The following is a 510,847-nucleotide window of genomic DNA, read 5'->3' as shown; positions in this document are numbered from 1 at the left end:
TGTACCCACCTAGCACGCTTATGTAGAATTGCAGATTTGTTAGGATTAGATATCATGTAATACTACCTTATGAAGCTCTTTTTTTTTTTTTTTTTTTTTTTTGAGACGGAGTCTGGCTCTGTCTCCCAGGCTGGAGTGCAGTGGCCGGATCTCAGCTCACTGCAAGCTCCGCCTCCCGGGTTTACGCCATTCTCCTGCCTCAGCCTCCGAGTAGCTGGGACCACAGGCGCCCGCCACCTCGCCCGGCTAGTTTTTTGTATTTTTAGTAGAGACGGGGTTTCACCGTGTTAGCCAGGATGGTCTCGATCTCCTGACCTCCTGATCCGCCCGTCTCAGCCTCCCAAAGTGCTGGGATTACAGGCTTGAGCCACCGCGCCCGGCTACCTTATGAAGCTCTTAATACATGTATTGCTATCCTTGGTTTTCCATGAAAAAATTAGAATAAGTTAATTGTCCAAGATCATCAGCCAGGAATAAGAAGTTCAAGTGTTGGCCAGGCACGGTGGCTCAGTCCTGTAATCCCAGCACTTTGGGAGAGTGATACGGGCAGATCACTTGAGGTCAGGAATTTGAGACCAGCCTGGCTAACATGGCAAAACCCCATCTGTTTCAAAAACACAAAAAATTAGCCAGCTGTCAGAGCAGGTACTTGTAATTCCAGCTACTCAGGAGGCTAAGGCAGAAGAACTGCCTAAATCTGGGAGGCAGAGGTTGCAGTGATCCCAGATGGTGCCACTGCACTCCAGCCAAGGTGAAAAGAGCAAGACCCCATCTCAAAAAAAAAAAAAAAAAAAAAAAAAAAAAAAAAAAAAATAGAATGCAAGTGTTCTAAGCCCCTAACAAAACTCAGTTTGTGCTCTACACCTGTGCCTCATGTAATAATCATAATCAAAATATTCTCTAGAACTTATTCCTGACTTGTACGTACTAACTTTACTACTCCTTTGAAGGAGAAGTCTCGATAGGTATAGATATGCAGACATAGGCTAATTTTTTTCTTTATTGCTGCTAAGATTTTATTGTATAACATACATCCTATAAACATCACAGCTCAATTTTCACTAAATACTAATACACTGTGTAATAATATACTAATACACAGGTCTACCAGTGTTACTACCACCATCTTAATATAGAACTCTGTTGGATCTGGGATTTTATTTTACCTTATTAAAAAGCTACAAGATTCACCTGTTACTATTTAGGGGATCCTAAGACAATATTTTGGGACTAAGTCCATAGACTTTATGATGGCAGAACAAGCAATATCAAGGACTTTACTACTCATAGCAGAACAAGCAGCATGAGCATCATGTTTGCAGACTACCCATGCTTCTTAAATCCCATAGGAGTGATGCAAAGGGGTCCACATATTTATGTGTCAGACATGCAGTGCAATGCAGTTCCTTGCATTGCAGATAAGGAACAGTTTGGAATTCTACTTTAATACTAAGGCATAATAAGCAAGCTTGCTCTTTGTCTATTGGAAAGTAGAGAAGGATATTACCTTACATGTCTAGGTTACTAAGAACATAAATAAGCCAGACGTGGTGGCTTACACCTGTAGTCCCAGCACTTTGGGAGGCTGAGGCAGGTGGATCATGAGGTCAGGAGTTCGAGACCAGCCTAGCCGAGATGGTGAAACCCTGTCTTTACTAAAAATACAAAAATTAGCTGGACTAGGTGGTGGGCATCTGTAATCTCAGCTACTCAAGAGGGTGAAGCAGGAGACTCCCTTGAACTCAGGAGGTGGAGGCTGCAGAGCCAAGATCGTGCCACTGCAATCTAGCCTGGGCAACAAAGCAAGACTCCATCTCAAAAAAAAAAAGAAAAAAGAAATAACGTAGATAAAGAGTTGTCAGGATATTGCATTGTGGCATACCCAGGAAGGCATATAAGGAATGCAAGATTGATAGAAGTCTGTCTGTCCCAACAAAGACTGCTAACATGTCAGAAACACATCTTCCTAGTCCTTGCCTTTCCACCACCCCCTCAATTAAGTCTTCTGACTTCTATCATTACCCAATTTTGATTTATATAAGTAGCTTCATGTGGGCTGGGCCCAGTGGCTCACGCCTGTAATCCCAGGACTTTGGGAGGCCAAGGTGGGCAGATCACTAGGTCAAGGGATTGAGACCATCCTGGCCAACATGGTGAAAACCCATCTCTATTAAAAATACAAAAAAGTAGCCAGGTGTGGTGGCAGGCTCCTGTAGTCCCAGCTACTCGGGAGGCTGAGGCAGGAGAATCACTGGAACTCAGGAGGCAGACTTTGCAATGTGCCAAGATAGCGCCACTGCACTCCAACTCTGGCGACAGAGCGAGATTCCGTCTCAAAAAAATAAAATAAAATAGATTCATGTGACATGTAAACTTGTTACTGGCTTATTTCTTTCATATGATATCAGAGAGGTTAATTTATATAGTATAATATATAAAATACCAGAGCATATCTATCTCATTACTGTTGACGGACATTTGGGTCATTAATTATAGTCCATGTATTTTGGTAGACATATGTCTACCTTGTTTGTACTAAGCCTGTTACTGGAATTCCTAGAGTATTTGAGTACACATATGCTTATCTTCAATGGATAGCGTCAAATAGTTTCCCAAAGTGATTGTGTTTATTTGAATCATAAACCTTCAGGGTTTGTTTGTATGTCAGAAGCAACCAATATTGATAATTGATAAACACTGATAATTTCATATGGTTTAGTGTGTAAAGTTATATCTCTACCAGTGTTGCCAGAGGGGAATATTCAACCAAATTGAACTCACCAACAACTCTCTTCCTGTGCTCTAAGGAGCTACCCATCAAGCACCTTAATTCAGCATGGGTCTGGAATTGTAACACTCTCGATTCAATTAATGGCATAGGAAATGGGGAACATATCTGAGTTAAAATAATACATTAAATGGCAGCATAAAACACTTCAAATTAAAGTTTGTAAGTTCAGAGACTTTTTCACACTTCTTTTGTTTATACTTTTCTTCAATGACTACTGCCTTTAACATTAATATTATTTCCTTACTTTCTGGTTCTGTATTTTTAGGAGAAAAAGTGCTATTAGATTACATTTTAATCAAAATGACTCACTTCATTCTTTTTCTACCTGGAAAGCCTTGGTAAGTATACTAATCTCTTACTTTTTTTGTTTTTTTTTTTTTTTTTTTGAGACGGAGTCTCACTCTGTCACCCAGGCTGGAGGGCAGTGGCTGGATCTCAGCTCACTGCAAGCTCCGCCTCCCGGGTTTACGCCATTCTCCTGCCTCAGCCTCCCGAGTAGCTGGGACGACAGGCGCCCGCCACCTCGCCCGTCTAGTTTTTTGTATTTTTTAGTAGAGACGGGGTTTCACCGTGTTAGCCAGGATGGTCTCGATCTTCTGACCTCGTGATCCACCCGTCTCGGCCTCCCAAAATGCTGGGATTACAGGCTTGAGCCACCGCGCCCGGCCATCTCTTACTATTAAACCCACATCGTAAAATAGGTGAAAGGAAGGGACTTTCAGAATGGTGGCATGAGGAGTTCTCCATCCCCTACAAAACAGCCATACTGGTAAAAGTTATACAGAAAAAAATTAGTAATGACTGGGCGTGATGGCTCACACCTGTAATCCCAGCACTTTGGGAGGCCAAGTTGAGTAGAGCACTTGAGGTCGGGAGTTCGAGACTGGACCAGCAAAACCCTGTCTCTACTGAAAATACAAAAATTAACTAGGCATGGTGGTGCACACCTGTAATTGCAGCTACTCAGGAGGCTGAGGCACCAGAATAGCTTGAAGCTGGAAGGCAGAGGTTGTGTGAGCAGTGATTGCACCACTAAACTCCAGCTGAGGCAAAAAGAACTAGGCTCTCAAAAAATAAAATAAATCTCTGGAAGTAGTTATAAAGGTATACAGCAAGTGGAGAAACACTTATTCAAGCGAATTTACAAAAGCTGAAAAAACACAAGTTTGTGGTATTTGAGCCCCACTGAAATGAGAAATAGGCACTTTAGCAACTATAGCTGGAGATTTCTAATGCTACTTCTAGTAATATATTAAGAGCAACTGGAAGAAGATTAACAAGGATATAGGCAGTGAAAACTGTAAAACATCTGGGCCTCCCAGGGATTTGAGAGGCTGAGGCAGGAGAATCACTTTAGGCCAAGAGTTTAAGACCATTCTGAGATCACAGTGAGATTCCTTCTCTGCAAAACTCTTTTAAACAAATCACCTGGGCATCCTGGTGCACACCTGTAGTCCCAGTTAGTCAGGTTGCTGAAGGTGGAAAGATCTCTTGAACCTAGGAGACTGGGGCTGCAGTGAGATAGGATTGCACACTGCTCTGCAGCCTGGACAGCACAGCAAGACCCTGTCTCTAAAACAATAAAAATAAAGTAAAATAAAACAGAGAATAACGTGAATGACTAAATTAAGAATAGAAAAACAGGCCGGGCGCGGTGGCTCAAGCCTGTAATCCCAGCACTTTGGGAGGCCGAGACGGGCAGATCACGAGGTCAGGAGATCGAGACCATCCTGGCTAACACGGTGAAATCCCGTTTCTACTAAAAATACAAAAACTAGCAGGGCGAGGTGGCGGCGCCTGTAGTCCCAGCTACTGGGGAGGCTGAGGCAGGAGAATGGCGTAAATCCGGGAGGCGGAGCTTGCAGTGAGCTGAGATCCGGCCACTGCACTCCAGACCGGGCGACAGAGCCAGACTCCGCCTCAAAAAAAAAAAAGAAAAGAATAGAAAAACAGAGAATATTGGCCGGGTGTGGTGGCTCATGCCTGTAATCCTAGCACTTTGTAAGGCCAAGGTGGGTGGATCACAAGCTCAGGAGATCAAAATCATCCTGGCTACACGATGAAACCCCATCTTTACTTTAAAAAGTACAAAAAATTAGCCGGGCATCGTGGCCGGTGCCTGTAGTCCCAGCTATTCGGGAGGCTGAGGCAGGAGAATGGCTTGAACCTGGGCGGTGGAGCTTGCAGTAAGCTGAGGTTGCCCCACTGTACTGTAGCCTGGGTGACGGAGGGAGACTCTGTCTTTTTATTTATTTATTTATTTATTTATTTATTTGGTTTTTTTTTTTTTTGAGACGGAGTCTCTGTTGCCCAGGCTGGAGTACAGTGGCCGGATCTCAGCTCACTGCAAGCTCCGCCTCCCGGGTTTACGCCATTCTCCTGCCTCAGCCTCCCGAGTAGCTGGGACTACAGGCGCCCGCCACCTCGCCCAGCTAGTTTTTTGTATTTTTTTAGTAGAGACGGGGTTTCACCGTGTTCGCCAGGATGGTCTCGATCTCCTGACCTCGTGATCCGCCCGTCTCGGCCTCCCAAAGTGCTGGGATTACAGGCTTGAGCCACCGCGCCCGGCCCGCCGACTCTGTCTTAAAAAAGAAAAAAAAAAAAAAAAAAAAAAAAAAGAACATCGATGAACCTAAAAGGTCATTCTTTGAACAATTAACAAAATGAACAAACAGCCGGGCGCCCTGGCTCAAGCCTGTAATCCCCGCACTTTGGGAGGCCGAGACGGGCGGATCACGAGGTCAGGAGATCGAGACCATCCTGGCTAACACGGTGAAGCCCCGTCTCTACTAAAAAATACAAAAAACTAGCCGGGCGAGGTGGCGGGCACCTGTAGTCCCAGCTACTCGGGAGGCTGAGGCAGGAGAATGGCGAAAGCCCAGGAGGCGGAGCTTGCAGTGAGCTGAGATCCGGCCTGGGGACAGGGCGAGACTCTGTCAAAATAAAAAAAAAACAAAATGAACATTTAGGTAGAATGACCAAGAAAAGAAGTTACAAAGGCCGGGCGCGGTGGCTCAAGCCTGTAATCCCAGCACTTTGGGAGGCCGAGACGGGCGGATCACGAGGTCAGGAGATCGAGACCATCCTGGCTAACACGGTGAAACCCCGTCTCTACTAAAAAATACAAAAATCTAGCCGGGCGAGGTGGAGGGCGCCTGTAGTCCCAGCTACTCGGGAGGCTGAGGCAGGAGAATGGCGTAAACCCGGGAGGCAGAGCTTGCAGTGAGCTGAGATCCGGCCACTGCACTCCAGCCTGGGCCACAGAGCCAGACTCCGTCTCAAAAAAAAAAAAAAAAAAAGAAGTTACAAGATTCAAGTTTCTAAAATCAGAAATGGAGCTTAATGAAAGCAAACTTAATGAAAAATTTTAATTATAAAGGAATATTATGAACAATTGCACGCTAACAAAATCAGTAGCTTAGATTCCTGAAAAGCCATAAACTTCCCAAACTAACTCAAAATGTAAAAGATTACAGTAACCCTGTAATAAGAGTGAATTAATGCCATAAAAACTTCTCTCAAAGAAAAGACCAGGTCTAAATGAGCTTCCTCCTCAATTCTACTAACTTCTTTCTTTTTTTTCTTTTTTCTTCCTTTTTTTTTTTTTTTTTTTGAGATGGAGTCTTGCTCTGTTGCCCAGGCTGCAGTGCAGTGGCGCAATCCCAGCTCACTGCAACCTCTGCCTCCGCCTCCCAGGTTCAAGCAATTGCCTGTCTCAGCCTCCCATGTAGCTGGGATTACAGGTACCAGCCACCACGCCCAGTTGATTTTTGTGTTTTTAGTAGAGAAAGGGTTTCTCCATCTTGGTCAGGCTGGTCTTGAACTCCTGACCTCATGATCCACCTGTCCTCCTAAAGTGCTAAGATTACAAGCGTGAGTCACCGTGCCCAGTCAATTCTACTAACTTTTAGAGAATTAATGCCAATTCTTTATAAACTCTTCCAAAAATAGAACTGGCAGGAGAAATTTGCAACTCATTCTGTGAAGTCATTTATGATATCAAAACCAAAAATATGAAAAGAAGGCAGGGTTGGGGGAAAAGAGGGAAGAAGGAATGAAACAAATTAAGCAAGAAGGGAGATTGGGATAGAGGAAGAAAAGAAAGGAAAAGAAGGAAAGAAAATAACAGAACAATATTTCTTTTTTCTTTTTTTTTTTTTTTCTTTTTTTTTTTTTTTGAGACAAAGTCTCCCTCTGTCACCCATGCTGGAGCGCAACAGCAGCACAATCTGAGCTCACTGCAACCTTCACCTCCTGGGTTCAAATTATTCTCCTGCTTCAGCTTCCCAAGTTGAATAACTGGGACTACAGGCAGGCACCACCACACCCAGCTATTTTTTGTATTTTTAGTAGAAACAGCATTTCACCATCTTGGTCTCGCATTTCAAGGCCTCCAGCTGCCTTGGCCTCCCAAAGTACTGAGATTACAGGCGAGAATCACTGTGCCTGGCAAATATTTCTTATAAATATTTACAATAACATCTTCAAAAAAATACCAGGAAAGTAAATCCAGCAACATATAAAAAGAATTATGGTAGAAGGAATTTTAATAGAATAATGTCCCCCAAATATGTTTACATTATAATACTGGGCATATCAGAATACATTTCCTTACATGGCAAAAGGACTTTGCTAACATAATTAATGTTTAGAACCCTGAGATGAGATTATCTTGGATTGTTTAAAGTGGTCTAATCTAAATAATGAGACAATAGAAATGGCCACTAGCCATAAATAAAAGGCATCACTCAGAAAGTTGCAGCAATGATAGAAGGGTCAGAGAAACAGAAAGCTAATGACCTTGAAGATAGAGGAAGGTGGCTGCAAGCCAAGGAAGGTGATTGGCCTCTAAAACTGAGAAAGGCAAAGACTTTACCTTAAAAAGAAATATAGCCTTTAATTTAGCCCATTAAAAACTGTGTCATTGGGCTAGGCAAGGTATCTTCCACCTATAACTCCAGCACTTTGGGATGCCAAGGCAGGCGGATCACTTTAGGTCAGGAGTTCGAGAGCAGCCTGCCTAACATGGTGAAGCCCTATCTACTAACAAAAATTAGCCAGGCATGGAGGTATACACCTGTAATCCCAGAAATTCACGATGCTGAGGCGGGAGAATCCTTTGAACCTAGGAGGAGATTGTAGTGAGCTGAGATTGCACCACTGTACTCCAGCCTGGGTGATAGAGCAAGACCCTGTATCAAAAAAAGAAAAGAAAAGAAAAAATGGTGTCACATTTCTGACCTAAGAAATGTAACATAATAAATTTATACTACTGTGAGCCATGATGTATAAGATAACTTGTTAAAAAGCAATAGAAGGCAGGGCGCGGTGGCTCACCCCTGTAGTCCCAGCACTTTGGGAGGCTGAGGCGCATGGATCACCAGGTCAGGAGATCGAGACCATCCTGGCTAACACACTGAAACCCCGTCTCTACTGAAAATACAAAAAATTAGCTGGGGACAGTGGCGGGCGCCTGTAGTCCCAGCTTCTTGGGAGGCTGAGGCAGGAGAATGGGGTGAACCTGGGAGGTAGAGCTTGCAGTGAGCTGCGATCACACCACTGCCCTCCAGCCTGGTGACAGAGTGAGACCCCGTCTAAAAAAAAAAAAGAAAAAACAATAGAAAACCCATGCACCATGACTAAATAAGAGTTATCCCAGGAATGAAAGGTTAGTTTACCATCTGAAAATCAACTAACATAATATACGTATCAATAAAATAAAGGACCAAACCAAAGACCATAATAACAAATATAATAAATAATTTGACAAAAATCCAACACTCTTTCTTGGTCAAAAAAAAAAAAAGATTAGGAAGTTAGAAACAGGAGGACATATATGAAAAACCCAGAGTGATATCTTTACAATGATGAAAGACTGAATAATTTTTCTCTTAAATCAGCAGCAAGACATGAATATCTGTGCTTGCTATTTCTTCAGCATCATAGGGAGATCCTAATGACAGCAAATAGGGAAGAAGGAGCAAAAGGTATTCATATTGGAAAAGAAGAAAAAAAACAATATGTACGGGTGACATGATTTGGTATATCATGAATCTGTAAACTTTGAAGCAACGCACCAAAACTCTGTCCTAATAAGTGAGTCCCGTTAAGGTTGTAGATTAACATACAAAAATCACTTGTATTTCTTTACACCTCCACGGAACAATCTAAAAAAGAAATGAAACAATCTCATTCACAATAGCATCAATAAGAAAAAAATTCTTAAGAAAAAATTTGGGCTGCATACAATGTTTCACACCTGTAATCCCAACACTTTGGGAGGCCAAAGTGGGTGGATCAGTTTGAAGTTCGAGACCAGCCTGGCCAACATGATGAAACCCCGTCTGTACTAAAAATACAAAAATTAGCCAGGCCTAGTGCCATGTGCCTGTAATCCCAGCTACTCAGGAGGCTGAGGGGAGAATCCGTTGAACCCAGAGATAGAGGCTGCAGTGAGCTGAGATTGTGCCACTGCACTACAGCCTGGGGCACGGAGCAAGTCTGTATCTCAAAAAAAAAAAAAAAGAAAAATTTAACAACTGCAAAACTTACACTCTCAAAGTGACAAAATATTTTTGTAAGAAATTATAGCAGACCAAGAAAAATGAGATGACATCTCTCATCTATGAAGTGTAAGATTTAATACTATGATAATTGGAATACTCCCCAAATTGATCTACAGATTCAACACAATCTGGATTAAACTTTTCATTGGATATTTTGCAGCACTGAGAAATGGATCTTACAATTTACACACAGTATAAGAATAAGCACAGACATCTTGAAAAAGAAAGAAGTTGAAGAACTTATACTACCTAGTTTTAAAACTTACTGTAGGGCTGGGTGCAGTAATTCACACCTGTAATCCCAACACTTTGGGAGGCAGAGGTGGGTGTATCGCCTGAGGTCAGGAGTTTCAGAGCAGCCTGGCCAACATAGTAAAACCCCATGTCGACTAAAAGTACAAAAAGTTAAAACTGGGTCCAGTGACTCATCCCTGTAATCCCAGCACTTTGGGAGGCCAAGGCTGGTGAAACGGGAGGTCAGACCATCCTGGTCACATCGAGACCATCCTGGCTAACACGGTGAAACCCCATCTCTAATTTAAAAAATATATATGTAATAAAAAATAAAAAAGCCAGGTGTGGTGGTGTATGCCTGTAGTCCCAGCTACTTGGGAGGATGAAGAAGGAGAATCACTTGAACCAAGGAGCACAAGGTTGCAGTGAGCCAAGATCACACCACTGTATTCCAGCCTGGGCTACCGAGTGACACTACCTCAAAAAAAAAAAAAAAAAAAAAAAAAAAAAAAATAGCTGGGCATGGTGATGCATGCCTGTAATCCTAGCTACTTCAGGCACCTATAAACTCCACTACTTCAGGAGGCTGAGGCAGGAGCCTCAGCTTGAACCCCAGAGGCAGAGGTTGCAGTGAGCTGAGACCACACCATTGCACTCCAGCCTGGGCAACAAGAGCGAAATTCTGTCTCAAAACAACAACAAAAACAACCACCACCTTACTATAAAACCACAGTAATTGAAACAGTGTGACTCTGGCATAAGGATGGAATTCAATGGAATTAAATAAAAAATCTGCTGCAAAAAGTCATTTTGAGTATTTTTTCAAAAAGAAAACACTTGGCCAGGCATTGCGGCTCATGCCTGTAAACCCAGCACTGTGGAAAGCCAAGACAGGCTGATCACCTGAGGTCAGGAGTTTGAGACCATCCTGGCCAACATGGTGAAACCCCTTCTCTACTGAAAATACAAAAATCAGTCACGCATGGTGATGCATGCCTATAATCCCAGCTACTCAGGAGGCTGAGATATGAGAATCACTAAAATCGGGGAGCTGCAGTTTATAGCAAGACAAGATTGAGCTACTGCACTCCAGCCTGGGCAACAGAGTGAGACTCTGTCTCAAAAAAAAAAAAAAAAAAAAAAAGGGAGAACACTTCCAATTCAATAACAAAAAGATAAATCACAATTTAAAAACTAGATAATGAAATGAAAAGAAATTTTCCCAACTAAAGGACAATAATTAAATAACTAAAGGACTATAGCGCATGAGAAAATCTCAACACCATCAGCCATCAGGAAAATGCTCATCAGAACCGAGTAAGACACCACTTCTATCTACTAAGTTGACTGTAATTAAAAAGATACTACATTCTTGATAATAGCAAGTGCTGCCAAGAGTGTAGAGATGTTAAAACTCTCATAAACTGATGTTGGAAATATAAAATTGTGCAACTACTTTGACAAACAATGATTCTGATTCTACAAAATTTTAACATAGACCCAGCAATTCCACTCCTAAGTATGTACCACAGGGAAGTGAAAACATATATTCACACAAAACATGTACACAAATGTTCATCATTGTATTACTCATTAGAGCCAGCAAGTAAAATCACCCAAATGTTCATCAACTGACAAATGGATAAAATGTTATTTCTTTTTTTCTTTTCTTTTTTTAGATGGAGCCTTGCCCTGTCACCAGGCTGGAATGCAGTGGCACAATATCGGTTCACTGCAACCTCTGACTCCCTGGTTCAAGCAATTCTCCTGCCTCAGCCTCCTGAGTAGCTGGGACTATAGGCACCCATGACCAAGCCTGGCTAATTTTTTGTATTTTTGGTAGAGATGGGGTTTCACCATGTTAGCCAGGATGGTCTCAATCTTCTGACCTTGTGATCTGCCCACCTCAGCCTCCCAAAGTGCTGGGATTACAGGTGTGAGCCACAGCGCCTGGCCTGAGAGACACTTTAAAAAAACATATATTTTTAGCCAGGCGTGGTGGATTACACCTGTAATCCCAGCACTTTTGGAGGCCTAGGAGGGCAGATCACTTGAGGTCAGGAATTCAAGACCAGCCTGGCCAACATGGCAAAACCCCATCTCTACTAAAAAATAGAAAAATTAGCCGGACATGGTGGTGAACACCAGGAGTCCCAGTTACTTGGGAGGCAGAGGCAGAAGAATCACTTGAACCCTGGAGTCAGAGGTTGTAGTAAGCTGAGATCACACCATTACACTCCAGACTGGAAGACAGAGCGAGACTCCATCTCGAACAATACCAAAACCAAAATGTATACATACATTTTTAGAAACAGGACTGATGTCTGCTGGAAAATATGTGTATCATTTTACCAGGGGACTCTAATGCTCTCGTTTTGTTGTAACGATTGCATAATACTTAGCATTGACCTGAGGGCAAAAAAAAAAAGCAAAAAAAAAAAACCCCAAGAACCAGCCTTGAGAAGACAGAAGAAGACAAGAGAAGCCAGCACCGTGGGTGCATGTGTCTGATGTGCTTGCTTTCTTTTTTTTTTTTGAGATTAAAAAAACTTATTGAATATCTTCCATGGGCAGGTTATTTGTAGGCATAAGTGGTCATGGTGAAACTTTCATTTACAAAAATCAGTTCTAGGCAGACTAAAGATAAAATGTAAGATTAAAAGTTTTAGAAGAAAATGAGTTTATGACCCAGAAATAGGAATTTTTTTATTTTTAATTTTTAAAAATTGACACCTAATAATATGCACATATTGCACATGAAAATTGAGGGTATCTAGTGATATTTTGAGATAGACAATGCATAGTGATCAGATTAGAATAATTGTACATTCATTATCTCTAATATGAATAATGTATTTGTGTTGGGAACACTGAATATCCTCCTTCTAGCTATTTGTGAGTATGTAACATATTATTAACTATTGTCATTCTACTGTGCTTAGAAACAGGGGTCCCCAAGTTTTTTGGCACAGGGACCAGTTTGTAGAAGATAATTTTTCTGCAGACTTGGCTTGGGGGGGATGGTTTTGGGAAGATTATTGTGCACTTTATTTCTGTCATTATTATGTTGTATTATATAATGACATAATTATACAAATCACCATATAGGATCAGTGGGAGCCCTGAGCTTGTTTTCCTGCAACTAAATAGTCCCATCTGGGGTTACAGGAGACAGTGACAGATCATCATGCATTAGATTCTTATAAGGAGCACACAAACTAGATCCCTCCCATGCACAGTTCATAATAGGGTACATGCTTTTATAAGAATCTGTTGCTGCCACTGATCTGACAGGAGGCACAGCTCAGGCAGAAATGCCAGCAATGGCAAGTGGCTATAAATAGAGATGAAGCTTTGCTGGCTCACCCACCACTAACCTCCTGTGTGTGTGACCCGTTTCTTAACAGTTCCTGAACAGGTGCCAGTCTATGGCCTGGGGATTGGGGACCCCTGCTATAGAACACTAGGACTTCTTCCTTTGATGTGGCTGAAATGTGCATCATTTGACAAGTCTCTCTTTTCTCCAAGTGGAGCAGTTTGGAAAGGTCACTACATGACCCCAGTATTCCAGCCACTAGAAGCTGGTGACGCTTTGTCACCTCATTATGCAGATGTTTTGGAGAACAGGTTACCTACCATAACCCCCCTCTGCTCTTTGATCTCTCCAGGGACCACTCAGAATCCACACCCCTTATGTTACAGTAAAACTCTAGCCACAGAAGACAGGAGACCTTTGGAGACCAAAGAGAACTTTAATTCAGACACTGGGCTGCCAACCCTGACAAAGAAAACAGTCTTGCTTATGTGTTGTTTGAGGTGGGAAAAACAAGGCAGGATACAAGTTTCACACAGAGACAGTAAATTATTTAACCCATGACAATTCTGAGGAAACTGATAATTTAGTTATCTTGACTAGTCATCCTTAAAGCCAGACATGGCTAAGGTAAGAGCCCACAGGAATTATAGGAATGTGCGGAGTGGGGGAGACGGGGGGTGGTCCAGAGGCAAGTGACAAGCTTTTGAGATAAGCTTGCATCTGCAAATTGTTAGCAATCCTGGGAGGGGCTGCTTAAAATTGTAGCCTATGTGAAACTTCTAAATAGCTTATACTAAACGTTAACTACTACCTGTGTTAATTATTTTAAACTTTATTATTACTTATTTTATTTTCTTTTCCTTCCATATCCACCCCTTTAAAAGCTTTCTTTTAAAAGAAACTATCATCATAAAGCTTTTACCTTCTTTCCAATAATACACGTGATGCTAGGATAGTAGTGTGTCCAGAGTTGGTTCCTTCCAGTGGGTTCATGGTCTCACTGACTTCAAGAATGGATCCACAGACCTTTGCAGTGAGTGGTACAGCTCTTAAAGATGGCATGGACCCAAATAGTGAGCAGCAGCAAGACTTACTGTGAAGAGTGAAAGAACAAAGTTTCCACAGTGTAGAAGGGGACCCAAGCAGGTTGCCACTGCTGGCTGAGGTGGCCAGCTTTTATTCCCTTATTTGTCCCTGTCCGTGTCCTGCTGATTGGTCCATTTTATAGAGTACTGATTTTTCCATTTTAAAAACCTCTAGCGAGCTACAGAGCACTGATTGGTGCGGTTTTACAGAGCACTGATTAGTGCATTTTACAAACCCCTTGTAAGACAGAAAAGTTCTCCAATTCCCCCCTCAATCCAGGAATTCCAGCTGGCTTCACCTCTCAATCCCCGTTCTAAACAGGACACCCCAACTTGGGAATTGGGCGATGACCTCACTTCCTATTTCTGCTAGATAGGGGTGAAGAAGGGGGCCCTGCAGTGATAGTGTCCTCCAGAGGGGAAATCTCTAGGCCAGTCAAAGGGCCAGTGGGTCGATCCAGGGGTCCTCAGTAGGAATTGTTAGTTGAGCTCATTTAGGGTTCCATTTGTAAGACCATCTGTGTCTTGACGGCATTGATCCTGGAGGAAACAAATTTGACAAGGAGGTTAAAAACACAGGGCCCGAAAGCAAGAAATAGCAAGATGGCTGTCACAGGACCTAGAAAGGGGAGAAGCTATGTCATCCGACTCCAGAGGTCGGTATAAGAGTTTGAAAGGCATTGTCTGATTTCAGAAGCCTTTTCCTGTAAATGCCGGGTCGCATCTTCTACTATCCCTGACTGGTTAGTGTAAAAACAACACTCTTCCCTTAAGAAGGTTCAAAGTACTCTTTTCTCAGCAGTGAGGAGGTCTAGGCTCCAGCGGTTTTGGAGAGTCACTTCTGCCAAATAGTCTATTTGGGATTGCAGAATAAATATATTTTGTTATTTCTAGCAAACTGTCTGAGAAATCCTTTGAGAGTGTGTGGTAGTAGGATAATGAAGTAGATACACTGGCTATTCCAGTTCCTGTAGCAGTGGCCATTCCTAACCCTATAAGGAGGGGTATTAGTTGTATGGCCCTGTGCTGATGGACTTGAGCTTAGCGGGACACTGATAGGGTCTGATTTCTGCGAGACTATAAATTAGGATAGTACATATTATACTGCTAACTTGTAGCAAACTTTGCTTTTGTTAAAAACCCTGTAAGTTTCGCATTTCAATTATTCTTTGCTATTAATAAGATCTCATTCAGTCCATATTAACTTAGAATTGGTATAGATGGTTCCTTCCTGATTCTGTAAGTAAAGTTTGGCTGAGTGCAAACAGCTCACGTGTTTGAATAGACCAATTATCAGGCAACTTTCCTAACTCTGCTTCTAGAAGACCTTCCTTATCACTTACTGAATATCCATTATGTCTTTTTCCGTTAATCGCAGGGGAGGAACCATCTATCCTTGTGTTCTGAAGGGAGTTCTTCCTAGGTCTGGTCAAATCTTTGTATGGTAATTAATCAAGATTTAGATCCCCTGTTAGAAAACCTGCTGGGTTAAATCATGTTTTTCTAACAGAATAGCCCCATACTTTAAGTTAGTAAGCTACTTTTTTCTTTTTTTTTTTTTTTTTTTTTAACTTAGGATAGTTTTGACCTAGTGAGGTGTGCTCACAATGAGGTTACCTCTAAAACTTATTTTTCTACTTTCTTCTATTAGCAAAGCAGTTGATGCTACAGATCGAATGCATTTGGGCCATCCATGGTTACTGGGTTAAGGATTTTTGATAGGAAGGCTACAGGTTGTCTGTTTATACTGACAAGGAGAGTTACAGGGTCATGGAGAAGACCTGCAATTATCAATTGTAGGTTTTAAATTTACCCCGGCTTTTAAAGGAATAGGGTACACTGTTTTTTTTCTTTACTACTTCTATCTCTCTCTTTCTGTGTCTCTCTTTGACTCCCTCTTTGTCTCTCTGTCTCTCGTCTCTGCTGATCTTACCCTGCCTCTGTCAGCGACTTATGCTGCTGTTCTCCCTTATCCTTCCCCATATTGATGGCTTTGGCAGTGTAAGACTGTCACCTTCCTGGGTTTTTACACTGCATGCAATAACTCTATGATTTCCTTAGGGTATTTAATGGGGGTTCGTAAGTTAGGAACCCCCTTTCTTTCCATATTGCAGCATGGACATGTATGGTTAGATAAGTATACTTTCTATCTGTATATACATTCATTCTTTTTCCCTTTCCTAGTTCTAAGGCTCGGGTAAGTTCCACTAGTTCTGCAAACTGGGTGCTGGTCTCTGGGGAAGAGGCTTACTTCCAAGTACTGTTGCATCACTAACTATGGTGTAACCTGCTCTTTGTATTCCATTCTCCACAAATGAGCTTCCTTCAGCATATAGGTTAAGGTCAGGATTAACTAAGGGGACTTCTAAGAGATCCTCTCAGGCAGCATAAGTCTGGGCTAAAATTTGTTGGCAGTTATACTCAATTGGTTCTCCATCCTTCGGGAGAAAAATGGCAGGGTTGAGGGACACGCACATACGTATTTGAAGCACTAGTCCCTCAGGGAGTAGCGCCTGGTATCTAAGCATGCAGTTGTCTAATAGCCATAAACTTCCTTTGGCACCTAGTATGCCATTTACATCGTGAGTAGTCCAGACAGTGAGATCCTTTCCTTCTATTATTTTGATAGCCTCTGATCCTAAGATGGTCACTGCCGCCACTACCCATAAACAGGCCAGACTTTTGCTACTACATCGGTTTCCTTACTGAGGTGTGCCACTGGTTGTGGGGTTGTCCCACAAGTCTGAGTAAGGATTCCAAGAGCTATTTCTGCTCTCTCTGTGATGTATAAAGAGAATTTTTGTCCTGTGGGGAGGCTTAAAGCTGCAGCTTGTACAGGGGCCTGCTTTAAGGTTTTGAAGGCTCTTTCGGCCCCTGGTTCCCATTCTACTAGATGAATTTTGCTCTCTGGTTCTACTTGAATAGAGTATACAGGGGCCTGGCTGTCTCACTGAATCTGGGGATCCATAGATGGCAAAAGTTGGTGATTCCAAGAAATCCCAGCAACTGTTTTAATGTCTTATGGCAAGGATAAGCCAGTATAGGCTGTATTTGTTCCTTGCTGAGGGCCCTGGTTCCTCTGGCTAAGAATCAGCCTAGATATTTGACTTGTTTTAGGCAGAGCTGGGTCTTCGATTTAGACACCTTTTTTTTTTTCTTTTTTTTTTTTTTTGAGACGGATTCTCGCTCTGTCGCCCAGGCTGGAGTGCAGTGGCCGGATCTCAGCTCACTGCAAACTCCGCCTCCCGGGTTTATGCCATTCTCCTGCTTCAGCCTCCTGAGTAGCTGGGACTACAGGCGCCCGCCACCTCACCCGGCTAGTTTCTTTTTTTGTATTTTTTAGTAGAGACGGGGTTTTACCGTGTTAGCCAGGATGGTCTCGATCTCCTGACCTCGTGATCCGCTCGTCTCGGCCTCCCAAAGTGCTGGCATTACAGGCTTGAGCCACCGCGCCCGGCCTGATTTAGACACCTTGTACTCTTGATTAGCTAGAAAGTTCAAGAGATCTAGAGAAGCCTGCTGGCACGAGGCTTCCAAACTGGTAGCCAAAAATAAATTATCCACATACTGAAGGACCAGAGTGCCTGGACTTGAGAAGTGGCATAGATCTTGGGAGAGTGCCTGACCAGACAGATCATGGCCATCACTAAACCCCTGAGGCAAGACTGTCCACATAAGTCGGGATATGTGGTCTGTGGAATCCTCAAAGGCAAAGAGAAACTGGAAGTCAGAGTGCAGGGGAATATAGAAGAAGGCATCCTTGAGGTCCAGAACAGGGAACCATTCTGCTTCCTCTGGTATTTGAGAGAGCAGGGTATAAGGGTTGGGTACAATTGGATATAGAGGAATTACTGCTTCATTGATGAGTCTAAGATGCTGCGCTAGTCTCCACTGACCACTCAGTTTTTGTACTCCTAGAATTGGGGTGTTGCAGGAACTCCTGCATTTTCTTACTAAGACTTGAGCTTTTGAATGTCTAACAATATCCTGTAATCCTTTATGAGCTTCAGGCCTTAAGAGATATTGCCTTTGATAAGGAAAAGTGGTGGGGTCCTTTAGCCTGGTTTGGACTGGGCGGGCATTTCTCGCCCTCACAAATTGTCCTTCCAATGCCCAGACTTCACGGTTGATTCACTCCTCAAGTAGGAGACAACAAATGGGTAACTTGTTCCCCATATTCATGTAGATAATAGCTCCAGCTTTGGCTAATACATCCCTCCCTAATAAGGGTGTGGGACTTTGAAGCATACCAAGAAATGCATGTGAAAAGGGCAGTCTCCCAGTTACAGCTGAGGAGGTGGGAGAAATTCCTGGTTACAGGTTGTCCCAGGATTCCTCAGGTGGTAATGGACCTTGAGGACAGCCATCCAAGACAGGAGATTAACACTCAGAAGGTTGTGCTAGTGTCCAGGAGGAAGTCCATTTCCTGGCCCACAATGGTGAAATGTACCCAGGGCTCAGTGAAGGTGATGACATGAGCTGGGGCTTGCCCCAGGTACCCTCAGTCCTGTTGTTGGATCATCTGTTTGTGTTCTGCTGGCCCGAAGAACCTTTGTCCTCTGGGGCAGTGCACCTTCCAGTGATTGCCCTGGCATCGTGAACATGAGCGAGGGGGTGAAAGAACACATTCCTCACCACATCACAGCCTTGAGCAATGCCTCCACTTCCTGGGCCCGACACAAACACATCACAGCCTTGAGCACATCACATCCCCCCATATGCCTCCACTTCCTGGGCCCGACACAAACACATTCCTCCATATATCTCAAAGAAAAACGACACCTGGAGAAGCTCCAATAAGGTTACAACCGTTTGTGAAAGCGCAGGAACCAATAAGAAGGCTGCTAAAAGCATAACTTAACATTAACATGTAAACAAATTGTAATGCTGTAGCCTAGAGAAATGCCTTGTTCCTCTGTAACCTGACAAGTCCTGTTTACCTCGAGCTATAAAAAGCAAGCGCACGCATTGTTTGGGGCCCTCTTGTATGTTGTGGAACGGAGGGACCAAGTTCGAACTTGCATTAAAGATCCTTGCCGCTTGGCTTTGACTCTGGACTCTGGTGGTCTTCTTCGGGGAACAAACGGTCTGGGCATAACAGGGGCAGCTTGTTTCTCATTGGAAAATCTTTTCTAAGGTGTCCTTGCAAACCACACTGATAACAAGCCCTACTTGGTGATTGGCCTCCTCCATTTTCTGTCCTTTCTGAACCACCAAGGTTTGTTTGTCTGAGGCCCATGACTAAGGCTGCGGCCTTCCACTGATCTCACTTTTCTTTTTTGGCCTGTTCCTCTTGGTCCCTATTATAGAACACTGAGGTTTCCAGATTTAATAATGCCTCCAGATTTTGTTCAGGGCCCAGGGCTTGCTTTTTTAGCTTTCTCCTGATATCTGCCGCTGATTAGGTAATAAACTTATCTTTTAGGATCAATTGACCCTCAAGTGAGTTGGGTGACAGGGGAGTGTATTTTCTTAAGGCCTCCCATAGCCACTCAAGGAAGATGGAAGGATTTTCTTCATTTCCCTGAGTTGTGGTGGACATCATTGAATAATTCATAGGCTTTTTCCTAATTCTCCTTAGTCCTTCTAGAATACAGGTCAACAGATGTTTACGACTCCAGTCCCCATGATCTGAGTCAAGCTCCCAGTGGGGATCCATGCTGGGCACAGCTTGCTGACCGGGAAGGAATCTGACCCTTTCTTTGCCTGTCATTACATCATTTACTTTACTAAAATTCTAGCTATCTCCAAACTCTCTGGCTGCAGCTAAAGCTGCATTCTTTTCATTAAAGGTCATGATTTGATCTAACAATAGCATGACATCTCTCCAAGTGAGGTCAAAGGTTTGTGCTTGACCCTGCAGGACATCTATGTACCTATCAGGATCAACTGAAATCTTCCCCAGGTTTACCTTGATCTTCTTTAAAACAAAAAGGGAGAAGGAAACATGTACCTGGGTTGGGCCCAATTCCCCTCCCCCTACAGTTTGAAGGGGACATAACAAATAGCCCCGGGGTTTTTGTGCTCTCTTGGAGATTTCTTCCCTTATTTCCATCTGGGTTTGGGAGATTAGAGGAGGCTTATCATTAACAGCAAGGGCAGCTGTAGGGAGGCTTCGATATGGAGGTTAGCTGAGAGATCCTCCTGTGGAATGTAAATTGCAAGCTTTGCATAGTTGTGGATTATCCTTCAATGAAAAGAAAGCTTGGACATAAAGTATTTCACTCCATTTGTCTTCCCTCTTACAGAAAAGGACAAACAGCAGGATAGTATTTTATACTTCCCTCAGGTGGCCGTTTTTCACTCATCAAAGAGAGAACTGGGGCCAAGCCGTAGTGCAAAAAAAAAAAAAAAAAAAAAAAGAGCTGCCTCTTTTTCAGGTTTGCAGGTCACATTGGTCCCAATGGCTTAGGATGCATTTCAAGGGTGAGTCTATTGATGCCTGAGTGTTTCCCATGTGAAAGAAAAAACCTCTGGTGGTTTTGGTTTTTTCCCCCACCCTGACCAAAAACCCACAATGGTCCCTGGACCCTGCTGATCAGAATAGTTGTGCTCACTGATGCAGCAGCAGAAACACTAGTTTTCCTCCTAGCCTACAAAGAGATCTGAGGAAGTTTGTATTTAGTGGTCCTTACTGATGCATTCTCAAAAATCTGTACCCTTGCCTTTCCTCTTAGAGCACAAAGAGGATTGAGAAAAATCGGATTTAGTGGCCCTTACTGTTACATTCTTGAAAACCTGTTAGAGTCCTAAGCATTTTCCTCTGTTAGTATTGGGACCTTACCCTTGTCCTATAAATATGATATGCCTAAAACTGGAGTGGAGGGCCATAACCTGAGGGAGGGAAGGGATCTCCAGGTTGGAAGAGTGACGCCTTTTGTCCTCACTTCTCATCATATGAATGGGGAGGATACACTTTCTGAGGCTCCCCGTATCCTAACTTCAGGAATAGCATTTGTTAGGCCTACTTAGTCTCAGGAGGGATCCTAAAATTATAGATAGTCCCCCTTCCAATGGGGCTTTGGGCAAAAATTATGTCTTTCTGATTGGTGAGCCTGGGTGCCTAAAGAAGGGAACAGAGTACTGAACTTTACACTAGAAATCATTCTTATAGGAGAAACTAGAAAAGCACCAGAGATAGGCAGTGGTTCTTAGAAGCAGGACTAGCCTCAGAGAAGAGAGGCAGGAGGAAGTTTGTCTGATAGGCGTAAGGACCTCACTTGGGTGAGGCAACACTGAGAGTTGCGCTCATGGCTGCAGGGTCACTGAACTTTTTGTTGGAACCCCAGAGCTGAATGGCTTTCCTCTCTGTCAACCCTCAGTTTAGCCTGAAAATGCAGAAAAAGTGGAAGCTGGTTCCTGGCAAACCAACACTCCCTCCCAACTCCAAAGAGTCAGGGGTTGTCAGACAGCCCTTTCCCAGAAATCCTGAGACCTGTGTCTTTAGTCCAGTGGCCACACTAGTCACTTTAACTGGCCAACAGGTGCACGGTGTTTAGTCCCCAAATTCTAAGGAAAAATAGGACAGAATAGCAAGCAAAAGGGGTCCGATGGTACACTACATGGCAAATCCCAGATAAGCCCCAAAGATGTGTCACGAGTTTGTTCCTTCCAGTGGGTTTGTGGTCCTGCTGACTTCAAGAATGGAGCCATGGACCTTCAGGTGAGTGGTACAGCTCTTAAAGCTCTTAAAGGTGGCATGGACTCAAAGAGTGAGCAGCAGCAAGATTTATTGTGAAGAGCAAAAGAACAAAGCTTCCACAGCATGGAAGGTGGCCCCAGTGGGTTGCCGCTGTGGCTAGGATGGCCAGCTTTTATTCCCTTATTTGTCCCTGCCCATGTCCTGCTGATTGGTCCGTTTTACAGAGTGCTGATTGGTCCATTTTACAAACCTCTAGCTAGCTACAGAATGCTGATTGGTGCCTTTTTTCAGAGCACTGATTGGTGCATTTCACAAACTTCTAACTAGCTACAGAGCACTGATTGGTGCATTTTTACAGAGCACAAATAGTTGCAGTTTACAAACCTCTTACAAGACAGAGAAGTTCTCCAAGTCCCCACTCGACCCAGGAAGTCCAGCTGGCTTCACATCTCAGTAGGACAGAGTCTAAGGCCTGTTATGGGGCAATTCATTTGTTTGCCTGGGGAGTTATTTTGCCAGTCTGTCTCCTCTTAGTGTCATTTGTCTTCTTGTGGGAGCAGACTGGCTCTCTGGCTTACTTTTTCTCAGACTTTGTTGGTTGTGCCTGTCTTTGGTTGTTTCCATGTTTCAGAGAATCTTACCTGCCATTGACTGGGGGGACATGATTTATGGCCTCTTTTCTTAGATAGAAGGATGAATATGCCACATAGAAGGTAAAGAAGGTGAAGCATAGGAAAGCAAAATACTTTAGAGAAGGCCTATGTTAGTTTCATGATTTTCCATCTGTTTATGAGCTGAGCTATCTTCTGTCGGTAATTGCCGATACTTACTTAATGCCATTATTTGGGAGGTGGTGTGTCTAGCCACCACTGCCTCTACAGTGGACTGTATGATCCTAAACAGGAGAGGCAATAAACAGGTAAGTATGAGACAGCTGCCTAACATAAGTACTACACTTCCTAGGCGAGTCTTGAATCTGCCAAAAGAGGAAAACCATCCACCAAAAAGATAACCTGGGGTCCAACTTTCCCAGGTTTGGACTGGAACATGGGCTAATTTTCTAATTTTGGCAGTAATTTCCATAAATGCCTCCCTCTTGTCATCAATTTTTAAAAAGTTAGGTTAAATTTACCACAGACCCTTCATTCTGAGGCCAGCAAATAATCAAATACCAGTCTGTTTTGATACATTGCATTTCTCATCTGTGTAGATTGTACAGCTAATAAATCTAAAGCATTAGATGTTTCATTAGCTATAATTTATAATACTGCTTGTAACTTAATGATGTGATTAATCATCTAGATGGGAGTATGGTATCCCCATGAACCATCTTGCACCCAGGGGCTGGGCCATAATATCAGGGGAATCAGCCCCTAATATTTCAATGTATGTGTTTTCTATTTTTTTTGTGTTGGCTGGTCTGAGTAATAAAGAGAAAGAGTACAAAGAGAGAAATTTTACAGCTGGGTCTCCAGGGGTGACATCACATCATCACATATTGGTAAGACTGTGATGACAACCCCAAGCTGCAAAACCAGCAAGTTTTTATTAGGGATTTTAAAAGGGGAGGGGGGGTACGAACAGGGATTAGGTCACAAGGATCACATGCTTCAAAGGTCCATAAAGATCACAAGGTGAAGGCAACATTAGAATTACTGATGAGGGTCTATGTCTCACTGCACACATACTGTTTTGATAAACATCTTATCAGGAAACAGGGTTCGATAGCAGAGAACTGGTCTGACTAGAATTTACCAGGCTGGAATTTCCCAATCCTAGTAAGCCTGAGGGTACCGCATGAAACCAGGGTGTATTTCAGTCCTTATCTCAACCACATAAGACAGACACTCCCTGAGCGGCCATCTATACACCTACCCCCAGGAATGCATTCCTTCCCCAGGGTTATTCCTTGCTGGGAAAAGAATTCAGCAATATTTTTCCTACTTGCACATTCATTTATAGGCTTTTTGCAAGAAAAAAAAAAAACGTGACTCTATTCTGCCTGACCCAGCAGGCAGTCAGGCTTTACAGTTATCTTCCCTTGTTCCCTGAAAATTGCTGTAATTCTGTTCTTTTTCAGGGTGCAATGATTTCATATTGTTCAAACACACATGTTTTACAATCAATTTGTGCAATAGTGGTCCTGAGGTGACATACATTCTCAGCTTACAAAGATAATGTGATTAAGAGATTAAAGCAAAGACAGGCATAAGAAATTATAAGAGTAGGCTGGCGGTGGCTCAAGCCTGTAATCCCAGCACTTTGGGAGGCTGAGACGGGTGGATCACGAGGTCAGGAGATCGAGACCATCCTGGCTAACATGGTGAAACCCCGTCTCTACTAAAAAATACAAAAAACTAGCCGGGCGAGGTGGCGGGCGCCTGTAGTCCCAGCTACTTGGGAGGCTGAGGCAGGAGAATGGCCTGAACCTGGGAGGCGGAGCTTGCAGTGAGCTGAGATCCGGCCACTGCACTCCAGCCTGGGTGACAGAGCGAGACTCTGTCTCGGAAAAAAAAAAAAAAAAAAAAAGAAATTATAAGAGTAGTGTTAGGCAAGTGATAAATGTCCATGAAATCTTCACATTTATGTGCAGAGATTGCGTAAAGACAGGCATAAGAAATTATAAAGCCGGGCGAGGTGGCTCAAGCCTGTAATCCCAGCACTTTGGGAGGCCCAGACGGGCGAATCACAAAGTCAGGAGATTGAGACCATCCTGGCTAACATGGTGAAACTCTGCCTCTACTAAAGAATACAAAAAACTAGCCTGGCGAGGTGGCGGGCGCCTGTAGTCCCAGCTACTCGGGAGGCTGAGGCAGGAGAATGGCGTAAACCCAGGAGGCGGAGCTTGCAGTGAGCTGAGATTCGGCCATTGCACTCCAGCCCGGGCGACACAGCGAGACTCCGTCTCAAAAAAAAAAAAAAGAAATTATAAAAGTATTAATTTTGGGAACTGATAAATGTTCATGAAATCTTCACAATTTATGTTCTTCTGCCTCAGTTGCTACCAGTCCCTGTGTTTAGGGTCCCTGACTTCCTGCAACACCATAATAATTTATTATTCTTTCTGGAGGCCAATCTGCATCTTTCCAATCTCCTATTCTTATGTCTTTTTTTAAAGTATATTTTTTGTTTGCTCCTACTTCTAGGTTCATCATAAACAGGATACCCTAAAGTTTCTCCTTGCTTTAAGGGTAACAGGAAGAAGGGTGGTTTAATAATACCTAATACACAAGCTCCTGTCAATTTTTCTGGCAGCTATCTGTAGGCTTGCTGACCATAGATCCAAGAGAGGCCTGCAGAATGATTTAAAGAAGGGAACCTAGAAAATGGGTTAAAATGAGATGGATTTGAGCTATTTTCACCCCTTTTGTCTTCTCCCTGCCTTAAAGTGTTTCCAATAGTTTAGGAAATTTGTAGCACGGTTACCCTAAGCAAGTCAATTCACCTATAGAGTTTGTATAGGCAGTCCCCCAATGAGCTATGCAGTCTTCTCCTAGAATACAAGTCTTTAAAAGCCAAGTATTAGAGCTAATAGGGGTTGATTCTGGAGCATCTGTAGCAGAGACACCTAATGTGTAGTTGTCCTAGGGGAGAAATACTTTTGCCTTACAGGATCACCTATCTCCCATGTCAGTACCTCCACATACATAACATGAGGTAACTCCTAGATTTTCTGCTATATTTTCAGCTAATTGGACAAAGAGGTTTTTTGTGGTAGAAAATTGTTCATGAATTACTTGGTTAATATCTCACTGAATGACTTGAAAATTTTAAGTCAATGCTGGGGTTTATAAGCTTGGGTCTTTTTGACTATATAAAAATACACGGTGTTATTCATAGCCAGTGTACTGGAATATTTAATGCCTAATTTCTTCAGCTCAGGACTCGCCTCTTTTTTTCAGCTGCATTGTTGTATTTAACTGGGACTTCAGTGCCTATTTCCCAGTTAGGTGAATCTGGATTATTAATAATAAATTCAATGAGACCACAGGCATTTTCTGTTACACAATTGTCATAGTCATACCAATCTCTGGAGAGGATTTTAGTGAAGTGTATGTCTTGAGGCCACAGGATATCACTAATCCACCAAGGGATATGACTATTTATAATCAACTATTTTTTGGAGTCAGGAATGTAACAGCTACAAGAAGCACATGCTGACATGAGTCTAGGGCGAGGGTTTCCATAACAGATTGGAGCTACTGTTACTATTTTGGCCTTAAGGAGTATTCTTGTTACCTGACAGGCATCTAAATACAGGTGCACGCTGCCCCTGTTAGTGGAGGGTACCCAGGTTGAATTGTAAAGAGCTCTTTTTTCAGACCTTTCACGAATCTTAGACCATGTTCCAGGTAAAAGTTTGGGGTCACAGCAGACATAGGGCTGATTATCACCAAGCTCACAGATTGAATATGGGTGCACATAGAAAACTCATTTGCTTTCCCCCCCTTTGTAAGTTTGACACGATAGTTAATATAAGCAAAAGAAAGAGTAATGTCTTCACACTAGGCACAGGCAGAGTATGTTCCTTTCTAAAAGCAAGGGTTGGCAACAATGGCAGTATAGCAATAGAACAGTAAACATTACTAGAATAGGAATAAGTATTAAAATATCAGTGCATATCTACTTTACTTATCTACTGAACACTCCTCATGCTTCGGCTGGGCATAGAGTAGTCAGCTTCCAGTTGTGTGAGGACAGCAGGGTTTGGCGATTTTTCATTAACAGTTGGGTCTGAGATCAGGCTGGTCTGGGTTTGGTCTCTGTTGGCAACTCATCTTAGGGTTAGTTTGGTGGGTTCATTGGGGTCTGGCTGGCTGGTCCATGCATTCTAGGCATCAGCTGGCTTTAACACACTATGATGGATCCAGGGAATAACTTCAGCAACCTTAACAGCAGTGGGGCTAGATAATATTATAACAAAGGGTCTGTCCCACATGGGCCCTATTGTGGCTGGATTCCACTTTTTGACCCAGACAGATGCCCTGGCTTGGTACAGGTGAACTGACTAGTTAGGCTTACTCGCAATCTTTCTTGCACCCTGCCTTGCACTTCTCTCACGGTTGTACCTAAAGCTTGCATTTGCCTTCTCAATGTTAGTTCCTGTACTTCTCTGAGATCTCCTTTAATTTGGAAAATAAGAGGGGGAGACCTTTAAAACAGAATTTCATTGGGTGAGTGTCCCCTTTTCTTCTTTGGGATGCATCTGATTCGAGGGAGAACCATGGACAGAGCCAGATCCCACTTTAGGTGGGTTTCTTGACAGAACTTTTAAACAATTGCTTTATTGTCTGGTTCATCTTTTCAACTTTTCCTGAACTCTGGGGACAGTATGCAGTGTGAAGCTTCCATCTTGTTTTCAATAACTGGGATAAGTTTTGAATGACTTCAGCTACAAATGCTGGGCCAGTATCTGACCTGATAGTCAAAGTCACCCCAAATCTAGGGACAATATATGTTAGTAACACCCACATTACTTCTTGGGCCTTTTCAGTTAGGATGGGGAAAGCTTCTACTCACCCAGAATAGGTGCATACAAAGACCAATAAATACTTTAGTCCTCTTAACCGGGATAACTAAGTTAAATCTACCATTAAGTTCTCACAGTGGGTTGAGCCTACTTCTTGTACTCCTGGTGGCCGGACCGGCCCTTGTTTGGGGTTATTCCATGCACAAGTTAATCACTTCTCACAGACAGCAGGGGCAACAGCTGCAAGCTCTGACATGTAAACATGCTGCACTATTAGAACTTCTAAAGCAGACTTTCCCATATGTGTTTCCTCATGAAATTGCTTTACAAAATGAAGGGCCAAAACATTTGGGATAGCTAACCTTCCATCAGAGAACTGCCACCATCTTCCTCTAATATAACCTCTATCTTCTGGAGTAGGGCCTTTTCACTCAGGGATTAGTGCGGTTTTTCCAAAGGTAATGCTCTTGGGAAAAGAGGTAACATTAAAACTTTTTCTGCCAGTGGTGGGACTACCATAGCCACCCACCTCACCTCTCCGTCTGCTTTTCTATTTCCTATGGATTTATAGGACCCATCTGTTTGATGATCTTTGCAATGTATAATGGCTACCTTTTTAGGTGCCCAAACAGCATCTAAGAGGTGCAGGATCTCCTTTTTATTTTTTTATTTCCTTTCCCACAGCTGTTAGAAGTCCTCTCTCTAGATGGCTCCATGAGCACACTGTGTAGCAAAAGCATATTCAGAATCAGTACAGGTATTAACTATCCTACCTTTTGCTAGTGATAAAGCTCTTGTTAAAGCAATAAGCTCAGCCTTTTGGGAGCACAGGTTCCAGTTGTCAGTGACTGTGCTTCTACCACTGTTCCCTCACCTGACTTAAAATCATTTATCACTACCGCATACCCAGCTCTGCAAACTCTATCTGAAATGAAGCTGCTACCATCTGTAAAATAGTCTAGGTCTGAATTTTCAAAAGGATGATCTTTCAGGTCTTTCCTGCTTGAAAACACTTGATCTACTACATCCTTACAATAATGTGATGGGAATTCTTTTGATTCTTCTATAGGCAACAGACTAGCTGGATTTAGGGTATTCACTGTTTCCACATTTATATTAGGATTTTCATGTAACAGTCTGATAGTTAGCCATTCTTGGATTAGACAGCCAGTGATGCCCCCTCTGGTCTAACAGGGTTATTACAGTGTGTGACACCTGAATAGTTAACTTCTGTCCTAGCGTTAACTTGCCAGTCCCCTGGGCCAGCAAGAGAGTTGCCACTGCTGCTTTAAAGCAGTGTGGCCAGCCTAATGCCACTGTGTCTACTTGTTTAGATAAATAGGCCACAGGTCTATGCCATGATCCTAGCATTTGTGTTGAAACTCCTACTGCTGTCTCTTTTCTTTTCATCCACGTACAGGAAGAAAGGTTTAGTCTGATTTGGGATGCCTAAAGCTGGAACCTGTGTTAAGGCTTTTTTGAATTTTTTAAACTCCTTTGCTTGCTCTGTCTCCCAGAGGAGGGACTCTTTCTTATCCCACTTTGTAGCTTCATATAGAGGCTTAACTAAAAGTGAGAAATTTGGGATCCAAATGCGGCAGAACCCCGCTGCACCTAAGAATCCTGATTTGGCGCCCTGTGGTGTGAGTAGGGAGTGTACACACGGCCTCTTTCTGCTCACCAAGCTCCCTTTGTCCTTTGCTTATTATAAAACCTAAATATTTAACTTTAGGACAACAGATGCAAGCCTTTTTTTTTTTTTTTTAAACTTTGTATCCAGCCTTCTATAAGACACTGAAGAGTTCCTCCATGCCTCTTTGGCAATCCTTCTAATTTGGGGAGCTTTTTTTGATGTCACTGTGTGACTGGCTAATGAAGGCAGTATTTACCATTTTCTACTTGTGTGTCAGGTGGAGTATAGAGCCAGTGGGTTTCACACAGCCGCTCACAGAACTGGCTGGGACTCTCATCGGGCTTTTGAAGGACTTCTGAAACTTTCCCTGTGTGCATTGCTTTTCTTCCCTCTGACTTTGGCCCATTTAGGAGTGCCTCCATATACCTCTGTAGGCATTCTAAATGATCAGGGTTGTTTGGGTCTCAGTTTGGGTCGGTGTCAGGGAACTGGGCTTCCGCATACTGCCTAGAATCATTTATGCATTCAGGTGCGTTGTTTTCTAGCCAGTGGAGGGCTGCTTGCACCACTCTTTGCTTTTCTTCTGTACTAAATAAATGACTAGCAGTTGCTGACAGTCTGGCCAGGTAGGACTATGAGTCAAAAAGATTGTTCTCATTGTGTCAATTATTGCCTGTGGCTTTTCTGTGTATGATGGGTTATGGTGTTTCCTGTTTAAAAGGTCAGTAGTGGAGAAGAGGAGATAAGAGTAAGTTTGTTCTCCACCTTGTACCCGGCCTTGATCATCAAGGTAGACTTGTGTCCGCATCTCTCTGAGCCACATTTGCAGAGCTCGGTAACCGCTGGACCTAAGATGTTTGCCTCCCTCATCCTATTTTTCCCTCCTAGTCTTAGGTGGCAAGGATGCAGCTTCTTCCTGCTGTGGAGATGCCCCGCTACTTTCTGAGCTTGTTTCTTCGGAAGACAACTGCCCTTCCCCTTGTCTACGCCTTGCTTAGGACGGGTATAGAGGGGCATACGGGGGAGGATTTTCTAGCTCCTCCGAAGGAGCCTGCAAAATCGTTTTTTCTTGGCTCTTTTGCTTACCAGTCTCCTCCAAGGGCTTACATGATAACAGTCTTTTTGATCCCTTTTGGGCCAGCTCGGGCGACTAGGGTCTTATAATATTCAGCCATGCAGATTACTAGCCACTTAGGGCGAGTTTGGGTTGTATTTAACCTGGAATCAGTATATGGAAATCGATCTGGGTGTCCATGCTAATGTGTTGCCCCTGTTAGTATTTCAAACGCCCTGCTGGTGATTCTCTGATTAAGGGTGCCCTCTGGTGGCCAACCTAGATAGCCAAAACTAGACTATCTGTTACACAGAGCATTCTTAACCTTTAAGGGGGGGAGTCAGCTTCACTCCATTTTCCCCAGAAAATCCTTTGTTGAAATTCTTTAGCATGCACTCCAAAGGGGTGGGCGTTAATTCATTAGATTCTTTCCCTCCCATTTCTTCCCGCACGACGCACTGACTCTCACTTTCACTTCGGACCGATTAGACTGTCTCCCTCTCACTTGTTTCAAATGCCAGACCCCGCTTGACTTTGGAGAGTTTGTTACCCCCTCCACAATACCTAGACTGTGGGATCACCTCCCTCAGCCATATGCAGTAGCCCCGAAGGACGTTCGCCTGTAGTCCCGCTGGGTGCCACACTTCACTCACAGCGTACAGTCCACTCTAACGGACTTGTGGCCCCCACAGTTCACAGCTGAGCCACCGCTCCCGGCCTTCGATTTTGTAATTTAAAAGGTGGCTGACACCCTGAAGGAACACTGGGAAACCATTGTGCCTGTTCCCTACCAATTCTTAGAACTGAATCAGGGCAGGAGTGGCTGGCCTTGCTGTGAGGTGTTTCCTTGTTGTTTGTGTGACAAGGAAGGGGAACTCTCTCAGCACCCCCGGTACTAACGAGAAGAGATAATTACTATCAGGTTACCAAAGGCTACTAACTTTGGTGCTTTCAAGTTTGCAAGGAGTGCATTTAAGAGCCAATAAATTTATCTACCATTCCAGATTATTAAAGACCCACTGGGTATTCCACTAGTTGCTAACTTTTTTTGGGGGGGGGGGGTGGGATTCCTGTCGATAAACGTTGATTGAAATTTGTTTTGTTTCCTGAAAGTTTGTAATTTATTAATTCTCTTGTAAAAAATCCACACAATGGCTGCTGCTGATGTCACTGCAGAATTGCTACATCGTCTTGTAGCAGGATGAGCCGTGGACAAAATCCCAGACACCGAGATAGTAAAGGGAGTGGCTTTAATCAGCTGGAAACATCAGCAGACTAATGTCTTAAAATCCGAGCTTGTCAGGTGCCCAACTTCTGTTCGTTTTAAGGCCTCACAACTCTAAGGAGGTCCCTGAGAGGGTTGTGATTGATTGAGCAAACCAGGGGGTATGTGACAGGGCAGTGAAACAGAACAGAATGGGAGGTTTCACAGTGTCCTTCCATACAATGTCTGGAATCTATAGATAACATCAGTTGCTAGGTCAGGGGTCAAATTTTAACTACCAGGCTTAGGTCAGGCAGGCCCAGGCGTAGTTTCAGGTCTTGTTCCTGGGTTTCAGGTCTGGTTCCTAGGTGCTGGGCTACCTGCCGTTAGTTTTGCTTCTCTTTCCTTTTCTGAGTATAAAACAATATAAAACAATATGAGAGGCTCTGTCTCTCTTCTCTCAGTCTGTTTTTCACCCAGTCTCCACCTTGTCTATTGCCAGCACCAACACTGGCCTTTACAGTCTTCCTGACTTTTTTGTTCTGTTCTTTTGTTCCACTTGCTGCTTCTCTGAGGTCTTTTTCTTCCCACATGAGCTGTGTCTTGCAAGTCTATTGGGGTTCATTTTTCTTTGCATAATCCAAATATTAGTAAATTGTGGCAACGCCAGTTGTCTTCACCACCACCAAAATGAGTTCTGAATATGAATACAAAGGGGACATCCTGGCTGGGCATGGGGGCTCACTCCTGTAATCTCAGCACTTTGGGAGGCCGAGGTGGGTGGATCACTTGAGGTCAGGAGTTTGAGACCAGCCTGGCCAACATCATGAAACCCTGTCTCTACTTGAAGGGGTGGCCAGCCCCTCCACAACCTGTGGGTGTTTCTCATTAAGTGGGACGAGAGACTGAGAAAAGAAATGAGAGACAGGGACAAAGTACAGAGAAAGAAAAGTGGGCCCAGGGGACAGGCGCCCAGCATACAGAGGACCTTGGTCTCAGTTCCCTCAGTATTTATTGATCATTATCGCTACCATTTCTCAGAGAGGGGGATGTGGCAGGACAATTGGGTAATAGTGAGGAAAGGGTCAGCAGGAAAAAATGTGAACAAAGATCTCTGTGTCATAAATAAGTTTAAGAAAAGGTGCTGTGCCTTAATGTGTACATACACAAACATCTCAGTGCAATAAAGAGCAGTATTGCCGCCAGCATGTCTCACCTCCAGCCTTTAAGGTGGTTGTCTCCTATCTCAGTAAATAGAACATACAATTGGGTTTTACACCTAGACATTCCTTTGTCCAGGGATGAGCAGGAGACAGATGCCTTCCTCCTATCACAACTGCAAAGAGGCCTTCCTCTTTTACTAATCCTCCTGAGCACAGACCTTTATGGGTGTCAGGCTGGGGCATGGTCAGATCTTTCCCTTCCCATGAGGCCATATCTCAGGCTATCACATGGGAAGAAAGCTTGGACAATACCTGGCTTTCCCAGGCAGAGGTCCCTGTGGCCTTCTGCAGTGTATTGTGTCTCCGGGTACTGGAGATTAGACAGCAGTGATGACTTTTAACAAGCATACAGCCTTCAAGCACTTTTATAACAAAGCACATCCTGAATAGCCCTAAATGCATTAAACCTTGAGTCAACACAAGACTTGTCTCTGCAAGCACAAGGTTGGGGCTAGGGTTACAGACTAATAGCATCTCAAGGCAGAAGAATTTCTCTGGTACAGAACAAAGTGGAGTCTCTTAAGTCTCTTACTACTTTCTACATAGATACAGTAACAGTCTGATATTTCTTTCTTTTCCCCATACTACCAAAAATATAAAAATCAGCCAGGTGTGGTGACACATACCTATAATCCCAGCTACTTGGGAGGCTGAGGCAGGAGAATCGCTTGAACCTGGGAGGTGGATGTTGTAGTGAGTCACTGCACTTCAGCCTGGGCAACAGGGCAAGACTCCATTTCAAATAATAATAATAATAATAATAACAACAACAACAACAACAACAACAGCAACAACAACAATAAACCAGGACATTCTCTGTGGTCTTGTCCATTTTGGCTACTTTTTTTCCTGGATTTCTGTGTTAAGTACTGTTGCCTTCCTGGGGTGAAGGACATCGATGACCATTTGTTGCCTCTGAAGAAGTCAGCACCTCATGACTTTCCTGTGTAGATAATTACTGTGTCATTCATTTTGGCAGCAGAGTGTACTTGCGCAATCATAGCTCACTGCAGCCTTGAACTCCTGGGCTCCACAGCAATCCTCCCGGTTTCACCTCCATAGTAGGTGGCACTGCAGATGCATACCACCAAACCTAGCTCTTTTTATTCTTTTATACAGAATGAGTCTTGCTATGTTACCCAGGCTGATCTCAAATTTCTGTCCCCAAGTGATCCTCCTGCCTCAACCTCCCAAAGTGCTGGAATTATAGGCATGAACCACTGCACCAAACCTAATTTCCATTTTCTAAACATGTCTTTCCGTGCCAGAAAACAGGCACCTACAGACACCTGTGCCATCTGCTCAGCTGCTTTGCTCTAAATATAAGGCCCTGTGTCAACAGGAGGCAACATACCAGGCATTTAAACAGTGCATTAAGAGAAACAATCTGAACATGGCCACCAACCAACCAAAAGGGTTTATGTTTGTCAACAATACATAGAAACTGAATCAAGAGTGGTGCAATAATTCAGCAAAACACGTGTGAACCCAGAAAGTCTGAGACAGTTCTCAGTTAACTTGGAAAGTTTCTTTTGCCAAGGTCGAGGACGTGCCCGTGACACAGCCTCAGGGAGTCCTGACGACATGTGCCCAAGGTGGTCGGGGCACAGCTTGGTTTTATACATTTTAGGGAGACATGAGCCATCAATCAACATATGTAAGAAGTACATTGGTTTGCTTTGGAAAGGCAGGACCACTTGAAGCAAGGGCTGGAAGACTTGAAGTGGGAAGGGGCTTTCAGGTCACAGATGGTAAGACACAAACGGTTGCATTCTTTTGAATTTCTGAGGAGTCTTTCTGAAAGAGGCGATCAGATGTACGTCTGTCTCAGTGAGCAGAGGGGTGACTTTCATTAGAATGGGAGGAAGGTTTGCCCTGAGCAGTTTCCAGCTTGAGTTTTCCTGAGTCATTTTGGGGGCCCAGGATATTTTCCTTTCACACATGCTAGCACTGAGTGACATAGCAATTGGTCTCCTGGCAGTCTGGAAATTTCAGCAACAGCTGATAAGCCATTGCCTCTCCTGAGCAGCCAAGTTCTAGAAAGCAAAGGGAAGTAGGCATTAGCAACCTGGGAGGAGCACTGCTCTGATTCCCCCAGAATGTGCCAGAGCATTGATGAAGTCTCTTATTTCCTTCTCAATTCAGCCTCTTGATTTAGGTATAAACACTTGTGTGAGATTGCCCAGAGCTGCCATAAAAATCACCATAAACTTGGTGGTTTAAGAAAACAGACGTTCATTCTTCCACCACTCTGGAGGCTAGAAGTTCAGAAATCAAGGTGCTTCCTCGGAGGCCCTGGGTAGAATCTATCCTTGCCAATCCTTGACATTCCTTGGCTTGTGGACACATCACTCCAATTTCTGCCTTTGTCATGACATGAAAGTCTACGCCCTGGGTCTTTAAAGCTTTCTCTCCTTATATAGAGAGATTATAGTCATACAGAATTCAGAACCCACCTTCATCTAGTATGACCTTGTTCTCTCTTGATGGCATCTTTAAAGACCCTATTTCCAAATAAAGTCTTAGGCACAGGTACCAAGGTTTAGGATTTTAACGTAACCTTTGAGGAGGTCATAATTTAATCTGTTGCACCCCTGTATACCAAGAAGAGTACCTGGGACTTGAAATACTCTGTTACTTGCTCAGGAGGACACAGCTTAGGTGTTCCTGGGCTGGGACTGGCACCCTAGCCATGCCAACCCCAAATTTCCATGTACATCAACCCTATGATGTTGAAGTAGGAGGCAGGACTTGACCCCAGAGGTCAGGGTTGGACACCAGACCAGATTGAGGGCTAGCTAAAACAGGGCAGACTGAAGCAGCTTTCAGTCAGACACGCCCACCTGTGTGCCATGTCAATTTACCATTGCCACGGCAACACCTGGGCGTTACCAACCCTTTCCATGGCAATGACGCAATAACTCAATGATTACTACCCTTTCCCTAGAAACTTCTATATAACCCACCCCTTAATATGCATGCAATTAAAAAGAGTTATACACTTTAGGAGGTCAATGTGGGCAGATCGTTTGAGGTCAGGAGTTTGAGACCAGGCTGACCAACATGGTGAAACTCCATCTCTACTAAAAATACAAAAAAATTGGTCGGGTGTGGTGGCACATGCTTGTAATCTCAGCTACTCTGGAGGCTGAGGCAGGAGAATTGCTTGAATATGGGAGGCAGAGTTTGCAGTGAGCCGAGATCGTGCCACTTGCACTCCAGCCTGGGTGACAGAGTGAGACACTATCTCAAACAAGGAAAAAAATAAAAATAACAATAAATGGGTATAAATATGACTGCACAACTGCCCTGAGCTGCTATTCTCTCTCTGCCTAGAGGGTAACCATGTTCTGCAGGAGCAGTCACAAAGCTGTAACACTGTTGCTTCAATAAAGCAGTTTTCCTCTACCTCTGGTTTACCCTTGACTTATTTCCTGGGCTAAGCCAAGAACCCTTGTGGGCTAAGCCCCACTTTGAGACTCACCTGCCCTCCATCAGTGTCTCTCAAATGTGTAACCCCAGGAGTAACATAATCAGGTGTGTTCATCAATTTGCAATTGCAAAAATGTGGAACCAGCCCAAATGCCACCAATCAACAGGTGCATAAAGAAACTGTGGCATATATATATACAAAGAAATACTAATCAGCCATGAAAAGTAATGAATCAATGGCATTTGCAGCAACCTGGATCAGTTTGGAGACTAAGTGAAGTCACTCAAAAATGGAAAACCAAACATTGTATGTTCTCACTTATAAGTGAGAGCTAAGCTATGAGGATGCAAAGGCCTAAGAATAACACAATGAACTCTGGAGACTCTGGAGGAAAGGGTAGGAAGGGGGTGAGGGATAAAAGACTATAAACTGAGTGCATTGTATACTGCTGAGTGATGGGTGCACCAAAATCTCACAAATCACGACTGAATAACTTACTTATGTAGCCAAACACCACCTGTTCCCTCAAAACCTATGGAAATAAAAAAATTAGAAAATTATGTGTGTTTCACTTATTTCAAGGGACCTATACTGTTGCACTGTCTTTGCTAAAGAGTAATATGAAAGTGTCAACTGAAATACAAATAACTGTTGTAATATTAACTATCAACGAAGGATATCTTTTTCCTAAGTGATTTGGTGCAACCATATTAGATCTTATTTGTCCACAAAAGAATTCCTTACAAAGGCTGAGCAATTTCTCTGCCACTCTTTGTTATAAGATCTCTAAAACATCCTCATTTTCTCATCACTGTTAGGAGGAGGTTCATCTTGAATTTAGAATACCCTAGAACAGAATCTTAGGATTTTAGCCTGAGAAATAACTTCTGAAATCTTCTTCTCAAATGCTCTTAATTTTGCAGATGCAGAACACAGAGTGTGGAGACATGAAGAGGCTTTGGTGAGTCTACACTGTAAAGGGAGCAGGACCATGAGGTCTGGACCCAAGGTTGTCAACCCCACATGAAAGGTCCTTCTCCCTCCCTGGCTCCTGTCCTTCCATTTTCTTTAACCACATACCAAGGAGAAGGTAGTAGATAAAAGCAAGCTATGTACAACCAAGGGAACACGTTCTTTTCCACACAGTGGTGTTCAGAGGTCGAAAGAATATTCTCTAGGGTTTGACACAATGGGGTGAATGGGAATTGTTCTTCTTGCCAGCTAAATATCTTTGGACATATTCCCTAACCTATGTATACTTCAATTGTTCCATCTGTGAAATGCAACTAAAAAGTTTATTATGGGACTTACAAAGATTAATGGAGATAATATCTCTAAAAGACTTTCCACACAGCCCGTAGGCCTATAGGTAGCTCTTAATAAGTACTACATTTCCTTTTCCAGTGGTTATTTTGAAAATACCTTAAGATTAAAATTGAGCCGGGCGCGGTGGCTCAAGCCTGTAATCCCAGCACTTTGGGAGGCCGAGATGGGTGGATCACGAGGTCAGGAGATCAAGACCATCCTGGTTAACACGGTGAAACCCCGTCTCTACTAAAAAATACCAAAAACTAGCCGGGCGAGGAGGTGGTGGGCGCCTGTAGTCCCAGCTACACGGGAGGCTGAGGCAGGAGAATGGCGGGAACCTGGGAGGCAGAGCTTGCCGTGAGCTGAGATCTGGCCACTGCGCTGGAGCCTGGGTGACAGAGCCAGACTCCGCCTCAAAAAAAAAAAAAAAAAAAAAAAAAAAAGATTAAAATGGAAAGAATGTCATCTATCAAAAGGATACAAACCTTTGCCATTGGTCTAAACACTCCAAACTTGATGCTTAATTAACCTATTATGATCCATTGCATCAAGAAAATTACCTTCACCTGTCTTGTGTATCTGAGGTGGTCAATATTTTCCATATGCCCCTTAAGCCCTTAATTAACTTTTTTCCCTAAATATGAATATGCATTATACAATTCAGTTTACAAATATAGTTACTTAAGGGATGTCTATTATTTCCTCATTCTGAATTATCTTTTAAATAATTTATATTCTTTCCTTCGCATCGAGGAACACGAGCCTGATTGAGCAGTGCGTGTTTTTAATCATTAGATGAATATAAACACTAGGTGGCATGCTAATACAGCTGCCTGCCCAGCTAATACAGCTGCCCACCCAGCCAGCTCAAAATTCCTAATACGATAAATGTATGCATTTATTTCATTTTTGTAAAGATAACATACATTTAAACTTTATTCGTGGAAGAGAAATTTGAAAAGGAAAGCGATTTTTCAACCCATACAGTTTGCATCCAGAAATTCACCTCCACCTACTTTACCCATCTGAGGTTGTCAGTATTTTACACAAGTTCTTCAAATTTTTAATAGCTTTGAAGGAATGGAATGCATTGAATAAAGTTTTAGATAGGAATAACAGAAAGCAAAAATTAGATAAAGAAAAATAGACAAAAGGGTAGCGGAGGAGAGGTAGAAACAGAAGTATCAAAGTACATCATTTGGGCCAGGGGAGGTGGCTCAAGCCTGTAATCCCAGCACTTTGGGAGGCCGAGACGGGCGGATCACAAGATCAGGAGATCGAGACCATCCTGGCTAATGCGGTGAAACCCCGTCTCTACTAAAAATACAAAAAATTAGCCGGGTGAGGTGGCAGGCGCCTGTAGTCCCAGCTACTCGGGAGGCTGAGGCAGGAGAATGGCGTAAACCCGGGAGGCGGAGCTTGCAGTGAGCTGAGATCCGGCCACTGTACTCCAGCCTGGGCGACACAGCGAGACTCTGTCTCAAAAAAAAAAAAAAAAGAAAAGAAAAAAAAAAAAAGTACATCATTTATCATCTGGATTTTTCTAAGCACATACATTTTAATTACAACTAGTATGTGTGATCCGTGCTACTCGTTCACCTCTCAGAGGGTGAACATAAATGGAGAACCTAGAATAATCCAGGCACTGGTCTAAATTTGGAGAAAAGATACATGGTTTCTTCTGTGTCAAGGCCGTGTTCGGAGGATGAGTAAAGCAACGTGAAGTAGAGTTGAGGTGGGCCAACAATAAATAATCTCAAAAGGCTTGGCTGAAAGCAGCACCCGCACCTCAGATCTTGGCTATAATTTAGCTAAGGGAGCAGTGTATTTAGGAGCCTACTTGCAATGATTTTTTCCCATCCAAATCTTTTATGAAATTTGACTTGGGTGGTACAGGGATTCAAGAGCAAATCCCAAATCGGATGGACCCACAAATGGTAAAGACTCCTAGGGTTAGGGTTATAGGGTTTTCCTTACTCAGACCTGCAAATGGCCTCAGAAGCCCTGCCTCTGGCTGGAGCGGGTTTCCTTAGCACTGTTGTAAAAAACAGCTGGGGATACAGGAAGTACACACTGTGTGGATACCTTGGGGTGATGTTATAGGATGATGGTTAGTTGCCCCGCCACCTCTTGGTGATGGTAATTGAGCAATGGATGTTTTCCAGCAACAGATTTCAGGATGACAGTCAGATTCTGCAGAATAGAAAGCTCGGATTCTGATTCAGAAAAATCCTGCCTCTTCAAGTGTCCCTTATTTTATTTTCCATTGCATTTAGATGACACGCAAATACAACACTCGCTTGGAAAATGCCAAATATCCACCCACATCTCCAGCCTGTATTCATTCTTTCAACAATAAAGACTTCCTTCCTTCCTTCCTTCCTTCCTTCCTTCCTTCCTTCCTTCCTTCCTTCCTTCCTTCCTTCCTTCCGTTTTTTCTGAGACAGGGTCTTGCTCTGTCACCCGGGCTGCAGTGTAGTGCTGCAGTCATGATTCACTGCAGCCTGGACCTCTCAGGTTCAAGTGTCCTCCTGCGTCAGCTTCCCAGGTAGTTGGGACCACAGGTACGAGCCACCACTCCCGCCTAATTTTTGTATACTTCATAGAGATAGAGTCTCACTATGTTGCCCAGGCTGGTCTCAAACTCCTGGGCTCAAGCCATCCGCCCACCTTGGCCTCCCAAAGTGCTGGAATTACAGGCATGAGCCACCATGCCCAGCCTAGTTTTGTTTCTTCTAAGCAGAATTTTGATCAGCAATCGAGATTCCCTAACTTTAACCCCCAGAGCCAAATTTAGGTCCTTGCCAGAGAAATGCTATCGATGGTATAGACTTAGGAAATATGCACATTTAAGAGCAAACTTTTGCGGAAACCCACTCTTGCTATCAATATGAGTAATCATGACTTAAGCAACCTCAGTTCTTGGCATCTTTCCTTTGTGGATAGAACCAGGTATATAGTTTCCAAGGCCGAGTGCAAAATGAAAATGCTCAGCTCTTGGGGAAACAGGTAAAAGTAAAAATAAAATGCTTATGTCTGTTAAAGCAAACTAAATATGGCCCGAGAAGGACCCCGTACTTCTATATTTGAGTCCTTGTAGATGAAGGGTACCCTAGCTTAATAGGCAAACAAAATTGAAAACCTAACTTAATAGTATGCATCTGTAACAATAGCTGAGTGTTGGCCAATGCCAGCCGCCATACGTCAACCACTCATAGACTGCTGAGTGTTCAGACTGCGTTCAAATCAGGCAAACGCCAAGCTGTAATCCATTTCACTGTTTCTGTACCGCACTTCGGATTCCTATACCTCACTTTACTTCTTTTGTCTATAAATTTGTTCTGACCACGAGGCACCCATGCAGTCTCTCTGAATCTGCTGTATTTCTGAAGGCTGCCTGATTCAATCAAATATTTTCCTTGCTCAATTAAACTACAACAAATTTCACTTGTCTGAAGTTTTCTTTTAACTGCTCCCTGTTTCAAAATGTTTAAGGATTTTGACAGGGTGCTGGCATAGCAGAAGGAAAAGTAACAACAATAACAACTTTTTCTCTGTCTTCCTCAGTTCTCCAGCTACTACCCTGGAAATTAAACTGCCAAAAGAACAAAAGAAAAGCAGAATTTTCTAAGACATTCACAGCCCATCCACATGGGGTGAAACTCAGTGATGAGCAACTCAAAAACATGGTTAGAACTTGGGGTGAGGCCGGGCGCGGGGCTCAAGCCTGTAATCCCAGCACTTTGGGCGGCTGAGACGGGCGGATCACAAGGTCAGGAGATCGAGACCATCTTGGCCAACCCGGTGAAACCCCGTCTCTACTAAAAAAAAATACAAAAAACTAGCCGGGCGAGGTGGCGGGCGCCTGTAGTCCCAGCTACTCGGGAGGTTGAGGCAGGAGAATGGCGTAAACCCGGGAGGCGGAGCTTGCAGTGAGTTGAGATCCGGCCACTGCACTCCAGCCTGGGCCACAGAGCAAGACTCCGTCTCAAAAAAAAAAAAAAAAAAAAAAAAAAAAAAAGAACTTGGGGTGCATAAAATAAATCAGCCAAGAACAATACATTTGTCAAAAAGGAAAAAGGCCTTTTAAGCTCCTAGGAGCTGCAGACTTTGGGAAGAGAAATACAGGAGGGAAATGGAAGATAAAGGTGAATTGAGTAAAGGTTTGTTATGTAGATTCCTCTAGGCCTGTGTCTCTGATAATTAACGCTCTTAGCCTACTTTCAGGCAAATAGGAAAGTGCAGAGAGGTTTTCTTTTTTTTTTTTCCCAGTCCCTTAGCTGACTTGCTTTTATTGTTTGAGTAAAAAAAGAACGAGATCATGTCCTTTGCGGGAACGCAGATGGAGCTGGAGGCCATTATCCTTAGCAGACTAGCCCAGGAACAGTAAACCAAATACCGCATGTTCTCACTTATAAGTGGAAGCTGAATGATGAGAACACATGGACACAAAGAGGGGAACACCACACACTGGGGCCTTTCGGAAGGTGGAGCATGGGAGGTGGGAGACGATCAGGAAAAATAACCAATGGGTATGTGAACCCAGCAAGTCTGAGACAGGTCTCAGTTAACTTAGAAAGTTTCTTTTGCCAAGATTGAGAACATGCCCCTGTGACACAGCCTCAGGAAGTGCTGACGACATGTGCCCAAGGTGCTCGGGGCAGCTTCGTTTTATACATTCAGGGAGACATGAGACATCAATCAATATATGTAAGAAGCACATTGGTTCCATCTAGAAAGGCGGGACAGCTTGAAGCAAAGGCAGGAAGACTGGAAGCCGGGAGGGAGTTTCCAGGTCACAGATAGGTGAGACACAAACAGTTGCATTGATCTGAGTTTCTGATGAGCCTTCCCAAAGGAGGCGATCAGATACGTATCTCTCAGCAAGCAGAGGGGGGACTTTGACTTGAATGGGAGTCAGAGACCCTAAGCAGTTCCCAGCTTGACTTTTCCCTTTAGCTTAGTGACTTGGGGGCCCCAAGATATATTATCCTTTCACAGGTTCTAAGCTTAATGCCTGGGTGATGAACTAATCTGTATAAGAAACCCCCATGAGAGTTTTATTCTGTTTTCTTTTATCAGCTCTTGCTTCTCATTTGTCTTCAGTTCAAAATAACCCTTATGCCAAAGTGATGTCTTCTGGGGTGACCTATCCTTCTGTCCTACAAGAGCCTTAAGCAAAGTTTAGAGCTGTTGTGCAAAAGACCACCGGGGTGGCCAAATAGTGTAATAGAAAGGTGAGTTTTATTGGTGATGTCAGTTAGCAAACTGGGGAGCGAGTGTCCCTGGCGTAAACAGAAGGTGCTGTCTCTCTGGAGAGGGAAAAGAGATCATAGAGTTCTCTTTTCTCATGCCTCATAGAGATCATAGTAGACAATAGAGTCATGCATATTCAGCAGTTTTGGGGGAGAAGTTTTGCATTTTTATGAGGGGAGCTGCATGCATGCCCAATGGGTAAACATATATGTAATATATGTCCCATGTTCATTTAGGGGCTATGTTTTATCATTAAAATGAGGTGGGGTGTGGTGGCTCATGCCTGTAATCCTAGCACTTTGGGAGGCCAAGGCGGTGGATTACTTGAGCTCAGGAGTTTGAGACCAGCGTGGGCAACAGGGTGAAACCTTGTCTTTACAAAAAATAAAAATAAAAGAATTAACCGGACATGTTGACACAAGCCTGTGATCCCAACTATTTGGGAGGCTGAGGTGGGAGAATCAGTTGGGCCCAGAAGACTGAGGCTGCAGTAGGCCATAACTGCACTATTGCACTCCAGCCTGGGTGACAAAGGGGAATCATGTATCTGATATTCAGTATTTTTCTACTCCTCATTTCCCCCTCTCTCTAGTACCTTGAGAGCCAATCTTGGATCTTATATGTCTGACTCGGAAGTCTCAGTGAGTATAGGTTGGTACTGGGCTCTCAGGACCATAAGCTGGACAGTGTTGAGTCCTTCTTTTACAAAGTTTGTTGGGGCCGGGCGCGGTGGCTCAAGCCTGTAATCCCAGCACTTTGGGAGGCCGAGGCAGGCGGATCACGAGGTCAGGAGATCGAGACCATCCTGGCTAACACGGTGAAACCCCGTTTCTACTAAGAATACAAGGAAATTAGCCGGGCGTGGTGGCGGGCGCCTATAGTCCCAGCTACTCAGGAGGCTGAGGCAGGAGAATGGCGTGAACCTGGGGGATGGAGCTTGCAGTGAGCCGAGATCGCGCCACTGCACTCCAGCCTGGGGCACAGAGCAAGACTCCGTCTCAAAAAAAAAAAAAAAAAACAAAACAAAACAAAGTTTGTTAATCTGTTTATTATACATGGTCCTATAGTGAGTAAGAGAAGTATACTTATGAATGGTCCTATGAGGGGCACTAGAAAGGAGTACATGGAGGAATTCCACCAGCTGTTGGCAGCAGAGGTGAATTGTTGTTTCTGCAATTCTAGGCTGAGTTTATGTAGTTGTTGAACTCGCATTTCTACGAGTCCAGATTCATTTATGTAGAAACAACAATATTCTCTGAGGAAGAGAGAGGTCCCTCCTTTTTCAGCCGTTAACAGGTCTAGTGCACGGCGGTTTTGTAAAGTAACTTGGGCAAGGGAAGACAATTGTCTCTGTAATGAGGCAAGGGATTCGGTGGAAGCTTCCATAGCTACGGAGAATTGATGAGAGAGTTTTGCAGTGCTGATAAGGGAGTGGCCTAAAGCTCTCCCGGCTAGTCCTGCAGCAACTAAGGATGTGGTGAGTGAGACTCCAGCTACTAGGGGGACGAATATAGCTCGTTTTTGGTCTAGGGAAAGGGGCGGAGTCCCACCTGGAAAATTCTGCAGGGGTGCGCAAGGTTAGTTGGGGACTAGCGTGACAGGGAGACACAGTAGGGTTATAGTGGCCTGAGTGGAAAGGTTCTTATATAGCGTCCCATTGCACCAGAAGAAACAACTGGGAGGGGCAAAGAGGGTTGAGTTGGGAGTGGAAGTTGTATTACAGAGGGTAGTGCCGGCATTTGAATAACAAAAGGAAACTTGTGTCTGTCCAGGGTTTAGGAACAAGGGGACGTCAGGGATCGGGGGTGGTATGTGGCTATTGTTAGGGTTTAGGCTGAGAGAAGTATTAGACGGGCCTGGAAGTGGAACTGCGGTTAACGGCGGTCGCCCTAGAGCCGCGCAGAAGAAGCATGCAGAGAGGTTGCCTAGGCCAGTGGCGTTTGCGATTTCTAACCCTTCTCTTAATAGGGATAACCAGGAAAAGGGGCGGGTAGGAGTTAGAGTTGAAAGCTGGACATTTAATTCCCTTTCCTGGTTCTGTATAGCAGTGTGTAGGGTGGTCTGGATCTGAACAAGGGAACACCAGAGAAAGAGACGACTACTAGGCCAGGTAGTTCCTGAAGTCAAGTACATAGCCCCTTTTTGCTGGGAAGTCCAGCGGGAGTCCCAGGGGTCCCAGATAACCCAGGTGTAGCCTGATGTGGTTTTAAATAAATTGTGTGACTACCACCTTTGACTGGATAGGAACTCAGAAGTTTTTAGGATTTTAACAGTGTGGATTTTGCAGGACCTATATGGACAGCCGACACTTAGTTCTACCCATGAGTTATTACAATAAGAGAGTGTTTGGTCAAAGAGGAAACAAATTGCAGGTGCTGCTTTTCCTGGCTGGTGTTTAAAATCAGTGAAATTTAGATGGATGGGAGTGCTACAACCCCCAGGGGGACAGTCAGCAGTGCCTAATACATAGCACTTTTGTTCTGTCTGAGCATAATTGGTCCAGTTCTCAGTCAGGAAGAAATGCCAAGCGAAAGGGGATGTTGCCGGGTTCGCCTGGGTCTCCCCACAAGGGATCCATAAGAGTAGAAGAGTTATAAAGGAGGTAGGTGTCATAGTTACAGTTTAGGGTGCTGACGGCATAGAACAAGTTTTAGAGGGTTTTCTTTGGTCCGGTCAACTGTCCAGGTTGCTGCCTCTCCCGTCGAGGATGTAACAAGGTCCAAGAGCAGGTCTATAGGCTTGGCGTGGGTGTGATGAATCCAGGCGGCGATGCCTTCCACTTTGAGGGCCGTAGGCGTAGTCAGGATCACCTGGAATGGTCCTTTCCACCAGGGTTCTAGGGTTTCTTGTTGGTGGCACTTGACGAGGACCCAGTCTCCTGGTTTGTATTGATGTGGAATGGGTGGAGGCCCAGCTTCATACAGTTCTTTTAGCTTGGGCCAGACTTCTTCATGAACTTTCTGTAGGGCTTGTAAGGAGAACAAAAGTTCAAGACCATTATCTGTGTCAGCTTTGAGGAGATTGTCTTTAAGGTTAGGGAGGATAGGGGGTGGTTTGCCATACATTATTTCAAAGGGGTAAGTCCTAGTTTATAAGGAGAGTTACGTGCCCGGAACAGAGCGTAGGGGAGGAGGACTACCCAGTTAGCGCCAGTCTCCATGGTCAATTTAGTTAGGGTCTCTTTTAATGTTCTATTCATTCTTTCTACCTGACCTGAGCTTTGGGGTCGATAAGCACAATGTAGTTTCCAATTAGCCCCAAGGATGGAAGCCAGTCCCTGACTTAACCTTTGCGGTGAAGGCCAGCCCATTATCCAACCCTATCATGACTGGAAAGCCATACCTGGGCAGGATTTCTTCTAGGATCTTTTTGGCCACAATCTGTGCAGTTTCTTTTTTTGTCGGAAAAGCTTTTGCCCATCCTGAGAATGTATCTATAAAAACTAATAAATATTTGTATCCATATTTTCCTGGCTTTATTTCAGTAAAGTCAATTTCCCAATATATACCAGGTCTATCTCCCCTGTGTCTTTTCCCCATGGTCTGGGTCCCGTGACTGGCGTTATTGAGTTGACATACTACACAGTTTTTAACCATGGCGTCTACTTTTTCAGGGGCGTTTTTAATTTTTAGTCCAGCGTGTTGAATCAGATCTAACATCCACTGTGGGCCCAGATGAGTGCTTCAGTGGATTTGTGCTAATTACTCGCTGCCCCAACCTGTCCGGGAGAACGGTATTGTTGTTAGACTCTTTCCACCACTGATTACTGACCTGTGTTCCGGGGAGTTTACTTATCCACTGGAGGTCTTCTTCTGAGTATTCTGGGTGAAAGGGCAACTCTCTGGGCCCGGGATCAGGCAGCTGGAGGGCCAGCAGCTGAGGAGTGGTTTTAGCCACGTCTTTTGCAGTCTGGTCAGCCAGGTTGTTACCTCGAGTGACTGGGTTAGTGGCCTTTTGATGTCCCGGACAGTGGATGATAGCCAGCTTTTTGGGTTCCCAAAGGGCAGCCAGAAGATTTAAGATTTCTTCTTTATTTTTAATGTCTTTTCCTTCAGCTGTGAGAAGCCCCCTCTCTCTGTATATAGCCCCATGTATGTGGGCAGTGGCAAATGCATACCGGCTGTCAGTATATACTGTCAGTTTACGGTCTTTGCCTAGTTTCAGGGCTTGTGCCAAGGCTATTAACTCAGCTTGTGAGCCGATGTTCCTGGAGGTAAAGGCTCAGCCCAAAGTATCTCAGTCTCTGAGGTTACCGCCGTCCTCGCATACCTCTGTCCTTGGTGAACGAAGCTGCTTCCGTCAGTGAACCAGGTGAGGTCTGCATCTGGTAGCGGTCGGTCCTGGAGGTCTTCTCTGACTCCATGTACCTGGGCTAGTATTTCAGCACAGTTGTGGAGCGGCTTACTTAAGTCTGGGTCTGGCAGCAATGATGCTGGGTTTAGGGTTGTCGGGGGCTTAAATGTTATTCTGAGGGGGTTTAGCAAGAGCCCTTGATAATGGGTAAGCTGAGCATTGCTGAGCCATCAGTCAGGGGGTTGTCGGAGGATGCCTTTGACAGCATGGGGGGTGGTGACTTGTAATTCTTGGCCCATGGCCAGTTTGTTAGCATCTTTGACCATCAGGGCCATTGCAGCAATCATCTGGAGGCAAGGAGGCCATCCTGCAGCTACCGGGTCCAGTCTCTTTGAGAGGTATGCAACCAGTCTGCACCAGGGACCTAAATTTTGAGTTAATACTGCTTTCCCTATGCCCCGGCTTTCGTCCACATATAAGTGGAAAGCCTTAGAGACATCCGGAAGACCCAGCGCGGGGGCCGAGAGCAGAGCAGTTTTGATTTGCTGGAAAGCTTGCTCAGCCTCTTCAGTCCAATTGAAGGGCTGCTGCTCTTTGGTAGCCTGATAGAGGGGTTTTGCCAGTTCAGCGAAGTCAGGTATCCAGAGTCTGCAGAACCCTGCAGATCCCAGGAACTCTCTTACCTGTCATGTTGACTGCGGTCTGGGGATCTGTAGGACAGTTTCTTTTCGAGCATTTGTTAGCCAGCGCTGTCCCCCTCTAAGTAGATACCCCAAGTAGGTTACCTCTGGCCTGCAGATCTGGGCCTTTTTAGCTGAGGCTCGATAACCCAGGTTTCCCAAGGTTTTCAGGAGGTCTTTTGTTCCTTGGATGCAGGCCTCTGGGTACATTGCCGCTATTAAGAGATCATCAACATACTGCAAGACAGTTATACTGGGGTGTTGGTGTCGGTACTCACCCAAGTCTTCGTGGAGGGCTTCATCAAACAGAGTTGGGGAGTTTTTGAATCCTTGTGGCAGTCTGGTCCATGTCAGTTGGCCACTTATGCCTCTCTCAGAGTCTGTCCACTCAAAGGCAAAAATTTCCTAGCTTTTAGGGGCTAAAGGCAGGCTGAAAAAAGCATCTTTTAGGTCTAGAACAGTATACATTGATTTTCAGGACCAAAGGTACTCAGGAGGGTGTATGGATTTGGCACCGTCGGGTGTATGTTCATTACCCTTTTATTGACTTCTCTTAAGTCTTGTACCGGTCTATATTCTTTACTGTTGGGTTTTTGTATTGGTAGCAGCGGAGTGTTCCATGGTGAGTGGCAGGAGCGTAGGACTCCATGATCTAGGAGTTGGCAGATGTGTGGTATAATTCCCTCTTTGGCTTCCAGGGCCATTGGGTATTGGCGCACGTGAACAGGTTCCATCCCAGGCTTAAGCTCAACAAAAATGGCGGGACGGTGCTTTGCTAGCCCTACCCCTCCTGTTTCTGCCCAAGCCTTTGGGAAGCTCTGGAGCCAGGAGTCTATATCTTGGTTAGGAGGCGTTAACTCCTGGTGAAGCCGGTACTCATCCCCTAGAGTTACAGTAAGAACAGGTAGTGGCCTGTTTTGGGAGTCAGTCACTTTGGGACCTTCTGGTTGAAAATGGATTTGTGCCCCCATTTTTGTCAACAGATCTCTCTCCAACAGGGGACAAGGGCTGTCAGGGATGACCAGGAAGCTATGGGACACTTTCCCGGTTCCCAAGTTTACTGCTCTCTGGGTTGTCCATGGATATTTCTTGGTTCCTGTGGCCCCTTGAACCCAGGAGGAGTTGGAAGATAACTTTCCATAGGGCTTGACTAAGACCGAATGTTGTGCCCCGGTATCGACCAGGAACTGGACCGGGGACCCCTCCACTTGTAAAGTTACCCTAGGTTCGGGGAGGGGATCCAAACCCCGTCTCCCCAGTCTGTATCTTGGGTAACTAGTATCGGCATAGATTTGGGCTGCCATTGTCCTTGGCTTGGCTGGCGCTGTTTCTTTTTGGGACAGTCTTTTATCCAGTGACCAATTTCTTTACAGTATGCACATTGGTCTTTACTCAGATTGCGCCTAGGGGCACGCGTGGATTGGGTGCTTCCTGGCGGTGGTTGTTCTTTTTGGATGACCGCCGCCAGGACTTTGGTCATTTTCTCAGTGGCCCTAATTTGTCTTTCCTCTGGAGCATCTCTGTTGTTATAAACTCTCTGTGCTATGCGAAGGAGGTCCTGGACCTGTTTTCCCTCCAAATCTAATTTTTGTAGCTTTTTCTTAATATCTGGGGCTGCCTGGTTGACAAAGGACATAACAACTGCTGCCTGATTTTCTGGGGCCTCTGGATCTATAGGTGTATACTGTCTAAAGGCTTCCATTAGTCTTTCTAGATAAACAGCGGGGCTTTCTGTCTTCCCCTGTAAAATAGAATATGCCTTAGCCAAATTAGTGGGCTTGCGAGCTGCAGCCCGGAGACCCACCATTAGAGTCTGGTGATAAACGAGTAGCTTCCCCCTACCTTCTGCTGTATTGTAGTCCCACGTTGGCCTGGTCAAGGGAAATGCTGCATTAATGAGGTCGGGGTTTGCAGTCGGTTGACCGCCATCTCCAGGAACCAACTTTCTAGCCTCTACCTGGATTCTCTCCCATTCCTCTGTTGTGAACAGAATGTGGAGGAGCTGTTGGCAGTCATCCCAGGTGGGCTGATGAGTGCACATGACACTGTCTAGAAGGGCTGTTAAATCCTTGGGGTTATCAGAGAACCGGGCATTCTGAGTTTTCCAGTTGTACAGGTCACTGGTAGAGAATGGCCAATACTGGAGTCTAGGGTTGTCTGTGTCATTGGGGGGTCCTATTTCCCTTAAGTGGAGCGCTACAGTGGAATCTGGAAGTTGCGGAGTTGCCTCACGCTGGACACGCCCGTGCGTTCTTCCCGCCGGCCCTCCCGAGCCATGTTCACTTTCAGTTTCCCCTGGCGCCGCTGCCGCTTCTCGGCCCTTATGGCTTCCTGGGAGTGCGGCCAGTTGGGCTTGGGCCTGGGGTCCAGGAGGGGGATGATAAGGCGGGGGTTCCAAGGATACGGGGTCCTGGCTGTCAGGCAATACAGGGGGCAAGGGGGCAGTTGGAGTTTTTGGTCTTTTGGTGGTCCCAGTTGGTTGTGCGACTAGGGTTTTACAGGTTCAGAAGTCAGCAGAAAGGGAGCTAGCCACAGGGGCAGATTTTCCACCACATCTTGCCAGACCAAAATGTAGGGGATCTGATCTGGGTGTCCCAACCGACCTGGCAGGAAAACCCTTGATTTTACCTGGAGGATAATGGGGAGCCTACGCCGAAGGTGGGCCACTCAGAGCGGCAGAGGGTTATTAATTTTCCCTTTTTAAGTTCTATACTGAGATCATGTCCCCTTGCTCTCACATCTTTAAAATTATTGACAAGGAGAGAAAGTGGTGTGGTCTGGGAGTTGCCCATTCCGAAGAAGTCCTGTTGATAGAAGATGGGTGATAAGGGATATTAGTGCCTGGTACAGGACTGGCTCCAAAGCTCCTGTAAATCAAGGTAAATTAGTAAGGGGCGTGCAACAGATAACTTCCAACAACCAAGATATATTGATTGCTAGCATGTCTCGGGCTTAGGACCCGACCAGAAGCAGATGGGCCACAGAATACAGAGCCCCAGATGAGTACCGGAGGACGTCTCCCACCGGCCTCCACTGACTGTCCTATAGTGCGTCCGCCAGGACTAGATCAGTCTCATATACAGACCCCGCGGGATTATTCAGAGGCAGACAGACAACATATAAACAGAGCTGGCTTACTCACTTTTACGATGACCCATTGGCCTGGGGTCTGGTGGGCTTAGGGGCAATCCCGGATGAGCCCCCAAGATGTAATGCCCAAACCCGCGATGACCCAAAAGCAACCACCAGAGTCCAGGGACAAAGCCAAGCGGCAGGGACCGCTTTATTTCGAGTTCGAACTCGGATCTCTCTGGCCAGGCGTCAGATCCTAGGGATAGACCCTGAGCTCAGTGCTCAGCCGTCTTTTATAGTCAGACACAAACAAGTTACAGCAAGTTACAGAGTCACTGGGGATTTTTACAGTTGTAGGTTTACAATTGGCTGACATTTAAAGTTAAACATTAGTCAGTTGTTCATTGGTTCCCGCCCTTTGACCAAACCACAAACGGCTGTTTGCCCTGCTAGGGACTTTCCAGATAACCTTGTTGTTCTAGCATTAAGGGGAGTTTCCTGACTTTTCTGACCTCTGATATTCAGTATTTTTCTACAAAAAATAAAAATAAAAGAATTAACCGGGCATGGTGACACAAGCCTGTGATCCCAACTATTTGGGAGGCTGAGGTGGGAGAATCAGTTGGGCCCAGAAGACTGAGGCTGCAGTAAGCCATAACTGCACTATTGCACTCCAGCCTGGGTGACAAAGGGGAATCATGTATCTAAAAAAAAAAAAAAAGGTGGGATTTGGCTCTTTATGTGAAGAGGTGAACTATAGGACACAAAGTGTGAAACCTCTATGGGCTGCTGAAACTGGAGTAAGTTCTGCAGTTGCTTATTAGAAGAGAATGTGTGTAAAGCTGCTCCTCTGTCTGAATAGCAGTCTGGGTTGTCAACAGTTAGAAGGGGCTGGGCACAGTGGATCACATTTGTAATCCCAGCACTTTGGGAAGCTGATGCAGGTAAATTGCTTGAACTCAGGAGTTTGAGAACAGCCTGGGCAACACAGTGAAACTCCATCTCTGCAAAAGACACACAGACACAAATTAGCTGAACATGGTGGCATGAACCTGTGGTCCCAGCTACTTAGGAGGCTGAAGTGGGAGGATTGCTTGAACCCAGAAGGTTGAGTCTCCAGTAAGCCATGATCATACCATTGCCCTCTAGCTTGGGTTATAGAGTGAGACCTTGTTTTAAAAAAAAAGGGTTAGAAGGTCTGATAATTTGCCTGGTAGCTCCTCTTCTTAGGGAGTTTAGCAAGAGTGTGGTTTTTCTTACAGTCGTAGGAATTTAGGAAGTCACCATGCTAGCCTCTCCGTAAACTCAGTCTGTAGCTAACTTTTCTTTCCTTAACCTTAGGTTCTGCTTTAGCTGTTAAAGGGGCATTTATTTTAGTCTCTCTGATGACAGGGCCTTGTGCAACAGTGGAGGTCCTTCATCATGAAAATCACCCTGAACATGGATAATATTACCCAGACCACGCCTGGAGCCTTCACGGTAACTTAGGGCAAGTGTCACTGGTTTTCCAAAACCCCGCTGAAATTTCAGGTCTGACTAGACAGGCGCAGCCGTCTTCTTAGACTTTTCATGTTTAAGGCAAGAGCTCTATTTAAGCTGAGCGCCAAAGGATGTGCTGAATGAAGGTTAGCCTAAAGCTGCCCCCTGACATGTTTTAAGGTTTGCCTAAAGGTTTCTCCGTATTCACTGAACTGAAATCTAACTGGATGTGTAAACAGACTGGAACCTGGCACTTTTGTGCCAATTACAAAGTTTTGTCCGAAGGAAGTCAACTGTCCAAACCATGCCCAAATAAGGCCAATGGTGAGCTGTAACGAATTTGGCTGTTTCTGTACCTCACTTCTGTTTTCTGTACATCACTCTCCTTTTTCTGTCCATAAATCCTCTCTCACCATGAGACAGTGCCGGGATCTCTCCGAACCTACTGTGGTTCTGTGGGCTATCCAATTTGTGAATTGTTCTTTGCTCATTTAAACTCTGTATAATTTACTTTACTTATCTATTGTTATTTTAATTTTATTTTAGAGGCAGGTTCTCACTCTATCACCCAAACTGGAGTGCAGTGACACCATCATAGCTCATTGCAGCCTTAACCTCCTGGATTCAAGCAATGCTTCCACCTCAGCCTCCCAAATAGCTAAGACTACAGGTGCCCCCCACCTGCCTCAGCCACTCAAGTAGCTGGGACCATAGGTGTAAGACTTTTTTTTTTCTTTCCTTTTTTTGGCTTTAGCTGCTAGAGGAATTCTGGTGCCACTGGCGGATCTGATAGAAGAAGCTATGCATTGCAAACCCTGGGTTGGAGATGCCACTGAAAAACCTCAGGGGAAATGCCGAGGAAGGAGTGGAAGGCTGGATGACAGGAGACTGTTGGTCTGCAGGTGAGACAGAGGCACTAGGGGATCCTGGCTTCAGCCACACTGGGAGGTTTTCTTTAACATGTAAATTTATGTCTCATTCTAGTTCAAGTCATATCTGGTCTTCTGGGGACACAGTCCCAACATGTTTCTTTTGTTGTTGTTGTTTTCTGTTTACTCCTCTGATGCTACAAAAGCTCCAATGCATACTTCTTTTAAGGTGCCCTGGCTCATACCTGTGGGCCCAGCTACTCAGGAGGCTAAGGCAGGAAGATGGCTTGAGCCCAGGAGTTCTGCAGGGAGCTATGAATGCACCACTTTACTCCAGCCTGGACAACAGAGTGAGACCCTATCTCAAAAGGAAAGAAAAAAAAAAAAAAAAAAAAAGCAAGATAGTGCATTTCAATGAAAGAACATTCTCTTAAAACAGAATAGAAAACATTTTCAATGGCTGGGCACGTTGGCTCATGCCTGTAATCCTAGCACTTCGGGAGGCCAAGGTGGGAGGATCACTTGAGCCTAAGAGTTGCAGACCAGCCTGGGCAACATGGCAAAACCCTATCTTGAACTCCTGGCCTCAAGTGCTCTGCCCACTTCGGCCTCCTAAAGTGCTGGGATACTGTACCTGGCCAGAAACCTTGTCTTTACAAAACACACACAAAAATCAGCAGGGTGTGGTGGTAGTACATGCCGCCCCAGTTACTCCAGAGACTGAGTTGGGAGAATAGCTTAAGCCTGGAAGGTGGAGGTTGCAGTGAGTCGAGATCATGCCATTGCACTCCAGCCTGGGTAACAGACCAAGACCCTGTCTCAAAAAACCAACCAACCAACCAAGAAAAAAAACAAAAACAAAAAAACAAAAAAAACAGAGTAAACCAGGCTTGGTGGCTCATGTGTGTAATTCCAGCATGTTGAGAGGCAAGGGTGTGAGAATCACTTGAGCCCAGGAATTTGAGACCTGCCTGAACACCACAGTGAGTCTCCTTTTCTATTTATATCAAAAAATAAAAATTAAAAGAGTACCTCAGAGTCACATGTCATTATTATAGATACAACCATTACCTACAAGGGGATGAAGTTTGTTCCAGCAAAGTGAGAATTGATGATATCTCTTCAGATGTAGTTGTTTAATCTCATGAATCAACATCCGTTTTGTTGATTCAATGGTACAAATATAAAGTTCCATGAAAGAAAACAATCCTGGTTTTAGATTGGTCAGTAGGGTGACTATAGTTTACAGTAATCTATTACGTATTCAAAATTGCTAGAAGAAAAGAATTTAGATCGTTCTAGTACAAGGAAAAGACAAATATTTATGGTGAAGAAGATCTCAAATACTCATTTGATTTTTACAAATTATGTGAATCTATTCAATTATCACATGTATCCCCAAACTAGGTAGATCCATTACATGTCAATTAAAAAAAAGAAAACTCCAAAAAACCCATGAGCTTTCAAGTAGATTTCAATATGTTTCATATTGAATATTCACATAATGAATATTCACATACCAGCATATTTATATATTGAATATTTACATATCAGCAAATTTACATATTATATATTCAAAAAGCATGTAATGAGTGCTGAATACCCCTGAGAGAGCAAGCTAGCAATGTGGATACCACGTTTATCTTTCTCTTAGGTTTTAGTGGAGAAAGAAATAACAAAGTACTGGTTCCTACTTCATTAGTACCCGGAGGAGTGTTTGGCAATAGAAATAGAGGAACGTTAGAGGAAATTCCCCAAGTTTGGAAGACCAGCTGGCATTATGAGAGCTGGAACGATGTGGGCTGGTCCAGGAACTATTTAGGGTCAAGCCACAAGACAGGTAGATTAAATGATTCATGATTAAATGATATCCACAGCCTCCAATAAACTGACTTCACTATTTTTTTTATTATACTTTAAGTTCTAGGGTACATGTGCACAACGTGCAGGTTTGTTACATATGTATATATGTGCCATGTTGGTGTGCTGCACCCATCAACTCATCAGCACCCATCAACACATCATTTACATCAGGTACAACTCCCAATGACATCCCTCCCTCCTACCCCCTCCCCACAATAGGCCCCCGTGTGTGATGTTCCCCTTCCCGTGTCCAAGTGATCTCATTGTTCAGTTCCCACCTATGAGTGAGAACATGCGGTGTTTGGTTTTCTGTTCTTGCAATGGTTTGCTGAGAATGATAGTTTCCAGCTGCATCCATGTCCCTACAAAGGACATGAACTCATCCTTTTCTCTGGCTACCTAGTATTCCATGGTGTATATGTGCCACATTTTCTTAATCCAGTCTGTCACAGATGGACATTTGGGTTGATTCCAAGCCTTTGCTATTGTGAATATGCTGCAATAAATGTACGTGTGCATGTGTCTTTATAGCAGCATGATTTATAATCCTTTGGGTATATACCAAGTAATGGGATGGCTGGGTCATATGGGATTTCTAGTTCTAGATCCTTGAGGAATCTCCACACTGTTTTCCACAATGGTTGAACTAGTTTACAATCCCACCAACAGTGTAAAAGTGTTCCTGTTTCTCCACATCCTCTCCAGCACCTGTTGTTTCCTGACTTTTTAATGATTGCCATTCTAACTTGTGGGAGATGATATCTCATTGTGGTTTTGATTTGCATTTCTCTGATGGCCAGTGATGATGAGCATTTTTTCATGTGTCTGTTGGCTATATGAATGTCTTCTTTTGAGAAATGTCTGTTCATATCCTTTGCCCACTTTTTGATGAGGTTGTTTGTTTTTTTCTTGTAAATTTGTTTGAATTATTTGTAGGTTCTGGATATTAGCCCTTTGTCAGATGAGTAGATTGCAAAAATTTTCTCCCATTCTGTAGGTTGCCTGTTCACTCTGATGGTAGTTTCTTTTGCTGTGCAGAAGCTCTTTAGTTTAATGAGATCCCATTTGTCAATTTTGGCTTTTATTGTTGTTGCTTTTGGTGTTTTAGACGTGAAGTCCTTGCCCACACCTATGTCCTCAATGGTATTACTTAGGTTTTCTTCTAGAGTTTTTATGGTATTAGCTCTAACATTTAAGTCTCTAATCCATCTCAAATTAATTTTCGTATAAGGAGTAAGGAAAGGATCAAGTTTCAGCTTTCTACTTATGGCTAGCCAATTTTCCCAGCACCATTTATTAAATAGGGAATCCTTTCCCCATTTCTTGTTTTTGTCAGGTTTGTCACAGATGAGATGGCTGTAGATGTGTGGTATTATTTCTGAGGGCTCTGTTCTGTTCCATTGGTCTATATCTCTGTTTTGTTATCAGTACCATGGTGTTTTGGTTACTGTAGCTTTATGGTATAGTTTGAAGTCAGGTAGCATGATGCCTCCAGCTTTGTTTTTTTGACGTAGGATTGTCTTGGCAATGCGGGCTCTCTTTTGGTACCACATGAACTTTAAAGCAGTTTTTTCCAATTCTGTGAAGAAACTCATTGGTAGCTTGATGGGGATGGCATTGGATCTATAAATTACTTTGGGCAGTATGACCATTTTCCCAATATTGACTCTTCCTATCCATGAGCATGATAGGTTCTTTCATCTGTTTGTGTCCTCTTTTATTTCACTGAGCAGTGGTTTGTAGTTCTCCTTGAAGAGGTCCTTCACATCCCTCATAAGCTGGATTCCTATGTATTTTATTCTCTTTGAAGCTATTGTGAATGGGAGTTCATCATGATTTGGCTCTCTGTTTGTCTGTTACTGGTGTATAAGAATGCTTGTGATTTTTGCACATTGATTTTGTATCCTGAGAGTTTGCTGAAGTTGTTTATCAGCTTAAGGAGATTTTGAGCTAAGACAATGGGGTTTTCTAAATATGATATCATGTCATCTGCAAACAGGGACAATTTGACTTCTTTTCCTAATTGAATACACTTTATTTCTTTCTCTTGCCTGATTGCCCTAGCCAGAACTTCCAACACTATGTTGAATAGGAGTGGTGAGAGAGGGCATCCCTGTCTTGTGCCAGTTTTCAAAGGGAATGCTTCCAGTTTTTGCCCATTCAGTATGATATTGGGTGTGGGTTTTTCATAAATAGCTCTTATTATTTTGAGATATGTTCCATCAATACCTAGTTTATTGAGAGTTTTTAGCATGAAGGGCTGTTGAATTTTGTCAAAGGCCTTTTCTGCATCTATTGAGATAATCATGTGGTTTTTGTCTTTGGTTCTGTTTATATGCTGGATTACGTTTACTGATTTGCGTATGTTGAACCAGCCTTGCATCCCAGGGATGAAGCCCACTTGATCATGGTGGATAAGCTTTTTGATGTGCAGCTGGATTTGGTTTGCCAGTATTTTATTGAGGATTTTTGCATCAATGTTCATCAGGGACATTGGTCTAAAATTCTCTTTTTTTGTTGTGTCTCTGTCAGGCTTTGGTATCAGGATGATGTTGGCCTCATAAAATGAGTTAGGGAGGATTCCCTCTTTTTCTATTGATTGGAATAGTTTCAGAAGGAATGGTATCAACTCCTCCTTGTACCTCTGGTAGAATTCAGCTGTGAATCCGTCTGGTCCTGGACTTTTTTTGGTTGGTAGGCTATTAATTATTGCCTCAATTTCAGAGCCTGCTATTGGTCTATTCAGGGATTCAACTTCTTCCTGGTTGAGTCTTGGGAGACTGTAAGTGTCCTGGAAATTATCCATTTCACTCCTCCACCCTCCAACTGCACACAAGGTTTTATTTCTTTTCATTCCCAGATGGCCCTGTTAGTGTTGAGTTTCTTGAACTCAAAGTTTGCTAGACAACAGTGGATGTACTTTCACACAGACAACAGTCTTTCATACTATTTTGTATTGTAGAACTGTGCAAAAGAAAGAAAATGAGAAAGGGAGAATGGGGGACAGAGTAGGAGACATTGCAAGGAGTCGGGAAAGGAAGAGAGGGAAGGAGGAAGAGAGAGAGGGAGAAAGAAAAAAGAAACAAAAAATAAAGATGAAGGAAAGAATGAAGAGAGGAAAAAAGAAACAGGACGGGAGAGAAAGATACAGAAAAAAACAGGAAGAAAGAAAAAGAATGAAAAAGAAAGACAAAGGAACAGAGAGAAACAAAGGAAAGAAAAGACAGAAAGGAACAAATGAAAGGAAAGAATGATGAAAGGAGGAAGGGAATGAGAGAGGAAGGAAGAAACAAAAAAGGAGAAAGGAAAAAATCTTAAAAAAATAAATAGTATAAGCATTATATATCCACCTATGACCTGGAAGCCCCCACTTTGAGTTGTTCCACCTTCCCCAACCAAACCAATAGATGCATTACATGCAGTGATGGATTTATCTCCTAAAACAGAAGTGAAATATGACTGCTTAGTTTTTCAAATTTATTCAATTCATTATGGCATGCTTTCTCCCTCTTACACTAAATATTTTTTAACTTAGAGATATAATTATTATCTTATTCAAGCAATAGAGGCTTTGGCAGTATATAGTTTAGGCACAAGCTCAGCCCTAATGACATTATCTAAGATCAGAAAGAGAACAGAAAGAAAAAGAGCCACCACAGAAGACAGAGTGCACTAAATTAAGGCAGGTTCAACCCTGCCACACCTTCAACCCACAGCCTCTCCTCTGTGGGACTCACTGCTTCCTCCCCTCTGTGGGACTCACTGCTTCCTCCCCTCCGTCTCTCTAGTGCGTGAACTGTCTCCACCAACATGTGACTGTCTCTACTGCCCCACATCAGGGCAGCCCTAGCCTACTGCCCAAGCCCTAGGCCACACATGGGTACCAGTCCCTAACCTGTTAGAAACTGGGCTGCATAATAGGAGGTGACTGCCGGTGAGCAAACAAAGCTTCATCTGTTTTTACAGTCACTCCCCATTGCTTGCATTACTGTCTGAGTTCTGCCTCCTGTCAGATCAGTGGCAGTGAACCCCACGTGCAAGGGATCTAGGTTGCACTCTCCTTACAAGAATCTAATGTCTGATAATCTGTCACTGTCTCCTTTCACCACCAGACAGGACTGTCTAGTTGGAGGAAAACAAGCTCAGGGCTCCCACTTATTCTCCATGATGCTGTGTTATGTAATTATTTCATTAGATAGTACAATATAATAATAGAAATACGGCTGGATGCGGTGGCTCACACCTGTAATCCCAGCACTTTGGGAGGCTGAGGCAGGTGGATCACATAAGATTGGGAGTTTCAGACCAGTCTGACCAACATGGAGAAACCCTGTCTCTACTAAAAATATAAAAAATTAGCCAGGTGTGGTGGTGCATGCCTGTAATCCCAGCTACTTGGGTGACTGAGGCAGGAGAATCACTTGAACTTGGGAGGCGGGAGTTGCAGTGAGCCAAGATCACACCATTGCACCCCAGCCTGGGTGACAGAGTGAAACTCTGTCTCAAAAAGCAAAAGAAAAAAAAAAAAGAAATAAAGTGTACAATAAACATAATACACTTCAATCATCCTGAAACCCTCTCCCCCAACCTGGTCCATAAAAAAACTGTCTTCCACAAAACCAGTTTCTGATGCCAAAAAGTTTGGGGGCATTCGAACCACAGCAACTCCATTTTGAGTGGGGATTATGAAAACAAGGCTGAGTCTCACTGCATTCCCAGAAAATTAGGCACTCCTAGACTCTAGATGTTTATGGTTAAGGAAACAAATTTATGATGTTTACTGAAACAGACACAGACTTGGAAGCATCCAGGTATCCTGTTAGCTGGAGAAAAAGGGCATTCCTAATTTTGCTTTAAAGATAATATTGATTCTTGCAAAATACAATAATTATGAAAATTAATGTTTCATCACAAACGCCACGAGCTATTTTTATCCTATGTATACACAAGTGTTAGAAACAAATGCTCAGTGCTGCAAAGAAAAACCAGCATTTAGACAGAAAATTTCTCAGCAAGGCACCTTTATTTCTGCAGAACAGTGCTGCCTGGGCCTGATGCAACCACAAGAGCACACCAAACAAAGGAAGGGGTTTTTAACCCTAATGCCCTGCGTCTCTGTCCTTCCCCTATTGGCTGGGGTTAGACCCCACAATCAAAGCTGATCCTGGCTGGCTTAGACCTAAACTTTTTCCAAATAGGGTAAACATGCAATTTGTGAGAAAAAGAGAAGAAGGTAGAACAAGAGGGGAAGATTGATTTACAACTTGTAAAACTTATGGCCAGGAAATTGAGTCTTTGAAGAGGAATTTAGTTGTCCCAACAACTTTCTGCTTTAATATGTTTGTTTTCTTGGTCATGTAGGAACAGAGCTTATCTGAGTACCAAGGGGAAGATGTAGTGAGGGTTTTTGTGAGAGCTGCTTCTATGAGTCTTTGGGTTAACCCATAAATACAAGGTTATGGTACAGCAGCCCATAGGATAAATACACCTCTAACAATTGTGAGGGAGGTAAATATTAGGTCATGAATCCCTTCCATTTTCCAAACCACCTTTCCATCAGGCCCTTAAATGGGTCATCTATTCCAGAGTTTTTGGCTAATTCATTTGCTGGGGTAGTAAGGCCTTGTAAGGCTTTTGTGATTGCTCCATTGGAGGCTGTATTATTTGGGATAAAAGTACAGCATTCAGCTGCAATCATGACACAGACCCTGCCCTTTTCTGCCAACATCATGTCAAGGGCTATCTGATTTTCCTAGGCCATTTTATGGGTGGGGTCTAACTGTTCAGCAATTCACTTGATGGCATTTCTGGTATAATTTATGAATCACTGTTGATTATAGTATATAGTTTTTCCAGTCTACATTTTAATTTATAGTGGGCCACCAGAACAAAACAGATTTGAACCCAGCAGCTATTTTATTTTGAGCTTTAAATTCATTTAGTGTCCCTCATGGGACCCAGAGGGCATCTATATAAATATGGGGGTCAAATGACCCTTAAGAAATCTCTTTTTCCAGGTTAGTTTTCTATTCTCTTGTGGATGAAATGCCAGGGTGAAAGGGATAGCGAATTGGATTAGAGTGCAAGTGCTGCTTGAATTGCTTGCCTGTGTACCGGTAAAGGTCCTCCACAATACCACTACACATCTGCTGCAGGGTGGACAAGGGCCAACTGATTGGTGAGCTCTTGAAAAGCCTTGGAATCACTACACCCCATTAGATTTCCAAGGGATGTCAAATTTTCCCATTTTCATGACAGACACAAGGTAAAATTGGCATTGGGAGCTAGAATTCGAATGGCCCTTGGGGGCTGACCCACAGGGCTCTTGACTTGTGGAAACAGTAGTGAAAATGTAGGGCATGCCTTGTTTCCCCAGGTTGTGGGGTGCTTAAAGAGAGCCACCATACTGACCGTACCTGGCCAGTTAGACTATCTGAGTGGAAAGGGAACAATTTGGTTTTCTGGCCTGCCCAGTGCACAAGGGAAACAATTGCTTTTATTTAGGGTGCAGACAGAATATTTAATCCATTTCAGCCAGACCTTTACATCTTGGTACCCACCCTTAATGGCTAGAGTTTAAGTTTTTGACTTCTACTACAACTACTTTGGTTTTATCATTGGGTATGGAAAGAGAAATGGTTTGATTTGGTGGGCTTAGGGAGTGGGAGGCAGTAACAATTAGAGGAGGGTGGATGAAGCACATTTCAAAGTAGCCTATAGGGTCTCACCCAGCAACATTGTCTCTGATGACATAGAAGCATCTTAACGTAGGATTAGAACTAATAGAGGTGGGGACATTAATAGAGATTTGCACTGGGTTACATTGTTGGAGTTGGCAATTAAAGGGTGTAGTTCTTGTGGTAAAGAGGATGTGGGGCTTTAGAGTGGTGCAGGAACCTTGTGTGGAGGTCTAGCCCTGATAATCGGTAGTCCAGCGAACATTTTCCCAAGAAGCACAGAACAGGAATCGACCCCAGAGAACTGTTTACTACAAGGGTTCGGGCAAAGATATTTTTTCCAAAGAGGCTATCTGTCTTTGGCTTTGGAGATCTCCATAGGGTATGACAAGATAGGCATCAAACAAAACTGCTTGGGTAAAGGATATTTAGGTTATACTGATAATGAAATGTCCTTGGGAAACTAGAGGGAGGAGGAAGAGACAGATTAAACTCTTTTGAATGTAAGTTGGAAGGTCTTGGTCCTGGAGTGGTGGTCCATGATCCCACAAGGATGGGGCCCTTTTTACCCATGTGTGATGAGTCCATCCTTTTTCAGCCATTCGCAATGATGTTTCAGTTGTTAGGAGCACCAGGTAAGGTCCTTCCATGGTTGGCTTGAGTTTTCCCTCTTTCCAACTTTTAATAAGGACGTGATCCCCAGGCTGCTGTTGGTGAACTGGGAATTCAAAGGTTGGAGTTTGCACAAGGAGGCCTTGAATCCTGAGGGTGGAAACGGTGGAATACAGACCAAATGTACAGGTTTTAAGAAACTGATGTTTTGTCTCGAATATAGGGATGTCAATAGTGGAATTTAGATAAGGCAGCCCATAGAGCATTTAATAAGGAGACAGGCCAAGATCTTTTTGAGGAGCAGCTCAGATTCTTGATAAGGCAATGGGAAGGCATTTTGTCCATGGTAACTGGGTTTCTAAGATTAATTTGATTAGGTCGTTTTTTACAGTTTGATTCATCCTTTTTACCCTCCCTGATGAGGGTGGGTGCCAGAGTGTGTGATATTCCTATTTTATTCCTAATGCTTGGGTTAGCCCCTTAACAATGTGTGCACTGAAGTGGATTCTGTTGTCTAAATCAATGTTCTTTATTAGTCCAAACCTGGCTATGATATATTCCAACAGGGCTTTTACTACCTTACTGGCTGTTGTGCTTGGGAAGTGGATGGTTTCTACCCAGTGGGTGAGATGGTCTATTATTACTAGTAAATACCTGAGATGGCCTACTGGGGGGCATTTCAGTGTAGTAAAGTTGGATGCTTTAGAGTGGCCCTAACTCTGGGTTTCTTCCCCCCAAAGGTTGCCTTTTTAGGACTTGCTTTTTAGTTTTTCTGCACGCTATACAACCATCCACCACTTGCCTAGCGGGGATATATATCCCTATACACCAATAGGCTCTGAGGGCCCCAGTGAGTTCTTTGGTGAAGCTGTAACAGTATTTCCTTCATGAGGAGTTTAGACATTTCTCTTCCATCTGGTAATATCCACTTTCCCTCTGGGCTTTCTTCAGCTCCTCATTTTTTTGGTTTTTCTTGGTCTGCATGGGAGAAGATGGAGATTGCATCTGGAGTGGGAAGATGGGACATGGACAACTGCAATTTCTTCTGGCAGCTGAAGATTTTCTAGTACCTGTGTAATTAATTCCTTGTGGATGAAATCTTGGTCTCTGCTATTGATGAGGGCTCATTCAGTCCAGATTTTTCCAAAGGTATGGACTACTCCAAAGGCATCCTTGGAGTCACTGTAAATGGTTACCTCTTGATTTTGCAGAGATTTTAAGGCTTGGGTTAATGCAAAGAGTTCACGTTTTGGCAGACCAGTTATTTGGCAGTGTTCCTGACTCTACTTCTGTGAGGGCTTCCCATTAGCTACAGAATACCCATTGTACCTTTTTCCTTCAACGGTCTGGGAGTAGACATCTATAAAGAAGTGACGCCCTGTTTGGAAGGGGATCTTGTTTAGATCTATTCTGACTCTGGCTTAGTAACTGATTAGATCTAAGCATTTATGTTCAGGTTCTTCTGGGTTTGGATTTCCTGTTAGGAAAGCAGCAGGATTGAGTGAATGATCAGTGGTTAGTGTTAGGTCATCCTTCTTGATAGCTTCATATTTTAAAATTCTTGAGTCAGTGATCCACCTCCCTGCCTTCTGATTAAGAATGGTTCTCATTTGGTGAGGGATACTTACGATCAGATTTCCCCCAAAGGTTATTGTCCTGCTTTCTTCTGTTAGCAAGGCAATTGCTGCTGTGGGTTGGGCACATCTGGGGATTCTTTAAACCCCTGAGGCAAGACTCTTCATTGATACTGCTGTTTTTGATGGTAGTGAAGGTCCTCCCACTCAAAGGCAAACATGTCCGGGCAGTCCTCTGCTAAACAGCAAGTCCAAAATGAATCTTTTAAATCTATCATCGTGAATCATTGACAGCTGTGTGGGATTCTACTGACGATGTAAGGATTGCAAACAACAGGGTGTGTGGTTTAAACTATTTGATTAATAGCCCAGAGGTCTTGCCCTAGCCGGTATCACCCATCTGGCTTCCTTATGGCAATATTGGTGAGTTATAAGGGTACATACAGGGTTCAAGGAGTTCGTCATGGACAAGGCTTTCAATTATAGGTTTTAAAACTATCCTGGTTTCCAAGGGAACAGGGTATTGTTTTCTTTTTACCACTTCCCTGGGAGTTTTTAATTTGACATGGATTGGAGGAACCCGTAGCTTTCCTTGATTTCCTTCCTTTGACCATACATCATGACGGATTAGGCTTTCTTCAGAAGTGGTGAGTAGGTTTAAGGAAGTAAGGAGTTTTCCCTGATTAACATATGGGCCAATGCCTAACCCTAACATCAAGTCCCTTCCTAATAAGTTAGTTCCTGCTTCAGGAATCAACAAGAATTTAGTAGTGGGTGACTTATTATTATATTTGACTTCGGTTTACTCTAGAAATTTTGTCCTGGGAATCCTTCCCCTTTAACTCCTGAGACAGAAAGGTCCACTGCTGCGTATGCTAAACCTTAAGGGAGGAAACCTAGGGAGGAGTGAGCTGCTCCTGAATTGACTACAAAACTGACTATCTTTGATTTGGGTCCCAGATTAAATTTATCAAGGGCTCTTGGTAGGAGTCGAGATGAAAGATACAGAGTTTTTGACCCCCCCACTATTCTTCAAATGTCATGAATAGAAGGATTTTCTTTTCTCTCTCCCATTTGGGACATTCCCTTTTTAAACTACCTGGGATTCCACACCTGATATATTTGTTTTCCCCTCCCTGTTTCCTGAGTTTCATGTGAGACCACGAACCAAGTGGAAGGAAGAAACTCTGGACACAACTGAACATTGGAAGGAACAAACTCTGGATACACCATCTTTAAGAACTATAACACTCACCATAAGGGTCTACAGCTTCATACTTGAAGTCAGCAAGACCAAGAACCCACTGGAAGGAACCAATTCCAGACACACTAAGGTCTCTGTTTTAATGTGGATGCTGGTCAGTGGGGTCTGAACACCAAAGGGAGGAGGGTATCATGAGGCATATCTGACCCACACTTGGAATCAGGTCCTAAACAGTTTCAGATGAACTCTAGTATGCCCTTGGCTGAGTGAATTGACTGAGGAGCTTAGAGTTCTGTTCTCGGTTTACACTGTTATCACAGGTTCAAACTTCCTCTTGGTTAATTAAAACCAGTTTTGTGTGACAGAGCCATGAAATCCAGATGTCTCCATGATTAGGAAACTGCAGGAGGAGAGGAGAGGAGCAGGGGAGGGAAGAGGATGCCGAGGAGGAGAGATGGGAGAGGGAGGGGAGGAAAGGAGAGGGGAGGAATGAGGAAAGGAGAGGGGAGGAGTGAGGAGAGGGGAGGTGGCAGAAGAAAAGGAGGGAGGAAGGGTGGAAGGAGAAAGGGAGGAGGGGCAAACGAGAGAAGGGAAGGAGGGAGAAGGAAAGGAGAAGGGAGGGGAGACAGGTAGAGAAGGGAGGATGGAAGGAGGTAGGAGGGGAGGAGAGGGAAAGAGGGAGAAGGGGAGGAGAGCGGAGGAGGGCAAAGGGGAGAAGGGAGAAGGAGGGAGGGATGGAGAGGAGGAGGGAAAGAGAGGATGGGAGGAGAAGGGAGGAGGAGAAAAGGGAAGAGGAGGGCAGAGGGGAAGAGGGCAGAGGGGAGGAGGGCAGAGGGTTAGGGGAGGAAGGAAAAGGGGAGGAGGGCAGGAGAGGATGGAGGAATGGAGGAGAAGGGAGGGAAGGGGAAGACAGGGGCTGAGAGAAGAGAAGGGGAGGAGATGGGAGGGGAGAAGGGAAGGGGGGAGGGGTAAGAGACAAAAGAAGTAGAAGGGAAGAGAGAAGTAGAAGGAAAGAAAGGGGAGAAGAGGCAAGGCAAGGGAGAGAGGCAGTGAACCCCAGTTCCCTTTACTCTGACATGGGATTGCAGTGTGTAAATTCCTACCAATAAAACCCAGTTAATTACTCGCTCGAAGGTGTTGATGTAAGTCTGGAGCCTACCCCTGAGTCCGAGGTGTTGATATCCCAAATCCACAAAGGGAAATTCTGTTTTTACAGCAGTTTCTCATTAGTAAACTCAAGTGAAACTGCCTTCTGTGCATCCTATGATTCTAGCAATTCTTTTTTATTTCTCTTTTTTATCAGAATCTGAATTCCGAGGAAGATTTTAATGGTTCTCAATTCATCACCAGCATTGTCATGGGACCCTGGAAGTGTCTTACAAACATGTGTCTCCTTTCCTTCTTTTTATTCTCCAAGATGTCCTGAAAAGTCTGGTGGATGCACACATTTTATTGGTTGTAATTGTTAATCAACACAGCACATGCCGCACACATTTTCTGTGTAACCTAGGAATGAGTACTGACTGCACGTCTGCGGTGTCTGCAGATACTACGCTAAGTGATCCTTTCAAGGGGGAAAAAAAAAACAATTGAAAACTGACATGGTTTTCTTCTGTTGGCCATACTTAACTTAAAGTCAGACATTTGCTTTCTAGGCAGTTGTTTTCCCATCACTGAGGATGTCTTTTACATAGCATTGTATGTCTGCAGAGAATGGGCTCAGCAAATGTCCAGTCCTGAAACAAATGCAATCTGATTATTATTTTCCTCTCCAATAGGCTGAATATAATTTTCCTCTCCAATATGAGGAGCTTTGCCAAGTCAGGATAAAGCCCTAGCAGGGAAGAATGTAACTGTTAGCCAACAACCACGGAGGCATCCTGGAAACAGCTACTTTTCTTCTTCCTCTTTAGACTATTTTAAAATACCATTTCTCTCATTGTCAATCCTTCCACTCCATAAATGGGAAGCGTGTTCTCTTATTTGCTAACGTGTGTCATTTGTTTTCTTTAAGTCAATTGTATTTCCTCTTCTTTTTTAGTAAAAGCATATGGGGAACGCTAGCTGATTATTCATCTGTCACAAACAATTTGCAACACTGCCCTTTAGATAGGGCTGTCAGTGTAGCAAATAAAAATACGGCCTACACACTGCTATAAGTAGGACCCAAATGTTGCATGGGTTATACTTACACTAAAATAAGATTTACTGTTTTCCCCAAATTCAAATTTAACGGGGTGTCCTGTATTTTATCTGGCAAACAACTTTATGAACTGAAACTACTGCTGTTCTGTTTTGTTGTTAAAGTACTGAAGGGTATGACAATGATACCATTGTGGTCTGGGAGAGATGCTTCACCACTGGCCTTCTGAAGAAACTATTGGAACCAGTCATTATGATGACAATGATACCATTGTGGTCTGGGAGAAATATTTCACGGTTGGCCTTCTAAAGAAGGCCAAACATTTTTGCATTACAGTCTGCTTAGGGTTCTCTCTTACCTCTCCAACAATGACAATTTGTTCTAAGGGTATCTATAACTTTAAAAGTTCATAAACGCAATTTGTCATTGAACATACAATGCTTGGTGCCATGGTTCATGTCTGTAATCCCAGTATTTAGAGAGGCCAAGGTAAGAGGACTGCTTGAGGCCAAGAGTTTGAGACTAGCATGTGCAGCACAGCAAGAAACTCCTCATCTCTAAAAGAAAAATGTAAAAATTAGCCAGGTGTGGTGTTTTGTGCCTATAGTCCTAGCTACTGGGGAGGCTAAGGCAGGAGGATAGGTTAACACCAGGAGGTCTAGGCTACAGTGAACCAAGATTGCACCACTGCACTCCAGCCTGGACAACAGAACAAGACCCTGTCTCAAAAAATAAAATTAAAATAAACATATGACCTTGTGGAATGTGATGTTCAGCTATTTAAATTATCTGAAAATAAAAAAACGTGTCTTTATTTATTTATTTATTTATTTTTCTGAGATGGAGTCTCACTCTGTCACCCAGGCTGGAGTGCAGTGGTGTGATCTCGGCTCACTGCAAGCTCTGCCTCCTGTGTTCACACCATTCTCTTGCCTCAGCCTCCTGAGTAGCTGGGACTACAGGTGCCTGCCACCACACCTGGCTAATTTTCTTGTATTTTTAGTAGAGACGTGGCTTCACCACGTTAGCCAGGATGGTCTGGATCTCTTGACCTTGATCCACTCTCCTCGGCCTCCAAAAGTGCTGGGATTACAGGTGTGATCCACCGTGCCTGGCCAAAAACATGTCTTTTAAACATGCAAGGAAAGACTTGCCATAGAATTGAAATGAATTAGAAATAAAGGTTGCCTTCCACTTCTGGATTTTCTGAAATAAAATTAACACATACAGGTTTATGAGATGCTCCAGTCACTACCTTATAACACTGAAGTAGATTCTAAATGATCCAGTTCCCAGGCATTTACAAAATAAATGAACAGACCTTACATTTAGTCAGTCCTATGAAAAAGAAAAAAAAAAAATGAAAACACATAATAAATATTATTCTGCCTTGAGAGAACCAAAACTCGTATAGTCATTCCCACTGACCCACAATTATCTGGTTACAAAGAAAAATGTTCTCATATTGTACTCTCTCTTGGAACCCATACTATCTGGACTGGGTTCTTTGAAGGATACTTGAAGGGGTGGCCTGCACCTCCACACCTGTGGGTGTTTTCTTTTCTTTTTTTTTTTTTTTTTTTGAGACGGAGTCTCGCTCTGTCACCCAGGCTGGAGTGCAGTGGGCGGATCTCAGCTCACTGCACGCTACACCTCTCGGGTTTATGCCACTCTCCTGCCTCAGTCTCCTAAGTAGCTGGGACTACAGGTGCCCACCACCTCGCCCGGCTAGAGTTTTTGTATTTTTTTTTTTTAGTAGAGACGGGGTTTCAGCATGTTAGCCAGGATGGTCTCGATCTTCTGACCTCGTGATCCACCCGTCTCGGCCTCCCAAAGTGCTGGGATTACAGGCTTGAGCCACTGCGCCCGGCCACCTGTGGGTGTTTCTTGTCAGGTGGGACAAGAGACTGAGAGAAGAAAGAGACATAGTATAGAGAAAGAAAAGTGGGCCCAGAGGACTGGTGCTCAACATACAGAGGAACCGCGCCTGCACTGCTCTCTGAGTTCCCTCAGTATTTACTGATCATTATCTCTACCATCTCAGAAAGGGGGATGTGGCAGGACAATAGGGTAATAGTGGGGAGAGGGTCAGCAGGAAAATGTGTAAACAAGGTCTCTGCATCATAAACAAGGTTAAGAAAAGGTGCTGTGCCTTGATGTGCACGTGCACAAACATATACAAACATCTCGGTGCAATAAAGAGCAGTATTGCCGCCAGCATGTCTCACCTCCAGCCTTAAGGTGATTTTCTCCTATCTCAGTAAACAGAACATACAATTGGGTTTTACACCGAGATATTCCATTGCCCAGGGACAAGCAGGAGACAGATGACTTCCTCTTATCACAACTGAAAAGAGGCCTTCCTCTTTTACTAATCCTCCTCAGCACAGACCCTTTATAGGTATGGGGCTGGGGGACCGTCAGATCTTTCCTTTCCCATGAGGCCATATCTCAGGCTATCACATGGGAAGAAAGCTTGGACAATACCTGGCTTTCCCAGGCAGAGGTCCCTGTGGCCTTCTGCAGTGTATTGTGTCTCTGGGTACTGGAGATTAGACAGCAGTGATGACTTTTAACAAGCGTACTGCATTCAGGCACTTTTTAACAAAGCACATCCTGCATAGCCCTAAATCCATTAAACCTCGAGTCAACACAGCACATGTCTCTGCAAGCACAGAGTTGGGGCTAGGGTTACAGATTAACAACATCTCAAGGCAGAAGAATTTTTCTTAGTATAAAACAATATGGAGTATTTTATGTCTACTTATTTCTACATAGACACAGTAATACTCTGATCTCTCTTTTCTCCATATTTCCCCCTTTTCTTTTTGACAAAACTGGCCCTTTCTTCATCATGGCCTTTTCTCAATGGTTGCTGTCTCTTTGGAGCTGCTGGGTACACCTGCAGACTAACAACAGACAGAACAGGCACAGAAGGATTAATATGAAATTTACAATAGTAGTACTTCAGATGGTCTTAACCCAAGTGACAGGGTTAAGATTTGTGAGGCCTACAGCAACTCCCGTGATTGCCTCAGTTCTTGGTACCAAATCTAAATGAGTTTTGATGCTTCAAAAATTTGTTCTTTTAATTTGGAAATGTCTAAAGTGAGATTATCTCTTCCCTATAGATGGCATCTAATCATGTATCAATGATGCTCAGATTCATTATAAACTCGGGTGTAATACAAAAAATCTGACATATTCCAGTCACACTGTAATTGGAAATCATGTTCTAAGCTCATGAGACTATCTCCCATCCAAATGACAGTTTGTCTAAGATCATTAATTTGATTTGCCAATTTTTGATCAATACCAGATTGTGAAATCCACAATCTTGTAGAATTCTTTTGCCAATCATTAACAAAGTTTACTGTCTGAACAGAAGAGTGCAATGCAACTCCTGCCACAGTGGTCATAGCTGTGACTGCAATTAATCCCATAATCACTGCAATTCAAGTAAAAATGAATCTTTTGGATCTATTTAGAATGCCTTTTAATACTTCAGTTAAAATATGGACAGATGGTGAGGGCTCCCATGGTCAGTCCATGGACACAGGGATCCACACGCCTTCTCTTGCTCTCACTAGCAGAATACAGTGCTGCCAATTAAAAGTCGAATCAATGCAAGTAAACAATCTGCAGTTTCCACAGGTTATAGTTTGGGGGTCTGATTTAATAACTATATTTCCTACAACTAGCATATAAAGGGGCTTTACACAACTTTTCAAAGGACCCGTCAGACTGGAATTTAGGTCAATGGTACAAAATGGCTTACGATCTCTTGTTTCTATAGCTGGATTTCCAGACCGAATTCTAATGTGGTATGAGGCTACAGTAAGCCTCCATAATTCTGGATGTTCAGGACCAGAAACAGGACTTATCATTTTTGGTCTTGGAATAGAGATTCCTTTTTCTCCCCATTCCCAAGGGTAGAAAGACTATAATGTTTTGTGCTTATGTTTGCCTAAACTAACTCTGTTAAGTCACTATTAACAGCTGGACTGACTTGTGCACTGAGACATGATTGAGTTTGTCCTGTGCAATTGTGGTAGAATTGACCTCAGGATGCTCAATCTATAACAGTTCCAAATTCATCATTTTGTAATATCACCGCACTATCAGCCACACATTCTTCCCAAACTACAACTTCTGTGTCTTTTGATCCTCTGGGAATTTCACTGGGGCAAGATTTTTCCTTTAGCCCTAAATTTTAAAGATCTTTGATAAGAAAAGTCCTGTAAATAATTTACCTGCAGCCTGAGTGACATTCCATTTACATGTGATAAGTAAATCTACTGGTGGTACTGAGAGTAGGTACTTCTACCAACCAATTTTGGATTACAGGAGTTAAACATCCTGGTGCTCTCCCTAAGCAAATAGGAGGATAACAATACCTAGTGGAAATATTTATCATCATTCCTTCTTCCTCAGGTTTGGCAGGGCAACGATCATCTGTGGGACCAGCTACCCACACACTATTGTTAACATATACTTCAGTAGGATTATCCATCCATGTGACTGCCTGAATTAGGGGTGGGAAAGGCATGTAGGCCCACTAGGTATAATTAGCTGCAGCTGTTCCTGCAGGCATGGGGAGACTTACCACCGTTGATACAATCATCAAAGCTGCAAGCAGCATATTCTCTGGAGTTTCTGTCACTTTTGTGTTCTCAGAGCCTTTTTTAGCTAACTGTGTCAGCTTCTTTAGTTGTGCCCAAGTTGGTGGCTCCACTTTCTTGGTGGATGGCACTTCGTCTGTTCTTCTGACATCACCATTTTGTTCATCTTGTGAGTCAGTGGTGCTGTGTGGTGTTTCCATCTCCACGGAGGTGCTTTTCTTTGTATCTCCAATGGGCTCATTGTAAAACTTTAAACGTTTAGTGGGCATCCAACAGGAAACTGATTTTCTCCTAGTGAAACACAAGCAAAACCTCTCCCCCACTTTACCACCTTCCCTATTTTCCACATCTTATTTTTGTTGTCTTTCCACCAAATCAGTTTTTCTTCATGTGGGTTGTTCTTTTTACCGGTAAGATGTTCTGCACAAGGAGCAGTTTGATTTCTATAAATGTTTAAAAAATGTAAAGTATACAGTGTTTGAATAAGTTGCATCTGAGGAGTGGTACACTTCTTACTGTCTCCCCCTTCTTTTTGTTTAATTGAGTTTTGAGTGTTCTATTAGTTCTTTCAACTATGGCCTGTCCTTGGGAATTATGGGGAATTCCTGTTGTATGTGTAATTTTCCACTGATTTAAGAATTTTTGGAAACCTTTACTACAGTATCCTGGTCCATTGTCAATTTTAATTTTTTCTGGAAGTCCTGTTACAGCAAAACAAGAAAATAAATGTTTTTTTTTTTTTAACATGGGAAGTACTTTCTCCTGTCTGGCAGGTTGCCCATATGAAATGTGAATAAGTATCAACTGTTACATGAACATATGATAATCTTCCAAATGAAGGTACATATGTAACATCCATTTGCCATAACACATTAGGACACAGACTTCTGGGATTAACCCCTGCCTCCTGAGTGGGCAGTTGTAGGACTTGACACTGGGTGCAATGTTCTACAATATCTTTTGTCTGTTTCTATGTGACATCAGATTTGTTTTTTTAACCCTGCTGCATTTACATGAGTCAAAGCATGAAGTTCTTGTGCTTTTATGAATGCAGAGGATACCAGTAAGTCAGCTTGTTCATTTGCTTTAGTTAAAGGCCCCGGTGAATTAGTGTGTGCTCAAATAAAATGGGAAATTTCTTTTTCTTATGGTTGTAATAAATTGAACAGCTGGTTTAACTGATCCTCCACGCTATATTTAACTAGAGCTGTCTCAGCATCCCTTGTAGCCTATACTACATATGCAGAATCTGATATAATATTAACAGATTGATTAAAATCTTGTAATACTGTAATGACTGCAACCAACTCTGCTCTTTGAACCTATTGATATTGAGTTTCGATTACTTGCTCTTTTGACCCTGTGTAAGCCACTTTTGCATTGCTGGAACCATCAGTAAATACCATCAAAGCATTTTCTAAAGGTTCATGTCTGGTAATTTTAGGTAAAATCCAAGTAGTCAATTTTAAAAACTGGAAGATTTTTGTTTTTGGGTAATGATTATCAATAATTCCCACAAAATCAGCAAGACCAATCTGCCATGCAGCAGAATTGATAAAGGCTTGTCTAACTTGTTCCTTGGTTAAAGGAACAACTCTTTTGTCTGGGTCATTTCCTCACAATTTTATTATTTGTAATCTTGCCTGACCAATTAATGTAGCTATTTGATCCAAGTACAATGTAAAAGTCTTAATTGTACTGTGAGGAATGAATGACCACTCCACAAGATCAGTATTTTGAACAATGATGCCTGTTGGAGAATGTGCAGTAGCAAAAATCAAAAGTTGGAGTGGGGCTAAGGGATCTATTCTACTTATTTGTGCTGACTGAATTTTTTCTTCCACTAATTTAATTTCTTTTGTTGCTTCTGGGGTTAATATTATTTTACTATTTAAGGCTGGGTCTCCTCTTAGGGTAGAGAATAAATTTGACATGGCATAAGTAGGAATGCCTAGAGTTGGCTGAATCCAATTAATATCTCCTAGCAATTTTTGAAAGTCATTTACTGTGTCTTTTCTTATTTTTATTTTTTGGGTTTAATTTTTCTATTTCCTATCTGCATCCCTAAATAATGAAAAGCAGTGGAGGTTTTAATTTTATCAGATGCTATTGTCAGTCCTGCGCCTGCAACCTCTGCTTGCAGAAGTATGTAACCGTCAATTAATTTGTCTCTCGTTTCTGAAGCACATAAAATATAATCAACATAATGAATGAGGTAACAGTCTGAAAACTTGTCTATAACTGAAGACCTTAACCTATGAAAGTCCGACAAACAGTTGGACTATGAAGCATTCCTTGAAGTAACACTTTCCACTGGAATCTGGTGGGTTGTCCTTTATTATTTATGGCTGGTATAGTAAAGGCAGATTTTTCACAATCCTGCTCTGCCAGAGGAATTTAGGTAAAAAAGCAATCCTTTAGGTCAATTAAAACTAAAGGCCAGTCTTTTGGGATCATAGCCAGAGAGGGCAACATGGGTTGAAGAGGCCCCATGGGTTGAATTACGGCATTTACGGCTCTTAAGTCAGTTAGCATGCACCATCTGCCAATTTTTTTCTGAATTACCAACACAGGAGAATTCCAAGGCAAGAATGAAGGCTCAATGTGTCCCTTTTCTAATTGTTCCTTTGCCAATAAATGCAAAGCCTCCAGTTTGTGTTTTGGTAACTCCCACTGATTTACCCATACCGGTTTTTCTGTTTTCCAGGTTAATGGAATGGGTTTAGGAGGCTCTACAGTGGCCACCCATAAAAAGGATACCCTATTCCTTTTCTTTCTTGATTTTCCTCTGTCTCAATAGGGACTTTAATGTCATTTTCATTTTTTCCTAGTCCCTTTCCTGGTATATATCCCATCTTAGTCATAATTTTTTGACTCATGGGGCTGTATAATGGAGCAGGCATAACAATTTCCGCACCCCATTGTTGTAACAAATCTCGACCTCACAGATTAATAGGAACTAAAGTAATCATTGACTGAACAGTACTTTCTTGATTATCTGGCCCTAAAGAATGTAAAATCATCGTACTTTGATACACTTCTGAGGCAGTGCCTACACCGACAAGTCCTGTAACAAATAGCCTTTTGTTTAGGCCAATTTTTTGGCCACTGATTTAAAGCAATGACAGACACATCTGCTCCAGTGTCTACTCACCCTTCAAACTGTTTTCCTTGAATAATGGCCTTACACACAGGTCTGCTCTCAGAGACCTGACTTGCCCAATATGCAGCCTTTCCTGCCGGATCAGTGCTTCCAAACCCTCCTGTTCTTTTTATGTCACTGTTTCCAAATTTAATATAAGGTAGGAGTAATAATTGAGCAACCCTGTCTCCTGGACTAGCACTCCAAGGAATTGAGGAGCTAATAACCAACTGAATTTCACCTCTGTAGTCTGCATCAACCACACCAGTATGAATTTGAACTCCCTTTAGATTTAAACTTGGTCTTACTAAGATTAGTCCTACAGTCATTTTCATTTTTTGAAATGAAATGATTTCATTTCATTTCATGTCGAGGCTGGCCCCTCCTCAACAGTGGTTGCCCATTTTTATCAAATTTAGAACGACATTGATTACCCCAATGTTTTCCCTTTTTACATCTTGGACATAGGCCAGGTGGCTCTTTATCTGTTGTTGTAGTAGCTTGAGTTGTTACATTTTGTTTGAGACTGGGCAATTCTTTTTTAGATGACCAATTTGACCACAATTATAACATTTTCCCCCAAATGTTCTAACTTGTCCTCCTAAAGCAACTCCTGTGATTGCTTGAGCCATAAGCATAGCTTTATGCATAGCTCCTCCAATTCCATTGCAGGCTTTAACGTACTCTGAGATTACATCTGATCCTGCTGGGACCTTTCCTTTTAATGGCTTAATGGCTGATTGACAGTCAAGTTTAGTGTTTTCATATGCCATCAACTCCACTATAAACTTACGCATTCTCATCAGTAATTGACTTTTGAGCAGCATCTTGGAGCCTTGCCACAAAATCAGGGTAGGGCTCTTTAGAGCCTTGTCTTGTATTGAATGACCAGCAGGTGGTTCCTGGGTCTTGCATTTTTTCCCAGGCGCTAAGGCAGATAACTCTAACTTGCTTAATGGCCTCATTTTGCATTACTGCTTGTTGATGAAATAGCACTCCAATTTTGACCTGTTCCTGATAGTTGACCTCCATCTATGTCAACTGGAGGATTGGTAGCCCTATTTTTTCGGACCTGTTTTTGTGCCCCATCCATCCACCAAGTCTTAAATTGTAAAAATTGAGAGGGTGAGAGTGATGATTTTGCCAGAATCTCCCAATTATAAGGACTGAGTCTATGTCCATAAGCAATGGAATCTAATAATGTTCTCATGTAAGGAGAGTTGGGTCCATACCGTTTTACTCCCTCTTTTGTATCTTTTAGCATTTTTATAGAAAATGACTCATACCTAGTCTCAGCTAGGGGAGGCGCTCCCTCTTGGGCCCCTTCTCCGGGTGGTATCGGCTCTAATATTACTGGAAATTGCCACGCTTCAGTATCTCTGTTTTATCATCAGTAATTTTATGTAATGCGCTACCCTGTCCACTACGTGGTGCTGTAGGATTAAGTGTCATGGTGGGCGGCTGAGGCTATGGCGCCCTGCCCTGTGGCGCTGGAAACACTCCTGGCTGTCCATATGGATTTTCTGGGGACAGCCGATACTGCATTTGGGCCAGCAGCCAGTATTGATAGGCTACTGGTGGCTGGGTCTTATTTTCTACCGGCTGATATTGTGGATACTATTTGGATTGGCATTGCCATGACAGAGACTCTATCTTTTTCTATTGATCTTCTTTTGGGGTTTGTACTTGTCTAACCTGCATTTGAATTTGTAACGTTACAGGCATCTGAGCTGCTGTAAGAGGAGTTGGCCATCGTAGTTTAGACTCTGGTGACTCTGCTAATTCTGGACCTTTTTCTTCTAATTTTAATGTTTCAGGATATATTACCAGTAGTAATTCATTATAGTCAACATTTTGCATTGACCAAGCCATTACTGGCTCTGTTACATATTTACAATGTGAACTTTCCGTTCCTTTCCAGGATTCTATCCCTGCCTCTTTTTCACCATCTACTACACAGTTTTCAGGGATATCAGAAACTGAAATGTTATCTTCTTCTGTTCTAAAGTTCTAAAGCTACTTTAATAATGGCCCATTCATTCCATACTGTAAATGGGATTTTAACCTCCCTACTTGCTTGTTTTAATTGTTTGCCAATTTTTTCCCCAATCTTTTAGATCTAAAGTTCCCTGTTCTAGAAACCATGGGCAAAATTGTTCTATTGTTTGAAATAGCATAATTAGATTTTTTTGTAGAGGCTCTAACTTGCCGTCTTCTTAGAAGAATTTTACCCTGTCTTCTTAGAAGAATTTTAAAAGAGCTAAGATGCATATTTACTTTTACTTTGCCCCATTGTTACCCTAAGTTCTTCCAAGTGCACAAGCTTACTGCAAGGCTGACTGTAGACTTACTCAGGAATCTCTCCTCGACTTGTCCTCAATGACGACGCTCATGTGTACCTTCACCCTAGAGAAAAGCACCCACGTTGGGTACCAGATGAAGGGGTGGCCTGCCCCTCCACACCTATGGGCATTTCTCATCAGGTAGGATGACTGAGAAAAGAGACACAGAGACAAAGTATAGAGAAAGAAAAGTGGGCCCAGGGGACTGCGCTCAGCATACAGAGGACCCGCACCAGCACTGATCTCTGAGTTCCCTCAGTATTTGTTGATTACTATCTCTACCATCTCAGAGAGGGGGATGTGGCAGGACAGTAGGGTAATAGTGGGGAAAGGGTCAGCAGGAAAACATGTAAACAAAGGTCTCTGTGTCATAAACAAGGTTAAGAAAAGGTGCTGTGCCTTGATGTGCACATATACAAACATATACAAACATCTCGGTGCAATAAAGAACAGTATTGCCACCAGCATGTCTCACCTGCAGCCTTAAGGTGATTTTCTCCTATCTCAGTAAATAGAACATACAATTGGGTTTTACACCGAGACATTCCATTGCCCAGGGACAAGCAGGAGACAGATGATTTCCTCTTATCACAACTGAAAAGAGGCCTTCCTCTTTTACTAATCCTCCTCAGCACAGACCCTTTATAGGTATGGGGCTGGGGGACTGTCAGATCTTTCCCTTCCCATGAGGCCATATCTCAGGCTATCACATGGCAAGAAACCTTGGACACTATTTGGCCTTCCTCAGCAGAGGTCCCCCTGTGGCCTTCTGCAGTGTATCGTGCCCCTGAGTTCTTGAGATTAGAGAATGGTGATGATTTTTAACAAGTGTACTGCCTTCAAGCACTTGTTTAAAGCACATCCTGCATAGTCCTAAATCCATTAAACCTTGAGCCAACACAGCACATGTCTCTGCAAGCACAGGGTGGGGGTAGGGTTACAGACTAACAGCATCTCAAGGCAGCGGAATTTCTCTTAGCACGGAACAAAATGGAGTCTCTTATGTCTACTTCTTTCTACATAGACACAGTAACAGTCTGATCTCTCTTTTCCTCACAGATACTAATTTTCCAATTATTCTGTTCTAAAAGGGGTCCTTTGTGTATGTCTAAGAATTCTAATTTACCCTTTTCTCAACTCTTTCCTTTAGCTAGAGGATAGTAATACCTGACACAGGTTTGCATCTGTGCACGGGACCATAACAGGGATGGAAACAGTAGGTATCCGATCTAACTCTGCTACCACTGAATAAATGAATAGTAGACATGCATTCATGAAATAGTAAGGCTAGATGTGGTTTCAACGAAAGGGGAGGCCACCATAGGAAATGCTAAAACCACCTTTGCAAAAATTACAACTGAACAGACCTTCTGACCTAACCAACACCATCTCAAAATATAAAAATATAAAAAGCAACTTGTGGCCAGGGGTGGCCAGGGGTGGTGGCTCACGTCTGTAATCCCAAGTATTTTGGGAGGCTGAGCGGGGAGGATTACTTGAGGCCAGCCTGGGCAACAGAGCAAGATTGCATCTCTACAAAAAAAATTTTAAAATTAGGGGAATGTAGTGACATGTGTCTGTAGTTCCAGCTGAGTTACTCAGGGGGCTGAGGTGGGAAGACTGCTTGAGCCCAGGAGGTGACAGCTGCAGTAAGCTATAATCACACCATGGCCATCCAACCTGGGAGACAGAGCATTCATGACCCAAAATAAATATACTCAATGGTCTCAAGGTGTTAAAAAAAATTAAAGAAATAAAAAAATTAATTAAAATTAATTACGGCAACCTGAAAAGTATAATAGATGATTAACCTAAATGATAACTTCAATTATTTTAAAATGCAAATAAAAACATAATACTTTTCACCTACACAATTGGCAAAGAAAATTCAAAAGTATAATAACATTTATGATAGCAAATGTTTGAGGAAAAGTGTGTTAAGAGAACAACTTTAGCTGCATTAAATTTAAAAGAGTTGACTTGAGCAAAGAACAATTTGCAAATTGGGATGACTCCCAAGTCAGAGTGGGCTCTGAGATTGTAACGCAGCCATGTGGCAGGAGATGTGTGGACAGAAAAAGGAAAGCGACATATGGAAAACGGAAGTGAGATTCAGAAACAGCTGGACTGGTGACAGCTCAGCTTTTGCTTCATTTGGGCACAATGCGAACAGTTGGCCACAACTGATTGGCTGAAACTCAGCAATGGGCACAAGGGTACGCTATGCATAGTCCTTGTACACCTCCACTTGTTGGAGTTCCCAATGTACTAAGACACATTTGGGCTGAACTTAAAATATGTAAGGAGGCAGCTTTAGGCTAACCTTGATTTCACAAGTATGTTTTGGTTGTTTTCTTTTTAAACTATTGATTGAGAATAAACAAGAGGAGTATTACATTTTCTAGAGGCCAGGTTGCCAATGTTAAAATGTAAAATGCCTGTAAGTAACAAGTTTGAGGGTGATCAGTGTGGCAGGAGGTATTTATCTACCTTCTTTTCATGTGCTAAGGTGTCCATTTAAAATACTGGAGGGAACAAGAAAGAATGATGGAGAAGCCACACTTCTGCCTTGCTCCTGAGGCTCTTGGCTCTGGGGTGGGGGCTTCATGGCTGGGCTAATTCCTCCTGACCCTCTTAGCAGGGAGGATAGTCTAAGGAAAAGATTAGAAGACCTTAAACAAAGCCTCTTAGTTCCCAAGTCCACCATGAAAAGGGGAGAAAGACGAAGTGCCTTACAAATGGTTCTTGGTTCCTCTGGGGAACCTAAGTAAATCCATGATGGCTCCTGACTTGTTTCAGCTCTTTCAAGGTGATTGTTAAAATATTCAAGAGCTAGCTGAGCATGGTGGCTCATGCCTGTAATCCCAGAACTTTGGGAGACCGAGGTGGGTGGATCACCTGAGGTCAGGAATTCAAGATAGCCTGGTCAACATGGTTAAACACCGTCTCTACTAAAAATACAAAAAAAAAAAAAAAAAAAAAATTGGCCAGGGCTGCTGGCAGGCACCTGCAATCCCAGTTACTTGGGGAGGATGAGGCAGGAGAATCACTTGAACTCAGGAGGCAGAGGCTGCAGTGAGCCAAGATCACACCATTGCATTGTTGCCTGAACGATAAGAACAAACCTCTGCCTCAAAAAAAAAAAAAAAAAAAAAAAAAAAAAAAAAAAAATTTCAAGAATTTTGTGAGCTACTTGTTAAACTGTTGGCAGCTTGAAATCAATTGTGGGAATAATAAGCATTTACACCACAGAAGCTGGCAAAGGCTACAAATTGGGGCTTTATTTTACCCAGGGTAATTGGCTCACCAGCACACCAGCCACCTCTTCTTTTATTTTTGAGACAGGGTCTTGCTCTGTCACCTACACTAGAGGGCCGTGCTGCAACCCAGCTCACTGCAGTCTCTACCTCTGGGGCTCAAGTAAACCTTCCACCTCAGCCTCCGAACTAGGGCCATAGGTGCACACCATTGCCATGCTCAACTCATTTTTTTTTATGTTTTGTAGAGATAGGGTCTTGCTATGTTGCCCAGGCTGGTTTTGAACTCCTAGGGTGAAGTGACTCTCCTGCCTTGGCCTGCCGAAGTGTTGGGATTAGAGGCATGAGCCACTGTGTCCAGCACAACAGTTTTCCATCCTCTTAATGTTTTTCTTTTTTTTTTTTTTGTCTTGTTTCCTGAACCATACAGGAGACTTAATCCCTCAGAGTCTTGAGAGGATAATGGTAGCCTGATATTTAAGGAGTTCTTTTTATCCAGCCAGCTACAGGCTTATTTTTAAGGTGTGATGAGTGTGCCAGTGATAGTGGACATAAATCAAAACGTAAATGTGGGGTAAAATGCTGGAATGCCTGTAGGAAAAACTCTTGAGGTACTAAAGAGTTCAGAAAAAAGGAGATTTCCAGCAGCCTAAAAGTAAATTTTAACAGAAAAATATCTTCCATGAGCAGCTTTTGTTTAACCAATACAAAGCAGAAGGGTAAACTTATGAACAAAACTAATTGTCAATATAGAAATAAAATGCACTGTAATCTCACTGTTATTCAAAATAACTGGCAGAAGAGACAATAAACTACTTCAAAACATCTACTAATTTACTTCCAAATGTTACTGAAATATGGTAGGTCCACATCCACTAGTGAATATTCACGTTATATACAGACTATGAAACAAAACACAAAATGGGCACTCATGACAAATAAAATTAATAAAAGTTTTATTTGGAATTAATAACCTGATATGACATAGAAACCCTTTACTATGTGATTAGTTGCAAAGTTCAGAAGTTGAAGGAATGGGGAAAGATAGTTTACGTATAACAACTGTTTAGTTTTTTTTTTTTTTGACAGAATCTCATACTTGTTGCCCAGGCTGAAGCGCAGTGGCGCAACCTCACCTCACTGCAACCTCCACCTCCCAGTTCAAGTGATTCTCCTGCCTCGACCTCCTGAATAGCTGGGATTACAGGCACCCACCACCACGCCCAGCTAATTTTTGTATTTTTAGTACAGACAGGGTTTTGCCATGTTGTCCAGGCTGATCTCCAACTCCTGACCTCAGGTGATCTACCTGCCTTAGCCTCCCAAAGTGGTGGGATTACAAGTGTAAGCCATGGTGCCCAGCCCTGATTATTTTATGTAGTATTGTTCATAATGCAAAAATGGCAAACTACTTAATTCTCTTTTTCTCAGGCACCTAAATTACAGTGAATCTTATTCATGTCATACCATGACCGTAAGTGAATATAAGGCAGCTATGCCTGGTGATAAGGTGAATCATCACTAATATAGTTTCACATGAGGAATGCACCACCTAAGTACCAGATATTGTTCTAGGTGCCAGGGTTTCAACAACAAACCCAACCAAAGACCAAATTCCTTGCCTGCCTGGAGTTTGCATTCTAGTGGGAAGAGGAAGACAATAAAGTAAACAAGAAAAGGGTACAAACCAGTAGAAAGTGCTCAGTGATGGAGAGGAAAAAAAAATAAGTTTCAGAAAAGTGGTAGACATGTGTTGGAAAGAAGTTAAAATTTTAAATGAAGTGCTGGAGGAATTGAGAAGATATCTGAGCAAAAAGAGTTGAAGATGGTGAAGGTGAACGCTATGCTGGTATTTAGAAGAAAGAAAACGGCCAGAGCAAAGGTCCCATGGCAGGAACTTTTGGGGTGTGTTCTAAAGCACAGTCCAGGCATTGACAGTGGACGCCCTGGGGAGAGACATTACTGACAGCGGATCATGGAGATGCTTCTACACTGTTATGGTATTATTTTGTCCTCTGAGTGCAACAGAGCTATTGGAGGTTTCTGATCAGAAAGGGAGCCCACAGGAATAATTACTGCCCCTATTTGAAGAATGGATCCATTAATACGGAAAACAGCTTAAGAAACAGGTCCATCACGATGGCCCCAGTGAGAAACAGAGCCTGACCCCGGTCTCCTGACTCAAGACTCAAGGCACTTTCAAGCACCCCAGGCTCTTACTTAAAATTCACTACGCTGCTCATAGAAATATTTTCTGTTTGGCAAAGATCAAATGTTGACTTGGCAACACTGAGTAAAATCCCGAGATGAATTCAGAGAAAGGAAAGGCAACACACATCAAAAAAAAAATCCTTCGAACACCCACTGCAAGAGATCTTTATACCTCTTTTCTATTTCTTGCTGTGAAAGCTTAAAGGAAGATCACCATTCCAGTCCTGGTTCTTTCTGTTTTGCTCTCACTTCATGGCTCCCAAATGGTCCCCAATCTTATTTTTCTAAGTAGTGCTTTTCAATCAGGGGAGATTTTACCTCCCAGCGGCTTTTTGCAAATGTCTGGAGACATTTTTAGTTTTCACCACAGGAGTGCGGGCCAAGTAGGGGGATACTGGTATCTACAAAGTAGAGACCAAAGATGTCTATCAACATTCTATAATGCACAGAATGGCACTAACCACAGAGAATAACCTAACCTCAAACAGACAGGATTAAAAACACGCACTCAACTGTTTGGTTCCACGGGTGATTTTTTTTAATGAGCAGTGATTTCAAATGATTTGGTGTTTTTGTTCTTGTGTTTGCCTTTTCTTCAAAACAAACAAATGATTTGGTCTTTAAGTATGAACAGAAAGAAACAAAACGCTGAATGAGAAATTCACTAACAAGTGACTGTGCAGTTGTTTGATGGGCATGGAGAGGGGAGTGGGGCTGAACAGCATTGTGAGGGGACGAAGCGCGCAATCTTACCCCACTGCTGAGGGATTTCTGCTTCTTATTCTATCATGCTGACAGCAAATATAATTTGCCCATCGCTGGCTATAGATACGTTTAGGTTAAGCAGGATTTAGACTTCTGTTGTGAAGAATTAGAATAATTCAGTAGATACAATGTATACTATTCTGTTTGACTTTATTTCCTTCCAGGCTTTATCAATGACTACGAAAGCAGGCTGGTGGCATTTCCCTTCAGAAAAACAAGACTTGCCCCAATATACTTCTTGCTGTAACATATTCATTTCTTAAAGATATTCTCTTACAGTATTCCAATTGAAGAAAATACTGCCAACTCATAAAATTATATAAGCAAAGTAAATTTGTAATGTTTCTCTGATACAAAATTATGTGATTATTGTAATGAATTTTCCTCCACATTTTGCCAAGTGATTGTTTCACATGATCATCTATGCAAAAATGTTGCAACAGCCACCCAAGTCAACTATTTTTATTTTGGGAGATGCAGTCTTGCTCCTCTGCCCAAGCTGGAGTGCAGTGGCACAATCTTGGTTCACTGCAGCCTCTGTCTCCCAAGTTCCATATTCTCCTGCCTCAGTCTCCCAAGTAACTGGGACTACAGACGCGTGCCACCACGTCTGGCTAATTTTTGTATTTTTAGTAGAGACAAGTGTTTCACCATGTTGGCAAGGCTGGTCTCAAACTCCTGACCTCAGGTGATCTGCCTCCCTTGGCCTCCCAAAGTGCTGGGATTGCAGGCATGAGACACCGCACTCTGCCAGGTAAACTCTTTTTAAATTATTAATAATGATTATTCCATGTTTTAGCTCATGTTGATTAAATTAACCTCTGCCTGACATTGGGCCATTTAAACTATGACCCCGCCATGGGCAGTTACCAGGCAGCCCATGTCACTTCAAACGCTGAAGTGTGCGCGACGGTCAAAAGTGGCTTTCACACCATCACACGTTCTTGGAATCACTTCTAATTTCTCATTTGTTCTGCATGGCTAGAGGCTGCTAACAATGTCCGTAAAGAACGAGGTCATCAGTGTGCTTGCATATTTCATTTTCCTGCATATCGGTTCACAATTAAGGCATTTCAGGCTTTCCTGATACTAATTCTCATCTGAGTATGAAATCCTGGATAATAAAACAGACAACCTAAAAATAGGCATATGGACTCATGGGTCTATGTACTTTTTAAAATGTGCTCAAGGGTTTCATTTACGGTTTTATTAATAATTTTTAAAGTAGAATGTTCAATAATATTACTATGATTTAGATTTATAGTTAGTAAACATGAGACTTAAAGCTTTTCCTTCTAGCTCCACATCTCAGTGCACAGTGTAACCTTTTTGTTAAAATAATTTGAAATCCTGCATGAATCTGTGGATCTCCCTTGCACAGGGAGCCATGCTAATCTCCTCTGTGTCATTCCAATTTTAGTATACCTGCTGCCGAAGTCAGCACCAGTTTCACCTTTTCACATTCACGGTAAAACTGATGGGAAACTGCATGCTAAATGTTGAGACAATGATGGCCCTCAACTGTTAATCCCAACAAGATGGTGAGTGAGACACACAGGCTGAAAATACAGTTGTCTAAAACATTTCCACATTTCACCATCTGAACATCATTTTCCAGTTACTAATTGTAGAGTTTATTCTACTGAACCTACTAATTTTCTTACCTACTGAGTAAACCACCACGGGAAGAAAAGGTCACTGATGAAAAATGGTGGCTATGTTCTGTTTCTGCAACTTCACTGTGTTTTAACATTTTTTTTTATTTTTATAGAGATGGGGGTCTCGCTATGCTACCCAGGCCAGTCTCAAACTCCCAGGCTCAAGCAATCTTCCTGCCTCAGCTTCCCCAAATCCTAGGATTACAAGAGTGAACCACCACAATCAGCTTCACTGTCTTCTAAAGCTTTAAAGTGGACATTCTCTTCATGCCACCTTCAAAAGCAAAAAGTCACTGAGGTTTTTTGGGTGTTTTTTTGTGTGTGTGGAGCGGGGAGACAGGGTCGCACTCTGTCACCCAGGCTGGTGGGCAGTGGTGCTATCTCAGATCACTGCAGCCTGGACTTCCCTGGGTTCAAGTGATCCTCTCAGCCTCCTGAGTACCTGAGACTACAGACACGCTCCACCATGCTCGGCTAATTTTTTTGTATTTTGTAGAGATGAGGTGTTCCCCAGACTGGTCTTGAACTCCTGGGCTCAAGCAATCCTCTCACCTCAGCCTCCCAAAGTGTTAGTATTACAGACATGAGCCTGACCCAGTGCCTTCTTATTTGTAGGCAAACTCTGGCCAAATCTAATTACATTTCCCTTGACATTTCGCTACTTTTAAGTAACTGTAGACACGGGCTTTTCCTAATAGACACTCTCCACAGTACAAGATGTGCGATGTGTGTGCAGAAGAGAGGTAGCAAGTGCTACAGGGAGAAATATCTTCCCAGATACTGCTTGGAAAAACAGCTCCAATAGCAAGGAATGCACTGATGGCTCCAGAGAACCTGAGCTATTGAGTTTTGAGAAGAGATAAGGAGCCGGGGGGAACCCAAGTGTCTTCTCACTGCACACATTTTCACCAAAACATTGCAAGGGCACATTCCACCCCCACTCTGGGTGCAGGAGACAGATGAAAGCAGGGTATGAGAAAAAGAAGACGCGGAGAAGAAAGTCTTGGAGGTCTTGAGTGTATCCCTGTTGTCAATGAAGAATTCCTGGAAGGCTCTAAGTCTACTTCTTCAATGCTCTCACTCCTTGCCACAGCTGGGCCCTGTGACCTCATACACAGCAGATTTGAGCAATGCCATACTTAAGCTGAGTCAGAGTAAAGAGAAAAGGTGCACCCTGTTCAGATGTCTACAGCCAAATTTTGAGCCAGGATGGTCCAGAGAAAAAGCAAGGAAAAAAATGAGTTACTTACAAAGCAAGATCCCACGCCCGCCGTTTATGCTGTGTCTAGCATGACCCACATTTAGCGAGAGATGTTTCAGTACAAACTCACTGTATGGCTGTCATGACATCAATATCCCGGGAAGAACATCTGGAGGCTGCTCCTTCGGGGTGTCTCCCCAATCACTTCCCAAGAGATGACTCTCACTCCTGGATCATTTTGCATAAAACAGCATGATCTGGCCGGGCGCGGTGGCTCAAGCCTGTAATCCCAGCACTTTGGGAGGCCGAGACGGGCGGATCACGAGGTCAGGAGATCGAGACCATCCTGGCTAACACGGTGAAACCCCGTCTCTACTAAAAATACAAAAACTAGCCGGGCGAGGTGGCGGACGCCTGTAGTCCCAGCTACTCGGGAGGCTGAGGCAGGAGAATGGCGTAAACCCGGGAGGCGGAGCTTGCAGTGAGCTGAGATCCGGCCACTGCACTCCAGCCCGGGTGACAGAGCGAGACTCCGCCTCAAAAAAAAAAAAAAAAAAAAAAAAAAAAAAAAACAGCATGATCTACTGAGGAAGATTATTAGGCACGCTCAACATGAACATTTATGAGAAATTAGAAACGAAGATTATTAGACACGCTCAACATGAACATTTATGAGAAATTAGAAACAGGTGAGGTTCCTTTTGACTCTGCCACCCACTCACGTCCTATAGATCATCTGTGGCTTTTCCCAAAACTAAAGGTGAAATAAAATATCTGCATAAAGGTCAGCCTTATAGGTGAACTGATCTTAAAAGTTATTTGTGAAGTATAGGAGGTGTATTTTGTTCAAAACATTTCAACTGGGACTTTAATAGGTAGCCATTTACCTGTGCAGGATGAATTTTTTTTTTTTTAATACAGGGTCTTGCTGTGTCATCCAGGCTGGAGTGCAGCGGTACAATCAGGGCTCACCGAAGCCTCAACCTCTTGAGCTCAAGCCATCCTCCTACCACAGCTCCTGAATAGCTGGGACTACAGGTAGGCACAACCACATCCGACTAATGTTTATAATCTTTGTAAATTCTGTAGAGACAGGGTTTCACTATGTTGCCCAGGCCAGTCTCAAACTCCAGGTCTTAAGCAATCCTCCCAGCCCAGGCTCCCAGAGTGCTGGGACTACAGGAACAAGCCACTGCACATAGCCCAGATGAAATTTTTGAATGTGACACAGGTTTTTTGAATACAGTACATTGCTCCAACAATTTCAAAGTCATTGTGGATTCCTGGAATAAATTCGCTCCCACATCTTCTTCTCCATGTTTCTTCTTTTAAAGTCTCACGTTACTAGGTAGGAGGCACTAAAGATACTGAATGTAGACACCTCCCACCCCCCGGATATTTTCTTCCCCCAAACTATAAAATGCATATGATATGATTTTTTTAAAAATGCAAGCAACATACCCTTCAGATGTTGTCCCCAAGAGAAGAAAATTTGAAAAACCAAATTGAAAAATAAAAATTATGGGCTCTGTGAAGTACGAATATTTACATCATTGCACAATTTGTGTGCATCTGCCATAATGACTTCTACATATGTATACACACACACACAATTTATGGTTATAATTGAATGAGTCCAGTTCAAACTTATAAAGTCTATGAGAAAAACCAAGACAACACTAAAGGATAAGACAAAATCTACAATCAAACAATTTTCAAAACCTGTGGAAATCCAGTTGCTTAAATAATGCCAGTTCCATTAATTTCAACTGTGCTCTGATCTATTTCTATACACACAAGTATACAGAAAAGTGAAAATGTCCTTATGCCATGAAGAAGACATTTTACTTCTGGTCTGCTTAGGTGCAGTTCTTTGTTCCAGGCTGATTCCAATCTTCCTGTTTCTAGCATGAAATAGGATGAAAGATTTTGTGAGTTTCTCAGTAACTGGATGAATTTCGTAATCATGATCATCTCAATGATAACACAAAGGTTTCCTTTTCCTAAGTGATAACAAAGAAAACTTCCCTTTGTAATTCTTTTTGCAAGGATCCATAAGCCTGAATTCTAAAGGGAGAGGCCAATAAAAACGAAATGAAGAATGTTTTAAAGGTAAGGGATTTTTTTGGTTGGTTGGTTGGTTTGAGACAGAGTTTTGCTTTTGTTGCCTAGGCTGTTGTACAATGGCACAATCTCAGCTCACTGCAACTTCCGCCTCCTGGGTTCAAGAGATTCTCCGGCCTCAGCCTCCCAAGAAGCTGGAATTACAGGTGCCTGCAACCACGCCCAGCTAATTTTTGTATTTTTGGTAGAGACAGGGTTTCACCATTCACCATGTTTGTAGGCAAGGCTGGTCCCAAACTCCTGACCTCAGATGATCCACACCCCTTGGCCTCCCAAAGTGCTGGGATTAGAGATGTCAGCCACCTCACCCAGCCCTATTTTCATTTTTGAGATACGGTCTAACTCTGCCATCCAGGCTGGAGTACAGGGACACAATCACAGCTCACTGCAGCCTCAACTTTCCGGGCCCAAGTGAGCCTCCCACCTCAGCCTCTAGAGTAGCTGGGACAACAGGTATGTATCACCACACCTGGCTTTTTTATTCTTTGTAAAGATGGGGTCTCACTATGTTGCCCAGGCTTGATCTCAAACTCCTGACCTCAAATGAGCCTCCCACCTCGGGCTCCCAAACTGCCAAGATTACAGGTAGGAGCCACCACACCTAGCCTAAAGAATGTTCTATCATATGCTTATCTTATCCATAAATAAAATTTATCCACCAATAGATGATGAACTACACAACAAAAATGGGATCCCCAATTCAACATGCTTCCTCAGAGAATCTCACAGCAAGCCAGAAAATATTTTACTACAAAGTAAAATAAAAGACATAGTGAGTCAGTTCTCCTAAATTCCTCCTCCACATTTAGAAAGGCATGTGGGGTGATTCAAACAAAGATGAGCGGCTAAAGCACAGTTTCTAAGCTGCCCTCAAGTGCAGTGATTCATCGGAACTGGTGTCCTATTTACAGGAGAAGATTTGGCTTCATGAAGAACTATCTTCCTGCATAAAATTCCTGAACTTGATCCCTCTTCACTGAAAATGCCAGAGATGTGTTTGGTGTACAAATTACTTTTGATAAAATTACTGAAATAGTTTAAAATATTGCATATGGGCTGGGAGCAGTGGCTCATACCTGTAATCCCAGGACTTTTGGAGGCCAAGGCAGGCAGGTCACCTGAGCTCACGAGTTTAAGACCAGCCTGGCCAACATGGTGAAACCCTGTCTCTACTAAAAACACAAAAACTTAGCCTAGTGTGGTGGCAGGCACCTGTAATCCCAGCTACTCAGGAGGCTGAGGCAGAAGAATAACTTGAACCCAGGAGGCAGAGGTTGCAGTGAGCTGACATAGCACCACTGCACTCCAGCCTAGGCAACAGAGTGCGACTCTGTTTAAAAAAAAAAAAAAATTCATTAAGCAGAGCCCTGACCACTAAACAAGCTACATTAAAAATGAGTCCAGCTTGGCACAGTGGCTCACACCTGTTATCCCAGCATTTTGGGAGGCCAAGTTGGGCAGATCATAAGATCAAGGGATCAAGACCAGCCTGACCAACATGGTGAAACCCCATCTCTATTAAAAATACAAAACTTGGCTAGGTGTGGTGGCATGCACCTATAGTCCCAGCTACTCAGGAGGCTGAAGCAGGAGAATCACTTGAACCCAGGAGACAGAAGTTGCAGTGAGCTGAGATCATGCCACTGCACTCTAGCCTGGCAACAGAGTGAGACTCTGTCTCAAAATAAATAAATAAATAATTAAATAATTAAAAAATAATTCCACTTAGCAAAAACAATACAAACCAGACTGAGAAAGGTTATTCCTACATGTGAAATCTTCCTCAGGGACAGTAGGGGCAGATAGGGACAGAATGTAATGAAACTATTCACTGATTATAAGACAAAAATCCATCCAATGGAAGCTTTTTTGTTATTTAAGTAAATTTTACACTTGAGGGGGTCTCTATTAGAGAAAGTATATGGGTGATCAACTAGGGGTCCTTCATACTAAAGCAAACCAGTCTTTACATCATTTCAAAGATTTCCTGGAGAGACATAATTCATAAGATGCTATGGGTAAGTCAGCAAAAATGTAAGCCCCAGAGTAGACCAGAGAAACACAAAGAGGAAAACACATTCAGGAACATCTTAGGATTTTTAAAACCCACAATTGGATTTCATGAGCATTTATGATGTTGATAAAGTTACACACTCTCATGTTCACAAACCAGTCACCACTGTAAAAGCCTTCATCACATATTGAGGTGAAGTAAAAGTGTTTATCACATACTGAGAGGTGAAGCCATGCCACAGAGACAGTTTATTTTCTCAAGGTCATAGCCACCTATTCCTCTATCATTTTTGTTGTCTATTATTTTAATTTTCATCCAGTTTTCCTCTTGATATATCCATGGAATCAGCCGCCCAGGATGGAGGGCTCTCATTCACCCTGTCTTTCAGCAGGTTGGTTCCTCTAACCAATCAGCAACTGTGACATTTGGTGTCTGTTTCGAATGGTGTTGGTTAGCCAACTGGCTTTCCACTTCACATAACTGGGAAGATTACAGGAAAATTATGGAAATGGAAATCAACGTGGGAAAAACAAGGTATGTCAATGATTAGACACATCACTGACAATATTTTGCTTCACTGGTATTTTTCTTGCTCGTATGTTACAGGAAGAAAGATCTAATTGAAGCCATATAACCAAGCAATTTAGAATTGAGGAGTAACTGAAAGCTCCTTTTAATCCATATTTAAAAACTAATAACAGACTTTCAAAGACTCACGGAAATAACAGTCAAAACCCTTTTTCAGTCATCTTAAATTAAAGTTTAGCAAATTTCATGAGGGATTCTAAAAAATATTATTATTATTTAAAAAATAATAACAGACCTTCCAAGGCTCAAAGAAGTAATAGACTCAAAATCCTTTTCCAGTCATCTTCAATTAAGCTTAGCAAATTTCCTATGAGGGTATGTTTCTTCTTCTTATATTTTAACCAAAGGGGACCTAAAGAGACTTCTGAAAATACTTGTTAATTATTGTAAGGAAGCTCGCCTGTCACTCAGGGTTTCTGGAACAGGGACCAGAAGAGCTGGGCTTCTCAAATGTTCAGGCACGCACAAACCACCCAGGGGTCTTATTTAGACGTGCAGATTCTGAGGCAGAAGATGGATTCTGGACTGTGATGCTGATGCCTCCGACCACATGCTGACCTGGAGTCACAGGCATGGCTGTGTTTATGTCACTGACCCTTGGAATCATTCCCCTTTGCTCTGCTTCACCGCTGACCTCTGAGCACATGAAGTTAAGCCCCATTCAGTAAACGCAGCCTCTCCTGGATGTGGGGTCGAGTCAGTCTCATTTTTTGGTAATTACTAAATATAAAGATATACCTTCCAGATGTGAGCTCCTGTCCTCAGAAATTCCTGAAGATTTCTTTTTTTTTTTTTTTTTTTCATAGACAGAGGCTAACAAATCCTGCCTCAGGTTTATTTGTACAAACAGCACAGGAGGACCACAGCGCCATGCAGATGGCAGCCCGGAGGTGGGGATGGGGGGTCGCACCAGTCCTTCTGTCCTCACGTTGGCACACAGAGATACCTACTCTGTAGCCTTTGTAGTGGCCTGGGCACCTTTGGGAGCCTGAGCTGGAATTGAAACTGGAGCTGCAGCCTGAGCCTTGGTTTGATCCTTGGCCTTGGCCTTTGGCCGGCACAGCCGGAGCCCCTTGGCAATGCGAGCACGAGCACGCTTCCCAAGCTTGGGGTGGGCAATGTAGGCAAGTCGATCAAGCTTGCGGCTGACACCCTTTGGGATCTTGGGCTTAACCTCCTTGGGCTTTACGAGGGCCTTGACAGCCTCGGCACGTGCACTCATGGCCTTGGCATTGTTGGCCTGCATCTTCTTTAGGCCCTTCTTGTTGTGCTTCTTGGCAAAGCGCATGTTCCTCAGGAACTTGGGGTCCACCCCCTTAAGAGATTCGTATCTTTGTGATCGGGGTTTCTTGATACCATTTCTGTGCCATTTTCGGGACTGGTTGTGTGTGGTGTGGTTCTTGGACTTGGCCATGTCTGCACCTTTAGCCGCTGCTCCCGAAGCTCCTAGAAATTCCTGAAGATTTCTAAATCCTTCTGTGGCACAGGTGCGGCGGTGTCCCAGTCATTCTTGGGGTAAGTTTCGAAGTTGGAAGTGTCGCCGTCGCCAGCTATCTTGGGCACGATGGGAGGCTGTGAGATGTGGTCGAAGCACAAAGACATGGTTAGAAAGGAATGGGACGCTTGGACGCTGCACACACCCCTTTACTTCTGTCATTGTACCTAAAAATGAAAATGATCTGCAAAACACTAAAGCGGTCTTCCCTTTGTTTATGAACACGGCAATCTTTGAATTAAAATATTGTGAATAAGGCTAGGTGTGGGGGCTCACACCTATAATCCCAACACTAAGAAGTTGAGGCAGGAGGGTTGCTTAAGCCTCAGAAGTTTGAGACCCGCCTGGGAACACAGGGAGTCCTGTCTCTACAAAAAATACAAAAAATAGCCAGGTGTGGTGCTATGTGCCTATAGTCTCAGTAGGCTGAGGTGGGAGGACTGCTTGAACCCAGGAGGTCGATATTGCAAGTGAGCCATGACTGCACCACTGCATTCCAGCCTGAATGACAGAGTGAGATCTTGTCTCAAAATATATACATATATAGTGCTAACTAAGCTATGGTACAGTCATGTGATGGAATACAAAGCAGTTTTTTCAAAATGAGGAAGCTGGCTGTGCGCAGAGCCCATGCCTGTAATCCCAGCACTTTGGGAGGCCAAGGCAGGTGGATCACCTGAGGTCAGGAGTTCGAGTCCAGTCCAGCCAACATGGAGAAACTCTGTCTCTACCGAAAACACAAAAATTAGCTGGGCACAGTGGTGGGTGCCTGTAATCCCAGATACTCGGGAGGCTGAAGCAGGAGATCACTTGAACGTGAGAGCCAGAGGTTGCAGTGAGCCAGATCGCACCACTGAACTCCAGCCTGGGCAATGGACCAAGACTTTGTCTCAAAAAAATAAAAAATAAAAATAAAAATAAAATATGAAGCTACCCAGGTATGTAGACAGTTCTCCAGATTATACAGTCAAGTGCCAAAAGCAAGACTATAATCATGTACATACTATGCTTCCCTAGATTTGTGTAAATGAGTGGCAAAAATAATAATGCATGTATCCATGTGGGTTTTCATTAGCACAAAGAAACTCCAGAAGGATATACAGAAAAACGTAATAGAAGATGATTACTTACAGGTGGCTTGGAGGGGGTAAGAGGGAGACTTGGCAATATATCTGTTTTAATATTGACTTGGTTTTTGACCAATGTGAATAGATAAAATGTATTCAAATTGTTTTTTAAATGCAATGTAATACAAATAAAGTATTTGAAAAGGTAAAACTTGGAACAAAATGATGTCCATCAGCCCACATCCAGTGGCTCATGCCTATAATCCCAGCACTTTGGGAGGCCAAGGAGAGTGTATCATTTCAGGTCATGAGTTTAAAACTAGTGTAGGCAACATAGTGAAACCCCATCTCTTCTAAAAATACAAGAAAAAATTAGCTGGATGTGGTGACGCACACCTGTAACCCCAGCTACTTGGGAGGCTGAGGCAGGAGAATCGCTTGAATCCAAGAGATGGAGTTTGCAATGAGTTGAGATCACTCCACTGCACTACAGCCCAGCCTCCAGCCCCAGAAACTCTGGTCTGAGCTGAGGCCTGGGAATAAGCATTTCTAAGCATATTTCTAAGCATTCTCCATTCTTTCGACTCTGAAGTGCAAAGGTGAAAACACTACCATTGAACACTCCAATCAGTAACATATGCAGTGCAGAGTGTGCACGAAAGCCAAGATATGGAATCAACCTAAGTGTCCACCAGCAGATGAATGGGTAAAGAAAATGTGGTCCAGGCCGGGCGCGGTGGCTCAAGCCTGTAATCCCAGCACTTTGGGAGGCCGAGACGGGTGGATCACGAGGTCAGGAGATCGAGACCATCCTGGCTAACACAGTGAAACCCCGTCTCTACTAAAAATACAAAAACTAGCCGGGCGAGGTGGCGGGCGCCTGTAGTCCCAGCTACTGGGGAGGCTGAGGCAGGAGAATGGCGGGAACCCGGGGGGCGGAGCTTGCAGTGAGCTGAGATCCGCCACTGCACTCCAGACCGGGCGACAGAGCGAGACTCTGTCTCAAAAAAAAAAAAAAAAAAAAAAGAAAATGTGGTCCATACACACAATGAAAAACTATTCAGCCATAAAAGGGAATGAAATCCTGTCATTTACAGCAACACGAATGGAATGGGAGATCATCATGTTAAGTAAACTAAGCCAGGCCAAGTGCAGCAGCTCATGCCTATAATCCCAACACTTTGGGAGAGCCAGGCTGGTGGATCACTTGAGGTTAGGAGATTGAGACCAGCCTGGCCAACATGAAGAAATCCTGTCTCTAGTAAAAATACAAAAATTAGCCAGGCCTCTGTAATTCCAGCTACATGAGGCTGAGGCATGAGAATTCCTTGAACCCAGGAGGAGGAGGCTGCAGTGAGCAAGATCATGCCACTGCACTCCAGCCTTAGCAACAGAGCGAGATGCTGTCCCAGAAAACAAAAAATAAATAATAAATAAACTAAGCCAGATGCAGAATGAGAAATACAAGCACATTCTCACTCATATGTGGAAACTAAAAAAGTTAATCTCATGAAGGGTGACAGTAGAATGATGATTACCAGAGGGTGGAAGGGGTATGTGGGTGGGTGATGAAGGGGAGATGAAAAAACATTGGCTAATGGGTACAAACATTCCAACAGATAAAAGGAGTAAGGTCTAGTGTTTGATAGCATAGTTGGGTGACCAAAGTTAACAACAATATACTGTATATGTTGGAATAGCTAGAAGATTTGTAATATTCCCAACCTATAAAAATGATGTTTGAGCTGACGGATACCCTGATTACCCTGAGTTGATAATTACACATTCTTTTTTTTTTTTTTTTTAAAGATGGAGTCTCGCTCTGTCACCCAGGCTGGAGTGCAGTGGTGGGATCTCAGCTCACTGCAACCTCTACTGCCTGAGTTCAAGCAATTCTCTGCCTCAGCCTCCAGAGCAGCTGGGATTACAGGCGTGTACCACCACACCCAGCTAATTTTAGTAGAGATGGGGTTTCATCATTGTGGCCAGACTGGCCTTAAACTCCTGACCTCCTGATCCACCTGCCTTGGCCTTCCAAAGTCCTGAGATTACAGACATAAGCCAGCATGCCTGGCCAATACATTCTATGCATGTGTCGAAAATAATATGTACACCCATAAGTATGTACATGTGATAGGTACACTGTTTAGCAGCTGTGTAACCTTCAACATGCTGCTTAATTTCTGAGGCAGTCTCATTTATAAAATGGACAAGTACTGCATATTGATAAAAATGCCAGAATTTTTTTTTTTTTTTTTTTTTTTTTCTGAGAGAGAGTCTCACTCTGTCACCAGGCTGGAGTGCACTGGCATAATCGCAGCTCACTGCAACCTCCGCATACCAGGTTCATGCAAATTCTCCTTCCTCAGCCTCCCAAGTAGCTGAAACTACCAGTATGCACCACTAGGCCCAGTTAATTTTTGTATTTTCAGTAGAGATAGGGTTTCACCATGTGGCCAGGATGGTCTTAATCTCTCAACCTCATGATCTGCCCACCTAGGCCCCCCAAAGTGCTGGGATTGCTGTTTTTTTTTTTTTTTTTTTTGACATGGGGTCCAGCTCTGCCACCCAGGCTGCAGGGCAGTGGCGCAATCTCTGCTCACTGCAAACTCCGCCTCCTGGAATCAAGCAATTCTCATGCCTCAGCCTCCCAAGTAGCTGGTAATACAAGCATATGCCACCACACCTGGCTAATTTTGTATTTTTTGTAGAGATGGAATTTCACCATATTGCCCAGGCCAGTCTCAAACTTGTGAGTTCAAGCGATCTGCCAGAGTTGGCCAAAAGTGTTGCAATTATAGGAGTAAGCCACCGCATCCAGACAAAAAGCCAGATGTTTAAAAATAAGCAGTTTGGCCAGAAATGTTCCAAAGAATATTCTCCACATAATACACCACTATCACTGAATGATTACCATGGTGCTAGACACGTGCTTATCTCTGTAATCCTGTTTACCACTTTCCACTAAAGAGGAGGGAGCTAGTCAGGAATCGGGTCAGTTCTCCTAAAATCTGCTTCAAAATCTGAGATGAGTGTCCATCCATGAATGAATGGACAAAGAAAAGATACGATACATGACTGGGTGTGGTGGCTCCTGCCTGTCATCCCTGCACTGTTCTGGACCAGCCTGGGCAATATAGTGAGACCTCATCTCTTAAAAGAAAGAAAAAAGAAAGAAAGAGAAAGAAAGAGAAAGAGGAGAAAGAGGAGAAAGAAAGAAAAGAAAAGAAAAGAAAAGAAAAAGAAAAGAAAGAAAGAAAGAAAGAAAGAAAGAAAGAAAGAGAAAGAAGAAGAAGAAAGAAGAAAAGAAAGAAAGAAAGAAAGAAAGAAAGAAAGAATAAAGAAGAAAGAAGAAGAAGAAAGAAAGAAAGAAAGAAAGAAAGCAAGCGAGAACGAGCGAGAGAGAGAGAAGGAAAGAAAGAAGGGAAGGAAGGAAGGAAGGAAGGAAGGAAGGAAGGAAGGAAGGAAGGAAGGAAGGAAGGAAGGAAGGAAAGAAATGTGGCGTACAGACAGGACAAAGTACTACTTGGCTATAAAAAAATAATGAAATCTTGTTACTTGCAGCAACATGGATAGAACTGAGATCCATGTGTTAAGTAAAATAAGCGCAGACATGGAAAGAAAAACATTGCATGTCCTCACCCCTTTATGGGAGCTAGTTAGCACTAAGAGACAGAGTGGGGAACTTGGCTTATGAATGGTTTTAGACAAATTAATTACATGTCAGGCATCAATAAAGAAGTCCCAGGATTCGGAGGCGGTCTCTGTTAACGGGAGAGCTTGGGCGTACTGAGTCACCCACTGATATGTGTTGTACCTTCAGTTTTCTCTGCGGAACAGCTTCCCAGTCCACAGAGTGGAACTACCGATGGCGTTTCACATCACTTGCCCTGTCCTTCAAAAGAAACAACACGTGTCGTCAGTGTATGGAATTTTGACAGGGCAGGAAAGAAAAATACCCCAAAGAATCTCTACATTATTCTAGTATTGAAACAAACAGAAAAGTTTGCTGCATTGTGGATAACTGTGCCTGGAGGGTGAGCTGCTAGGAAAACCTGCAAGCAAAGCTGTTAGTGTTCTGTTTGCCCTTTTTTGTTGCAGAAACAAATCCAGTCATTCTGCTCCTGTGCAATGCATTTGCATTCCAGACCAAAGACGAAAAAGATAAATACAATTCCATCTCTCGACATAAAATTGGACACCCAGTAATCTCCCAGTTTGTCTCCTGTTTTCATCTTGGCAAACTTATTCAGTATTTTACAGATATAGAAACTAGGGTTCACTGAAAGATGTTAATTTGCTTAGTAGGAACCAGTAAGTAAATAAGAAGACTGGGAACTCAAACCAAGGATGTCCAATTTAAGAGATCTTAGGAACGATACTGCAAGGCCTGGCAATTAACAATGTGCATTCAAGTTGGCTTGCTTCATGTTCAAGAGTAGCGCCAGGCATCGGCTGGCTCACACTGTGGCCATCACGACCTCTGAAATCCCTCCCAAGGCAACAAATAATAGCTGTTGAGTTTTACCTTCAGCAATGTTGTGAATAAGAGTAAGTAAGAGTGCTGTGAATAAAATATAATAAAATTTTATCCCTCAGATAAAATTCTAATTTGGATACTAAAAGATGTGTGTGTCTATATGTACTCACATGCATACATAGTAATACACACACACACATTTATATATATACACACACACTGATATATACATACTTTTATACATATATACAATATATACACATATACTGATCTATACACATTTTTATATACATACACACGTTAATATATACACATTTATATATACACATACACGCATACACATTTATACACATTTGTATATATACATACACACATTAATATATACATACATTTATATATACACACATACGCATACACACATTTATACATGTATTTATACACATACGCATACACGTTAATCTATACACATATATCTATATATACACATACGCTAATCTATACATATATTTCTATATACACACACTTCTACATACATAACTGTGTGTGTGTGTATGTGCATGATATAAAGTGTGTGGGGGTTGGGAGCAGTGGTTCACATTTATATTCCAGCACTTTAGGAGTGCATTTGGGAGTCCTCAAGGAGGACTGCTTGAGCCCAGAACTTTGAGACTAACCTGGGTAACAACGTGAAACCTGGTCTCTACAAAAAAGTATTAAAAATTAGCCAGGCATGGTGGTGTGTGCATGTAGTCCCAGCTATTCGGGAGGCCAAGGTGGGAGGATCACTAGAGTACATGAGCTTGAGCAATGAGCTGTGCTCACACAACTGCACTCCAGCCTGGATGACAGAGCAAGCCCTTGTCTCTAAAAGAAAAAAGAAAAAAGAAAAAAGTGAGTGTATGTGTGGGTGTGTGTCTATAGTCATGAGTCTTGAAATGATGCTTCAGTCAATAATGGATGACATATACAGTGGTGCTCCCTTAAGATTATAATGATCTTAAAAACTCCTATCCCCTAGTGATGTCACGGCCATTGTAACCACAGGACAGCGCATCCCTCCTGTTGCACTGCCAGCCGTGTAACAGTCTAACACGTATGTTATCTGCAGCACCTAATAGTTGGTAATTACAATGAATGACTGTGTCCCTGATTTATCTATTTACTATACTATACTTTTTTTTTTTCTAAGATGCAGTTTTACTCTGTCATCCAGGCTAGAGTGCAGTGGTGCCATCTTGGCTCACTGCAGCCCATGCCTACTGGGTTCAGGCAATTCTCATGCCTCAGCTTGAGAGTAGCTGGAATTACAGGCATGCACCACCATGCCTGGCTAATTTTTGTACACTGTGTAGAGATGGGGGTCTCACTGTTGTTGCATGGACTGGTCTGGAACTTTTGGGATCAAGCAATCCTCCTGCCTTTGCCTTCCAAAGTCCTGGGATTAGAGGTGTGAGCCACCACACTTGGCATCACACTTTATATCTATATACCTATGTTTGATATATATATAATATACAGGTATATCTGTATACTATATATAAATATATATAAAAATATAAGATATATGTATATCTATTATATTTATACTTATGTATTATATAGATTTATATTTATATTTCTAAATATAGATAGATGTTATTTATATGTAAGTATATATACCATATATTTATAGAGATATAAATATCAATACATAAATACATAATTTATAGATAAATCTACATATATGTGCAATTATCTATTTATATAATGTATAGATAAATCTATATTCCTTTGACCTTTTTGTATGCTAGTCTGTATATGAAGTGTATAAAAATGTAATGTGTATATATAGATACACACACTTTATATTATATAAATAAATTTGTATATAAATCTCTATATATTTTATATTTTATATATATAAAGTGTGTGTGCAAATGCATATGTGTTTAAGGCCAGCTAATATGAAAAAAAGGAACCCACATGCTGGGGATTTTCCAGGCATGAAGGGCACAGCAGTGTCCATAGAGGATGAAGGAGTTCAACAAAATGGATGTGGTTCCAGAAGAAGGGAAGACCCCTGAATGAAGAGGTGCCAAGTGAAGAGAGAAGAACAGCAAGGTGTGATCATTACACTTGCACGACTGGGTGGTTCATCCATCCTGGCTGCATGAGGGTTCATGGGAAAGTCCAGGAAATCATCTGGAAGGTTCTGAGCACCAAGCTAAAGCCCTGGGGTCCCAGGCTATGAATAACAGACCCTTCTTCCTACAGAAAAGGAGGGATTGATGGGGAAAGTCAGGGTCGTTGGGGGCGGTGCCAGAAGCAGTTATGACAACTGCCTGGGAACGCAGCGATACACCCAGGCTAAGGATGGCAGTGCAGGTGAGAACGGAGAGGTGGTCAGAGTAGGAGAAAGAGTAAGTATTCCTCTCTAGCACACCCATAGACCAGGGGCTACACAGGAACATACCTCCATTTTAATCAGACTGTTTCTTCCCTGACAATGTAAAAATAGAAAGTAAGCTTCAGCAATCCCACTATTGTGTATACACCCAAAGGAAAAAACCAATGAGTATATCATTTGCATATAAACCCTCTGCTCATTGCAGCAAGGTCAAAACAGCCAAGATGTAGTAGAATCAACCTACATGCGCATCAAGAGGGAAGTGGATAAAGAAAATGTGTGATATACATAACATGGAGTACTGTTCAGCAAGGAAAAGGAGGGAAATGCCTTCATTTTCAAAAACATGCATCAACCTGGAGGATAGTGTATTAAGTGAAATAAGGTCCAGGCATGGTGGCTCACACCTGTGATCACAACACTTTGGGGGAGGCTGATGTAGACAGATCACTTGAGGTCAGGAGTTCATGAACAGCCTGGTCATCATGGTGAAACCGCATCTGCACCCAAAAATACAAAAATTAGCCAGGTGTGATGCAATCCCAGCTACTCCGGTGGCTGATGCAGGAGAATCTTTTGAACATAGGAGACAGGGGTTGCAGTGAGCAGAGACTGTGTCACTGTACGCCAGCCTGGGCAAAAGAGCAAGACTGTCTCACAAAAAAAAAAAAAAAAAAAAAAAGAGAGAGAGAGAGAGACAGAAATAAGCCAGGCACAGATAGACAAATACAGTCTGACCTCACTTATATGGGAAATCTAAAAAAAGTTGAACTCATAGAAGCAGAGAGTAGAATGGCAGATACCAGGGGCTGGGAAGGGGCTGAGATGGGAAGTCACTGGTCAAAAGAGACAAAAGTGAGTGAGACAGGAGGAACAAGTTCAGTCAGTCGCTTGCACAACTCGGTGCAATGATGTACTCTCAAGAATCTCTAGAAGAGTAGATCTTGCTGGGTGCAGTGGCTCTTGCCTGTAATCCTAGCACTTTGTGAGGCCGAGGCGAGCGGATCACTTGAGCTCAGGAGTTTGAGACCAGCCTGAGAACACATCACGACCCCATCTCTTAAAAACAATTTTTTTCAGAGTAGATCTTAGGTGTTCTCACCACAAATAAATGGTAATTATGTAAGGTAATGCATATGTTAATGAACTCAAAGAACCCATTCCACAATGGGTGCATATTTCCAAACCTCATGTTGTACATGACAAATAAAACCGTTTTTATTTGTTAACTTTACAAAAATAAAATCAGTGTTTCCTTGAGTCTTTTTCAGTTTATCTTCATATCAGAAAGCTTTAAGTAGACTTTAAGACCTAGTTTGAGAGTTTGTGAGTTTTTCCCCAATTCCTTTGATGAGGAAACTTGTTCTTTCCCCTCGGAGGGCACCTATGACAATCACTACACCATTCCCAGCAGATTCTAAATATGGGTCGTCTGTGATTCCCTGCAGTTCCGGCAAGAGACCCAGCTCTTTTCTAAATGGCTGTGGCATTAATACAGGACCCGTCCATCCTTATGAAGAGCCACGGCACAGGTAAGTCCACACAGTGCAACCTGGCTGGACAGGCTCCTCGGAGACCTGAAGGTATCAGTTGCTGTCTACAAATAATGTAAAGGACAGAGGCTTGACTAGTGTTACAGAGTAAACAATGTCTCTCAAAAAGATGTGCATGTCCTATTCCCCCAGTGCCTGTGAATATCACCTTATTTGGAAATAGGGTCTTTGCAGATGTAAGTAAATTAAGGTTCTTGTGATGACATCATCCTGGAGAAGGGTAAGCCCTAAATCCAGTGACAGGTATCCTCATAAGGGACAGAAGAGGAGACACAAACACAGAGTAGGATCCCCCCTAGAGCCTCTAGGAGGAAGTAGACACAATTATCACACACTGGGCAGAGGCCCCCAAAGTATATGCCCATGTCCTGACTCCCAGTACCTGGGAATGGAACCCTACATGCAAAAAGGGATCTTTGTAAATGTAGTTAAGGGAAGGCTCTTGAGATGAGATAACCCTGCATTAGGGTGGCCCTGAACTCAATGACAGGTGTCCTTCTGAGATAGAGAAGAGAAGACACAGACACAGAGGAAAACACCACATGGAGGCAGAAGCAGACACTAGAGTGATGTGGCCACAAGCCCAGGGATGCCTGGAGCCCCAGGAGCTGGGAAAGGCAGAAAGGATCCTCCCTTAGAGCCTCTGGAGGCCTGAGACACCTTGATTTCAGAGTCCTGGCTTCCAGGACTGAGACTGTGAGAGCATAAATTCCTGTTGTGTAAGCCCCTAGTTTGTGGTCAGTTGTTATGGCAGCCACTGGAGACTCCTGAACCACACAGAGGGTGCAACACAAACCCAAGAGAGCCAAGTGGTTCAACCCTCACACCCTGGTATACTGTGTCTCTCCAAAAGGGAATTTACATGGTGAAGATGTACATGTAAGACCCTCCATGTATAAGTCCCTCCAATGTTGTCCAGAGCTAGAAACAGCCTACAAAAAGTCCCTGAATTCTATCAGGTTCAGGGATGCCAAAACATGCATGTAAGGTATGATATTATTTATGGAACAGTTTTTGTCAATCATGTATTTGCCTCCACACAAAAAGTTTCTGGAAATCATACCTGATGCACAACTTCTAAAATCATTGCTTGCATACATAAAAATATATACACCTATATCGATGGCAGAACTATTCACAAAAGCCAAAGGTGGAAACAGCCCAGGTGTCCATCCATGGATGAATGGATAAACAAAACAAAGTCCACCCATACAGTGGAATACTATGCAGCCATGAAAAGGAAGGAAGCTCTGACACAGGCCACAGCATGCATGAACCTTAAAGACGTCATGCTCAGTGAAACAGGTCAGACACAAAAGGTGACATTTTGTACAATTCCATTTTTAGCAGAGCCCAGAATACAGAACCCTAGAGAGAAAGTCAGTAGATTAGTGGTTCCTTAGGTTAGGGGTCCCCAACCCAGGGGTCCCCAACCCCAGGGCCATGATCCAGTAGCAGTCCATGCTCTGTTAGGAACCAAAATGGGCCACACAGCAAAAGGTGAGCAGCAGGTGAATGACTGAAGCATCACCTGTATTTACAGCCACTCCCTCATCATTTGCATTACCACCTGAGCTCCACTTCCTGTCAGATCAGCCATGGCATTAGATTCACATAGGTGCACACACCCTACTGTCAACTGCACATGTAAGGGATCTAGGCTGCATGCTCCATGGAAAAACTGTCTTCCACGAAACTAGTCCCTGGTGCCAAAAAGATTGGGGACCACTGACTTAGGGCAACGGAGGAAGAAAAACTAGCACAGTGATAGCTGAAGGGTGCAGGGTTTCTTTTTTGAGCTGACGAAAATGTTCTAAGATTAACCGTGGGGGTAGCTGTTACATAATTATGTGTATACTAAAAGCCACTGAATTGCACCACATTTTAGATAGGTAAATGGCATGGCATGTGAATTCACTCTCCGTAAAGCTGTTTAAAAATGAAATAAGTAAACAAAATAATGAGTAATAACTTATAAATTGTTATTCCTCTATTAGCTTGCTCAGAGGGGAGGGGAGATATGGTGTGGACCCAGTTTGACATTCTGCACCCAGACACCCAGATTTGATAGATCTTTCCTGGTAGTTTCAAGTAAAATTTAAAAAACAATAAAAGAAAAAGCAGATTTTAAATTTGGTAAAGTTTAAAGACCAATGAGGCTTGGTTTATATCTGCAACAGAGATAAGATCTACCTGATATGAGGATGGCAGTTCTATTTCCACTTTGGCAAAACACTTTACAGTGCTGATTTCCTACTATCATGAGCTCTCAAATAACTTATGCAAGGTTGGGCTGCCCCATGAATAGCTGAAGTAAAGGGAAGAGTGTTGATTACATATTTGTAAAGAAAATACCCCTTTGAGTAGAAAAGAGTGAAATTTGTATGTGCCTGCAGGGAGGATCCAGACACTTAATGTAAACATGCCTGTCAGGCTGTCCCTGCAAAATAGAAGACATCTGCTTTCACCAACATCAACAGTCACATGCTGCCCTGGGGGTCTGCTTATTGATGGGATTCCTGTTGTAAAAGGCTTTCCCATAAGCACACACATTAGGATGAGTCTCCTAATTAAGTGAGTCTGCTTCTTCACTTGTAACCTTCCTTTTTAAATAATAGACCATGTCAGAAGTACAGCAGGTGGGGAGGCCAAGCACACTGACTCACACCTGTAATCCCAACAGTTTGGGTGGCCGATGGGCGTGGATCACTCGATGTCAGGAGGTCAAGATCAGCATGGCCAACATGGTGAAACCCACCTCTATTTTAAAAAACAAAAAAATTAGGCTGTGCATACTGACACATGCCTATACTCCCAGCTGTTTGGCAGGCTGACGCACAAAAACTGCCTGGACCCAGGAGGTGAAGCTGCAGTGAGCTAAGATGGCACCACTACACTCCAGCCTGGGTGATAGAGTGAGACTCTGTCTCAAAACAAAACAAAAAGAAAAACAGCAAGCTGGTTCAATTAGGATGGGTAGTTGGAGATGATGTTGAAGACTTCCAGTAGATTAGGTGAGTTTTAAGACACATATTTATGGAAGTAGAAATGTTCATGTGTGTCTGTGTGTACACACATAATACACTGAGTATATTATGTATAACATACATAATATGATATAATAATATATTGAAGTCCTCCCAAACAATCCAATACCCACAACCCTGGTGTAAGCATCTAGGCTTTCCTGGCATAAACTACATCCCAGGGAAAGTAGCACGAACTTGGACCGGGTTACTCCGAGGTTCTGTGATGGACTGCAGAGTCTCCGACAAGCCAGGTGACATCCCAGGCTCAGACTCCACTATCTTGACTGTGAATCTTGCCAGTCCTGTCTGATTGGAAATTTAACCAGCTTCCTGCCGCCATGCTTTCCAAATTACAATGGGATACTTGTCAGACTTCACTGCTTCTCTGTCTCAAAGTAAAACTCGGGACCATCTGTCTGCCCACCTAAGGCTGGGATTTTGTATCCATCCTGTAAGGCTGAAAAGCTTTGAGCAGGGTGGGGAATACAAACATCACTGAAAAGTTAGCTTTACAGTACTTACCAAGTTTCTCCTTCATTATTTCGACATCCTCTACCTTGCCAAAAAATATCAAGGTCATCAAACACCATATCCCCAAAACATTCCCAAATCAATGTGGGGCTTTTTTACACCACTGTCTGCCCCCTTAGTGCAATACTGAACTTAAACATGACTGGAGTGGGATTATAAGAAAGATTTTTTATGCTTTTAGATTTTAAATAAACTTCTGTTTCCTTATAATTCCAGTCCAATCAGCTGTAAGTATGTGAGGTAATGGGGCAGGCAGTGGTGTAAATATATATATGGGAAGAAAAGGCCCATGTTTATTTCAGAATGTTCTGGAGATCACCTTAATAAACTTCATTTTTTTTTCTTTTTTCTTTTTTTTTTTTTTTTTTTTTTTTGGTGTTTCGCATGTAAGAAAACAAAGTGTTTGATGGCCTTGCTTTTGGAGTTTGGCATCTAAGAAAACGAAGATTTATCTAAAATACAGGGAATGGTGGCTTGTAACCCCAGCCACGCAAGAGGCTGAAGTGGCAAGATTACTTGAGACTGAGAGTTTGAGACTAGTGTGGGTAACATAGTAAGACCCCACATCTCTACAAAAAATCAAAACATTAGTGAGGCATGGTGGTGCATGCCTATAGCATCAGCTACTCAGGAGGCTGAGGTGGGAGGATCATCTGAGCCCAGGACGTCAAGGCTGCAGTGAGCTACGATTGTGTCACTGCACTCCAGCCTGGGTGACAGAGCAAGACACCCATCTCTTCAAAAGAAAAAGTAAACTACCAAAGCAAATTCTTGTAAAGCAGTTCAGAAAGCAGAGAGTGTGGATGAGTAGCAGCCCCCTAAAAATGTAAAGCCCTGTAAAGGAACACCACAAGTATCCACAGCTATAGATAAGTCCCTTGACTCCAGGATAGGCGATATATCTGCCGGCACTCTTTTGATTCACCATAGGCAAAATTCTAAACTTTATGTGTGATCCTAGCACCAGCTGGCTCCTCTCAGATCCAGATACTTTCAGGTGTGAAAAACACACCAGAAGATAATACCTCTGCTGAATTGGTAACAAGTCCCAGAGCTTTGTTTTGGTGTTTTTCTTTTCTTTTAAATGGTATTTATTTCTATAAGGAATGTCAATTCTGATGTGCCATATGTCCAGGCAAAATGTTTATCCAGTCAAATGTTAAAAACTGCAGGAAGCAACATATCACTTTAAAAGCTGAGAATCAAAATTCAAGCATCACGGCCAACCAGAGACAGCAATCTGCATAAGAAAATGTGTCACTAAGGCCAGGTGCAGTGGCTCACATCTGTAATCCCAACATTTGGGGAGGACAAGGCAGGAGGATCACTTGAGCCAAGGAGCTGAAGATCAGCCTGGGTAAGGAAGCAAGACCCTCCCCCCATACCCATCTCTACCAAAAAAAAAAAAAAAAAACAAAAAAAAAAAAAAAGGAAAGATATGAGTCATTGAGATCTTGCTTCTCAGTCAATTTGATAAGATTGAACAAAAAATGGGAAGAAGTGAAGTTTTACTCAACTACCACTGTTACTGCTCTTGGTAGACCCACACTGGGTATGTAAAGAGACAGGGACATTGTGGGGAACACTGGAAGGGACTGGGAGCTACATAAAGAGAGGTATGTTAGATCAGACAGTACCAAGATGGTCACTGCTGGTTCCCTACTCTCTAGGAGAGAAAGAAGGAAAAGTGGCAAGAGACCAGACTTTGATTATGCTTCTAGTTTGTTCTATTTCTGCAATTCATTTTTTTGTTGTTTCTACAGAACATTGGAAACCTCTCTCTCTCTTTCTCTCTCTCTCTCTCTGTGTCTGTATACACATGTATATATTTTTTTATTTTTAATTTTTTTTTTTTGAGAGGGTCTCACTCTTTCACCCAGTCTGGAGTGCAGTGGTGCAAACACAGGTCACTGCAGCCTCGACTTCCTGGGCTCAAGCAGTCCTCCCATCTCAGCCTCTCTAGTAGCTGCGACCACAGGCACATGCTACCAAGACCAGCTAATTTTTTAATATTTTGTAGACATCGGGGGTGTTACCATGTTGTCTGAGCTGGCCACAAACTATTGGCCCCAACCAATCCTCCCACCTCAGGTTCCTGAAGTGCTGGGATTACAGGCATGAGCACCTCACCTGGCCAAACTCGATCATAAAAGTGCTTTGCCATCCACTTGATATAATGTCACTCGACTCAGATGGGATTTGGGGCCTGAGACAGAGGTTCTATACAATCCTTTCTATTTCCTTCCAGAGCAATTGGCTTCTGAGGTGCTGTTTCCCTTGACACCACCCTGTCTTTGAAGGACAGGGTGTCCCTTGTAGGAGTCATTCTTAAGCAGAACCTCGTTTTCTCGCTGAAGTCTTTTAAAGCCTGCCTCTAGTGTGTCAGACCCAACACAAGCTCAAGCCAATAAAACACGACCTTATCTTCTGTTCAGACTAAGAACCCCTGGTTAGGATGGGGTGCATTTGCCACCAAGAAACTCAACTGAACGTAGCCAGTGGCCCCATAAGGGGCATATTCAAAACAACCTGGTCCACTGCCCTGAAATAAGTCTTCTCCAAACAGAACTTCCACTGCCTCATAAGAAAATAGGCCATGGAAAATAAAAGTTTAATTCTCAACTAGATGCATTCAGTTCTAATTTGTGCCCAGGGGGTTGGTGCACCCATGAACTCATCTGAAAAATACAGGGAAACAAACAGAAATCAGTGCTTATTACAGTAAAAATGGCTACCAGGTGACCAGACTGGGTAAGGTAGCCAGAAAACCAAAAGCATTCTTATATTTAACAAAGTATCTTTTCTCCCTATTTCAACAACCTTAATAAAATGTGCATCCAAAGTTGCCAATATTCAGCAACTATGTAAATGTTCGTAAAGCAACATGATCAGAACTGAAAATATTGACGTTAAAAAGGACTTACAGGCCGGGCGCGGTGGCTCAGGCCTGAAATCCCAGCACTTTGGGAGGCCGAGACGGGCGGATCACGAGATCAGGAGATCGAGACCATCCTGGCTAACATGGTGAAACCCCGTCTACTAAAAAATACAAAAAACTAGCCGGGAGAGGTGGCGGGTGCCTGTAGTCCCAGCTACTCTGGAGGCTGAGGCAGGAGAATGGCGTAAACCCGGGAGGTGGAGCTTGCAGTGAGCTGAGATCCGGCCACTGCACTCCAGCCTGGGTGACAGAGCGAGACTCCGTCTCAAAAAAAAAAAAAAAAAAAAAAAAAAAAAAAAAAAAAAAAAAAAAAAAAAAAAGGACTTACAGGTTGAGCATAATTTAAGCAGGAGAGAAAAGATAAAACTCTGCTAAATCCATCAACAGTTCTGCTAGCCACAGAACTAGGAGGATCCTTCTTGACAAATTCCAGAACTGCTCTCTTACAGAATACGACGACAAACGCATTCATTGGCTCATTTTAAACATATCACCGAAAGAATAAAACACGGTCAAGACTCATTAAAATGTGAAGTTATCATTAAAGCAGAATACTCAAAATATTTTCTTTTCTTATGGAAAAGACAACTGTCCAAAATAGTTTATGCGCAGCACATTTAATACCACAATATGGTATCCTGCTGAGTGTGTGTTTTCATGGTGATTTTAGACACTTTAAAAATAAACACACCCCATGATGAGGCAAACTGTTTACTTACTTCACATGGAAATCCAAATGTCTGGGGAAATCTATTTTGCCTGCAAGAATTTTCTGATAAATGCCAAACAAGTTGTCATCAAAAAACGGAGGAAACCTGTTAGAAAAACAAACATGTATTTTTAGTGGGGAGTAAGCATGGAAAAAAATCCCTGCTTTGTAAAGATAGCTATTTCTGCTTAACACAGGCAGAAGATAATTTATTTCACATGCACTCTTCCCCGCACACTGAAGCTGTCACGATCTGAAAGCACGTGACAGTCAGATGGTTCTAAGAGGCATCGTGTGCCCCAGCCCGATGTAAGCGAAGCTCCCTTGGAGAGAATATAAAGACCATTTGAGAGGCGTCTGCCAAGCAGAAGGCAACTCCTTTGGGCATCTTATTCAGAGGGGCCACCAGCCCATTCCTTAACTGTGCACTCAACACTGGACGGAAATGCTCTGTCATGTTTACCGGGGTGAATCCACCACCGTGACCACGCATGGAACTCAAACGTCTCAACAGCGAGAAGATAAGCAGTCCCGCTGAAAAATGGGCAGGTGGTCTTCACAGACATTTCTCAAAAGAAGACATGGAAAAGGCCAACAGGTATATGAAAAAAATGCTCAATGTCACTAATCATCAGGGAAAGGCAAATCAAAACCTTCATGAGGCATCAATTATCTCAATCCAGTTAAGATGACTATTATCAAAAAGACACTGTAAGCCCAGCACTTTGGGAGGCCGAGGCGGGTAGATAACCTGAAGTCAGGAGTTTGAGAGCAGTCTAGCTGACATAGTAAAACGCTATCTCCACTAAAATTACAAAAATTAGCCAGGCATGGTGGCACACATCTGTAATTCCAGCTACTCGAGAGGCTGAAGCAGGAGAGTCACTTGCACCCAGAAGGTGGAAGTTGCAGTAAGCCGAGATCATGCCATTGCACTGCAGCCTAGGCGACAAGAGTGAAACTCCGTCTCAAAAATAAAAAGACACATACACACAAAAATAACAAATGCTGGTGAGGGTGTGGAGAAAAGAGAACTCTTTTTTTTTTTTTTTTTTTTTTTTTAAAGACAGGATCTCGCTCTGTCTCCCAGGCTGGAGTGCAGCAGTGCAATTTCAGCTCACTGCAACCTCTGCCTCCCGGGCTCAAGCGATCAACCTGCCTCAGCCTTTCAAGTAGCTGGGACTACAGGCACCTGCCATCACACTGGCTAATTTTTGTACTTTTTAGACAGCAGGGGTTTCATGATGTTGCCTAGGCTAGTCTTCAAGTCCTGGGCTCAAGTGTTCCACCCAGCTTGGTCTCCCAAAGTGCTAGGATTACCAGTGTGAGCCACTGTGCCTGGGCAGAAAGCAAACTCTCATGCAATGTTGGTGGGAATGTAAAGTAGTAGAGCCACCACAGAGGTTGGTTCCTCAAAAAACATGGAGGTTCCTCAAAAAACTAGAAAGAGAACTCCCATATGACCCGGCCATCACATTACTAGGTATTTGTTCAGAGGAAAGGCAGCCATGATATTGGAGAGACGTCGGCACACCCATGTTTACCGCGCACTATATCAACCTAGGTGTCCATCAGCAGATGAGCAGATAGTAAAGAAAAGGTGGTATCTACACACAGTAGAATACTATTCGCTATGAAAAGGTATAAAATCCTCTGATTGGCAGCAACACGGATGAAACTGGAGGACGTTACGTTAGGTGAAATAAGCCAGGAAAAGAACATTAAACAATACTTGTGCTTACTCATACATCAAAGCTATAAAAAGCTGATCTCCTGAAAGGATAAAGAAGAACAGAGGATACTAGACACTGGGAAGGGAAGAAGGGAGAGATAGGGAGAGGTTTGTTAAAGGATACAAGATAGGAGGAATATGTTCCAGTGTTCTATAGCCTTGTAGGGTGACTATAATTAGCAATAACATGTACAGTTTCAAACACATACAGGATATTCAACGTTCATAACACAAAGAAATAGTAAATAATTGAAATCATGGATATGCTAATTAACTCTGATCTGATTACTCCATACTTTGTATCAAAGCATCACTGTGTACCCCATGAATACGTACAATTATTATGTGTCAATTTAAAAAATAAAATAAGCCTGGGAAATATGGCAAATCCAGTCCTTAAAAAAAAAAAAAAAAAATTGGCGGAGTGTCGCGATGCATACGTGTAATCCCAGCTACTTGGGAGGCTGAGGGAAGAGGATCGCTTGAGCATAGGCGGTCATGGCTGCAGTGAGCGGTGATCACATCACCACACTCCAGCCTGGGTGACAGAGTGAGACCTTGTCAAATAAAAAATAAATAATTAAATTAAATTAAATAATAAAATATAGGCCGGACGCTGAGGCTCATGCCTGCAATCCTAGCACTTTGAGAGGCTGAGGCGGGCAGGTCACTTGAGGTCAGGAGTTCCAGACCAGCCTGGCCAACGTGGTGAAACCTGTCTCTACTAAAAATACAAAAATTAGCTGGACATGGTCACTGGTGCTTGTAATCTCAGCTACTCAGGTGGCTGCGGCAGGAGAATTGCCTGAACCTGAGAGGCAGAGGTTGCAGTGAGCTGAGATAGTGCCACTGCACTCCAGCCTGGGTGACAGAGCAAGATGCAGTACATAAATGAAATAAAATGTAAAATAATTGTTAAAGTTTACAGTGGTAAATATGCCACTATGGCCAAGAACAGGACACCTTTCTCGAGGCTTCCTTCAGTCTACAGCACAAGCAGTACCTGCTATGTCCTGCCTTGGAGAGCTCGGTACTGAGCCGGCTTGCATGGCACTATAAGGCACCCTCAATAAACTGCAAGTGAACGTCAGTGAACTACTTTTTTTTTTGAGACAGGGTCTTGCTCTGTTGCCCCCAGGATGGAGTACTGCAGTATGATCCTGGCTCACCGCACTGAGCCTTGACCTCCAGGGCTCAGGCTATGCTCCCACCTCAGCGTCCTGAGCAGCTGGGGCTACAGGTGCACACCACCATGTCAGGCTGATTTTTTTATTTTTTTATTTTTTTTTTTAACTTTTGGTAGCGACGAGGTCTCACTATTTTGCCCAGGCTGGTCTCAAACTCTTGGGCTCAAGTGATCCTCCCACTTCAGGCTTCCCAAGTAATGGGACTACAAATGTAAGCCACCATAACCATTACTGAATTTCTTTATACTCCTCATTCACGGAACAGTATGTGGCACACAACAGATGCTCAATACATGTGTATAGGCCAAATGAAAGAGCCTGCATTATACTTTATCATGTTTTTCTTTTTTATGAGACAAGGTTTGGCTCTGTCACCCAGGCTGGAGTGCAGGATTACGTTCTTACTGAACTTGCTTTCACTTGACTCTATGGACTTTCCCTGGATTCTTTCTTGCAAGAGATCCTAGAACCTTCTCTTGGGGTCTGGATCAGGACTCCTTCCTGGTAACATAAGTATGGGGTTTTAGGAAATAACACATTCTTGTGTTCCTTGCCCACTGTTCATGCAGAAACCACTCAACTATATTTGGCTGATCTACCTTGACCCAACCTGTGCCCTCCTGAGCTCTGCAGGTTACTTCAGGAAGGGTCAGTGCAAAAGATTCATTTTTTAATTTAATTTCTAAATTCTTTTTTAGACTAATTAAACACAGAAATGATAAGGGGGAAAAGAGTAGAGCAAGGAGTTCAATCTGTACCTAACTGTAAAAACCAACTGAGATAACTCACTACCTTCAGAGCAGCCCAGAATGTTCATTTTATATTTAAGGAAGAGATGGATATTTCTATATAAAAATCTCAATGGGCATGCATGGGTGGTTCCTTCACAAGCTTGGGTTTTTGCCTCTTATTCAAACAAGCTCAACTGCTAATTCACACTGCCAACCTCAGCAGGGCAGCAGACGTGTGTGCAGCCACACTGTGGGTTTGTGATACTCACGTACCGTTTTCAAGGTTACAGAAATGCCGAGGGGATGAATGGGTGGAAGCGGGTGCTGGCCTGTAAGATGAAGATTCTCTACAGAGACTCTACTCACCCCGACAGCATCTCGAATATCAGAATGCCGAGGGCCCACCAGTCCACAGCCCTGCCGTGGCCCTTGCTCTGAATGACTTCCGGGGCCAGGTACTCGGGTGTTCCACAGAGGGTCCAAGTCCTAGATGGGCGACAGAGACAGACCCCACAAAACTCAGTGGTGCTTGGCTAATGCAGCCACCTTAGAAGCTCTGATTGTTACAATCACTTAGCTGAGTAAAACCACGCTCCCTTACCCTCCTGTGCACACCTTCTACTGTGTAAACACCGTAACACTGTTTTTGCTGATTCCTTTCCATAGTAACATTTCTTAACTGGCTTGGAAACTAAGAATTGGTTTTATCATCCTTGCTACTGTAGCTGGTAATGTTACCAGTTACTCAGAAGCAAAAAAACTCACACTTTTTATGAGTTATTTATACCTGTCTTAGTGTAAATCATAACGAATAAAATTAATTAAAGGAAAAAGAATGAGATCATGTCCTCTGCAGCAGCATGGATGGAGGTGGACAGGACATTCTCCTAAGTGGACTCACATCACACAGCAAATACACCACGTTCTCACTTACATGTGGGAGCTAAACAATGGCTACACACTTACATGGAGAGGAAGACATACAGACACCTGGGCCTGCCTGAAGATGGAGGGTGGGAGGAGGATGAGGATAGGAAAATAACCTGTCAGGTACGATGTGTATTACCTGGGTGACAAAATAATTGGTAAACCAAGTGGCATGCAGTTTACCCATATAACAAAACTGCACATGTACCCCTGAACCTAAAACAAAAGTTTTTAAAATAAATATACAAATAAATAAATGTTTTAAAAAAATCCTTTATCCCTCAAATAAACAAAAAAATGTGGCACTGAAAAGAATAATTCAAGAACTCATTTAGGCCAGTGCAGGAGCTCATGCCTATAATCCCAGCACTTTGGGAGGCCAAGGCAGGTGGATCACCAGGAGTTTGACACCAGCCTGGCCAACATAGCGAAACCTCATCTCTACTAAACATACAAAATTATCTGGGTGTGGTGATGCGTGTCTGTAATCCCACCTACTCAGGAGGCTGAGGCAGCAGAATCAGTTGAACCTGGGAGGCAGAGGCTGCAGTAAGCCGAGTTCACCCCATCATGCTCCAGCCTGAGTGACACAGGGATACTCTTTCCAAAAAAAAAAAAAAAAACCAAAAAGTGCAAGAGCAGAGTCCATACTTGTAACAGACTGGATGGTCTGCAGAGCTTATGTATGTGTTCTTTCACTCTTGACCTTATGCAAAAAAAACGTTTCTTGCCCCCTAGAAATGAGTGTAAAGATAGAAATACACTTCCTCCCCTGCATGCCATTTTAAAAGTGTCTGCTTTGTGCTCCGAAAGCTAACTGGTGGCCTCAAGCAGAAAGTCTGTACTTCTTCCCCTAAGAAAGCTCTGGAATAAAAAATCACTTTCTTTGTATCATACCTCTTGCTAACTGCACTCTGCAAATGGCGAGCAGCTGAACCTGTGTTTTGGTTACAGAAGCATCTGCTAAACAAAATCAGGGCAAGATAACAAGGACTGCAGAAGAAGATGGAAGACTCATGGGCTGGAAAGGAGCTGAGTATCAGTAACCCCAGAAAGGGGGCCATGTCTAGGCCATATCCCATTGGCATTCTACTGCTGGCTAGAATTTCGCCTTGGGCTTTCAGCAATTCAGACCCGTAGCACACCTCCAACCCACATCCACCCTTCTACAAATGGAAAGTACAATGCACACTACTTTAGAAATGTCCTCTCCCCTGCCCCTCCCAGCAGAAACAACTCCAAGTATACCCTAGCTGATTCGATGCACAACACTTCTGTTACTCTACAAGACAACTGACTTATTGGCCTACTAATTTTGTATTTTCACCTTGCTAGTCCATCCAAAATTGCCTGAACGTAGCTGAAAGCACAGAACTTAGCTGACATGAAGCCCAAATAGAGGTGGCCAGAAGTCATCCTATAGGTATTAGCTGCAACTTCCACTTACCTTTTGAAAGATGAGGCTCTTTTTGGCTCCGTGTTAGGGTAAGGACACACACCTAAGGTTGTGTAAGTTTCCAGGTTCTAACTTGCCTAAGGAAGACTTCGGTCCCATTAGAGTCACTGCTTCCTGCAAAAACCCCAATGCCTCACTAGATGTACAGAGAGACATATGCTGCTATGGAGAGACGTCGACTGCGTGAATATGAGATGAGACAGTCTGAGTGTTATGTCGACACCACTAGTCTGGGCAGTGAATTATCCACTTCCCTGTTCCTGTCTCCTTTTGCTCACCTGCCTTTTGGGTAGAAGGAAGGTGACACTTGCTGTTCTGTTTTCTCACTGTTCTTAGTTTCACTATGGCCAGGGGAGGGGAGGGAGGAGGCCATTTTAACAAACCAGAAACAGAGTTAAGGATAGGATTCTCTGTAAAGTATAGCTCTCTAATGACTCCTGTGTTCTTAATGCCCACGCCTTCTGCCACACCTGCACTGGTTGAACTGTACACCCCCCAAAGTCCTAAACCCTAGTATTTGTGAGTTGGACCTCATGTGCAAACAGGATCTTTGTAGCTGTAGTCAAGTTAAGAAGAGATTATCCCAGCTTAGGATGGGGAATAATTGCTTAACAGGTACAGGTTCTCTTTTGGGATGACAAAATGTTCTGGAACTAGAGAGAGGTGATGGTTGCACGACACGGTAAATGCAATAGATGCCACAGGATTATGCACATTAAGATGGTTCAAATGCGCTGGGTACAATGGCTCAAGCCTATAATCTCAACACTTTGGGAGGCCAAGGTAGGAGGATTACTTGAGCCTCAGGGTTCCAGACCAGCCTGGGCAACATAACAAGACCCTGTCTGTACAAAAATATTTAAAAATTAGCCAGGCAAGGTGGTTCACACCTCTAGTCCCAGGTACTCAGGAGGCTGAGGTAACAGGATTATTTCAACCCAGGAGTTCGAGGCTACAGTGAGCCATGATTGCACCACTGCACTCCAGCCTAGCTGAGAGAGCAAGACCCTGTTTCAAAAAATTTTTTTAATGTAAATAAACAAAGACAGTTACTATGATACATTTTAAAGGCATTTTACCACAATAAAAAGAGAAAATGAGAGAGAAATGGATGACATCTCTAAGTTGAGTTTCAGTCCAGTCCCTTTTACGTCCTAACATGAGGCATCACCAGCCTCACTCTCTGTCTCTCCTCACGGCTTTGTGTATGACGTGGTGAGCATGTCACTCACCTAACGGGCATAGTGGGGCTCAGGAAGAACATAGACAGCTGATGAGAGCTTTTACTCTTGATTTCAGAAACAAACGCATTTTTTTCTTTTTTATCAGAAAAGTATGAGACAGTGTTTTCTCCAGGTTTGATAATGCAGGAAATAGATGCTAGTCAGTACTCACAGTAAAAATACTACACACCTTTTCTTGTAGGATCATGGGTTACAATCAAGAAGCGGGGTGTGGGGGTTTTTCAGAAAAAGGAAAATTTTTCATCATTGTTGTTTTTTATGGGGACACAATCACAATTCCTAGAACTGTCTGATGGAAACAAACAGTTGAGAATTTCAGGCCCGTGAAGGGAGAAGATGCAAGCATGGGACAGCTTCCAATAGCCAGCCCAGGCACTGGGAGCGGTTTCCTCTGTGACAATGGCTCCTAGACATCACTGACCAGCAGGGAGAAGGATGCCTGTCACCAACCTCGGCACAGTAATATCCACTTCCTAGTATGAAGTACAGCAAAATTAAACAGGGCTCAAGGGAAAGTAACACCACCAACTGCAAACAGACTTGACATCTCTCTTCTTTTTTTGCTTTTATCAAACTCTTTAATTAATGAGGATGGTATCAAAATCTTGAGAGGAACACATCTTGCTTTTTTTTTTTTTTTTTTTTTTTTTTGAGATGGAGTCCCACTCTGTCATCCCGGCTGGAGTGCAATGGTGCAATCACAGCTTACCACAGCCCCAACTTCCCATGCTCAAATTATCCTGCCACCTCAGCCTCCCAAAGAGCTAGGACTATAGTTGTACCTGGTTCATTTTTTGTAGAGAGGGAGTCTTGCTATGTTGCACAGGCTGGTCTTAACCTCCTGGGCTCAAGTGATCCTCCTGCCTCGGCCTCCCAAAATGCTGGAATCATCACGCCCAACCTATGTCTTGGTTTTGATCACATCTCATTTCTTACTATATCCATCTTCAGTCTTTCCTGGTAATTTAAATACCTTACTGAAATTCACTCTTCATGTTATTATTCTGACACAGTAAAATGAAGTCACCGTCATCAAATTTGGCAATAACAGGTTTTTCCTGCCAACTTCAACACTTCACCAAAACTCCACACCTCATCCCTCAAGGCATCATTCTGAGGCAGTAAAACAGTAATTAATGGGAACTTGGGAGCAGGAGAGTATAGACAGTTCTTGTCAGTTTTGTCAGGGGAAAAGTGAAAATAATTTTAACACGGAGGGTTCCCAGACTGTTTTGTTCTGAAAAAAAAAAAAAAAAAAAAAAAAAAAAACCCAAAAACAAAAAACATACACAGATACAACTGCCTCCTCAATCTGTCATCAGGAAATTACCTCTGTAACTGGCTCCTCCCACTCTTCCCACTTCTGAGTCTCCAGTGTCTATTACACTCATCTGTATGCTCTGCACACCCACAGCTTAACTCCCACCTGTAAGAACATATCCTATTTGGTTTTCCATTTCTGAGTTATTTCACTTAGGATAATGGCCTCCAGTCCCATTGAAGTTGCCAGCAATCACAGCCCACTTAAACAAGGTCAACCTGGCTCTCTCATCCCTGGCTGCAAGTGTCTCCCACACATGAGAGTTAAACTCTGGTTCCCAGTCTTCCCCTGCCTGACCTGCCACAACTACCACGATCTTTCTCATTGCCAAGCAGCGCAGATCCCGTCTGAGTTCACGATCCTCTTACCTGTCTACCAGCTTCTTGGCGAACCCAAAGACCGTGAGCTTGATGTGGCCATCCCTATCCAGCAGGATGTTCTCTGGCTTCAAGTCTCTGTAGACGATCTCCTTGGAGTGCAGGTACTCGATGGCACAGATGATCTCCGCAGAGTAGAAGAGCCCTGTGGTGCTGGAGAAGTGCCCCCGGATTCACAGGTAGCTGAAGAGCTCCCCGCTCGGCACGTACTCCATGAGCATGTAAAGGAAGTGCTCGTCATGCCACATCCAGAACCTGCAGGGACAGCACACCCTCAGGGCCCTGCCAAGGCAGGGCAGGGGTACATTATCAGCTAGGTGTTGGGGTACAGATGCAGCTAGGTGTCAGCACACACTCAGGTGCCCTGCCACAGAAGGGGATGGGATATATCGTCAGCTAGGTGTCAGTACACGCTCAGGGCCCTACCATGGCAGGGCACGGGGTATGCCATGAGCTAGGCATCAGCACACGCTCAGGGCCCTGCCACAGGAGGGGAGGGGATAGCCGTATGCTAGGTGTTGGGGTACAGATGCAGTTAGATGCCAAAACATGTGTGCAGATAGGCAGTAATAGCTGGGGACAGATGTTGGGACATGGAGCACACAGGTATGAGCATATGGGTAAAGACAACTGTCCTTATATATGGGTATAGATAGGTGTTAGAATGCATCTACACATAGATATTACTATGTGCTCAGAGACAGACATTAGTATATGGGTGCAGATGGGGGCTAATACATGGGTGTAAACAGTGTTACAATTTGGTATAGAATATGGATATAGATATATGTTAGCATACAGATATATAAAGATGTTAATACGTAGTTACAGATAGGTTTAGGATACGGGTGTAGATGGATATTAATTATACGGATGTAGATAGATATTACAATACGGATATAGATAAATGTTGAATACAGATGTAGACAGATGTTAATATGTAGGCATAGAGAGATGTTAGGATATGAGTGTAGATGGATATAACCAGGTGTTACTATATAGGTGTAGATGGATGTTAGGATATAGGTGTAGATAAATGTTAACATATGGCTACAGATGTTAGGACATGGCTGTAGACATATGTTAATATACGGGTGTAGATAAATATTAGAATATGGATACAGATAATGTTAGAATATAGGTGCAGACAGACGTTAATATGTAGGTAGAGATAGATGTTACGATATAGATGTAGATAGGTATTACAATATAGATAGATACAAATGTTAGAATATGGGTGTAGAGAGATGTTAACATACAGGAAGAGACAGATGTTATAATATGGGTATAGACAGATGCTAGGATATGGGTGTAGACAGATGTTAATATACATGTAAAGACCAGTGTTAGACTGCAAACATAGATATTAACAGAGGTATAGAGAGACATTAGGATATGAGTGGAGGCGCATGTAGACTGGTGTTGCTCTGTGGGTGCAGACACATACTAGGATATGAGTGTAGACAGACATTAATATACACATAAAGACAGATGTTACACTATGAACATAGATAGATATTAACAGAGGTATAGAGAGATGTTAAGATATGGGTGTAGATGGAGGTACACTGGTGTCGTTGTTTGTGTGTAGACACATATTAGGATATGGGTATAGACAGATACTAATATATGGATGTGAGGGCAATCTGGCTGCGACATCTGCTCACCACTGATTGCCAAGGTTGATTCAGCTGATCTGAGTGGCTAAGCGGTTGTCCTCTTCCTCCCTCATGGCTTCGTATGCATCCCTCCCAAACATGCCTGTTCAGTCAAAGAGTACGACCATCCCCAACAGAGGAGGACCAGTCTTTGGTCAAGAGTATACGAGTAGCTGCGCTCCCCTGCTAGAAACGCCAAACAAGCTCTCAAGGTGCACAGATGCTAAGGTGCGTATACAGACAGATGTTAGGATCTGCATGTCTGTAGATGTGACTCTGGATATAGACAGGTGTTAATGCATACAGACAGGTGTAATTCATCAGTATAGGTAGATGCTAAGATGTGTGTAAATGTTAAGACAGGTGTATAACCAGATATTGGGAGAAGCATACAGATGGATTTTAAAATACAAGTTGCATAGATTTTACATACATGCTGTCTTAGTACATTCTGGCTGCTATCACAAAAATACCATATACTAGGAGACCTTACAAACAAGAAACATGTATTATTCTCAGTTCTGGAGGCTGGAAGTCCAGGGCACCCGCTGATGAACTGTGTGGTAAGGGCCCATTCCCGAGGGGAGAGCGCTTCTCGCGATGTCCTCCCATGGACCCAGGGGAAACAGTCTTCCCTGGGCCCCTTCACCAAGGGCACTGTTCCTCTTCATTGGCTTCACCCTCACGATCTAATTGCTTCCCCCAGTGCTCCATCTTTTAGTTCTATAGCTTTTGGGGTTACTGTCTCATGATATGAATTTGAGAGACGCTTTCAGACAATAGCAATGTTAAGATACGTGTATCCTGGGACATGGGTAAAGGTCTCATTGTCTTGACATGAGTGAAGAGTAAATATCATGGTCTCATATGTTAATATTCTTTTCAAAATTGTAGCTTCAAGAATAGTAAAAAAACAAACCAATGCTGTTTAATCCACCCAATCTATGCTACTTTGTTATGGCAGCCCTAACCTGCTAACCGACAACACACAGATCTTCAGAGATCACACCCGATTCAGTAACCTGGAACTTTCATTAAGCTTGGGAATTAACAATAAACTAGCAGACTGCATCCCAAGCCTGCTGGGAAAAGATAGCACTTTTAAAAAGCCCCAAAGGAGGTATTCCTAAGCACTTGCTTGTGGGAGCTTGCCCAAGGTGCCTTCTTACAAAGGTGTTGATCAGTGGAAGAAAATGCAGCAAAGAGAGATCAAGGAAGAGGAAGGGTTAGGGATGAAAGGTACAGAAGATACTGAGGTACATCTGTACATTCAACATCTCAGCACAAATATAAGTACAGTTTGTACAGATAATGAAAGAAGGTTTGGGCCTAAAGAAGAGGTGGGGGAAAATGAGGCAGATTTGGAACCAAGGGCTTTGAGATTTTGTTTGGGGTGTTGTCTGTTTTTGAAACAGGTTCTTATTCTGTCCACCAGGCTGAAGTGCAATGGTACAATCACAGCTCATGCACCCTCAACTTCCTGGGCTCAAGCAATCCTCCCATCTCAGCCTCATAACTGGCACTATAGGTGCATGCCACCACATCTGGCTCACTTTTTTTTTTTTTTTATTATTGGTACAGACAGGATCTCACCGTGTTGCCCAGGCTAGTCTTGAACTTCAGGGCTGAAGTGATCCTCCCAACTCATTCTCCCAAATTGCTGGGATTACAGACATGAGACACTGTGCCTAACCTGGGCTTTGTTTTTGGAGACCTAGAAGACACCAGCAAGCCCATGTTTCCATGAGCACATGAGAGGGCCACCAGGAGATGGCACCCAAAAGAATCAGAAGCATAAAGGACAACCTTAAACATGACCAGGAAACGTACTGTTATGTTTCATCTGATCATGACACTATCATGGATGCTCCCTTGCAATGTCATTCCAATGGGTTGCAGCCTGAAGAAAACAAAAACAATGCCCAGGAAACCTTTCCTGAGGACATGAAGCAATGCTCAAGGTCGACCACACAGTCTTGTCTGCCAGCACAGGCCATTTCACCAAAACAATGTAGAATGAAAGCCAAGACATGGGAAACAGCTTACAATGACACAGAGATTAATGACAGGAAAAATCACAGGCCAGGCACAGAGGCTCAATGCCTGTCATCCCAGCACTTTGGGAAGCCAAGGTAGGAGGATCACTTGAGGCCAGGTGTTCGAAAGCAGCGTGAGCAACACAGCAAGATCCCATCTCTACAATAATAGAATCAGCCAGGCATGGCAGCGTCCAGCAATTCAGGAGGCTAAGATGGGAGGATCCCTTGAGCCCAGGAACTGGAGGCTGCAATGAGCTATGATCACAACATCACTGCATTTCAACCTGGGTGACACAGCAAGATCCCGTCTCTAAAAGAAATTAAAAAAAAAAAAAATGCTACTATCAATTTTAAATAAACATTTATTTGACTAAACACAATACATATAAATATGTATTAGCAAAATACAGGCCTCTTACATAAGAGTCTTACCTAATGCACTTTAAATTTGCAGATTCTGCAACAATGCTGGAGTTGGGGGACTAATGACCCACAAATTCAGGCTGTAGGAATGCCTTCCTCTCTCCTCCTTGCTGCTAGATTCCTGCCCCTCAGCAGCTGGGTGGCTGAAGGGAGCTCAGGGTTAGAAATTTCTTTTATTTTTTTTTTGAGACCGAGTCTCACTCTGTAGCCCAGGCTGGAGTGCAGTGGCCAGATCTCAGCTCATTGCAAGCTCCGCCTCCCGGGTTTACACCATTCTCCTGCCTCAGCCTCCCAAGTAGCTGGGACTACAGGGGCCCGCCACCTCACCCAGCTAGTATTTTTTTTTTTTTTTTTTGTATTTTTTTAGTAGAGACGGGGTTTCACCATGTTAGCCAGGATGGTCTTGATCTCCTGACCTCGTGATCTGCCCATCTCGGCCTCCCAAAGTGCTGGGATTACAGGCTTGAGCCACCGTGCCCAGCCTAGAAATTTCTTTTGTTTTTCCCCTTCAGTTACTGAAGCCTGTGCACCTGTGTCCCACCTCTCCACTGACTTCTTACAGCTCAGCAAGTTCAAAATTTGTGGTCTTCAGGCAAAAAGGGATCCAGGGAAAGTATCTGGGGAGGGAGAAGTATTTGTTGGAGTGGTTTTTTTTTGTTTTGTTTTGTTTGTTTGCTTGTTTGTTTTGAGACAGAGTCTCTCTCTCTGTCGCCCAGGCTTGGAGTGCAATGGCATGATCTTGGCTCACTGCAACCTCCGCCTCCTGAGTTCACGTGATTGTACTGCTTCAGCCTCCTGAGTAGCTGCGATTACAGGCACATGGCACTACGACTGGCTAAAATTTGGTATGTAGTGACTGTTTTCCAGAGCAATCTGTTGGAGTTATAAAGACCGACCACACACCCACGCTCCTTTCGTCTTACAATCGACATCTCAAGTCATTTTCTCTTAGCTAAATGCCCTAATGTTGTGCTCTGCACCATTACTGGTTGGGCAAGAGTGTTACTCTCAGTAATATTTCATGATTAAGCACACGGTATCTCAAATGCATGACAGTCAAACTGTACTTTTATGGATGAGCTTAGAAGACAACCACAATTTCACTGTTCTGATGGCAAAATATTTTCCAAGGTCCAAATACTATTGTACTGCTGAACTTCTACAATAAACTTCTGTGTCAGCTTGTGACTTTTTATCAGCTAGTGACCTTTTAAATTTCTTCAGGCCACAAAAATGGTCAAAGCAATAGCAAGAAGGCAAGAAGAGAATGGCTGACACATGCAAGAAAAAGATGCATTCTCTCTCTCTCTCATTTGATACAAAGTCCTAATTTTCATCCTCTACAGGTCATCCTACCCGTGGTTGAAATTGCAACTTCCCCTGCAAGCCAGGTGACCAAACCTGAGATCTTTGTATTGTCAGGGCTTGTATATTCTATATGCCTGCTAAACCCTGAAAGTCAGTCTCTCTCTCTCTCTCTCTCTCTCTCTCTCTCTCTCTCTCTCTCTCCTGTCAATTAGTTTGCAACACATCAACACATTCTTTGGATATATCCTGTATCCTCCCCCATCTACCCCACTCTGGGATAATAATCTGCACAGATCCTCTTAAGAACAATGTATCACCTTGTCACAATGTAGGAGCATCCTTCAGGAGCATCAGAGATAAATGAATGAAGGTCACCCTTCAGGAGCATCAGAGATAATTAACAGTGGTGGGCGATTAGGATTTGGGTAGATTAGAAGCAAGGAATGAAAGAACTTTCAGGATTTAGCAGGCATGTAGAATATGCAAGTCCTGACAATACAAAGATCTCAGGTTCAGTCACCTGGCTTGCAGGGGAAGTTGCAATTTCAACCACCAGTAAGATGATCTGTAGAGGAAGAGAATTAGGGCTTTGTATTAAATGAGAAGAGGAAGGAAGGGAAGATGGGAGGAGGGAAGGGAAGAAGAGGTGGGGAGAGGAGGAGGGAAAGCAGGGGAGAAAAAGTTACCGCATGAGTGGGGAAAACTACTGAGATGTGTAAGGTTGTAAGAAAATATATTTGTTCCACAAGTGTCTCAGTGAAATCAACATCAACAAACTACAAGGCTTAACAAAGTCATCTAATCAGCATATATGCAGTGGACACACCATTTTTACCTATACACTAATGTGGGACCACCCTTCAGCAGCCTTAAGAAGTAACAGTTAATAAAGAGAGGTAGCAAGTAAGAACACATTCCTATAAGGAAAAAAAAATCCAGAAAACTGGGATTCCCTTGCCCTTCCCCATATGAATAAGATTAAATAAATATTATAAGAAAACGAAAGTTCTCTGAGACATCCTTCCTTCAAATCTTCCTTCAAATCAGTAAGACTTTGCAGACGAGTGTGGTGGCTCACACCTGTAATCCAAGCACTTTGGGAGGCTGAGGCAGGAAAATCATTTGAGACCAAGAGGTTTGAGACTAGCCTGGGCAACATAGGGAGACTCTGTCTCTGGAAAAAAATAAAAAGATTACACAGGTGTAGCTGTGCATGCCTGTAGTCCCAGGTACTTAAGAGGTTGAGGTGAGAGGACACCCTGAGCCCAGGAGTTGAAGGCTGCAGTGAACTATGACTGAACCTCTGTATTCCAGCCTCAGTGACACAGCAAGACCCTATCTGGAAAAAAAAAAAAAAAAAAAAAAAAGACTTTGCTTACGTGGACACAATTTGTACAGAGCTGGGTAGCGCTAAAGATAAGAGACAAAATGTTGAAAGACTCACTGCATTCCTGTGTCCACCTCCTGGCTGAACCCAGATTTGAATTGCTCCCCCATGTCCCTCCTGGCCCTGTAGTGACCCATGGCTTCCGTGTCACTCACTGTCTGGAATGATTTTCCACCACCTACCCCTTTCAGTCAATCAACCCCTACTCCTCCTGCAAAATTCTCCTTAGGTGTCCATTTCATCTCCAGCCCCTACCTCTTGCCCTCCAGAGCTGGTAAGGCCCCTTTTCCACGCATCACTGGGACTCTTCTCAGCCTATGCAGTTCTCCTTAGACCAAGGCACGGGAAGACACGGCATCAAACAGAAAACTCTATTTAGAAGACGCTACAATTGCATTCTCTAGAAAGAATTTAAACCTCCCTTTTCATACAAAGAAAAAGGGAATGAAGGTAAAAAATAATAAAAAAGAAAATTATAGATAATAAAATAAGCCTCCCTTTTTGAAGCGCCTGCTTTGCCCTCAAATACTAAAAATGCAATGTATCAGTTTCAGATACAGAAGACAACAAGAAGATCTGGGTGCCTGCCTTTACTCGGTGGTCTCTGTTCTTTGCAGGCAGTGATGAGAGAAAGAAGCAGTACTTCCAGATTTTTGTTTTCAAAATTCAAATAGAGAGCAAAAATAATATAAAAGGAGAGAATAAAGTGTTCCTTCTTCTTGAACTCTGAGGAAAACAAAGGAATGGTTTTACACCTACCCCAAGTACTAATGAAGATGGCAACCACACTCAAGTCTGCAGACTTTGAAAAACAATGTTTCCAGCCATATCATGAGGTCAAGAGATCAAGACCATCCTGGCCAACATGAGGAAACCCCGTCTCTACTAAAAATACAAAAATTAGCTGGACATGGTGGCGTACACCTGTAGTCCCAGTTACTCAGGCGGCTGAGACAGAACCACTTGAACTCGGGAAGCGGAGGTTGCAGTGGGCCAAGATCGCGCCACTGCACTCCAGACTGGTGCCAGAGCAAGACTCTATCTCAAAAATAAAAACAAAAACAAACAAATAAAAATGATGTTTCCAAGAGATGCATCCACTCTCCCCAAAGAAGAGGTTCTGGCATGAACTTCTTTCCATAGAGAAACAAGTGGTCATCCAGGAACTAGAAGGATGTGCCTGGGGCAGACAGACCTCTTGCTTTACCAGTTCTGTAGAAAAAAGCTGGTTAAGCCCTGCCAACCACAGACCAAACCCACTGGGCTTGGCTTGGCTGCTGTGCCATAAATAATATGGCACTGGAACCACTGGTTGGCTCATAAGCCAATCAATCATGACAGAAGAGTGGGGCTACAGGCTCAGGGGTTAGGGCAGAAAAGGGAGCAAGGGACTCCACATGCACAGGTAGTTATCTGTCTGTACATCTGCTACCCATCATCTATTCACCTATCCATCACCCATCATTTAGTTCTATATTAATATCTATTATCTACCACCTATCCATCTCAGCATATATCTACCATTGTATCCATCTGTCATCTCTCTGTTGGTCGTCTATCACAATGATTCACTAGAGGAGATAACTTTGCCCTCCCTCCTGGAAGGAACATTGGTGACATCTGGAGACATTCCTGGCTTTCAGAACTGGGGTTGCTGCTTCTGTCCCCTGGTCAGGGGAGCCCAGGGATGCTGCCAACACCCTACCTTGCGCAGGATGGCTCCACCACAGAGACTCATCCAGCTGTAAATGTGAGGCAACTCCACTGAAAATTCTTGCTTTACACGTTCATCAAGAAAAAGTCCAACACCTGAAACTGCCAGTAAGAGGTGGAGGCAGGTGGGCACCTTTAGCAAATCCCATCCATTCTGCACTGACTTGATGCAAGTCAAGTGAGCATTGCAACGGGGCCACACAGAACAACAGCACAGCGGGAAGCCCCATTCAAAAGGACCAGCAGCCAGGCCTCAGCCATGCTAAGGCACGTTGTCTCCCCAGGATGATGATGATTTTAAACTGAATACAGATTCTCCCTCATGGCAGGTAGCAAAATGTATCTGTAGGCTGGGTGCAGGCACACTGCTCAACACCCTACTGTGCACACAGCATGCCCCACCACAGAGAATCACCCAGCCCCAGATGTCAGCAGTGCTCAGGCTGAGAAACCCTTTTCTGGATCCAAATGTCAGAAATTCCTGTATGCATCAAGGCTGAAGGGTCGTGGTCTCTGGGAGGAGCACAAAACTTTCCTTCTGGGAAACTGACTTTGTTACATTTCTTCTGCACCTTGGACACTGAGTTATTTGGCTCTTGTGAGAGTCTGAGATGGCCTTAGGAAATGGAATTATCACTGAACAGAATGTGGTCCTTCATGTGCACTACACAAATTCCCTGGTGTCTTTTCAAACTTACAACCTGTAGCTGTTCAAAAACCACATGCTGATAACGCCATTTGCAAACTCACCACGTTGTTCAATTGGAACTTTGAACTCCAGTCACTGTTCAACTTGATTCCTGTCATAAGCAGCACTCCATGCAACTTCCAGAAACGCAAGCAAAACCTGCCCCATATTTTTCCATAACATGAGGGCTCTATTTGCAATCTGTCGTCAGTCTCTCAATCACATACCCATCTCAATACGTATCTCAATATCTATCATCTGTAGCTATCTGTCGGTATTAGTATGTGTTATCTATCACCTATCTTAATATCTATCTTAATATTAGCTACCTATCATCTATTCACCTATCAATCACCCATCATTTGGACCTATCTTAACATCTATTAAGTGGTAGGTATGTGTTGAGATGGATAGGTGATAAATAATAGATATTTATGCACAGAAAAAGCAAAATGCTATAGCAGGTTATCATAATACTGCAGGGCACTGAAAAATCAATTTTCAGCAAGTCACTAAGGAGGTCTCATGAGCTAAGTTACGTCACCCTCTCCAAGTGCATATTGGTTTTTGGATTCTTTTTTTGAGACAAGGTCTCACTCTGTCGCCCAGGCTGCAGTACAGTGGCACAATCACGGCTCACTGCCACCTCCACCTCCCAGGCTCAGGCGATCCTTGCACTTCAGCCTCCCGAGTAGCTGAGACTATAGGCACCCACCACCACACCCAGCTAAATTTTGTACTTTTTGTAGAGACAGGGTCTGGCCATGTTGCCCAGGCTGGTCTCAAACCCCTGAGCACAAGGAATCCTCCCACCTTGGCTTTCTAAAATGCTGACATTATAGGTGTGAGTCAACGTGCCCAAGTGGCAAACATGTTTTCTGTAAATTTTGAAAAAAATTTCATCCTTCCAGCTGTGCAGCTTCTCTTCTAAATGTAGGTTGCCTTGTTTAACATCTGCTTCCCTACTGGCAGTTTTAGGTCTCAGATTTCTTGATGAAAGTATAAAACAAGGACTTTCAATGCAGGTGCCTCACAATTACAGCTGGATGAATGCTTGAGAGACCAAGTGGCTTTAAGAAGTGGATTAAAGTTGATCCAGGCTATCCAGGCACTTGACATTCCCTTATATGTAACACGAGAGAGCATACTTGATCTGGCTAGCTCAGTTTCTGTGGTGGGGACTCCCTGCACACTGTAGGGTGTTGGACAGTGTTCTTGGGCTCCACTCAGCATATGCAAGGGGCAACAATCATGCTTCCCAAGGCCATCTCAGACTCTCACAAGAGCCAAATAACTCAGTGTCCAAGGTGCAGAAGAAATTCAACAAAGTCAGTTGTAAATTGCTATCACTGTTAAAAGTCACCTGTAAATTACTATTATCCTTAAGTCTTTAAAGGCTCATTGTTGACAATCATTTCCCTAGATCCAAAACATTTCACAAGAGCTGCAGACTTCAGAGTCTGCCTTGTTTTCTGCACTATTTCAAAACTGAATAATTTTATTTATTTTTCTCTGGTTTTCTTTTTTTTTTTTGTTTTTTTATTTTTAAGATGAAGTCTCACTCTGTCACCCAGGCTGGAGCGCAGTGGTGCAACCTTGGCTCACTGCAACCTCTGCCTCCCAAGCTCAAGAGATTCTAGTGCCTCAGTCTCCCAAGCAGTTGAGATCACCGGTGTGTACAACCATGCCCAGCAAATTTTTCTATGTTTAGCAGAGACAGGGTTTTGCCATGTTGGCCAGGCTAAAATTTCTTTTTAATATTTTTCTTAAGAGATGAGATTTTGGCCGGGCGCGGTGGCTCAAGCCTGTAATCCCAGAACTTTGGGAGGCCGAGACGGACGGATCACGAGGTCAGGAGATCAAGACCAGCCTGGCTAACATGGTGAAACCCCGTCTCTACTAAAAAAATACAAAAAACTAGCTGGGTGAGGTAGCGGGAGCCTGTAGTCCCAGCTACTTGGGAGGCTGAGGCAGGAGAATGGCATAAACCCAGGAGGCGGAGCTTGCAGTGAGCTGAGATCCGGCCACTGCACTCCAGCCTGGGCGACAGAGCGAGACTCCGTCTCAAAAAAAAAAAAAAAAAAAAAAAAAAAAACAGATGAGATTTCACTATGTTGTCCAGGCTGGTTTGGAACTCCTGGTCTCTAGCAATCCTCCCGCCTTGGCCTCCAAAAACACAGGGATTACAGCAGTGAGCCACTGAGCTCAGTCCCAAATCAGAGAGTTGTGAAATGAGCTCCTGCCATGTTTTCCCAAAACGCTGAATAAAATCCTCCCAAGAATAATATCGAAAGTGGCCTTAAATTCCATGTACATTTTAAATGATGAGGAAGAATTCATGCTTTTCGGCAACACCACCAGGCAGATCAAACATACAAATAACAGCCCACTTTCAACTGTAACCCGTACTTGGAGGAGCTATACGGGCAGAGGACAAACCACAAAGCATCCAAATTGTCCTCTCAGAAAGCTATCATGATGCAGAGAAATTTCACTCCTTAAGAAACAAAAATAGACCAGGTATAATGGCTCACATCCATAATCTCAGCATGGGAAGCCAAGGTGGGAAGATCATTTGGGCCCAGGAGTTTGAAACTAGCCTGGGCAGCAAAGTGAGACTTTGTTCCTACAAAAAAATTTAAAAAGAGGCAGGTATGGTGGTACACACCTGTAATCCCAGCACACTGAGAGGCCAAGACAAGTGGACTGCTTGAAGCCAAAAGTTCAAGCCCAGACTGGGCAGTACAGCAAGATTCTGTTTATGAAAAAAACAAAAACACTATCTTCACCAAAGAGGTTGTGAAAAATACGTGCTTTTTTAAAATTAAAAATAACTAAAAACATTAGCAGGGTGTAGTGGTGCATGCCAGTAGTCCCAGCTACTCTGGAGGCTGAAACAGGAGGACGGCTTGAGCCTGGGAGATTAGGAGCTGCAGTAAGCTCTGATTGCTCCACTGAAGTCCAGCCTGAGCCACAGAGCAAGACCTTGTCTCTAAATTAAGAAATATATACATACTATTTAATATAAAAAGATAAAAATAAACCAAATAAATAACTTTGGATGCAATATCTAAAGTCGCTAGGGCTTAAATGAGGCTTAAGAAACATAAACGACTTTGTTCCTTAAAATTGAAAATGGGCAGGCTTGGTGCAGTGGCTTATGCCTGTAATCCCAGCACACTAGGAGGCCAAGGTGGGTGGATAATTTGAAGTCAGGAGTTCAAGATCTGCCTGGCCAACGTGGCAAAACCCCATCTCTACTAAAAATACAAAAATTAGCTAGGCATGATGACACGCACCTGGAGTCCCACCTACTCTACTAAGGACGCTGAGGTAGGAGAATCATTTGAACTCAGGAGGCAGAGGTTGCAGTGAACCGAGATTGTACCACTGCACTCCAGCCTGGGTGACAAAGTGAGACTCCATCTCAAAAAAAGAAATCAGGGAACATCACAATCAGAATCCACGTCCCTGCAGGAATCCAACTTATCTGCTAAGGAAAACAGCTGTTAAGCTATCCTGGCTTGAAGAAAGGAGAATTATGTAACTCTGTTTTGCAAGCTCCTCTTTATTCTTTAACTGCAGGAGCTCAAGAATTCTGTTCTAGGGAATTCTCTCACTTGTGCACTCCAACCACCCCCATGTCTATGCAATTCTTATGTAGGATTTTAGATTTTAAAATACCTGGGAGCCCATCCTGCAGGCTGCTCTCCTGCTCCAGGGAGTACAATGGGTGTGCATGAGTTCCTCAGGGTTATCAATAACAAAGTTTCACAAACTGGGGAGCGGGGTGGCAGACAACGGATGTGTATTCTTGGTTCAGGTACAGTGGCTGACACCTACAGTCCCTGCACTTTGGGAGGCTGAGGCCAGAGGATGGCTTCAGGCCAAGAGTTTGAGACCAGCCTGGGCAACACAGCAAGACCTAAGACCTCATCCCTCAAAAGTTTTTAAAAATTAGCCAGGCATGGTGGCATATACCTATGGTCTCAGCTATTTGGGAGGCTGAAGTAGAAGACAGCGCTTGAGCTCAGGAGGTAGAGGCTGTAGTGAGCCTGGGCAACAGAGTGAGACCCTGTCTCAAAAGAAAGAAAGAAAGAAAAGGAGAAAGGGAAGAGGAAAGGGAATGGAGGGGGGAAGGGAAAAGGAAGGGTAAGGGGAGGAGGTAGGGGGGAGGGGGAAGGGGAGAGAGGGAGGGGAGGGGAGGGGGAGGGAGAGGGGAGGTGGAGAGGTGAGGGGAGGGGGAGAGGGGAGGGGAGGGGGAGGGGAGGGGGAGGGGGAGGGAAGGGGAGGAGAGAATACAATAGAGAAAGAAAGAATAGTGAGAGCCCAACTCTGCTAAAGATAGAAAAGTAACCCGAGTGTGGTGGTACACACCTGTAGTTCCAGCTACTCAGGGAGGGTGAGGCAGGAGAATTGCTTGAACCCAGGAGGCAGAGGCTGCAGTAGATCGCATCATTGCACTCCAACCTGGGCAACAGGGCTAGACTCTGTCTCAAAAACAAAAACAAAAAAAACAAAAAAAAAGCAAAAGGAAGAAAGAAAGGTATTCTCTCATGACTTTGGCACCCCAAATCCAAAGTTCAGCATGATGGTGTTGATGGGGTTGGTTCTTCTGCAGGCTCTGATGGAGAATCTGCCCCTGGCCTCTCTCCCAGGTTCTGGCAATCCTTGGAGTCCCCTGGCTTGGAGATGCACCATTCCTCCAACCTCTAACTATCCTCATAAAGTGTCCTTCTCTCAGTGTTCGGCTGTCTTTGTGTCTGCGTCTCCTTCCTTTTCTTTTAAGGATACCAGTCACACAAAGTTAAAAGCACACCATACAGCAGCATGAGCCCAACCTACTTGCATTTCATTTTTCTTTTGTTTTGTTTTTACAAACAGGGTCTTGAGTGCAGTGGTGCCATCACAGCTCCACGCAGCCTCAAGCTCCTGGCCTTAAGCAATCCTCTTGCCTCACCCTTCCTAGCAGCTGGGAGCATAGGTGCACACCCCACACCTGACTAATTGTTTAATTTTCTGTAGAAACTGAGTTTTGCTATGTTGCCCATGCTGGTCTCAAACTGCTGGACTCAAGTGATCCTTCCACCTCAGCCTCCCAAAGTGCTACAATTACAAGCATGAGCCATTGTGTCTGCCCACTTGCATTTTAATTACATGTGCAAAGACCCATTTTGCAAACAGCATTCCAATTTCATTCATAGGAGCCAGGGGTGAGGATTTCAACTTATCTTTTCAGGAGACACAATTTGACCTTCAACAGGAAGGAATTCCCAGAATTGGAGCCCCTCACCCAAGATTTCATGCATACTCCACAGTATCATGCTTAGGACACCTGCAAGCCACAGAAAGATGCAATGAAGCAAACAAGAAAGGGAAGGGTCCCACCTGCAAGCCCAGCCTTTGAAAGAACTGTGGTTTTGTTTGGTTGGCTGATTTTTTTTTAGACAGAGCCTTGCTCTGTTATCCCAGCTGGAGTGCAGTGGCAAGATCTTGGCTCACTGCAACCTCTGCCTCCCAGGTTCAAGCAATTCTGCTGCCTCAGCCTTCTTAGTGCTGGGATTACAGATGCATGCCACCACACTGGGCTAATTTTTGCATTTTTGGTATAGGCAAGGTTTTGCTATGTTGGCCAGGCTGGTCTGGAACTCCTGACCTCAGGTCATCCACCTGCCTTAGCCTCTCAAAGTGCTGGGATTATGGGTATGAGCCACTGCGCCCATCCTCTGCTTATGATATTGTTTGGAGCTCAGGCTACCTTGGGTCTAGAGAAGGCAGATGTACTTGTTCCAGTACACACAAGGTTCTTCAAGAACATCATAGGAGGCACCGGGGACAGCAGGTGAGTGAGGGAAAACAAGTGTGTTTCTTAGATGGGGGAAGTGAAGCACAATGATAAAGACAAAGAAGGAGGACTGTCAAGGAGGAATGGCCTAGGAGAAGCCCCGTAGTGAGCGTGTTAACAGCACCTTCTACCTTCCCCTGCAGGGAGGTGCTGGCAGGAGGCCAGTCCATGAGGATATTGGTAGGAGGATGCCGCATTGCTGGGGCTGTATACGGGATACTTCAGGAGTTCCCTGAGAATGACCAGAGGCAGGTCATTGCAGAGGTACTGGGAGGACCAGTGAGGCTATAAAGTGAGGAATGTCTTCAAGGGCAGCAAGGCTGGGAGAGAAAGATCAGGTAGGAGGGAGGCCAGTACAGAAAATCAGGGCAGAGAGATGGGACCCAGATAAAGCAGAAGACGGATAGGTGGACAGGAGAGGAGTGGTAGTAAGATGGCAGAGGGGAGACGTGGGAATTGGATGGAAGGCACCCATGGAGGGAAAGGAGAGACACGCAGGATGTCCTCATCTAAGGCCCCTGGGTGGAAATGGATTACCCTGCTGGAATGGGCTGAGTATCTCGTGTCCTTTGGGAGGCCATGAGGGTGGAGTCTCATGATTGGGATGAGTGCCTTATAAAAGGGACCCGAGAGAGATCCCTCACCCCTTCCACCACATAAGGACACCAGTGAAAAGGCGCCATCTATGAACCAGGGAGCAGGTCCTCACCAGACACTGAATCTGCCATGTCTTGATCTTCGACTTTCCAGCCTCCAGAACCATGAGGCAAATGTCTGTCATTTGTAAATTACCAAGTCTAAGATCCTTTGTTAGAGCAGCCCGAATGGACTAACACACCTACCCTAGGACTTAAGACTGTTATGTACCATCAGCTGGAAGGGTGTGGGCTGCATCTAAATGGGATATCTCTCATCCACAGTCAACCAGAAACCCACGAAACCTGAAGCCCAGCCCCGTCCAAGAGACTGTGGTCCCTTAAGAATGGACTTAACCAGTTCTCCAGAGAGCTATAGATGCAGAACCCAAGGAGGTGAGGAGACAAAGATTTTTGCATCCTTTTCCAGGCAGAGATACTTGGCTCACCCAGGAGAGGAGCAAGGGGCCTTGGGCACGGACTTCTGAACACAGAGCATTTCTTTTTGGACCTGGTCAGCCATGGAGGTCAGGAGCCCTGGAGGTTTTCCAGCTCTGAGATCAGAGGCTGATAAGACCTGACAAGTGGAAACTGCTGTGGCCTGAGGCTTTGCACGCAGGCCACGGTCTCGGCCCACCCTGCTTCTTACAAGAAGAGACACATAGGGGCCTAGGGAGGATGTGTGAGGAGAGGCCTCAGGAGGGGACTCACAGCCTGATGAGGAATGGGTGACTGACTTCCTTCAGGACAGACTTCTCACTGTGCACGTGCTGCTCCTGCTTCAGGCGGATGACATGGGGAATGCTCATCACCTTGAGAGCGAAGAAATGCTTGGCTGTCTTCTCCTTCACCAGGTGCACCCGCCTGAAAGTCCCAGTGCCTAGAGAGAGAAGAAATCGATGGAGGCCATTTAGTCTCCTGACAAAGGAAGAAACCACCGCAGCCACGCAATCAGCGGGGGGCTGCACCAGGACAGCAAACACAGACCCCAAGTGAAACTTTCAGAGACTGAGTGTCACGGCGCACGTGGGCTGATGGCATTTAGTGAGAGGCGCTCACCTGGAATTTTCCACTGAATACAGAAATTGCAGAGAGAGAAAGAGGGAGAGAGAGGGAGACAGAGAGAGCCATCTGCCTCTGAATGGTTCTTCAATTTGGGGACAAACTGGCCATAATATCTGCAGATCAGTCGTTGCAGATAGCACACCCACGTGCCCCACACACTCACATGGAGAAGCATTAGAGTAACAGTAAATGGATTTGTACAACATGCCTTTTTCTCTTCAGGCTCTCTGGTTTTATCAGACAGGGTGTAAAACACACAGCCCTCCTCAACACGGCTGTTTCCTTAACGCACACTAACTTGCTCAAAGCATGGAGTCTGTGTTCTACAATCTGCCGTGGATTGGGATGAAGTGCTGTAGGTGCCCACAAACAGAAAACAAACAAGAACAACAACTTCAACCACTACAAATACCAAAGAAAACCAACAGCTCTACTGTATCCTGCTGGGACAGTTTCAATTCAAACACTCTCTCCTCTTCCTTCCCCTTCTCTTCCATCTCTTCCTTCTCTTTTTTCTCTTCCTCAATGTCCTCCTCTTTCTCTTTCACCTCCTCCTCCTCCTCTATTTCCTTTTCTACTTTTTCCTCCTCCTCCTCCTCTCACTGGGGTGCATCTAAATGAAGAAATCTAATAGTCAAGGAGATATAAAAGAAAATCAAAATCTCTAAACAAGCTTTGCTTGTTCCTCCTCCTTCTATCTCCTCCTCCTTCTCTTCTTCCTCTTCATCCTCCTCTTCTTCCTGTAACACACTGATCCTACAAGGTGTGCATGTGTTCACGCACATATTGAAATATTCTTCATGTAGCATAAATGTTCTTGGGTTGGGAACAAATGAGTTTACTCTGTTGCCCAAGGTGGAGTGCAGTGGCGCCATCACAGCTCACTGCAGCCTCCACCTCCTGGGCTCAAGCAATCTTCCCACCTCAGCCTACCCCGTTAATTTTTGTACTTTTTGTAGAAGGGGATCACGCTACGTTACTCAGGTTAGGGATCACACTACGTTGCTCATGCTAGCCTTGAACTCCTGGGCTCAAGCAATCCTCCTGCTTCGGCCTCCCAAAGTGCTGGGACTACAGGCATGAGCCACTGCGACTGATACAGGATTTCTAGAGTATCCCTAAATTGCCCTTGATCTACCTTGATCCCAGTGTTAGCAGCTCCTTACTGACATGCAAGTCATTCCTCAGCAATATTTTTAAACAACCCATCCACAGCTTCAGACAGAGATGAGCAACTAAAACAAAACTGCCCTCCCATACTATGTGATCACATTTACCCCAGACAGCAGTGCAGGCTTCCCAGAAACTGACATTCAGAGAAAGGACGGCGTGGAAGTGCATCCTTCTGAGGAACCAGCATCTGTTGATGAGCAAAGCTCACTAATCAATATTGATCCATTTACCTATCCATTCATTTGCTAATACTCCTGTGCCTGCTTTATGCTAGACTGCAAAACTCAAGAGAACCAGGATCTTCCAGACACCTGCACTCCCATGTTTATGGCAGCACTATTCATAACAGCCAAGACGTGGAAACCACCTCAGTGTCCGTCTAAGGGCAGATGGATATAGAAAATATGGTACATATACATGATGGAATACCATTCAGCCCTAAAAAAGAAGGAAACTCTGTCATTTGCGGCAACATGGATGGAATTGGAGGCTTTTATGTTCGGTGAAATAAGCTAGGCACAGAAAAACAAATATTAAATATCGCATGATCTCACTTATACAAGGAATCTGACATGGTTTGGCTGTGTCCCCACCCAAGTCTGATCTTGAATTCTGGCTCCCATAATCCCCATGAGTCATGGGAGAGACCAGGTGGGAGGTAACTGAATTATGGGGGTGGGTTTTTCCCATGCTGTTCTCATCATTGTCAGTAAGTCTGACGAGATCAGATGTTTTAATAAATGGGAGTTACTCTGCTCATGCTCTCTTCCTGCCTGCTGCTATGTAAGACGTGACTTTGCTCCTCCTTTTACCTTCCACCACAACTGTGGGACCTCTGCAGCCACGTGGAACTGTGAATCCATTAAACCTCTTTCCTTCATAAATTAACCAGTCTCAGGTATGTTTTTATGAGCAGTGTGAGAATGGACTAATACAAAATCTAAAATAGTCAAACTCATAGAAGTAGAGTGATCGTTATCAAAAGATAGGACTTGAGGGGGAAGGGGAAACATATTGATTAAAGGATGAGCAAGATACATAAACCATAGAGATCTACCATACACCCAGTTCCTATAGTTTACAATACTAAATTGATATGTGAAGTTTTATATATAAAAATCTCACACATACAATAGTGAAACTGTATACAGGAAAATTTGCTTAGAGGGTAGATCACATTATGTTGTTTTGTCTATTTTCTTGAGACAGGGTCTCTCTCTGTTGCCCAGGCTGGAGTGCAGAGTGGCACAATCATAGCTCACTGCAGCCTTGACTTGCCAGGTTCAAGCAATCCTCCCACCTCAGCCCAAGTAGTTGGAACTATGGGCTGTGCACCACTAAGGGTGAATAATTTTTTAAATTGTGACTAGGTATTTTTGATTGGGTTGAGAAGAAAAAAAAGACCACAACCATACAATGGATTTCCTTCCAAGAGTCTGGAATGCCACTGATTGCAAATGGTAACATGAAAATAATTTTTTAAAGTATGTGCTGTAAACTAAAATCCCTGTGTTGTAAAATATATAAGCTAATGAATGATGAATTTAGTAGCTTATAGGGCAGATTGGGAAGGGCGGAGAAGTAACCTCGGCTATTAAACAAAGTTCCTGATAATATTTTATTACGGCAGAAACAGAAAGTGAACTACAAAATAAAGAAAAAGTGTAAGAAGTAAACAATGTCAATAGCCGACAAGTGTTAAATTTTTTTTTAAGTAAACAAATAATGAAATAGTAACAAATTTTTTAAGTATATTCTCTTAGTTAATTTGGAAATAAAATAGGTTTTATTACAGTATGACATGATGTGGACAAAATTAGGTGGAATGAGGTCAAAGACAGGAAGTGGGAGAAGGGCTCTGAGGACTGTGAACTGATCCAGTTTAGGTGTTTGACTATGGCCACTGATGTTTCCACTGGATAAAACACAATTAAGAATCAGGAACACTGGCATCCAACCCAAGCTTCGCCTGGGACTGGACCTGTGAAATGGGCAACAGAGTAACCTTTTAGTCTCCTGTTCCTCTTCTTTCCAACAGAACATACAGATTACTGGGAAACATTAAATTCTTGCCACACCCTAAAATTCTAATAATGCAATGAATATGGTTCCTGACTTTTCTTCCTCTGTCTGGTTCCTTCCTCCTTATTTACCTTTATCACTCACTCCAAGGAACCCATTCATTACTTGGCTGTGTTTATTGCATAACATTCTGTCTTCTTAGCACTTGTATTTGACCCTCAACAGAGAGAATTCTCCATGCCTACTTTAAGAACAACAGCTATGACTCAACAGATTTTTTATACTTCTGTGACTTCTTTAAACCTTTCTCTGAGCTGTGTGAGTTATAAACACACAAAACTCAAAACGTTATTCATGCACTGCAGTGGATCTTTGTGCTACCCTGGGAGATGTGGTCAGTGCAGCCAATGCCGCAATCAGACTGCAGAAGTATGTCAGTAAACAATCTTATTCAAAGCAGACAGAAGTGGCATGCTGTAATGTTTAAAGTTTAGTAGCTTAAGTGTACAGATGACAAAGGCAACATTTAATGGTGCTGGTAGATTTTCCCTACTTGGTGTTGGGAGGCTCTCCAGTACACATTCCCCAGTTACCATTATCCCACTTGAGTAGAAAGCATCTATTTTTAGCCTACTCTGCAGCTAAGGGTGGCCATCTGACCCAGCTTTGTCCAGTAAGACATAAAAAAAGAGTCTTTTCAAGTGTTTCTAGGTAGGTCAGATCTTTCCTTCCTGATAAGACAGATCTTGAAGGTAAGTGGTCCATTCCCCTCCCTAGAAATCCCCTCCATCTTTCCCCAAGCTAAGTAGCAGTGTTACTCAGGAGGAAAATCTATGTGGAGTTTATGTCTTTTCTTTTAATTTTAGTGAGACCACGTTTGTACTAAAAATACAAAACAAATTAGCCAAGCATGGTGGCAGGTACCTGTAATACCAGCTACTCCAGAGGGTGAGGCACGAGAATCTCTTGAACCCGGGAGGTGGAGGTTGCAGAGAGCTCAGACTGCACCACTGCACTGCAGCCTGGACAACAGAAGGAGATTTTGTCTCAAAAATAAAGAAATAAATAATCTCTTGGTTCAGAAATCTTACGAAAAATAAATAAAAATTTAAAATGTACAAAGTGAGGTATGAGAAAGTGCAAAAAACACGTTTCTCACTGTGAAAAGAGATGCCCTTTTCCTCTTTTCCTCAAGCATCACAAACCTGAAATCCCTCTTGCCTGTGACTTCGGAGGGAAGGAAAGAGATGGCCAGCAGAGACAAAAGGGAAGAGAGCAGGCCACCGTGTTTATCATGACGAAGCCCATTCATAGCCCATTCACTAAAGAAGTGCCCAGAAAAAGGAGAAACATGGATTTAAGTTTCTTTTGGTTATATTTTTAAATTTTGCTAGAACTCAAAACACTTCAGGAGACCTGCATGGAATAAACACAGGGACTGTGACATGGAATTTCATGCAGTCACAAGAGGGAAAAGAAACTAACCAACCCTTAGCACTTTCCCTTGGGGTCTGTGGGTAGATGGGATGGGGTCAGGAGGGTGACAGGAGAAGGACCGTGTCTCGCTACAGCACACTCCCAAGAGTAGATTCATAGACGATCTCAGACACTAGCAGCTGACACCATCTGAGCTCAGTTCTTCCTCTGTGCTGCAAGAGCAACACCCCACAGCTAGCTAAGCCTTTCATGCGTCACCTAAATACAGCCAATCTCCCCTCTACCCATTTGTGTGGGTTGAATTGGGTGCCCCGGAAAAGATACATTGATGTCGTAATCCTTGGTACCTGTGAATGAGACCTTATTTGGAAATAGGGTCTTTGCAGATGTAATTAAGATGTACACAAAGGCTGGGCACAGTGGTTCACACCTATAATCCCAGCACAGGCATTCGACATCAGCCGGGGAAAGACAGTAAGACCTCATCTCCACTTTTAAAAAATGAAATTAAAAAAAAAAAGATATATATTAAGGTGAGGTCATCCTGGAGGCAGTCCAATATGAGTGGTAAAACTAATAAGGAGACAGAGACACAGAGGGAAGACCACATGAAGACAGAGGCAGAGACTGCAGTGATGCGGCCACAGGTCCACGGACACCTGGAGCCCCCAGGATCTGGAAAAGGCAGGAAGGAGCCTTCCCTGGAGCCTCCAGAAAGAACTGGATACAACTGTAGTGGACTGAACAATGGTCTCCCAGAAAGATATGTCCGTGTCCTGACCCACAGAACCTGTAAATGAGACCTCATTAGGAAAAAGGGTCTTTGCAGGTATAATTAAGTTAATGATCCCAATGTGAGGTCATCCAAGATTGGAGTGGACCCTAAACACAATGACAGGTGTTCTCATAAGAGTCAAAACAGGAAAAAGAGACAGAGGAGAAGGCCATGTGGAGACAAAGGCAGAGACTGCATCACAGCCACAAGCCTACAGACGCCTGGCGCCCCCAGGAGCTGGGAGGGGCAGGAAGGAGCCTCCCCTGCAGCCTCCAGAGGGAGCGCAGCCCTGCCACATCTGGACTTTAGATTTGTGGTCTCCAGGATTGTGAGACAATTAACTTCTGTTATTTCAAGGCACCCAGTCTGTGGTATCTGTTACCAACACAAATACGCCCAGGGGGTACAAATTCAACCAAGCAGTGCCAAATTCAGCCAAGTACATTCCCTAGCAATGCTGCGAGCTCGGAGTCAAAGATATAATTCCACTGTCTCTGAGAACCTGAGAGAGGCTTCCAGGCTGGTCTGAACTGTGCAGATCTCAGCAAACAGCAACAACCCAGGAAAGACAGGGGCTAAGGAGCTACTAATCCCTGTTCCTACAAAGGCAGCCTAGACATGTCTGAGCCTTCCCAGGCCGAGCACCGAGGAATGTCCACAATGCAGAGCCGCCCCAAAGATGGGAGAAGACAGAAGTCTTCAAAGGAGCCGAGATGAAAAACCAAGTTCAAATTGTAAACTAGGCTGGGCGGGGCGGCTCACGTTTGTAATTCCAGCACTTTGGGAGGCCAAGATGGTGGGATCACTTGAGGCCAGGAGTTCAAGACCCACCTGGGCAACACAGCGAGGTGCCAGCTAAAAAAATAAAATAAAAAATTACCCAGGTGTGGTGGTGCACAGCCATAGTCCTAGCTACTTGGGAGGCTGAGGTGGGAGGACTGCCTGAGTCTGGGAGCCCAAGGTTGTAGTGAGCTATGATGACATCATGCACTCCAGCCTGGGCAACAGAGGCAGACTGTCTCAAAAAAAAAAAAAAAAGAAAGAAAAGCCACCAACAACAACAACAACAAACGGGAAACCTATGGCTGATATTTTAGTCACTGGTACATAAATCCCTTCATAACCTGTACTGATGTAAGAAACATATTTTCATCCAAAAAAAAACAAGGTAGTTAACCAAGAATTTGGTAGGAGTAGTCACAGGGACAGATTACTTTCTGGGTCTCAATCTTTCACCCCATCAAGTGCTGATTATTTCTTTTAATCAGTATAAATATTCTGAGATGCATAAAGATCTGACTTAAACTGTCAACTAATTCAGTTTCTGCTGTATTCACTACTCTGCTGAAAAAAAAACACAGTGGCTAATAGTAAATGTAAAAAAAGAACCTATAAATTACACTCTATCTGACCTCAATTCATCCTGGAAAGCATTTCAGGGCCCATAATTCTGGCAGACTTCTATGTAAATAAAGTACTTTGCTCAAACTACTGTAATAACATAACACAGACTGGGGGACTTAAAAAGAACTTTCTTCTCCCACAGGCCTGGAGGCTGGAAGTCAGAGATCCAGGTGTGGGCGGGGCTGGTTCCTGCTGAGGCCTCTCTCCTGGCTTGGAGATACCATCTTCTCCCTGTGTCCTCACAGGGCCATCCTCTGTGTCTATCTGTGTCCTCATCTCTGTATGTGTTTATTTTTATTTTTATTTTGTAAGATGGAGTCCTGCTCTGTGGCCCAGACTGGAGTATAGCGGCACGATCACAGCTCACTACAAACACCATTTGCTGTGTTCAAGCGATCCTCCAGCCTCAGACTCCCAAGTGGCTAGGATTTACAAGCATGTGCCACAACCAGCTAATTTCTTTTTTTCTTTTTTTTTTGTTTTTGAGACAGTCTCACTCTGTCACCCAGGCTGGAGTACAGCGGCACCATCTTGGCTCACTGCAACTTATGCCTCCCCAGTTGAAGCAATTTTCTGCCTCAACCTCCCAAGTAGCTGGGATTACAGGTACCCATCACCATACCTGGATAATTTTTTTGCATTTTTAGTAGAGACGGGGTTTCACCATCTTGGTCAGGCTGGTCTCGAACTCCTGGCCTCGTGACACACCCACCTTGGCCTCCCAAAGTGCTGGGATTACAAGCATGAGCTACCACACCCGGCCTGTTTTTTGTTTTGTTTTTCGTTTTCCCTAAACCTGTTGTGTCAGTCTCCTGAGTAGCTGGGACTACAGGTACAAGCCACCACACTCAGCTGATTTTTTTTATTTTTTATAGTGACAGGGTCCTGCTATGTTGCCCAGGGCAGTCTTCAACTCCTGGCCTCAAGCAATCCTCCTGCCTCAGCCTCTCAAAGTGCTGGGATGACAGGCATGAGCCACAACGCCTGGCCTAAAACAGCTCTTACATACACACTTTCCATCTTTACATACACACTATTTCCCAGGTCCTTCCTGGGAATAAATCCACCTGAACAAGGGACCTATTCCTTCCTTCAGCCCTTCCCTTCTTCTTTCGTCTGTTTCCTTCCTTCTTGCCTTTCATTCTTTCTTTTCATCCTTCCTTTCTGCCTTCTTCTTTCCTTGCTCCTTTCTCCCTTCCTTCCCTCTTCTTTCCTTCCTTTCTGCCTACTTTCCTCCTGCCCTCCTTCTTTCTCTCCTTTCTACTTTTTTCCTTCCCCAGCCATCTTACTACTCTAAGCCTCATTCAAGAGGCATCATCTCATCACGATTAAAAGGTGCATGACCTTGACGAGCCCCCTAACCTCTCTAAAATTAATCTGCAAAATAGGGACCATAATCTTTACGTTCACTGGGTTTAAGTGAAATAACACACAGAAAGCAAATCACATAGAATAATAAACATAGTAAATTAATGCATCCATAAGTGTGAAAACATTCAAACATCGGCTTCCCAAATGTCCCATGTGGTAGTGGTTACCCAGCCCTATCCATTTGGCAAAGACTCTTCCCAGGGTGCACTTAAAATGGGTAATTTTGCTATATGTACACCTGAATAACACTGACCTTCCTCCCCCAAGATAGGCTAAGAGGAATTAAAAAAAAAAAAAAAATTTCAGCAAAACCAGGCTCAGTAGCATACGTCTGTAATTCCAGCACTTTGGAAGGCCAAAGCAGGTGGGTCACTGGAGCCCAGGGGTTCAAGACCAGGGTAAGCAATGTGGCAAAACCCTGTCTCTACAAAACTTTAAAAACTAGTTGGGCATAGTGGAGAATATCTGTGGCCCCATATATGCAGGAGGCTTAGCAGGGAGGATCTATAGAGCCCAGCAGGTACAGGCTGCAATGAGTGCCATGACTGCACCACTGCACTCCAGCCTGCACGACAGAGCAAGACCCCCTCTCAACAACAACAACAACAACAACAAAAGTAAGCTTCATAGAAATAGAGCTCGTATTCGTTTCTTCTTATTCTGTGTGACACTGAACATCGACATTCATGAGGACCTGAACAGCACAGCTCACCTTGCAGAATCAAGGATCTCACGCCAGTAAGTGCGGGCTGGGAGCAAAATCTCCTGCCACACAAGGAAATGGATAAGAAAAGGAGTCTACACTCCCAACTCAGCTCCTTTATTCCAGTAGTCTAATATGTCCAAAACGTAAGTCTTAAGATGTCCATTGAAGACATGTAGGCAGGTTCCCTCAGTGCCAGCTCTAGGAAACAATGTCTCTACTTGCGATCCAGAATGAAAGTCAATTTTTTTTTTTTCTTGAGACAGGGCTGGTCTTGAACTCCTGACTTGAACTCCGGGAGCAGTGGTTCATGCCTGCAAACCCAGCACTTTATAAGTCTGAGGCAGAAGGATCACTTAAGTCCAGGAGATCAAGGCTAGGTTGGGCAACATAGCCAGACACTATCTCTACAAAAAAATTTTTTTTAATGTACAGGGTGTGGTGGTATGTGCCTGTAGTCCCAGCTACATGGGGCAGAGATGGGAGAATTGCTTGATCCCAGGAGTTGGAGGCTGCAGTGAAATATGATAGTACCACTGCATTACAGCCTGAGTAACAGAGTGGGACCCCAATCTGTTTAAAAAAAAAAAAAGAAACAGTGAGGCCCTTCTCCGTAAGTGATATTTGCTTCTATACGGAGAAAGGACTTTGGAGAAATAAACAAGACACATTAATATGGGAACCTGGGTGGGAGGAGAGGAGAAATTCCACACAGGTGAGGCACAAAAACAGAGATGCATTTCACTGTATAACTTTCTCACCTTTTAAAATGTGACTGTCGAAATATTTCATCTACATAGGTTCAATTTATGTTAAATTGATACATGACACCGATGCACTGCATTAAATAATTGTTTCGAAGTAATGTTGAATCAGAATGTATGAATTTGAAACTGTCAAGCTCAGTTACTTTCCTTGACATTTTCCCCCTGGGAAAAATCAGTAAAATAACATTAAATACTACAATGTATGAAATCAGCATGTGAAACATGTGGAGATGGAGGGGTAAAGGCCTGTTTATAAGGTGCTTGGGCAGAGAATGGGCTCAGCTGGGCTGCAAGAGGGAGGGCGGAGATGATCACGGCTTAGGATTTAGGCATCTAAGCAGTGAGTGCTGATGACTTAGGCAAGGTGTGCAGGTGCACAGGGGTCTCTTAAGTTGTTCTGTTTGGGAGAAGAGGACGCAGTTCATGTTGAACCCAGTGGACATATTTAGGTTGAGGGGTGGATTACGTTGAATGGTACTCCCCCCAAAAATGTCCACATCCTAACCCCTGGTACCTGTGAATAGAGCCTTACTTGAAAATAGGGTCGTGGCTGGGCAAGGTGGCTCAGGCTTGTAATCCCAGCACTTTGGGAGGCTGAGGCAGGTGGATAATGAGGTCAGGAGATCGAGACTATCCTGGCTAACATGGTGAAATCCCTTCTCTGCTAAAAATACAAAAAATTTAGCCAGGCATGGTGGCGAGCGCCTACAGTCCCAGCTACTCAGGAGGCTGAAGCAGGAGAATAGAGTGAACCCAGGTGGCAGAGCTTGCAGTGAGCTGAAATAGTGCCACTGCACTCCAGCCTGGGCAACTGAGTGACACTCCGTCTCAAAAAAAAAAAAAAAGACAAAAAAAGAAAATAGGGTCATTGTAGTTTCTATTAAGTAAACAATCTCCAGATGTGGCCATCCTGGATTTAGGTTGGGAGCTAAATCCAACAATGGGTGTCCTTCTAAGAGACAGAAGAGAATGAAGAAAAAATGGCCAGGCATGGTGGCTTATGCCTGTAATCCCAGCACTCTGGGAGGTCAAGACAGGTGGATCACCTGAGGACAGGAGTTTGAGACCAGCCTGAGCAACACAGTGAAATCCTGTCTCTATTGAAAATGGAAAAAATAAGCCAGGGGCAGGTGCCTATAATCCCAGCTACTTGGGAGGATGAAGCAGGAGAATCACTTGAACCCGGGAGGCAGATGGTACAGTGAGTCGAGATCACACCGCTGCACTCCAGCCCAGGCAAAAGAGTGAAACTCCATCTCAAAATAAATAAATAAATAAATAAATAAATAAATAAATAAATAAATAAATAAATAAATAAAAATAAAGAAACAGAAGACGAGACAGAGACACAGAGGAGAAGTCCCCATGTGGAGACAGAGGCAGAGACCGGAGTGATGCAGCCACAGGACCAGGAACACATTTAATGACATGCTTCTATAGCAGGTGGCAGCTAACTTGTTTTGTCTGCAGTTATTTCTGTGACTTTTTGGGTAAAGAGGCAAGTAGGGTGCTGATTAGACACAGCAGGAAGCTGGAGCTAAAACAGCACCAGCTGGGTAAGAGAAACCTTAAAAAAAGCAGAGCTCAATCAGAGTCTAATAGTCACAAACTATGAACACATCAGACTATGAAACATCAAAATCAGGCAGTGCATTGTGATGCTGCCCTGAAGACCTTTGAAGGCCAGAAGGGATGGGGTTTCCTAAGTTTTCCTCGGTTATGATTCTGCTTCTTCTAGGACCCTCTGGCTTGTGACAGCCAAAGCACCAGCTCAGAATCTGTATCAAAATACAATGCTTCAGGAAAATTCCAGAAACCTAAAATGAGTGGGAAAAAAAAAAGAAAAACCAGAGCAAAATGTAATGAAACTGAAAACAGGAAATCAACAGAGAAACATTAAAGAAACCCAAAGCAGTTTCTTTGCAAAGACTGATGCAACTGATATACCAGAATCTATTCTCAAAATAAAATACTAAACTGTTTAATGATGAACTAAACAAGAGCCTTAATAGATAAAATCACATCCAACAACAGTTTGTATTCAACCATCTAGGGAATATTTCGAGACATTACTGACTTTTACTATGTATTTTTTTCTTTTACTTTTTTCTTCTTTTCTTTTCCTCTTTCCTTTCTCTTTTCTTTTTTTCTTTTTCTTTTCTTTCATGGTTTCACTCTGTCACCCAAGCTGGAGCACAATGGCGCAATCATAGCTCACTTCAGCCTCAACCCCCCAGACTCAAGTGATCCTCCCACCTCAGCCTCCCAAGTTCCTGGGACTGCAGGCATGTGCCACCATGAGCGGCTAATTGTTGTTTGTTTTTTTTTTTTTTTTTTTTTTTTGTAGAGATAGGGTTTCACCATGTTGCCGAGGCTAGTCTCGAACCCCTGGCCTCAAGTGCTCCTCCCACCTCGACCTCCTAAACTTCTGGAATTACAGGTTATTGAGCAACCACAACCAGTCTGAAAATCAATACAGTTGACAAGACAGAATTTGTTCTCAAAAGAAAATACTAAACTGTTTACAGAAGAACTAAAAAAAGCTTTAATAAACAAAATCATGCACAACCACTATTTATATTCGTGTCCATGGAATGTTTTATATCATTAAGGATTTTTTTCTATATAAATTATTTTTCTATTTTCTTCTATTTCTTTCTTTTTATGTTTTATATCCTTTTCTTTTTTTCTTTCTTTTCTTCCAGCATCTTGCTCTTTTGCTAAGGCCAGAGAGAAGTGGCACCATCATAGCTCACTGCAGCCTCCAACTCTTGGGTTCAAGTGATTCTCCTGCCTTAGCCTCCTGAATAGTCAGGACTACAGGTATGAGACCCACCATACACAACTAATTTTTTTTTTTTTTTTTTTATAAAGACAGGGTCTCACTATGTTGTATAGGCTAGTCTAGAAGTGCTAGCCTCAAATGATTCTCCCTCCTTGACCGCCCAAAGCACCAGGATTACAGGCGTGAGCCACTATATGTCACCTATTTTCTCTTTTTGTTGTTGTTGTTGAGACAGAGTCTTGCTCTATCGCCCAGGCTAGAGTGCAGTGTCAAGATCTCAGCTCACAGCAACCTCTGCCTCCCGGATTGAAGCAATTCTCCCACCTCAGCCTCCCAAGTAGCTGGGATTACAGGCAAGCACCACCATGCCTGGTTAATTTTTGTATTTTTTTTGTAGAGACGAGGTTTCACCATGTTGGCCAGGTTAGTCTCAAACTCGTGACCTTGTGGTTCAGCCTCCCCAAGTGCTGGGATTACAGGTGCAAGCCACTGCACCTGGTCTATTTTTTTCTTAAGGCGTCACTATAAAGAGAATCAACAGCCCAGGAAGAGGAAATTCTAGACAAGTTGCTGTCTCAACACCCTTTTGACTTTTGGAATCTCATCCAAGCTGGATTTTGCAGTTTTTGAAGAATAATTCCCTACGACATTGTCTCCAACCATAAGCTAGCTCTGTCAGTGGCATTTGAACCAGAGCAATTCCATCTTGAAGGGGGCTGGGTAAAATGAGGCTGAAGCCTGCTGGGCTGCATGCCCAGATGGTGAAGGCATTCTAAGTCACGGGATGAGATAGGAGGCCAGCACAAGATGCAGGTCATAAAGAGCTTGCTGATAAAATAGGCTGCAGTAAAGAAGCCGGCCAAATTCCACCCAAACCAAGATGGCCACAAGAGTGACCTCTGGTTGTCCTCACTGCTACACTCCCACCAGCACCGTGACAATTTACAAATGCCATGGCAACATCAGGAAGTTACCCTATATAGTCTAAAAACAGGAGGCATGAATAATCCACCTTTCATTTACCATATAATCAAGAAACAGCCATAAAAATGGGCAACCAGCAGCCCTCGAGGCTGCTCTGCCTATGGAGTAGCCATTCTTTTATTCCTCTACTTTCTCAATAAACTTGCCTTCTTTCACTTTGTGGATTTGCCCTGAATTTTTTCTTGCACGACATCCAAGAACCCTCTCTTGGCATCTGGACATAGACCCCTTTCTGTTAACAGCTCTGTTCCCTCCACTCTTGTCCTCTCATTGCCAAGACTCCAATATAAGCTTGCATACCCAAATAAATGCAGGCAGGCTTGCACAGGGTCCCCCTATGTCCGCCCATCCAAAGAGATCCCAGGTGCCCTAAGCATTACAAAGCACTTGTTTCTTCTGTGCCAAGGTTTCTCTGGCCACACCTGCGTGCAACCCCTTTGTTCTGCAAAATGACTCCAAAGGGAATGATTTACCAAGGTAAAAACATCCACCAAACTAGTTGTCAACGATTTTAAAAGAACCCTCCACAGGTTGCCCTCCAAATCTCTTTGATGGGGTGCCTCCCCAATATAACTACCTCAGAGAATAATGTAATGTCCACACACAACGCATGCTAAGTAAATGGTAGCACATGTTGCAAGGATCTGTGTGGACTTGCACAATTTAACAGGAACCGTGTGAGACAACTTCCTTTTTCTATGTCCTGGTGAAAAATGCTAATGTATTTTTAAATAGGTACGAGGGCGTGGAGGCCAGCAGGGAAGACACTGTACAGAAGGAAGGTCTATTTTTCTTTTTGTGTGTGTGTGTGTGTGAGACCAAGTCTTGCTCTGTCGCCCAGGCTGGAGTGCAGTGGCCGGATCTCAGCTCACTGCAAGCTCCGCCTCCCGGGTTTACTCCATTCTCCTGCCTCAGCCTGCCGACTAGCTGGGACTATAGGCGCCTGCCACCTCGCCCAGCTAGTTTTTTTGTGTTTTTTAGTAGAGACGGGGTTTCACCGTGTCAGCCAGGATGGTCTCAATCACCTGACCTTGTGATCTGCCTGTCTCGGCCTCCCAAAGTGCTGGGATTACAGGCTTGAACCACTGCGCCCGGCCTTTTTTTCTTTAATTGAGGCAGTGTCTCACTCCATCACACAAGCTAAAGTGTCCTAGCACAATCACAGCTCACTGAAGCGTCTACCTCCCAAGCTCAAACAATCCTCCCACCTCAGCCCCCCAAATAGCTGGCAACACAGGCATGCGTCCTCCTGCCTAATTTTTTTTCCCCATTTGTAGAAATGGGGTCTTCTTATGCTGCCCAGGCTGGTCTCAAATGCCTGGACTCTAATGATCCTTTCACCCTGGCCTTCCAAAGTGCTGGGACTACAACTGTGAGCCACTATGCCCAGCCCTATTTTTCAAACGTACAGAGAAATGACCAGAGTCTAACCTTGACAGTTCTGGATTAAGCAGGATGGAAAGGCCCAAACTAGTCACATTGACAGTTTTCTGCCCTCCTCTCTTCTCTTCTCTCCACCTTCTGAGAGAATGAGCTGGGCATGGTGGTGTGTCCCTGTAGACCCAGCTGCTTGGGAGACTGAGGCAGGAGGATCACTTGAGCCCTGTAGTTTGAGGCTGCAGCTGAGCTATGATTTATTGCACTCCAGCCTGGGTGACAGAGCAACACCTTGTCTCTAAAAAACAAAAAATAAACAAAATCATAATCCCTTGACCTGGCCGCTGTATCATCTGACAGAAGACATGAAAGGCTGGAAGAACTGCCCAGAGGCGTCCCACAGGAAATTCCTTCGTAGGGAGACTCACCAGACCGGCAACCGCCTCCCACACTGACAGTCTCTGTGTGGTCTCCTTAGACCACAGGAAGGTGGAGGTGGACGCACCAGTGCTGGAGGGGGAAGGAATTTCCATCCTCGAACCTGCACCTCCTTCCTCTGCAAGTCATTTACATCTTCGCTAAAGGTGTTCAGACAGGGTAGGGTGAGTCTCCTGGATGCCTGTTCCACCATCATAGGAGAACTGCTGAGCGGCTTCAAATGCATCTAATGTGTTTTGGGTTTTTTGTTTTTTTGAGACACAGTCTCACTCTGTCACCCAGGCTACAGTGCAATGGCACAGACTCACTGCTACCTCTGTCTCCTGGGTTCAAGTGATTCTCCTGCCTCAGCCTCCTGAGGAGATGGGATGACAGGCACCCACTACCACGCCCCGCTCATTTTTGGGTACAAACTGGATTTCATCATGTTTGCCAGGCTGGTTTCAAACTCCTCATCTCAAGATGTAGTAATCCCAAAGTGCTGGGATTACAGGCGTGAGCCCCCACGGCCCTGCCTCTAATGGCTGTTTATCGTGTTTTCTCCTACTCAGATCAATGTAAATGCCAACTGGACTTTCACTTAAGATCCTAATGGGGAAAACAAAATGTCCATCATCCTGTCTCACCCAACACAGCACAGAATCGGAGATACTGGGAAAATATGCCCACCTGAGAAACACAGCATGAAAATGCTCCAGAAAGGAGGAGTTTCTTCAAATTACTGCTTGCACTGGTTTCACTCTTCTTGCACAAGGGAACCTTGGAAAAAAGGGGCCGGCCAAGTTTGCCCACACACATGTGAGTATTACCAAATTCATCCACATGCCCAGGTTTCTGTGCAATCTGCCCTATGGCACCTGCACCTGTGTTTCTGTCTCGCTCCTCCAGTAGGATATGAGATTTGCTTCTGGGATTCTAAAGTGCATAGGTCAGGCAGGGTGCAGTGGCTCACGCCTCTCATCCCAGGACTCTGGGAGGCTAAACTAGGAGGATCACTTGACGCCAAGAGTTCAAGACCAGCCTGGGCAACATGACGAGACTCTATCTCTACAAAAAAATAAAAACTATAGCTTGGACTACACACGCTGTAGTCCCAGCTACTCATGAGGCTGAGGTGAGAGGATCCCTTGGGCCTTGGACATCGATGCTACAGTGACACCATGTCACTGCACTCCAGCCTGGGCATCCGAGTGAGACCCTGTCCAAAAAAAAGGAGATAATGGTATTTATCTCTCTGTGCAGTATTTATTTCTCTGTGACTGGCTTATTTCTCAGAGCATAATGACCTCCAGTTGCATCCATACTGTTGCAAATGACAGGACTTTACTCTCTTTACAGGCTGAATAGTACTCCATTGTGTACAGATGCTGATGGGCACATGGGTTGTTGCCCTATCTTGGATGTTGTGACTCATGCTGCAGCGAACATGACAGTGCAGGTATCTCTTCACTGTATATGATTTTAAGCTACTATATTTATGGTCCTTCATTCCAGCAACCATGCAAGACTAAGACAGTATGAAGAAACATGAGAGAGATATAAGAAGTCAACCAAAAAGGGAAATCTTCTAAGAAGCCAGTTTTAATTGCGGTGACACTACAATATTGCTTTAGGAGAACTTCCAACATATCCCTGGATGCATTACAATTTGCACAGGGGCTATGATCTGAATTATGTCCCCTGAAAAATCATATATTGATGCCCTAATCCCCAGACTTTAGCAAGTGACTGTTTGGAAATGGGGTCCTTGAGGAGTTAATTAAGGTCAAATGAGGTCATTAGGGTGGGCTCTGATCCAATAGGACTGCTATCCTGGTAAGAAGAGGAGGTTGGGTACGGTGGTTCATACCATAACCACAGCACTTTGGGAGACTGAGGCAGGAGGATTGATTGAGGCCGGAATTTGAGACCAGTCTGGGCAACATAGGGAGACTCTATCTCTAGGAAAAATGTATATATATAAGCTGAGCATCATAGTGCACACCTGTGGTCCCAGCTTACTCAAGAGGCTGAGGTATGGAGTGTTGCGTGGGCCCAGGAAGCCAAGACTGCAGGAAGCTATGATAGCACCACTGAATTCTGGCCTGGGGCAGAGCAAAATCCTGTCTTTAAAAAAACAAAAATAAAAAAAGAGGAGATGAGGACACAGAGAGGGATGGCCCCGTGAGGACACAGGGAAAAGACAGTGTCTACAAGACTAGGAGAGAGTCATCAGGAGGAACCAGCCCTGCCCACACCATGATCTTAGACTTCTAGTCAACAGGACTGTGGGAAAATTAATTTCTACTAAATAAGCCACTCAGTCTGCGTATTTTGTTATGACAGTAAGAGCAAACTAATACAATCACACCCTGCATTCATTCTCAAAAGGTCTCCTGTGGCTTCAACCTCCAAAACAGACTAAGAATCCCACAACTTCTTATTTCAATGGTGAAACCCCATCTTTACTAAAAGGACAAAACTGAGCTGGGCATGGTGGCAGGCACTTGTAGTCCCTGCTGCTTAGGAGACTGAAGCAGGAGAAACACTTGAACTGGGCAGTCAAGGTTGCAGTGAGCCGAGACGGCCACTACACTCCAGCCTGGTGACAGAGCTAGACTCCATCTCAGGAAAAAAAATAGTCTGCCACCACGCTCTGCAAGACCTGACCACCAGGCAGGCATATGCAATTTCATGCCGGGGAGAAGAGAAAACTGATGAACAGAAAAGGTTCACTTTTTGGAGACCCTAAGTGTGGCAGGCATTGTGTAATCATCTGCCTTGATACTTCCTTTTCTTTGTTTTTGACATAGGCGTCTTGCTCTGTTGCCCAGGCTGGAGCGCAGTAGCACCATCATGGGTCACTGTAGTCTCTACCTCCTGGGCTCAAACAATCCTCCTGCCTCAGCTTCCCTAGTAGTTGGGACTACATACAAGTGCATGCCACCACACTTAGCCACTTTAAAAAAATTTTTTTGGCCAGACGTGGTGACTCACGCATATAATCCCAGCAGTCTGGGAGGCTAAGGCAGGTAGATCACAAGGTCAGGAGTTCAAGAGCACCCTGGCCAAAGCAGTGAAACCATGTCTCTACTAAAAACTGCAAAAATTAGCCAGGCACAGTGGCAGGAGCCTGTAATCCCAGCTACTTGGGAGGCGGAGGCAGGAGAATCACTTGAATCTGGAGAATTGTTCTCCAGGTTCTCAAAAAAAAAAAATTTTTTTTTTGAGATGGGGTCTTACTGTATTGCCCAGACAGATGAGCTCATGGGCTCAAGCGATCCTCCCACCTCAGCATCCTAAAGTACTGGGATTACAGGCGCAAGCCTCCACACCTGGCCTCCCATGAATTTTTATTTTTTGAGACAAGGTCTCTGCCACCCAGGCTGGAGTGCAGTAGCATCTCAGCCCACTGCAGCGTCAACCTCCTGAGCTCGCGATTGTCATGCCTTCGCCCTCGTTTGATTTTCGCAAACCATGTCTCTTCCTGGTGGGGGCTATCTGCTGCTTTCAAAAGTTTAACGTCTTCCTTCTTTGCAGTGTGCCCATGAACTGTAGTCCCAGCTACTTGGTTGGCTGAGGTGGGAGGATCACTTGAGCCCAGGAGTTCGAGACCAGCCTGGGCAACATGGCAATAACCATCCCTACAAAAATAAATAAATAAACTAGCTGAGTGTGGCAGTGCATGTCTGTAGTTCCAGCTAATTGGGAGGCTGAAGTGGTAGGATTGCTTGAGCCAGGGAAGTGGAGGCTGCAGTGAGCTATGGCTGCACTACTATACCCTAGACTGCACTACAGAGTGAGATTCTGTCTTTAAAACAAAGAAAAAAAAGGCGGTGGCTCATGACTGTAATCCCAGCACTTTGGGAGGCCAAGGCAGGTGGATCACAAGGTCAGGAGATCGAGACCATCCTGGCTAACATGGTGAAACCCCATCTCTACTAAAAATTAAAATATTAGCCAGGCATGGTGGCAGGCGCCTATAGTCCTAGCTACCTGGGAGGCTGAGGCAGTAGAACAATGTGAACCTGGGAGGCAGAGCTTGTAGTGAGCCAAGATTGCACCGGTGCACTCCAGCCTGGGCAACAGAGCGAGACTCTGTCTCAAAAAAAAAAAAAAAGAGAAAAAAGAAAATAACGCTAATGTTGTTATGGCGGAGCTTTTGACCATAGAGAAACTAATGTACATTGTGTACCCATCCAGTACTTGGCATCAGTGAGTGCCATAAGAACTGTTGATAGTTCCATCATCCATTCATTTCTTTATTCACACACAGAGTGACCACCTTGTCCCTGTCTCTGACTGCGACTCTCCTGGCTAGCACTGAAGGTTTCCCACCTCAGGAAACTTTCCCCTGGCACATGAGGAGGGTTGATCTCTGTATCCATTCAGTGGATGGTCTTGGGCACACACTAAGTGCCGGGTCTGTTCTCTGAATGTGGGAGATGAAAGTGACTCCAACACACAGAGGTCCCGGCACTCTTGGCATCTATGTTCCAGCAGCAGAGGCAGGCGGAATGCTTGAGCCCAGGAGTTCAAGACAAGCCTGGGCAACACAGTGAGATCCCGTCTCTTTTATTAAAATAAGTCCTGCACATGTATCTTAATTTAACTTAAATTTAATGTAACATGTATTTTAACTTAAAACTAAATTAAATTTAAAAAATAAAATGAAATAAACAATGAAGAGGAGAAACTGGCAGGACTTCTATCCTCAGAAATGTTCTCTAATGTGTAATATTTTATCTCATCTCTTGGCATTTGTGTGATATACTTAAATGGAAACTGTCATTCACACATGAATGAGCCCGTTTCACAAGGGGCAACCACACAAGATAAATAAGATTAAAGGGCTAAGCTCCACTTTCTGTGTACTGTTAGGCCACAAACAACACTCCTAATTGCTATGTCAACACTGTCCACAAGGCTGCTGATTTATCCACACAGTAAAATCTCAACAGTTCAGATGCCATTCATCCTGACAGCATGCTGGTATGACAGACAGGGTAGGGATGCTGTGGAGTTAATGTCTGTGTGCCCCTAAAATTCCTGTGTTGAAATCCTCACCTGCAAGGTAATGGTGTCTGGGGAGGTGATGAGGTCGTGAGGGTGGAGCCTCATGAATAGGATTAGAGGGTGGAGCCTCATGAATGGGATTAATGCCCTTATTAAGGGGCCTCAGAGAGTTGTGTCCACCATGGAAGGACACAGCAAAAAGACACCATCTGTGAATCAGGAAGCAGGTCCCCACCAGACACCCAGTCTGCCACACCTTGATCTTGGACCTCCAGCCTCCCAAACTGTGAACAATAAATGTCTGTGGTTTGCTACTCGGGAGGCTGAGGCAGGAGAATGGCATGAACCCGGAAGGCGGAGCTTGCAATGAGCCTAGATTGCACCACCACACTCCAGCCTGGGCAACAGAGTGAGACTGTCTCAAAAAAAAAAAAAGCCACTCAGTCGGTGGTGTTTTGTACAACAGCCTGAATGAACACTTATGGTATTAAAAAGACCCCAGCAATGAGGAGAGGAAAGGAAAATTCTGCACAGTTTAGGAGAACATTTTATTCTTTAATTCCCAGTATCCACCCCGCATCTCTTTCTTCTCCTTTTCTTCTTTCTGAATTTAGTACATGACCAGGCATGCCCACAGTACCAGTGGCGTTATCAGCACCAGCTCACATTCCTTCCCTTATTTGGGAAAAGACTGGCTCTCGAGTTCACCAGAAATGACCACTTCCTCCTCTCCCCTCTCTCTCATCTCCCCTCTCTCCCATCATGTGCCCACCTTATCATTAGAGAAAGTTTAAATGTTAAAAGCCAATCAGGTCGTTTAGATTGTGCAGTCTGACCCTAGCCAACAGGGAAAGGACATAGGGACAGGAGTTGCCTTAGGAATAAAAACTTCTACTCTCCTTTGTTCAGGGTGCTCTTGGGGCAACCAGCCGTACGGGAGGGCACCCTTGTGTGCAGCAGTAAATTTGCTTTGCTGAGAAATCCTTTGTCTAAGGGCTCGTTTTCCTTATGACTCCAAGCTTTATTTCTAAAAACCAAGGATAGGATTAAAAACTACCAGTATTAAGCACTTCAGATTTCAGAACCATGTATCATTAATTATGAAGATCTACTAGCTCTTAAAAATATACAATATTGGCCAGGCACGGTGGCTCAAGCCTGTAATCCCAGCACTTTGGGAGGCCGAGACGGGTGGATCACGAGGTCAGGAGATCGAGACCATCTTGGCTAACAGGGTGAAACCCCGTCTCTACTAAAAAATACAAAAAACTAGCCGGGCAAGGTGGCAGGCACCTGTAGTCCCAGCTACTTGGGAGGCTGAGGCAGGAGAATGGCCTAAACCCAGGAGGCGGAGCTTGTAGTGAGCTGAGATCGCACCATTGCACTCCAGCCTGGGCGACAGAGCAAGACTCTGTCTCAAAAAAATATATATACATATATACAATATTTTCAGATAGTATACCATGTGAAAGTTAAAAAAAAAAAAAATGTGTTGAGGAAGACCAAGTAGTCTGTGGTGAGGGAATTCATTCTGCACCATGGTTTGGAGCTGCCCAAATCCACACACTGGGTAAAACTGCACAGAACTCTACACATACATTTGCAAACACAGATGAGCACCTTCTGAAAACTAATAAAGGCTGAACAAGCCAGGTGTGATGGCTCATGCTTGTATACAATCCCAGTACTTTGGGAGGCTGAAGTGGGAAAATTGCTTGAGGCACCAGGAGATCAAGACTTGGCAACATAGCAAGACTCTGCCTCTACAAAACATACAAAAATTAGCCAGGTATGGTGCATGCCTGTAGTTTCAGCTACTCGGGAGGCTGAGGTGAGAGGATCACCTGAGCCCAGGAATTCAAGGCTGGAGTGAGCTGAGATCGCACCACTGTCCTCCAGACTGGGCAAGAGAGTGAGACCCTGTCTCAAAAAAAGAAAAAAAAAAAAAAAAAAAAAGCTGAACGAGGTATATGTTCTCCTTAATAGAGATATACCAACATCAATGACATGGTTCTGATACTGTCCCACAGATATGAAGATGTCACTATGGGGAAGCTGGCTGAAAGGTCCGTGAGACTCCAGGTATGGTTTTGAAATCTCCTGTGAGTCTGTATTTCAAAATACATACATTTTTAGTACTGGTCTAGAAACTTTGAAGTCTTCCTCACAGTAACCAGGTAGGACAGGTTCTGTTATTACTTCCCATTTTTTTAGATGAGCAAATGCAGAACTAGGTTGAGTAAAGAAAAATGAAATGTGGACCCAAAGCCTGGCCACTGGTTTACCTGTTGAACTACCTCCTTCCTGACAGGTTCACACTTGGGGTGCCCACAGAAACAAGCACTGGGTCGTAGATGCCAAATTATTCAATAAAAACACTTTTGGGAAAAAACCTAAGTTTTTTGAGGGTTTTATTTTGTTTTTTTTGTTTTGAGATGGAGTCTTGCTCTGTCACCCAAACTGAAAATGTGGTGGTGTGATTTAGGCTCATTGTAACCTCAGACTCCCTGGTTGGGATGGTTTTAATCTCCTGACCTCATGATCCACCTATCGCGGCCTCCCAAAGTGCTGGGATTACAGGCGTGAGCCACCACGCCCATCCACACCTAAGTATTTTTTATCTGATATATAGAGAAAGTAATTCTCAAGTAATCATTTTAAGTGGGAAGACTGATAAAATAAGGCTGGTGAATTGTTGCACAGAGAGTCATCCTCTCTATGTAGTGTAAGTTTTTCACTTCCATAACATATATTTATTTTATTTTATTTTATTTTATTTTATTTTATTTTATTTTATTTTATTTTATTTTTTAGACAGAGGATCTTGCTCTATCACCCAGGATGGAGTAGAGTAACATGACTATGGTTGACTGCAGCCTCAACCTCCTGGGCTCAAGTGATCCTCTTGCCTCAACTTCCCAGATGACTAAGAGGTATGCATCAACATGCCTAACTACCTATTATAACTATTTCTTTTTTTAAGAGATGAGGGTCGCTCTGTATTGCCTAGGCTAGTCTGGAACTCCTGGCCTCAAGCCATCCTCCCACCACAACCTCCCAAATAGTAGGGACTACAGGCACGTACCACTGTACCCAGCCCAGATTTTCCTTTTTTAAAGCACAATTGTTCTCCCTCACAGGAACAAGCACAGCTTGGTTATATGAACAGAAATCTGAAGAACCAGACTGAAACCCATTTTTTTCTCTAAGGAGTAGTATGGCTGTTCTGATCCAAAGTTCCTAAAACTATTAAATCAGCCTTTAAACAAGACATACTACAGAATCCCTTTATGCACAAAGAAGAAAAAAAAAATCCATTATCAGATTTTTCACAAGTGCAAACTGCACTCTTTTTCCTAACTACCTGAACTGGAGGAAACTGGTCAATCTAGAATGCTGACACTTTCTTTTTTTTTTTCACTGTCGCCCAGGCTGGAGTGCGGGGGTGTGTGATCTTGGCTCACTGCAACCTCTGCCTCCTGGGTCCAAGCAATTCCTCTGCCTCAGCCTCCTGAGAAGCTGGGATTACAGGTGCCTGCCACCATGCCTGACTAATTTTTGTATTTTTTGGTAGAGACAGGGTTTCACCATGTTCACCAGGCTGGTCTCGAACTCCTGACCCCAAGTTATCTGCCTACCTCGCCTCCTAAAGTGCTGGGATTACAGATGTGAGCCACCACACCCAGTCCCTATTGATTTTTAATATAACCTGGTTGGTGGGAATTAATGGCTTCAAGATAAGAAGCACAAAAATTTGGCCGGGCATGGTTGCTCATGTCTGTAATCTCAGCACTTTGGGAGGCCAAGGTGGGTGGATCTTGAGGTCAGGAGTTCAAGATCAGTCTGGCCAAAATGGTGAAACCCTGTTTCTATTAAAAATAAAAATAAAAAAAATAGCCGGGCATGGTGACTGGCATGCCTGTAATCCCAGCTACTCGGGAGGCCGAGGCAGAGAATTACTTGAACCTAGGAGGCAGAGGTTGCAGTGAGCTGAGATCATGCCACTGCACTCCAGCCTGGGCAACAGAGTGAGACTCCATCTCAAAAAAAAAAAAAACCACAAAACTTTACACAGTCTTGGAAATGTTGTCATGATTTCCTGCATTGGATATATTGGAGTGTGGTCAGGTCTGTGGCCTTATTTTGGGTGAATTCTGGGTTGAAGTCCAGCTGAATGGACTCAAGTTATTTTCCCATTTAAGGAATTGCTAGTCCCATAGAGACGTTAGTCCCTGTGAACTTCATGTTCAGTCACTCACTGCTCACAGGGTACAATTAACAAGAGTGAGGTCTGGTAAAAATGTGCCTTTTTTTTTTTTTTTTTTTTTTTTTTTTGAGACGGAGTCTTGCTTTGCCACCCAGGCTGGAGTGCAGTGGCCAGATCTATGCTCACTACAAGCTCTGCCTCCTGGGTTTACGCTATTCTCCTGCCTCAGCCTCCCGAGTAGCTGGGATTACAGGTGCCCGCCTCGTCGCCCGGCTAGTTTTTTTTTTGTATTTTTAAGTAGAGACGGGGTTTCACCGTATTAGCCAGGATGGTCTCGATCTCCTGACCTCGTGATCTGCCCGTCTCGGCCTCCCAAAGTGCTGGGATTACAGGCTTGAGCCACTGCGCCCGGCCCTGACTTTTTATTCTAAAGCTAGCTTAGGGGAAGAAGAACAGGCTTCCTACCCTAAGGTTACTGCTTTGCTTCTGGCACAGAAAGTAGGGGCTTTTAAATGGGGAAAGGGGAACTTGGAATGAATGGAATGAAGGGGAAGGGGCAAGCAGGTGGGGGTCTGTGTAACTCGCTTATCTACAGGGTGGTTGAGCTGGTGCACTCAGACAGAGATAGGTTGTAAACTAGCTGTTGCCTCAGTACTCTCTAAGTGGGAGAAGGTTTCCTAGGCATACTTTTGATTGTAAGTCTGTTGCGGGAATTAAGGGGCTAGAGAAACCAATTGGTGGAACAGGAGGATTTTATTGGGTGTGCCCTGACTCAGCAGATTAACATCTAAAGGCAGAGCCCCAAACAAAGACAGGGCTTGACTTTTATACATGCAATCAAAGGGAGTTGGCCAGCTAGTGGCATGAAACATGCAGGGTGGGCAAGCAAGCTTACAAAAGCAGAACAAAGACAGTTTGTCAAAAGGTGAAAGATGTTACAACTTAGGCATGTCTTGTGACCTTTACCCTGCTACACAGATTGGAAAACAGGAACTCACAAAATTCTTACAAACTTGCAGAAATAGTTACAGTTATGAGAGCAGAGCAAAGAATAATGGTATAGGGAGACAATTCCACAGGGGGAAACTGATAAGAACTTGTTTTTCTGGTCCCTACTCCTGAAGCCCATTCCTTCTGGGCCATGCCTGGCTCTGCTGATAGTGCTATCAAAACCCTGACAGAGCCCTGCTTATCACTGGGCCATGGAGTGGGTCAGCCCCAGTAGAGAAAACTTGTTTTTCCTTTTGCATCTCCTGCTTCAAGTCTACTGTGATCACTCAAGGTACTCTGCTGCTGGAAGAGGAGCTCTGGAGCGTTTAAGCAAGCACACAGTAGATAAGCATGCCATATAAGGTGTTTCTGGTGAAGGGAAGGTAAAAGATAATCATTGCATTTCTAAAGAGATAAGTAGGAAGTGGCAAAGAGGGGAAAAAGAGAAAAGAGGAAAAAGTAATTTCAAGAAGTCATTCTTGGGGCTGGGCACAACAGCTCATGCCTGTAATCCCAGCACCTTGGGAGGCCGAGGCAGGTGGATCACAAGGTCAGGAGGTCAAGACCAGCCTGTCCAGTATGGTGAAACCCCATCTCTAATGAAAATACAAAAATTAGCCAGGTGTGGTGGTGTGCACCTATAGTCCCAGCTCTTCAGGAGGCTGAGGCAGGAGAATTGCAGAAGTGCTTGAACCGAGGAGGAGGAGGTTGCAGTGAGCCGAGATTGCACCACTGCACTCCAGTCTGGGCAATAAAGCAAGACTCTGTTACAAACAAATAAACTCTCATTCTCTTTCTCTTAGGAAAATGGAGGTAATGGGTTACAATGTAACCTTCCTACAAGGACAAGTTGCAGTAGTACAAAATGCAGACTTGTGCCTTTAGGTGCCCCCTGCAAGGGTGCATTACAGAACTCTTGAAAGGAACAGCCCAGGTACTGCCGAGCACATAGACTCATTGAGGAGACAGCAGAACAGTTTGGAGGTTACAGCTTCTGCTATAGAGATCCTCTCTCACTATTTCCTGCAAGCCTTTTATCCTAAAGACATGACCTATTTTGGAAAAGAACATGGAGACAAATGCCAGCTTCTTCAGTTAGGAACTTAGCCACTCTGGGCTTGTGCAGCTAAGAGACCAATGGCATGGAATCCTCTCAGTTTGTGGGTTAAATGCTGCTAAGTGGAGAGAGAGTCTGACGTGGAGCTTGGAAGAAGCCTTTGCAGTGTCAGCTCAGGATTCCCTGGGGCCAGTCATGTAAGGTACTGGTGAGTCCACTCCGTTGTCTTGACATTCTCTTACGAATGTTTGGGAGTTTTGTCATGTTTTCTGTTTGTCACTTAGAAATGAGACACAATGTACTGGACACAGTGGCTCATATCTGTAATCCTAGCACTTTGGGAGGCTGAGATGGGCAGATCATGCGAGGTCGGGAGTTCAAAACCAGCCTGACCAATATGGAGAAACCCCATCTCTACTAAAAACACATTAGCTGGGCCCGGCAGTGGATGCCTGTAATCCCAGCTACTGGGGAGGCTAAGGTGGCAAGTCGCTTGAACCCAGAAGGTAGAGTTTGCAGTGAGCCAAGATCAGGCCACTGCACTCCAGTCTGGGCAACAAGAGTGAAATTCCATCTAAAAAAAAAAAAAAAAAACAAGACACAATGAATAGAAGTCAAACCGGCTAGGCACGGTAGCTCTTGCCTGTAATCCCAGCACTATGGGAGGCTGAAGTGGGCAAATCAAGAGGTCAGGGGTTCGAGAGTAGCCTGCAATACAGTGAAACCCTGCCTCTATTAAAAAAATACAGGCCGGGCGTGGTAGCTCAAGCCTGTAATCCCAGCACTTAGGGAGGCCGAGACGGGTGGATCACGAGGTCAGGAGATCGAGACCATCCTGGCTAACCCAGTGAAACCCTATCTCTACTAAAAAATACAAAAAACTAGCCGCGTGTGGTGGCGGCGCCTGTAGTCCCAGCTACTTGGGAGGCTGAGGCAGGAGAATGGCGTGAACCCGGGAGGCGGAGCTTGCAGTAAGCTGAGATCACACCACTGGACTCCAGCCTGGGCGACAGAGCAAGACTCCATCTCAAAAACAAACAAACAAACAAACAAAAATTAGCCAGGTGTGGTGGCAGTTGCCTGTAGTCCGAGCTACTTGGGAGGCTAAGGCAGAAGAATTGTTTGAACCCAGGAGGTGGAGGTTGCAGTGAGCCAAGATCGCACAACTGCAGTCCAGCCTGGGCGACAGAGGGAGACTCTATCTCAAAAAAAGAAAAGAAAAGAGAAGCCAAACCTAATGTGTTCAGTTTTGTTACAGTTCTGGCAAATGCTAAGGAAAAAAAGGAGTAAAAATGAGGGAAAAGAGGAGGAATTTTAGATTTCCCATAAATTTTAGTTCTACACATTGTCATTGTTTTATAAACATAGATGTACATGTGCATACACATACATACACACACACAACTATAACTTCCATGCATCCACCTGTATATTCATTCATCCATTGCCAAGGCCAGCTTGGTCATGGGGACCCTAACCCAGCGGCGCTAGAAGAAATAAAGACATACACACAGAAATATAGAGTGTGGAGTGGGAATCAGGGGGCTGACAACCTTCAGCACTGAGAGCTATGAACAAAGTTTTACCCACATATTTATTGACAGCAAGCCAGTGATAAGCATTGCTTCTATAGATTATAGATTAACTAAAACGGGAAACAAAGGGATGGGCTCTGGCTAGTTATCTGCAGCAGGAACATGTCCTTAAGGCACAGATTCATGCTATTGTTCATGGTTCAGGAACGTGTTTAAGCGATTTTCCGTTCTGGGTGGGCCAGATGTCTCTTGCCCTCATTCCCGTAAACCAACAACCTTCATTGTGGGCATCATAGCCATCACAAGCATGTCACAGTGCTGCACAGATTTTGTTTATGGCCGGTTTTGGGGCCTGTCTATGGTCAGATCCGGGGACCTGTTCCCAACAATCCATCCATCCATCTTTCCATCCATCCATCCATCTATTCATCCATCCGTCCATCTATCCACCCACCAATCCATTCATCCGCCCACCTTCCCATCCATCCATCCATCCATCCATCCATCCATCCATCCATCCATCCACACACATGCCACCTATCCCCCATTCATCCATCCATCTACCCATCCATTTACTCACACGCCCACCTGCCCCTGCCTCCCTCCATCCACCCACCAATCCATGCATCCATCTACCCTACCATCTATCCATCCATTCGCCCATCCATCCATTCATTCATCCATGTGCCCAGCTATCCCTCTCTCCATCCATCCACCTACCTATCCATTTACCTATCCATTCACCCACTCATCCATCCATACATCATTCCATACATTCACGCATCCATCCATCCATCCAGGCAGCCACCCAACCATCATTTAATCTAATCATTATTCCATCTAACCATCTATCCTTCTATTCATCCATCCACCCACTCATCCACTCATCCATATATCCAGCCAGCCAGCCAGCCAACCAGCCACACAACCATCATGCCAGCTATCCACTCACCCATGCACCCATTTACCCATCCACTCACTCATCTGTCCATCATTTTATTCATCCATCCACACATCCATGCCACTCACCCTCCCACCTATCCATCCATCCATTCATCATTCTTTCTGTGCACTCATCTATCCATCCAGCCAGCCACCCATCCACTCACCCATCCATTCATCATTTCATCCATCCACCCATCCATCTACCACTTATTAATTCATCATTCCATCCACCCATCCATCCATTCACCAACCTATGCTACTCAGCCACCCACACATCCACCAGCCATCCAGTTATTCATTATTCTGTCCATGTATCCACACACACACACTACTCACCCACTCACTCCTCCACCCATCCACTCATTCACCATTCCATTCATCCTTTCATTTATCCATCATTCATTCATCCATCCACACATCTGTCCTTCTATTCATCCTTCCATTCATCCATTCATCCATCCATCCAGCCATTCATTTAGCCAGCCAGCCAGCCATCTACCCACCCCACTCACCCACCCACCTGTCTGTTTACCCATCCATCCAGCCAGCCAGCCAGCCACTCATTCATCTGCCCATCATCTATTTATCCATATATCCATCAATCAATCCATCTACCATTCTATATATTTTGCCTATTTCAGGAAATCAAAATTGAGTCCCTTCTGCCTAAATGGGAAAGCAAGTTTTCATCCTGCCAGGTCCCTGAATAGAAATGAGAATGGTTCCATTTCTAAACCAAGGCTTTGGAAGCCTTTAGCACCATCAGGGGATAGGGAGACATGGGAGGCTGGTGATCAGCATAACAGGTTTCTGGTTCTCTGTCCTGATGGTCTCCTCTGTGCAAAGCTGACTCTTGACTTTTCATCTCAGTTTCTAAGACCCACCATGATCTGAGCAACATGCAATATCAAAAATCCAGTTTGGTGGCTCATGTAGGTCAGCAGGAAAGTCATCTTTTCCTATTGTTGTTTCTGCTTTTCCATCTTGCTTATGTGATTTTGCCTTTGGCAGGTTTGTATGTCCCTCCACTCTTTCCCCCAAGATCCTTGCTATTTGATGCCCTAGGCTAAACTTTAAAAAACTGTGGTAAAATGTACGTCACATAAAATTTTCCAACTAAATTATTTTTGACTGTACAATTTGGTAGTATTAAGTGCATTTACATTGTTGTGCAACTATCACCATGATCTATTTCCAGAACACTTTCTTCACCCCAAACAAAAAGTGTCTCCCTATTAAGTAATAATTTTTCATTTTCCCTCCCCACCAGCCTTGACAACAACTATTCTACACTCTGTCTCCAAGTACTTGATTCCTCAAGGGACTTCATGTAAGTGGAATCGTATATTATCTGTCTTTTCATGATGGGCTTGTTTCACTTAGAATAATGTCCTCAAGATTTATCTGTATTGTAGCATATGTCAGAATTTTCTCCCTTGAAGGCCGAATAATATTTCATTGCATTCATATTCTACATTTTACTTATTTATTCATCTATGGACATTTGGGATACTTCCATCTTTTGACTATTGTGAGTAATGCTGCTATGAACACATACAAATATCTCTTTGAGATCTTGCTGTCAATATTTGTGGGTATGTGCCCCAAAGTGGAATTGTTGGATTAGATCGTAATTCTAGTTTCAGTTGTTTTAGGGAACTTTTAATACTATACTTCCCTGGGCGGGGCTTTGTCTGTGTCGGTAGTTGCTCCAATGCGGCCTCATTCTTTTTTTTTTTTTTTTTTTTTTTTCTGAAATGGAGTCTCGCTCTGTTGCCAGGCTGGAGTGCAGTGCCACAATCTTAGCTCACCACAACGTCTGCCTCCCAGATTCAAATGATTCTCCCGCCTCAGCCTTCTGTATAGCTGGGACTACAGGCATGTGCCACCATGTCAAGTTAATTTTTGTATTTTTAGTAGAGACAGGGTTTCACCATGTTGGCCAGGATGGTCTCAAACCCCTGATCTTGTGATCTGCCCACCTCTGCCTCTCAAAGTACTGGGATAAATGGTATGAGCCACTGTGCCTGGCCAATGTGGCCTCATTGCTATGAATCTTTCCTGTGTCCAGGTTCCAGCCTGCTGTGCGTGATCAAAGAGAGGACCATCTACTATTTAGATTATCAAGGGTTTTCTCATTTAGAACCATCACCAAGGACTATGATGAATAAATTGATAATGGATGCATGCATGGTAGACAGATGGATGAAAGACGATGGATGGATGGATGGATGGATGGATGGATGGATGGATGGATGGATGGATGGATGGGTAGATGGATATACAAAGTATGGATGAATGGATCGTAGCTAACAGGTGAATGGATAGATGGGTGATGGATGGTTGGATAGATAGATGAATAGATAATGAATTGATGGATCTAGGATAGATGAGTGAATAGCAAATAAACAGATGGATTGATAGACGTATACATAAAAGGATGACAGAAGCCAGGCATGGTGGCTCACGCCAGTAATCCCAGCACTTTAGGAGGCCAAGGTGGGCAGATCATCTAAGGTCAGGAGTTCGAGACCAGGCTGGCCAACATGGTGAAAGCCTGTCTGTACTAAAAATACAAAAATTAGTGGGGCATAGTGGCACATGCACATGCCTGTAATTCCAGCTACTCAGGAGGCTGAGGCAGGAGAATTGCTTAAACCTGAGAGGTGCAGGTTGCAGTGAGCTGAGATCATGCCACTGTACTCCAACCTGGGTGACAGAGTGAGACTTGGTCTTAAAGTTAATTAATTAATTAAAATAAAAGGATGACAGATGGATGAATGGATGGAATAGATGACGGAAGATGGATGGATGGATGGATGGATGGATGGATGGATGGATGGATGGATGGATGGAAAGATGATGGATGCACAGATGGATGTCAGGTGAATTAATGGATGGATGAATACATAGATGGAACATGGATGGCCTCATGGAAAAACAACCAGAATTCTAAAAATTCCAGGTCTGGCCCTTACACTAATACTTTGTCCCTGTGTAATTAATTTAGGCACATTTTGTGTCTAAATTGCGATGCTGGACAAGGCTGTAAAGAAAATTGTGTGTTTGTGTATGTGCATGTTCATACAGGAACATTTGTGTGCTAGTGTTGGCTGGGGCCCTTGGCACCCTGAGGTGGAGATAAAATTGTCTCAAGCTCCTATTTTTACTTTTCGTGAAAATTCAAATCTGTTTCCCAATTTCTGTGACTTCCCTGGGGGCTAGAAGTCACATTACCTTTTTACAGAAGCCGTGTACTCTGGATTTCTGCTTCCATACACATCCCAGAATCTGTAGCAAGCAAACACACCACACTGATGCAGCCTTCCCAGTGTAGCATAACAGACACAGCAAAATACAGTGGTGAGGGAGAAAGCAGAGAATGAGTTTACAATGTGTTATCCTGTTTCTCACCCCTCTTTGGCTCCCTGGAGTTTCCTTCTTGCTCTTCCTTCACTGATTCTGAAAATCCATCCAGCCCTCTCCAGTTTCTGCTCCCAAAACACGGATCCAGCCCACTGGGGTACCCAGTGGAACATCAAGGTTTGCATTCAAGTCGATTCTCTCTTCTTCAAAGGTAATTGTGTTTCTAAAAGCGGCCTTCTTCTTTTTCCTATTTTCTGTGTATGTTTCCAATAGGCTGTCAATGTTAGGCAAATCAGCCTTAAAGTCAAATTGAGGCTGGGCCTGGTGGCTCACACCTGTAATCCCAGCACTTTGGGAGGCTGAGATAGGAGGACTTCTTGAGGCCAGAAGTCTAAAACCAGCCAGGGCAGCATAGTGAGACCCTGTCTCTACAAAAAATTACAAAATAAAACATTAGCCTGGCATGGTGATGCGCACCTGTAGTCTCAGCTGCTTGTAGGCTGAGATGGGAGGATCACTTGAGCCCAGGAGGTTGAGGGCACAGTGAGCTGTGATTGTCCCACTGTGCTTCAGTCTAGGCAACAGGACAAGACCCTGTCTCCAAACAGACAAAAAATCCAATCGACTTGGGTTTAGATTCTGGTCCTGAATCTCAGGTGATTTTTGTGAAATCAAGACATTTCATGTAAAGAGTTGGTCATAATGTTTGGCATTTAATAACTAAGCAATGATAAGCACTACTTAATATCAATAATAATACATTTTCCTATGTTTCATGTAGTGCCTGCTAATAATAAATAATGATGCATTTTCTTATGTTTGTGATTTAGTAAGTAATAGATGGTAATCTAGTCATTATATTAACATGTATATGTTTTATGTGGTTTTTTTTTTTGAGATGGAGTCTCACTCTGTCACCCAGGCTGGAGTGCAGGTACCATCTCAACTCACTGCACCCTCCGCCTCCTAGGTTCAAGCCATTCTCCTGCCTCAGCCTCCCACGTAGCTGGGATTGCCAGCATGCACCACCATGCCTGGCTAATTTTTTGTAATTTTAGTAAAGATGGGGTTTCACTGTGTTAGCCAGAATGGTCTTGATCTCCTGACCTCGAGATCCACCCACCTCAGACTCCCAAAGTGCTGGGATTACAGGCATGAGCCACTGTGCACAGCCATTTTATGTATTTCTAGTAGTTCCATATAAGCCAATGACGTTTGGCTAGGTGTCGCAGAATTCGGTAACATTTTTATAGGTGTCAAAATAAAGTCTTAAAAATTTATCCCTGTATTTGCAGATGAGAGTAAAGAGTCACGAACATTTTAAGTTGTACCAACTGTAATCTTCTAAAAGTGGACTGAGTCTGCTGATACTGAGATCAAGTGCAAGCTGCCTAGTACCTTGCTGTTTGAGAGAAATTGTAACACCTAACATAGGTAGTCTACTTTGGTTTATGAACTATCTATTGATGATTCCGTTTATAACTCCACTCTAGTCTGTTTCCCAGTTTCTCAGCTCTTTTAAAAAGCAGTCAGTTCCTTTAAGGAAAAAAAAAAAAAAGAAAAATTTTGTAAGCATTTTTATTTTTTAAGCTGATCTGCTTTATCACTTCTCTGTGGATGAGTCAAACTTGGAAGTTTCCTCTCTTTTTATTTGTTTTGTGTGTCTTTTGCCACTGTTCTCAGCCTCTCCCTGTCACAGATACTACAGCCCTTCTGCCTTTGCGTTCAGCTCTCATTGGGCCGGAGCCAATGCTAAGGATGTCTTCACCAGCTGGAAGAATCAGAGTTTAGGGCTGGGACATGTCAGTATCTGACGACCTAGAAATTCCTCATCCATAAGTACCTTGATAGTCTTCTCACTAACTTTCACCAAACCAACCAATTTCTGTGATAGAAAGAGATGTCAGACTTGGCTCTTGGGAATCTCTCTTGGTGAAATTGATATTGCTCTTGTATTTTGGCCCTCTGTTGCCTTCAGCTATCTAAGTATAGCACTCAGCTGCTGACCTAGTTGTGAATTTTGCATCAATTGCTAGCTCCTGCTGCATTTCTTTGTGGAAACAAACAAAGACCAACAACATCAGAAGAAATGAAGATTGTATCTTCAGAGATTGCCATAACAAGGGGTTCAGCCACATCATCCATCTATGTTTCCATCGATCCATCCATTTTTTCATCTATTCATACATTCATGCATACATTATATCTCCATCTATCAATCCACCCATCCATCAATCCATCTGTCATGCATTCATTCATTCATTCATCCATTATATATTTATCCATCCACCCATTGTATTTCCATGAGTCCATTCATCTGTTCATCCATCCATCCATCCATCCATCCATCCATCCATCCATCCATCCATCCATTCATCCATTTGTCCACCTGTTATATACCCATCTATTCATCCATTTATACATTATCTATTTATCTATCTACTAGTTTATTCATCATCCATCCACTTATACATTATCTATTCATCTGTCCATCATCCATCCATCCATCCATCCATCCATCCATCCATCCATCCATCCATCAGTACACCTATTCATCTACTAAAAAGCATTTGGCAGAGACTCACAGGCAGGCAGAGACAGCTTCATAATGGAGAAAAGGGGAGGCTTCGGGTATGCCCTGACTGGAGGTGGCTGGCACAGGGAGCTGTAGGAGGCTCACTGCAGGCAGGACATCCCATGTTATTGGTTACAAGTGCATGTGTGGCAGTTTCTTGTTGGTCCTAAGTTAAAAGTGGAACAAAAATTAGGAACGCTATCAGTTATTAAACAAGTCATGGTCATTTGGGGCCAACGATTACAGGGGTTATTGTTTAGCTTCCTGCATGGTTACTAGAGACAGTGGTCTGACTTACTACAAGCATGACTGGCAGCTAGAAGCCTGGCTTTTGGGACTGGTTACTATGGGCAGTGGATTGATTTCTAGGCTGGTTGCTATAGATCTTGGGTCGGGGTTCTCTATTTAGACATGGCAGAGGTAATTGTCTGTATTTTCAGTCTCTCAGCTCCATGCAGCAGACTGTGTTCTGACATACCAAAACCAGACGTGGTGTGGCTTCAGAGCTGGGCAAGCTTCTTTGGCCAGTGACCTCACCCCAGAATTACAAGTCCCCCTGAACCCAGATCTGCCCATTTCTACATTTTATTTTTTTATTTTTATTTATTTATTTATTTTTGAGACGGAGTCTCGCTGTGTTGCCCAGGCTGGAGTGCAGTGGTGCGATCTTGGCTCACTGCAAGCTCCGCCTTCCGGGTTCACACCATTCTCCTGCCTCAGCCTCCTGAGTAGCTGGGACTACAGGCGCCTGCCACCACGCCCGGCTAGTTTTTTGTATTTTTAGTAGAGACAGGGTTTCACCGTGTTAGCCAGGATGGTCTGGATCTCCTGACCTCGTGATCCACCCGCCTCGGCCTCCCAGGATTACAGGCTTGAGCCACCGCGCCCAGCGCCCATTTCTACTTTTGTTTCTCTTTCCTGCAAGCTTACCCCTGCAATTTCTGCAAAATCTGGGTCCAATTCATATCACTTAGCAGGATTTGGCAAACTTTCTCTGTAAAGGCCCACATGCTAAGTATTCTTGGGTTTGCAGATCACACGGTCTCTGTAGCAGGAGGTCAACTCTGCGGAGGAAGCGGAAAACAGATATAGACAATACTTAAAGGAACAGGAATACCTGTGTTCCCATAAAACTTTATTTATAAAAAAACAGACCCCTGCCTTATGTATCATTAGTGCATAATGGTTTTTTTTTTTGTTGTTGTTGTTGTTTTAGACGGAGTCTCGCTCTTTCGCCCAGGCTTGGAGTGCAGTGGCCAGATCTCAGCTCACTGCAAGCTCCGCCTCTCGGGTTCACGCCATTCTCCTGCCTCAGCCTGCCAAGTAGCTGGGACTACAGGCGCCCGCCACCTCGCCCGGCTAGCTTTTTTTTTTTTTTTTTTTTTTTTTTTTTTTTGTATTTTTTAGTACAGACAGGGTTTCACCGTGTGATAACCTCGTGATCCGCCCCTCTCGGCCTCCCAAAGTGCTGGGATTATAGGCTTGAGCCACCTCGCCCGGGCAGTACATAATGTTGAATAGAGTTAGAGCCAGTTTAGATCTCAGAGTTGACATTGTAGCACACAATATGGCAAAGGAAAGCATTAAATCAGCTTACAAGTAGCTTTAACTCCATATTAGCAAACAAGTTTGTTCAGTATGTCTGTTTCATGCTGTCCTCATTTGGTTTTATCTTGTCTCTTATAATTCAGTGGCTACTACAGGAGGCTCTATGTGTCTTTCTCATTGGCTTCAGAGAGAAAATAAAGACAAAAATCAACTTCTCTGTAGAGAGATGATGTCTCGATCCTGTTAGTTGAATACAACAGGATTGAAAAGAATTGAAAAGAATTCAACAAATACAAATTATATATGAGAAAACATTTCCATTAAGGAGTGGGTCTCAAATTTTTAGTCTTGAGACCCCTTTACATTCTTGAAAATTATCAAGAACCTCATTTTTCAGGAGCCATCTGACTGTTTTCCAGAGCAGCTACACAATCTTACATTGTCACTGACACTGTAGGAGGGTTCCAATTTCTCCACAAGCTCATCAGCACTTGTTATTATCCAACTTTGACGCTAGCCATCCTAGTGGGTATGAAGTCAATCTGATGGTGGGTTTTTAAGAAAAATTTTAGGCTGGGCATGGTGGCTTATGTCTGTAATCTCAGCACTTTGGGAGGCCAAGGTGGGCGGATCACGAGGTCAGGAGATCGACATCATCCTGGCTAACACAATGAAACCCTGTCTCTACTAAAAAATACAAAAATTTAGCTGGGCATGGTGGCGGGTGCCTGTAGTCCCAGCTACTTGGGAGGCTGAGGCAGGACAATGGCGTGAACCCGGAAGGCGGAGCTTGCAGTGAGCCGAGATCGCACCACTGGACTGCAGCCTGGGTGACAGAGCAAGACTCTGTATCCAAAAAAAATAGAAAAGAAAAAGAAAAATTTTAGGTTTAGGGGGTACATATATAGGTTTGTTACATGGGTATATTGCATGATGCTGAGATTTGAGCTTCTGTTGAGCCTGTCACCCACATAGTACTCAATGGTTAGTTTTTCAACCCTTGCTCCCTCTCCCCTAACTTCTAGGAGTCCCCAGGGTCTGCTTTCCCCATCTTTATGTCTGTGAGTACCCATGTTTAGCTCCCACTTGTAAGTAAAAACATGCAGTACTTGATTTTCTGTTTCTGAATTAGTTCACTTAGAATAATGGCCTCCAGCTCCATCCATGTTGCTGCAAAGGGCATGATTTCATTCTTTTTTATGGCTGTGTAGTAGTCCATGGTGTACATGTACCACATCTTCTTTATCCACTATTGATGGGCACCTGGGTTCATTCCATGTCTTTGCTACTGTGACTAGTACTGCTAGAAACATATGAGTGCCGGTGTCTTTTGGTAGAATCATTTCTTTTCCTTCAGGTAGATACCAGTCATGCAATTGCTGGTTCAAGGGGTAGTTCTAGTTTTAGTTCTCTGGGAAATTTCCAAACTGCTTTCCAAAAGGGCTGAACTAATTTACATTCCCACCAGCAGTGTGCGTAATCATTCTGATGGTGTCTTGAATTTGCATATATTTGATGCCTAATGATATTATTTTTTCATGTGTTTATTGGTCACTAGTGTATTTTTGGACGAATGTACAATTTAAATCATTTACCCACTTATATTTTTATGTTTTTTTTTCACCTGAAAGAATCTTGCTCTGTCGCCCAGGCTGGAGTGCAGTGGCATGATCTTGGCTCACTGCAACCTCCTCCTACCAGGCTCAAGCAGTTCTCATATCTCAGCCTCCCAAGTAGCTGGGATTACAGGGGCATACCACCATACCCAGCTAAATGTTTGTACTTTTAGTAGAGATGGGAGTTTCACCATGTTGGCAGTGCTGGTCCTGATCTCCTGACCTCAAGTAATTCACCCACCTCAGCCTCCCAAAATGTTGGGATTACAGGCATAAGCCACTGCACCTAGCCTTCCCTACTTTTTTTTTTTCTTTGAAAGACAGTCTCGCTCTATCATCCAGGCTGGAGTGCAGTTGTGTGACCTTGGCTCACTACAACCTCTGCCTCCCAGATTCAAGCAATTCTCCTGTATCAGCCTCCCTCCTTGTGTAGACTACAGTCACGCGCCCCTACACCTGGATAATTTTTGTATTTTTGTGGAGATGGGGTTTCATCATGTTGGCCAGGCTGGTCTCAAACTCCTGACCTCAGGTGATGTGCCCGTCTCAGCCTCCCAAAGTGCTGGGATTACAGGTGTGAGCCACTGTGCGTAGGCCCTACCCACTTGTAAATTGAATTTTAAAAGTGATTTTATTGTTGAGTGAAAAGGATGATTTCTATGTTGTGGACACAAGTCTCTAATTGGGTATATGATTTGCAAACACTTTCTCCCTGCCATGGTTGTCATTGCCTTTCTTGATGGTGTCTTTTGAAGCACAAAGGTTTAAGTTTTGATGAAGCAGGCCTCAACTCTATAGCTGAATTTTTTTCAGCTATGATAAATGACATGAGAGGGTTGAAAACAACTTTGCAGCAAATGTTTTTCTTTGACTGAACTTTCCTGAACCTGCCCCAGACTGAAAGTCGTGAGAAGCTATAAAAGGCAAGCAATATTTTCTACATTTTCCTTGTTTTAAAATGATGGTATCACATGAACTATTACGTTCTTAGGTGTGGTCTCCCAGTTGACTGTCAATTATGAATCTCAGGGAGTTTTGTGTTTGACACCATCTTGCTGGCTCATGAATTCGGTTTAATAGTGCCAGAGAGGATGAAGAGGTTTTTTTTTTTTTTTTTGAGACGGACTCTCGCACTGCTACCCAGGCTGGAGTGCAGTGGCCGGATCTCAGCTCACTGCAAGCTCCACCTCCCAGGTTCACGCCATTCTCCTGCCTCAGCCTCCCAAGTAGCTGGGACTACAGGCGCCCACCACCTCGCCCGGCTAATTTTCTTGTACTTTATAGTAGAGACGGGGTTTCACCGTGTTAGCCAGGATGGTCTCGATCTCCTGACCTCTTGATCCGCCCGTCTCGGCCTCCCGAAGTGCTGGGATTACAGGCTTGAGCCACCGCGCCCGGCCGGGGATGAAGAGGTTTTAAAGAGGCCATAAATCACCAGGAAAAACAGTCAGTCCCTTAAAAACTCTATAATACACTTTGGAAATAGATGCTTTCCCCCAACCAAACAATGACTGGGTATTTTGGAATGTGGTTAGGCAGGAGCTTATGGCATTCACAAAATGAAAACACTACCTGCCAAATTCTTCAAAATCTCTGGAGTAGTATGCTGGCTTTGGGCTTGAAAAGTGGGAATTTGGCCTGAAAAATATACATTTAAATTGTGGCTAGAAACCTGCATTTGGCTGATGATATATAGAGATAAAGAAGATTGGTTTGGGATGTCTAATCATTTTAAACAAAGACTGCCTATTCTTCTTGTTATTGTTATTTTAAATTTTTATCATTATTATTATTTTATTATAGAGACAGGGTTTCACCATGCCACCCAGAGTGGTCTCAAATTCCTGGGCTCAAGCCATCCTCCCATCTCAGCCTCCCAGAGTGCTAGGATTATAGGCGTGAGCCACCGTGCCTGGCTGTTATCATTTTTTAAAATATGCTATTGGCCAGGCACGGTGGCTCATGCCTGTAATCCCAGCACTCTGTGAGGCTGAGGTGGGTGGATCCCTTGAAGTCAGAAGTTCAAGACAAGCCTTGCTAACATGGTGAAACACCATTTCCACTAAAAATACAAAAATTAGTCAGACATGGTGATGTACACCTGTTAGTCCCTTACTCAGGAGGCTGAGGTGGGAGAATCGCTTGAACCTGGGAGGTAGACATTGCAGTGAGCAGAGGTCATGCCACTGATTGCACTCCAGCCTGGACAATAGAGTAAGATTCTGTCTCAAAAAATTATATATATATATATGTATATGTGAAGAACTAGTCAGTATGCGTTTGTGAAATTCAAAGACATTTTGCTAAGCACATTTTCTTTTCTTCTTCTCTTTTTTTCTTTAGAGATGTAGTTTTTGCTCTCCCACCGAGGCTTCAGTGCAATGGAACTATCTTGGCCCACGGCAATCTCCTCCCCACAAGTTCAAGTGATTCTCCTGCCTCAGTCTCCCATGTATCTGGGATTGCAAGCATGTGCCACCACACCTGGCTAGTTTTTGTGTTTTTAGTAGAGACAGAGTTTCACCATGTTGGCCAGGCTGGTCTCCAACTCCTGACCTCGTGATCCTCCCCCCTCTGCCTCCCAAAGTGCTGGGATTACAGATGTGAGCCACTGTGCCGGCATATTTTCTTCTAAAATTTATAAAGACTTTAATGTAAAACAAACAAACAAAACCAGCCTGACCAACATGGTGACCCACCTCTACTAAATATACAAAAATCAGCTAGGCATGGTGGAGCATGGTGTGGCATGTGCCTGTAATTCCAGCTATCCAGGAGGCTGAGGCAGGAGAGTCACTTGAACCCGGGAGGCAGAGGTTGCAGTGAGCTGAGATTGCACCACTGCACTCCAGCCTGGGCCACAGAGCCAGACTCCATCTCAAAAACAAACAAACAAACAAACAAACAAACAAACAAAAACAAGTGAAAGTGAATGGTATTTAGAAATATCAGCATTTGCAAAATCATAAATGACATAGTTGCCAAGAAATGTACCCTGTAAGGATGTCAATTTATTTTTAACATTGGTTTCAAACTTGAAGCATCTGATATGTTAATTTCTGTGTCATGGCCATAAGCAGGAAAATCATAATTTGCAGGCAAAAGCAGAAATTCTCAAGTAGATGGGAATGTGCTGAAATATGAAATCTATCCAGAAGAATCACTCCATCAGCAGGATGAATTCCAGCCTGGCTCTTGCAGGAGACCCCTGAATCCCAGAGCTGAAATACACAGTCACCAAGTGAGGTTACATGTGCACTTATTATTATTTTTGAGACAGGTTCTCATTCTGTCTCCCAGGCTGTGGAGTGAATGATGGCTCACTGCAGCCTCAGCCTCCTATGGTCAAGCAATCCTCCTTATCCAGCCTCCTGAGTAGGTGGAACCAAGTGTGATGCCTAGCTAAATTTTTAAATTTTTTTAGAGATAGGGTCTCCCTATGTTGCCCAGGATAATCTTGAATTACCAGGCTCCTGTCTCAGCTTTCCAAAGTTCTTGATTACAGACATGAGCCACCACACCCAGCCTATTATTATTATCATCATTATCATTGGGTTCACTAAAAATATAATGACTTCCTGCCTTTTTTTAAGGCAGAATCTCACTGTGTCGTCCATGTTGGAGTGCAGTGGCCCGATGTCAGCTCACTGTAAACTTTGCCTCCCAGATTGAAGTGATTCTCCTGTCTCAGTCTCCCAAGTAGCTGGGATTAGAGGTGCGTACCACCACACCTGGATAATTTTTGTATTTTTAGTACAGACAGGATTTCACCATGATGGCCAGGCTGGTCTCTGGAACTCCTGACCTTAAGTAATCCACTTGCCTCAGCCTCCCAAAGTACTGGGATTACAGATGTGAGCCAGGACACCCAGCCATCCCAGTATTTTTTCAATCATCTCTTTTTATTTGTTCCATAATGCTTATAAGGAAAGGAGTTGTGCAGAGCACACGCAGTGGCAAGGTGAGTGGTTTTCCTTTCGTGTATTTTATTTAGTGAATTTTTTAGCTTTATTCTATTTTTCATTTTTTAAAATTTTGTTTCAGCAGTTTTTGGAGAACAGGTAGTTTTTTGTTTACATGGATAAGATCTTTAGTGGTGGTAACAATTTCTGAGATTTTCATGGACCTGTCACCTGAGCAGTATACGCTGTACCCAATATGTAGTGTTTTACCCTTGTCTCCATTCCCGTTTCCCACAAGTCCCCAAATTTCATTATATCACTCTTATGCCTGTGCATCATCATGGCTTAGCTCCCAGTTAAAAGTGAGAACATACTCACTTAATATCATGGATATTCGCCTTTCATCCCTGACTTACTTCGCTTAGAATAATCACCTCCAAGTCCATCCAAGTTGCTGCAAAGGCCATTATTCTATTTTTTTTTAATGAATAGCCTTTGCTTTTGGGGCAGTTCCACGTTTATTAAAAAACTGAGCAGAACGTCTAGGGTTCCCCCAGACCCACTTGCCTGTATATACAACAAAGTTTGCCCCATGATTGACACCCTGTATTAGTGTGGTACACATATTACAATTGATGAGCTGATAGTGGGACATTATCATTCACCTGAGTCCATAAGCTTCATGAGGGTTCACTGTTTGTGCTGTGCAGTTCTTTGGGTTCTGACAAATAGAGACTGACTTGTAGATATGGAATAGTATCTGCAGATACATAGTACAGAATAGTTTCACTGCCCTCAAAATCCCCTGTGCTTCCTGTGTTCCTCCTCCTCTCTCCCCCCGAGGACCCTGACAAACACTGATCTTTTTACTTCTTCTACAGTTTTGTCTTTTGTCTATTTTTAATTTTTAGTCTACATAAAAATATAACTGGGGCCATGTGTGGTGGCTTACGCCTATAATCCCAGCACTTTGGAAGGCCGAGGTGGATCATGAAGTCAGGAGAGGGAGACAATTGTGGCTAACATGGTGAAATCCCGTCTCTACTAAAAATACAAATATTAGCCAGACATGGTGGTGGGCACCTGTAGTCCCAGCTATTGGGAAGGCTGAGGCAGGAGAATCGCTTGAACCCGGGAGGTGGAGCTTGCAGTGAGCTGAGATCGCACCACTGCACTCCAGCCTGGGTGACCGAGTGAGACTCCGTCTCAAAAATAAATAAATAAATAAATAAATAAATATATGCAACAACAAAAAAGAAACCACTTTAAAACACAAATGACATGATTGTATATTTAGAAAACCCCATCGTCTCAGCCCAAAATCTCCTTAAGCTGATAAGCAACTTCAGCAAAGTCTCAGGATACAAAATTAATGTGCAAAAATCACAAGCATTCTTATACACCAGTAACAGACAAGCAGAGAGCCAAATCAGGAAAGAACTTCCATTCACAATTGCTTCAAAGAGAATAAAATACCTAGGAATCCAACTTACAAGGGATGTAAAGGACCTCTTCAAGGAGAACTACAAACCACTGCTCAGTGAAATCAAAGAGGACACAAACAAATGGAAGAATATACCATGCTCATGGATAGGAAGAATCAATATTGTGAAAATGGCCATACTGCCCAAGGTTATTTATAGATTCAATGCCATCCCCATCAAGCTACCAATGAGTTTCTTCACAGAATTGGAAAAAATGGCTTTAAAGTTCATATGGAACCAAAAAAGAGCCCGCATTGCCAAGACAATCCTAAGTCAAAAGGACAAAGCTGGAGGCGTCATGCTACCTGACTTCAAACTATACTACAAGGCTACAGTAACCAAAACAGCATGGTACTGGTACCAAAACAGAGATATAGACCAATGGAACAGAACAGAGTCCTCAGAAATAATACCACACATCTACAGCCATCTGATCTTTGACAAACCTGAGAGAAATAAGAAATGGGGAAAGGATTCCCTATTTAATAAATGGTGCTGGGAAAATTGGCTAGCCATAAGTAGAAAGCTGAAACTGGATCCTTTCCTTACTCCTTATACGAAGATTAATTCAAGATGGATTAGAGACTTAAATGTTAGACCTAATACCATAAAAACCCTAGAAGAAAATCTAGGTAGTACCATTCAGGACATAGGCATGGGCAAGGACTTCATGTCTAAAACACCAAAAGCAACGGCAGCAAAAGCCAAAATTGACAAATGGGACCTCATTAAACTAAAGAGCTTCTACACAGCAAAAGAAACTACCATCAGAGTGAACAGGCAACCTACAGAATGGGAGAAAATTTTTGCAATCTACTCGTCTGACAAAGGGCTAATATCCAGAATCTACAAAGAACTCAAACAAATATACAAGAAAAAAACAAACAACCCCATCAAAAAGTGGGCAAAGGATATGAACAGACATTTCTCAAAAGAAGATATTCATACAGCCAACAGACACATGAAAACATGCTCATCATCACTCGCCATCAGAGAAATGCAAATCAAAACCACAATGAGATACCATCTCACACCAGTTAGAATGGCAATCATTAAAAAGTCAGGAAACAACAGGTGCTGGAGAGGATGTGGAGAAATAGGAACACTTTTACACTGTTGGTGGGATTGTAAACTAGTTCAACCATTATGGAAAACAGTATGGCAATTCCTCAAGGATCTAGAACTAGATGTACCATATGACCCAGCCATCCCACTACTGGGTATATACCCAAAGGATTATAAATTATTCTACTACAAAGACACATGCACACGTATGTTTATTGTGGCACTATTAACAATAGCAAAGACTTGGAATCAACCCAAATGTCCATCTGTGACAGACTGGATTAAGAAAATGTGGCACATATACACCATGGAATACTATGCAGCCATAAAAAAGGATGAGTTTGCGTCCTTTGTAGGGACATGGATGCAGCTGGAAACCATCATTCTTAGCAAACTATCACAAGAAGAGAAAACCAAACACCGCATGTTCTCACTCATAGGTGGGAACTGAACAATGAGATCACGTGGACTCGGGAAGGGGAACATCACACACTGGGGCATATCATGGGGAGGGGGGAGGGGGGAGGGATTGCATTGGGGAGTTATACATGATATAAATGATGAATTTATGGGTGCTAACGAGTTGATGGGTGCAGCACACCAACATGGCACAAATATACATATGTAACAAACCTGCACGTTATGCACATGTACCCTAGAACTTAAAGTATAATAAAAATAAAAAATAAAAAAGTAAAAAATAAAAAAATAAATAAATAAAAAGAAAAAAAAGAAAAAAAAAACACAAATGAAATCAATGGAGGAAAAAAAAAGTAAGTCACCCACATCCCAATATCCTATTTCTTCAGATTGAAATAGGATAAGAATAAAATATAAGACTGATAATCAATAATTTTTAGATTTTGGATTCTATTTATAGAAGTCCCTCCCACCTCCAACCTCCTAAACCCACCTTGTCACCATGGTGATCTTCATCAGTACTAAACAAGGATAAGTTCTGTTTTTTTAGAGACAGCGTCTCCCTCTGTCACCAAGGCTGGAGTGCAGTGACACAAGCATAGCTCACTGCAGCCTCGATCTCAAGTGATCCTTCTGCCTCTGCCTCTTGAGTAGCTGAGACTAAAGGCACATATCACCATGCCCAAGTAATTTCTAAAAATGTCTGTAGGCAAAGCACAGTGGCTCATGTCTGTAATCCCAGCACTTTGGGAGGCCGAAGCAGGTGGATCATGAGATCAGGAGTTCAAGAACATCCTGGCCAAAATGGTGAAACCCCGTCTCTACTAAAAATACAAAAATTAGCTTGGTGTGGTGACACGTGTCTGTAGTCCCAGCTACTCAGGAGGCTGAGGCAGGAGAATTGCTTGAACCCAGGAGGTGGAGGTTGCAGTGAGCTGAGATTGCACCACTGCACTCCAGCATGGGTGACAGAGTAAGACTCTATCTCAAAAATAGTGATAATAAAAATAAATAAATAAATAATTTTTGTAGATACAAGTTCTTACTATGTTGCCCAGGGTGGCCTTTACTCCTGGACTTAAGCAATCCTCCTGCCTCAGCTGGGAAAGTGTTGGGATTACAGGTGCGAGCCACTGCACCTAGCTGGGGCAAACTTCTGTTGATCTCCCAGATTGGCTGGATTAAGAGGGTTTAAGTTTCTGTTATTATTTTATGTGCTTTGCAGATAAAGAATCTGTGCCTTGGGGAGGTTGTTTATTTTTTTCTTGTTTTTGAGATGGAGTCTCTCTCTGTGGCCTAAGCTGGAGTGCAGTAGTGTGATCTCAGCTCACTGCAACCTCCACTCCCAGATTCAAGTAATTCTCCTTCCTTAGCCTCCAGATTAGATGGGACTACAGACCTGCGCCACCATGACTGGATAATTTTTGTATTTTTAGTGGAGATGGGGTTTTGCCATGTTTGTCAGGCTGGTCTTGAATTCCTGACCTCAAGTGATCCGTCTGCCTCAGCCTCCTAAAGTGCTGGGAATATAGGCATGAGCCACCACACCTAGCTGGTGTTGTTTCTTGATTCTCTGTCCACCAGGCTTGTAAAAGACAGATACAGGGACATGTGTATCGTCCTCTGATGTCAATGCTGTGATCTATTCAATTTCCCTAATACACAACATTTTCCCCTGCCTTCACCATGTCCTAAGTTTATGATATTTGATGGTATCATGTTCTATTACATTTCAGCATAACAGTTCACTAAACCATTGCACAACATAGTGACTATAGTTAATAAGGATGTTTTATATGTGTAGAAATTGCTAAGTGAGTAGATTTTTAACAAAAAAACATAAGAATTTGAGATAACGCATATGTTAATTGGCTTGATTTAGCCATTCTGCTATAGATATGTGTTTCTTTTACTTTTTCTTTTTGAGACAGTCTTACTCGGTAGCCAGGCTGGAGTGCAGTAGCACAATCTTGGCTCACTGCAACCTGCAACTCCCTGGTTCAAGTGATTCTCCTGCTTCAGCCTCCCAAGTAGCTGGGACTACAGGCATGTACCACCAGGACTGGCTAATTTTTTGTGGTTTCACCATGTTAGCCATGATGGTCTCAATCTCCTGACTTCATGATCTACTAAAGTTATGGGATTACAGGTGTGAACCACCGCACCTGGTCAGATACATGTTTCAAAACATCATGTTGTGCATCACGGATATGTACAATTTTATTTTCTTTAGTTTGAGACAGAGTCTTGCTCTGTTGCCTAGGCTGGAGTATAGTGGGGCAATCTCTGGCTCATTGCAACCTCCACCTCCTGGGTTCAAGCAATTTTCCTGCCTCAGCCTTCTGGGTAGCTGGGATTACAGGCATATGCTACCACACCTGGCTAATTTTTGCATTTTTAGTACAGATGGGGTTTCACCTTGTTGGCCAGGCTGGTCTCAAACTCCTGACCTCAAGTCATCTGCCCACCTCAACCTCCCAAAGTGCTAGGATTACAGGTATCAGCCACCATGCCCGCCTTTCATTTATTTTTTGACACTAGCACCATGTGTTGCCAAAAACAACTGCTGAAATATTCATGATGCCATACCTGTAGATGCAGGCTCCAAAGTAGCTTGAGGAGCACCAAGTTTGCACACAGGGAGAGGAACAAGACTTTCAAGACTGGACAGATTTTAGTCAAGTTAGGATTTGACTCCTGGGCCTGGGGGAGTAAAATGTCCCAATATTTGGTTCCTCCATTTCCAGAGGCCTCTGAGGCTTAGAGTGTTTTAGGGGTTGAGATGATCTATTCCTTGGCTGAGTAGGTACAATCTTGGCTGACTGCAACTTCTGCCTCCCAGGTTCAAGCGATTCTTTTGCCTTAGCCTCCCAAAAGCTGGAATTACAGGTATCTGCCACCATGCCAGGCTAATTTTTGTATTTTTAGTAGAAACTGGGTTTGCCATGTTGGCCAGGCTTGTCTTGAACTCCTGACCTCAGGTGATCCATCTGCCTTGGTCTCCCAAAGTGCTGGGATTATATAGAACTTGTATTTTTATGGATTTTATGTATTAAACAGGAGAACATGAAACTTACTAATTGGTAATGTGTGAACTGGCAATTATACTTTCATGGATTGGAGTGTAACTCAAAAGTTTCATACTATTGAGCATAATAAAAAAATGGGAACACCATGACTTCAGATTTTACCTACTTACTTCCTCTTTCTATTTCTGAAATTACAGTAGAAATTTCTGACTTTGAATATTCTCCCACCCACACCCACACCCTTCTTTCACTTATTTCACTTATTTGTACTTCCATATTTTTATTTTGGTGAGGATTTTTGGAGAAATGAGAGTGAAGGCTACAAGTCATCCTGACCCATCTCTGCATTATTTTTACAACCACAGAGCACATCAATTTTTGAATAGTTACCTGGAACTTTACATTCAAGGTTGTATTTTAATTTGATGGAAGAAATAAGACCAGAGAAGACTGAAAATTGCTTCCCTTTGATTAGTAGAGTCAGGATTTCATAATTGCAAATGCATTGCTGTGTAACAATTGCAAAACTTGAATGTCAACATGGAATTGATTTTCACAAAGGGAAATGTCTTTATTTTGTATTTATTTATTTATTTATTTAGAGACAGAGTTTTTCTCTGCCGCCCAGACTAGAAGGCAGTGGTGCGACCTCAGCTCACTGCAAGCTCCACCTCCCAAGTTTAAGTGATTTTCCTGCCTCCGCCTGCTGAGAAGCTGGGATTACAGGTACCTGCCACCTCATCCCCACTGCTAATTGTTATATTTTTAATAGAAACAGGGTTTCGCTATGTTGGCCAGGCTGGTCTTAAACTCCTGAACTTGTGATCCACCTGCGTTGGCCTCCCAAAGTGCTAGGATTACAGGCATGAGCCACAGCTCCCATCCTAACAGAAATGTCTTTAATAGCAGTGTTCTTCTTGGGATCTGAAGCAGCAAGTTTCATATGGAATCTTAGAACAAGAACTGAAGTGGGGAGTGGGCCTGGGTGGAGGTTAAACCAGGGCACAGCCTCCACAATGATGGTCCCATGAGAACTGTGGGGCTGTCCCAGTGTCTGCTGAGTAAAGACTCTGGAGGAAGACATGATGGCTGACACTGTGGTATCCTGACATACAGACTCTGTTTTCTGCCAGCATCTCATGGTCACTTCATTTGCTCACACCGGGTTGACAGGCAGAAAAAATGTATTTCCTCCCACCTTCCCCAGGGCCAGCAGTGAAGTGGTGTGTGAACCTGTGTGCACATATGTATATCTGTTTGCAGGCATGTGTGTGTATATGTAGCATGCATTTATGTGTTCATGTATGATGTGTATGACTGTGTATATATTCATAGTGTGTGTTCACATACATAATGTATGTGTTGTGTTTATATGTGCTGTGCATTGAGTGTGTGTGAATGTACACTGTGCATTCATCCACACATATGTGTCATGTATGCATGTGCATGTGGTATATGTGGGGTGTATTTTTAGTGTGTGCCTATATGTGCATGAATGTGCATAGTGTGCATGCAGGCAGGTAGTATGTAAGTATATATGCATGCATGTATAGTGTGCATGTGTTTAATATATATTTACTGTTCATATGTGCACATATATGTGATGTTTAGGTATGCTTGTATGTAGCATGCATTACTGTGTATGCATGTGCATACATATCTGTGGTGTGTATTATGTGTGTGTTTTTATGCATGTGTTGTATGCCTTAGTGAGTATACATGCATATGTCCACACATATGTGTGGGATATGTGTGCAAATGTGATATATTTAGGGCACATGTGCACAGTTTGTGTACATATGTTTTTGGTGTATACATGTGTGCATTGTGTGATGTGCATGTGTTTGCATGCTTGTGTCTGATATGTATGGATGTGCAAACATGTGTAGTGTATATGTGTGCATGCATGTGCACATTTTTGTCATGTATTTAGTGTGTATGTGTACATGTAAGTGCCTGTGGGTGCAATATGTAGTGTATGTATGCACATGTGGTGTGTGGTTAGGTTAGGCATGTGAAGAGTACTAAGGCTAAGAGACCCTGTCTTAGCATGAGAGACTCCCTCTGTTTGTCTATCAATCATCTATCTGTTTATCTTCTCATCAATCATGTATCTTCTATCTAGTTATCTAATCTCTCTCTATATCTATCCATCTATCAGTTATCACCTAAGTATGTATCTATCCATGTCTATTTATCTATCCATTAATTATCTGTGTATCTACCTGTGTGTCTATCTATCTATCTATCATCATCATCTACCTTCTATGTATCATCTTCCTATCACCTAATCTGTCTATCTGTATGTGCACACATTATATATACCCCCTTTGTTTTTTTTTTTTTTTTTTTTTGAGACAGAGTCTGGCTCTGTCACCCAGGCTGGAGTGCAATGGTGCGAACTTGACTGCAACCTCTGTCTCCTAGGTTCAAGTGATCTACCTGCCTCAGCCTCCCAACCCACCACCACACTTAGCTAATTTTTGTATTTTTAGTAGAGACAGGGTTTCACTATATTGATCAGGCTGGTTTCAAAGTCCTGACCTCAGGTGATCCACCCACCTCAGTCTCCCAAAGTGCTGGGATTACAGGCATGAGCCACCATGCCTGACCTATGTTATATGCATTTGTATAGTATATATACATTGTGTGTGTGCATGTGTGTATGCATGTGCCTATAATGTTTTCTTTTATACATATTTTTATATGTATGTGTATATATATGGACATATACACATGTTTTTGAATGTATTTATATATTGTGTAATATACATTTTGTGCACTATATGTGATGTAGATAAAAGTCTATGTATTATATATTTTGTATATATTATATATAACATACACACATGATGTGTGTAATGTATATATAGTCATGAATATTACATATGTAATTTAAGAGTACATATATAATTTAAAATAATGTATATATGTGATTATATATTATACTCATATTTACATATAAAAGTGTGTGTAAAAGAATATATATTATGCACATTATACACATGCAAGCACATATCTCATAGAAAGCTCATCATAAGTGTGTGTGTATGTGTTTGCTCATATTCAAGTTCCAATGGTTCTCATTTTTAAAAATATGATAAGCCCCACAAACACAAAAGGAATGTCCAAAATTCAGCCCTTTATCTGAACTATGGTCTTAGTATATTAGGTTGCTTTGATTTGCTCAATGACCTGCTGAACAATTGGGTCACAAACACCCACTGACATAGGCCACTTGAAGGAGTGTGGGAGATCTGGGGCAGACATTTGATTGAATCAACATTTGTAGGTTAAAAAATAATCCCACTTTGATTTTGTGGAATGATATTGGGGAAGTTGGTCTATACAGATGGGTTCACCAATTTATGACCTACATTATAGATTGTAGCTATGCATGAACACCTGTTATGTGTGCTGTGTAGTGTGGAGCCCTTGTGTGTTGTCCACAAAATTCTTTCACCCTCTGGGAAGCTCTTCCTCTAAGTATTTGTGTAGTCAGCCTTCAGGTCTCAACTCAAATGTCATTTCAGGAAATGGATCCCTCTCTATCATACCACCTTGCTATTTTTTTGATACTCTCTGACACTTTCTTGAGCTTATTAAATTATCATCTCTCTCTGGCCACTAGATTCAAATTAATTAATTAATGAATTCTTTTAAGACATGGTCTCCTTCCATTGCCTAGGCTAGACTGCAGTAGCAGGATCACAACTCACTGCAACCTCAACCTCCTGGGCTTGGGTGATTCTCCACCTCAGTCCCCTGAGTAGCTGAGACTACAAGTATGCACCCCCACGGCCAAGTAACTTTTTAAATTTTTTGTAGAGAGAGGGTTTTGCCATGTTCCCCAGGCTGGTCTCAAACTCCTAGGTTCAAACGATCCTCCCACCTAGCCTTTCCAAAGTGCTGAGATTGCAGGCAAGTGTCACCAAGCCTTACCCCTGTGGCCACTAGATTTTAAACTCAACAAGGGCAGAGGCATTGCTGGTTACATTTTCTGTTATATCCTTTTGTATCTGGTATGTTCCTGAGCATACAATGCTAACTCAAATAAATATTGGTTGTATGAGAAAATTAATAAATGAAGGCCTTTTTGAGTGTGGTCTCACTATGTTGCCCTGGCTGGAGGGCAGTGGTGTGATCTTAGCTCACTCAGCCTTGAACTCTGGGCTCACGTGATTCTCCCACCTCAGCCTCCTCAGTAGCTGAGGCTACACGTCCACACCATCAAGCCCAGTGAATTTTTTATATTTTTGGTAGAGACAGAGTCTCACTGTGTTGCCCAAGCTGGTTTTGAGCTTTTGGGTTCAAGCAGTCCAACCCTACCACCACAGCCTCCCAAAGTGCTTAGACTGCAGGGTAAGCCACTGCACCTGGCCTACTATTTATTTGAAGGGAAATTGGTAGCAAAGTGTTGTGGATTGCTTTCTCACTGGACTTGATTTTCTGTCTTCTTTGATGTGTCCTGCCTTAGGTGTCAATGTGGGGGAATTATGGGATAAAATAGGTCAGGGAGAATCATCTATTTATGGTGACAACCACAGAAACAGAACACGTCAAGTGATTGCTGTGAAACCAGAGAAAGTGATGTTTAAGATCTGAGGTTCTAGAATGGAGAGGGGAAATGTAAGAGGAACCTGCAGATGAGGTCAGGAGGAGTCACCTCTATCCCCTAACTAGCCAGGTTCAATAAGAGAAGTGAGCATTCATCTATGATATTTTGGCCCAAGGGAACTGACTTGCTGGTGGCAGCAGTGGACTGGCTACATGGATGTTCGCATGCAAAAAAGCAGAAATATGTGTGTAAGGGATGATCCTATTTTTTTTTTGAATTGACACAGAGTCTTGCTCTGTCGCCAGGCTGGAGTGCAGTGCTGTGATCTCAGCTCACTGCAGCCTTCAACTCGCGGGCTCAAGCAATTCTCCTGAGTAGCTGGGATTATAGGCATGTGCCACTATGCCCAGATAATTTTTGTATTTTTAGTAGAGATGAGGTTTCACCATGTTGGCCAGGATGGTGTTAATCTCCTTGTGATCTGCCTTCCTTGGTCTCCCAAAGTGCTAGGATTACAGGTATGAGCCACTGTGGTGTGGAATGATTCTTTAATGCTGCTTAAATACATTTCCATTCGCAATTTCTCATTTTACCATAATATACAAGTCTGGTCTGGCATCCAAAAGCAATTTTAAAAATTTTTTAATTTTTACTCTTTTAGAAGCTGGGTCTTACTCTGTTGCCCAGGATGGAGTGCAGTGGTGGGATCATAGCTCACTGTGGTCTCAAACTTTGTGGGCTCAAACAATCTTGATGTCTTAGCCTCTGTGATGCTTGGACCACAGGTGTGTGCCACTATGTCTGGCTAATTTTTAAAAATGTTTTGTAGATATGAGGCCTTACTATGTTGCCCAGGCTGGTATCAAACTTTGGGCTTAAGTGATACTCCTGTCTCAGGCTCCTGAGGTGCTAGGATCATTAGGTGCATGCCACCAAGCCTGACTAATTTTAATTTTTTTTATAGAGCTAAGATCTCACTATGTTGCCCTGGGCATGAGGTATCCCCCCACCTCTACCTCCCAAAGGGCTGGGATGACAGGTGTAAGCCACCATGCTTGGTATTCTTGTTTCTTTTTAAAGTTATATTTCAATATCCTCTTCATGATTTAAAAAAAGAAGAACAATAAAAAAAGAAGAAAGGAAAGATGGATTAAAAATCAGACAAGAAAGCTTATAGGAATCGGAATGTTATTGTTTCTGGGGAATATCCAGGGTAATTGCTGGCTATAAATGCTGCATCTTCTCTGTATTAGTTCAGATTTCATGTGGTATTACAGTTGCACTATAGCAGAGATCAGAGAACTGGAGAGACCAAGCGGGGTCCAGGAGGATTTCTTTTAGGTGTATACTGGCTCAGCAGACATGTGTCTTGAAAGTCTGAGCAACAAACGAAGAAAACAAGCACTTTTTTGCATCTTGAGGCAGGAACTATGTGATGCAGAAGCAGGCTTACAGAAACGAGAACAAAGGCAGTTAATCATCATGTGACATTCTTGGGGAAGCATGTCTTGCAGCTTATGTTTATCTATTTTGTGACCTTGCAGCTGCACAGCTAGAAAATCAGGAACTTACAGAACTTACAAAATATGTTGGGGAGAGATGTGGTTAATGCTTCACAGACCCCACAGAAAGGCACTTTGTATTATTTCTTAACTCTTCAGTGGGGGCCATTTCATACCTATTCTGCCCAACTTTATATAGTAAGTTCTTGATTTCTTTTCATTTTCCACTTTATTCCCCCCTTTGGTGCTCTACATATGAATTAAGCTTCAATAGAGAGCACCACAATTATCTAGTTCCTCTTAGGTTGGTACATTCTCTCCCTGGAGCAGGGTCTGATAGTTGATTAGGACCATGATCTGAGTAGTTGTATGTCTGGCCACAATTGCTTCTGTAGTTGACTGAATACTTCTGATGAGAAGTGGTAGGAGACAAGGGAGTATTAGGCAGTCAGCTATGATAAGCAGGAACCACTGTATCAGGGCTTTAAATCCTCTGAAAGTCGAAAACTATCCCCTGAAAAGGGAATTTGGAGACCATCTTGACTAAGTTTGAACCAGAACATGAGCTAACTTCTGCATCCTGGCAGTGATTTCCATGATAGCCTTCCTATTATCATCAGTTTCTAGACAACAGTTAGTCAGACTGAACTTTCCAGAGACACATCCTTCTGAGGCTAGGAGGTAATCTAATGCCAGCCTATTCTGATATATAGCATTTCTCATCTTCACGGCTTCAATAGCCAATAAATCTAAAGCCTTTGCCATTTCATTGGTGATGATTTTTAGTACAGGTTGTAGTCTTATGATGCAGTTGAACATATAGATCAGGGTACAGTATCCTCAGGACCTATTCTGTGCCCAGGTCACTGGCCTATAGTATTTAATAATTGTTTCAGGAGAGCATTCATTGGCTTTTGAGTCCCCTATGTCTATGTCCTTCTTCATATTTCTATTTATTTTTGAGATTATGCTCCTTCTAGGTCTCTTTCTATTTTCATCATATATGGGATATCCTTGCATTTCTCCCCATTGGAGTTGAAGTAGGAAAAATGAAGGTTTGATTGTTCCTAGCATGCAGGCTCCTGTACACTTATCTGGCAATTTCCTATATGCTCCTGCCCCACAGATCCAATACAGGCCAGAATGTGCTTGCCAGGTGGCTAGTGTCTCTTGTTGATACCAGGAGTGGTTCAAGGAAGGGAAACAGGAAACGGAAACATGAAAACGGATTGCAGCATGGCTATCTGGTGGTATTCTTGCCTTGCTTATTTTTACCCCATCACAAAATTTTTCTTACTGTGTCATTGTAGCATTATTGCCTTAGACAGGCTAATTCTCCTACTTTAGCTAGGAAAAAGGGTTAGTAAAAGCCTTTCTCCAATGGGCTATGCAGTATCTCTGAATGATAAAAGTCTTCAGTAGCCAAACACTTGGGCTTGTGAGTGTCCACTCTGAGGATAAAAGGGTTAGGGTATAAGTTTCTTGAGGCAATAGCTCTTTTGCTTCTTAAGGCCATTAATGTCCTATATTTATTCCTCCACAGACATAACATGAGGAAAGCCCCAGGCTATCAGCTGTGTTTTCAGCCAACTGTGCAAACAATTTTATAGCTGTAGGAGGGGGCACTTCAGGTACCTCTTGCTTGAAATGCTTATTAAATTACTTAAAGACCTGAAACTGCTGTTGGGCTGGACAGGTCTGGGTCTTCTTTACAATGCATAAATTAATCTCTGACTTTTGGCCTCCTATTTGTAATGTCAGGGATAGCCCTGTAGTCCATGTAGGGAGATTTGGCTTTAAGATAGTAAGGATTGTAAGATCGTATGTGCCAGTGCTACAATCTGGGTCTTTCCAGATTTGGATAACCATGATTGTCACTGGTTCCATACCTAGTTCAATATACTGTGTTGGGCAATACCAATCAGCCTCTGCTGGAATCTCAGAGGGTCAAACAAAGAGTTTACAGACTTTCTTGTTTAGACAGGATGTGGAGTATCCTGTAGAACCAGTGACTAAGGGATAAGTATGTGGAAACCACTTTGAGAAAGTTGTATTACTAGATGTCCACTGGCACACATTAAGGTACATGGGTACAACTCCTTTATGGGTGAATGAGATCTTGGTCTGGTTTAAGAGACTCCTTGCCTTTCGAGATTCAAACAAGTCCCAGGTAAGAACTATGGGTCATAGCACCGGTAGGGTTTTTCCTTCCCTGGATCACAGACTAACTAAGTAGTTTGGTTGTGGGTACAGACTCCTAGCTTAGTCCCTGGGCATTTATAGTATGTGTGGTATAATAAAGTCTTAACAACTGTATGCAGTGTGAACCTCCTTCTTCAAATTGTATTTATTCCTGCATAGCCTCAGGCACTGCTGTTAGCAAAGCAAAATATCTTCATACTAGACATGGGCAGAAAAGATCCTTTCTCAGACAGAAAGATGGGCAATAATGATAGCATAGTAACAAGGCAATCAGTGCCCATGTGATTAAGGAGTTTTGTTTATTGTTTAACAGATTTCAGGCTCCTTTGTCCAGACTTGCCTATTGTAGACCCAGTGGGGCCATGTGAGGCTGTGTCTTGAGGATGCACAGAATCTTGTGGGTTCACCACCTTTTGTTATGTACATACAAGGAGACTCCACTTATAAATCCTGTGTACTTGTATTTATTTCAGGTCATATTCTTTCCTGTACTTTGAGAGGGCAGAAGTGTTAAATGAAGATTGTTGTCACTAATATACTTTGAATTGATTGATCATCAGGTCATAGAATAAGTGTACAACATTGCATTCACGTCAATATTTGCCTCTTTTCCACCTGAAGAGAACTTAGTAAGAAAGAACTTGAGTAGCAATAGTAAACAATAAATATTGGATCATCACATAACCCATGTTAGTCTCGCCCAGATGCATAACATAGTGATTTCAAAAACAAAATAGTAAATGGCAATAACCACTCTTAGATAAATACAGACCCTCTTAGCAACTGTCTGTTGGTTGTTGTTGGTCTAGAGAAATTTCAAGAGCACTGAAGGGTGGCATCCGCTGTTTTATTTCTTCAATTCTTGGAAGAGATCCCTTGCATTGAGAATGCACACATTTGTACTTCAAAGCAAGTGGGGTTTGGGAAAAGAGTCTTGGAAGTCAAGGCAGCCATCTCCTAGGAGATGGTGTATATCAGGCAGAGAAAGACTAGAAGAAAAATGGCTATGACTATGCCCATTTTAGTCATCAGCTTGGAATCCTGCCACATGGCAGAGTTTGGTGGACACAGCACTTCTCTGCTCCCTGGGACATAAGCAGAAACATTTTGGGCAAGACTGAAGCATTCTACTCCCAAGATGCCCCATGCCTTGGGCTGGTAGAGGAATGCTGTCTGAAAGCCAGGAGCTCAGTAAGGCTATTGACTGGCCTGGCCTTGATTCTTCTCCACAGGGGCCACTTAGGCTTCTTACAATTAGTAGTTATGTTGTTAGGTAGTTAGAAGGTGACTTACTCCATGTTGCAAAAGCAGAAACGTTCAGTGTTTAGTGCGGGGCAAGTGCAGCCACCTTCTGTCATAGAGTGTTGGATAAAGCATATCCTAGAGTTATTCTGGTTCAACAGAAAGGTATACACAAGGGCGTAAATGCCAAGGATCAAGGTTTTGTGGGGGTTACCCAAGTAGAGTTAATCTTCATCTTTTGCAGATTCTCTCTTTGCAAATTCAACTACTTGCTCTAATTTCTTTGTAACCCCAAATTAATACTCATTGCACTTTCATGAACATTTAAAGCAGTAAATAATTTGAGTTACCTTGTTTCCACTTTTCTCACTAAGCTTGAACAAGGCAATGCTCTGACTTCTTATTTCAGCTTATACTGTAAGCAAATATCTTGCTGTGGTCTACGGAATGCCATGCTTTTTTCATTTTTGCAAAATGCAGCCTCGTTCTCCTGGTAACTTTGCTGTTTAAAATGACCCCAAGTGTAGTGATGAAGTGCTAGCTAGTGTTCCTAAGTGCAAGAAGGTTGTGATGTTGCTTACAGGCAAAATATGTGTTTTAGAGACACTTTCTTCAGGGGTTCAGGCAGGAGTAACAGTTGTTGGCCATGCATTCAATGAAAATGGTCAACAATATGTATTAAACAATGTGCCTTTAAATAGAAACACAGCTAAAACAGGCTATGTGTTGATAATTGTATGAAATTGTTGATAATTAATGAAAATGTGGCCAGATGCTCACAGGAACCTAACCTAATATTTCTCATAGGACCAATGGTTCAGTCTTAGCGAATTCAGTGTTTTTTGCAATTTTATAAAATGACTGCTGTGAGTAATGTGAACTGGTTGTATCAGTTCATTATAAACATCCAATGAGCTTTAGTTTTGACCCACATCTGATTCAAGTGATTAGAAGACCAAATGTGTACCATGAATGCAGAAGTCTACAGGATCAATTTCCACTGGTTACCTCTGGCAATTGTCCACAGGGACTGACCTACTCAGAGCTCCTATAGTTGAACAAATCTTAGAATATAGTGATTTGGTATTTCATCAGCACTAATCAGTAACTCACATCTATTCTCTTGGTTACTCACTCTGCACCCATTCCTCCCTCTGAAACGACACATCTCACTGTGTCTGGAGTTGGTTCATTCTGACGGGTTCATGGTCTCACTGACTTCAAGAATGAAGCCATGGACCTTCACAGTGAGCGTTACTACTCTTAAAGATGGCACAGACCCAAAGAATGAGCAGTAGCAAGGTTTATTGTGAAGAGTGAAACAACAAAGCTTCCACAGCATGGAAGGGGACTGGAGCAAGTTGTCACTGCTGGCTGGGGTGGCCAGCTTTTATGCCCTTATTTGTCCCCACCCATGTTCCATTTCTGTCCTATCAGAGTGCTCTTTTTTCCATCCTCCCCATGATTGGCTACTTTTACACTCCCGCTGATTGATTTATTTTACAGAGTGCTGATTGGTGCATTTTACAATCCCCTTGCTAGCTACAGAGCACTGATTGATGCATTTTACAATCCTCTTGTAAGACAGAAAAGTTCTCCAAGTCCCTACTTGACCCATGAAGTCCAACTGGCTTCATCTCTCAATCCCTTATCTAAACAGGACACCCCAACTGCTGTTGGGAATTGGGTGATGACCACTGTAGCTACTTCCTGCTGGATGGGGCAAAGAAGGGGCCCTGCAGTGTTAGTGTCCTCCAGAGGGGAACTATCTAAGACAGTCAAAGGGTCAGTGGATTGATCCACGGTCCTCGGTAGAAGTTGTGAGTTGAGCTCATTTGGGGTTCCATTTGTAAGACTATCTGTAGTGTGATGACCTTGATCCTGCAGGAAACAAAGTTGACAAGGAGGTTGAAAATACAGGGCTCAAAGGTGAGTAATAGCATGATGATTGTCATGGGACCTAGAAAGGGGAGAAGCCACGTTGCCTGCCTCCAGAGATTGGTATACGAGTTTGAAAGGAGTTGTCTGATTTCAGAAGCCTTTTCCTGTAAATGCTGGGTAGCATCTCATACTATCCCTGACTGGTTAGTGTAAAAATGACACTTTTCCTCTAGGAAGGTGCAAAGTCCTCCTTTCTCAGCAGTGAGAAGGTTGAGGCCTCAGCAGTTTTGGAGAGTCACTGCGGCCAAAGGGTCTATTTGGGGTTGTATTTATATTTTGTTATTTCTTGCAAACTGTCTGAGAAATCTTTTCAGAGTGTATGGTAGTAGGATAATGAAGTAGATAAACTAGCTATTCCAGTTCCTGTAGCAGTAGCCATTCCTAGCCCTAAAAATACGGGGAGTGAGTTATATGGCCCTGCACTGATGGACATGAACTTTGAGGGGCATTGATAGGGTCTGATTTCCTGGGGCAATGTCAATGTTGGGACTTAGGAATACTAAGGTGCAGGTGCCTGTCCATTTGGTAGGGAGGCAGATATAGGTTGAAGTTCCACATAAGAATAATATGCCTTGGCTGGGTAGACAGAACTGGTTGTGTATGTTAAAAAGGTGTGTGAGTTTGTTGTTTTCATTTTCCCATACTCCTAGAGTACTTGCCAAGGTAGCTCCAGTGAGTGGCTGGAAAGGGATTTTGGGAGCAATCTGATTGGCTCCCTGTGTTCTATTTTTCCACTGGAGAAAAAATCGTTTTATATCTACTAGGAACCATTCAAGGGAATAGTTGAAAGAGGGGTTGAGAAGGCAATCACTACTGGTGCGGGTGCTGCTGCAGGCAGTCCAGGAGTGAACAGTCATGCAGGGAGTATGTTTGCCATTACAAAACCTGGACTATTTGTTAAGCAGGGAGGAGGTGATGATTTTTGGAGGCTCTGAGAAACAGACAAGCCAACCAAATGGAGTTGTTTGGGTGACTAGAAAGTTACTATGATCATCTGGGACTTGAAGTTGCAGGGTGTAATTACACTGATGGGATAGTAGGTGCCCCAAGGGCAGGCCTGATAACAGGCTGCATTGGATGCCTAAAGGAACTTGGAAAGTTTAGATGGTATTCGGGGTTACAGAGCCGTGCATGTGCTTTTCATGGCTTGTGTAATAGGTGAGGTTAGCAATGTAAGAACATAAAAGCTGGATTGCATGTCCTGTTGTGGTGTTCTTGGTAAACTTTGGGGAAGCCCAAATATAGGAATTATTTCATGAATTAGGAGCATGAAATAACCACTTCTTGAGCATTCTCATTGTGAAGGGAAAGGCTTCTATCCAATTTGTAAAGGTATCAACACAGACCAACAAGTATTGAAATCCCCTTGACTTAGGCATATGGTTGAAGTTTAACTGCCAGCCCTCTCTGGGATAGTGCTCTATTCTTTTTTCCCCAGAGTAGCCTTATGATGGCCCAAAGGATTATTTCTTTGGCACACCTCATAGGCTTTGACTACTTGTCAGATGGTCCAGAGGAGATTTGGGACTGTAAATAGGGATTTGGCCATTTGATGAGTGTTCACAGAACACATATGAAAAGTTTGGTGGAGGGTCTTAAGTATTTTCCACTTGCTGGCTTCTGGTATGAGTACCTTATCCTCTTCTGTTTTCAATCACCCCAAGGTAAGAAAACTATGCCCCCGTGAAAGTCCCCATTATGTTTTGGTCAGGGAATACTGGGGCTTAATCTCTTGCAGTTCCCCCAGAGGTTAGGAATTCTCTTTCTCTCCATATTGCAGCATGGGCATGTAGGATTAGATAAGCATACTTTGCTGTCTAGCTAAAGGTTTGTAAACGCACCAATCAGCACTGTGTAAAAACACAGCAATTAGCATTCTGTGTCTAGCTAAAGGTTTATAAAGGCAGCATCAGCACTGTGTAAAAATGCACCAGTCAGCACTCTGTATGTAGCTAAAGGTTTATAAACACACCAATCAACACTCTGTAAAATGGGACAATCAACTCACTCTAAAATGGACCAATCAGCTCTCTGTAAAATGGGCCAATCAGCAGGATGTAGGTAGGGGGAATAAAAGCTGGCCACCTGTAGGGGCAGTCAGATTTGGCTGGTGCAGTGGCTGTGAAGCCTATGTTCTTTCTTGCTGCTGCTCACTGTTTGGGTCTGCACTACTCTTAAAAGCTGTAACAATCACTGCCAACGAAGATCTGCAGCTTCACTCCTGAAGCCAATGAGACCACGAACCACCAGTAGGAAGGAACAACTCCGAAGGCCTCCACCTTTAAGAGCTGTCACACTCACTGCCAAGGTCTGTGGCTTCACTTGTGAAGTCAGCAAGGCCACGAACACACCAGAAGGAAGACACTCCAGATACATCTGAATATCTTAAGGAACAAACTGCAGACACACCATCTTTAATAACTGTAACACTCATTTGGACCGTCGGTGGCTTCATTCTTGAAGTCAGCAAGACCAGGAACCCACAGGAAGGAACCAATTCCAGACACACTCCTATGGCAGTGACTTGCCCAGGCCTACTGCCAGCGGGTATGCCAATGGTGGTGGCACATACAGCGGGCCAATGGGCGGGAGCATCTCATGAGGCTGGCCTCCCTTCAACCCCTACTGCATCCTGGAGCCACAGGTTTCCCTGAGTGAGCAAGCATGGACGGAGGCCCCCAACTTGCCAGGGGCGGCGGACTAGCCGGCTGCCAGATAACCAGTCAGTATTTCCCGCAGTGGATGCCTGGTGGTTCTCTCCCCAGAACCACTGGTGGTTCCCCTGGCTCCCGCTGGGACAAGGGGCCAGGGGAACGCGGCCGCAGGTTGCATGGGCAACTCTTGCACGCCGCCCTCGGAGCCCGGTGAGTGGTGCCTCTGGCTTGGGGACAGTGGTCGGGGCGCGTGCGGGGCATTGGTGCAGTGTTGAGTCTTGCCGGCCTTCCCCGCCGGCAGAGCTGCCTCCTGCAGGTCTCCGGACGGGCTTGGGGCCGCTGCGGATTTTTAGCGGCCCAGGGTGGCAGTGAGGGGCCAGTAGGGGATTCCGGGACGGGCCTGGGGCGTTTGGGGGGCAGAGGAGGCCCTGAGGGGCTGACCGGGGCCCTGGGGCGGGGCTGCGGGGCCGTCTAGGGATCTCTGAGCGGGTACTAGTTGCTGGGGAGGGGGGCGCCGACCTTTGCACTGCTAGAAGAGTGCCTTTGAGTTTGCTGGACGTGGTTGTTATTCTCAGTTTCCTTATTATTACCATTGTTTTGAAATGAGAGCAGGCGGCTCTCGGGCTCCTTGCCAGAGCGGGCGAGCGAACTGGGGATCTGGGGCGTCCCGGTTGCAGGAGGCGAGTGTAGGCGGAAGAGGTGCAGGAATGAGGAGCAGCGTGTAGTGAGTGTTAGGGGAGGGTAGGCGGACCCGGGAGGTGGGGAGGGCGCGGTTGGGAGGAAAGCGGTGGCGGTGGCGGTAGCAGTAGCGGTGGCAGTGGCGGCTGCAACAAGCAATCCGGGGCCTCAAGGACAATGTGAGATGTAGCCAAAAATGTTAATTTCCGTTCCTCATTTCATCATTACCTGGCAGGGTGGTTGGTAGGTGGGTGGGTTGGTGTCCCTGCGACATTGATTCAGTCCTATTTTTGGGAAAGTTGGTGGGGGGAGTCCTGATTTTTCTCCAGGCCTGTTCTTTTCCTGGTGTTCCATTAACATTTTCTGCTTCTGTTGTGTTTTTGGAAGGCGATTATTGTGTATCAACTTCTAAGTAGTTTTGGAAGAGGGTTGGGAATATGAAGCTGGTCCAAGTTACTGCTAAGGGCTTTAGAACTATTTTCCTTCTAACAGTTAAGATGTAACATGCTTAGGTTTCATGGTTTTTGCAGGTTATGGGTAGCTTTGTATGCATTCGCCAGAACAGGGTTTTTCTGGTAGAGAAATCAGATTTCAGGCTTTCTTATATGAGGAGAGTTATGCAGTAATTTGAGCAATATCCTTAACACTTGAAATGAGAAATAAAAATGTGCACAGTTGTTGAACTGCAGCACTTAGAATCTTTTGATCCTTTTTGGGGGGATGAGACTTAGCCAAACATGTAGGATAAAATTGCTTGTGGAAAAAGTGTCATTGAAACAGTTACTATTTTTGTTATGTGCAAACCCAGTCAGTGGCATGACTTGGAGAGTTCAAAATCAGAGACTATGACACAGTTTGGTGCCTCTGAGACCTTGATTTCTCTTACTAAATGTTGGCTGCCCTGGAAGACCTCTAGTTCTCTTAATGTGTGTCACAATCACTCTCGAATTACTTGCAACTGTAGTTAAACCAGAAAAAAAGCAGGGTTGGGGGTTTGGGTTAGGGTGGGCTGATGTCTTGGTCAGCTTTCATTGTGACCCTTGCATTGGATCTCCTATAGTTGGTGTGGCCTCCTCCACCCTCGATTCAACTGTTGTCCTCCTAGCTTTATGTTTGGTCTTGCAGTAAGAGCAGGATCTCATCTGATAGGCTGGCCATCTGAATGGAACAGGATGGAAGGGAACAAAGACCAAATTGCTATGATGTTTTCTCTGTTCTTTGTGCATGCCTCTTGTGTGTTGAAAAGTTCCCCACAGGATATTCCTAAATTTGACCCAAACTTCAAACTTTTAGCAGTTTTTTCTTTCTGTTTTATTTTGGTAAAATATACATAACAAAATCTACTAGAAGTTTGTTTTTAAAGTTGTTACTTTTAAAACTCCAGTTCCTCTTTGCAGCTCTAACTTGCCTTGCCACTGTCAGATGCTTTTCTCTGTACTATGCTGATCACCCACACCAGCAGTGCCTTTCATCATACTCACCCAGATGGCCTGCTGATGACCAGTGGCTGGCATGTTAGCTGTAACTGCAATGTTGATACAGTGACGAGAACTCTCTACACAGTTAAAGAAACTATGCTATTTCTCTTTATTTGAGATTATTTTTTTCCAGAAGCTTTTTGTGCCTTTCTGAGTAGATTTGATATACTAAGGTTATGCTTCGTCAAATATAAGAGACTTTTTTTGCATTTGAGCAATGAACCTATCATCAGTTAAATAAAATAATTAGTATCAGTGAATGCTGGTTTGGAAAATAATCTGCATTTTGTTGCCAAAATAAGTGTTCTGATCTGTCCATCACCCTGTATAAGTCCGTTCGTCCCTCAGATGGTATCTATAATGGATGAGGATCTCTTAATAGCAGGTATTTGCTGCTGAATAAGTGAAAATGATGATGCGTTGCTTGTCTGATGGCATGTTGTATCAGTTTATTATTGCTGTGTAGTTAGTGCTTTGTGGGAATTGAGTGTAGCACATTTGATAAACATTATTGAAAAATGAAATGAATTCAAATAACTAAAAGTTATTGTCTTGGAATTTTGAAGTGTTTTTAGTATGTGCTCTCTTAGTTTGAATTTTAAATGTAATGTCTGTGCAATCCAACTTTTCTAACTTTTATTGTAAAGCTGTTTGAAAGAAGATGTCAATCCTCAGCTCTAGAACTCAGGCAGTTAGATAATTGCCATCGAAGGGTTTTTAGGCTTAGGAAATGATCCACTTTAATGACTACATTAATTTTGATAGACATTTCTATTATTTTATTGTATACTATTTATTTTTGAGACAGTCTTGCTTTGTCACCCAGGCTGGCGCGATCTCGGCTCACTGCAACTTCTGACTTCTGGGTTCAAGCGATTCTGCTGTCTCTTACTTTTCTCAATATAGAGACGGTCTTACTATGTTGCCCAGGCTGATCTTGAACTCCTGGGCTAAAGCCATTTGCCCACCTCAGCTTCCCCTTGTGCTGGGATTACAGGCGTGAGCCACTGCATCCAGCCCTATGTTTGTATTATTAAGTGGCTTTTGTTTGTTTGAGAGACTTTGTTCATGGCATTTCTGGTTAAATTAGAGTCAGATTCAGCTTATACTTAGTGTTTTATGTATGTATAAGGTAAAACTTCAAATGTTATTTTTTTGATGACGTCCCATATGATGATTATGGCCTAACTCTGTTTATATGCCCCATTCTTTATCCCACCCCAGGCCTCCAGTAAGATCCTACATCATTCTCGCTGCATTGGCCTTTCCTTTCCTCAGTTGCACCATATGCCATAGTTTTGGACATGGCCTTGACATATCTATTGCTGCCTGCCATGCAGATCCTTAGCAGTTTTGATGAGGGCAATCTTTGTTTTTTATGTCTTTATGACCATTCACACATTTGGCATGCTTGTAAAGCACTGCGTGGCTAACTTCTAGCTCACCTGTCTACTTTTCCAAATGTGGCACACTCTATAGTGGGAAAACAGCTTTGGATCTTTTTTCAACTGGAATGAGTTACATGTTTTATGGAAGGAACTTCTAAAACTAGACAAACTCAGCTTTTTAGGATGTTTGACTGATTTAGTCAACAGATGTTTATTAGTTGCTCACTGTGCAGTTCTGTTTTAGGAAACACAAAGATTGTACAGATCCAGGCCCTGCTTTGAGATCTGCGAGAAAGATGCATTCAATTTACTTGAAACTTGCAGTATGTACTAGTTCCTATAAAAAAGGATATGTATCAGAGGAGAGAAAGGTTCTGTGACCTGGGAGATTTCATGGAAGAAGTGGCGTTTTTTCTTTCTTTTTTTTTTTTTTAACTGTAAGCTATATTTGTTTAAAAAAAACAATCAGTGGAATGTCACTGCAGAAATCAGAATAAGGCCATCTTAGACTGTGGGAAGGTTCTGGACAAAGGCTAGGAAGGTGGCATGTAATGTGAGAATGTTAGCCAAATCTGTGTGAACATGAAAGCGCATCCGAGAAGATGGTAGCAGATGAAACTGGAAACAGCTGCCGTTGGGTTGTATAGAGTTTGCATTGATAGACCTGAATTTGGTCTGCTGACTTTTTTTGAGGCAGAAGATGATGTGTCAAAGTTTAAACATAGTAGATGGGCCAGATGAAGTTGCACTGACTTTACAGCGCCCTGGTGCCTAAACTGTTCTTCTTTTTGAGACAAGGTCTTACTCTGTCGCCCAGGCTGGAGTGCAGTGGTGTGATCATAGCTCACTGCAGCCTCAAGCTGCTGGACTCAAGTGATTCTCCTGCCTCAGCCTCCGGAGTGGGTAGGACTACAGGAATGCACCACCATAGCAGGCTAATTAAAAAAAAAAAACTTTGTAGAGATGAGGTCTCACTATGTTTCTTAGGGTGGTCTTGAACTCCTGACCTCAAGTGGTCCTCCCACCTCATCCTCCCAAAGTGCCGGGATTACACACACAAGGCATCATGTCCAACCTTAAGAAGATCCTTACAATACAGTCAGGAGAAAGCTGAAACAGGAGAGGACTTGGAAAGCAGACTGCGTAAGCAAGTTGGGAAGACTTAGTGGTGTTTGTTAACAGGTGTTCATTAAAAATAACTTGGAAAAAGAGAAGATGAATTGATTCCTAGTGGAGGAAATTGGGCAAACATTAGGAGAGCGGCTCTGGGAAAGGATGGAGGAAAGGAGACAGAAAATAAAGTAGGGATGAGGAACAGGGCAGTGGAGCAGAAACCAGGTGCTGTTTATTTTGTGCCTACTGTATGTCACACTCCATTCTCTGCCCTGGGGACATTTGACATACATGGATGTCATTGGTGTTATTTGCCCACATTCTGGAGGGGGAAGTGGGCATCTCAGTTGAGGAATGGAAATGGTTATCTGGGGAAGTTTTATTGGCAGAGCCCAGGATGGAGTCTTGTGTTAGTCAGATGTGTACCTGCTGGCTCTTCACAGCAGATGCATTGCCTAAATAGCTGTAATGTCCAAGCTGGTATTTGCTCTCAGATACTTTTGTCAAGACAGTGTAAAGTATGGGCCAAGATAGTAGTTTTGGGTCCAAATAGAAGGGGATTAGAGATTTTGGAGGATGAAGACTGCTGATAGAAGCAGTATAGAAGGAAGAACATGGATTCTGTTTGCCCAAATACATGGTTAGGTTCGTCTTGGACTTGTTTTTGTTTTACACTTTCTAAATACTTCTGTGCACATATTAATAGATACCTAATTAATATTTGGTTGAAAATTTGGTTGAATGTCTGAAAAGTTCTGATTTTTACAAAGGTTTATGGTCTGAGAAGGCAGTAACACCTGGCGGGAAATACTTAATATTTTATACAAGAAATATTTAACGTAGTAAACCTGTGCCAACCTTGTGAACTAATATGAATGTTGGAGAGTTGAGTAGTATGCAGTCTTCATTCTGGATGTGAGCCTCTGTGGTCTGTGTGAGGGGCAGCAGCAGTGGGCCTCTGGCTTAGGGAGCCTTTTGTTGGGTGGCTGTCTCTGGCGCAGTGTTTCTATCAGTGCCCTAAATTACATTTTAGATTAATTGCAGATGCAGATTTGAATGGAGAGCAGAAGTAAATGTTTTGGATGACTCATTGCCCTGCAGTGTGCTCAGGTCCAGCTGCTCTTAAAGGGAGTTGCTTCCTGGTACAGGAGGGCCCTGTGTGGCACACCTTCTTTCTTTGCGTCTATTTTTACATAAGCCCACCACAGTTCTGCTGAGTCCTTTTCTTAACTAGCCCTTTCCACACGTGGGAACATTTTACTTTTTCAGGGGTTATCCTGAGGGAGATAATTTGTTCTGCAGTCATGACATTGCCATAGTGTTGCTTCAATCACAATTTTCTTCTCGATTGTTAGACTGCACTGAATTTGCCATGAAGATTCAGAAGGGCCTGGGTGACCTTCACCCTGGTGTTTCTTTAATGCACTGATGATTGTGCCAGTGGGAGCCAAGGGCTCCTTGAAAGTATCTCTTAGGGCCTGACATCATACAGGTCAGCTTGGCGTCTCTTTCCTTTTTTTCTTCCTTTTCTTTGAGACAGGTTCTTGCTTTGTGGCCCAGGCTGGAGTATATCAGCATGATCATGGTTCATTGCAAACCTCGACCTTCCAGGCCTCACGCTGCCAGGTAGCTGATACCACAGTTGTGTGCCCCACACCCAGCAATTTTTTTTTTTTCTTTTTCTTTTTTTTTTTGTAGGGTTGGGTCTCACTGTATTGCCTAGGCTGGTCTTGAACTCCTGGGCTCAACTCCTCCTCCTGCCTCCCAAAGGGTTGGGATTACTTGGGATTACAGGTATAATCTCCTTTTATTAATAAATGAGGAGGTGTGCCTCTTTATTCTCAGACTCTCCTGTTTTTCTTTCTTTCTTTTTTTTTTTTTTTTTGAGACTGAATCTCTCTCTGTTGCCCAGGTTGGAGTGCAGCCATTGCACCTGGCTGCCTCTCCTTACCTGATGTAAGGATGGCTTGTTTTCTTTGTCATCCAAGGTTGTGTTTGTTTTCACTTTGTGTGTAGCCTGCTGACAGAGATGCTTTTGAAGGCTCTGCTTTTAGTGAATCAGGTTAAATATAAATAACTTAAGATTAATGGGCTAAGAAAGGCTATTTGGTTTAAAAGTGTTCATAGCTGAGGCTGAAATTAACCCTTCCTGGGCTGTTGGGTTTACTCTGTGCCTCTTTTATTCTCAGACTCTTTTCTCTGTCTCTCTTTTCTTTTTTTCTTTTCTTTCTTTTTTTTTTTTTTGGAGTCTCTCTTGCCCAGGTTGGAGTGCAGTGGGACTATCTTAGCTCACTGCAACTTCTGCCTCCCAGATTCAAAAGATTCTCCTGCCTCAGCCTCCCAAGTAGCTGGGACTATTGGTGCACACTATCACACCAGCTAATTTTTGTTATTTTTAGTAGAGATGGGGTTTCACCATATTGCTCAGGCTGGTCTTGAACTCCTGACCTTGTGATCGGCCCACCTCAGCCTCCCAAAGTGCTGAGAGTATAGATGTGAGCCATTGCACCTGGCCTTGAAATATTTTTAATATCAGGTCACATTTGTTTTACCTAGGAGGCAAAGCTTCCTTATAATTTATATTTTTTTAGTGATGCTGCACTCTTGAAGTCAGTTATCTGTCACCTGAATCTTCAGGGACTGGGTTGAGTTGTGGGGTAGTGCTGGAATGACTTGCTATTTTTGGGACTGCTGCCCCTGGGAACAAGGGGACTAACTGCCCACACACTTACCAAAGGTGTGGGGGTCTTGTGGGGATCTTCAGCTCTGGAGGTTGAGGTTGCAGTGAGCTGAGCTCGTGCCACCACTCTCTAGCCCTGGTGAGTGAGACCGTCTTAAACAAAATTTAAAAAAGAAAGAAAATAAAAGGTGTTGTGTTATTATTTACACACCCAAACAAGTGAAAGGCCTACAGGACCAGCTCAAGTGAGGACAGCTCAGTTCAGGCATGTTTAACCTCTAGATTACCTCTTCCTTGAGAGATTTAGGAATAATCAGAGTTTCATTCTGTTGTGGTGTGGTTCTTTGATGTTAGCCACGGGAATAAGGAAGTTGCATTAAGCCTCAAAAATTGTGGAAAGTCCTAATGAGAAATGTCACAGGAAGAAGCTGCCAGCTGCTTCAGTGGTGTAGGTGATGCCTGTGCAGAAAAGCTTAGTGCAGCTAGATTCTGAAGGAGAGGATGTGGCCACCAGAGGTAGCTTTGTACTGGGGAGTGAATGTTGAGGGACAGAAGGAACACATCCATATCATGCTCAGTTTCTTAAGTCACTGGGATGTCCAGTTTGTTTTTGGGTGACAGTGGGTCCTTAAGACCCTGAAACTCATTCTGTTTGGGACATTGTGAGTTAATAGGTGGGCTGCGGGAGAATGTTCAGGTGTGGTTTGGAGATAACTGGGTTGCTTAACCACAGAGGAATCTTTCTTTCCTATGAGTTGTGTGGAATAGGATGTCTTGTATAGATTTCAAGGACATTAAAAGAAAACCACCTCCAATTTGGCTTTCCTTCTTTTTCCTTGTTGCAAGCTGGGTATTCATTAGGATGATAGCTCCTGTTTCCATTTCTGTTTCTTAGACCCTGGCTGTAAAAATTGGGTCACTGAAGGCACTGGGAGTGTTTCTGTGGTGTGTGCTGGCCCTGAGGGTTTGCATGTGTTGCTGCCAAGGCAGCTGGACCACTGTTGCTGTGCCCAGGTCCTCTGTGTTCTAACAATGTTAGGAACTATTCCCAAAAGTGTTAAACAGAATTTCAATTTATTAAGTGTTGTCTCATTAAGCCATTTTTTTTTGGGAGATAGGGTGGGGGGCTTATTTTGAAGCCAATAATAAATTGGAATGGAAAGAATATATACCAGGAAACAAATATTAGGTCTGATATTTTAACACTTAAAATTTGTCTGTCAGCCAGATGCTGTGGCTCACATTTATAATCCCAGCACTTTTTGAGTCCAAGGTGGGAGGTTTACCTGAGGCCAGCAGTTCAAGACCAGTCTTGAACTCAACCAATGAGACCGTATCTCTACCAGAAAACCAAAAATCAACAAAAAAGCCCCACAAATAAGCACTGGGTGACAAAGTGAGACCCTGTCTCTGTTTTAAAAAAAGAAAAAAATCAAAATTATTTATAATACCTCATATAATGTAAATACCATAAATATTTGTTATATCATTTGGGGATGACGACAAGAAAAAAGTCTGTACGTGTCAGTAACAGCAGAACCATCCATTTTTTGAGAGAAGTATTTTGAGTTTTTTGTTTTTTTTTTTAAACAGTATCTTGCTGTATCAATCAGTGCAGTGGCACCATCATAGCTCACTGCAGCCTCTGCTTCCTGTCCCTCCTCAGCCTCTCAAATTGCTCGGACTACAGGCTGGACCTACTACATCTGGTGTGCTGTTTCACTTAAGTGGAATTGCATGCTCTCTATCCCTTTGCATCTGGCTTCTTTCACATATAGTGTTTTCCAATTTTGTCCATGTTGTAGAATGTATTGGTGGTGCCCACTTTGATCAAGCAGTAAAGCTGAGCATCACTAGTGCTGGTTCACAACAAATGTAAGATATTCTTACCAAATATTTAAAACCAATGTTCATGGCCCTGAGCAGTAAGGAAAACTTGATTGAATTCTGGTTTGGAAGGAAGGAATAAAATGACTTTTAAAAATATTTTGGTTAGTATCCTAGAAGATCAATTAAAAAAAGTATTTTGGGGACCCTTGGATATCTAAATATGAACTGGATATCTGATGATAATAGTAAGTTATTGTCAATTTTCTTAGGTGTGATGATGTTTGTAGGAGATAGGAAGTGTTGCCTGAGGCATTCAGTGGTGAGGGAAATGATGACAGCCATTTACTTTTGAGTGTTCCAACAATCGACAGACAGAAATGAGAGTTAAATACTTGAGGCTGGGCGAAGGTTTGACACACATACATTGTGCTAGTCATTCACCTCTTCAGTGTTTAACATTTTAGTACTAAAAATACCGGAGAACTGACTTAAAGGTAATGCTCTTATTCTTCTATTATGTCTGTTTTCTGAGATACAAATGTAAGGAGCTAAGCTAATTTCCTCTTAATGATAGATACAAGACCAAGACAAGAGCAAAGGAGAGACCTTTTTTCTCAGTGTTACTTAAGCTGTCTGCTTTCATTGATAGATGCTTGTGGTACAGTCTTCCACTCATTTCTGCTTTCGTCTCTGAGCTTAACAAGTTCCTGGTGTTACAGATTGTTAACAGATCATGTGTTCCAGTCTGTGCCTACGTGTATAAACATGTGTTGTGTGTTATGCAATACTATGAGATGAGTCTGCCCAGAGGGACTCTGAAGTCAGGACTGTGTCTTTTTCTACACCTTTATACCCTAGCTCTCAGGCCTAAGAAAGAACCAGATTCAAAGGGTGGTAAGGGGAGGATGAGGTGCTTTGGGGTAGGCTGTGGGCCCCTGTCTCTTTGTAGGGAGTGTGGTGACCTCTAGGGGTATGTTTACAAATAGTTGGTTGTAAGACCAATGAGGAGGAGTCTTTTTCAGCCAGCTAGTCCCTATGGTTTGAGGTCTCAGCGTCTGTAACTGCCAGGCTGCAGAGCCCCATATAGTTGAGTGAGGAGTGTGTTGTAGCCTGCCCACCTGCTGAGGCTGGTTAGAGGCAAGCATAGGGGTTGCGCCTGACTGTCCTGGTCCAGGCACCTCTCCTGGTTTGTGCAGGTTTTGGTTTGTATTTATTCTTCATGTTGACATGTAAATGGTATTGTTACAAAGTGATTGCTTTGCTATTCTATGAAAAACCCAAGAACCTGAGGATAATAGCCTTATGTCCAAGTTTTCTTTTCACTGAAGGAGAATCCACAACTATCAAAGCTTCCAATTTACATCCCACAAAGGCACCTTCAGCTTACACCCATATCCTAGCCTCCGCATAGCTCCTCTTCCTATTAATGATAAGCCTCCTCTAAACTCCCCCACCCAGAATGAAACTAGCAAAGAAATCTCCAAGGGACCACAAAAACCATCTGGCTATCAGTTATGTCCCCTTCAGGCTATAAGGGGAGGGAAATTTGGCCCAACCCAGGTACATGTCCCATTCTCCCTCTCTGATTTAAAGCAGATCAAGGTGCCTGGGGGAAGTTTTCAGATGATCCTGATAGGTATATAGATGTTCTACAGGGTGTAGGGCAAACCTTTGACCTCACTTGGAGAGATATCATGCAATTGTTAGATCAAACCCTGACCTTTAATGAAAAGAATATGGCTTTAGCTGCAGCCTAAGAGTTTGGGAAATACCTGGAAAGGGACAAATTCCCTACCAGTCAGCAAGCTGTCCCCAGTATGTATCCCCACTGGGACCTAGACTCAGATCATGGAGACTGGAGTTGTAAACATCTGCTGACCTGTGTTCTAGGAGGACTAAGGAGAATTAGGAAGAAAACCATGAATTATTCAGTGTTGTCCACCATAACTCAGGGAAAGAAAGAAAATCCTTCTGCCTTTCTTGAGCAGCTACAGGATGGCTTAAGGAAATATACTTCTGTCACCTGACTCCCTGGAGGGTCAATTGATCCTAAAAAGATAAGTTTATTACCCAATCATCTACAGATATCAGGAGAAAGCTCCAAAAGCAAGCCCTGGGCCCTGAACAAAATCTGGAGGCATTATTAAACCTGGCAACCTCAGTGTTCTATAATAGGGCCCAAGAGGAACAGGCCTAAAAGGAAAAGTGAGATCAGAGAAAGGACGCAGCCTTAGTCATGGCCCTCAGACAAACAGACCTTGATGGTTCAGAGAGGACAGAAAATGGAGCAGGCCAATCACTTGGTAGGCCTTATTATCAGTGTGGTTTGCAAGGACACTTTAAAAAAGATTTTTCAGTGAGAAACAAGCCACCCCCTTGCCCATGTCCACTATGCCGAGGCAATCACTGGAAGGTGCACTGCCCAGAGGACGAAAGTTCTGTGGGCCTGAAGACCCCAACCAGATGATCAAACAACAGGATTCAGGGTGCCTGGGGCAAACACCAGCTCATGTCATCACCCTCACTGAGCCCCGGGTACATTTTAACCATTGAAGTCCAGGAAATTGACTTCCTCCTGGAAACTGGCATGGCTTTCTCAGTGTTAATCTCCTGTCCCAGACAGCTGTCCTCAAGGTCTGTTACCATCCAAGGAATCCTGGGAGAGCCTGTAACCAGGTAATTCTCCCACCTCCTCAGTTGTAATTGGGAGCCTTTGCTCTTTTCACAGGCCTTTCTTGTGTCTGAAAGTCCCAGATTGAGAGGTGAAGCCAGCTGGATTTCCTGGGTTGAGTGGGGACTTGGAGAACTTTTGTGTCTAGCTAACGGATTATAAATGCACCAATCAGCACTCTGTAAAAATATACCAGTCAGCACTCTGTAATAAGATGGATCAATCAGCAGAACTTGAGCAGGGACAAATAAGAGAATAAAAGCTGGCCACCCCAGCCAGCAGCGGCAAGCCACTCAGGTCCCTTTCCATGCTGTGGAAACTGTTCTTTTGCTCTTCATAATAAATCTTGCTGCTGCTCATTCTTTGGGTCCACACTACCTTTATGAGCTGTAACACTCACCACAAGGGTCTGTGGCTTCATTCCTGAAGTCAGTGAGACTGCAAACCCACCGGAAGGAACAAACAACTCCGGAAGTGCCACCTTTAACAGCTGTAACACTCTCTGCGAAGGTCTGCAGCTTCATTTCTGAAGTCAGTGAGACCAAGAACCCACTGGAAGGAACCAACACCAGACACAATAGGACATCTTAACATTCTTCTAGTTGAGAGTTCTAGGCTGGGCGTGGTGGCTCATACCCACAATCCCAGCACTTTGGGAGGCCGAGGTGGGTGGACCACGAGGTCAGGAACTCAAGACCAGCCTGGCCAACATGGTGAAACCCCATCTCTACTAAAAATACAAAAATTAGCTGGTGCATTGGCAGGTGCCTGTCATCCCAGCTACCCAGAAGGCTGAGGCAGGAAAATTGCTTGAATCCAGGTGGCAGAGGTTGCAGTAAACTGAGATCATGCCACTGCACTCCAGCCTGGGCAACAGAGTAAGACTGTCTCAGATACAAAAAAAAAAAAAAAAAAAAAAAAAAAAAGAGTTCTGATTCTATGTCCTCAGGGGACATAGGACTATCTTTATTGTCCTACACTTTTAAGATGTCAAAGATACCGTTTGAAATGCTTGTTCCCTGGTGCCGTAAAGAAATAGCACTTGACCACTATTTAGTAAGGCCAATTTCCCTTCCTGTAGAGAGGGTACACTTGCCAGCAGTTTTCCAATGAGAGTACACTGTACAAAGGAGACAGGGTCATTTATAAACACCTTACTGATGGCTCCACCTTACTGCTGTGTCTGGTTTCCATTGGCTGGAACGGGCCCACAGATTCTGTATTTGACCTGATTGGCTACCAACTTAGAACTTTTTAAATTATTATTATTATTTTTTTGATACGGAGTCTCGCTCTGTCTCCCGGGCTGGAGTGCAGTGGCCGGATCTCAGCTCACTGCAAGCTCCGCCTTCCAGGTTTACGCCATTCTCCTGCCTCAGCCTCCCAAGTAGCTGGGACTACAGGCGCCCGCCACCTCGCCCGGCTAGCTTTTTTTGTATTTTTTAGTAGAGACGGGGTTTCACCGTGTTAGCCAGGATGGTCTTTTTAAAAGAGGCAACGGTAGAGGAGAACGAAGGAAGGAGGAAATAACTTGTGGGATGTTGAGAAAGGTAAAAACACTTTTAAGTAGGGAAGAGGAACAGGCTATGACTTAATGCTTGCTTGGACCAGTATAAGCATAGTAGGGTAAATATTTAAGCTAAATTATGGGAGCTAAGAACATAAAATACATTGATTTCTTTACTACGTCTAGCAGATACTTAAGAATGTTAGCATAGGCCTTTGAATAAATTTCGCTTCTAAGAGAGGTTACTATTTATTCCTAATTAGATGGGGAAGAAAGTCTTTGAAGAGGAACCTCTACCTTACTTTTTACAATATTCCTTCTCTTTTTATTTCATAATTCCTGTTTAAACTTGTCTAATATGTTTTGACTTAACTATTTTGTTTGTCCTTCTAAGAGAAGTAATTTTATTTTTTTGAATAGCATGGAGGAGAGTTAGGAGTTAACTCTGTAAGAAAGCAAAAACAGGAAGTTTTTTTTGCCTGGGGGTAAAGAATGAAGATGATGTTATAGTAGATTTATCCCTGTAGAAACACTATCTATCTATCTATCTATCTATCTATCTATCTATCTATCTATCTATCTATCTAATCTGTCTATATTTTTTTCAAAACAATGTAGATATGACCAACATGTAACTGAGAATCTAAAATGACTGAGGACTAGAGTAGGTTAAAAAGGGACTCAACAGTGGTCCATTCCAAGATGGCCGAATAGGAACAGCTCCAGTCTGCAGCTCCCAGTGTAATCCATGCAGAAGACGGTAATTTCTGCATTTCCAACTGAACTGAGGCATGTGGTTCATCTCTTTGGGACTGGTTGGGCAGGGGGTGCAGCCCACAGAGAGGGAGCCAAAGCAGGGTGGAGCGTCGCCCTACCTGGGCAGCATAAAGGGTCAGGGGATTTCCCTTTCCTAGCCAAGGAAAGCCATGACAGACTGTACCCGGAAAATCGGGATACTCCTGCCCAAATACTGCACTTTCCCAACAGTCAGTAAATGGCATACCAGGAGATTATATCCTGCACCTGGCTCGGCACGCCCCATGCCCATGGAGCCTTGCTCACTGCTAGTGCAGCAATCTGCCTGATTACCCTGGCCAGAACTTTCAACACTATGTTGAATAGGAGTGGTGAGAGAGGCCTTCCCTGTCTTCTGCCAGTTTTCAAAGGGACTGCTTCCAGTTTTTGCCCATTCAGTATGATGTTGGCTATGGGTTTGTCATAAATAGCTCTGATTATTTTGAGATAATGTTCCATCAATACCTAGTATATTAAGAGTTTTTAGCATGAAGTACAGTTGAATTTTGTCAAAGGCCTTTTCTGCATCTATTGAGATAATCATGTGGTTTTTGTCGTTGGTTCTTTTTATGTGTTGGATTATGTTCATTAATTTGCATATATTGAACCAGTATTGCATCCCAGGGATGAAGCTGACTTGATTGTGGTGGATAAGCTTTTTGGTGTGCTGCTGTATTTGGCTTTCCAGTATTTTATTGAGGATTTTTGCATTGATGTTCATCAGGGATATTGGCCTAAATTCTCTTTTTCGTGTGTGTGTCTCTGCCAGGCTTTGGTATCAGGATGATGCTGTCCTCATAAATGAGTTATGGAGGATTCTCTCTTTTTCTGTTGATTGGAATAGTTTCAGGACGAATGGTCCCAGTTCCTCTTTGTACCTCTGGTAGAATTCAGCTGTGAATCCATCAGGTCCTGGACTTTTTTTGGTTGGTAGCTATTAATTATTGCCTCAACTTCAGAGCTTGTTATTGGTCTATTCAGAGATTCAACTTCTTCGTGGTTTAGTCTTGGGAGGGTGTATGTGTCCAGGAATTTATCCATTTCTTCTAGATTTTCCAGTTTATATGCATACAAAGGTATTTATAGTATTTCCTTTTTTTTTTCTTTTTAAAGGTAAAATATAAAATTCTATTTTTCTTATTATTAGTTGATCTATTTTTTGCCACTATTCTCCTGGAACTTATTCTATATATATATATATACATACTTTAAGTTCTAGGGTACATGTGCACAGCATGCAGGTTTGTTACGTATGTATACATGGGCCGTGTTGCTGTGCTGCACCCATTAACTCGTCATTTACATTAGGTGTATCTCCTAATACTACCCCTCCCCCTTCCCCCCCTTCCCACAATAGGACCTGGTGTGTGGTGTTCCCCTTCCTGTGTCCCAAGTGATCTCATTGTTCAATTCCCACCTATGAATGAGAACATGCGGTATTTGGTTTTCTGTTCTTGCGATAGTTTGCTGAGAATGATGGCTTCCAGCTGCATCCATGTCCCTACAAAGGCCACAAACTCATCTTTTTTTATGGCTGCATAGTATTCTATGGTGTATATGTGCCACATTTTCTTAATCCAGTCTGTCACTGATGGACATTTGGGTTGATTCCAAGTCTTTGCTATTGTGAATAGTGCCGCAATAAACATACGTGTGCATGTGTCTTTATAGCAGCATGATTTATAAACCTTTGGGTATATATCCAGTAGTGGGATGGCTGGGTCATATGGTACATCTAGATCTAGATCCCTGAGGAATCACCATACTGTTTTCCATAATGGTTGAACTAGTTTACAATCCCACCAACAGTGTAAAAGTGTTCCTATTTCTCCACATCCTCTCCAGCACCTGTTGTTTCCTGACTTTTTAATGATTGCCATTCTAACTGGTGTGAGATGGTATCTCATTGTGGTTTTGATTTGCATTTCTCTGATGGCAAGTGATGATGAGCATTTTTTCATGTGTCTGTTGACTGTATGAATGTCTTCTTTTGAGAAATGTCTGCTCATATCCTTTGCCCACTTTTTGATGGGGTTCTTTGTTTTTTTCTTGTAAATTTGTTTGAGTTCTTTGTAGGTTCTGGATATTAGCCCTTTGTCAGATGAGTAGATTGCAAAAATTTTCTCCCATTCTGTAGGTTGCCTGTTCACTCTGATGGTAGTTTCTTTTGCTGTGCAGAAGCTCTTTAGTTTAATGAGGTCCCATTTGTCAATTTTGGCTTTTGCTGCCGTTGCTTTTGGTGTTTTAGACATGAAGTCCTTGCCCATGCCTATGTCCTGAATGGTACTACCTAGATTTTCTTCTAGGGTTTTTATGGTATTAGGTCTAACATTTAAGTCTCTAATCCATCTTGAATTAATCTTCGTATAAGGAGTAAGGAAAGGATCCAGTTTCAGCTTTCTACTTATGGCTAGCCAATTTTCCCAGCACCATTTATTAAATAGGGAATCCTTTCCCCATTTCTTATTTCTCTCAGGTTTTCAAAGATCAGATGGCTGTAGATGTGTGGTATTATTTCTGAGGACTCTGTTCTGTTCCATTGGTCTATATCTCTGTTTTGGTACCAGTACCATGCTGTTTTGGTTACTGTAGCCTTGTAGTATAGTTTGAAGTCAGGTAGCGTGACGCCTCCAGCTTTGTCCTTTTGACTTAGGATTGTCTCGGCAATGCGGGCTCTTTTTTGGTTCCATATGAACTTTAAAGCCATTTTTTCCAATTCTGTGAAGAAACTCATTGGTAGCTTGATGGGGATGGCATTGAATCTATAAATAACCTTGGGCAGTATGGCCATTTTCACAATATTGATTCTTCCTATCCATGAGCATGGTATGTTCTTCCATTTGTTTGTGTCCTCTTTGATTTCACTGAGCAGTGGTTTGTAGTTCTCCTTGAAGAGGTCCTTTACATCCCTTGTAAGTTGGATTCCTAGGTATTTTATTCTCTTTGAAGCAATTGTGAATGGAAGTTCTTTCCTGATTTGGCTCTCTGCTTGTCTGTTACTGGTGTATAAGAATGCTTGTGATTTTTGCACATTAATTTTGTATCCTGAGACTTTGCTGAAGTTGCTTATCAGCTTAAGGAGATATTGGGCTGAGACGATGGGGTTTTCTAAATATACAATCATGTCATCTGCGAACAGGGACAATTTGTCTTCTTCTTTTCCTAACTGAATACCCTTGATTTCTTTCTCTTGCCTGATTGCCCTAGCCAGAACTTCCAACACTATGTTGAATAGGAGTAGTGAGAGAGGGCATCCCTGTCTTGTGCCAGTTTTCAAAGGGAATTTTTCCAGTTTTTGCCCATTCAGTGTGATATTAGCTGTGGGTTTGTCATAAATAGCTCTTATTATTTTGAGGTACGTTCCATCAGTACCGAATTTATTGAGCGTTTTTAGCATGAAGGGCTGTTGAATTTTGTGAAAAGCCTTTTCTGCATCTAGTAAGATAATCATGTGGTTCTTGTCTTTGGTTCTGTTTATATGCTGGATTACGTTTATTGATTTGCAAATGTTGAACCAGCCTTGCATCCCAGGGATGAAGCCCACTTGATCATGGTGGATAAGCTTTTTGATGTGCCGCTGAATCCAGTTTGCCAGTATTTTATTGAGGATTTTTGCATCAATGTTCATCAGGGATATTGGCCTAAAATTTTCTTTTTTTGTTGTGTCTCTGCCAGGCTTTGGTATCAGGATGATGTTGGCCTCATAAAATGAGTTAGGGAGGATTCCCTCTTTTTCAATTGATTGGAATAGTTTCAGAAGGAATGGTACCAGCTCCTCTTTGTACCTCTGGTAGAATTCAGCTGTGAATCCATCTGGTCCTGGACTTTTTTTGGTGGGTAGGCTATTAATTATTGCCTCAATTTCAGAGCCTGCTATTGGTCTATTCAGGGATTCAACTTCTTCCTGGTTTAGTCTTGGAAGAGTGTAAGTGTCCAGGAAATTATCCATTTCTTCTAGATTTTCTAGTTGATTTGCGTAGAGGTGTTTATAGTATTCTCTGATGGTAGTTTGTATTTCTGTGGGGTTGGTGATGATATCCCCTTTATCATTTTTTATTGCGTCTATTTGATTCTTCTCTCTTTTCTTCTTTATTAGTCTTGCTAGCGGTCTGTCAATTTTGTTGATTTTTTCAAAAAACCAACTCCTGGATTCATTGATTTTTTGGAGGGTTTTTTGTGTCTCTATCTCCTTCAGTTCTGCTCTGATCTTAGTTATTTCTTGCCTTCTGCTAGCTTTTGAATGTGTTTGCTCTTGCCTCTCCAGTTCTTTTAATTGTGATGTTAGAGTGTCAATTTTAGATCTTTCCAGCTTTCTCTTGTGGGCATTTAGTGCTATAAATTTCCCTCTACACACTGCTTTAAATGTGTCCCAGAGATTCTGGTATGTTGTATCTTTGTTCTCATTGGTTTCAAAGAACATTTTTATTTCTGCCTTCATTTTGTTATGTACCCAGTAGTCATTCAGGAGCAGGTTGTTCAGTTTCCATGTAGTTGAGTGGTTTTGATTGAGTTTCTTAGTCCTGAGTTCTAGTTTGATTGCACTGTGGTCTGAGAGACAGTTTGTTATAATTTCTGTTCTTTTACATTTGCTAAGGAGTGCTTTACTTCCAATTATGTGGTCAATTTTGGAATAAGTGCGATGTGGTGCTGAGAAGAATGTATATTCTGTTGATTTGGGGTGTAGAGTTCTATAGATGTCTACTAGGTCCGCTTGGTGCAGAGATGAGTTCAATTCCTGGATATCCTTGTTAACTTTCTGTCTCGTTAATCTGTCTAATGTTGACAGTGGAGTGTTGAAGTCTCCCATTATTATTGTATGGGAGTCTAAGTCTCTTTGTAAGTCTCTAAGGACTTGCTTTATGAATTTGGGTGCTGCTGTATTGGGTGCATATATATTTAGGATAGTTAGCTCTTCCTGTTGAATTGATCCCTTTACCATTATGTAATGGCCTTCTTTGTCTCTTTTGATCTTTGATGGTTTAAAGTCTATTTTATCAGAGACTAGGATTGCAACCCCTGCTTTTTTTTTGTTCTTCATTTGCTTGGTAGATCTTCCTCCATCCCTTTATTTTGAGCCTATGTATGTCTCTGCATGTGAGATGGGTCTCGTGAATACAGCAGACTGATAAAGCAGATAAAGACTTGACTCTTTATCCAGTTTGCCAGTCTGTGTCTTTTAATTGGAGCATTTAGTCCATTGACACTTAAGGTTAATATTGTTATGTGTGAACTTGATCCTGCCATTATGATATTAACTGGTTTTTTTGCTTGTTAGTTGATGCAGTTTCTTCCTAGCCTCGATGGTCTTTACATTTTGGCATGTTTTTGCAATGGCTGGTACCGGTTGTTCCTTTCCATGTTTAGGGCTTCCTTCAGGGTCTCTTGTAAGGCAGGCCTGGTGGTGACAAAATCTCTAAGCATTTGCTTATCTGTAAAGGATTTTATTTCTCCTTCACTTATGAAACTTAGTTTGGCTGGATATGAAATTCTGGGTTGAAAATTCTTTTCTTTAAGAACGTTGAATATTGGCCCCACTCCCTTCTGCCTTGTAGAGTTTCTACCGAGAGATCTGCTGTTAGTCTGATGGGCTTCCCTTTGTGGGTAACCCGACCTTTCTCTCTGGCTGCCCTTAAGATTTTTTCCTTCATTTCAACTTTGGTAAATCTGGCAATTATGTGTCTTGGAGTTGCTCTTCTCGAGGAGTATCTTTGTGGTGGTCTCTGTATTTCCTGAATTTGAATGTTGGCCTGCCCTACTAGGTTGGGGAAGTTCTCCTGGATGATATCCTGAAGAGTGTTTTCCAACTTGGTTCCATTTTCCCCCTCACTTTCAGGCACCCCAATCAGATGTAGATTTGGTCTTTTTACATAATCCCATACTTCTTGCAGGCTTTGTTCATTTCTTTTTCTTCTTTTTTCTTTTGGTTTCTCTTCTCGCTTCATTTCATTCATTTGATCCTCAATCGCTGATACTCTTTCTTCCAGTTGATCAAGTCGGTTACTGAAGCTTGTGGATTTGTCACGTATTTCTCGTGTCATGGTTTTCATCTCTGTCATTTCATTTATGACCTTCTCTGCATTAATTATTCTAGCTATCAATTCTTCCACTCTTTTTTCAAGATTTTTAGTTTCTTTGCGCTGGGTACGTAATTCCTCCTTTAGCTCTGAGAAGTTTGATGGACTGAAGCCTTCTTCTCTCATCTCGTCAAAGTCATTCTCTGACCAGCTTTGATCCCTTGCTGGCGATGAGCTGCACTCCTTTGCAGGGGGAGATGCACTCTTATTTTGTGAATTTCCAGCTTTTCTGCCCTGCTTCTTCCCCATCTTTGTGGTTTTATCTGCCTCTGGTCTTTGATGATGGTGACGTACTGATGGGGTTTTGGTATAGGTGTCCTTCCTGTTTGATAGTTTTTCTTCTAATAGTCAGGACCCTCAGCTGTAGGTCTGTTGGAGATTGCTTGAGGTCCACTCCAGACCCTGTTTGCCTGGGTATCAGCAGCAGAGGTTGCAGAAGATAGAATATTGCTGAACAGCGAATGTACCTGTCTGATTCTTACTTTGGAAGCTTCCTCTCAGGGGTGCACTCCACCCTATGAGGTGTGGGGTGTCAGACTGCCCCTAGTGGGGGATGTCTCCCAGTTAGGCTACTCAGGGGTCAGGGATCCACTTGAGCAGGCAGTCTGTCCCTTCTCAGATCTCAGCCTCCTTGTGGGGAGATCCACTGCTCTCTTCAAAGCTGTCAGACAGAGTCGTTCGGGTCTGCACAGGCCTCTGCTGCTTCCCCTGTTGTTTTTTAGCTGTGCCCTGTCCCCAGAGGTGGAGTCTACAGAGACAGGCAGGTTTCCTTGAGCTGCTGTGAGCTCCACCCAGTTTGAGCTTCCCAGCGGCTTTGTTTACCTACTTAAGCCTCAGCAATGGTGGGCGCCCCTCCCCCAGCCTTGCTGCTGCCTTGCGGTTAGATCGCAGACTGCTGTGCTAGCAATGAGGGAGGCTCCGTGGCTGTGGGACCCTCCTGGCCAGGTGTGGGATATATTCTCCTGGTGTGCCCATTTGCTTAAAGCGCAGTATTGGGGTGGGAATTACCCGATTTTCCAGGTGTTGTGTGTCTCAGTTCACATGGCTAGGAAAAGGGATTCCCTTCCCCCTTGCGCTTCCCAGGTGAGGCAATGCCTCACCCTGCTTCAGCTCTCGCTGGTCAGGCTGCAGCAGCTGACCAGCACCAATTGTCCGGCACTCCCCAGTGAGATGACCCCAGTACTTCAGTTGAAAATGAAGAAATCACGGGTCTTCTGTGTCACTCGCGCCAGGAGTTGGAGACTGGAGCTGTTCCTATTTGGCCATCTTGCTGCACCCCCTTCACAGGTGAATTCTACCAGAGGTACAAGGAGGAAATTTTACCATTCCTTCTGAAACTATTCCAATGAATAGAAAAAGAAAGAATCTTCTCTAACTCATTTTATGATGCCAGCATCATCCTGATACCAATGCCTGGCAGAGACACACACAAAAAAGGGAATTTGAGACCTGTATCCCTGATGAACATCGATGTGAAAATTCTCAATAAAATACTGGCAAACTGAACCCAGCAGCACATGAAAAACCTTATCCACCACGATCGAGTTGGCTTCATCCCTGGGATGCAAGACTGGTTCAACATACACAAATCAATAAACATGATCCATCACATAAACAGAACCAATGACAAAAACCACATGATTATCTTACTAGATGCAGAAAAGGCTAACAAAATTCAACAGCCCTTCTTGCTAAAAACTCTCAATAAACTATGTATTGATGGAACATATCTCAAAATAATCAGAGCTATTTATGACAGACCCATAGCCAATATCATATTGAATGGGCAAAAACCGGAAGCATTCCCTTCTAAAACTGGGCTGAAGACAGAAAAGGCCTCTCTCACCACTCCTATTCAACATAGTATTGGAAGTTCTGGCCAAGGCAATCAGGCAAGAGAAAGAAATAAAGGGTATCAGTTAGAAAAAGAGGAAGTCAAATTGTCCCTGTTGCAGATGACATGATGGTATATTTAGAAAACTCCATCATCTCAGCCCAAAATCTCATCACATTTGTGAATTGTGAACTCACATTCACAATTGCTTCAAGGAGAATAAAATACCCAGGAATCCAAATTACAAGGGATGTGAAGGACATCTTCAAGGAGAACTACAAAGCCCTGCTCAATGAAATAAAAGAGGACAGAAACAAATGGAAGAACATTTCCATGCTCATGGATAGGAAGAATCAATATGAAAATGGCCATATTGTGCAAGATAATTTATAGATTCAGTGCTGTTCCCATCAAGCTACCAATGACTTTCTTCACAGAATTGGAATGAACTACTTTAAAGTTCATAGGGAACCAAAACAAGAGCCTGCGTTGCCAAGACAATCCTAAGCCAATAGAACAAAGCTGGAGGCATCACACTACCTGACTTCAAACTATATTACAAGACTATGGTAACTGAAACAGCATGGTACTGGTACCAAAACAGAGATACAGACCCATGGAACAGAACAGAGCCCTCAGAAATAATACTACACATCTACAACCATCTGATCTTTGTCATACCTGTTAAAAACAAGAAATAGGAAAAGGATTCCCTGTTTAACAAATTGTGCTGGGAAAACTGGCTAGCCATATGTAGGAAGCTAAAACTGGATCTCTTCCTTACATCTTATATGAAAATTAATACAGGATAGATTAAAGACTTAAATGTTAGACCTAAAACCATGAAAACCCTAGAAGAAAACCTGGGCAATACCATTCAGGCCATAGGCATGGGCAAGGACTTCATGACTAAAACATCAAAAGCAATGGCAACAAAAGCCAAAATTGACAAATGGGATCTAATTAAACTAAAGAGCTTCTGCACGACAAAAGAAACTAGCATCAGAGAGAACAGGCAACCTACAAAATGGAAGAAAATTTTTATAATCTACCCATCTGACAAAGGGCTAATATCCAGAATCTACAAAGAACTTAAACAAATTTATAAGAAAAAATCAAACAACCCCATCAAAAAGTGGTCATAGGATATGAACAGACACTTCTCAAAAGAACACGTTTATGCAGCCAGGAGACATATGAAAAAATCCTCATTATTACTGGCCATCAGAGAAATGCAAATCAAAACCACAATGAGATACCATCTCACACCAGTTATAATGGCAGTTATTAAAAAGTCAGGAAACAACAGGTACTGGAAGGATGTGGAGAAATACGAACACTTTTACACTGTTGGTGGGACTGTAAAATAGTTCAGCTATTGTGGAAGACAGTGTGGCGATTCCTCAAGGATCTAGCATTAGAAATACCATTTGACCCAGCCATCCCGTTACTGGGTATATATCCAAAGGATTATAAATCGTGCTGCTATAAAGACACATGCACAGCTATGTTTATTGTGGCACTATTCACAATAGCAAAGACCTATACCAACCCAAATGTCCATCAACGACTGACTGGATTAAGAAAATGTGGCACATACACACTATGGAATACTATACAGCCATAACAAAGAATGAGTTCATGTCCTTTGTAGGGACATGGATGAAGCTGGAAACTATCATTCTCAGCAAACTATTGCAAAGATAGGAAACCAAACACTGCAGGTTCTCACTCATAGGTGGGAATTGAACAATGAGAACACTTGGATTCAGGGTGGGGAACATCACACACTGGGGCTTGTCATGGAGTTGGGGGAGGGGGGAAGGATAGCATTAGGAGATACACCCAATGTAAATGTCAACAGGTGCAGCACACCAACATGGCACATGTATACGTATGTAACAAACCTGCACATTGTCCACACATACCCTAGAACTTAAAGTATAATAAAATAAATAAGAAAGAAACCATCAGTCCCAAGTGATGTACCTGGTCTTTTGTACTGTATGTTTAAAGAATAAATAAAATCAGTATATAAAGAAGCCCTTTAACAGCAGAGGAGGGTATGCATTCCTCTGTTACTATGAATCAGGGACACGTTGATGCCAAAATTAGAGAAATACCCACATTAATGTAGATGTAAATTAAATTGTAGCAGATATAAAGGATAACAATAGCTCATGAGCAAGTGGGGTTTATCTCAGAAGTTTAAATTTGGTTTAGCCTTTAAAAATCAATGTAATATACCATATTCACATGATAAAAAGAAGTGCCATAGATCATGTGAGAAGGTTTTTTAAAAAAATGGTATTTGGGGCCTGACATGGTGGCTCATGCCTGTAATCCCAGTGCTTTGGGGGACTTTGATGGGAGGATTGTTTTAGTCCAAGAGTTACAGACCAGTCTGAGCAACATGGTGAAACCCCGTGTCTAAAAAAAATACAAAAATTAGCTGGGCATGGTGTTGTGCCTGTAGTCCCATGTACTCTGGAGGCTGAGTCAAGAGGATCATTTGAGCCCAGGAGGTGGAGGCTGCAGTGAGCCAAGGTCACATCTGCACTCCAGCCTGGGCAATAGAGTGAGATACTGTCTCAAAAAAGAAAAAAAAATTTTTTTTAAAATTCTGTACCCATTTACAAGGAAAGTTCTCTGCAAAGTAAGAAGAGACGGAAATTTCCTCAATCTGATGGAGAATATTCTGAGAAACACCTACAGGTGACTGATACTGTCCTTACTACTGAAAAACAATGTTTTTCTATTGTTGAAGATGTTTGCAGTCACTTCTTCTTCTTCTTTTTTTTTTTTTTTTTTTTAAGTAACCTTTATTGGCCAGGCACAGTGACTCACACCTGTAATCCCAGCACTTGGAGAGGCAAGGCGGGCAGATCACGTGGTCAGGAGAAGGAGACCATCCTGGTGAACATGGCAAAAACCCATCTCTACTAAAATACAAAAACTTAGCCAGGTGTGGTGGCGCACAGCTGTAGTCCCAGTTACTCAGGAGGCTGAGGCAGGAGAATCACTTGAACCTGGGAGGCAGAGGTTGCAGAGAGCCAAGATCGCACCACTGCACTCCAGCCTGGCAGCAGAGTGAGACTCTGTCTCAAAAAAAAAGTAACCTTTATTACTGAAGCAGTACTCAACATTTTAGAAAATTAGGAAAAACCAGTAAGGAAAAATAGAACGTAAAATAATCACATTTTCACTATCTGAAGAACAGACCTTTTTTTATGTGTACATATTTATGTGCACAAATATATGGTCAGGTTTATGTGTCAGTTTTTTGAGGCTACACTGCTGGATGACTCAAAGAAGCATGCACACAGGTGCTCCTGTGGCATTGTTTGGTGGATGCTGCTCTAATCTGCAGTGTGTTGTACTGAGTCAGGCCAGATGTCCCAGGTAGTGTGATGGTTTTAGAAATAAGGCTCCTACCCGAGAGCCTGCCCAGCATCCCCACAGTCATGTGCGCCAGTTCCTCACAGTAAATCTGTCAACATGTACCACCTACTTAATCCATGAAACCTGACTGATACAAATATATTATAATGTATATATTTATTTTTTAAAAAATCTCTTTTTTCATTCACCTTTCCATTTCAGCAAGCTTCTTTCTATTTCCTCTAGAGTCCAGACCAAGGAGAGACACCCCATGGGCCCAGTGCTTCACTCCAGCCTGAGCCCACTCTTGTGTGCTAAGTCAGCCCCTATAGGTGGCCTTTCACCTAGCAGAGCCTTCTCTTCCTCCTACTGAACAGTTGTGGAGATTGGGCCATTTGCTTTAAAGAAAGTTTTCTTCTTCCTGTTTTGTTACTTTCCTATTGTGTTATTTAGGTTGTTCTCTTTATTTTATTGATAATTTAAAATAAAACTCATCTTTGACTTTTTAAATCTCTGTTACACTTGCTTTTTATGTTCTTATATTTCTCATGTTTTCTTTCTATTGTTATGTTTTAATTTTTAGAAGTTCTTTATTGGTATGCTTTCTAGAAATAAGTATAAATACACTTCCCTCTAAGAACTGCTTTACCTGGATCTCCCAATTTGGTATGTAGCATCTCTGTCATTTCCAATTTTAATATTTTTAATTCCCACACTGGTCTCCTCTTCTTCCTTGTACTTAGAAGTGCATTTTTAATTCCTGGATTTGTGGTCGTGTTTTCTGGGTACCCTTTCTCCCATATGAATTCCAGTGTCATTTCAGAAGGTGACTCTAACAGTTTTTAGGCTTACTCTATAGTTCTGTGTGTGGTCAAGTTTTGATGACTGTTCCCTGTAACACTGAAAAATGGTGATGGCATGATTATTGGATTATTTTATATGTGCTTGGTAGCTCAAGCTTGGTATTGCTTTCAGATCTTCTGTCTTCTTGATTTGATGGGGTTACTTCTTTGCTCTGTTCTTTACTGAAAGGCACTTTAATATATGCTCTGTGGGTGAGGCTCATTTTCTTTGTTCTGTTGATTTTTTAATTTTTATTTTGAGACAGATTTGTTCTGTCACCTCGATTAGAGTGCAATTTCAGCTCATTGCAACTTCCGCCTGCTGGGTTCAAGGAATTCTTCTGCCTCAGCCTCACAAGTAGCTGGGATTACAAGCACCCATCACCATTCCTGGCTAATTTTTTTTTTTTTTTTTTTTTTTTTTTTTGTGGTGTTAGCAGAGATGGGGTTTCAATATGTTGTCCAGGCTGGTCTCCAACTCCTGACCCCAAGTGATCTGCCCACCTTGGCCTCCCAAATTGCCGGGATTATAGGCTAGGGTCTGGCCTGTTCTATTGATTCTTGCCTTTTGCTCACAGGCTCTCTTATTTGCATAAATGTTTGGACTGTCTTAGTTATCTTAGGAAAGAAACTTTCTGCCATATTATAGTGGCTCACTTTATGTCCTGAAATGCATTCTGGCCTCAAGTCTTTACCCAGCATTGATACAGCAAGCCCAGCCTGATGTGTGCAGTATGTGCCCAGTGTGTCTTTTCTGAAATGTTTGCTGATTTGCATAGTTTAGGTATCGCTTAACTCATGCTGAGCTAGCTGGATTAGTTTTTCTATTCCATTCTGACAAACATTGTCTTTTAAGTGGATTCTTACTGCATTTACTGTTTTTCCTTAGCCCGTTTATGCTGCTATAACAAAATGTCTGAGACTGGGTCATTTATACAGAACAGAAATGTATTTCTTACAGTTCTGGAAGCTGGAAGTTGGAGAACCTGGTGCCACTGGTCTCTGCCTACTTGTGGTGCTTGGTGCTATGTCCTCCCATGGCTGCAGAGACAGAGGAGTGGAAGGTGACTGCCTCCCAGGTCCAGCCCTTCATAGCAGTGCTCATCTACCCATGGGGCAGAGCCCCCTAAGCAGGGTACTAAGGGGGAGCATGGCATTGAGTCTTTTGGTGAGTGCTGCTGCTCCAGCCACCTCCGGCCTCGGGGCCTGTCCCTCTACTGTGTTGCCATGCCCTCGTGCTTGGGAACTCTTTATTCTTCCCAGTCTGAAGGTGTTGGCAGCTCCCAGCATGTGTGGGGGCACCTTCATTTCTGACCGTCTTTATTCCTGGGGTCTTTGGCACGGAGTGGGTCTTCTTGCATGCTTGCATTTCTCATTGTGGGCTTATTCTCCAGGTGCTGAGGCAGCATTCAGGAGGAGGCTTTATGCATGGTTCATTTTGACAGATGGGATTAGTGTATCCTCAAGAGGGTGAAATCTGTGTCAGTCAGTTCAGACAGACAGATATTTTCTAGGAGTGTGCAGACAGCAGTGGCCTGTGTTGGCTCTGATGGGGTCTGGAGTTGTTGATCTTGCCTGGAGGGCTGACCCAGCATTCACAGCAAGGGCTTGTTTTTGGATGGTGCAGCTACCACCTGTTTGTTTGCAATGTGGAAATAATACCATCTGTTAGCTGAGGTTCGTTAGAGGCTCCAAATCAAACAACATATGAAAGTAAAACATTGTGCTGATGTAATTTGAAATGTATGATTAAGCCTTAGTCATGACTTAGGGCTGGGTAACTGTCCTAAGTCAGGATTGCTCCTGCGTGCTCAGCACACACAGTGCTGCATGAACAGCACTGACCCCAATGATTGTTCCCAGTGTGCAGATGAGGAAATTGAGGCCCAGGAAGTCCTGGACTTATAACTTCAGTTGGGAGCAGGTGTCGGAACTGGCTTGGGAGCAGCTGGCTGCCAGCGCCAAGTTTTTTGTGTCCATAATATGAACCTGGGTTCAGAGGGTCAGAGCTGGCCCTGAATGGATAGGTGGATGCCCGGCACCCCAAACAGCTTGTGTTCCTTAGTTTCCCCTACTCTGTTGGTACATAGGAGCAAAGAGCAGAGCCTCATGACCTGTGAAGCATAAACTGTGTATGACACTGAGGTTACAGGGACAGTTGGAGGGAGGCATGCCATGACTTGGGCTGCCCTGTGACATCTTAGTTGGAAGCCCTTCCTTGGAAACTGTGAGCTGTGAATCATTTGTAATAAACCTGTTAATCTTTGTCTGAAGGTAAGTGGTGGTTTATGGATGCCTGTCTTTGGGAAGTGACTGACCAAGTTCAGGCCCATTGCTGCTTTGTGTTTTCTGACTGGGGTGAGGTTCTAAACTAGGATAATTCTCTGGCAAATCCAAGACTAGGCACTGTGTTCTGTATGCTACCGTCACCATCCCTCCAGTCAGCCTGAGGCTCTGTCTCATTTGCTCACATATGCACACATACACTGTGTGTTAGGAATGCCTCTGTACCGTGGCTTTTAGCAAATTACATAGAAAACCACAAATCTGATTACAAAGAAAAACACAAATCTGAGCTGATTTTTACTTAGAAATAGTTTGCAACATATTCAGTTTAAGCAATTAAGTGTTGGAGCTTATACTTAAATATTGATTTTCCTGCCTTTTTGGGAACATAGGTACTGCTTTTTAAAAAAAATGACTTTGGGCCAGGCATGGTGGCTCGTGCCTGTAATCCCAGAACTTTGGGAGGCCGAGGCCGGTGGATCACATAAGGTCAGCAGTTCGAGACCAGCCTGGCCAACATGGTGAAATCCTGTCTCTCTACTAAAAGTACAAAAATTAGTCAGGTGTGGTGGCAGATACCTTAAATTCCAGCTAATTGGGAGACTGAGGCAGGAGAATCAGTTGAATCCAGAAGGTGGAAGTTGCAGTGAGCTGAGATCATGCCACTGCACTCCAACCTGGGCAACACAGCAAGACTCTGTCTCAAAAAACAAACAAACAAACAAACAAACAAACAAAACAAAAGGAATTAGGCCAGACAGGCTAGCTCACACCTGTAATCCCAGCACTGGGAGGCTGGCGGATCAGCTGAAGTCAGGAGTTGAGACCACCAGCCTGGCCAATATGGTGAAACCCTGTCTCTACTAAAAATACAAAACAAAAAAGTGTGGTGGCACACACCTGGAATCCCAGCTACTTGGGAGACTGAGGCAAGAAAATCACTTGAAACTGGGAGGCGGAGGCTGCAGTGAATTAAGATTTTGCAACTGCGCTCCAGCTGAGGTGACAGAGCAAGACTTCATCTCAAAAAAAAAAAAAAAAAAAAAAATGCACCTAGGTTTGTAAACAGACATGAGTAAATAATTTTTATGGGTTTTGTATCCTGAGTTCAGAATTGTGAAGCATGTTAATGGTGCCTATTTTCAGATCTGTGATATGAACCTTCTTTCCTTTCACCTCTTTCCATTCTCCTTTCCATTCTCCCTCTGGCCACTCCTTTGTCATCTGGATGTAAATTATTGCAGAAAGGTTCTCTGAGGGAACAAAAGTTTGGTTATTCTGCAATAATTTTTTCATGTTTTAACATGCAATTGTGTGTTTCCTTGGAGTATTTAGTATTTAATTATAATGAGGACTCTAATGAGAATTGTATCTGTAGGGCCCATGAATAGATTTTTACACTATGAAACATCAAGTTTGTGTTTTCTCTTGAGAATGTCAGCTCATACTTGGGGATTTATTGGCCTAGTTTTCCATATAATCCTTCAAAAAGATGATAGTGAAGAAGTAAGGAAAAGGCATGTGCTGCTTAACAGCTGGAGTACTGGAAGATCTGAGTGCAGGTTGCAAACAGTTCATGCTGGCTTCTCCCTGCTTCATCTTTCCTCAACCTTTGCCTTGATGCTGTTGGGCCATCAGTTTTTGCAAACCTGGTCCGGAGTATTGCTGGTTTATCCTGAACTAAATGCTATCTTCCCAAGGCCTCAACATCTCTGGAAAATTCCATGTTTTTCAACTCTCAGATGAAAAGAACTGCGTTCTTCAAAGATAGAAACTCTTTCTGAGGTCTGAGCCTGGACTGTCACTCTACTTTACCAGACATGCTTGATATTCTGCCTGGAACCTTTACCCAGGCAGTTAACCTCATCTTTTTCTCTCTTCTGGTGGAGATCTACCTGTCAGTACCTGCATTACACTTTGAGGCCCAGAGATCCAGATGCCAAAATCTGGAAAGGTCTTAAAAGAGAAGACCAAGAGCCCATAGTGGTATGAGGCAGAGTGGGAAGCAGAGCTGTGGCTGGCGAATATGCAGCACTCCCGTAGGTGGGCTGTGGCTACTGTGGGCTGGTCTGCCCTTGTCTCTTGGCCATTTGTTGTCTGTGCATATGTTTGTGCAGAGAGAGTTAATTCAAGGACCTTATTTTGTTTTTGTAGCATGTGATTATGCAGGTGAATTGGTGTGTGAGGGGATTAAAGCTATGTTTGCATACGTGGCATTGCCTCCAGTGTTAGTGGGATTTAGGGGTTGGATAGGGTGGGAGAGGGGGTGGTGGGTGGTCCTTACTTGAATCTGTAATTTATTTATGACATTATTCCATTTTTACACCTTTCAGAAATCAGCTGGTGTCACTGTACATATGTTTAGAGTTGTTGCTAAGGTGACGAGCCCAGCAGCCCACAAAGGGCTTCTGGAAGGCTAGGAAGCTGCATGGTGGGGTCTGTTCACATTGGAGCCCCATCCCTCCAATCTATGTAAATCTCCTGTTCCAACTCCAATTGTCTGCTTCCTTTTGTTTTGATTGCCTGATTACCTAATAATTAAAAAAGAAAAATTATGTGGACTATTTAATATAGAGAGAAGTAGTCCTACAGCATTATTTCCAAACTATGTCTCCTTTCCATGACTGAAACAGCAGTTCAGTGTTCACAGCCAGTCTTAACTAACTCATTGACATGAGAAAAAAGCTGTGGACTTGAGGCTTTTCTCAGTGGAAACCTTGGTTATTTTCTAATATTGCATATAAACAGCAGTCCACATTACTTGAGGTATGACTCATTATTTTTTCCTGAGTGTATGTTAAAGGATTCTGAAATCATTTATATTTTAAAAATGTTATTTCCAGGTGTGTTGGTGAGTCTTTCGTCTGCTTTGGAAGGTAGAGTGTCCAGCCAGGGCTCTGTCGGCTCTTGGCTGATGTTCACACCCACACCACTGCCCATGTCTAGAAATTGAAAAAGTGCCTTACTAAATGGTTTTTTGGGTCTGGACTCTCAGATAATTGGGTAAAAGCTATGATCCTCTCCCAAAGAAAACACATATACTTGTACATTTTCTGTGTGATTCCTGGGGTTTCAAAATTCTCTGGGTCCTTGTGCCTCTTCTGAGCTGTTGTTTTGCCAATGGAGAGCCTCCTGTTATCACCTGAGTTTATAGTTTTTATTTAAATGAAAATTGTTAACTGTATTTTCTCTTTTTGTAGAATGTAATCTTGCTACAGAAAAAGAGAATATGCAAAGTGCTGTTTCCCCTTTTCCAACGAAGATCTCTTGATAAAAAATTTGTAACATAAGACATCTGGCCTAATAAGAAGTGAAAGAGGACATGTTTGTGAATGACCATACGGTATGACACTTCATCAGATCTTTTACAAAGCATTTACAGTTTCTTGCAATTCCATATCTAGTTGTAAACTTTAGATATGGATATGTAAAGAAACAGACAAATACATGTTACTGTTCTATTCACAAAAAGTTGAAAAAAATAAATGTCATTCAACAGGATGAATTTTTCAGACAATGAGGAGCATACTGCAATTGTCATAAATACAGTAGAACTGCCTGTATCCGCAAAGATAAATCTCAAAGTACAACTTGGAGGGAAAAGTTATGGCAGGAACTGTACACTACGTTACCTCCAAAGACATCAGCTCTCCTTGGTGTAGGCTTACCTGTAGTGTGATAGGTAAGCAATGATAGGAATGATTAGCTTCAAAATCAGATTTACACTGATGGAGGAACTAGAGCAAGAGGGGAGTTCCTGCTCTATATAAGGGACTTCAACCATTATGTAATTTTTAAGCATTAAAAATCTAAAGGAAATATGGCAAAATGAACAGATAGTGGATATATGTTTGTATTATTCTTCATACTTTTTTTGTGTGCTTGAAATATTTTAAAGGAAACATTAGCTATTGTTAATTTGTTATAAAATGATATGGTTAGAAAGTATTTTCTAGGTAGAAATCATAACACATAATAACCCATTCTAAATAAATTCAGAGTTCATCTACACTCGGAAATGGTTTGAAAAAGAGCCGCCTTTTACACTTGACTCTTCCCAGACGCTGAGTGCACTCCGGGCAGGATGGGTTTCTCCAACCATAGGACTTTCAGATCTGACCCATGTGGTACTACAAACCAGCTTTCCCAGTTTTCAGGGATTTTTTGTTTTTGTTTTTGTTTTAATTTTGCTAGTGTAAGCCTTCAAGCAAAACAGGGCTCTTCTTACTCCTTTGGTTGTACCAAGTAGGAAGTCATACATCTCTTGGTCCTTTTATTGCCTAATGCACAATTTTGACCTAATTAGCAAAAATTCTGCCTTCATTATGATGATGAACTGAAAAGTGGACCTTTTGGCAGGCATCAGAGATAAGGAGATTCTAGATGGGATGTGGGTTCTGGTCCTGTTATTCTTGCAAACCTGTAATTACAGGAAACCTGGGGGTGCAGCACCTACCCGTCCACAGTTACCCAGGACGTCTGTCCACCTGGTTTAGAGGGTTATGGTAGGAGCATATGGAAACATCATTTCAACCTTGGTTTTAAGTCCGATGAGGACGTGGTTGGTGACTTTGAGGGGAAAGGAGTTTCCCATATGCTTTCATTGTGGGTTTACATATGGGTGAGTTAGCTGTTACTAATTAGGCTTATTTTGCTCCAAGTATTCATTTGACAAACCTTTCTGTTAAGAGAGGGCAACTGTTGTTTTGCTTCCTGATTCTCTAAATGGTGAGAAGAATAGAAATTTTTTTTCTTTAACCTGTTTCTGCAAAAGCTTTTCTATTTCTTGCTGTGTTGCCCAGGCTGAAGTGCAGTAGCACGATCTTGGCTCACTGCAATGTCCACCTCCCAAGTTCAAGCGATTCTCCTGTCTCAGCTTCCTGAGTAGTTGGGACTACAGGTGCCCACCACCACACCTGGCTAATTTTTGGTTTTAGTAGAGACAAGATTTCACCATATTGGTCAGGCTGGTCTTAAATTCCTGACCTTAGGTGATCCATCTGCCTTGGCCTCTCAAAATGCTGGGATTACAGTTGTGAGCCACGACGCCCAGCCCTATTTTTTTTTTTTTTTAAACAGTGTGTATGAAGTACAGTATTTCCACTACAGACAGGCCTTTTTCAAACCAGTGTTTGAATTTTGCAGGTAGTCAGTATTTGTCAGCGCCCCTATAAACCTGTTTTTGGAAAAGCATGGGCACTGAGCTGAGCAGGCTGCAGAGATACTGAAGCTGGGTGCTTGGGGCTGTGCCCTGGGATCCTGATAGGCCAGCATTCTGGGATGGCCATTTTGGTGGCCCCTGGGGCTCCTGAGTGGCAGACTGACATGGTAGTCCTGGTGTGCAGGGAGTCATTGAGATAATGGCACCAGCTGACATGGGAGGTGGGTCACAATGTTGCTTGTCACCCATGGGATAGTGAGCTTGGAATTCATGTTTAACAGGTGCTCGAAGCCTTGGAGCTGTGGTCCTAACAGACAGAGATTCAACACACGGTAGAGTAAAGGTCAGGGTGAACTGTTGGCTCTCAAGAGAAAAGAGAGAAAGGAAGAGGCATTGCATGGTTCAGCTGATTCTAGTCCTACTTTTGTGACTTGGTAAAGCTTACTTTGTGGTGCCTATCCACTGATGAAAGACCTACACATTGTCTGCATGGTTAGAATTGCTTCGCTCATGTTCATATGTTGTGCAGTAGAGTTAAAAATTGAAGAAAATTGAGTAAATGTCTGATGACAAATCCACTGAGATCCAGCACTTCACTGTGCTTGGTCACATGATGCTGAGGAATCCAAGCCATGAGAAGTCCTCTCCTTTTTGACATTTCATACAGAGCATTTGGCATGGTGCTTTAATCCACTAATCTGTGTGTTTTAACATTTTAATTTGCAGTTTGTTTTTTTTGTTTGTTTGTTTTTATTTTTGAGACAGGGTCTCACTCTGTTGCACAAGCTGGAATGCAGTGGTGTGATATCAGCTCACTGCAGCCTCTGCCTCCCAGGTGCAGGTGATCCTCCTACCTCAGCCTCTCCAAAGTGTTGGGATTACAGGCATGAACCACTGTCCTGACCTATTACTAGATGTTAAGAGAAGCACACTGAATGCCATTGCTAATGCTGAATAATAAAATTTTGACGACGACTTATGTGACAAATGCTTCCTGAGCATTTCACAGATGCAATTTTGTGAAACTAGTAAAAAAATCGGGGGAGGTAAAGGACAGTGTCCTTATATTGCCAGTAAATCCAGTGAGTCTGTGCTGTGTGTTTTGAAGAGATTCAGCTTGTAGTTATTACAGTTGTATAGTCCAACACTTGGAGATAGTAGTTCAAGTGTTCTGTAAAAGTATCATGAAGAAAGATGCAATAGGAAGGGGACATGCACACACGCATGCACACATACAAATACAATACACAGAGGAAGTGAAGAAAACCAAGGAGAAAAATTGCAACAGGTAAGAGGACAGCAACTTTTGTAGAGAAGAGGAAAGCCTCCTTAACAGGGTGCAGCCAGGGATTCCCTTCTATCAAATGACATTTGAGCATAGACTTGGGAGAAGTTGAGGGACTGAATCAAGTGGTTATCTAGAAGGGTGAGTGCTCTAGGCAGAAAGATGAAGAGGAAAGTCTGAGGCAGGAGTGAAATTTGCATAATTAAGAAAGAGTGAGGTGAGAGCACAGCTGAAGGCAAGGTATCAAGGATGCACATTCTAAGAGAGAAGGTTGAAGGTGGGGCAGGGGGATACACCAGTCACTTGGCTTCTTGTCTGCTGTTGCAAAGACTTGCCTCTTGTTCTGAGAAAGGCAGGATGCCCCTGGCAGGCTTTGAATAGAAGAGTGACTTGCTCTGACTTTCACTTATCTCTTTGAATGCTCTAGTGTATGCTATGATCTGAATGTTAGTATCTTGCCGAAATGTGTATGTTGAAACCAAACTCCCCATGTGATGACATCAGGAGGTGGGAACTTTGGGAAGGGATTAAGTTTCGAGGGTTCCACCTTTATGAATGGTATTAATACCTTTATAAAAGAGATTAGGGAGTGTATTTGCAGTTTTCACTATATGAGGACACAGAATATGACATCTTGGAAGCAGAAACGTAGTTCTCGGAAGCCACTGAGTCTGCTTGTGCCTCGATCTTGTGTTTCTAGGATATGAATACAATGAGCAATAAATTTCTGCTATTTATAAATTAACCCAGTCAAAGGTATTAGTAGCATGCATGTACTAAGATACTGTGTGAGGAATAAACAGGTGTAGGACAGACTCAGGGACCAGTTGTGAAGTCACTTCAGTATCCAAGTGAAGGATGGAGGTGGTGGCAATGGTCTGATTAAGGATACATTTTCAAAGTAGAGCTGGGTCAGGAGTTGAGAGAACATCTGTCAGATCATGGGATGATTCTGCCATCGTGCCTCAGGCAGCTGGTGGCTATGGCTTGTGGCTTCAGATCACGGTGGAGACACCAACATAATGGGTGCTAATTGAATCCTCTAAGTATCAGAAGGAGAAGGGCTGCAAGGTCTCTCTGATAATGAAAAGCATGTATAGGAAGCCAAGTCTTTACTTGAAGCCAACATTATATTTTCTTTCTGTTATCTGTAGATTTCCTTGTTTTCTTTTTTTCTTTCTTTTGAGATAGAGTCTCGCTCTGTCTCCCAGGCTAGAATGCAATGACCCAATCTCGGCTCGCTACAACTTCCACCTCCCACATTCAAGTGATTCTCCTGCCTCAGCCTCCCGAGTAGCTGGGACTACAGGCATCTGCCACCACTCCTGGCTAATTTTTGTATTTTTAGTAGAGATGGGGTTTCACCATATTGGCCAGGCTGGTCTCAAACTCCTGACCTTGTGATCCGCCTGCCTCAGCCTTCCAAAGTGCTGGGATTACAGGCTTGAGCCACCACGCCTCGCCGATTTCCTTGTTTTCACCAGACAAACTAAAACTGCTGGATCTTCCAACAACCTTATGTCAGACTATTTTCCAATATGTATTCTGTGACAGTTAATCACTTCATCATAGTAGGCAAATGTAGAAAGCCTGGCATTTTCACATCTCAATGGATTATTTATCTGTAATCTGCAAAATAATAAATCACCAAGACATAAATTATTATTGCTATGTGCTGTTGACAAGAGATTTGAATGATAGGATTGCATTATTGGAAACTTAATAAATGGCAGGTATTTTTTTCCCAAAGTGCAAGACAGATTGATTCCATACCAGATAATTTATAGACAGCTGTATTTTACTCAAAGTGTTTTCCATGAAAGTTACTGGATGGTTTTGTTAGTGGGTCATTATTTTCCCTTTCTTACAGTGATTTGATAGCCAGTTCATCTCTACAGAACCACAATTCTTTAGACTTGTTTTTTGTTTTTTTTTTTGAGACGGAGTCTCGCTCAGTCGCCCAGGCTGGAGTACAGTGGCGTGATCTCGGCTCACTGCAAGCTCCACCTCCCGGGTTCATGCCATTCTCCTGCCTCAGCCTCCTGAGTAGCTGGGACTACAAGCGCCCGCCACCTCGCCCAGCTAATTTTTTTGCATTTTTAGTAGAGATGGGGTTTCACCATGTTAGCCAGGATGGTCTCGATCTCCTGACCTCGTGATCCGCCTGTCTCGGCCTCCCAAAGTGCTGGGATTACAGGCTTGAGCCACCGCGCCCGGCCTAGACTTGTTTTGACCATACTCTTCTTAGTGGGGATTAGGCTCAGCTCAATTGTTTTGAGCAGCAGGAATAACAGATCTTGGAGAAGGTCTGTTAACCTTCTAAATCAAGGTTCAGCATAGCCAACACACATACACACACACACACATGCACACGCACAGACACACCCTACATAGGAGCTCAATTCTTCTGAGCAGCAGGAGTAACAGATCTTGAAGAAGAGACACTGAATCAAGGTTTAGCATAGCCAATGAATGCACATGAACACACACCCCCCGACACACACACACACAGCAGCTCAATTGTTTGGAGCAGCAGAAGTAACAGATCTTGGAGAAGAGACACTAAATCAAAGTTCAGCATAACAAACACATGTTGTGGGAAGTCAGGGACCCCGAACAGAGGGAAGGGCTGAAGCCACGGCAGAAGAACATAAATTGTGAAGATTTCATGGACATTTATTAGTTCCCCAAATTAATGCTTTTATAATTTCTTATGCCTGTGTTTACTGCAGTCTCTGAACATAAACTGTGAAGATTTCATGGACACTTATCACTTCCCCAATCAATACTCTTATAATTTCCTGTGCCTGTCTTTAATCTCTTAATACCGTCATCTTCATAAGCTGAGGATGTATGTTGCCTCAGGATCCTGTGATGATTGCATTAACTGCACAAATTGTAAAAGTGTGTTTTGAACAATATGAAATCTGGGCATCCTAAAAAAGAACAGGATAACAGCGATTTTCAGGAAACAAGGGAGATAACCATAAGGTCTGACTGCCTGCAGGGCTGGGCAGAACAGAGTCATATTTCTCTTCTTGCAGAAAGCGAATAGGAGAAATATCACTCAATTGTTTTCCAGCAAGGAAAAATCCTGGGGAAGGAATGCTTCTCAGGGGTAGGTCTATGAATGGCCGCTCTGGGACTGTCTGTCTTATGCAGTTGAAGATAAGGTATGAAATATGCCCTGGTCTCCTGCAGTGCCCCCAGGCTTGCTAGGATTGGGGAATTCCAGTCTGGTGAATTCTAGTCAGACTGGTTCTCTGCTCTTGAACCATTTCCTGTTAAAATGTTTATCAAGACCGTGCCCAGTGGGACATTGAACCTCATCAGTAATTCTAATTTCTCCCTGGCCTTGTGATCTTGCTCTGCCATTTGCCTTGTGATCTTTTATTGCCTTTTGAAGCATGTGATCTCTGTGACCCACTCCCTATTTGTACACCCCTCCCCTTTTGACATCCCTAATAAAAACTTTCTGGTTTTGTGGCTCAGGGGGGCATCATGGAACCTGCCAATATGTGATGTCAGACCTGGTGGCCCAGCTGTAAAATTTCTCTCTTCGTACTCTCTTTATTTCTCAGGCCAGCCAACACTTAGGAAAATAGAAAAGAACCTATGTTGAAATACTGGTTCCCCCGATACACACACACACACACACACACACACACACACCAGCTCATTTGTTTTGAGCAGCAGGAGCAACAAATCTTGGAGAAGACACTAAATTGAGGTTCAGCATAACACACACATGACAGCTCAATTGTTTTGAGCAGCAGATGTAACAGATCTTGTAGAAGAGACACTAAATCAAGGTTCAGCATAACACACACACACACACACACACACACCCCAGAAGAGACACTAATGGTCCAGCATAACATACACACCAGCATAATACAATTCTCTTGCAAGAATTTTCTACAGGATTCATTTGGGAGGAAAAAAATGTGTTTTTTAATTAGAGTTGCCAGATTTGCTCTGCTCTTTCTAAAATAGTGTTAGCCACCCTGATTCTGTTTAATGTTACTCTAACCTGATTAAAAGCTGTGTGTTTTGGCACACATTGGAAAAGGCTAAGGTGTTGTAATAGAAGACAGTAATGAAACAGAGCTCAAACTTGTTCCATGTAACACAATATCATGGTTCCTCCTAACTCATGATTACAATGACATGAAGATTCCTTTCTCATCTAAATCTGGATTTTTGTAAGACAATGTACAAACACCTTTTAAGAGGCATCACTCTTTTGTCTTTTATTAGAGAAAAATGTACTTTTCCATGCCTGTATTTTCTATGTTTTTGGAACTGATGCAGGTTCACAGGCTAAACCTAAAACTAAATTATATTTAATGTTTAACAGATCACAGAAATGAGGTCTGGCATTTAACTAACAGACAAATAATAGATGATATATACTGATTAATACATAATTATCAAAACATTGTCATATGGTTTGGTGCAGCTTAAGCTATTATGTATCACAGAAAGTAGGTTCAAGTTATTTATTCGGTCATCAGAATAACAGGTTGAAGAGGCAACAGAATAAGTGCTCACTCTTCCTATAGCTGTTTCAAAGAAATATTAATGTGATACACATTTCTGCAAATAAAATATTCCAGTGCTTACATCAATCTTGAGATTTTAAGATTAAATATGCACTACTTACAGTCTCTGACACATAACTTTATGATAATCCTCTTCAAAGTCCTTGGCAGCCGAAAAGAAAAAGTCGAATTCACTGACAAACCATCACTTTACATCTCACATTTTAAAGAGGGTTAATTAAATGTCAAAAGGAAACAGCTTTTAATATTCAAAGGATGCTTATTTATTTCAAATTGAAAAAAACTGTAATCATTACATGGACCTCCAAATATCCACTTAAATTTTGTAATGCCAGATATCAGTGAAATATTATTTTAGCAGGTCCAAGAGTCATGTACTTTGCTTGGATAAAATCAGTTGATGAACATCTTAAGGTCAAGATGGAGCAAAGATAAAAAAACACTGGCAGTCTTATATCGTGGAATATATTTTTTCACCGGGTAGTGGCACATTTACTATCACCAATAGACTATGTAACATGGTTTCTGTTGAAGGGATAAGATGGTCAGTGATACGGCCTCATCAAGTTAGAAAAAAAGTAACTATTTGGAATAGTCACAAATAGCTTGAAAATACATACTATTTACTCAACAAATAGTTCAACAGTTCCTAATCCCTTAAGTGTTGTATGTATTTGACTTAATTTGTGTACACTAAAAGGAACGAATAGAACTGTTTCTCATCCAGTGTGTTCTAATAGCCCCCAAACAATTAAATGTCCACATGTATGAAAGGAAAGCAACCCCTCTCGCTTCAGCGTTATTAGAAGCATTCTTACATTCCACATCAACAAAAAAAAGATAAGAAAGTGGTTATCTGGAAGGGTGAGTGCTCTAGGCATCAGACTTAAAACCAAGGTTGAAATGATGTTTCCACATGCTCCAAATTACATTAAATACTTAATGTTAAATGCTAAGGCATTTAAGACAGTCTCATCTTCCACTAATTCATATAACCTACTCTAACAGTTGCATGGCTTCATAAGTTACAAATAGTTTCTAAAACATAATCTGCCATATCTTCTAGCTTCTTGATATTAATCCTGTTAAAAACAGTTACATCAAAATTTTAACATAATGCTACACAAAATTCCATATTTCTTGGGAAGAAATGTCTTATGTGAAATGTTCTGCATAGAACAGTCATTACATGATCCAAAGCTGACTTTTCTTAAAATACCTTATATGTTAGGCAAAACTGACTTAAATACTTTACCCCTTGTGTTCTTCACCTGTTTCAGTGAAAGGTCCTCTTTCTTCGTGCTCATCAGTTACCACATCTTCCTTCTTTATTTCTTTATAAGGTTTTTTCCTCATCCTCATCACTGACTGGATCCTTTCCTGTAGGCTTTTATAAATGCAGCCAGACAGATGCACCCGTGGAGTGTTTTTTCTGTTGGTTTCTTTTCTTTTTTTTCTCTATTCTTTTTTCTTTCCCTTTCTCCCTCCCTCCCTCCCCTCTTTCTTTGTCTCTTTCTTTTCTTCCCTTCCCTTCGCTCCCCTCCCCCTTCCCTCCCTATCCTCTTCCCCTTCTCCTCCCTTCCCTTGCCTTCCTGTCACCCAGGCTGGAGTACAGTGGCGCGATCTCAGCTTACTGCAACCTCCGCCTCTTGGGTTCAAGCAATTCTCCTGCCTCAGCCTCGGGAGTTGCTAGGACTACAGGCGTCTGCCATGTGCCCAGCTAATTTTTGTGTTTTTAGTAGACAGGGGGTTTCACCATGTTGGTCAGGTGATCCGTCCGCCTCAGTCCGCCTCAGCCTCCCAAAGTGTTGGGATGACAGGCTTGAGCCACTGTGCCTGGCCCTCTCTGGTAGTTTGTTGTTGTTGTTGTTGTTGTTTTGAGACGGAGTCTCGCTCTGCCGCCCAGGCTGGAGTGCAGTGGCCGGATCTCAGCTCACTGCAAGCTCCGCCTCCCGGGTTCACGCCATTCTCCTGCCTCAGCCTACCGAGTAGCTGGGACTATAGACACGTGCCACCACACCAAGCTAATTTTTTGTATTTTTAGTAGAGATGGGGTTTCACTGTGTTAGCCAGACTTTCTGGTAGTTTTAATGAGCCATCTGCTGCCTGAAGACAGAGTGCCAGTCTAGTTTCCTATCCCTCATTGCTGTCCATCAGTTTTCACCCTGAGCCTCTTAAGTATTTTCAGTGGCTGTCAATCAGGTGTGCTACTGAGAGGCACAGTCTTTAAAAAGAACTCTTGATCCCCTGCCTGACTACATATGTACACAAACCAAGTTACATTTGCGGGCTTGTTGGCATTGGCTTTCTTACCTCCTCATACAAATCGCCGTTACAAGTAAAAGTGGGTAGGTCTGGTCTGCCCTTTTGTAACAAAACTGTGTAACTTACCACTAGTAATGAAAACAATGTGTCTACCACTGGGATACCTTTGCATAGTTATGCCTTATTGAATGGTTATGTCTCATTGGAGTATGGCATTCGGGGCAGATGGTTAACAGAGTCACACTTCACAGAACCACTTGTAGCTCAAGGTAGTTGAACAACTTGATGATTGTATTTGATGATTCATGTAAGTTGTATTTCTCTAAGTCCATATGATGACTACGGGGTAGCAAACGCACCCCTTGCATGATTGTATAGGCTAATGTGAATGCCCTCCAGACACAAGGGTATACATTCTTGGTTATGGGTGTTGGAGAGCCAATGAGCAGAGGGAATCTGCTATTGCCACTCCTAGGGTTTGGAGTAGACAGATGCCAGTTAATTCATCGTCTAGTTTCCAAGTGTTTCTGACCCTTCCAGAAACTGAAAACTGTGTCACTGTTGGAAACAGTGAAAAAATTGTTTCAAGTATTAATCAAATTAGACAGACTCTTTTTAAAAACTCAGTTAAGTATGTGTGCTTTTAATATGTGGGTTGGTGGGGAGGGATGTTGATGTTATTCTGGAAAGAAAGACTTCCTAAGAATTTTGGGGGGAATTTTTTTTTGGTTTTTTGTTTGTTTGTTTTTGAGATGGAGTGTCGCTCTGGGTGCACATGCATGTGGATTCTTTTGTATTTTGCACCATATATTCTCCTCCACTATATTTTGTGACCTTAAATCTTCCCTTTCCAGGCTTTTCGGGTTTTGGTTTTTTCACCACAAGTGCACAAACTGCAGCTTATGATGCAAATCCTTCCAGTATTCTGGGGTTCACAAGCTAAGAATTATTTTACATCTTACTTTTTTTCCTTTCTTTCTTTCTTTTTTTTTTTTTTAAGACAGGGTCTCATTCTGTCTCATTCAGATCTCAGGCTGGGACTGTAGTTCACTTCAGCCTTGACCTCCCGGGTTGGGACTACGAGTGCACACCACCACACGTGGCTAACTTTTTAAGTTTTTGTAGAGATGGGATGTCACTGTGTTACAGGCTGGTCTCCAAGTCCTGGACTCAGGAGATCCTATCACCTTGGCATCCTAAAGTGCTGGAGTTACAGGCCTGAACCACTTTACCCAGCCTTAAAATGTTTTTAGAAATCAAAATTAAAAAAACAAAAAGAATTCCTGGCATGTGAATATACATGAAACTTAAATGTTAGTGTCCACACATAAACTTTGATTGGGAATGCAGCTATGTTGTGCACTGCAGCCTAGGTGACACGGTGAAACCTGTACTCAAAAATAAAAATAAATAAATAAATACAGAAGGTCTTGCTCTGTCACTCAGGCTACAGTCTGATGGTGCAATCTTGGCTCACTGCAACCTGGACCTCCCAGGCTCAAGCAATCCTCTCACCCTAACCTCCAAAATAGCTCACATTCCTTGACTTGTGACCTCCTCCTCCATCTTCAAAGCCAGCAATAGTGGGTTAGGTCCTTCTTGTTTCTCTGGTTCTCTGCAGCTGAGAGTGTCTGCTTTTCTGGATCCTGGCAATTACATTGGTGCAACCCAGATAATACAGGATGACCTCCTTATATCAAACATCCTTAACTTCATCACACCTGCAAAGTCCCTTTTGTCATATAAGGGAACATATTTGCAGGTTACAGAAATTAGGATAGGGACGTCTTTAGGGAAACTTATTTGGGCTATCACCAGTATTTGTCCACTTTAACTTATAAACATACTTTCCACCAACTGTGGCATGTGATGGCTCATGCCTATATTCGCAGCACTTTGGGAGGCTGAGGCAAGAGAATGGTTTGAGCCCAGTAGATTGAGACCAACCTGGGCAATATGGCAAGACCCCATCTGTACTAAAAATAAAAATTTTTAAAATATACCTGAGCATGGTGGTGTGTGCTTTTGGTCCTAGCTATTTGGGAGGCTGAAGGAGATGTATCACTTGAGCCCAGGAGTTTGATGCTACTGTGAAGAGTCATCATGCCCCTGTCCTCCAGTATGAATGACAGAGAGAACCCCTGTCTATTAAAAAAAGAGAAAACACTCTCATTGTCTTGTCTCTTAGATCAGCAGTCACCAACCTTTTTGGAAGCAGGGACCAGTTTCATGGAAGACAATTTTTGTACCCCATGGATTGGTGGAGGAGGGGGTGGTTTGGAATGATTCAGGTGCATTATCTTTATTGTGTACTTTACTTCTGTTATTATTACATTGTAACATATAATGAAATAATTGTACAACTCACCATTACATAGAATCAGTGGGAGCCCTGAGCTTGTTTTTCTGCAAATTGACAGTTCTATCTGCCAGTGATGGGAGATAGTGATAGTGACAGATCATCAGGCATTAGGTTTTCATTAGGAGCCTGCAACCCAGATCCCTCACATGTGCAGTTCACAAATAGGGTTCGCACAGCTATGAGAATCTAATGCCACTGCTAATCTGACAGGAGGTGGAGCTCAGGTAGTAATGTGAGTGATGGGGAGTGGCTGTAAATACAGATGAAGCTTCACTTGCTAGCCTACTGCTCACCTCCTGCTGTGTAGCCCAGTTTCTAACAGGCCATGACCTGTACTGGTTCATGGCCTGGGGGTTGCAGACTCTTGTCTTAGATTAATCACAGCTTCAAGCTTGGTTTCATGTAAAATCTTCTTCATCCAACCAGGGCCTGTGGGACTGGCCTGGAGAAGGGGCATAGGCAGGGACATTACACTGCTTCTTATATGTTGCCCTGTCAAGGTGGTCACCCCCATGTGGGCAGGGATCTTCATGTCCCCCGTGCTGAGAATGGGCATGATTTTTGCTCAGTAAACATTTAGTCAGTGTACACTGAGTGAGACAAACTGTGCTGGTACAACTCTATTATTCTTTAATTGAGATGTAACTTAACTACTGTAACAGTCACCCTTAAAAGTGTACAGTTCAGTGACTTTTAGTGCCATCTGCAGAGTTATACATCAGTTAGCACCACTACTAATAGTTCCAAAACATTCCCTCCATCCCAAAAAGAAACCCTGTACCTATTAGCAGCCACCCCAATGTCAGTGGAATCGTACAATATATGCACCTTTTGTGTCTGGCTTTTCACTTAGCATTCTGTTTCTGAGGTTTACCCATGCAGCAGCACACATCAGTACTTCATTCCTTTCAACTGGATGTTACCTTTGCACATGCTGATGGCCATCCTGTAAGTTAAGGTTGTAGAAAGTATCTGCTCTCACTGGCCCCTCTTTCTCTATAGAAAATGTACACCCGAAGGCAATTCCCAGAGTGATGGTGCTGATGGTCCAGCACATTTCTCCACCCTCCCTGAGCATAGGATGCTGGTAAATCCCACTGCTGGGGACTCCTGATTGTCCTCAAATTGAAGACAGCCAGACCTACAGGGCAGGCCCAGCATTGTGGGACAGTGGAGGCAGGCATGGATGACCAGCCTGCCCTGAAGAACAGCATGGTAGCAGAAAGCATTCGGTCCTGACGTCTACCCAGCCCTTAGCATAATGGCACAGGCAGGCTGAAACGGATTTCCTTGTTCACTCCACTGAGGAGAGCAACCCAAAGCTCTGAGAAAAGGATCTGACCAAGGCAAGGCAGTTAGTAATGTGCCAGATGTTTGGATTCAGGTTCAGACTTCTTGAGCCTCAGAACATCTTCCTGGGATGAGGCTATAGGAGGAATAAATGGGGAGGCTGGGTGGGTTTGCAGGACTGGAAGGAGCACCTGGCAAGTACCATACTTGTGAGGTGGTGTCTTAGTCTTTCCAGACTGCTGTAACAAACATCACAGACTGGCGGTGGCTCATACACAACAGAAATGCATTGCTCACAGTTCTGCAGGCTGGGAGTTCAAGATCAAGGCATGGAAGATATGGTGTCTAGTGATAACACACTTCCTGGTTCCTAGACGGTGAGTTCTTGCAGTTTCCTCACATGATGGAAGGGGTAAGAGAGCTCCCTGAGGTCTCTTTTATAAGGGCATTCATCCCATTCCTGAGGATCCACCCTCATGACCTCATCACCTCCCAAGCCCCCACCTCTTAATACCATCCCCCTGAGGATTAGAATTTCAACATGAATTTGCGGGGACATGAACATTGAAACCCTAGCCAATGAGAACAGAAAAATGCCATCAGAGTGTATACTTTCAGAGGAACTTCCCATTCCCTGGTCTTATCAAGATAGGTCCTGTTTAGATCAAGTCTCAAACACTGCAGTCACTCTCACTAGGATAGCTACAAAAATTGTAAAATTGTAAAACAGGCTTACAGAGATATGGAGAACTTAGAACTATTGCACATTGCTGGTAAAATGTAAAATGGTACAGCTGCTGTGTAAGACAGTTCAGTGGTTCCTCAAAAACGTGAATATAGAAATATCATCTGACCCAGCAATTCCACTCCTACCTATACACCCAAAGAATTGAAAACAGAAATTCAGATACAATTTTTTTTTTTTTTTTTTTTTGAGAAAGGGCCCCACTCTGTCATGCAGGCTGGAGTGCAGTGGTGCAATCATAGCACACGGCAGCCTCTACCTCCCAGGTTCAAGCAATCCTGACTCAGCTTCCTTAGTAGCTGGGACTACACGCATACACCACCATGCTGGGCTAACTTTTTAATATTTTGCAGAGATGGGGTCTGGCTATGTTTATCAGGCTTGTCTCAAAACTCTTGGGCTGAAATGATCCTTCCACCTTGGCCTCCCAAAGTGCTGGTATTACAGGCATGACTCACTATGCCTGACCTTAAACAAATGCTTGTATATGAGACATATTCATGGCAGCACTACTTACAGTAGGCAAAAGGGGGAAACAACCTAAATGTCCACTGAAGGGTAAGTGTGGTCTACACATACAATGGAATGATATTTAGTGACAAAAAGGAATAATGTACTGATCCATGATACAACCTGTTATGGTGAGTGAAGGACGCCAGACGCAAAAGGGCACACGGATGTGCTACCATTTACATGAAATGTCCTGAACAGGCAAATCCACAGATATACAAAAGCAGGCAAGAGAAAAAAAGCAGGCAGTGACCACTTAGTTGATATGATATCTCCTTTTCGGATGATGAAAACATTTTGGTTGGCCAGGCACAGTGACTTATGGCTGTAATCCCAGCACTTTGGGAGGCCGAGGCAGGAGGATTGCTTGAGGCCAGGAGTTTGAGACCAGCCTGGGCAATGTGGTGACATCCCATCTCTACAAAAACACAAAAACCAAAACAACCATTTTGGTGTTTTCAGTGATGATGGCTGCACAGTATTGTGAATGTACTAATTCCACTGTAATGTTCACTTTAAAATAGTTAATTTTCTATGATGTAATTTTCACCTCAAAGAAAACCACCAACCAACCTCAGCAGCATGAGGAAACTCTTTGCTGAGGAGTTTTCCTTTGTGTACATTTTCCTGACCTATCCAGAGTACAGGAGGTGACCCTTGCCATTCCAGGCAGGGCTCTCTGCCCTGCTGTGCTGTGGTTGCCAGCCGTGGTCCTTGTGCTACCCCCTAGCACCATCCTGTTGTACCATTTCATGGCATGAGGCCTGACTACCCTGCTCTGGGTGCAGGGAGCCACCATGCTCTACTACCCTTTCATGTCCAGGGAACCCAGAAGGACTCCAGTGCCCTAGGCAGCTCCATCCCTGGCCCCTCATGTGTTCTCTTGCAGGGAATGCCGGGACCCTGACCTACAGAGTAGGTGCTTTGAAGGTCAGGCCATTGTTTCATGAGCACATGAAGCCACACTCACAGCCCAGTCCTGGAGGGCTGACTCCAATAGCTTGCACTCTGTAGTCATTCTCCCTGCTTCTGCTTTTCTCATTTATGCATACAAGCATGCATGCAAAGCTTTCAGCATATCTTACTTCCATGTAAGTCTGCATGCAGAATTTTTGGTGTATTCCCAACACCCGTATTGGTGCACTTTTAAATTTTTGTTCTTCAGGCCAGGCGCGGTGGCTCAAGCCTGTAATCCCAGCACTTTGGGAGGCCGAGACGGGCGGATCACGAGGTCAGGAGATGGAGACGATCGTGGCTAACATGGTGAAACCCCGTCTCTACTAAAAAAATACAAAAAACTAGCCGGGAGAGGTGGCGGGCGCCTGTAGTCCCAGCTACTCGGGAGGTTGAGGCGGGAGAATGGCGTTAAACCCGGGAGGCGGAGCTTGCAGTGAGCTGAGATCCGGCCACTGCACTCCAGCCTGGGTGACAGAGCGAGACTCCATCTCAAAAAAAAAAAAAAAAAAAAAAAAAAAAAATTTGTTCTTCAAGCTTCCTCTGAATGATCAGGTGAGCTTAACATTCTAAGAATGAGTGTAGGATAATGTGGAAGAAGCCAGAGGGGGCCCTGAGAAGAGCTCCTTCTCCAGATCTGCTTCTTGTGCTTTCTTACTTTTCTTCCACAGTGCACACAGAGGGAGATGTGGCCACTAAAACTGTCCCAAACAACAGATACAGGGAGATGTAGCTGCTGAAACTGTTTCAGGCATTTCCTCAAGTTTACATCCTGTTTGTGCAACCCTTAGTTGCAAAGCCAAGGTCTTTCTAGGGATGTATACTCTAACTTCCAGTGGAGAACTGGAAAAGAGAAATGAACAGTGTCTTTATCCGTGATTTTATAACAGGGATCAGCACATGGCAGCCCTCAGGACAAACCTGGGCCGCATCTGTTTTGGTAAATAAAGTTTTATTGGATTACAACCACACCCATTTCTTTATGTACTGCCTGTGGCTGCTTTTGCACTACATTAGAGTTGAGTGGTAGTTGCAACAGAGACCACAGTGTGGCCCAGCATGCTAAAAATATTTACTATGTGTTCCTTTACAGAAAAAGTTTGCTGACCCATGGTGTATGTTATAAATAAAGTTTCAGTGCCACAAAAGAAATAGCACTCGAATATAAAATTTTCTTTTTAATTCTCAGCAAGGCCAGTTACTTCCGTAGAAGGGTGTCCCCTTACAGATGGAGCAATGGTGAGCACACACCTGGACAAGGGAGAGGAAGGAGTTCTTATACCTGAGAGCCCTGACCCCTGCTGCTGTGTCATTCCCCTATTGGCTAGGGTTAGACCACACAGGCTAAACTAATCCTGATTGGCTAATTTCAAGACTGTGACGAGGTGAGTGTTTTGACAGAGAAAATGGTTATAACAGAGCAGGTAATCTGATTGAATCAGAGTGGAGCAGGTAATCAGAATGAGTCAGGGTAGAGCAGATAATTAGAATGAGTCAGGGTGGACCAGGTAATCGGAATGAGTCAGGGTGGAGCAGGTAATTGGAATGAGTCAGGGCAAAGCAGGTGAAATGAGTCAGGGTGGAGCAGGTAACTGAAAAAGTTGCTATGCGGAAGTTAAATTTAAAAGTAGGAGACAAAGAATTGAACCCACTGACACACTGATTCTTTGAAAAGAAATTTAGAATTTAATATCTAAGAATCCCTCCTGCTGCATTTCCTTACAGTTCTTTCTTTACAGACTTTTTAACATGTCTTGGCTTAGTTGCTTTGCTTGGTTTTCCAAAAGAAGAAGCTTCTCTGGATAAGGTGGAGAATAGTTAAGGGAAATTTTAGTAAGTGCTGTTTTTATGAGCCTCTGTACCAACCCACAGTTGCATGGTATGACACAGCACCCAGCAAGAATAAGTATACCCATTACAGTTGTGAGGGAGGTAAAAATTAAGGCTATTATCTTTTTCCATGTATGAAACCACTATCTAGTCATTCTGTAAAGGGGTTGCTTAACCCTGAGTTTTTGGCAAACACATTGGACAGAGCAGTCAGACCTTGCATTGCCTTTGTTATACTTCCATCAGCGGCAGTGTTGTTTGGGATGAAGGTACAACATTGAGTTTTAATCATGAAGCAAACTCCTCCTCTTTCTGCTAATGTCATGTCTAAGGCTATTCTATTTTCTCAAGTCATCTGACTAGTAGCCCTTAATTGCTCAGCTATTCCTTTAACAGCATCTCTAGTGTGGTTAATAAATTGCTGTTGGTTGTAGTAGATATAGTCTATCCAATCTACATTTGTGTTTATTGTCACTTACCAAAATATTGACTCAAATCCTGCAGCTATTTGATTTCAGGTTTAAATTAATCTGGTATTCCTCATGGGACTCCAATTGTGTCTAAATACACTGAGAGTCAAAGGACCCATAAGGGGCTTCTCTCACTTTACAGTGTCTTATTTTTCCTTTCTCTGGTTGATGAAATGCCAGGGTGAAAGGGATAGCCAACTGGACTAAAGCACAAGGCGACGCCAGTTATTCGGCAGAGTGCCCAGTAAAAGTCCACCACAATACCACCACACATTCGCTCTGGGATGTATAAGGGCTGACTGATTGAGAAGCTCTTGAAAATTCTTAAGCTTACGCATCTCTTCGGGTCTCCAAGTAACGTGAGGTTCCTCCCTGTGGTGAGAGACACAAAATGAACTTAGTGTTGGGAGATGGAGGCTGGATGGCCCTTGGGGGCTGACCCTCAGGGTGCCAAACTTCGGGATATAGCAGAGACTGAGTTTGGTATGACTTGTTACCCCAGGCTATAGAATCCTGGAAAAGAGCTACTATACAGCCCATGCCTGGTTGACTGAAGGACCACCCTCGTGGAAAGGGGACAATCTGGTCTCTGGCCTGCCGTGCACACAAGCATAACCTCTGCTTTTGTTTAATGTGTGGACAGAATATTTGATCCATTCCAACCAGACATTTGCATCTTGGCATCCTGTCTTAATTGTCAAAGTTTGTTTTAAGTCTTTAAATTTTATGATAGCTATCTTGGTCTTGTCATTAGATGGAGGAGGAGCAATTGTTCTGTTGTGAGAGGTTTTGGAAGAAGGCTTAGAGGAAGCTGCAGGCAGTGGGGGATCAAAGAAATGCATTTCAAAGAATCTAACAGGGTTTGTCCTTGGAACCACAGCCCCTATACCATAAAACCAACTTAAAGAAGGGAACAGGCTTAGGAATGGGGAAGTACTTTGAGGGTTTGAGATAATAACCTGTATAGAATTACACTGGTTTACCTGACAGTTAGCAGGGAGTGCTGTCCCTCTAGTAAAATGAATGTATGGTTTTTAGGAAATTGCAAAAACCATTGGGGGCAGTCCATTTTTGCTCTTTAGTGGTCCACAGAATATTGGACCAACTATGGCATAAAAGCTCTGCACTGGGGAGCAAGACCCCTGGTTGACCCTGGAGTCTTTATCAAAATATCCCTGGATTAAATGGTCCTAGTTTACTAATGCCTAGTCTGAGGAGAGTCAGGAGGGACACAGGTACTTTTCTGAGGCAGAGAGCTGTCTTTGACTTGACAAGTCCCCAAGGGCATAACAAGGCAAGCATTAAATGCAGTGGTTTGAGGTGAAATTGACTAGGTTAATAACTAGATGGTCAGCAATAGAGCAAGGAAAGAAGAAAGAGAAATAGAATAGATGAAAAGAGTTAAACTTTTCTTAGCTTTAGTTTGGTAGGGTTTTCCCCTGGGACTATCGCTTATGACTCTGGAGAGGGTGGTGCTTTCTTGGTGGTGATGTCCCTCCCCCTTCCGCTGTATGAACAGCAGTCTCGGTGGTTAGCAGCACAAGGTCCGGGTCCTTCCTAGGCTAATTCGAGTTTCCTTTCTTTTCACCCTTTGATGAGAATGTGATACGCAGGCTGATGCTGGTTTACCGGAAATTCTAGGAGTGGCACCTGTGCTAAAAGACCTTAGTTTTCAGGGAAAGGAAAGTGGAAGATAAACCAAGTATGTAATTTCGAAGAAACTGATCTTTTGTTTTAAATCTGGGGACATCAGCAGTGGGCTTTATAGTCCTTGGTGCCACCTTATTGAGAAATTTCCTTTAGCACTTACTTTTATTAGTTTTTAGACCAAAGAAAGCAAGCACCATATTTGACAATGCTTCCTGTATGATTTTTATACCAGATAAGCTAAATTTCACCTTTATATTAATGTTATTAATGGTAAACTTAGTTTTAATAAAACCTTGTAGGCATATTTGTTCAATTTTTAATGTCTGACCATAAAACAAGATTTTCATAGTCTTTTTAATGTTTCATAAGTTTTGTTAAAGAGCAGGTTAATGTTTTAAGAAAAACCTGTTGTGCTTTTATTTTAATGTCCAGTTCACAGAAAAACTGGATGATACCCCTTTAACTTTAGCCAATGTTTACATACAGAATTTTCTTTATAATTAACATTTCAAAACTTGCTTAAACCTTTAAAACAATTTTTTTAACTTTTTAATGTAGGTAAAAATCCACATTCTTATGCCTCTTTACAATCCTTTTACCAAAGGTATATTTTACGTTTGTTATACACCTTGCACATAAACTGTTTCTTCTATAGTTTCACATTTAGGAGGCCTAATTGCTTTTAAATTATATAACATTTCCTGCATAAATTCCCTTTTATAACTTTTCCCCACAACTTTCACAGACAATTGTTTGACATGCCTCAACTTTCTGACTTGTAAACGTCCCTTAAAAAAAAAAAAAAAAAAAAAAAACAGTTAACTTATTTTAGGATAAGAATTTACCATGTAACAGTCCTTTTTACATACATTCTACCCTCACCTTTTTCTTTTTCTCAAAGATGATAACCATTCTTTTTCAAAGTGAACTTTCTTCTTGTCTGTGGACTAGACTTTTGCAAAGTGAACTTCCTTCATATCTGTGGACTAGACTACTAGACTGCCCAAGGCCACAAGATTAGAAGTTAGCATAATACATGTTACACTGTTCACTTTCAGCAGACTTTACTTTTGTTGAAAACCTTGTAAGTTTGGGATTTCAATTATTCTTTGCTATTAATAAGATCTCATTCAGTCCATATTAACTTAGAATTGGTATAGATGGTTCCTTCCTGGTTCTGTAATGTACTTTAAGGCTTGCCTGAGTGCAAACAGCTCTCACGTTTGAGCAGACCAATTGTTACACAATTTTCCTAACTCTGCTTCTTCAAGAGTTTCCTCATAATTTACTGAATACCCATTGTGTCTTTTCCCCTCATTCACCCCAGAGGAACCATCTATTGTCCTGACCTGAAGGGAGTTCCTTCTCGGTCTGGTTGGACCTTTGTATGATAATCAAGATTTGGATCCCCTGTTAGGAACCTGCTGGGTTAAAGGAATTATCAGCAGTTTATGTTGAATCATCTTTTTCTAAGAGAATAGTCCCATACTGTCAGATTCTTGAGTTAGTAAGCTACCTTTTTGCATTTTGTTGTTGTTGTTGTTGTTGTTGTTGTTTGGACTTAGGATAGTACTGAACTGGTGAGGGGTGCTTACAATGAGATTTCTTCTAAAAGTTATTTTTCTACTTTCTTCTGCTAGCAAAGCAGTTACTGCTACAGATTGAATGCATTTGGGCTATCCACGGGTTACTGGGTTAAGGATTTTTGATAGGAAGGTTACGAGTCATCAGTGGCCTCAGTGCTTTCGAACTGTGCCCTTGTTTACGCTGACAACAAGGTGGTATTGGAGTGTTATAGGATCACAGAGAAGACTTTCAATTATCAATTATAGATTTGAATTTACCCTGGGTATAGGGTACACTGTTTTCGCTTTACTACTTCTCTTTTTTCCTCTCTCAGATTTTCTGTCTCTTTCTCTCTCTCCGACTCCCTCTTTCTCTTCCTCTCTCTCTGCCTCTTTTTCTCTCTTTCCTCTCTGCTGTTCTTTCCTTCCTCTGCCAACTACTTATGCTGCTATTCTTCCCTTTCCTTCCCCTTCCCCAAAGGAGGGAGTGGCAGGAGTGAAGCTACTCTTTCTTCCCCCAGAGGAAAGGGGAGTTCTAAATATTTTTCTTTTCTTTTCTTTTTTTTTTTTTTTTGAGAGGGAGTCTCGCTCTGTGGCCCAGGCTGGAGTGCAGTGGCTGGATCTCAGCTCACTGCAAGCTCCGCCTCCCGGGTTTACGCCATTCTCCTGCCTCAGCATCCCGAGTAGCTGGGACTACAAGCGCCCGCCACCTCGCCCGGCTAGTTTTTTATATTTTTTAGTAGAGACGGGGTTTCACCGGGTTAGCCAGGATGGTCTCGATCTCCTGACCTTGTGATCCGCCCGTCTCGGCCTCCCAAAGTGCTGGGATTACAGGCTTGAGCCACCGCGCCCGGCCATATTTTTCTTACTACCAGAGGTTTGTGTGAACTTCAACCCCCACCCTGTGGGGATTTCTTGATTTCTCACCTCTTTCTCAGGTTCAACCCCCACCCCACCCTGGGGATTTCTCATCTCTTTTTGAGGTTCAGCCTCCCCCACCATGGGGATTTCTCACCTCTTTTCAACCTCCAAGGCACCCAACTAAGGAATACTTCAGTGTCTAAGGAATACTTTACCGCCCCTGCAGTTTCTCTCTCCTTAATATATACTAACGAAGGAATGCTTTACAGCGGCTTCTCCTTCCTTGGTCTGTGCATAGAGTCATCGCTGCAGTATATGAGGATCCTTTAAGCTAGGCTGGTTTTTTTCACACATTGTTGAGAGCTCGGGTTATTCCTTGCACTGGGTGGGTCTTGATTTCTCACCCCTGAGGCCACCACAAGGTGGCGGGGTGTGCCTCCTCCTGAGAGAGCACCAGAGATCATATCGGAGGGGAATGTAATCCCGGAAGAGTCTCCAAATTGTTATAAAGTTTCGATGTCACAAAATAAATAGCACTCAAATATAAAATTTTCTTTTTACTTCTTAGCAAGGCTAGTTACTTCTGTAGAAGGGTGCGCCCTTACAGATGGAAGAATGCGCCCTTACAGATGGAACTTTGACAAGGGAGGGGAAGGGGTCCTTATCCCTGACACACATGGCCCCTGCTGCTGTGTCATTCCTCTATTGGCTAGGATTAGACTGCATAGGATAAACTAATTCCAAATGGCTAATTTCAAGAGAGGGATGCCGTGAGTGGTTTGGTGGGAAAAAATGGTTATGACAGAGCAGGTAATCAGAATGAATCAGGGTGGAGCAGGTAATCAGAATGAGTCAGAGTGGAGTAGATAATAAGGATGAGTCAGGGTGGAGCAGGTAATTGGAATGAGTCAGGGTGGAGTAGATAATCATAATGAGTCAGGGTGGAGCAGGTAATCGAAAAAGGTTGCTTTACGAGGAAGTTTAAAAGTAGAAGGCAAAGAATTGAACATACTGACATACTGATTCTTTGAAAAACATTTAGAACTTATATCTCACAATGTAGATCATTTCTCTCCTTTCTGACTTCTTGCAGCTATTCTACTAGACGTTGCCAAATGGGTGTTGTCTTGTTAGCTGTGAATACACAAGCAGGGAGCTCATTGTAGATCCATCTGTATGGTCTGCTTTCCTAGTGAACTTCAAGTGGAAGATGCAGTGTCAGCAGCTGTTATAACAGAATGTACCTAGTTATAAAGGGAGTATCTGTCATGCTCTCTTGCTTATGGGACCCTGGAGACTCCTGGCAAAGTTGCATCTGAGGGTGCCATTACTGCAGGCTCATAGGGAACCCTGAGATGCTCCCAGTGTCCTTTGGAGTTGCTCCTTTTAAGTATCTTATCTTTAATGATGTCTTCATCCTCACATTGCATGACCCAGGGCCCTCAGCATACTTCACACAAATACAGGCTCACTCTCCTATGTGTCATTTCCTTTCTGTTTTTGCATTGGAGTCACTTCTCTTCCTTTTCTTGTTTCCCTTTCTCCTCTCAAGGCTTTCCAGACTGAATTTTAGCCTCCACAGCTGAGGATAAGACCACCTCTAAAAAGAAGGTAGCAGCATTGAGAAGTGGTGTAGTAATCCTTCCTATAGTAAGAGGAGACACGTACTGCATTTTTTTTAACCTTTTTTTTTTTCACTTTCACTACTTTCCCTCTTCTGATTTGACCACTCTATGAATATAAAGAGTGCTTTTATGTATTTTTGTCATCCCCTCTTCTGTGGTTATGAGGCTCTTTGGTCAGCTGCTTTTCTGCCTTCCTCTTTGGTTAGGCTGGAGCACCCCTCCTACCCCTTTACCTTCAGTTTTCTCTTCCTCTGTGCCATTTTGTTTGTCCTACATTAAGCATTTCGCAGCTATAGTTATTACCTTGGTAATGCTAAGTAGGAATTCTAAATTTCTCTTCAAAGAATATGTCAATACGTTCAATTCTTTGCCTTCTACTTTTATACTTCCTCGTAAAGCAACTTTTACTGTTACCTCCTCCACCCTGACTCATTCTCCATTCTTACTCATTCCGATTACCTGCTCCACCCTGACTCATTCTCCACCTTGACTCATTACAATTACCTACTCCACCCTGACTCATTCCAATTCATTCTCCACCTTGACTCATTTCATAGCCATTTTTCCTGCCAAACCACTTATCCCATCATTCTCTTTAAATTAGTCAATCAGAATTAGTTTAGCCTGTGTGGTCTAATTGTAGCTAATAGGGGAATGACACAGCAGGAGGAGCCACAGGAAAATTCCAGGAATAAGAACCCCTTTCCCTCCCTTGTCCAGGTGTATGCACACCATTGCTCCATCTCTGAGGGCACACCCTTCTCAGAAGTACCTTGCCTTGCTGAGAATTAAAAATAAGATTTTATATTCAAGTGCTATTTCTTTTGCAGCATTGGAAGTTTATTTATAACGGTAACATGCTTGTGAGGCCCTCCAGAACCTTCTGAGGGGACCAGTGACTCCTGTGACCCATCAGTAAAAATCATTGCCTTTTCCCTGACAAGACCTCTGAAACTATCATTATCCATAACCATCAGAACACATTTTCTCTGAAATATGTAGCTGGTATATTTTAAATTGTTCAAGCCCAGGGACTGTATCTTATTCATGTTATTGCCCAAAGTCGTGTAGTAAGCACTCAAAAGTTAACTACTTAATGGAGTGCCTTTGTCTTTACATAAGTGCCTTTGTTTTTTCATTGAGACCCAGTGGAGGGAATCCACCATTTCAGAGTGTCATTTCCTTTTCCACCTTTTCCCAGCAGGAACCTTTAAAAGCTTCCTCCAGTGGAACATCTTAGAGGACATCCCATTTCTGAGACAGAAACATACTTGATCTCCCTTACTCTCCTGCAATTAACTGCTTGTTCCACACATGACAAATGACTCACATTTTCTTTGAGCAGTCAGAAGCAGATTTATGCATTTCCCTTTCTGTTTTCATCCTCTTATCTTGGCTTCCAGGTTAGTTGCCAAAGCTTTGTTTTTGAGAAGAATGATTTGATTTTTCTCTCTCAGGTGTAATCTGGGCCTGGATCACGCCATCCACCACTGTGTCACCATGTACCTGCCCCTGCTGCTGGTCCTCCTGGTCAACCCCATTCTATTCGGAAAGACAGTGACTGCAGGTAAACAGTAGGGAAGCTTTCTGGGTACACGGCCACTGGGAGTGGCCCTATACCTTGGGCTCAGACAGTGACACATTTCTTCCTGGAATTATGGGAAATAGTTGACTTCATTCATCGTCCTTCAGAGACATCAACAGAACGCAGTCACAAAAAGCAAGCAGGTTCAATAAATGAAACGTAAATGTGCAGCCCTCTGCCAGCACAAGTTCTGTGCCATTGTTAGCTCAGCACCAGGACTAATTACTTTTCATTTCAATGCTGGAACCCTCCTGGGTTTGCTGCAGGACTGCCACTGAAGCTCTGTGGAGGTGTGTGAGGAACAGGAGAGGAAAGAGGGAAGGGACTGAATGAACACTGAGGAGGCTCTAGTCCCATAATGCACTTAGCTGATGTCTTTTCTCAGGAAAGAAAACAGGAAGTGGAGCACAGGAAATGAGTCAATGGCAATGGTTAGAAAAGGATAAGAGGAATTGAGTCCTTGACAACATGCTTGGAAAAGGCTTCTGGGCTGCAGCTGGGGACCATCAGTCCAGCCCCTACTTCCTCCTCTAGGAAATGTGTCCTGGAGTGAGCCACCCACCTCCTCATGTTAGCAATGGTGAATCCACACAAGTCTGAAGTATCCTCACTTCTTGCATCCTCAGAGGAAAGAATTCCACTGAGAGGCATAAGGGAAAGTGACAGACTGAGGCATGTTTCAGAGCAAGAGGGAAAGTTTATTAAAAAGCTTTAGAAGAGGAATGAAAGGAAGTAAGTACACTTGGAATATGGCCAAGCAGGTAACTTGAGAGAGTCAAGTGCACTGTTTAGCCCTTGATGTGGGGTCTTTTATGTTGCCATGGTTTCTGGGGTCTTGTATCCCTTCTTCCATGATTATTTTCTTGGAGCAGGCTGTCTTCATGCACAGTGGCCTGCTACCATTTGGGAGGGGCCACATGTGCAGTGTTTCCTGGAGTTGTGTGCATGCTCACCAGCCAAAGTGTTCCTAGAGGAAGGTCATATGCCAGTTAGACTCTTCCATCTTGCCTCATAATGTGCATGCTTGAGCCTACTTTCCCAACCCCTGAGATTTTATGGGGAAGCTGCTGATCAACACTTTCCAGTGTTTCTATTTGGAGACTGCCTTCTGCTGGTACCAGCTGCAACCAATTATTTTAGAGAGACAGTTACCACCTGTTGCCTCACATTCCTGGGGACAGAGACCTTTTCCCGCCATACTCATGTGTCTGACAACCTACTGTAACAATCAAGAGATGCCAGAAATCTCTGAAGGGTATTGGATTTAGAAGAAGAAAGTTTGCTTTAACTGTAAGGTCCTTTGAGTATCATCTGTTGATTGTAGAACTTTTTTTTTTTTCCTTTCAAAACAGCATCTCATTCTGTTGCCCAGGCTGGAATGCAGTGGCACAGTCATAGCTTATTGCAACTTCCACCTCCTGGGCCCAGTTGATTCTCCCAGCTCAGCCTCCCAAGTAGCTGAGATTACAGGCAGGCACTACCACACCTGGCTAATTTTTGTATATCCTTTTTTTTTTTTTTTTTTTTTTGTAGACATAGGCTCTAACCATGTTGCTTAGCCTAGTTTCAAACTCCTGGGCTCAAGCAAGCCTCCCCGCTTTATCTCGCAAAGTGCTGGGATTATAGGTTTGTGTCACTGAGCCAGGCCTGATTGTACAAGTTTTTAAAAACATTATTTTAGTCAGGTGCCATGGCTCGTGGCTCTAATCCCAGCACTTTTGGGAGGCCGAGGTGGGTGGATCACATGAGGTTAGGAGTTTGAGACTACCCTGGACATGGTAAAATGCTGTCTCTACTAAAAACACAAAAATTAGCCAGGCCTGGAGGTGCATGTTTGTAATCCCAGCTACTTGGGAGGCTGACTCACAACAATCGCTTGAACCCTAGAGGCAGAAGTTGCAGTGAGTAAAGCATCCAAGATTGTGCCACTGCACTTTAGCCTGGGCAACAGAGTGAGACTCCGTGTAAAAAAAAAAAAAAGTGCCCTATCACTAGTCATAATAATTATTGTATTTCTTTGGACAAACCTCCTTATACGTACATTTAAATATAGTATACTAAATACAGCTTTTTCTCCCCCGCAAAATCTCAGTTATTCAAACTCATCAAATAAAATGAAATCACTTATATACGCTGTTAACAGTGATTGTCTCTGGGTGGAGGGACCATTAGTTATTCATACTTCTCTAAATATATTTCCTAACTTTTCTATAAGGCAAAATTATTTTCCACATTTTAACAAGTATGAATTATTTTTATAATAGACAAAATGAACCTTTAACAATATAATTTCTGGACTAGAAAATTCAAATAATAAATAATTTTTAAAAGCAATAAAAAGAGCCACCATGGCACCCCAGCTCAGAGTCTGTTTGAAAATTACCACAGAAATCACACAGACGTTTGCTTGAATCCAGGACGTCCTCATAAACAGTGGCTGACCTGGTTAGAATCAAGTCTTTCCTTTTTTTTTTGAGATGGAGTCTCGCTCTGTTGCCTAGGCTGGAATGCACTGGTGCGATCTCGGCTCACTGCAAGCTCCAACTCCCGGGTTCATGGCATTCTCTTGCCCCAGCCTCCCGAGTAGCTGGTACTACAGGCACCTGCCACCACGCCCGGCTCATTTTTTGTATTTTTAGTGGGGATGGGGTTTCACTGTATTGGCCAGGCTGGTCTCAAACTCCTGACCTCGTGATCTGCCCGCCTCGGCCTCCCAAAGTGCTGGGGTTACAGGCATCAGCCACCGTGCCCAGCCAGAAGCAAGTCTTTTTGAAGTGCCACCAGCTCCCTCTAGCAGGAATACTGTTCCAGAACTGCAAGCCTTCTTTAGAAGTTTTCCCAGCTGGTGTCTTGGCTCCAGGAAAGGCAGGTCCACCACACTAACAAAACCAGCTCTCCACCATCCTTGTCAGCCACCCAGACTCTCCTCAAAATCTGGCTGGGTGATCCATGGCCAGTCCTCCCCCATCCTTCAGTTCCTTTACCCACTCTTTGAGCAGCTCATCACACTTGCTCTGAGTAACTCAGACCAAGATTCCCCCAGATTCACCTTAATCCAACTCTGGGAGGAAGATCTGAGTGTCATGCTCTCCCACAGCCCATAGTGCATGTGTTTCAGAAAGACACAACAGTATTGCAGTTGCCTTTTTTTGAGAAAGGATCTCGCTGTTGCCCACAGTGGAGTGCCATGGTGTGAACTCCAAGGTGGTAGTGCTGCATTCCATTGCTGACAAGCACTTAACATGACTGTACTGCCCATTCCCCATGTTGATTGAGCACCCTCTATGTGGCAGGTGTTATCTGGGACGTCGGGTACAGTAAGGTGACTACAACACATTCTTTCTCCACTGAGACTCTCCACTGTAGTGGCAGAGACAGAGAATGAAAAACACAAATAATGATACGATACTCCATCCAGGTAGTGGGAAGTGCCATAAAGAAAAATCAGGGAGGGTTGGTTTTAGAGAGGGTGTCCCAGAGTCTCCCTGAGCATGAGGTAACATTAGAATTGAGACCCAAATGAAGTGTAGGAGCCACAAGAAAATCAGAAGAGCCTTACAGACAGAAAAATAGAGTTACAAAGGCACAGTGGCAGGACCAAGCCTGGAGTGGGAGAGAAGCAGTGTGCCTAAGCGTGTAAGGAAACAGAGAGGGACTCAGAGGAAGCTGTGATTGTCAGCAAAGCCCATGGGTGGAGGGCTTTGGAGGCTCTTTGTGGGCTTTTTGGAGTCATTTGCCCCATCTGTGGTTGGAAAGGCCACCCTCCATGATGTCTTCCACCTCTGTATTCCCCGCACACAGCTTGCAACCTGAGATGGAGCAAGTATTCTAGTATATTTGGGGATTGGAAGAATAATTCTGACAGTGGTTTCAAAGGGTCTCAAAGAAAGATGTATTGCTGGAATGACGACCAATGCCCAAGATTATTCTTTTTATGGGATTCACATTAGCTCTCACACTGCTGACTGATGCTCACATTTTTCTCCCCTTTGTTCTGTGTCCTTTTTAAACCATGTCATATTCTGGAAGAACAACATGGGGGAATTGATTAATAACCAAAACAAGACTGAAGGAAAATGATAGTGAAATAGAAAGCCAGCTAGAATTAGCCCCAGATAACTACTGAAAATGGATTGGTAGTTTGGCTTTGAGCTTCCTAGCTGGGGGGTAAAGAGAAAAATGTGACCAGTTACATGATTCTTAATTATTTTCAAGAAAATACTGCATGTGGGAGCAAAAACCATCCTGAAATGCACACTTGATAAAAATGTCTCATGAAGGAAATACTGAGCACATCAGGACAAATACATTCTTGTATTTATAAAAATATTATTTGTCACTTTACTGTCTTATGTAGGGGCATGATCAGAATGAGCTCAATTTGGCAAAGGGTTACCAGGAATGTAGTAGTGTGTATTTAATTTGGGCTGGATGTGTCTTCAAATTGGGCCTTGAGATACAGTTTTCCATAAGTAGACTTAGACGCTGATGGGGAGGAGCTGCTTGCTATAAACATGTGACATTGCCCCTGAAAAGACAATTGGGAAGTGTAGTTTTTCACATTTGTGGTCTCTATCCCTTCCAGCACTTCCTGGAGTTCAGTGTAGGTAGCTAGCCAACCATAGGGTCCGTGTTGCCCGAGTTACCATCCCTAGTAGAAGCTGCACCAGCTGTCACAAGAGTGCTGTCTGCTTCTAAATTAGAGAGTACAAGTCCTGGATCTCTGAAACTTTCCTAAACCAACCGTTTTGTTGCCTGCACATCTGTGCCACGACCAGCCATTAACTGGCCTAGACAATTCTGTAGGACTTGTTTTGTCCATCGTAATTATTTAATAAAATGTAGATCGAAAGATGGTTAGGTTTTTGTGTTTTTTTCATAGATGAAATGAATGGTGGGATTTTGACCAAAGTTGGCATATGAAAGTCAGTGCAGTGAGTGTTGAGCACATTTTCTAAAGCTGAGGACCAACCGGCAAGGACATGGACACATAATTTTTGTCTTTTCCCCTTCAGGTTCTGATGCCAGCACATTTGAAATCCATACTGCAAGCGAATCCTGCAATAAAAATAAGGGTGACCCTGCTTGCCAAACCCACAGAGACCTGTAAAGTGGATGTGCCAAGGGCCCAGCTCCCATATTCCTGACTCTTCTATTGTCATCCTTTAGAACTTTGTTCTCACTTTTTCATCCCTGCACTGCCAAAGTGCAGCAGGCCCTCAACCGTGCCCTCATCACCAGTTAGAGGTTTTTCTCAAAGAGCTTTTAGGATAAGAGAAATGATTCATGCACATGCATGTGGCAATGGAAGAGCCCCCTCCAGACCACTCTGCTGCTTCTCTAGCCTATTGTCACTAGGAAGTTTTCTGAGGCTCGCTATAAAGCTAAGTGCAAGATCTATGTCCTTGGGAAAATAGTTAAAAAAAATAAGGTAATTGTGACTGAGCTCTTGGCCTCACTTGGATGCTGTCTTAACAACACTTCTATCCAAAGAAAATATGTGCACAGCTTAATGAAAAGCATGAGTTTTGAGAAATGTGTCATTCTGTGATATATAATGTTGGGTAAATACCATACAGCGTATTTACACAAACCTAGATGGTACAGTCTACAGCACAACTAGGCTAGATGGTACAGCCTGTTGCTCCTAGGCTGCAAACCAGACTGTAATGAATGAAACGTGACTATACTGAATACTGTCAGCAACTGTAACACAATGGTATTTGTATATCTAAACATAGAAAAGGTGCAGTAAATGTGTTTTCTAGAGCAAATGTCCTCGACTAACCTTACTGACATCGCCAAACAGCAGCTAGGTAGAGAAGCAGCAGAATAAAAGGGAAACCAGGGCGCCAGTGGAGCAACGGCACAGGCTGTCCTGCTAACACCCAGTAGAGGGCAAAGAAGGGAGTGTGAAGGGTTTTTTTTTTTTTTGAGACAAGGCTGGAATGCAGTGGTGAAATCTCAGCTCACTGCAACTTCTGCCTCCCAGTTTCAAGCTGTTCACCTGCCTCAACCTCCCAAGTAGCTGGGACTACAGGTGTGCACCACCATGCCTGGCTACTTTTTGTATTTTTAGTACAGAAGAGTTTTTGCCATGTTGGTCAGGCTGGTCTCAAACTCCTGATCTCAGGTGATCTGCCCACCTTGACCTCCCAAAGTGCTGGGATTACACATGTGAGCCACCATGCTCAGCTGGGAGCATGTCTTTCATCACAAATTTAGCCTTTTGGTCCCAATGCTGTCCTGAATAACAACATAGTCTAAGGAATACTTGGAACCTGATTAATGTCCAGAAAATTGCGTGTGTTCCCAACTTTCCATCAGTTAAGATATATGACAGGATTTCAAAAATCCATGAAAAAATGGAATAAAAAAATGGAAATAAAGAATAGAAACTTTGTTTCTCAACATAAGCTCATCAAGTTCAACACACTTTGTAAACAATGACAGCAGCCATTTAATCCAACCCTAAAGAACTGAAGGTCCTGGGCACTTAACCATATCAATGCAGTCTTTTTTTATACTAACAACTGGAAAAAAAAATACAAAAAGGATGCCCCTTAAAGATTAAGAAACAAAAGAAGTCAGAAGGAGCCAAATCAGGACTGTAAGGTGGATGTATAAAACCAAAGTGTGCTCTGACCACCTTGGACAAATGTCATCAGGACCTCCTGAGGCTGCCATGGGCATCCACCCTCAACCTTGGCAAAATAAACCTTCTGAATTAACTGAGACTGAGGCCTGTCTCAGATATTTGGGCTCTCAGATCCTTCCCAGGGAATCACCCATAAAAGCCTCTGCACCCCCAGCCATTTGCTTTGCCCTAGTGTGGAACAAGCAAGATTAGAGGGAAATGACTATGACTCACCTGCACAGTGAAACCTTAGACTAAGAGTAAGCCATGTCTTCGCCTCCCAGAATCTACTGCCTCCTTCGTAGAATGTGGATGGAAATCAACATCCATTAACTAATTACATTATTAGAAGAGTATAACGTACAGAGCAAATGTCAGTAAATCTTTGCCACATGTTAGTCTGCACTGTGCAGACATCCATGCACTAAGTTGCCCCATCCTGTAACTTTAGGTTCTTCAAATTACTCATGGCTAATTTGGGAACCAACCAACCAACCTGCTGATGAGAGAACTTTCATTTGCTTTGACTTTTTCCAGTAGGCAGCCTGAAATAAAATAATGAAAAGGAAACACACTAAAAAACCTACCTTTCAGCCAGAGGCTGCTGTGAACACCACACATCACAGCATTCTGCCCCCTGCTCCCTATCTTTCCCAGCAATCCTGGATAGAGGCATGCAAGGTATTTCCTTCTCAAGAAAATACAGAACTCTGTCTTCAGTCACTGGTGTCAACCTAGGCCCAAGAGCTCCAGAGTCACAGGAAGAAAGCACACCCATCAAGTTCTTCAATATCAAAATAGAGCAATTTATTCATGATGCCAAATATGATCTGTTGATTCTGTCTTGAAACAAATGAGCTGCAGCACACAAGGTGATGTTTTTTTTCCAAAGGGCATGAGGGTGAGGTGGTGGGGGGAATGAAATGGGTTGATGTCATTTGAACAGAATCTGCGAAGTGTGGACAAAGAACATGTCCAGCTGTACATCTGACACACAATAAAAAATGCAGAAGCCAGAATGCAAAACTTCAGTGATTGCCAGAAGGACCATTTCTGCATTTGACAAGAAATACAAGTTGTTTTTTTCAAAACGATGGAAAATAAGGTTAACAAACAGAAAATGAGGAACAAGCGGACGCTTACATTTGACAAAGTGCACTTCACTTGGCTCAATGACCTATTTCTTAAGAAGACAAAAAAGTCATGTCCTACAGTGTCGTGACAGGGTCAGAGAGTTTCACCCTGTAATGTCCTACCCTTCTGGTTCTCCTTCGATAAGGTGTGTCATGTCTGCCTTCAAGGTCAAGTTTGGTCAGTATGACTTAGGCATTCCTCACTGTTTTAAGAGCTGTAAACAACATTGAACAATAACATTCCACTCAGGCTATTCCTTGGTTACAGGGATGGCTCTACTAACATGCCAGCAGCACACAGGGCGAGCAGTGTTGTATAAATGCTGGAGGCTCTGGAAACTGCTGTCCATGGTGTTGTTCTGTTGAGAACTGGCGTAGATGGGGGGTGGGGGGTGCTAGCTGCATTCTCATGCTTGGTTGTGCATATGCAGCCACAGGAAAGATCTCTCCAGGCTCAGCCTAGAGAAGCCAGTGATGGAGCCCGGGGTTCTAGGTCTCCCAGACCAGGCTTCTACCTAACAATTCATCCACACTAAATGAAGCCAACCCTTGGGAGAAACCCTGGCTACTGACCTTCATGTGAAGATTGTCTAGTGAATTGCTTGCAACACACCCCACCATTACTGTCCCACAGTTGTTTCTGGTTTGTCAAGGGTTTAAGTCATGTCGAGATGACAGGCTGACCTCTGACAGCTGATGCTCTGCAGAGATGGATGTATCTTTATTTGGGAGGCATAAAGATGGTGTCATTTGGTCCTTAATAAACCATACCCTAATACTCAGTGAGTCCCCAGGAGGGGAAGTCATCACCTCATCTGGGGATACTAGCTCCTTCAAAGATGGGTGTGGTGAACCCACTACATCACTATGGCCTGCTTTGCTAACTGTTTTGGAACAGAGCCCAAATAAGATACTCACCTCAAAACGAGACATTTTGGTCTTCTGAGGCTTGAATAATTCACATATCCAAGCAAAGGCTAATCAATGATATAGAATGAACAATGGACTCTGGCTTTTGTAGCGGTTGTGGTGCATTCCAAATTCCATAGGAAGCCCTGGCCGTTGCCTGATGTCTGATTTTTGGCTCTGCAGATGAACGTCACCCTCACAATAACAACACCCTGTCTCACTTCTGGAACACACAAAGCAGACTGCAACATTGCCAGCGAAGCAGCAGCCCCCACAGGCCAGGCCAACTTCCTTAGCCCTTCTTCTGCCCACAGGAAAAAAAATGGGAGAAGAGGCCCTTGTGTTTGACACCTTTTCCCCCTTGCTAATTAAAAAAATAAGTCAGTATTGGGTTATGACAATAAGAGGATGAATGTCACCTGATCCAATGAAATGAAGCACTTCAAGGAACACAAAGACTTGTTTTTCTTAAAAAAATATAAGATTCATTAAAATATATATATTATATATACATAAAATTTTATATATATATAAAAATATATATTTGTCCTAATCTTCATGAGAGAAAGAAATTATAAAGACAGCAGAAATTTTTAGTGACATTCTAAGTCAATATTTCCCCTCCAGGACTAAAATCTTCCTTCCACATGCATTTTTGGCATTGTTAGACTAAGTGACGTGCAGGAGCCTCTGCAATGACTCACCAAGCCAGCTCTTGGAGAAATGACCATCTTGGCAAAGATGTAGCCAACAGGCCAAATCCAGCCAAGCTGTGAGTTTCTAGAACTTCTGCAGTACCTTTTGGTTCTGCCAGTGCTCCCTTGAGGCTAGAGGGCATGTGGTCCTTCACTGCTTTCCTGCCAGCTTCCAAGGTATGCACACACTGAAAGATGCAAGGTTCTTCCAACCGGCATGGCTAGGACCTCCCTCACTGGCTGCAGAGCAGTCTCACTACTGACCCCTAGAGGTAACCCTTGTCCACCGGAGTTCTCTGACCACCTTTTCTGAGGCTGAGGAGAAAGCCAGGGACTCCTTCAAGCCCCACCTGTGGCTTCTTCAGTTCTTTTTAAAACATAAATCAAACAAAGCTCTCTCTGTCTGTTGGTCATTTTAGGATTCTAAAATCGTTTTAACATAAAAATATTTTTTCCAAAAAATATTCCAGGCTCTTTTCTAAGTCATTCTTTTTCTTCTGTTAAAAAGTCCCCCTGCCCTACCTTGTGCATAAAGCACTTATTATGCACCAATGTGCTCTTGAGACCTAAGATCTGAAGCAACCATGAGAAAGGCACAGAGGGAAGGAGGGAAGGGGGAGAGAGGAAGGGAGAGAAAGAGAGCATGAGAGAGCAAGGGGAGGGCAGGGTGGGAGAGGGTAGAAAGGAGAAAGTTGTCCCTTAGAGATTTTGTCTTCATGTCCATGTGGCTGCAACTCTTCAGGGTGCACTGAAAAACCAGACCTCATCGGAAGGTAGAAGGAGGGCAGGGAGCAAAAGAGGAAAAAGACAGAAAATGCAGAACAGTTTCCATCTCAGACATAAGAAGGCCCCAGATGACAGAATTCCAACTGATAGAAAAACCACCTAACAAAGAAGATTCTGGAAAACAAAGTGTTGGGATTATAAACTTGCGTGTCTTATTGGTATATAAACTGGTCTTTGCACATCCTTTGTGAAAGCAATGGCACTGTCCACATTGTTAAGGAAAACAAACCAGAAAACATCCCAAAGATGTTTTTTTTTTAATTCCCTGTTTGATCAGAAGCATTTGCTTCTTTTTGGCACAGCTTTTAAAATTTCTTTCTGACTGGCCATCACAGAGCCTGTTCCGTCACCTCGAGCTGCCGACCTGCTGCTTCCTGGGCTAAATGTCTTTGGTGGTAACCATTCTTTCCCCCTTTGATAGGACTGTTCGTTTGCTTCTGTTTTTGTTTGCCTTTTTAAAACTTCTTGAGGCTGGGGCAGTGGCTCACATCTGTAATCCCAGCACTTTGGGAGGCCAAGGTGGGTGGATCACCTGAGGTCAGGAGTTGGAGACCAGCCTAACATCATGAAACCCTTTCTCTAGTAAAAATACAAAATTAGCTGGGTGTCATGGCCACATGCCTGAAATCCCAGCTACTCGGGAGGCTGAGACAGGAGAATCGCTTGAACCTTGGAGGCGGAAGATGCAGTCAGCTGAGATCACACCACTGCATTCCAGTATGGCAACAAGAGTAAAACTCCATTCCCCCGCCAAAAAAAAAAAAAAAAAAAATTCTTGATAAAGATTATGAAAAAATATACACTCCTGTGGCCTGGGATGAGTTTTTCAGAGTATACTCTAACACAAGTCAAGTTCATACAGTTTTGGAGCTGATAAATTGTTATTTGAACACAGTTGCAACCCCACACATTCATGGCTGGTCATTAGAATTCTTTTCTTTTTTTCTATATTTTGTGTTTACTTTCGCAGATCCAGAACACACACCTAGAAGGAAAGACAAAGTACTTGTCACCTTCAGAGACAACCCAAAGATGCCTTTAGAGTGAGAGGTCAGCAAACTATGGCCCTCATGCCCAATCTAGGTCTTTACCAATTTTTGTAAGTCAAGTTTTATTGGAACATTGTCATGAAGGATCAGAGAAGCTCTCAGACTGGCATATGGACCAACCAAATCCAAGCAAACAGCACACAGCAGAAAGGCCAGGTTAGGAACAATTCCAGGAATTAACACAGTGGGAGAGACCATTGGCAGGGGTCCCAAAACGGACACCTGCAACTGTGGGGCAGATGGCAACAGAAGTCCAAAATACATGACCTCTGACACTATTTAGGGGCTACACTGATGCTTTGGATGGTCAGCCACACTGCTGTCGCCTCAGAAGTAAAAGCAATCTCAAGTCCAGGGGCAAATAAAAAATCCAGATGTGCCGTGGGAGGAAAAGAGTGCCCAAGAGACCTGCAGGATAGCCACCAGAAGCTCAGACTTCTCAGCCTTAGCATGGATGAAAACGGACAGCCCTGTGCATGGCAGGAGTTTTAGGAGCATCACTGAGCTGTGCCCACGGGATGCCAGTGGCATCCCTACCTAAGCACAGTCATGTACCACATAATGACCATTCCATCAACAACATACCTCACAGAACATGGTAGTTCCACAAGATTATTATGTCATATTTCTGCATTTTCTGTTTAGATAGGTCTAGATGCACAAATGCTTACCATTGTATTACAGCTTGCCTACAGAATTCAGTACAGTCACCCACTGTTCGGGTATGTAACCTGGGAGCAATAGGCTTTACTGAAAACCTAGGTGTATATAGGTCTTATCATTTAGGTTTCTGTCAGTTTACTCTACGATGTTCAGACAGATAAAAGCGCCTAACGATGCAATTCTCAAAACACACTCCCATGATTATGTGACATATGACTACAGTAACCTAAAATTCCTCCACAAATGTCTGTATGTCCTCAGAGGTGCAGAATCATCCTTGTTGAGAACCACCAATTTAACTGAGAAAATGTTAATTAGAACGACATTCTAGAAGGAGAAGGCCATTCCCAGATGGGACCCATCCCAAAAGCTTCCTTCAGTACTGGGCTAGACCCTTCAGGATATAAACACCACAGACACCCCTCACTTAGGCATCAGCTGCCCAACTTCTCTTATCCCCCTCCCCAACACCCCACTCCCTGGTAAACCAGAGATGTTGCTTACAGAGCCGTCAGATGCGCTGACACCGACTTTGTCTCCTTGGGTGTTCCAGCACACCTCAAAGATACCGCCGGTGCCTTGGTAGCTGTGGACAAGACTTCCACTCTGCAAGGCAAGGTAACTGTTACTTATAGTGTCAGGGGCTCCTCTAACACATGCAGGTGTGGAATATGCACTCTTCCTGCCCCTAATATTTGATCATGAACATTTTCAAGCATGGTGAAATTTAAGGATTTGTAGTAAGTGCTCTGGGGGGATGCAGAAACGTGTCTCTTGGACTTCCCACCACAGGGAGTGAACCTGATTACTGCTGCCCACAGAATCCACCACCATATTCAGGTATTTGGACAGATTCTGAGACTGTGCCCAGCCGAGGACTGATGGAGGTGGGAGAACTCAACAGGCGTCGGGGACTCAACTGTTGCCCAGGCTGCAGTGCAATGGCGCAATCAGAAGCTAACTGCAACTTCAACCTCCCAGGTTCAAGTGATTCTTCTGCCTCAGCCTCCCCAGTAGCTGGCATTACAGGTATGTGTGACCACGCCCAGCTAATTTTGTATTTTTAGTATAGACAGGGCTTCACCATGTTGGTCAGGCTGGTCTCAAACTCCTGACCTCAGGTGATCCATCCACCCACCTTGGCCTCCCAAAGTGCTGGGATTACAGGTGTGAGGCACCATGCTTGGCCAGCTCACGGACTTTCTACAGACCTGTAAGACCATCCCTGACTTCCTACCCTTCCCAGGTGTCAGACTGACTTTACGGTCTGAGTTCTCCCTTCTCCTCTAGCTCTTTGACTGTTTCCATCACAGCTGTTTCTCCCAATAAATATCTTGCCCATCTAATCCTGTCTTGGTGTCTGAATGAATACAATTCACCTACTAGCAAGGGAATTGACTGTAATTCATCATTAAATGTATTAACATGTTGGAAATTAAAACGTAGTATTTATGTTTGAAAGCAAACTGTATAACATACGTTAATGGAAAACATTCCAGACCTTTGGTTTCTGGTTTAAAACAGCATTAACTTGACATATTTAAGAGGAGAGGGAAGTAGAGGGCTTTGAAAGAGTCAAATAAGGCCAGGTGTGGTGGCTTATGCCTGTAATCCCCAGCCCTTTGGGAGACTGAGACAGGAGAATTGCTTGAGCCCAGGAGTTCTAGACCAGCCTGGGCAGCACGGTGAGACTGATCTGTATAAAAATTAATTTAAAAAGTTTTTATAGAAAAGAAGAAAAGGTCAAATAAGCCATCACTCATGATTCACTAATGGTGACAAGCAGGATAAATCTGAAGACCGAGACCAGGAGAGCTGTCTCAAAACCTCTGCTCAACTGGGCTCTTTAAAGGTAGTGTCATATAAAATAAGAAAGGTGCACGCCAACAGTATTATAGATAGGTATTTTTCTACTTACAGAACATTAAAGTGAGCTTTAATATTTCTCTTAAGAAAAATGCTAAGCATTTCTTTGATTTACAAGAAATGGCTGAAACAATCCAATGAGTTCTTGACAATAAGCTCTTCCTAACTGATTGTGTCATTTTTTTTTTGATGATTTATGTATTTTTATGAATCCACTCATTACTATTTCTAGCAAGGATTTCATGAACGCAGACTCTTGCGCACTAGTCCTGAGATGTGTGCTTCCCGGAGGGCTATCTAGGGCTGTGAGGCTGGGCTTGGCATCGGGTTGACTCTACGCAGGGTCTGCCATTTCCTTTCCCTCCCTAAGAAGATGTGGTTCACATGAGGTCCCTGGGAAGCCTGTGATCTCAGTGGACCCCTTGCCAGTGAACAGGGCTCATCACCCATGAGTCCACAGGAAGAATGAACGTTGAGGATGTAAATCCACCTGAATGTCAACCAAGCCAAAAACACCCAGAATGAAAATGCAGGTGAATGGGGGAGGGGGAAGGCCATGTGATTCCCCCTAAGATTAAAGGGACCCCTTGGTTATTTTTAACAGCTCCAAGAGTATAGTCACTTCTCTCTTCCCTTAGAATAGAATGAAGTGCTGTACAGTCCTTTTCAAACCGTCCTATACAATCCTTTATGCAGTGCACTAAAAAGTGCATCCATTTCTACTCTTTTTAGTAGGATTCTGCTACCCTGAGGTGTAGCCCAACATACCAACAGCAGCCAGCCACCTTTACTCCAATCCTATGTCCTTTCAGTCCATGGTAAAAGAACAACCCAATATCTACACACCTTACATTATTCAAACAGAAACTACTTTCATTTGAAAAATGTAAGTGGCATGACAACAGCAAATGCACACTGCTTTCTACTCCCTGATCTTCTCTATGGCAAAGCTGCAGTAGCTGGTGTGGGTGGAGGATGTGGAGTTGGCCTTGTCCCCGTTAGCTGGTCCCCTACTCCCACCCTCCAACCTTCGTATCTCGAGAGCAGCATTTCGGTGATAACTACTAAAAACAGGAAGAGGCAGGTGGAAGGTTTCATGCCATTGACTCAGAAAAGTGAACAGAAGACAGTGGCTCCTTCAAGGAAGAACATGTGCCAAGGTGAGGGTTTGAAATCAAATGGCCAAGGGCCCTCAGGACAGCAGACATGACACTCTTCCTCAGCGAGGGGAGCTGCCGGAGGTGTCTGGTGGGGGAAGAGTTCACAACCCACGTGGGGTGCACGGTGGACAGCATCCACTTGGGTCTGCCCAGGAAGCCTGGGCTTGCTCAACTCCCTCAAGGGCACTGCTCTGAACCAGAGACACTGGAATCGTGGCTGTTTGGGCATCCCTTACTAAAAGGATTCCTATGGGTCAGCAGCTTACCTGAGTATTCCAGATATGAACACACTTGTCAAAGGATCCACTGGCCAAGTACTTCCCATCGGGGCTGAAAGCTACACTGTAGACAGGCTCCTGATGCTTCATGAGTGTATGGGTGCAGACACCTTGCTCCATATCCCATAGTCGCACTGTAGAATCAAACGAAGCACTAGGAGGGTGGGAGAAAGCCAGAAGGTGAAGACCAGGCTGGGCAACATGATGAGACCCCATCTCTCTTCATATATATATACACACACACACACACACACATATATATATATACACCCTCCTAGTGCTTCGAGATATATATTTAAAGCAAGAGGAATTTTTGTGGTTTTTGGGATGGAGTTTCACTCTTGTTGTCCAGGCTGGAGTGCAGTAGGGTGGTCTCAGCTCACTGCAGTCTCCGTCTCCTGGGTTCAAGAGATGCCTCAGCCTCCCGAGTAGCTGGGATTACAGGTATGCGCCACCATGCCCAGCTAAATTTCGTATTTTTTAATAGAGACAGCATTCTGCCATGTTGGCCAGTCTGGTCTCCAACTCCTGACCTTGTGATCTGCCCACCTCGGCCCCTGAAAGTGCTGGGATTACAGGTGTGAGCCTTCAAAGCGAGCTACCACTTCGTTTCCTCTGAAAGTCTTCAACACAGGTGCATAGACACACTTGAGCAAAATTTCTCGTCACTGTGTAGGACAGAGCTGTGCCAGTTGTACCGCCTGCCCTTACCTTGCCAACATGATGCTGGAGTTTGGGTTGCTGGTGGCGGGCCCGGTGGGGCTCCACTTGATGGTGTAGATCTCTTTGCTGTGAGCCTGAAGATTGTGAACGCATGCATCCTGTTTCATACTCCAGATCTAGAGGACACACCAGCCACAACATAAGCAAAAGCCGTTCCTGCACCCAGGAATGATGTCGCATCATTCCTCTTGGGTGCACATGTAAGGCTACTGGCCCACAGCGGGATATGGGGTGTGCAGTGGTGAGAAAGGAGGGGTTCTCAGCAGGGAGGCTGGGATTCTCAGCAGGATGCTGACTGAGAAATTGGAGTTCACCAGATGACAGAGGAAGGCAACCAGTCAGTAACAAATAATTTGCACGGAAGAGTGAATGTGAGACCGGCATTGAGTGCCCAGGGTTGTCTGGGATTAAACAGCCCACCCCTTGCCATGCCGACTCTACCTTCAATGTCATGTCATCGGAGCAGGAGGCCAGCAACATTCCAGAAGGATCCCATTTGATGGCGTTGACCTCGTTCTGAAAGAGAGCAGAGAGTCTGAAAAAGACATGAGGGCCTGTGAGCAGATGAGGTCGCCTTCCAGCAGGGGGCAGCAGCGCGTCACCATCGCTGCAAAAGGTCTTCTGCTTCAGCTGACATCAAAGAGCACAGCCCAACTAGCTAGCCATCTAGTTTCCTCTTTTTCTCACTTTGCCTTTTCATTTATATAAAACCACAGCCCTATACCACACATCACCAGCCATCCTCATCCATATTTCATTAGGAAAAAAACCTTCCCTGCAAGGAAGGTAGGCAAGTGAAGAATTCACATACCATAAAATGCAGTAAATAAAACCAGTTATTTTAAAAGCTGGGCTTTGAAAATTACTTTTCTATGCACTTTTTTCTTTTTAACTTTTGAGGCAACCTCTCATTGTTGTCCATACTTGAGTTCAGTGGCCCAATTCTAGCTCACTGCAGACTTGACCTGAACTCAAGTGATCCTCCTGCCTCAACCTCCCAAGTAGCTGGGACTAAATAAAGGCAAGCACTACCACACCCAGCTATGTTATTTTTTTCTCTTTTGATGGAGATGGGTTGCTGAAGCTGGTCTCGAACTCCTGGGCTTAAGTGATCTTCCCACCTTGGCCTCCAAGGTAGGTAGCTGGGACCAGGTTACCAGCACACCCAGCTTTTTTTAATTTTTTATTTTTATAGAGACGGGGTTGCCCAAGGTGATCTTGAAATCCTGGGCTCAAACAGCCCTCTAGTCTCAGCCTCCCAAAGTGCTGGGATTACAGGCATGTGTCACCATGCCAGGTCTTCTATGTACTTTAATACAACAGTTCCTTCCCACATGTACACCCATTAAGAGGCATTTCTCTCTGCATGTGAGTGGAAGTGGAGGGAGGGATAAACTCAAGAAGTGAAGCCTCAGCTGTTATGGAGTTCAAGCTGGGTAACGACTGACTTAGATGGAAGATGGGTGACCAAAATGCACACACAGACAGATACACACGTGCAAGGGAAATGAGAGCCAAGTGCTGAGCAGCAGGAACCCAAACAATCAAACAGGCAAAATCCTGGCCAGGGGCTCCTGATCCACTGCAAACAGCCAGGTATCTAAAAGCACAGGGTGAGCGCTGGAACCTACAGGTCTGGACACCTGGGGACCCTGAGGCTAAACCCTGGAGGATAAAGTTCAAAGTACCCAGGGACCAAGGCAGAAAAGAACACACTGAGACAGACACATGTAAGAGAACCACTTGCGGCAAAGGCTCAGCTGGGAAACAGCCTGCCCAGGAGAAATGGGGCAGGATCCTTTCTGGGGGGTGACAATAGAGTCCCATATGCCCCAGACAGTCCCACTATCTGATGACTATTGTCCTGGCCTACCAATTAACTGATTTCACACTGAAAATTAATTTTCTAAATATTTTCAAACTCCTGGGGGCTCCAGTTTGGATGATAAACTGTATGGTCATGCTGCTTTCTAAGGACATGGAGTTTTGAAGGGTATGAATGGGACAGTGACAAGCCACCTGTGTGCTCTGTGTGGTATGGGTGGCCCAGGAAATGGAGGAAGAAGTGTGATGGCCAAGGAACAGGCTGCTGTGAAATCCCAGGGAGGGTGGAGGGGGCTGGCTGGAGAGGGGCTGACAGAGTGTGAGCCTGCAAAGGTGTCTATGAGAATGGATATGTGTTCCAGGAGTAGGCTGCAGGGGTGGCCAGGAGGGCAGACAAGACCTGTTGAAGAAGGGGCTATAAGCATGCTTATGTGTCTATGAGCATGGATGTGTGTTCCAGAAGGCTGCTGGGAGAATCTGGAAAGGGTGGAGTGGACCGGTTGGAGAGGAGATTGAGAGTGTGAGCAGGCTTAGGTGTCTGTGAACATGGATATATGACCCAGGAGCAGCCTGCTGGAAGAGCTCAGGGAGGGCAGAAGGGGCCTGCTGAAGAGGGAGATGAGAACATGCTTAGGTGTCTGTGAGCATGGATGTTTGTGCCAGGAGCAGACTGCTGGGAGAGACCAGGGATAGTGGAGGGACCACTGAAGAGAGGACTGAGAGAGTGTGAGCATACTTAAGTATGTATGAGTGTAAATGTGGGTCCTAGGCTAGCAAGGTGGCTCTAACTGCAACTGTGGAAAGGAAAACCCACAGGCCCAGAATGTGGAGCCTCTCACCTTGGCCTGTCTGCCTCCAAAACCACACAAAGGAACAAACTTTTTCCTGAGAATGGATCCTACAGCCTCCAATCCAAGTCCCAGTGTCTGGGTGGCCTCCAGAGCTGGCTCATAGGTCTACACTCAATCCCACTGACTTGAAGCTTTGTTCAGGGCTATCAGCCACAGTAGGAAGGCCATCTTAAAAGGCCAACTCCAGTGCCGGTGGCAAGGTCTGGAGCAGGACAGTTGGCAACCAGAAACAGTGTGTGCAGCTCTATCAAAAATTTGAGGATAGTCCAAGGTTAGAGGGGAAATCAGTTTAGATCAGAAAAAGGGGCATTTTGGAGCCAGGAGATGTAAACAGGATAATAGCTGCCTGTGCTCTGAAAGTGCCTTCCTTTGGGGTGGGGACCCTTGGGCCAGGGGTGGGGTGAGATGGGCACTAGGGGAATGAGAAAAATGGAATCTACATCAGTCAAGTTAGTGATACATAGAAAATCTCCAGAAACGTGATCATCCTCTAAGACATGTTTTTTGACACTAGCCCAGGAGGTCAAGGCTAATAAATGTGTTTAACGGTATACCACTAATTGCAGAAGTATGGTACAGATCACAGAAATCAGAGACTCTGAGAGAGATTTCATGAAAGACCAGAGAGAGCCTCAGAGCCCACACGAAGGAATTTGTTAAGTTGGCTGCTGTTCATGTTGTTGTTCCCTGGTATACAACAGAACCTTTTTCAGTCTCTGCTTGCTTTTAGGATTTTTTTTATCATTGATTTTGATGTTTGATAACCATATGCCTAGGTGGGTAGGTGTGATTCTGTTTATATTTATTCTGCTTGAGATTTCCTGAACTTCTCAAATTAAATGATGATGTTTTCCAACAAATTTAGAAAATATTAGCCATTATTGCCTCAAATGATTTTCCTGTTTTCATTCTTTCTTCTTTCCCCATTATGCACATACCTTTAGGCTGCCTGATATTGTCCCATAGGCCAGTAAGCGTCTATTCATTTTTCAATCTTTTATGTGTTGTTCAAATTGGCAAATTTCTATGATCTCTAACCTAACTTTTGCAATCTTCAATCTGCTATTAAACCCACTGATGAGGCTGGATATTTTTCCCCACCCAAATCTCAGGTTGAATTGTAACCCCCAGTGCTGGAGGTGAGCCCTGATGGGAGGTGTTTAGATCAAGAGGGCAGATCCCTCATGGCTTGGTGCTGTCTTCATGGTAGTGAGTTCTTGTGAGATACGGTAGTTTAAATGTGTGTAATATTCCACAACCCCTCTTTTGCTCCTGCTCTAGCCATGTGAGACATCTGCTCACCTTTCACCTCTTGTCATGGTTGTAAGCTCCCTGAGTCCTCCCCAGAAGCAGATGCTTTCTATACAGCTGCAAAACTTTAAGCCAATTAAATCTCTTATAAATTAGCCAGTCACAGTTATGTCTTTATAACAATACAAGAACAGCCCAATACAGCCACCTACTAAGATTTTCAATTGCGACATCATACTTCTCAGCTGTCACATTTTTTTTTAAATTAATTTAAACAGATCTCACTCTGTTGCCTAGGCTGGAGTGCAGTGGTGTGATCATAGTCACTGCAGCCTCAACCTCCTGGGCTGAGACTACAGGTGCACACCACCACACCTAGCTTATTTTTAAAATTTGTTTTGTAGAGACAAGGTTTTGCTGTATTGCCCAGGCTGGACTTGAACTTCTGCCCTGAAGCAATTATCTGGTCTCAGCCTCCCAAAGTACTGGGATTACAGGTGTGAGCCACTGTTGCCAGCCTCTATTTGTTTTTTAATGGCATTTTTTCCCTATTCATTGCAGATGTGTCCCATCTATTCATTTATTGTGAGCATCCCTTCTTTTATGTTCCATATGTTTTTCTCATAGCTACCTTAAAGGCTTTGATGCCAAATCCACCAACTACGTCATTTCCACATCAATTGTTCTCACTGCTCACCCCAAACTGGGTGAATCCATCCACCTGAGTTGGCCACAATAGCTCAAGCAGTCAAGGACTGCAGAAGAAATGGTCTGCTACTGCAGTATCTTTTAATTCTAGGCATACAAGAATTGGCTCCCACATCACATTCTCACGAACTTGAGACCAGTGACAAGAGCTCTCACTTACAGTGTGTCCCTGGAAGGTTTTGACTGGGCGATCACAGCCAAGCCTGCACACGTGGATATACATGTCTGTGCTACAGGAGGCAAAGGTCGTGTTGTTCTGCCAGTCCACATCAAGGGCAGGGGCTGCAGCAGGGAGGGAGGACATCTGCAGTTACTCACTGTGTGCACAGCTCCATGGATTTACAACAATGAAGAGCACAGTCAAGAAGCCTCTTTAGTTTACTTATTTATTCTAGAGACAGGGCCTGCTGTGTCACCCAGGCTGGAGTGCAGGGGCTCAACAGTTCATAGCAGCCTCAAATTCCTGGGCTCAAAGTGTCCTCCCACCTCAGTGTCCCAAGGCTCAAGGGATCCTCCCACCTGAGCCTCCTCAGTAGCTGGGACTACAGATGTATGCCACCACACTGAGCTAATTTTAAAATTTTCTGCAGAGATGGGTTCTCCGTACATGGTCCAAGCTAGTGTTGAACTCAAGCAATCCTCTGGCCTTGGCCTCTCACTCCTGTAATCCCAGCATTTTGGGAGGCCGAGGCAGACAGATCATGAGGTCAAGATCAAGACCATCCTGGCCAACATGGTGAAATCCAATTTCTACTAAAAAATACAAAAATTAGGCAGGTGTGGTGGCACATTCCTGTAGTCCCAGTTACTCGGGAGACTGAGGCAGGGGAATGGCTTGAACCCAGGAGGTGGAGGTTGCAGTAAGCCAAGATCAGGCCACTGCACCCCAGCCTGGTCACAGAGCGAGAATCCTGTCTCAAAAACAAACAAACAAACAAAAAGTCCTGTGTATGATCACTATCTCCTTCCTTTCAAGACCTTAAAGACTCTCTCCTGCCATGTTGGCAGGGATGACAAGATGTCCTAGAAGAAAGGCTTCATGACACTTCCTGTGCCCCATGGCCTGCCAGAATCTCCTGCTCCCATGGCACATATAAGAAGGGCAGGTGAGAGGGCTGCCCTGCCTACTCTGCACCTGGCTGCTTCCAGCAGGATCACTGCAGTGAGCTAATTTGATTCTACTTCAGAAGGAAAGGAGAAAAAAGGAGAGAAAGAATTTCATGGTCTATTTTCAAGATACCTCAATATATGTAATAATAAAAAAAAAGCCTCCTGAAACACATTAATGCATCCTACTGACTGGGAGATAATTACAATCAATAAGAACCCTTTTGGGGATGAAATAGGACATATGCCTCATGGCCTGTGACCAACACCCTCCCTGACTTTGTGCCTTTCTCAGGTTCAGGGGGTTCAGAAACATAAAGTTGAACACCCCCTGTACTTAATTACAGCTATGGGTCTTTTTCTCTCCCTTCTGGTTTCTTTCCTAGGATGGCAGCTAGAAATCTGTCAACTTTCCAGTGCACCAAAATGTCCAGGGCCCTAGTTAAAAGCCAGGCTCTGGTCCTGTCCTCAGGGCTGGACCATCCCTGAGAGGCACTGGAAGTATGGGTGACAGCAATGGCACTTAAGTCCTAGCAACTGGGCTTCATTCCTCATTCTGCCCCTTTGCTGACATGCAGCTGCAGGTCAATGGCTTCCTGGAGTATCAGCTGCAGATGCTGATGTTGCAAGTTGCCCCAGACAAGGGGGGAAATGAGCAAGATGAGGCATCTCAGGAGATCAACGAAGTGCCCCCAACACATGGAATGAACTGGAGGTGTGGAAGTTCCCATGGCAGGTACAACCCTGCACTCTCATCCTTTTTTTGAGTCTGGGGAAGTGTGACTTCAACTGCTCACTCCTGTCCTCTAGCAGAGAGTGGTGGGGGTGAGGAGCTGTGGGTATGAGTGGCTATTTCCCTTCCTCTCAGATGCCCACTGGCAGCTGCAATCACTGGCATTCCTAGGGGCCAGCAAGCATGCTGTGCTTAGGTCTTTGGCCTCTCTCCACTGCAGGGGCCTTGCCCTAGACTCACTCCCACCTCATGACAGAGAACTAAGGAGCAGGAGAAAAGGCCATGGGATGCCAAGATGGGAGGACACAGGGGAAGAGGTGCCTTCTCAGACAAACTCCTCCCTTACCCTGAAGGCTCTGAGGAAATTCATCAGCAAACCCACCCTCTTGTTAAGGACTGTCATGAGGCTTCTCATATGTAGAGGACCTCTGAACCCAGCTGTGTGCATAGAACCCTGATTATCAAAGAGAGTAACTTAGGGATGTGAAAACTACATGCTCAATTACATGTAAAATGCAGAGAAAGAAACCATTCCTAGGGTTCATGCTAATTTAAAAAGGTAATGCGTTAAGGAGCAGAGAGCTCTGGGTTTTGAGGGCTAGCCACCAATATCTGAGCAGCTCTTCTTTCCCTGTGCTTCCCATACAAGGCAATGGAAATTACTTTTAGCTACTGAGTGAGCACTATGATATACCAGGAGAGGAGGTAGGGTTATGGCAACTCCACAAGTCTGCCCAGCCAAGAACTCTCATTGGTTTTCCTAAATACAATTGTCCATTCTGTTATTTGCCAAGTTTATGTTCCCAGTAGCTACAAACATTGAATTAGCCAACACTGAAGCACTGCTTCGAGGGAAAATAGAGGGTTAGCTTCTGCCAGACTCTGCCCACAATGTCCTCACCAACTGACCAATACTATAGAAGCTCATCTTATGTGTCTTTCTTTTTTTATTTTTTTCCTTTGCAGATGTGGTCTTGCTCTGTCACCCAGGCTGTAGTGCAGTGGCACAATCATAGCTCACTAGAGCCTTGAACTCTTGGGTTCAACTCGTCCTCCCACCTCAGCTTCCAGAGTAACTGGGCTATTAGTATGAGCCACCATGCCCAGCTCATTTAAAAGCAATGGTTTTTGGCAGAGACAGGGTCTTGCTATGCTGCTCAGGCTGGTCTCAAACGGCTGGCCTCAAGCAATTCCCCCATGTTGATGCTGAGATTATAGGAGTGAGCCACTGTGCCCAGCTGTGTGCATTTCTTAAAGGCAGTCAATGTTGAACTAAGAAGAATCCAGGTTTCTCTGAATATGCTAAATATTGATTGCCCTGGCCCTTCCTTGGTCTCTTACTAAATAAGAGGTACAACCCTGGTCCATGAGTTTATTGTCCGTTAGTGCAGGGACCCCATTCACTTCCCCATCCAGCTCCATCCCTAGGCAGAAGGTGTGCATGGGAGAATGCAGGTGTCAACAGTAGTCTTTTCCACAGCCGAGATCATCTCTTTCATTGCTTCCCCAGTAGCATGTTTCATGGCAGTTCTTGACCCATTTTCCTAGTTCTTGTTTACAACATTGCCTGAGCTAAATGGCAAATTCCTGGTCCAGCCTCTGCTTCGGGCATGCAATTAATATACCTGAAAATGTGACAATGTGGTGAGCAGCCCAGGAGATGGTGACCAGCACCTGATGACTCTTCCATCTAAAAGGAGGGCCCCTTGACCTCAGGCAGTTGGTCCCACTCTGAGTCAGCTCCTGCAGCCAGGATGCTTGGAACCGAATGAGTGAATGCCCAGTAAGAGGGCTGAGCTATGCTGGGAGGCTCTGTGCCCTCCCTGCCATGCATAGGCTAGTGTGATTCAATAGCCCTAATTCTTCTGGGCCCAGTTCAACATTTTCCTTTGGAAATACTAAGAGATTTACAGGAAGTTGCAAAGGTAACAGACAGGTCCTCTGTCTCCTTCACCCAGGTTTCCGTAAGAATTACTTTTTGTGTAGCTGTAGCATTGTGTCAAGACTGGAAAGTTGACGTTGATGTAATTTGCCTATAGAGTGCTCTGTGCTCTTCGTTGTTTTATCACATAGGTAGATGTGTATGGCTGCAATTGAGACCCAGAGTGTTCCATTCTCACTAACATCTCCCTCAGGCTACTGTATCAGCAGGCCACTGTTCCTCACACCCTTTCTAAACTCCTGCACCACTGATCATCCCTGGTTTTTATCTTTTTTTTTTTTTGAGATGGAATCTTGCTCTTGTTGTCCACACTGAAGAGCAGTGGCACAATCTCAGCTCTCGAATCTTTTCTTCCTTGATTCAGGTAATTCTCCTGCTTTAGCCTCCTGAGAAGCTGGGATTGCAAGGTGCCCACCACCAGGTAGGCTAATTTTTTGTATTTTTAATAGAGACAGGGTTTCACCATGTTGGTCAGGCTGTTCTCTAACCTCAGATGATCCACTTGCCTCGGCCTCCCAAAGTCTTGAGATTACAGGCATGAGCCACTGCACCCAGCCTCTATCATTTTATCATAATGGGAATGTTACATAAATGGAAACATGGGGAAAACATGAGCCTGCCACAGCCACAGAAGGCACTCCTCACAGCTCTTTGCAGCTGTGTTTCTCCTGGAAGAGCGAGCTGCTTTCTCTTCATCTTGAACTGTCTCTTCCAACTGCCTGACACCAAACAGCAAGCAACAAATGCCTAGACATAACTGACCTACTGATGGGAACTGGATCTACCTCGTGGTCAACCAAATTACAGGTAAGAAGAAGCTCATGCAATTCAGAACATGCAGTTTGTGCTCTTGTTGGGCCAGCTAGGTAGAATATCCTTCCATCAGTCTCTGGGGTCACTTTGGGAAAGATTATTTTCTGCTAAAAGACAACACAAATTCCTCAGATAGAAGAATTAGAGGAAGTTGGCCGGTACCTCACTCCTCCAATGCCAGCACTATGGGAGGCCAAGGCAGGCAGATCACCTGAGGTCAGGAGTTTGTGACCAGCCTGGCCAACATGGCAAAACCCCGTCTCTACTCAAAATACCAAAATTAGCTGGGCGTGGTGGCAGATGCCTATAATTGCACTACTTGGGAGGCTGAGGCAGGAGAATTGCTTGAATCCAGGAGGTGGAGGTTGCACTGAACTGAGATGAAGCCCTCTACTGTAGCCTGGGTGATGGAGTGAGACTCAGTCTCAAGAAAGAAAAAAAATTAGAGGAACCTCACTGATGTTTACCTTGGCATATTTTTCTCTGAAAAACAGAAGTCAGAGCTTTCTGCAATAGACATCCCCCCTTACTCCCCAGGTCTGCATGTCTGGTATTCTAGGGATCTGAACTTGTTATGGAATCCTTCCTGCCAAAAAGGTAGGTTTTGGCATTTAAGCCATGTGATGGAACACCATCAGGAATGGCATTCTCACTAGACAGCTGCTTTGATTTGCACAGTCTAGAACAGAGAGTAGCAAGTGTCTGGCATGGAGATGACACACAGATCACGAACTGTACATGGGGTGGCCAGGGGGCAGGGGAAAGACTGAATAGGAAGGGGGTTTCTGTTTTGGGGTGAAGAATATTCCTGGATGAGGTCATGCATATGCTGCCTGCATTTGGAGCCGTTTGTCTCCAGTACGCTTAGCACCTTCTACCTCATCAATTGTGTTAATTAAAGCAACACCAGTAAAGAATTTCACCAGCAGCCCTAAGAGTTGTATTTGGTGTATGTCCAAAGCTCTGCAGGATTGGCCACAGAAGAGATTCTCTCCCTCTCCAGGGCAGCACAGCAGAAACAGTGTCCTCACTGGGTCTCCCTCACTCTCTGAGCTGCCCATATGAGCAAGCTCACTGAGTCCCTGCTACAGTACCGCGTGGAATAACAGATGTAGATGCCTACACATCATGCCTCAACAGGACTTTTGGCTCATGATCTTATTTCCTGCAGGACCCATGTCCCCTGCTTGCACCCCTCCCCAGGCACCAAGATGGGCTATGCCATCTTGGACAGTCCTTGAGGTTACCTTCCCATTCAGAACATCATTTAAGCACCCCAACTGTCCAACAAGAAAGACACTCAGATCTCCTCCTGGACAATGCTCCAGGGACAGCTGATAAAATAATCAACTTTTGCCACATACATTGAGGGATTCCCTCAAGATGGATCAGACATTCATCATTAATGGAAGTGGCACCTATCCCCTTTTGTCCATTTTAAATCAGTCTAAAGTCTTCCAACAGTCTATCAGCCCTGGGGGTGACCACCAGTCTTTGTTGTAATGTAAGAGGCCACATCTAACAAAAAGACTGAGTTACACAGAGGATGGAGTTGGGAAAGAAAATGCAGACTCAAGTGGGAATGTGGTAAATCGGAATCTCTACAGATTCTAGACCCCAGCTGCTGCATGTGGCCTGGGCTGGACCCAGCATGCAAAGGGATGTGGTTATATCCAGAGCAGCAGCCTTATACCGGTGTAAGAAGGCACTTGACACCACAGGCACAAGGTTGGTCTCCCTACAGAGTCTTGCTTGCAAGGCCAGCCCCTGGATAGTGACTGAGAATGTAGTTTTCTAAAGAGTTCCTGCCCTTCACTAACAGATGCGAGTGGCTCACTCTGCCAACACTGGTGCAAACAGTGTGTTTGTCACACACCCGCTTTCCTTCACAGGTCTATAGTTTTGGCTTGCGCTGGGCAGTGGGTGCCCATGTAAGCAACTCGCAATAAAAACCCTAGGCACTGAGGCTCTATGGAGCTTGCCTGCTACAAAACACTTCACAGGTATAGTTACAACTTATTTCTGGAAGAATTCAGCATGGCCTGTGAGAGTCCACTGGGAGTGAAGTCTTTGAAGTTCTGGATTTGGCCATATGCACTGTTTCCCTTTACTCATGTTGCACTAAATTATTGTGCTGTTAGGAACCTTAGCTATGAATATGCTGAGTCCTGGGAGTCCTTGCAGGAAACTGCCAATCCTGGGTGTGGTTTTGGGAAGCTCCCAAAGCAGCATCCCTCTTGGAATGACAAAAGAAAGGAACCTGCACTAATTCTGTGGCTGGTTAACTGCTTTGTTTCAGAGTTGTGAGTAGATGAGTGCCAAGGTCATCTATATCTTGCAAACCTTAAGAGCAATGCTTGCCACAAAATGGGTCTCCTTTTGACTATATAGGCTCTCTGGGCTCTGTATTCTGTGTATTCAGTTACTTTAACAGACATTTCATACAAGTCTAAATTACGTTATTATGTATTTGTATTTATTAGAGACAGGATCTCCCTCTGTCATCCAGGCTGGAATACAATGGTGCAATCATAGCTCACTACAACCTCGATCTCCTCAGCTCAAGCAATCCTCCTGCCTCAGCCTCCTGGGTAGCTGGGACTACAGGTGTGTGGCACCATGTCCAGCTACCCATTGTCCTGTCCTGTCCTATCCTGTCCCATCCCATCTCATGGTTTGTAGAGAGAGGGTCTTGCTATATTGCCCAGGCTGATCTTGAAGTCCTGGACTCAAGTCAGCCTCACGTCTCAGCTTTCAAAAGTGCTTGGATTATAGATGTGAGTCACTGCACCTGGCCTAATTTTGAATTATTTCCATATTACAAAATACAAACATAAAGACTCACCTGAATGAAAAGGAAACTGCTGTTTTGCTTCTCCTGTGTGAGCATCCCAAATTATTGTTGTCTGTGTGCCGCAAACAAAGGAAAAGTTAGTAATTACTCCCACAGAGTTTACTCTGGTAACATGTATCATACAAGAAAAGACAGTGAGCCTTTCTCCTTAAAACCAGCACTGTCCAATACAGACAGAAATCAAGCCTCATGGGCTAGTTTTAATTCTCTAGGATCCACATTAAAAGTAAAAAAAAAAAAAAAAAAACTGGTAAAATTCATTAACAATCTTTTATTTCACTCTCATATACCGAAAATAATACCATCTCAATATGTAATCAGTGTCAAAATCTTACTGTGCTATCTGCAGTCTTTTTCTCCCATCCTAACTCTTTGAAGTACACCACGTTTCACACTTAACAATCTGGACAGCCATATTTGATGAATCCATCAGTCTTCTGGGTTGTCTGATGCAGGTGTCTATTTTAAGGTCAGAGCAAGCCTAACCAATACTTGCAAAAACACCAAACTTGTTGGAGATTCTTCCTCATCCCCAAGTGCAGAAAACTGTTGAAAAACCTAGAACAAAGCATCTCTAAAGATCTTTTCACACTTTTACAAGTGCAGGGCTGCACAAAAGGTCATTTCTAAAAATGCCCCTGCCTGTGATTCCATGAACTGGGGGCACTATAAATGGGGACAGAGCCACTGGCTTGCACTGGGGCCAGGCATCAATGTACATGTCTGTCAATAAGGAGAAAAGGTGATTTCCACCTCAAAAAACAAAGCAGATCATGAATTCTTATGGTAGTAGAATCATCTTCATCTACTTCAAAGCAGATCATGAATATTAATGCTAGGAATATTATTTAGAGAAGCAGTTCATTGAACAGCATTAGAATTTTGTCTTCATCAGCTGGAATTTTCAACTTAATTATAAACTTTACACCTCTCTGTCAGTCAAGATTTTGCTTTAAGACTGAATCCTGGTTCGGCATGGTGGCTCACGCCTGTAATCCCAGCACTTTGGGAGGCTGAGGCCGGTGGATCATGAGGTCAGGAGATCGAGACCATCCTGGCTAACACATTGAAACCCCGTCTCTACTAAAAAATAAAAAAAAAATTAGCCAGGCATGATGGTGGGTGCCTATAGTCCCAGCTACTCGGGAGGCTGAGGCAGGAGAATGGCGGGAACCCGGGAGGTGGAGCTTGCAGTGACTCAGATTTGCGCCACTGCATTCCAGCCTAGGCAACACTGTGAGATTCCATCTCAAAAAAAAAAAAAAAAAAAAAAAAAGACCGAGTCCTATTTTATGTTGACTGTGAGCATTTTTAAAGGAAACTGAGAAGTGTCTTTGAAACTTGCTAATCTTGGGTTTTGGATCAGTCCTCAACCAATTAGCATTTCTTTATTTGTTTGGCACATAACTTTAATTTTGCCATGTCAAAGCAAATCTAACACTGCAAAGAATATATGAACTCATCATACTTGTGCCTGTCTCCTATCTGGGCAGTACTGGATGAGTTAATACAGAGAGAGAGAGAGAGAGAGAGAGAGAGAGAGAGAGAGAGAGAGAGAGAACTTATGAATGAATGATTTATTAACCTAGTTATGTCCTAGTGCAGGGGTCTAAAGGCTTTTTCTGTCAAGGGCCAGGTAGTAGGAATTTCAGGCTTTGAGGGTCATCTAGTCTCCCTTATAAACTACTCATCTCTGCTGTTGTAGCATGAAAGCAACCACGGAGAAGCGTCAACAAAGGAGTGTGACTGTGTGCCAATAAAACTTCACTTAAAGAAACCGATGGGCCGGGCGCGGTGGCTCAAGCCTGTAGTCCTAGCACTTTGGGAGGCCGAGACGGGCGGATCACGAGGTCAGGAAATCGAGACCATCCTGGCTAATACGGTGAAACCCCGTCTCTACTAAAAACTACAAAAAACTAGCTGGGCGACGAGGTGGGCGCCTGTAGTCCCAGCTACTTGGGAGGCTGAGGCAGGAGAATGGCGTAAACCCAGGAGACGGGGCTTGCAGTGAGCTGAGATCCGGCCACTGTATTCCAGCCTGGGCGGCAGAGCCAGACTCTGTCTCAAAAAAAAAAAAAAAAAAAAAAAAAGAAACCGATGAGGGGCCAGACTTGACCTGTGTGGGCCACAGTTTGCCAAATGCAATTATGACTTCTCTAAGAGTGGGATAATGTTTTGAGGTCATGACTATCATTTTACAACAACTTCAAACAGAAAGCTGTTACTGAAGATTTTCAAGTTATCCTGAAATCATCACAAAATGCAAAGTCTTCTGGAAGCCTGAGCATTGTCCATTATTCAAGCATGGATTCCAGTTGTAGAAACACAAATTGATGTAAAAACACATCTTTTTCTCTCTCTCTCAATTCTAGATAACTATTCTTTTCCGAAGCCATGGCTTGGAATTCCTGCTGAGTCTTAGGAATGCACAACTGTTCCAGGAAGGCTGTTTGGGGTCATGACTCCAAGCCAGCTCTGTCACTAGACACATGAGGAAAGTAAAATCCAGACAGACCAGGATTTCCAGATGACTCAGATTCAGGGCCGGGATGAAGTCTGCATCCCCTTCCTCTTTACCCTGGGTTTCCACCCTACTGATGGCTTTTAGATGCACCTGGAGTTAATGCCACTGTAGCTCCCTGTAGACCTGCCCAGGGGCACAGTAAGTCAATTCTAAACTGACTTTGTGGGCCATCTGGGGAGTGTACCCTTGTGCTTCGGTTGCTTGACTCCTCCTGTTCAGAGAAATCTACCGTCTACATTGGGAAGCAGCAGTTAAACAAATGAGGATACCTGAAGCCTGAGAAACACACACAGCCTGTGCTACTCAAGTTCCTCAGTGGGTGAAAGTTCAGGCAGTACACTCCCCACATCACATGACTCCTTCCAGCAACTGACAAATGCAATGTGGAGATTTTCTTCTATCACTGAACCATGTACCTCCCGTAAAAGGAAACTGCACAAGGGTCTACAGAACAACAGAATATATTAAGAGATTATGTGGTACAAATTAACAGAAAGATCAAAACCATAAACACAAAGCCTAAACCAATCCTTTCCATTTCTTAAAGGGAAGCACAAAGCCTAAGAGTTCCAAAAAGCCAGGATTTTGAGATTTAAAAAAATCAGTGGCCAGGCAGTGTGGTTCATACCTGTAAATCCCATAACTTTGGGAGACCGAGGCAGAAGAGTCACTTGAGCCTAGGAGTTTCAAGACCAGCCTGGCCAATATGGCAAAATCCTGTTTCTACTGAAATACAAAAATGTGCTGAACATAGTAGCAGGTGCCTGTGATCCCAGCTACTCAGGAGGCTAAGGCAGGAGGATTGCTGGAACCCTGCTGAGGCAGAGGCTGCATTGAGCTGAGATGGTGCCACTGCACTCCAGTCTGGGTGACAGAGTGACCGTATTCCCCTACTCCCAACCCCCCAAAAAAGAAAAAGAAAAACAAGTAAATAAACAAGCACCTATAGATAAAGGGGCATATTTTAAGCTAATACTCACTTTGTCTACACCAGCACTCAAAATATAATTCCCCTTTTTGTTCCATTTCAAAGCGAAGATGGGTCCTTTATGTTGGCCTAAGGTGCTGGTCAGGTTACCTGTTAGTAAAAACAAACATGTTCATTTTGTTGCCATGGTCTGTTCACTCAAGGGTTATGTATGTCAGCTCCTCTTACCTGATCCCTGCATGAGAGGTGCAGGACTTACCATTTTCTGTCCATATTCTTGCAAAACCATCATATGAACCCGTCGCCAATAGTGTTCCATCACTCTGAGGGCCAGAAAGAGACACAAACCCACAAAAAACAGCTTAGGAGTGGGAGCACCAAAGATGCTTGGAGAGCCTCTCTCAGGATCCCAAGTCCAGAAAGTTCTTCAGGCAATAGTCAGTGCCATGCAGTGTTAGTACACACTACTTTTAAATCAAACATGTGGCATGAAGATCAAGGAGACAAAGGAGCAATGAACACATAATGGAACCATTCACCACTTTGTGTTCTCTATCGAGTGACAGAACTAAAAACATCATGATGAAAGTTATCATGAGACTGCAAAAAATAAAAAGCAGTAACTGTGTGCATCCCACGTGTCAATGCATATAACACCTGTTGCTGAAATCCCAAGGTGAAGAGGCACCTTTCCTGGGCGGCACCTCATGTCTCTCCAGGAGAACTACCTTGTAGCTCCCAGCCTATTTCCCCACCATGAGACCACAGGCTCATTTTGCTAAGACATGTTCACAATGCAAACATATGGCTACCAAACAACCAGTTCACTGTCTGCCTGACATGGCCTTATTAAGAGCTCTTAGAAGCCAAGACCACCTCTATGGCTAGCCCCCCAAGTTGGGCCTGAGTACATGGAACCACCTGCCTCCTATGTCTGCACACGTTCCATCACTGCAGCCCATGCCTGGCTGGAAGATTTTACTGATTTCAAAGTGCCCAGGGGGTGGAAGATGCTTACGTTCCAGTCCAGTGAGGTGACATCTTTGTTACTCGTGACATCGTGGTCCCCTTCTCGTATACAGTGTCTCAACACGAGCTGGGTGGAGCCCCCGTTGCTATTCTCATTCAGGTTCCATATCCTTGCAGTTGAGTCTCCAGATCTGCAGAATAAAAACACAGGAGCCTCTGGCACTTGGTTCAAATGGGATGAGAAACTCACTGCCGCTTGCTCTCTACCCAGGTGACATCGTCGGCATGTGCTCTTCTGTCTTTTTCATACCAGTGGATCCCTGTTTCCCTCCTTGTCATCTTTGCATTTGGTAATTTTAACTGCCTTATATTGCCCTTCACCCTACTGAGAAAATGACTTAGAACTAAGGCTTCTTCACAATACGAGACAAGTACAGAAGTGGCTGAAAGAGCTGCCCATTCCTTGGTCTGCCCACACTGGGGTAAGAAGGGGAGTACATGTTCCTTAAGGCAGAACTCCAGGAAAGGCAAGCAGCTTACATCTCCCTGACCCCGGAGAGTCCCCACCCTGACTTCCTTACCCGGAAGCTAGCAAATCACTGACAGGGTTCCAGGCACAAATGAACACCTCAGACTCATGGCCCCGAAGGACTGTGGCTTTGTTGGGTGGAATCTCAACATCCCCGTCCTTTGAGTGATTATCTGTCATAGGAAACACAAAGAGACATGTGGCTTACCAATAAAAGAGGAATGCATTTAAAGGGCACCTTTGTTTCCAGAAACACCTTATTTTTATGTACTAAGTAACACTACCTCTAACGAGTCTAAATTGTGGCTTTTGTGCAGTTTAGCAAATATATCAGGTTTCTTTATAATTTCACAGTCTCTAAACCTCATTGAGAAATAAAAACAGAGAATTTGACCAGGTGTGGTAGCTCACACCCATAATCCCAATGCTTTGGAAAGTCAAGGATGGTAAACTGCTTGAGGCCAGGAGTTCAACACCAACACAGGCAATTTTGCGGGACCACATTTCTACAAAAAAATTACATTACCCAGGCACAGTAACATATGCCTGTAGCCCCAGCTACTCAGGAGGCTGACATGACTCAGGAGGACTGACTGAGCCCAGGAGTTAGAGGCTACAGTGAGGTATAATTATGCCACAGAACTCAGCCTAGGGGATAGAGCAAGACCCTGTCTCTAAACCGCCTCCCCAAAACAATTAGTTACTCTTTGTAAGTGAGGCCAGCAAATTATAGCTCATGGACAAAATCTAGCCACCAGCTGCTTTTGCATAAATAAAGTGTGACTGGCACATAGTCACTCTGCATGTTGTGAAATTGCCTGTGGATACTGTTATGGGTTAAATTCTGTCTCCGTAAAATTTATATCTTGAAGCAATTTGTATCTTGAAGCTCCAATTTCTAGGACCTCAGAATAAAGCTATATTTGGAGACAGGGCCTTCAAAAAGGTTAAGTAGAGTAAAATGAGGTCACTACAGTCAACCCTAATGCAATGCAACTGCTATTCTCAGGAAAAGAGGGGATTAGGATACAGACACCCACATAGGTATGACCACGTGCAGACATAGGGAGAAGACGTCATCCACAAGCCAAGGAGAGAGCCCTGAGAAAGGAACCATCCCTCCCCTCACCTTGATCTCAGACCTCTAGCCTCCAAAATCATGACAGCAAATTCTTAAACTGCCTGGTCTGTAGCCTTTTGTTAAGGCAGCCTGAGATGACTCTCACAGATGCTTTTGTACTATGACAGAATTCAGCAGCTGTGACAGAATGCATGACCCTCAAAGCCTGAGACATTTACTGTCTGTCCCTGTACAGAGTTTGCTACCCCCAGTTTATGCTCATGAGAAAGCAGCAATATAGCCTGATGATCAAACAATTAGCAATGGTTAACAGTTTCACAATATGGCAAGGAATTAATCATGTTTTGTTATGTCTTTCATCAAGGCATTTTGACTGAAAACTCGGGAAGAAGCAATGTGATCTTAGGTTGGTTACCTGCCACTGAGGAAGGAGTATTTTCTACATTGAAAAAATAAAAAAATCTCTTGCCATTCTGCTTGGCTCAAGAACAGTAATAAAAAAATGTTATGTAACAGTGAAATTCTTTAATGTTGGTGACTCCTTCACGCTCTGAAGGTGGCACCTGGCAGGAAGAGAGGAAAAATATCTTTCCCCATATAACAGAGTTGTCCATGGCAATGACAAGAGGGAAACTGATGTACTAAATAGCTATGCAGTAGTCGGCGTCCTGAACTCAGGGCGGGCACAGCTGTCAGAGGCTGCACTCTTATCAAAATGCAGCCTTCAAAAACTCCTGCCTCAACAGGCCAGGCTGTGGCTCACACACAGGGCGCAAGGTCTCATAAGGTGGTCATGGTGGATATTCTACAATTTCAACCAGGGTAGACTAGTCAGGACTGGCCACATGCACAGGGGAGACAAAGCCAGGCTCTCAGTTTAGTGCACTGACTTAGTGCTCTCGCTTAATGCACTGACACAGTCTAGACAGAAGGTTGCAGGCAGAAGCACTGAGCACTCCTCCAATGCCTATAGTTGGGAGTTGACCTCTGGAGGTATAGACCAGGTAAACAGCCCATCTGGAGCAGAGGTCAGTGGGACGGCTCATGTTCTGAGCAGGGCACATTTATGTCTCAGCACTGTGGATTCCAAGCATGGATCCCAGAAACAGGGCCTCCTTTGTCTCAGCTCTAGTTTTTTTGTTTTTTGTTTTTTGACATAGAGTTTCGATCTTGCTGCCCAGGCAATGGCACGATCTCAGCTCATTGCAACCTCCACCTCCCGGGTTTAAGCGATTCTCCTGCCTCAGCCTCCTGTGTAGCTGGGATTACAGGCATGCAACACCACACCCAGCTGGTTTTTGTATTTTTAGTAGAGACGCGGTTTCTCCATGTTGGTCAGGCTGGTCTCGAACTCCCAAACTCAGGTGATCTGCCTGCCTCAGCCTCCCAAAGTGCTGGGATTACAGGCATGAGCCACTGTACCTGGTCTGCTCTAGTTTTAAATAGTTTTTCTGAAAGTTAGTTGATAGAAGGTGCAGCAGGTCTGAGCAATTTTTATGCTATGACTATTCACCTGCAAAAAAAGAAATTAAAATTCCAATACCTGTCTTCATAGGATGCCAAGTATCTCTGAGGGGCTGATGCTAAGAAGGCTGAGTGAACTACTGGTCTATAAACTGACCAGGAATGCTCAACTGAATGCTGCCTTTCTTTGATCTTATGTACAGTGGTTTCTGCAGAGGCTCATGAATCACACCTCCTCGTCTACAGGAATCAGACAAATACCATCTAATAACCACCTGTACAAGGGTGGCTGGGGATGACCAGTACCAGCTGGAAGTTTCCTGCATTTTTGATAAGACAAGAAGACATTTCATTAGAATGTATGTTTCCGTGGTATCATTTGTGCATGTAGGAAGTTCCCACTGGTAAATGCCATCATTCTTTCCAAATGTCCCCTTCTTCAAACCCCTAGTCCATGGGTTCAATGCTGTTTTCTTACTGGAGCCACTTTCATACCAGTCCTTTGAAAATTTTCTTTTTAGAGACAGGGTCTGTGCTCTGTCGCCCAGACTACAGTGCAGTGTCGTGCCTTGATGGCTCACTCCAGCCTTAACCTCCCCAGCTCAAGTAATCCTCCTGCTTAAGCCTCCTGAATGGCTGGGACTACAGACAGATGCTGCTATACCCAGGTAATTTTAAACATTTTTTGTACCTGAGCCTCCCAAAGTTGTGCGATTACATGCATGAGCCACAGCTCCTGTCCCATATCATAATTCTCAGTCCAAGCAGAACCACCAGGCCTTCAAATTGAAGAAGCCTGCCCTGGGAGTGCCATAGGGTAATAGTTTTGTGCTCCTGGGTAGGTTCATTTATGATGGAGACAACCTTAAATGCCACGGTCAGGAAAACCAGCCTGTAAAGTGGCCACTTTTCTCACAAGTAGCAGGAAAAAAACAGTTCTTTTTACTTTTAATTTTTTGAGACAGTGTCTTGCTCTGTTGGACAGGCTGGAGTGCAGTGGTGCTAACTCAGTTCACTGTAGCCTCCACCTCCTGGGCTTAAGTGATCCTCCCCACTCAGCCTCCTGAGTAGCTGTGACTACATGCATGTGCCACCCCACCTGGCTGATTTCTGTATTTTCTGTAAAGTCAAGGTCTTGCTCTCTTGCCCACTCTGCTCTTGAACTCCTAGATTCAATCAGTCCTCCTCCTTTGGCCTCCCAAGTGCTGGGATTATAAGCAAGAGCCACCACATCTGGCCAAAACAACAGTTATTAGCCGGACATGGTGGCTGACACCAGTAATTCCAGCAGTTTGGGAGGCCGAGGCAGCCATATCACCTGAGGTCAGGAGTTCAAGACCAGCCTGACCAAAATGGTGAAACCCTGTCTCTACTAAAAATACACAATTAGCTGGGTGTGGTGGTGCGTGCCTATAGCTCCTGCTACTCGGGAGGTTGAAGCAGGAGAATCACTCGATCCTAAAAGGCGGAGGCTGCAGTGAGCAGAGATCACACCACGGCACTCCAGCCTGGGTGACAGAGTAAGACTCCGTCTCAACAACAACAACAACAACAGTTCTTGAGGATTAAAATAAAACTGGACTTCAGGTCTGGCATCAGACTGCTGAGACATGATAGCGGTGGAGAGCACAGGTTGCCTTGCTGCAATACAAGGGCACTCTGCCAAGGGAACAGTGGAAACGCTACAGGTAGCCCCAGGCCCAGGAAATAGAACAGAAGGCCTATCATGCAGGAAGGTGTCCACTGGAGGAGAAGCGCCAGTGGTGGGCCCCAGGTGATATCCCTGTCAGTGTGAAGAACCACATGCAGGTCCTAATGAAACAAAAGCCATCTGCCTGCAACTGGCCAACTTGGTTGAAGGCATGTAGGTGTCTCTACTCTGTCCACAGCCAGGGTTAACATGGACTCCACACTGGAGTTTCTTAAGTTTTTTTAAAAATTGGTGCAGAATAAAACTGAACGTCAGGTCTGGCCTCAGACTTAACAATGATGGAGAGGACAGGCTCCCTCGCTGTATTAAAACTTTCTTCCTTAATAGACACCAACTTCAGAAAGTTCATGAATACAAATTACTTTCTGTGATGTAAGACTGTTGTACTGGTCCATTCTCACACTGCTAATAAAAACAGAGCCAAGACTGGGTAATTTATAAAGGAAAGACGTTTAATGGACTCATGGTTCCACATGGCTGAGGAGTCATAGTCATGGCGGAAGGCAAAGAATGAGCAAAGGTATGCCTTACATGGTGACAGGCAAGAGAGCTTGTGCAGGGGACCTCTCATTTATAAAACCTTCAGATCTCACGAGACTTATAGGGGGAACTGCCCCCCATGATTCAATCATCTACACCTGGTTGTGCCCTTGACACATGGGAACTAGAGATTTGGGTGGGGATGCAGCCAATTCAAGGTGAGATTTGGGTTGGGATGCAGTCAAACAACTATATCCATTACGAAAACAACTATAGCCATTTTCTTAATTTTGAAAATCTGAAGGTTGTGCCCCATGTCACTGGATAGTTAATAAATGACCTGTAAATACAAGCTCTCTTACTCTCCTTTTTGTACCCCACAATCACGGACTTTATAAATAAGAAACCAGAAGATCTTTTCATTTTACCCAAAGAGACAGCCTTTATGTCACACTGTTCAATAGAAGAGATATTAATAGTCTAGGAGAGCTTTCATTAAATGCTAGCTCTGATTCTCCAGTCAGAGAGGCACTTTAAGAATTTGTTCACTGGGGCACACATGTGTACGCACACACCCCCACCCACGAGTGCACCATGCATGGAACATATGCATGCTCTGAAGTTACATCCATGCTGAAGTGGCTTCTCTACAGGGTTATAGAGCAGTAGTATTTCCAAGTGGAGCAGGTTCTCTAGGTAGAAATTCGGAATCACTGACTGACTTGCCATGTACTTGCTGGCAATCACCTAACAGGGAATGATGTCCTGGGATTTTGCAAAGGCCAAATAAGCTGATGCTCAGTTTTCTGGGGCCCAGTGCCCTCTGCAGGAACACTGAGCTCAATGATTATACCACAATTTGGCCAAAAAACACTCAACATGGAGTGCTGGAGGCTGAGACTAAATGTGTCCATGAATTAAACACTTTTTTTTATGATGGGCAATAACCATATGTTATAGGAGAGTTCTCAGATTGACAGTGCACACAATTTCCTGACGTTGAAGATGAAAATAAAGAAAATCAGGTTGAAGGGTTGTGATGGAAAACTCGAACAGGAAGCTCTTCTGGCCAGATCAAAAGCAAACAATAAAAAGCAACTACTAAGAAATTTATGGCAGGTAGGTTTTTAAGAAGGCATTTGGATTGACCCAGATTAAAAAAAAAAAATGAACCCAGAGAGGCCCACCAAACTTCCAGAGCCCGCGCACTCACTGATTGCACGTGCTCCATTCTGTTCCCCATTCACTGTGGCCTCTTGGTTCTTTGGAGGATTTTGCTGGGAAACAGTAGCTGGGGTTATGGGTGCCACCTTTGCCATTGCTGATGCCTCCATGGCTGCTGCACTGGCTTGCTGCTGAGTGAGCTTCTCTCCAAACGCCTGCTGCTGCATCTGCACCACATCAGGAATCACAGCATCTATCAAGGACAGGGACTCTGTGGGGCGGCCGTCAAACACTGTTCCATCCTGGGGAAGGAAGCCAAGCAACAGCCATCAGTTCACATGGGTGAGGGCTCCGGGAATGGTCTCTACTCTCTGGGCAGGAGAGGTACAGGGAAGTGGAGCATAAATAGCTGGCTCCCAGCAGCCATGGGTGAGGGGGAAGTAGCACAGACCCTGTTAGATATGAGTTCTAAATTTTTTTTCAAAGAATTGATGTCAGTATGTTCAATTCTTTACCTTCAGTTTTAAACTTAACTTCCTCATAAAGCAACCTTTTTCAATTACCTGCTCCACCCTAACTCATTCCAATTACCTACTCCACCCTGACTCATTCTGGTTACCTGCTCCACCCTGACTCATTCTGATTACCTGTTCTGCCATAACTATTTTTCCTGCCAAACCACTCACCCTGTCACTCTCTTGAAATTAACCAATCGGAGTTAGTTTAGCCTGTGTGGTCTAACCCTAGCCAATAGGGAAATGATACAGCAGGAAGGGCCACGTGAGTCAGGGATAAGAACCCCTTCCCCTCCCTTGTCCAAGTGTGCGCTTACCATTGCTCCACCTATAAGGGCTCACCCTTCTATGGAAGTAACTTGCCTTGCTCAGAATTAAAAATATTTTATATTCAAATGCTATTTCCTTTGCGGCACTGAAACTTTATATATAACTATTTGAAGGCTCATCCAGGATTACATTCCCCACCAGGGACTGTCTCTGGTTCTCTCTTATGAGAAGGCACACACCGCCACTTGTCCTCAGGGGTGAAAAATCAGAACCCACCCAGTGCGAGGAATAACCTGAGCTCTTAGCAACACAGGGGAAAAATAAAAAATAAAAAATTGGACAGCAACCTAGCTTAAAGGTTCCTCACATTCTGTAGTGATGACTCTGTGCACAGACCAGGGAAGGAAAAGCCAGGGGAGCCAGCGAAGTATTTCTTTGGTGGTGGGGACCACAATAAGGAAGCCACAGGGGGTTCAGTGAAGTACTCCTTGGTCGGGGTGGCTTAGAGTTTAAAAAGAGGTGAGACACCCCCACTGTGGCAGACTGAACCTCATACATATCTCCAGTAGTAGAAAACACAAGAAATTTCCAGTGGGGAAACTAAGCCTCTGCCCAAAATGCAAGAAATTTCCAGTGGGGAAACTGAGTCTCATCCCAAACCCAAGAAATTTCCAGTGGGGGAAATTGAGCCTCACCCCAAAAGGCAAGAAATTTCCAGTGGTAGAAATTGAGCCTCACCCCAAAAAGTGAGAATTTTCCAGTAACGGATATTGAACCTTAAACCTGACCCCAAAACCATCAAGATGGGAAACACCCCAAGCAAGACAGGAAGCAAGAAAGATAAAGATGGTAACAAAGATAGCCCCCGGATAGCTCCCTAGGTCTCATGCAAAAACACTGGAAAGATGATGAAAGGACTAAACATACAAAAAGCAACAAATGATAAAACATTGCTCTTTTATTTGGACTCATGGACCCATCCTCAATGCCTCAATTTTCTGGCCAAAGTCTGAGTCAAACGAGGATGTAATGTGTCAGTTTCTAATCTGATATGTTAAAGCTAAAAGTCCAGTGTGTTTCAAGAAGCAGGCTATGCCCTTTGTTGGAGGCAAGGACTTGCCCTCCTGTTTCTCTTAATAACCAGTAGGGAAGAACCTAATCTGGCACCTCAAAATGAAAAGTCAGAGAAGCCGGCTCTCATGCCTAAAGATTCCAGCACATGTGATCCCGTAGTCTATGTTCTCCCATTCAGTGTTCCCAATCTTTCCCCTCATACAGCCACTGCCTCCTCAGATCCCATTCCAAATTCCCCCTCTACTCATGTTAGCCCTCCTCTTTATAACCCTGACTCTTGGGAATTATCATCCCACCAACCTGTTCCCTCCCAACCTAAATACCCCTCTCTAAAATGACTCCAGCATGAGGTAGAACAATGTAAGAAAGATATTCAGAATTTTCCATTTCCCTCCGTACCTAAGAGGTCAGCTTGGACCCTCTTCCCTTTGAAAGAGGTATTACAAGGAGCGGGGGGCATTGCCTTTGTAATGCTTCCCTAATAAGTTCAGAAGTTCAGAATTTTAAAAAGGAGTTTAAACTGCTACTAGATGACCCTTACGGAATGGTAGACCAAATTGAACAATTCTAACAATTCTTAGAACCTCAGTTATACATTTGGGTCCAGTTAATATCCATCTTGGGCATTCTCCTTTCAGGAGAAGAAAGAGTAGCTCCATTAACCACAGTCCCCTCCCCTAGGGGAAGGAGGAGAGGGGAGAACAGCAGCATAAGCAGCTGGTAGAGGCAGGGAAAGAACAGCAAATACAATGAGAGAGAGAGAGAGAGAGAGAGAGAGAGAGAGAGGCAGAGGCAAAGAGGGAGTCAAAGAGAGACAGAAAGTCAAAGAGAGAAAGAGACAAGTAGTAAAGAGAAAACAGTGAACCCTATGCTTTTAAAAGTCAGGGTAAATTTAAAACCTATAGTTGATAATTGAAGGTCTTCTCTGTGACCCTGTAATACTCCAACCTGACTTTGTTGTCAGTATAAACAAGGGCATAGCCCAAAAGCACTCAGGCCACTGAAAACCCATAGCTTTCCTAATCAAAAATCCTTAACCTAGTAAACCCCGAATGGCCCAAATGCATTCAATTTGTAGTGGCATTAGTGCTTGCCAATAGAAGAAGGTAGAAAAACAACTTTTAGAGGAAACCTCTAATTACCATAGAAAAGTCCAACCAGACCTAGAAGGAACTCCCTTCAAGTCAGGACAATAGATGGTTCCTCTCGGGTGATAGAAGGAAAAAGACACGATGGGTATTCAGTTTTTTTTTTTTTTTTTTTGAGATGGACTCTCACTCTGTCGCCCAGGGTGGAGTGCAGTGGCCGGATCTCAGCTCACTGCAAGCTCCACCTCCCGGGTTCACGTCATTCTCCTGCCTCAGCCTCCCGAGTAGCTGGGACTACAGGCGCCCGCCACCTCGCCCGGCTAGTTGTTTGTATTTTTTTAGTAAAGACAGGGTTTCACCGTGTTCGCCAGGATGGTCTCGATCTCCTGACCTCGTGATCCACCCGTCTCAGCCTCCCAAAGTGCTGGGATTACAGGCTTGAGCCACCGCCCCCGGCCAGGAAACTCTTGTAGAAGCAGAGTTAGGAAAACTGCCTAATAGGTCCCCTCAAACATGAGCTGTTTGCACTCAGGCAAGCCGCAAAGTACTTACAGAACTAGGAAGAAACCATCTATGCCAATTCTAAGTTAATTCGGACTAAACAATCTCTTTTTAATAGCAAAGGATAATTGAAACTGCAAGCTTACAAGGTTTTCAATGAAAATAAATTTTGCTAAAAGTTAGCAGTGTAACATGTATTATGCTAACTTCTAATCTTGTGACCTGGGGCAGTCTAGTCCACAAACATGAGGAAAGTTCGCTTTGGAAAAGAATGGTTATCATCCTTGAGAGAGAAAAAGAAAAAAAAGGTGGGGGGAGAATTTATGTAAAATGGAATGTTATATAGCAAATTCTTGTCCTAAAATAAAGTTTAACTGGTTGTTTAAAGAAAGGGATGTTTGCAACAAGTCAGAAAGTTGAGGCATGTCAAACAATTGTCTGTGAAAGTTGTGGGGAAAAGTTATAAAAGGGAATTTATGCAGAAAATGTTATATAATTTAAAAGCAATTAGGCCTTCTAAATGTGAAACTATAGAAGAAACAGTTTATGTGCAAGGTGTATAACAAACGTAAAATATATCTTTGGTAAAAGGATTGTAAAGAGGCATAAGAATGTGGATTTTTACCTACATTAAAAAGTTAAAAAAATTGTTTTAAAGGTTTAAGCAAGTTTTGAAATGTTAATTATAAAGAAAATTCTGTATGTAAACATTGGCTAAAGTTAAAGGGGTATTGAAAGAGATCAAATGAAAAAAAACTAAAAGGCAGAAATGAAGTCCACAGGCAAACAGCCCGGGCGGCGCCCTGACAGCTCGGGCGGCGCCCTGAGCCTAGTTAAAGATCGACCCCTGACCTAACCGATTAGGTTATATCTATAGACTCCAGACATTGTAAGGACAAACGTTGTGAAAGTCTCTGTCCTGCTCTGTTCTGCTCTAATTACCGGTGTCTGTCACATATCTTAGCCCTGGGCCCAGTACAAACACATTCCTCTATTTTGTCCCAACTTCCTGAGCCCAACACAAACACATCCCCCCCACACACATCTCAGAAACACCACCTAGAGAGCCCCTGATAAGGTCACAACCGTTTGTAGTTTTACTAAATGCACGGGAACAAATAGAAAACTGTTAATTGCATAACTTAAAATATTAACCAATTACCAGTTGTGATGCTGCAACCAAAAGAATTCCTTTGTACCTCTGTAACCTTACATATCCTGTATGCATCGGGCTATAAAAAGCGGGCACATGCATCATTCGGGGCCCTCTTGTATGTTGTAGAACGGAGGGACCAAGTTCCAACTTGCATTAAAGATCCTTGCCACTTGGCTTTGACTCTGGACTCTGGTGGTCTTCTTCGGGGAATAAAAGGTCTGGGCATAACAGTATCATCCAGTTTTTCTGTGAACTGGACATTAAAATAAAAGCACAACAGGTTTTTCTTAAAACATTAACCTGCTCTTTAACAAAACTTATGAAACATTAAAAAGACTATGAAAATCTTGTTTTATGGTCAGACATTAAAAATTGAACAAATATGCCTACAAGGTTTTATTAAAACTAAGTTTACCATTAATAACATTAATATAAAGGTGAAATTTAGCTTATCTGGTATAAAAATCATACAGGAAGCATTGTCAAATATGGTGCTTGCTTTCTTTGGTCTAAAAACTAATAAAAGTAAGTGCTAAAGGAAATTTCTCAATAAGGTGGCACCAAGGACTATAAAGCCCACTGCTGATGTCCCCAGATTTAAAACAAAAGATCAGTTTCTTCGAAATTACATACTTGGTTTATCTTCCACTTTCCTTTCCCTGAAAACTAAGGTCTTTTAGCACAGGTGCCACTCCTAGAATTTCCGGTAAACCAGCATCAGCCTGCGTATCACATTCTCATCAAAGGGTGAAAAGAAAGGAAACTCGAATTAGCCTAGGAAGGACCCGGACCTTGTGCTGCTAACCACCGAGACTGCTGTTCATACAGCGGAAGGGGGAGGGACATCACCACCAAGAAAGCACCACCCTCTCCAGAGTCATAAGCGATAGTCCCAGGGGAAAACCCTACCAAACTAAAGCTAAGAAAAGTTTAACTCTTTTCATCTATTCTATTTCTCTTTCTTCTTTCCTTGCTCTATTGCTGACCATCTAGTTATTAACCTAGTCAATTTCACCTCAAACCACTGCATTTAATGCTTGCCTTGTTATGCCCTTGGGGACTTGTCAAGTCAAAGACAGCTCTCTGCCTCAGAAAAGTACCTGTGTCCCTCCTGACTCTCCTCAGACTAGGCATTAGTAAACTAGGACCATTTAATCCAGGGATATTTTGATAAAGACTCCAGGGTCAACCAGGGGTCTTGCTCCCCAGTGCAGAGCTTTTATGCCATAGTTGGTCCAATATTCTGTGGACCACTAAAGAGCAAAAATGGACTGCCCCCAATGGTTTTTGCAATTTCCTAAAAACCATACATTCATTTTACTAGAGGGACAGCACTCCCTGCTAACTGTCAGGTAAACCAGTGTAATTCTATACAGGTTATTATCTCAAACCCTCAAAGTACTTCCCCATTCCTAAGCCTGTTCCCTTCTTTAAGTTGGTTTTATGGTATAGGGGCTGTGGTTCCAAGGACAAACCCTGTTAGATTCTTTGAAATGCATTTCTTTGATCCCCCACCGCCTGCAGCTTCCTCTAAGCCTTCTTCCAAAACCTCTCACAACAGAACAATTGCTCCTCCTCCATCTAATGACAAGACCAAGATAGCTATCATAAAATTTAAAGACTTAAAACAAACTTTGACAATTAAGACAGGATGCCAAGATGCAAATGTCTGGTTGGAATGGATCAAATATTCTGTCCACACATTAAACAAAAGCAGAGGTTATGCTTGTGTGCACGGCAGGCCAGAGACCAGATTGTCCCCTTTCCACGAGGGTGGTCCTTCAGTCAACCAGGCATGGGCTGTATAGTAGCTCTTTTCCAGGATTCTATAGCCTGGGGTAACAAGTCATACCAAACTCAGTCTCTGCTATATCCCGAAGTTTGGCACCCTGAGGGTCAGCCCCCAAGGGCCATCCAGCCTCCATCTCCCAACACTAAGTTCACTTCATGTCTCTCAAACAGGGAGAAGACTTATCGTTCCTTAGAGACCTGAAGGGATGCAGTGAGCTTAAGAATTTTCAAGAGCTTACCAATCAGTCAGCCCTTGTTCATTCCCAAGTGGATACATAGTGGTATTGTGGTGGACCTTTATGTGTGGTGGTATTGTGATGGACCTTTAGTGGATACTCTGCTCAGTAACTGGAATGGCACTTGTGCTTTAGTCCAGTTGGCTATGCCTTTCACCCTGGCATTTCATCAACCAGAGGAAGGAAAAATAAGACATTGTAAAGCGAGAGAACACCCTTATGGGTCCTTTGACTCTCACGTCTATTTAGACACAGAGTCCCACAAGGAATACCAGTCAATTTAAAGCCCAAAATCAAATAGCTGCAGGATTTGGGTCAATATTTTGGTAAGTGACAATTAATAAAAATGAAAACTGGATAAACTACACCTACTACAACCAACAGCGATTTATTAACTATGCTAGAGATACTGTTAAAGGATTAGCTAAGCAATTTGGAGCTACTTGCCAGATGGCTTGGGAAAATAGAATAGCCTTAGACATGGTATTAACAGAAAGAGGAGGAGTTTGCATCATGATTAAAACTCAATGTTGCACCTCATCTCAAACAACACTGCCACTGATGGAAGTATAACAAAGGCATTGCAAAGTCTGACTGCTCTGTCCAATGAATTAGCCAGCAACTCAGGGGTAATGACCTGTTTACAGGATAGCTAGAAAAGTGGTTTGGTAAATGTAAAGGAATAATGGCCTCAATTCTAATGGCAATTCCCTCGCAGCTGAAATGGGTGTACTTATTCTTGTAAGGTGTTGTGTCATACCATGCATCTGTGGGTTGGTACAGAGGCTCAAGAAACAGCACTTACCAAAACCTCCCTTAACTATCCTCCACCTTACCCAGAGAAGTTTCTTCTTTTGGAAAATTAAGCAAAACAACTAAAAAATAACTTTCTTTAAACATGATTAAAGAAAAAGTCGGAGAAGAAAGAGCTGTAAGGAAATACAAGGGGAGGGGTTGTTAGATGTGAGTTCTAAATTTCTTTTCAAAGAATCACCATGTCAGTAGGTTCAATTCTTTACCTTCTACTTTTAAACTTAACTTCCTCATAAAGCAATCTTTTTCAATTACCTGCTCTATCCTGACTCATTTCAATCACCTGCTCCACTCTGACTCATTCTGATTACCTGCTCTGTCATAACCATTTTCCCTCCCAAACCACTCACCTGTCATTCTTGCCTGTGTGGTCTAAACCCTAGCCAATAGAGGAACCACACAGCAGGAGGGGCCACGTGATAAAAACCCCCTTCCCCTTCCTTGTTGCGTGTGTGCTCACCATTACTCCATCTGTAATTTGGATGTAATTTGGGTGTAAGGGCACACCTTTCTATAGAAGTAAGTTGTCTTTCTGAGAATTAAAAAGAAAATTTTAAATTTGAGTGTTACTTCTTTTGTGGCACTGAAACTTTGTACATAACAACCTGGAGCCCGGGAACCTGGGGTGAACAATTCCATGGTGGGCAAGGGGCAGGGAACATGGCAAACTATTGTTAAGAACCAGGTGTGACCACTTTTTCGGGTATCAAACCCAGTTGCAGCATTCTAGACAAAAAGGCCATTTATTCTTGACAAACTGTGGTATCCCTGATGCAGTTATTCTCAATAGGGGGTGACCATGCCTCCTTAGGGGATATTAGGCAATGTCTGGAGACATTTTTGGTTGTCACAACTAAGAGAGGAGGAATGCTCCTGGCACCTGGTGGGTGGAACCTGGGGATGCTGCTGAACACCTACCATACCAAAGGAATGCTCATAGTAGGCTCTGGAGGGAAAGCAAGCAAAGTGGCACTGGTACCCACCTAAGGTCAGAGAAATCTCATGTGGGCCCCACATGAAGACATTGCAGGATATCCTGCAGACCTTAACCTGTCCAAAGGGGACACTCTTGGCAGAGGTTCTGAGGTCCAGTCATAAGCCCTCCTTAGAATTTTCTCTCATAGTTGCAATGCTGCTTGTTTAGAAAATTATTCAGAATCTGGAGTTCGGTGTCAAGTGAGAAAGCAGGATGGCATTGCATGTATCTAGGCTTTTGTGCTGCTGTTATAAGCAGGGGGCCTGGTTAACATGTGATGCTTCCTTTGGTATTCTTTGGCCCCAGTGCTCTTTGGAATCTGGGAGGTTTGGACTTTAAAAATCAAACTGCCACAGAGACTGCTTTACCAGAAATATTGGTACACAGTCTTCACTGGATTATCTATGTGAAAAGTAAAGTAGAGGCTCCTCTTCAAAGACTTTCCTCCCCATCTAATTAGGAATAAATAGTAGCTTCTCTTAGAAGCAAAATTTATTCAAAGACCTGTGCTAACATTGTTCTTAACTATCTGCTAGCCGTGATGAAGAAATCAATGTACTTTATGTTCTTAGCTCCCAGAATTTAGCCTAACTATTAGCCCTGGCATGCTTAAACTGGTCCAAGCAAGCATTAGGTAATAGCATGTTCCTCTTCCTTACTTAAAAGTATTTTTACCTTTCTCAACATTCCACTAGTTACTTCCTCCTTCCTTTGTTCTCCACCTTTGCCTCTTTTAAAAAGTTCTAAGTTACTAGCCAATCACGACAAATACAGAATGTGAGGTCCCATTCCAGCCAGTGGAAACCAGACACGGCATAAGGTGGATGCATCAGGTGATAAATGACCCTGTTTCCTTTGTTCAGTGTACTCTCGTGGCAAAACTGCTGGCAAATGTACCCTTTCTGTAGAAAGTAAAAAACTGGGCCTTACTGAGGAAATCAAATTTATGTTTAAGTGCTGTGTCTTTATGGCATTGGGGAACAAGCATTACAAACATCTATTGGGGCAAACAAAAACCAGCAAGGTTCTATTGCTATCTCATGGCCAAGGTTGTAAGGGACTGGATCTTTGTTTATGTGTGTGTATCCATATCTAGATGTCTTTATTTGTATGTGCACTTATTGTTATATGTTGTGTTTACCAAATTGATTTATAAGTAAAAGAAAACTCATAAATTAAAGTCTAGTCAATTTTTAAGCTCATGTGACTTACACGTGTAACTAACCAGCTTTAAAATTATTGGTGGAATAAAAAGAGAAATGTCTTCAGAATTGTCAGCATACATTTTGTCCAAATTTTATGTTGTCTTTGCAACCTGTGACCTGGAAGACCCAAGCCCTCTCCCTGCTTCAAGGTGTCATCCTGCCTTTGTGGACCAAACCAATGTTCATTTTACATATGTTGATTAATGTCTCACGTCTCCCTTGTTTAATAAAAACTACGTACAGTGAATAGGATAATTGTCTTAGGTAAACTTTTAAAGTAAATTAAAATCTTAAAGTTATTATTGATGTTCCTTTAATATCTGAGTCATTTCCAGTTAAGATAGGGTCATAAAATGTGGAATTGTTCTTATCCATAAATGCTCATAGGTGATAGTTCAGGATTTCTTGCTTTTTAGGGTTTCACTAAAGTTTTAGGTTACTAAGGATAAAAACTCTAGTTAACATGTAATTCTGTATATAAAATGTGCCAGAAAGGGTTATGTTATTAGTGGAAAAGATAATAGTTTCGTCTAATTCAGAAGTTATCTAAAAGTTAAGTTCAAATTACAGATTTGAAAAGGTTACTTATGAAACAATGTAGTAAGTAATCATTAAGTAAGGGAGAAAAATGTAGAAAAGGTTGGGTGTTTTGGGGTTTTTTTGAGACAGAATTTCGCTCTTGTTGTCCAGGCTGGTATGCAATGGCACAATCTCGGCTCACTGCAACCTCTGCCTGCCAGGTTCCACCAATTTTTCCGCTTGAAAATAGCTAGGATTACAGGTGACTGCCACCCTGCCCAGCTAATTTTTTGCACTTTAGTAGAGACAGAGTTTAACCATGTTGGCCAGGTTAGAACTCCTGACTTCAGGTGATCCACCTGCCTCAGCCACCCCAACTGTTGGGATTACAGGTATGAGCCACCACGCCTGGCTGGAAAATGTTTAAACAATAAAATAATCTTTAAGACATTCTTAGAGACATTTGGTTAATTAATACTTTCATAATTAAACCTTTCAGTCTTGATTACTGGTCACGTAATTAAAGTGAATTTATCAGTTGCACAGGATGCATAATATTAGTGAACTTAAAGATATTAAATTGTGTGTCAGGAATAAAATATTCAATATATGGGTTTTTTTAAAAGCCTAGATAACACTGTAGTCTCCAGGGTAAATTGAGTAGGAACATTTAGGTTTGGTTTCCTGTTTGTTTTTGCTTTTAGTTTTCATTAACTTGCTGTCTATTCTCCACTGGCTTTGCTTAAGTGTATGTGTATATGTACGTGTATACATATATATATCTCCATGATGTTTTTTAGTTCCTAGTGGAAAGCTTTTTTTTTGGTTCTGTGAATATTTTGTTTCCTGTGCATTTCTAGCAAGTCATCATTTGTTCCATTTACCTTGAATTTCCAAGCTACCTTTATTGGGCCTGCAGAAATGAATGGAGCACACCAGCTTTCAATCCTTAAACTAACTTTTTGGATTTTAGGCTTCCTGATACTTTAAGTGGGTTGAGAATATTCTCAACAATAGAATGTAAGTTACACGTTTTTCTCTCTGCCTAATTTCTCCAAAATTTTAAAACTATTTGGGAATATTCTTTTCTATTTTTATTTTTATTTTTATTTTTTGAGACAGAGTCTCATGCTTTTTGCCCAGGCTCAGGGCAGTGGTGCTATCTCAACTAACTGCAACCTCTGCCTCCTGGGTTCAAGCAATTCTCCTGCCTCAGCCTCCTGAGTAGCTGGGATTACAGGCAGGACTAACTGGTTAAATGAAAGGTAACAGTCACTGTTTATCTCTTCTGGAAGTTTTAATTAATAAAACATAGTTTAATTAATTGGTTTAATAATAATAAAAGCTTAAATCAAGTATTTTGTCAGAAAAATAAAAAGTGCAATGCCTTGGGCAAGGACTTCATGACTAAAACACCAAAAGAAATGTCAACAAAAGCCAAAATAGACAAATGGGATCTAATTAAACTAAAGAGTTTCTGCATAGCAAAAGAAACTACCATCAGAGTGAACAGGCAACCTACAGAATGTGAGAAAATTTTTGCACTCCAGCCATCTGACATAGGGCTAATATGCAGAATCTACAAAGAACTTAAACAAATTTACAAGAAAAAATGAAACAACCCCATCAAAAAGTGGGCAAAGGATATGAACAGACACTTTTCAAAAGAAGACATTTATGCAGCCAACAGACACATGAAAAAATACTCATCATCACTGGTCATCAGAGAAATGCAAATCAAAACCACAGTGAGATACCATTTCACACCAGTTAGAATGGCAGTCATTAAAAAATCAGGAAACAACAGGTGCTGGAGAGGATGTGGAGAAACAGGAACACTTTTACGGTGTTCGTGGGACTGTAAACTAGTTCGCCATTGTGGAAGACAGTGTGGCAATTCCTCAAGGATCTAGAACTAGAAATACCATTTGACCCAGCCATCCCATTACTGGGTATATTCCCAAAGAATTATAAATCATGCTGCTATAAAGACACACGCACATGTATATTTATTGTGGCACTATTCACAAGAGCAAAGACCTGGAACCAACCCATATGTCAATCAATGATACAATGGATTAAGAAAATGTGGCAAATATACACTGTGGAATACTATGCAGCCATAAAAAAGAATGAGTTCATGTCATCTGTAGGGACACAGATGAAGCTGGAAACCATCATTCTGAGCAAACTATCCCAAGGACAGAAAACCAAATACAACATGTTCTCAGTCATAAGTGGGACTTAAACAACGAGAACACTTAGACACAGGGCGGGGAACATCACACACCAGGGCCTGTCGTGGTGATGGGGGACTAGGGGATGGATAGCGTTAAGAGAAATACCTAATGTAAATGACGAGTTAATAGGTCCAGCACAGTAACATGGCACATGTATACATATGTCACAAATCTGCACATTGTGCACATGTTCCCTAGAACTTAAAGTATGATAAAAAAAAAAAAAAAAGTGCAGTGCATTTTATTTAATTCATATGACTTGAGTAATCTTTGGAAAATAAAGACGATTTTAAAAGTTTTCGGTAAAATACAATTCTCTTCAAAATGTAAATAAATATGTGGTGTAAATTATGTCCAAATAATAGGTTTGCTGAATGCTTTAAGGTTATAAGCTGCTTCTTTCGCTTTTGAGAATTGTTTAACTTGGCCGGGGACTGTGGCTCAAGCCTGTAATCCCAGCACTTTGGGAGGCCGAGACGGGCGGATCACGAGGTCAGGAGATCGAGACCATCATGGCGAACACAGTGAAACCCCGTCTCTATTAAAAATACAAAAAATCAGCCGGGTGAGGTGGCGGGCACCTGTAGTCCCAGCTACTCGGGAGGCTGAGGCAGGAGAATGGCGTGAACCCAGGAGGTGGAGTTTGCAGTAAGCCGAGATCCGGCCACTGCACTCCAGCCTGGGCAACAGCGCGAGACTCCGTCTCAAAAAAAAAAAAAAAAAAAAAGAAAGAATTGTTTGACTTGCCTGCTTTCCAGCTAGGTAAGTACTGGGGACATGTGGAGTTGGCCACATCCCTAGCTATGCTGGAAACGATCAGACCTTATCAACATCTAGCACATAATTAATATAACTTAATGGGTTTTATGTAAAAATTAAATTGCTAAGAATCAACACGGCAACATGCAATTAAGACTACCAGAAACAGTTTTACATGTAAGGTGTGTAAGAACATAAGAACTTCTTTAAAATTTCTGAGTCATAATTCTGGCAAAATACATAATTTATGGTAATCTGAATTCAAAAATCTAACTTCAGTTCCAATGTCTTTCCTAAGGCACGGCTTTTTGGATGGATCAGAGGGCCCCTGAAAACATCCAGAGAAGAGATAAATGGGATTATTTGACATGTTACGTACATGGGATTGCAAAAATGATGTTCAGTCTTTTTTACATTATACTTTTGTGAATAACACTAATATATGTTCCAAAATTGTGTTGGGTTTCTAAAATTTTGATGTCTAAGTATGTTTATTAAGTTGTTGTTGTAAACCACAGAAATACCCAGATTTCCTTGTATAAAGCAGCTAACCAAGGTAGAACAAAAAATTAATCAAATATCGGCTGGGAGCAATGGCTCACACCTGTAATCCCAACACTTTGGGAGGCCGAGGCAGGTGGATCATGAGGTCAGGAGATCCAAACCATCCTGGCTAACATGGTGAAACCCCGACTCTACTAAAAATACAAAAAACTAGCCGGGCATGGTAGTGGACACCTGTAGTCTCTGCTACTCAGGAGGCTGAGGCAGGAGAATGACGTGAACTCGGGAGGCGGAGCTTGCAGTGAGCTGAGATCATGCCACTGCACTCCAGCCTGGGTGACACAGCAAGACTCTGTCTCAAAAAATAAAAATAAAAAATAAAAAAATAAATCAAATATCAGGAAAACACTTTGTCAGATTTTCATGTTAAAGCAGCTGATACTGAAATTTTTTAAATACACAATTTGAATAAACTCCATAATCTCAGTTGCATTACCTATGATAACCCAATGGGTTATCATAAATCAGTGCTATGCACCTAATTTGGAAAAACAATTGGTATTCAAGAGGACACATCTAATGTTAACTAGGCATGGACTCATGGAGAACCAGGAGGATGGCCACCTTGTCCTTCCTGAGTCCTTAAAGCTCTTATTACTAAGTTCTGCATGCCATGACTCAGCATGGAAAAGATAAAATAACCCAAATTGAATACATTGGTGTGGTAACTTACAAATTCTTCAGGTACATTTGGTCAGCTCATGGGCCATTTTATAAAGGGATTTCATTCAATTATTATTTTCAGTGCATGTTCTGGTTGAATAAAAGTTTTCCCATGCAATTGGGCTGATGTTACAACAGCAAATTATTATGCTACAGTGTATTTTCAGCAGGTAAAGAAAGCTTTTTGCCGGGCGCGGTGGCTCACACCTGTAATCCCAGCACTTTGGGAGGCTGAGGTGGGCGGATCATGAGGTCAGGAGATCGAGACCATCCTGGTGTAAACCCTGTCTCTACTAAAAATACAAAAAACTAGCCGGGCGTATAGTGGGCGCCTGTAATCCCAGCTGCTCGGGAGGCTGAGACAGGAGAATGGCGTGAACCCAGGAGGCGAAGCTTGCAGTGAGCTGAGATTGCGCCACTGCACTCCAGCCTGGGTGACAGAGCGAGACTCCATCTCAAAAAAAAAAAAAAGAAAGCTTTTTATGGTTTGGATCTTCTGAGAACATCAAAGAAAGACTGTTTTCGCCATCCACGCTACAATGTACGTTGTGCACATGCACTCTAGAACTTAAAGTACACTTAAAGAACACTTCTACACTGTTGTGTTAGGGACCTGGGGCTTTGGGCTTACAGTCTAGAACTGAGAAGGGTCCCTCCATGCTGTTGGAACTGTACACCCACTGGAACTCTTAAGGTAAAACTAACAGGGAAATTTCTCTCAAGAAGGAGATGGCATCCTTGATGTGAACAGCTTTTTCCAAGTTCACAGATTAAGACTTCTACTGTCAAGAAACTCTTATCTTTGAATATTTTCTTTTGCCTATACCTCTATGAACAACAGGAGTGGAAAAGGGGTCTCTTATGTGCACTTACATTTATTTTTGAAGGAGTTTGCAGCCAGCCTTATATATGGATAAGTTTATTCTTTGATAGATAAAGGATAAAGGCCTAATGTAGGTAAGAAACTTTAATGGTACATACGTTGCCTAGTAATCAGTCAAAAACAAAACATTGGTTCACTTCTCTTAATGCACATCATGGCTTGAAGAGAACAGTGCCAGGAGGCCTTCACTCTTCTAGAAGGGAATCATTTGTTAGTTCCTTTTTCAGTGGTTTAAAGTAAAACAGGCAATGACTAAAAATGTAGTTCCCATAATAGGCTCTGTGGCACATTCTATGGCACAGTTACACAAGAGACTTCAAATTCTCTTGTCAAAGTTATGCTAAATAATAGAATTGGCTGAACAGATAAGTACCTGTGCAGCTGCTGACACTTGAGGCCTATGGAGAAATACATCAAATGAAGATTACAGAGATTCAGGGGTAGGTGAATGATGAACAGACTGCTTAGAAAATGAATTGACTATTTAGCTCATTCTTTGATCTATTTGATTTTAGAAGGTTTGGTTTATGGGGACTTTATGTAAACAGCATACTCCAAATTCTTGGTATTATCCTCCCAATAGTCATAATAATAGTCTCCCTAGTGTGCTGTATTCTCTCAAAGGTTTTAAATGCTTTCCTGCAGCCATCTCTAGAACGTCAAATGGTCACTTCTCAAGTGGAATGACAAGAGCTGAAAGAAATATGCGACCCTGAGGAAAGTGTAATCTATGAATGACGTACCGAGACCAGTAACCCAAAATGACAGAAACTCAGAGTAGAGCTAAGGTCCTACGTTTTGGTCACGCTCTTACCTAAGTGAGAACCTGATCAAAAAAGGCAATTTTTAAAACAAAATTCTGGGAGATCATTGTTTTGGACTAAGCTCATGCAATAAACCCCAACAGACAAAACCAAACCAAAATGCAGTCACTTATGCTAAGACTTTAAGGAAACACAGATCCTAGAACACACTACAAGCCAGGTTTTGCTTTCCTTCTGCAAATCTCTGTAACATTCCTGACAGTGTAAGTATTCACCTGCTGACATTCCCATTCAATCTTTTAACCAAATGCATTTCCTCCCTCCTGGAGACCATCAAGCTGCAGATAATCATGCAACTACAGTTCTCGTCACTTCCAGGTGAAGACACCAACCCTGGCCATCAAGGAGCTATCCTGCCTCCACTAGATACAGCAGGGTGGAGAGTTCCATGATCCCCAACAGGTAGGGACTACGCCTCAAGCCAGTATGAAGCAGTTACAGGAAAAAGACCATTGGTCCCTCTGCCTCCCATAAATATTTATGAGGATCACATCTCTTAGTGGGGAATGAGGCAGGGAACATAAGGTCAATTTGCACATCAGTTATGACAGGAAATATCCTCTCCATAGAGAGTATGCCGAGTAAGTGACTTTGTAACTTTACTTCATCCTCTCCATTTACATACAGTGTACACCAAGGAACCAACGATATCCTCTAGAGAGTATTTAAACTCTGAAAATTCTGTAATGGGATCCTTGAGCCCAAATGCTTGGGCTTCGGCTCCCCTGCTATGGAGTGTACTTTCATTTTCAATAAATCCCTTTATTCTATCCTTGATTGTTTGTGTGTTTTGTCTAATTATTTGTTCAAGACACCAAGAACTCGGACACCCCCTGCTGGTAAACACTAGGATAAGGACACTGGATGGTGCTGGACAGGGCAACCTGAAGACCCCAGGAGTCCAAAGTGAAGAAGGGAAAAAGATGGATGGTTGCCAGGGAAGAAAGAGCATGAGAGAGGCACAGACACCAGAGTTTTTACAGCTATGGCTTTGTGCAAAATGGTGGGCAAAAATACAAGAAAAAATGAGGTAGGTACAGGGGCTCACATTGGTAGTCTCAGCACTTTGGGAGGCAGAAGTTGGAGCATCAGTTGAACCCAGCAATTTCAGACCAGCAGAGGCAACATGGCAAAACACCATCACCATACAACATACAAAAATCAGTTGGGTGTGCTGGCATGCACCTGTAGTCACAGCTAGTTGAGAGGTGGAGGCAGGAGGATCACGTGAGCCCAGGAGGTGGAAACTGTGGTGAGCTATGATTGTGCCACTGCACTCCAGCTTGGGTAACAGAGTGAGACCCTGTCCACCCCACACACACACCCCAAAAAAACGAAAGGAGAAAAGAGAACAGGATATATTATTTTGTGATTCTCTAGAAGAGGTTTTTAAACCATGAAAAGAAAGCAACATAACATGCTGCAAAGAAAAAAGGTTTTTAAGGGTAAGACTGGTTCCTGGGAAGACAGGATTGAGGGAATCCTGGAAAAATCCAACTGCCAGGTAGAAAACGGAGAAGTTGGGCAGAATCATGCACCTTGGTCAGAGCAGGAGAAAGAGGAACAGAAAGAGGGAGCTGGAGACGGAGGAATGAACAACAGGGACTGCAGGCGCAGTGGTGCATGCTTGTGGCCCCAGCACTCTGGAGGCTGAGGAAGGAGGATCATTTGAGCTTTGGGAGTTGAGACTGCAGTGAACTGTGATAGCGCCTCTGCACTCAAGCCTGGTTGCAGAGGAAGACCTTGCCTCAAAAAAAATTAATTTAATTTAAAAATAAAATAGAAACAGGTGAAGGTGGCAAGAAAGGTTGTGGATTCCGGAAGTTCCCAGAAGTTGAGAAGATCTTCACTACAAATTCCTGAGACCACAGCACAATGGGGCAAGAGAGGGAAAGGGGTGTTGTTTAAAACCAAAATTGGTATAAAACTGGCACAACACCTTATTGTGGTACAATCTAAAAAGTGGGATGGGATACCAGCCAAGTGCATAATTTTAATGTGTATTTATGATTGCATCCTCCCACCCCATCAGCTCTACAACCATGCTGATAATGAAAACATCCCTTGAGATTCTCTTTAACACAAGAGCTATCACCTCTCTGCCCTGATGCAGCCTCTGGTGATGCCCTGTCAGGTTCCCAGGAAACACAGGATCAACCTACTCCAAGAAATCAAGAAGACAGAACAAGTCATTATGTGTTCAAGGCAAAAGTCCACTCCGAAGCCCAGAGCAGTTGAAGGTCTGCTGCATCTTTCTCAACTGTGGCAGTGTAATTGTTAACATCAGTCAGCAGCCAGTGAGTCTACATTTAAGTAAAATACACAGACCCATGTCGGAAGGGCACCAGAAACTTGCTACTGTGTATACACACAACCAATCAGTAAGATGTTAAAGTGGGGTGGAAACCAGTGTTCTTCCTTTATTTATTTATTTGTTTATTTATTTTAGATATGTAGTCTCACAGTGTTGCCCAGGCTGGAGTGCCCTCAGGTGATCACAGCTCACTGCAGCCTTGACCTTGTGGGCTTAGGCGGTATCATCCTCTCGGCTCAGATTCCTGAGGAGCTGGGACAACAGGTGTGTACCAGCACACCCAGCTAATCTTTATATTTTTTGTAGAAACAGTGTTTTTTGCCAGGTTGTCCAGCTGGTTTCAGACTCCTGGCTCAGGTGATCCTTCTGCCTCAGCCTCCCAAAATCCTAGGATTACAGGCATGAGCCAGTGCACCCTGCCACTGAATTAATCCCAGATGCCTGAGGGAAATGCATGTTAGCTTCTAGTGTGTTCCAAGCTCTTGCATCTTCCCTGGGCTCTGCTGTTCAGGGGCCAGGCCTAGCAGCTACATACCTCGTTGATGCTGATCTCAGCCTCCACATACTGCAGTCCCTTCTGCAGAATGGAGATGAGGGCAGCTGGTGGCACTAGCGTCCCATTAATGTTGGACTGGCTGATGTGGCTCTCGATCCCAAATGTGAAAGCCGAGTGGGAAAAACCTGCAGCAAGACGGGAAAGGTGACATTGAGTGAGACCCAAATTGAAGGAGGGAGGTGCAGTCATTGAGATCTGAAGGCGGTCTGCAAATTTCAAACACATTCAATTTGTGGGCTAAGACAGCACCATAGGACGCCCATAGGCCCTTCTGATTTGGGTTCAGTAAGGTGGAAAAGGGCAGGGGGAGAGGGAGAAATTTCAGTCCCAGGAAAATAAAAATTCATATCTTGGAACAAGGCCCTTTAAATGGTAGAACCATTTCAGTATTGTTTTTTTTTTTTTTTTTTTTTTTGAGATGGAGTCTCGCTCTGTCACCCAGACTGGAGTGCAGTGGCCAGATCTCAGCTCACTGCAAGCTCCGCCTCCCGGGTTCACGCCATTCTCCTGCCTCAGCCTCCCGAGTAGCTGGGACTACAGGCGCCGCCACCTCGCCCGGCTAGTTTTTTGTATTTTTAGTAGAGACGGGGTTTCACCGTGTTAGCCAGGATGGTCTCGATCTCCTGACCTCGTGATCCGCCCGTCTCGGCCTCCCAAAGTGCTGGGATTACAGGCTTGAGCCACCGCGCCCGGCCCATTTCAGTATTGTTAACAAGGCAGAGAACAGGGTGGGCATGGTGGCTCACACCTGTAATCCCAGCACTTTGGGAGACCGAGGCAGGTGGGTCACTTGAAGTCAGGAGTTGGAGACCAGCCTGGCCAGCATGGTGAAATCCTGTCTCTACTAAAAATAGAAAAATTAGCTGGATGTGGTGGTGTACACCTGTAGTCCCAGCTACTCAGGAAGCTGAGGCAGGAGAATCGCTTGAACCCAGAGACAGAGGGTGCAGTGAGCCAAGATTACGCCACTGCACTCCAGCCTGGGCGACAGAGCAAGATTTCATTTCAAACATAAATAATAAATAAATAAATAAATAAATAAATAAATAAATAAATAAATAAATAAATAAATAGTTTGCCCTGCATGCCCCAGTTGGACATTCCTGTTACACAAATTTGACTGCAGGATCCCCCCGATTCCATTGTTCACAATACTCTGCAGAAGCTCACGCTGAAGCTACTCTGCATCACCCCCTGCAAGCACATAGTACACCTTTCTTCAGCCCAAAATAAGGAAACAGCAAACTCTGAACCCAAGTGCACCGGGGGCAATTGCATTACAACCTGAAGTCCAAAGATGGAAACGAGCCTGTTCTGCACTGATTGTTGTGGCGCTGAATCATTTTCTCAAAATACCAGGAGTTTTATGTTTTCTAATAGATACTGGCTCTTTTCCTTTTCTCTCCCAGTGCATCATCTCTTTCATTGCCTCTGTAGGGAGCTGTTGATCAATGATGCTTGGCAATTTAAAGGTATTTTCAGATCAGCTTTCAATAAAGGCTCTTAAAGAGCCTTTATTGAAATAATAAATAAAGGCGGACAGATCAGTACTGAATACACAGAAAGCCATGCCTTGCTCTTGTGGATGATGTCTGCTTCAAGGAAAGAAGGCAAGGTCACTGAGCATCTGTGGAAGTCTGGGGGTGATGGAGAAGCTATGACAGCCCTTCATCAAGGAGAGGGAGGTGGCATCCTACTGCCAGCAAGTTTTGGGTGCTGCAGGGAGTTTCCTAATACAGGTAACCTTGCCTAGCAGGGCTGGGTCACTTTGCCTGGTGCAGAGGCAGCCTGGGGATGCACTGGATCCTGAAATTCCTCACTGTGTTTTTGGAGGATATAAGCCAAGTTTCTTTACAAGAACCTAACCTTTACCTTCTTACTTGTTTCTCTCTATATATTCACTTTCCTTTTCCTCTACCCATTCCTACCAAAGGAAGCAACCCACCCTTGTATTCATCAATGACTCTATTCTCTGCTATGCTATATATACCAAGTTTCACCTGTAAGCTTTTATCATTGAAGTGTTCAGTAAAGTGCAGAATACAAAAACTCCAGTCAATGGGTAAAGCAGGACCTCACTGCATTATTGGCCCAAGGCTCCATTGCATGAAATCTTCCTTATCTACTCTGGGCTGCAGTGATTCCTCTCTCATAGACGTCATGACTCTCATGGCTGATGGGGGCCACTCACGTGGCTCCTACTGAATGGCTTTAAGCCTCTCAGCATCATTCTGACACTGCCCCTTACCCCTTGATAAATCAGGTCTCTGAGATCTTTTGAGGATAATGACAGTCTCCTAGTGCTCAATTTGTAGGGCTGGGCCTGAGATCCAAGCCTGGGTAGCCAGTAAACACTCTCAGCCACCATGAAACTGCATCAAGAAACATCTACTGAATGCAGCAGAATACAGCATTAGGTGCTGATGATGCCTCCTGAAAAACAAACCTCATGGCTGACAGATCAACTGTGGAAGGAAACTCTCATGCCTCTGGCATATTTTATTCATGCAGTCTCACTCATTCATTCCTGTAACCAGCACTGGGCCACAGAACTGACACCTGCAATCACATGCCCTGTGAAACAGAGCTGAGTCTGACCACATTATCAGCTTCATCCAAACCTGGGCACTCTGTAAGCTACCTCAGTCTTTGCAGTAACTGTTCGGAGTTGGTACTGTTTTTCTTTCACATATAAAGACAAACACTGGAGACATCAGGTCAAGGTTCATGTGATAAGAGGATGAAACAAAATGTCAACCATAGGCTATGTGACTCCGATATTCCACTTTTTACCTTACACTTCAAGACCCACAGGAATAGGAACCAAAATCCTTGAATTCCCTGCATGGACAGACTCCACTGCCAGCTGGCTGTCCAGCTAGACTACCAGCAGCTCTGAACAGCAGTCAGCCTGGGTGCAACTCAGGCAACTAGTAAACTATGGTGTGCAGTGCTCACTCTAACCCAAGGTGGGAAGGTGCCCCTGATTTCTGTCTCATCTGGGTTTTTAATGTTGAGTGCATAGTTTGGCTGCATAACTTTATCTCTCTAAATTGACTATGCTCTCCAATGCAAATTTCATTTCTACACTGTGTGGACAACGGTATTCACATTCAACTAAAGCTTATTGAAACAAGAAGATGAAACAGCAAAGACGGACCAAGGGTGGGAAGGCTGAGACTAATGCAAAGAGAGCTGAAAGTTGTCTGCTGGAAGGAATTTCTTGTGCAGATACACAATGACAAATGTGCAGCACAAAGTTATACAGGGGTACTATTACTTTGAACATCTTTCATCAGTTTGGGTCCTCTTTTGGATAGGGCAGGTTGTCATGACTGGCAATTAGGCACTTTATGATCATAAAGACCTAGGGGAGGTACTGTTATCAGAAGTTCTCTTATCTGCTGAAATCTTTACTAGTTGCACTTCTTAGAATGTATCTCTATATGGGTTCTAAATCAGTGATTTTTTCAGTCCATTTGCTTATAAGACTTTCTTACTGATTTCTGGCCTTGTGATCTCATGAAGGCAAGCAGGCAAGCTGGATGGAGAAAATGTCAGGAGCAGGCAGGATGGCTGAGTTCTGTCCTTGCTCTACGGCTGGGTGCCTGCTCCACATTGCCTCATTTGGCCGCGTCTGCATTTTCTCCTCTGCAGTGCGGGGATAAAAAGTACCTCAAGGTGCTGATGAGGCACACACAAGGCACAACAGCCACTCCCTGACACAGTCAATCAAGAGAGAAGACCACAGCAAATAGAAATGTCACTTTCCCAGGTTTCCTTGTTGGTACAATGAGGATGTCAAATGAAATGGCCACTAGGATATTTTCTGGTTCTAATATTCATTTTGGGACAGGATAATGCCTGCCACGTTCTGGATGTTTGTTTCCCTTTCAGATTTGTATGTGTGAGACAAATCCCCAGAGTCATGGTATTAAGAGGTGGGGCCTTCAGGAAGTGATTAAGTCATGAGGGCTCCAGTCTCATGAATGGGATCAGTGTCCCTATAAAAGAGGTTTGGGCAAGCTCCTCTGTCCCTTCCACCATGTGAAGACACAGAAGGAGCCATCCATGAGGAAAAGGACCTCACCAGAAAGCAAATACTTAGCACCTTGATCATGGATGCCTCCAGAACTGTGGGCAATACATTTCTGTTGTATATAAATTACCCAGTCTAAGGTGTTGGTTACAGCCCATACAAACTAAGACAATGCCCCAGGATGAGGTAATAGAGGAAGGCTGACCACTTCCTCTTAGACTTGATTCATCAGCATCTTAGGCTATGATTGCTGGGGCCAACTGCCAGGGTGCTGTGGAAGGCACTTGGAAGCACAGCACCTCCACGGAAGATGCTTCTCTTCCAGGGCCAGCCCTGCCTGCACTCCTGCCAGCATCTCACCCCCTCCAACTTGGAGTCCAGAATTAACAAACACATTAATTTGCCATCTGTCAGAGTGTTGAGACTTTTGTGGCTTGTGCCCCCTCACCTTTCCTGCAACAATTAACACATCTCTTCTGCCCAACAAGACATCCACAGGAACAAAGATGAGAATATCAGCGACAAACAAAGCACCCAGGACTGCCCCAGCAGCAGGTGCAGAAGTAGTTAAAGGGCAGGAGGATATTTAAAGGGCAGGAAAATAAAGAGCTTGGTAGTACCTCAATGAAAGATAAGTGTGACAGTGATGGGTTGGGTTTCTTAGTGTCATCTATAGGCTAGGCTGGAGACATTTCTGAAGCCAGCAGCCTTGCCACCCACGTGGAAGGCATATTCTGATGAATCTCTTCTCAGCAAGGTTTCTCAACCACAGCATGGCTGACTTTTAGGCAGGATCATTCTTTGCTGTGTGCACACAGTCCCATACATTATAGGATGTTGAGCAGCACCCCTGGCCTCTACCCACAAGAAGCCAGTAGCATCCACTCCCATTGTGACAACCAAAAATATTTCCATCAACCCCACCATGGTGAGGGAGGTGACATCTAAAAGGCCACTACTCCCAGCTCTACTCTCCTCACATTTCAGCTTGATTCTAGGTTGTTGCTACTGAAAAGTAAGCCACTCTTCCCATGCAATTGTGCACAAACCTTAGAGTAACAGAGGAAAATCAGAGGAGGTAAGATTATTCCCAAAGAGAAAAAAAGAGCATAATCAAAATAAACTGAGAAAGGCTTAAAATAAGAACCACAGAAAGGATGGAAAGATCCTTCACATAAAGCCCTGTCCATTTGGAATGAAACATGCAATAGTCTCACAAGAGAGGAAATGGTCTTTACAAAATTTGTCTCATCTAACGAGGTAACAAAAATAGATTTAAAACAAACCAAGTACAAGCTTTATTTCTTGCAATGATGACACTGCTCAATCATACCCCTCAGAAATGACATCACAAACCGTTTCAGTTGAATAGTGTGCCACCATACCCAGTTAATTTTGGTTTGATTCATCAGCAAAATCTGCTAAATTACCCATCACTACTTTTTACAAATACTGCTTATTTGGCAGAGAAAAGCAGACATCTAGTTCTCAGGCAGCTGTGTCGCTGGTTTTCCATCTTCACCTGGAAACAAATTTCCATCTTAGCTTTAAAACAAATACTAAGGGCACCAATTTGTGGCATTAAATCTGGAATTTTCGTTAAGTCTTTAACAGATACATGTAATTGGAGTCTTGACACGTAATCACAGCCAGTGAGCACTGTATGCTATTCCTAAATTGTCTACATTATGGGTTTGCAAACGGAGGCCCACAGGCTAAGTCTGGCCCAGTGACTATGTAAATAAAATTTTACTGAGATACCGCCACATCCATGAGTTGATGGTTTTCTATGGCTGTTTTCACACTACATGGGGGGAGTTAAGTAGCTGCAACGAGACCACATGGCCCACTAAGGTGAGGAAAAGTGTGCTGATCTGCTTTTATACACAGTCGACTGTCTATATCCATATCTGCATATCCAATTGTTCCACATACACTGATTCAACCAACCATACATAAAAACAAAAATTAGAAAAAAACAGAAACAATACAATGATAATAATACAAATAAAAAACCAATGCAATATAACAAATGCAGCATTTACATTGTGTTAGGTATTGTAAGTTATGTAGAGCTAATTTAAACTTAACAGGAGGATGTACCTTTGGTATTAGTTTCAGTTGAAGATAAAAATAGTTATCTGTTAACTACTATGCCATATTATATCAAGGACTTGAGTATCTATGGATTTTGATATTAAAGGGGGTGCAGGAACCCATCCCCCGTGGATACCCAGGAATGACTGTACACAAATAGTAGCAGTAAACAAATGTCATGGCCTCCCAGATGCCCTGCCTCTGTCCTCTCCATATCTCTGCTATCTGCCTTTCTTTTCTCTTTGCTTCCCATCTGGTCCTGGGCCCTTACTGTCACCAAGCCCTTTGTTCATCTCTTCTCTTCTGATATACCTGACAATAACGGCAATAAAAATGACAGCTGGTGTCTAATGAGTGCATTCTCAGCATCAGGCATGTGAACTTCGCATGTGCTGCCCAATGCAACACAAACCTACTGCAGTAACTTTTCTGATCACCATGAACTGCCTACTGCTCTCCTTTTCCAAAGCAGTTGAGGGTCCACAGGCCTGGGAGAGCTTTCTCACCTTAGTATGGCCCATTCTAAAGGCATGCCAACTCTCACCATGCTTCAAGCATATGCCTGCCTTCCCATGAGATTTATTCCCAAGAAATTTCATTTTGACTTCTAGGTCTGGACCAGTAATTCTCAAGTGAGGCTGGTTTTGTCCCCAAAGGGAAGACATCTGGCAACATCTGGACGAGTGGATGTCTATGTGCTACAAACATCTGGTAGGTACAGGCCAAGAATATGGTTAAACATCCTACCATCCACAGGCTGTCTACAATATCAAAAAAAGATCCAGCCCCACATTTCGAAGTGCAAGGGTAGGAAACTCTGCTTTAGAATCCCCTTGTCACCCCCTGCCCACCTTGCTAGTGATTATGGCTGCAGCCAGCACTCCCTCCTTCACAGCAGCCTTCCTTGTGCTCTTGATAGATGTGACTGTCCTCTTCTCCCAGCTCCCCTAGTGCTCCTCACCATCCTTGTGTCTTACCATGGTACCATGTGCTACATCCCATGTTTCCCATGTGTTTCCTGGCTTCTGAGAAGGCTGACCCCCTTTGAAGGCAAGGAATCCATTTAAGTGACTTTATAACACACAGTGACCTTCCTCACTACAGCAGCTGGTGCTCAAGATGAATGTGCTGAAAAGACCTATGATGAATTGCTCAGACAAATTGGTGAGCCGATGTCAATGAAGGGTGATAAGAAATTGAATAAAACTGAGTCCTCAATAATTTCAGAATAAATGACTCCCCCATAACCATCCTTTCTATGCACACACTCCCCATCCCTACACTGGACTCCTGGCAGCCACTGATCTGGTGTCCACCTGTATTATTTTCAGCACCTTAAGCATGTCCTACAGATGGAATCATACAGCATACAATCTTCTGACACGGCTTGTTCTTTTTTTCTTTTTTCTTAGTATTATACTTTACGTTCTGGGGTACATGTACAACCAGTGCAGTTTTGTTACATAGGTATCCACCTGTTACATAGGTGCCATGGTGGTTTGTTGCACTCATCAAGCTGTCATCTACATTAGGTATTTCTCTTAATGCTATCACTCCCCTATCCCCCAACCTCCAACAGACCCTGGTGTGGGATGTTCCCCTCCCTGTGTCCATGTGCTCTCATTGTTCAACTCCCACTTAGGATTGAGAACATGGGGTGTTTGGTTTTCTGTTCTTGTGTTAGTTTGCTGAAAATGACGGTTTCCAGTATCATTCATGTCCCTGCAAAGGACATGAACCTTTTTTTATGGCTGCATAGTATTCCGTGGTTTATATGTGCTACATTTTCTTAATCCAGTCTATCACTGATGGGCATTTGGGTTGGTTCCAAGTCTTTGCTAATGTGAACAGTGCCGCAATAAACATACATGTGCATGTGTCTTTATAGCAGCATGATTTATAATCCTTTGGGTATATGCCCAGTAATGGGATGGCTGGGTCAAATGGTATTTCCAGTTCTAGATCCTTGAGTAATCACCACACTATCTTCCACAATGGTTGAACTAATTTACACTCCCACCAACAGTATAAAAGCATTCCGATTTCTCCACGTCCTCTCCAGCATCTGTTGTTTCCTGACTTTTTAATGATTGCCATTCTAACAGGTATGAGATGGTATCTCATTGCAGTTTTGATTTGCATTTCTCTAATGACCATTGATGATTACCTTTTTTTCATATTTTGTTGGCTACATAAATGTCTTCTTTTGAGAAGTGTCTGTTTATATCCTTAACCTACTTTTTGATTTTTTTTTTCTTGTAAATTTAAGTTCTTTGTAGATTCTAGATACTAGCCCTTTGTCAAAGAGGTAGATTGCAAAAATTTTCTACCATTCTGTAGGATGCCTGTTCACTCTGATGGTAGTTTCTTTTGCTATGCAGAAGCTCTTCAGTCTAATTAGATCCTATTTGTCTATTTGGGCTTTTGTTGCCATTGCTTTTGGTGTTTTAGTCATGACGTCTTTGCTCACGCCTATATCCTGAATGATATTGCCTAAGTTTTTTTCTAGGGTTTTTTTTTTACCATTTTAGGTCTTATGTTTAAGTCTTTAATCCATCTTATGTTAATTTTTGTATAAGATGTAAGGAAGCGATCAGTTTCAGCTTTCTGCCTATGGCTAGCCAGGTTTTCCAACACCACTTTATTAAATAGTGAATCTTTTCCGCATTGCTTGTTTTTGTCAGGTGTGTCGAAAATCAAATGGTTGTAGACGTGTGGTGTTATTTCTGAGGACTCTGTTCTGTTCCACTGGTCTATATCTTTGTTTTGGTACCAGTACCATTCTGTTTTGGTTACTGTAGCCTTGTAGTGTATTTTGAACTCAGGTAGTGCGATGCCTTCAGCTTTGTTCTTTTTGCTTAGGATTGTCTTGGCAATGTGGGATATTTTGGTTCCATATGAGATTTAAAGTAGTTTTTTCCAATTCTGTGGAGAAAGTCAACACTAGCTTGATAGGGATCACACTGAATCTATAAATTACTTTGGGCATTATGGCCATTTTCATGATATTGATTCTTCTTATCCATGAGCATGGAATGTTTTTCCAGTTGTTTGTGTCCTCTCTTATTTCCTTGAGCACTGGTTTGTAGTTCTCCTTGAAGAGGTCCTTCACATCCCTTGTAAGTTGGATTCCTAGGTATTTTATTCTCTTTGAAGCAATTGTGAATGGAAGTTCACTCATGATTTGGCTCTCTGTTACTGGTGTATAGGAATGCTTGTGATTTTTGCACATTGATTTTGTATCCTAAGACTTTGCTGAAGTTGTTTACCAGTTTGAGGAGATTTTGGGCTGAGACGATGGAGTTTTCTAAATATACAATTATGTCATCTGCAACAGACAATTTGACTTCCTCTTTTCCTAATTGAATACCTTTATTTCTTTCTCTTGCCTGATTGCCCTGGCCAGAACTTCCAATACTGTGTTGAATAGAAGTGGTGAGAGAGGGCATCCTTATCTCGTGCCAGTTTTCAAAGGGAATGCTTCCAGTTTTTGCCCATTCAATATGATATTTGTTGAGGGTTTGTCATAAATAGCTCCTTTTATTTTGAGATACATGTCATCAATACCTAGTTTATTGAGAGTTTTTAGCATGAAGGGTGTTGAATTCTTGTCAGAGGTCTTTTCTGCATCTATTGAGATAATCATGTGTTTTTTGTCATTGGTTCTGTTTATGTGATTAATTATGTTTACTGATTTGCATGCGTTGAACCAGCCTTACATCCCAGGGATGATGGCAATTTGATTGTGGTGGATAAGCTTTTTGATATACTGCTGGATTTTTTGTCAGTATTTTATTGAGGATTTTTGCATCAATGTTCATCAGGATACTGGCCTGAAATTTTCTTTTTTTATTGTGTCTCTGCCAGGCTTTGGTATCAGGATGATGCTGGCCTCATAAAATGAGTTAGGGAGGATTCTCTCTTTTTCTATTGATTGGAATAGTTTCTAAAGGAATGGTACTAGCTCCTCTTTGTGCCTCTGGTAGAATTCGGCTGTGAATCTGTCTGGTCCTGGACTTTTTTTGGTAGGTAGGCTATTAATTATTCCCTCAATTTCGGAGCCTGTTATTGTTCTATTCAGGGACTCGACCTCTTCTTGGTTTAGTCTTGGGAGGGTGTATGTGTTCAGAAATGTATCCATTTCTTCTAGATTTTCTAGCTGATTTGCAGAGAGGTGTTTATAGTATTCTCTGATGGTAGTCTGTATTTCTGTGGGATTGGTGGTGATATCCTCTTTATCATTTTTTATTGTTTCTATTTGATTCTTCTGTCTTTTCTTCTTTATTAGTCTGGCTAGTGATCTACCTGTTTTGTTGATCTTTTCAAAAACCAGTTCCTGGATTCACTGATTTTTTGAAGGGTGTTTTGTGTCTCTATTTCTGTCAGTTCTGCTCTGACTTTAGATATTTCTTGTCGTCTGCTAGCTTTTGTTTGCTCTTGCTTTTCCAGTTCTTTAAATTGTGATACTAGAGTGTCGATTTTTGATCTTTCCTGCTTTCTCTTATTGGCATTTAGTGCTATAAATTTCTCTCTATGCACTTCCTTAAATTTGTCCCAGAGATTCTGGTATGTTGTCAGACAGATTGTTCTACTTAGCACATTCCTTTAGAGGTTTCTTTAGTTTGTTGCACCTATTCACAGCTCCTTCCTTTTCACAGCTGAGCAGTGCTCCATGGAACAGAGACAACACAGCTTGCTTCACCTAAACCCAATGAGGGATAATGGGCTTTTTTCCAGAATATTGCTATTATGACTAAGGCCACATTTTTTGCTTAATTTTTTTTAATAACCAAATTTTGTCCAACACCAATGTAGCTAACAAATAACACTATCTGTGAAAGGGACTTGCCCCAAACACTGAACAGAACTATGAAAAAGCCCTTATCATGTAATAATTACTGGGAATTCACCCTAATTATAATTTCCTCTAAGTTATATTAAAATGTAATAATATTACTCGGGTTCCCTCTTCCTTCTGAGACTAATTTTCTAAACTTAATGCATCTACACATGAACCTGTTGCCGAAAACTGTGGTAAAAATATACATTTATTTTGTAGTGACAAGGTCTCACTGTTGTCTAGGCTACAGTATACTGGCATGACCCCCATTCACTGCAGGCTTGAACTCCTGGGCTCAAGCGATTCTCTCACCTCAGCCTCCCAAAGTGCTGGGATTACAGATGTGAGCCTCCATGCCTGGCTAATTTTTGAAATTTTGTTTGTGGAGACAGAGTGTTGCTATGTTGCCCAAGCTTGCTTGAAATTCTGGCCTCCAGTGATCCTCCCACCTTGGCCTCCATCTTAACCATTTTTAAGTGCACAGTTTAGAGACATTAGGTGCATTCACACTGTTGTGCAACTTTCGCCAGCAAACGTGTCGAGAATTTTATTAATTTTGCAAAACTGAATCTGTACCCTTAAATATGAACTCCATGCCCTCTGCTTCTTCCCATCCCCCAGCAACTACCCTTCCACTGTCTGTCTTTTTGGACTAGACTCCTCAAGGTATCCGTTACAAGTGGAATCCTATGGTATTTGCCATTTGTGACTGGCTAATTTCACGTGGCATAATGTCTTCGAGGGTCATCCATGCTGTAGCCTGTGTCAGAATTTCCTTCCTTTTCAAAGTTCAGTCATGATATACCACTGAATGGATGCATACATTCTTTTGATGGAATTTCCTTTGTCAGTGGATATCTGGGTTGTTTCTGCTGAGGTTTTTTAAAGCACACTGTACTACTCCCCTAAAGTGTGAGGTCAGTCTTGGAAGGAGGGGGCATGTCTTTCTGTTTAGCTGACCCTGACACCACCATCCTCACAACAGCAGCTTACAGATGCGACAGGAGGAGACTGGCACAGAACACAGCTTGGTCTCCACTCGGGCAGAAACTCCAAAACAATGAAATGTCAGGCCAGCAGGAGGTCACAAGAACCACCCACTCAACTAACAGCCCTCTGTTCAGAAGCCTAGGATATGAAGGGCACAGGAACACAGGGACACCCAGCAAAGTGCTTCGCCTTCACCTTACCTCACTCTAACCAAGACCTGCACCAGTTGGGAAGTTGCTGGGTCATCTGCCACATACTCCTTATGGAGAGCCCAACCTCACTGCATGTTGAGTTGAAAGAACACATTCCTCCCTATATCACAGCCTTGAGCCCGACACATCACATCCCCCCATATGCCTCCACTTCCTGGGCCCGACACAAACACATTCCTCCATATATCTCAAAGAAAAACAACACCTGGAGAATCTCTGATAAGGTTACAACCGTTTGTAAAAGCGCAGGAACCAATAAGAAAGCTGCTAAAAATATAATTTAATACATTAACCAATTGTAATGCTGCAACCAGAAGAATTCCCTTGTAACCTTACATATCCTGTTTTCATCAGGCTATAAAAAGCGAGCACACGCATTGTTCGGGGCCCTCTTGTATGTGGTAGAACGGAGGGACCAAGTTCGAACTTGCATTAAAGATCCTTGCCGCTTGGCTTTGACTCTGGACTCTGGTGGTCTTCTTCGGGGAATAAACGGTCTGGGCATAACAGAGTGCTCACTGTAGCCTTTTACCTCTGTGCTTGGGCTTGCTGTGGAAACAGGACGTCGCTGAGATCTCTGTCACTCTTCTGCATACTCACTCCTCTTTCACTAACTCATCTGAATGACATCATCAGAGAGAAGTACTGCAGGTGATGTAGGTCACATGGTCAGAAAATCCATGTATCTATCTAATCTAATCAATCTATCCTATCTAATTTATCTATTAATATCTATTCTTCTAATCTATTATTATTGATCAATCTTACCTATGTATCTATCCATCATCTAATCTATCAAATATACTAATATCTACTCTATCTAATCCATCTATTTAATCATTAATATCTATCCTGTCTAATCTATTTATTAATATCTACTCTGTCTAATCAATCTATCTGCCTATGTATCTATATCTATCATCTGTCTAATCTTTCAACATCTACTGTATCTAAACTATCTACCTAATGAATCTATTAATATTTATCTATCTACCTATCTATTCTATCTAACCTGTCTCTATCTATCTATCTATCTATCTATCTATCTATCTATCTATCTATCTATCTGATAAATAGATTTAGAAGTTAAATATATAAGGTGGGGAAAATACTTCACTGGATTTTTCATGACTTGGACAGCATGGGTATGTGGGCAAATGCACAGAGATCTTTTCTGGCTGCCACAGGGTCCAACTGGTAGGAACCCTGTTTTCTGGAAGGCAGAACAGACAGGCTTCTGTCCTGTGCAGATTCTGGAGTCTATCCACTAGAGGGCTGACCAGACTGTAGTTTTCTGTTTCTATGCAGAAAGTTACACCAACAGCACTGCTGAAGGAGGGGAAGGTACACAAATGAGGATGCTCTGTCACTCAGCAGACCTGGGCTACATTCATGTCTGCCCATGGAAACTGTGACCCTGACAGGTTCATGAAATTAGCCCAGAAAGCTAATTGCAAACCCTCAAAAAAGAATCAAATTTCATGAGTGTCCTGCAGACATATATACCAAGGCTACTGTCTTTTTACATACTTTCCAATTATGCCTTGAGCAACAGACAGAAAAGCTCTGCAACAGAACACATCTCTGTAAAAGCATTCATATTTAAGATGTGTCCTGCCTCCGCCTTAGTTGGAAGCAAGTTGGAGGCATGCTGTGAGTCTCTTTGGCCTTCATCATGTCCTTGTGCAGAGGTGCTGCTAAATGCTAAATTCTACGACACGAGTGAACAGGGAGGTAAGTTTTGGTACATGTGATTTCCATTTGCAGCCACCTCTGGGAAGCTTTGAGCTCTGAGACGGGAGACCACCTGTGCTCGTCTAAGAGCCAAGGTTGAGGTATTAGCACAAATGTTATTATTTCCCTGATTCCCAGGGGTGAGAAGGTACCTATTTTGTTTTGTATACCAATATACCAATTTTGTTTTGTATACCTATACATAAATACACCTATTTTGTTTTGTATACCAATTTTGTATACCAATACACCAATCCAAGGCATCTGATATATATGCAGAAAGCACACCCACTTCCCATGAATAGCAGTAGCTGGGAGCACAAGGGACAGAGAACCAGGCTTGGATGGGGAGGGCGCTTATTTACAATATGTTACATGTCTCACACACTTAATCACGTTTGCCTGGGCAAGAAAACTGAAGCTCAAATAAATAGGCCTCACTCAGACTTGTTTAACCACCACAGCTCAAGTCATTCTGGGTGGCTCCAATGCCTACATTGTACCCTACCCAGCAGTGAGAGAATCCATGCCCAGGGGACCACAGACTGGTTTCCCTCAAATTGAATACATACATCTCCAGGAAAGGGTGCCTAGGAACTGGGGATTCCTTTTCAAATAATTAAGTTCCATACTGTATATTCAATCTGGTATTAAGGGCACAAATCTTAAAAAGACTCCAAATCAACTGTTGGTGGTTGAAGTGTGCCCCCACCCCCAGAAATTCACAGGTTGAAGTGCTCACCAACAGTGCACCTCAGAATGTGATGCTATTTGGAAACAGGGTCAGTGCACATATAATTATCACTGGATTCAACATCAATTACTAACATTAGGTTATCCTGAAGTACAGTAAATTCCTAATTCAATCTGACTGTCTTTACCACAGGAAAATGTGGACAAATCTGAACACAGAGACGAGGGTGATGCGCCTATAAGCCAAGGAATCCAAAGACTGCAGCAAGGCCCCAGGAGCCAGGACAGGGCACAGGAGAGACTCACCCTCAGAAAGAACCGACCTTTCCACATCAAGATTTTGTACTTCTGTTCTCAGGACCTAGGAGACAACGTATTTCTTTTTAAGCCACCCCAGTTTGCAGTACTGTGTTATGGCAGCCCTAGGAAACATATCCACCAGCACTGTATGTTGCTTAGGAAAAGAGCTATGTGTAGTAAACATGTAGAGATGACAAACAAAGTCCACTAGGGTCATTATCATGCAGGAAGGTGGGATGACATGGCTCCAGAACCTTCTCTTCTCGCCATTAGCACTAAGAACCTTCTTAGCGCTTCTTCTACGTCTGGTTTTGAATCAAGCGTTGATCATTCTGCTTATAAGATGCTCAAGATGAATTTCCTCCCGACAGAAAACCAAGCCTCTTACCTGACTCCTGGAGATACCGATACACCAAGAAGTTCACCTCGTCACTGGTTATGCTCATCATATCCTCACCTCACGGCAATGAGGTGTTGATGAAGCAGAAGCCACACTCTGTTTGAAAAAAGAAGACAGTTTTGAAACACTGCCTGTGTATTTCTCTTTTGTGTGTGTGTGAGATGATTAAAGAAAATAATATCTATGCTATTATACATATGAAGGTAATTAATGTATGATTTGTGTTATATGTTGTAATTATGTAATTACATAAACATTCCATAATTATGCATAAAAGAAAAGACCAGGTGAAATGTTTTCCAAAAAAACAAGAGTTGGCCTATTTCCTAAGGCCAGGGAAGACTCAAGTAGAAACCTAATGAAACTAAAGAGCTTCTGCGTAGCAAAAGAAACTACCATCAGAGTGAACAGGCAACCTATGGAATGGGAAAAAATTTTGCCATCTATCCACCTGACATAGGGCTAATATCCAGAATCTACAAAGAAACTTAAACAAATTTACAAGAAAAAAACAACCCCATAAAAAAGTGGGCGAAGGATATGGACAAGATATTTATGCGGCCAACAAACATGAAAAAAGCTCACTTTTTTTCATTAGAGAAATATAAATCAAAACCACAGTGAGATACCATCTCACACCAGTTAGAATGGCAATCATTAAAAAGTCAGGAAACAGATGCTCGAGAGGATCTGGAGAAATAGGAACACTTTTACACCGTTGGTAGGAGTGTAAATTAGTTCAACCATTGTGGAAGGTAGTGTGGCGATTCCTCAAGGATCTAGAACCAGAAATACCATTTGACCCAGCAATCCCATTACTGGGTATATACCCAAAGGATTATAAATCATGCTGCTATAAAGACACATGCACACGTATGTTATTGTGGCACTGTCCACAATAGCAAAGACTTGGAACCACCACGAATTCCCATCAATGATACACTGGATAAAGAATATGTGGCACATATAAACTGTGGAATACTACGTAGCCATAAAAAAGGAGGAGTTCATGTCCTTTGCAGGGATATGGATGAAGCTGGAAACCATCATTCTCAGCAAACTAACATGAGAACAGAAAACCAAACACCCCATGTTCTCACTCATAAGTGGGAGGTGAACAATGAGAACACATGGACATAGGGTGGGGACATAGGGAGGGAAAACATTAGGAAAAATAGCTAATACATGCTGGGCTTAATACCAAAGTGATGGGTTGATAGGTACAGCAAACCACCATGGCACTTGTTTACCTGTGTAACAAATCTGCACATCCTGCACAAGTACTCAAGTACTTAAAATAAAAATAAAGACCCAGCCATCCCATTACTGGGTATATACCCAAAGGATTATAAATTATTCTACTACAAAGACACATGCACACGTATGTTTATTGCGGCACTATTCACAATAGCAAAGACTTGGAATCAACCCAAATGTCCATCTGTGACAGACTGGATTAAGAAAATGTGGCACATATACACCATGGAATACTATGCAGCCATAAAAAAGGATGAGTTCGTGTCCTTTGTAGGGACATGGATGCAGCTGGAAACCATCATTCTCAGCAAACTATCGCAAGAACAGAAAACCAAATCCCGCATGTTCTCACTCATAGGTGGGAACTGAACAATGAGAACCCTTGGACACAGGAAGGGGATCATCACACATCAGGTCCTATTGTGGGGAGGGGGAGGGATAACATTAGGAGATATACCTAAGGTAAATGACGAGTTAATGGGTGCAGCACACCAACATGGCACATGTATACATATGTAACAAACTTGCACATTGTGCACATGTACCCTAGAACTTAAATACAAAATAAAAAATAAAATAAATAAAATAAAAAGCCATAAAAAGAAAATAAACCAGTGTGTTGCTCTAGGTCAAGGTCAGCAATCTGCAACCCAGTATCAGTGTCTATAAATAGAGTTTTCTTGGAACTCAGCCACATTCATTCACCTCCGTAGGGCCTTTGTAATGCAATGGCAGAGTAAAGCAGCTGCAACTACCTGGCCCACGAACCCTAAGCCCCTTACTCTCAGGCCCATCACAGACCACATTTGCTGAGCTGGTCTCAGTCCTTACTGCTGTATGACAGATTTTCCCACCTCTACATCAGAGAACAACTGCCTAGTCCCTTCTCGGTGTGGAATCTTCCTGCTGAGAACGGTTAGGCAGGAATCTAGACCCAACTTGGCGGCGTTACCCGGTGTAGCGGGCCTTTTATTAAAGACTCCCTTCACCCTTGTACACACCTGCAGACTTACATGCGTCAGAGTGCTGGTTGGGCAACTACACTCCCCCATGACCTGCAGCTCACCTGCATTCCACAAGTTCGTAAACAGCAGTTTCAGTTGACAGTTTCCAAAGACCCCTTCCTCATGACCCTTACTCAACTCCTGCCCTAGTAGTTTCAAGACCCCCCAGTCCCTGTTTGCACAACCAGCTTCCCTACCTCTCAGGCTATAAAAAGCCCCTACCCTCCTCCCTCAGCGCCACTTCCTCTGCCCACGCCTTTGGAGCGGGAAACCTCGCCGGTGAGTCCTAATAAAGGCTATTCTCACTGCCATTTGCCTTGTGTCTTCGTTCCCGGTTTGGCTCCAGCCTCAATTTACCTTTACAAGAATCTCAACGTTGAATGCCCCTGTTTGGACAAACGGAGGCAGGATGGCGCACTTTCCGGTGTGCGCGAAAATGCAGGCGGCGCCAGGGAAGGTGCAGACCAACGGGGCATGCACCAGGTGACGTCAATCGGAAGAGACTAAGATTTACCTGGTGGCACCTGCGGAACGCCCCTCCCCCAAACGCCCGTGCCCCACCTATTGCCCTCCCACTCCTAGAAAAGCCCCTCCGGACTGATGCCAGGGGTGGACTTCCCAGCCCCACTCCTGTCGGGATGTCGGGACTGCATCAGGAACTCCGCCCAAGAGCCCCACCGGGGGACTCTGTCGGCCTTCTTTGCCCGAGGTCGACAGACCTCTCCCTACCCACCTTCTTCCCCTGAGGCTAGGTGACCAAAATAAATTTGCAGTTTTGCTCCTACCCTTGCCTACCCGCTGGTTCTTTTGTGACCGCTCTGGTGGTCTTTAGAAAAAGCAAATCAGCCCCCTAATGTGAACATTCCTCATAATCTTATCAAGATTCAAGCAAACATAATTACCAATGTCTGTTATGAATGCCTTTGAAAGGAAGACATGTGTTGAAACCACACACCCCTCAAGGAAACAATTATAAGCCTTCACTTTCTGAGCTACAGTACCGAACACAGGCAGAAATAGTATGTTAGGTTACTCCCAGCCTTAGTGATGAACAATAGCAACAGAGTGCCCTTTTTCAGGATAATCCCAAATTACCACCTGCATTTATAAACTGCCTGAGGTATCAAAGGCCACAAAAATACTTAGTCATTTATAAGGCCAAACACAGACCCCTCACACACAGGAGAAACTGAATGTATGCTAGATTCAATTAAACTGAAGATTATGTTCCCAAAGACTAAAATAATACCTACTCAAAACACTGATGAGAGAAAAGTCCCCTCTCCCATCATCCCTCTGACATTTAGAATATGGTTCAACGGCATTTCAAAACATACTGACAGACATAACAGCCACTTTGAAGACTTTATGTTTTGAGGAACATAACAATAGTTCCTCAAAATGTTCAACAGAGGTACCAAATGACCCACTTCTAAGTAAATGCCACAGAGAAATGAAACATAAGTCCACAAAAAACTTGTATATGTGTATTCATGACATCTTTTTCACAATAGCCCAAAGGGAAATATAACCCCAATTTCCATCAAATGATGCATGGATAAAATACGTTCTGTTCATGATCTATCCAAACAAGATATTATTCTAAAGTAAAAAGGAATGACGCATGCCACAATGCACATGAACCTCGAAAACATTATGCTGAGTGAAAGAGCCAATCAAAAAATTCAAATTCACTAATATATTACAAGTTTTGTTTTTATTAATTAATAAATGACACCCTTCAAATATTTAACTCAAATAACACTGAAATATCTGTACATGTTTAACTTGTTAAACATTATATGTACATCTGGCTTTAAACAAAAGTACCTCAAAGTAAGCTTCCTATTTTAGTTAAATTTAAGCCTACCTTTTGGTTCTAGTTAGTTCCCTCAAAACAGTAAAACAAAAATCTCCCTCAAAATTCTATCTCTATGCTTTAAAGTTACCAAATTTCTATAGTTTTTTTTTTTAAAAAAAACTAAAAACACATCAGAGAAAGAACCAGAAAATTAAGCAGCAACTAAATAAAATAAAACTCTAATCCCATGTACCAAAAGGTAACAGGATAACTTTTACAGAACTTTTGGGGTGCAGGTCTTAGTTTTAGCTTGGGTATTGGTTTCAACCTTTGACACCTGGGCATATACAACTGTTTGGTTTGCTACTCAGGAAACCTCAGCATCTCACCAGATTTACACACAGTAATCTGCATGATTTTCTGGTAAGTTTCACAGTTAACTAGCAAATCAATGCAGACAGACACAAATCATATTAAAAAACTAATAGAGCATAAAATGAAAATAAAGGAGCCACATAAAATCTGCACTCGTGTGCCCAATTACAATGAACTAGTCTGCATAATTATAATGTTCACAAGAAAGATTGATTTTAGAAGGTATAGTTATCCTCACCTGGTAAGACCCAGAAAAGTTTGTTATTGATCATTTAGGATCCAAAACTCTCGGAAGGCAGTAAAAAGGCAATTCCTCATTTGGAATTGACTTTGCAGCTCATAAGGATTTAATAATGTTCTCTCTAATGCCTTCAATTTCAGCAAGGAGAAAGATGTGCTACTTTCCCGGAAAACATCATTTAAAACAGAAGGGATTCTGTTTTGGCAAAATGCAGTTCTGCTCCTGAAATACATTTCAGGTACAAGGACAAGGATCCAATGGCATGCTGGGCTGCTTACCTTTATGGTAACTTCATGTGTAAACCTGTGGACCAGCAGGCTTCTCAGCATCCAGTCATAGAAATGGCACGCCGTCTATGGGGACCAGCCCAGGGAGAAAGGGAAAGGTTTAAAACAAAGACTTAAAAATCCTTAGGGTGTTTTTATCTCTCACCCTCCCCATTCCTTTAGGTTTATTTTTCATCCTAACTCAAACTTAACACATGTTATCAGTTCTTAATTTCTGTGTTAGTCCATAGCACAGATTGTAGGATTTTATTTGGAAAGTAAAAAAAAAGGAGAAATTAAAATGGTCAGGCATTATGATGTCTGTAGAAGTTCTGAAAGTCTCAAAATAGATAATATTAGCTCAGCTATTGCTACTGCTATTATGTAAATATTTAAATTAGTTTTAAATTAAATTAAATTTAAAGATAAATTAAGGTTCCTTGAACCTTATTCCCTTATTGTTGTGTTTGGAATAGTGCCTTATGCAATTGATACATGAAACTGTACACACCACTGGGAGAAGATACCATGCTGTTGCAAAATGTTCCCCACTGTTCAGCCTAGCTTTCCCGTAACAGAATCTTTTTCCTTCAGCTCCTCTAAAATAAAGGAAAACAAAGGCACCAACTGACATCTCAACTTCTCATTTACTGTTCTTACACATCTGTATTTCACAAGAGTTCCATTTGCACTGATTTTTCAGTAAGCCAGACTTATATCTCATAAAATGATAATCTTTGTATCAAAAATTGTTATTTTTCAGTCACTATAAATATCCATCAACCATTTAATGATATTGACCTGCTTTCTTATAAAATTTATTTGATTGTGAATGAATCCAGCCTCCTAGAGAGTTTTTCTTTTTCTTTTTTTTTTTTCCTTGAGAGACAGTCTCACTCTGTCAACCAGGCCAGAGTGTAGTGGTGCTGTCTCGGCTCACTGCAACCTCCACCTCCTAGGTTCAAGCGATTCTCCTGCCTCAGCTTCCTAAGTAGCTGGGATTACAGGCAACCGCCACCACACCTGGCTAATTTTTCTATTTCTGGTAGAGATGGGGTTTCACCGTGTTATCCAGGGTCTCAAAATCTCAGGCTCAAGTGATTCACCCACGTCGGCCTCCCAAAGTGCTGGGATTACAGCCATAAGCCACCATGCCCGGTCAGCCTCCTAGGTAATTTAAATTACCTTCTATCATCTACAAATTCAAGAACTAAGAAAATTAAATATGCTCACCATTTTCTCTAAATAGTCTTAAGTGGTAATAAAAAGGCACCAGGTTTAACAAACTTGAAGTCCACCAGTGAGGCTATGAGTGGTGTTTGTTATTAGTAGACTTACATGGAACCTCATGAAGTACTCTCAGGAACTGCAAGTAAATTATTCCCACTGGGTCATGTTTATAGTTACAATGTTTAAATAAAGGAGATTTTTAAAAAAAGTTCTACAATCAAGTTCAGAGGACTCTCAACTGCATTAGAGTACACTGAAAAACAAAAACAAAAACCAACCAAAAGTAACAACCAGGACAATTTGTAAAAAACCAACCACTTAAGTAAAATAATGAGAGTGAAACTAAATTCATCTGTAACTCTGTGAACAGAAATGAAGGGGCACCAGGGAAGCAGCCACAAAGGCGCTTAATTTTGTTTATAAAACAAAGATACTTTTAATTATGAAAAAAAAATCTGCAGTGGAGATAAAACAGGGCAATTCTCCTTAGAGTGAACTGGTAGACAGGGGGAAAAAACAGCCTCATGACAACATTAGTAAATAGCATGAAGTATCAAAATATTAGCAGATGTCATAAATTCCAAATTGCCTGTAAATTAAAACATTAAACCCCACAATAGTTCAAGAAGTAATTAATTCACAAACAGCTCTTATTACAAGCTGTTCAGAAAAAAGCTTGGAATCCAATTCTTATTCTTTGGTCCAAAACAGATGGTAACCCATGTAATAGGGTCCTGAAATTTTAGATTATCTTGTATATGTGTTGTTAAACTCATTAAGTGTAATTATCATCTGGATGTCATCAACACCAAAAAGGAGAATTATGACTTACTTAGTAACATTCTTCTGGTTATGCAACATGTCAAAAATAATTCATTGCTAGAAACAATGAAATTAAAATGAGAAATCAGACCTTCCAACACCTGTTGATTACTGATTTTCCCATTAATATTATTATTATTAGAAATTATTAGTACACAATTAGAAACATTATCAAAAAACAGCCATGGCAAGAAAGTTTACATGTGGCCAAATATTTGTGTGAAACGCAAATGATTTTAAGAAATGCCACATGCCCTTTATTTTTACAACCAAATGCTGCTTATGTGACAAATACAAAAGGGATTCTAATTTTCCAGTGGTCCTCCCCTCTTGGCGTGGTGTGCCACGCATGTATAGTGACAATTCCTCCACGATGAATGTGGAACGGTTTTGAAGGGGATCTTTAAGCTGATACAATACAGCATGTATCTGCTTCTCCAAAGAAAGTAGATCAGAATAGAGCTTGTGGTGCTACATACATTTCTTCAAAAAACTGAATTCAAACACTATAATCAGATAAAATGCAAAATGATTTAGAAACTATGATTCCACCAGGACTGCTCCTCCCCAAAACACTTCTCTTTTTCTTTTAGTCACACAAGCACATCTCACTAACAGATCCCAGGTGTTCCACTACTTTAGAGTTCTTGAAAATGGTAGGTGAGAAGAGCTGGGAAAGGATGTGCACAACTTGTGGTCATGGGGGTTGCTTGAGAGCCTGTCTGACCCTTAGGAAGGCAGGATAGTAACACAAAAGGAACCTGGATCCCCCAATGGTTCTTGGGGATTTGATACTTACTCTTCTGGGACTACTGCCTGCCTTTGTACCAACACATGAGAGGTAAATGCATTTTCTTGTTTAAATCACTGTATTTTTGATGTTTAGTCTATTCCCTAAGTAGAATACAGAATCACTGGGCAATGACCCCCATTTTCCCATGCTGTCCTGTGTTTCTTTCCATCACATCATCCATAACACACATAACACCTTTTCTACCCAAACAGGAGGAAGAGTGCTGTCTTCCTCAAGTCCCATTTCTACAGTCTAGGCTTGACACATGACACATACTTAGTTAATTTAATGAACGAATGACGTACTATATATAATCAATGAGAATATTTCACTAGATGATCACACATGTTAATATGTAGATTTCAGAAACCCTCTACCACAGTCATTTCTTCATGAGGTTTGTTGAACTTTTATTGTGAAAAATCAGAAGAAAACGCAACATTTTCACATGGATATTAGAATTCAGTTTTCTCTGGAGTTATTTTTGCTGCGATCTTCCAAGATGTTCTCGGGGGAAGCATAGATATTTCAAGACATAGTTTTAAAGAAAAGGACACAGAACACTCTGCTGTTGTTTTCCTATGTTTTCTAATTCTATACCTTCAAGTTTGCATTTGCATTATACCAGTCCACTGGTGTCTACATCTATGAGTAGGCAGTCTTTGTATATTTCCTTGAACTGGTGCATCACCAAAACCATCATTTCACTGTTCATTGTGTCTGGAAATAGACCAAGGCATGTGTGAGCCAGCCATATACAATTCATTTTCTACCTTTTAATTCTTCACACAACTATTGTTTCATAGAGCTGGAAAGTTACAAAGGTCTAGCCAAATGTTGTCCAAACTCAATAGCACTCTCAGCTACATTTCATCCTACATGCAAATCAGCTGGTTTGTTCCCATTCAACGATAAAGACTATACATTACTTTTCAATCATGCTTTGTGAATTGCTCTGCAGATCTGCAAAACCACCATGAGGGATTTTAAAACTGAATACAATAAATAATGTTCTAAAGCACTGAGATTCTCTTCTTTCTAATACTATGTTTTCAAATTTAGAAGCGGGCATTCCTTGAAAGCAGTCATTTTGAGAAATTATACTCTTTTACTATCAGGAAAGAATTAGCAACTTTAAAGACTCCCCTTTAGACGCAGACTTCAGAACCGATTCACATAAGAAAAACCAGAACTGCACTCCACAGGCCCAACATACACATTCCTGGGGATATTCACCTACATGGTTTTTGTTGTTGTTGTTTACAGCTGGGATAAAAATAACTTAATATAAAATTAACCATTTTATTATTTTCTTTTAAAAAAATTATTGTTTTTAAAAAACAGAGATGGGGTCTCACTATATTGTCCAGGTTGGTCTCGAACTCCTGGCTTAGTCGTCAGGCGCCCACCACCACACTGGGCTAATTTTTTGTATTTTTAGCAGACACGGGTTTTCATTGTGTTAGCCAGGATGGTCTGTTCTCACCTGGTAATCCACCCACCTCGGCTTCCCAAAGTGCTGGGATTACAGGCTGAGTCACCACACCTGACCCAGGGCTTCACTCTTTTTATGGCTGAATACTATGCCACTGTGTGGCTGGACCACATTGTTTTTCTCCAGGCAGCAGCTGATGGCCAGCTGGCTCAGGTCCACCATGCTACTATGAGCATTCACGTCCTAGGGAATCTGGCTAGTATTGGAATTGCCTGGCATCTGTAAGAAATCAAACATATTATCTCAGTTCTGGGCCCAGTACAAACACATTCCTCCACACGAGATTTACGTCCTTTCTCCTGGTTAGAATTATTACAAGAAGGATTAGAACTTGCTAACCTTACAGGACTTCACAGCTTGTCTGGCTGCTTTCTGTGTGCAACCCTAGGGCGTCCACCGCTAACCAGCTGTCCCTCTGCCATGGGAATCCTTTACCCAAACTAACAACCTTCGGAATCTCTCGAATGCCCCTATTGTTAATGTGCCACTGTACCAGAACCCCAGTCAGGAGAAGTTTCCCTACTGTTTTTCAGGCACTAACTCTAGCCTCTGCAACATCACTGTAACGCCCCCTAATACCAACCTGAGGGGCCCCACTGGGCATATTCTTTTGGTGTAATGGAACATTATCTAAGACCATATCTGGTCCCTCTGTTACCAACCTACTGTGTCTCCCTGTCACCCCTGTCACACTAGTTCCCCAGTTAACTCTACTAACTGCCGGCGAGTTCCTGGGGTACACTGGTAACTGGTCTAGCACTGCTCTTCACCCAGCCCCTAGACCGAGACATGCACGAGCCATATTTCTCCCCCTCATTGTGGGAATCTCCCTCACCACATCCCTCATTGCGGCCAGACTGGCAGGGGGAGCCCTAGGTCACACCCTCACAGAAAGCAACAAGTTGTACCAACAATTTGCCGTTGCTATGGAGGAGTCAGCTGAGTCCCTTGCCTCCCTTCAGAGACAGCTCACATCCCTAGCTCAGGTAACCTTGCAGAACCGGAGGGCCCTAGACCTACTCACTGCTGAAAAAGGTGGTACATGTATGTTCCTGATGGAAGACGGTTGTTTTTACATAAATGAATCAGGGCTTATAGAGAACCGGGTCCAACAGTTACGCAAGTTAAGCATAGAAATGAAGAAACAGCAATTTGCCTCAGCTGCAAACCAATCGTGGAATTCCTCTATGTTTTCTCTGTTAGCTCCCTTCCTTGGACCCCTGCTAAGCCTACTATTTCTGTTTACCGTAGGACCCTGTGTTATTAACTGAATTTTGCAGTTTGTCAGGAAAAGGTTTGACACCATACAGCTCATGGTCCTCAGAGCCCAATACCAACCTGTAAATGCGGAAACAGAATCAGACTTATAAGACCCAAGATTGGCTCCAGAGGTACCTGAGAGAGGGGGAAATATAAGAAATCAAACATATATCTCAGTCCTGGGCCCAGTACAAACACATTCCTCTATATATCTCAGTCCTGGGCCCAGTACAAACATTCCTCCATTTGTCTCAACTTCCTGGGCCCACTGCAGACATTCCTCCATTTGTCTCAACTTCCTGGGCCCAGTGCAAACATTCCTCCACTTGTCTCAACTTCCTGGGCCCAGTGCAAACATTCCTCCATTTGTCTCAACTTTAGAAAAACACCACCTGGAGAGTCCCCGATAAGGTCACAACCGTTTGTGGAGTGGTTTTACTGAAAGCGCGGGAACCAATAAAAAAACTGCTAAATGTATAACTAAAATGTTAACCAATTGTAACGCTGTAACCCAAAGAATTCCCTTATTTCTCTGTAACCTTACATATCCTGCTTACATCGGGCTATAAAAAGCGAGCACATGCATCGTTCGGGGCCCTCTTGTATGCTGTGGAGCAGAGGGACCAAGTTCGAACTTGCAGTAAAGATCCTTGCCGCTTGGCTTTGACTCTGGACTCTGGTGGTCTTCTTCAGAGAATAAACGGTCTGGGCATAACACATCATTTTGCTTTATCCTTCTTTACCTGAGTCTCCTCCTCCCCAAGAACAAAAGGTGTACAGAATGGGCAAAGGGAGGCCAAGCTGGATCGAACCGGGATCTGGGGAGAGGAGCAGATGGCCCAGTGTCAGCAAGCAGGGTGGTCAACAAAGGGGATGGACACAGAAGGAGAAGCCAGGAGTCTGCCTGCCTAAGAGCTAAAGACAGCAATGACTGCATACCAGAGTCCCGTTTGGCAAACGATGTCTGTTTGACAAGCTCATGCTGTGTGCAGGGCTTCATATGCTCACTACCTGGCTGCCACTGCAGACTGAGCATTCCTCTACATGGATCAAATCCTTACTAAGTATTTGCCCCCATGACAACATAGGATGCAGCATTTTCTGCTTGGAGCAAACAAAGTTACTTTCTCACTCAGAAGCATATGTGTTACATATGTAATCCTAAATAAAAGTATGGGATTGGCATCACGTTTCTGTATTTTAATACAGAGTTCTGGAGCAGGATTAACAATGCCTACTGTCACCCCCTCCCCGCATCCCCCGCCATCTCCCAGGGGATATTAGGCAATGTCCGGAGATATTTTGAGGTTTCGCAACTGGAAGTGGAGGTGCTACTGGCATCTCTTGATAAAACAGAATCAAATTTGTATGATAAAATCCCTTCAGGTGTTCATGGCAAGGCCAGTACAGTACAATACTGAGGCCGCCTGCCTACAGCCATACCAACTCAGCAGCCACAGGTGGGAGGGAGGCAGGTGCCATAACATAGCCCCTCCAGCCCTCTTAGGTGGGCAGACATCTTGCCTGCAGCCTTGAAAGACTCCACGCTGGTATCACTCAGCTGAGGCCAGCACTCCCAGCTTTCAGAATTTAACACCTTGTCACACGCAGGTGGGAAACATATCTGGGCAAGCAGACTTCTCAGCCAGCACCTCATCAAATGGGGGTAATGATTTGCAGGGTTTTTGTTAGGAAAAATGAGAACCAAATGAACTTGGAAGCCAATCAACTGGAGTTTTAGAATAAGTAGGAGAGTGTTTGCTAAGGCATGCTCTTCAGAGTGACATTTCTCAAGCTGTTCAGTAGTTTAGCATGTGTCATCTGAGAAATGGCTCCACACTTCAAAACCATGGGCAAAAGTGGGTTAAATAAAGTTACTAAAAAATAGTAATAGGTTGGGTACAGTGGTTCATGCCCGTAATTGTAGCACTTCGGGAGGCTGAGGTGGGAAAACCGCTTGAGGTCAGGAGTTTAGGACCAGTCTGGGCAACATAGCAAAACCCCATCTTATGGGGAAAAGAAAGAGAGATCAGCCTGTTACTGTGTCCATATAGAAGGAAGTAGACATAAGAGACTCCATTTTGTTCTGTATTTGAGATGCTGTTAATCTGTGACCCTACCCCTAACCTTGTCCTTGCAAGAGACATGTGCTGTGGTGACTCAAGGCTTAATGCATTTTGGGCTGTGCAGGATGTGCTTTGTTAAACAAGTGCCTAAAGGCTGCTTGCTGGTTAAAGGTCATCACCATTCTCTCAATCTCAAGTAAGAGAAAAGCATTTGTCTCCTGCCCATTCCTGGGCAATGGACCATCACCCGTGTAAAACCCGTTGTGTGGTTTGTTTACTGAGCAAGGAGAAAACCGCCTTTAGGAATAAGGTGGGACCTGCTGGAGCAATGCTGCTAAAAGGTTTATGGAGAGTTTGCATATGCATCTCAAAGCACAGCATTTTCCTTTAAACTTAATCATGTCACAGGGATTTTTGTTCATATATCTTACTGCTGATTTCCTCCCTACAATGATCCTGTTGTCCAGCCACTCCCTTTTCTTTTTTATGGTAAAGATAATTATCAATAAATACTAAGGGAACTCAGAGACCGGTGCCAGCGTGGGTCCTCTGTAAGCTGAGCACCGGTCTCCTGGGCCCCGCTTTTCTTTCTCTATACTTTGTTTCTGTGTTTTATTTCTTTTCTCAAGTCTCTCGTTCCACCTAACGAGAAACACCCACAGGTGTGGACGGGCAGGCCACCCCTTCACCATCTCTGTTAAATTACAATACTAGCTAACACATATATTGCACCTGTTACATACCTGGCTCTTTTCTGAGTGCTGGGAACTTATTTAATTGATCTAATAAACAATTTTAAATATTATACCTGCTAATTAGCACACTAAGTGCTGCGTCTTAAAGCAGTGGTGGTTTCCATGCTTACATCAGCATGTGAGGAAGTGCTGTTACTGTCCTGCTCTCACACAGAAAGAATGGACACACTGACATGCAGCTGCCTGTCCAAGTCCCAGGGCTGAGGACTGGCAAAGCTGGGGTGTGCATGCTTGCAGTCTAGTTCCAGGGTCTGCCCTTGTCACCATGAGGTTCTGTCACCTTTTAATTTTCTGCAGTTTGCTAAAAGCTTTGATACGCTATTATGGATCATGAGTGCAAAGATGTAGGATTTAACAAGAATCCCACCTCCTGTGGGGAAAAGAGAGATCAGATTGTTACTGTGTCTATATAGAAAGAAGTAGACATAAGAGACTCCATTTTGTTCTGTATTTCAGATGCTGTTAATCTGTGACCCTACCCCCAACCTTGTCCTTACAAGAGACATGTGCTGTGGTGACTCAAGGTTTAACAGATTTTGGGCTGTGCAGGGTGTGCTTTATTAAACAAGTACCTGAAGGCAGTATGCTTGTGAAAAGTCATCACCATTCTCTTAATCTCAAGTACCCAGGGACACGCACACTGCCAAAGGTCGCAGGGACCTCTGCCTAGGAAAGCTAGGTATTGTCCAAGGTTTCTCCCCATGTGATAGTCTAAACTGTGGCCTCGTGAGAAGGGAAAGACCTGATCGTCCCCCAGCCTGACATACCCGTGAAGGGTCTGTGCTGAGGAGGACTAGTATAGGAGGAAAGAAGGCCTCTTGGCAGTTGAGGAGAGAAAAGCATCTGTCTCCTGCATGTCCCTGGGCAATAAAACATCTCATTGTAAAACCTGACTATCTTCTATTTACTAAAATGGGAGAAAACCACCTTAGGGTGAAAGGTGGGACATGCTAGCAGCAATGCTGCTCTTTTTTTTTGATATTGAGTCTTGCTCTGTCACCCAGGCTAGAGTGCAGTGGCGCGATCTCGGCTCACTGCAAGCTCCGTCTCCTGGGTTTATGCCATTCTTCTGCCTCAGCCTCCTGCGTAGCTGGGACTACAGGCGCCCGCCACCTCGCCCAGCTAGGGTTTTTTTTTGGTATTTTTAGTAGAGACAGGGTTTCACCGTGTTAGCCAGGATGGTCTCGATCTCCTGACCTTGTGATCCGCCCGCCTTGGCCTCCCAAAGTGCTGGGATTACAGGCTTGAGCCACCGCACCCGGCCTAGCAATGCTGCTCTTTATGCACTAAAAAGGTTTATGGAGATGTTTGCATATTCATATCAAGACACAGCACTTTTCCTTAAACTTATTCATGTCACAGAGATCTTTATTCATATATCTTACTGCTGACCTTCTCCCTACGATGATTCTATTATCCTGCCACTTCCCTTTTTCTAAGATGGTAAAGATAATGATCAATAAATACTGAGGGAACTCAGAGACCAGTGCCAGCGTGGGTCCTCTGCATGCTGAGCGCCGGTCCACTGGGCCCACTTTTTGTTTCTCTATAGTTTGTCTCTGTGTCTCATTTCTTTTCTCAAGTCTCTCATTCCACCTAACGAGAAACGTCCACAGGTGTGGAGGGGCAGGCCACCCCTTCAACTTCCCACCTCATCTTCAGTGCCACTGAAAGAGATCAAATGAAATAATGAAATCCACAGGCAGACAGCCCGGGTGGCGCCTTGAGCCTAGCTAAAAGTTGACCCTAAAGGGAGACAGCCCGGGCGGCGCCTTGAGCCTAGTTAAACAAGTTGACCCCGGACCTTACCGATAATGTTATCTATAGATTTCAGATGTTGTATAGACAAGCATTGTGAAAGTCCCTGTCTTGTTCTTTTTCTGTTCTAATTACTAGTGCTTGCCATATATCTCTCAACTTCCTGAGCCCAGTATAAACATATCCCTCCATATATCTCTCAACTTACTGGGCTCATCCCACCACATGTCTCCCCACCATATATCTCTCAATTCAAAGACTACCATATATCTCAACTTTAGAAAGACACCACCTGGAAAGTCCCTGATAAGAGCACAGTCATTTGTGAGAGCGCGGGAACCAATAAAAAAACTGCTAAATGTATAGACTTAAAATGTTAACCAATTGTAATGCTGTAACCTAGAGAATTCCCTCGTTCCTCTGCAACTTTACAAGTCCTGTTTACATTAGGCTATAAAAGGCAAGCGCACGCATTGTTCAGGGCCCTCTTGTATGTTGTAAAACGGAGGGACCAAGTTCGAACTTGCATTAAAGATCCTTGCCGCCTGGCTTTGACTCTGGTCTCTGGTGGTCTTCTTCGGGGAATAAAAGGTCTGGGCATAACAACACATCCCAGGGCATAGAAACCATGTGCACATCTGCACAATAAATGCTCAGTTGGTCCTCATGATTTCCTCACAGCTCTGGGTAGTGGGCAGCATGTATTCTGTGAACTCCTCCATCCTGCCTTACTGCTGATTGATTTGTCCAGGTGTCTAAGTGCCCATGCAGATGAGGACACTCTATGCTCAGCATGCCAGGGTTTGCCTGATTCTCCCAAGTTTCTCTATCAAAGACATCTCCATATGCTGAAATTCTAACGACACTTTTCTAACTGACTCTGAATACCCCAGTCACTAAACAGTCTAATAAGCCGAGATTTTACTGTTAGAAGACTATGTGTTCTCCAATGTGCATTTTTTAAAGACTCTGCAAGCCTGAAATCTAAAGGTGACTGTACTTGACTAAAATGAATGCAAGTGTGCCAAGATGGTAAAGACTTATAAAATTACAGGGGACTTTTAATACCATAATAGTGTCAAAAGGCAGGGCAGTTCTGCAGGAACCTTTTCCACTGGGAATCAAAATCATCCTCATTTCTCTTTCTCCTCAACAAACTATAAGAAAATGGGTATGCAGAGCTAAAAAGTCACAATGCATTCATTATTTCCTGTATGTTACCAAATCATAATGCATTCATTATTTCCTCATATGTTACCATTTCAGCTTTTTCTTACATTCACTTCTGGAATACGCTTTATCTAGCAGAGTAATTTTTTGCCACTGTCGTACTTCTCAGGAGCACATCTGTTTCTATGTGGTCCTGAGAGTTGCCCACCCCTTCCCTTTGACTGTTATAATCATGACAAATAAAACATGTTTTGTGTTTTTTAAATAATCAATAACTATTTAACGAACAAATTCTAAAGGCCTAAACTTTAATGTTCTTTAAAAATAAGCATATCTGCCATAAGTGAACTAGAAAACTATAAATTAAAAGCAAGAAACAACCTAAAATATTTTTCATTCAAAAACAGTCTGCCTTGTTAAATGGTAAAAATTGCTGTCCTATGTTTTACTAGTCCATTCTAAGGAGCATTGCTATAAGGAAACACCTGAGACTGGGTAATTTATTTAAAAAAAAAATGAATTGGCTGAAGGCTCTGTAGGCTGTAAGGAAGCATAACAGCTTCTGCTTCTGGGGAGGACTCACGAAACTTGACAACTATGGTAGAAGGTGAAGTGGAACCAGGGACGTATCACATGGGAAAAGCAGGAGGGACAGAGAGAGCAAGAAAAGTGCTACACACTTTCAAACAACCAGATCGTATCAGAATTCACTCAGTATACAGTACCACCAGAGATGTTGCTAAACTATGATAAGTTACCCCCATGATCCAATTATTACCCACGAGGCCCCACCTCCAAAATTGGGGATTACAATTCAATGTGAGATTTGGACAGGGACACACATTCAAATCCTATCATTCCACACCCGGCTCCTCCCTTTTCACATTGTAACATACAATTACGGCTTCCCAATAGTCTTCCAAAGTCAACTCATTCTAGCATTAACTCAAAGATCCAAAGTGTCATCTGACACAAGGCAAGTCCCTCTGCCTATAAGCCTGGAAAATCAAAACCAAATTAGTTACTTCCCAGATAAAATGGGAATATAGGCATTAGGTGAATATAGGCATCCCTGTTCCAAAAGGGAGAAATTGGCCAAAAGAAAGGGCCAACAGGCCCCATGAGAGTCCAAAACGCAGCAAGGAATCGTTAGATTTTAAGGAGAATCTCCAAGAATCTCCTTTGACTCCGTCTCATATCCTGGGTGCAGTGGCACAAGGAGTGGGATACCAAGGCCATGGACAGCTCCACTCCTGTCGCTGCAAGGTAAAGACCCTGCAGTTGCTCTCACCAGCTGGTGTTGAATGCCCGCCATTCTGGGGTCTGGAGGATGGTGCACCTCTTCTCATAGCTTGTTGGGAATAAGAGCTTGGAAATGCAAAGAAAAAAGCACTTAGACAAAAAATGTGTCAACAAAGAAAATTCACTTCTGCAGAAGGGTGCATCTCGCATATGGAGCAATGGCAAAAGCACACAGAACAAAGGAAAGCAGGGGTTTTATTACCTCTAATGCAGCTTGTGCTTCTCTGTGTCTTTCCCCTATTGGCCAGGGTTGGGCCACACAGTCTAAACTAGTCCCAACTGGCTAAACATTTAAACTTTCTTAGATAAGGTAAGGAAGGTGAGAAGAGAGAGAAGGAAGGTCAATTACAGAGGAACTAGGAAAGTAACCTATTCCCTAATAAGGAAAGGAATGCAGGCTGGGGTTGTAGCAAGTTCAGGCATACCTAGGCATATTCAGACAAACTGGAGCACAGGAAAGGCAAGGGGTTATTTGGAATTATAGGACAGAGAACGGGGAAGCTGGATAAGCTGTTTGAAGAGGGAACCTAACTGTATCTAACACAGCTCCACTAGGCAGTGCTCCAGTGAGGACTCTGTATCAGGGCTCCAATCCCACATTTGCCCTTTGCAATGCCCTAGCAGAGGTTCTCCATGACAGTTCTGTTCCTGCAGCAGGCTTATGTCTGGACACCCAGGCTTTTTCTGTATATCCTCTGAATCTAGGCAGAGGCTACCAAGCTTCAACTCTTGTGCTCAATGCACCTGCAGGCTTAACATCATGTAGAAGCCACAGGCTTACAGCCTGAAGGTTCTGAAGCAGTGTCCTGAGCCGTACCAGGGTCCTCTGAGCCAAGGGTGCAGCTGGAGTCAGAGCCAGAGCAGCTGGCATGCATGAAGCAGCGTCCTGAGGTTGTGCAGGGCAGCAAGGCCTTGGGCCTGGCCCAGGAGATCATTTTTCCCTCCTAGGATTCAGTATGTAATAGGAGGGGCTATCATGAAGGTATCTGAAATGTTTTAAGGAGCTTCATGTTGAGTGCTCTTTTCATGTTAGATCAAAGCAATTCACAATTTACACTAATTTATACTGGAGCTGGTAGTAACTTACTTCTGCACAGTGAGAATAAACAGAAATTAGGCAACTGAAACACAATTATTGGGAAAGTCTTATAAACAATATGCTTATACATAATGTACCCATCACAAATCATTACAAGCTCTTCATTTTATTAATCTTTAAAACTTTTAATTGGTCTGAAATTTATGCAGTTACTTGGACTGTACCTATTAATAGAATTTTCCCCATTGTCTTGGTTATCAACCCTTGTCTTCCTTTTAGTTACTCAAATTTCTGCAGCATGCCTGAATTTCTCCCTAGAAAATAGTCTTTTCTTTTTTACCACATGGCAAGGTTGCAAATTTTCAAACCTTTTACACTCTCCTTCCTTTCAAAATATACGTTCCAGTTTCAAGTGGTTTTTTGCTTATGCATATGAGCATAGCCTTTTAGAAGCAGACAGACCACATCTTGTATGCTTTGCTACTTACAGATTTTTTCACCTGATACTCTAAATCATCACTCTTAAGTTCAAAGTTCCACAGATCCCTAGGGCAGAAGCACAAGGCCTCCAACCTCCTTGCTGATGCATAACAAAAGTGACCTTTGCTCCAGGTCCCAGTAAGTTCCTCATCTCCATCTGCGACCTCCTCAGCCTTAACCCTCACTGTCTATGTTGTCGTATTTAACTCCACCTGGAAACCACTGGCAATATGTAAACAGATAGATGTGTTTATGTAAACAGATGTATGTGTGTTGTAATAAAACTATCTACAAAAACAACCTGCAGGCCAGTTGGCTTATGTGCACTAGTTTGCTGATCAGTGCCTTGGAGCTAAATCATATTCAACTGATTAAGCTGTGCATTCATAATGCATTACTAAATCAGAATAGATAACCTACTGATATCATCAACTAACATGCAGAAGTGCTTTATCCCAGAAGTAGCACACCTAAGTGCTTCATTACTTAGAATCGCCACACTGAAAGAGTCACAGGTACGTGAGGGCAACATCAGGCTGGCTTTTGGTTCCTGGGACGCTTTCATAGCTGCTGCCAGGAGTCGTTGGGACAGTCATGCAACATCACTTTTTGTTAAGCTGGTGCTTTCAGAACACCAAGTACAAAAGGCCTCATAAAAACATCCAACTCTTCAATACGTAAAACTGGACAGACTGATTTGTTTTATGTGACCACCGGTGCAGGCGCCAGAGAAGAGGCAAGTAGGCAAGGTAAAAAAGAAATTTTATTAGCTAGCCAATGTGAAGGTGGAAAGGGTGAGGTTCACTGGTCCTCAGGTATGGGGCCAGGAAAGCCGCGCCGGGACTCTTTGGTGAGGTTCTCAGGTCCATGAATGCGGGGGCCGAAGAAGTCACCCCGGCTCCTGCCAGCAGCGGACTTGCATGCATTGGTGCTGGAAGGGGGAGGGCAGTGGGCAGGACAAGGGCGTGATAGGGGCGTCTCCATAGGCCTGGCCAGGTAAGTTTCAGTTTCCTCAAATTGAGGGCACGTTGCACCTGCTCAGTTGGTCTGTATTTTTCCCGGGCCGGGCTGCATTTTCCAGCACGCCCCTAAGTTGGTGATGAAGAACCCGGAAATGCGCCATCTTAGTCGTCTTTGTCCTCTCCCTCCCTGTCCAGACACAGACTAATCTTGTTGGTTTAAAAATGACATCTGTAATTTTTTAAGTTGCTATTAAAATTAGAGAAGTAATGCAATTTCACTGGGGAAACTTTAGGTGGTTCTCAATTGGCGTCATGCTGCCCTCCAAGGGGACAGTGGGCAATGTCTGGAGACACTTTTGGTGGTCATCATATGGTGAGGGTGTTGCTGGCATCCAGGAAGGAACGCAGAGATGCTGCTGGACCTCCCCCGGTGCATAGCATGGCCCCACCACAGAGAGTTCTCCAGCCCTACATGTCTACAGTGCCATAGTTAAGAAACCTTGATGTAGAAGTAAAATATTAAAAGTCTTCTAACTCTTTGCAAGTCCTCTCAGTCTTAATGCACGTGCAGCCTCTGTTCCAAGCTTCTTCCACAAGTTCTGTACAAGTGTATTCTTAGTTTTAACACAAACAAAGCATCCTAACTATAGTATTTTAATTGAGTCGTGAGAACTACATAGTGACTCTTTTTTTTTTTTTTTTTTTCCTTCAGACACAGTGTTACTCTGTTACCCAGGCTGGAGTGTGCAGTGGCACGATCTCTGCTCACTGCAACCTCTACCATCTGGGCTCAAGTGAGTCTCCTACTCCAGTCTCCGGAGTAGGTGTGATTACAGGCACCCACTACTGTTAGGCAGGAATCTAGACCTGACATGGCGGCATTACCCGGCATAGCAGGCCTTTTGTTAAAGACTCCCTTCACCCTTGTACACACCGGCAGACTTACACGCGTCAGAGTGCTCGTTGGGCAACCACACCCCCCCATGACCTGCAGTTCACCTGCATTCCACAAGTTTGTAAACAGCAGCTTTGGATAACAGTTTCCAAAGACCCCTTTGTCATGACCCTTACTCAACTCCTGCCCTAGTAGTTTCAAGACTCCCCAGGCCCTGTTTGCACAACCAGCTTCCCTACCTCTCGGGCTGTAAAAAGCCCCTAACATCCTCCCTCAGTGCAACTTCCTCGGCCCATGGCTTTGGACCGAGGAATCTCGCCCGCAAGCCCTAATAAAAGGATATTCTCACTGCCATTTGCCTTGTGTCTTCGTTCCTGGTTCAGCTCTAGTCTCAGTTTACCTTTACAACTACCACTCCCAGTTAATTTTTGTATTATTAGCAGAGACGGGGTTTCACCATGTTGGCCAGGCTGGTCTTGAATTCCTGACCTCAACTGATTCACCTGTCTCAGCTTCCCAAAGTGCTGGGATTGTAAGCATGAGTCATCATGCCCAGCCATTATAATTTTTTATATAATTTTATATATATATATTTATATATATATATAAATATAATTATAGCCATTATAGTTTTAATGCTATAATTCTTGAAGAGCAAGGATGGTTATGCCTCATCTATACTCAATAATTTTTTCACATTCTCATTTTTTTCATGTAAGTGTTTATTATATCCATTAAATAACTTAACCATCACATCAGTCCCATTTGTTTTCATTTTGTATAAAAGGCTGCTTTCTTAAGAGTGTAAGTGAACAATGTAGACTGGTTTCACAGCTAACAAGTAGTAGAATCTGAACTCCAAGGTCTGCCTTCATTTTGAGTGCTTTCATCATTTTAGACCAAAGCAATTCACAGTTTAAACTAATTTAGATTGAAGCAGGACAAGAAGAATAAAAAGTAATTGGGAAACTGAAACACAATTATTGGGGAAGTCTTTGAAATATGGATATAATTTGCATATACACAATGCAATGAATACAATCGACATATATGGACATAATGGACATTTAAACATAAGTTGCACATACAGAAAGTACCCATCACAAATCACTCTAAGCCCTTCATTTTGTTAATCTTTAGCCCTTTTAGATGGTCTGAAATTTATGGAGTCACTTGGACTGTACCTTCAAACCACCATGCTCCATTAATTTTAGGATTTTCTTTCTGTTGTTGTTGGTTTATTTGAGACTGGCGTTTTGCTCGTTGCCCAGGCTGGAATGCAATGGCACAATCTCAGCTCACCGCAACCTCCACCTCCTGGGTTCAAGCCATTCTCCTGTCTCAGTCTCTCAAGTAGCTAGGATTACAGGCACGCGCCACCATGCCTGACTAATTCTGTATTTTCAGTAGAAACAGGGTTTCTACATGTCGGTCAGGTTGGCCTCAAACTCCTAACGTCAGGTGATCTGCCCACCTCGGCCTCCCAAAGTGCTGGGATTACAGGCATGAGCCACCATGCCCAGCCAATTTTAGGATTTTCTAAGATACTTGCTTTCCTACAGTAAGTCCATGGTGTCTACAAAATTGTAGCTGGAATAAGACTGAGTCATCAGAGGGTTCTGCTTTTCGCTCATGTATGCATGTTTCCTATTATGTAAAATTTAGACTCATATATTCTTAGATCAACACTTACTATCTTATTTATAGATGAGAAGACCAAGCTCCATGAAGACCAAACAGGTCAGTCATTCCTCTCACCAAGAAAGCAACAGAGTGCATGGTTGGAGGAATAAATGAATTTCAACTTTTACCTGTGGAATTCAGTTAATTTTCCTCCCATGTAATTCCCAGATACCCTAATTCTTATTAAAATCTGTTCTATATTGGTGGCTCCTGCCTTTGATATGTCAAAGCTTCCCTAATTGCATTACAACTACTGGAAACCTGCAAAACCACTAGCAACTATTCTTTTTTTTTTTTTTTTTTGTGAGATGGAGTCTTGGTCTGTCGTCCAGGCTGGAGTGCAGTGGCCGGATCTCAGCTCACTGTAAGCTCCGCCTCCCGGGTTTACGCCATTCTCCTGCCTCAGCCTCCTGAGTAGCTGGGACTACAGGCGTCCGCCTCGTCGCCCGGCTAGTTTTTTGTATTTTTTAGTAGAGACGGGGTTTCACCATATTAGCCAGGATGGTCTCGATCTCCTGACCTCGTGATCTGCCTGTCTCGGCCTCCCAAAGTGCTGGGATTACAGGCTTGAGCCACCGCGCCCGGCCTACAGTGCTTTTTAAAAGTGTTGAGACTTACATCAGGCCTATTTTTGTGTAATCACAACTGTTGATTAGAAGAATTTTTCAATTTATAAAATAAGCATTGCCACCCTTGTAAGAATTCTGAGTGCTCAGTGGCCTGTGTGACACGTGATCCCCTAAAAAAACCAGAGCCCAGGAAGATAGGCAGTTTGGCTCTCTCTGATAAGATGGCTAAACAGTGAAGTTTTCTTTTATCTGGCTTTTATTTGCCTGAACAGCAACGACGCTGCTTTATGCTCGTGGGCCATGGACACAAAAAAGCAGTTTATACCATAAAATCACTGGGAAAGCAAACACTTCAGACATTTCACTTGAAGCAAAACCAAGAAATCTATTGTTTCATTAAAAACCACTTCTACTACAAGGAAACACTTGGATGTAAACCCTCTGAGATGGGCAGGTATTACTGACCTCTATAAACTAACAGAACAGGCCATGGAAGGACAGGGCACTGCATGAAGTGACAGCCAGTGCAGAGCCTCACATTACCTCTGTCAATCTGTCAAAAAGACTTCTGTGTCTACTATCAGAAAGGGCTACCGAATCTCAAAAGAGAAAAAGAGAGCTCACCATTTAAAAGATTTCCAATAGTCAAATATTTGTGCTGACTGGTGATCAGAATTTCCCAACTACTAAGGGCTCTGATTGTCCCCTTTGACTTCAGAGTCTGGGTGTGGAATGCAGAGGTCACAAAAAACATAATCAGTTCTTACCAGATCAGGAATATGTATGTCCAAGTACGTCATGGTACAAAGACACACATGTCTTGCTTCACGTTACATGAGTTTAGTCTTCATTAACACCCTGAACTCCATTGCATCACTGTCCCTAGATACCTCAAGGACAAGCTGGCCTCTGGATACATGGTGAGGGAGGTCAGAATCCAAGAATGATCCCAGGTGGTGTGACCCTAAATTCCATTAGCTTACTGTTATACCACATGACCTATCTTAAAATAAAAAAATAAGAACAAACAAAAGCCTAATTTAATCTTCTACTAGTTTGCATTTTCTTTTATCTTACCTGTATTTTGTTTGCACATCTCAACCACACTGTCCTCATACCCAGTGTGAGTCATCTTTCTCTCCTCTAGATTCCAGCATGGCCTTGTTTTCCAGAAATTATGCTCTAACAATCCAAGCAAACTCTAAGCAGCAGCATGATCCTGGAGTGAGGCTGTCCTTGGCTAAATCCCAGGATTTCTTGCTGAGGATTATGGGTCCCTAGTCAATAACTTAACCTCTCTGTGCCACTAAAGCGAGCACAGTGCTGTACACTTACACTGTATGAATTCATATATTCAAATATAGGTAAAGCCATACATGCAGGCTTGTCAAAAACAGTATAATCACACAGTGGGAATAGATGCACACACTGGTCACTGGAATACTGGTATGTTTCCTTTGCTCTATTAATATTCTCAGACCTTAAACACAAACATAGGCCAGGCATGGTGGCTCATGCATATAATTACAGCACCCTGGGACACTGAGGCAGATGGATCACTTGAGCCCAGGAGTTCGAGGCCAGCCTGCACAACACAGCAAAACTCCATCTCTATAAAAAATACAAAAAATTAGGCATGGTGGTGTGGGCCTGTGGTCCCCAGCTACTTCGGAGACTGAGGTGGGAAGGTCACTTGAATCTGGAAGGCGGAGGTTGCAGGAGCTGACATTACACCACTGCACTCCAGCCAGGGTGACAAAGTGAGACCCTACAGACACATATACACAGAAACACACTTTTGTGTATTTTTACCACAACTAAACAAATTTTAAAACCATAATGAACTTGCAAACATTTTAATCAGTGGCTCCCAAAAGGATGAATTTAACCTGTCTCTTTAACAGGAAACTAAAATAGTCATGTGTCAAAAAGTATAAAGTGAGTGAAGCTGTCATTTCAAATGGAATATAACATTTATCTGTAGCCTTCTTAAATGGAAACAGATTACTTGGTTCTCAAACAGAATTTTTTAAATCAGTTAGTGTTTGAGAAAGAAAAAATAAAAAGGTCAGATGAAAAAAAGAATTCAGATTAGACTGAGCTCTAGCATATGTTAAAATTCTTAGTTTCCTGTGTTTGTAAAGAGAACATTAAAATGTTAGCAGCTTTCACATTTAAGTAGCACTGTTCTTGCCGTATTTAATTATATGCATCCTTTTTCTAACAATATCATCTTCATGTCATACTTCCCAAATCCCACCTTTCTCTTTTTTACTGTTCCCACTTTAGCAGTTTAATAGGAAACAAGCTTCTTCTTCATGCAAATACAATTAAAATACAATTTCAAAAGAGAAAACACGATTCCCAGTTTCCTACAAAAACAGTCTTAAAGTCGGCTTCCTGGTTTAAACTTAGCCTGATTTGTAGTGTGCCTGTTCAAATTTATCACAGGTCCTAAGATTACCCTCATGAATTCAATAAAATAATAAGTTAAATGTAAATTATATAGGTATGTGCAATAGCATTAGGTACATATATTAAGAAGTTCTGGGGCTGATATTCCTGACAACAAATTAAATACTGAACAAACTGTTGCCCTTAAATGATATGTTGAAGAAGATGTTGTTTAAATGAAAGAAACTAATGGAGGAGATGGATGTTATGTGAATTTAACTTTTTATAAGTCACACCCAGCCCTCAGTGCAGAGAACAGCTCTTTGAAAAAAAAAAAAAAAAATTGAAAATACCCTACTACTTAGATGTGTAAGATCTACATGATTTTATGGAAATACCACAAATTAAAAATAGAAGACTGTGCCTTCTGACCGGGTAGTTTCTTGTCCAAAAACACTGTCTGAAAAAAATAAATGGATTTTGACGGTTTTTGTCAGTTTGTTTCCTTTATTATAAAGATATTTATCTCCTAGTCAATGGGAATAGGCAGTTCCTTAAAAGGTATGATAGGAAGCTATGTTTTGGAATGCAAACAGAGAAGAAAAGGTACCTGAAATGGGCAAGATGAAAGACTTGGTTGGAGTTTTTACATTCTGCATCTCCTGCTAAAGAAAGTCCTCCTGGGGGCTTAAGCAATGGGTTGGTGATTACATACAAAAAAGCAACAGAATTAATGTGTAGGACTGTGTGATTAACTAGGTGGACAGCTTGATGCATGTACTCAGAACCTTGGAAAAACCCATGCAGCTGGACAGTGCAGTCAACATATATAAGTAAGCTTTTTTATTTTTTTTTATTTTTTTGAGACACGATCTCACTTCATTACCCAGGGTGAAATGTAGTGGTACGATTTCAGCTCACTATAGCATTAACCTGCCAAGCTCAAGCAATTCTCCCACCTCAGCTTCTTGAGTAGCTGGAACTACAGGCATACACAACCACACCTGGCTAATTTTTTTTAAGTGAGTAGAGATAGGATTTCATCATGTTGCCCAGGCTGGTCTTCACCTCCGGAGCTAAAACAATCCTCCCACCTTGACCTCTGAAAGTGCTAGGATTACAGGCATGAAGCCACCACGCCAGCCCCCACAAACTTGTTCTTGAAGGGTCACAGCAAATCCTGATACATGGCCATACAACTTCTATTCTATAGAGAACAGACAACAGGTGTAGCTGTGTTCCAATGAAATTTCAACTATATACAGTGAAATCTAAATTTCACTTTATTTTCATGGATCATGACATACTATCCCTCAGTTTTTTTCAGCCACCCAAAAATATGAGAAGTATCCTTAGCATGTCAACTGTGCAGAAACATCAAGGGCTAAATTTGGCCTGCAGGCTGCAGCAGGTTAACCTTTTCATCAGATCACAGGAGTCATGGTTGAACCCGACTTTCATCACATCTCACAAAGAATTAAACCTTCAGAAAAACAAAATGGCAGGCCATCAAAAAAGTGAACAGAATTACCATCTGATCCGGCAAGTCCACTGCTAGGTACGCCCAAACAAACTGGAAGCAGAGACTCAAACAGACACTTGCACTTCAATGTACATAGCTCCATTATTCACAATAGCCAAAAAGAGGAAGCAACCCACACGTCTGTGAACGGATGAGTGGATAAAGAAAATGCTGCTGATACAAACAATGACATATTATTCAGTCTTTAAAAAGAATGAAATTCTGACAAAGGCTACAGTGTGTGTGAACCTAAAGGACACTACGCTAAGTGAAATAAGCCCAAAACAAAAGGACAATTTATGTATGATTACACTTATATGAAGTTACCAGATTAGTCAAAACTAGAGACAGAAAGTAAAATGGGGTTTCTGGAGGCTGTGGAGAGAGGGAATGGAGAATCATTGTGAAAAGATAAAGAAGTTCTGGTGGTGGATGGTAATTGTTCTTAATGCCGCTAAACTGTATGCTTAAAATGGTAAATTTTATGTTATGTGCATTTTGCCACTTCAATGGCACTATGTCTTGCAAAGACCCCTCTGTTGGTTAAAAAAAAATTACAAAGATCAAAATGATGATGACAGTAAAAATGGGCATCAACCAGTTTGTTTTCAAACTGGCAAGCCAAAAATATATAGCATCCGCTTTCTTTTTTTTCCTTATAAGCTGGATTCAAACTCTTAAATAAAAAATGTACAGGATTCAGTTCTTTTCAGATTCAAAAGCATTGTTATGATATACTTCCTGGTACAGTAAAGGCATTTCTAACAAAACGTTTCAGAATCATGATAGTTTCTGGAACATCTGAATGTTCATCAAACTTAGAAATTCTCAAGCCAGCTTCCATCCCTGGAACAACTGAACTATGTGGCAGCAGAAGGGCACATTTCAGTTCATTAAATTTGTGTTAATCTATGTGGGTATTCTTTTTTTTTTTTTTGAGACGGAGTCTCGCTCTGTCACCCAGGCTGGAGTGCTGTGGCCGGATCTCAGCTCACTGCAAGCTCCGCCTCCCAGGTTCACGCCATTCTCCTGCCTCAGCCTCCCAGGTAGCTGGGACTACAGGCGCCGCCACCTCGCCCGGCTAGTTTTTTTGTAGTGTTTAGTAGAGACGGGGTTTCACCGTGTTAGCCAGGATGGTCTCGATCTCCTGATCTCGCGATCCGCCCGTCTCGGCCTCCCAAAGTGCTAGGATTACAGGCTTGAGCCACCGCGCCCGGCCTGAGCTGGGTATTCTTAAGTCAAGGTTAACCATAAGATGCATTTTAAAAATTAACACATTATACTGTTATATAATGTTCAAAACTATGCTGTGATTGTTAGCAAAAACTTCAAAAGTCCAAGAAAAACAGCAGATAATCAGGTCTAATTTAGTTGTATACATCATTTCTCTCTACCATTTCAAAGTACCTCTGTACTTTGAAAACTACAAAGTCAGAAAAAAAGGAGGGGGGATGGAATTTAAGAACACTTCTTAGTCTAAGCCCCATCTCCCTTATTTTAAAAAAGGGGGGACTCAGTGAGAATAAGATGGTGTTATTAACGCATATTCCCTATGTAAGTCTCTGGATGGCCAGGTTCCCCATATTCTTATCTCCCACGAGCTTCTGAATGCCTATGAAAAACGCAAGGAGGTATTAAATGACTCTGGAAATACTTCGGAGAGCTTGTTCTAAAAGGCTTCTTCCAGACCTTTGAGTGCCCCAGTTGACTGCACCACCATCTGTCTCCCCAGTGAATGCATCCAGTCCCTAGCACTATATCCCAGATGTCTCCAGCCCCTGACCTCTAGAGCTCCTTACTCATTCCTGCATGGCCTCCATGACTCGGCCACTTGGAGGTTCAACCAGCATCTTAAATGTGGCATGCCCACACTGGAGATCTCCACCCACCCATTCATGGCACCTCGTCCCTCTTCTAGCCTGTGGTCTCCACAAGTCACATCTCCATGGTCACACGCCACACCTTCATTACCATAGCCAGGACATACGTCCAATAATATTTTGCACTTTACAGTGTCCTGAATCTGTCCTCTTCCCTTGTTGGCTCCACTGAGCTATGCTAATGGAAGGTGAGGTTATTTCCCCACCTGGGAAATGGGAGTGATCACAGTCCATCCTGCACCTGGCATCCAGCCACTGGAATGTGTGGTAGGAAGCTGCTGCAGGGTTTCAAGTTCATACTCATTGTCTTTGTATTACTGAAGTAGGAAATTTCTAAGAAAACAACAGAATAGTAGCATAAGTAGTAATAATAAAAAGATAATAGTAATAGTAACAGAAATAACAATAATTGCTCATAGAATGAACTGCTGTATTAACCAAGGCTAAAAAGAATTTAAGTAGCACCCCCGAAGTTAAAGAACATTAACTGCCTGTCCCAAGAAACATTAACCATATCTACCCTCCTCATATTTCGTAGGCTCTGTAAAATCCTGTTTCTTTCTTCTGTGCACAGATGCAAGGTCACAAGACACATAAGCATAAGCTGCAAACCAAGATTTCCCAGAGATGTAAGAAATGTTGCAAAAGTGTCACAGCAGCCTTTGTTCTCGCTTCTGTAAGCCTGCTTTCTGCTTCACATAGTGCTTGCCTCAAGATGCTTAAAGGGAACTAATTTTCTTTGTTCTCGGCTCAGACTTTCAGGACACATGTCCGTTAAGTCAATGTACACCTTAAATAAACACTTTCCTGCACTCCACTTGGTCTCTCTGATTCCTCAATTTCCCACAACATAATGGCCTACAAGGCACTGCAGGCTCTGCTCACCACACACACAGACCTCAGCTCCCTGTTGGTCACTCAGTCCACCATGCTGGCCTGGCTTCTGTGTTTTCCCTGAGGCTCCTGGGTACCTGGCCTTTGCATGTGCTGGCCTCTCCACCTGAAACTCTCTTCTCCTGGCTATTCCAGCTGCATTCTACAAACCTCAGTTCATCCATCTCTTCTTCACACATCTAATGTGGAATCCCCCTCCAACCCATGTTACCCTGTTCATCTCTATCACAGGATATGTTACTGTCATCAAAGTATTTTGTTTTTTTGTTCCTGTTTGCTATCAGTGTCCCAAATACCAGGCAAGCTCCATCAGGGCAGGGGCCTCTGTAGCCATGACTCTTAACTCGGAGTGTGTGTGACTCACGAAAGAAACTTAAAAAACAGCTTGTTAAGTACGAGTTCCTGGATAAATACATGAACTTAAGAAAGTTCAGAGCCTGTAATGGACACCATAACTCCCTGGAATACTGTATTTTCCTTCTTGAGGACTCCTATGATATCTCTGGGTCTTGTTGGGCTTTTTAATGAGCAGAAACACCAACCATAAAGTGGACAGAGAAGTAGAAGTCACACGGTACCATATCCCTGCCAACTTACATGGGTAGAGCAGATGGGCTTGCAGCAATAGCCATCATCCCCATTTCGCCTACATTGAAGAGATTAATAGCATCATAATGCAGAGTTTACAACTGAGTTAATCTGACACACATTCAATTAGTACACTTCACACATTACTGGAAGGCCTAACAATAAAAAAACAAATGGCAACTAGTTCTTGTAAAGGCTTCTGCCTGTTTCTCTCCAGGCACTGATTTGTGTGTGCACAGCATCAGAGAGCAAACCTGAGGCAGCTCAGGTGGATGACATGGCACTGGAGAAGAAACTGAAGGATAAATACCCAAGCACAAGGACGTAAGCTCACAGCTGGAAGGCAGCACTCTGAGCCTCACCTGCACCTCTGTCCCCATTACTGCCTACACCATCTCCAGAGTTGATCCAAGTCTGCTCCCAGCCCCATTTCAGTTACTGTCCTCACTATTATAACGAAAACTTTAAATAAATTACAGACAGATGACGTACGAGTGCACACAGCATCACAGCCTTTTTTCATAGAAAACGCAACTTATATTTGTGTGATGTGCTTCTCTTCGGAATGTGCATAAATCCTTAACTCATATGTGCTTACCTCTTGAGTTTCTAAATAGCTACAGTGATCACTCATACTTTAGAGTCCTGAGAACATGAAATGTTAAATGGCAACCACCTTAAAATGTCAAATGAATGCAAGACAAGCACTACTATCCACCAAACACCCCCAGTGCGCTGAAGATCCTTTATGAAATTCAGGCAACTAAACTCAGAAACTACAATATGGCTTAATTAAGAGTATTTTCACTGTAACCAATGTCTTATTATTACAAAGGAATAAAAAGTAGAAATCTGGAAATAATACTCCACTGACTATATTAACTAGCTAATAAAAATTCGTTTTTGCACATACTTGTTACTTAGAAACAAAGTGAGATATATCTGTGAAAAATGACAAATTTTTAAATAGCATACACATTACTCAGAAAAAATGTAAAGGCCCACCTAATGCTGATCCTTTCATTCTAGTTCCTCACCTACTTCTACCTTCAAGGATCAATTTAAAACTTGTCTCCTCCAGATCTTGAAGTTGAGCCTTCTTGATTCCAGCAGGCACAGCCTGATCATTGTCTCCTCAGGCTCCCATGGTATCCCCAGGTTATCATGTGCACAATGCTGTGAAAGAACCTATTTCAATGTGCTCTGCTGGTGTCTACATTTTGGACACCTTCTCTCAAAGAAGGACTAAGATCCTTGTGTTCGTATGCATTTACCTATTTATTCCAGAGGTTCTCAACAGGCAGTGATACTGCATGCTCCCACCACGGTCTCCTGGTACATCTGGCAATATCTGGAGAAATTTTCAGTTGCCACAACTGGGGGAGGGGGTGCTACAAGTATCTCCTGGGCCCTGGGATGCTACTAAACCTCTCACAGTCCACAACACAGGCCCACTATAACTATTATCTAGCAGCAGCTGACCACAGTGCAGCCTATCCACCTTTTTAACTTGTAAATGTGTCTGTTTCCTCAAACTCAAGTTTTCACATTCTACACAAATTTAATCTTTCTGGTGCCCCTCTTGTTCAAAAGACACTTTTGTGTTACTGGCAGGAACACACTGTTGCTTATACTTTCTGGCACTCCAAGGGTCTTACGGGCATCACTGCAGGAAGTGTGATCCCCTACAGGCCAGCAGCCTAATGCATTAATGTTGCTGTATCTTGAAGCTACTGTGTCGTCCCCTCTACAAATAGCCCTTATGTCCCCACTCTCTGGGTCTCCCTAGATCAATTCCTACTGAGAATAAATATGCCCTCTAAATTTTACTGAAGCACTGTAGCTGTGCCATTTGGTTATACTAATTTACACGTGTGGTAACACTGCTATCAATAAGAAATAATTACTACACAAACGTGTATTTATATATGAAAGCAACTTCTTAATCACAATGAAAAGCATGAGTGCAGGTGACCTAAGTCAGAGATCTCAGCAAATCTGACTTTCTACTCTGGAGAGGGCATCTTCCACATGGGGCTGCCCTGTTCTGCTCCCTCAGCACTTCCAGAGAATGCTTTGTGGAGGCATAGAGGGGAAGGTGAAGAAAAAAACACCAAAATAATCTGAGATGTACAATGGCCTCAGGACTCACAAGGCATCTGTTTGAAACGCCGTGGTCTAACCATTAACACCATCTTATCATAGTGCCCACCACATCAACGAGTAGCCTTTTCAGCCAGAAATGAATTGGTTACATTAAAAACATGATGCCTTGGAGCTGTTCATCCAATCTCCACCACTGCACCACTCCCACTGGATTTCTTTTTTTTTTTTTTTTTTTTTTTTGAGGCGGAGTCTCGCTCTGTCGCCCAGACTGGAGTGCAGTGGCTCAATCTCCGCTCACTGCAAGCTCCGCCTCCCGGGTTCACGCCATTCTCCTGCCTCAGCCTCCTGAGTAGCTGGGACTACAGGCGCCCGCCACCTCGCCCGGCTAGTTTTTTTGTATTTTTAGTAGAGACGGGGTTTCACCATGTTAGCCAGGATGGTCTCGATCTCCTGACCTCGTGATCCGCCCGTCTCGGCCTCCCAAAGTGCTGGGATTACAGGCTTGAGCCACCGCGCCCGGCCCTCCCACTGGATTTCTAAGGCTCCAATTGGTGATCACGGTGTCATACAGATGTAGTCCACATGGAAGCACTTGTCACATATGGTTCTGTGCTCCTGTGCACATCAGAGGTACAAATGTTCACCACAAGTGTAAGGAAATAATTCATCATACAGCAGAGTTCCCAAGGGCTGGATATGTGTGCATTTATCTCTTCTCAACTTCTATGAAGTAGACACCTCCACTTAATAGTATCATCTTCACCAAATGGAAATTCACCTCACCAGCCAACAGGAATACTCAGAACCCATAAAACGTGCCATTGCCCTACAGCCTGGGTGGCAGCAAGAGATTCTGTCTCAAGAAAAAAAAAGAAAGAAAAGACCTCATGCAACACATGGGAAAAGAAGTGAAGCATTTGATCTACAGCTACAAATGAGTTTCTGAAACCGAGGTATTCCCAGAGTGCTTATAGCTAGCAATCCCAGAATCCAGGTGAATGAGGATCAGTATCCATAGCTAGGAATGATTTCCTAGTCAGAAACCCAGAGAGTGCTTATACCTTAGTAATCCCAGAGACGGGCAAATGAGGATCATCACCTGCAGTACCACTTTGTAAACGTACTTTGCTGGAGGTAGAACCAAACGTTAAGTTTCTGGAGCCCTGGGGTGTTTTTACCACATAAACAAAGCTTGAAGTAAGCTTCTACATCAAAGGAGATTGCAGCTCTTCGGCCAGTGTCAAAGAAGGCAGTCCTGGGCCAAATTCCAGGCTCCAGCTCTTACTAGTTTCTATAGTCCTGGTCCAATTATTTCAGCTGTTTGAGACTTTTTTACCGTAAGTATATAATAGGAATAATCATTTTTATCTTGTTTTTTTTTTTTTGGAGAGTCTCACTCTGTCACTCAGGCTGAAGTGCAAGGTATCGACTCACTGCAACCTCCACCTCCTGGGTTCAAGTGATTCTCCTGCCTCCGCCTCCCAAGCAGCTGGGACTACAGGCACGCACCACCACACCCAGCATTTTTGTTTGCATTTTTAGTAGAGATGGGGTTTCACCATGTTAGCCAGGATGGTCTGGATCTCCTGACCTCAAGATCCACCCACCTCAGCCTCCCAAAGTGATGGGATTACAGGCATGAGCCACCACTCCCAGCATAATTTTTATCTTAAGGGGATGCTGTGAGGAAGAGAAAAACAGTACAGACTGCGGACCTGGGTCCCTTCCAAGACAGATGACCTTGACTTCTCTTGGCCAATTCACTTTTTGTTTATTTCATGAGACAAGGTCCTGCTCTGTCACATGGGATGGTGTGATCATAGCTTGCTGCAGCCCCTAACTCCTAGGCTCAAGTGATCCTCTGGCCTCAGCCTACTGAGTAGCTGGAATTCCAAGTGTACATCTACCACCCCAGGCTAACTATATTAGCATAATATCAAACAGGCACTGGAGTTTTGAGATCTCAGACTGCACTGACCAAGGAACACAAAGGATTTTGCAAACTTTGTACAAAAAAGAAAGAACATAAACTATCTTATGGATAATTTTTAAAATAGGAATTGCTTGCAGCAATGATACTATTTTGGACATACTGGGTTAAACATATTATGGTATTATTATATATTAATATAGGTGTTGCAATATGTATTTAATACACAGTACGATTGCTTTTTTTTTTTTTTTTTTTTTTCCGAGACAGAGTCTTGCTCTGTCGACCAGGCTGGAGTGCAGTCATGTGATCTTGGCTCACTGCAACCTCTGCCTCCCAGGTTCAAGTGATTCTCCTGCCTCAGCCTCCCAAGTAGATGAGACTACAGGTGCCCACCACCATGCCAGGCTGATTTTTTGTATTTTTAGTAGAGACAGGGTTTCACCATGTTAGTCAGGATGGTCATGATCCACCCGCCTCAGCCTCCCAAAGTGCTGGGATTATGTGTGAGCCACCACGCCCAGCCAAATAGATATTGTGATATAAATTTCACCTGCTTCTTTTTACTCTTTGCCTGTGTCTACTAGGAAAGTATAAGTTCCATGTGTAGCTCCCATTCTCTTGCTACTGGACACTGCAAATCTAGCAGGCTTTACAATTTGTGAATTGCAGATGGCAAGATGAATATATGGAGAGTTTCCATTTTGGGGGGCCACATGATTCATCTTGTATGAAAATTTTTAATTATTTACCTGCAACATATTTTACTTTTTCTCCTTGACCAGTGTGAAATAAATTAAAAACCCCCAATCATTCTAGCTGAAGACTAGCCATATCTAGTGAACAAAAAGCAATTTTCTGTCTTTGAAGTGTTTTTTTTTTTTTTTTTTTTTTTTTTTTTGTGAAATGGAGTCTTGCTCTGTCGCCCAGGCTAGAGTGCAGTGGCGCAACCTCGGCTCACTGCAAGCTCCGCTTCCCGGGTTCACGCCATTCTCCTGCCTCAGCCTCCCAAGTAGCTGGGACTACAGGCGCCCACCACCTCACCCGGCTAGTTTTTCCTATTTTCAGTAGAGATGGGGTTTCATCATGTTAGTCAGGATAGTCTCAATATCCTGACCTCGTGATCCACCCACCTCGGCCTCCCAAAGTGCTGGCATTACAGGCGTGAGCCACTGTACCCAGACTGAAGTTATTTTTAACAGATTCAATTACTGTAGGTTCTGTGAGATACCTGACGAAGGTCCAGGTTAATGTTTGTGAGCCTCAGAATGCCCAGGTGATTGACAAGTGGCTCACATCACTAGCCAACAGCCTTACACCTCGGTGCCCTCTGTATCTCTCAATTTGGGGGCCAATGACATGGTGGGCTGCACGTGGAGTTACAAACTCACAGGGTTCCCCAGAGGATCTGGGCAAGGACCATTCCTGGCTGAGTTTCCCCCACTTATAATAAAATGGGGATGACGATGCCAACACCTGAGCCACCCTCTGTAACAGCCTGTCCTGAAGGACACAGGCAATGGTGCCACTGATGGGCTTTGTGGGCAACAGCATAGCACCATTCAAATCCCAGAGTGCTGCTAATTAAGACCAAGTGACCCCAAACAAAATGCCTGAGCCAGAGGCTGGGTGTGATGGCTCACGCCTGTAATCTCAGAACTTTGGGAGGCTGAGGTGGGTGGAACACTTGAAGTCAGGAGTTTGAGACCAGCCTGGCCAACATGGTGAAACCCCATCTCTACTGAAAATACAATAATTAGCCAGGTGTGGTAGTGGGCACCTGTAATCCCACCTACTCAGAAGGCTGAGGCAGGAGAATCGCTTGAACCTAGATGGCACAGTCTGCAGTGAGCTGAGATTGTGCCACTGCACTCCAACCTGGGTGACAAAGTGACAGTCTCAAAAATAAATAAGTAAATAGCCTGAACCAGGATGAGTCTTAGTCACTGCTATTATTATTATTATAATCACTCCTGTTTTAGACATGACTTCCTGATCCTTAAATTTTCAGCAGTCACTTTAAGATTTAACTAAGTCCTGCCCCTTACAAGCATTGGGGAATCAGCACTGGCCAATATATGCCTACAGATGCTTGGGCAAACAGCATTGGGTGACTGCATGCATGTAATCAATGATGGCAGATCGAACTTGACTGACCTTGTTTTAGCAAGTGGAATATTAGTGGCCACATTAGGTTCTGTTTGGAACTAATTAAAAACTACCCATAAGACAGGTCAGCATTAAGGAGAAGCCATTATTTTATAGGATGCAAATGATGCTGCACAAAGAGAGAATGCTTTCCTTGTATGTTTATCTTGGTGACAGAATATTGGTTGTTTGCCCACAGCTGAAACTGGCAATGTGTGGGCACACACACGCCCCATGACACTGAGTTCAGAGTGAAAGACATCTATGTGGAGCCACCTTCTGAAAGAAACTTCGTAAGAAGAACAGCTGTCTTGTACACAGTGCACACTGTAGCATGAAGAGGACTCCTAGTCTGTAGGAGCAAAATATTGAAAAAAAATTGGAATCTTGAGTCCTGAAAGGAACCCACTGTAGTGATATATGGCCATTTCTCCAAGGATTTTCTCAAGTCTATTGAAATGGCCAGGAAAATGATTCATGAAGGGAGGCAGGGAAAGAAGAAGACAGCAGTAAGGAAGGAGGGAAGGGGAGGGGCGGGGAGGGGAAGGGAGCAGGGAAGGGGAAAGGAAGAAAAGAAAGAAGGTAAGGAGGGAGGAAGAGAAAAAGGGAAGGAAAGGCTTAAATGAGTAGATGCTATTTGTGGGTGACGAGGAAAGAAAAAAACAGAGTCAGAGAGAGAAGAAAAGGAAAAAAAAAATGCAAACAAAAGAAAGTCATTGTCTTTCACATTCTACTTCTATTTTCAACTATTTCCTGCCTTAAGAAATTTTGGTTGCCCATCTCAGGTAGACTTGGAAAGCATGGAAGGCGAGAACTCTCCAGGGAAAAATGAAAGCCAGAAGTGGGGCTGCCATCTAAGCCTTGAGTCTCAGAGCCAGGGCCATGTCACTGTGAAGACAAAAACATATTGGTACCACGAAGCTGCATGCCAAAGCAGGCTCTGCCTTGTTTCCAGGTAACACAAGTGCCCAGGTGAGGTGGTGCCCGTGCCACCACTGCCTCATCCCACCTTCAGCTCTCCAATAGAGGAAGCCACCCCTCACTGGACATCTGCCTTGTCTATAACATGTAAGAGCTACAAGCGAATCTCAAAGATTCCCTCCCAACTCTAAAATCTTAGGAACCTGCAATGTGTCCAGAAAGGCAGGCTGAGTGTCCAGAACTTGCTCTCATGAGGCTCATTTGTTCAAATCTCATAGGCCTCAAATCACTGTTGAGAAAATTGTTTGCCCTTTGGACTGTGCTCTGTCTTCATGACCCTGTCTTCCCGGACCAGTGCCTCAGACCCACAGGTATTCAAAAAACATCTACCCAATGAACAAATGGATGAATGATCTTAGTGCTGTGAGAGTTAAGACCAACAAAGGGACTGAAATCATGAGTAAAAGGGAAAACGTAAACTTGGTGAACATTTGTCTGGAGAAAAATATTATCATTAACTTTTTAAGTTAACTGTGCACAATAGACTGTAAAGAAAGTTATTCAATTGTTTCGTTCTTTTCAAAGGGAAATGCCAACATTTCCTACATGTCTTGAGGCAGAAGGAGCAAAGAGATGCAGCAGTGGCTGTGAAATTAACTAGAAGATAAACACTAATTTATGGTGCAGGTGGGTGCTGAGGAGGCTCGACCATTAGGGAGCTCAGTAACTGTCTAGATTTGATTGGAGGGAAAACTATTTTTCTGTTCAAGAATACAATTAAGAGTAAAAAATAGGTATGTGATTCATTAATTCATTTTTTTATTTTTATTTTTTATTTTTGGGGTAGTACTTTTCCTAGCATTTTCTGACAGATGATTACGGACTCAACAGGAGCTATTCTCTAACCAAGGTCCCAATTTATGCATGCAAAAGACAAACAGGAATGTGATATGCAGCTTCTTGGACTGCATGCAAGAGCCCAGGCTTCTGGAATTTACACTGCAGTACCAGCCTGTCCCACATTTACCAGGTTGGTCCATGGGACCAACAGAATTGCTGCACATGATGCATCACTTCTGCTGCTGCAACATCCTTACTGAGCTTAGAATTGATCCTCTAGCGCCACACGAGGTCTTAAAGGCTGCAGCACAAGCTGCAATCTTGTGAGAGACCCTGAGCCAGAATCATTTGGCTAAGCTGCACCTGGATTCCTGATTCTCAGAACCTGTATGAGATCATCAACGTTTGTAGTTTTCACCTGCTGAGTTTTGGGGTCATTTGTTACACAGCAATCAATAGATAACTGATACAGAGGCTGAAACTGGAGTGCACTGGTGGTAATGAGAGTACGTGTCATAGAAACTAACCCAATGCATTTGCCCCCCATCCAAGCCAATAATTGTTTAATTTGTGTTGTCTGCCTTCATGCAAGCATGCAAACAAAACCACTATTGAACAGACTGCCACCATAAAGTAGACTTCGGTGAAATTTTAGTCTAGTGGGTTAAAAATAATTTACCTTCCAGATTCATGCAGCCATAGAAACCACCAGACTGATTTTTTTCCCCTATATCTCCAGAGGATAATTTGTTCTGCTCACCTAAGCATTTACATGTCTAAATGGAATAAATGACATTTTTTATTAGAAGAAAAGCCCCTGCCTGAAGTTCTTGATTTACGATGAAGTAAATCCTAAATAAAGTAAATCCTAAATAAAATAAATCTTTGATTTATTTTAGCAAATTCTTTTTTTTTGGTTTTTTTTTTTTTTTTTTTTTTTTTGGTGATAGCATCTTGCTCTGTCACCCAGGCTGGAGTGCAGTGGCAAAATCTTGGCTCACTTCAACCTCTGCCTCCCAGGTTCAAGTGATCCTCCTTCCTCAGCCTCCCAAGTAGCTGAGATTACAGGCACCTGCCACCACAACCAGATAATTATTGTATTTTTAGTAGACATGTGGTTTCACCATGTTGGCCAGGATGGTCTCAAACTCCTGGCCTCAAGTGATCCACCTGCCCTGGCCTCCCAAAGTGTTGGGATTCCAGATGTAAGCCACCATACCTGGTCTGAAATTCTTGACATAAAAATGTAAGCAGATGTTCTAGCATATTGCATGAGCACAGAAGAGCAGCTTTACCTGAAAGAAAGAGATCCTTTGTGGCTTTAAACTACCGGTATTTACCTCATGTAACAGAATTCAGATTTTCTTCCTCCAAAGTGAAATTCCAGTTTCTGTGTGGTTAGCTTGTTTATGAGTGTGACATCTTCCCCAAGATGGATGGAACTGACAGATACTCTAAAATAAGCTGAATCTTGTGTGTGGGTTCTAATGAGAATGTGAAATCATATCTCCTACCTTTACAAGTGCCACTGGAAGCTGATCCTGCAGGGCCCTGAGTCATGTCACCTGTTTACCATGTGATGCCACCACCACCAAAAGAGAAAATTCCAGGGTCAAGGCTTCACCTAACACTGAGAATTTTCTTTTTTGTTTCTGAGATGGAGTTTCCCTCTTGTTGCTCAGGGTGGAGTGCAATGGCATGATCTCAGTTCACTGTAACCTCCACCTCTCGGGTTCAAGAGATTCTCCTCTCTCAGCCTCCCAGTGACTACAGGCGCACACTACAATGCCCAGCTAATTTTGTATTTTTAGTAGAGATGGGGCTTCTCTATGTTGGTCAGGCTGGTCTTGAACTCCTGACCTCAGGTGATCCACTCGTCTTGGCCTCCCAAAGCCCTGGGACTACAGGCGTGAGCCACAATGCCCAGCAAGAACTTTCAAATACAGCACATTTCTTAGCAGATGTTTGCTGGGTTTAATATTTCCCTGAAAAGAGCCACAGGGTCTTGAAAGATGTTTCACTTGGCACCCAAGACTCTCCCAAGAGAGCATTTCTATCTGAGAAAACCACACGAGACTCGGTGGAAAAGACCTTTGATTCCAGACACAAGAGCAAAATGTCTTCTCTTCCTGACTCTCTGGCCAGAACAGTGCCGGTCTCAGAAGCTCTGCTGGTGACTGTGACCTCTCAGTTAATGTTAGATACCTGAATCAGAGAGCATTCCAGGCACACAGGCCAGCAGCGCTCAGCCAACATCCCAAGCGGAACAGCGGCCATGTTCACAGCATTCCCCTGTCCCATCACATGAAAAAACAGCCCACATACACCAAGTGGTCAAAAGCAGGGTCCCAGACCCAAAGGTAACCTGAGCTGCAAACTCAGACATCTACACATCAGAGACATCTCCCTGAACCTCTGAACCAGCAAACATGAGAAGTTACCTCTTGAGGGAGAGACAGCTTATGACAATCCACATCAAGTCCTGCTTAATTTCTTCAAAAACTGCCCTTCTGTTAGGAGAACAGCTGGAATTCCCCTGGCAAACAAACAAACAAGAAAAGTGAAATAAAAAGTCTACATCGAATTAACCCGGAGTGGTAGCATATGGCTATAATCCTAGCTACTTGGGATGCTGAGGCAGAAGAATCACTTGAACCCGGAGGCGGAGGTTGCAGTCAGCTAAGATTGCACCACTGCACTCCAGCCTGGGTAACAAGAGCGAAACACAGTCTCCAAAAATAAACCAATAAATTTTAAGTCTACCTAGTTAATTTCTACTTCTGCATCTGGCTTTTGACCTTGCTGCTAAACAGGCTTCTGTTTATCAGGACCCATGATTCTATTGCCCTTTCATGCAACCCTGCCCTCAGAGTACTGCCCTTATTACACATTCATTTTACTCAGCACAAAGAATTTCTTCAGCCACCCTGTCAAAGTGTCTAATGGCCAGTGGGCCTGGGTCATGTATGGTTACGTAATCACCTTGGAGTACACGAGGGGAATTGGGAGAAGGGTGGTATGCAATGGGGTAGGACACAACTACTGTTATGAGGTGACTTGAGTCTGCAAAACGACATGCTGGGGTCCTAATCTGCAGCACCTCAGAACCTCATTTGCAGAAAGGACCACTGCAGATGCAGTTAGTTAACGTAAGAGGAGGACAAACTGCAGCAGGGTGGTGCCATAATCTACCACGACTGGTGTCCTTGAAAGAAGACAGAGATACTCAGGGAGGTCACGTGGTCACCAAGGCCAGAGATAGCCCTCAAGCCAAGGACCACCAGCAACACCAGGACCTGCAACAGCATGCAGGAAGGATCTTCCTTGGAGGGAGCTTGGTCCTGTGTTGATTCTGCATTTCTGGCCACCAAAACTGGCAGACCATACATGTTTTAGGCCATCCAGCTGGTGGCAACATTGCTATAGCAGCCTCAGAGAACAAACCACCACCAACACTGTAAGCTTGAACCCTAGTCTTCCAAAGAAACTGCAGGTAGGAAAAGGTCCCTCTGCTGACCTCTGGCTTTGTGTGTCAACCTCTGCAATCCCCTCCAGATGGTTACCAGGCTCAGCACAGGTTGAACGTGCCTCCACCATCTCTCTCTGTGTGCTGTGAGAGTGTACAAGATCCAAAATCATGGACTTGATATTTCAGTGATGACAAACTACTGTCCACAAATGCAAACATATAAAGAAGCACATTTGTATATGCAACTGTTTTATCTATACACATGAGCATACATGATTTACAGATCTTTTAAAATAGTACAATTGTTATTGTGTATGACATCATTAGGTAATTATTCTAAAACAAATTATTCTTTAAAAAGGTGGTGGGTGGGTTTCAGATCAATAAAACAGATCCTGGAACAACAGTTTAGCCTGGACCCAAGGGGCCTGTGGCACCAAACCACACAACAGATGTGAAAGCATTACTATAATGAGCTCTTTCTCCATTCCCAGTAATAAGTCCTCCTGAAGAATTAATTAAAAATTATGCCACAGCTTCTGTTAAAGGAGAAAGATATACTTCAGGGAAGCCTGAATGCAAGAGTCAGCCATTCACCTGCTTTGATGCTCACCTTCCAGATGTCTGAAAAATAAACAAATCTTCCTTTACTTGGAGACTTCTCCAAAGTATCATTCAATACTTTGATTTATGCACTGGGGCTTCTCGTTCACAATGACTGCTCCCAGGTGGAAGAAGACAAGCCTTTCAATATTTAATCAAGAACTCAGTTTGATTTTAGGAATTCTACATTCTATCACTATTATAAAATGTAAGATACTTAAAATCATTGAGACTTTCCTTACATTTCCAAAAGGGAGAAAACTCAGTCCATCATCATTTATTAAAATAGCATATATAGCATAAGAAGTAAAATTTAATATATTCGTATATGGGCAAAAGGTAGAGATATTTTAGACAACTCTACCCAATACTCATCATCCATTTACTGTAAGAAAATCACCTGTTCACTTTACCTAATTAAGCAACTGCCATTTAAATACATATATTAACATTCAACTTCAAGCTACTCTGGGCAGACAAACCCTGCAGCCAGGACCAGCCACTGTTGTGATCTGATTTTCATGTTGCCTAATTCATAACCTCCCATGACAAAGCTTTCTGAGCCCCATATCTGAGAATCAAGAAGGGCTTCTCTGGAAATCATCATCCTCAGCAAACTAACACAAGAACAGAAAAACAAATACTGCATGTTCTCATTCATAAGTAGGAGCTGAAGAACGAGAACACACAGACACAGGGAGGGGAACATCACATATTGGGGGCTGGGCGTAGGGGTGTGGGGAAGGGAGAGCATCAGGACAAATAGCTAATGCATACTGGGCTTAATACCTAGGTGATGGGTTGATAGACGTAGCAAATGACCATGGCATATATTTACCTATGTAACAAGCCTGAATGTCCTGCTTATCTTGGGACTTAAAATAAGATTAAAATAATTAAAATTTAAAAAAAGAAGGGCTTCTAAGAGATACAAGGTGTGGCTGAAAATTATTCAGCACGGTCAAGAAACCAGAACACTGGTGGCAAGTTAAGCTGAAATGCAGATATTCCCTATCTACAAAAAGAGAAGAATAGAGAAGAGAAGAAGAGAAGAGAAGAGAAGAGAAGAGAAGAGAAGAGAGAGAAGAGAAGAGAAGAGAAGAGAAGAGAAAAGAAGAGAGGAGAAAAGAAGAGAGGAGAAAAGAAGAGAAGGAAGGAAAAGGAGAGGAACTTGGAGGACACAGCCAGGATTTCTACCTAATCATCATTCATTTTACATTGGAAAACCTTGAGTTCACATAACTGAAGTTTAATGGTAACATGAGCCATTCTAGACAGTTCTATACCTGACAGCTGTACACACTATAGAGTATCACTGTGCTCATAATCACTTTGCTCAAAGACGGCGTCTGCATGAAATAATGAGAAAAAGAAAAAAATCATATTGCGATGATGCCTTTGAGTTTTCATGAACAGAAATCGTCAATATTTCCATCTCAAATAAACACGTGGTTCCAAGTCAAGTTGCAATTCCAAGGATCTCATTTACTGGGATTCCTGATTGCCCACCTGGGGGCCAAAGGGATGGAAAACAGCCAAGAGCAGAATAAAACAAGTAGGGAATGTCCCAGAAATGTAAAACGAGGGGCACATATCCAGGCTGGTTACCTCTGCCAAGGAAATCCATATGCTTTTGTGTGTCTGTTTCTTTCTCATTTTCACTCCAATGACCCTGCCCTGATGAAAGAGACCCTCCTCCACCAAGTGCACCCCAGCAGCTTTTCCTAAGCTGGTGGCAATGTTTACGCGGAGAAGGCAGAACGTTTTAATTGATGGTGTTATGGGTTCAAGAGTACGCCTCCCAAGGGGTATACTGAAGTCCTAACACCTGGCACCTAAGAGTGAATCCTTATTGGGAAACAGGGTCTTTGCAGATGTAAACTGGGTACGATAGGTCTGACCTAAGATAGGCTTAGGTCAGACTGCTGTCCTTACAAAAAGGGAAATTTGGACACAGAGGAGAATACAGGAAGAAGGCCATGTGGAAATGAAGGCAGAGATATGGGTCATGCAGTTACAAGCCAAGGGACACCAAAGCCTGCCAGCAACCTCCAGAAGGTGGGAGACAGGCACAGAACAGATCTTGCCTTGTAGCCCTCAGGAGGAAGCAGCCCTGCTAACACTTTGATTCTGGACTTCTGGCCTCCAGAACTGGATACAATAAATGTCTATTGTTTTAGCTGCCTTAGTGGAACTTTGTTATGGCAGCCACAGCAAACTTATGCACAGGGCTTTGGCTTCCTCTTTCTTCAGTGACCAGAAACAGCATGAGTTATTTACAGAAACCATCCAGATCTGGCCAGTCTTGGACATCATCCAGTACCACTTGGGCAGAGAGAGGTGATGCCCAGTGTGGCATGCACCTGGACCAGGCAAAAGTATAGGCTCTGCATGGACCAGGCAGACATATGGGCTCTGGCATCTTAAGAAGACATTCTCCAAGGTTTCAGAGGTTAGAGTTTTTTCTTTTCTGGGTAATGAGAAAACTAGCTGAAGGACAATATTCTTTCTCTTCTCCATTTCCGTAAGTTGAAGCATTCCTGTGCTGGCTGCATTTCATGGACTGAAATATATGTGAAAGACTAGTAACACTAGATGAGTTTCATAGGCCCACCATAACAAAGTACCAAAAGTGGGGTGGCTTAATCAAAACTTACTCTCTCACAGTTCTGGAATGCAGAATTCAGAGATCAAGGCTTTGGGAGGGTTAGTTCCTTCCGAGGACAGTGACAGAAAATCTGTTCTGAGCCTGTCTCCTCGGCTTGGAGGTGGCTATTCACATGGCCATTTCCCTATATGAGTGTGTCCAAATTTTCTCTTTCTCTAAGGATGCCAGTCACCCTCCCTTTAAGCTGGTTAAGATCCCACCTCCAAATAAGCTCACAGTCTGAGATACAAGAGATTGGGACTTAAATACTTCTCTTTTGAAGTAGACACAACTCAGTCCGTAACAAATAATGACACTGACTAATGCATGAAGCCCAATCAGTGGCCATCCTTAACAATACTGGAGCCAGGGTTATGGGCTGCCTGATCATTGCTTTCTTGGGCACACATGTCAGTACAACATCAGAGCTCACATTTAAGGAGAACATCTTTGCACCATCAGGAGTGAACCATGCTAATGGCTGTATGGCAGCACTGTTCCTTAAGGACACACTTGGCTCAAGGACTTCTGGGTATAAATATTCCCCATACATTTGGAGTATTTCATGCATTTATTTCCTTTCAAAAACACTCTGTCAGTGTCTGTAGCTTTTGGCGTTTAGAATCCAGTTTGGCCTGTGGGCAGCTAGAAATGCATGTGGGCCAAAGGACTGTGAAGAACTGGGCATTAACTGCCACTCCCAATTAATGCCTCTGGGAGGAAAACTGCTCACAGCATTTTAGGAAGGAGATGAAAGGCAAAGATATCTGCATGGTCAAAAGGAACTTCAGTGGCAGAGGCAGTGTAGACTTGAGTCTTCTGAAACAGACCACTATAACCACTTCCTAAAAGAAAGCAGTGAACAGCATGCTGGCTTTAGGGTGAACAGCAGGTATTTCAATGCCCTGCCCCTTCTTCTCCCTATGGCTCAAGTTTTTCTCTACTTTTGTCCTCAGACAGATATTCCTAAAGCTCAAGTCTTTTGGACTCATTTTCTCTTTTTCTGTCAATGTTGAAATTTGTTTCTAACTTGTTTTTTCCTGAGTCTTCTTTCCACTTAGGTCTCAGCTCTCTTCCTTTGCCATCAGGTGTATTCATGAGTTTTTTTGTATGCATACCTGAGAACCAATGTAAAACATTTATAGCATCAGCACAATTATTTATAACTAGATACTCCAGGCATGGTTAGCATTATAGGAAACCATGAGCTATCAGGGCTTCAGGGTCCTCCAGCATAGTGCTAGTCCTCTCTGTTTTTGACTTTCAATCAGCATCTAAAATAATATTAAAGCAGCTTGACCCAAAAAGGCTTCCCTGGGATCCTCACTCACGGTGGTTCTGAGAAACCACAGAACCTAGGGCACTGTGTCAGGAGATGGCTTCTTTCTGTGCTCCTACAAAAAGCCAAGGCAGCTCGAGGGAGTCATAAACCTTCCCTGAGTTCAGAGCGAAAGAGCTTAAATGATTGATTGCAAAGCCTCATAGTTTTGGGCAGTGGTTTTCAACTAGGGGTGATTACGCCCTGCAAGAGGCATTAGGCAATGTCTGGTGACATCAGTGAAAGGGGAGAGGTGCTTCCAGTGAGTAGATCATTCTTGGCGCGATGGTAGGGGGTGGCAGCGGACTGACCTCTGCATTGCAGTATGTGGCATGGCAGCCCTAATCTCTACTCACCAGATGCTAGTACTACCCTTCCCCCAAGGTGACACCAAAAATGTCTCCAGATGTTGCCAAATGTCCCCTGGGGAAAGAGACTGTCTTTATTTGAGACCCACACAACTTACCTGTCTAGGCAAATAGCCAATTTTGCTGACCCCTAGTTTTCTTAGGAGGGCTGGCCTATGTAACAATTACAAACACTTCTTATCTTACCTTCTAGACTCAAGCAACTTGAGATTAGTCCCATCCGAACCATCATTAGTCCAAAATTTTAATGTATTTTTTAAAAGACTAAAGTCTTTTCTTCACTGATGAAGCCACATGTTTGTCTGCAATATTCTCCCCATGCTGGCTAATGCAACCGTTTGGTCTCCTAGGTAAGCTAAACAATTGTCTTGTGGTTTTATCTACAAAATTATTTATTTTGTTTAGGCCAGGTAAATAGTATAATGTGATAAAGTCTAAACAGGAAAAAAAATAAAACACACAGTTACAAATTTCTATAGGAGGTGGAGGCTGCAGTGAGCCATGAAGGTGCCACTGTACTACAGCCTGAGCCACAGAACAAAACCCTGTTAAAGATAAAGAAAATGTGGCAGGCAGACACCATGGAATACTATGCAGCCATATAAAAAGGACGAGTTGATGTCCTTTGCAGGGATATGGATGAAGCTAGAAACCATCATTTTCAGCAAACTATCACAAGGACAGAAAACCAAACACCACATGTTTTCACTCATAAGTGGGAGTTGAACAATGAGAACACATGGACACAGGGAGGAACATCACACACCAGGGCCTGTTGGCACATGGGGGACCATGGGAGGGATAGCATTAGGAGAAATACCTAATGTAAATGACAAGCTGATGGGTGCAGCAAACCAACATGGCACATGTATACGTATGTAACAAACCTGCATGTTGTGCACATGTACCCTAGAACTTAAAGTATAATTAAAAAAAAAGAAACTTTTTATGTCTTTTGTTCATTTTTCCCATTTTTCTCTAGTCATCCTCCTCACTGTGGATCTAGTCATCCACAGTGCTTCATGGGAATTCTTCAGGTATCACAGGAATTATTCCTTTGCATAATGTGTTGATAGTAGTTAGTAGTATTTTCTTGGTTTGACAGTTACAACCAACTTTGAGCCTCCAAAAAAAAAGAGGCCAACTATAGTTACTAAATGCTTAACATTTATATATGGTGTTAATACTGTATTCATTCTTATCTTCACAACAATCAAAAAGGTAATTCATGGCTATCTACAGTTTATAGATGAATGACACTTGGCGTTCATATATAATTTTAACGTAAAACACTGGTTCCTACAAGCATTCTGCCTGGCCTAAAAACAAGCATTTCTTTTCATATTTATCAATAACACTTTCCTGTATATGCTATCAACCTTCTTTCTCAATAATCATTATAAAATTAAAAAAAAAACCCTCACAGCACAAAGATAATCGTATGACCCTAACTCACACATTCCCATGAGCATCAAATAAACAGGATTAAGGAGCATCAAAGAAACAGGATTAAGTCCACAACCTGATCCCTGGAATCCATGAGTATGCCCTTATACAGTAAAAGACTGAATGGGACCTCATTTGGAATAAAGGTCCACTGCAGATGTCATTAAATTAAGAATCCTGAAATGGGACATTCTGGATTATTGCCTGGGTGACCTCTAAATGCAGTGTCCTCCTATCAGACAGAGATGGGAGTTAGGCAGCCATAGGCCAAGGGGCACCTGCAGACATGAGAACCTGGAGGACAGACATACAAGGGGCTCTCCCTTGGAGCCTCCAAAAGGAAGCCGCCCTGCTGACCACCCTGGCTGACCTCCTCAACAATGACACAATACATCTCAGCTATTTTAAGCCACCTAGTCTGTGGCCATTTGTTATGGCAAACAGGAAACAATTACAGAATGATAATAGTATCATTTAAAAAATCCTTCTATATTAGGGATAAAACCTGAAATATTTATGGGTGAAATCACGCGCTGTCTGGGATTTGCTTTAACTTACTCTAAAGAGAAAACACTGAGCAGATGATGAAACAAACTTGTGACAAGCTGACAATAGTTGGGGTGAGTGAAGAGTAGGCAGGAATATAGCAAGTGTTATATACTTCTGAACATGTTCAACAATTTCCAAATTAACAAGCCAAGAGGATATGTCAGGGACTGTCAGGCAACCTTCTGAACTATATATGTGGCATCTGGCCCAATCTTCACATAATGCAATTCACTTTAATATCTAATTTTATTCCCTACCTTTTTGAAAACAATAAGAAACACACTGGAACCTCATTCATTATTGCTGAAATTGCATATGGCTTATGCACAGCAATCTTGCAACTGAGTTAATTGAAATAAATTTTAATTCTTAACTTCATCTGCCAATATTCTTGATCAGAGAAATGATTATCTCAAGCTGAGATCACATACGTGCATTTGGATTAAAAAAAAAAAATAAGGCCGGGCGCGGTGGCTCAAGACTGTAATCCCAGCACTTTGGGAGGCCGAGACGGGTGGATCACAAGGTCAGGAGATCGAGACCATCCTGGCTAACACGGTGAAACCCCATCTCTACTAAAAAATACAAAAAACTAGCCGGGCGAGGTGGCGGGCACCTGTAGTCTCAGCTACTCAGGAGGCTGAGGCAGGAGAATGACGTGAACCTGGGAGGCAGAGCTTGCAGTGAGCTGAGATCCGGCCACTGCACTCCAGCCTGGACGACAGAGCAAGACTCCGTCTCAAAAAAAAAAAAAAAAAAGCGATTATCTCTTATTAGACGCACTATACCGGTAGCACATGAATAGAACTGTAAGTACTGGAATCAACATGTTTAATATACTACTATTTTCTGTGGATTCAGATTCCCAATAGCAAGCACATGACTTGGAAAGAGGCATTCTGCTTATAAAAATTTAATTTATGGGCCGGGCGCGGTGGCTCAAGCCTGTAATCCCAGCACTTTGGGAGGCCGAGACAGGTGGATCACGAGGTCAGGAGATCGAGACCATCCTGGCTAACACAGTGAAACCCCATCTCTACTAAAAAATACAAAAAAAAAACTAGCCGGGTGAGGTGGCAGGCACCTGTAGTCCCAGCTACTTGGGAGGCTGAGGCAGGAGAATGGCGTAAACCCGGGAGGCGGAGCTTGCAGTGAGCTGAGATCCAGCCACTGCACTCCAGCCTGGGGGACAGAGCTAGACTCTGTCTCAAAAAAAAAAAAAAAAAAAAAAATTTAATTTATGTAACATAGGCCAAGTCCAAGGATATGACCATAATATGGGAGATCACACTTCAAGCTACTGTGAAAACTCTTTAAATGTTAACTTGTGGTTCTGAAGCAGTAATTAAGGGCGGGACAGTGCTGGCTGGGGACCTTTGCAACACTGAAGCTGTGTTAACAGAAGTCATACTCTGCTACAAAGCACAGTACTCTACAAACTGGTTATCCTGCTTCTTGTAAAGATATTGAAGGTTCCTGATGCATCTAGCAAAGGCAGGACCTGATTCTCATAATGCCTCCTCCGGGAACATTCTGTTCCTGCTTTACTGACCTGCAAAGAAATGAAGTAAGACATACAGCGTGAGTCAGCATCCTTCAAGAGAGTCCTTGATGGAATCTGAATGAAAACCAAAATGAGAAACAGTTAAGACTTAGCTGGGCTGGGCTGGGCTGGGCTGGGCAGCAGGCCCCCAGCTCTCATTTGCTCTACATTCAGGAGGCTTCTGTGATCTGACCCTCATGTTTCCAAGAGCCTTTCAGAATTTAAATGCCTGCATATCTGGGCAGTGCAGGAACTTAGTCCTCTCCAAGAAGATGATCTTTTGGCAGATAAAACTTCCCCCAGCACTTACCAAATGAAAGGTAACCTAGAACGTGGTTCAGATACACTGACTCATGCTTATAAATCCTAGAACTTGGCCGGGCGCGGTGGCTCAAGCCTGTAATCCCAGCACTTTGGGAGGCCAAGGCGGGTGGATCACAAGGTCAGGAGATCGAGACCATCCTGGCTAACATGGTGAAACCCCGTCTCTACTAAAAAAATACAAAAACTAGCAGGGCGAGGTGGCGGGCACCTGTAGTCCCAGCTACTCGGGAGGCTGAGGCAGGAGAATGGCATAAACCCGGGAGGCGGAGCTTGCAGTGAGCTGAGATCCGGCCACTGCACTCCAGCCTGGGTGACAGAGTGAGACTCCGTCTCAAAAAAAAAAATAAAAAATAAAAAAAATAAATCCTAGAACTTCGTGATGCAAAGGTAGGAGTTTTGTTTGCGGCCAGTAGTTCAAGATCAGCCTGTACAACACAACACTGCAAGATCTCATCTCTACCATCTCACCATCCCCTCCCACCCTCCAGCCCCCCAAAAAAAACAACAACAGAAAAAGAAACGTGTGTGTGACAGAGTCTCGCACTATTGCTTAGGCTGTAAATTCCATTTCCCTGGCTCAAGTGTTTGCTGTTCCTCAGCCTCTTGGGTGGCTGGGATTATAGGCGCTTAACACCACACCCAGCTAATTTTTGTATTTTTACTAGAAATGGGGTTTTGCCATGTTGACCAGACTGGTCTTGAACTCTTGGCCTCAACTGATCTGCCTACCTTGGCCTCCCAAAGTGCTGGGATTACATGCATGAGCCACTATACGTGAACAAAAAAACTTTTTTTAATTAGCTGGGCATGGTGACACAAACCTATAGTTCCAGCTAACTCAGAAGGCTAAGATAGGAGGATGGGTTTAGCCCAGGAGTTCAAGTCTGCTGTGAGCTATGATGACACCACTGCGTTCCAGTCTGGGTGACAGAGCAAGAACGTGTCTGTGAAAAAAAGAAAAAGAAAAAAGAAAAGAAATGTACCCTAGGACAGGGTTTGTTATGTCAGCACTACATTTTGGGGCCATCACTCTTTGTTGTGGGGGTGGCCTTGTACATGGGAGGATGTTTCTCCCACCCTACCTCCACTGCAACAATTCAAAATGTATCCACACATTGCCAAGTGTCCTCTGGTGGGTGCAGAGTGGGAAGGAACCCCCTGCCCCCGCCCCACCACCACCACCACAACTGATGAGAATCAGAGCCCTAGAAGTCTCCTTATTGGAGAGCCATGCCCAGTCCGTGGACTGTTCTGCAATACAGGGGGCAAAGTGTGAACCCTTTCCCACTACTATTCAAGCTGATGGGTAAGAAATGGTAAAACAAGTCATCCACAAACAGACCACCTGAAAACCGTGTATAGATATGCAAGCATGGAAGTTTAATTGAGCTGCCCTTCAGAAAGGTAAACTGAAACTGTTTATGAATAACTATAGCACTGGGCCTCATGCAAAAGGGTTCTGTGAGGTTTTAACTTAGCTATGTGCAATTTCTAGGGACACATGATAGATGGTGCAACCATTTCTCTACAGCCCCTTGGCTTTCCAGTAACAACAACAATCACAACAACAACTCAAGGAGAATCACTTGAATCCAAGAGGCAGAGGTTGCAGTGAGCCAATATTGTACCACCACACTCCAGCCTGGATGACACAGTCAGACTCTGTCTCACAAAAATAAAAATAAATACAAGTTGCTTTGTCAGCTTTACACCAAAACCCTGCAATCATGGAGGGAACTTGGGAGACAGCCGTGTATTAAGCCCCATTCCGTTTTTCCCCATTCCTTGACTGAAATTTTTGCAGGTTACATCATCATCATTTTTGAATGACTATTTTCATTTAGCTTGTGGACAAAGAATAAAATGGATTGCTGGAAATACAGTCTACATTAAAGCTCTTATTTTATCCTTTTAACTATGACTCTAAAAATGATTTTCCTGCTTTCATCTGTCTGCATCTTTCTCCCCCACTCCTATACCCTCAATTATGGTAAAGAGCATGGTGCAGAACCAGAGAGGAATATTTCTGGGATCGCAGACCCACACCTCCATTTAAAAGCAGCCAAAATCAGATACATAGGGACTCTGGGAAATGAGACCAGTGCCCCCGGGTGGGTACCAAATGAGTACAGTTCCAGCACACCCATCTGCACATCTCCCTGTTTCCTCTGCCACCATCTCCCAGGCTGAAGGCTGGGTGTCACGAAAGCATCCTTCATGCTGCTGTCAGGAGCTGCGCAGAGGGCGCCAGCAACGCAGTACCCCAAATATCCTACCATCAGTGAACTGCTCTGCAGTACTAAGTCTGGACTTTTAGCCATTCAAGTCAGATCAGATACTGACCCCCAACCCTCCCATCCCCAAAGAAATGGCCATCAGGTGACAGCATTGCTGAGTTCTGTAGTGATAACACTGTATAACAAACAAAGATACCTGCCTGGGACAAAAGGGAGGGAACAGCACCCTTTCTTTTGAGTCATTAAAGCTGAGAATGTGAGTAGCATTTATAACTGCTTGGGATGTGTGGTCTTCTACACCTGTGTGGAAGCTGTCATTCCACCAAGCAGGCATCAGCAACATTCTGGAAAGGTCCAGACAGTAAATATTTTAGCTTCAGTGAGCAGGAAGGCAAGATCAAGTATATTATGTAGTTAACATTAAATATAAAAAGAAAACAAATTTATCAGAAACTTTTATTGACAAAATCAAAATGTATGAATGTTGAAACTTCCATTTCATATCATTTTATGTGTCATGACATAATCCTCTTAGTTTTTTCACCCTGGCTATTTTAAAATGTCAAAGCCATTCTTAGCTGGAGGTCCTTACTCAGGCTGGAAGCCCCACGGGCTGCAATTTGCAGAACCTGTGGCTGAGGAGCACAGGAGGACCTACACCTCACCTCCTGGCCACAGACCTGGGTGGCCCAGCTCCAGGCCTGGGGAGTCAGGCTGGGATGCAGGGAGCAACAGGGGAGACCACAGAGAAAGGGAGGGAAATCCAGACTTTGCCCTTTGTGTCATGAAAAAGGCTTCATTAGCACAACGTACTTTCTTTTGAGGTTGTCTGCACTGAGACCGAACTCAAAGAATAGTTGCTATCTTCAAGCAAGCATAAGAAAAAGCATATATTGTTTACATGAATTTTAATTCATGTAAACTTTGCACCTTTCTTTTTATTCCACAGTTTGCACTAATGGAGATCAAGAAATACTGCATTGCAGGTTCCTGACAATTCCTATGTCACACACAAAATATATGTGAATATCAAGAAAACCCAAAAGGTCCCAGGTTCATCTCTTCTCACTATGTCACTGGAGAAATTCTAATCACAAGAGCACTAAACTCCTACAAACTCAGCTAAATAAATCTCAAAACATTTGAGGGCCAAGTGCGGTGGCTCATGCATATGGGAGGCCCAGTACTTTGGGAGGCCAAGGTAGGCAGATCATGAGGTCAGAAGTTTGAGACCAGCCTGACCAACACAGTGAACTCTCATCTCTACTAAAAATGCAAAAAAATTAGTTGGGTGTGGTGGTGTGCACCTATAATCCCAGCTACTCAGGAGGCTGAGGCAGAAGAATAGTGTGAACCCAGGAGGCAGAGGATGCAGTGAGCCAAGATTGCACCACTACACTCCAGCCCAGGTGACCGTGAGAGACTCCAACTCAAAATCAAAAAAATAAACAAAAATTGAGACTGAAACTGGATGTACCCATGTGTTAGGTGTCGACATTAAGGAGACACAAAAACAAGGCAGTTGGATAAGCATGGGAGTGGAGACCTTTGAGTAAACCTATTAATAGAGTTATGACTTCTGGACCATGAAATGTTTCATGCATTCAAATAAAACAACTGAAAAAGAAGAAAACATGGGTATCTTAAAACTCAACAAGAAAATGAAGAGTTTAACTTACTTGTGGGTATTGGTAACAGACACACTAGAGAAAATGTTAAATTAAGTAAATTTTGTATAGTCTATACACCAATAGTGAGATATTCTAAAGACAATAAAATGCAAGAAATCTTGAACTTTATTTCATTGTTTTGCTAGTGGTGGTGTTGGTATTGGTGATGGTAGCAATGGTAGTGGCAGCATCAATGTTAAGCATTTCTGAAACTTTTTTTGTCTCATAAAAGAGAACAAATATGTCAATATGTTGATGCTGTATGTAGCAAATTCTCACTATAGAAGCATGACCTAAGTGGCAAGAGATAGGAAAAGAAGCATCCTGTGGGCTTGAGAGAGAGGGACAGTGGGAAAGCATACATAGCAACAATATCTACTTCCTGGATCTCTCCACACAAGAAGCCTTGGAGCAATAATACCCAAATCGAAATGAATATATTCAGTCATCAGTTCTTGGTTTCTAAACATTAAATATCATTCTCCAAGGCTCTTACGCCAAAGGGCTGATTCAAGGTGAGCAGCAGCAAATTTCCACTGTGAACACGGAACCTCTTCTGGTCAATGAAAGTGATAAAGGGCCTTAGAGAAGCGAACAAAATAACCTAGGGCCTATCCTGAGAAGAACATGAGAGAAGGACCCAGGGCCCATCTTGAAGCGGAACAAGACAGAAACATCCAGAGCTCAAGATGAAGCAGAGAATAACAGAAAAACCCAGCGGCCATCCTGAAGGGAAACATGACAGAAGAACCCAGGGCCCATCCTAAAAAAAAAAAACAAAACATGACAGAAGAACCCAGGGCCCATCCTAAAAAAAAAACAAAACATGACAGAAGAACCCACGGTCCACTCTAAAGGGGAGCATAACAGAAGAAGCCAGGACCCATCTTTTTTTTGGGGGGGTGGCGGGGGTGGGGATGCAGTCTGGCACTTGCCCAGGTCAGAGTGCAGTGGAGCAATTTCAGCTCACTGCAACCTCTGCCTCCCCAGTTCAAAGGATTCTGCTGCTTCAGTTTCCCAAGTAGCTGGGATTACAGGGGCAAGCCACCACACTTAGCTAATTTTTGTGTTTTTAATAGAGATAGGATTTTTCCATGTTAACCAGGCTGGTCTCAAACTCCTGACCTCAGGTGAACTACCTCCGTTTGAGAGGTGAAGTCAGCTGGAATTCCTGGGTCAAGTGGGGACTTGGAGAACTTTTGTGTCTAGTTAAAGGATTGTAAATGGACCAATCAGTACTCTGTAAAAACGCACCAATCAGCACTCTGTGTCTAGCTAAAGGATTGTAAATGCACCAATCAGCACTCTGTAACAACACACCAATCAGCACTCTGTGTCTAGCTAAAGGATTGTAAATGCACCAATCGGCACTCTGTAAAAATGCACTAATCAGTGCTCTGTGTCTAGCTAAAGGATTGGAAGTGTACCAACCAGCATTCTGTAAAATGGACCAATCAGCACTCTGTAAAACAGACCAATCAGCAGAACATGGATGGGGACAAATAAAGGAATAAAAGCTGGCCACCCCAGCCAGCAGCCTGAAAGCTTTGTTCTTTCCATCTTCATAACAAATCCTGCTGCTGCTCACTCTTTGGGTCCACACCACCTTTAAGAGCTGTAACACTCACTGAGAGGATCTGCAACTTCATTCCTTAAGTCAGCAAGACCACGAACCCACTGGGAGGAACAAACAGCTTCAGACATGCCGCCTTTGAGAGCTGTAACTCTTACCGCAAGATCCACAGCTATATTCTTGAAGTCAAGGAGACCAAGAACTCACCAGAAGGATAAATTCCGGACACACCTTGGCCTCCCCAAGTGTTGGGATTACAGGCATGAGCCACCGCTCCCACCAGGAACCATCCTGAAGGGAAACATAGCAGAAGAACTCAGCACCCATCCTGAAGGGGTTCCCATTGGGCGACTTTAGAGCAACATATGAATGTAAAAGAATAAAGATAAATGACACGTTTTTAAAAATTAAGAATAAATAAGTCCATACTTATTTTTTAAGATCAAAACAGAAAACTCTTCTTTAAGAACACAAACTAATAAATGTATCTGAATGGAAGAACTAGAAACACATCTCTTTTTTTAACTAAAATGTAGTAGTTCAGCATTCAGCTAAACAGTAAGTATTTTTCACCGTCTGGTCTCTGTCCCAACTCAACTCTGTTGCTGTAGTGCAAAAGCTCATCAGACAATACATAAGTTAGCAAACTTGGTGGAGTTTGGTTTAAGGCAAGCCATAGAAGCTTTACTAATTTATGGTAATCAATGGATGCTAAAACCACCAAATAAAAACTATTGTGAGGAACAGGATAATCACACTCTCTCTCAGTATCACAATGCAGATTACTCATTGGTTAAGGAGAGAAGGGAGCTGCGATAGGGAGCCATCTGGTGGATACACCTTTATCAAGGAACAAGGAGATTCTGAGGTCCTGAGGGGATGCAATGAGAAGTATAATTATCACCCGTGCACTGTTCCCAACAAAACTGTTCAACATCACAGTAACTATAGAGGAAAACAGACAAATCCTAAAACTACTATGTCATAAAATGTTGGAGGACTAAAGAGACATAAAACTAAATACAATACAATACAATACCCATGATAACAACGTGAATTAAACAACTGGAGAAATTTACGTATGACAGCGTGTTTAATACCATCATATGTTTAATTATGAGGCGTGACAATTCTGAGAATGTAAGTACTGTGGTTTTGTAGGACAATATTCTAAACATCCATGGATTGAAGGAAAGGAGAAGAGGAGAAGAGTGAAGGAGGAAAGGAAACAAACTTACAGAAGTGAAAAAGAAAGCAAACTGGCAAAAATGTTAACAGTGTATTAGGGTTCTCTACAGGGACAGAACTAACAGAATAGACATATATATAAAGGGGAGTTAACTAAGTATTAACTCACATGATCACAAGGTCCCACAAGAAGCCATTTGCAGGGTGAGGCGCAAGGATGCCCAGTCCAGGTTCCAAAACTGAAGAACTTGGAGTCCCATGTTTGAGGGCAGGAAACATCCAGCATGGAAGAAAGATGTAGGGTCACAGGGGTAGGCTAGTCTCTCCTTTCTGCCTGCTTATATTATAACTGCGCTGGCTCCTTTGGCAACATCCTCACAGACACACCCAGGATCAATTCAGTCTTCACAATGAAATAATGCTGAATAAAATATTGAAATAAGTAGAATAAATATTAAATGTTCACTGTGATGTTAAAAAAAAAAAAAAAAAACCGCACTCACTTTGTATTTGTGCCACACTGTCTACTTAACAGTATGCTTTCCGTATGTGTCTCTGGAGTCTCGCCACCACATGCTAGGCAGGCATGAGGACCCCTCACCTCTGCAGACTCAGGCCTTGCATTCTCCAATGCATCTCCTATGTGCAACAAGCTGAAAATAGAGCAAGAATCTCCAGCGGAGCCCACTTTCCAGCCCCAAGTTCTTTGACTACGACATCTTATCAGAGTTTCACAGACCCTGTGATAACAAGGCCTGTGTACTTCTCCTGCTCCTGACTTGAGCAAACACCTAGTAATTAGTAGCAGTTTGGAATACTGTTAAAAAATTCACAACAGCATATACACACAATGCTGGGTGGAAGTATCTGTTGGAGTAATTTGCCCCAACTCCTTGTAAAACTCCCCCTGCCAGGTCATACCAGGATCTAAAAGGGGGCAGAGGTAGACAGGGCAGGTAGACTTATGATTGTTTTTGCCTTCTTAAGAACAGCAGATTATCCTTAAAAGCATAATGAGTTTAAGACTCAGAGACATCTGCAAAAAATGTTCTGTGTTCAGCTACTGTCACTCAAGGTTTATGTCCTCTCTGTATGTGGAAGATAATCCTTTAACCCTGTTTGTTGGCCGAGTTAGGGGCAAGGATCTATCACTGTCATTTTTGATACTGGAATTTTTGGGTTCGGTCAGAATTTTCTATCACCTGTTCTGACACCTGGCACAAAGAGGACTTCAGACAAGCTCAATCAAATAGGTTTTTTAAAAACAAGCATCAACAGAGAGCACACAGCTTGGACAATGTCTCTTATACCCATGGATCCACTGAATGAGAGCCATTCAAGTGCAGGAGCAGTCACTTGCACATACCCCAAAATGATGGATCACACTCTGACAGCTCTGCCTCCTCTTTCTCCTGACCTCCCGTGCACGGACTGGAATGCCCCACTCATTATGTGAGCCAGCAAGAGGAATAATGAGGGGAGGGAGTGGGGGAAGATGACGAGGAGGGGCAGTGGTAGGAGCAAAGTCTCTGTGAATAAGGAAAATATCCATCTGATTTCAAAGTCACCCTGCTGCCTTGAAAAGTGACAATCACACAGGGCTTGGATATAGCCAAGTTCATGATAGCCACCGCACAGAGATTTCTGGCCAGCTAATTTCCCTTTCACTCCCCTCAACAACAATAGACTTACCCATAACACACTCACACAGACATCCAGAAGAGCCACAGAATCAAATCCAGGTAAGAACTGAGGGTGACCAGCAGGCATGAGTGGCCAGAATCCAACACATGGATTTGTGTCCCAGGGACCCACTTTCTATGCCTCCAGAGCAATGGGGAAGCAACCTCATGCACTGCAAGCTGCAGTCTCCTTGTTGGTCCAGAGAGATGGTAATGCTCACCCTGCCTTGTTCACAGGGATGAGTCCAGGGCGGGTGAGATGAAGGTGTTTTGAAAACACACAGAGCACACACAAATGTTCAGTATGTAACAACATGTAGCAGGAGACAGGCCACACAGGCTAGCAGTCACTCCCCATGAGAGGCCGATTCTTCCCTCTCTGCAGTACCCAGGAATCGAAGGACTGAGCTGTCATGTGATTCACATCACGCCATGAACCCAATTGCTGTCCACTCTTGCTCTAATTTCTTCCAAAGTGGAAGGAAGGGCCACAGCAGAGTTTTCGCAAGCTTAGATCATGATGAAAATGTACAAAGAAACACACACTACCGACAGTCTTCATCATGGCCCCACCTTATGACACCCCCATTCTAAAATAAAATGCTGGGGAAGTAGAGCTACCAAAATGCTGTGTTTACATCTATCTATATACTCCAGGAGCATCCCAAGACAGTTATGTTGCTGCCAACTGTAATGGTGTCAGAATAGATTCCAGGGGCAATTCATTCAGAAGTAAATCATCCAGTGTCAGGACAGGGTGAGTGCTGCCAGACAAGCAAAGCACCATAGGGATGGCCTGAGGGTAGGAGAAGCACAGTTGGAAAGGATCAAAGCACGATCAAAGCCTGAAACCAGTCTGTTCAGAATTCTTATCACTTATTAAGTCATTTATCAATTTTTGTCATCTATCAAATAAAATTACAGGCAAGTTTCCAAAATTTACCCAGTCAAAATCATACTACCAGCAGCAAATTTTAACCAGCCAAAAAGTTCACGGTACCATTAGAGCCACCACCACCAACAGCAATGACAAAACTGGTCCCCACATTGCAAAAAACCCTAAACTATCTTTCTCCTTCCTCACCTGAAAATGCTATTGCAAAACCACTGTCACCTGCAATCTAAGAGAACACAATCTAAGCATATACAGCTTTCGCCAGGCTCAGTGGCTCACGCCTGTAATCCCAGTGCTTTTGGAGGCCAAGGCAGAGAGATCACCTGAGGTCAGGAGTGCAAGATGAACCTGGCCAACATGGCAAAACCCCATCTCTACTAAAACTATAAAAATGAGCCAGGTATGGTGGCACACACTTATAATCCCAGCTACTTGGGAGCCTGAGGCAGAAGATTTGCTTGAACATGGGAGGCGGAGGCTGTAGTGGACTGAGATTGCACCATTGCATTGCAGCCTGTGTAACAGAGCAAGTCTCTCTCTCTCTTTTTTCTGTCTCTCTCCCCACTCCTCCGTCTCCCTCCCTCCTCCCCACCCCCTTCCCCCGCTTCCCCCAGCCACCAGGACAGACTTAAGTATCTTTTGCACCTGAGATGCTATCTAGGCCATGGTATCCAGCTCTTCCTGCTACAGTGAATGTTGTGCACCTGCCAGGGACCTCATAAAGTGAACCATTTCACATGGGGGCTTAAGTTAAAAACTGGGCTTGTTAATGCAGAACTGGAGCAACAAAGGGAAATAATGCCAAAGGCAATTGTTGATCTTTCCTTCAAATATGTGTTGAGCAAAATGTTTTATATGAACAGTTGACAAAAAATTAGGTCTTTCATCACGAACAGATTTAAATTAAGTGGTTAGGTCAGAATTGCTCTCCAGTTTCTTGTCTCATCATTGAAAGTGGAGCTGAAGCCACTGCCTTGATGAAATGGAAGAAAATCTCTTTCCTCTGTGGCAAAAGTTAAATTAGTAGACTTTGATCTCTAAGAAATGTTACTCTGTAGTCCAGCTCCCTCCTGGCAAGATTAAACTCATGATAGTGGTTGGGAGACAGCTCATTTTAAGAGTAATGTGTGTCTACTCTTGGAAGCTCTGTTTTGATTTTACGGGTAAGTCAAAGAAGCACTTTAATTCTGTGGAAATTATCTCATAATTATTACCTGTGCATAACAGACAGTACTTACGTAACTTTACAGGGCATTGCCAGTAAGACATGAGTTTTACATGACAAAAGTGGTCAATTCTGATGCTGGGGCAAGCAAGAATTATCCAAGACATTTAAAATTGGATAGCTTTATGTAATGTCCCCATACTAACTACTGTCACGCAGCAGCTTGTAAAGTACATAAAGGATATGTACTGAGGTTATCATAGGACAGAAGACTGCCTATGCCTGCTCCCTTCAAATGGCCAGAGTTAATCAAACCATTCTGAGGTGAAAAGAGTGAATTACTAGAAAATGTCTTGAGAATATGATACAGGACCAAAAATGCTCATTTCCCACCCCTAGTTTTTTACCAGTCCTCATACCAACACTATCTATGGCTGGTTTCTTAAATGTCACTCTGATCATTGTATGCCCACTAATTCCACTTTAAAAATCTCACTCTACACACTCTTTTCAGAATCAAGAAGAGAGGTAGTCCTACACACTGAAGTAGGATGTTTATATATAAAATACAAAGGACATTGTCTTTTAATCTTAATTTTGACAAGAAATGTGAGCCAGGTTCCATCATTTGGATATGAAAGAATGCATGGTTTATTTTCAAAAAACCAGAAAGATTTCTCTGATAGAATTCATCATAACATCTTTATGAGTTTGCGCTGACTCTCACATAAAGGAGGCTGTGAGAGATAACAGCCCTGAAGACTGTTACACACACAACTGAAGACTTTAATGATGAGGTATGCAGAGAAGACCTCAGGCTAGTGTGCCCAAGAGGTGGAATTCAGGCTTCTTTCCAGTTAAGTTAAAATTCTGGAGGCAAAAATGTTTACTCCTCTGCACACTTGAAAGCCTGGCTTCTAGCCACACACACCCTACACCTCCAATCCCTTTCCTCTATAAACCGAACCACATCTGTGCATGATGACTTCATTTCCTTACACAGGACTGGAAGATTCCTCCCTGTCTGTCAAATAATGACAAACATAACATCACTCACACATGCATACCAGGCAAAGCATTCTTGACAATGAGGGTTTCCTAGCTCCTTTTTATGGGAAAAGTTGGGTAAGAATTCAACTGGGATAGTTTCCGGAAGCCTGGGTCTGCACGGAACCAGTGCAGTGAAAAGATAGGAGTCTTCCACACAGTGAAAAGACAGAAGTCCATGTGCCTTGCTTCTTAAAAATAATAACAACAGTACTTAGGCTGGGCACAATAGCTCACTCCTGTAATCCCAGCACTTTGGAAGGCCAAGACAGGTAGACCACCAGAGGTCAGCCGTTTGAAACGAACCTGGCCAACATAGTGGACTCGGTCTCTACTAAAAACACAAAAATTAGCCAGCCCTGGTGGCAGGCACCTGTAATCCCAGCTACTCAGGAGGCTGAGGCAGGAGAATTGCTTGAACATAGGAGGTGGACATTGCAATGAGCCAATATCATACCACTGCACTCCAGCCTGGGCAAAAGAGCAAGACCTCATTTAAATAAATAAATTAAATAAATAAATGTACTTAATGTTGACCAGATGCTTACATGATCCAGCTTATAAAGCTATTCCACCTATACAAGCTACCTAAAGAAGTGAAAATCAAAGAAGCAGAGAGTGGAATAGTGGTTGCTGGGAGATGGAGGCAGGAGAAACAGGGAAAGGTGAGAGAGGAGATCTCATTTCGGATATGCTTTTTACCAGAATTTTTTAAATGCTCTAAGAATATCCTATTAAGGGAGGTATGAACGTCCCCAGCAAACACTGACAGCCAGGAATCAAACCAAGGGACTAATGGCAGTTATCCACAATCCTGAGTCCATTTTACTAAAAAAGGAGAAAAGGGGAATACTCAACACTGTATTTTTTTAAATTAAGGTATTAAGAATTGTTGAATTATATACCTAAAATAGGTGTTTGATATGTGAATCACATCTCTATAAGCCATTTTTTTTTTTTTGAATCCACAGTAATCAAGCATGGGTGCATCTTATTATATGTAAGCTGCACTGAAAAAAGATGAGCACGAAAACAAATGTTTGTACACAGAAAGCACATAAAGAACTCTATAAAAATAGTAGATGGCCACTAAGTAACAATTGTATGTCAGTAAGTAAAAAATAATCACTTAAAATGATTAAAGAAACTAAGATGACAGGAGCCTCACAACCCAGTTTTTTTGAGGACCATATTATTTATACTTATTAGGATGCCTGCACAGATCTTGCTGTTGATGTGAAACAGACATTGTAAACACTGTGAAAGTAAGAGAAAAGGTAACCCACCATTTTTTATCTCCACATCTCTCTGGCTAGTCTTTAGTGGGATCAGACAACAAAGCAGAAAGACAGTATGATAGAACACTGACCCAGTCCACAGGCTGCTGGGCAACCCTTCTCCTCGTCTGCCGCCCGCCCTTGCTCCCACATGGTTCTGGGTTCCTCACTCCGAGCTCAGCACTGCCCAGGCACTGGGCACAACAAGCCAATACTGTCTCTACCCACTTCTGAGCTCCTGGAGCAAGGTCTCTCCAGGGTGCCAGCATCCCTGGCTCTGAAGAGTCTTCATGGCACAAACGTGAACCCAATTTAACCATAGTCCAGGGAAGTCCACCAGTTGCTTCCTTTTTCAAAGGAGTTTGGAGCAGGACACCCAGAATAGGCAGTGTCCTGGTCGCCAGCTCTTATAACTCAATCATGCTGGCCTGGTAAGCTAGCATCCCTGACCTCCACATTTATGCTGGTGCATAAATACCCACCAACACTGTGCCTTTCTTTACTTGGGTTCTGTCTGCAATACGGTGTGTTTGCCTTAGAAACTGTCCTGCCTTCACTTCTCCCCAAAGAACATCTGGGAATCTCAGGAGCATTTGAAAACTGTATTTAAGTGTCTCTTTCACAGAGGGTTTTCATTCAGAGGGAAACCAAAACTTCCCCAAAGATGTTTTCCTAACTTATCACCCTAACCTCAGAAGACTTCCTCGAACTGCAGCATTATGTTTATGGAATTTTGTGTAGACACAGGTAAGGACTAGAAGAAATGTTTTGAGGCCCAGCGCAGTGGCTCACGCCTGTAATCCCAGCAGTTTGGGAGGCCGAGGCAGGCGGATCATGAGGTCAGGAGATCGAGACCATCCTGGCTAACATGGTGAAACCCCATCTCTACTAAAAATACAAAAAGTGAGCCAGGTGTGGTGGTGGCTGCCTGTAGTCCCAGCTACTCGGGAGGCTGAGGCAGGAGAATAGCGGGAACCCAGGAGGCAGAGCTTGCAGTCAGCCGAGATGGCGCCACAGCACTCCAGCCTGGGCAGTAGAGCGAGACTCCGTCTCAAAAAAAAAAAAAAAAAAAAAAAGTTTTGAAAAAGTGGGGAGGGGGAGGAAGAAAGAGAAGGTATAATGATGAAATTAGAAAGTAGAGAAAACCAGGCCAAAGGGTGCAGAAAGCAAGCATTCACTCATGTTTTCAACACACAGCTGCACAGTTGTGCTAAAAGTTCATGCTTTTTAATGAGCTGAATTATGGACTGTTCACACCTCATGCTGCTTTCAACTCCCTTCCTCTTTTTACCTGTTGCCCTCAGTTTTTGTTTCTAACAGTTTTACTAACATATAATTCATATACCATGAAATTCAACCTTTTGGAATGTACAATCCAGTGGGTTTTAAAATGTTCACCGAGTTGTGCAACCTCTAATTCCAGAACACCTTCATCACCTCTAAAAGAAACCCTGTGCTGGCTAGCAGTCACCCCATGTTCTCCGTCCCCAGCCCTAACAAGCAGGAACCCACTTTTTGCCTGTATAGCTTTGCTTGTTCTGGATACTCAGCATGTTACATCCCCAATCCCAACTCATATGCTGAAGTCCTAACCCTGAGGACCTCAGAATGTTGACTGTTTATTTGGAGTTAGGGTCTTGAAAGAAGTGATTAACCAAGGTCATTAGGTTTAGTCCCCTATCCAACTTGGTGCCCTCAAAAGAACAGGAGATGAGGACACGGACAGAAGAATGACCTTGTTAGGAGCCAGGGAAAAAACAGTCTCTACAAGCTCAGGAGAGAGGCCTCAGGAGGAACCATCCCTGCCAATCATGTGACTTGGGACTTTGAGCCTCTAGGACTATGGGAGAATGACCAGCTGCAGTTTAAGCCACCAGGCCCGTGGTGCTCTGTTAGAGCAGCCCAGGAGACTAAGGCAACCATGCAGGTTCCATGTCAGGCTTGTGGGAGGCAAGGAAATGCTGAGCAAAAAGATTCCCTTTCCAATTCCTGGAGGGAGCAGAAGGAATGGGCCTGCTCCCTAAACCCTGAACTCCATCCTGGGCAACAAAAATGAAACTCCGTCTCAAAAGAAACAAACAAAAAAAGTCACACCATAGGCTGGGAGTGGTGGCTCACTCCTGTTATCTCAACACTTTGGGAGGCCAAGGTGGGTGGATCTCTTGAGGTCAGGAGTTCAAGACTTGCCTGGCCAACATGGTAAAATCCCACCTCTAGTAAAAATATAAAAATTAGCCCGTCATGGTGGCGTGCACCTCTGATCCTAGCTACTCAGAAGGTTGAGGCAAGAGAATCACTTGAACCCAGGAGGCAGACGTTGTAGTGAGCCAAGATCACTGTACTCCAGCCTAGACAACAAGAGCAAAAGTCCATCTAAAAAAAAAAAATTCACACAACAGTGAGTATAACAGAGAAGACACCCCTCAATCTGTAGGGCAAATGTGTCTTTTGTCCTCCTCCCTCAATAGTCCCTCTCCTACAATGAAAATAAACTCTCGTGGCACTGATCTGTGCTGCAGTTACAGTAACTCCTCACATCCTGGCCTCTCTCAGTCCACCGCACACTTTGGTGTGTTTGTGGCTGCTTTCCAGTATCTGCCTCCCCTCAAGTCTATCAACTCCAGGAGGGAAAAAAGCAACTGCCCCTAGTGCAACTGCCTCCAAGCATGGACCTGCGCAGAAGCCACCAACCTGTGCTTACAGAATAAATAACCAATGCATTCAATTACCCAATGCATTCACTGAGCAAAAAGGCAATCCCAAAGAAACAAAACAAAAATCTCCTTCCAGAACATGGCTAGCAATAAATCTATCATCCTTGAAAAGGGATAGAGTCTACAGTCATACTACCCTGAACGCCCTGATCTCATCTAAACAAGACACACAATTTTTATGTGCACTCTATGCACACTAAAAAAAAAAAAAAAAAAAAAGGGAGACTGCTCTGAGAAATACATAGCTCTAAACATCTGAGTGCTGAAAAACTACACAACTAATAAGATCTAGAACTGCGGAGGGCAAGCTATGCCCAGAGTCGTTAGATTTCACTGCGTCAACGGGGTATTACAAAGAGGTTGTGTACTCTGTATGTCATCTCTCTCTCACACACATACACACACATGCATGCACATGTGCAAACACTGTATTTCTCACACAGACCCCTTCATCTTGAACTACAGATGAAGCTACACACCTTAGTCTTATTTCTAACACAGGAAGAAACAGGACTAGAAACAAAAATTATGTGGGAATATTCCCATACACAGGAACACTAGATGCTTCAGCATTCAACCCCTTCAGGCAAAAAGAGGAAAACTAAATCTAAGGCATCTAAAACTTTCAACAGTATCAGGGATTGTTTTAACACATCTCTTTAGGAAGCAACTATTTTCTACATGAACAAATCAAGAAAAATATGCAGGCGAGGCACTGTGGCTCAAGCTTGTAATCCCAGCACTTTGGGGGGCTGAGGAAGGTGGATCACCTGAGGTCAGGAGTTCAAGACCAGCCTGTCCAACACGGCAAAACCCATCTCTATTAAAAATGCAAAAATTAGTTGGGCATTGTGCCATATGCCTATAATCCCAGTTACTCAGGAGGCCGAGGCAGGAAAATCCCTTGATTTACAGTGAGCTGAAGTCACGCCACTGCACACCAGCCTAGGCAACAGAGTGAGACTCTGTCTAAAAAAGAAAAAAAGAAAAGAGAAATATGCAAAGTATCTGTCCATAAACTCAATTTATATGAACATGTAAACACTGGCTATATTGGTATTGTTTTATATGTCACGTATGCTTAAATACCAATGCACATTTACATAAAAGAAAAACATCTTGGGCCCCCTAACCTCAAGAACTGCAAACTCAAAATAATGTAACCATTTTGGTGTCTCACCTATCTGTGACCTGGACATTCCCTCCCGCTTCCAGTCTTCCTGCCTTTGCTTCAAAGCAAAGCCTGCGAGAAAAAAAAGAACTGAGGATATGATTCCTTTCCATTTACCTACCCATTTTCTAGACACCCTGTGAAGGGGTCATTTACCCCTGAGTTTTTGGCTAAGTCTTTGGACAGAGCATTAGACCTTGCAATGCCTTTATTATACTTCCATCAGGGGCAGTACTGTCTGGGACAAATACCTTTCCAGAATGTTAGAAATAAAGTTTCGATGCCACAAAAGAAAGAGCAATCAAACATAAATTTTCTCAGCATGGCAATTTTACCTTTATAGAAGCATGTGACTTGCAGATGGACCAATGGTGAGCACACCTGAGCAAGGCAGGGGAAGGGGTTCCTATTCCTGATGCTGGTAGCCCCTACTGCTGTGTCATTCCCCAATTGGCTAGGGTTGCACCACACAGTCTAAGCTAATTCTTATTGGCTATTTTAAAGACAGCAGGGCTAAGAACCAGAGTGGTGGGGTGAGCAGTTTTGGTGGGAAAGACGGTTATGGAACAGGTGACTAAAGGTGACTCAGGTCAGAGCAGGTGACTAGGATGAGTCGGGACTCTAAATATGGGGTTTAGGAGGGGGGATGCACGAGGGGGACATGAAGTTTTGGCTATAAGAATAGGTGCAGGTGACCAGGGGAACAGATGTCAACTACTGATTAGAGCTGGTAGGAAGGTTGTTTGCTGAAACTAGGACCAAGGAGACAGAGAGAACGAGGAAGTTAAACTTTAAAATGGAGAACAAAGGACAAAGAAACTGAACATACTGACATACTGATTATTTGAAGAGAAACTTGGAACTCACTGTTTTTAACAACTTCCCCCTGTTGAATTTTACAGTTCTTACTCTTTGAACTTCCTTAACACGTCTTGGTTGAGTTGTTCTTTTTGATTCTCTGTAAGAAGTTTCTCTGAATAAAGTGTAGGAGAGTTAAGTGAGGCTTTAGTAAGTGCTATCTCCATGAGTCTCTGCACCAGCCCATGATGTATGGTATGACACAACACCCTACAAGAGTAAGTACACCTACCATGGTTGCGAGAGAAGTAAGAATTGAAGTTGTGATTCCTTTCCATTTACCAAACCATTTTTCTAGCCACCTTGTGAAGGGGTCATTTACCCCTGAGTTTTTGGCTAACTCATTGCACAGAGTGATTAGACCTTGCAATGCCTTTGTTATACTTTGATCAGGGGCAGCATTCTTTGGGATGAAGGTAGTATGTTAAGTTTTAATTATTATGCAAACTTCTCCTCTTTCTGCTAATATCACGTCTAAGGCTATTCTATTTTCTCAAGCCATCTGGCAAGTAGCCCCTAATTGCTCAGCTATTCCTTTAACAGCACCTCTAATGTAGTTAATAAACTGCTGTTGGTTATAATTTATCCAATCTACATTCTTATTATCACCCACCAAAATGTTGACTAAAATCCTGCAGCTATTTGATCTCCGGCTTTAAATTTATCTGGTACTCCTTGTGGGACTCTAACTGCATCCAGATAGATGTGTGGGTCAAAAGACCCATAAGGGGCTTCTCTTGTTTTATGATACTGTATTTTTTTTCCCCTCTGGTTGATAAAATGTCAGTGTGAAAGGGACAGCCAATTGGATTAGAGCACAAGTGCTGCTCCAGTTACTTGGAAGACTGTCCAGTAAAGGTCCACCTGCTAGCAGATAAACAAGGGCTGCCTGATTGATAAGCTCTTGAAAATTCTTATGCTCATTGCATCCCTTCAGGTCTTCAAGGAACGCTGTTTCCTCTTTGTTGTGAGAGACACAAAGTGAACTTAGTGTCAGGAGATGGAGGCTGGATGGCCCTTGGGGGCTGGCCTGGAGGGTGTTGCACTTCGGGATTAGCAGAGAGAGCTTGGCATGGCTTGTTACCCAAGGCTGTGGAATCCTAGAAAAGAGGTACCATATAGCCCATGCCTGGTCAACCGGCGGACCATCCTAGTGGAAAGGGGACCATCTGGGCCTCTGGTCTGCCGTGCGAACAAGCCTAACAATTGCTTTTGTTTAATGTGTGGACAGAATATTTGATCCATTCCAACCAGGCATTTGCATCTTAATATCCTGTCTCTATTGCTAAAGTTTGTTATAAATCATTTACTGCTACAACATCTAATTTGGTCCTGTCATTATATATGGAAGGGATGACAGTTTGATCAGAAGAAGGTCCCAATGGAGAAGTGGGGTTAGGCTGAGGGATTAATAAAACGCATTTCAAAAGACTCTATGAGCTCTGTGCCAGCCAAGCTAGCTCTTATGCCATAGAAGTGACATAAAGTGGGATCAGGATCGGTAGAGGTAAGAATAGAAAGTTGCATTGGATTGCACTGATACTGTAATGCAATGTTAGAGGGAACACTTTCTTCGGCGAAACGAAGTAATGGTGTTAGAGAGGTGCAGCCCTTTGAGGAAGTCCACCCTTGTTCCTCAGTGGTCCACAGAAGGGACAGTGCCACCCTAGAAACTCGTCCTTGTTTAGTTTCCAAAATGTGAGAACTGTGAGGGACTTGGTCTCTATGAAGGAAGAGTTACAGAGGTCAGATATGCCTTTGGAGAGACACATATTTTTCTGAGGAGGCCAACTGCCTTTGGTTTTGGCAATCTCGGCAAGGTATGGCTAGCCATCAAATGTAATTGTCTGAGGAAAAGGTGACCTGGTTATAACAAGGTGCTTAGCAGTAGAGTAAGCAAAGAAGGAGTAATAAAATAAATGGAGGGTTAAACTTTGCTTGGCTTTAGTTTGGTAGAATTTCACCCTGGGACTATGGCCCATGACTCCAGAGGGGACAATGCTCTCTTGACGCGTGTGTGATGGGTCCAGCCTCTTTCTGCTGTTCGAAATGCAGTATCAGTAGTTAGGAGCATTAGATAAGGTCCTTCCCAGGCCAGTTTGAGCTTTTTGTCCTTCCAGCTTTTGATACGGACATGATCCCCAGGTTGATATTGATTACCTGAGAACTCCAGGGGTGGTGCCTGTACTGAGATCTTTAGTTTTATGGAAGACAAAGTAGAAGACAGACCAAGATTATAGTTTTTAAGAAACTGATCTTTTGTTTCAAAGGTAGGAATGTCAGCAGTGGTGTGTAAATAACGCAATCTGTACAGACATCTCATAAGGAGAAAGACCAGTCTCTTTCTGCAGGGAAGTTCAGATTCTCAGTGGGACAACAGGAAGGCATTTGGTCCGTGGTAACTAAGTGTCCAGAACCAATTTGGTTTAGTGGTTTTTTAGAGTTTGGTTCAGACTTTCCACTCTTCCTGATGAAGGTGGGTGCCAGGGAGTATGATATTCCCATGTTATATCCATTATCTGGACTAATTTTTAATGACATGTGCAGTAAAATGAGCCCCATTAGCTGAATCAGTGTTTCCATTAATCCAAACCTGGGCATATTTTCTTTTTTTTTCTGAGACAGCGTCTCACTCTGTTGCCCAGGCTGAAGTGCAGTGGCGCAATCTCGGTTCACTGCAAGCTCCGGCTCCTGGGTTCATGCCATTTTCCTGCCTCAGCCTCCCTAGTAGCTGGGACTACAGGCGCCCACCACCAGACCTGGCTAATTTTTTTGTAATTTTAGTAGAGACAGGATTTCACTGTGTTAGCCAGGATGGTCTCGATCTCCTGACCTTGTGATCCACCCGCCTTGGCCTCCCAAAGCATTGGGATTACAGGCGTGAGTGACTGTGCCTGGTCAAAACCTGGGTATGTTTTCAACTAATGCCTTGACTACATTATCAGCAGTTGTACTTGAAAAGGGGATAGCTTGAACTCAGTAAGTGAGGTAGTCTACTACCACTAGTAAATGATAAACTATTGGAGGCATTTCTGTGTAATCAACTTAGATACTTCAGAATGGCCTTACACCTGGACTCCTTCCCCCAAGGGGTAATCTTTTTATAGTTTATTAGTTGTTTTGTTTAATATACTAAGCAACTATCTGTAACCTGTTTGGCCAAGGCATAAATTCCTATGTACCCATAAACTCTCAGAACTGTGTCACACATGACCTGGGGCTGCAGTGGGTCCCTTGATGTAGTTGTGACAAGATTTCCCTCATATGGGGTTTAGACGACATTTCTCTCTGGTCTAGCAATACGCATTTATTTTCCTTCTGAATTCTCTTTAGGACCTATCTTTATTAATTTTTCTTTTTCAGTGGAAGAGAAAACGGGGATTATGTTAGGAGGTGGAAGATAGGCAGTGAATTGGAAAATAGGCATTTTTGAGAAAAGGGCAGCCTGTTTGGCTATCTGATCTGCTAGGTTATTTCCTTGACTTTCAAAAGAAAGGCTTTTCTGGTGTCCAGGAACATGGACAATAGCTGTTTCTTCTGCCAACTGAAGGTTATCCAATGCTTGGGTGACTAGCTCCTTGTGAACAAGGTCTTGGCATTTACTATTAATGAGACCTCATTCAGGGCAAATTTTTCCAAATGTATGAGCCACTCCAAGGCATAATTATAATCCATATAGATGGTTCCTTCCTGGTGTTATAAGTACTTCAAGGCTTGGCTGAGTGCAAACAGCTCACACAATGAGCAGACCAATTATTAAGCAGTTTTCCTGACTCTACTTCTACAAGCGTTTCTCTATCAATTACTGAATACTCATTGTGTCCTTTTTCCCTTAATCACCCAAGAGGAACTAGAACAGGAATCAAAAGAAATTAAGAAGTGTATAAGCAGAAACTCAGTTGTATGTAAGAAAACCCAACTTCCCCTGAGAAACAGAAAGAGCTGGAGTCCTTTAAAAACTGTCTTGTTTTTCTGTGGCTAGTGAGCCTTCTCTCTCCTCCTTTCCAGGCATAGTTAAGACCCTGGTTCTCTAGCTGTGCAGCTGCAAGGTCACTAGACAGATAATCGTAAGTTGTATAACATGTTGTTCCTTGAAAAGTAAGGAATGTGTAATTCATGTCTCAATTAATTGAGTAACTGGCTGTTTCTCACTTCTGTAGAAGTGAGAGTGCACAGATCTCTCCCCATCCCCAGAAATGCTTAAAATGTAACTTAACTGTTTGTTCAGGGCTCAGTCCATTGGATGTTAATCCAACTGGGCCAGTGTATCTAAATAGTAAAAATCCTCGTGAACCCCATCGGTCTAATTCCTTAACAATCCCACAACAGAACCACCTATAAATAAGTGTTGTCCTGTCCTGAAGGGAGTTTCTCCTAGGTCTGGCCAGAGTTTTGTATGGTAATAAATCTAAACACGTGTGCTCTCTCTTTAGATTTGGATCCCGTTAGGAAACCTGCTGGGTTACGCGAATTTAAGCAAATTATCAGTGGTTAATGTTAAATTATCTTTTTCTAACAGAATAGCTTCATACTTTAAGATTTCTGAGTCAGTAAGCTACCTTTTTGGTTTTTAACTTAGGATAGTTCAGACCTGATGAGGTGTGCTCACAATGAGGTTTCCTCCAAAAGTTATTTTTCTAGTTTCCTGTTAGTAAAGCAGTCACGGCTATAGACAGAATTCATTTGGGCCATCTGTGGGTTACTGGGTTAAGGATTTTTGATAGGAAGGCTATGGCTGTCAGTGGCCTCCTTGCTTTGGGTATTTCTAAGGTTACGTCCTTGTTTACACTGACAACAAGGTGGTATAGCTGCTTAAGGAGAGTAAAACTAGAAACACAGGCAGTTACTAACAGATGTTTTAACCTTTCCACCTGTTGGATTTCTGGTAATTGCCAAATGAGGGGGTCTGGCCCACCTTGTGTGAGCTTTTTGTACAAGGGTTTTGTTTTGGGGGCATAAGAGTCCATCCATAGACAACAGTATCCTACTAATCCTAAAATCTTCTAATTTCTTATTTAGTCCCTGGCAGAGGCAAGGATATGACACCTTCAATCCACTCAAGCTCAATTTTCTCTTTACCTTTGCCAATTAAATGACTTGTTCTAATATTTGACTACACAAATTTGAAGACTCCGTAAATCCTTGGAGTAAGACTGTCCATCGGTATTGCTGGGTCAACCAGAGTGAAGGTCTTCTCACTCAAAGGCAAATAGGTCCTGGCTATATTCTCTGCTAATGGACAAGCCCAGAAGGCATCTTTCAAATATATTACTGTAAACCACTGGTGCCTGTATGGGATCCTACTGATAACGTATAAGGACTGGGAACAACAAGGTGTGTAGTTTGGACTATTTGATTAATAGCCTAGAGGTGTTGCACTAACCAGTATGACTCACCTAGCTTCTTTACAGAGAGTACTGGAGTGTTATAGGGAGACATACAGGGCTTAAGAAGTCCATCACAGAGAAGAACTTCAATTATAGATTTTAATTTTACCCTGGCTTCTAAGGGAATAGGATACATTGCTTTTTCTTTATTACTTCCCCAGGGGTTTTTTAATTTAAACTGAATCGGAGGAATCTGTAACTTTCCTCAATTCCTGTCTTTTGACCATACCTTGGGATGAATGTGTTCTTTGTCTGTGGTGGTGAGCAAGTTTAGGGAAGGGAGGAATTTTCCATGATTCATTTGGAGACCTAAGCCTATTTTTAGCATTAAATCTCTCCTAATAGATTTGTCTGTTTCTGGAATTAACAGAAATTTGATACTAGTTGATGGGTTTTTACACTTCTCTCTCCTCTAAAATTTTTTTTTCCTTTTTTTTTCCCCCTTCTATCTTTGAGCCTCCTGGCTTTACTCTTTCATACCTTTAATACTGCCTGGAGAGTGGGGGTCTAGGTTCATTATGGGTTCTGGCCTACTGGGTACTTTGTTGTACAGTGGACAGAGGAATTTTTGCCTTCTGCTTTTATTTTTCTGTCTCTTTTACGTATGCTTTTTGGGCTTGTCTTAGCAGCTCTTCTATAGGTGTGTCTTTCCATTTCTCTGCCTTTGTAATTTCTTGTTAATATGTGACCATTAGTTACAAAATGAAGCTTTAACATCCCTCATTTCAGAGGAGTCTTCTAATTCTAGAACTATATATTTCCTCATTTGCTCTGAGTCTTTCCAGGAATTTTATAGGTTCTTTTCATTATCTTTCTAATATTTTAACATTAAGGCCTAGGGGACTATCAGAGGGAAAGTGTTGCTAGCTTTATCCTTTTTCTATCTTACTTTACTTGGGGTATTTCCCATCGTGATGGTTTTGGGGTGAGGTTCAAAGGTAAATTTCTCACCTTTTGGGTTGAGACTCAATTTCCGCTACTGGAAATTTCTTGCCTTTTGAGGTGAGGCTCAATTTCTCCTACTGGAAATTTCTGACATTCTCCACTACTGCAGGTTTGTGTGAGGCTCAATCCCCACCAATGGGGATTCCTCGCCTCTTTTTAACCTCCAGGATACCCCGACTAAGGAATACTTCACCACCCCCCTGGCTTTCTTGCCTTAGTATGTCCCAACCAAACCAATTTACTTCTTATATATATAGATTGATGTCTCATGTTTCCTTACATGGAAGAAACCAAGCCATGCCCTGACCACCCTGGGCACATGTCATCAGGACATCCTGAGTCTGTGTCACAGGTATGTCCTCAACTTCGACAAAATTAATTTTCTAAATTAACTGAGATCTGTCTCAGATTTTCCAGGTTCACATTTTTGGTAACTATGGAGTGAATTCTGAGTAGTGATGCCCCTGATCTTTGACAAATCTCCTATTGGTTGCTAGTACTAGCATGAGCTGACTTTATGGTTCAGACCAATAGGGAAATTTGCTGACGTCTAAGTGCACCCTCTCCAGGAAATCCCTGCTCTCCCCAAAATTGGCTGAGATCTAAAGTTTATTTTGCTGTACAACTCCTCTTTTTTTGGAGTTTTATTTGCTTCCAATAGAAACGCAAGTTTTCCTGCTTCCATGATAATGGAAGGCAGGTGACTCCTTTACGGAGTTTCAACTTGCTTCCAAAAGGGAAGAATGGTTTTTTTTCCCACTTCTATGATGGCAAAGAGCAGTCTACAGCCTGAGACCCATCAGTAGGTAAGAAACTGGTTTGGGATTCTCCAAATTCCTTTTAAATTACTAAAGTTAGCATTTAACAACCAACTGGTGTTAATTTCTGCTTACACTTAGAACACTCAGAAATTGTGTAATTTGTGTGATCGTTGATAGTTTAGCAGCATTTTGTCCTAGCTGAAATACAGTAATAAGATTTTTTAAAAACTGTTTTTAAAGGAGCTCAATGGTTAAAAAGTCACCAACATCCAAGACCTTATGTGTCTATGTGTGCAAGTTTGTATCTGATAGCCCTTCGTGTTTTCGGTTTTCTGTTTGTTTTTCTGTCCTAAGACTTGTTCTTTTTTTTTTTTTTTTTTTTGAGCAAGTGTTTTTATTCTCTTTCTCTTCTCAGTTGACTGAATTATTTTCACCTGATTTTTTTCTTTTTTACTAAAAGAGTTATTGCAACAGAAGCTACTCTTGGGTTTTTAAGAAAGAGTGGTTTAATTTTATGTTTAATTTGGCTCAAAGAAAAATAAGTCTCTCCCTCTAGCATCACCAGACTTTTCTCTTTGCACTTTATGATGCAAATTTTGCTATTTGATTTTCACTTGAGTTGTTTCACGTGTAAAGTTAGGGTTATTTAGCTGACAACTGCCTACGGTTGTGAAACCAGTTATCAAGCATCTGAAAGTTTAAGACAGAAACTACAAAAAAAAGTGGGGGAGTGGTGTAAATCTATAAAATGTACCTCAATGGGCATACCTAATACGTTTTGTAAGTATTTATGTGTTGTGCACAGATGTTTTACTACTAAAATATATAAGAGCTCTAATTAATTGCCTTTTACTTAATTTTGTAAACAATATAAAATTTGATCTTGCCCTTAAACAGTAAAAGTGCTTAAATTGGATACTAAAAAACAAACGACTAGTCAAATGCTTTTTCAAGTTTATGTAACTTGAGTAAAATCTTGTGCCTTTGACATTAATAATCATAGAAAAACTGAACTGGGCAATTTTTAGGACATTTCTAATAGTACTTTACCAATAATTTTAAAGATAACTTGTTTATAAACCTTGTGACCAGCATATGGACCCCTGTGTCAGATTAACAAGGTTAATTAAGTAATTCTGAAGAACAAATGTAACTGGTTTCATGCTGTTTTTATTAGGGCTTCCTGTGTAGAAAATTTTCTCCTGTTTCAAAGAATGAAGGTTTTTGCTTTTCCTTGAAATGTCTGAATTATCACCTTGGTTAATTAAATGACTTTACAATGACCTGTAATCCTGTTTTTAATATCATGTGTTTTACATGTTTGATATTTGACAAACTTCGCAAAATCAAATGATAAATTATGTCTTTTTCTAACTTAATTAATCCTTTAATACGTTAGTTTCCCTGAAGTCCAAAAATGACTTAATTTGGCCGATTTGGTATAAAAATTATATGGAAAGCATTTGAAAAGCATTGTCAAATACGAAATAGTGTTTGGTTTTCTTTTGGCTGTACTTGTATAAATATGTTATTATTATGTGTTCCAAAATTACGGGAAACTCCCGTATTTCTGATATTATCAGTAATAATCATAATTGTGTTAAAATTAACTGTGTGCCACAGAGGTAGCAAATTTTCTCATCAATTGTGTCTTTTACATATGGCTGCCTTAAAAATTGTTTTTTTAATCTACAGACAGCTGTCTTGTTTTAAATCCTCTTTAAAAGATGGGCTTAAAATCAACAATAGAACTTTAATAAGTGCACTTAAATGCTTGTTTTCTGATAATTTGGAAATTGTGACACTGAAACAGAAGTAAAAACTGTTAGAACTCTCATGGAGAACTGAAATGTTCATGATGACTATCAAACAGAACAGGAGCTGCCTGAAAAACAGAAAACTCAAGTAACCTTTTTGACTTTTTGCTTAAAACGTTGCTAATCCTTTGTTTTGTTTTCCAGAGTTAAAACTTTTCTTTTAAGCTATTTATTTACAGCTTTTAACAACTGAGTAAAGTATACCCCTGTGAACAAAATTTGGAGCATATTTGTTTCTCTCCTACCTGATTTCTCCAGAATTTGCCAACTATTCTGTGAATATTTTTAATTCACAGCAATAGAGTTATTTGTGTTGGATACAATGAGTTCTAAATTTTTCTTCAAAGAATGAATATGTCAGTATGTTCAGTTCTTTGTCCTCCATTTTAACGTGTTACTTCCTCGTAGTTTCAGTAAACAACTTTTCCACCAGTTTTAATCAGTTCACATCTGTTTCCCTGGTCACCTACTCTGACCTAAATCATCTTTAGTTACCTGTTTCATAATCGTCTTTCCTGCCAAACTGCTCCCCCTGCCACCCTGGCTCATACTCCTGCTTTCTTTAAAATAGCCAATTGGAATTAGCTTAGACAGCACGGTACAAGCCTAGCCAACAGAGGAACAATACAGCAGTAGGGGCTACCTGCATGAGGGATAAGAACCCCTCCCCCTCACTTGTTCTCGCCATTGCTGCATTCACCAGTTGCACCTGCTATTGAAATAAAAATTGCCTTGCTGAGAAAATTAAATTTATGTTGCAGTGCCACTTTCTTACAGCATCGAAAATTTATAACATTTGCATAACTGCAATAGGAACCTGTTTTCATTTGTAACAGGAAACAATTGGACAAACTGGTTATTTTTCTAAGGCTTTGATTGGAATGACGTGCTTTCCTTTAAGGAATCAAACTTGACTTACAGAGCCAAGAAAGTCTTTGGAAAATTGGCCTCATATTTCGTATACACAGTTTCTTTTTTTTTTGAGATGCAGTCTCGCTCTGTCGCCCAGGCTGGAGTGAGTACTGAGATGATGGGTCTTCGGGAGTAACTTGATATTATTATTATTAAGATTACTGATCCTTCTGTTCAAATCTCCCCTACAGACAGTGAGTTTATTATTGAACTCAACTGTCTCAGAGATGAAAAACTGAAGCAGGTGAGAAACGAGAAACTATATCAAGGAGCACAGGCTTCACCAATGGCCTGCAAGAGAGGCCTGGAAGAGAAGCAACTTTTAGTTGTGCAAACACCAGCAGAGTGAGCAGTGCCAGTGCCAGTACTAGCAGCAGCAGTGCCACCATGGTCAGTTCTGCAAGCAGTAGTGAGTCCAGTGTTGGAAACTCTGCTTCAAACTCCAGTGCAAACATGAGTTGAGCACACAATGACAGCACCCTGTCTGCAAGTGCAGCAGAGCAGATTTGGGATTCAAAAAAATGATTTGAACAGTGGGAAGTTACACCAGAAGGCCTTACACAAGAGCACAAGAGGCAACTGAAGGAGCAGCATCAGGCCCGGAAGGAGAGGCTCAGGAGGCTTTTCCTTAATGAAGAGGTGCTGTCCTTAAAATTCACTGAGGAAGACCATGAAGCAGATGTTGACATTTTGATATAGTAAGGGTGAATTTATCAGCGTTCTTCGTGAGCATTAAAATACTCTATCCTTATTGGTTTACATGCATCTTGACCAAAATTTTGATTAGGTCTGTGCTGATGTACCGTTAATAATTTAGGCCAGTGGGGGCCAGGTATGGTGGCTCAGGCCTGTAATTCCAACACTTGGGAGACCGAGGTTGGCAGATTCCTTGAGGTCAAGAGTTTGAGACCAGCTGACCAACAATGGAGAAACCCCATCTCTACTAAAAATACAAAATTAGCCGGGTGTGGTAGCACACTCCTGTAATCCCAGTTACTAGGGAGGTGGAGGCAAGAGAATCACTTGAACCCGGAGGCAGAGGTTGCAGTGAGGCGAGATCGTGCCATTGCTCTCCAGCCTGGGCAACAAAGAACAAAACTCCTTCTAATAATAATTATTATTATTATTATTTAGGCCAATGGTTCTTGACAGGTAGTCCCAGGTCCTACAGCTTCAGCATCACCTGAGAAGTTGTTAGGAATGCATACTGGTGGGCGCTGTCCCCAGACATAGTGAATCAGAAACCAGCAGGGAGGTGCCTAAGCATTGTTTCTTAACAAATGCCGGGTTATTCTGATGCACAGTCTAGCTTAAGAACCACTACTCTGGGTAAACGTTTTGACTGTTTAAAGTTTATGATGGTGAAGTGAGCTTCTTCAAAGACTGGTACTTATACAGTTTAGAAGACTTCAAGGTACTGCTTATAGTAGTTTACTATGTCAGTATACATGTGCAGAGATCGTAATTTAGTTCCCTTCTTAATGTTACGATTTCTTAGTTTACTTTTCCTAAAGGGCCATGACATAATTCTTGATTCCTGGTGGAAATATATTCTGAGGTGTGGGGGTGGGCAAGGTGTAGATTGCTGTTTATGATAGTGCCTTTGTTAGATTTAGTTCTGTCTGTTTTCATTCATTATTGACTCACAGGTATAAGAACAGGCCCTAATCTTTTTTCCTATTAGATTTATTGTTTTTTAATTTATGTAAATTCAGAATCCTTTTCTATTAAGTGATGACTACTGATGAAATACTGTTACTAGTAGCTGAATTTAAGACAATGCCATGTTGATTAATATTTAAATGGTGAAAGTAATTAGGCAAAATAAGGAATTCTGCTTTTCTGTTGCTTTCAGAATTTTTAGGCTGTAAAATTGTCTCAGGCAGGACATCAGTCTGTATCTCTTGGAAGTTCTTATTGTATGTCTTTTTTTTTTTTTCAGCACAGTTCTAACTTTTAAATATTTGGTATAACAGCTTCTGGCACATGACCTAGTTAATAATGTTGAAAATTATCTGATGAAAACCCTTATAGTTCTGCTAAACTTGTCTAAAAATTGCTAGAAATACATAGAGCAATGAGATATAGAAAACACCTTAGCTCGTTGGTTATTAATAGAATTCTAATTGTAACTGTGAAATCATGGAGTTTCTTTAAATGTTTTCATAGAGTTTGTTATCATGAACACTAGAAATAGCATGATTCCTTTTCTTCTACCACATCTTTAACATACACATGGGATAAAGAAGATGGAAACCAATACTACTGACAATCAGGCTGCTTTCTGACTTTTATAATTTTGATATTGTGGATAGCATTTTAAAGGTGATCATGATTCTGTAGGAAGAGAGTTGGTATTTTTCAAACTCTGTTGATATTTACAGAGGTTAATAAGATTTCTACTTTTTTTTACTTTTTAAGTCCAGTAGGTTATTAAGAAAAAGATTCATGACTCAAATTCTTAATTATCAGTTGATACAAAGGCTTATAATCATGTGTTTTAAAATTTTGATTTCATTTTGGTTCTTTGAAGAGTAAATAATGGAAACTGATGATAAAAATGAATACATTACAGCTTCGCCAAGGTCTGTGGTATATGGTTGTCGTCAGGCCTGAGCCCAAGCCAAGCCATCGCATCCCCTGTGACTTCACGTATATGCCCTGATGGCCTGAAGTAACTGAAGAATCACAAAAGAAGTGCAAATGCCCTGCCCCGCCTTAACTGATGACATTCCACCATAAAAGAAGTGAAAATGGGCAGTCCTTGCCTTAAGGGATGATATTCTCTTGTGAAATTCCTTTTCCTGGCTCATCCTGGCTCAAAAAGCTCCCCCACTGAGCACCTTATGACTCCCACTCCAGCCCGCCAGAGAACAACCCCCCTTTGACTGTAAGTTTCTTTTACCTACCCAAATCCTATAAAACGGCCCCACCCTTATCTCCCTTCGCTGAGTCTCTTTTCAGACTCAGCCCACCTGCACCCAGGTGATTAAAAAGCTTTATTGCTCACACAAAGCCTGTTTGGTGGTCTCTTCACATGGACGCGCATGACAGTTGTAACCTTTTAAAGACTATTAAAGTCATAATTTGAAATTTTTACTAAAATTAAACATATATGTATCTATGGTTTTCAATTGGAGTAGTCCTTCTTATTTTTCTCCCTCCTCCTCTTTGGTTCTCCTAACCAGCTTAGAGGACCCAAAGAGAGACTGGGGATAGACACCAGAATACTTTGCGGAGATAGAACGACTTAACCTCATTGTTTTCGCTTCCAAGTATGGGAAGAGCAAATGAATAGCAGAGTAACTGTATCTAAATTCTTTACCTGCTCTTAGCAAAAGCCAAATCCCATAGAATGACTGCCTGCTGTCTTTACCTATTCTTCAAAGAAAACAGGCCACTTCTGGAGACCATAGAGTGGCATTTATCTGTCAAACACTTGGAAACTATTTATTTAACAGTGACAGTCAGTGACCAGTAAAAGAAAATCCCAATAATCACAGTCTTATTACTTTCAATTTAACTTGACTCACTATTAAACAAGTTTACCAAAGGGCCACAGAGTTGATTTTTAAAGTTTGTAAAGGTTTGAATGTTTATATAAGTGCATCACGAAATTTTGCATAAATTCAGATGAACTGTCATTATAGTACTATAAATCAGAGATAGTGCATAAAGTTGGGTTGAAGGAGATTGAAAGTATTTGCTTTGATCAAAATAAAATAATTTAAAAACTTAGGCTTGCTTATGATCCAAGAGGAATATTAAATAGTCCTGTATCCCCCCAGAAAAGAAATTAGCAAAAAAGACATAAAAAGCTCTTTGGTCTCTGTTCTTGTGCTGTACTGTTTTTCCATTTTAGTATCTTGTGTAGATAATTCAAAGTCTGTACTATTTCTTTCTTGCAATAAGTAAGAATTTATTCAATATGGTATATCTCCAAGAGTTCAAATTAAAACAATCCAACTCACTAGTATTTATTTTTAAATATAAATCCTAACCAATTGATAAAAAGGCAAGACTTAGTTACTATAGTATTGGTTCTCACCTGTAGAGAACTGACATTGGAGCAAATTTTATGTCTCCCCTTTGAAAATAAACCTTGTTAACTGAGGGCATAATAAATTTCCCACAGATTTATCAAGAAACATTTTATTAGAGATCTTATAGTAGTATCTCAGTTCCTACTACAGCTTTTTAAAGGATGAGACTTGCATTTCACAAAGCAACATATATAATATTTTTCTATAGTTCTGAACCTGAATTAAAGGAAGGTGGTATATTATAATGCATAGTGAGGTATAAAAGGCTAGTTCATTCTGTCCCAACAAGAAGTTAGAATAAAATAACACTTTCTTTTCATGAGACTTACCTCATTTTTGTTAGGCTATGGATGTTTTGTCCAGTTCATCTGTCCGTTGGATTAATTTGATATCTCTCAAGGTACAGGCAAAAGCACTTCAAGGACAGAGATAATATAGCAAGTTGATTTTCTAGAAATTCTTTGAATTCATTTGTGTAATAGCTGGAAGACACTCCTCTTCTTTCCTTTAACAAATGATCTTTTAGCTCTTCTATTTTCAAGAAAAACACTTTTTTAGAATTTGTCAGGCCTCTGAGCCCAAGCCAAGCCATCGCATCCTTTAAGACTTGCACATATATACCCAGATGGCCTGAAGTAACTGAAGAATCGCAAAAGAAGTGCAAATGCCCTGCCTCCACAGTCCGTTTATAGTTTGGGACAACTAACAGGAAAATCCCTACTTGCATTCAAATAATAGTGTTGATGTTCAGTGCACTGACTCATTCAACATGTCTGAACTAGAAGTAAATTTAATTCTGAGAAGGACTATCAGTTAGGAAACAAGTATTTATATACACATATACTGTGGTATTCATTTTAAGTCTGATAAAGTAAGATAAACCTTGTCTTAAAAATAAAATTATGCTAAATGAATAAAAACTATCTGAGATACTTTAAGTTGGGCATCTTTGTTAGCATAGTATCCGGAACATAACTACTTACAATGCTTAGGTCTTATTTCTTTGGAAAATAACTTACTTATTCCAAAAGGCTCAGAAGGAACTCTGAAAATTCTTCTACCTGGCCATTAAGAGTAAGGAAATTGCACAGTACAGCTGAAGACCTGAGTTGACTAACTAAAACTTAATTCTATTTTTTTAACATTAAAATTATTTTTGGCTCTCCCTCATTTTTTAAATTAAGATAATTAGTATTTTAACCTAGAACATATAATGACAAATTAAATTTTACTTTGACACTCATTTTGAACTAAGAACAACTTGTTTGGGCTCTAAATTCAGTATGTAGCACTTTTTTTTGGTCAAATTTCTTTGTTACATCTTTGTGGCCAAGAAAACCTGTGGAAATCTGTGTTATAAATTTTGTGGTGAGGGACGAACTAGAAAAAGGGGAGACTTGCTCTAATTATACATTTTGACTATGTAAAGGTAGTTGTAGACTGTCTGTATAAAGAACAAGTTAACACTTACTATTCTGAATTGTTCTAAGGAACAGTGGCCGGAAGCCATGACTTGCTTTGTGGAGCTGCTGTCTCTTAACAGTAGCTGACCTACTGGATTTAAACTGAGACTGAAATTGAAATTTGTGGTTATCTAGATAAGGCTTTTCACAATGGAACGTATAATGTCTGTTCCTGTAGTGGATCCATTTAATTTCCTATTTGGGTACTCTCACTTAACAAGTATTTTCTATTTTGAATCTGTGCTGGGAATTTAAAGACTCTCATCGAAAACTATTAATGATAAACAGAAGTATATGCAAAACAATTCACAGATGGGTAAAAATGTCAAATTGTGGGTTTTGGGTTTTGCTTTTTCATTTCAAGGATTAGTTATGTAGTAGAAATATTATAACTAAAGCAAGTAGGAAGTTGGCTGGTTTGGAGAATCTTTAAGTAGTCTTAAATACTATACTGTATCAGATTGTTAACCAGGATTTTTTTTTCCTGTATTACTGCTAAAAGTATTACTACATTAATGCACTTTTGTGTCTTCTGTACATTCTGTACTTATTAAAGTCTGTTTTCCCTGAAGCTGTGAGGGAATAACAATAGCTGTATCATTAAGTCGTTTCTATTTTGAGTTCCTTCTTGTATTCGAAAGTACTTCAATAGTGAAATCTAAATGAGTGTGTATGGTTGTAATTAAAACTGGCACTACGGCAGAGCTGTCTTTTAAAACTGAATACCAGAATGAAAAGTGTTGTTTTAAGAATTTTTTTTTTTTTTTTTTGAGACTGAGTCATGCACTTTCACCCAGGCTGAAGTGCATTCGCTCGATCTCGGCTCACTGCAAGCTCTGCCTCCCAAGTTCACATCATTCTCCCGCCCTCAGCCTTCCAAGTAGCTGGGACTACAGGTGCCCGCCACCACACCCGGCTAATTTTTTTTTTTTTTTTAAGTAGAGATGGGGTTTCACCATGTTAGCCAGGATGGTCTCTATCTCCTGACTTCATGACCCTCAGCCTCCCAAAGTTCTGGGATTACAGGCATGAGCCATAGGGCCAGGCCAAGAACTCTTATAATACCATATTGTTTCCTTTGATGTACAGAGTTATTACAAATCCCACTCACTGATGCTTACCACTTTATACTTCTGAGTTAGCTCCTTTCATGCTGTATCCCAGAATGTTTACCAACAGAGAAGAACTGCTCTCTTTTCTTTTGCTCACAGTTTGGTTATGTCTTTATAACGTTAATCTGGTGAAAGTTCCAGATACCCAAATGTCATTGGCAAAATATTTTTTTCTGGAGAGATCAGATTTCTAGAGAGATTAGCATTCATGGTAAGTGAAAATTATGTCTAATTTTTAAAATCCATGCTATTACTGGGAAGTAGGTATAATTTTTGTTGACAAAAAAAGAGCTATTTTCCTTATATACTGATTTAGAATCTTAAGTTAGAATTTTATAAAAGAAATGTCTAAACAGTTTTATGTACAGAAGAGCAATTCAGCTTTTCAGCAGCAACTTTATCTTTTGCCACTAGAGGGAGATCTGTGGTTGCTTTCTCCTTTGGAGAATTGCTGCTTTGCTTTTGTATTTAATTTCTAAAGTTGGAAGAGACCTTATTCTCAAAATTCTTTGAGTGTTATTAAATACTTTCATTTATTAGTCAAAGGTAAGTTAATTAATCTTGTTTAATGGTACCAATCTTATGCTTTTCTGTAGTCTTCTATTTTTAATAAATGTGAGTTAGTGGAAAAAATAAATAAAGCAAACCACTCCCACTAGGATATGTCTTTAGTAAAAATGGGAAACTGGAGAGAGAAAAATTATGTTTCAAAACTACAGTAGACTTGTTAATTCTAGCCTTGCCTAATTTTTTTCTCAATTTTTACTATTGTCTACAGTTTGGACCAATTCTAATTTTTCTTAGCTGCAAGTATTCAGAATAATACTTTCAATTTTCTTCTTTCTTTTTTCCTTTCTTCGACATCTGTAGTCACTGAAAACTAAGCTGTGTTTTCAAAAAAAAGCCCTGAGAACTGAAGCCAGACAACTTAAAGTTTGAAAGAAAATAACGGCAATCTATTTACATAAATAAACCACTTTCATGCATGCACTGTAGAGTAATATGACCTACAGTGATTTTCCAGGATTGTTGTTTTGTTTGTTGTTGGTTTTTCTCCCTTCCCCTGTCTAGTTTCTCTTCACAGGACATGAGACTTCACAACCTGCTAAAAACAAGGTTTCTGACCTACCCATCTAGGAATAAATCCTCTTAGCCATGACAGATCAGACAACACCTGAGCCCAGGGACTCATTTTCTTGTAAAACGCTTTCTCTGAAAGATTTTTAAAAAGGGGAAAAATGTGAAAGGAAAATATCTTGGGCCCCCAAAAATCACTAAAGAAAACTCAAGCTGGGAACTGCTTAGGGCAAACTTGCCCCATTCTATTCAAAATAACTCCTCGGCTCACTAAGATAGATATATATCTCATTCGCCTCCCTTGGAAAAGCTAAACAGAAATTAAAACTAATGTAACTATTTGTATCTCACCTATCTGTGACCTGGAAGCTCCCTCCCTCCTGCCAGTCTTTCTACTTTGCTTCAAGTTATCCCCACCTTTCTAATCCAAACCAATGTACTTCTTACATGTATTGACTGATGTCTTGTATCTCTCTCGAAATGTATAAAACCAAGCTGTGGCCAGGGGTGGTGGCTCATACCTGTATCCTAGCATTTTGGGAGGCTGAGGCAGGTGGATCATTTGAGGTCAGGAGTTTGAGACCAGCCTGGCCAACATGGTGAAACTGTGTCTCTACCACAAATGCAAAAATTAGCCAGATGTGATGAGGGGCGTCTGTAATCCCAGCTACTCGGGAGGCTGAGGCAGGAGAATTGCTTGAACCCAGGAGGGGGAAGTTAAAGTGAGCCAAGATTGTGCCACTGCACTCCAGTTGTGCGACAGAGTGAGACTCTGGCTCAAAAACAAAACACAAAACACCCAAGCTGTGCCCCAACAACCTTGGGCACATGTCTTTAGGACTTCCTGAGGCTGTGCCATGGGTCGTCCTCAACCTTGACAAAATAAATTTTCTGAATAAACTGAGACCTGTCCCAGATTTTCTCTTTCTACATTTATTATATTTTGGCTCAAGTGAGTTATTTTCTCCTCCTTAAACAGTCCAGGGTCAAACGCAAATCACCATTTAGGAGACTAGGCAATTTTTCCATTGAAATTTGGATAATTTCCTTTTAAAAAGCAAAATTTTGTGATACAAGTTTCAGCAAAAACATCTCCTTATTAAACAATTACAGACCACTTGGATACTCCAGGGAAGGTCTATTAACATCTTAATATGTGGCTCCCAGTGTTCCTGCAGTATTTGCTATTACAAGTTAGAGTTATGTGTTCACTTCTCTTATGGAGAAATTTGTCCAAATACCTAGGAATGCAGGATCAAAGGCATACAGTCCATTCAGCTCTTAGGTATAATGCTTTAAATATTGAAAACAAGTAAAGTGAGACTCTGACATCAAGTCTAACGGGATTTGGAAAGACAACAAAAGCAGCTCTACTCTTAAGACCACCTAAGGGGGACCGATGGTGTTCTGGGTTTCCATGGAAGGTAAGCAGAAACAGGAATTTCTCACAATTGAGGAAAATCAAGAATCCCAATAAATCCCACTATCATGTCTGTAATTGATGCCACATCTCAAACTCCTGGGCCACACCTTGGTCCAAGGAACCATCATCCCTGTGGAATATTCTGCTGGCGTCCAATAGCCAAACCACCTGTTGCTGATTCACTCCAAGGTCAGAGGATCACTTGAGCCCAGGAGTTCAAGACCTGCCTGGGTAACATACCAAGACCTCATATCTACTAAAAATTCAAAAATTAGCTGGACAGAATGGTTTATGCCTGTAGTCCAAGCTACTGGAAGAGTGAGGTGGGAGGATAGCTTGAGTCTGGGAGATTGACAACGGTTACAGTGAGACATGATCATGCTACTGCACGGCAGTCTGGGACAGTGAGATCCTCTGTTATAAAAGGAAAAAGGAAAGGTAAAGTAAGAAAAGGTAAGAGCAGGGCATGCAGGATGAGGGCAGGGAAAATGGTGGGGGGTCAAAGGGATAGAGAGGAGGGGAAAGGGCAGTGGTGAGGCAAGAAAGTAAAGAGAGGAGTGGAGGGGAGGGAAGACAGAAGGGGAAAGGGAAGAAGAATGGGAAAGGAAGAAGAAAGGGAAGAGAAGAGGAAAGGAAAGTGGAGTGGACAAGAGAAGAAAGGCAAGGAGGGGAGGTAAGGAGAAGAGAGGACAGGGAAAGGCAAAAGAGAGAGGAGAGTAAAGGAAAGGAAAGGAGAGGACAAGGCAACAGAAAGGAAAGGAAAAAGAAAAAAACAAGAGCGGAGGAAAAAGGAGGGAAGGGGAAAATGGTAAAGGGCAGAGAAAAGGACAAAAAAAGGAAAGTAGAAAGAAAAGGGTAAAAAGGAAAGGGGAAAAGAAAGGGAAAAAAGAAAATGAAAAAAGAAATAACTAAAACAAAATCTCAAAGAAATATTTGTGCAGAGAAGTTCACAGGAGCATTATTCATTACAGTCAAAAGGTGGAAGCAACTTAGGTAACCATCCACAGAGGAATAGTGACCTATCCATACAACTGAATAGTACTGAGCTTTAAAAAGGAAACACATTCTGACACATGCTACCATGTGGATGAACCTAGAGGATTCTATGCTAAGTGAAATATACCAGTCACAAAAATATAAATACTACAGGATTCCAGTTCTCTGAGGTCCCACAGTTGTGAAGCACATAGAGACACAAAGTCGATGGTGGGTGTCAGGGACTGGGGAAGTAGCGGAATAAGCGGGTAGGAGGTATGGAGTTTCAGGACTACAAGACAGAAGGAGTTCTGAAGGTTGGCTGCACAACACTGTGAATGTAGTTACTGAACTATACACTTAAAAATGGTTAAAATGATACATTTTATATATATTTTAACAATAAAAAAACTTATCCAACAAATCGTTTTTGATATTTTGGCAACTGCACTGCTCATAACATTACTTGTGACTCTATTTTTTATTTATTTTAGAAAGTGATTTAGTTATTGAGGTCACTAACTAAACAATAACTTTAGTTATTGACCTCAATAACTAAAGAAAGTCATGCGCACACACAGGTTATGGACACCGGTGTAAAACAAAGGGGCCAATAAAGGCTCCAGACCCTTTGAGTCTGAGGCTCAAAAGAAGGAGTTTGTGCTTACTGCCCCACAGGGGCACACGTTGGGGCCTCACTGAAGTTTCTGCCCCCACACTGACTGCTCACACTGGTGTTTGAGTCTTGAGCATCAGGATAAAGGGGATACCAGCAAGGAAAGTTTGAGTGATGTGGCCCAGCATGGCATGGGGTGGGTGACACAACCCAATGTGAGTGGCATGGCCTAGAATGGCCCAGTGTGGGTGACACTGCCTAGTGGGGGTGACTTGGCCCAATGTGCCCTTAGCCAGCTGTGGCAATGAGACTATACAGATAAAAAATAGTGGCCGGGCGCGGTGGCTCAAGCCTGTCATCCCAGCACTTTGGGAGGCCGAGACGGGCGGATCACGAGGTCAGGAGATCAAGACCATCCTGGCTAACACGGTGAAACCCCGTCTCTACTAAAAAAAATACAAAAATCTAGCCGGGCGAGGTGGCGGGCGCCTGTAGTCCCAGCTACTCCAGAGGCTGAGGCAGGAGAATGGCATAAACCCGGGAGGTAGAGCTTGCAGTGAGCTGAGATCCGGCCACTGCACTCCAGCCCGGGCAACAGAGCGAGACTCTGTCTCAAAAAAAAAAAAAAAATAGTTCTATATGGTAGAAAGTTCTATTGGGCATTCTGAGTTAGACCATCTTCATGCAGTCCTTTTAGTTGGTTTCCAGACACTGGTTTAAAGCTTTGGTTTTGGGGGTTTTGGTTGGTTACTTGGTTTTTGTAGTTCAAACAGCAATCAAACAACATGACTTTTTTTCAGTAAATACAATTGGCATCCTTATGGCCAGGTTCTGCATTTACAACCAAATTCAGAAGGAAAATACAGTATCCTTGGGATGCAAAACCCCAGATACAGAGTACTGACTGTTCCTACCAGCAGGTTTTGCAGGGTACACTGCAGGATTTGAGTGTGCATGCATTTGGGTATCTGGAGGTAGTCCTGGAACTGAGTCCCCAAAGATACTAAGCAATGACGGTAGTGAGTACAAATAAGCTCTTAAACAAAAGGCCTTGAATCAAGTACACTAAATGAGGCTGTTCTAATTCTAGGCGGGGGTCATGGGAGGAGGAAGGTCAGTCCTGGCCAGCAGCCTCCCCAACGGCAAGCACGTACTCTCTGCTCCCCAGCTATATAATCTGAAAGCTTGGGTCAGTTCCTGCATCCACTGGACCCACCACCTCCGTCTTTCCTCTCTCCCTTAGAACACCAAGACCTTCACATTAGTTATCTCTAAGCAAAACTTTTAAGAGAAATCATCTTCCTTTTTGCTTCCAAATGTTTTACATTTATGACCTTCCCATCTGTCTCTACTGCTCCTTTTCCAAGGCTAAACCCTCAAAAATCTCCCTCCTGCAAAAAAATACGTCCTGTCCCTCCATTATTTACCTTATCTCTTGAATCCCTTTCCCTCCCCTGCCCAAGAGACAGTGTGTCACTCTGTTGGTCCAGGGTGGAGAGCAGTGGCAAGATTATAGCTCACTGCAGCCTCAACTTCCTGGACTCAAGCAATCCTACCAACCTCAGCCTTCCAAAGCACTGAGATTACAGATGTGCGCCACTGCCCCTGGTCCTCTCAAAGCTGTTTTACTCGACCAGTCTCCCGTAGTATAAAAAATCCTTCCCCAACACCAGCTTTCCTGTCAAGTGCTGTTCTACTTCTCTCCTTATCTGAAAGAACCTCTCCAAGGAGAAGTGTCAACAGTACCCCCATCTTTTTAGCCACTATCCCATTTATTCCATCTTCAGTCAGCCACAGATGCACTGCCCCTACCCTAGAAGCCAACATGAATACCATGACCTCTATGTGCCAAAGACACCTCTGCAGCCCTATTAACTCTAGGTCTCCCCTCACCTCTCTTGTCAATCTCTGCTCACTCTTCAGGATCTCTTAGGAGTTTCCTGTCAAGGAACTCATACTCCTCCTATCTCCCTGGCCTCTAGTCCCAGGCCGTCTCACCAGCTCTTAGCCTCATTTCAATTCCTATGTCCAGAGCTCCCTTTTTACACTTTTGCCTTGTGTCTTCCAAGTACACCACAGTCCCCTGGGGGTCAAAGGTCTGCTACTTATTCTGGAAGAAGAGATGCTTTGTAAATACCTGCTAAATCCAGCATCAAGATTCTTGACTTCAAGTGTGATTTGCCTCCTTTGAGTCTTCCATGCTCATATTCCAGTTTACGTTTACATAAAAGGAAGGCAGGGGGACAGGATTATTTATTTATTTATTTTTTTAACATTGAGTCTTGCTCTGCACCAAGGAGTGAGTACAATGGCACTATCTTGGCTCACCACAGCTTCCGCCTCCTGGGTTCCAGCGATTCTCTTGCCTCTGCCTCCCGAGTAGCTGAGATTATAGGCACACACCACCATGCCAGGCAAATTTTTTAATTTTTAGTAGAAAAGGGATTTCACCATGTTTGGTCAGATTAGTCTCGAACTACTGATCTCAGGTGATCTGCCAGCCCCAGCCTCCCAAAGTGCTAGGATTACAGCATGAGCCACCATGTGTAGGAGAGAAAAGTATTCAGAGCAGCAAGTAATGGAAACCAGGGAAGATCAAATCCTTCAATGGTGAAGGAAGATTACCATAATCAGCCCCTCCCACAACACCAACTGCCCAACCCACAATGGCAACACTCATTGAAGAGCACCTTCCCATAAGTTCTGTTCTTACCAAGAAATACTACAGGCGAAGGAGATCAAAGAGCCACATGTCCATCTCCTCAAAGTTATTTTTAGATCTTGTAAGAGTAGGGCAGGAGAAATGAGAGACTTCCCACTCTACAATTGTTCTGGCAGCTTTTAAAGTAGGTTAGCATAAGCATGAAAAATCACCTGGACTATCACTCCCGCTTTTTTTTTTTTTTTTTTTTTTTTTTGAGATGGAATTTCTCTCCTGTTGCCCAGGCTGCAGTGCAGCCGCGCAATCTCACTCACTGAAACCTCCACCTCCCAAATTCAAGCAATTCTCCTGCCTCAGCCTCCCCAATAGCTGGGACTACAGGCGCCTGCCACCACACCGGCTAATTTTTCTAGTTTTAGTAGAGAAGGGGTTTCTCCATGTTGGTTAGGCTGGTCTCAAACTCCTGACCTCCGGTGATCTGCTCGTCTCAGCCTCCCAAAGTGCTGGGATTACAGGTGTGAGCCACTGCGCCCAGCTTTCACTGCTATTTTTTAATTCTAGCTAATTTTTATCCCTGCTCCTCCAGACCCCTCTCTTTGTCACTCCCCCAAGAGAAGGTGTATATGCCTGCAGCTGAATGCTTGGAGAAGTCAAGAAAGAAAATGCAGAAAGGCAAAGGAAGGAAAGTTTTCCAAAGACACCAAAGCCACTGTAAAAAACAAAAAACAAACAAGTAAAAAAACCTGCCTGCCTACTTCACAAGTCGAAACAAAAACAAGTTGAAAGAAATTTTGAAATGAGAGTGCTCTCTAAATTACAAATGCGATACAGCTCAACTCTTCTTTTGTTTCTTCCTCAGAAATGTTTTTCTCCTAATAACTATGCCATAAAAAATACAGTCAAATTCCCAGCGATCCTAGAAAGGCTTTTTAAAGCCCACAACGTAACTGAAATCTTTATTTGCCATCAAAAATATATAGGTAGGCCAGGCCCACTGGCTCACACTTATAATCCCAGAGCTTTGGGATTTGGTGGGAAGATTACGTGAGCCCAAGAGTTTGAGGCTGCAGTGAGCTATGACTGCACTTTTTGTAAGAGTTATTAATAAATTATTTTTGGCATAGAGAGGAAAAGAGGTCCTTGGGAAGTTTTTCTTTTTAAAGCTGCTCCAGAAATGTTTCTAGTAAAATCCAGGCTGGCAATCTTTGATATGCAAATGCAGGCCATTAGAAAGCCACCCAAACACTGTGATTCCTCCCTCTTCTTCTTGCCCTTCCCCACGTGACCCTGGCAACATAGCTACCCCCACATATCCCCATGTGTGCAGAACATGCTGGTGCCCTGCATTTGCATATTAAGAGGCTAGGGTGGGAGGGTCACCTTTTTTCCGCAAGCTACATGAATGACATGCCTGGTCAAACCAATCTGCTGAACCCTGTGCAAATTAAACACTGCCTCCTCCAGCCTACTCATAAAACTGACTGGTATCCATGGTACCTGGGGTCTCCTCTCTCAGCTTTGGAGCCCCTTCCCTCTGTCTCTATACAGGGGAGTTTCTTCCTTCTTTCTTGCCTATAAATTCCCCGCTCCTTAAAACTCAGCCCATCTCTGTCTGGGTTGTTTTATCTAATTCTACTTGAGACAAGAGTCCTGGTATTCCTCCACTCATTGGAGCGGTATCAGCACCACTGTACTCCAGCCTAGGCACTTTAAATTTATAAATTAAAACAAATAAACGTGTGTGTGTGTATGATTTATGTACATTTGCCACCATATGCTATACTAGTGTATATATATGATATATACACACACATATATAGTAGTATACCATATGGTGGCAAATGTACACTGTGGCATTACATGTATCAACCATCATGTTATTACTGAGGGGAACGTGTTCTGTGTACCAGGGACAAGATAGAAATCATGTGGCATCTCCTTCACATATTATCTCCCTAAACCAGGCCCCTAAAACAGTGAACGCAAAAGGCACGAAATGGGTCAGCACCCTTCATATGTATGTTAAGCTGGCATTGCTCAGAAGGCATTATAATGTAGTTAAGCACCAGGGAAGCAGAAGGCTGTCCATGTAAAATCCCAGGTCCAGCACCTACCTAGAAGGCCTGCCTTACACATTAGCATGGACAGAATGCACATGTGACCACCACTCTGGTTTTATGATAACGGGGTTACATAAGGAGGGTCTTCAAGGTAGGGGCTCTCCAAAACCAACACCAATTCTCAAGATAGCAGGTCGGCTGCAGCCTCTGTCATCAATAATCCCAACTTCTTGGTGCCTGGGGAAAGGCGGGATGCCATAAACAAAGGTCATCTTTCAGATGACCGAGCCTCCTCTCTTCTCCCACCCTGCACAGAAGTGACCCACACCTCCTTCATTTCATGCAACAGCACTTGGGCTCTGTCCTCTGGTCGCAGCTTATAAGGCAAGCCAGGAACAATCCCTTCCAATCCTAACGTATAAATAACTGATAAGGTTTAATGTATTACCTCTCCCAGGACTGTTGGCACTTTACTGGGACAAGATTTCACATCAGGCAAATGACTGTTTATGAAATACCAGGCTTTCACAAGCAAGGCAAAATGGGAATAGGGTGGAAAAGAAGAAGGGATCAGGAGAAGTGAAAGTCCAAGTCACACCATGGAGGTAGTACATGCCTTAAGCACTCAGGACTACATGTAGTTCTGCAGAGGACAAGAGAGCAAGCATCTAGACATCACTAGACAGTCTCTGCTGCATCACCTTCTATAGTGAGAAAGCAACCACAGGCCGGGCGCGGTGGCTCAAGCCTGTAATCCCAGCACTTTGGGAGGCTGAGACAGGCGGATCACGAGGTCAGGAGATCGAGACCATCCTGGCTAACACGGTGAAACCCCGTCTCTACTAAAAAATACAAAAAGCTAGCCGGGCGAGGTGGCGAGCGCCTGTAGTCCCAGCTACTCGGGAGGCTGAGACAGGAGAATGGCATGAACCCGGGAGGCGGAGCTTGCAGTGAGCTGAGATCCGGCCACTGCACTCCAGCTTGGGTGACAGAGCGAGACTCCGTCTCAAAAAAATAAATAAATAAAATAAAATAAAATAAAATCACAGGATACTAGTGTCTTTGTCTTCACCCACAACATATCCCACAAGTGTTAAGTTTGCCTTTTTTGTTGTTGTTGTTGTTTTTTTGGTGGGGGGGCGGTACACAGTCTCACTGTGTAACCTAGGCTAACATGCAGTGGCATGATCTCAGCTCACTGCAACCCCTGCCTCACAGGTTCAAGCAATTCTCCCACCTCATCCTCCTCAGTAGCTGGAACTGCAGGCACATGCCACCATGACTAGCTGATTTTCCTATTTTTAGTAGGGATGGGGTTTTGCCATGTTGACCAGGCTGGTCACGAACTCCTGAGATCAGGTGATCCACCAGCCTCATCCTCCAAAGTGCTAGAATTACAGGCATGGGCCATCACACCCAGCCAAGGTTGCCTTTTCTGATAAAACCTAATTAACTTGCGTCTCAGATGGTCACATCACATGCCTTCCACTTATTGTCGTCATCAGGTGAGATGATACTGCAGAAGCCACACTGGAGGAGAGAACATTTCAACCCATAAGCCAGGCAAGCCATTCCCTAAAACACCATCTGGATTGGAGACATTAAATCTGCCTGCCAATGGGCCAAATTTGCAAAATACACAAGAATGAAAGACCATGGTATCACCATCCTGAGCCCTCTAGGCTTTTACGGTTTCTCTGTTTAACTCCAAGAAGCACTGAGCACTCCTCATTTCCATGGACGGACTTCATTTATCAAATCCAATGCCTGGCCTTTTTTCTCTATATACAGGTAAATATTCAACTTGGCTGCTGTGGCAAGAAAGCAACATTGTTAATCAGGGCTGTCCAGAGAAACAGTGCCAATAGGGTTTGTGCATGTGTGCATGGATGGACACATGGGTAGGTATGTGGATGGATGGATGGATGATGGATGGATGGATGGATGGATGGATGGATGGATGGATGGATGGATGGATGGATGGACAGATTTTAAGGAATTGGCTCACAAAATTGTGGAAGCTGGCAAGTCCAGACTTTACAGGGCAGGCCAAAGACCCAGGGGAAATATAGATGTTACAGTCTCTAATCCTAGGGCAGGCCACTGATAGAATTCTCTTCTCTTTGGAGGACCTCAGTCTTTTTCTTAAGGCCTTCAACTGATTGGATGAGGTCCACCCACATTACACAGGTCATGTGCTTCACTAAATGTCTACTGATGTTAAGTTTTTACTTCATCTAAAAAATGCCTTCAGCAGCACTCCAAAGTACGTGACCAAATATCTGAATACCATCACCTAGGCCAGGCATGCTGGCTCACACGTGTACTCCCAGCACTTTGGGAGCTGGAGGTAGATGGATCATGAGGTCAGGAGTTTTAGACAAGCCTGGCCAATATGGTGAAACCTTGTATCTGCTAAAAATACAAAACTTAGGTGGGCATGTGGCATGCACCTGTAGCCCCAGCTGCTCAGGAGGCTGAGGCAGGAGAATTGCCTGAACCTGGGAGGCGCAAGTTTCAGTGAGCAGAGATCACGCCACTGCACTCCAGCCTGGGCAACAAAGCGAGACTCTGTCTAAAAAAAAAAAAAAAACAGAATACCATGACCTAACCAAGGTGACATATAAAATTAACCATCATAGCAGCCACAGAAAACCTATAAATGAATGGGTGTGGCTGTATGCCAAATCTGGTCACAGCCCCAAAGGCCAGTTTCCTGGTGCCTGTTATCATCCATCCTTAAGACAGATGCCAGTTTCATCTTTCTAAAGCACCTGTTCAAAGGCTTTTTTTTTTTTTTGAGACGGAGTCTCGCTCTGTGGCCCAGGCTGGAGTGCAGTGGCCAGACCTCAGCTCACTGCAAGCTCCACTTCCCGGGTTTATGCCACTCTCCTGCCTCAGCCTCCAGAGTAGCTGGGACTACAGGCACCCGCCACCTCTCCCGGCTAGTTTTTTGTATTTTTTAGTAGAGACGGGGTTTCACCGTGTTAGCCAGGATAGTCTCGATCTCCTGACCTCGTGATCCGCCTGTCTCGGCCTCCCAAAGTGCTGGGATTACAGGCGTGAGCCACCACGCCTGGCCTGTTCAATGGCTTTTAATGGTTTCCAGGATCTAAAGCCCCTTCATCCCCACCCAACTTCTTAGATTAGTCCAGTGTCCAAGGCCTTCCACACACAAGCTCTGCACTAACTGCAATACAAATCCCAATTATCCCTGAATATGATTTCTCCTCTCCAGTCAAATCTGTGTACCCGAGGGTCCAGGGTTTCTTATCTGTGGCACTGTAGACATTTAGGGCTGGATAATTTGTTGGTGGAGGTGGGGAGGCTGTCCTGGGAGGTATAGGATGCTCACAGCATCCCTGGCCTATACCCACCCAATGCCAGTAGCACTCCCCACTCAGCTGTGACAACCAAACTCTCCAGATGCTGCCAAGGTAAAACAGGAGAATGTTAGGGTATAGTATTTATACCTCAATTAAAATGGACACGGAACACTGGCAGTTCCTTGGCCTTCATGTGCTGATCCAGAAGTGAGGGTGTAGCTCTCTAGAAGCAACTCACAGTGTCCATACCATTAACAGAACAGAAGGTACAGCAAGGACAGCAGTTTCCTGCACTCTGCAAAGAAAGCAACAGCACAGTCAACACAGCCTCACAACACACAGGGCCATCTCTGATAACTCAGAAAATGCACACCATAACAGTGACAGCAAAAAAAATCATCCAATAAAAGCAATGCTAGAGCATACATAGTGGCTTATACTTGTAATCTTAGACTTTGAGAGGCCGAGGTGGACAGATTACTTGAGCCCAGGAGTTCAAGATCGGCCTGAGAAATATAATAAAACCCCAACTCTACCAAAAAAAAAAAAAAATTAGCCACACATGGTGGTGCATGCCTGTAGTCCCATCTACTCAGGAGGCTGAGGAGGATCACTTGAACCCAGGAAGCAGAGGTTGCAGTGAGTCGAGAGCGCACCATGATCAAGTGACTGAACTCCAGCCTGGGTGACAGTGTGAGACCGTGTCCAAAAAAAAAGCAATTCTATACACACAAAATGATGCCATCTGTGCTCTTACACTTCTAGTCTGACTTTATTCAACAGTCTTTTAGGCAGTCTTGAAAAATCTTAACAGAAAAACTTTAGAAAGGCCTTGAAGAGCAAAGGTGAAAGAAATAAAAATGGTCCATGCCCTCCAGGAAGTTTGTGTTTATATCCACAAAGCAAATGAAGAAAGTAGTCTTATTAGAAACATGGGTTTGGAGCAAGACAGAAATGAATGTGAACCCCAGTTCTACTCCTTTCCAGTTGGTAAGTACCACATGTTTCCAGAGGACAGATTCTACACATATGGGAAGAAAGGTGAGAAGTTCAGCAGACTGCACTCAATACAAACATCCTAAGCAAAGCTGGGTGGGAGGAGCAGGAACACCAGCTGCCTATACCTGCAATAGGTAGAGAAGATGAAATGTACTCAATTATGTAGCCACATGATGACAGCTTAAGCTGAAAGAGGCATTTGACTGACCAGCCAGTGAGGATGCAGGACTGATCTTGAAAAAGTGTATATAAACTTGAATGAGACACATCTGTTTATCAGTGTTCTGGTAGCCATAAGAAAATGCCAAAAGGAAACAGGCAAAGTTACAGTTAATAATACATTCTATTTTACTCCATCTATCCAAGTGATCATTTCAACATGTAAACCACATTACATAATCAATAAAGATACCTTGCATTCTCTCTTTTTTCACTAAGTTTTTCAAATCCACTTCTCAAGACATCTCAATCTAGACTGACCTCATTTCAAGTCAGTCCATATTGGACACTGCAAAGCTATAAGGCAACAAAATTACCCAAGGAGCCACCGCAGAGGCTGTAGGCTATGGGAGGAGAGTCGAGGATACAGGAGAATGGGTCCAGGACATAGGGAAGAACTCACAGGAAAGAATTTCCAACAAGGCAAGAAGAGGGAAGTAAAGTTTGCTGTATCTTTCACAGTATGCCTGATGCTCTGGCTAGGCTTTTGATATGTACTCTTTCTTTCTACCCTCATAGAAATCTGGAAGAATCAGAAAAACAGCAGCAGGGTCACATATCTGATGCAGTATAACAATATGTCAATAATAAAGTCAGTACTATCCCATTTTTGCTGTGCTAAAAAATAGAAGACATAATGGGCTGGGTGTGGTGACTTATACCTGTAATCCCAGCACCATCTTGGTTGACAAGGTGAAACCCCATCTCTACTAAAAATACAAAAATCGGGCAGGTATGGTGGGCACATCTGTAATCCCAACTACTCTGGAGGCTGAAGCATGAGAATCACTTGAACCCAGAAGGCGGAGGTTGCAGTGAGCCCAGATTGCACAACTGCACTCCAGCCTGGGCAACAGACCAAGACTCTTTATGAAAAAAAAAAAAAAGAAAAATAGCATGATGATAATAAACCTACAAGTGCCAAGGCTCAACCCAGGACACTGCAAAGCCCAAGTTCCCTTGGTTAACAGCACGGGGATTCCAGAGTCCACATCAAAGTCGTCCTTGGCATTAGTTCCTGTGGAGAAGGCATCCTCCAAGGGTCCTCATAGGTAAACAGCCCCCAGAGGTCCTTACAGGTCACCATGGCTCAAGGAACAAGAAAAGCACAGCTTTGCCATCTTGCTGGGGCCAAAACTCAATCATCAAGCTATGTGAGTCCCTCACTGCAGCCCACTGCCACAAGGTGCTGAGCTCCTCTATGTTCACAGTAACTCTTAATGTTATGATGACCAATGCCAACAATGGTATATTTTGCACAGTCACTCTGAGTGACACAGGAATGGACAGCTTTGCATGAATTGCCTGTCAAACTTCTACAATCAATCAAGACAGGGGTTACTACGCCCACTCTGCAGGACATTGAGAATTCAAAACTTGCTCTCAGTCACACCACTAGGATGAGTGGGGACTGAAACCCAGGTCAGTCTGACTGCAAAGTCCTTGTACTTGACGCTTATGCTATGGAGTCCTCTCATGAGCCCCTGAAAGAGAGCCTGTACTGTCCACCTAAACTGTTGCACATGGTGAGGAGAAAATGAAAGGTAGTTTGGGCATCTAGGGCTTCCCACTGACTCACAGAGTTTCTGGACGCTGGCACTACTGACGTTTGAGGCTGCAACATCTCGGTTGTTGTGAGGCCATCCTGTGCACATCCCCACTCTCCACCCACAAGATGACAGTACACCCCTTAACCCAGGTGTCTCAACCAAAACTGTTTCCAGATATTGCCAAGTGTCCCCTGGGAAACAATAATCACCTTCGTGGTTGAAAAGCAATGCATAGACATCCCACACTTCCCCGCCAGATGTTAGGATGGGTGGTACATGCCCTGGGCACAGAGCTCTGCCACACTCAGCATCACAGATTCCTCACTGCACTTGAAACAATTCTCAATTCCCACAGCACTGCTACTACTACAAGAGCTACATGAGGGGCACCCACCAGAGGGTGGAGCACACCTCTTTTTATTTTAAGACACAGGGTCTTCTCTGTTACCCAGGCTGGAGTGCAAGTGCCTTCATGGCTCGCTATAGCCTCATCCTTCCGGACTCATGTGATCCTCCTATACCAGTCTCCCTAGGAGCTGGGATCACAGGCACACAACAACAATGCCTACGTAATTTTTTCATTTTTTGTAGAGATGGGGTCTCGCTATGCCTCCTAGGCTAGTCTCAAACTCTTAGGCTCAAGCAATGCTCCCAGCTTGGCCTCCCAAAGCACTGGGATCACAGGTGTGATCAAGAGTAGTGGTTAATAATTCTGACATCAAATGAGATGAACCTGATTCAAGATAACCATGTCCTCTTTCTGGGGCCGATGTTCGTTCCTTTACATGATAATGGCCAGCTCATGGCTGAAACACAATGCAAAGATTTTAACTGGATGGCCACCCTGAACAGTGGTGACAGTTCTGTTCCTCTCTTAGCCTCACAGATATCAGCGTTTTTTATTCACTTTTGCCTTTTTCCTCTAACTGTCCCTATGTGGCTGTCCACTGGCACAACGATGAATATACCAAGTACAATACTCCTTTCATCTTTTTATTGTCCTTCCCCTCCTGGTAATGACTAGCAGGTAAAGTCCTCAGGTAGCATCAAGGGTGAGCTGGTCACTGGCATGTATGTGACTCTGCAATGGACAGAAGTGGTGACAAACATCTCAATATATGACCCTCTTTCAAGGGTTCTGGGAAGGATGTTGATCACCCTGGCATAGTCTAGCCACAGACCATCAGGACACCCAACCATGAGAAATGGCAGTGGGAACGAAGGAACATGTAAGAAGGCTCTACTGCACCATGCTAACTTTGGAGACTAGGGCTGTTCACCAATCAGATGCAGCCTGTCACCCATGAGCACCTCTGCTCAACAAAGCATGGGCTGCTCTCTGCATCAAGGGAGCCAAGAAGGTAGAATCTGCTGGAGGGGAGACATTCCAGAACCTCCACTCAAGCCCAAGACCCCAAAAAAGGAAGCTGTGTTCCTGGGCAAAGCTGCCTAACAGATGAGGAGCATAGCAAAGCCACCTCTATCTCATCTTCAACTTCCCAACTGCCTTGGGCTCAGATCTCAGTGCTGTGCAACCCAAAGAGGAAACCAAGCTGACAGAAAACACACAAACCCTAACTGTGAATAGGGAAAAATCCATCCTCTGCATTCTCTATGGGCACTAGATTCAGGGGGCATGGGGTTCACCCCAGGCTCACTACAAGACAAGTGAACACAAGGGGCAGCCAGGTGCCTGCAGCCCTACAGACTCACCAGGAACCCATGAAGAAGCAAGGGCTAAATCAGCTCCAGCTGTGGCTCTCAGTGTTCCTGAACAAACTGCTGGGAGCCCCAGTCCAGTTCAGCCCTCCAGGGCTCAGCCATAGAGCTGCCACACCTTTGCTCAGGCTGCTGGACTGCACATATGTCATTTCATTCATCAAGCAGCTGTCAAGGAGAGTTGGTTCCTGACTTCTCTTCTCCAAGGCCTGTAGGCTTCCAGCCTTATTCATTCAAGGCAGGCTCAAAGGTCGGCCTAAAAATCCTCTTTCCAGATAGAATTCAATGCATGCTGCTCACCCCCACTCTGACTTACTCAACAGCCATCTGAAAATACAGGATGCTGTCCTCTTCCTTCTTTGTCTTATAAAATAAGTGACGGGGCAGCTTAAACGAGGGCCTACCTTTGTTCTCATAACACACTGATTATAAGTAAACGACCACTCCTGATAAAACTATGTGTAGGTGTCCATGTTATTGAAACAACCCATACAGAGAATATAAATAAAATCGCCGTTTGAAGAAAAGACAAATAAAGAAAAATTAATTTTCACCAAATTTTAAAAGTGCATTGGCTAGGAGGGGAGAGCAGGAAAGGGAAAAATGTGTCAGGCACAGTGGCTCACACTTGTAATCCCAGCATTTCAGGAGGCTAAGGTAGGGGAATTGCTTAAGCCCAAGAGTCAAGAGTAGCCTGAGCAACAATAGCAAGATCCCATCTCCTATTTTTAAAAAAGGAAAGTGAAAGTCAGATGCAGCCATCTAGACAGAGACCTGAATTTAGAAATGATCCTGGTTGATACTTCCTGGAGACTGTGGCTGGGAAACCATCAATAAACCACTTCACCCTTCAACAAATCACTTGACCTGACTAGGCAAGCCACAATTTTCTAATAGTAAAATAAAGGAAATATGCCTAAGCATAACATACAGGCCAAAGAAAGGCAGCGCACAGAGAAGTTAAGAGTTGAATGTATAGAACAGAGCACATTAAGACTCAACCCTAGTAAAACCATGAACTTTGGATGATGCTGATGTGTCCATGTAGGCTTATTGATTGTATCAAATACACTGCACTGTTTTCATGGGGGATGCTGATAGTGGGAGACAATGTGCATGTGCAGGGGATGCACAGGAATTCTGTACTTTCTGCTCCATTTTGGTGTGAACCTAAAATTGCTCTAAAAAATAAAATCTATTTGAAAGAAGAAAAATAGCATTTCTATGCACTAGCCATGGACTATCTGAAAATATCATTCACAAGAGCATCAAAAAGAATAAATTCAATGCTTTAAAATACAGACCACAAGAAAGTGGCATTATTATAACTCAAGCACCACTCAGCCTGATACTTCCACAATCCTGAATCTGATTCTGCGTCCCCAGTAAACATGGGCCTACATGAAACAGGGTGGCCACCTGCTTGTATCACAGAGACCATACAGGACACCATAACACACATGGTTTTTCCAAAGTTACACCTACTGAGTTGTCCACACTTCCCTGGTATTCCTTCTCCTTCAGTGCAAGTCAACAGACCCACTTTCCTCCAACAGGGCACAGGCCACACCTAGGAGAGTGAGTAGGTAAATACAAGTCTGTATCTAAATGCGTTTCACTTGACTTTTTTTAAAAATCAAAGATGCATTAGAGGTTCCTCTAGGTGTGAGTCACAGTGCTGCTGGCCGTGAATGCAATGTGAGGGAACCAACAGAAACACACAAATTAAATGGAAATAGATAAAACGAACTTACGTACTAATTACCTGGGAACAACATTTGTGGCCAGAGGCTTGCAGAAGCCTCACCACGTATTTCCCCTACTGTGTCAGGAGTTGGTTCCTTCCTGTGGGTTCATGGTATCTGCTGACTTCAAGAATGAAGCTGCAGACTTCACGGTGAGTGTTACAGCTCTTAAAGGTGGCCCGGACCCAAAGAGTGACCAGCAACAACATTTACTGTGAAGAGTGAAAGAACAAAGCTTCCACAGCATGGAAGGGGGGGCCAAGCAGTTTGTGCTGCTGGGTGGGCAGTGGCCAGCTTTTATTCCCTTATTTGTCCCCATCCATGTCCTGCTAATTGGTCCATTTTACAAAGTGCAGATTGATCCATTTTACAGGGTGCTGATTGGTCCATTTTACAAACCTCTAGGTAGCCACAGAGCACTGATTCGTACAGTTTTACAGAGTACTGATTGGTGCATTTTACAAAACCTCTAGCTAGCTGCACAGCGCCCATGGTGCATTTTTACAGAGCACAGATTGGTGCATTTTACAATCCTCTTGTAAGAAAAGTTCTTCAAGTCCCCACTCCACCCAGGAAATCCAGCTGGCTTTGCCTCTCACTAGGGACAACGATTTCTATAAAATCTCAGTGACTTCATAGAATATAGCGCCCGTGAATAATGGGAATCAACTGTACACGTGTACAACATGAAGATGTAGCTATCCTAGTAATATGTTAGACCAAAAAAAAAAAAAAAAGAGAGAGACCTAAACCCGTCTTGCTGCATCTTCATACTCCGTACACATCCCTGAATGACCTGTCACTATCCCCTCTCCCTTATGCACTGGTTCTCCCGCTCCTCTGCCTTCAATGGTTCCTGCCTCTTCTCTACCAAATAAGGGTTACAGAGTTGTAGGACAGCAGCGCTCCATCACAGAAAAACCTCTCTCCCCACAGACTTTTTATAAAGATAAAATTAGATTAAAATGAACACCAATGGCAGCTGTGAATTGAAAAAGCCAGGGCCAAAGAGAAACTGCCAGCAATGAAGGGTAGCCTTTGTCTCAGCCTCCCGAGTGGCTGGGATTAGAGGCGTGTGCCACAATGCCCAGCTAATTTTTGTATTTTTAGTACAGGGTTTCACCATGTTGGTCAGGCTGGTCTCTAACTAGTTATTGGACCTCAAGTGATCTGCCCACCCTGCTAGAATTACAAGCATGAGCCATCATGCTTGGCGCAAAATTATTTTTTTTTTTAATTTTTAAAATATTTAACTTGAGGATATTCATTGAAAATTGGTAATCCTCTGTGAATTTGCTTACGTAGGCTTTGGTATCTTTTTAAAAGATTCGTTCCTGCTCGACATATTTGGTCCTTTTAGAATCTGGGCTAGAACAATTCTCCATGAAGGCAAGTATTTTTAAAATTATTGGGTTTGTGAAGATCGTTCACATTACAAGCGAAATTTCCGTCTTGAGTCTCGTTTTTGCTCATTTGTTTTCTTGAAAACATTTCCAGATCAGGTTTTAGAGGAGTTGTAAAACAAGAAAGAGCAGTTTACCTGTTTTGAAACTGAGGCTTGCTTCTGACCTTGGATACATTGTTTCCATCCATTTCCCAGTACAACATGACGACAAATACTAGAGCCTCCTGAGATGCTGAGTCACAGCAATTGAAGCGGTTGGGGAGCTGTTGGGGCCTTCTGTGTAGGATGGGCTCAAGGGCCATCAGTCAGTCTATTGAGGGGAAAGTTACACTCACCAGACTATGGAGGATTCATCACCAGACCAGGAATAGGATCCTAGCTCTTTTTGTAGCGAGTTGTATGGCATGAGGCCCTTTGTTACTGGGCTCAAAGAGGCTGGCTCATTTTAATATGTTTTATTTAGACAAAACATGATTAGAAATTACCAACACTGGTAGCATAATGGTATCTGAAATTGCTAGTCTTGCACTTGGAAAAGTGTTGGTTAAAAAACCACAGCATGGCCGGGCGCGGTGGCTCACGCCTGTAATCTCAGCACTCTGGCAGGCCCAGGTGGGCAGATCACGAGGTCAGGAGATCGAGACCATCCTGGCTAACACAGTGAAACCCCGTCTCTACTAAAAATACAAAAAATTAGCTGGGCGTGGTGGCGGGCGCCTGTCGTCCCAGCTACTCTGGAGGCTGAGGCAGGAGAATGGCATAAACCTGGGAGGCGGAGCTTGCAGTGAGCCAAGATCGCACCACTGCACTCCAGCCCGGGGCAGAGAGTGAGATTCCGTCTCAAAACAAAAACAAAAACATAAAGCACAACATGGCTTTCTTTTTTAATGAGACCCAGTCCTCCTCTTAATTTAGTTCACATACTTATATTTTCATGTTCTCTTTTACTACGCATGAATTTCTAGGTCACTTGCTTGTCAGACACAGGGTGGGCTTTCTGTCTTAACAACCAAGGGCATGAGCAGCAAGTTAATAAATCAGTAAAAAGAGCAACTGAAGGATGGACCCTATTCCTCTCGCTCCATCCCACAAATCACTAAGTGTCCTTTCCACATGGAGAACCAGGAAAAACTAGAGCTTTGCACTAGCAACTACTGTACCATAGATATATACAATGAGAACCACTTTAGTGAATCAACACTAATTCCCTTCAAAAAAATATTTTACAACTTTTATTTTATATTTTCTTATTTTATAATCTATTTTATTTGTTCATTTTAATTTTATTTCATAAAGTTATTTCTTTAACTTGCTGGTAGCCCCCAAAGGCAATAGTTGGCTGCTCTGAGCATAGAAAATTCCATGTGACACAACACATCTGTACAGAAATGCTTCCCAACGCTTTTTTTTTAGACAGAGTCTGGCTCTGTCACCCAGATACTGGAGTGCTGTGGCATGATGACTCACTGGAACTTCAACCTTCCAGGTTCAAGTGATTCTCCTGCCATAGTCACCAAAGTAGCAGGGATTACAGGCATGTGTCACCACACTCAGCTAATTTTTGTATTTTTAGTAGAGACAGGTTTCACCATGTTGGCCAGGATGGTCTTGATCTCTTGACCTCATGATCCACCTGCCTCAGCCTCCGAAAGTACTGGGATTACAGGCATAAGCCAACACACATGGACTTCCCCAGTGTTTTCTTTTTTTTTTTTTTTTTTTTTTTTTTTGAGGCGGAGTCTCGCTCTGTCGCCCGGACTGGAGTGCAGTGGCCAGATCTCAGCTCACTGCAAGCTCCGCCTCCCGGGTTTACGCCATTCTCCTGCCTCAGCCTCCCGAGTAGCTGGGACTACAGGCGCCCGCCACCTCGCCTGGCTAGTTTTTTTTGTATTTTTAGTAGAGACGGGGTTTCACCGTGTTAGCTAGGATGGTCTCGATCTCCTGACCTCGTGATCCGCCCGTCTCGGCCTCCCAAAGTGCCGGGATTACAGGCTTGAGCCACCGCGCCCGGCCTCCCAGTGTTTTCTAAAAGGAAATGTGTCCCATGTTTGCTGCGGACAATGGAGGTGGGGAATGGAAAAGCTTTAACTCCCTGAATTGTAACTCCCTGAATTGTACTTTTATTGTCCCATGAGCAAGCAATTCCTGTTTTCTTCTTTTTCTTTTGAGATGAAGTCTTGCTCCGTCACTTAGGCTGGAGCTCAGCAGCACACTCTCAGTTTATTGCAACCTCTGCCTCCCACATTTAATTGACTCTCCTGTCTCAGACTCCCAAGTAGCTGGGATTACAGACACCTGCTACCACACCCAGATAATTTTTTTATTTTTAGTAGTGATGGGGTTTCACCATGTTGCCCAGGTTGGTCTTATGTTCCTGATTTCAGGTGATCCAACTGCCTTAGCCTCCCAAAGTGCTGGGATTATAGGCCTGTGAGCCACTACACCCAGCCAGATCTTTCTTACACCTAGAACATTTCAATTATCAAAACAAAACAACTTGAGGTTAGGAAAAGTAAGGAGGCTGGGTCGGCGTGCCAATGACAACGCTTGCTTTTCCTAACTGAAACCGAGCATTCAACATGCCAACCATTCAGCCCCAACCATTCAGCCCTGGAAGCCTGGAAACAGGATTTACAGCAAAGTATAAAAGGCTGGTCCGTGGATATTGATAAACGAGTCTTAACCACAGAACACGGTTCACACTGCAATTGATCCATTAGCAACTGAGTGATCATTACTGTATGCTGAGTACCGTGCAGAGTAGAAACAAAATGTAAATAATGATAATTGCTATCACAAATTTTCTGACCAGGTGCAGTGGTTCATGCCATCCCAGGATTCTGGGAGGCGTAAGTGGAAGAATCACTTGAGCCCAGGAGTTCAACACCAGCCTGGGAAATACAGTGGGACTCCATTTCTACAAAAAAATCAGCAGAGTGTAGTGATGAGCACCTATAGTCCCAAGCTACACAGCAGGCTGAGGGAAAAGACTGCTTTCGCCTAGAAATTTAGGGCTGCAATGAGCTGTGATTGTGCCACATCTCTGCAGCCTGGGTGATAAAGTAAGACCCTCTTTCTCTTAAAAAATAAAAAATAAAAAGAGGCTGGGCACGGTGGCTCACCCTTGTAATCCCAGTAATTTAGGAGGCCGAGGCGGGCAGAATATGAGGTCAGGAGATTGAGACCATCCTGGCCAACACGTTTCATGAAACCCCGTCTCTACTAAGATACAAAAAATCAGCTGGTTGTGACGAAACACACCGGTATTCCCAGCTACTCAGGAAGCTGAAGCAGGGGAACTGCTTGAACCCAGGAGTTGGAGGTTGCACTGAGCTGACATCCCACCACTGCCCTCCAGCCTGGGGACAGAGCAAGACTCCATTTCAAAAACTAAAATAAAATAAATCCCATAAATTTTTAAGAATTTACAATCCTTCTGGTAAGGGGGAAAAAAGCATAGAAGAAACAGGTGGCAAAAGACCACTAGGATAGGCAAAAAATCAACTAGTAATAGAAACCTGCTAGTAAGCGCACAAACTAGAAAATCTAGAGAAGATGGATAAATTCCTAGGGAAAAAATGCAATGCTCTGAGATTAAATCAGGAAAAAAAAAAAGACCATAAACAGATCACCAACAAGCAGCAAGAATAAATCAGTAATTTTAAAACTGCAAACAAGAAGAAGTCCAAGACCCAATGAATTCACAGTTGAGTTCTGTTAGACATTCAAAGAGGAATTGGTACCAATCCTACTGAAAGTATTGCAGAAGAGAGAAAGAATCCTCCCTAAATCATTCTATGAATCCAATACCAGCCTTATACCAAACCTGGGAAAGGATATAACAAAAGAGAAAACTACATGAGACCATCATCCCTGAGGAATACAGATGCAAAAATCCTCAACAAAATACAAGCTAACCAAATCCAACAGAAAGATAATACATCATGATCAAGTGGGTATCATGCCAGGGATGCAGTGATAATTTAACATATGCCAGTCAATGAATGTGATACAACACATACACAGAATTAAAAACAAAAAAAAAAATTCTCAAGAGACACAGAAAAAGCATTTGATAAAATCCAGCATCCCTTTATAATAAAAACCCTCAGCAAAATAGGCAGAGAAAAGACTGATCTCAAGGTAATAAAAGCCATGTATGACAAACCCACAGGCAACATCAGACTGAATGGGGAATAGTTGAAAGCATTCCCCCTGAGAACTGGAACAAGACAAAGATACCCACATTCACCACTTCTATTCAACGTAGTAGCATAAGTTCTAGCCAGAGAAATCAGGCACAGAATGAAACAAAGGGCAATCAAATTGGAAAAGAGGAGTCAAATTTTCATTATTTGCTGATAATATGATCATATAACTAGAAATTAACCCTAAATACTGAATAGCAGTGGTGAGAGAGGACATCCTGGTCTTGTGCCGGTTTTTTACAAAGAACTTAAATTTACAAGAAAAAACAACCCATCAAAAAGTGGTAAAGGATATGAACAGACACTTCTCAAAAGAAAACACTCATGCAGTCAACAAACATGAAAAAAAGCTCATCATCACTGGTCATTAGAAAAATGCAAATCAAAACCACAATGAGATGCCATCTCACATTAGTTTCAAAGGCAATCATTAAAATGTCAGGAAACAACAGGTGCTGCAGAGGATGCGGAGAAATAGAAACACTTTTATACTGTTGGTGGGAGCGTAAATTAGTTCAACCATTGTGGAAGACAGTGTGGCAATTCCTCAGGGATCTAGAACCAGAAATATCATTAGACCCAGCAATCTCATTACGGTTAAAAAACCTAATACTGCACATTCTCACTCATAAGTAGGAGCTGAACAATAAGAATACACGGACACAGGGAGGGGAATATAACACACCAGCCTGTTGCAGGGTGTGGGGGCTTAGGAAAGGAGAGCATTAGGAGAAATACCTAATGTAGATACAGGTTGATGGGTGCAGCAAATCACCATGGCACATGTATACCTATCTAACAAAACTGCACATTCTGCACATGTATCCCAGAACTTAAAGTACAATTTTTAAGAACTACAATAAAAAAAGAAAACCCTAAATACCCAAAAGGCTCCTAGATATAATAAACAAATTCAGTAAAATCTCAAGATACAAAATCAGTGTACACAAATCATTAGCACTGCTATACACCAACAGAAACCAAGGTGAGAATCAAATCCAGAACTCAATTCTTTTTACAACCACAGTGAAATACACGTTTTATATATACACATATAATACATACACACATACACACACACACAATTTATTTATTAATTTAGGAATACACTTAACCATGGAGGTAAAAGATCTCTACAAAACACTGCTGAAAGAAATCATAGGCCAGGCACAGTGGCTCAACGCCTGTAATCCCAGAACTTAGGGAGGCTGAGGCGGATGGATCATGATGAGGTCAGGAGTTCACCACCAGCCTAACCAAGATGGTAGAAACCCCATCTCTACTAAAAATACCAAAAATACCAAAATCTTGCTCTGTTGCCCAGGCTAGAGTACAGTGGCATGATCTCGGCTCACTGCAACCTCTGCCTCCTGGGTTCAAGCGATTCTCCTGCCTCAGCCTCCTGAATAGCTGGGACTACAGGCATGTGCCCCTATGCCCAGCTAATTTTTGCTATTTTTAGGAGAGACAGGGTTTCACCGTGTTAGCCAGGATGGTCTTGATCTCCTGACCTCGTGATCCACGCACCTCGGCCCCCCAAAGTGCTGGGATTACAGGTGCAAGCCACTGCACCCAGACAGTACTGGTGTTTTTAAAAGGCATGTAGACCAATGGAACAGAATAGAGAATCCAGAAGTGAAGCCCAAATGCTTGCAGCCAAGTGAACTTTGACAAAGCATACAAAAACATAAAGTGGGGAAACATCACCCCATTCAATAGGGAATAGGGTGAGAAACCAGGCCAGCCACATGTAGAAAAATGAAACTGGATATTCATCTCTCACCTTATACAAAAATCAACTCAAGATGAATCAAAGACTTAAATACAAAAACCATAAAAAACTCTAGACGATAACATCAGAAAAATTTCTGTAGACATTGGCTTAGGCAAAGACTTCATGACCAGGAACCCAAAAGCAAATGCAACAAAACCAGAAATAAATAAATGGGACTTAACTAAAAACCTTCTGCACAGCAAAAGAAATAATCAGCATAGTAAACAAACAACCCATAGAGTGAGAGACAATACTCTCAAACTATGCATCTGACAAACAAGTAAACATTCAGACTCCACAAAGTACTCATATCAGCAAGAAACAAACAAACAAACAAAATCCCACCAGAAAGTGGAACATGAATAGAACATGAATAGACAATTCTCAAAGGAAAATACAAGCCAGGCATGGTAGCTCAAACCTGTAACCCCAGTACTTTAGGAGGCCGAGGTGGGTGGAACACCTGAGCTCAGAAGTCTGGACAACAGAGCAAAACCCCATCTCCACTTAAAAAAAAATATATATATATATATGTTATATATATATGTTATATATATGTGTTATATATATGTGTTATATATATGTGTTGTATGTGTTATATATGTTATATGTTATATATATGTTATATATATACACACACACACAAACAGCCAACAAGAGAAACTGTTCAATATCTCTAATTATCAGAGACATATAAATTAAAACCACAAGAAGACACCACCTTACTCTTGCAAGAATGGCTATAATTTAAAAATCAAAAAAACAACAGATGCTGGTGTGAATGTGGTGAAAAGGGAACACTTTTACACTGCTGGGGGGGAATGCAAACTAGCACATCCATTGTGGAAAACAGTACGGAGATTTCCTTAAAGAACTAAAAGTAGAGCTATTATTCAATCCAATAATCCTACTATTGGGTATCTACCCAAAAGAAAAGAAGTCATTGTATGAAAAAGACAATTGCACATGCATGTTCATAGTAGCAAAATTCAGAATCACAAAAATGTATGTAAGATACAATAAATCTTTCTGAGTTTCTCTTCAAAGGGTTTATCCTGTTAGTTTCCTTATCCTTCGTTCTCAAACGAACAGCCTACCCCCTTCCCATCAGCTCTAATCAATAACTCAACTCTCTTCCCTTGGTTACCTGTACCCAGTGTTCCCCTGAAACTGCACATCTCACATGTTCCACCTCTGTACCTCACATCCCCTTCTCCTCCTTCTCCTCCTGTATTTAGGAAAATATACACCAGTAGTTGATCACGTCAGCTCAGACTGTGTGGTCCAACCCAGCCCATGGGGGAGTGACACAGAGATAGGGACTGCATTAAGGATAAAACCCCCCAGGTCTCCCTTGTTCTCTGTGCTCATGATCTTGATTGACACAAGCAGCACCCTTCCGCAGAAGTAAATTGCGTTTTTACTTTTTACTTTCATGAGACAATTAAACTTTTGCCTAAGTGCTGGTTTAACTTCAGTGCACAGAGCATTTATTACTAGAACATTTTATAGCCAACATACGGAACCAGCCTAAATGCGCATTAAGCAATGAGTGGTTAAAGACAATGTAGTCTATATTCATCATGGAATACTACTTAGCCATAAAACGGAATGAAATAATGTCTTTTGTAGCAACTTGGATGGAGCTGGAGGCCATTATTCCAAGTGAAGTGACTCAGGAATGGAAAACCCAATATTCTGTGTTCTTACTTATAAGTGGGAGCTAAGCTATGAAGATGCAAAGGCATAAAAATGATATAATGGATTTTGGAGGGAGGAGGAATAAAAGTATACATATTCGATACAGTGTACACTGAATGCACTGCAGGGGTTCAAAAATCTGAGGGAGGTGTCTGCGCTGGCATTTTATTCCAGTTGCAAACTGTAGTCCAAGAGTGAGAATATGGAAATTCGTGCTTCTCTAGGTTACAGAACTTACCACACTGAAACAGTTCACAGCGAAAAGCAGGTAGTCCATGGAGGCTTTTTTTTCTTTTTTTCCTTTAGCCTTTAGTGCATGGGTGCACTAAAATCTCAGAAATTACCACTAAGGAACTTATTTATGTAGCCAAAACCACCCGTACCCTAAAAACTATTTGAAATAAAAATTAATTAAAAAATAAAACTCACTTAAAGACTCGTATAGTAGGTTTCTTATACACAGCAAAGAAAACAAAAATCTCCTAATGAAACAAATTTTTCCACACTTAATAAGTGGTTCCATTTATTAAGGTACTAATAAAAAGCAATAGTAAATAATTAATAAAACAATACAAGACATGGCAGAAAGTATTTTTAAATTACAAAAATAACAGATCTAACCAAGACCCTTGGATTTTAATTTGCCTCTCCACACAACTATCTGTGAGATATTAAACTTTTCTTCCCAGGTAGGTCTGAATCTACTTATATGAAAAGAATCACCACAACCCAGGCACAGTGTCTCACACCTATAATCCTAGTACTTTGGGAGGCCAAGGCAGGGGGAATCACTTGAGGCCTGGAGTTCCAAGGACTAGCTTTGATCAACATGGTGAAACTCTCATCTCCAACTAGGTGGTGGAGGTTGCAGAGAGCTGAGATCACGCCACTGCACTCCAGCCTGGGTAACAGAGCAAGACACTGTCTCAGAAAAAAAAAAAAAAAAAAAAAAAAGGAAGAATCACAATTCCCCTTTGTAAGTAAGACAGTCTTGCAAGACATGATTCTCAAACTACAAAGTGCATTAAAATCAACTGAAAATTGTCTGTTTATGCAGGGTTTGTTGGCCTCAGCACAACTGACATTTGTTATGCCAGATAATTTCTTTAAGGGGCCTATCCTGCACATTCTAAGATGTTTAGAATCCCTCTATCCACTAGATGTCAGGAGCACCCTCTGCCCACCACCCAGTTGTGAAAGGCAAAAATGTTTACAGACATGGCTGAATATCCCCTGAGGGATAAAATCCCCTCTCCTCAAGTGAGAACTGGAATCTAAGATGGATTCAAGAAAGCCACATATTTAATAAGCACGTAGCCAGGCGAGGTGGCTCACACCTGTAATCCTAAGCACTTTGGATAGACAAAGCAAGAGGACTGCTTGAGCCCATGAGTTGGAGACCAGCCTTGAGAATATGATGAGACTTCCTCTCTATAAAAAAAAAATTTTTTTAAGTAACCAAGTATGGTGGTACACGCCTGTAGTTCCAGACACTCGGAAGACTAGGATGACAGGGTCACTTGAGTCCAGGAGGAAAAGACTGCAGTGACCCATAAGTGCACCACTGCACTCCAGTCTAGGCAATGGAGTTAGACACTTTCAAACATATACAATTAAACTTTAAATTAAATTAAGTTAAAATTAAATATAAAATAAAATAATAAAACAATAACAAGCACCCAGTGCTTCGAACATCCACCTGTACAGAGCTGACTTTCCAGGGTATGACAGGATGTATCCAGTCTCTTCTACAGGGATCATGTTCTCCTCCACCCACAAATATGGCAGAGGCTCTGCAATGCTAACTCTTCCATCCTCCTGTAATGAAAGTCTATGTCTGCTCCCTTTGCCATGTGACTTTTCAGGGCCTTTAGACTAGAATAGCCCTCCCCACCCCAATGCAGCCTGGACCTCACCATGAGACTTGTTTTGGTCAATGGGATGTTACGGGTAGTGACAAACAGAGCCTTTTTTGTTTCTTTTTTTTTGAGACAGAGTCTTGCTCTGTCCAGGCTAGAGTGCAATGGCACAATCACGGGTCACTGCAAGCTCCGCCTCCTGGGTTCACTTCATTCTCCTGCCTCAGCCTCCCAAGTAGCGGGGGCTACACGCACCCGCCACCATGCCCAGCTAATTTCTGTGTGTGTGTGTGTGTGTGTGTGTGTGTGTGTGTGTGTGTACATATTTTTAGTAAAGACAGGGTTTCACCGTGTTAGCCAGGATGGTCTCCAGTCTAGGCAACGGAGTTAGTCACTTTCAAACATCGTGATCCACCCGCCTCAGCCTCCCAAAGTGCTGGGATTACAGGCTGAGTCACTGCACCCGGTGGACTCAGCCTGTAATGATTTATATGTACCTGCATGATTTATTTTGGCTTCCTATACCTGTCAGGAGAAGCACAGACAAAAATATGCCCCAGAGTCCCCTAATCCCAGAATGAGGAGATAAACCATTTTAACCTTAAACCTAGCCCAGAACCTGAGTAGGCCTTCCTATTCTCAAATGAGCCCACGAGAGACACAGCTTAACACTGAGTAGTGAGCAAGAAAGAAATAATTTAAGCCTCTAATTTGGGGGCCGTTTGTTGTGCAACATTAGCATGGCAGAAAGCTGACCAATACACTCCCCCAAACTATTTTTGAACCAAAATGCTGATTAACAAGCTGATTATTATTGTTGAGTCTTCTGTCTCTAACTCCACCAGTCTTCTCCACCATTATGTGAAGCCACAAGCCCCAGAGGCTCTTGATTCAGGCCACAGAAATGCAAACATGCATGAGGAAAAGTCCTGGGAGCCAGGCCCCACGTGCCACCTCTGTGGCTTCAGCCTTATCCACAGCTGACACAGACTCTGAGACTCCAAGTCCAAAAAAGTGGCTCTGGCAGAGTCCCCAATAAAGTCCCAAACCGAGGGTGGCAGGGCCCAGACTCAGAGGTACGTGGAAAGGAATGAGGACCTAGACACACTGTGTGTCTCTGAGCTGCTCAGCAATCTCGGAGATTTCCAAAATGGAAAGCAAACCCTGGCTCACTCAGAGGTAAGTCAAGACTCAGAGGGCAGGCATGGTGGCTCATGCCTGTAATCCCAGCACTTTGGGAGGCCAAGGAGGGAGGACTGCTTGAGCCCTAGAGTTCAAGACTAGCCTTGAAAACAAAGTGTGACTCTATCAACAAAGTGTATCTCAATCAATCAAATGAAGACTCAGTGAGTAAGCAGGCATACAAACCAAATGGTTCAACAGTACTGGATTTTTGAATTATTATTATTATCATTTTTCAAGACGGAGTCTGTCACCCAGCTGGAGGGCAATGGTGGGATCTCGGCTTACTGCAATCTCCACATTCCTGATTCAGGCCGTTCTCCCGCCTCACCCTCGTGAGTAGCTGGGACTACTGGCACGTGCCACTACTCCTGGCTTTTTTGTGTGTGTGTATTTCTAGTATAGATGGGACACCATGTTAGCCAGGATGGTCTCAGTCTCCTGACCTGGTGATCCACCCCGCTCAGCCTCCCAAAGTGCCAGAATTACAGGTGTGAGCCACCGCACCTGGCCAGATCTCTGAATTAAGAGACAAAAAAACACTGGGAGGCCGAAGTGGGTGGATCACCTGAGGTTGGGAGTTGAAGATCAGCCTGACCAACATGGAGAAACCCCATTTCTACTAAAAATACAAAAAATCAGATGGGTGTGGTGCCACATGCCTGCAATCCCAGCTACTTGGGTGGCTGAGACAGGAGAATCACTTGAAGCAGGAAGGCAGAGGTTACGGTGAGCCGAGATAGCGCACCACTGCACTCCTGCCTAGGCAACAAGAGCAAAACTCTGTCTCAAAAAAAAAAAAAGAAAAAAAGGGGGACAAAAAAACTAAATAAATCTATGAATCTTGCAGGCAAAGTAAATCTCTCCTTGAAGAGAGACAATGTAATAGGCAGAATTATGGCCCCCAAAGATCTCCAGGCCCAAAACCCTGGGATCCGTTAATGTATTTCCTTACATGGTATAAAAGGGACTTTACGGGTATGATTAAATTAAGGATCTGTAGATGTGGGAGTTATTATTGAGAGGTGAAGCCAGTTGGGCTTCTGGGTTGGGTGGGGGCTTAGAGAACTTTTCTGTCCAGCTAGAGGACTGTAAACACACCAATGAGCACTCTGGGTCTAGCTAACGGTTCGTAAACTCACCAATCAGCAAGCACTCTGTGAAAATCCACCAATCAGCACTCTGTGTCTAGCTAAAGGTTTGTAAATGCACCAATCAGCACTGTGTAAAAACAGACTAGTCAGCACTCTGTAAAACAGACCAATCAGCACGCTGTAAATGGACCAATCAGCAGGCTGTGGGCAGGGCTAAATAAGAGAATAAAAGCTGGCCACCTGAGCCGCAGTGGCAAGCTGCTCAGGTCCCCTTCCACACCTTACCAGCTTTGTTCTTTTGCTCTTCCCAGTAAACCTTGCTGCTGCTCCCTCTTTGGGTCTTCACTACCTTTGTGAGCTGTAACAGTTACCGTGAAGGTCTGCAGCTTCACTGCTAAACTCAGCGAGACCAAAAACCCACCAGAAGGTACCACCAGAAGGTACAAACAATTCCGGATGTGCCATCTTTAAGAGTTGTAACACTCACTTCGAAGGTCCGTGGCTTCACTCCTGAAGTCAGCAAGACCACGAACCCACCAGAAGGAAGAAACTCTGGACACAGCTGAACTCTGAAGGAACAAACTCCAGACACACCATCTTTAAGAACTGTAACACTCATGCAAGGGTCCGCGGCTGAATTCTTGAAGTCAGCGAGACCAAGAACCCACCAGAAGGAACCAAGGTAGATCCACATTATGGATCTTCCAGGTGGGCCCAATGTAATCACCGCAGCCTGTAAAAGTGGACAGCATTCCCACCTCCAGTCTGAGTGAGATGTGCCTACGGAAAGACAGTTGAAGAGGTGCTATGCAGCTGCTCTGCAGACGAAAGAAGGTGCCACAAGCCCAGGGAATATCGCCAGTCTCCAGAACCTGGAAAAGGCACAGATGCCAATTCTCCCCTAGAACTTCCAGAAAAGTCATGGCCCTGCTGAAACCTCGATTTTAGCAGAGCAAGACCCGTTTCAGACCTCTGGCCTTCCAAACCTTAATAAATAGGTGTTTAAGCCAGTGAGTGTGTGGTCATTTCCCACAGTAGTGACAGGAAACTAACACGATCAATTACAATGCCAACCAGGAAAGTACAACGGCCTTCATTCTTATCAATAAGCCTTGCATTGAGGGTACAGATGCCACAGAAAGTCACATCCCATGAAAGGTTTGAGCAAATCACCCTCTGTATTCTCCAACCCAACCAAGGAACAGTAATTTTGGTCATACAGAGAAAAAAGGTTGATAAATTAAAAAAAAAATAACCTATGATTCTGCTTGTGGGTCATTCAGGGTTGTGACTTTAGGGAGACCACAGAAGCCAGCCTAACACTTGCTACTTGTTGTAGAAAATGTAAACTATTCTATAGTCACAGAACACCCACCAATGGCTGTCTAGGGAAAGGGGTATAGAGATTGGGAGCAACATTACAAAAAGGCACAAGTAAACTTTGCAGAGTGATGGAAATATTCTTTGATTGTGGTGCTGGTTTCACAAATATTTGTGTCTATGTATGTATGAAAAAACACGTGACACCTATAATCCCAACACTTTGGGAGGCGCTTAGAGGCAGGAGTATTTTCCCTTAAGTCCATGAGTCCAAGACCAACAGCCTGGGCAGTTTGGCAAAACCCTATCTCTTCCAAAAAAAAAACTGAAAATTAGCCAAGTGTAGTGTCATGCATTTAGTCCCAGCTACTTGACAGGCTGAGGTGGTAGGATTACTCGATCACAAGGCTGAGGCCAAGGCTGCAGTGAGCTGGGACTGTGCCACTGGGCTCCACTCTGGTAACAAAGCAAGTTTTTGATATAAAAAGGTAAAAAAAAAAAAAAAAAAAAAGACTAGGTGTGGTGGCTTACACCAGTAATCCCAGCACTCTGGGAGGCCAAGGTGGGAGAACTGCTTGAGCCCAGGAGTTTGACACCAACCTGGACAACAGAGTGAACCCCATCTCTACAAAGAATATACAAAAAAAAAGAAAGAAAAGATAGGCTAAACTGTACATTAATGTCTAGCTTACTATACTTCAATATACCTCTATCAAGATATAAAAATACGGAAAGCAGAGTGAAACCAGTAAGAGTCCATTTAGATAAAAAGAGCAGACTACATATTTGTGTAAGGACAGTTGAAAGTGGTAGAGAAAGATCTGTAATGTTGCATCCTAGACTGAGAAGTGGGGATTCTGACAGACAAGGAGGAAAAGAACTCCACACTGCTTGGATTCTCTGAAATTAGTACAATTACCTATCACCTGGGAGTGGGGTGTGGGAGGGGAAAATGAGCTTGGGGCAGGCAAAAAGATACCTAGGAGCACATATCAAAGCTAATTAGAGGGAGGAAAGCAGATGCAGGCAAGCTTCAGGACAGAAGGAGGAAAAGGCCCAGCCAGGCAGGAAAGGAGGAAGGTTAGCACTCCATTAAGTAGAGAAGGGGGGCATGTGTGGACACTCGTTACTCAGGGAACAGACACAGATGAACATGATCACCAGACTGAAGCCAAGAAGTAGTCATGGTTTCTCTACCTACACAACATTTTACTTTTCATTGGTAAATTTATACTTCCAAAGGGTTTGAAAGTCTTTTTTTCCTCTTCAAAACTCAGCTACAAAGTTTTCTTTGTCATTTTTGCTTTAGAGGGAAATCCCTATTTCCATGGAATATATGCAAACTAAAAGACACTTGCATTTCTTTCATAAGTTCCATGTGATTTTTATTCCTACTACTTCATTACATCTTCATGGAGGATGTAAGTACCTCATTTACAGCTATCAGCAGGTGCAAAACTTCTCAGGTCAGACTTCTTAACCTCCTCAATGCTGACCTTTTGGAGCTGGATAACTCTTCGCTGGCAGAGGAGGGGACCATACTCTGTATTGCAGGAAGCTATCCCTGGCCTCTACCTATTACATTCTAAGAACACACCTTCTTCCTCTGTAATAATCAACCTGTACATTGGGAGCTTTTTGCCCCGGATTGAGGACAACATAGCAAAGGTATATCCTGGGCCAACATCCAGCTTCCCTCCAAGCATGAGGTTCACAGGCAGGTTCTTTCAAGATGAAAGATAGGGAAGGCATAAGGGGTATGTGCCCTCAGCTCTCCAGGGACTTAGGCCACACCTTTCTACAGATAGCTCTCTTCCCACCTCCTTTACGCAATTCCCACTGTTAACAATGAATAAAAACAATGAACTCCTCCAGTATGCCACATTTCCAGCTAATTAATTCCTATGGGATTTCACATTTAGAGCCTGCAACAAGTCCATCATTATCCTGATTTTACAGGTAAGAAACCGAGGTGGAATGCCCATTACACTATTATAGTTGCCTTCTTTCCCCTTTCCCCACCTACCCTTCCTGGGGAAGGCAGTGGGAGGCAAAGTGACTAAGTCAGGTCTCACCATCTGGGAAGTTCCACCAAGCAGAGATACTCATTTGTGGAAACATGACTCTATAATATCCAGAAAAGGGCCAGGCGCAGTGGTTCACACTTGTAATCTCAGCACTTTGGGAGGCCAACGTGGGCGATCACCTGAGGTCAGGAATTCAAGACTAGCCCGGCCAATAAGGTGAAACCCCATCTCTACTAAAAATACAAAATTAGCCCAGCATAGTGGGGCATGCCTGCAGTCCCTACTACTTGGGAGGCAGGAGAATCCCTTGAACCCAAGAGGCAGAGGTTGCAGTGAGCTGAAATCTTGCCATGCATTCCAGCCTGGAAGACAAGAGCAAAGCTCCATCTAAGAGAAAGAAAGAAAAAAAAAAGTCCAGAAAAGGGAGTCTATAGAGACAGAACAAGATTTGTGGTGGCCCGTGGCTGGGAGGTAGGAGCAGAAATGGGTGACAGCTGTGCAGGAGTGCTCTCATTGTGTATTAAAAATGTTCTGAAACTGGCCTGGCACAGTGGCTCAGGCCTGTAAGCCCGGCAGTTTGAGTGGCCAAGGCAGGCAGATCACCTGAGATCAAGAGTTCAAGACCAGCCTGGCCAACATGGTGAAATCCCACCTTGACTAAATATACAAAAATTAGCCAGGTGTGGTGGCACATGACCATAATCCCAGCTACTCAGGAGGCTGAGACAGGAGAATCGCTTGAACCCAGGAGGTAGAGGTTGCAGTGAGCTGAGATCACATCACTGCTCTCCAGTCTGGGAACAAAGTGAGACTCTGTCTCAAAACAGGGAGGAAGAGAGGGAGGGAGGGAGGAAAGGAGAGAGAGAGGGAGGGAGGGAGGAAAGGAGGGAGAGAGGGAGGGAGGGAGGGAGACAAGGAAGGAAGAAGGGAAGGAAGGAAGAAGGGAGGGAAGGCAGGAAGGAAGAAAGGCAGGAAGGAAGAAAGGCAGGAAGGCAGGAAGGAAGGAGTTCTAAAACTGGATTATGGTGATGTCTACACAACAAAGTAAATTTACTAAAACTCACAGAATGATACACCTCAAAGAGGTGACTTCTATGTCACTTATATCTCTATTAACAATATTTAAGAAAACAGATTTAATTTTAGGTTAGGCTGAATACTTCTAAGTTAAATGAAACATCACAAGCTGACATCTGGGCAAGCCGAAGGCAAACATTTATGGCAAAGCCAAATGAAACAAGTAACACAGAGCCTGCAAAGGGAATGACCGCCCAACCTGAATACACAATATATCTAAGACAACTCCAGGAAATACAGAAAGCCAAATACCAGCAAACACTGCCCAACTCAGTGGTGTGGAGAGAAAGAATTTCCACTGGGATGAACATCTGGACCAACAGAAACCCACACAGACAAATTTATTTGTTGTCCAAATATAGACCACTGAATGGAAATGTAAATAAAACAGGAAATTAGAGAAGGCTGAACATTTACTTTTAGATAGCGAACTATGAATCTAGCTCAAACTTCCCTTACAACAAACACCACGCAGAAAAAGCAGATTAATGATCCCCAGACTTGGTCCTCTGTTGTGCCAGACACATATAGAACATAAAATTCAAAAAGGACAATTTACCCTGCGTTTTCATTGCAGTTAAAGATCAACTAGAGGCCGGGCATGGTGGCTCACACCTGTAATCCCAGCACTTTGCCGGGACGAGGTAGGCGGATCACGAGGTCAGGAGATGGAGACCACGCTGGCTAATATGGTGAAACCCCGTCTCTACTAAAAATACAAACAATTAGCCAGGCGTGGTCGCGGGCGTCTGTAGTCCCAGCTCCTCCGCAGGCTGAGGCAGGAGAATGGCGTGAACCTGGGAGGTGGAGCTTGCAGTGAGCTGAGATCGTGCCTCCGCGCCCCAGTCTGGGCAACAGACCAAGACTCCGTCTCAAAAAAAAAAAAAAAAAAAAAAAAAGAACTGGTAAATAATTAAAACGTACAACCTCTTGTTGCAATTACTCTTTCTAATTTTGTAATACATGTTCAGGATGTTCAAAAAATTACAAAATGTGACTAGAAACTCACTGCTGGGTGGGTATGACCAGTACTTATTGAGATAAAAATGACATGTTCCCATGAGCTAATCTTATTCTACATTTAGTTTCAGTACACTAATGTAACTAAAGTTAATAATTTTGCTGACTTCAAGTTTCCAATTATAAAGCTTCACATAGAATTATTCCAGCTAAAATTGATTTATTTCTGTAGAAAGATGAAAGCTGCTCATTTTAACAAGCCTACCTTCCTAATGCGAAGTTATTGCGTCATTGATATAAATTATACAGATACTACTTCAACAATGCTATAAACCATTTGGTTGGTTGGTTGGTTTGTTTTGAAATGACTTTCGCTCCTGTAGCCCGGCCTGGAGTGCAATCATGAGATCTTAGCTCACGATAACCTCTGCCTCCCAGGTTCAAGTGATTCTCCTGCCTCAGCCTCCCCAGGCTGGGAGTAGCTGGGGTTATACACATGTACCACCACACCCAGCTATCTTGTATTTTCAGTAGAGATGGGGTTTCTCCATGTTGGTCAGGCTGGTCTCAAAGTCCCCACCTCAGGTGATCAGTCCAACCTTGCCCCCCCAAAGTGCTGGTGTGTCAGGGATTTATTGCTCCCAGTGGCTTTTTGGTCTCACTGACTTCAAGAATGAAGCCCCGGACCTTCACGGCGAGTGTTACAGTTCTTGAAGTGTCCAGAGTTTGTTCCTTCCGATGTTCAGATGTGTCCAGTGTTTCTTCCTTCTAGTGGGTTCGTGGTCCTGCTGAGTTGAAGAGTGAAGCCGCAGACCTTCATGCAGTGAGGGTTACAGCCCTTAAAGGTGGTACAGACCCAAAGAGTGAGCAGGAGCAAGATTTATTGTGAAGAGCGAAGGAACAAAGCTTCTGCAGCAGGGAAAGGCACCCATTGGGTGGCTGCTGCTGGCTCTCCTAGCCAGCTTGTATTCCCTTATTTGGCCCCAGCCACATCCTGCTGATTGGTCCATTTTACAAAGTGCCCATTGGTCCATTTTACAGAGTGCTGATTGCTGCATTTACAATCCTTTAGTTAAGACACAGAGCACTGATTGGTGCGTTTTTACAGATTGCTGATTGGTGTTTTTATAATCCTCTAGCTAGACAGAAAAGTTCTCCAAGTCCCCACCCGACCCAGAAGCCTAACTGGCTTCACCTCTCACTGGGATTCAGGCATGTAATCCAGCAAACTAATTTGTTTTCATAGTCTCTCTAGAAGTTGAAATATTCAGAGATTCCATGTCCCTGGGGCTATCATTTGGCCTTACTATTCATTCCCTTAAATACTTCTTGCACCTCAAACACCCAGAAACTCTACCTAGACAAGTGCCCTTCACAACAAGCACAGGAAATAAAGTCAACACTTAGGAAATAAAGTCAACTCTGGCTTCAGAGGTCAACCTGCTTAGGGTCATTCTCTGAGGTACACTTCTGAGATACTATGGATCGTGATTTGGCCAGCAAATAAGCAAATGAATAATTACGAGTGTTGTCAGACAACAACAAAAGACAAGAGGATTCCAGTTCACAGCTGAAGCAATTCAGTGGTTTTTCACTGACCTGCTTCCAATATGAAGTCACCTGTGTAAACCTCAAAGCATCTGGCTAAACGCAAAATACACTGTGCCATCTCTTGTCTCTTACAAGGGTAGGGCTATGGGGGCATGCAAAATATATCCCCAAATATACTCTACATTTGCTTTACTTACACTTTATTATAACCGTCTTATGAGGGCCTAAATGCACTGGTCTCTGGAGAGTGGAGACAGGTGCATGAATCGAGATAGTTAAAAACTCTACTTTCTCCTTACAGTGAATACGTAAGTATTACTATAAAGAGAACAGGTTTTTTTTTTTTTAAAGTAGACATGAATATTTCACTTTAGTAAAGGACGAGCACTAATCATGCTCAGCTATGAGTTATCCTGTTGGTGATAGTAGCGGCAGCCCATCTGGAGCAGCGGTTTGGAAAATGCTGACTGACGCAGGGTAGGCCTGGCTGGGGCCGCACACTCCGTAGAGTCATCAGGAGCTGTGAACAGGAAGGCCTGCCCTTCTAGGCGCAGCTGCAACCACCCAGCCACAGCTGTGTACCCAGGCATACCTGTACTCTCAGGGGCCCAGGAAGGTGTTGCCCCTCCAGGCTCAGAAGTGCCTGGTCGTGCTGCCTGGCCTCTCTCCAATCCCAGCACCTGGACCAATTTCACAGCAAAGTTGAGGCCAAGCCTGAGTGCTGTTGTGACCCAGCTAGGTGTGTACATGCTTGAGGCAACACTGACACGCCTAGTTCCTGCCACCTTGGGCCCCTCCAGACTTTGGGCACTGATGAGCACAAGAAGAAGGCTGGAAGGCCAAGGGTATCTCAGTGCATGCCTGCAGGCACCCCTCAGCTTGGACAGCCTAGGCACTATGGACAGCATGTTTATGGCCATGGGAGGCAGACAGGTTCCTAGGCAGGCAGGGGCGGGTCCCCAGTGAAACCCCACCTTCAAGCCAGAGATGGCCTGAAGCCTGGGGACTAGGCTGCCAGTTCAGTGTGGAGTCTGCAGCCAAAAGTAAGACCTTATGGTGCTTTCTTTAGGCCCACCCATGGACCCCATGGGTCAGTGAGCTCACATTTCCTCCCTTCTGATACCATAAAAACTCCAGACTCAGCCAGACTCAGCTAGACTTCAGGATGACCTGCCTGTGGAAAAGAGTTCCCACTTTAGGTCTCCTGAGAGCTTTGCTGTCGTTCAATGAAGCTTCTCTCCACCTTGCTCTCCTACCAATTGTCTGTGTACCACAATGTTTCTGGATGTGGAAGAAGAACTCAGGACCCACCAAATGGTGGGACTGAAAGAGCTGTAACACAAACAGAGCTAAATAAAACACAGCCCTCCCTCCCTGCTTACCATGTTGCAGGCAATGAGGACAGGAAAGTTGTCAACTTTCAAGGTGGGCTCCCCAAGCCAGGGCTGTGATAACCCTCTTTGGCTCTCTGCAGTTCCTCATGTCTCCAATCTTCTGGGTGCCACCACATTCCCCTTATCCAGATGCAAGTGCCCACAACAAAAGCCACATGTGGTATATCTGGTCTAGCCACAGCCTCACACGGAGCCAGCACCCCACATTCACAAAGACACCCCAGTGCTCTGTGCTTGGCTTGCCCTTGGCAGGCATGGGATCCAGGCCAGTAGCACAAGCCAAGCACAGCCTGCCAGGCCAAGTGGGTGGAATGAACCCAGCAGGCCTGAGCAAAACTAAGGCAGAAGACACTACCTGCCACAAAGGTTTCCCTCTGGCAAAGCAACACCCCAAGGAACCTGTGACATCAATACATACAAATCTACAAGTATTGTTCCCTATAGGCTTTTTAATGCACTGCACCAGTGTATCAGCATCATTTCATATAACAAAGTTATACTGCAAATTCATTATTCACAAAGGAGAAAATAGATGCAAAATCCAAAAAAAATACATAAAAACAAAAACTGATATGTCAATCCTCTCAGTTAAACTAAAAGTTAAACTAAAAATCTGATATGGAAACCTAGAACTACTTGAAGTTGGTTGGCATTTAGCCTGATGAAAACCAAATCTTCAGCTATTCTCAGCAAATGAGCTCAGCCAAAAGACCTTAAGTCACCTCCACAACCCATAATGTGGCCTGAGTCTTGCATATAATTTCTACATTTATTCACTCTGTAGCAACAGTAAGGTAGCAGCAACCAAATGACAATTTTCTCAACAACCACAACAAAAATACCCACAAGTTTCTCTACCTGTTTTCATATGGTCTATGATAATTTCTGTCATGTAATGGACAAGAGAGATTAATCATTCTCATTTTCACCAGCTTCTGAGCTGGGTGCACCTCAAAGGTTGCCTCTTCTAGTTAGGGTTTTTGAAGTATCCTAATAAACATCACTGGAAGTTGCTGAAATTGGCATAGAATCACCAGTGTGTTTTGGTGAAACAAAGCAAGCCGAATGTGACTTTTTTTCCAAAATCAAAATGGGAATTAAACCAAATCACGTCTCCCAGACTGATGTGCAACTGACAGAACTTGGCAACTGCCATTTTCAAGTTTGTAATTTTGAGTCCTTGAGTTTTTATCCACATGGAGCTAGCATTACAGTTGTATAGGATTAGAATGCATGATAAGACTGTTGAAACGCATGGTGGCTCACGCCTGTAATCCCAGCACTTTGGGAAGCCGAGGTGGGTGGATCACAAGGTCAGGAGATCGAGACCACGGTGAAACCTCGTCTCTACTAAAAATACAAAAAAATTAGCTGGGTGCTGTGGTGGGTGCCTATAGTCCCAGCTACTCAGGAGGCTAAGGCAAAAGAACGGCATGAATCCGGGAGGCAGAGGTTGCAGTGAGCCGAGATTGCACCACTGCACTCTAGCCTGGGCGACACAGCGAGACTCTGTCTCCAAAAAAAAAAAAAAAAAAAAAAAAAAAAGATTCTGTTGAAAGAAGATCTGAAGGCAAGGAACCAAAATTATTCCAACCCCCAAATGAACTAAATGGCAGGGACTTCAATTCCCTATTCAGGGGCTTTTAGAAAATACAATCAAAAACTGTGAAGTCACCTGGACTTTTATGGCAGCTGGGAATTAAGTTTGCATACTGGCACTACCAGTTTTTGCAAGGCAGACTTTGGCAACAGATCTCCACTGAACCTTTTTTTTCTTTTTGAGACAGAATCTCTCCCTATCACCCAGGCTAGAGCACAGTGGCGCGATCTCAACTCACTGCAAGCCTCGCCTCCTGGGTTCACGCCACTCTCCTGCCTCAGCCTCGTGAGTAGCTGGCCACCACGCCCAGCTAATCTTTTGTAATTTTAGTAGAGACGAGGTTTCACCGTGTTAGCCAGGATGGTCTTGATCTCCTGACCTTGTGATCTGCCCGCCTCGGCCTCCCAAAGTGCTAGAATTACAGGCATGAGCCACTGCACCTGGCCCAACTTCACTTCTCATCTTCCCATGGACGACAAGATATAGGAACAACTAAAGGAGCACAAGTGTCCAGGTTCACAATTAGTATCACCTACAGTGCACCAGAAATGGAAATCACAGCTCAGTTCTGCTGAATTTTTCTCCAGTTCTTAAAATGAGTTTAGATGGTACCACTATATTGAAGTATTTGTTGGCCAAGTGTGGCACCTCACACTTGTAATGTCAGCACTTCAGAAGGCCAAAGCAGGAGGACTGTTTGAGTTCAGGGGTTCAAGTCTAACCTAGGCAATATAGCAACACCTCCCTCTACAAAAATTGAGAATTTCTTTTTTTTTTAAAGCAGGGCATAGTGGCATTCATATGTGGTCTCAGCTACTTGGGAGGCGGGAGGAGGAGGATCAGTTGAGCCCTGGAAGTTGAGCCCACAATGAACTGTGATTACCCCACTGCACTTCATTCACCCTGAGTGACAGGGCCTCTCTCTAAAAATAGGTAAGTAAATGGTCTGTTATAGGCCCAGCGCAGCGGCTCACGCCTATAATCCCAGTACTCTGGGAGGCTGAGGTGGGTGAATCATGAGGTCAAGAGATGGAGACCATCCTGGCTAATGCAGTGAAACCCTGTCTCTACTAAAAACATGAAAGATTAGCCAGATGTTGTGGTGGACACCTGTAGTCCCAGCTACTCAGGAGGCTGAGGCAGGAGAATGGCATGAACCTGGGAAGGAAAACTTGCAGTGAGCTGAGATCCGAGATCATGCCACTGTAGTCCAGCCTGGTCGACAGAGCGAGACTCTGTCTCAAAAAAATAAATAAACAATAAAAATAAATAAATGGTTTGTCATTACTGATGTAAGAAATAAAATGCCACCACATATACATGTAAACTTCAATTCAGCCAAGCAAAAATGCTTGCAGCATTGAATAATACTGCACGTTCACAGATGGGCATGGTGGCTCATACCTGTAATCTGGTACTCTAGAAGGCCGAGGCAGGCAGGTTACCTGAGGTCAGATGTTCAAGACCAGACTAGCCAGCATGGTGAAACCCTACCTCTACTAAAAATATAAAAATTATCCAGGCATGGTGGCACATGCCTGTAATCTCAGCTATTCAGGAGGCTGAGACAGGAGAATTGCTTGAACCCAGGAGGCGGAGGCTGCAGTGAACCGAGATCACACCACTGCCCTCCAAGTGACAGAGTGAGACTCCATCTCAAAAAAAGAATACTGCACATTCACAGACTCTAATAACAGGCAGATCCCTAATTGGAATCAGTGAAGCTACCCAAAAGGGGACAGGTATCCTTCTTGCTCCAACATGATGATGCTAGGGATACAGTTCCCAACATACATGAAGGAAGGTTTCAGCATCTTGAAGAGCTGGCTAGGAAAGTTACCAAGCCAGGGAGAGCCTCACCTTCTCCCTCCTCTGGTATTCTAGCCTAAACAGGTGTTCCTGAAAGGAAAGAGCCCTGTGCAGGCTATCTGGGGTCATAATCTCAGTTCCAGGCTCAAAGGAAACAAGCAGAGAAACTCTCATATTTTCTTTGAAGCATTCCAGCTACAGCCACCATGATTGGAAAAACGACAGGAATTTAAGGTGGACACCCAGGTCAAGAATAAACACTAATGGAAGCCGAAAGTCTGAGGGTTGTGATGAACTCAGCATTCTACTGGAGGCTGTATGATCAAACAGCAAACTGTTTATCATGAATGCAGGATGTGAGCAAACTCATATCCGCACCTGCCACCAGAAGGTTTGCTGCAGACAGTCACTCCCTGGCACCAGGCACGTTGAAGTTATCTACTGGAACATCTGGAGACTACTGTTCAGAGAATGTAGTCATGCAGGCCTGCACTAAGTCAAGCAGCTGATCACAACCACTGTCTTCTCTGTATCTCCTTTACTCAGTAAATAACGAAGGGCTCTAGAAAGTCAGTACCCTTGTTCAGTAGAAGCCAGGAGCCCCGACCCCTTCTTCCAAATATACTCTTCTGTCTTTGTCTTTGTTCCTGCGTCTCCCTTTGTTACAGTTCAGCAAGGTCCATGGTAAAACAGTGTGAGTTTTGCTGTAAGCATTGCTTGTGCTTCTTTCACAGGATCTCCTAGGACTGCAGAACTGCCACACTCCCAAGAATCACTCAGAGGCACCCAGCAACACAAAGCACCTTCTGACTTGCTGTGCATTCCTCAACTAAAATGTGTAACTAACTTACCAATGTTTACCAAAACACTGCTTATTTTAATCATGGAAAACTGCTCCTCTAAGCACAGGACATAAACAACTGTAAGTTTATCCCAATGTTTAGTTAACATAAAATCATCGTCCTTAACCAGTCTGAAAAACACATGGCCTCCCAGACCTTGAAATCCAAATTTTCACACCTGGGAGGGAGAGGGAGGCTTGAGGCCACTCTTTCAGCCCTTGGACTCTACATGGGAAGACAGGCACATATTCTGTGACTTCACACCACCACTTCAGGCAGGACAAAAGACGCCGAAATACCAGAACAAGGATTGTTCTAGAAAACATCACTTCATATGAGATCACAGAAAGCAACATTACGGCCCAAAGTAAAATACAGGTTAGCAGTTTCACAGCTCAGAGGTAGCAATCCATTTTATTTCTACAATAAACAAAGGCAAAAACGACTTGATATTTGTAGTCTATTTTATATTCATATGATTAATGCACTGGGAAAACAGCAAAGGTTCTTCATGAATACGTCCGGTTTTTGAAACTACAGTCATGACTATAAGTTTCTGATACATTTTGCTTGTGAGATGTATTTTGGTAAGACTATGCAAAAAGGTGAGGATAACACTCTGTAAAGGGGACATCAAAAAAGATGCCCCATCTCAACCAATGAGGCAGCGAGAACTGGTACAGAAAAAAAGCAAAGATTTAGCAGCCTCAACAACAAACCTGACTTTTTTTCACTGTGGTTTCTTACACACGTTAAGAAGTTACACTGTTCTTTTCCTTTCTTTTGATATTGCCTAAAATGTGCAAAGGTATAATGTGTCATCAGAAAGAGGAGTCAAGGATGGTACTGGAAGACTGGAGGGATTCACCCAAGGCATTCTACCATGTGTTACAGAACATGGGATCCCTAAGACTTGCAGAACAAGTAATTACAGCAACGGTGTTTGGACGGGAGGGCTGCTCTACAGAGTGAGCAGCAGATGTGGAACGTAGGTTCTATAGACCAGAGGAAGGTTGTTTCCCAGGGCAACGGAACATAAAGGGTAAGGGAGTCTGGCCTTTAAAGCAAGTAACAAAGGACAAGGAAAGTTAAACAAGTTAACCCTTTGAAGAAGAATGTCTTACTCTATTTAACAGACCATAATGTTGTCTCTGTGAGAACTATAGGCAGGTGCCCCATGTTTGGGGCTGGGGGCAGAGAGACTGAGGAGAAACGTGCTGTGGAGGATAGCACCATGGACATCTCTGAGGGGAGTGTTCTCTCTCCTGATTATGACACCTATCTAATGCATGTGTTAAAACACATAAAGCTATACAACCAAAGAGCGAATTTTACCATACAGTAATTTTAAAATAACAGTATACAGACATAGTCCTAAAATTTACGAGGGAGGGAAGGTCGGCCACGGTGGCTCAGGCCTATAATCCCAGCACTTTGGGAGGCAGAGGCAGGTGGATCACGAGGTCAGGAGTTACAAACCAGCCTGACCAACATGGTGAAACCCCGTCTCTACTGAAAATACAAAATTTGGCCAGGCCTGGTGGCACATGTCTGTAATCCCAGCTACACAGGAGGCTGAAGCAGGAGAACTGCTTGAATCCAGGAGGCGGAGGTTGCAGTGCGCCACTGCACTCCAGCGTGAGACACAGAGCAACACTCTGTCTTACAAAAAAAAAAAAAAAAAAAAAAAAAAAAATCCTGGCTAACACGGTGAAACCCCGTCTCTACTAAAAAATACAAAAATCTACCCAGGCGTGGTGGCCGGCACCTGTAGTCCCAGCTACGCCGGAGGCTGAGCCAGGAGAATGGCTCCCGGAAGGCGGAGCTTGCAATGAACCGAGATCCGGCCACTGCACACCAGCCTGGGCAACAGAGCGAGACTCCAGTCTCAAAAAAAAAAAAAAAGAGGGAAAAGATAATGAGATAATGTAACGGGAAAAAAAAAAAGCAAGCAAGTTACTAGACTTCCTAACTGATAAAGATACCTTTCCAGACCCAATTCAAAACTTCAGAAAACAAGAAAATATAAGCATATTGGGTTCCAAGCATTATAATTCTATCTGCTTCAGCGGAGTATCGTTCCTCACACCTGCAGTCTTAGCACTTTGGGTGGTCAAGCAAAGAGGATGGATCACTTGAGCCCAGGATTCTGAGATCACCCTGGCAATGTAGACGACTCCTTCTCCACTAAAAATCAAAAAAACAAAAATAAAAAAACGCAAGTATGGAGGTACAGACCTGTAGTACCAGCTGCTCCGGAGGCTGAGGTGGGGTATCTGTTTGAGCCCAGGAGGCCAAGGCTGCATTGAGCTGAGATCGCACCACGGCACTTCAGCCTGTGCAATAGAGTGAGACCATCTCAAGAAAGGATAAGTAAAATTCAAAATACATGAAAATATAATTCTAGCTCATTTAATACAAGAAGCCTGGGAAATCTTTCTCCCCACATCCCCCACTCCACACACCTTCTGTCTCAATGAGAATACTAATGCTACAGAAGCTCACTAATGTGCTCAAAGATACATACAGTGCATGGCACTGGCTGCAAACGAGATTTCCCTCATAGCTGTCCCCAGCCCCCAGGTCCAGCCACAACACAGAATTCCTGAAAACAGGCATGACTCAGGGCAGCTCTGGAGCTCACCTGGACATGGCGACCAGAGGCTGGTTCAGGATGAAACATGCCACAGCAGGACCTAACTTTAGATGCCTTTTTCCTATAGATACTTGGAAGAGGGCCTCCATGAAGTATAATACAGGTCCGTACCCGGCTGCCCCACCATGTCTCTCATTTCAACATCTGTAGGAAGAGAATGAGATGAAGGTAGCACACTAAGTCCCTTCTGAGATTTCTTAGTGACCCTACACCACTCACAATTCACTGAGCACAGAGAAACCTTGTGCCACTTGTTCCTAACCAACTCCAGAGTACCAAGGAGTTCACCCTCCTTGTAAGTAAGACCTAGTACATCTGTGATGACATCAATAAAGTCAAAAGGAAGGGGCTGAGAAACATGTACTAAGGGAGTACTTGAATGTAGGGCTCCAGGAGATCTGTGCTGAAACAAAGCTTGGACAGCTAGCAACAACCCCCACTCCTGCTCCACCGCCCACTGCAATACCCTCTGACCTCATTTGTGATCATTCTGCAAAATCCACTTCCTACCTCCTCCTTCCCTTTCTCCTGTAAGCATCTGATACTCTTACTGTACTGATCAGCAGCTATGATTTATTTCCTAATATATCACCCTAAAACTTGTGTGTCTTGACAACTACAGAAGTTGAAGTTAATTTTTTCTTGGCATCCACCTCCCCATCTCCCCAACAGGCCTTGACCAAAACAGGATTAAACAGTTCAGTGGTCCCCAACCTTTTTAGCACAAAGGACCACTTTCATGAAAGACACTTTTCCACGGGGTGGGGATGGAGGATGGTTTCAGGATGAAACTGTTCCACCTCAGATCATCAGGAATTAGGTTTTCATAAGGAGCACAACACCTAAATCCCCTGCATGTGCAGTTCACAACATAGTTCTCACTCGTATCAGAATCCAATGCCACTGTTGATCTGACAGGAAGTAGATCTCAAATGGCAATGCTCACTCGCCTGCCACTCACCTCCTGCAGGTTCCTAAAAGGACACACACCTGTACTGGTCTGAGGCCCAAGGCTAGGGACTGTTGCTAAAGTTGACTATATAATTCAGGGTTTCTCCTTGGCACTGTTGACACTCGGGGTCAGACCATTCTCTGCAGTGGAGCTGTTCTGTGCACACAGGGTACTGGCACAGCATCCCAGGGCTGCACCCACCAGACACCAGAAGCTCCCCCTACCTTTTCCAGCTGTGGGAGCCCAAAAATGTCTCCAGACTTTAGCAAATGCCCCCTTCAAAAGTAAAGGACAAAAGCATGCCAAATAAGAGCCACTGGTTGGCTGCCTCCAATAAGCAAGCAAGTTGTCTACCTTCATTTCTTTTTTCTTCTTCCATTTATTAATTCACTCATTCATTCATTCATTCATTGGTTTATATATTTTTGAGAAAGCATCTCACTCTCGTTGCCCATGCTGGAGTGCAATGGCATGACCTCAGGTCACTGCAACCTCCGCCACTCCAGTTCAAGTGACTGATTTTACCTCAGCCTCGTAACTAGGATTACGGGCATGTGTCACCATGCCCAGCTAATTTTTGTATTTTTAGTAGAGGTGGGATTTCACCATGTTGGCCAGACTGGTCTCAAACTTCTGACTTCAGATGATCTACCCAACTACTCAGCCTCCCAAAGTGCTGGGATTAGAGTATTTTTTTTTTTTTTTTTTTTTTTGGAGACAGGGTCTCACTGTCACCAGGCTGGAGTGCATTGGTGTGATCTCGGCTTACTGCAACCTCTGCCTCACAGTAGGCTCAAGCAATTCTCATGTCTCAGTCTGCCAGACAGCTGAGATTACAGGTGTCCGCGACCACAACCCAATAATTTTTGTATTTTTAGTAGAGACACGACTTCTCCATGTTGGTAAGTCTGGTCTCGAACTCCTAGCCTCAAGTGATTTGCCCGTATCAGCCTCTCAAAGTGCTGAGATTATGGGAGTAAGTCACCACACCCGGCCTCTACTTTCATGTCTAAGTCTTCCCCTTCTTCTGAACACATCGTGTAGCATGCCCCAAGTCGAAATCTCTCATTCCATCAGCCAAGAACAGACCTAGGCAAAAGGAAACAGTACCCATCTTCTTGTGAAAATTCAACATACTCTTTCTTCCATCTTTACTTTAAATTTGCTCCAGTTCCATCTGTTTTGCTCCAATTGCATCTGTAACAGCTTCCAATTCACTACTGCAACATTCAGGCATGCAGTGGATTCTCCATAAATATTTGATGGTGATGATAGCGCAGGGGCGCATTCTATAATGGCTGCATTTCTCCACTGGAAATCTGAACCTCCTTTTATCAACCTAGGCTCTCTTTGCCCTTTAGACACATGTGGAGTTCTTCAGCCCTTTCCCACATCTAGCTTTTCTTTTGGTTCTGGTGGGTTTGCCAGGCTGGCCAGTGTGATCCCTTTGGTCAAGTCCCACAGAAAGGGTGGCCAGGAGTGTAGCAGGCAAGACCCAAGGGGAAAAACTTGAGTCCCATCTCCGACTCAAGACATCAATTACTTCCTTCACACTAAAAAATAGTTATGGGGGGAAAAAATTTACCTTTCCAATTACGAAAAAAGTTTACAATATGCCTTTAGTGCTGCTTCCTGGCTGGAACTGATTTTTCTCAATGTATGCAGCGGTGAAAGATTAACAACTTCTCAGGATGTAGCATACCAGGATTTTTTGTTTTTCTGAAATGGAGAAAAAGGCAAATGGAAGGCATCAGGAAAGCAGCACAATGATGGTCTTGCCTCACTGCGCAGAGAACCTGTGATGATGAGCCAGGCCGGGAGATTCAGGGCAAAGCACCAGAATCTGGACTCCCAGCAGAAAACTGGAAAGAGGCCAGGTCCAGGTTCTAGTGGAAGTGTCCTCCGTTCCAGCAGGAGTGGGGCAGAGAATCTGAATTCCTGACACTCAGGATCTGCTGGAGATGACCTCCCTTGGCCGGGAACATTTTTCTGCCTCTGGAGAACATCAGCCACCCAGGTTTCCAAGTGCTTTCAACCAAAGGCTGACAGGAGGTAACACCAGAGTCCTGATAAGAGAGACACCAAAAAAAGAACAAATGGCAGGGGAGTTAATCTGGGAATTCACCTCTCTAAAAAAAATAGAATTCGCTTTCTCCCCATCCTCATTTACAAATAAAATTTCTCATTCATTGCCATAAAAAATACAAAGAACCAGACAAATGAGATACCTACCAAGTAAGAAAAATAACATCCTGACTCAAGACTGCTGTGCAGAAAACAGCTAACAGTCGTGATTTGACATTTTTAAAACACTGGACTACTGGAAATTCCCACCTTGTTGGAAGCATTTCTTATTAGCTTTTTAATACAGAAGACTTTCATCTCAAGAGACTTGACCTCGACACTTAGGCCTTAAACTTAATGAAGGGGAAGGGAAAGCCCAAGGTATCCAGAGTATGTGAGGGTCTGAAAATAACATATATGGCACTACAGTACCCTGGCACAGGACTGTTACTGACAGAAGCACCTTTGATTTTACTTAAGCCTTCCACCTATACCATCCTGAGGAATATTTACCACAACCTGCTTAGGTTGGCAACATGGGGACTGGCAGTGTCATTTTTTAAGATGGGGAAACTGGGACACAACAGCTAAATGTATTGCCCAAATTCAACACTCAGTGAAGGACTCAGGCTTGGAGTTCTGTTTTTTAAATCAAAATTGGACCAAACCGCCTCAATTTAAAACTAGTGGTCGTCAGCTTCAGGTTAAGAACCCATTTGCTGAAATCATTTTCCTTGCCAAATCACTGGCTGAAATGAGTCATTGTTTTAAAAAAAACGAGCCCACCTGTGAGTTAAATTTTATTGACTTCACACCTTCCTCCACAAAAAGCACAACTCTCTTGACTGCTGTTTTTTGGTTGTTGTTGTTTTGGGGTTTTTGTTTTGTTTTGTTTTTTGAGACAGAGTCTTACCTTGTACCCCAAGCTGGAGTACACTGGCACAATCTCAGCTCAATGCAACCTCTCCACCTCCTGGGTTCAAGCAATTCTCACATCTCAGTCTTCCAAGTAGCTGGAATGCGCCACCACACCCAACTAATGTTTGTATTTTTTTAAAAGAGGACGTGTTTTCACCACGTCGGCCAGGCTGGTCTTGAACTTCCCACCTCAGCCTCCCAAAGTGCTGGATTACAGGCATGAACCACCTCACCTAGGTATGACTGCTGTTTTGGGTTTTATTTTGTTTTTGAAACAGATTCTTCCTCTGTTATTCAGGATGGAGCACAGATGTGTGCTCACCACAGCCCAGAACTCCTGGGCTCAAGAAATCCTTCAACTTCAGCCTCCTGAGCAGCTGGGATTATAGACTCACACTACAACGCCCAGTTAATTTTTTAAATATTCTTAGTAGAGATGAGGTCTCAAACTCCTGGCCTCAAGGCTTCTTCCCCGCTTGGCATCCCAAAGTGCTAATATTACGGGCATGAACCACCATACCTGGCCAACGGTTTTCTTTATTAAAGTTTCACTGCAGTAACTACAGAGTAACATACTCCGACAGAACTTTCTGCAATTTCCTGCTATCCAATATGATTGCACATGACTGTCCAGTATGGTGGCCACTTAACCTTATGCAGCCCCAGAGTACATGAAGTAGGGCTACTGCTACTGATAAAACAGAATTGTTGCTTTCAATTAAGTCTGAACAGTCACATGTGGCAACTGTATATGCAATGACAAAGCTACAGAAGAAACCACCTGATTCACCGACTTTCTGGGAGTCTGTTGATACATCTACATATATACACACACAGACACACACACACACGCACGTATTTCCATAATCATAATGTAGAGTGTCCTGTGAGTACGTGTATAATTTATAGAACTTTTGTTTCCCAGTGGGAAGAGCCACACTAGACAGAAAGGCATAACAAACACCAAGCTTAAGAGCTAGACTTTGGGGAATTCTAGTTCTGTTTTTTAAATTTACACATGAAAAATATACTTAGAAAAGTTGTGGGAGTTCAAAGTTACATAACAGCTCAAGGGTAAAGCAAACATGGTGGGCACTTTAACAACTTAAAGTGGACAAATGGGGACAAAGGTAGCTTTTCTTGCCAAACATACCTAGGTCAATGGAACCTGCCATTGTAGAGATTAACTCAGGGGCTCTAATAACCACTTTGTCAGCTCCTGAGAGTGGTATACAGCCTCTTAAAAAGCTCTGTGAGAGAGACTCATGGTGCCATCTCACAGATGAGAAAACCAAGCCTCCACTAGACAAAACAGATTCAAAACCAAATATACTCCAAAGTCCCACACCATAATATATCTCCATGCAGTCCGTTAAAACGCCTAAACTTTCCAGATCAGTTAGAAGATTTGTGTATCTACGTGTGAAATGTAAAGGGAGACAGTTATAATTACTGGACTGATCAGCCTTGGGTGAAAAACGACTAAGAACAGCTAAAAACTCTTCCCACGAAGGATCCTAGTAGCACACACTCTGCAGTTGGGGACCAGGGCATACCCCACCCTACCCCCAATCCAAAGTCCCCAAACAGGGCTTTGCTTTGTTCATGGTGTGCCCTGGGCCCAGCAGAGTACCTAGCACCTAGCAGTAGGTGGATGTATTTTTTAATGAACTGTTATCTTAAAAAGCGAAAAAATATCTTCTAACTAAAATTCAAGATCATGTTGTACAGAACCAATGGTACTCCAGAATTGTAATCATTCACTTCTAACTGTATCTACAGTAAAGTTATTTTTGCACACAGGTTCCTTTTTTTTTTTTTTTTTTTGAGGTGGAGTCTCACTTTGTCACCCAGGCTGCTGCAGTGCAATGGCCTGATCTCAGCTCACTGCACCTCCACCTCTTGGGTTCAAGAGATTCTCCCCTCTGGGTCTCCCAAGTAGCTGGGATTACAGGCATCTGCCATCATGCCAGCTAATTTTTGTATTTTCAGTAGAGATGGAGTTTCAGCATGTTGGCCATTCTGGTCCTGAACACCTGACCTCAAGTGATCCACTCACCAGCACTGCCAAAGTGCTGGGATTACCGGCCTTAGCCACCACGGCGGTCCAGTTTCCTCTTTAAAACTGGCAGCAGAGGACTCCTCTGAGCCCAGTCAAGGGGCCAAATCCCTGGGGAGGGGTGAGGGAGCAAGGGTGGCAGAACTACACCACAAATTTCCATTTTTGACCTACAGGTGTGTGTTCTACTACGGCCTGCAATCGCCTTAAGGGCCCCTTTTAATAAAGGGATCCAGTGATGAACTACTTTTATTGTGCCAGTTACCCAGCTCAGCGGCTTTCCACAAAAATCTGTAGCATATGTGACACATGACTACTCTTTAAAATAAATGCGTCATACTCAACATTTTTCTATATTTTATTTTTCCTAACTGCACCTTTTCTAGGAAGGACTTCTAAACTTTTCATAAAAACCACTTCCTATACTGAGGCCACTGTCTGGGACATTAACAGTGAAGTGGCCTCCTCTCCGCCTCCTAGTGTGGAGTCCTGCCCCTCGTCTTACAGGCTGAACCAGGGATTCTGGCCTGTCGGCAGAGGAAAACACCCAGAAAGCAGGTCAAGCCACTCTTGACCATGCAAAACAGTTGCAAATAAAACAGGCTGGGATTTTGTTTCCCACTAAGTTTTACTCCAGAACACCACCAACTCGAAAATAATCACATCGGTCCTACCTGTGTGGAATTTTAGACTCACCTAGCTGGCTGCAGGAACATGAGGCCGTGCAGTGTGAGCCCCAGCCTCCGGCATGACCGCGCACAGACGACGCACGTGAATTCCAGGCCCTAGCCCAGTGCCGGAGGGACTCCAACGACCCACAGTTGTCACATATCTGGCCATCACTGACTCCCGAAGGCTCACGCCTCGCCCCCTCCGTGAGGGAAGGTCCCCCTGGGAAGCAAGACCTGGCCCAGGATCTGCTAGACCGCGACTCGCCAGAGCCGAGGTTTAACAAGTCTGCGCTCTCCCGAAATGGCGCTTTGCAGACCCCAGACAGAGCGGGGGAGGTGGTGGGGTGTCCCCAGGCCCGACAGAGCGGTGGGGCCGGACTGGGAGGGGAACTCCCGACCTCTTTGACAGTTTTTGTCTAGGGGTGGCGGTAGAGGTGAGCCTCCCAGCCTTCTCTTCAGTTCCCACACCCGAGCTCCTGGCTTTTACACTAGTTTGTCCCTAAGCATTTCTGGCTCTTTGCGGGAGGTGTTTTGCAAAGGAGCCTCTGCCCTTTTTCCAGGTGGGGAATCTGCTCAGAAACCGAGCAGACGCCGCGGGGCCAGAGCCGCCCAGCCCGCCGGTCGCCCCGCTCTGCGCCACTGCGCCTTCCTCCCAGGTCGGGGCAGGCCAGCCCGAGTCCCGCGGATGAAAGGGACTCCCCTCCACCACGGCGAGAAAAATCCCGTCACCTGCCCCTTCCGCCCACCAGCGGTAGCGCTGGGCCCAGCAAACCCCAAGAGCGGCAGACGAAGGGGCACCGGGAAAGCGGCCGAGTACTTCCACTTTCCTTAACTTACCAGCCCCTTCCCACTACCCTAAACAAAGGAGCCTCTCCCGCCAACCTTCGTCCCCTTCCCACAGGGCGCGCAAGCACGTTGGGGGAGCGGCCACCTCCGGGTATTGTTGAGTCCAGGCAGCGCTCCGCACCCCCATCCGAGCGCCTCCGGTACAGCTGGGGACCTGGGTCTCCAGGAATTCGGGCAAGCGGACCCTCTGGACGGCCCAAGCCGCCGGCTGGACCCCAAGGAGTCAGGGCAGTACGCAGAAGTTTGCGGAGCTGCGCCCGGTCCACGGAACGCAGAGCATTCACCTTGTCACTAGCACGGCAACTTGTGGCGGCGGCGCGTACCTGGCAGTGCTCTGAATCTCCCTCAGACGGTCAGTTTTCGAGGCCCAGCAGTGGGGCTGCCGAAAAGAGCCCCGCGCACCCGAGCAGCCGCGCGCCGCCCCTGGGCCGCCTCCGCCCAGCCGCCGCGGAGTCCCGGAAACGTCGCGGGTGCTGTAAAGTTTCGGTAACGAATGGCGACCGGAGAGCACTGCAGTGACGATGGCGGCAGCGGGGCGGGGCCGTTGGCCGCTCCTCGCTCCCGAGCGCAAATTGGGGGCGCTGGAGCGGGTGCGGCGGCTGCAGCAAGATAGGGCGGCACTGCACGGCGGCGGGAGGGACTGACACTGGCAGTGACCACCGCTGGGAGGGGCCGCTAGCATGCAAACGCTGGCCAGGAGGACGGTGAGCGGGACGGCCCCCGCTCGCCACGGCCGGCCCCTCCTCAACGACTGGCCACGGGATACCTGCGTCTTACCAGCCCCATCTCCAGCGCCCCAGTGGTTTAGATCAGGAAACAGCCCGTCCTCTAAGGAGGATCCGGGACTGCGAACCTGCCCCTCCCCTACGCCGAAGGTGGGTGAGGGGAACCTGGACCACTGCTAAACTGTTGCCCTGACCCAGCTGAAAAAGGAAGCCGCCCGGCCGCCCCCTGTCACCTGACCGAGGGTGTACCTCCCTCAAAATGTTTGTCTTAGAAGACAGCCCACTTGTCATTCCCCACCTCGAAAAAGGGGACAGTCCCCTTTGCAAAACACCTCCCACAAAGAGCCAGAAATGCTTAGGGACAAACTGGCGTAAAAGCCAGGAGCTCGGATGTGTGAACTGGAGAGGAGGCTAGGAGGCTCACCTCCACCGTCACCCTGAGGCTTCAGCCCTCGGGCATTTGCAAAGTGCAAGTTATGTTGCCAATGCTTACACGGCCCGGCCCTGGTGCACTCAAGTCTCCAGCGCTCCTTCTTCCCCTCGCGGCCTTAATTCAGTTAAACAGATTTCCACTCCTCCTCCCCACCACCTCTGGGGCCTGCCGTGTTGAATATTTTTAAACAAGTTTGCCCCTCCCTTTAGTATATAATGAGCTTCGTGCTTAGATCCTAGTACACTCAGCAATTTATAACCTCACTTTCTTCTCGCGCACTAGACCATCTGTTGCTCAAGCTGTGGGGGAACGGGAACCCGAGATGACTTTTTAAGGGGTCGATCCTCCAACAAAAAAGCAGACCTAAAAACTACCCTGCGAAATAATTGCTGTAAGACCTCAATGATATAAAACCACGGTTGCTACACCGTCATTAGAACACATCGATAAGAAAATACATACACGGTCTCCATAATTGTGAATCAGCAGAATAGATTGTGTCTTACTATGTCTCATTATCAGCTGCCATTCAAAGGTCTCCAGAAAGACTTTGGGCCTTCCATTGAGCCTGCCCTTCGTTGCTCCCAGGCTCCCTGGGCTTGTGTAGACTGATGCTGAAGTCTTGCATGCAATCGAAAAACGAAGGGTGCAATAGAAAACCCAACCGAGCTCATGACGCAACCCTACCCTGGGTACACGTGCTTCCCTTCCCCCACCGCCTTCTGGTAGAAGCGCTGTGTTTTTTCCGCCTGTAGGGTCACTTTGCGTTTAATTGATTCTTCTTTCGCCTTGCTCAGTCATTCAGTTTTACAAAGTAAATGAGGAGTATTCGTCTTTACAGCTCTGGACTAACAGGGACTCAGCCCTCTGCTACCGCACGCTCTCAAGTAGCTGCGCAGCCAAACCGTCCTCCTAGCCTGCCACCCCAGCTTAGCACTTGGATATTCCACACTGAACTTGATTAAAAGGCCTCTTTATATGTTTTAATTACTTGGCAGATGTCAATCTTTTAAAGTCGGAGAAAGTGATGGAAATCCTCACGCTCAGACGGGAGCACAGGGTAGCCAAGTTTTACAGCTGATCTTCTGTAGCTAGCTGCAAGACAGCTCAGAATCCATCCTGCCTGTATTGTAATATCCCAATCATCCAACCGGGTTTATTGCCCGTGAATAGTCAATAGCTTTTATCATAGACTTACAGAACACCAAAGGACACTGTAACAACTAAGATAGGAGAGAGACCTCCTCTATTTGTCATGCAATCACCAAAATTCCTCTTTCTGAAATGCTAGATGGGCGGTAGATAAGTGATAGACTGTGTGTTTTTTGTTTGTTTGTTTGTTTTTTGGAATTTTTCAAATGTACAGTCCTATCGGGTGGGAAAAAACAAGAAGACGAAGTTGGAAGGAGCTAGTGCATTCTGACAAAGCTAGCCACAATAATTTCCACAGATAACTACTGCATTAGAGGTGTGTGTGTGTGTGTGTGTGTGTGTGTGTGTGTGTGTGTTCCAGTTATTTTCAGTTACTAATTCGAGGCAGGGGAAAAATGAATCTGTTTGCAACAAATGTCATCAACAGTAGCTGGAAATTTTTTTTTTTTTTTTTTCTTGGAAACCAACTCTTCTTTTTTCTCCCAGGCAGCAGTGCAGTGGCACTATCTTGGCTCACTACAACCTCCATCTCCCTGGTTCAAGTGATTCTCCTGCCTCAGCCTCCTGGGTAGCTGGGGTTACAGGCATGCAGCACCACACCTGGCTAATTTTTGTATTTTTAGTGGAGACCCGGTTTCACCACATTGGCCAGGCTAGTCTCCAACTACTGACCTCAAATGACTCGCCTTCTTTGGCCTCCTAAAGTGCTGGGATTACAGGCATGAACAACCATGCAGACCAAGTATCCAAAATTAAAATTAAAAGCCGGTAGGGGCTGGGTGCAGTGGCTCATGCTTGTAATCCCAGCACTTTGGGAGGCCAAGGTGGGTGGATCACCTGAGGTCAGGAGTTGGAAACCAGCCTAACCAATATGGTGAAACCCCATCCCTACTTAAAATACAAAAATTAGTCGGGTGTGGTGGCTTGCACCTGTAATCCCAGCTACTCAGGAGGCTGAGACAGAAGAATAGCTTGAAGGAGGTGGAGATTGCAGTGAGCAGAGATCCGGCCCCCAGCCTGGGCTACAGAGCAAGACAACATCTTAAAAACAAACAAAAAAAAGGCAGTAGGAACCCACACAAAGGCTGGAATGCAGTGATGTAGTCTCGGCTCACTACAGCCTCCTACCTCAGTCTCCCAGGTAGCTGGGTCTACAGGCGAGCACCACCATGCCTGATTGTTTTGCATTTTTTGTAGAGTCGAGATCTCACCATGTTACCCCAGACTGGTGTCAAACTGTCTGCCTCACATTCCCAAATTGCTGCAATTACAGCGTGAGCTGTGGCACCACACCTCAACTAATCTTTGAGCAAGGAGCAAAGGCAGTTCATTCTTTTTAACTCACAGTGCTGGAATAACTGGACGTCATATGCAAAAACAAAAACAAAAAACTCTAGAAATAGACTTTATACCTTTCACAAAAAAATAAACTAGACAATAGCCCTAAATATAAAAGGCAAAACTATGAAAACTCCCAGAATATAACATAGGAGAAAACATAGACAACCTTGGGTTTGCCAGTTACTTTTTTCTTCCTCCCCTTCTTCTTCTTCTTCTTCTTCTTCTTCTTCTTCTTCTTCTTCTTCTTCTTCTCTTCTTCCTCTTCTTCCTCTTCTTCCTCTTCTTCCTCCTCTTCCTCCTCTTCCTCTTCCTCTTCCTCTTCCTCTTCCTTCTTCTTCCTCCTCTTCCTCCTCTTCCCCTCCCCCTCCCCCTCCCCCTCCCCCTCCCCCTCCCCCTCCCCTCCCCCTCCCCCTCCCCCTCCCCCTCCCCCTCCCCCTCCCCCTCCCCCTCCCCCCTCCCCCTCCCCCCTCCCCCTCCTCCTCCTCCTTCTTCTTCTTCTTCTTCTTCTTCTTCTTCTTTTCTTCCCAAGTCCCTCACTTTGTTGCCCAGGCTGGAGTGCAGTGGCACCATCTCGGCTAACTGCAACCTCTGCCAATTCAAGCAATTCTGCCTTAGCCTCCCAAGTAGCTGGGATTACAGGCACCTGCCACTACAGCCAGCTAATTATTTTTGTTTGTTTTATTTTCTTTTTTTAGTAGAGATTGGGTTTCAATATGTTGATCACACTGGTTTTAAACTCCTGATCCTAACCGATCTGCCCACCTCAGCCTCCCAAACTGGTAGAGTTATAGACGTGAGCCACCACATGCGGCCTGCAATGACTTATTAGATAGAATAGCAAAAACATGATGCATGAAAGAAAAAATAAACGATGTTGGCCAGGTTCAGTGGCTCATGCATGTAATCCCACCACTTTGAGAGCTTGAAGCAGGCGGATCATGAGGTCAGGAGTTCAAGATGAGCCAGCATGGTGAAACCCTATCTCTACTAAAAATACAAAAATTAATTTAGCAGGCGTGATGGTGCATGCCTGTAATCCCAGCTACTGGGGAGGCTGAGGGAGGAGAATTGCTTGAACCCAGAGGTGGAGGTTGCAGTGAGTAGTACAGCACCACTACACTCTAGCCTAGGCGAGAGAACAAGACTCTATCTCGGATAGAAAAAAAAGAAACGATGTTACACATCTCTAAAACTTTAGAAGTATACAGAAGACATTTAATACAGTGAAAGAACACATCACAGAGTGGAAGCAAATATTTGTGAAATCCATGTCAGATGAAGGCTTTTACTTAAAATGTGTAGGCCAGCATGGTATCTCACACCATAATCCCAGTGCTTTGGGAAGCTGCTTAGGTAGGACTGCTTGGGCCTAGGAATTTGAGGCTGCAGAGAGCTGTGATAAGAACCACTGCCCTCCTGCCTAGGCAACAGCTAGGTCCTGTCTGAATTTTTAAGTATCTATGTGTGTATGTATTATGTATGTAAATATTTATATGTGTATGTATGTGTGCATATGGATGTATTTATATATTTCTATGTATATGTATGTGTATATATGTATGTATGTGTATCACATGTATGTATACATACACGTATGGCATGTGCGTACAGTACATATATGCATTATTCTACATATATGCACATTGTATTAGTCCATTTTCACACTGCTGATAAAGACATACCCAAGACTGGGCAATTTACAAAAGAAAGAGGTTTAATTGGACTTAACAGTTCCATGAGGCTGGGGAAGCCTAACAGTCATGATGGAAAGTAAGGAGGAGCAACTCATCTCTTACATTAATGGCGGCAGCTTGTGTAGAGAAACTCCCGTTTTGAAAACCATCAGATCTCGTGAAACTCTATCATTAGAACAGCGCAAGAAAGACTGCCCCTATAATTCAGTCACCTCCCAGTAGATTCCTCCCACAACACATGGGAATTGTGGGAGTTCCAATTCAAGATGAGATTTGGGTGGTATATATGGGTGATATATGTTTATATCACATATAAACACGAATACAGGCCAGGCGCAGTGGCTCACGTGTAATCCCAGCACCTTGGGAGACTGAGGTGGGCAGATCATGAGGTCCGGAGATCGAGGCCATCCTGGTTAACACAGTGAAATCCCGTGTCTACTAAAAATACAAAAAATGAGCTGGGCGTTGGGGGGTCGCCTGTAGGCCCAGCTACTCGGGAGACTGAGGCAGGAGAATGGGCTGAACCCAGCAGGCACAGCTTGCAGCGAGCTGAGATCGCATCTCTGCACTCCAGCCTGGGTGACAGAGCAAGACTCCATCTCAAAATTAAAAAAAAAAAAAAAAAAAAACATTTTTTACCATGACAATGTAAATTGATAGTTTATCTTAGTTTATCTTTACTGGTATAGTCACAGCCAGCCCACAAGAGACAAATGCATATCTGATTTTTCCTCTGCCCAATTTTGTCAATGTTATCTTATATTTTAAAAGTGCAGATTCAGCCAGCATGGTGGCTCAGGCCTGTAATGCCAGCACTTTGGGAAGTTTAGGTAGGTGGATCACCTGAAGTCAGGAGTTAGATACCAGCCTGGTCAACATGGTGAAAGCCTGTCTCTACTAGAAGTATCAAAATTAGCCAGGCGTAGGGGTGCATACCTGTAATCCCAGCTCTCAGGAGGCTGAGTCAGGAGAATCACCTGAACCCAGGAGGCAGAAGTTGCAGTGAGCTGAGATCATCCTATTGAACTCCAGCCTGGGCAACAAGAAACTCCATCTTAAAATAAAAATAAAACCGTTTCACTGAGGTAGACAAAGATGTGAATGACTATTTTTTTCCTTTTTCCATGCACCTCTTACATGAAAATTGTGTGCTTCTCAATATCCCACCCTTTCCCCCATTAAATTTGGAGACTTCAAAATTATCCTCAGCGAAATCCATATAACCATGTGGTGGTTAATACTGAGTGTCAACTTGATTGGCTTAAAGAATACAAGTATTTATCCTGGGTGTGTCTGTGAGGGTGTTGCCAAAGGAGATTAACATTTAAGTCAGTGGGCTTGGAAAGGCAGACACATCCTCAGTCTGGGTGGGTACAAGAAAATGTTTATTCTCCTCAGGAGGCACCCCCAACAACCCTATTTGTTTCTAGATCGACAATTAATGAATTTTCTAATTTATATTAACAGAAACTTGGAGAACAGGCATGGGAATGGATATTAAGGGCATGATAACAGTGGAAGGAAGGTATAGTTGGATCAGGGTGAATTTACTGATTTGGGCCTGCTAAGTAGGGACTCTGCATTTAATGCTGCACCTCGCGGAGTTAAAAAAGGTTCTGACCGTTTATTCGCTTGGTTAGTTGAAATATGGATTAAAAGGTGGCCCACTGTGAGCAAGTGGGAAGTGCCTGACCTCCCTTGGTTTAATGTAGAGGAAGGGATCCAAAGACTTAGGGAGATTGGGATGGTGGAGTGGATTAGTCACTTTAGACCTACTCATCCTAGCTGGGAAGGCCCAGAAGATATACCTCTGACCAACGCCAGGGCAACACCTGCATCTTTGAAGAGGCTTGTTATTGTTCTTCTCTGTATGTCAGATCTAACAGTGGAAACCACAGTCACTCAACTACAAAATTTAAATACAATGGGAACAATTGGATTTCAAGGTGGTGGGGGCCAAGTGGTAGCACTCAACCATCAAAGGCAAAGTAGGCATAGCTACCATAATGGACAGCATAGGCAAACAAGCAATCAGAATAGTCTGACTCATGTAGAGCCCTGGCACTGGCTAATCAATCACAGTGTTCCTAGAAGAGAAATTGATAGGAACCCTACTGCATTCCTACTTAATTTATACAAGCTGAAAACCTAGGTTGAGTGGACAAAAGACTAGCTTGAATTATAAAAGCTGAGAATCATGGCCCCTCAATCAATTACCAGACTTGAGCCAGTTTACAGACCCAGAACCCTTGAATGAAAGGGAGGCTGGGTCCCCTTGAGGAAAGACCCCACTACACTACCGACAATTAATGCAGTGAATCTTTCTCCCATCCTTCCTTCCCCAAGAAGATTTCTGGCCTTTTACCAGGGTAACTGTGCATTGGGGAAGGGAAATTATCAGATATTTTGGGGACTACTGGACGCTGGCTCTGAGCTGATGTTGATTCCAGGGGATCCAAAATGTCATTGTGGTTCTCCAGTTAAAGTAGCATCTTATGAAGGTCAGGTAATTAATGGAGTTTTAGTTTGTTTTAGTTCCAATTTACAGTGGGTCCAGTGGGTCCCTGGACTCATCCTGTGGTCATTTCCCCGGTGCCGGAATGCATAACTGGCATAGACATACTTAGCAACTGAGACAACCCCACACTGGCTCCCTGACTAGTAGAGTGAGGGCTATTGTAGTGAGAAAGGCCCAATGGAAACCATTAGAGCTGCTTCTACCTCGAAAAATAGTAAATCAAAAACAATATTGCATCTCTGGAGGGACTGTGGAAATTACAGCCACCATCAAGGATTTGAAAGACACAGGGTTGATGATTCCCACCACTTTACCATTCAACTCTTCCATTTGGCCTTTGCAGAAGACAGGTGGATCTTGTATAATTACAGTGGATTATCCAATTGTAGCTGCTGCACTGGATGTAGTTTAATTGCTTGAGCAAATTAACACATTTCCTGGTACCTGATATGCAGCCACTGACTTGGCAAATGACTTTTTCTCTATTCCTGTACATAAGGCCCACTAAAGGCAATTTGCCTTCAACTGGCAAGGCCAGCAATATACCTTTACTGTCTTACCTCAGGGGTATATCAATTCTCCAACCTTGTGTCATAATCTTATTTGGAAAGACCTTCATTGCTTTCACTTCTGCAAGATATAATGCTGGTCCATTCCATTGTTGACATTATGCTGATTGGGTCCAGTGAGCAAGAAGTAGCACATGAGGCTGGGTGTGGTGGCTCACACCTATAATCCCAGCACTCTGGGAGGCCAAGGTGGGCGGATCACAAGGTCAGGAAATCGAGACCATCCTGGTTAACATGGTGAAACCCCATCTCTACTAAAAAATACAAAAAATTAGCCAGGCGCGGTGGTGGATGCCTATAGTCCCAGCTACTTGGGAGGCTGAGACAGGAGAATGGCGTGAACCCAGGAGGTGGAGCTTGCAGTGAGCCGAGATCACGCTACTGCACTCCAGCCTGGGCAACAAAGCAAGACTCCATCTCGAAAAGAAACAAGAAAAAGTAACAAATGCATTGGACTTATTGGTGAGACATTTGTGTCCCAGAGGATGGGAAATAAATCTGACTAAAATTCAGGGACTTTCTACCTCAGTAAAATTCCTAGGGGTCCAGTGGTGTGGAAACTGTCAATATATGCCTTTTAAGGTGAAAGATAAGTTGCTGCATTTGGTCCCTACTACAACCAAGAAAGAGGTACAATGCATAGTGGACCTATTTGGATTTTGGAGGCAACACATTCTTCATTTGGGTGTGTTACTCCAGCCCATTAATCAAGTGACCCAAAAGGCTGCCAGTTTTGAATGGGGTCCACAAATGGAGAAGGCTCTGCAATAGGTCCAGACTGCTGCGCAACTTGCTCTGCCATTTGGGCCATATGACCCCGTAGACCCAATGGTGCTTAAGGTGTCAGTGGCAGATAGAGATGCTGTTTGGAGCCTTTGCAGGCCTCCATTGGTGAATCACAGTGGAGGCCTGTAGAATTTTGGAGCAAGTCCCTACCATCTTCTGTAGGTAACTACTGTCCTTTTGAGAGATAGCTCTTGGCTTGTTACTGGGCTTTGGTGGAAACTGAGCATTCGACTATGGATCATCAAGTCACCATGCAACCTGAACTGCCTATCATGAACTGGATGCTTTCTGACCCGTCTAGCCATAACGTGGGTCATGGACAGCAGCATTCCATCATCAAATGGAGGTGGTACATACGTGATCAGGCTGTAGTAGGTCATGAAGGCACAAGTAAGTTACATGAGGAGGTGGCTTAAATGCCCAAAGGCTCTACCTCTGCCACCCTGTCTTCTCACCCTCAGCCTGCACTGATATCCTTATGGGGCTTTACCTAAGATCAGTTGACAGAGGAAGAGAAGAGTATGGCCTGGTTTGCAGATGATTCTGCACAATATACAGGCAACACCCAAAAGTGGACAGCTGCAGCACTATGATCCCTTTCCTAGAACTTTGAGTCTGGTTGTGCACCTGGTTGTGCACTGTGCATAAAACAACAAATGGCCAGATGCACCATTATTTGGTGATTCATGAACTATAGCAAATAGTTTAGCTGTATGGTCAGAGACTTGGAAGAAGCATGATTGGGATATTGGTTAAAAAAAAAAAAATCAGGGAAGAGGTACATGGATGGACCTCTCTGAGTGGTCAAAAACTGTGAAGATATTTGTATCCTATGTGAGTGCCCACCAAAGGGTAAGCTCAACAGAGGAGGATTTTAATAATCAATGGGATGTAATGAACTGTTCTGTGGACACCACTCAGCCTCTTTCCCTAACCACCTCTGTCATCACCCAATGGGCCCATGAACAAAGTGGCCATGGTGGCAGGGATAGAGGTTATGCAGAGGCTCAGCAACATGGACTTCCACTCACCAGTGCTGACCTGGCTATGGCCACTGCTGAGTGCCCAATTTGCCAGCAGCAGAGACCTTCACTGAGTCCTTAATTTGGAACCATTCCTGCCTTGAGGTAATCAGCCAACTATGGATGGGAGTATGATTATATTGGACCTCTTCCGTCATGAAAAGAGCAGAGGTTTGTCCTCACTGGAATAGACACTTACTCTGGATATGGGTTTGCCTGTCCTGCATGCAGTGCTTCTGCCAAGACTACCATCTGTGGACTCATGGAATGCCTTATTCACCGTCATGGTATTCCACACAGTATTGTCTCTGACTCACTTTATGGCTAAAGAAGTTTGGCATTGGGCTCATGCTCATGAAATTCACTGGTCTTACCATGTTCCCTGTCATCCTGAAGCATCTGGATTGATAGAACAGTGGCAAGGCCGTTTGAAGTCACAATTACAATGCCAACTAGGTGACAATACTTTGCAGGGCTGGGACAAAGTTCTCCAGAAGGCCACGTATGCTCTGAATCAACCCCTAATATATGGCACTGTTTCTCCCATAGCCAGGATTCATGGGTCCAGGAATCAAGGGATGAAAGTGGAAGTGGCACCACTCATCATCACCGCTAGTGACCCACTACCAAAATATTTGCTTCCTATTCCCACAACATTATATTCTGCTGGCGTAGAGGTTTTAGTTCCAGAGGGAGGAATGCTGCCATGAGTAGACACAACAATGATTCCATTAACCTGGAAGTTAAGACTACCACCTGGACACTTTGGGCTCCTCCTCCCTTTAAGTCAACAGACTAAAATGGGAGTTACGGTGTTGACTGGGGTTGACTGACCCAGATTATCAAGATAAAATGAGTCTACTATTCCACAACAGAGGTAAGGAACGGTAGGTATGGAATACTGGAGATCCACCTGAGGTCAGGAGTTTAAGAACAGCTTAGACAATATGACAAAACCCTGTCTCCACTAAAATTACAAAAGTTAGCTAGGCACACAGCCGGGGACAATGGCTCATGCCTGTAATCCCAGCACTTTGGGATGCCAAGGCAGGCAGATCACCTGAGAACAGGAGTTCAAGACTAGCCTGGCCAACATGGTGAAACCCCATCTCTACTAAAAATACAAAAATTGGCCAGGTATGGTGGCAGGCACCTGTAATCTCAGCTACTCAGGAAGCTGATGCAGGAGAATTGCTTGAACCTGGAAGGCAGAGGTTGCAGTGAGCTAAGATTGAACCAAAGATTCATTTCGTCTCAAAAAAAAAAAAAAAAAAAAAAATTAGCCAGGCACAGTGGTGTGTTCCTGTAATCCCAGCTTGTAGGAAGGTTGAGGCAGGAGAATCGCTTGAACCCAGGAGACGGAGGTTGAAATGAGCCAAGATTGTGTCACTGCACTCCAGCCTGGGCAACAGATTGAGACTCTGTTTGGAAAAAAAAAAAGGAATACAGGAGATCCATTAATCTCTTCATATAACTGTGCCCTATGATTAAGGTCAATAGAAAACTACAACAGCCCAGTCCAAGCAGGACTACAAATGACCCAGACCCTTCAGGAATGAAGGTTTGGGTCACTCCACCAGGAAAAAACCCACAACCTGCTGAAGTGCTTGCTGAAGGCAAAAGGAATATGGAATGGGAAGTAGAAGGTAGTCATCAACACCAGCTACAACCATGTGACCAGCTGCAGAAACAACCATGATAATTGTCACGAGTATTTCCTCCTTCTTTTGTTAAAAACATGTTTGTGCATGTATACACCTGCACTAAGAAAATATCTTCATTTTATTTTCTTTCTCCTTTATCATGTGACATAAGATATATTGACTTCATGTCAATGTTTAAGTATTATTAACCTTATATAATAGTATTTGTGTTGGGGATTGGTGCATTTCCTGTTATATAAAGGATAATTGTATTATGTTAGGTGTAATTATGGCCTAACGTAATCTCAGGAGATGTGTATGGGTTCACAGTGACAAGGTGTGGACTTGTGATGGTTAATACTGAGTGTCAACTTGATTGGATTGAGGGATACAAATTATTGATCCTGGGTGTGTCTGTGAGGATGTTGCCAAAGGAGATTAACATTGAGGGAAATGTACTAGTAATCAGCAGCCAGCGCAGTTATAATATAAGCAGGCAGAAAGGAGAGACTAGCCTACCCTGTGACCCTACATCTTTCTCCCATGCTGGATGTTTCCTGCCCTCAAACATGGGACTCCAAGTTCTTCAGTTTTGGAACCTGGACTGGCCGTCCTTGCTCCTCACCCTGCAAATGGCCTCTTGTGGGACCTGGTGATCATGTGAGTTAATACTTAATAAACTCCCATATATATATATATATATATATATATTCCATTAGTTCTATCAGTGTAGAGAGAACCCTGACTAATACAACCCATCTCCCAGGTGTGTGTCCTTAACTTTGGCAGGTAAATATAAGGTGGGACACTAGGGTGAAACAAGTTTAAGGGGGTGCCAAAAATGTAGTCATCAAGATACATAATATTATAATGCCATATTTTATTTATTTATTTTTAACAGTTATGAAATATATGTTTATTCTGAAACTTCTAACTAGTTGTACAACTAACCCATAACAAACTACCAGATTAATTTTACTTTATTTCTTCAAGCCTGGGGTTTTTCAATGACTTCAAATTTGGGATCTTCAAATTTGAAGTTGGAGAACCTATTCATGTCTCCTTTACCATACATTTGCTTGAACTTAAAAGCTCCCTCTCCAGCTCTTGCTGATACTGTGGAGCAGTATCAACAGGTCCTCCAGATGTCTATCACTTAGATTTGTATTCTCTAATCTTGTCCATAGTTTCTGTACAGGATCAAGTTCCTTATTAAATGCCACTGCAGTTAACACCAATGTTCCTCTGCAAGTGGACTGAGACTGCTGACTGAATGACAAAGGAGAACCTGAAGAGCCTCTGAAGAATCATGCTGATTTTTTTTTTTTTTTTTTTGAAAGGGAGTCTTGCTCTGTGGCCCAGGCTGGAGTGCAGGGGCATGATCTTGGCTCACTGCAACCTCCGCCTCCCATTGAGGCAGCACTACTTTCACCAGGGCACTAGCTGCGGAGAGTCTGTCCCTTACAGACCTCTGACCCAGCAACAGATGGATAAAATACACTGACACACAGATATTCTGCTTTGCCAATCCAGCCGAGGGTCCAAGGCCACTGACAGACTCCAAGGAGAGTCCTGTAAAGAATGGCAGCAGTGGTCCTGAGCAGTTGGCATTCCAGGCATTTATTTAGTATAGAATTAACAACAGGAGATATGAGTAAACACACTTGTGGGTAATTAACAAAGTTAAGAGAGTATTCTATGAATGATTAAAGCTCAGATACCAAGGTCTAAAGCAAATACCATTAGGGGCAATTTTCCTGGTCGATGTCCCTGCCCCCCTGCCCGCAGCAGGTCATCTGGCTCAATGGTTAGTTAATGGAGGTAGGGTAAACAGACTTAACTCTGGAAGCCTCTGTTGACCCTAGTATTCCCTATGACCTAATGCTCTAAGGTAAGAAATGGCCACCTTCAGCCTGTTGAGTTCTTACAAGTTATATAACCTTTCAGCCTTCCAAAAAGGTTTGTGACTATTCCCTATAACTTGCCCTAGTATTTCCCTTTAATATTTCTGCCACCATCCTGAGTGATTACCCTAATATTTCCCTTTAATGTTTCTGCCACCATCCTGAGAGAATCCCAACACCCAGGTTCAAGCGATTCTCCTGCCTCGGCCTCCCAAGTGGCTGGGATAACAGGTGAGCAGTATCATGCCCAGCTAATTTTTTGTATTTTAGTACAGATAGGGTTTTAGCATATTGGCCAGGCTGATCTTGAACTCCTGACCTCAGGTGATCTGCCCGTCTTGGCCTCCAAACTGCTGAGATTACAGGCATGAGCCACCATGCCAGGTGGAATCATGCTGATTTTATGTTAGGTGGACTCAATACTCGGTTACCAAAGCTGCGGCATTGGCCACACCATTCTACTTCCGGTCTGGCTCCATCCCCCACATGCCTACCACCATTGCAATGCATTCTGGGCAGCTGTTACAGTCACTAAAGTCTCACTGGACAGGAAACTCTCTTCCTGTTGCTTGGATGGTCCTTTAATGCCATATTTTAAAAGGGAAAAATGATGCAAATATTCCATTGTGAACAAAATACCAAAATATTAAATAAAGCTTATTGTATTTGGTGATGATGATGGATTCTAAAAAGCAGAAATGGCCAGTGCCTCAGGCCCAGCCACCCATTCAGAAAAGGTGAAGGTCATTGGAAAGACTTGGCCAAATCAAATGTACCCTGAGAGGAGCAGAAACTGGTCAGCAAAGGAAGAACTGAGTAGGTAGGAAAAGTACTGGATCAAAAGGGGCAGCAGATTTTGTTTTGGATCTGTCAAGGCTTTTATAGTTTCAAAATATATTCAAGCATTCTGTCACTGATTATCATAGTAACATATGAACTGGTTGGGGAAATATCATGATCATATTCATTTTACAAAGGAGAAAGGTTGACTTTCAGGTTAGTGACTGGGTTAGTTTCCTGTCACTGCTGCAACAAATTACCATAAACTTAGTGGTTTAAAACAGTGCACATGTATTATCTGATGGTTCTGGAGGTCAAAAATCCCAAATGGGTGTCACTGTGGGTGATGGTTAATTCTACATGTCAACTTGGCTGGGCCTCAGGATGTCCACATAACTGCTTCAACGTTTTTTCTGGATGTCTCTTTCAGGGTGTTTCCAGATGAGAGTTAGCATTGGAATCGGTGAACTGGCCCAAGTAGATCACCCTCCCTAATGTTGTGGGCACCCTCCAACCCACTGAGGACCTGAACAGAGCACATAGGATAAGGATAGCTGGATTTGCCCTTCCTCTGACTGACTGCTTGAGCTGGGACATTGATAGGTTCTCTGGGCTCGGGGTGCTCAGGCCTTCAGACCTAATTTGGGGTCTACACCATTGACTCTGTAGCTCTCAGGCTTTTGAACTATTCCGCTAGCCTTGCAGTTTGCAGACAGCAGGATCATGGGCTTCTCAGCCTCCATAATCTCATGAGCCAATACCTTAAAATTGAATGCCTTTATATGCATCATATTGGTTCTGGTTCTGTGTTTTTCTGAAGAACCCTAACACATTGGGTAATATCAAGGTGTCAGCAAAATTGTGCTCCATGGCCGGGTGCCATGGCTCTTGCCTGCAAGCCCAGCACTTTGGTAGGCTGACGCAGGAGGATCACCTGAGTAATCACATGGTCAACATAGAGAGACCCCATTGCTTAAAAAACGAAAAATATGGCTGGGCACAGTGGCTCATGCCTGTTAATCCCAGCACTTTGGGAGGCCGAGGTGGGCAGATCACCTGAGGTCAGGAGTTCAAGACCAGCCTGACCAACATGGAGAAACCCTCTCTCTACTAAAAATAGAAAAATTAGCTGGACTTGCTGGCTCATGCCTATAATCCCAGTTACTCAAATCCCAGTTACTCAGGAGTCTGAGGCAGGAGAATTGCTTGAACCCAGGAGGCGGAGGTTGTAGTGAGCCAAGATCACAGCACTGCACTGCAGCCTTGGTAAAAGAGTGAGAATTCGTCTTAGAAAGAAAAACAAAAAAAATTAAAAAATATTAGCCAGGCATGGTGGCATGTGCCTGTACTCCTAGCTACTTGGGAGGCTGAGGTGAAACAGGTTTCCTTGAGCCCCAAGAGTGAAGGCTGCTGTGAGTTATGATCATGACACTGTACTCTAGCCTGAGTAACAGAGGGAGACCCTATCTTTAAAAAAAAAACAGGGCCAGTGTGGTGACTCATGCCTGTAATCCCAGCACTTTGGGAAGCTGAGGCAGGCTTCTTGAGTCACTTGAAGTCAGGAGTTTGATGGCCATCAAGGACGCTGAGAAGCTATAGTCTCACTGAGAAGCCATGCAGCTCTGCACACAGGTGGGTCACTAGAAGTAGGTCACTATTTCCACAGTTGAGAACAATCTGGCTGAAGCTAATGCATACTTTAGTCTGTTTGTAGAAACAGGCAGCATATAGGGTATGTTTTGAGGCATACACTTTAGTCCCTAGGAGCCCCAAAGAGCTAAGTGTTCCCCAACCAAATGTAACAAGTGTCCTGAATCATGCCTAGCAGCAGGCCATCATTCTTCTGTGTGTCATGTTGCTGTCTTCTTTTCCTCTGTAGAAGGAGTGAGACTGCCTTAGAGACTTTCGGCTGTATCTGTGGACTCTCAGTGATGATCTGGCCCAGATCATACACTTGACCCAACAAGGAAACTGTGTCCCCATTACTGAATTTCCAACTTTTGTGAGATAGACAAACTTCTCCCAGTTTCCGAGACTTTAGCCTTGAAACTTTCTGTGCCTGCTTCTCCTCTACACCAATCAACAAATCCCCACAAGCTTCCCATCCAGCCCCTTTTGCCTTTGCCACCCATCATCACTTGCCCTTTTCTTCCAGACCCACTGCCCCTACTTGGGACCTCTTTCCCCACAACTGGACTTTTTCAGCATTCTCTGAATCATCTCTGCCTTTACGCAGCTTTAACCGTAATGTGTCCCTGTTGTCTTGGGTTGCTCTGGCATCTGTAACGACTTCCTGCTCCTCCCCACCTACTTCAATCCTCCCACCTCAGGCTCCTGAGGAGCTGGAACTACAGACATGTGCCACCATGCCCCGCTAATTTTTAAATTTTTTGTAGAGATGGGGGTCTCACAATGTTGCTCAGGCTGATCTTGAACTCCTGGGCTCAAGCAATCCTCCCACCTTGGCCTCCCAAAGTTCTGAGATGAAAGGTGTGAGCCACCATGCCCAGACCAGTTTGTATGTCTTTGTCTAACACTGAAGGATGGAATGAGAAAACACCAAGAGGAAAACATGAATAGCCTTATATTAATCTTATATTAAGTATTTGAAATACTACTTCTTTCTGCCAACACTGGTTGGCAGAAAAAAAACAATAGAGTAACCTGCAGCAGAAATAACTCATGGAAGACAAAGGTATGGTGGGCCGAGGAAGAAAAGGAAGAGGGCAAAACAGAATATTCCCCCTGATGGGTCTACTTAATGGTTCTTTTCCCCTTTTAGTCACTCATTTCATATTCGGTTGCAGTGTCTACTGCACCAGCTTTGGGCTAGATTGCATTTTGGTCTGTAATACCAATGCAGAAATAATCAGTTTGTCTTACCTATGAATATACCTGCCTATCACCCACATCAAGACATGGAACATTCTGCAAGGTTCCCTCATCCCCCTTTTTGGTTGATATTCCCACAGAAGTATGCTAAGATTTCTGATTTCTCTCACTGTACATTAGCTCTACTTGTTCTAGTTCTGGTTTTAGTGAGGGCTTTTAGTTTCATGTGACTACGTTGTCTCCGGGGTCAAATGTTTATCCTCGCTATGTCTGGAAGCATTACAAATGTATTTTCTGATCATCTTATAGAATCATTGTGCTCTCCTCCAAACACATCTTTTTTAGTTTTATTTTTATTTATTTATGTATTTATTTTTTTGAGACACAGTTCACTCTGTTGCCCCAGGCTGCTAGTGCAGTGGTGCCATCTCAGCTTACTGCAAGCTCCACCTCCCGGGTTCACGCCATTCTCCTGCCTCAGCCTCCTGAGTAGTGGGGACTACAGGCAACCACCACCACACCCGGCTAATTTTTTGTATTTTTAGTAGAAACGGGGTTTCACCATGGTCTTGATTTCCTGACCTCACGATCAGCCCGACTCAGCCTCCCAAAGTGCTGGGATTACAGGCCTGAGCCACCGTGCCGAGCCCTGTCTCATTAAACCACTTGAAAATTCATGCTTAGTGTTTGTACAATAAACAGATGCAAAAAGAACTTGTAGCTTGAAAAGTATAAAGCAGGAGTAGTGAACAGAATCTATGGGCACATTTTCCCTACAGTGAATTATTTTGTCTTCACCCTCCTGCATTCCCTGCTTCAATAGCTCAAGATAAATAGAAAAAAATCCAACTGATAATATGCCCTTTTTTCCTCTCTCAATAACTTTATGTAGTTATGTAAAAACACCAACTCTGAAAAACCTAATGCATTCATTCCCACCAAAAAAATAGTGCAGAGAGGTTTGTTAATATTTGAGAACTTCAAGTAATGGAAAAATTGAGCCATATAAGAAGAGATGCATAATAAGTCACTCTGCATTTAGCTCCATTTTATTATTAAGAATTTAGCACCACCAGTGACAAGTCAGTCAGGCACGTTGATTTTGCTTAACTTTCTTCTAAAAGTTCAGGGGAAAACAAAAGTTCCCTAAGCAGATGTTAATAGCTGCAAAAGGAAATACAGTATCTTGCTATAATTACTTCAGAGGCTTTTGAAGATATTAAATATTTTAAACAGCAGAATAGTTAAAAATGGAGAGCAAGTGTAAATAATCTGGGATTTTTTTTCCTTCAAAGTTATTTTGGGGCTGAAAATTGCAAGTGGAGGAAGATGACTAAGTGATATTTAAACCAGTCTTTCTCTTAATCTTGTTTCATGATCGTCACCTAAAGCTCTAGAGAAACAGTGAGTGCTCCAGGTTGTTGAGATTAAAGGTCTAGAAAGATGACTTTGAGAATTGGTGAGTGAATGTGAGCCAACTTGTGAAGGAGCAAAATTTCCCCCATGCTGCTGACTTTTCAACTATTTCTTCTCTCATTTCTCCCAACCCCAAGGTATATGGAACAGGCTTTGCGGATTGGGCAGAGGTCTTCATGATCCTTGTCCTTTTGTGGGATTCTAGCCTCTTAATTGTGTGTAGGTCCTATGTTTTGGTTCTCACCAGGAGAATATGGCAGAGTAGATGGGATACCACTCCTGTGATGAGGTTCCTTTAGACATGCTCTTGAAGAAGCAAGCAGCTATGTGGCAAGGAATGAAAGGCAGCCCCACGAACCCCTCAACCAGCAGTTAGCAAGAAACCAGGGCCCTAAGTCCTGCAGCCAACAGGAAATGAACTCTTCTACAACTGAGGGATTTTTTTTTTTTTTTTTTTTTTTTTGGGGGGTCAGGGTATTGCTCTGTCGCCCAGGCCAGCGTGCAATGGTGCTATTAAAGTTCACTGCAGCCTCAATCTCCCATGCTCAGGGCATGTTCCCACCTCAGTGTACTGTGTAGCTGGGACTATAGGCATGTATTACCATTCCCTGATCACCGTGACTCACTCATTTGGCCAAATGATAACTCCAAATTTTTTTTTTTTTTTTTTTTTTTTTTTTGAGACGGAGTCTTACTCTATTGCCCAGGCTGGAGTGCAGTGGCATGATGTTGGCTCACTGCAACCTCCACCTCCCAGGTTCAAGCAATTCTGCCTGAGTCTCCTGAGTGGCTGGGATTACAGGTGCATGCCACCACACCCAGTTAATTTTTGTATTTGTAGTAGAAATGGGGTTTCACCATGTTGGGCGATCATGATCCACCTGCCTCGGCCTCCCAAAGTACCGGGATTACAGGTGTGAGCCACTGCACCCAGCCCCCAAATTTTTTTAAACAGAAAAACCTTTACTCTGATACAAGACTTAACTTTCCAAACAACAATACCCAATGAAGATAGCATGAGGCCAACTGATTCTCTCTCTTTTCTCTCCTCCCTTTTTTCCCTGCCATTTACCCAAAGGGACAAACACCTTTTATTATGTTTCAGTATTACCTAAAATCTTTTTCAAAAGAGAAAACTAAATTTCATGTTTTTGTTAGTGTATCTTTGATGTTAAAGTTAGTTTTTTAAAATAGAATTTTATTTTATTTATTTTATTTTTGAGACAGAGTCTTGCTCTGTCACCCAGGCTAGAGTGCAGTGGTGCAATCTCAGTTCACTGCAACCTCCACCTCCTGGATTCAAGCAATTCTCTTGCCTCAGCCTCCTGAATATCTGGGATTATAGGTGCCCACCACCATGCCCAGCTAATTTTTGCATTTTTAGTAGAGACAGGGTTTCACTATGTTGGCCAGGCTGGTGTCAAACCTCTGACCTCATGATCCACCCATCTCAGCCTCCCAAAGTGCTGGGATTACAGATGTGAGCCACTGTCGTCCAGGCCCTTTTTTTTTTTTTTTTTTTTTTTGAGACAGAGTCTCACTCTGTCACCCAGGCTGGAGTGCAGTGGCCCGATCTCAGCTCACTGCAAGCTCCGCCTCCCGGGTTTACGCCATTCTCCTGCCTCAGCCTCCCCAGTAGCTGGGACTACAGGCGCCCGCCACCTCGCCCAGCTAATTTTTTGTATTTTTTAGTAGAGACGGGGTTTCACTGGGTTAGCCAGGATGGTCTCGATCTCGTTACCTCGTGATCTGCCCGTCTCGGCCTCCCAAAGTGCTGGGATTACAGGCTTGAGCCACCGCGCCCGGCCCCCCTTTTTTTTTTAATTTCTTTCTTTTTTTTTTTTTGAGTCACCCAGAGTGGAGTACAGGGGCACTATCTCAGCTCACTGCAAACTTCACCTCATGGGTTCAAATGATTCTTCTGCTCCAGCCTCTGGAGCAGCTGGGACTATAGGTGCATACCAGCTAATTTTTGTATTTTGTAGAGACAGGTTTTCACCATGTTACCCAGGCTAGTCTTGAACTGACCTCAGGCGTTCCACCCACCTCAGTCTCCTGAAGTGCTAGTATTACAGGTGTGAGCCACTGCACTTGGCCTTAAAATAAAATTTTATATTTCTATCGAGTTTTAATTAGTTTGACCATAAGGTAAGATTTTCAAAAATTTTTGAGAACCCTTTACAATTTTCCATCCAACAGCAGATCAATTTCCTAAGAAAACCCTGTTATTCAGACACAGGGGTCCAGATTCTGGCCCCACATTAGTATGATTTTAATGTTTTAACCTACAGAAAAAAGCTAAATAATTTCTTTCAAATCTTAGCCAACTTGTTTGTACCCACAGAATTTCATTTATAAGGCCAACCTTTCACAAATCCCTTTTCATCTTGCTTAAACCTTGTTTGTTCTGTTGCTCTTTTGGGTTAAGACAATCTTTAAAACCCTCTGAACTACACAAAATTGCTTTCCCTTTAACAAAAGCTATATTTCCATGCCTTGGTATACTCCTTTACCAAAAAGCATGTTAAGACTTTGTATGCAAAACTGTTTCTCCAGTAGTCTCAATTACACATGACAATGTTAACACTTAGCAACTTTTTGTTTTGTTTTGTTTTGTTTTGTTCTGAGACAGAGTCTTGCTCCAGGCTTTCTACCCTTAACTGGGTAGAAAGAAGTCATCCTGGTCATGAGGCAGATTTTTAGAAACCAGCAACATTTGGACATTTTTAAGAATCTCCTGGATGGATGTCACTTTCCCTCTCAGTGCATCATCCCCTGACCTTCCTGTGTGGGGGCAAAGACAACATACAGACAGAAAGCAAAAATTTCCCTTGGTCCTTAGAACACTTGCAATTATCTAGTGAGACAAAAGGCTAAGCTTTGAACATCTCAGGGGGGCCTTGACAGCACGTGGCTATAATTTAACCCATAGACTAAAGTGCGGGGTGAGGGAAATGAGTGTAAACTTTGTTAGTTTTTATGTATGAAATAGTTTCCCTCCCCCCGCTCAATTTCTGAGATGAGGTGACAGGGATGCTTTTCCTTTTGCAGTTTCCACAAGCAGGTGACCACATGCTTTTGCAACTTTTGAAACCCTGAATGCTTTCTGGAGTCAGGCAGCAATGTTGATGTTTGAGGAAGCTCTGTTAATAGTAATAAAGAAAAGGAATGTGGGCCCTGTTGGGAACAAGTAAGTGTAGGAACAAATGACACTTTCAAATTCACTGTGTAGCCCAGCCAAGCAGAAGCAGCTACATGACTTGCAGGGTCTAGAGCAAAACGAAAGAATGGAGCCCCACTTTTCAAAAATTAGGAATTTAAAGATGGCCAGAGCAGAGCATTGAACTGAGTGTGGAACATGTCTGTTTTTGGTGTTTTCTAAAATGTCAGATAAGTCAAAGTATACAGCATGGGGCTTTTCTGTCTGGTTTCTTTCATTTAACATAATGCATTTGAGTTGCCTGTGTCAGTCATTTCTTCCTTTCCATCCCTTGGGGGTAGAATTGTTTGGTCATAGGGTTAGTGTGTGTTTAACTTTATAAGGACCATTTTGCATTCCCACCAGGAGTATATGTGAATTTCACTTGCTCTGCATTTTCATCAATACTTGTTATTGTCAGTCTTTTTAACTTTACCAATTCTATTAAAGGCATTTTAATTTGAATTTTCCTGATGACTAATAGTTTTCAGTATCTTTTTTAAGTATATTGGTTATTTATATCTTCTCTTTTGAGGTGATTGTTCCAATCTTTTACTCATCCGAAAAAAGTTGGGATGGAATACTTAAGTCCAGGAGTCCTAGACCAGCCAAGCCAACATAGTTAGACCCGATCTCTATAAAAAATAAAATAAAAATTAGGCCAGGTGCAGTGGCTCACACCTATAATCCCACCACTTTGGGAGGCCAAGGAGAGTGAATCATCTGAGGTTAGGAGTTTGAGACCAGTCTGGCCAACATGGTGAAACCCCATTTCTACTAAAAATACAAATACAAATAATAATAATAATTACCCAGGCATAGTGGTGCTAGCCTATAATCCTAGTTACTTGGGAGGCTGAGGCAGGAGAATTATTTGAATATGGGAGGCGGAGGTTGCAGTGAACCATTGCACTCCAGCCTGGCAACAAGAGTGAAACTCCATCATAACAACAACAACAGCAACGACAAATTAGCTGACTGTGCTGGTATATGCTTGTAGTCTTAGCTACTTGGGAGGCTGAAGCAGGAGAATCGCTTGAACCTAGAAGTTCAAGGCTGCAGGGAGCTATGATTGTGTCACTGTCCTCTACTGTGTGTGTGACAGGCATATTATTAGGAGAGAGCCCAGGAATGGGATGAACCATGCTAAGAACTGGTCTCTAAAATAAAAAAATAAACATAGTTATTTTGTTTTCTTATTGTTTGTATGAACGGAGGCAAGATGGCGCACTTCTGGATTCTTCATCACCAACCTTTCCCGTGTGCACAAAAATGCAGCCGGCGCCCAGGAAGGTGCAGACCAACCAGGCATGCGCCAGGTGACGTCAATCTGAAGAGACCAAGGTTTACCTGGTCGCACCTACGGAATGCCCCTGACACGCCGGTGCCCCGCCTATTGCCCTCCCACTCCTGGAAAAGCGGCTCCCGGCCAGCACGCCGTGTGGACTTCCCAGCCCCCACTCCTGTCAGGACTGTATTAGGGACTCCGTCTGAGAGCTTCACCCGGTGACTCTCTTGGCCACCTTTGCCGGAGGCCGACAGACCTCTCCCTACCCACCTTCTTCCCTGAAGCTAGGTGACCAAAAATAAATTTGCAGTTTTGCTCCTACCCTTGCCTGCTCGCTGGTTCTTTTGTGCCCACTCTGGTGGGCTTTAGAAAAACAAATCACTTATTATTATTGAGTGTAAGACTTACCAATGTATTCTGGATACATGCCTTCTGTCAGATATGTTTTGTAAAATTTCCCCACACTATGGATTTCCTCAAATTTTTCGTGTATTTGTCAGACAGCAAAGGTTTTTAATTTTAATAATTTCTATTTTGTCTATTTAAAAAAAATTTGTGTCTTTTGTGTCCTGACATAGAAATCCTTTATCTGATTTCTCACAGATTTTTCTCCTAGGTTCACCAATAGTAATTTAAGAGCTTTAGCTCTTTTATATTTGATGCATTTTGAGTTAGCCTGGGGGTTTGGTGTGAAGCAAGGATCGAGATTCATTTACTTTCCTGGTGCAAATATCTGTTTTGTTCTGACACCAGCTGTTTGCAAAGTTTGAATTTTAATTTGGAAAAATCCAGAGTTAGTGCCATGTTGATTTGATACTTTTGCCATCATGTTATGCTCTTTATACACAGCTTTTGATTTCTCCTTGATTTGAATCACTTGAGCTTACAGTAGACCCAGATTTGCTCCACTTGAATTAGGGACCATAATTCACCAATGCCATGAGCAAAGGGAAGCTAACTCTAAGAGTTAAAGAAAGGGGAAAGAAACCCAAAAAGCAGCTTAACAGTCAGACAGGGTTTCTGGCTGCTTTGGGTCAGAACCATTCTCTCTTACAGACTAAGAGTATTTAAGGGTTCAGGATGAGAGAGCTTATCACAAGCTTGGAATGTTTCCGTATAAGAGAGAAGTTTATGGCAGGGTTGGAATTTTGGGGCAGACACCTCTGCAACCAGGGGCTGAAGGTAGGAGGTTATCTCAGGGCTGGCATGTCTCTGGTTGGGGATAGATTTATCTTATGGTTGGAAAGTTTCTGGTCAGAGATGTCATTTGTGGTTTATAGTCATGCTGACCTTTGGACATTATACTGAAGCTCTTTGGATTTAGGTGGTTTTTGATCAAGGGGGACTTTAAAATGCTCATGCTTGTCCAAGATGGGGATGCTACTGCTCTGTTACTAAGAACTCTCTAAAACTGCATAAGAAAATTTCCATGTGATACACTATTTTTGTGTGTGCTGTCCCTCAGTGACTTTGGATAAGTAATCTGAAGAGTTTAGCAACCAGTCTTCTGCTTAATGCAGGCCATTTTCCATGTTTGTTGTGGACAGATAATATGCCCGCTCTCTGCTCCAAGGTGTCCATGCTCTAACTCCTAAGTCCTGGAAGGAGCCAATTCTGTCCACACGTTGATTGTAGGACTTCTGAGTTCCACAAGTGTAAAATAATACATTTGTGTTGTTTTAAGCCTCTAAATTTGTGCTAATCTGTTGCAGAGGCAACAGGAAGCAACACACAGTATTACGTTAGATTTATATTTTAGTTTCAGAGTATTTGTAGGTAGGTATCTTTCCCCCTACACTTGACACTACTGAAATGGGAAGGAAACATGCTACTTAAATTCAAGCACAGACTAGCACAAATTAGCATAAACTAGCCTGGGGGCTGACAACATTGTAGCTAAAGATAAAGGAATTATAGGTCAACTTCCATCCCCAGTTCCAACATCTTCCACTGAGGGACTATATAAAGTGTTTATGAGGAAGGGTGCTGTGAGACCTCTGCCTTTAATGGAAAATTTTGTCTTGTAATTTGATGCGAAGTGGGGGGGGGAGGGTAATTACAGGAATTGTATAGGTTCATTGTGGTTTTGCTGTTATTGTTAGCATTTTTCTTCAGATCAGTGAAAATTTACAATCCATCCCATCTAAAATGAGGAATATCAGGAATTTTCTGCCCAGTCTCCCACTCCTTACACTTTTTTTCAGGTAAGCTAGCCTTCCCAAATATTTTAGTATTTTCTATTTGGGGAAAAAGTTCAATCATGCAACTAAAATGTGTCCTTTAAAAAAATCACACAGAATTATTTCCCCAGCATGGATTATAGTCGGCTTGCTACAAAGGGTCGTAAAAATAGATAACGTGTTCAAATGAATAGAAATATGTATTTTTAAAAATTTATATATTTTAAAATATATTTATATATATCCTACATATACTTATATAGCTAATTCCAGGTTGATATATAAATTAACATACTTATATGTAAATGTATATATAACCTATTAATACTTATACATAAACATGAATACATGATATATGTTGAAATTATAACATAAGATAGGTGACATTTACATATGTACATGATGCGATTAATAATATTATTATGTAGTATATAACTTATTTTAAATAATTATATAATTATGTAGTTACTTAACATTATATTTTCATAACATTATATGATATATAATTAATGCTTATATAATTATCATTACAAATAAATAAATGTAATAATTACATAAACAACTGTTACATATTTATAGTTTATAAGTTTATATGTATAAAATTGTACATATCAATAAATATATGTGTGTGCATATTTATGTGTATGTGTGTCGTCAAAACAAATCTCAAAATCAGGTTCCCTCCGGGATGTAAGAGAGAGGTGAATCACGTTAGGCCTGGGGAGGGTCCAGGTGTGAGTGGCAACTGCAGAGGCAGGCTGATGCCTGTGCTGGCTGGGGCTGGAAGCAGGGTGGGTGAGCAGCACCTCTCCTGGGCCCAGGCTGCTCATGGTAGCTCTGTGCAAGTTGGGTGTTGGCCCCTGCCCCTTGGTTCCTGGGTAGGGAAGGGGCCCAGGGCTGCCAGGCACATTAGGATTTCTTACAACTGAATTCATAGGTGAACCCTGCCCTAGGACTCCTGAGTCAGTATTTCCAGATTCCTCTTCCTCACTTGCTATTTGATGTGGAAAGTTCTGGAATCTCTGCCTTTCTGCTTTGACACAGGATTATGATCATTTTCGGTGTTGTCACAGGAGAGAGAGATAGCACAGTTTACCAGAGGAGTTTTGTGGGTTTTTTAAAGTATGAATTTGTTTTTCTTTTTGGTAAGATGGAGTCTCCCTCTTTAGTCCAGGCTGGAGTGCAGTGGCACAATCTCAATGCACTGCAACTTCTTCCTCCTGGGTTCAAGCATTCCTCCTGCCTCACCTCCCGAGTAGCTGGGATTACAAGTGTATGCCAACACACTCAGCTGATTTTTATACTTTTATTAGAGATGGGTTTTGCCATGTTGTCCAGGCTGGTCTCGAGCTCCTGACCTCAAGTGATCTGCCTGCCTCAGCCTCTCAAAGTTCTGGGATTACAGGTGTAAGCCACTGTGCCTGGCCTAAAGGTATGATTTCTAATATACCTCTTTCTACAATGGAAAGAACTTTAGACAAATATTTAGGAACAGGAAATATTTAGACATGTTTGGCACACCTTTTCCTAATTGATGTAATCCCAGCATGGATTATAATCAGCTTGCTAAAAAGGGTCATAAAAATAGATAATATGTTGAAATGAATAGAAATATATATATTTTAAAATATATTTTTATATATCCTACATATATAGCTAATTTCCAGGTTGATATATACATTAATATAAATACTTACATGTAAATGTATATATAACCTATTAATACTTATACAGAAACATGAATACATGATATATATTGAAATTATAAGATAGGTGACATTTACATATGTATATGATGTGATTAATATATTTATGTAGTATATAACTGTTATTTTAAATAATTATGTAATTATGTAATGTTATATTTTCATAACATTGTATGATATATAATTAAAGCTTATTTAATTATTTACTATTACAAATAAATAAAAACAATTAATTATTACATAAATGTAAATAAAACTGAGTGTGTTCCTTTGTATTTGACTCCTAAGTACATTTTATATAATGTAGCCGTGTAGCCAATGTAGGCATGTTGGGTGGTCCAATTTCACATAATTCATGGAGAGTAAGGAATTAAAGGAAAGAAAGTGTCCCAGTGTTTGCTTCCTTTTGAATGTTCCCCATTTTCATCTGGGCTATTGCATCCATATTTTTTTCAAAAATGAATGCTTGACATCTGCTTTGCTGATGTCTACTCTGATAACTTCTGCAGTTTCCCTAAAATAAGTAAAGGCAACCAAGAAGTAGCATATATACAAGTCACTGTCCTATATGGCAGCTCTTTTTCATATGTGATTTAGACTGTGCTTTCAGGGCATGGGTCTTAGTCTTGGACACGTGTTGACTGCGTAAATTGGCTCTTTCTGTTCTCCCCAAGCCCTGGTCCAGCGTGGGCAGCATGCTCTGCACATCAGAACCCAGTTCCATTTTCAGCTTAACTGCTATTTCTAAAAATGCATAATGCTTGATCATGAGACGATAGTCTTTCAAGCTGTAGACTTTGAAATGTTTCAAAGTCATGCCGTAAAGGTGAACGTCTAAATGGATTTATAGCCTCCCGACCCTGAGAGTAGGAGGAGCAGCCAAGAAACTATCCAACCAAACAGGGAGAAGTGGATCAACTCAGTTAGGTTAGTCAGCACACACCAATATTTCAAGGTATTTTTACACCAAGTTGGTCAAGAATTTTACAGTTATAACAATTTGGGGTGGTCCAATTGCTGATAGTTCAGAAACTGAGAAAGAAGAAAGCACTCCAGTCATTTTATTCTTTGATCAAGCTGTGATCAACACACCAAGAATGAGTGGGAGGGACATAAACTTGTGCCTTGATAGTTTTCAAAGGAAGCTCCCTCTGATCATTTATCCCTAGAAGTGAAATTTGAATTCTGAATTCTCTATTCTCTCTGCTTGGTGTGCTTATATTCCTCCAATGACCCCCTTTTCTAGGTGTGGTCCAGTGTAGCTTGTGGACAGCAGAGAGGGCAGCCTGTTGGAACTCATAGGCAATGCAGACCTGCAGAGGGAGAATCTGCATTTTTACGGATACTGCCCCATGCCCCACCACCAGGGATTGGTGAGGGCATGAAGATACAGTCTTGTTCTGCTGAGCACAATAGGGTGTCTGTGAGAGAGTATTGCTAACACTTAGAACAGATTATTGTGTCTAGCATGGATTTGGTTATTGTTTTTTACCTAAAATAGCGTTCCCTGCTTTATTTTTAGTTGTCTATAAAACACCGGAGTAGGCCAGTTTTCATACAATGTGGTTTTCAACTCCTCTTAGGACATGCGGGAGGGAGACAAATCTGTCCCCTCATCCCAGGAGGACATTTGGCAATGTCTAGAGTCATTGTTGGTGGTTGTACCTGGCAGTGCTAGTGACATCTAGCAAGCAGAGGCCAGGGATACTGCTAAACATCCTATAGTACATGGAGTAGCTTTCTCATGCCCCTAAAGAATTATCTGGAAACACATGACAATAGTGCCGAGGTTAAGAAATATTGTCTTACACAATGTTTTCCATTCTGGATCTTTCTGATTCCTTATAATTTAAAATTAACATTCCTTGGTAAGAATACCTCCTAGGTGAAAAGTATTTCTTAATAAATCATACATCTGGAGGCCCCTGGTATAAGTAGTCCCACTGTTGACAGTGTTACATTTGATCATTGATTAAAGGCTGAATGCCCGATGCTTGACTTCTAGAATGGCAACACATGTCCACCCTATCATAGTGGATAAACTTTGTAGTCAGAATCTTAGCTTGTTCTGGTATGCACATGCATAAATACAAACCCTGGAAAAATATATATATATACACACACACACTGAATATACAACCATCTTTGCAGTGGTTGTATCTTTGCAGTTGTTGTATATTCAAGACAGTTAAGTTGCTTCCAATAAGAATTGTGTTTCTTGTTTTTTAAAAAGATATTGGAGGATAATCATTGCTAATATTTCTCTATAACTCATATGCACTTTCTGCTACACAGGGGATCCTATTTTAATTGAAAGATGGCATTTTGAAGCTGAATTGAGCCTAAATACTACCCGCAACAATTCTGTGAGAGCAGGTCTTTCAAAAGCATTAAAGACAGCAAATGCTTTCCACAAAGCTCACATGCCATCTTGTTTATACTCTTTCCCTGTTCAGCCTCTGGACAAAAGGGATACGATGACTTCACTGCCACCCAAATGATCAGATTCGTGTTTGTGCACTTATTAACCCCTTGAAGCTCAGTGTTTTAGATATATTTATCCTCCCTAACAAATGTGGGTTATAAGAAATATTACTTTTTTATTTTTTTTATTAAAATTTTTTAAATTTCAATAGATTTTTGGGGGAACATGTGGTGTTTGGTTACATGAATAAGTTCTTTAGTGGTGATTTCTGGGATTTTGGTGCACCTGTCACCTGAAGAGTGTACACTGTACCCAGTGTGTGGTCTTTTATCCCTCATCACCACCCCACTTTTCCCCCGAAGTCCAAGTTATCATTTTTATGCCTTTTCATCCTGATAGCTTAGCTTCCACTTAGTAATGAGAACATACAATGTTTTTCATTCATGAGTTACTTCACTTACAATAATAGTCTCCAATTCCATCCAGGTTGCTGTGAATGCCATTATTTTCCCCCTTCCTTCCTTCCTTCCTTCCTTCCTTCCTTCCTTCCTTCCTTCCTTCCTTCCTTCCTTCCTTCCTTCTTTCTTTCTTTCCTTCCTTCCTTCTTTCCTTCTATTATACTTTAAGTTCTAGGGTACATGTGCATAAAGTGCAGGCTTGTTACATATGTATACTTGTGCCATGTTGGTGTGCAGCACCCATCAACTGGTCATTTACATCAGGTATAACTCCCAATGCAATCCCTCCCCACTTCCCCCTCCCCATGATAGGCCCCGGTGTGTGATGTTCCCCTTCCCGAGTCCAAGTGATCTCATTGTTCAGTTCTCACCTATGAGTGAGAACATGCGGTGTTTGGTTTTCTGTTCTTGTGATAGTTTGCTAAGAATGATGGTTTCCAGCTGCATTCATGTCCCTGCAAAGGACACAAACTCATCCTTTTTTATGGCTGCATAGTATTCCATGGTGTATATGTGCCACATTTTCTTAATCCAGTCTGTCACTGATGGACATTTGGGTTGATTCCAAGTCTTTGCTATTGTGAATAGTGCCACAATAAACATACGTGTGCATGTGTCTTTATAGCAGCATGATTTATAATCCTTTGGGTATATACCCAGTAGTGGGATGGCTGGGTCATATGGTACATCTAGTTCTAGATCCTTGAGGAATTGCCATACTGTTTTCCACAATGGTTGAACTAGTTTACAATCCCACCAACAGTGTAAAAGTGTTCCTATTTCTCCACATCCTCTCCAACAACTGTTGTTTCCTGACTTTTTAATGATTGCCATTCTAACTGGTGTGAGATGGTATCTCATTGTGGTTTTGATTTGCATTTCTCTGATGGCAAGTGATGATGAGCATTTTTTCGTGTGTCTGTTGACTGTATGAATGTCTTCTTTTGAGAAATGTCTGTTCATATCCTTTGCCCACTTTTTGATGGGGTTGTTTTTTTTTTTTCTTGTAAATTTGTTTGAGTTCTTTGTAGGTTCTGGGTATTAGCCCTTTGTCAGATGAGTAGATTGCAAAAGTTTTTTCCCATTCTATAGGTTGCCTGTTATTCTGATGGTAGTTTCTTTTACTGTGCAGAAGCTCTTTGGTTTAACTAGATCCCATTTGTCAATTTTGGCTCTGGCTGCCGTTGCTTTTGGTGTTTTAGACATGAAGTCCTTGCCCATGCCTATGTCCTGAATGGTACTACCTAGATTTTCTTCTAGGGTTTTTATGGTATTAGGTCTAACATTTAAGTCTCTAATCCATCTTGAATTAATCTTCGTATAAGGGGTAAGGAAAGGATCCAGTTTCAGCTTTCTACTTATGGCTAGCCAATTTTCCCAGCACCATTTATTAAATAGGGAATCCTTTCCCCATTTCTTGTTTCTCTCAGGTTTGTCAACGATCAGATGGCTGTAGATGTGTGGTGGTTGGGGCTATCAGCTCCGTCCCCTGCGCGCACCAAGGGCCGCCTCTGGTATCGCCCAGGCTGGCTAGCTCATCCCGATGGAGGCGCCATCGCCGGGGCCCAGAAGGAGCGGGCGCAGCGCGGTTTGGGTGTGCGCCGGAGCCTCACCTCCTCCCGCCTCGCAGCTCGGTCGCAGGGCTCCCCTTGCTCAGGGGGGCCATGTGACCCGCGAGCTGCGGAGCGACCGCGGCCCCCAAAGCCGGCTTGGGGAAAAAGGATGGCCCAGAATTCTTTTTAAAAAGAGTAGAATGCTTTAAAGTCCTTTAATTCAAATAGGGCTAACTGTGAGGAATATTTGTTTCTAAACAGAAATAAGGAACACTAAACTTTTAAAAAGTCATCAAATTGCTTATCAGCTTATCAGCACTGTGCTAACCCTGCTATAGCTATTTTGGAAGAATAATAGAGAAACTATTCATAAACTTGAGTTTAAAAGCCCAAATCCATACATTAAAATTCATGAATATTAACATGGATGAATTTCAATAAGAGTGTATCAGTGAAACAAGCCAGATAAAAAGATTCTGTAATACCATGTCAATGTCCAGATAAGGAAAATGACCAAAACAGTAATCAAAAAAAAAAAAAAAAAAAAAAAAATGGAATGACTACACATGAACATGACAGATAGTTTGGACTGACAGAAATGTTTCAAATGTGGTTTACAAAATTCTATAGACTTACGAATGGCCATCAGTTTGTACACTTAAAATAAATGATTAAAATTTATGGTATCTACATGAAATTTCAATAAAGCTGCTAATATGAATAAAAATACTAACATGTCTAAATCACCATCAGCTAAAGTATTTCAAGAATCATGCTCATTTCATCTTATGCCCAAACCAAACTGAGGTATGGATTGGGGTCCCATCATAGACACTCGCAACTTAATCTCCAAGAAAATCAGTTGTGCTGCTCAATGGTTTAAATATAAAACTGTTGGATATGATACACATACAGGATCTGGTATTGTTTCACAGGTTATCTAAAAACAAGGTTTTCAAATTTGGCATGAACCTCAAACTTTTCAGAGCGCCTATCATTCTACTATGGGCAAGAACTCCCTTGACCTGGTTTGACTTGACAATGTACAACAATAGAGAGACAAAAATGAATATTACCTCCCATTAGAGAGACAAAATGCATGCAAGTAGCACTGCACATAAAACATACATCCCTCAAAATATATACCTGTGGATGTATATGGGCTTCCTGGAATATTTACTTGGTAAATTACAAAATAAAAAAGTTCACACGGATGGGCCTGGTGACTGATGCCTGTAATTCCAGCACTTTGGGAGGCTGAGATAGGAGGATCACTTGAGCCCAGAAGTTTGAGTCCAGCCTGGGCAACATAATAATACCTTGTCTCCACACATACAAAAAAATTTTTAATGAAATTTGCCAGATATGGTAGCATACAGCTGTAATCCTAGCTACTTGAGCAGCTGAGGTGTTCACTTGAACATGGGAGGTCATTTGAGTGTGTTGGTACAGGCTATAGTGAGCTATGACTGTGCCACTGCACTCAACCCTAGGCAAGAGTGAGAGTCTGTCTCAAAAACAAACAAAAATTTCATACTGATAGACGTGGAAAACTACGTACAGTGCTTCCATGCATTTTGAGGGAAAAACACTTTACAAATATTAGATAATGCTTTCAAGTTGCTGGCAACATAAAAGTCCAGTAAGCCCCATTTACCAAGAGCTTATTTGGAAATAAGATTTATATTGATGCACATTCTCCCACTATGCTTGGCTCTTCTAAACCCTGCCCTCCCACTCACTACAACAAAATTCTATCAATTCTATCATCCCAAGATTTTTCATATTCACTTCTCAGGTCTTTATTTTTACCGTCACCAACACACAATGTTTGGTTCCCTGTCTTCTGGGAAACACATTTAGTGTAACTGATTATTTTACAAGTAAGAAAATACTGAGGTTGAATCCTCAACTTATAAAGCATTCTGAAAACGTGACCATTCTAAAGTGTCATTCTGAAAAATTGACCTGACTTCCAAGCTTCATTTTACAAATCCCTATATTGGTGGTTTTTCGGTTACAACTGACAAAGATGCTAGGGTGGCCACCATAATTCCTAGCTTTCATGCTCTTAATCAGTTAGCTCTCACTGAGAATGGATGGGACTTGTGACTTGCTTCTAGTTGATTTAGTATGGCAAAGGTGAGTAAATATGGCCTCTCTTTTGATGAGAAATTCTCTCATTTGCTTACTTTGAAGAACAAAGAACAATAAAAATATAGAAGCCTACATGACAATGCACTGAGGGCAGTGGCCAGTCTAAGAAGGCAAGACAATAAGGCCCTCAGTTGACAGTCACAAGGATATAAATTCTGCCAACACCAAGTTGTAAGCAGATCTTCCTTAGTTGAGCCAGTAGATGAGACTGCATCAATCCTGGTCAACACTCCATTTGAAATCTTGCAGATGACCTAGGTAAATGACAGCCAGACTACTGACCCACAGAAAATCTTGGGACATATGTGCATTGTTTTTATCTGCTGCACATATCATCATTTGTTATGCAAACAGATGACGAATACATTTTTTGACAATATGGTATTGGGCTCCATAGTTCTTAGAATCTCATCCTCAGAAAATTGTACACATTAAGACTTAGTTAATTGAAATAAAGTGTTTGGCATTTTTCTTACACAGTATAGTTGCTAGTCAAGCCTCTTGATTTCCTCCAAGTCTTGCAATTATCTGCTTTTATAGATTTATGTACCATTCTTTCCTCTTGATGCACACTGTAATGCAGTCTATGTTTATAACCTGGACATCCTAAACAGTCCTGGTGTCACTTTTCTTTGTTTACACTGTTTCCACTGTTTCCAAGTAGAATGGTACTTATAGCATGCAAACACCTATTTTTCATGACGTCCACCAAGACATGGTAAAAAAAAAAAAAAAAAACCCTCCTGTAAGGTATTGCTATTAAAAATCACTTTCTTTCATTGTCCTCAGCCAGATGACTATGAGGCTACAAGCCGTCCTCAAGCATAAGGATGAATTCTTGCTTTTTTCTGTGTCCTTATATCTAGCTTTATATCTTCATTCTGTAACTTTTGGTTAAAGTTAACTTTTTAACTAAGGAAAAAATAAAGTCAAATGAAGGTAAAAAGAAACGGTGACACCTGTAGTTTCTGAACCAATAAATATAGGGAGGGTAAGAGAGTAAGGGAGACAGATTTTTTGTGCACAGATCCAAAAATAAAATCCAAGGACTTATTTGGGATCACAGCTATGTGAACATGTAAGCAAAACTCTGAGGTCCCAAAGCAAGTGGTTCTCAAAGTGGGGTCCAAAGACCAAGAGTAACAGTTGATACCTGAAACAAATGAAAACATTGTCCCTACCCCAGAACTTTTAAAACAGATATTCTGGGGACAGAACTTTGTAATCTGTGTTTTGAAAAGCCAACCAAGTACTTCTGATATTCACTTAAACTGCAGTCCAACCTGAACTGGAGATTTCTAATTGACCAGTGTCTTTAAAGATTTGTATTAGCCTCCAAGATGATGCTCCTCACACAGGAATGGCAAGTGCAAGACAGGTCTTCTAGTCCCCAAGGCACATGTCAGTAATCAATGCTGACTTCCTGCCTGCTGAGTCCAAACTTCAGAATCTTTCCCAATGCTGTAGTCCATGCAAATACTGTGAATAATCTGCACTTGGCACATATATTAAAACTTGTTGCCCAGCTTTTTGCCAAGCAATGTTCCATCCATCTTAACTAGACAGGAGCACAAGGACTCAGGCTGACCTCATGATTGGATAACAGTCTTTCTGCAGATACTACTACAGTCAGAAAACACAAAGTCATAAAAGAAAAGGGTATATAGATATAACTTGGACATACTAGGGTTTCAGTTCCAGGTGACCATAATACAGCAAATAGTTCAATAAAACAAGACACATGGATTTTTTTGTTTCCTAGTGCATATAAAAGTTGTGTTTATGCTATAGTCTGTTAAGTGTACAATAGGATTATATCTAAAAAAAAGATGTAAGCAACTAATTAAAAATACTTTATTGCTAAAAAATGCTAACAATCATCTGTACCTTTAGTAAGCTGCACTCTTTCTGCTGGGGTAGGTCTTGCCTCAATGTTGACCATGGCCAACAGACCAGATGGTTGGGGTGGCTGTGGCCATTTCTTAAAATAAGGTAACAATGAAGTTTGCCACATCCATTGAGTCATCTTTTCACAGAAATCTTTCCATGAGTCACATATTTTCTTTTTGTCATCTAGAATAGTGAATTCTTTCTACAAGGTTTTCAAATTACCTTGCCCAGACCCATAACAGGAATCACTGTCTATTGTAGCTACAGCCTATAAAATGTATTTCTTAAACAGTAAAACTTGAAAGTTGAAGTTACTCCTTTATCCATGGTCTGCAGAACACATGCTACATTAGCAGCCTCAAAGCAACATTCATCTTCTTGAATATCTTCATCAAAGCCCTTGAGGAACAGGTGCATTGTCAGTAGAGTGGTAGGTCTCAATAGTGGGCTTAAAATATTCCATAAATCATGCTGTAAACAGACATGCTGTACTCCAGGCCTTGTTTTTCCACTTACAAAGCACAGACAGAGTAGATTTAGCATAAGTCCAAAGGACTCTATAATTCTAAAATGGTAAATTAGGGTTTGTTTCAACTTAAAAGTCACCAGCTGCATTAGTCCCTAATAAGAGTCAGTCTGTCCCTTAAAACACTACAGCCAGGCCCTGCCTTCTCCTCTGTAGGTATAAAAGCTTTAGATGGCATCATGACTCTAATGGGGCTTTTTTGCCTACAATGAAAATCTATTGTTTACTGTAACTACCTTCATCATAGGATACAATAGAGCCAGACGACTTGCTGTAGCTTTTGCATCAACATTTGCTGTTTCATCCTGTATTTTTATGTTTTAGAGAAAGCTTTTATTCCTAAACCTCATGAACCAATCTCACAGCTGGCTTCAAACTTTTCTTGTATGGCTTCTTCACTGATCTGAGGCTCCACTGAATTGAAGAGAGTTAAGACCTTGGTCAAGATTAGGCTTTGGCTTAATAAAATGCTGTGGCAAGTCTGACCTTCTATCCAGATAACTTAAACTTTCTCCATACCTGTAGTAAGGACGTTTTAGCTTTCTCTCCTACCACAATCACTAAATGCCCTTGCAAATAATTTATTTATGTTCACAGAAGTTTCCTTGACCACTGATATATGTTTAAGGTTCACATGTAATGCATAGTATATAAAAAAGAGCACTTACTGTTTACTATGCATGAGTTAAACCTACATCTTACTCTCTACAAACTTCTGCATGACATTTAGACAAAGGTCAGATACACAGCATATCTAACCCTCATGTATATATATACACACATCTCTAACAACAAGGTAAAGAGGGTGTCAACATATTATCATAACATTCACATAAGGCTTGAAATTTATTAACAAAACTAAAAATATTATTTTGCATGTTCTAAAATATCTTGTTTTTGTGATAAAGTCAAATGCAAGCTCAAAATGAAAAAAAAATTTATATAATCTGTCAATAGTATAATCTTGACCATTTGGCAAATCCTTTTAAGAATAATAGTTTAAATGTATATTTCTTGGATAATTAGGGAAATAAATTCTTTATATTTTTAAATCAAGTGGGAAACTTAGATATAAAATTATCTTTTATATTTCGTTTTTCTGTTTGTTTTTAGCAGCTGCTTTCTATTTTATACAGTGGATAATGTGAATGAAATCCAGCGATGGGTGGCAACTCAGGAAGAGAAACAGTCAGTTGTTGGAGGTTCTGTGTGTGGTGCTGCCTTGGAGTTAATAGTTACTTAAAAATTTTTTTTAAACTATTTTCTCTCTTTCTTTACATACATTCTCTCTGGGTATGGTTGTGTGTGTATATGTGCAAGTGTTTGCGTAAAGGCATTCTATTTAGTTCAATGAATCTTATTCCCCTTCTTCCCCCGTCTGCAGTGGCAGGGTGGCAGAAATAGTCTTGCTGCTTGTGGTGGTGCTGGTGGAGTTGCTCACAGGCAGCCTCCTTCTCTCCCTGCTTCTCTTGAATCTTCATTTGCTCTGAGTACTTGCACAAAATGTGTCAGAACTTGGCCTCCATCTTCTAGGGAATAGTAATGGAGTTGTGATAAGTGAGTGGGCTTTCCCTCACTCATGCACAAAAACATGCCACACTTATTGGAGGGCACAAGGAAAAGCACTTGTTTTGCATAGTCAGAGAGGTGCCAGAGCTTGGCCAGATGTTTAGGGAATCCCATGAGCCCTTGCACAAGAAACAAAAGGCCCCAGGTTTGAATATCTGCAGTTGTACAGATAGCCAGCTGCCTCATTCTCCTTGAGACCCATATAGTACATGTCATTCTTGTGCACCTAGCAGTCACTATTGAGTGCCCACTGCTTGTCCTGTACCAGGGCCAGGTCAGGCAGTTGGCTGGGGCCCAGCTGCACATAGTGCTCAATGAACCATCCAGGTAGTTGTGGAACTCCACGACCACTGACACAGAAAGAAGTGGCCCCTATTGCCTCACATGCCCACTTCACTGATGTTCAGGAACTGACCCCCAGCATGTCTGCTTCACATCCAGGTAGAAGCAATTATTTTGAATGTGCACCCATTTGGAGGCCAGTGAATGCATCTCGTGTTGCTCCCCATCCCTTGTAGGGAATTATTTTCCCTGCTGCCATCGGGATGCTCTGTACCAGTCTGCTCACTACTCCTGTCTCAGTTTGCCATGATGCTGTACTCTACTCAAGCATGTTTTGCCTTCTTATCAATTTGTATTTATTGGAGTAGCACTTTTAATTCCTTCAAGAACATTTCCTTTGCATTCATAACTTAGTTCACTCTTTTGCACGAGAGGTCTTTCAGCCTGTTTTGGCTTTTCAACATGCCTTCCTCATTAAACTTAACTATTTCTAGCTTTTAATTTAAAGTGAGAGAATTGAGACTCTTCCTTTCACTTGAACATTTAGAGTCCAGTGTACAGTTACTAATTGGTCTACTTTAAATACTGTTGGGTCTCAACAAATAGGGAGCCCTGAGGAGATGGAAAGATGTGGGAACAGCTGGTCAGGGAAGCAGTCAGAACACACAATATTCATCAATTAAATTTGCTATCCTAAATCATTGTGGTTCATGCTGCCTCTAAGCAATTATAATAATCACATGAAAGATCACTGATTTATGGTCACCGTAACAAATATAATAAGACAGAAAAGTTTGAAATACTGCAAAAATTACAAAAATAGGACACAGAGACATACAGCAAACACAAGCTATTGGAAAAATATCAACAATAAACTTGTTGGTTGCAGGGATGCCACAAACCTTCCACTTGTAAAAAACAAACTATCTGCAAAGTGCTCATACAGCAAAGCACAATAAAATGAAATGTGGTTATATACATTATGGCTCAATGTACATTTGCTCTTGTTCAGTTCCCTAGTAGTAAAGAAGTTGGTTTCACATCAGTAGTTTTATTAGACAAGTTGTTTTCTAAAAACAAATTTTCTGAAAATGTGTTGGAAAATGTACTAAGTTATAATGCACCCTCTTTTATATCCATTCCAAATAGCTCATTTGTAGGTTGGAAAATTGACTCCTGCCAGTGCTTTCAAGCCAATTCTGGGTATTAAAGGAAAAGTAATTTGCAGAATGTCTGTTATTTGAAATTCACTTTTAATAAAATTGAACACAAAGAGGCAAAACAAGGTCATCATTAAAATTTACAAAAACTATTGTCTAAGTTTATTATTGAAGAAAACAAAGAGGAACTTAAAATTGTCAACTTTTCTTTTCCTACAAGTACACTACATTTTTAATTGATTCTTATTTCTGATATGCATTATGGCCTGTACATAATTCTCACAACTGCATTTTGAAAGTTCTCACAACTGTCATTTGAAATTTTAAAATACATGGCCTCATGCCTTGGATAGTAAAGAAATAAAACCAAATTGTCAATCAATCATGAAAGTTTTATATTTATCCTCCCATTTCCAAATTATATTTTCAAAGCAGGCCTAATGCTGACAGAATTAAAGTACAAATCATCTTTCTCTTACTATTTTTTCCTGCATACCTTTGCTGTTACATGCCAGGCATCATTAAGCCATGAAAAACAACCTGTATATGCTGTACAAATACAAAGCACATCCCTCACAATTCACATGGAAATCTTAAGTATGATTTGCACTTTAAAAGAAAATAATACATGTTAAAAGAAAATAATTAGCAAAGACTTGGAATCAACCCAAATGTCCATCTGTGACAGACTGGATTAAGAAAATGTGGCACATATACACCATGGAATACTATGCAGCCATAAAAAAGGATGAGTTTGCGTCCTTTGTAGGGACATGGATGCAGCTGGAAACCATCATTCTTAGCAAACTATCACAAGAACAGAAAACCAAACACCGCATGTTCTCACTCATAGGTGGGAACTGAACAATGAGATCACTTGGACTCGGAAAAGGGAACATCACACACTGGGGCTCATCATGGGGAGGGGGAAGGGGGGAGGGATTGCATTGGGGAGTTATACATGATATAAATGATGAATTGATGGGTGCTGACGAGTTGATGGGTGCAGCACACCAACATGGCACAAATATACATATGTAACAAACCTGCATGTTATGCACATGTACCCTAGAACTTAAAGTATAATAAAAATAAAAAATAAAAAATAATTACAAGGAGTTGAGGCAAATTTGCCACATCAAGTGTAATCCCAAATTATTTGAATTTGTACCTAAAATATGAAGTCAACTATGTAATTTCTCATGTTCCTAAAATCCTGCTGCTTCGTAGAATAGTAAATAGAATTCTAGGAAGCCCACAGTCTCATCCAATGGTAATGAGTGTTGAGAAACCCCAATGCCACATTCAAGGATGAGATGTAGGCTGGAACCTTGTGATTCAGATTTCAATTATGGCTACAGGTTTGCTACATGTTATATTTTCTCTTAGTTTCCTTTTAGTAAGTATCTATTTAAAAGCAAAGGTCCAGCACTTTGGGAGGCTGAGATAGGTGAGTCACAAGGTCAGCAGTTAAAGACAAGCCTGGCCAACATAGAGAAACCCCATCTCTACTAAAAATACCAAAAATTAACTGCGCGTAATGGCAGGCACCTGTAATTCCAGCTACTTGAGAGGCTGAGGCAGGAGAATCACTTGAACCCTGGAGGTGGAGGTTGCCGTGAGCTGAGATCGCACCGCTGCCCTCTAGCCTGGGCAACAGAGTGAGACTCTTTCTTAAAAAAAAAAAAAAAAAAAGCAAAATTAAATAAAATATCAGCTGATATCTAAGTCACATGGATGATGAAGCCACTTCAACCAATAGAAATAAATCTTCACAAATCAGTGTCTATTCTGCTAAACTCATGTTGGAACTTTGAGAAGTCTGAATCTAGAATATGTGGTATAAGATGGTAGTCTACTAATACAACAACATTCTACCCTGTCCTCAGCTTCCCTGACCCAACACCTTCTCCTCTTGATACAGAAAGATCTTCAGAGAGCAACTTCATCAAATAAAAAGCAGCATGCAGTCTTCTTGTTGTATACAAGGAGATACAGTCTACAAATCTTGTCATATGCATACTGCATACTACTTCTTCATATTGACCCTCATAGGGAAGACAGGGCTGCAAAGGCTCAGATGCTTTTCCTTGCTTGTCACAACTTCATCCTACAACCTGAAACCCACATAGCACATCACCTGAGAAATATGAAAAACACATATGACTGATCAAATTCAACTAGAATTATAACACTACACTGATTCCTGACAACTGATAATCAGTAGTACTGATCCTAGCAACAAAAATTAAGACACAGAGAAATTGGATGGACAGAGTTTTGTTTTGTTTTGTTTGAGATGGACTTTCACTCTGTCACCCAGGCTGGAGTACAGTGGCATGACCTAGGTTCACTGCAACCTTCGCCTCCCAGGTTCAAGCAATTCTCCTGTCTCAGCCTCCTGAGTAGCTGGAATTACAGGCACATGACATGAGCCACCACACCCAACCAGAATGTTTTGTTTCTATTGTGAATCCTGAAAATCTGAGAGGTCTGAGTTAATTTAGAAAGTTTATTTTGTGAAGGTTGAGGATGCACCCGTGACACAGTCTCAGGAAGTCCTGACAACATGTGCCCACGGTGGTTGAGGCACAGCTTCATTTTATACATTTCAGAGAAAGATGAGACATCAATCAACATGTGTAAAATGAATAATTGGTTTGGTACAGAAAGATGGAAAAACTTGAAGCAAAAGCTGGAGAACTGAAAACAGAGAGAATGATTCCAGGTCACAGATAGGTGAGAGACAAACGGTTGCATTCTTTTCAGTTTTTGATGAGCCTTTCTAAAAGAGGCAATCAAATATGCATTTATCTCAGTGAGCAGAAAGGACTTAGAAATAGAATGAGAGGCAGATTTGCCCTGACCGGTTCCCATGCCTAAGATGGTTTATTCCTGTACAGGTAAGCCCTGAGTTACTAGGAAAGCTCATTTTTAGCAGGTTCTAAAGTTACATGTCCTAAAAGAGAAAATAGGGTGAGGAAGGGAGAAGAGCCACAACAAACAAAAGAACTGTCCTGGAAAATCAATATAGGACACATTACTCTGAAATCCATGCATTGGTAAGTAGCTATGAAAGTGGCTTATATATATAAATAGGTTACTGTTATTTTCCTCTGAAGTTTAAGTTGTCTAGCTGCAGTTTACAGGGCTTTACAAAAGCATAGCTTAGTTTTCAGTGACTCAAAATTAGGAAAAATGAAGGAAAAAATTGAAAACATTATTCTGAAAACTTGTAGCCAATAAAAAATTAGAATGTAGTCCAAACTGTAGAAAACAATAAAAATTGACAAACATTAGGCAAGACTAGAATCTAACAACAGGTATACTATAGTTTTGAAACATGATTTTTTCCCTCTCCAATTTCCCATTTTTGCTAAAGACAAATTATGATAGGACTGCTTTTTTGCTTTACCATACTTGCCCTAATTATTTGTATACAGTGCAGCAAGAATAATTTTTTACATAGGCTTTTAAATTGGCTGTGATGGAATTTGTTTCACAGGAGGAATCTCAGATAAGACTTTTTAAAAGCCAGGCTCAGCCATGGATTTATGCCATCAAATATCTATGAGTTGGGTGAATTTCCTCTCCTCGTGAGGTTCCAAGATAAACTTGGGGCTTCTGTGCCTGTCAGAAAGTGACATTCTTTACTTACCACCAGTAAGAAAAGCTGTGCAGGGACTGTGTACACAGAATATGAGGCCACTTTTCCAAGGGCTTTTTTGGCTCTATAGGTCAAGTTTTATTGCTTAAAGAAAAGCACACCATTCCAGTCAAAGCCTTGGTAAAATAACCACATTCTCCAATTGTGTCCTGTTAAAAATGAAAACAGATTCTTAACTGCACTTATGCAAATAACTGTATTGCCATAAGTTAAGAATACTCACAAAGAGTTTCCAAATTCTGGAGAAATCAGGTAAAAACAAACAAATATGCTCTAAATTTTGTGCATAGAAATACACTAAATTGTTAACAGCTGTCAATAAATAGTTCAAAAGAAAAGTTTTAAGACTGAAAACCAAAACAGAAAATCAGCAAACATTCTAGGCAAAATGTCAGAAAGATTAATTCAGTCCATGCAGTTAATTCCTGTTCTATCTGATAGGCATGAACACTTTAGCTCTCCATGAGTCTCAAAAGTTTTCCTCTGTTCTGATGTCACAGTCTCCAAAGTTACCAGAAACCTGTATTCAAGAGCACCTGTTAGAGTTTTATAGCTGATTATAAAGCCACCTTCTAAACAGGACTAAAACAAAACAACATTTGTCCATGGATGACAAAAAGTTTTAGAGCAGCCATAGTCAAAGAAACAACTGACAAGGAAATTTATTACTTTTGTGACACACAATAATTTTAACATAACAATTATGATTATTACTGATAATGTACACTAAGTTATATCAGAATTACAAGAGTTTTCTGAAATTTGGGGAATAACATAGCAATAACATATTTATACATATTCAGTCCAAAGAAAACCAAACACCATTTCATATTACACAACACTTCCTGTATAATTTTTTTACCAAATAGGTCAAATTATAGACTTTGGACTTCAGGGTACCTAATATCTTAAAGGATTAATTAGGTCAGAAAAAGACAAATTATAACTTGATTTTGGAAAGTTTGTCAAATATTGAAGGTTTAAAATCTTTCATATCACAAAATAGGATTATAGGTCACTGTAAACGCATTAAATAAACCAAAGTGATAACACAAGGATTTCAAAAAAGTGAAAACGTTCACTCTTTGAGAGAGGAGGCTTAATTTGCCAAACAAGAAGCCCTAATAAAAACAGCATGAAACTGATTAAATTTGTTTTTCAAAATTTTGTAAACAATCTATGAAATTGATCACAAAATATAGTTTCCATAAGCCTTTTATAACCTTTATTAAGGACTTGGTTAATGCTTCAAGAAAACCATATTAATCTTACACAGCGGCCGATATGCTGGTCTCAAATCAGTTATCTCTGACATGAATTTTAGTTCATAGAGCAACTGAACTTATTTTATCTCTTAAAATCAGCCTTCGCAATCTCACATGCCCACCTCATCTAAGACTGTCCCTGTGCCTTAAGGAGTTGAATGTTCAATGACTTTAATTTTTGGCCCTGTGTCTCAGGAATGGAATTTATTTTGATTGACATCTTTTTAGATCCAGGAGTCAAAGCCCTGTAACTTAATGTCACAAGGACTTTAAAAGCACATACAGGAAGATGTATGGATGTAATAACCTTAATCTCAGTTTTTTTTCCTTAAGCAAATCAAAACTTAAAAATAATATGATAACTTCATCATATTAAAGTTTTGGAGAGTTTTTTGTTGTTGTTTATTTATTGTTACAACAATCATCCATAACATGTTTATATTTTCTGGTTTGTGTTGAACATCTCTTCTTCATGAGTCATTTTGTTTTAGGTCTAAAATTTACCATACAAAATTCTTTCTCATATAAAATTATTTCTCTTTAAGCTCTCGTACCACAAAAAAGTACCTCTTTATTTTTATAACTTTCTTTACATCTGTTTTTATTTCCTGGTTCCTTTTACCCTGTTTTATACATAACCTTTAAATAAGCTTTGAATTAGACAAAACCTGTTCAAAGTTTTTTTAAAAAAAGATGCAGTTTTTTTAAGCAAGAATGTTTTCCTACAGTATATATTTATTGGACAATACCCAAATAGTTAAATATTTATTAT

At 43.0% G+C, this 510,847-nt stretch overlaps 4 protein-coding genes, 1 non-coding gene and 1 pseudogene across 13 annotated transcripts; 1 reads left to right on the top strand and 5 right to left on the bottom strand.

Moving 5' to 3' along the window:
• Positions 1–84,356: 84,356 nt before the first annotated feature.
• On the bottom strand, positions 84,357–84,463 carry LOC115895695. Its single transcript, XR_004055839.1, has one exon. It is a non-coding gene; the product is annotated as a U6 spliceosomal RNA (small nuclear RNA).
• A 6,945-nt stretch (positions 84,464–91,408) lies between these two features.
• On the bottom strand, positions 91,409–92,052 carry LOC115895648 (60S ribosomal protein L29). The gene has a single exon (XM_030926299.1). The coding sequence runs from the start codon at positions 92,017–92,019 to the stop codon at positions 91,552–91,554; it is 468 nt and encodes a 155-aa protein (XP_030782159.1). The 5' UTR covers positions 92,020–92,052; the 3' UTR covers positions 91,409–91,551.
• A 16,747-nt stretch (positions 92,053–108,799) lies between these two features.
• On the bottom strand, positions 108,800–149,991 carry LOC104672369 (cAMP-dependent protein kinase catalytic subunit PRKX-like). Its single transcript, XM_030926331.1, is given in 8 exon segments — positions 108,800–108,899; positions 112,810–112,929; positions 117,760–118,023; positions 134,176–134,426; positions 134,964–135,127; positions 135,807–135,889; positions 138,930–139,046; positions 149,756–149,991. Coding segments are annotated over 8 exon segments (1,335 nt in total).
• A 46,069-nt stretch (positions 149,992–196,060) lies between these two features.
• On the top strand, positions 196,061–259,889 carry LOC115895646 (G-protein coupled receptor 143-like). 2 transcript variants are annotated; one of them, XM_030926292.1, is made up of 3 exons: positions 196,061–196,808; positions 253,751–253,860; positions 258,894–259,889. In XM_030926292.1, the coding sequence occupies exons 1-3, from the start codon at positions 196,609–196,611 to the stop codon at positions 258,986–258,988; spliced, it is 405 nt and encodes a 134-aa protein (XP_030782152.1). In that variant the 5' UTR covers positions 196,061–196,608; the 3' UTR covers positions 258,989–259,889. The 2 variants fall into 2 exon arrangements, 1 of the variants encoding a protein (XP_030782152.1); XR_004055827.1 differs by lacking the exon at positions 196,061–196,808 and adding an exon at positions 197,369–197,455.
• Positions 254,563–466,567, bottom strand: TBL1Y (transducin beta like 1 Y-linked). Of its 8 annotated transcripts, none has more exons than XM_030926290.1 (19): positions 466,256–466,567; positions 384,513–384,764; positions 383,363–383,446; positions 367,850–367,944; positions 331,919–331,993; positions 326,951–327,058; positions 311,637–311,782; positions 292,760–293,012; positions 286,863–286,983; positions 286,331–286,472; positions 285,572–285,635; positions 285,365–285,462; positions 281,852–281,912; positions 274,572–274,693; positions 270,219–270,293; positions 269,766–269,893; positions 269,043–269,208; positions 266,255–266,356; positions 254,563–254,845 (listed from the first exon to the last, which is right to left on the bottom strand). In XM_030926290.1, the coding sequence occupies exons 6-19, from the start codon at positions 327,009–327,011 to the stop codon at positions 254,828–254,830; spliced, it is 1,557 nt and encodes a 518-aa protein (XP_030782150.1). In that variant the 5' UTR covers positions 327,012–327,058; positions 331,919–331,993; positions 367,850–367,944; positions 383,363–383,446; positions 384,513–384,764; positions 466,256–466,567; the 3' UTR covers positions 254,563–254,827. The 8 variants fall into 8 exon arrangements, with proteins under 8 accessions (XP_030782150.1, XP_030782149.1, XP_030782148.1 ...); XM_030926289.1 differs by lacking the exon at positions 254,563–254,845 and adding an exon at positions 264,777–265,023; XM_030926283.1 differs by lacking the exon at positions 254,563–254,845 and having other exon boundaries at positions 266,166–266,356.
• A 12,239-nt stretch (positions 466,568–478,806) lies between these two features.
• On the bottom strand, positions 478,807–480,232 carry LOC104668280 (annotated as a pseudogene).
• Between the last annotated feature and the right edge of the window lie 30,615 nt (positions 480,233–510,847).

Source organism: Rhinopithecus roxellana, chromosome 22 (genome assembly GCF_007565055.1).
Source record: "Rhinopithecus roxellana isolate Shanxi Qingling chromosome 22, ASM756505v1, whole genome shotgun sequence".
Taxonomy (NCBI): Eukaryota; Metazoa; Chordata; class Mammalia; order Primates; family Cercopithecidae; genus Rhinopithecus; species Rhinopithecus roxellana.
The sequence above is the reverse complement of the archived record's forward strand: the minus strand, read 5'-3'. Positions and strand labels throughout refer to the sequence as shown.

What these genes read in the sequence shown, in the direction of transcription:
- LOC115895646 (XM_030926292.1), top strand. Translation starts at nt 196,609, where the DNA reads ATGGACGGAGGCCCCCAACTTGCCAGGGGCGGCGGACTAGCCGGCTGC. An exon ending in CACGCCGCCCTCGGAGCCCG is followed by an intron (nt 196,809 to 253,750) that starts GTGAGTGGTGCC and finishes TTTCTCTCTCAG; the next exon opens with GTGTAATCTGGGCCTGGATC. An exon ending in CGGAAAGACAGTGACTGCAG is followed by an intron (nt 253,861 to 258,893) that starts GTAAACAGTAGG and finishes TTTCCCCTTCAG; the next exon opens with GTTCTGATGCCAGCACATTT.
- TBL1Y (XM_030926283.1), bottom strand. Translation starts at nt 327,011, where the DNA reads ATGATGAGCATAACCAGTGACGAGGTGAACTTCTTGGTGTATCGGTAT. An exon ending in GCAGTTTCCTTTTCATTCAG is followed by an intron (nt 274,694 to 281,851) that starts GTGAGTCTTTAT and finishes TCCCTGCTGCAG; the next exon opens with CCCCTGCCCTTGATGTGGAC. An exon ending in AAACCTTCCAGGGACACACT is followed by an intron (nt 270,294 to 274,571) that starts GTAAGTGAGAGC and finishes GCTCTCTTTCAG; the next exon opens with AACGAGGTCAACGCCATCAA.
- LOC115895648 (XM_030926299.1), bottom strand. Translation starts at nt 92,019, where the DNA reads ATGGCCAAGTCCAAGAACCACACCACACACAACCAGTCCCGAAAATGG.